Here is a 503,738-nt window from a genome sequence, read left to right as displayed (position 1 = left end):
TTTCTGTAGGGAGTGTCATAGTGATCCAGTATCATTCCTTCAGCATCAGACCAAGAGAAACATTTGTTCTTCAATTTCTCTTCAAACCAGGATTTCTCCTCCTTGTTGAGACACATTGGCAAGAGACGTTCCCAGTGATCATCCATGTTGAGAGAATGTGCTTCAAGAATGGTCTTGAATTGAGTGCAAAAATCATACACCGAGTCAAAGACCTCCATATGCTTTTTTGGAATGTCAGTATCCGTTTTTAGTTGAAGATAAGGAAGTCCAGAAGGAACCAAAGTGCTCTTGTTTTCCATCTTGACCGGGTTTTCCATAGCATAAAAGACTTTGTAGGCTTCTTCAGCTTCTTTGAAAAGAGTTTCAGCTTCCTTGTATGAGAGATAAGCAATACGAGTGTTCTCAGCACCAGGATGAATTTTTTGACACGACAAATAGTGGCCATAGGCAACCTTAAAACCAGAACGCAAACGATCCAGATTTTCCTTAGCAGTATCCAAGAGATGAACAGAGGTAGATTCTTCATTTAAATTAAGAGCAACATCAGAGATAGTGTTTTCTGGAACTTCTTCCATGGCATTATCAAGGGAAAGATCCATAGAGGAGAGAGAGGAAGAAGCAGGAGTGTTAGAGTCAAAGTTGGACATAGTAGCAACAGAATTCACTGTAAAAAATGTGATGTTTGGGTTGTGAATGAAGATAGAATAGAAGATAGAAAGAAAACAAAGAAATACAGTGAGACTGTTCAGTACTTCTTTATTACAAAAATAAATTGATTGTTCTCTAAAATATATCTTTTCCAGGTTGTCTTTTATACTACCTGATTTATTGACTAATTATGATTACTGATTATTGATTACTTAACACCTTGACAGCGTGTGCCTGGGAATTGATTATATAAATTCTCCTTTAATTCTCCTTGTTACCCAAAAGGTACAATTATGGTTTCCTTATTTGTAAATATCCATATTATCCCAGTTACCGTTATTTACTGTCATTATACAATGCTTACTTTATATTTATAATGTATAGTGCTATAAGTGATTATTCATTTATATGATGAAAGATTATTTATTATATTTTGTATTGAAAGTGCTCAGATCACCACAACAAGAGAGGGAGCTACTTGGTGTATTACATGCTCTTCGGGTTTGGCGTTGTTTTATCGATGGTGCTGACTATGTGGTATACACGGATCATAACCCTCTTCAGTATCTGAGATCACAAGCAAAACCTACCGCTCGTTTGGTGCGTTGGCTCTCAGAAATTGAAACTTATGATCCTAAGATACTCTACAAGCCTGGTAGAATGAACGAAGTCCCGGATGCGTTGTCACGTCGCGATGGAGCTGACTGTATACCTGCAGAATCAAGTATGGAACCTCGCTACTTGTATTCTGTAGACTCTAATATCTTGGTTCACCCTACCGACTGGCCCACATTCTATCTGACAAAACCAGAACTGGTCCCTGACACGGTCAAATCTGTCTTAGAGTCGAATCGTGATAAGTTTGTGATAAAGCAAGACAAGGTGTATCGTCTAGTGAAGGTCAATAATCAACAGCTTGAAGCAAGATTCTGTTCTTTCTCAAATCGCGCTACCCTGGTGAATAAGTTCCATGAAGGCTTTGGTCATGCCGGTCAGCTTACGGTATTTGAACTTATGCGCAAACGTTGGTGGTGGCCTAACATGCGAACTGATATTCAAACCTGGTTATTAAACTGTAAAGAATGTCAGTTAGCATCTAGTCCTGGCAAAAACAAACATCATGCTCCTATGGTTCCCTTGGATATTCCTCCTGCTTTTGGTCGCTGGCATCTAGATTTTGTTGGTGAATTACCTCTAACAAATCAGGGTAATAAATGGCTCCTAACGGCGGTAGACTATACCACTAATTGGCCTATTGCTCGTGCTGTCCCAGAGGCTACTGCGGAAGTTGTTGCAGATTTTATCTATGAGGAGATCGTCATGAAGTTCGGCTGCCCTCAAGAAATCCTGACTGATCGTGGTGCAAATTTCATGTCTACGGTGGTAAAGTTGTATATGAATCGTATAAAAACAAACCACAAGTTCACGTCAGCTTTCCATCCGCGCACAAACGGAAAATGCGAACGACTTAATGGTATTCTCAAGGCTATGCTTAGGAAATACGTCAATGGTGCTATTCATATTTGGGACAAGTTTGTAGATACTGCTCTTTTTGCTGCTCGGGTCCGTCACCATCGTTCTACTGGTTATTCTCCCTTCTACTTGGTATATGGCCGTGAGCCTTTGCTTCCTGGTGATTATACTCGTCCTTATTTCGATAAGTTGACTTCTAATGACCCAAGGACAATTGCTGAACACACTGCTCGAGAACTTGAGGATATTGGTCAAATCCGCGCCGCCGCTGCCCATCGAATGAAAATAGTATCTGAGTCTGACAAGAGACGTTGGGATGCTGCTATCGAAAAGCTGGAATTCGAGATTGGTGATCATGTCTTACTCAGAAATGAGCAAAAGTATGGTCTGGAATACAACTGGATAGGCCCTTTTGTCATTGTAGATCGAAACGAGGCCAACCATGTTTACAAACTAGAAACTATTGGTGGTGAACCTTACACTTCTTGGGTACATATCGATCGATTAAAAGGTGTCAAGGCTGATTCGATCGATACTCCTTGGTACAATCCCACGGTTTCTCGTGCTGCTTGGCGCTCTGAAATGGGTCTTGACTCAAGGAATAAGGCTACTTCTGACTCGGTTGAACAAGTTGATCAGAGGCGATCAACATTCTCGGGGGGGAATGATGTCGTACCCAAACTTAGGTTTAAGCCCAATGTGAAGAAAGCGGCCAGAAGACACCAGCAGGTGCTCGAAGGTTCTGGAAATTATTAGTCAGATGTTTATCTGATTATCATTACCATATCTGGCATTCCCCTTATATGGCTACGACTTCAAATACTAGAAGCTTCCACTTGAGTCACAACTCAGACATTATAGATAGTATAAATATAAGTTGCACTCAATGAAATAAACATCATCTTTCAACACAAATATTAAGTATTAGTTACACTCTATAGTAAGTTAAGCCCTACGACTTATTATACGTATCTCTGGTTATACTTTACAAGTTTTATTGGCTTTGCTACTTATTGGATCTATCTACAAAGACGACATCTTTGTCAAAGTTATATCCTTCTAGTATGTTTACCTTTGATATAAAATAGAACAATTAAAATTAAAACAAAGGAAGATAGCAGACTGTAAAAACTATCAATGACACACTAGAAAAATATAATTTAAAAATATAATGTATAGGCACTAGTAAGCTTCAAAGACAGAATTTGAAGGAAGTAATGAGCAACAAGATTTTTGTAATTAATCAGAAAGAAAAACTCTTCTCTTTTTTTATTTTGAGTAATCAAGTACCCTTTTTAACTTTCAACAAACACCAATGATATAAATAACAATAGTGATTTCAACAAGAATTTAGATCTACATCTAACTATACGGACTATGAGAGTGACACAATGTGAACAATCAACTAATTCAGCCTTGATAACTTATCAATTCGTAAGAATATCAAAGTACGGCCTTTCTTGAGTTAATCGCCTTTCCAAATAAACTTTTCTTGAGGGAACACAGGTTTGACAACAGAACAATAGACTATAAAGCCATTAACAACAGAGCAATCGTGACACCAAAGATAAACAATTTGAAATAGTAATCACCAAGAACACCAAGATAGAATACATAAATAAATAAACGAATAAGATAAAATAAAGTAAAAGAAGAAAAGAAAATAAATAAAACAAGCAAAAATAAAGAAAGAATCAAATGAAGGGATAATAAAAATAATTAAAGTAATCAAAGAATACTTGTCAAGAGCGAAAGTACAATCTGTCAATCAAATTTCATACCCAGAGCATCTTTTTCTTGAATTTCCCCAAAACGTCTCGCGAAACTTACAATACTTGTGATTGGTCGAATCACTAAAGCACTTCGATTGGCTCAAACTTGTAACCGCCATAACTCTACCAGTTCTGACCCGATTCTTACCAAAGTTATACCAAACGACAGCTACTTCATTCCTTAATAGACCAACACCTTCAAAAAGACAAGTTACATATACAGATCAAGAGCTATTCAACAAAATAAAGTACCCAAAAGCAACAACAAACAAATCAGACACACGTCATCTTAACCTCGCGCGGTTGGTTAAGGTGAAATTATGTTTATTTATGCATGGGCAAAAATAAGAATATTGTATACGATCCCATAAGTCGGGCAAAAAGAAAAATACAGATATTCGGGATTGGTAGTACAGAAATAAAAACCCAAGAGGGGGAAAAAAAAGTGCAGAAATTGGTTGCAGAAAAAAGAAAGAGAGAAAAAGAGAGCTAGAGCAAGGACGAACGCAGAACGAACTATCCTCGGTTTTGAGATGATTAGAGGTTACAAGATAGCAGAGGTCAGAATGCTAATGCTTCGGCTAGATGAGAAGTGGTGAGTTGAGCAACAGAAGAGTGGTGGAATGGGTGGCGCGGTTGGTTAAGTGGTATAATCTTCGCCTGCCACGCGAAGGGCCGGGGTTCGATTCCCCGATCGCGCAATTTTATTGTTTATTTCCTTGAGTTTCATGTGAAGAAATAAAAAATTCTTCTCCCTTGTTTTTTGTGACTTGAAAAGAACCAAGCTAAAGGAAATGGCTAGCACGAAACTACAACAAAAAATAACTCCGAAAGCGCATGACCTTTGAGTCCGATCTTGTTCGACATGAATCTCAGGAAGGTCAAAAGAATTGAACAATGTTAGAACTTTAGTTCAAAAAGGGGCAATGGATGCTGAAAAAGTTTTCATTGTTCACAGCAAGCCAACTCATATTGAGTTTTGACTCTGAAGAACATGTTAATTACGAGCAGAGGTAGATTGTCTATTAATTCCTTGCCTTCTTTCTTGATAAACCACTGTATATGATTTAATATTATTAATCTCAATAATGGCAGCATTAAATTCATCAGTTACACTTAGACCTAATTTATGATTAGAGTTTGATAGGAAGAGATTTCCAACATACTCGCAAGTACCAAGGTAAGCATCTAATATTTTATTAAAGAGTAAAAAAAAAAAAAAAAAAAAAAAAATAGTAGATCAAACTTATTTCTCCCAAAATGAAAAGAATGTATTCAGAGAAAAGCCTACTTATCTTATATTCTGTGTTTACATAAAAGATGTTTATACAAAATACATATTTATTACACCTAATAGCAAAATGATAGAGCAGCAGCAGTATTAGCCAAGCAATATAATGATATCGGATTTGCTCATTGACAGTTGTCAAACTGAAGAAAACTGTACAAGTCTTATTGAATTTCTAGCATTAATCTCCTCAATCGACGCAATACTGTTTAGACAACATACTGTAGCAATGTCACAATTGATAAACAAAGCAAACTTGGTATTTTTGATACAAATACAAACAATTACCGTTCATATTAAACGAAACTGTTTGTTTGATTTTTTTTTTGTCTATTCCTAATAAACAGTGTGTATCGAAGTCAAAGCATCGTCAGCATACATATCACCCAAATAACATTCCTTCGTGTATGAATTGTAAGCAAACATAACTTTGTCTTCTCTTTTTGTCGTTACTAGTCATTTGTCTTTTTTTTTGTTTTTCAAGCTTCTTCGCTATGATTTCTTATGTTATTTATTTGCATCATGCAATGAACAACGTTATTGCTTGTTCTACTATAATAAAGGAATGTATAGCGTCGATCACAGTGAACAAACCTTCCCTTTGGTTCTGTGTGTTTTTCTTGCTATCGCTGACATTGTATATGATACTATAAATGCAGGTTGATGTTTTTTTTTTCTCGGTACTCTTGCACTATTTGTTTTATTTAATGCCTCGAAAACATTGCTTGTACCAAAGAACAAAAAAAAAATTATAACGCAAGATGTTTTTTTTTTCGATTTCATTAGTGATATCCGGTGCATCAAAAAGAAACATTCTACGCAATCCATTAAAAGAATGATCGTCAAAAAGATGCTGTATCAAAACAAACAAAAAAATGTGCATTGCTGTTTAATGTACTGAATTTAGTTTCGACAAATCACATAATAAGGAAGAGAAAAAAAATGTTTTCTTGTATCATTTGAGAGTGAAAAAGGGGATCACTTTTAGTAAATGGCACACAAAATCCGCATTTTGATCTTATGGGAAGCAAAAAAAAAAAAGAGTTTTCGGGATAATGAAAAGAAATTCATTTGGCAGTTTATAGACATACATTATTATCGAGAATAGTGCTACAAACCTTAAAACATCTCGAAAACACCATATAGGAGTCATCTTCTCAGTGGCAAAAAAAAAACACTCTCTCCTTTTCCCCTGTTAACTACAATAACAGCGACTATAAAAAAAGATGCAGCCGATTTTTTCAATGTTGAAATACCAAAACTAGACATTTTTTTTTCGATACAGATTCCACGACGATCTTGTCCGCTTTCAAAACAATAGCCGAGAATAAAGACCAATGCTAAACAAATTCAGGAGAAAATAAGCTTGCCACGAAAAAAAAAAAAAAAAAAAAAAACCCACTAATTTATCAGCTGCTCCTCTCTCGATAAAGTTTAATTTATACATGTAAAAAACTATTTGTTTATTTTGAAAGTTAAAAAAAGAGGGGGGCATAGGATGGTATTACAAAGAAAAAAAAATTGATGCTAAAGAGAATAATTTAAAAAAGAAATAACGTTGCGCGCGCGAAACACGTATGGTATGGATTTTGTGAAATAAATAAATAAAGTCTAATCCCAACAAATGGTAAATTCCTGATGACCTACAATCACTTTGGATGGGATCACAGAGGATTCAAAAGGTCGAAAAGGTCTTGCTCCATCATCTTGTGAGAGCCTTTGTAATAAAATAGTAGCACTAATGGTATCAATGATATCCTGAGCAACATGAGCAGATGGTTTTTGAATCGAAGGAAGTGTGTATTCATGAGAAGGAGGTGCTTGCTGAATTGGTGGTAATAAGGGACCTTCGTTTGACCAGCTGTTGTTGTCTGGTGGATATGTCTGGATCACTCGGAATGTCGGAGAAGGCGTGGGTGAATCAAGAGAAGATAATGAGGAAGCATCCGAAAGTGTCATCATATCATCAAACTCATCCGAGCTTTCATCCTTGTTGAGCAAACGATTGACCGACATACTGGTGGAAATCTTGCTGCGTTTTCTTTTTTTGATGGGTACAGAGCTGGATCGCATGGTTTTGCGGCCTTTGGCATAAGGCTTTTGACGCATGGTTGTGTTACTCTTTTTCTGAACTTTGGATTTGGGGTGCAATAAGAGACAACCATAGTCTTGATGATCGGGTGAAAGTGCTTCTAATGGGAACTTGGGGCCAAACATAGGCACCAATTCTTTTCGGATATGCCAGGCAGTGCGTTTACAGAGTAAGTGGGCATAGTCATAAGGAATCCTTTATTGAGTGGTCAGTATATACTTCTTATATGAAATAAAAGCCTACCATGTGCCTTGGATTCGAAGGAATCCTCCTCTGATCTTTTTTGTACCCAATTCAGGATTTGAATCGACCATTTTGACAATGTCAGATTTTGAATTACCAAGTGCCTTCCAGATACCAGTGAAATGCACGTATCCTTTTAAACGAGTGTTATTTTATTGCACATACACAGATCAATATGCATACCAGTTTCTCTATCCCACATAATGGGCGTATTGTTGATAACATATTCATAGACTAAGAGATATAAGTCTTTGGTTCAATCATCCTATTTATTTCTCTTTACCTGGAATGTAGCCTCGAGGATCAAGTGAGGTCGAGTAATGATCTTTAGAGATAGTAAAGTTGTCCGTATGAAAGGGACGATACATAAGGCTATCATTGTCGGATAGATTTTTCTTGTTTTCGATCATAATAGAGAAGAAAAAGAAAGAAAATAATGTTATATGCCAAAGCGAAGTTTATATAGAGTTCTTCCGAAAAGAAAAATAAGGGGGTGGGGAAAATTGAGGGGCTTATTTTCTCTCTTTCTTTTGATTGTATTCAAGTGTAATTTTCTACTTTTTTTTTGAAGAAATATATATATATTTTTTATGTCTCTACTATGCTCTTATAGTTGAATACAATGAAAAGAAAAAGTGTCTCGAAACAAAAAGACTAGTAAAAAAAAGGAGAAGTATATGTTTGTTTTTATATCATCTCGAAAAAAAAAGGGGGGGGGCAAGTCATTTATTATTCTTTTTGTTAGTAAAAATGAATATAACCTTTTTGAAATTGGTCTTGTTTTTATGCATTATCTTGTTTGTTTTTACTCAAGAATTTTGAGCATATCACATCATTTTATTTTAATAAATGCACAAGTTAATTTGTCCAAAAAAATATCTTATTTCTTTTTCTTTCGTTTGTTCATAAAGTACCACCGTTTTTTAGAAGAAGACGCAGTAGTGGTCTTATTTTTCGTAGTTTTTCGTTTTCGTTTTGTAGGTTCTTTTTGTTTGAATTGTTCAAAGAATGGATTAAAGAGTGCATTATCTCGGTTTTCTTTAATGTTTGTAAAGCCTTCTAATGGTGATAAATAACCGTCGTCCTCTTCTTCAGGTAATGGATCATGTGTGTTGTCAGGATTGACAAGGTCAATCACACTGCAGTCCGAGTCTGATATGAGTGTCAATTCTTGATTTGAATTGTCTGGTTCGAGTCTTTGATCATCAAATAACTATATATAATAAGTAACACAATAACTATCGTTGCATGAAATCGCACGTACTCCTTCTACTTGTTCATCCTCATCGTCGTCGATCAAAATGGCACTGTTTCGATCTTTTTTTCTTCAGACATAGAGTTCTCTTCTTCACTGTCTGGTTCATTTAAAAAGGCAGACAAGTCTGGTATCTCTAATAAAGGGCCTTGATTCACTGGTTCTTGCTTTATCTTCTTTGTTTTTTTTACAGGTTGTGGTCTACTAGAGACAGTTTGAAATAAATCATTTTCATCCTCTTCAATATGCTGTACTAGTCTCTTTTTCTTGTTACTGATCCGAGAAAACTGCTCTAGTAGTCTCTTTTGTTCTTTCACTTGTTCTTTTTTGCTTAATTCTATAGCTCGCTGAAGTTCCCTTTCTTCTTGATCGTCTTTAGTTGACTTATTTCTAATATTCTGGAATATTTCTTTTAATGTCTGAGGTTTCTTTTTCACCATACCAAAAGGAAAAAAGAAGAAACAAAAAAAAAGTTGCATACACACACTAGTAGTTTGAAAACTAGTCATATTCAATAGCCGCAGCTCATTTGCTTCTTTTCTTTATGAATTGGATAATTCTCTTATTAAATAGAATATACCATACACCTTTATTACTATCCATTTATAGAGTAGTTAAGTGTATTGTGCGCTTATCCACAGGCACAACAGAACTCTATCGTCTATGTAACGCTACTATCATAACACAACAACAGCTTGAAAACGAAGGCACAGACGAAAAACTCGACGTACAAGATATACGCGTGCCAAGCAATATTATCTGCCGCATTGATCAGTCTATTTATTATTCCAAGCAACTTCAACAGGAGAAATATCAGCTTGGAATTACTGATTGTTCTGTGGAGAGCATTTTAGAGAGAATAGTGTACAAGAAAGCGTTTCCTTCAACAAGAGTACCAGCTGCTTATGTACTCAAATACAGTTTAATTCAGATCTACCAATCGAATCAAGTCTTGAGTACTGTAGAACAGCATGTCCGAACAAGATATGATCCAGACAACAAAGCCCATGAGGCACAACTACTTTTGGCAAGTATGTATAGCTGTGCTGTCTTTACTCATACTCCATTAGTTGTGGTCAAAGATGAAACCTGATACTCCAGTCGAAAGAAAATCTAAACAATGGGTAGAGATTGGTTTTCAGGGCAGTGATCCAGCCACGGATTTTAGAGGCATGGGCATCCAAGGTTTGAATGACCTTGTTTATTTTGTAGAACACTATCCGACACATGCACACTCTGTACTACAACATGCTTCACACCCTACTTACTGGTACCCTTATGCTATTGTGGGTATCAATATCACTAAATTCGCTTATCAATTACTGGAGTCTAAACAGCTACAATCGTACCTTTATCAATACGGTACCACGTTGGATATATTTCAAGAGTTTTATTGTTACTTGTTTTACCACTTCAATCAATTCTGGATATCACATGAACCAAAACCGACAGTCATGGATTTTGAAGCCAAATTCATTGAATTCAAGGCACATATTACGAAGGATTTGATGCAGAAAAAAGTCATGCCTTTTGCTAGTTTTATTCATAATTAAAATGTTGATGTATAATACAAGTGTATTTTTTTTAGGAGAGAGAGAGAGAAAGAAAAAAAAAGAGGTCTTAAGAATATGTCGAGTAAATAAATGGGTTCATAAATTGTGAATATATATATATATATATATATAATAGTAAAGGTAAATGCAGAATGATCATAATGCAAGCTTAAATGTTAGTAATAATTGTTGGACATCACATCACTTGAGTTTGCAAATGATGTTGGCTGGTATCCTGTAAATGTCCCATCATCCGTATCAAAATTGTCTGTAAATCCTATATTAATACTGCTGTCATTAGTCGAAAACATAGGTGGAAATGAATCAGAAACTAGCGTGTCATTGGATGATGGTAATGATAATGGTAGTGATACTACTGGAGGTGGTGGAGGTGTTGGATCAGTTTTTGATTTCTTGCTATTCTTTCTTCCTGTATTGGTTGCATTGACACTGCTCTCATATCGCTGTCTCTTTTTAATGATGTCTGTTTTCATTGATAAAGGTCGACGTTCATGATGCAGTTTTAGACTATCCTTATTTAGCTATCTCTTCGCACTTGACAAATAAATACTCACTATAGACCACACGCGTTACACAATGGAGCCCCTTCATCATCTCTTCTCCATAAGGGTGTTGTTGTTGTTGAGCAATTGCTACACACAAGTTGAGATGTCTCATCATCCCGGGCTTCTTTTCTTGCATTATGGGGCTTCAGTGTCTTGGGTCTTGGTGCATTATGTAATTTTTGGCTATAATAGATAAGGAAAATTGAATGGTTGAACCCTGATTTTTTGTTACTTACTATAATCCACATGCATTACATAATAGTTCGTCTTCGGCTGATCTTCGCCAAAGAGGCGTACTTGTGGCCCCACAATTTGTACATATAGGTTTAGTTTGACTGTCTATATTGGATACACATGATGCTATTGACCGTTTAGGTTTCTCAAGTAAAGTTGATGGCGCTGGTGGTGAATTTGGTGCTGAAGCCGAGATCCGTTTTTGTTCAAAACCATGTCTATAAAGGCAAAATATAAATCAATATATGCCTACAAAGCACAAAAACTTACATGTGTGACCCTAATGCACGGTTTGCTTCGTCTACTACCATGTTATTGACCTGCACAGAAGCATTACTGCCTGCAGTAGAAGCACTCGAAGAAGCAGACATGGGTGGTGTTTGATGAAACGACTGAGCTGAATTTAGTCCTATATTGCCCAATATTTTGTTGCGCAGTGTAGCTGTCGGTGGTGGTGGCATGCTTGAACCTGAAACATACATGGCATCACCCGCTTCATTTTGTGACGTTTGTTGCTCAAAACCAGATAATAGAATCGGACTGGTATTTATACTCTTATCATGAATCGTAGTTTGTTGCTGTTGTTGCTGTTGTTGCTGTAATGGAGGTGTTTCCGTATTAGATTGTGAAGGTGAATAGTATGGATTTGTAGGTGAGGGAATACCAAAATCCCAACCATCAGCCATATCCATGTTTGCTGTAGACATATCGAAACCAGTGTTAAAAGCATTGAAGAGATCGTCTAATTCGATATTCTGTTGTTGCTGTTGTTGTGGGAATTGGGGCAAAAAGTTGTTTTGTGGTGCGTTATTATAGAACGAGTTTTGGAAAGATTGAATAGGAATATTGTCCAAGGGGTAAACCTGTTGTTCGTCAATAGGTTCGTCCTTAATAGTAATTGGTACGAGAGAGCACTGGCTACTGAGCTTTCTCGCTGTATTGATCGAAAGTTTTTTGAAACCTTCTTGCTGCCGAAACCATAGACGCCAGGACAAATTCTCAAGACGAGAACCATGTTCAAGCGAGTCTCTGACTTTGGTACAAACTTTCCATGCTCTTGAAAGATCTTCCTCTGAATCAAGTGACGAAAATGGAGAAAAAGTCTTATTTCCCTTGATTTTCAACACAATAGGTGCCATATTAATTTGTGTGGAAGAAAAAAGAAAAGAAATAAAAAAATACAGAATCATCAAAATTTTATTCGGCAGTTCTAGTACCGATAGCCAATCAAAAAGGGCTCGTGCGTTTAATTATTCTGAAGAATAGGTGATAAAAATGAGTTGCCATTCAACATTTGAGTGGTAGCGACAAGATAATCTCGACCTATGTGTAAAATATTAGTTTGAGTTTGTATGTTTTTTTGTATTACCTTCGTCATGTTGTGCCAAAAAACGAACAGCTGATACCTCAGTATGTGTGCAGCCACCCAAGAAAAAAATGATAGTTGTCTTACCATGCTGAAGTCCATGGCGTTTGGCTTTTGCCATAGCCACGTTAGTTTCAGCTCCATATTCCACTGTCTGTTTAATATCAAACGATTGTCCTGGTAATAATTTTAAAATATCTTCTGAACCCCGCCATCCACCTTGCGTTTTTTCTTCGCGAATAAAATTAGCTGTGCTATTGCCTACATAGGAAAACAAACTAGCAGCGCTGGTACCTGCCGACTGAATTGTGGCCTGACCTAGCTTTTGCATAGCAGCTTGGACGAGTCGAATGCTGAGGGGTGCATATCCCGAATAAACATAAGATATGTCATTTGGATGGAGCTCATCGACATCATCCACAATCAACTTAAGTAGTCGCCTGCATTGTGCAAACGTGCTGCGGGAAGCGGCTGAATTTGTTCTTTTGGTCCAAAGCCTGAGTTTTTCCAGTTTGTGTAACGTCTCAATATGCTCATAACCATAAGCCTAATGTTATGTAAATAAAATGACCTCATTCGAGTTGACCCTTCCGTTGCTTACCTGAACAATTTCCCTTTGGAAATGATCAAACACTTTTTGCTTAAGTCCACCTTGAGCTAATGACATCAAACAAAGCAATCTAAGAACTTGGACTAATGGCTTCTGCTTATTGATCATTTCCTCAATATAGTCTGGTTCTCGGTTGCCATCAATGCCCGCAACAACGTCTATCCGTAAAGGAAAAAAAAGTCAGGCAATTTATCAGAGTGTAACCTTACTTTGTTGGACTTCAAGGACTTTGTTAAATTCGTCTGTGACTGTATAGCCGATGATTTCCTCAGCAATACCCGTGTCTAGTTTATATTAGTCTTGTTTTATCATATATAAACCACATACGAATCTTGAGAGACTGATGTTCTTGTTGAAGTTCATTTAATCGGCCTACAAAATCACGAATTTGAGCCACTGTTTTGGCATTATGGCGTTCCTAAATTGATGAATATCTGTTCTATCTTTTGATACAACACTTACTTCATAATTCTCGTTGATTCGTTTAGCAATCTTGTTCAACATTCCGCCTACAACAGCAAAGTTTTGATCTCTTAATTGACTGAATAACTTGTCAGATGAGTTCAAGACATATTTCTTCTTCTTGATGGGTTGTGTAGGTGTAGGTGGTGCAGTAGATGGCTGTGGTGACTTGGGTGTCTGAGCAGGATTTACAAGAGCAGCATCTAGTTCAACAAAACAGTGCTTGATGCCCATAGTCTCATCAATCAGACCTTCATATGTCAACTCAGTACATAGAGGTGTGACAAGATCTACATTTCTGTCAATAATAATGAATTGATCAATGTGGTTCGAGATTGTGTTTAATAAGGAAGGTGTCTTTGTTACTGTGTTATCTATCACTGCTTGCTCTTTCCTCATACGTAACAACATATCTGCTAATTGCTGTCATAAAAGATGAATATAATGACGTGTATTTTATGTCTTACTTTGGCTGCATCTCCTTTACCCATGATACGAGGGAATAGACCATAGATGGATTGAAGACGCATAAGTGCTTTTGCTGCATAATAGATAGATGTTTGATCTCCGTCCTATTGTATAGATCAATAAAGAAAACAAATGTTTATGTCCATACCAGATAGATCTCTTTCCATGTAGACGTATCTAATTCCATTGAGATCAAATCGTCTTCATAAGGTATCCAATCCATTGCATAATCGCCAATAGTAATATCGCCCTTTACGCCTTCCTCTTCTAATACACGCTCACATACCATTGTACGTTGAGGCACAAAAAATAACCAACATTCTACTTTAGATGTTTTGGAGAAATGCTTAATGTGGTCTATTTATTGTTAGAAAAAGACGCTGTTTGTTTCACATACTTACTAGCGATATAACGCATGTATTTCAATTTGGGTCGACAAATATAGATTAAACCAGGACATTCTGTTTCAAGTACGTTGGATTCAAGATGATAAATCTTTTCTACACCATGATCCTAAAGAATAGTTAACAAAACAGCCTCGTTTTATAAATTGCATACCTTCAATAATGTGAATTCAGCAATCAGACTTAGAGGACCAGTGATAGTAGGGTCGAGAACAAGTCCTTTTTTACCTCGAACCTAATACTATGCATCAACAATTTTAATTTTTTTATTGATAAATCTACTTTGTCAAGGATCTCTGGTAGTTCTTTTCTTGAAAGTTCTCGAAGCTTAGCCAGATTGAGAGGCGTGTTTCCAAGATGAGTGCCAGTACTGCTCATGTTCTCTTAAAAAAAAGGGAGGGGGTTTGTCAGAGAAAAGAAACTGAGCAAGTGAGGTTTTTGTGCGCGTCCTGAGATTTTTTTTTGTTTTCAGTAGCCAATCAGGCTCTTTTTTGAAATATGCAGCTTAATTCTCAAGAAGAATCCTTTATTATGCCTCAGAGCAAAATCAAGTTAAACTTGAGCTTTGATGAAAGGTTCTACACAATCATACCCGATAACATTAAGCCTGTTGATACAGATACACCAATGTTTCTAGGTCTTTCAAGATGCATGGTTCTAGGAGGAACATCCGTATCTGTGTAAATATTTTATATGTACTGGTTAATATCTTTTACTATTTCTCTTCTACCGCCTGCCCTTCGTCATTATCTAATGTAAGTAATAATACAATTATCTTATGCGCTATTTACTTGTTATTTATTTATGTATCTCTTACTCTGCTTAATTTTTAGAACTTGACAGAAGTAGAAATATATGTCTATAAGCATCTGTTATTGGCTATTCAATTCTTTCAGAAGCAAAAAAAGTTTTAAGCGCTAATTCTGCTCGTTTCACTAAGAAAAGGCTCATCGGCGGGCTTTGAATGTAACATATTTTCAAGGTTCGTTCTCAGTTCGTTCTCAGTTCGTTCATGAACTTTCCTGAAATTTTTGAGAAAACATGGTCCAAAAGTGCACAGAAATGAAGAGCTATCAGAACTCTGTAGTGACAAAGTTGGTAGATATTGACAGGGAATATCTTCCGATGCAAAGAAAACAGTATATTTGCTATCAAGTTATTAAGAGAACTCTCAGAAACCTACTTTAATGTTTCTGAGCTATGGCGTACACTTTTTATATTGCTTTTGGAATCCTGACACTTTAAGTGTATTTTCCAAGCTTAGAGAAGCATTCTCTATTAACACATGCCTTAGTAGAATGTTGACGGATCGTCATCAAACTGAGATATGGTGAAAACTAACGAAATCATCGAGGTATGGTAAGCATTTTTTTTGCGAAAATACAACCTTTTCAGAACTTGCAGTATTTCAGCATAAAAATGCTCTTTTATATATGCTTTTGCACAAGACACCCAAAAAAAGAGCATTGGAGCTGGTTTTGAGGTAGTTATGGTCCAAAACCGATTCAGTTTATACGCTCTTCTAGTGATACGCTTTGGAAACATGATTTACTAGGTTAACCAGAGACTTAGATTCCACAAAAAATAGTGCCTCAAGACGTTTATTCGTTTACAAGAAGATCCGTCACCGCTTTCAGTGTCAATGCGAGTATTGTGCAGGCGATCTCAAATACCTGTTCTTAATTCAAATTTTATTGGATTGTTTTGTCCAATCAACTTTTTTTAAAGGTGGAATTTCCATTCAGACATGTCCGTCAAATTTCTTTCTCCTGTTTTCCATAGAAAAAAAAATGTCTGAACCTATTGATAACTTATCACCTGCTGAACGCGCTGCTAAAGAAGAGCAAGAAAGACTTGAAAAGAAGAAGGAAGAAGAAGAACAAGCCCAGTTACCATACACGTAAGTAGGTTGTTATGATAATAATAAAAAAAGATGCTTATTTAGCTATTAGTTGGAAGCAAACTCTTCAAGATGTCGATATCTCGATCCCTGTCCCAAAAGGTACTCGTGCTCGCGATCTTGATATTGTTATCAAAAAAACACAATTCAAAGTTGGACTCAAGGGCAAAGAACCAATTGTCGAAGTATATACATAATGTATATTTTGCTCTATCTAACATGATTGGTAGGGCGAATTATGTCAAGCCATTAAAGTGGACGACAGTACTTGGACCGTAGAAGATCAAAAAGAAGTCTTGGTTCATTTGGAAAAATCAAATCAAATGCAATGGTGGGAGAACGTTGTCAAGGGTGCTCCTAAGATCAATACACAAAAGATTCAACCCGAAAATTCTCAATTGAGTGATTTGGATGGCGAAACAAGAGCCATGGTTGAAAAAATGATGGTAGGAAAACGCGTAAATAGAAATACATACTAATGTTTTATTAGTTTGATCAACGTCAAAAGGCAATGGGAAAGCCTGATAGTGATACATTAAAAAAGGAAGAAATGTTTGCTAAATTTAAGCAGCAACATCCAGAAATGGATTTTAGCAATGCAAAATTCTCTACTGAATAAAGTTTAAGATAAAAAATAAGGGTTTTCCTAAATAACATGTTAGTTTCTGGAAAAAAAAAGAAGACATCATCCTTACTAATAATTGAGAAGCAGATGTGCGTTTGTTGGGATCTCTACTGAGTAATATCTTGATTAATTGTCGGGTATGTGGATTAGGAACAAGCTTGTCAAACTGAGGAATCTCAAGCTCCTTGCTTTCATTCCATCGAAGTCCGTTATTTAATATGGGTGTAGAAGGCGAGGGATGCGATACGAAATGAAGAATTGTTTCATCTTTGATTTTGCTAGGAAATAAGGCCTTTTTGGTCTCAAGTTCATAGATAACACATCCAAGGGACCAAAGATCAACGCTAGCAGTTGCCACGACACCATTTGCACCTTCTAATCCATAAGTAGTAGCTCGAGCCACTTCAGGGGGACAATACCTAGGTGTAATAACACCTACACATTCTTCTCCAATTGTACGGCTCGCCTCAAAATCAATCAGTTTCCATGGTTCTCCTTGGCGATGCATGATGTTACTGGGCTTCAAATCACAGAAAGCAATGCCATTATTGTGGCACCAAAATAAACATTTGAGAATGTCTCGAGCAATTCGGCCGTTGTTTTTGCTATGTTGTTTGTGTCGAATCCAAGTGTTGAGAGTCTCATCTAATCTTTCCATGACTGTAACATACTGTATATCTTTTCTTTCATCGTCGTGAACATGGTGTTGCTCATTGCCTTGTATAGTCAATACTTCCAAAATTTCAACAACACAAGGTGATTTTAGTTTAATGAGCGTACGGCATTCTCGCTCCCAAGCTTCTCTTCGTCCAAATGATTTAATAGCAACAGGCGCTAACTCGTTCTCACCTGCAATAGCAAACAGAATATTGTTGGTAGGACCAGTAATTGGTGGCTTTGCTTTGTCTATCTGATATCTATGAGGCAGTGCTGAAATAAAAGGCGCGAGTTGTATAAAGCCATCTGTTGAATGATTGCTGTTTTCTCGAGTCATACTTTTAACGATAACAGATGAATTATGGCGACTGCTACCTGGGGTATTCTCTAAACTGTTTGTTGGTTGTTGTCCAAGTGAAGCAAGTGCATCCAGTGGACTGACTGTATTATAAATATTGACTTGTGGGTTGCTCTTGTGCATATCGTTAGTGCTTGAGCTGTTGTTTTGACTACTATTCGTTGAAGTGCTTGGTGGAGTGACTGTTTGGGCCATTGGCATATTGAGTGTTGAAGAAGGATATTGTCCTTGCAATGGCTGATTATTGTGATGATGCACAAGTGATATTTGGAAATTAGGAGCATCTTTTGTATCCCATGTTTGCGCTGATGTAGCAGTGCTCAATTGATGTGAGTTGGGTGAGATATACTGGATAGGTGGTGCTGAATAAGGTTGACCAACAGAAAGTGAATCAGTAAAAGTCCAGTTCTCTTCTTGTTCTTCAAAATCAGGCGTTGGAACAGTAGTGTGGGTAAAAATGACACCACTTGTGTTCTTTCTTTTATCATCGGTTGAAGTTGTATTATCAAACTGACTAGCTCCTGTATGATTCATCATACTGCTTGCATTTGTTCCGATACTTCGCAAAACTTCCATAGAAGCACTCATAGGTACTATGTTTTCATCTGGCGTAATGGGTGTTGGAAGGCCAAGATGGTGGTGGACAGGAACCTGCCTTGTGTTTTGTTGTCTTATAGCAGGTATAGAAAATTCGTTGGGTTTCTGTGAAATAATCTCATTCGGCACTTGTCCTTGTTTAATGTACTCAGTTGGTGTTACCAGCAGAACTTTGGAATTGCGGAGAGATTCACGAGGACTACGAGACCCATGAGTAGCAGCCACAGTACCATCATCTATAGGGGTGATGGCTTCTAATACGCCTGTTACGACTCTATCACTATCACCAATTTCAGAAGGTCGAGTATACGAGTTGCGTGGACTGCTTGTGCCTGTCCATGCTTTTGACATGCGATGTGTGCTACGACTGTTGTTATTATTATTATTGATAAAGTAGCCACCATGGTGGGCAGGCCGTCTATGCTCGTTATCGTTATCATCATCATCGTCATTTGTGTTGTAAAAACCATCAGGATTATAGTAAAAAGGATTATCTTTTTTCGCTCTTGTTGCTTTGTATTCGTCAGAAAATTCTTCGCCAATGACAACCATGGCATCCTTGTCTTGTTGTTGCTGGCGTCTCTTCTTTCTGATGAACAAGAAGGCAATAATAGCTGCAATCAATATTAATCCTAACGCACTACCAACAGCTGCACCTGCAATGGCACCTGCGCTGAGCTTATTTGTTGCTTGTTGCTCATTGCCAGTTGGATCGTTGGACGTAGTGCTGTTAATATTGGGCAGAGCGTCATGAGGGTACCCGGTTGTAGCAATTCGTGTCCAACCCCAATTCACGTAATCAAGTACATACATATTAGAGTCATTAGAAGCGCTTAGGCCCCAACCACCAAATATATATATCTTTTTGTTTGGTTTATCTAATACAGCAGAATGCCCTAAACAAAAAAGATCAGCAATCGACAGCATATAACATAAAACACGATACTTACCCATTCTTGAATTAGGTCCTTGAGTTTGGTTTGCCATTGTAATTCTTTGCCATGTCATGGTAGGATAAGAAGTAGCATTCAGAACCCAGACATCTGTATCTGCCGGTTGATTAGTGCCACCGCCGTAAACAATCATCAAATCATCCAAGCAATTAGCTGTATGAAGTCTTCTTGCGCCTGGAGCAGAGGCACCAGCAGGAGTCTGAATTCCTTGAACATTCCATACTCTTTTACTAAGGTCATAAAGATTGACAGCCTATTTATACATTGAGCAACATATAAGGCAGTCTTGATTAAATATAAATACTTACATCTGTTACATCAGTCGGATTACCGGTGGGTGTTCCACCAAATGTAACCAAACAGTTGCAAGCTTTCAAATAACAAGTAGAATGATCAGCCAATCCAAGCCCATTAGAGCCAGACGACCATTGATAGCTATTTGCGTCCATCATGGATAAAGCGTTTTGGACAGCATTAGCATTGGCATAGCCATTTTGATCTACAGACAATCCACCATAAGTGTAAATGGTGTTATTGATCGTTAGCATTGAATATCCCACCGTTCGAGCAGACGCTTGGAAATCTGAAACCTCCCCATTGAAGGAAGAAAGAGTTTAGAAAAATTTATCAGTAGGTAACACACACTCACTTGTAGTTGGAAAACTCCATGACCAGCTATTTATATCTAATTTTTGTATTACGCCTGTTGCCGAGCCGCCAGTTGTATTACTAACAAGTGCAATGATCTGACCTTGGCTTGGTAGAGTAGTTGCTTTAAAGTAGATTTGTGGTAGCATAGTATTGCCTGATTGTGTCTGAATAGTAGGATGATACCAGGAGCCATTGCGTATATCCCAGACCCAGACATCGTTGGTGCCCATTACAGAAGTTGTGGGTGATGAGATTGAAATGTCTTGTGAGCCTCCGTAAAGAATGACATATGGATATTGGAAAGCTGTATACATGTATTAGTAAACCTTGACTCTTTCTATAAATAAGGGAAGTACCTGAAGCGTGTCCTGCTCTCCAAGGAACATTAGTTTGTATTATGCCTAGATCCCCAACCAACTGCGATTCTACTATGACTATTGTACAGAAAAAGAACAATAAAAAATATAATATTGAACTTCTTTTCATTGGGTATTTATTATATAATTATTATGCAAATGGCGCAATACTCTTTGACTGAAGAATATGCTTGTATAATACAGTGTTAGTAGATATATATATATATGTACAGAAGAAGAAAAAAGAAAAAGGAAAAGAAAGCAGGAAAAATGAGTATTTCTGTATACATATAGACCAAAGTATTCAAATTCAGACAATGAGAGGGTAATTAAATAAGCTCCTGATTTGCAGTTTATTAAGATTTTTGGAGACAGTTGCAGAATGTTTTTTTTGGAGAAAAACAGGTATGCCTTTTAGACTACTCGCCTTCAACAGCCTAGGCTTTTGAAAAGAGATTCATTCTTAGTATGGAGAGGTATCGAGACGTCAGCTGTTACCTATCAAAGATCCTTTTCTGTCCAAATTAAATGGCAAATATATCGGATTGTCATAATATAGGCCTGTGTTACAAGCAAAGAAGTCATGTCATTTGAAACATTTAGTGCTTTCCAGCTTCTCTTCGTTTGAGTATCCTCCAAAAAAAAAAGTATCTACCACATGAGTTCGAATTCCTTTGCATTTAACTGCAGCCTTTTCAAACATTCCAGCATTGAATACAGGGTTTTAGGTTGTATTCTATACAAAAGTAAATGAAAGAAAAGTAAGCGATGGCTAAGAAAAGGCACTAATGTCTATCATGTTACCTAACTTATTGAAGGTATACTGACAGCTTATACAAGTATGATGCGAAAGGCTATTGCATCGTTTTGCAACTTTTCTTCCTTTCCCCTTGCTCTCCTTTTCTGCATCCCATCGAGCAGTGTTAGTCCAAATTTGAGTCAGATATCAAAAGAAATGATAAGCGAAAGCAACCAAAGGCTTAACTCTTAAGAACCACTAAGGATGAATAGATTGTCATTCTAGCTTGAGCGCGCATAAATCTATAAACACTCTATCCATACTGCTTTTAAAATAGCTGCTATGTTTTGGATTTATACAACATAGATATGTGGTTTAATATGCTCTCCTATTTTCAAGGCCATGGAATGCGAAATACTATTTTATAGAAAGTGTTTTTCTTTATTGTTTTGGTGTATATGTAATAGGATGAAGTGTATTTGTGCGTGTGTATATATGTGTGCATGAAATTGAAATAAAAGCAGTATGTAATGATTGTAAAAGAGGGAAAGAGGAAGTATGTTAGGAAAGCAAGAAGCTATTCTGACCTTCATTCATGGATGTAATTAATCTCTGACGCAGAATTTCTTTGGTTGTATATGCAGGCATCTTGAAATAATTAGCACAGGTCATAACAGAGGGCAAGTAGTCGTCTGCAGTCAAAGGTGCTTCAGGTATCTTTCGAACAACGGTAAATATAGGACGGAGTGCTTTCCACCCGCCAATAGGAAGTCTAGGAGAACCAGTAGTGAATTGAAGAAATTGACGTCGTTCAATATCATTGAAATCAGATAGGATTTCTAAGAGATGTCGAACAGGATCACTGTCCATAGTAAACCCATGATCGGCTCGGATAGTGTCTGCTAAAATGGCATGACTCCAATCTTCTTCTGCTTTACCGAACAAGGAAACTAATTCATTCTCTGTCAATAATTTCAAGTCATCAATAGCAAATAAGCCGTTGAATCCCTCTCTAAATGCTGCGATTTGTTGAGAAATGCCTGAACCAAGAATTGCATCTTGAATCAGATCGATATATTCCTCTACGTTATTGATCGTAACATTAATGTCTGAGCCACCAGTCTAAGAAAAGAATGCAATGAGTCATTGATTCTTGTTCAATCTAATTGTATACCTTTAATTCATAACTGTCATCACCAGGAAGAGTAAAATCCAGACACAAGTCTTCCAATCTAGTATTGTCCACTACAATGTTTCTGACGGCCTTCGCCTTTTCTTCAGGTGACTAAAAAAAATAAGTACCATAGTGTTATATCCATTTCAACAAACCTTAAACAAATCATCATAAATCTCACGTTTTTGTTTGATATAAGATTCCAACATCTTGATAGACTTGGCTAGTTGAGGATCAATTTCCTATAAACAAGATTAAGGATCATCTATCATTAGTCATCTAACACACCTTTAATAGTTCAATACTAGGCTCAGCATTGCCCAATGCTACTTTAAAGAAGGCAGGGCTGAAAGGAATGTCTACAATTCTAAAGTCCAATAAGCCCTTTGCAATAAATTGACCCAAAGCTTTGAATAACTGGATAATCTTCTTTGTTGATCGAGAGCTTGACCTGGGCAATGTCTTGGGGAACAATCCAGCAGAAGCATCGACATAGCCTTCTTCTAACCGATTAGATCCACGCCACATATTCAACGAATGCTTGCTAAATTCCTTTGAAGTGGATGCATAGAATTCCAAAGTAGGACCCATACCGGTTCCTTTTTCTCCCATATACTCAACCTCAAGAACAGTAGGAGAGCTTCCGAAGAGATCCAAGATCTTAATGGCAGATTCAAGCATTTGGTTACGCATAATACGAACCTTTTGTCTTTCCATACGGCCTAAAGTAGGCTGCTCAGAAGTATCTGTACGCGTACCATTCTGGGAATTGTTACGCATTTGAAGACTTTGCCAGCGAGCAATCAGACGAGCATAGCCAAACGATGTGCTTTGAATAAAGAGATATCGAGTTTCAAAGGGAAAAAGGAAAGGGGCTTCACTCATTAACCAATAGATCCAAGAGGGCAAGCATGAGCTTGCGACAATCAAGGGCTCTTCTAATTGTCGATTGGCCTTGGCAGTCAACTTGCGGTTGATGAAGTCCTGTGCGGAGATGCCTTGTGGGTTTTTTGCAATAGCAGGGGACAAAGCCTTGAGAAGTTGAAGAGCATAGTTACAGGTAGAATCATCTTTAAGCTCTTTGGGTTGAATAACATCAGCCAATTGACGAACAACATTTGACTTTTTAGTTTCGTCTTCAGTTGTACTAGAAGCAGGTACCCAGACGCGCTCGTATGTAACAGGATAAGAAGATGCCCAAATATTGCGGCCCAAGTAAGTCGAAGGGCGATTAGCAGAATTCATTTCATACTGATGAACAGCAGCATAAACAGTGGAGTCGTTTGAAACAACAGTACCATTCAATGAGAAGCGGATCTTCCATTCGCCGTCCTTCTTTTCCTTCTTTGAAGAGCTGCTGGTAGCCTTGCCCTTTCTCTCGTTCTCTTCCTCTTCTCCTTCATCCTCTTCTTCTGTTTCGTGCTTCATAACAACAGTTTCGTCCATTTCTGTATCTACTAGATTTTCGTCATTCTCATCCACATCCATACTGTCATTTTCGCCTTCAATAAGTAGATGGTTATGCTCGTCCAATTCAACCTCATTTTCTTCATCATCTGAATGAGAAAGAGCAAAGGAAGCACTGATACGAGCTAACAAATAGTCTTCGAGCACACGGAAAGTAGCAACAGCATGTGTAGACACCATCAATTGTTTGTAACTTGTAGGGATATTATCACTTGTTCCAGTCAGTCTTAAGCGCAATTGTTTAGCAAGCATGCTTGTAGGATTACGAAGACTATCCGTAGAAGAAGATTCTAAAGGTGTTACAACCTCAAATGTTTCAAATCGACTCAGAATATCTTGTAAGCGAACTACTAGCTTCTTGAGTGAATTGTTGCCATCTTGGTCAATATCAGGTTCTTGAATAAATACACGATCAAAACCCTGAGTGCGTGTTTCCAAAGAAGACTTGAACTCTTTTGTTGATGTCAAAAAAGACAACAAGGCTTTCACTAGACCTGAGTTAATCAATTCGAAACTACTGATTCCCATAGCAGAATCATATAAATAAACTGAAAGTTCTTTCAAGGCTTGTTCGCAGGTAGAGTTAGTCGAAGATAAAAGCATGTTGGTAAGCTTGATGATTTCCTTCAAACTGTTGTTGGCTATTCCATCTTCGGCATTAGGTTTGGGGAAATAATGTTCAACAAAGTGCTGTGCTAATTGGATGATATATTTACGAGTAGATCCTCTTCCTATACCCTTTTCGTTTTCAAGATTGTGGTGGTGACGGAGTCTTTGTTGTTGTTGTAAAAAGTGATGGCTGCGCATGATAGCATGAAGATCATGGCCATCAAACAATCGACGACTTGATGAGGAAATACCAGAATGAGATGAGCCAGTGGCTAAACCATTCTTCTTCTTATTACTTGAATCTGTATCGTCCTCACTTTCGTCCTCTTCGTCCTCTTCATCGTCATCGTCCTCTTCTTTCTTTGATTCTAATGTATGTTCGTCACTTTCATCTACTGTAATTGTGGTATCTTCACTGCGTTGTGATGACAATTCTTTTTGCTTTTGTGGAGCTTCTTCTTCGACCAAAGGGAGTTTTGACAAAGATTCAATTTCATGCAGCACACCTTCTCGTTCAAACAAAAAGTGATAAACATCAGGCAGTCTTTGAATCATTAATTCTACCTGATAAAGAGCATCAATGATGAGTACAGGGTGTTCCTGGCGAGTAAGAATGCCAGACAAGAAGCTTGATAAAGGTACATTCTTTAGAACTTTGGAAAGAGTATCTTCTTGTGAATAGAATAGCAATTTGACGAGCGTATGTGTTACTAATTGACGTACGCGCAGATTAACAGTAGAGGCATACATGTCAAGCACAAGAGGAATCAAAATAGTGTCTAAATTGGTCAACACATCAGAATTCTCTCTAAACCATGTCACACGAGGATCAGCAGCATGATCAAGCGAGCGAGTACGGTCCGTAGAGGAGGACTTGAAACGTCTTGAACTAAACATATCATCCTTGGGTAAAGAAGGTAACAAGTCTACAATAATCTTCATGATAGTGGGTACAGAATCACGCCATTTAGAATCAAATACAATATGTTGATTAGTAGTGATTGAGGTAGGAGCAGAATTAGAACCAGTCAAGATTTGATAGAATGCTTCGATAATACCAAGCTTCAGCAGCTCGAAACTAAGCAAAGGTGATGCCTTTGAGATAGAACGAAAGATACGCAATAAATCATTAAACGTGGCTGGGTGTACTGCATTTGGATTGCCAGTGATTGGAATAAGACTAAAGAGAATCTTTAATAAATCCACAGTGAGTGCACGTTCCAAACACTCTCGGTTGTTGCGATAACTTTCTGAAATTCTGACCCAACAGAGACAAGTGAGTTCAACAATAGATCTGTCTGAATAAGTGATAGTGTTCATAAGAATTGGCGTGACTTCCATGACTTGAGAAAAGGATTCTAAATCAATACCACGCATACAATTAGAAGCAGTACGCAATGCTGTACGTTGGGCGTGAATACTGAAAAAGTCAAAGTACATGAGTACTGCGCTAAGGCCATCTTCATGTACAACTGCACGAGGAAGTTGAGCAGAAATTTTTTCAAGTGCCTATGTGTGTTATATTAGTAATTGTTTCGAAAAAAAAAGAAGCCATGGCTTACATAAAGGGCTTGCTCAGCCAAGTCAATATATTGAATAGATTTCAGTTTTTGACATAGAACACGAATGGCACCATGAGAAACAACACTTGTGATAGCAGTTGGCATAGCCTCTAAAAGGTTGGAGATACAGCGACAGGCAAGTAACATGACCTCAGGGTTACCACCGGATAGGCCTTCACTCATGGCTAAGGCAAGCATCATGTCTTCATCCATGTCCCCACCATCTTGTGGGATAAGATCATCTGTACCTTTCATGATACGAACAAGCTCTCTCGCAAAACTATCACTTGAGAAATAACCAGCTAGATTGTCTTCGCTACTAACAGACAATATCTCTGCCAATTCTTGAAGAGCAATCAATTGCATCGTTGGGTCGTCATTAGATTTGAGACTTGATAAAATAGACTTAAATCTTCCAAAATCTGAAGACATGCTACCACCAAACAAACCTTGCATTTGAAGGCCTAATGTTCTTCTTACGCGAGCGATTTCATCCATTTCATCGTCATCATCCTCATCTTCATCATCCTCTTCTGCTTCATCATGTTCTTCTTCATGATCATAGTGCATATCATCCTCATCCTCATCCTCATAATAGCCTTGGTGCTTTTCATGGTTGTAGTCATCCAGAGATTCGTCAATAATATCTTCGTTATTTGTCTTTTTGCTGATTAATTTCCTATAACGAGCTTAGTCATTAGACCATTTAGCTTAACTACTCACTTTTCTTCAGCCTTTTGTTTTCCTTTATTGTTTTCCATCTTTGTTTTCTTACTATTGGATGCTTCTTTTTGCTGTTGCAATTGTTCTTGTTCAAATTTTCGTTTCTGTGATCTAAAAAAAGTATAAGCAAACAAACAAAGTAAAAACTCAGTCAATCCCGCTCTCAATTACCTCGTTGTAGGTTTTGTAGGAGACTCTTTTCTGTTTCTTAAACTGTAGCGGTCTGTAGTTTCGAGATGAGTTTTGGAAGAGTCTTTTCTTGTCTTTCGTTTTAGTTGTCTGGAGTTCTGCTCCATAAGGTGTTGTACGCTTTAATTATTTTTTTTTTCAAATATAACTGATATTGCTTTCTCTCTTTACTTTTTTTTGAGATATATCTATATATCTTTCAAGCTGATTTTTTTTAAGAGACAAAGAAAGAGAAAGAAAAAAAAAAGAAAGGTGTGTAATTAAGAAATCCTGCAAAAGATAAATAGAAAAGAAGAAGAGAAAAAAAAAAGATGCTTTGTTGTTGTTCAGCTGCGAAAATGTGCTATTTCGTGCCCCCCAAAAAGAGTCACGATAGGAGTTTCTGAAGTTATAGGATAAAGCTTGTTTGTCATTACGATGACGAGAACAAAGGCTCGTATTACGCATTCTGGAATCTCAATCTGTATTATAAATCAAACATATCAAGCTGAAGGCAAGTATAGTCATCTTATAAATGAATGGGTTACTTTTTGACATGATCCGACAAGAGAAAGTAAAGCAATGATTGGAGAGCTTAGACTGCTTTTTCCCTAAAATCTGGATTTTTCGGTAAATTCTTACTTGACATGGCATGCAATTTACTTGATTTGGCAGGAACATACACAGGTTGGATGTTCTTTTAACAAGTCACTGTCCCCTCCTTTGAGAAATTTTTACTTTGGAAGAAACACAAACAAACCCTACAAATACCAAATATTTTCTTTTTTTTTTTCTCAAACTACATTATGACTAAGAGATTCTTTGAAGAGATTATACCAGGTTAATGTATACATTTGATGGGATAGAAGTTGTTGCAGACCAATGGCTGGAGAAACATGGATTGCATTAATTTTAGTGTAACACTTTGTGTCTTCCAATTTATCATAGAAAATAGCTGCTTACTTCTTTTCTTTTGGCTCATGAACATACAAAATGATTTTTTTCAAGTTGCCATTGATTATGGTGTGAATTTATGTAGCACTACCAATTTTTTATCTTTTAGTGAATTGAATCAAATAATGTACCTTGCTCAGAATAAGAAAGACAGCTACTGAAATTTCTGACCCTAACTGCTATACAATATTGAATGCTTTTCTAAAACTGCTTCTATCGAATAAATTATTTAAATATATACAAAACTATGCAAAGAGCCTAATAAAAACTCTGTCTTGAATACAATAAAGATTTGGACTACCTTTTTTTTAACTTCGGCGGGCTTTGAATGTAACATATTTTCAAGGTTCGTTCTCAGTTCGTTCTCAGTTCGTTCATGAACTTTCCTGAAATTTTTGAGAAAACATGGTCCAAAAGTGCACAGAAATGAAGAGCTATCAGAACTCTGTAGTGACAAAGTTGGTAGATATTGACAGGGAATATCTTCCGATGCAAAGAAAACAGTATGTTTGCTATCAAGTTATTAAGAGAACTCTCAGAAACCTACTTTAATGTTTCTGAGCTATGGCGTACACTTTTTATATTGCTTTTGGAATCCTGACACTTTAAGTGTATTTTCCAAGCTTAGAGAAGCATTCTCTACTAACACATGCCTTAGTAGAATGTTGACGGATCGTCATCAAACTGAGATATGGTGAAAACTAACGAAATCATCGAGGTATGGTAAGCATTTTTTTTGCGAAAATACAACCTTTTCAGAACTTGCAGTATTTCAGCATAAAAATGCTCTTTTATATATGCTTTTGCACAAGACACCCAAAAAAAGAGCATTGGAGCTGGTTTTGAGGTACAGTATTTTCGGAAAGTATTCGTGCACTAATAATTTTTCGTTTCGTGCAATAAAAATAAATAAATTGTGCGGACTTGGAAAACAATTTCGAGCAAAAAAATTAAAGTCATGGTGCAAAAGTAGAAAAAAGTTGGGTCAGAAATAGTTTTTATTTAGTGCAATTTTATATTCTACGTAGTTGAAAATGAGTAACTTTGTTTATGAAGATGGAAACGGAAACCTAACAAATGAGAATGAAGAAGAGCATCTTGAGTTTGCAATGGAAGTGGATGACGAAGCTTACCCCTTAGGAGATGTTACAGATTTCGCAATGTACACTGATCTCAAGCCTCCTGAAAAAGCAGCCAAAGATGTTGTTATGAAGACTGAAAGCAACACCACAAACCCTATTGCGGGAGATGTTGGTGGGATTTCTAAGAAGACCTATCGGAAGTACAAACCTGAGGACAAGAGTAACTTCTTTCACTTAGTGTATGAAAAGAATATGAGTGTCCGAGGTGCTGCTAAACAGCTTGGTATACCACCAACGACAGCACAAACATGGTTCAAGCAAGGAGAGGCGAGCTTGGAAAAGGACAGTGAGGTCGCTATGGAAAGGACTGTAGATGGTAAGCGGAAGCTTGGAAGACCTGCAATCCTCAATGATGCTCATAAGGAGTGTCTGATTGAAGCTATTGATGAAAGGCCTGAAATGGTCTTGGAAGAGATGATGGAGTGTCTTACGAGTAGCTTTGAGGATCTGAAGATTTCAAAGACTGCTTTGTATGAGTTTGTCACTACAAAGTGCAATCTCAGCTTCAAGCGAGCAAAGCTTTATTCAGTTGAGCGAAATTCTCCTGAGAAAATTGAAGCTAGATATCAATGGGTGAAACACTGGGAAGAGACTGACATGGATTATATGAGCAACTGCGTTTTTATTGATGAATCTGCATTCCATATCAACTTGAAGCGCTCTTATGGTTGGTCTAAAAAAGGTGATCCGGCCATTGTCACAGTCCCCAAGACAAGGGCAAAGACCACGACTATTCTTGGTGCTATATCTGCTCACGGTGTTGTCAATATCAAGATCAAACAGCCCAAGGTAGCGGAGCCCGCAAAGAAAAGAAAGTTGACAGGAAAAAACTCAGCTGTCGCAAACAAGGGCAAAGGAGGAACAGTGACTGGCCATTACTTCAACTTTATTGCTAGTACCTTGGATATTTTGGATCGTCACGAGATCTTCAAGGATAGCTATATAGTCATGGATAATGCGCCTATCCATACGCACCAAGACATAAGAAAGTATATAGAAAGCAGAGGATATGGCTGCGTCTACCTTCCTCCATATTCACCAACCCTTAATCCTATTGAAGAATTTTGGGCTGTTTGCAAGAGCAAGGTCAAAAGAGAGAAACTTTTGAAAGAGGAAACACTCACCTCCAGAATAACAGACGCCTGTAACAAAGTCCTTTTGAGCGACTTGAAGGGGTTCTGTAGACATTCTATGTCTATGTTTGATGATTGTTTGAACAGAAAGCCAATCTAATAAACATTAATTTCGTGCACCATGCATGAATTTTTTGATCCAACTTTTTTCTACTTTTGCACCATGACTTTAATTTTTTTGCTCGAAATTGTTTTCCAAGTCCGCACAATTTATTTATTTTTATTGCACGAAACGAAAAATTATTAGTGCACGAATACTTTCCGAAAATACTGTATTTAGGGGCTAAATCAGCTGTCATACATGCAAAAAACCACATTAATTTAAATTTAGTTAAAAAAAAGGAGGATTCAAAAAACAATTTGAGGGGCTTAGCAGCCACTATTGTTGGAGGCAATTCTAAAGATCAAAGTAGAAAAAATAAGATAAGATTTGTACCTTCTTTTGTTCATTCGTCCTCTGCGCAAAAGAATAATCCAGTAATCATTGGGTTTCAAAGTGACCGTTTTCCCCCAAAAGGGAATGCCAAAAAATCTCTTCGCTCTGTATTCAACGTCAATGCCGCCTATTTTAGTTTGTCGTACGCAATAGATCAGTTTTTTTTCTTTTTCTTTCTAAATCCTTTTAACAGCGGAAAATAAAACATCACCATGTCAGACTCAGAACTCGACAAGAGTTCGATATCAGTCAAGCGAGCTAGAGAAGCTAGCTTTGGTGAAGAAGAAACAGTCAAAGTAGAACCAAAGGATCAGCTCAAGATGGTTGCTCAGTTGCAGGAACAATATTTCCAGGATGGAGAGCTCTGGTGCCTTGTCTCTAAAGCATGGTATACGCGCTGGAAATTATACTGCTCTCGATTAAATAGTCCTCAGCAAGAATCCAGAAACTTAGGAGAAAGAACACATCCAGGTCCTGTCAACAACAAGACACTCTTGCAAGACGGTAAACTTATTAAGGACTTAGAACTTGAAACAGATGTCTATGCTGTACCCGAGCAAGCTTGGGAGTTACTCGTAGAATGGTAATTTGAGAGAGGGAGGCAAATGTCTGTATTGACACATGTTTAGGTATGATATTACAGCGGAAGATAATGAGCCCATTCGACGTATGGTCATCACGGTCGACAATCAAAAAACAATCGAAATCTATCCTCCTGAGTTTAAGCTTTATGCCGTACAATTTAGTGAAAACAGCAACTGGACTGATTTAACGCGTTGTCCTACTTTTGTTTTATCCCAAACAAGTTGTGTCAGTGATTTTGTGAACGCTGTCAAAAATACTTTTGATTTGACACCAGACACTGAGATTCAAGCCTGGAATTTAAAGGAAGCACCTCTTTTAACAACATTGCCCAACATTCCTGTTTCTGTACTCAGTCAAGCTGGGCTTTTAGAACTTCAAGAACCAGACTTAGTATTAGGTCGTTCTGGTGAATTCCATATTGCTGTTGAAATCAAAGACAGAACAACACTCAAATTCCCATCTGAACAGCAACAACAACAACAGTCTGATTCATCTTCTGTATCATCTACCTCGAGTATATTTGCCAATGGATTTAATAATTTGACTACCTCTTCTTCTAGAACTACACCACCACCACCACCACCTCTTTCCACACCCAAGAAATTCACTCGTGGTGTCTGTGGTCTTCAAAACTTGGGTAATACCTGTTTTATGAATTCAGCACTTCAATGTCTCAGTAACACAGCTCAGTTGACAAAATGGTTTTTGGCTGACAACTATAAGCGAGATCTAAACAGAGATAATCCGTTAGGTATGAAGGGTCAAGTGGCAGAAGCATTTGGTGAACTAGTACAAAAGTTATGGAGTGGTCAAGCTAGTAGCATTGCACCTAGAGATTTCAAGTATACTATCGGTCGATTTAATTCTTCATTTAGTGGATATCAACAACACGATACACAAGAATTGCTAGCATTTTTATTAGACGGTCTTCATGAAGATTTGAACAGAATCCTTAAGAAGCCTTACATTGAATTGCCTGACTTTGACGGTATGAAAGATGCCGAAATTGCTAAACGTAGTTGGGACTATCATAAGGCAAGAAATGATTCCATCATTGTTGATTTATTCCAAGGTCAATTCAAGAGTAAGCTAGTGTGCGAAGAATGTCGAAATGTAAGTAGTTATGGTCTATCATTGTTGTTCATTTGTTTCTAGGTGTCTGTTACATTTGACCCTTTCATGTACTTGTCTTTGCCTCTTCCTATCAAGAAAAAGAGCAAGACAACTATTGTTTATGTTCCTTATGATCCTTCACAACAATTAAAGCGTGTGGTTGTCACTTTAAGTAAGGAAGCAAGCATTGCCCATCTTCAAAAAGAAGTAGCAAGAATGATGTCTGTTGAAGACCCTAATTCAGTAAGGCAAAGACAAAGCGACATGCTTGTGGTATTTATATTCTTTCTATAGCTTCTCGTTGTGGAGCTTTTTAGTCACAAAATCTACAAAGTCTTTCCTCAATACGAGCCTGTGGCCACCATTGGTGCTTCTGATATCATTTATGTCTATCAACTTCCTGGTCCTATACCTCCTCTTCCTAAAAAGAAGGCAAGATACTCTTACAGTCGATACAGTTTACCTGATGAAGATGACGAAGAAAAACAACCTGTAGACGAAAATCAGCTTATTGTTTTTCCTGTTTATTGTGCCACTGTCACAAAGAATGAAGATTCCTATAGTAATGGACCCAAGCAATTTGGTGATCCTATTATTCTTGCTGTACCTCGTAAAGATGCCAACAAGCCTGAATTATTATATCATTTGGTATCTCAACATGTAGAGCGTTATACACAATTCAAGTTGTTTGAGGAAGTTAAGGATTCTGTTGAAGAAACCAAGGACTCAGTTGAAGAATCAGCAACAGAAGATGATGAGCCGCCTGCTTATGAAGCTGTAGTATCTGAAGAACAGACTAATGAAACCATGGACATTGATACTCAACAAAACAATCTTATTCATACTGCTGCCGCTGTTACTGCTGCTGGAGGCAAAAGAATAGAACCTATGAGCAACTTATTTACAATGAAAGTCTTTTCTGCTCCTCGCTATGGCAGAGGCCTTGAAGAGTTACTACCTACAAACCAAAATTGGTCTGGTTTAATTGATCTTGTTGAAAGAGCACAAGCTGAACAAAAGCAACTGGAAGAATATCTTTTGAAAAACGAATCCAAATCAGAAACTGAGTCACCTCAACAGGATACAGAAATGGGAGATTCTCTTGCTTTACCTGCCAAGATGGAGGATGAAGATCAAGAAGAAGAAGAGGCGGAAGTAGAAGATGCTGCTGCCTTATTTGCACAAGATAGTAAATCTGAGCATGATGAATTAGAGGAAAATACTTCTCTTCATTCAGATAACAACAGTGATGAATTGATGTCTAATGTCAAGTCCGTCTTACCCATCCCTCAACCTGTTGATACTCCTACTTTACCTAAGCGTAAAGTCAGTTGCCCTCCTAGTACTATTATTCGTCAAGGTGAAGGTATTCTTCTCGAATGGACACCCAAAAAAGCACAACAATTGTTTGGTGCAGATCGTCACAGTAGTGACAGCGGTGTATGCACTGATGCTTGGGAAGAAATGAATGACTTGGGTGATCCCAACGATGATGACATGAATCAATCTCAACAAAAGAAACAAGTGACACTTGCAGATTGTCTTGATGAATTCACAAAAGAAGAAGAATTAAGCGAAGAAGATCTTTGGTATTGTCCCAGATGTAAAAAGCATCAGCGTGCTACCAAGAAGTTTGATCTCTGGCGCATGCCTGAAATTATGGTAGTTCACTTGAAGCGTTTTAGCCATTCACGTACTTGGAGAGACAAGATTGATGCTCTGATTGATTTCCCTACATCTGAGCTTGACTTGACAGACCGAGTCTTGAGCATTGAAGACCCTACAGCTGTAAAGGAAGAAGATAGATTGATTTATGATCTTTATGGTGTCGATAATCATTTTGGTGGTTTAGGTGGTGGTCATTGTAAGTAAAACATCCATCAATTCCAACAAGACTAACTCTAGAACTAGACACTTCTTATGCTCAAAACTTTGAAAATGGAAATTGGTATAATTTTGATGACTCGCATGTAAGCAAAGTAGATGTTTCTGAAGTCAAGGTAAGGAATACAGATAGTTGTATAAACATTTACTCAAAGGAAAAAAAAAGACCACCGCTGCATACCTTTTGTTCTACAAGCGTAGAAGAGCTGCAGATAGCGAATCCTCTAAATCAGTAGAGGAGATCATTAGAGAAACTAAAGAAAAGCAGCAGGCTGCTGAAGATCAAATGGTTGTTTTAAAAGAACAAGACGAACGACCTAATTATCTTTTAGCTTCAGACAGGGAAAGTACAACTATAGATGAACCACCTGCCATCTTGGCCACAAATAGCAATGACAACAGTAGTCAAAGTAGTAATCATAACAGTGATATCGAGCAAGACAACAACACTGAAGATAACTTAAACTTAAAACAGTTACTCTAATAAACTCGATTATCTTCCCTCCTTTTTTATAATACATATAAAAAAAAAGTCGGTGAACAATGTTTATTGAAATTTACATAATTGAGACGTTTAAGCAGCTTGCTTCTTGGCAGCAGCAACAGCAGAACCGAGAGTGAAACGACGCTAAAGACGAAATTAGTAAACACGATTACAATACTATAAAACTTACTTGGTTCTTGAGCTTGGCCAACTTGAAACGGTCAAAGTCAGACAAACCAGCACGAGCCTTACGTTGTTCGAGCTTCTTGGCCCAGGCAGTCTTGTTCCAGGCAGCAACAGTTTCGTTCTTTTCCAAAGCCTTGGCAAGGGCAGTCTTACCAACGTTACGGGGAAGGTTCTTGAGGACAAGAGGAGTCAAGACCAAGCGCTTGTAAGGGAAAGCTTGACGAACAACACCGGTGGTAGGACCGTCGATAAGAGCACGGTTGTGATCAATAATGTCAACAATAACAGCCAACTTGCCGGCGTCAACACCGTGGTTAATGAGGACAACACGACCAACTTCGACTTGACGCTTGAAAGTACCTTGCTAAAAGAGAAAAATTAGTCATTGTACAAAATATAGATGAGAAAGAGAAAACAAACAACTGAGGATCAAGAAAGGACTGGAGTAGTATTATATATATGCTGTTCAATTTGATCTTTTGTATATGTGTGTATATACAATTGTTGTGATTTATACATGAATTATATGGCGTATATAAGTTCGAGAAATTTGATCTGTTCTGTTTTATCAATTCATCCATCCATTCCAGCTTTCTTTTGGGGGTGATCCATCAATTGCTTGCTTCTTCTCTTCCTCTTTCAGTCATTTGTAATGTATGTATACATACCACCATGGTTGATATTCTGGATGGTCTAGAGAAAGAGAAAGTATGCGTATGGTTGCACCTGCTTACTTCGTTTTACAGCAGAGAACAAACACCGCTTCACTTGACATGGAGGAACCTCTTGAGCCGGATATTGTCCGGGCCGAGAAGCTGTCTCCGATTTTGCATGATTTTTTTTTTTTTTTTTTTTTAAGTTGATGACAATAAATAAATTTATTAGATTTAACCATTCAGTTTTTTCCATTGAGTGTTCATAGCTAATGCCGAGGTGATCATACTATTTATAGAGTGAGTATTTAAAAAAGGAGAAATCAATGGGTTGATAAGAAACTTACCCAGCTAAACCAACAATTCCTTCATCAACTTTCAAATAACCTAAACCAGCAGAAGGAATAACGATATCAACAGCATCTTGAATAAAAGCATATCTAGTGTTGTATTTATCTCTAAATAATCAAATGAATATAAGTCTTTACTTATTCTATACCCCTCCCTTATTACACTTACTGTGCCAATGCTTTTTCTTGTGCCTTTAATTCAGCAATTTGAGCCTCTGATTTCTCTTCAGTATTGACAATGGCCTTACGTGACTTTTCAAGCATATGTTCACGAACTTTCAGTTGCTTTGATTTATATAAGCCAGAAAGAAGGGATGCAGCGATAGCAAAGAACCAACACTTTTGACCAAACTCAGTAATTTGCTTAATATTAGAAATCTTATAAAAGTTGATTGAATTGGACTATATCGATAGAATTAGACCGATTCACGCACGCTTGATATACTTTACCAAAACAAACACTTCACTCATATAGTAAAAAAACATACCAACTTGTTTAGCAACAGTAGTATAACGCAAAACTTCATCCTTAATAGTCAAGCTTTTGACACCAGTTTGAGCAAATTCAACAGGCTTCAAGAGACGGAAGAACTTACGACCGTTACCAAGGTGAGTCTTAAGGTCAACCCAACGTTGAACGGTTTCCTTGGGAGCACCGTTACGGAAAAGGTAAAAGGCATAAAAACGAGCAAAGTATTGCACAAGACGACAAAGTTTTTCACGGCCTACAGTAGTATTTAAGTAACGGTTGAAAGCGTCAACGTGTTGGTGAGTAAGGACCATGTTATTAAATAAAAAAGAAATGAAGAAATAGGAGAGAAGGGAAACGTTGTGTGAGTAAATAAGGGAGAAAAGTTCGTGACAGTTTTTTCCCATACAGGGTTTTGTTTATGACTAAAAGAGTAACACAATTATACCTTTATCATATGCGAATCTCTTGGTATTTTTCAAAGCTGAGACAATAACATCAGTGAATTTGAGAAAGCGCTAAGAATAGGCTGAAGATAGCTTAAAAGCATAAAATGAGAAGAGCTCAGAAATAATTGAGGTTTGAAGAATCTTTATCAGAGATACTGATTAGTTGAAACAAAAATATAAAACGAAAAGAAAGAATTATTTCTCGTTGTCTTTTTGTTCTTTTCTAAAGAAAAATGGCGAAAGTGGATGAAAATAATACAAAAAGATAAAAGAAAAGACAAGTCGAAAATGAAAAGATGTGACTCAGAAGATACACGGTTGGGTTTAAACTGCAATATCAAGTCCAGACTGTGACCAGATCAAGGGACGATTGTATAGCAATAACAATGATTTGGTTTCATACGCACACTCTAGTGCCCGCATAAACAATTGGCCACCTTTGCATAGATGCGTTCAAAGCGAAGAAGATGATAGCTCAAATAACATTTGATAAGCACAAATAAGAGAATTTATTTACCTAACATGCCTTTTTCACCTGGTCATATCTATAAATCTATAATATTACTTTATAGGTATGCTTTTTCTTTATGACTTTTATAGACTAATTGTATAGACCAAGTGATAATAACCATGCTTTTGAAGTATGTACAAATTTAGTAAAGTGCACAAACTCGAAAAATGGGGTTTTGTAATACTCTTTATCAATAAAAAAAAATCGCGTGATTACTTATTTAATCATCCACCAAAGTTCTCCAAGTTTCCAAATGGCCTCTTAACTTGTTGACATGCTGATCAATTTGATCAGGCTTTTGAATCTTGAGTTCATTCAAATAACGTTTGATAGCAATAGCTGCTTCGTCAGACTTTCCACGCACCATTGCCTTTTGATTAGCAAATGTCTTGTAGAGATAGTTATGAATCCAGTCAATATGAGCCTCAGTATAGCCTAATTTTCGATAAGCATCATGCTCTTTTTTACGCCAGAAATGGGCAAACGAGTCTTTAATATCCAGATTCTTAAAATCAATATCTTGGATTTTGTTTGTTGCCTGTGCAGCAGCATTGGAGACTTTAGACATCGCTGAATGAATACTACGAGAGTGAGCCATTGACTTGGAAGACGAATGCCAGTCTTCAGAAAGAGAACTAGCAGCTGATTTGATTGATTCAGTAGCATGTTTAGTGATATATTTGGGCTTTTTGATTTGATCAATGTGCAACATATGATACAGGCGAGCTTGGAGGTTTCTTAGAGAAGTTCGAATACGTTCCCAAAAGCCTTGACAACAACACTTGGCATATTCGTACCAATTTTTAGCATGTTCTTTGGCCTGGCCAGTATATTCCAGACCGAATATTTTGAAACCATAGACATCTTTCTTGATGGAGTCAAGCACATTACTGACTTGTTCTTTTTTCATTTGTGTCTTTTCAGAAATAGACTGTGCCAAACTGTCAACCCATGCGCTATCACCCAGCTTTTGAAGGTCTGTGTTTTCTATGCTTGTACGGACTTGTTCGGCAACATTTTGGGCTTCTTCTTTCGTCATGCCACCAACGTGTGAGATACGATCAGCAATAGACTGAAACCATTTATTAAAAGAAGAAGAGCCGTCTTCTACATCAGATTTGGCGCGAAGGACGCGTTGATACCAGGTAGGTTGTTGATAATGTGATTCAAACTTGGAATAAGCCTTCTTCCATTCGGCTTCAGTAAGGAGTTTTTGACGAATAGCTTCCGTATGCGCCTTATCAAGTACTTGTTTGACATGTTCTTTGGAGAGCTGCCCCTTCAGTTCTAATTGACGGAGTTGGTGTTTTAAGTTTGTAATGAAACTGTCAACATCATTCTGTGCAAGGTGGGAGTTTTTTTTGAGATCAATATTGAATCCCGAGACAATTTGGTCAACACTGTTACCAAAATATCTTACATTTGCTTCAGCAGCATCTTTATAAGCTTGTGCAATCTCAACAAGGGATTCCTGGCCTTGGTTTTTATCATAGGTAATCTTGTACTTGTCAAAATACGAGCCAAGGGTCTCCTTTGTCCACTCAAACACTTCCTCGGTTCGCACTACGCATAAGTGAGTCGGATATCATTCTCAGAGAAAAAAAACTTACCAATTGCCCAAGAAGAGCCTACAAAAAGCGCAACACATAGATAAATAAACAGTAATATTTTCATAATAATAAAGAAAAAAAGAAAGAAAGAGGCAAATACCAGCTAAAATGAAGTATGTAGTGTTTCGGTCAAATTCAGTTCATACATCATTGTGATCTAATCTTTATTTTTCTGTCTCAGATCATTGTTCCTAATTTGCATTTTTGAAAGAATATACTGTCTTCACATGATTTTGGTGATTTGGGGGTGAAAAGAAGAGAACGCTTACTGCATGTTTTTGGGTGGCCTTTGGTCACACAGACATTGCTTAGCCTAACTTTCGAATGAAATGTTTACACAACGTATTGTACTAATGTGGCATAATTCTCAAGATATGATAGGAACAATAAAATCCATTGTTCTTATCAAAAAAGAAGAAAGCGTAGTTAACCTTTTATGTTTCTGCGGACAAGTTTTGATTTGTTTATATTTATCTATTTGAGCGAATGAAATTCAATTATGTATCTTTTGCTGAAAAAGAAAAAGGGATTAACATAATATATCGTACGCAATTTCCTATTGGATGGTTACACCCCAACGGTGCCCCCATCACCCAACAATTCAGGTTTGAATTTTAAATTTTTTTTTCATATATAAAAGCCATGATAATTCAACATCTATGTCCCGAAAGTTTAGTTCTCTATTGTCCTTATCTTTTTATATATATACTTACTTGTAGAAAACAAAAAAAAAAGAAAGAAAGAACATACATAGAGCAACATAACCAACAACAATGTCTACCACACAAACAATTGCTTCAATTGATCGCACAAAGACGGAGTCTATGAAGCCTCCTCTTCCAAAGACAAAAATGCCTCCTCTCTTTGACCAACCTGTTACCTCAAAGAATTGGACCAAATTCGTCAACTGGCCTCAATCTATCTTGCTTGTTGCTACTCCCTTAATTGCTCTCTATGGTATTTACACAACTACATTGACAAAGAACACTTTGATTTGGGCTATTGTCTACTACTTTATTACTGGTCTCGGTATTACTGCTGGTTATCATCGCATGTGGGCCCATCGTGCCTATCGTGGTACCGATCTTTTACGTTGGCTCTTTTCTTTCGCTGGTGCTGGTGCTGTCGAAGGTTCTGCTTATTGGTGGTCAAGAGGTCACCGTGCTCATCACAGGTATGTAATTATATTTCTTTTATGGAGTGTTTAACAAAAAAAAATTTTCCCTTCTAGATGGACTGATACCGATAAAGACCCTTACAGTGCTCACCGTGGTTTCTTCTTCTCTCACTTTGGCTGGATGTTGGTTCAACGTCCCAAGAACCGTATTGGTTATGCTGATGTTGCTGATCTTAAGGCTGATCCTATCGTTGCTTTCCAACATAAGTACTATCCTTACTTTGCTCTCGGTATGGGTTTCATTTTCCCTACTTTAGTTGCTGGTCTTGGCTGGGGCGATTTCAGAGTAAGTTTAAAATACCGAATGAAGAAGAACATGTTGTGTTAATATGTATCTATAGGGTGGCTTCTACTATTCTGCTGTCCTCCGTCTCGTCTTTGTTCACCATGCCACTTTCTGTGTCAACAGTTTGGCTCACTACTTGGGTGAAACCACTTTTGATGATCACAACACTCCTCGTGATAGTTGGGTTACTGCTATTGTTACTTTGGGTGAAGGTTATCACAATTTCCACCATCAATTCCCTCAAGATTACCGTAACGCTATCAAGTACAACCAATATGATCCTACCAAGTGGTTGATTATTGTTCTTTCCTGGTTCGGTCTTGCCTATGAATTGAAGCAATTCCCCTCTAATGAAGTGACAAAGGGTATCATTTTCATGCAAGAAAAGAAGATTCAAGCTGAAAAGGCTAAATTGAGCTACGGTACTCCTTTGAAAGATTTGCCTATCTATACTTGGGACGAATTCCAATCTCTTGTTTTGAACCAAAACAAAAAGTGGGTTTTGATAGAAGGTGTCCTTTACGATGTTGGAGAATTCATGAAAGAACACCCTGGTGGTATGAAGTATCTTTCTACAGCTGTCGGTAAAGACATGACTACTTCTTTCAATGGTGGTGTCTACAACCATTCTAATGGTGCTCGTAACTTACTCACATCACTTCGTGTTGGTGTTCTCTTAAACGGTATGCAAGTAATGACCGAAGCAGATGCTGCTGCTCCTACTCAAGCCTCTGCTTATGATGATTCACTTGAATATGATACCAAATCCGCTCAATTCTACAAGAACAAGTAGAAAACCCAAAAAAAAACAAATCATTCACTTTAGCATTTCTATATCCATAACATTTTCTTTTTTCTCGTACATATATTATACATTTAAATAAACAATTACATTATGTAAGCTATGAAATTCCCTGTCAAAGTTTTTTTTTTTTTAACTTTCGGAGTGTACTACAGTATTTCTACTTCAAATTCAGACGATGTTAAATTTTTTTTGGACGAATACAATTTTATTTTATTTTTTAAAATGAAGGAAATGAGATTACAAGCAGAGTCCGAGCAAGACATTCCCTTTCAGTATATTAGACACAAAACGATAAATTGTGGAGACAACTTGAGGGACACCAGAGAATAGTACCGATTGAAGTGTGCAGCCTAAAATAATCAATGCATCAACTGAACAAACTCAACCAACCAAAGGAACTTTTACTACTGTCACATTCGTACCTGTATCCCATTTTCCTATGTCTATCCCACAAATATGATGAAAATATCGAAGGCCGCTTGGATGGGAGAAGGAAGACCAGAACCATTTAAGCGAGAGAAAACCAATGCTTAAAAAATATTATAAATTTGGTAAGAGCCTTTTATGAGAGCATTAAAGTTATTCTTATTCAAATTTCTGCTGAAGTATCGCCGTAGCAAACACGGCTTTCTTTTCTTCGGAAAGGATGAAGATCATTACAGGTAAAAAGTCTAAACATAAATTTCTATTCGTCCAAAAAAAATTTAACATCGTCTGAATTTGAAGTAGAAATACTGTATTAAAATGAAAATCCAGTACCACCCCTGTGAGTTAATTTTTTTTGTAATAAAAAAGCTTTCTCTATTTACCCGTTTTTTTCCTTTTATCTTTTTTTTTTTTTTTTTTTTTTTTTCATCTCGAGAATTTAATATTCAGCCTTCCTTCTGATGCAATCAGCTAGCCGAATTTTGAGAGGTAAAAAAAAAACAATAATAAGGAAGAAAAGAATCTGACCAAGATATGATCATTAGCTGCTTCTCGTCAAGCTCCTATTGTACGACGTACCTTTCAACAAACAAGATTAAACTCTACTGTTGCCACTGAAGCACCCAAGAAAGGTTATTCAAAGTGGAAAATTGTAAAGAACACAGCCAAATGGGGTACTGCAGGTTTTGTTGGTTACACTTTTTATTGTAAGTGTGAATTGTATGTTCCAGAACATGATATACTAAACGTGTATAGCCATGTATGAACACCTTCATCCTACCACAAACCCTACTCCTTTTGATCCTAGCAAGAAGACCATTGTTGTTCTCGGTAGTGGCTGGGCTAGTACTTCATTCTTAAAGGCTATCGATACCGAGCTTTATAATGTTGTCGTTGTTTCACCTCGTAACTACTTTTTATTCACACCTCTTTTGCCTTCCTGTACTGTCGGTACTCTTGACTTCCGTTCTCTCGTTGAGCCCATTCGTTTCATTACTCGTCACAAGCTCAGTGAAGTCAAGGTCTATGAAGCTGAATGTACTGATATCGATGCTGAAAAGAAACAAATTACTATTGTCGGTAAGTGATAATGAAAGGAGCGAGAGAATATTTGATTATGTCATGATGATTGGGAATGATATTGACGTTTTACACAAGATAACTCCGAGATCAAAGGTGAGAACGAGACCAGCACCATTCCTTATGACTACTTAGTCATCGGTATTGGTGCTCAAAGTCAGACTTTTGGTATTAAGGGTGTTGAGGAATATGGCTGTTTCCTTAAGGAAGTTTGGGATGCTCAAAAGATTCGTACCAAGTTAATGGATTGTATTGAAACTGCTGCTTTCCCTGGTCAATCTCCCGAGGAAATTGACCGTTTGTTGCATATGGTCGTTGTTGGTGGTGGTCCCACTGGTGTTGAATATGCTGCTGAACTTCACGATTTCTTAGTGGATGACTTGACAGCTTGGTATCCTGGTAATGTATATAAGGAGAAAAAAAAACTGGTCTAATATGATTTGTAGAACTCGCTGGTAAGGTCAAGATTACTCTTGTCGAAGCTTTACCCAACGTTCTTCCTGCTTTCTCTAAACAATTGATTGATTACACCGAATCCACCTTTAAGCAACAAAACATTCAAATCCACACAAAGACCATGGTCAAGGAAGTAAAGGAAAAAGAAATCATTGTCCAAGGTCCCAATGGTGAAAAGGAAGCTATGCCTTACGGTCTCTTGGTCTGGGCCACTGGTAACACATCTCGTCCTTTGGTCAGAAACTTGATGGCGAAGTATCCTGAAGCTCAAAATATCCGTCGTGGTTTGGCTGTTGATGACTGGCTCAGAATGGCCGGTACTCAAGATATTTATGCTCTTGGTGATGCTACTGCTACCAAGTATGCACCCACAGCTCAAGTTGCTGCTCAACAAGGTAAATACCTTGCTCGTGTCTTTGCTCAACTTGCTGCTGTTGAAAAGCACGAAGCCGAATTGGAAAGCGCTACTGATGAAGAAAAGGCAAAGAAGCTTCGTAAGTTGCAAAAGGCTCAAGATATCAAACCTTTCCATTACTCTCACCAAGGTTCCCTTTGTTACATTGGTTCTGATAAGGCTATTGCTGATTTACCTCTTGGTCCCGGTAACTTGGCCTCTGGTGGTGTTGCTACTTATGCTTTCTGGCGATCTGCTTATATCTCCAACTTGTTCTCTGTCCGTAACAAGTGGTTGGTCATTACTGACTGGACAAAGAAGACCCTTTGGGGCCGTGATATTTCTAGAGAGTAGATTGCTTTCATTATTACATTCCTTTTTGCATTATAAGATAAATTCCAGGATTTTTTTAATTTATTTCAGCTATTTTTGTGAAGTCCATTACTCGATCAACACTTGACTTCACCTCTCGAAACCTTGAGGAGATAATAGTTGTGATGTTTGTTTGATGAAAAAAACAAAAAACAACAATGAGCATGGCTGCCTTTGGCATCAATCACAGCTTAATATTGGTCGGTCATATTGTCGATTAAGCATGTAGTAGTATGAATGTGATGATTTGAAGCAGTTATACAATTAACAAGATAGTAGTATTCAACTACTTCCTCGTATCTGTGTAAGTATTTTACATAGTCTGGTTAATATATGTTACTCTTCTATTCCCTGCTCTTTATTATAGCTAATGTAAGTGGCAATATAAACATTACTTATTTTTTTTGATAAAGTGTAAGGTACTCTATACAATATTAAATCTATGTATTCATATAAAATAGGAAAAACTTACTCAGTTGTACAATAAAGACATTGGTTTGTTTTCATGTCAAAGTATGCATTCAAGTGAGCTTAATGAAATACCCTTAAAAGGAATTTTCAAAAAACAAATGACCCAAAACATTCGCGTACTATAGATGCATGATTACATGAATGCGTAAGGGCTATTTATTATGGTTTGTTGTTGTTGTTGTTGTTGTTATTCTTTTCTTTTCTCTTTCTAATACAAAATGCAGCATAAACGCCCTTTACCTCCTACACCCAATACCAGCACGAAATATAAAAATGTAAATGATGCAATCCAGTCATTATTATCAGACACTAGTTATGATGACTTGACGGACAGAGAAAGAAAATGGTACAGCGATCTCGCGAACTGCCACAAAACATTAGAGCAGAAAGATGTAAGTAGTCTATAAAATATGCTTATGATTCTCATTCTTGTTAGTCTGTCATCAACAACTTAAAGACAATAGTTGTCGAATGGAAAAGAAAAGCCATTGAATTTGAAAACGCATATAAAGAAACAAAACAATTATTTGAAGGTAAACATTGCATTACACGTATTTTGTAGCTTACGCGATTTGTAAAGAGCGTGAAAAGTTTCTCATTAAACAACATGAAGCAGAAATAGAAGCCATTACAAAAATTCAAACAGAACAGTTCAATGATAACCTTGAAGTAGTACTTCAGCTAGAAAAAGAAAACCAACTTCTGCGGTCTCGCTTAAATGAAGATAATGACATATTAGACGATAGAATACAAATCCATCACTACCAACAACAATTGCCTAATTCTGAAAATACAGGAAATGACATGTCTAGTGGTAGTACGAGTCAGCTGTGTAACACTGCAGAGGTAAATAAACTTTACAAAGTGTATTCATCGCTAACCTTTCTTGCTAGATTGCTAATAGAACTGCGAAGGAACAACCAAAAGAAAACTCAGATGATTTGATTCAAAGAATTAATGTAAGTTATTATGTATACAAAACAGATAAATATTGACAACATCACTTAGGATATGGTTATTGCGATAGAGGGCACATTACACCAACTAAACCATAGCCAAAATGATTCAGCAACACCGCCTTTAGTTTCCTCTGATAGTTCTTCTGATGAATCGTCTACTGATGATCCAGAACAACTAATAAGAGCCCATAAGAAAAAGCGCTCAATAAGAAATAGTCCTAATGCTTTGCTGAAAATAGAACAAGTTGACGGAAACCAAGACTACCTTTTAGGCGAGCATTATTGGGCAGATAATAAAATGACGCAACCGATACTTTCTTCACATTAAATAAAACATCTTTGTTCATTTTGAGAGACCACTTGATGCATGTAGCCCAGAGTACCTCCAATGCACACAGATCTAGGCTCCGCTTACACACAATAACAAAAAAAAAAAACCTGGCCCTGTTGCAAAAAAAAAAAAAAAGAAAAAACTTCTTTTACATATCCAATGCTTATCAACGGTGAGAAATGGGCCTGTGGTAAATAATGAAATAGTAAAACAAGATTGAATTCTGACTGAATTGTTCTTATTTTAGAGACGTGTATTAAAGTATATTCTATTTTAATGCTACGAAAGCGTATCTAATACTTTTTTGTTTAGGGTCATAGAGCTACTCACTGCAAACACACAGATCGCAAACTGATCTTTATAAAAAGAAAAGGAAGGCCTTCAACTCAGTGTAGTCGTTGTAGAGAACTCAGAGTAGTTCGACAACTACACGTCAAGTGCGACTGTGAAAAGCAAGGTAAGAAAAAAAATATAGACTATACCCAAATAACAATCAGTTAGACTCCAAAGTGAAAAAAAATTTAAATGTGAATGCTACTTCTATTAGTAAGACCCAATCATATTCCATATTGCTAATAGCATTAATTCCAATCCATTAGCCATCAAGAAGAGACGAAAATTAGAAGTATTGCGACCTATTGCACCTAAACAAGAAACTGAATCCATCAGTTGTTGTTCCAAGAATTCAATATCATCATCTGTTCAACATACACCCTCACCACCAGCAGTAGATATTTTACAACCATCCATAGCATCACCGTTACCACTACAACTGTCTTCTTCACTCCCGTTACCATCGCAACCATCTTCGCCGTCTTGTTCTTCAGTACCATCCCTACCGCAACAAACACCATCCTGTTGTTCTCAAAAGACACCAGCGCCAGCACCATCCTGTTGTTCTAAAAAACCAAGCAACCAAACAGCAGAAGAGGAAGTGGAAAAGATTCATGAATTGGCTTTAAAGCCAGTGCCATTACCAAATATACCACCACCTACTTCCTGCTGTGGACCCGCATTGAAAAATCAACAAGGGGAAACCATTCGAGTCGTAACATGTCGCTGTGGTGATTCATGTGCCTGTATTGGTTGCGACGCACATCCTTCGCGTGCCATGAAGGAAGGTACAAATGATGTCTATATTGGGTTTGATAGTAGAAAAAGACTATCGATATCTTCTTTTTTATCCCCAAGGCAAGATCAAGTTCAACAAGAACCTTCTTCTATCTTGTTAGAAAATGGTATTTCGCTCTGTGGATGTGGGTGTTCAAAGACACTTGAAGAATGCCCAGGTTGCTTTGAAGGCTTTTTGTGTTCTTCAAATAAATAAAATCATGCAGGACATTGAGATTTATTATTATCATAGCCAAATACAAGATTAGGATTTTATTTGTAACGTCTATTGCTACTGTTTGATTTGCTATGATTAGGAGAAGGAGATCTAGGTGGGCAATAAGGTTGCTGTTGTGGTATTTGTAACTGTTGTTGGTTATAATAAAACTGCTGCTGCTGTTGTTGTTGGTATGGATCATAATACATAGCATTGGCAGATAATGGTCTTGGTTGTTGATGTTGTTGCATCATCATCTTTTTCTGCTGTTGTTCTAATTGTTGGAAACTGATATTGTGTGATCCTGGTTCAGGTAGCCTACTAAGTAAACCCTCAATCTTTACATTCGAGGTATCTATCTTGGGCTTTCCTCTTTTTAAGTCTGCTTTTTCTTGTTCTAATTGTTTTAGTAAGTCCATGCCAGACATACTCTTGTTCTGTTGATGGTAATGAGGTTGAAAAGAAGCACGGTGATGTCTATACTGTTGCTGTTGTTGCATATATTGGAATTGTGCTAATTGTGCTTGATGTTGCTGCTGTTGATAATGAAGCTGTTGAAGATGACTACCCTCAACAAGTGTCAATACAGGACCAGCATTTGGATCAGAAACAAGTGCTCTATCATCGTCATCATCATATACTTCCTGGCTATGATAAGTAGTATTCTGGTTGTAATATAAAGGTACATCGTCATCTTGATCGTCCTGGTAATATATATTCGTCATGCCTTTATGAACTCCTTCTTTCCCCTCATTCCCCTTTCCTTCCTCTTTCTCTTCTTCCTCTTCTGTTTAAAATTCGTACATAAATAGGTGTGTCTAGAACAAGGCGATTTATCACTTACCATCATCACTTGGTAAAGGTTGACTCTTCTTTACTGGCTTGGGATGATTAGATCTCAGAGCCACTTTAGCACGAGGTTTTGATTCAGTATCAGAATCATCGTCAGAGTCTTCTTCTTCATCTTCGTCTTCATCATCACTAGGCACAATTTGTTTATTGCGGGTCTTTTTGTTCGAGGCAGGACGATCTATAAAATTATTCATTAATTTGGCTATTAAATAATTATAGCTTACCATTCTTGGGAAGTATGTTACTCTTGACAGTAGAAGAAGGTACATCCAAATTCAATGAAAGATGAGTGTTGAAATCAATAGTAAGATTGTCAATTGACATGATAAAGAATAAAGAGAGAAGAGAGAAAAGAAAAAAAAAGGAACAAACAGGATTTATATTGGCTTATTTGACGTGCATCTATTTTATTTTTATATCCATGTAAGGAGGAGATTGAAGGAGTTTTTATATTTGCTTGCTTTAAGATTACACAACAACGTTTTAATTATTATTTATAGAAATAGAATTTGTTTGTTTTGACTATAATGTTGTGAGAAACATGCAGTGTGTCAAGACAAGGGCTTATTTTTATAATTGCCTTTTTTTCTTTGGAGTCCTTGTTTTTGATTGTTTCCAGTATGCAAGCCTATGAAATAGCTATGATTCGTGACGTAGCTTGAATAATCGCGAAGAAATTTTTCATTGATTTTTTTTTTTCTTTTTTCTCTAGTTCAATGTCTGCTGTAAGTCAGAGTAGATCTTCCTGTCAGGAACCTCTTGATCAAGTCACTCATACTCTTCTTATAGTTTGTTCCCGTTAACCCTAAACCTTTCCTTAACGACCTTACTGGTAAACCTGTTGCTGTCAAGTTGAAGTGGGGTGGTGAATATCAAGGCTATCTTGTCTCTGTTGATAACTATATGAACCTTCAGGTAAAAAAAAAAGAAGCAATAACGTGTTTGCTTGTTTGTAGCGCGTTTAACCTTGGATTTCTTAGTTGGCCAATACAGAAGAGTTTCAAAATGGTGTTTCTGTTGGTACACTTGGCGAAGTCTTGATTAGGTATTTATAGATATACATGTATAGATTTAGTAAACTATTTATTTAGATGCAACAATGTCCTTTATATTCGTGGAGTAGAAACAGATAGTGATGTAAAGATGGAATAGAGAAAAAATAAATGAAATATATATTGTGTATTGAGATGGTATTCAGCAATCAGAAGATTTTTTATTACGCAAGACCATGGCATTCGTAGGTTGTTGAGCCATGACAATTTTTTTTGCAGACATAAAAGTCGAATTTTTAAACCAAGAAGATATAAACGAAAGTTTGACACGGAGAGAGACAGGCAAAGTAGACGAAAGTTTGAATTCATTGGTTTGAATGGTCTGAATAGGCCATGACTTTAGCTCTGTCATTTGATGTCGAACACCTACAACTTGACTTTCTACCATGACTTCATAAAGTGTAAGTCGCCAAGATCCACCTGTCTTTACCCAATCATAGAAATCAATTGTAGCTTCTGCTTTGTCTTTCATTCGTTTTAATGTAGGCTTTGATACTGACTTGAGTACGTTATAAGCAAGGTGAAGTCGATCCATTGGGCTGGCTTCTAATACGCTGCATTTGTTCTTCATTTGGTTGATAATTTCTCGTGTCAGATAGCCATAGTCTTTATTTAATCTGACATTCATCACAAGTGACTTTGTTGGCTTGTCAAAGATCTCGAAGCCTGTGAATTCAGGTGGTCTAAGGTGGTGTTTTTTAATTTCTCGGTCTATGGTTTCTATCAACTCTTCCACTGTACTCCATTTCGTACTAAAATCAGAGCCACGTTCAATTAGAATGCGTCCAAGGATAGAAATATGAGGTTGTGTATTATGTGCTTGGTTAGGACCAAATTCGACAAATGTTTTATCTTGGTATGCTTGAAGAGAAGTCTGTATGGGTGTACCAGGGTTAGGTTCTAAATACAGCACAAGAGAACGACGAGCTTCTCGAAGTCTATGAGGTGCTGGTGTGATCTCGGACGACGAGTTCATTTTAAAGCCTTCAAGTTTAAACTCTGTAAAATCGGGAACATCCTCATTATCGTGTTTATCGTGTTTGCCTGCTGGCGCACTGATAGTTGACCGAGTATCTATGACTTCGGGAAAAGGCATCTAGGAGAGAAGAAAAAGGAAATAGAGCAAAAGTTTTTTTTTATTAGTGTTTTTTTTTCTTATGCTACACAAGAACGAGGAGCATTTTTTTTTTCAATCAACTTTTTGAACAGGATTAGTAGTTGACTTTCTTTTCAATGACATGAGTTGTTCTTGAACAAGTCTGTAGAAATGATCAAACCAAGCATTGAAAATAGCTTGCATTTGTTGAAGACGAGCATCAACCAAATGCTTGTTGCTTAAATACAAGCAAGGAACAATGAAGGCGGAGATGATAAAAAAGGGAATTAGAATACGACTTGCTACATAAGCTGATATTTGATAAATCGTAAAGAATACAACCAACCACTAGACGCATATCAGAGTGATATCACATTGGATACAAACATACCTTAACACTCTTCTTTGTGTCTCTTACCAGGATAATGCGGACCAAAGCATGAAACAAAGCATCTCCTACTTCTGCAACTACAGTAGCATAATGGACTACATTTTCCTTGCTGAATGCATTCAAACTTTGTCTTTCCAATAGAGGACTAATTCAAATATAAGCCAAATAAAAATAGACATGCATATTACCTGAAAGGATTAGTGACTGTACTACGATCAGCAATAATTGTCTGGTAAAACTTGACAAGTTGAACCCAAGCAAGACAAATGGCACTCATAAAAGTCAAGATACCAAACACAATTTGTAACAAAGAATGACGGTGAGTCAATAAGATAAAACCAACCAAAGTAATCATAATGATGCCTGATCGAACCGGGTTTTCCCATGTAAGAATGCGTAATATTTCTTTTTCCATGTTTTTCACTGTTTCATTTCTTTGTACTATCAGTATAAAGTTAACTTGCATATATGCATGTATATATGTGCTTACTGTTTGTGTTCTTTGCAAATGTTCTTGTCGTGCCAGTACTGCTTGCTTCACTGTTATTTATGCTAGAAATTTGATTGTCTTGCATCATATCAATAGCCATTTGTTGGTTCAACAAAAAGAAAAAAGAAAGAAAGAAAAAAACTGGGCGGAAACCACAAAATTTTATGCAGCAAACATGAAAAATCCAACGCGCCAGAATTGATCAATCAGCAGTCCTTCTTTGAATCCAAAGCATCTATGTGCCTAAGGTAATCTACGTCATTCTTCATCTATTATATGCGAAACACAAGTAATCTATGAAGGCCATTTACATTCAAGGCATTCCATGTCAGGGCTTAGACAGCCTCGAATATCTCTACTTGCTGCATAAAAGAAGCGCGAATAAACTGATAATGTTTGGCCCAATAATAATCCTTGAGTAAAATTGATAAAAAGTAAGCACTTGAATGGAGGCTCTGATGCGACAAAATGACGATTTACATCTCCTGTGCAAGACAAGTTATAAAGCTTTGATGCTTCTTCGCGTTGAGATTAGTTTGACTTCTAAAGAAGCAAGTGAGGTCTAAAGCTGTGATTGTGAGACAAGAATCATCTATGGCATTTCATGTTCTCATATACTTTCAAGACTGAACAGATCATTGAATTTAAAGGACTTTTCGAGAAGACGGTAATTGTCAGAAGAAGAACAAAAAGCTACTGAAAGCAAGAATGAAGATCCCAGTGATTTTGGAAGAAGACGCTGAGCAAGAATTGCGCATAGATCTCACAAAGACAGCCTCTTACAATGAAAGCCGAAGAAAAAAAAGCATCTTTTGATGAAGGTACTTCTTGTGACTACGGTGCTGCTTATACAAAGAGACGAACAAAAGAACAACTCATTCTTTCTTTCACAGTACATCCCTCAATCATAAAAGGCAATATCATCGATGTTTATGATCCTCGCCCCCATGGTCATTGCGGCTTTAGAGCTGCGGCATATTTCCTGCATGGTAAAAATCATACTTCCCTGCAGTGAAAGCTGCTACGCTCAAAAGATTTGAAAAAAATAAAGACATGTATGTCAATTTTCTTGGGATGGATATAGATGTCCTCACACTTGCGATTACTAGATCTATTGATCTAAAAGTGAACGAAGCAAAGCAAAGCGACAAGCGCTATTTTGAACTAGGCGATGGTGACTATTTGGCAGACAGTAGTAGTCATCGCTTAGCCAAGAAAGCGAGCGTAAGGTTCTGGTTTTCCTCTCCAGACTACGCTCAAGCATTAGCTGATGCTTACTGTTAACCAGTTTATATCTATCCTTCTGCTGATGATCTTTCCTCTGGTAGTATTCCTCTTACCTCCCTTCCCTTGGATCTACCAAAAAACCAAAACCAAAAGCCTACACCAATTCATTTTCAGCTTGTTAATGATATTTATTGGTGTGCTCTCAAGTTTGTTTATTCGCATAACCAACTGCCCAAAATCAATCTGTTGTATTTCCATAGCCAAGCCAACGAAGATGCTTTTAAGAAATACGGGAACAAATGGGGCCTATCCCCAAAAAGAAAACTCAAAAACACCATTCCTTCTGAAGTCATAAGAATCGATGACTAAAAACCGAACTACTTTTTTTTTATTACTATCATCACTTATAAAATACTATATACAATAAAAGTATGAGTATCACTTAAGATAAAATACATGAATAAGGCTTTGTTTTTGAGTTTTCTTGGGAACTACTGTTTTTTGTTTGGGGGTTATAAGTGCTTAAAACGGTTGTCCCCTCAAAAACTTTTACAATCATACTCTTGAATAATTTTTAGTTCCATTTGGCACATCTAATATGCTTTTGATCCCCAATTTATGCCTTTGTTGAGCACCAAGACTATAATAAGATCTTGGTTTATACACTGACTTTCCTCACAACTCATTTTTGAATAAAATTGATAAGCATAATAGCACCAAAAGTATATTGGCAGCCCGCTGCAGGTGCGAATGTTTTTCAAAATAAACCATCATTTCTGCCTTCTAATCCCCCTTTTTTTTGATTTCTTATGCTTAAGCATACATAAAAGAGCATATTTATGCAGAAATATAGCAAGTTCTGGAAAAGCCAAAAATCATCATTCTGCCCTTATGATCTCCTTTACGAAATCTTCAATTTTCACTATTTTGCGATTTGTGAGCGACAGAGACACTGTAGACATGAGATGCCTTGGTACGAATTGCTTATCTAGGTCTATAAAGTACCCTCAAAGTGTTGGATTTGCAAAAGTACTATAAAAAGTATGCGTTGCGGCTCAAAAACGGAAAACACGTTTTTGGAGGATAGCTCAAAATTTTATGAACAAACATACTGTGTTTTTTACACCATTAGATGCGTCTTTGTTGTATGTATCAGCTTTGTTAATACATCTCTCTAACATCTCTTCGTTTTCAGACAATTTTAATCCATCATTTCTTTTGAATTTCTAAATTCCTTCATTTTTTGGATTTTAACTTTTGACATAAGAATGCTAATTTAAACTCAGATTTTCTTTAGAGGGGACATTTCACTTACATCAAGCTTTAAAGCATTATGAATAAAATCCTATATGACAACACTATCCAGTACTATCTAAATAAAGACATTCTAACTAAATATATACTTAAATTTTGATCCTTATTATCATTTTCTGACTTATTTTCAGTTTTTCTATCCATCTTTCAATTGTTTCTTTGTACATCTTCGATTTCCATTTCATTAGTTTCAATAAAGACATTTTGTTCTTGTCTTTTTCAATGCTAGTTGTTCAATGATAAAGTTTCTTTCAATACCAAAAAAGAAGAATTCCTCATCAAATACCTCAACAATTGATGTTCTATTTTCTTTTTTTTTTTTTTTTTAAAAAAGCTCACTACCAAAAAAAAAAAGACACTATCCTCTCTTTCATTGATACGCTGACCAGCTAAATAGTTTATCTTACAAGAAATGAATCACCTCGCTCATTCCTTTGTTCTTCAGCTATTTCTTAAACCTGGTTCATGCTTGATCAAATGGTTATCTCTCTTTCGTGAAATCCCCTTTTTTATATCTTTTATGCCTCTATTTTATTGTCTTTCCGTGAAACTAGCTTTTTTAAAAACGATGGATTCATTGGCCGTCATTCTATTTAAAAGCAACTGCTTACAAAAAAAAAAAAAGAAAAATAGCTGTCTTTTTTTAGGCGACAAATGTAACATACACTACTCGTGCTTCTTGCCATATAAACTCAGTTACTTTTTCCCTGGACACAATGACCTTTTTATTTCTCCTACATGTGATTTTCTCTTTTTCTTTTGTTTGTTTTATGTGCATTTCTTTTTCTTTCTTTATAAAAAAGAAAAATGCCCTTTTCAAATAGACAGTCTTATTTGAACAACAATAATGCTTTTGATCTTACTTGGCGAAACTATCTTCCCTCTTTGTCTGAATTCAACTGTTGTTGTCTAAGACAAAAGGGAATCCAACTTGAAGACGATCCTATTATTGAACCCGTCTATTATAACGATCATAGTCTCTATAGAGGAGAATCCCTGGAGAGCTACCTAAATAACCCTAGAGACTGGGAATTTGAGTCAGTCTTGGGTCAAAGTGATTTTTTGACTCGAAATCCTTTTATAAGAAAGAAATCACATCGAAAGAAGCATCGAGAAAGATCTGCTGTCATGGAAACAGATATGGAAGACGGTGATATTGCTGGTTATGAGCTGTATGATGATGCTGAATTCTTGGGTGACGATCAAATTGCTCATTTGGCTTATCACAGGTCAAATTCACAGGTAACATAAATGAATTTATTCTTATTATTCATCAAATCAGGTGATGAACCCATATGGTCAAGATGAACCAGCCTTTTATGCAGCCAGAATAATGCCTGATATAAACTTGACAACAGCAGAAGGCTCAAAATCTTTGGTTATTGATGAATCAACACAATCCCTATTGAATCAAAAACTAGACTATATCAAAAAGAATATGGCACAAATGAACCAAGAAGAAGACGATTTATTTGAAAGAAATACATTGAATACATTATGTCCTCCTGAAGAAAGGTAATTATATACTTGCATAACAAAGCTAATTCAAGAATAGACATCCAACTGGAATATCAGATATTGACTCAGTTGCAAGTGAAGCATTAGAAGTCTATGAAAATACACATCAGCATCAATTAGAGCAAGACACAAGGCGATATTCTGATGAATTACACCTTCCATCTCATGTCGATAATACCCCTTTTGTATCTGACCAACACCCTTTTAGCTATTTCAATGAACAAAATGTAAATAGCGATAGTCTAAATGTACAAACAGTTTTCAATCTCGGTAGAAAATGGCTAGGTGTCTAAATTATTGCCTTCAACATTTTTTTGGCCTCTTTTGGAATTTGTGTAATGAGAAATAAAATGACACATTTCGCTCATCATTTTTCTTTGCGTTGTTATTGTTCATTGCCTGTAAAATAATTCGAGTTTGACGTGAATGTAACAGTTTGTAGCCATGACGTAATTGTCAAAAACCTATATATATATATATATAAAGAGCATTGATCTACATGACATAATTTTTTTCTTTTTTCTTTTAACCATTATGGAATACGTCAAAAACCTCTTTCTTCAAAACCAAACAAACCCTACTGTTCAAGTAGACAAAGAAAACCACATTTATCGTAGTCACCATGCTGAGCATGGTTTTGTAAGTACTCCTCTTTATCCCAAGTTAAAAAAAGAAGAATGTACTATTGCCAAAGTCTGGAAAGAGACAGTCAAGAACAACAGCTATAAGCCTGTCTTTGGCTATCGTCCTCTCATCAACGTAAGTTACGCTACACATAGCTTGTTTCTGACATACATTGAATAGATCCATTTCAAGGAATCCAAGCCAAAGAATCCAGAAGATAAGCCTAAGAAATGGTCTTATTTCGAACTTGGTGATTATGAATGGATGAATTACCGAGAAGCCAATGAAAAAGTCGAGAAAATTGCTTATACACTTCAACAACATGGTCTCAAGAATGGTGATATTGTCATTTTGTTTTGTAAGACAAGAGCTGAATGGATGATGACTGCTCTAGGTAAAATAAACAAACATACCATATTCTGAACTAAATGATATCATTCATTTTAGCGTGTTTTACGCTTGGTTTGGTGATCACTACTGCTTATGATTCAATGCCCGCTGATGCTGTTAACCACATCATCAACGAAACAAAAGCAAAGGCTGTGTTTACCGAGGTAAAAAAAAAAAAGACAAAAGAACTTGAACCATAATTCTTGCTTGACCTATTGTAGACTTCTCTTTTTGGTACATTAAATAAGGCTTATAAAGAACTTGAGAAAAAGGATCAACCCAAGTTTGTGTTCTATACTGGCAAAGAGTTTGAAGCTCCTGAAGAAATCAAAAAGTTTAAGGACAACAAAGCAGATGATGTTGAGATTGTCCATTTTGATAGTATACTCGAACAAAAGGTCGACAAGCTTAATATCAAGACACAGCCTCAACCTGATGATTTAGCCTTAATCATGTATACTTCTGGCTCTACAGGTGCTCCTAAAGGTGTTGAATTGACACACGCCAACATAATTGCCGCTATGGGTGCAGCTGAATATCTTGTTATTGAGTTATTGGCTCATGGTAACCATTCTTACATTGGTTTCTTACCCTTGGCTCATGTGCTTGAATTTTTGATTGAATTCATCATGATTTCACTTGGTATTCCGATCGGTTATGCTAGTATTCGTACCTTAATGAACGACTCTGTATGTGGACACAATGGAGAAGGTAAAGGAGAAGGTGATCTAAAAGCATTGAAGCCTACTATCATGGCTGGTGTACCTGCTGTTTGGGAAAAGATCAAAAAGGGGGTTGAAGCCAAACTAGAAAAGCAACATTGGGCTGTCAAAAAGACATTTGATGGTAAGTTCATGATTCCCTTCCAGTTGATCTAATGTATTCTCTTTAGCTGCTGTGGAGATGAAATGGCGTTTGTTGCAGTTCTTTGGTAAGCCCAATAGCTTAACAGATGCTTATGATGCTATTCTTTTTGGACCTATCCGTGATGTTACTGGGGGTCGTTTGCAATACGGTGTCTCTGGAGGTGCTCCTGTTTCATTCGAGACTCAAAAGTTTATTACCTCTACTTTATGTTACATGCTTCAAGGTTATGGTTTGACTGAATGTTGTGGTTTAGCTGCTGTCACACTTCCTAGTTTTGGTCTAGTGACTGGTAGCATTGGTCCCCCTTCTCCTTCGATCGAATTCCGTTTTGTGGATGTTCCTGATACAGACTATAAGGCAGAAAACAATGTAGGTGAGCTCTGGCTTCGTGGTCCTTCTCTTATGAGAGGCTATCATAAGCGATCTGATCTTACAAAAGAAGCCATTACTCCAGATGGTTGGTTCAAGACAGGGGATATTGCACGCTTAAATTCAGATGGCACATTTGCTATCACAGATCGAGCCAAGAATTTGGTCAAATTAGCCCATGGTGAATACATTGCATTAGAAGCACTTGAATCAAAATACCGTAATTCAAGCAGCATCAAGAATATATGTCTAGTGGCTGATAGCAACAAGTCTTACATTATTGCTGTGGTTGAACCCTCTGATAATAATGTAGAAAAAGACATTCTTCTGAAAGAACTACAAAAAACAGCTAGTTCCGGTGGATGTAACCGTGTTGAAATTGTCAAGGATATTGTAGTAACTCGCGATAAAGATTGGCAAAAGGAATACATGACTACAAGTGGAAAGATTAAGCGTAAAGACATTGTTGAAAGCAACAAAGAAGACATAGAAAAGATTTATAAATAAAGCATATTATGCAAATGGTGACACACATCCATTGTTATGACTAATAGCTTGAATTGGGTTAGAAATGTTTTTTTTTTTTCTCTTATCGTTCTTCTTTCATGGTTTATTGGTCGAGTTTAACTTTGAGTGCTTTGGCTCTATCTTGTGCTCAAGCAGTCTTTGGGCAACAAGTCCCCCTTCAAGTCCAAAAGGTGCAATTGCATAAAGACGCACTCGATCGAGCACACCGACTTCTTCGCCATAACCCCCTTATTGATACACACAACGATCTTCCCATGTATATTATACACAAACAACAACTAGTTTTGCTTACAAGTTTTATAGGAATTTAGCTTTTGAATACAAGGGCAAGATAAACAACCTTAATTTAACGCATCTTGATTGGGGACACACTGATATTGAGCGTATTCGTCAAGGCCACTTATCAGGTCAATTCTGGAGTGTCTATTATGACTGTGAACTCACTGAAACCAATCAAGTCTTGAAAGCTATGGAATCAATCGATGCTATCAAGCGTATGGTGAATCTATACCCCAACACGTTTGAACTTGCAACCAGTACAAAAGAGTTTTACAAGGCTTTGCGTCATGGGCGTGTTGCTTCTGCTATGGGCATGGAAGGAGGTCAAATGATTGACAGTTCTATGGTAGCACTTCGTCAATTCTATGAACTTGGGATTCGCTACATGACTGTAAGTAACAAACAGCGTCAAGCAGCCATTTTAACCGTATACCTAGTTGACTCATAACTGCCATACTCCTTGGGCTGAATCCTGTTGTGATCCCAATCCTCCAACTTTTGATAAAGGCCTTGGTTTGACAGAATTTGGCAAGAAGATCATTTTGGAAATGAACCGTCTTGGAATGATGGTTGATATCTCTCATGTTGCTCATGCAACAATGCACGCTGCGCTCAACACAACCCGTGCTCCTGTCTTGTTTTCTCACTCCTCAAGCCATGCTCTTTGTGGCATTGAAAGAAATGTGCCTGATGCTGTCCTTGAACGCCTGGATGAAACAGACGGTGTTGTAATGGTCAACTTTTACAACAGTTTTGTCCAATGTGATCTTTCCAAAGAAGCGACTTTAAAAGATGTTGCAGACCATGTTGAACATATCGCTTCTGTTGCTGGTCGTCACCGTGTAGGCATTGGTGCTGACTATAATGGCATTGAGAGAACACCTACTGGACTTGAGGATGTTGCTAAATATCCAGACTTGTTTGCTGAATTGATTCGTCGTGGTTGGTCTGATCATGACTTGATTGGTTTAGCTGGAAAAAACTTTTTACGTGTCTGGAGAAAAGTTGAAATTGTGAGTGAAGAGATTCAAAAGACGCATGAATTACCTTGCGAAGACAGATTGGAAGATGGATTGTAATAAAGAAACTGGATTTAAATTTTTATCTTTTTATCTTTTTATCTTTTTTTTTTCTTTGCACACTATGGCACAGAACAGGTACGCTACGATACCTGAAAGCGAACAACAGAGTTCAAGTCGTTTCAAGACTTTTGTGAATAAAAATAAGCTTCCTGCTGTTATTCTGTCTTGTATAGTATTGTTTATCATTTTATTGGGAGGATTAGCCACTTGGCTTCCTGATATTAAACACATTACAAAGCAAACAATCATAGAAGCACCTATTGCCCCTGGTATTTCGAGTAAATCTTTGAAAGATGGACTACTTCAATGCCAAAAGATATCAAAACAAAACAGTCAGTCAACATGGGCCTATCGATCCAGCAATCCACGCGCACCTCAAGATATTCAGCCTGTGCTTTTGAAAAATACAGTTGTATGGGACGGGGAAGGAAATGTATTGGAACATGTTGATGTCTTGTTATCGAATGGCGTAATCAGCGAAATAAAGCACGGTATTAAAGTAGATCAAAATCTGACTAAGATCATTGATGTCGGAGGTCATATCGTGTCTCCTGGTATAGTGGATATGCACACGTAAGTTAGAAACTAGCTGGCTCATACCACTTACAATATCATATATATGTTAGACATTTGGGTGTCATGTCTTGGCCTAGTTTAGCAGGAACATCAGATACGAATGAAATGACACAACCCAATGTTCCCTTTGTCAGAGTGATAGATGCCTTTAACCCATCTGATAAGGCAATTCGCATTGTTGCATCTGGTGGTATCACAACAGCCCTGGTTTTACCTGGTTCGAGTAATTTGATAGGCGGTGAAGCCTATGCTTTCAAACTAAGACCTGTGAATACCCAAAGTAACCAAGATATGCTTGTGCAAACAGGTATTGATGAAAACGCCGAGAAAAAGTGGCGATATATGAAGATGGCTTGTGGAGAAAACCCCAAGGCAAGAAGCACCCATTTTTCTTTAAATCTATTGCTAAGCTTTTTTGTAGAATAACTATGGTCGTAGGCAAAACCGTATGCCTTCCACAAGTAAGTCAATTACAAAATAGTCAGACAAGTACTCATATTTATAGGAATGGGAGAAGCTTATTTGTTTCGTCAAGCATTTGCTGATGCACAGAAGTTAATCAGAGCACAGGATGACTGGTGTTCAGCTGCAGAAAATCTATCTGTTGACACAAATGAGCCTCGTCTCCAGACTCCTTTTCCTGAAGATATCAAATTAGAATCATTAAGTGCATTATTAAGAGGTCAAGTCAAGCTGAATATTCATTGTTACGAAACGCATGATATTGAAGCCATGTTGAGACATGCTAAAGAATTCGGATTTGAAATTAGCGCTGTTCATCATGCTTTGGAAGCTTATCGAATTCCTGATGTCCTCAAAAGAGCCAACTATAATATCACGGTTGCCACGTTTGCAGATCATTGGGGATTCAAGAAAGAAGCTTACGGTGCTTCTACTAAAGCTCCTAGATTACTGTTCGAGGCTGGTATTCCTGTTGCATTAAAAAGTGACCATCCAGTGCTTAATTCGCAACATATGGCTTTTGAAGCTGCTAAAGCAGCACATTATGGCCTACCCGAACAGGAAGCATTCAAGGCCATAACTTCTATTCCTGCTAAAGCACTTGGTTTGGATCATCGTGTTGGCTCGCTCAAAGTAGGTCATGATGCTGATGTTGTTATTTGGGACCGCAATCCTTTAGCATTAGGTGCTCTCCCACTTCAAGTCTTTATTGATGGATTGCCTCAGTTTGATCAAAGACCAATTGAGCCTATTCTCAGTACTAAGAAATTCAATAAGCCATCGCTTAATTTACAACACCTTCAACACATCAAGTTGAGAAAGAAAGGAAACTATCTCTTGAAGAACATTGGAAGAAACTTGTTGAATCCCAACGCAACAGAATCTTTTGTGGTTATCAAAGAAGGACTTGTTTGTCCCAGTTTGAATACGGATGACTATAATCTTAGTCTCAAAAATAATATGTATGATTCTTTTGAAATAATTGATATTCAAGGAGGATACATCTTGCCTGTAGGTTTCTGTATATATAAAATTCTATTTACTAATTATTTTAGGGCATCATTGCTGTTGGTTCAAAGCTGGGCCTTGTAGAAATTCCTTCTGAAGGTTCTACAGGTGACGGTATTGTTCCTTCATCTTATTCCAAAAGTCCGAGAGATATAGTAGAAGCTGCTGATGGCTTAAAATTAGGAACAAAAAAGCTTAAAGAAGCCTATAAGGGTGGCGTCTTGACAACCATTAGTGCACCCATTTCCAATCATATTGTAATAGGCATAAGTACTGCATTCAAGACAAATGCTGAATTAAGTAAGTCTGGCTGATTTCATTATTTATGCTTATCTGTATTCCCATAGTACTCACACAAGGCACATTGATTTCTCGCAACGCAGCACTTCATTTACAAATTGGTGATTCTGTCAAATCAAGTCAATTTCCTACTGTTTCCTCTCAGATTGCTTTTCTGCGCAACATCTTTAGAGAACATATGCATACTGATAACTGGTATGGTAAAGCAGCTCGTGGCGATATTCCTACCATTATCATGGTCAACAACAAGGACGAAATTGCATCTGTCATCCATTTAAAAGAGACAGTGATTCCTAAAGCACGTCTGGCTATTATGGGTGGTGCAGAAGCACATTTGCTTGCTCCTCATTTGGCCAAGGCAAATATTGCTGTTGTTTTGCGACCTCATTTATGTACACCCGAAAAGTTCGATTCACTTTATTGTTTAACAGGTGCGCCCTTGACTAATGGTACAGCAGCTCATGTCTTGTACCAACACGGCGTCAAAATTGGCTTGGGTGTTTCAAACGATGGCTGGGCTCGTAATTTGGTTTGGGATGCAGGATGGTTGGCTGCCACTAGTACAAAAAAACAATCTATTTCTGAGTTGGATGCTGTTCAGTTTATCACGACAAATTTGCAAGAGATCTTTGGTTTACAGAAACAGCCTAGTTTGAGTCAAGAGAGTTTTGTTGTATGGTCTGGAAGTCCTTTGGATATGCAAAGCAAGCCTGTATTAGCTTACGACAAAGAAAGCGGTTTACAATTGATCTAGTCTTCCAGATAGAAGAGAATTTATGGTCGAGAACTAAAAAGTAAACTTTAATAAATGAGCCAAGAGATTCCCCCTTTTTTTCTTCTTCGATAGATACTTGCCGAGTTACACAATATCAAAAGTTGCTATGATTCATTTTAGATTTTATACCATAATAAATGTGTTAGTCTTGAGTTCAAAGTACTCGCAAGAAGGGATGGTTGACTATATATCATGTAAATGAATAGTCTTTTTTTCAGAAGAAAATCTTTCTATGCTTGTGACAACAAATGTCAAATTGCAGAATATGATAATGGAACACAGCAATGCCGAGAACTATTAAATTAAATATTTGCTAAAATTAACACAGTGTTATAAACCTGGAGAAAAAAAAAACGCTCTGTTGCTCTTGTTTCTACACTAAAATGTGTATAAAATAGAATATCCACATTTTAGTGGCCTTATATTTTCATGTTATATTAAAAGTAGATAGAATGGGCTTTCAACATACACAAATGCTAAGAACAACAATAGACTCTTTGTGACACCCAACATCAATAAGAAAAACATATAAAAAGGACAGTTTGAAATTAACTCATTGTCTTACAAACAAAACTAGAAAAAAAAATGAAGTTTGCTGCTATCTTGTCTATGATTCCCTTATTGACCACTTTGGTTTCTGCTGATGGCACTACTGCTGGTGTTTCTATCACTAACCCTGTTCTTAATGCAAGTATACTCTCTTTATAAAATGTTAGATTAACCTTGGGTATAGACTACTGCCACTATGGGCTCTCAATTCACTATCACATGGACTCAAACTGATACCAATGTCTCTACTATTGAATCTATTGCCTTGATGGCAGGTGATGCTGCTGCATTGACTACTATTTTGACCAATATCTTGGCAGGCACTGTTGCTACCAGTGCTCTTTCTTACACATGGACTGTTCCCAGTAATCTTACTTCTCGTGAAGACTATGCTCTTGCTGTTCATGGTGATAACTCTATGGTTTCTTATTCTGCTTACTTTACTATTGCTGATGCTGGTTCAGACACTACTACCACTACCACCGACCAAACCACTGCTGCTACCACTGCTGCTTCTGATGAGACCACTACCATTTCCTTGTCTTAAATTTATTTATAATACTGTCTAAATAAATGTTCATGGTTGCATATCTGGATTCAAATCAAGAATCCAGAAAGGATCTCCACCTGTATCTTCTGTTTGTCTATTTGTAGTCACATCCACCATTTCTTCATCAGCAGATACTTCACTATCAGAGCTCTCAACTGTATAAAAAGAGTTAAGACAGTTGTTTAGATACAATTTATGCTTACATCGATCTTCTTTGTTTTGTTGAGTTGTATTTTGCCAATACAATAATCCACGGCGCATTCTTTCTTCATCAGGGTATGGCTTTTCAAAATCAACACGTACGTCTTTGCTTGCACTGTCAAAGTTGGGTGGTGCTGAGGTATATTTGGACAGTTTTGATGCATAGGATAATACGTCTGTAAACTGAACATTTGCTATGCATGGTACTTTAGTTCATGCTTGGGCATTTTCTCGGCTTAGACTTACAATTACTAGCATATTCTATCGCTTTCAGTTCAATCTTGGCTTGCGTTAAACAGAGATCCAGCTCTTCGCGTGCAGCTCCTAACTTTTGTATGATCTCTAATAATGCCATATTATGTTGCTGTATTTCGTCTTGTACTTTAATAATTTGCTGTTGTCGTGTTTGATGACTTTCAACTAATAATCTTTAGATAGAGTTACATGGAACCTAGTGCTTACTGTGTTCAACTGCCTGTTGTAGTTTTGTATCCACAAGGGCCATTTGTTTTATTATTTCTTCTGGACTATCTGCTTTGTCAGAATTCTCTGCCACTGCTGATAAAGAAGCAAAGTATCGTTTAACAAGTTGTGAGTATTCTGTAATATGCTCACAAACTTGTTCACGTAATGGCGATTCCATATTGTAAACAAACGAATAAAAAAAACGTAACTTGCTACAGGCGCGAGCCACTATTTATGTGCACTGAGATTAAACATGCTTGAACATTCTTTTTCGTTCATCATGGGATTGCAGAAAGACAAAAGAGAAGATGCTGTAAGTCTAAGAACAAGCAGGTTGAGTTGTGCTCTGATCGTGTGTTTGTTAGTATAGTCGTCATAAGCAGCTTATGCAAGAGTATTTGAAGCGAAAGACAGAACCAAAAGCAGCCTATGTACCGCCAACATACAAAACCCAAAAAGATATCCTTCGAGAAAACCACAAGTAGAAGTCGTTTAAATAATACACAGCATATATCTTACGCTTTTTAGGTTTGTAAGATCCGAACTAGACGATAACACCACTTGGGAAGAGCGTGTGGCTAAAAAGTATTATGACAGACTGTTTAAAGAATACGCTATTTGTGAATTAAAATATTATAAAGAAGGCAAGATAGCTTTGCGTTGGAGAACAGAAAAGGAAGTAGTAGTAGGTAAAGGACAGTTTATTTGTGCCTCTACTCGTTGTGATTGTACAACATCTTTGACAAGCTGGGAAGTCAATTTCGGTTATGTTGAGAATGGTGAGAAAAAGAATGAGCTGGTCAAGGTCAGGCTGTGCCCTGAATGCTCAGATAAACTTAATTACAGGACAAAAAAAACCCTTAAGCGAAAACAAAGACGTGAAGATCACAAACAGACGAAAAAGAATAAGCCATCTGATCGTTCTGCAGGTAAAACAAGAATGTAAAGATTAAATCTAAATTTCAATTAGAGCAACCTTCGTCATCAGAAGCAGAAGAAGCAGAAGAAGCAGAAAGCAAAGAAGCATCAGTATGGAGTAAACCAATTGAGACTAAAGAAGAAAAGACAAAGGAGGAGGAGTATGAAGACTATTTCGAAGATTTACTGCAGTAGTATTTAAGTGAATAAAGAACCCATTTTTTCTCCTTTTGTCTTTACTTATGATAAGAAAAGTTTTGGGTAAATTGTAAATAATATAATAAGTTATTGAATAACAATAGAACTTGTCTTATTGACAACAATTGTTGCTGTACAAGCACACAACATTACTTATAATGTCATTGCATCTTCAGCAAATAATTTTATGATAGCAGTCAATGTCGATGACACATTATATCCATTACACCCTTCTTATGGTATACTATTCCAGGGCGAGGCACCTGCAGCAAAAAAAGGATATCGATACTCCATAATAAATGCTGATGATAATATTGTTAACATCACGGAACCTTTTTTGCGTCCTCCTTTAGAGCATAATGTTGTTTCTACGCCAAATCATTTTTTTAATCGGTCCATTGATATTCACGAACTTAACTACCTTCCACAGGCATTGGAACCTATTTCTGCCCTTAATCGAGTTCAATCTGACTTGCATATTCCAAGCCAAATACCAACTATCCATATCTACGGCAACACATCCGCTACACAATATTTGCATGAAAACCAATTGGAAGATATTGAAGTGAATCTTGATATGACTTATATTAGGCATGCTATACTCAACTATTTTTTTTATGTATATTAACACTTTGTATAGTTTAGATAAAGTGTATTTATTTGAACAAGTTGGATTTTCGTTAGCTGGAAGAAGTTCACGCTGGGTTCCTAAATTATCGTATGGTATAAAACTAAACGAGAAGAATGACACTACTTTATTTGGTTACAAAAACCTTAAGCTACGTGCTCTTTCGAAAGACCCGACTTATATCCGTGAGAATCTTGCTCATAATGTATTAAAGTCCTCAGGTATTCCATCCAGTGGTTACTCATATGTCCGACTTTTTATTGATAATCAACCAATTGGTTTGTTTGGTTTGATTGAAACTTTTCAAGATCCTTGGGTAGCTACTGTATTTGCTAACAATGATAAAGACTATGCATCTGGCTATTTATACCAAGGGGAAGGATTCGGTTTCGATGAACAAGAAGAACAAGTGTATATTTCTGATTTACGTTACGAGGGCACTAATATCTCCAAATATGACTTTGATCAATATGATATTAAAGCAGGCCCTTCAAAAAATCCATTGGAAGATTTGATAGATTTGCAAACTTTTACGAAATTTATCAATGATTCTTCGGTAAGCACAACACCTGAGAGCGAATGGGAAAAGCGTCTAGACGTAGATTGCTTTAGTAGAGCGTAAGCACAATGATTTTTAGGCCGAGCTATCCTAACATAATTCCTTAGTATGGCCATTGAAAACTTGATTGGGCTTTCAGATGCATACATGACATTGGGAAACAATTATTATCTATATCAAGACCCAAGACAATCCGGTCGCTTCATCTACATTTCTACTGATTTTGATGATAGTTTGGGAAGGAGTTTATTTGATCTTGAGCCCATGCTCAGTGGGAACTATGCTGAACATCCTGGTTTTCTCTCCAGACCTCTTACAAGAAAATTGTTTAGTTACCCTGTGTTTCTTAAAGCATACGAAGAGCTGCTTTTGACATTGTCCAATACATTAGTAAACCCATCCATCATCAATCCTTACCTGGATAGTGTAGCGAAAATGATTATTCCTGATGTAGAATGGGACTTTAAATTACCAAGACTAGGTACATATAAACAAGGTGATTTCCCAGAGTTTGTGTTTCGAAGAGGAGGTAGGGAATACCTTCAAACATTTCTTCCAGCTGGTGTTCAACAACAAACTACGTTTAATTTATCTATTGGTAATTTCGATGAATCGTTGAATGGACCCTCTCCTCCACGTTCTGAAAGTATCAAGACATTCATTGCTAAAAAACATGCTGCAATTATGGATTTTTACAATGAAAGAACTGAAGAAAAATAAATGATGAAAGCTTTTTTCTTTAAAGATAACAAAATGAGTGATGACTAACCTAACCCAAGTATAATTATTAGTGACAAATGTATGCAACAAACCCATGTAGGCAAAAGAATTATAGCTCATTACGAGTCATTTTAATAGCTGAAGAGTAGATGGAAAAAGGAAAGACCGATTGGTGCCTTGCATTTCATTATAAGAAAGAATCAAGCATATCTACACCATCTAGAAGAAAAGAATTTGGACAACAGCTAGCTAAATTTTTAGAGTAGCTACAACCACAACTTTCTGAATAACAGTCCATTTACACTCCTCAAGAAAACTGGGATTGGATAAAGCAGAAAGTCAAGGCATTCTTGAAACAACGGAAACAGCAGAAATCAACTGGAGATTTCACAGACCCTGTAACAGCCGAAATTTACAGTGACCAAGAATCTAAGCAGCGAATAGTGAAAGAGTTTTACTCGTAATTATATACGCCTACTAGCGTGGACGCTTGAACACTGAATAGAATAGCATATCATATTCCATATCATATTCGTCTCACCGAGCAACACTGTTCGCATATGACAGCCAACATTAGTATGGTCGAAATTATAGAAGAACTCAAGCGGTCGCCCAGAAAGAGTAGTCCAGGTTCAGACGAACTTCCGTATGAAATTCTTCGCTTAGTACTCCAATGCCCAATGATTCAGCCCATTCTATTACAGATATACAATTCAGCGCTCGAAGGTGTCTTTCCCAATTCATGGAATGAGTCCATCATGGTGCTATTGCCAAAAAAGGTGAATTTGTCAGATTTAAAGAACTATCGGCCTATATCTTTAGCAAACTCTGACTATAAGATATTTACACGTATTCTTAATCGTCGCATTATGCAGGTTGCACCGATGCTCATTAGTCGTTGTCAAATGGGATTTCTGCCTGGACGCTACATTGCTGAAAATGGACTCGCAGTTCAAGTAATTATGAAAGATGCCCAGCAGCGTTGGATTGAGGCCCGGAATAATAGTCAAGAAGGAGACTATGATTTAGCACTGATGCTAGACCAGGAGAAAGTGTATGATCGTATGAATCTGAAGTATATCAAACAAGTTTTGGTAAAATTTGGATTCCCAGAGTCCATAGTAAACACCATAGGCAACTTTCTTTCAGGTAATCAGACCAACGTAAATGTCAATGGTTTCTTTACACCATCATTTGTTAAGAAGCGTCGACTAAAGCAAGGCGACCCAATTTCTCCTGTTTTGTATAATCTTGCATTTGATCCTTTATTACGAGCTATTCTTCAAGACAAAGCGATTGAGGGGTATCGACTAAGACTACGTCTCGAGCTTCGAAATCAAATCACTGTTTGGCCAACCTCAATTGCTACCAAAGTTTTGTGCTATACTGATGATGCGATAGTTTTTATACACGATCCTGATGACTTGACGCGAGTGATGCAGCATATTGAGCGCTATTGTAGAGCATCAAATGCGAAGATTAACTACTCAAAAGTTGAAGCAGTGTCTTTGTCCGGACGCAATTCCTCTTCCTTTTGGAGCCGTCATCTTCAACCGCTGCAAATTGAAAAAACTATATTCCGCAGACGATCTACAGCCGGCAATATACTTACGGGAGCAAAAAATAAAAACCTTTAAAAAAATGAAAGATATATTTATACATGACATTAATGCTTGGTCTTTTAGGACATAACTAGTGTAAGAAGGGATAAATAGTGTTGTGTATACAACAAAGACGCATCTAATGGTGTAAAAAACACAGTATGTTTGTTCATAAAATTTTGAGCTATCCTCCAAAAACGTGTTTTCCGTTTTTGAGCCGCAACGCATACTTTTTATAGTACTTTTGCAAATCCAACACTTTGAGGGTACTTTATAGACCTAGATAAGCAATTCGTACCAAGGCATCTCATGTCTACAGTGTCTCTGTCGCTCACAAATCGCAAAATAGTGAAAATTGAAGATTTCGTAAAGGAGATCATAAGGGCAGAATGATGATTTTTGGCTTTTCCAGAACTTGCTATATTTCTGCATAAATATGCTCTTTTATGTATGCTTAAGCATAAGAAATCAAAAAAAAGGGGGGATTAGAAGGCAGAAATGATGGTTTATTTTGAAAAACATTCGCACCTGCAGCGGGCTGCCAATATACTTTTGGTGCTATTATGCTTATCAATTTTATTCAAAAATGAGTTGTGAGGAAAGTCAGTGTATAAACCAAGATCTTATTATAGTCTTGGTGCTCAACAAAGGCATAAATTGGGGATCAAAAGCATATTAGATGTGCCAAATGGAATCAAAAATTATTTAGTGGTCATGAAGTATGTATGCTTTTAAGATAATATGTACTCAAAGATCTCATTGAAAAGTCATATAATGTCCACAGGACAAACTGTTTTTTTTATTGGATATGAAGGTATGATAGTCTATAGCTTATTGCTTACAGTAAGAGATGCTGCTGGAACCGTTAAGGTTGATACATTCGTTCTTCTTGGTCTTGGAAGATTTAGAGATGTTGATATCAGACAAGGAGAAACCAGAACAGGGAGTGTTCTTGGAACAGTTGACACTGAGGATAGGTCTACCCTTGGAGGAGACAGAACCAGTGACCTTGTTGATGGCAACGTCCTTGATAGTCAAAGAAGCATTGTCGTTACCGTTACAGTAAGACTTTTGGTTGTTGTCACAGTAGTGAGTGGTGATGAGAATAGGGTTATCAACGTTGTTGAGTTGGACATTGGTGAAGTGAACATCGCTGACAGAACCCTTTCCACCGGGCCAGGTCTTGATACGGAGACCGTTTTGACAGTTGGTACACTTGCTGTTTTGGACGTAGATACCAGAGACAACATCAGTTTCGCCACCCTTACCAAGAGAACCGACAGAGAAACCATGAGAGCCATTACAGGTGACACCGTCAACCTTGACATTGGATGTGTTACCGTTGATAGCCATACAGTCATCACCGTTGGTGACTTGAGAGTTGGTCCAATTGATGTTCTTGGAGTTGGAGATGTCGACAGCATCAGTGTTGTGAGCATCGTTGCTGCTGGAAGAGACGGTGTGCATGACAACGTTCTTAAGGTTGACACCATTAGAGCTGGTGATACCAATGTGAGCACGAGGAGCTTGGTAAATCTTGAAGTTGGCGAAGGTAGAACCACCAGTAGCAGTAATTCTGAGAACAGTAGGAGCCTTCTTGTCCTTGGCATCCCACCACTTTTGGCCACCACCATTGATGACACCAGTGTTGCCACCGTCGAAGTTGATCTTGTTACCCTTGATGATGAAGTAAGCGCTCTTACCATCGTACTTCTTGTTGTAAGAGGGCAAGTTGAGAGTACCGTAGAATTGAACGTTGACATTGTTCAAACCTTGGACAGTAACAAGGTCATTGAGGTTGTAAGTAGCACCTTTTCTGAAGACAACAGTACCACCGTTCTTACAGTTGTTGAAGGCAGTGACAATGTTGTTGGCAACGTTACCGCTGTTGGAAACTGTACAAGTAGCAGCTTGAGCAGCAGAGGCAAGGACAGTGATAAGGGCAAGAGAAGAGGAAAGAGAGGGAATGTAGACCATTATTAGACTAAAGGATTGGAAGTGGAATTGATTGAATTGTAGAAAAAACGAATCCTGCAATTTGGTCAACGTTTTTATACTTTATCATTGTTCTCGTGCTACACATTTACATTCATCTTTAAAAGCTGTTACTCCATACACACCGCGGAAGAATGGTAATAACTTCAATATAATTTCTAATTCATTATGCAGAGTTACACAAATGCTTTAAGCTATATACACCTGCTTGTAAAAACACTCAATACCTTAACTTGAGTATAAGGGTCCGCATCTATGAACTCCTATGTCGGGAATGTAGCAGTATTATTTTAATATTACGATTAATTGATAGGTATGTTCAATCTTTATTTTTTGTAATTTGCTTTTTTCTAAAACTTGGTTTTAAATAGTAGAATTTGTTCTAATATGGTAATGGTTGCAGAATATGTTTTAGATTGATATTTCAAATGTACTTGTACGAGGTACCCGCTTTCTGTATAATACAGGGCGCATACAGAAAATCTGTACTAATAAGGAAGTCAGGGTGATGTTTTCTTTACCACTGATTCGAGCTCAGTTTCGATATCTTTGAACCCAGAGTTTCCAGAAAAAAAGAGAAGAGTTTCTGTTGTGTTGATAAATATTATGGGCCCACCTCAATCAAAAGAAAGAAATTGCTGTGTATTAGATACCCCGACCGAAGATCATTTAAATGTATGTATTGCATACCACTAGTCTTTTTAAAGGAAATTTTACTCTGTTTTGTTATTTTTGTTTTCTAAGATTTGTTTAAAAGAGAAAAATTGGTAGTATATGGAATCGTGTTGAGATCAGTATGTCAAGTGATTTTTCTTTAGCATTGTGGCTATTTTCTGCTTGAAGTTGGTGCAAAACTTTGGGTTTGCCCTATATACACAGTTTGATATTTTGTCCACATGCTGGCTTACTTTTTTTTCTGTGAAACAGATCATACTAAGTTTCTGTTACATGGCGTAATGCCTGTCGAATTTGTTCAATCTTTAGATATCATTGGCAGGCTAAAAAAAATAAAAGAGTCAAAGTATGTTGCTCAAACCATATATCATTACAATGTTTTTGCATTCAATAAGGTCGAGATTGGAAAAATATTGACTGCACCTTTGACTGAGTTAAAAAATTATGTATACACTTTGTAGGCTTTTAGATTGGTAGATTACTTGATAAAAAAAGATTGGTAGATTACTACCTTTGCTTATATGTTGACACTTAAATAAACTTGCTTGTTTTGTGAGAAGATCATTGAGTAAGAAATTCTCATGATCTTGTTTGTAGTATTCGCTTAAGAGAAAAAATACAACAAGATGCCATAACACAGTGCACTAGACCATGCTGAATCAAATGTTTTTCATACTTTTTATTTAAGCTGTTATGCTTGATTCATGATAATCAGCAAAGCTTTACTCACTTGAAACATTAATATCGAAAAAAGAAACTTTAGCCTACATGTTTACTTTATCGAACAGATAGTTTCTTGAAGACAACTTTATCAAAAAATAAGTCTTAACTCTCTGACAATTGTTTTCCTATATAGTATGAATAGACATAGGAAAAAGTGAGAGTCTTGCTTGAATTAAACAACTGTCTTTTTAATATCTTTTAAGATGATGTAGTACTGCTACAGCTATCTACAGCATTGCTACTTTCAGACATGCAACCTTTTATTTTTTTGTCCAATTCAATTTGTATTTATATAAAATTTATTAAGAGATTGACAAAGATTGTTTAAGCAACCAAAGCCAGAATTCGTAGACAGATTATTCCTTTACATAGACTAAAAACTAATAAATCTTAACTATGCTATCAGAAGCAGAAATAAGTTTGAAGAGTACCGTTGAAACCAATTTGGTTCAGACTCTTGTTTGAGTCATTTGAAAAATGAAACTGGGAAGCAAGTGATACAATGTTCTTTTTCTAAAAAAAAAGAGAGAGTTAAAAACATCAAAATCGATTTCAAAGATCTTGAGGTTGTATATGCATCATTCGACTTATTCCTTGATTTCTTGGATTTGTACCGTTTTATCAAATAAATATATAAAGACTGAAAGGACTAGATTCATGATGACTTTAAAATTAATCGCTGTTATTAAGCTTGAAATTAAGTCCTTTTTTTCAGGCTAAAAAAGCACACATTTCTATAAAAGTTAAACAAACACATTGTGTTCTCACGTCTGGTCATTTTCCTCCTCTTTGGACCCTACTCTTGTGAACAAACTCTTGTATGACATATCATGCACGTTTGATTCGAATGGTTATTAAATAGTAATAGAGTGCTGAATTTTTTTATAGCAACAACCGTATTGAAGCAACTCATCCGATAAAAACCAATATCAAAGTGTAGACATTAAGCTCTACACGTACCTAAGTCTTCTAGAAGACAAAAAAGCTGTATTAATTACACGCTGTCGTAACACGCAATCCCACTTTACAGCTAGTCTCAGTGCATCTTCAAGTTCAAATTCTGTGGAACCTAGTTTTTTAGTGCATCTCAGTCACTACAACACTTGAGGGGGAGATAATTCAAATATTAAAAAGCGAATATAAAGCAAACTTCAACCATTTGAGAGATTGTTGAATCGCAACAACAAGCTTTTATGCTAGAATATCTTATTTTATGGTATTCATATTCAAAAAAGAATTGTGCTTTTTATGGAGTCCCAAAAAATATTTATATTTAATTGCTACAAAATATCACTGGTTCATCTTTCTTTAAATGAGATATGATCATAGTGTTACTTCTTTTTCAACTTATACTGCATACGTGCTTATCTAATTCTTTTTTAGAAACTAATCCAACAGAAAAAATTGCTCTAGGAGAATAAGGAGAATAAGGAGAATCATAGAAACAATACAAATGATTAGTTGCATCAAAACGACGCACGGTTTTGAGAAAATATACGTGCTTACTATCTATAAAGTGGAATATCTATATTGCTCTCATTTAAAGCCATGCACCATGATGTTATTACCGACTTTCGGCAAAAAGGAAACGAGAAACTCAAATTCTTTACTGGCTTGTGCTCTTTTTTTTTTCCATTGATTTAAGTAGATTCACTCAAAAAAAGTCTACAAAACTATTCTTTTAAAAATCATTTTTAATACGAATTGGTCTCTGCTTTCTTTAAATTAGAAAAAGAAAAGTTGAACAATCGTTAATTTTTAATAATTAAATTAAAATCATCATCTAGTTTCCAGGTGAGCATATTTTCGTAAAGACAATGACAAAAAGAAACTAGCATAGTAATGATAGAGGCCTTTTTTAGCATTGCTAACTAACATTGATTCCATTATAATTTTTTGAAAATAAATTTAATATTGTCTAACCTCAAGATCAAAATATTGTACGTTATAACCAAAACTGAAAATAGGCATGCTTTAGCAAGTCCTTTGACAACATAATAGAGACTTCTGATTGAAGCCGCAGCATGTCGTTCTTTGCTGTCATCTTGAATTATACAAAAAAATGTAGGCATTTAGTCGTCGATCAATTTTATTTGCTGCTCTCAGATCATTATATGATTGGCGTCCGTCTAGTAAGCGCTATTTTAAAAAGAAAATTAACCCTTGTGTTTTCGCGGCTAACGAAAAAAAATAATGTGCTTGTTGTGTTCATGTAGTATTATCTATATCACTCTTTTAATCTGGCACAAGATATATTCATGTCCTAGTCCTGGTTTCAGGAAGTCGGGAATGTCCCATTATGAATGTGCTTGCAGAATTTCTCACCCTCTTTCTGCAACTTATTGGTTCAGGTACATTCACTCAAGCTTATATTCAATTACATAAGCAAGTAAAACCTAGAATTTAGAAAAAAAGTAGTATGTGAAGCATTTCTTGAATAAAAAAAAAAAGATGGGCGCTTGGCTTTAAACTAAAGTCTTTTCGAGTATTTTTTTCCCTTGGACAATATACAAAGTATTATGACCGTCTCAGATGTAGTTCTTCTTAATATACTTGGTGTATAAAAAACGATGCCATAGAATATAATTAATGCAGTGTAAGTTTGAAGGCCAGCCACCCATCAATTATTGCTTGCATTCTATCTGACCTCCGACAATAAAAAAAGGGTCTTACCGTCAGCATGCGATTCCTCAAGCTGCTTTTTCAATTCTATCATTTTAAAACCAATCTGATAGAATAGAAAGAATTCTATCATGTAACGTCATACATATGTTTCTTCACCCAAATAATTGTATACTTTTGCGTTTTTTATAACCTCTTTAGACCAAAGAAAAAGCTTGTGTAACTGTACATCATCAAATGAAAATTAAATTCAATTCAATTCATGTTGCCGCGGATTGTCAAGTTGCATTATTCATTTTAGGTAAGCGTATGTGATATGTGTAACGCCGGTGCCACCAGACTGTTGCTCGAGATCAAGTATAAAAACGTTGACCAAATTGCAGGATTCGTTTTTTCTACAATTCAATCAATTCCACTTCCAATCCTTTAGTCTAATAATGGTCTACATTCCCTCTCTTTCCTCTTCTCTTGCCCTTATCACTGTCCTTGCCTCTGCTGCTCAAGCTGCTACTTGTACAGTTTCCAACAGCGGTAACGTTGCCAACAACATTGTCACTGCCTTCAACAACTGTAAGAACGGTGGTACTGTTGTCTTCAGAAAAGGTGCTACTTACAACCTCAATGACCTTGTTACTGTCCAAGGTTTGAACAATGTCAACGTTCAATTCTACGGTACTCTCAACTTGCCCTCTTACAACAAGAAGTACGATGGTAAGAGCGCTTACTTCATCATCAAGGGTAACAAGATCAACTTCGACGGTGGCAACACTGGTGTCATCAATGGTGGTGGCCAAAAGTGGTGGGATGCCAAGGACAAGAAGGCTCCTACTGTTCTCAGAATTACTGCTACTGGTGGTTCTACCTTCGCCAACTTCAAGATTTACCAAGCTCCTCGTGCTCACATTGGTATCACCAGCTCTAATGGTGTCAACCTTAAGAACGTTGTCATGCACACCGTCTCTTCCAGCAGCAACGATGCTCACAACACTGATGCTGTCGACATCTCCAACTCCAAGAACATCAATTGGACCAACTCTCAAGTCACCAACGGTGATGACTGTATGGCTATCAACGGTAACACATCCAATGTCAAGGTTGACGGTGTCACCTGTAATGGCTCTCATGGTTTCTCTGTCGGTTCTCTTGGTAAGGGTGGCGAAACTGATGTTGTCTCTGGTATCTACGTCCAAAACAGCAAGTGTACCAACTGTCAAAACGGTCTCCGTATCAAGACCTGGCCCGGTGGAAAGGGTTCTGTCAGCGATGTTCACTTCACCAATGTCCAACTCAACAACGTTGATAACCCTATTCTCATCACCACTCACTACTGTGACAACAACCAAAAGTCTTACTGTAACGGTAACGACAATGCTTCTTTGACTATCAAGGACGTTGCCATCAACAAGGTCACTGGTTCTGTCTCCTCCAAGGGTAGACCTATCCTCAGTGTCAACTGTTCCAAGAACACTCCCTGTTCTGGTTTCTCCTTGTCTGATATCAACATCTCTAAATCTTCCAAGACCAAGAAGAACGAATGTATCAACCTTAACGGTTCCAGCAGCATCTCTTACTGTAAGCAATAAGCTATTTACTGATACATTTCTGGTAAAACGTTGCAACAATAAACAGATATACCAATTTACATATTTAAAAAAAAGATTCTTCATTTTACTTGTAATGAAGTAGTTGTATTTTTGGCTAATAGTTAGCTATAGTTTGAGGAAGCAAATCGTCCTTTTCTATTTAAAGCTTGTCATAAACTGTATATTATTGTCTTGTTTACACAAAAGATATAGAATGCTTCTTTTATTTTTTAGATCAGAGGTAATAAGCAAATACATCAAAGCTAAAATAACTAGTAGTGCATTTTCAATAAAAATAGGGCTAGAGGTATGACTGAAATACACTAAATGCTTAAAAAATATGACTGACACACTAAGGTTTCCTTGAAAAAGGATGAGCAAGATAGCGAAATACCTTTTAGGAGGTCCTTGGACTAGGCTTAAAAGATGCGCCTTCTTCACCGCTAAATGGAAATCGTCTTCTTGCCCTGATAATGTAGCAAAGGTCTGTTACAAATTATCATCGTGAATAAAAAGTCGTTCCTGATCTTGACTAATTCCTTTTTTAGGTCATTATATAAATCTTTCTGTTAGCCACAAGGTTTTGAATCGATTATAGATAGAGTTCATTGTTACGTCATTCGATTCTCAAAGTAGATGTGACAACCAAATATCGCTCAGAAGACTTCAAGAATGCCATTGTATCTTTTCTTCTACGTTTTTCGTAGTATCATATCTAAATCTCTTGATTTGAGCCGAAACCAATGACCCTTTCACTGATTTTCAGCTGAGCATGGATCATATGGATAACTGCAGGTTTCTTTGTATAGTAGACAAACATAAATATAGCTCTTGTTTTTGTTTCGCTTGCCTATAACAAATAGCCATCTAGAAGTAATTTTTTTTTAAAAAAAGAGCATGTAATTTTCACTGAACTCGATCATTCACACACTACATCATTCATAATTTCAAGGTCGTGAGAATTAAATCCACTATGCTTAATTTTCATTCGTTAATATTAAAATGTGGGGTAAACACGTATACAAATTAAACATAAAACAGTTTATTACTCTGCATTGAAACATGTAACAAACGCAACAAGCAATATCTAGCCGTTTTATGGCTAAATGTATCTTTACAAAAGGACAACCGGAGATTATCTATTAGAAAACGATAGGTTCATTCTTTGTACTACTATACAAATTGACAAGTTTGTTCCTATCTGGAAAGGATCACACGTATAAATTCTCACAAAGTTTTTCTATTTTTTTTCTTTTTCCTTTAACAATGACTACAGCCGGTTTAATTTCCCCCGAAATTTCGCCCACATGCAAGAACTCTATTTTACCCATGAATGATGTGCTTGGAGGAGAAACGTTTAAATTCCAAGATAAATTACCTAAATTACCTATTCCTGAACTAAAAGACACTGCTCAAAAATACCTTACTGCATTAAAGCCTTTACAGGTAAATACAATGACTTCATGATACATCTCTAACATTTTACATAGTCAGCAGAAGAGCACGAACAAACAAAAATAGCAGTTCAAGAATTCCTTCAACAAGAAGGTTCTGCACTTCAAGCCAAGCTCCAGACTTATGCAACTGACAAATCATCGTATATTGAAGAATTCTGGCAAGTTAATTTTACAAAACAACTTTATGTTCTGACCTAGTCTATAGGTATGATTCTTACCTTCAACACACAGACCCCGTCGTGCTCAACTTGAACCCTTTTTTCTTGCTCGAAGATGATCCTACACCTTTGCGTAACGACCCTATTGTCCGTGCTTCTTCTCTAATCTATTCCACTGTTAATTTTATCGAAGCCCTGCGCAACAAAACTTTGGAGCCTGATGTTTTTCGTGGCACACCTTTATGTATGTCTCAGTTCAATCGATTGTTCAGTACAGCCCGTGTGCCTACACAGAACGGTTGTTATATGGCTCCTGCTGGCGATGCACGACACGTTGTCGTCTTGGCCCGGTCTCAATTCTATCACTTTGATGTGTTTGATGAACAAAACAACAATATCCTAACTGAAAAAGACATTGCTGCCAACTTAAAAGCCATTATGAAAGATGCAGTGGCTACACCTGTGGAATCTGTGGCTCAACATGCAATTGGTGTCCTGACGACTGAGAATCGATTGAATTGGGCCAGATTAAGACAAGAGTTGAATTCGGATCAGACAAATGCAGATAATCTAAGGGTAGTTGATACTGCTCTGTTTATTGTATGCCTTGATCATGAAGAACCTGCAGATACGAATGAGTTGAGTACAAATATGTTGTGCGGTACTTATCGACTTGTCAATGGTATGCAAGTAGGAACATGTACTAATCGCTGGTATGATAAACTTCAGGTAAGGAAACCCTAAAAGTGCGTTTATAGACTAACACTACACAGATTATTGTATGTAAAAATGGCAGTGCTGGTATAAATTTTGAGCATACCGGCGTCGATGGTCATACTGTACTTCGGTTCGTATCTGATATTTACACAGAAACTATTCTTCGTTTTGCAAAGACAATCAATAGCCAGACCAAATCTATCTTCCACTCTTATAAGCGAGAATCAGTGGCTTGTAATCAACAATCGATTGATATCAATCCTCGCAAGATTGAATGGCATCTGACTGAACCTCTTCACTTGGGGATTCAGTTTGCAGAGACTCGATTGAGTGATTTGATCTTACAGAATGAAGTCAAAGTATTAGAATACAACAAGTATGGCAAATATTTTATTACCGACATGAAAATGAGCCCCGATGCTTTTGTGCAGGTAAATCATGTTCATTTCATTCATTGAATCTTAATACCTTTTAGATGGCATTTCAAGCTGCTTATTATGGCCTATATGGTAAATGTGAATGTACCTATGAGCCTGCCATGACCAAAGCCTTTTTACATGGTCGCACAGAAGCCATTCGCAGTGTGTCTGATGCCTCTGTTCAGTTTGTCAAGACTTATTATTCAAAAACTGCTTCTAGTCATGAGAAATTAGAATCCCTAAGAGCTGCTCTCAAGTACCATACAAAACTAACAAAAGAATGCTCATTGGGTCTGGGCCAAGATAGACACTTGTATGCTCTTGACTGTTTATGGGATCGTCTATATTCAGATCAAAAGAAGCCTCGTATCTTTACAGACAGTGGATGGAAGACATTAAGTCATACAGTCATTAGTACATCCAACTGTGGTAATTCCGCACTTCGACTATTTGGTTTTGGCCCTGTTGTTTCAAATGGTTTCGGTATTGGTTATATTATTAAAGAAGATGGTATTGCTGTAAGTGTATCATTTATTAGTGTCCATATCAACTTATATCTTGATCAGTTTGTAGCCTCCTCAAAGCATAGACAAACACAACGTTATTTAGACACACTCAAGACATACTTGAATGATATTCAATCCTTATTGATCAAAGAAAAGTACCCAACAGGCATTTCTCATCGTCAACGTGTGTTGGAACTACAAGAACAACAACTTCAGAACAATGTAAATGGCTATAGTTACTTTGATAATGGTGACAGTAGTGAGTCAGATGTATCTAGTCTAAGCAGTGCTTCTACACTGCGTAAGAAAGTGGGTAAGCGACTTGTTTTGCATGAAACAGATGAATAAACAAAAAAAAATGTTATTTATTGTGACCCATTGATGCATGTCGCTTTGTTTCTTTGGTTACTTTTATGTCTTTTTAAAGCATCCAATCTAACAGACTGTTAGTCAAAGAATCTATATGTATATTTTGTATATTACCTTGAGAAACTCTTGTTACAACCGGTGCATTGATAAGGTTTATCTCCACCATGAATCTTGCCATGTCTTTTCAAGTCATGGTTTCGACTAAAAGCAACTTGACATACATGACAAACGAATGGTCTATCGTCTGTATGTGTTCTTGAATGACTTTTGAGATTGTAGAGCCTTGCAAATGTCTTGCCGCAATCAGGGAATAAACAAGGATAATACGTCTGTGTTTGATTATCAACCGTGGTTGTAATGGGGGTAGAAGAAGCATAAATGGACATGGCATCACTCTGGGTATTGGCTAAAGCAGGGTCTGATCTTTTTCGCTTTTTAGAAGGGGAAGATTGTCTTTCCAGTGTAGGCGATGGTATAAAAAAAGGTGTTTGTACAGAGGGTTCAGATGATTTAGCTTGTTGTTGTTGTTGTTGTTGTTGTTGTTGTTTCTGAAGTGCATTTGGAAACAATAAAAGTGCATCTGCATAGTTTAATATAGGTGGTGTATCATTAGAAGAAGAGGAGGAGGAGGGGGAAGTAGTAGTTGCTGCCGCAGCAGTGACAGATTGAATTGAATTCAATAAGGCTTGTGAAATTAATGCTTCAATAGCTACTTGATCTCCTTCTTTTAGTTTCTCGCTTATTTTTTGTGCGAATTGCGTCCAATCAGCCGGCACTTCCATGACATTGGTTGTATTACTGCTTTTTGGTTTACTGACTTGCATAGTTTCATCTCGAATTTTACTTTTAAGCCATTCTTGATCGACATATTTAGCAGCAAGTGTATTATCCCATCGTTGCTTAAGTTGTTTGCCTTTTCTTCCGGGAATAATGGTTGCAATCTCTTTCCATCTGCCATAACCAAATCTCTTTATACCAGCCAATAATAGATCATCTTCTTCACGTGTCCAAGCCCCTCTCTTTTGCTGTTGTTGTTGTTGTTGTTGTTGTTGTTGTTGTTGTTGTTGCTGTGGTGGTGGTGGTGGTGGTGGCGGTTCTTTTGTCAAATAGTGTTGATTATCAATTTGTTCTGGTTTTGATGTTGCTATTTTTTTGTTCGATTGTTGAGCTAAACCCAACAATTGAAGTGCTGTAGCAGCAGCGGCTTGATCCATGAATTCTGTATTTTTATTATCTGCATTGAATTTAGAGGCTTCAAAAATTGGCCCTTCTTTATTCTCTTGTTTTCTCAGTGAAGCCAATAATTGCTGCTGCGATGTTTCATTCAACAGGTCTAACAAATGAGTATAAGCAAGTCATATCATTTCCTTACCTGGCTTAACACTAAGGGCTGCTGCCACTGCGCCTACCATATCCATACTGTTCGATGCCTTTTGTAGCAAAGCCGCTGCAAGTACCGCACTATCATTGCTATCATTGTTCATTTCGGTTACTGTTGGTATATCAAGACAAGATGGTGGTGATGGTGGTGTCTCTTGTTCATGAACTGTGTTGTTTGGAAGAGATGGTGAAGCAGGTAAATCTTGTTCTTCAAGGACTACAGTGTCCTTATTTTGTTTATCAAAAGACGGTTTAAACATGTGTACACGAGCCATTTTATTTGAAGTTTATTTATGCAAACAAAAAGCAAAAAAAAAAAAAAAAAAAAAAAGAAAGGCTAACCAAGCCATAGACACTGCTCCACATGAGGAGAAGGGGGGAGGCGAAGGAAAATAATTTCAGCCAATCAGATCGCAAGCATCTTTATTTCGGCTGAACGTAGTTTGAAGGAAAGATACCCTTTTGTCCATTCAAGATACCTTCCCACCATCCACTATCATCTTTCTTTGTCACATAGATGATATCGCCTTCATGCATATTTAGTTCTTCTACATTAACAGCTTCAAAATCATAAAGAACAACCACTGCTTCTTGAGCTTGTTTTTGATGATTGTTTTCTGTTAATTGTTCCACATAAGTGGCAGGAATAAGGCCGACAGTGTTTCCTAGTTGTGCCTTGATCCATCCTGAGCCATCATCGGGGTCAATGGTTGATAATAAATCACCTTCTTTTATGCTTAATTCGTCTTCATTTTGTGCATCATAATCATAAAGAGATCGTATATCTGGCATAGCAGACGTAGGCGGGATAGAAGTAGGTGGAGCAGACATAGATGGGATAGAAGTAGGTGGAGCAGAAATAGGCGGAGGTGGAGATGTAGAAGAGAATGATTCAGTACTAAAGGAAGAGTCATTGTTGATACTCCTTGTTCTTATGGATGAAGAAACAAAAGAAGAAGGTGTAGGCTGAGGATTCAATTGACCCTTCACTTTGCTACAATTAGGTGCTACTTTCATTTCACATTTTGTATGACAATTAAAGCCACAAGCTATAGAAAGTTCAATACACCATCTGTTTATTGCTTACGTTACCTTTACAAGTCAGTCCCTTGTTGGATAGTCCCCATATAGTGCTGTTACAGAAATCACACGTCGTTGGAATAGTGAAAGAAGATGACTTGAAGTCATGATTTTGTGCTCTTAATCCATCATCACCAATATTCTGTATAATCAAGTCCAGTTCACTCTTAACTCGCACTTTTTGTGTAGACAAGAGTGTAATTTCTCTTTCCAACTCCATCATTTTCTAACATAAAATTAGCCAGGAATAAAGTCAGACAATAGCTTACTTCTTTTGATTTGTCATAATCAGGTGATGCTTTGTTGTCTGCTAGGTTTAGTTGACTCAATTCAGACGATTTCTTTGATAAATCATCACCCAGTGTATTCAACTGCTTACGATTCTTGACGAGTTTGTTATTCAAGAAAATAATGGCTGAATCACTGGCTACTAAACTATCATCCTATTATGTATCAATATATCTATACAATAGACTAATGATCATTTTACTCTGTCAATGATTGTGTCTGCTGCATTTGCACCACCGTTCCAAGGCATAAAACTGAATGCCACATTAGCTGCTTTTTCATTTACATCTTCTGTATTCAATGCATTTCGAGTAAATACACTTGCATCAATGAGGGGGTCTATTTTTTCAACAGTCGTCAAAACATCGTCATGGCATTTTTGAACAGTAGTCAAGAGTTGAGATTCAAGACTAATATAATGCCTTAAAATTGCCTTCAAAGTCAAGGTACGGGAAGCATCCAACTCTTCTAAGTGCTAGAATGGCACACATTAGATATAATCCATATCGACTTCTTTACTCACATCTGCTAAAACAGGCATATCTTCTTCGAAATATTTTGCTCTTTCTGCATTGGCTACACTAATGGCTAATAAATACAGATTCTATAGATGATTATCAGTCATTACATACAACACAAATGCGTTACTTTTTTATTATCACAATCAATCAATGCTGCATCTAATTGTCTTTGATGCTATAGAGAAATAAGTAAGCATGGTAAATCGTACTAGTCTTTTTTTCTTACCTTTTCTCGGTCCCCGCTGGATTTATTTGTCTTGGCTTTCAAGTTTTCAATTTCTGCACAAGCATCATCATACAATTGCTTGGCCTTGTCTTTCTCTGCATATGTCTTGTCTCTTTCTGCTTTTAATTTTTGATAGAATGCAGTATGCTACTTATTGTCAATGTCCCTTCTATGCGTTTATGTATGTATTCTTACTTTTTTCTTAGCTTCTTCTTTTCGTACTGCTGCTAGTCGAAGCGATTCTGCTACTTGAACATTTAAATCATCTACCAATCGAAGTCTTGTCTTGGCAACCATCGAAGTCTGGTTTAGTAATTGGCACCAAGCAGAGGCAGTCGTACTACCATAAATTACGATAGATATTCAACCAGACATACTTACCTAGAAGTATCTTCCCAATCCCAGTCGTCTTGAGCATCCATATTCGTGTTGGCCGATTTTTTACCAGGCTTATATTTCTTTGTTAAACTCTCGAGTTTCTGAGCATATTCTCGTTCAATACTACTCTTGTCTTTAATAAAGCTACGAAACTGTTGAAGAGAGGATATGCCTTCTCCAACATAGTCAAGAATAGAAGGTATTTGGTCCTATGGATATTAGCAAGGCAGTTGGTATAGACAAGTGTACCTTGAGATCAGTACCAAACGTCATTATGAAGCGAAAGGAAAAAAGAAAAGAAAAGAAAGACAGACGTGTTTACGGACTCAGCAAAATGAAAGAACGAAGCGCATAATTTGCTATGTGTAACTCGCGTTGAGTCTTGGTTGTACAAAAAGTGGCATCATTTTAGTATATATACAACGCTTGTTTTATTATTAATATCTAAATACTGAACTATACAAAAAAGAAGAGAAAAATAAGTGATATTATTCATCATAATAATCAGCTAATTGATCAATAATATCAGTTTGAATACGAGCATAAAAATCTATGAATTGAATATGAAGTTTCATCAATAAATTTGTCTTCAATTCAGAAAGATGTTGTCTCAAAAAATCCAATTCCATATCCGAGTTTTTGAGTTGCTTTGTAATCAACATACGGTCACATTCAGAGAACAATGGAACCCAATCAAAGAACCATGAAAACCGTGTCTTTGTTATTTGCTTACATGGAACTGGGCTATAGCTTGCTACCATATCAACCACGTCCTGTTTGACTCGATCAATAAACATGTAGTTGTCCATCCGGTCTATTAATCTTGAGGCCATCATACCATTCAAAGAAGACAAGAGACTGATTATTTGGTCTTGTTTGTCTTCCAATAGCTCATTGTTTGGAATAGTCCACAAGGTTTTCCAATAACGTTGAATGGTGGGTTCAACAGACTCGCATACTTTGGTATTCATTGCCTGAACATGCTTCCCAATCATAGCAGGTATCTTGAGCAGTTGTTTCTCTATCATAACCTTTTAATATTCTTCATGTATCCACTAAAATAGCTTTACCTGAAAGCGATTGTTCAATACCCAACAACTTTGCTTGTGTATCCAAGAGTTGATATTTGGCATCTGTTGGCATGTGAATCAAATTCAATAAGAGCTCTTCACTTTGAGAATTGAGTGCTGTGTCGACCAGATTTTGATAGTATTCAATCACACTGGAGTAAACACCATACTCTTGAGAATCGTACCAATAATCCTTCTTGTCAAACCATTGTGTCTTTTGAGTATAAAACACAATTTGAGGCTGTGATGGTGAATTGATACCTGAGACAGGTAAAGCATAACTGATAGAGCAAAAAAGGCTGATAAAAAACAATAATGTACAAGAAACCATGGTAAAGAATAAAGAAGAAAACAAAAATGGAGACGCTTTATATACTCCTCAACGATCAATTCAACCGCGTATTTTTCTGCAAGTATTCAGAGATCATCCCGTTCCGTCTCTCCCCCTTTGGATTGTAGCTAAAAAGGGGTCAATGATGATGATTGGCTAACTATTGTTTCGGCCAAACCAAAATTGAATAGGAGATATGTGTGACACTTGGTCTTGAACAAGAACGCCAAAGAACAAAGTTAGAATTTTGTCTAAATAGCATGCATAGAGGTAAGTTTATTTTATGTTTGTTTATTTGTTTGTTAGGGTACTCAACTCAGGAAATAAACAACAACCATGACTTTATACCCATGATCTCACATGTTTTTAGCCGAGGTTGACATAACGATATGGATGAAATACGGTCTTTAAAACACAATTGTAAAAGCAACATGAATAATTGTGATGACGCTATTTGCATCGTATGTGCTTCTCCTTGATTCTAACTTTTGCGTTTATTAAGGGACAATTGCATAAAGACATATACATATATAAAGATCAACTGTTGCATATACATAGAATGCTTCTAAACAAAAAAAAATAAAAAATCATAAAATATAATATACAATGGTGCGTTTCAATCAGAGACTTATTTACCAATAGCATACCTAAACAGAATAAGAAATACATACCCATTATATGCTTCAGCTTACCATCTTTCTCTACAATCTACTGCATTTTTACGAACAATGCGTTTCTTGTCATCTAATGCGACAGATAACTCTTTGACAACGGAGGGTTTGAATGGAGACAAAACTTCCGGCCTTCCGTTCTTTGCAATTAAACTCAGACAGTCCAGAGCAAGGATACGAATACTAACACAAGGAAACTGCGTATTTCTTAAGAGCGCATGAATAAAGGAGCCCAAGTGTTGCACAACAAGATCTTGAGCATTAGGCACAATGTCATGCGCGACATCCAATGTGGACTTTACTAGACTGACATCTTGAATAGAAAGAGCAACAGTGATCGGCAGCATCAACTAAACAAGAATGCAATGTCTCCCGTTAATCATTGTAAACACAAACACTATTTTACCTTGGGTAATTCATTGATAGCTGCTTGACTAGGAATGTTCTTGAGAACATTCATCAATGCAGATAGATAATGGATTTGAAGTTCTATTTAAATGAGATTATACGCTTTTAAGTATATGTATATTTACCTGGATTTCGAATGTCCATTTGCTCTGCACCTTGCATTAGCTTTCGATAACAATGATTGAATACTCGTTGTTTATATAAGACCTAAAGACAGTGTGAATACATACAACTACTTCTTTTTGCTGCTTACAGAAACAACAGCGTGTGAAGCCTTGTTTAAAATCAACTCATCTTGTTGTAACAAGATAATAAAGCTATCAGCAGCCTCTTTCCCTAATTCAAGAGATCCGCATGCTTTGATCACATCATCCAGTAACTCAAATCCATACTTATGGCCTCGAACAATCAACGCTTTCATGATCTATAAAAAAGTTTAGCAACGATTTGCCAAAAAGAAACCCTATTGTTTACCCATACTAAAATATCCAGTAAAAAGCCTTTTTCTAGTGTTATCTTTTGGATACAGGCAACAAGTGCATCTAGACAATAATATGAGTATAAACGTCATTTTTTTTAAAGTTATGATACCATCAATCCATTTATTAATAATCGAAGCTGCGATCTTAACCAGGGCTTGTTTTCTTGTTTTAGAAGGTGTCTGTGTCGCTGTTTCTATTAATTGTTGTAAAAATGTAGGCACGCTAGGGACAGGCAATTGCACCTATCTTATGTATGAGAAGAAGTCGTTTTGCATAGTTCTACTTACATCTTTGCGACAATTACCAATCATGGCTGCAAAAAGCAACGTAATATCAACTGCATCTTTTTCAATGCTACTAAAAATAGACAAGGGCGTATCTTTAGACATGCTGTCTTGGTCAAACAAGGAAAGATCACCATAGACAAACACTTGAAATACATTTTGAATGCTTTGTTGCTGCTCGCTAGATAAAAGGCTTTAGCGTTTTGTTTACGTATACATTTAGGTCATACCTGGAACTAGATAAGCGTGTTGTGATAGCTGCAATCATGGCAAAGATATCGATTAAGACGTCATCGAGGTACCATTGTCCTTGACCCGAGGCAGACTGAACACAATGGAAAAGGAGTGTCGGCAAAATTGTTTTCTGGCCAATCAACATCACTTCCGTATCTTTGATGGCCGTATGATAAATGTGTAGTAATGTAGCTGCGATTTCATGAACATAACTAACATGGCGTTGACCTAAAGAAATAAGTCAAAAAAAGAGGAGAATTGGTTCTTTTGTACCTATGGATGTGCAAGCAAAATCTAATTTCTGCAAGAGTGCAGAAATGACGATTTTAAATACAGCAGGAGAGGTTCCCAAAACTTCAATTGCATCTAATGCGTCTCTATATTTCTCTGATATCATGGGTTGTTCTGAATAGGCAAGTTCGTTTAAGAGAACAGGAAGAGTGTGTTGGCCAATAACAAGGGGGTATAACTTGGACACAACGCCAAGTGTTGATAATGCAAGATTCCTAAGTTGGTTTTAGTACCATTAAGGCTTTAAAACGGTATCCATACCTGATTTCTTTATTGGACAATATCAATTGTTGAGTAAGATGACCAGCAGCAACGTTTATCTATCGATACTAGCATTAGATTAACTTCTCTTTTGTGTGAATTTGCTTATACCTCTTCTTGTTTCAAAAAGTGCTTCATCAATACCATTTCATGAAATCCCTTGAGACTTGCTTGTTTTAAGGTTGTATCGGATGCATCTGGTTCTGCTAACGAAAGTATAAATACTTGCAGAATTTGTTGTTTGTACATCAATAAAGGTGTTTGAAAATCACGATCTAAAAAAAGGGGGGATGAGTTGATTATTTTGATTGTTATGCATAAGTTACCATAGCCAACATCTTCAACTGATCCATAGAGTGTTTTGCTAGCAATGAGCAATTCTGTTAAAATGTCTATAATGGCTTTTTGTCTAATAGATGGATCTGTAGGCTTATATTGTTGGCATATGATAGGCACAGCAGTATGTGCTACAGAAGTACAGGCTGGATCAGACGCTGAAGCAGCAGCTCTCAGGATATAAGCAGCTGATCTTGCATTCTTTAATTCAGGCTCTTTGAGTTCTTGCACACATTTTTGCAAAAGAAAATCAATTGCTTTTTCTACGGGGTCGCGAATGTTGGCTATACTGATACCTGTACCCAACGTAGCCACAACATTATGAATCGTTTGTAATGCAATGTCTACCATCGCAGCATCGACACCTTGATAGACTTCTTTAACAAGCGCATCAAATAAATCTTGAGAATGAGGTAGAATAGCATGAGCACCATAAGCAGGAGCACAAAGACTGATGGTTTCCATTACATCTTTTTTAGCACTGCCTTTTGTTGTCAACAACTTCTCAATTAGCAAAGGAGTAGCGTAATAAGCGAAATAAGGTGTGGCTGCAAAACATCGTCGTAAACTGTCCTTCAAATCTTTTGTTGTGATACCCAGTAGATCATTAGCAGGTGCTGCAAAACTAATGGGGAAATAACAAAAAACCACTTCAAATAAATCCTCAATGTGACGAGAAATGTCAAAACGATCAATAATGGCACGCACAAGTTCAAATGCAATCATGAGATTGCGAGGATCTTTTTCTCCATCTATGCAATTGATAAACCCATCAATAAAACTCATTTTGGACCGTTGGATTTCTACAGGCGTAAATAATTGTGCATTCTAAATTTTAGTTTACCTGATGGATACTTGTCAATTGATTTTCCTAGGATGACAAGCACTTTGTATCTACTTTGTTGCGATAATTTCTTTACTTTGATTTTGTCAAAAATACTATAAAAAATGAGTCATTCTGTATATTTTTTTTTGTAAATCAACCTACGCATTACAAAGCTGAATGGTGTCTGTACTTGAAATAATGCTTGTGTTCATGAGTACCGAGAAAATATCAATACACCGGGGAATCAACACATTATCCCCTAAACGGTCTCCAACAAATTGAATGATTGCATTGACTATATAGGTGAATGAGTATTAAAGATATGCTGTTCATACAAAAATATTTTACTTGTATTAGAATCAAGAGAAGACTGACTTGGTGTCACTATTTGTGCTAAGAGTTCAATACCTATTGAGCAAGCAGGTTAGTATTGCATTTTTGAAACCCTCTCACTTACATTTTTGCTTGCTATCCACTTGCTCTTGACTCCAAAAGCTAGCCAAATGTTCTAGGATATGTTTAAGACCTTTGTCCTGTTGAGTGGAATCTAGAAAGTGCTTAGCGATGAGGAACTTTATATTTTCTCTTACATAGTAATACATAGGCTAATAAAGAAGGTTCAATTTCTGTCTTTCCAGAAGCAATCCAGTCTTTAAGTCGTTCCAACGCGTCCATAAGATCGCTTTCTTTTCAAGAAGTTTTTTTCGTCTAGGGCAAAAAAGAAAAATCTGATAAAAATTATTATCAGATTTTTATTTTATGTGACTTGAAATGACATGATTTTGAAGAGGAGCTTGGCCAATGAAATTAATCTCAGGGGGTGTCATCAAGGTAACTAACAAAGAACTGCGAAAAACCCCTTTTTTTCAATAGTCTTTTGAGCTATTACTACCACCTTTTGTTTTGTATTAGCTTCTATTGAAAGCTATTCAGTGTCTAAACGTATTCAAGTAGCACCAAAAATGCTTGCATATTCAGTCTTGACAAATACCGGTGATTGAAATCATAAATTCAGTTATCAGATCATTTGTATTTGATATTCAAAAGTGACGTTTTTTCTATAGATCAATCTAATGAAGCTGTAGAAATACGGAAACGATTTGAAGAATCCTACTTATGAGTAGGTGTGTTATACCCTGTCTCTTGATTTTCTATGTTTAAGGCAAGTAATAGGCATCTAAAGATAAAACAATAGTATAAACGTTGCTCTCTTGTTTCAAGGTAACACTATGCACGTCGTAAAAAAAGAGATTGTCGGGGAGATCATTTCCGAAACTTATTAAAGAGCCTCTGAGCTTAGAGCCACAAAAGATGTACCATCTTTTCAAAAATTTTCTCAAGAATCCTTTAATGAAGTATTGTGTTTATAGCCTTTTTTAACGGAGTTTATGTTAGTGAAATCTCCTTATATAAAGATGTTGTGATGAAACTTTTTAAGATTGATCGATACTCCAAAAATATAAGTAGATGGCCTATTCGAGAGATCTGGGTATTGAGAACAAACCGAGATGCTACACTCTAAAAAACCTTTTTTTTTTTTTTTACTAATGATCGTTCCTCATAAGCAAACGCAGATATAATCACAGATAAATAATGATACAATACTCAACAGAAGTTGTCCCTTCCTGATAGCATCGTATTGAATGTATTATAGGGAGCCTTTTTTAAGGATTTAATCTCAAGGACACATTATGCTAACATGATTCGATAAACTGACCGACTTGATAACATTTAAAAGAAAAGAAATGAAGAAAAATATATTGTTTCTTTTCTATCTATATTGTTATTTCATTATGAAATTCTAAGAATGCAAAGCTTTAGCCAGGTCTGTTCGAGAGGAATGTGAGGTTCAAACAGAATTATTGTAATTGAAGTATACTGATTAACATGTCTAGACAAAAGACTTAATTCTTGAAAACAATTTAGACGATGAATTCTAGACGTCAGCTCTTTTATTTGTCAAGAAGCCATGAAAAAGATTCTTTTCCTCTAATACTTATTCTATCGAATGCATCTTTAAGATGGCCTAGAGTCAAATATAACACGAAAAACTTATTTGCAAAGATCTGAGGCAAGTTGCAATTATTCGAACTTTTGATTATTTTTCTTACGAACAAAGCTAAAGAATACGAAAGACATTCTACTACTGCTTTAGACCACTTTATAGAGATAATTAAAGCTCGTGATAAAGACAAAGACGAAGAAAAAAGACTTAAAGGTCTATCGACTTTTGCGCTTTGGTTAGACATTATTTTGATCACTTTGGCTATGATTGTTTTGAAGGTTGAATTTGGACGAAATTGAGCTAATACATGGTAATGACATATGCACTTCATTACTTAAAGGCTAAAAGAAAACATGTGTAACTTAGAAGTCTTAGAAAGCATTTAAAAGATATATTTCTAGGAGCCATGATCTTTTTTCAAGCTGCCTCTTTAACTTTAGGGAGATCTAATTTAAGGTAGTACTGCTGAATTATTTTCATAAATGGAGGCGGTTTGGGGAAGGCAAAAGCCCTATTGAAATTTAGAAAGATCATAAAAGAAAGTACCAAGCTTATTCTTCCAGTGTTTAGTATACTAAAAGTTGATTTCAGATCAAAAAAGCTAGCTATTCAATATCACATTAGGGGTATGGCTAGTACGTCTTTAAACACATTTCTGCTAAATAATTGTTTTATATAGGATGAATTTTTTTACGTTGACAAAGCTAAAAATCTAAAAGTGAATTTCGAGCTATAAAAGGATATAACAACCTAGTCTAGTTACGATGCCATAAAAAAGGAATACATGATATACTTTATGAAAGGATGTCATAAAAAAATAGCTGCTCAACCCAGTGATCGAATTACAATAGAAGAAAGGAGAAAACAACGAAGTTTGTGAGATTCAGAATATGATTTTCCTTTATTCAGCTAATTAATGAGTTGTGTTTATAGAAAAATAACCTGTAGTCCAGTTAGTAAAAATGGGAGTGATGAGAATGATGTGATTCGAAAACACGAAATTGAAGAAGTGTCTGTATGTAATCATCGTTACTTTGAGTGATAAGTAATTATTATACGATTACATATTTCTACTTGGCAGTCGGAAGTACTTGCATGTCTAGCCTATTTATTGCTTTATAACATCTGTGTTTAAGATGTGTTAGAACGGAGGTTGTAATTTGTCTAATGCGGAAGAGAAAGTGTATATTTTGTAGAGTTGATTACAAGTGTAGTGCGTATCTAAGTATTGTATATCTATGTTTGTATAATACAATAGCTATTGAAAATAGTACTATTAAAACGTTTGCTGTTGAAATATCAGAAATCAACCAAACTTTTGTTTGTACAAATATAATTATTGAAAAGAAAAAAAAAATATTGTCAAGATAAAAAAAACCAAAAATCAAAAATGTTATCAAAAAATTAACAGAAAGTTAACAGAAAGTCAAGATTTTTGTTTTTGCTCCGCGTAAAGATGACCCAACGGCACTCAAGAGGTGAGTGCAATTCATTAAGAATCATATCAAACTAATATGTGTCATGTAAACTAATAAAATAAAATCAAAAACAGGCCACTGCTATGAGTAGGTGAAAGTGATAGAAGGATTACAGCTTTGCACGCACTTGCTTTTCATCTGCAAGCAGCTGTAAAGCAGTGAGTGTTTGTTGTAGGGTAGAGTAGGAATTAAAAGAGATGCTACCAAAGAAAAATCTCTAGTGTGCTTTCTAATGTAGTGAACTACATACATCAATTCAATAACAACAGAAATAATACTCCCTCAAACCTAATGAGCTTACACGGTGTGTTACGCACAGACCATTAATAGAATTTTGACAAACCTTATTGAGAACAAACAATAATAATAAAGGATTACCAAACAAAGACATAGACCTAATATGTTAATTCTACTCGGAGAAACTATTAATCCCAGTTAAATAATATAACTTTCTACTGGATGCCACTAATGAAAGGGATATTGATATCCTCACTAGATTTAAGGCAACTCAAATATAAACAATCATAGTCTCTAGAGCAACGAAGACACAAATTTCCTTGAATTAAAAAATTAAAGCCCCCTTCTAATCGAACCACCTACTACCTCTATAACAAGTGTTTTTTTTTTGTGAACCAAATTACTATATCCAGACTTGCGAAAGGGCGGTAATGACAATGTTAATGATTTTAAGTTCTTCTTCTGTGATTAATTTATTTTGGAGAAGTCTGGTATAAGAAGTGCTTAGATAACATCCTCTACAGTGGCTGTAGGCCATAGAAACTTGAAAATAAGATTATTCCAGAAAAACGTCTCAGGGTGGAGTTTGCAAATGGAATAAAGAGGTGAGGGGAACTTATTAGGAATTATGTAATAGAGAAGTTTTCTGGAGGATGGTTTCGAAACCAACGGCAGATACATCATATTACGAGCCACTGGCTGCAGAGACTAACTCCAAACCTCAGCCCAAAAGGCTCTAGAAATGGCTTGCAAGCGCTCGGGGGTAGGTATAGTACTCTGACAGTTTAACCAAAACTCCTTTGTTGACACTCTAGTGACTAATACAGTCAGAGCAGCGAGTTGTAAAGAGTCGACAAATGAAACAGTAATATCAAAAAAAAAAAATATCATCAGAATATTTAATTAACTTGAAGTCAGCTAACATTTATGCCGACATGGCAAGTATGCCAATTGTGTACTCAAAAAAATATTTTTGAGAAAAAAATAGAAACCACTACTTTAAAATAAATCAAAATTATTTTCTGCAATGACAAAAAAAAAAGTAAAAAATTATTAATTTTCTGTTTTAAATTAATAAAAAAAAGTAAAAAATTATTAATTTTTTGTTTTAAATTAATAAAAAAAAAGCTTGTTTTTCAATTTTTCTGTTCTAAATTAATGAACAAATCTACCAGATGTTGATTTTGCTTTTTTAATTTAAACAGATATTACTACTTGGTATACTCGTTCATTAATTTAGAACAGAAAAATTGAAAAACAAGCTTTTTTTTTATTAATTTAAAACAAAAAATTAATAATTTTTTACTTTTTTTTATTAATTTAAAACAGAAAATTAATAATTTTTTACTTTTTTTTTTGTCATTGCAGAAAATAATTTTGATTTATTTTAAAGTAGTGGTTTCTATTTTTTTCTCAAAAATATTTTTTTGAGTACACAATTGGCATACTTGCCATGTCGGCATAAATGTTAGCGGATGTTAAAATGCACATATATTTTTCTGTAAATCCATTGCATTCATGAGAAGTTCCTGACATCTACGGCTACTACCGTGGCCTTTTTATAGGTCTAGCTTTAATTTGTATATAGATATCACATATTCTAGTAATCCCCTAATTTTTCATATTTTTGATTTGTGTTAGTGTTGGCCATACACGCCTCACTGTTGACAAGTCGTACAAGTAGTCCCGATTCATGAGAGAGGCAATCCAGCTGATCTAGTCAATTATTACCTAATTGCTCTGACTACTACTTCCAGAAAAGCGCTCTAAACATGCATCAAGGAGCTTCTCCAAGGCCAAGATTTGCCCTTAGACACCGCTTAAGATAGCTTGAGAGAATGTAAAAGTGCCTTTGACCAAGCTCTTTGTCTTTTAGAGATTTGTGGATTGTTTCCTCACAAAGATACTCAAGACTAACTGCTCTTTACTTAATTAAAGTACCAAATGGGCCTATATACATTCGCTTTTATCCGACATCTAATCAAATGCTTTCATATCTTCTCTGGCTACAAACCCATGCCGGCACACTATTAGATCAACACTCTCCTCTCTCTTCCTTTTCTGCTGTTGTTTTCTTGAGGTATTTTTAGCTTAGTACAGTCATTTTTATGAATTGGTTGAGTCCGAGTAGTCAAAGGCCACATTAGGCCATGTGTTCAAAAGGATCTTTTCTGTACAATTAATAAATTAACAAACTTCGATTATAAAGTTGACAAAATCAATATCAATGCGCAAGTATGCTATCTGTGTCAACAGAGGAACATTTCTAGAAAATATAATTGTTTTTAGGGTAGAAAATACACTCTTGCCACAGCGTAAGCGATTGCATTTTTTTTCTATATTTGAGTGAAAATTTGACCAAGATTTTTCTTCAATGAGTGAGGAATTCTTATACTTTTGATGGAAATTTTCTTCTATCGCTTACGCTGTGATGTCTTTAATTTTGAAAGAATAAAATTAAAATTAGAAAAATGAAAAAAAAAAAAAAAAAAAAAATGGAGTTAAAATGATAAAAAAGAAAAAACGACTACATACAAACACTTGTTTCACTGAAGAGCAAGAAATCGGATATGCTTCTATGCCAAGTAACCAATATACCATCTCTCACCTTTGAAGAAAGCATAAAGACATGAAATTCAAGTCCAACTATCACCAAGCGATCTGAACACAACATTGCTCAATAATCAACTTTAACAATGCCTTAAACCTAAAGGATGCCAAGGTATTCAAAAATAGAAGAATGAGAGAATTGTTATAAATAGTTTAGAAGCCATGCTAAGCCAATTCAATAAGGTCGTGTCTAAAGATGAGAATGACAGTTTGATTGAAGAAAATTACTACGAAGACATTATACTAGGTACACAAAGAAGTCCACGTAAAAGTAGTCCAGATTTTGATGACATCCCATATGAGATACTCAATATTGTTATCAACCAACTGAGTTGCTGAGATACCATAACATACGTTTACAATAATGCTATCAAACTAAGAAAGTCATTAAGATCATGGTAGTAAGCGTGTGTTGTATTGCTACCAAAAAAAGAAGACTCACCAAACTTAGGAAATTGAAGGCCAATCAAACTGATAAGTACAGACTGTAAAGTTTTCACCAGGCTAATAAACGCAAGGATACTAGAAATTGCCAATCGGCTTATTACCAAATTCCAAATTGAATTTGTGTTAGGGTACTGCATTGGAGATCAAGATTCAACACTTAGAATGATAATCGACAATACCAAAATGACCAAAGCAGGAAACAACAAAGTATTTGAAGAATATGTTGGAGTGATGCTTGATAATAAAAAGGCTTATGACAGAGATTATCCACGCTGTCTTGCACAAATACTATTGAAGATTGGCTTTCATAATCAATTCGTTAGATTCATACATAATTTTCTCTTTGACAATGAAATATTTATCATCATGAATGGGCCTCTATCCGATCTAGTGAAACAACAAAGAGAACTAAGACAAGGAGATTCTATGTCACTAGCACTTTTCAATCTTGCCATAGAGCCATTCTTTCTATCAATTATCGATAATAAAAACATCTCTGGATATTCAGTCTAAGCTACCAAACCATTAGATCAAACAACTGTTCAGCTTACTTCACTACCACCTGCCAAGATCATAGCGTATGCAGATGAAATCATCATATCTGTTAAACCTAAATCAGAATATATAAAGATGGAAGAATACTTCAAGACATACAGTCAAGTCTCAAACACGAAGACAAACTATGAAAAATCCATAGACTTCACACTATATGGAGGTAAAGAGGATATATTTTTTGGGGTGAGATTAAAGCCATACATTCAACAATGTATGAAGTGATACGACTATAGCAATGCTGACTATATCAAATACCTGAGTCATCTAATATACGTAACAAAATAACCGAGAGATGATTTTATAGCTGAAATGACCGGAAAAGTCAGAGCTCAAGTGTTTTAAAATGAGAAAAATTTCCATGTACTGTAGAACAAATGTAGCCACCACAATCATACTCGAAAAGTGTAGCATGCATTCAAACTGACACCACTACCAAAAGCTGTATTGTCAACCTTGAACTCAATTATCTACCAGTGTATTATCGGTAAGAAGAAATTACAAGTTAACAAATATGTCTTCTATCTGCCTAGGACTAAAAAGGGGCTAGGACCACCAAACGTGTTTGCTTAATAAGGATCTCTACTTAACTATGAGCAGTAGAAATGAATTTGAAAGTACTTATATGGTATAATGGTGTACGCCCTTCAAATGGAAACCAACAATCCAAGTCTCAAGCCCGTTATGTTCTTTCTTGATTCTATATATAAAAAATCCCTGAGCAAGGATGGTGTCTTTAGATTGATCTTTGAAGCAATGGATGTATTAGCAAAGCCTTATAGACCAAAAAAAAACAAAGCCTTAACACCTTTATCAGCAATCAATTGTATGACTCTGTCTCTTTCAGCTGTATGCAACCATTGGGAAGACGGTATTGAATTGACGTTCTTCGATAACGCATACGCGAAAAAGTTTAGCCCAACACTTTCTCAATCTTGACTTGGTGACCAACCATATTTCTTTGAAAAGCAGATGGAAATGTAATAAGCCCGCAATAATATCCAAATTAGAGACATATATTCAACAACGCACTGCGATTCAAGCAGTTTTTCCTACGACACATTAAAGAAAATACTGAAGAAGAGATTCAACAACTCCTAGATTTCAAGACATATTTGAAGGAGATAAAATAGAAAACAAAGCGATTTTGTCCCTAAACAATCAAGGCATTCGTAAAATAATGTTAGGTGATTTCAACAATAGTATCAAGCCCCGCCAATGGACACAATTCTACAAGGCAGCAATGTATCAGTCTGTTAGGAGCATCTGGCTCAAAATTATACTCAACAAAACCCCTAGTAGGCAACTCCTGTACCAAAGAAGAATAAAAGACGTTGAAGATAATCGATGCTTCAGTTATAGTGAAACAGAAGATGACAAACACCCACTGATCTCTTGTGATAATAAGGCAATGATTTGGCAAGATAGAGTCAACAAGTTCCTTGGCTACCTAATTAACATCGATGCAGATAAAATATTTAAAGATCTTAAGAACCTCACACTGTCGAGATATCTCATTTATAACCTGCGTTACAATACAGCCGGAGAGATGCTTCTCCAATCGAAATATTGCCCCTGCAGTTTGTACTAAATTTTTTATAGCTCCTTACGGGAAAGCAGAGCAGTTATTCCCTTTGAGGTATGATGAAGTTCTGTCTCTGAGTTTGAAGCGATGAAAAAATACAGTTTTTAGGTTTTTCATCAAATATGTAATACATGAAATACATAAGTAAGATTTATATTATTACTTAAGAAAGAGCAGAGAATAAATTAGTAACATGTGTTAATCAGTATATGTAAAATACTTACACAGATACGGGGAGGTAGTTGAAACCCCTCCCCCTCCCTAGAGCCATGCATCATGGTAGACTAGGAAACATTGATGTGTCTATAGGCTTAATACTACTTGCATAGTTTTGCGAAGCAATTCATCAAAACTCAAACTCAACCAACTCTTGTTCTGAGCAATTACAAAGAATATAATCATTAAGGAATATGTTGTTTGTTTTTCTTTGCGTTATACTATCTTCTTACTACATTCATACTACTACACATGAAAAACCAATACCAAGATGTGATTTATGCCAAAGGCTCTATCACCAAGTACTGATCTCTTTCTATTTATATTGTCTTAAAATCAACACCTCAACAAATCATTAGCAAAAGATTAAGCGCGTTTGAAAGGCCCTTGGATCATGATACCTTTGTTGCTGAGTTCGAATGACAAAAAAACGGAGCTGGTTTTCATCTCATTACTCACAATCAGTTTTTTTTTATACTTTATCTTTTTAATTTGCAGTTGAAATGACATTAAATCTGTATCCATGGACTACTAAAGAGCAATTAGACTTATTAAAGGAATACTTGATTCAGTCTACACCAACTACTATGCAATTAGTTGGTTTGTTTATTTGTGATGGTTTTCACAAGATGGACCCTATAAATAATACGAAGATCTTTTGCTCCCATTCAGATCCTTTCAATACCAATGATATTGTCGTATGGATTTTTTATACAGAAAGAAATACTCGTGTATTAGTCAGCACTGAAATCCAATTAGACAAAATATCTTTAAACCCTGAAGCTCAAATAGTAGCATATAGCGAGGATAAATATACAGAGACCCTGCCTCGCTATTTCTCTGATAACAAACATGAAGAATTGTATCAAGACAGTTGTAAAAAGCTAAAGCAAACATTGCAGTACTACGATACTTATAGACATGCGCAAAACGGTAAACAAAAATTGATCACACGCATAAATAGTTCTCATTATTTTGTTTGTTTGTTTGCAGATTTCGAAGATGTATATTACCATGGTATTAATCCGCTATGGGCCCCGGTGTTCCACGAGATTTATAAGGTTGGGTTTCAATCTCCTTGCTTCAAATACATCAAACCAGCTTCCGCACACTCACCAAGTCCAATTCAATTAAAATCGGGCTTGAAATTAACAAGCGCTTCAAAGGAAGATGTTGATGTCATCAAGGCTTCTACCAGTATTGGGTATACGCTCGAATATTTACAACAATGCGCTTTTATCTCTGCAGCTCTCAAAACCAATGATGCAGACGAACAATTAATAGGCTGGGTTCTGACTCACAGAGACAGTAATTATCATCGAAACAGAGACTGACTAATCACATGTCTGTATAGTGTTGGTAGGTGCTCTTCAAATACTGCCAGCCTGGCGTCGTCAAGGTTTGGCAGATATTCTTATGCAAGATATTTGCACAAAATATGTTGAATTCTTTAAACAAAATTTGCCTGAAACTCCTCTTGATCGACTTTATTTTGTTTCAACAGTTCAAACATTCAATGATGCTAGTGCGAGACTATTTGAGAAATTGGGATGGAAGCGCTACGGATCTGGTGTTACATGGCTTTTGTGTTCAAAGAAATAGACACGCCATTTTTTAAAATAAAGAGTTTTTTATACATAGCTTCTTTATTAACATTTATAACAGCATTTTATTTAAACTGATAGATGGGTTGAATTATTTGCAACTAATATTAGTGTTTGCTTTATCATGATATCTCTCCTTCAAAATCACTCTTGTAAAACACATGAGCATTAGTGTAATTAGTAGAGTTAGCTCTGCTCAAGCTCTAAATCCTAATGAAATTTAGATAACCATGTATTTCCATCCATAATTTATCATTATGTACCAACATGCAGTCAAAAAGAACACAGACTTCATGCCTCAAACTTTAGTTTGTGTGACTGTATTTCACTTTTTAAAAAAAAAACAATTTTTTTTTGTTCTTTTCTTTTATATTTTTATAATGATTAGCAATAAAAAGACACTTCATTTAGAGTCACAAGGAAGAAAGTAACTAAACATGGTTTATCTGATTCTATGTGTAATTACTAACCATTTTTTAGGCCTTGGTATCAGTAAGTAAAGAAGTATTCGTATTTCTTCAAGAGTTGACCTTCTTTTTTACTCAAGCGCTGATGGTTCTATTGCTGATCCTTATATGATTGGTATCGCAGGTAATTCAAATTCTTACTTTTTGATGTTGTTGTAGCCATATGTTAATAAATCATAATAATAAAAAAAAGGTGGTAGTGCTAGTGGAAAAACAAGTGTAGCCGAGTAAGTACATTCAATACTTATAATGACTTGCTCTAATGCAGTCATAGACGTATCTTGAAAAACTTGAATGTACCTTGGGTTGTGATCATTTCAATGGATTCATTTTACAATATTCTGTCCCCTGAGGACAGTAAATTAGCACACCAGAATCGATTTGATTTTGATCATCCTTCTGCACTCGATTATGACTTGTTGTACGAGACTTTGGTCAAATTGAAAGAAGGGTAAGCCAGTTACAAACACCATGAAAAGATATCGATAACTATTCTTAACAGCAAGTCAGTCACTGTACCTATTTATAACTTCAGTACACATTCAAGAGAAGAAAAGACAACGACTATTTATGGCGCCAATGTTATCATCTTTGAAGGTATTCTCGCCTTGTATGATAAGCGAATTAGAGATTTAATGGATGTCAAGGTAAAGCAGCCTGCATAAAAAATGATTTGTGAGTTCAAATAAGTGTAGATTTTTGTTGATACCGATGCTGATATCCAATTGGCCAGAAGAAGTAAGCGAAGTATGATAATGAGACGCCTATTTATCTTTCTATAGTTCAAAGAGATACACTGTTACGTGGTCGTGATGTGGGTGGTATTCTCGATGTAAGTATGCGAAAAAAAAGTTTTGTTCATATGCTCAAATGGTCATTAGCAATATACCAGATATGTCAAGCCATCATTTGATAACTATGTGAGACCCAGTATGAAGCACGCTGATGTGGTAATGTACAACAAACAAAAAATACGAAAAATTTGCTCATTCTCTTCTTTGCTATCTAGATCATCCCAAGAGGTCTAGAGAATGCCATTGCTATTGATCTCATCACAAAACATATTCAAAGCCAACTTCAAGAAAACATTATCAATTTGCGTTGGGGACTTGTAGATACCCCTGTGAGTGATAAAATACCTGACACAGTCAACATCTTGCCTCCTACCAACCAAATGAAGGTAGATAAAAAAAAAGATATGGCTGCGAATGTATTGCTGATAAAGAGAGATATTTAGGGCATTCATACCATTTTAAGAAATCATAGAACACCTAGAGATGAATTTGTGTTTTATGCCGATCGTCTGGCTGTTATGCTGATGGAATTGTGAGTAGAATCTTGTTGGTAGCCTGAAAATACTTATTTTTTTTTATCTGTAGTGCTATCAGTTACCTTCCTTCTACCCCGCATACAGTTACAACACCTGTAGGTGCTGATTATCATGGTCTTAAATTTGTTCAAAAGGTAAAAGACAAAAGAAACACATGATCATGTATTTATGCATAAAGAATAGATTTGTGGTGTTTCTATTTTACGTGCTGGTGGCACTATGGAAGCTGGTCTGAAGCGTGTATTCAGTGATGCTGTTATTGGCAAATTATTGATTCAAACAGACCCTCTTACAGGTGAACCCGAAGTAAGTCTCTCTAATTACTTTCATACAAAAATACTGATCATAATTTTAGCTTCATTATTGTAAATTACCCAAAGATCTTGTCGACTATGATATTATTTTGATGGACGCTATGGTTGGGACAGGTGCTGCTGCATTAATGGCGATACGTGTTTTACTAGACCACGAAGTCCCTGAAGATCGCATCATTTTTGTCTCCTACCTTGCTACTCAAGTTGGCTTGACGGTGATTACAAATGCATTCCCCCGTGTCAAGATTGTCACTTCAATGGTTGATCCTAACCTTAACAAGGAAAAGCTTTGGATTGAACCTGGTATTGGTAACTTTGGAGGTAAGTAGCAGATATAAAGAAGAATTAAAGTCCTTATTTGTTTAACAGATCGCTATTTCGGTACTGAAGAAGACGAAGAATAGATAGAATAAAAATATAAATATAAAAAAATATAAAAAATAATCATCTAGTTAGTTTATTAAAAATATTATCATTGGTTAGTATAGTTATTATTAGTTGGTTGGTACTGGTGGTTGTAAACACCACTGCTATTAGACCAACCAAGTGAATTGTCTTGCATAATAGGTTGAGAAATACTCTGAGCAAAAATATGATGGTCTATAATAGCTTTTTGTTGTTTGATAGCACGGCGTTTTCGATAAACACGAATAGTTGCAACAGTAGCAGCTGCATAAACTACGACGCCGACAGAAACACAAATACCAATCAAAGCACCTTTAGACAGGCCACTGGCACCACTACTAGAGTTGAGTGTAGTACTTATGCTGTCATCGGAACCATTAGAGCTATTAGGATCGCTAACTTTACCACTGGAAGCGGCTGAACTTGTGTTGATAACTATCAAGTAATGAGTTTTTCTTTCTATCTACATCTAACTGCAACTTACTATTGGTACGAATAGAATAAGAAGAATCAATTAATGAAGCCAATTGCCCGTTTGAGTTGGAATAAAGAGCAGAACTAGGTTGACTAATTAAGCCTTGCAATTTATCTACTTGATCAGAAGGAATAGCAATAGAAACAATGACACCTGAGACATTTTCTTCTCGCTTGAAAAAGAAAGATCTCTTTCTCTTGACAGGAGCAGCTGCTGAAGTGATAGTTGCTGCTGTCACGGAGTCACTCTTATTGTCATCAGCACTACTAATGGTTACTACAATGATATCATCTGCTGTCATCTCCAAAGATTTACTAAGCATTATAGGTAAACTTTGGACAAATTGAGCTGTCATGAGTGCATTATGAACCATGTCAGCATATGAAATGTATTTGAATTTCATGTAAACAACAGAACTTGTGGAAGGGATGATAGCATCAACATTGGGAGCAATGAATTCCGGCAAACTAGCAGAGGTAGAAACAGTTGTGGTTATGGTTGTGGTTGTGGCACCATTAGAAACAATGGCTGCGTTATTACTAGCTGTAGCAGTAGGGATGAGGATACTGAAAGTCTCTGTCAACCAAGATAGAGTTTGGTAATGATATGTAGAAGTAGGAGTAGGAGGGACAGTAGGGTTCTCTATTGTCCATGTAGAAGTAGCTGTCATAGTGTTTCCATTGGAGTCAGTCATAATGTTACTATTGCTTGTAGTATCAGCAGTAGTGGTGATTGGTGTATTTTGATCAAAAGAAGTAGTGGTAGCTGCAATTGTCTCTGCTGTAGTTGTTATTTGTGTTTCTTGAGAAGCTGTTTTGATAACTGTATTTGAAGAAGTTGCAATAGCTATGTGAGAGGTGGAAGTTATATCATTAGAATATGTAGTAGGTTGACCTATAGTTGTTTGATCTGTTTTAGTTGCAACGAATGTACTAGTGGTGGCAATGTCGGTGGCTGTAACTTCATTGGAAGCGGTTGTAAGCTTATCAGTAGTTGTTATGAACTCATTGGAAGTGGTTGTGTCTTTTACAGTAGTGGTGTCATCCCTTTCTATAGTTGTCGTAGGCTCATTCATAGTGGTAGTGATGGTTGGTTGATCTGTAGTCGTAATGGCTTTATTTGTAATGGTAGTAGAGTCATCTGAGGTAGTTGTAGACCTGTTCAACATTGTTGTAGTAATGGAGTCACCGCTTGTAGTAGTAGCCTTTTCTGTAGTAATAGGCTCATCCGTTGTAGTAGTTGGCTTCGTAGTAATAACAGGCTCTTCGGATGTTACAGTGATCTTCTCAATGGTAGTGGTAGGTTTTTCCGTTGCAGTCAACTTTTCTGTAGTTGTGGGCTGATTTGTAGTTGCGGTAGGCATGTCAAATGTTGTAGTAGCCTTCTCAGTGGTAGTGATTGGTTCGTCAGAAGTAGTGATAGCCTTTTCAGTAGTCGTGGTAGGTTCTTCCGTCGTAGTAGCTTTCCCTGTAGTCGTGGTAGGCTCGTCAGAAGTAGTGATAGCCTTTTCAGTAGTCGTGGTAGGTTCTTCCGTCGTAGTAGCTTTCCCTGTAGTCGTGGTAGGCTCGTCAGAAGTAGTGATAGCCTTTTCAGTAGTCGTGGTAGGTTCTTCCGTCGTAGTAGCTTTCCCTGTAGTCGTGGTAGGCTCGTCAGAAGTAATGGTAGCCTTCTCGGTAGTAGTGGTAGATTCTTCTGTTGTGGTTGACTTTTCCGTAGTAGTAGGCTCATCTGTTGTTGTTGTAGTGGTCTTCTCTATGGTAGTAGGCTCGTCTGTTGTTGTAGTAGGCCTGTAAGAAGTAGTGGTAGCCTTTTCTGTTGTAGCGGTAGACTCTTCAGTTGTTGTGGTACTTTTTTTGGTAGTAGTAGGTTCATCCGTAGTGGTCGTGGTAGCCTTTTCAGTAGTAGTGGACATTTCCTTCTTGGTAGTCGTGGTAGTGGCATCTTCGCTGGTAGTGGTAGGCTGTTCCTTCGTAGTAGTAGGCTGTTTCTTCGTAGTAGTAGGCTGTTCCTTCGTAGTAGTAGGCTGTTCCTTCGTAGTAGTAGGCTGTTCCTTCGTAGTAGTAGGCTGTTCCTTCGTAGTGGTAGGCTGTTCCTTCGTAGTGGTAGGCTGTTCCTTCGTAGTGGTAGGCTGTTCCTTAGTGGTTGTCTTTTCTGTAGTAGTGGTAGGCTCTTCTGTCTTTTCAGATTTAGTTGCCTTAGTCTCATTTTCGGATGAGGCAGTAGTCTTCTTTTCAACAGCAAGTCGAATATTTTTGAGCGAATGTGTGGTCTCGGTTGCAACAGAAAGAGCCAACTGCGTGGTAGTACGATGATCTGAGGTTGTCTTGGTTACACTCAAACTTATGCTTGTAATCTTTTCCCTTTTCGTCGTGGTCGTGGTTTTTTCTTCTTTTGTAGTTGTAGTGGCGTGGTCATGGTTTGAAGATGTAGTCACAGGACGAGCTGTTGTATGCTTTGTAGTGCTGCTAGCATTGGATTCGTCTTTTGCAGTAGACGACTCTTTTTTGGTAGTTTTGGATTTCTCAGCTGTGGTTGATTTGTGTTTAGTAACAATTGATCGTGCCTGAAATGTTAATAAAACAAGTTAGTTTGCTTTAATGCGATTGTTACTATCATTGACGTTTACTTTTAATGCATTAGACAATGAAGTCGTAATTGATTTATAATGCAATTCTGTTGTTGCCTCCGGTTTTGCTTCGATAGTTTGAAATTGAATACAAATAAGAGCAATAAGTATAAAGATTAGGTAATGATTGAGCTTCTTTTTTATCATCTAGCGAATTACAATTTTTAAAAATCTAAAAGTACATGTAAAAACTACAGAAAACGAAAGGAATGTAATAGGAACAAGAGCTTAATGAAAGAACAAGAGAAAGAGAAAAAGAAAGAAAGAAAACCCGGGAGAAAATAGGCGAACGAATTGCAAATGTTTGTTCTAGCATCACTAGAGATCACAAGAAATATCAAACAAGAGTACAATGGAAATCTGTCCCACCTAAAATATTAAAACGGTACATGGTAGGGTGCCATAAATCCGCTAAAATAGTTGAAGAGCACGTTTTTCTTTTGTTAATTATATTTGAACGAAGTCTATTTTATGAGAAAAGAACACCATTTACTTTATTTTTTTTTAGAAAAAGACGATATTTGTTTATGTGATATGTCAAACTTTAAATTTTTTTTCTTTTGATTTGCTTACTCTTTATCACCTGCTGAACTACGACTTCTAGAACGAGAGCGCATAGAGGAATCTTCCTGGTCCTTGATATAGTCACCATCATTCAAAGGAACATCAATTGTAACATCTTCACGCTTGATGTCGTCACGGCGTTCAGCAGATCTTCCTCTTGAGCTTGAGCGGGAGCGAGAACGAGAACGAGGTGTACGGGAGCGAGAGCGGCTACGAGAAGGATCACGTTCACGACGAGGTGGTGAACGAGAACGGCTACGAGAAGCGGAACGACTATCGCGACTACGAGAACGTTCACGACGACGTGAAGAGCGACGAGGTGATCTGCTACGGTCACGGGAAGATCTTCTTCTGCTACGACCCTTCATATATAAAAATAGAATATTTTGTCTAATTAGTCATGCAGTTTAAAAAGCAGGGTATAGAAGCAACTTACAGCTTCTTCAAGAGTGACACGAGTGCCATTCAACTTTTCATTATCGAGTTCTCTTAAGGCATATTTCATGTCATCACGACGAGCAAATTCAACAACACTAATTTAGAGTTATTTACTTATCCGAATGGGCCATTTTACTTACCCTTCACCATCACGGTCCTTGAGGATATCAGCAAATGTGACACGGCCAGCTTTGCGCATAAAGTCTTTGAGGTCCTTTAGAGTAACAAGAGATCAGAGAGATGGATTTAGTTTCACGAGCATTAGACACATGTTTCAAAAGAGATAAAAAAAGTAGAGAGAAAGAACCTTAAATCACTTGTATCTTTTTTTATCAATGTAAGATAAAAAAAAACAAAGCGATTGGTAGTACACAGTCGGAATCAACAAAGGATAAAATGGACAAACCCAAGTTGTACCAGACCCAAAACCGGGGGGGTTATATCTCTCACATTTTTTTTTCAAAGCAAGTAGTAGCAGCTTCAAAGGAAAAAGAGAAAAAAAAGCATACACATATACGTGGACAACCTTTTTTCTTCGTCTCTTCCCAAAATAGAAGAGTTACATTTCTTACTTTTTGAAAAAAGTAATGTAAAAAGGCATGGAGAGGGGGAGGGAAGAGAGAAAAAGGAAAATACATAGCCTAAGAGCAGCATAGTAAAAGAGAAGGATGCTTTACCTGCCAAGTGGTCTTTGAGGGAATGTTCTTGACGATGATACGGTTAGTGTCTCGACTAAAAAATTTAGTGCATATTAGTACATATTTTTCACAACTAAGTCTATTCTTTTACTTTTCAGAACGTTCAGGACGACGGCGACTCATAGCAAGTTCAACAATGATTCTAACATGTTTGCTTAATTTTAATGTGATCATTTTTATCGTTTATATTCACCTTTGGCCCATAAATTTCGTGTCGTGCACATCATGAACAGCGTCTTCAGCGTCAATTTTGTCTTGGAACTCAACAAAACCAAATCCAGTTTTAACTGTGACGTCAAGAATTCTGCCATAGTCTTTAAAGAGATCTTCAAGATCTCTTCTATTGGCGTCGCGAGGAAGACGACCGATATAAACTCTGTGTCCACCCATTTGTATTTTTTTTCTAAGAAAAAAAAGAGACGAAAGAAGGAAAAAGAAAGAAAAAAATACGACGACTACGTTAAGACAAAAAAAGTCACAGTTAGGCTATACATAAAAGGCGGAGATACTTCAGATCTCTTGTTTATTGATTCGTTTGGCTGCATTTGCGCATTCAGTATCAAAGTTGATGTAAAAGACGATAAAGAATCCTTCACATAAGCATTTTAGTAGACCAGATAGTGCAACTCCAGACCAAATACCAATGAGACCTAATTCGTGCTTCGATGTCATATAGACACCAAATGGAAGTCCAATGATATAGTAAGTGATAATATTAAAGGCAGCGACAATGTGTTGCTTGCCAAAAGCATTAAGTGTGCCTGATAATACAGTACTAATGCCCTGGTTTTGTTGCTCACGTAAGACAAGTATATTTGGATATCAAACTTACCATCATCAAATGGCAAAGACTTCCAATGCCCATCAACTCTTCTATGGCTGCAATGACTTGTGTATCTGTACTAAAAGTATGTGCAATAGCTGATCGATATACATACAACAGAGTTGCATTCATAGTGACAAGTATAGATCCTATAGCACAGGCCAAGATAACACAAAGCTTTGTTCTCACTGGCTTATTTGCACCTAAATGATGTCCTAATCTTACACTCAAAGCTGTTGTAAGTGCACTAAAGATGAGTTAGATATAAGAAAAGAAGCACACACATTTCTCTTAAGCTTACGTTGGTATCATCAACAGCAAAGTATTGCAAGAGATTAGCACAGATTGAGCAGCTAAACTGGTTTGGCCAAGCAGACCAGTAATGATAGCACACACTTCAAATGCCCAATCAGTAGAGACACTCAGCATCCCCGGAATACCTAATTTGTCGAGTAAACATACAGAAAAGTGGCAATATATCACCCTTACCTAGTTTCAAAAATTCTCCCCAATACTGAAACGCTTGCATGCTTAATCCAGGCCAAAACTTTTTGATATCAGAAGTAATGCTGGAAATAAACAGGATATAGACAAAGAGCAAAAATACACTAAAGAATATATGGTGATAAGCAGCACCAATATACCCTAAATTTAAATAGATAAGAAAGAAATAATTGGAAGCAATATTGACTGGAAACAAGACAAAAACAAGGTACATTGTCACTTTCATTTCTCCTATAAATGCACGCATGGTTAGTTGGACAGAACACTTATTTTGCTCTGCTTACCGAGTCCTTGCAGAAATTTTCTGATGGCCACAGTAGTAAAACTTAAAAAGATGTTGGGTATAACTATTACAATGTATTTGTGTGCCATCTCGGCCAATTCGGGAGATTGACCCATTGCCAGAAGTATTTTATCTGAAAAAGCCCTAAATACAAGATATGATTAGATTTGGGATAAATTGATTCATGCTTGTTTACCACAAGATGGATATGCCTAGACCGAACAAATACATGATGACTAATCCTCGTTGGAGGATAGCACCGACAGTATGTGGGTTGCTGGCCCCTGTGAATGCTTGAGCCACAAGTGTGTCAATAGCTTCTCTAATGTGGTTAATATACACACATCATTCTCTTTGATGCAAACCTGTCAAAACGCCATATCCTATGGACAATCCAGTCACCATAGTAAAAAGGTTGCCAAGACTAGCAACAGCCATTGCTTCGGCCCCTATTTTACCTAAAAACCAGACATCAACTACTCTGTTTCCTACACCCAAGAGAAATGTGATAATTAATGGAATACAGAATCGAATGATGCCAGTTAACTCTTGACGTACAACACGAGTATGGCTCCAAAAGTACTTGATATCTTTTTTCAGATCCAACTGATATGTATTCGGGTAATAAAAGGAAATGTCATTTGTCACTGGAGAAGGAAGAGAAGAAGATGATACAGAATCACGGCTTTGAGACCTTGTGTAGTAAGAGTCAAATTTTTCTGATTTTGAAGGCAACAAAGAAGTGGTCTCATCAATGTCACTATCACGTTGCTCCATGGTTTGGCCATTCTCTTTCCAGATAGATTTTGGAAGATTGATTAGTGTTGGCACACGAAACATTTGAAATGTAAAGGAGATAAGAAAGAACAGAATCGGTGATTTATACCAACAAAAGTGCCTTGAAACGACAGAGGAATGACGCTATTATGGTTTACTCTTGCTATCTGGATCATGCTGTATACAGTCAACCCGAAAATGATTGACGGGGACTTTTTAAATAGACTGACAGCCTTGATTGGATGAAATATCGACTTAAGCTAACTCAAATTGACGCTTTGATGCCCCAACTTGTCGGTCTTTAGTTTATACAGCCCATACGGTCCCAAATGACGAAACGCTTTGTTTATTGTTTCATCCAAGAAAATACACAAAGAAGCGCGATTTAAGGCTTAATTGAAGATAAGATGCTCTACAGAGTTTGTTTTTATGTTCCAAAATGACCATATTAGCCAATGTTCCCAGAGATAGAAAACCTTCTTATTTTCTCAGGAATTATCTTTGTAGCATCAAAATTGATTGATTGCTGCCCTTTCAAAACAAGTATGTGCTGAGATTCTTTAGGAAATCGATCGGCATAATTGTTTGGGTGAACGCAAGGTTAATTATTTTTAGCATTTAGAATGTTATGACTTTGAGGGTTGAAATCAATAATTATGTTTATAAAAATAAGAAGATTTTCTGTTTGTGTACATAATACCTTGAATTGAAATAAAGAAAATCAGAGACGCGTTCCACAACTACAAAAACGCGAAAATTGTGACTTTCTTGAAAAGGGGAAGGGGCAGAAAAGAAAGAGAAAAAAAGGGAATACTGTTTTTTTTTCTTATTTCATACCTGAGATCTATTCACGCTAGTTATGTCAATAACTAAAAGTAACCGTCAACGTCGACAACTGAACGTAAGGAATTTGAGTTTGTTTTTCTATGTTTTATTAATACACTTTCTTCAGTATACTTTGGGCTTATGTTTTATCTGTAACGGTTACCAAGACTTTGACCATGAAGGACAATCCGAAGACCTTTTAAAATGTGTCGATTGCCATCGTAACGGTCGGTATGACTAGGATAGAATGATTGTAGGCAAAATTTAGACTGACAATGATATATAGTTCATGCTATTTGTTACCAATTAGACAGAGCTTCAGCTAAAATTATACAAACATATGATTGGCAATGTAATGACTGCAAAAGTTGCCTAGTTTGTCATTCAAAAAAAGATGAGGTATGACAGTCTTCTCTTCTTCCCGTCTATTCTGATTCCTCTTTCCTCTCTATTTTATTATTCTTGTTTTTATTTCTCTTTAGAGTAAAATAGTCATTTGTAGTCAGTGTGATCGAGGCTGTCATACATTTTGCTGTGATCCGTCCCTAAAAGCTGTACCCGCAGGTAAGCAATCAGTATGACTGAAACAATCGGGGTTTCTCACAAAAAAAAATTAGACGACTGGTATTGTAAAGAGTGCTCAAGCATGCCTTCGCCTCCCACTTCTTTACCTTCTTCACCTATACAGCCATTGACACCTTTATCTGATAATCAACCACAAAAAGCAGCTATCTATCAACTCAGAAGGTCTCCTGCGCACTCAGCCAAATTTATTGAAAGTACTATTATGGCTAGAGAAAAAAGAGCTCCACAAAAAAAGAAACAAGCCCTTAGTGCTGATGAGAACAAGACAACAAAACCAACACGTATAGAACCTCTGAAACTCAAGTTAACCGTAGCGCCACCAACTATTCCAACTACTCCAAGTCGCAAACGAGGCAGGCCCAAGTATGCAGAACAAAAAGAAGAGGAAGAAAAGTTTTTTAAAACGTTTGGCCATAAGCTTACAAAGACAGAGGCTAATATAAAACGTGGTACACCAGCAGAAGCAGACTTTGACAAATTCGAAAAGGCAAAATCTAAAACAGAGGTAATGCCCAAAAAAAAAAAGAGAGATATATTAAACAATGCCTTATTTTTTCCATTTCTTAGAGCCTGTTGAATAAACAACTGAAAGCAATAAATGACAACAATAGTGATAGTGGAGATAGTAATGATAGTAATCCAGAGCAACAAAGCAACAGTGAAGATAGCATGATAGATGTGCCTAAAATCAAACAAATTTCATTCAACAATTATCTAATTGATACATGGTATGTGGCACCATACCCGGAAGAATACAGCCAGAGTTCTACATTGTATATTTGCGAATTCTGTATGAAGTATATGAAAAGCAGCTTTATTGCTGATCGACACAAAGCCAAATGTAAAGTCAAATATCCGCCTGGTGATGAAATCTATAGAGATGGTAAAGTGTCAGTATTTGAAGTAGACGGGAGAAAGAACAAGATATACTGTCAAAACCTTTGTCTGATGGCAAAGATGTTTTTGGATCACAAAACACTTTATTATGATGTGGAGCCCTTCTTGTTCTATATCATGACAGAATCAGACGAACTTGGGTGTCATTTTGTAGGCTATTTCTCTAAAGAAAAACGATCTGCTATGAACTACAATGTTTCTTGTATCTTGACTATGCCGATTTTTCAACGTAAAGGCTATGGACAATTCTTGATTGACTTTAGCTATCTACTCTCGAAAAAGGAAAGCAAGACTGGCTCGCCTGAAAGACCATTATCAGATTTGGGCTTGATTAGCTATCGTAGTTATTGGAAGAATGTCTTGTTTCGTGAGTTAGAAAATCAAGATGGATCTATTAGTATTGACGGTATGTGTCTACGTGTACATCGATATATTTAACCAAAATATTTCAGAATTAAGCAATATTACAAGCCTGACACCAGACGACATTATCTCAACACTACAGAACAACAACATGATACACTATGACAAAATTACAAAGCATTATTCATTGGTTATTAACCCTCAAGTCATCCGAAACCATCTGCAAAACCTGAAAAATAAGAATCATCTTCAACTTCACCCTAACAAACTCAAATGGACACCATTCGTACTCTCAAGAGATCGTTTAGCAGCTCTACTAGGACAAGCAAAGATGACCATCAAAGACGTAGATGAATCAAATGATGTTGATATTGACTAAGACATTGTATATCATATACTAGCATTTCAAAGTAATAATTAATTTATTTAAAGAAAAAAAACTCTCCTCTCACACCCCTGCAATAATACGCACACACATTTTCATTTTCATTTCTTAATAATAATAAAAAAAAAAGGCATACAATAACTTGAGAGAGTAAGCTCCATTCTGTTAACTATTTTCTAAAGAAAATAGTATCCGCAATAACTATAACTATGACCAGAAAAAGGCATACCTTCATAGCTTCTGAAACTCAAACTTTGTTCGACCAGAAGATAAGGGTAGCACGTTACCAAAGGCAACGCATCTTTTGTACCCATTACAGGTACAGCACTTTCACAAAGAAAAATGCCGCTATAGTCTGGAGACCTTCCCTAACGTATACAAATGTATAATGGTATTGAATGATAAACATTCTCGTATGTGGAACTAATAGACGTCAAGTGCGGATCTTCTCTGTTATTGTATGCTAAAGAAGAAAAAAAAATAGATGGAGCTCACTACAGCGTATTTTATATTCGCAATCGGCCATTAAACTAGATCGAAAAAAATTTTCTTTATATTGTGACTGTCCAAGACAAGTTTTGTTGACAACAGAGAGACATCATTACTCAAAAGACACGCTGGCCACTCTGATTCTTAATGACTATAAGAAGTATCGTCATATCTTAAACGAATATGAGAAGGAATGTATTTCATATTCATGTGTAAGTAGGAGAATTATATTTACCAAGAGTGTGTGCGTTTATAAACGAAAGCAGAGTGTATGATAAAAAGCTTACTGACAATGAAATTTGATTTACATTACATCTTGAGCTATTGGCATTTGTTCAGAATCATTAATTATGTTGATCCATATCTTGGCCCAAATTTAAGCCAAGGCATTGGGCCAAGTGGTAACACAAGCCAAGAACTGTCAAGAAAGAGTAACCTGATACAATCCAGGATCACACCGAACCTTATATAAACGAGTCTTTTTTCTTTTCTCATGCTTCATGCACACAATGGCAAAAATAACAGAGGCAACACCACTTTTAGATTCAGAATCAGCCATTGACAAAAAGCCATCGCCATGGTATATCATAATTCCAGCATTTGGAATTGCCTTTTATAATAGGTAGACATTAAACTTGTATTTACATAACTTTATTAAAGTTTTATCTAGTGCATTGATTGCACCATCTGTTGAGCTTTTCACAATGGTATTTTGCTACAGGTATAATGATAAGAAACACACAAAAAAGGTTATTTATAAAGAAATATCTATAGATATTACCAACCTCAAACAGAAGGTCTAGAAGATATACCCATTGAAAATTGCGCTATTCCAGAAGTTCAGTCTATCGTATCTCGAGCTCAAGCCATTATTATGCTTGCAACTTATCTAGCAAGTAAAGTAACTTATTTAGATGCAGACAGATCAGTTTATTGATGTTGTGTTCTTGTATAGACCTCTTGATGGCTAGTTATTATGGATCATTGTTGGACAAAAAAGGTCGACGTCTAGTACTCCAGATCAGCTCAACAGGAAATACTATTGCTTATATTTTCTTCATCTTGACAATCAGATACATCAACTTCTTTGGCATCTCATTGTTTGTTGTTGGACCTATTCTTTGCGGTCTTTTAGGTGGCGATACTATGTTGCTTGCTACTTCTCAGGCTTACATTGCTGACTGTACAACAACCACTCAAAGGTAAGAAAAAAAAACAATTTCAAATTAAAGAAGACAAATCATTTATGCTCTATTTCACATAGAACAATTGTGTTTGGTCATTTTATTGCAAGTCTTTATTTGGGTGGCACTTTAGGTTCTTCCTTTGCTTCATATCTGATCAAATCAACAGGGTCTACTGAAGTCGTTTTTTGGATGGCACTTACTATCAATGTATGCCTTCAGTTTTATGTTCACTTTGTTTTACCAGAATCACACAAACAAAAGCAATTGGAACCAAATGATCATAAAACAACGTTATTAAAGCGCGCTAAGTTCTTGTCTGCGCTTGATGTATTTTTTTCGGCTTCTTCTAAATACACACATCAATACACTCTGCCCTTAGCTGCATGCATTTATTTTTTAGCATTGCTTGTTGTGCCTCCTATACTGATGTATGCCATGCTCAAGTTTGGCTGGACTGCTTACGAAGGTGGAATTTTTACCAGTATCGCTTTCTTTACACGCCTTTTGATCATGATCGTTTTGCTTCCTTATTTATCTAAACTATTTCACAAGAACCGTGCTTCTACGACAAAGGCTTCTAGTTCTTCAACTACGTTATGTGATGCAAACAATGAAGCACAGTACAAAGATGAACCACAAACTGATCAAGATATCATACACGCTATCCGCTTTGACATTTGGATGATTCGTACAGGTATTTTTATAGAAGCAATTGGGCTTGTAGTCCTTGGTCTTGTCACGACACCTGGTGGTTTTATGTTTGCCGGTGTTCTTCAAAGTTTTGGAACATTAAGTAGTCCGTCTATTCGCTCTTTGCAAATCAATTTGGTCGATGCTTCTCAAGTAGGCAAGCTCATGAGCGCTTTAGCTGTTTTAGAATCCATGTCAAGTAAGTACATCTAAACAATTTGCCATAAACTTATTTTGCTCTCTTTCCTAAAGTGATTACATCACAATTAGTATTGAGTACTATTTACAGTGCATCTGTCAAAACGATGCCTGAATTGACTTTTTATATTTGCTCTGGCTTTGCTGGACTTAGCTTAATTTTATCATTATTTATATACCCACATTCCAATGACAAGCTTGAAGAAGAAATTTGATCTTATGAAAAAAAAAAAAAGTATTCTCAGATCTAATAAATCTTGAATATACTTCTTGGGCCTATCGATAATGTATAAGCCAAGCTATTGTATACTCACACTATTTTTTTCTATCGCTTGATTTTCTTTGCAAGATCTTTGACAATACACCAAACCGAAACTATTTCTTACTGTCGGCATAAAAAAAAGAAAGCTATAGACATTTCGCTTGTACCCGTTTTGAACATGCTGAGCCATAATAATCCATTTGCGTTTTTTTATTCACGAACAAAAGTAATCATAAAAAATGACAGCTTTTGTTAATTGCTTTGAATACAGAATAAAGATACTTTTGCCTAAAGCAGTTTTGTCTGTAAGTTTAAAAGAAACTCGCTCCTTTTCCCTTTAATTTATTGTGCATGAGCAATGCAAGCTTTGAGCATCCGAAAATGCTAAACACAGCTTGTCTTACTATTGTGTCTCTTTTAATATCAACTTATTCGACTTCTTTGAGTTATTTAAAAATGTATTACACCGCTGTTCTTTTTTTTTAGCAAAGGTATTTAAGCAATGAGCGCAAGCCGCGTTCTTCAAGCAAGCCTTGGTAGCTTTTCATTTTCCTCATATAGTCAGTTTTAAAAAAGCGTCATTGTAATCGCATTGGTTTGGGAACAGAGTGTAACAAATGTGTACACATACGGAAAAAAGTATAATTTCTCGAATTGCACAGACATTGTTCCACACGTGCAGCAATTCATATGTGGTTAACTTGGTTAAAATGCCTTTTGTTCAAAAAAGCTTGATCTAACGGAACACGAATGCCTTCTATTACTATTCTATGGCTAGACCATGTTTGTTGATTTTTTTCTATTTTAAATCACAATTACTTTTAACAAAAATTGTAAGCAACCTAAAATTGCTTTTGACCGAATAACTTCCTTTTTTGCATTATATGATCCACATCCAATATAATATGGTTCACTTTCAAATCAATTGCTGAAAGCTCATCATAATAATGACAAATGTCGCTAAAACATATAATCTGAACTCGATAAACTTTTGGGTTTACATTGATCATAATTTAATTTATTGCATCACAGTCTTTTCAAAGTACGTGCAGTAACCTCTTGGATGCACAATTACTATTGGTTCAGTGTGCGGTTTAAATTATACTAGTATGACAAAGTATCTCAGGAACGTGACAGTAGGATTTCCTTAAATCTTTGTTATTTTAATTGTCAATGATCTGCATAAAGACATCTTTTCCTTCTTTTCACGTCTGTTCATAACTTGTAAATAATGAATGGTTTAGAACAAAACAGCTTCAAGGGCTCTCAAACAACTTTATGTCCTAAGCAAATGTATCATGGTAGCCCAAACCCTTACGGTTTTAGTAAGCTCAATCTTATAACTTAGACAATTTCAAACTGTTACTGTAGAAGAAAATAGTCAGCCAGCATACCATGAATCAGATCAAGAAACATTAAATAACAATGATGACCAGGAAGGCGAACTAAATCCTTGGTTGATCGTTGTAGGCACTTTTCTTGTCTTGGTTGTTGGTTTAGGCTCTCTTCAATCATGGGGTGAATTTCTCTCTTTTCTTTTTTCTGGATAGTATAGCCTAATAATTTTATAGGTGTCATGCAAAATTACTTTGAGCAATATGACGGCTTTCAAGGCATAAACAACTTGTCTCTTCAGCTCAGTTTTGTTGCAACTATCTGTAACATCATCATTAATTTATTGGGCTTATTGGGACAAATACTTTTATCTTTATTTCAAACAAGAACTGTCTTATTCATGTCAATTGTGACATGTAGCCTCGGACTCTTATTGGCTAGTTTCAGTACACAGGTAAGCAGTAGCATAATATATGTATTTTGGTTGCTGATGCTTATCTAGATCTGGCATTTGTATCTTACACAGGGTGTTGTTTACGGCATTGGTTCCTCCATTATGTTTTATGTATGTTGACTCTGATTTCTTTATTATCTCACAAACTACTGAATTCATCATGATGATTCTAGATTGCGCTTTCTGTAGTTCCTCAATGGTTTACAAAGCATAAGGGTGTCGCTTTAGGCATTATATCCAGCGGCATAAGTATCGGCGGACTGGTCATGCCGTTAATTATAGAGCCCCTAAATACAAATTTAGGTGTAGCCTGGTAAACATATAGAATGTACTAAATGTTAATACTAAGATCGCAAAAAAAAAAAAAAAATTAGGTGTTATAGAATCATGAGTCTCATATGTCTTGTTGTTGGTGTAATTTCATGTCTATTTTTCAAAACCAAGAAGCAATCAAAAGGGGAGACTGAAAAAAATACCGAGAAAACCAAGATTGACTTTAAAGAAATGTTTGATTTCAGTGTGGCAAAAGATTGGCGGTTTTTACTTTGGGTGTTTATTGATATCCTACTAGAATGTGGCTATAATGTACCATATTATTTCCTTCCATGTAAGCCCATTACTTATTTGACAAAGGTGTATCCTTACATAAACCGAATAGCATATGCCACTTATTTAGGTTTGACGTCTTCACAAGGAGCCCTCATCTTATCAGTTGGATCTGGAATGAATGCTGTTGGAAGAATTGCTTCAGGGTAAATATGCTAATAAAGGAATAGCCACTAAGATATGCATGTAGATTAATAGCAGACGTGTTTGGTCATGTCAATGTTATCATTATCTATTCTATCATATCTGGTCTTACCTGCTTACTTCTCTGGACATACGCTTCTACTTTTGGTACATTAATGGCATTCTCAATAGTATTTGGATTCTTTGGAGGGGCATTTATTACACTGAGTAAGTGTTGCAATATGACGAATAGACTAGTTAATTATCTGAATTATGTAGCACCAACAATCACGCTTTTGGTAACAGGATACGAGAAATTCGAGACTGGACTTTCTGTGTTTCTGATCTTGACTGTAATTTCCATGTTTGGTCCCAATCTCGCAGGAGTCATAGAAGTAGCGGTTCATGCACCAAAAGAATTTGATAGTTACAAGTATTTTACCGGCACATGTTATTTAGCTGGTGCAGTATTGTTGATTGCATTTAAGCTTTCTTTAAACCGAAACTTTTTCACTAAAATTTAAGACTTTTGTCATTCATTTAAAGTCACACAATAAGGATATTCTTTTCCTTGTGGGAGAAAGGCCTTCACATGTGAAAAAATCGAGTTACACATATTTATCTTAGATGGCGCGGACTCTGATTGGTCTACGCGCGCTCTGTCTCTTTTTTTTTTATCTTTATCTTATTTACACGAGAAAAATATGCTAACAGAGGAAACAATTGCACGATTCAAAGCTTTTGAAAAGTACGACTTTGACAACGACGAGAGGTTCAAGGTAATAGAAAGCACTCGTTTTCTATAGTAGCGTTTTAACATATATATACATATATATATGTTTCTTTAACAAGGCGGGTATCAACTCCCTCTTGAATAACAAGTCAGAAGACCAAGACAAATTGCTCAAAAAAGCCAAGTTGTTTTATTATACAAAGTAACATTTGTGTAAATACTTTTGATATACACATTTATTAATGCTTTCTGTTTTAGGTTGATTGATCATTTCGAAATGCAAGAATATGAGGATTGGAAAAAAGACCCCGTTGCCATGGAGACCGTACCTGAATCTGGTAATGAAATCAATCAGAAACATTGAATTACTGATATTTTTTTAGACTCTGAAAAACCAACAAGGTTCACGTTTCAGGAGCTTGTTGATATGATTGAAAAAGGAATTGAGATTCCAGGTAAGCCATAAAACAAGTTGAACATCAATATATGTTGATTTGTTAGGCATCAAACAAATACCCAATGTATTGAATGAAGGTACTCCAAGTGAGGCAAAGATGACAGCACGCCCAAAACCGTGGGAAATCAAGAAGGAGCAACAACAAGAACAAGGAGAAGACAGAGCCTAAAATAAATGCATACACACATGCATATAGTGTACATATATTTATATAGTCTTTCTGGTTTATTATGAATGTACATCAAGCGGTATAATATATATATATATATATATATATATAGTGTATAAATAATGTGTATAAGTTTACATTGCCATTTGATGGTGAAATGACTCTGGGTCAGGTGTGCCGGGAACAGAGACGGAATACTTTGATTTAACCTTGGCTTTGTAAGGCAATCGGCTAAGTGAAAGTGAAGATGTTGACAATTTCTTTCTTCTCATGATGATGCTGTCAGTAGATGACATTTGCGTTGGTTGCTTTTTATGATGTGATTTGTAGTTGTTTAAATACCCTTTTATTCTCAGCATGCAGTTGTTTAATAGCCAGTTGGTAGACTCCAAGGTAAGCCCAGATATCACTTCAATTGTAAGCAAAGCTAGTCGGAGGAAAAGGAAAGAAGAGGTGAAGGTAGTAGTAATGACAGCTAGACAGGCAAGAAATATAATAGTCAACAAAACAAAAGGTGTTAAAAGTATACATCCAATTGTCGATAAGATTGAGATTCGCATTGAAAGTTTGAAAAAAAATATGAGAGAGAAAAGAAAGAAAGAAAAGACAGATAAATTAGATTGATTTGATTTTTCGAAACTGCTTTTGCCCCCTATTTATAATCTTGAGTACATAGACAAGTAATTTATTTTTGCCATTATTATATCACATGTCATTTTACCGGAAAATACAGAGAATAAGCTACCTTTGAGATAAATATGAAGCAAAATCGAAAATTATGTTCATACAACAACATATTCTTTTTTTTAAAATTTCAAATCCTTGGGAAACCATCTTAATACCTGACAGTTAAGAACAAATAAAATGTGGGGATGAAATCAATAATCGCACCAATGAAATGAAATAGCCTTATATAGTATATGTGACGTAGGTAATTGCACAAAAAACATGCTAGTCGATCTAGATGAGGAATGATTTTCATAATATTTACAGAATAAGACAGGCAAGAATTATGAGTAAATGGTATCATCGCCTTCATAAGTTTTTTTTTTCTTTTTTGCAGTTCACAAGCTATTTTCTCCCAATAAACAAGGCCTTATATTATGACGTATTTTATTTGATTACAAGGTATCATTATGAGTAGACTGTAATCATTTTAAGAGTATAGATTTCTTCAAGACAATCATCATTTTCAGAAAAGAAAATTACTAGTGAAAAAGAAAAAAAGGAAAGAAAAACAGTAAAATGGTTTTTACCCCATTTTATTTGCAACCAGTATGATGCATATGTAACATGGTCAATCAATGAACAAACCAAATGGTTTAGGATTTTAGCTCTGGAGATCATTGAACCTTGACGTAAAACTACAAGAGGACTGTTTCCTTTTAGGATATGACTTGTGCATTTATTTTTTTGACGATATCATAAAATTGGTTACTTTTGTTAGTACCAATCAACAATGAAACGTTTTACTGCGAACTCTCTAAACAATAGTGACACTTGCGTGTATATACATAAATGTTTCAAAGATCATTAAGCATTAAAAAGTATATATTTTTACAAGATGAAATGACCAATTTTGGATAAAATGTCAGGGAGATTATTTTATTTTTATGCAAGATGCAATGAATGTAAATAATACATTATGATTTTGGTTAACCTGGTCATGTATTATATACTATGTACACATACGAATATGCCTTCTAATGTGAAATACACACATATACAGACATAAATATAGATATATGAGTATCTGAGCTTGTTATTTATAGCATTCATAGCAATAGATAGAATGTTATCGTCACATTGCTTTCAATACGTAATGTGCACACATACACAGAGGAAGAAAAAGAGAGATACACTCACTCGCCGAGAATGCAAAGCTTAAATTGAAAATCAATCTACGGTGCTTGCATATTTATCCTGTAAACTGAAAGTGCTTGATAGCTACAATAAAATGAGAATATACAACACCTTGAAAAAAAAAAAAAAAAAAAAAAGATAAATTGCATAACGCCCAACATTTTATTACTTTTACGAAATATACATAGTCGTATACATATATGTAATACATATTCGTGCTGTTGTGATACTTACATGTATCCAAGTTGATCATATCTCCTTAACTTGAGCATATGTAGATACAGTATTATGCATTACTGTACATACATACACTCATACATACATATGGTATAGGATTTTTAGATTGGGGTAATGTAATAAGTATGCGCGTGTTCCACTCGATAAAGTATCAAAATACCATATACATACTTATTTTATTATATACTAAACCCTATAGTGTTTTTCTTATTTTTTTATTTTACATGCCCAACTATATTGTAACTTAAACATACCAAATGATCCATTTTTATCATCGTCATATTTATTCTATTATCTATAAGAATTAACAGCAAGTATGTATGTAGTAGATTGAGGAGGAAGAGGACAGGCTAAAAAGAAGAAGAAAAAAGATATATATAAAAAGGTGAAAATGTTATGCACATATCCCTACTTGCATTTTAAAAAAGAACAAAAACGAAATAAAATCACCAAATATGGGTTGTCAAAATGATACATATCAAGTAATCATAAAGGGGTACACTTTTTTTTTTTACTTTCTTCAAATTTTGGCGGCATACATAGACTAAAGTGCAGTTGAATGTATTCATATGGCTATAATCTTTTTAAAATACTAAAAAAGGATTTATATTTTTTTTTTTTTTTTTTGCTCTATAGTTTGCCTGCATTTTCTCCTGTAGGAACTTTTTTTATATGGGCGAAAACTTGGCCCCTTTTCCCTCTTTCTTTACATACAGCATTATAATGTACATATAAAGCGAAAATAAAAAGCAATCCGTACATATAAAGTAATAAAAAAAGACTTTACCCCTTGAATAAAAGACATATAAATAAACGCCTAATTTTCAAAGAGACCCTCTTTCTTTTTTATTCAAAAACATTGATGACAACTATTTTTTAAATTTCTTTATTCCCTTCTCTGCCTGTGTATTATCAACTTCTTTTTATATTATTGTAACATTTTATTTTATTGGTAAATACAACCTATATTAATTCGAAAAAGAAAAACTAAATTGTCTTCTAGAAAATGGATCTCAAGTACCTTTTATGTGAACCTGTATCAAGGCTTTCAGTCAAAGCAAATGATGCCTTCAAAAAATCTCAACAAAAACAATATCAACCAATTGGTTTGGAATGGCCCTCTGAATCAGTTTATCCTTCTGTATCTTCAAGTCAACAGGAATGGCATCATAATCAACCCACCATGATTATTAGTAGCCCTAAGAGTGTCTGTAGCAGTATCAGCACATGCAGTAGCGCAAGTTCAAACAGCGTCAGTAGCCATGAAGAAATAAATGCCATTTCTCGTGGACCTGGCAGAAGTCAAAGTCTTGGCTCATTAAGCAGCTATGCTCAAGAGCACTCTCCACAGAAGTATCAAGCCAGACGTCGAACTGCAAGTGACGTAAGCCTGACAAGACATCATATGTTTATCTACAGTCATCCCAACCGTAGACCAAGATCAGAATCTGCAGGAAACAACAGTTCTAGTCACAATAATAGTAACGTGCAGACCAGAACACCTTGGACGCCAATTGAAGATCATTTACTTCAACAAGGGTATGATCAGGGCTTATCTTGGGCTATGATTTCTTCTACATATCTCCCTCATCGTTCAAGAGGCTGTTGTTGGGGCCGCTTTAAGACCTTACAAAACAAAAACATGATCGATCCAAATCATTCACATATGCGCCATTTTAGAAGACCCTGGAAAGCCATCGACTTTACCAACACTAACAAAAAACTGGGATTGTAATGTTTTTTCTCTCTTTTTTTATGCATATGCTCAACACTCTTTCACGACATACTCCTTTATTTTATGTATTCATCTTATGGATATAGTATTATGGCTTATTATTTTTATGCTTTTATGATGAACTTATGCCCTTATGTCTCCTTCTTCTTTCTTCCTTGTTTATTTTTTCAAAATTACTATTATTATTCAAAAAAGAGCTTCGGACTACTGTGTTGATCTTCCCCTCCCCCTATTTCAAAAAAAAAAAAAAACTCTTATGGTCGATGCGGTCTCTCATTCTCTATATATACTTTAACCCTTAATTTATACCTCCTCTCTCTTTCTATTTTTATGTTATTTATACATACTTAATTTTCTTTTCAGCCAGGTAGCTGTCATTTTACAATTGAAGAAGTAACCTTTTCTCTTGTTCATACCCAATTTTGAATTAATAAACATTTTAGCATCTTTCTCTTTCTCTTTCTCTTTCTCTTTCTCTTTCTCTTATTTTCAATGGATTCACGATTTGAAGATAAAGTTAAAAAAAAAACAATGAAAATGACCATCGTGAAAATATTGCTTTAATACAACTGCGGCATGGTCGAGATCGTGACATAATCAGCAAGAATTAGCACCCCTTTTTGTTTGATCTTCAAGAAACTTTTCAATTGAATTTCTTGTACAGGATGAAGAAAGTGATTTAGAGGAAGAACTGGCATTTCTTTCTATTATTTCAGAAATGTGTCATAGATTTATCTAATGTTGCTCTGGGGCAATATGTCACCAAAAAAAAGATATGTTTTATGGCATATATTTTGGCTACATTTTTACCCATCATTGCGTTAGTCATTTTTTTTTCTTTTGCTGTTTATTTTTCGCCTGTTTCACTGCCTTCGATACCTGGAACCTCTCAACTTTTATTTTTTACAACATACATTCGTTTATTGATATTAAATATTTTTATAAAACTACCAGGCACTAAATGTGAAAAGAGCGATTACAACATCCTCTGGAATATTTTATCAACGGAAAGCCATTTGACACTTCATTTGACACTCCATTTAACCTATGCATTTATCAATTAAAATTATTGCTACAGCGAACACTCCGTCCACTTCATTGTTCACTCTAAAAAGAAGCATCAATGTATAGATTTTGAGAATAAATTTGTTGTTAGTTTTAAAGTATACAATGTTTTTTCTTTCAAATACACTTGTAAATGACTGGTTTCTTTGTGTGATAAACAATAAAGACTTGTTTATTGTTATAAAATAGTCAATTGGATTCCTATTTTTTTCTCTTTTCTTTTTTATAAATAGTTGCGATCACTTATTCTTTAAAAATGGATATTCGCGAAAATGTGGTCGTTTTTTTGGAATGGACGGAGTGTTCGCCATTCCTTCTCGATGACAGGCCATTCATTTGAAATTATTAATGACAATTACGACTCAAATCTTACCAATCAAAATTTCATTGGCTAAAAGATATATTTGTCCAAAAAAGTAAATTTCTTCTTACGTGGACGTTGTACTTGTGCATGGCTAAGATTTCGAAAAAAAATTATAAATAATGCAAAACACCAAATCAGCCTTTTTTTTTCTTCTTTATTACATATCAACATAAAATGACTTCTTTATACGATTTTACTGTCAAGAACATCGATAACCAAGATTGGAACCTTGCTGACCTTAAGGGAAAGGTAAGAAGTGACAGATAAAAAAGAAAAAGGCAAGGTATTTATTAGATCAAACACAGGTTGTTCTCTTTGTCAACGTTGCTTCAAAGTGTGGTTTCACTAAGCAATATGCTGGTTTGGAAGAACTCTACAAGAAGTATGCCGACAAGGGTTTTGTTATTGTCGGTGCTCCCTGTAACCAATTTGGTGGTCAAGGTAAGGTTTTCCTATCGAGTATAAAAGTATGCTTATCCTCTTTATTATGTAGAACCCGGCTCTGAAAAAGAAATTCAAGATTTTTGTAGCCTGACTTGGAGTGTTACATTCCCTTTGACTGCCAAGCTGTAAGTAGTTTGCTTATCAAAGCTTTTATAAACTAATTCGATTTTGCTTGTTAGTGATGTCAATGGTGATAATGAAGCTCCTGTCTACAGATGGTTGAAGGAATCCAAGCCTGGCATCCTTGGTTTGAAGCGTGTCAAGTGGAACTTTGAGGTAAAGAGACATAGTTTTATTGCGTCATTGTCTAATCTATCTCACATCAGAAATTCTTGATTGATCGTGAAGGCAAGGTTCAAAACCGTTATGCTTCCACCACTGAACCCAAGTCTATCGCTGCTGACATTGAAAAGCTTTTATAAACCTATCTTTAATTTATTGTAATAATAGTTCATCATTGTATTAAAAAAAAAACAAATCTTTCATAAATTATGTCTATCTATATTAACGAGAACTGTTTTCTCCAACAGCTTTCCCTTCACCTCCTGTTCTATCTGTTGTCCCTTTCAAACCTAACTTGGCCACTGCGTCCCATATGTGGTTAGGGATTTCCTCCTTCTTGTCTAACGAAACAGGATCCAAAACGCCACTAAGGGACTCTCCTTTTTTATGAGCACAACCTTCCATCATGAGTGTTTCACGTGCTCTTTTGAATGCAACGTCAAAGTTGGTCGGTAAATGATCCAGTATGATAGACTTCCTCACAACAACTTCATCGCATACTTTACTTGCTGTTGTTTTCTCCACTACAATACGAGTATCATTACTCGGTGTTGGATCCTACAAACTAAGTCATGTGATATGCACTGCAAGTGAACTTACCAGCCAAAATTGGTATATTTGTCCTGCAACATAAAGCTACACCGAGAAGAGTTAGCTTAAATTTGAATAAATGTGTATGCCAGACATACTCTGGGATTCTCCATTGCATCAAAACAACGTTTTCGTACTTGTTCAATCTGTTCAAATGCAGCTTTCCATTTCTCTCCTTCAAGTTTACTTGACCATAGAATCTCACTTACTCCCATATTCCTCACAGCTTCAGTACTTGCGATAATAAGTTCCTTTACATCCATCACAGATCCATAGCTTAATTTACTGACAATATCGTCTGCAAATACAAAGGACTGTATAATATCCTATCATGCATACATCAATAAACAACCAACAATAGATATTTTTACCTTGTATTTTTCAGCGAGATCAAGACTAAGACCACACGCAGGAGCATAGCAATAACACTTTAGACTGAATTCTTCTTTTCCTTTACGGAATTCATCTAGACAATCCATCAAGATAATGGTAAGAATAGCAGCTGTTGCAGCTCCTAAACTGTGTCCCACAATCACAAGTCCAGTAGTCGAATGTTCATTCGAGTAAGCCACAAGTTGAGGCACAACATGGCGAAAGAACTACATTGCTGAGTTCTGGTTTATAAGATGAATGAATTGAAAACAAGAAAAATAAAGCTTACTTTCATCCCACTATGGATAAATCCTCCTTTCCAGGGTTCGTATTCGCACACCAAATCAGTCAATGTATCCATCACACTCTAATAAAGAAAATAGTTTGTATGATGTCTATAATGGCTTTCTTCTTACCATAGTTCCACGAATAGATAACACAATGGAATTCGTAAAACGATCTCTTGCAATAAAATAGCTTGGACGAAAAGCCTCAGTAGATCTAAATTCATATGCTAAAAGGTCTTCTTTTGGAATAATCAGGTATTCAAGAATAGATTTTGCATCTGAATGTTCTCGCATAGCATCTGAAAAAATCCCATTTCCCTGCCCAATAAAATTCAACCCTTTCCAGCCATAAGATGCAATTGAGAACTTCCAAAAACGAGCTCCCATATCGATTTCTGACAAGTTCTCAACAAGATCCCAAGTCCGGTTTCGTGGCATGTCTGTATAAAACTTGTCCAGCACAGTAAATCCTGTCAAGACTTGCATATTTGTCAATTCAAATCCTTGCCCAAAGATAGCAAGTAGTTTTCCAATTGCTTTTATCACTTGGCTTGTGTCTGTCCAATCTTTTTTATCCTCTTGTTTCTTGGAAGAGCTGAACCAGGAAGAGGTGCGTTTGACAGTGTTTGGTTGAGGTGCAGCCACCATTTCACCAAACTCTTCATCGTCATCAATATTACGTAAAATTGATCTGCTTTTGTTCATTTTAAGTGGCCGGACAACTGAATCAAAATCATCGTCTGAATCGTCTTCAAAGGCATCACTTTGATCAGAATTTGATTCTTCATATTGCTTGAATGAGATATCAGCACCTGTCTTTCTTCTTTCACGTTGGAATTGTAAGTGTCGTTTGAATTCTGCTTCTGATAGCTCTTCTATCAACAAATTGGTCAAGCTTGATTTGGGCGTAGGCATGATCTCTTCCAAGTCTTTCCCTTGATCTATTATGTCAGAAGGTCGCAAATAACTGTAAGAGATTTCTACATGCAAAGCACCACGATTGTTGACAGCTGCTCTCTCCCTGCCGATACTTGAACTAGCACCTGTTGATAATTTCTTATCCCATATCTCATAATAACTACTAAAAGTCTCAGGCATGTTCACCAGGGTATTAAGGCGAATCTCAGCACGACCGATATGCTTGTCTGGATAGATAGCAAAGCTCTCATAAAGATCCATTTGTATCGTTCCAAATAATTGGGCATGAAAACTCACTATAAAGTCAAAGCTTTCTTGCCACTGACCATGGCGAGCTTCAGATATAGATGTCTGGTGTCGTTGGTCTATATAAATTAAATTCTCTTTTTCTCTTTATCTTTCATCAACATATACCTCCCAAGGTGATCACAACATAGGCTTTCTTGACCTTGACATTGAGAAAGGAACTAAATATGCGAACCTAGTAACTTATTGAGCCTTCCTTACAAGTGTATATATATATATATATATATAGTATACTTTTAGTTTTCCTAGTATAGGAGAAGAAGTTTTTACAGATTCTGGTTGTATTATGTCAACTGCGTTCTCATCAGACATGGAGAAAAACGGACAAAATGCATCCCTTTTTTATGGGAATATAGTATCATTTTGATTGGCTAATCAAAAAGGATAGATTTTAAACATGGTTAACACTCCGTTCATTCAAAATAGCTGATACTCTTACGCAAATAAATTGATTTTGAAAGGGCAGTAGCTATAAACACTTCATAAAGAAAAGAGAAAGCTTGTTTGCTGACATAATTTAAGGCTTTTCGAAATGCTTGTAGAAACTGATATTTCAAAATCAATGAATTGACTGCCAAATTAAAGACGGAAGCACTTACTATTACACTAGCCAGAGTCAAGCATATAAAAGGACCTTCAAAATACTCAATTGAAATTATGAATGCTTATCATATAACAGAGACACCAGCCAAGTAAATGCTTCAATAATTAGAGGCAACAATTCATGCAAACCTTCTTCTTTTTAGACTATATGAAGCTAGTTTAAAACTTGCTTATACATGCATGAATGATCCAAATACCTATAAACCATGTTTTCTAACATGCATGGTACCTTTGGAGTTAATCTGAACTAAGAAAAGCGACTTGTAAGAAATGGTCAAAATGACCATTCGGCCAAAGGGTATTATTGCCCATGAAAATTGCTCATTTGAAAACCTCTGAACTTATTTCTGACACTACAGGACGAAAAATGAAGCCATCGACAAGAATATATACTTAAAACGAGCTTCAGAGGCTCTAGTTTTTAGTGAATGCGTTTGTCAGACTGTTGTATATAAAAGCGGTATGGTAAGTGTGAAAAACCCATAAACATTTTTGCCTATTTACTCAATATTCTAGCAGCAAATTTGTTGTGTCCATTATATCAATAGACTTAAAAAGCAAAGATCTACAGCTTTTGTCACTACACCAAAGCAAGATAACTGCGTCTTCATGTTGTTCTCAGCAAAAGCTCCAATTTTGATGTGGCGAGAAGAATCGGAATTGCCTTCCATTTCAATCTTCGCAGCATAGCCATCTGGTATGTTCCATGTTCATTTGCTCCATATTTGTGTTAGAAAAAAACCTGTGTTTCTATTTTTCTATGCTCTTTAGCACTCAAAATAACATAAGTCCCTTTAGAGAGATCCATTATTGACAAGTTCTATATGACATCTATAGCAAAAACACTCAAAACACAGCCTAAACAAGCCATTCTTTGATGCGCCATTACTCGACAAACAGACTACTAAAATGGTTCATTTCCTCATTTAGAACATGTTCTTTCGAGTCAAGGAGTCGAATGATACCATTGATTTGACAGTTTTGTGAAATCTATTTTTTGACCTATGAGGGATCCACGGAGGTCCGTGAAGATGGAAAAAAAGCTCATCCAAAATTTTTGGAATGACCAATTGTAGGTCTGATCCAACCGAAATGAGCTGGGATCACGTTTAGATACTTCTGACAAAAAGAAAACGAGTTTGCTAAGACGAAAAAGTCGAGTTCATTTGAGCGTTGGCTTCAAACCTGCATCCAGAGTTCATTGTACACTGTAATTGGTAGAAAAGAGGCTTATTTCAGCAGATGTTGCTCACTAAACGGGTTCTTATTTATGCACTATCTGGCTCAAGAAGTTTCTAAGAGCCATTTTTGCTATAATACATGACACTCTTATAGCCAAAAGGACCAGCTTTGGACATGATAAGCAATGAATGTCATGCAAAAGGAGAGCTCAATGTTTCAAACACCAATTTTCTTTTTAGGCGTACTCTCTGCTTTGATGAGCTTTCTTTTTCTCTTTGCTAACAGTCAAGTATACAAAAGCAAAACGTGATATCATAACGCAGTAAAGGCAGCATCACTATAGTTTGGCAAGTGAAATGAGCCCTGTCCTGCTCATACTGAAGAAAAAAGACAGTAATAAAGTAGACAGACTTGAGTCGACAAAAAAGAGAGATTTATTCTTTTATACATCCCCATTTAAGATTTTGGTGGCATCGTCATTGTTTGTTGGAAAAAGAATAGCTTCATGATCATGTCTGCATTCCCATAGACTCAGTTGGTAAAGAGTAATGACAACCAAGAAATGAAGCAGCAAAGAATAGATGATAAAGAAATAACGAGACCATTTATGACTGAACAAGAGGCGTGTCAATTGTAATGTCAGTTTCTCCGCTGGATTTAACGCATTGTATCGACGGTTTTCTTCCTAAAGTCATGATACATATTATGTTTATACAACTTGACTATATTTACCTTTCGATGGAACTGTGTAAATGGATTCATGCTTTCTTCATATAGTTTGCTGTATTTATCTGAAGGATCTTCCTTGATAGAAGCACGTCTAAAGCTTGTCTTGGGATAATGGCTTGATTCCCCAGTATCCATATTCACTGCTATAGAAGACCGGTGGTTGGTCAGCTCGCCTTCTTTCCAGACATGCACAAACTTAAGTCGTTCATACAGCTTTAAATTATCTGCTTTCAAGTTTTGAACTTCTATACGTGCATCTTGTAAGCTAGCTTCAAGTGCCCGTGTGCGTTCTTCCAGCTCAGCATTGCGTTGTCTGAATCGATCACGCTGACTCATGACAATAGGCAAAATACTTTTGTCTTCTTTGACATGAGGTGATCCATCGGGTGTCTTGGGTGCATGTAAAGGAGACATGGAACCCAACATGTTGCCTCCAGGCTGATAACCTAATCGAAGCAAATCTTCTTCAAGTCGTTGTACAAGTACTGTCTTTTCTTGCAGTGTTTTTGCAACAGATTGAATCTCTTGTGTCTTTTGCTCACATTCATGTTGAAGATCAGCAAATGCCATTTTGATTTGGGTATAATCACTTTCGAGTTTCTTGTTTTTTTCCATCAATCGCACTTCAAGACTGTCTTGAACATCTTCTTTCTTAAGGACATCTGTTGCATTAAAAGCTTCATCTTCTTCACCTGTTGAGAATTCAACATACTATAACTCGTTGTAAGACAATGTCAAAAGGAGCCACTGCTTACCTTCATGATTTGTAGTTCACGCTTAATTTCATCATAATCTTCATATCCCTTTATCTTTTTCTTGAGCGAATCTCTTTCCTCTACCTAGACATGCTTTAGTTGATAATGTATGCAGCTTCTTTTTCTTACCAGTGTTTGTGTTTCCGCAGTCAAGTCTTTAATCTTTTTAGATAACCTTGATTCTGTCTTTTGATATAAATCTTTGTATGTTTCTACATCTTTCATTAACTTGTTTATTTCAGCTTCATGTTGTGTTTCTCTACTCTATAGTTAATCATGTAAAATGGTTCTATTCACTTACCCTTCAGTTGTCGGGTGTTGAGATTCAGAAATACGGGCTAATTCTTCTTTCAAGTCGTCCTATAGAATGTTAGTCTACTTTCCTCTTGTGTTGACAACTACTTGCATTCTTTTTTTCAAGCTGAACAATGCGACCATTAGCACGCTCAAGATCCATGGTCACCATGTCCAATTCAGCCAATTTACCAACCACTTCTTCATCTATACCATAGAATAATCAGCACACTTCTTAAAGCCTCTTTAGCATACCATAGGTCTGTCCATGGCTAATCAACTGAGCTTGTGTATCATCATGCGAATGCTGTAATTCTGTCAACTGATCCAAAGCTTGGTTTAATTGTCTCTGGAGATCATATTCGCTAAGGTTTTGATCAGTGTGTGGCATTCCTGTATAGACATGTACCGTTCTTTATATTGTTTGATCTTGTCACTGTATTGATCCTTCATTTCCTGTTCTACGTGGTTTGTTTCTTTTTGTTTTTTATGTTGCAAAGCTTCCTCTAGACTCGTCATTTTCTGAACAAGCTCTGCATTTGTCTTTTCCAATATAGGTAAACGTTCTATGGACGCATTGGCTTTTGCCAGTTGTTCTTTCAAAAGGCTATTTTCATTCTGAAGTGTTGTCATGTCTACTTGTTGCATACTTGAGTCGACCGCTGCTTCAAACAAAGGGGCTGGATCAGGCGCATCTGCTAGTAATTTATAGACCGTCAAAAATGCGTTTTCTGCGTATTTAGTACGTTTGGTGATATTGTCGATTTCTGCTTGATAACCTAGAGACCATGATGAGAGCCATACACTCTGCTTTCCGCCTCTTACCTTTCAATAGAGGCTTAAACTTGGACACTTTTTCTTCATCTGGGATCTTTTTGAACTCTATTGTTTATCAGCTTCCGCGCGTTTATTCAACTTGTTTACCTCTGGTTTGTTCTGCTAGTTTCTTTCTTGAAACAAGGCCATCTTTCTGATTCTCAACAATAGCAAGACCTTGCTGGTCGAGTTCTTTTTGAAGGTTGACAAGTTGAATACTTTTCCAATACTGGATAGCAGTAGAAAAACTATCTTGACTCATATTATGCTATAAAGGAAAAAGAAAGAAGGAGAATAGCGGCGATTCATTTAATGTATATATCAACCTTGGATCCATCTATCTATCTGTGCAAACCATAAAAAGGGAGGGATACTTGTTTGTGGTTCGTTTTTTCTCTTTTAATCATGTCTCGAGAAGTTTGGAGAATCGCTTGCTTTATTAAAGATATAGAATTTACTTGCATTATCGCTGTGTTTCAAGAGGAAACCGATGTGCTTAAATGGTTTAAGGACCATGGATTTAACCCAAGACATATGGATACCCATGGCGAAGAAGAAGAAGGAGAGGATGAAGAAGCTTCTCTCTGTTATACTGTGGTTTCTACAGAACATGAAGCGCATGAAAAAGGCTTGTTTACAAAACCACCCAGAGAAGACAAATCCGAGCCTGTTTATGATCATTCGCCTGCTAGTTTCATGATTATGGCAGAATATAAAAAATTGGAAACTCTCTATCTGTACAGATACGCCTAGCATCTAAAGTGACAACATTTGCCTTGTTTAACAATAAACACACTATTTTCGGAAATAGATTGCGCACTGAGAAAAACAAACTGCACAAAGGAAATGTTTGGATTGCATTAACAGAAAATAAAGATTGCGCTTTCGAGAAACAGAGATTGCATGCTATTAGGAAATCAATTGCACAACTGTGCAATCTAAGAGAGAAGTTCTCTGTTCAACATACTTGAAGTAGCTTTGAAGTTGCTAAGATTTTAGCAGTCTCATAACTGAGTTACAAAGCACATGCAACCAAAAAGATAACATTTTATGCAAAGTGATATTCTTAAAGACTTGTGGCGACTTTTACTATTCAACTATTCTCCAACTCCGGATATACGGGTTTAGTATACGGGTTTTATGTGGCACCCTTTTTTTCAGAAATCACTTCCAGAACAATTAAAAGATTTCAAGATCCACGAAGAAGCTGGATCTAGAAAGTTTTTTCACGATTATTCAATCAAGGAATGGAATTTCCACAATTATTACAGACTTACACATAACAATTTGAACAAACCAAAGAAGTTTGCCTTGATAAAAGCTAACTACAATAATGATATTGACTGGATTTCGAAGAAACGGAATATTCCAAGTGAAGTAGTTGATCATGCAAAGCTCCTTTTAGAAGAAACTTCTTGTAGGCAGTTGTATTCAGTTTCAACACAGAATGTATTTATAGGTTGATATTACCAGCTTTAAAAATTTTTCCAGAAGACAATGAAGATTATGTAAGAAAATCATAGGTCAAGAGCTTACTCGGCAACATAGAATGTTTATGACAGAGAAGCTATTTTCAACTCGCTATTGATATATCCATTTTTAGAAGCAGTTACAATTGGCACAACATTAAACCAATATGGTGCTTAATTCAACGTGGGTGAATGCACCCTTAAATCAATGAGTAAGCAATTGAAGAAGATGACAAGAGCCAACACAAGGCAGACGGTATTATAAAACTCTTCAAAATGAAAGAGATCAAAGTGCTGTTGCTGGAAACATCTGGATCTTTTGGCAATAAAGATAAAGTCAAGATCAATGTTGATCATCACACGGGAGTGTTTGGCTCACTAGCAACCTTGAAGGCGATTGCAGATGAGTTTAATTACGCTTCAGTAAAAAAAAAAAAAAAAAAAAAAAAAAAAAAAAAAAAAAAAAAAAAAATCAAGGCCTTGAAAATTTTCTTTTTGCATGCTGCAAGTACTTGTACAAGACTATATTAAATATATATATATATATATATATATATATATAGTACCTATTGTATTGATTTTATTTATAATCTGCATTTGTGGAGCGTATCTTACTGCGAAGAAGGGCATTTCAAGTTGTGGAGAGAGGAGCTCCTCGAAATCAGTTCGCTCTTTGATGACAGAATGGAGTTTCTCCCTCGATGTATCCAATTCTTTTGGAACATGCGGGTAACTATAGTCTTCCAAATGCTAAATGTGATGAACAGATGATATTACATCATTACAATATAGGCTTTGCTCAAAGAGGCTCTCAACACAGTTGCAGCCCTCAAAGAAGAGCACTTTAAGGAAATGCCAAAATGGCGCTACAGTCCCTGCCCTGCCCCCACGCTAAACATGCTTATAAATCCAGTAATTTTAAAGCTAGTGCAAGAAGAAGACAGCACTGGCATGGTTGATATGGGGCCATTTTATACCCTTTAATAAAACATTATATTTATCCTTGCTCTTAATTCTACAGTTAAGTCTTTCTAAGTATGTTTCCTCGTTTGAATTGCTCGCTTAGCTCTCTCGAAAGGAGTACTTTTTACTGGCTATTTTAAGGGAAGAGCACTTACAGACTATTCTTGTGTTTTATTTTAAACGAACTTAACTAGGTTCAAATCTGCAATGAGCTATTTATTCTGGCACAACATATTGATGTTTCTGCAGATAAAGAAAAAAGAACTATGGAAGGCGCACAATTGGAGGCGGTTCTTAGTATTATTACCAACATGGCAAGCATAGCATACAAAGCAACTCTTCGAAAAATAGAGAGCTATCCGTCGAATACTTTTTTCCCAATGCCAATGATTGTTATATTGTATCGAGAACTTAAAGAGCTGATTACAATGACAACAAATCGCTTAGTTATTTTATCGATACATATTGAAGTACTGAGAGGGTATTATGGGCCTGATCAAAACATACTGTTGTATTGAACAACAAAACAATAGACATGTAACCTCTGTCTAGACTCAGATCATAAACTACCAAATAAAGAGAGACGAAAGGGACGTATAATCTTAGCAACTTAAAGCTACTCCTACCATCAGCCCATTCAGCTTGGACTACGACATAGCTATTTTCAGGAATATTTGCGTCTATAGACAATCTATGTGTGTTGAATATATACAGCATTTTTGTACAAGTAATAAAATATTCTACTGACTAGAGAGTGAACAACCAGATTTATGATTTTTGGATCACTTGGTAGCAACTTGCTCACAAGATCTTTACCAGGCCTCCGTGTCTATTTGTAGATCTTGCCAATACTCTGACTCAAAGTTACAAGTATGTTGAACAGAGAACTTCTCTCTTAGATTGCACAGTTGTGCAATTGATTTCCTAATAGTTTGCAATCTCTGCTTCTCAAAAGTGCAATCTTTATTTTCTGTTCTCAGTGTGCAATCTATTTCCGAAAATAGTGTATATAAATTGTGTTATTCTTGCAAAAAGAGGGAACTTTGCGCGTGCCAATCCTTGTGTAAACAGGGACTGATTGGCCTAGATTATATTCCCGCCTTACCAACTAGTCATAATTTCTCTCTCTCTTCTCCCTCTCTTTTTCTTTCTCTCTATCTCTTTCTTTCTTTCTTTCTTTATATTACATACCTACTCTTTCTTTCTTTTTATTACACTATTAGACTTAGAAAATGGCTCACGTAAGCTTAGTGGTTTCATAAGCAAGTTGTCAATAACATACAAATAAACAATAGAGACTTGGAGGACGCAGAAAAAACGTAAAGAAAGGTTTTCAATTTACGTTAATGGTAGTTGGTATGTACAGAAAAGTGCAGATGACCAAGATGATGAACTCATTCCTTCTAGGTGCCTCTGGCACGGGTCGTACAACGTTTGTAAATACTCTCTGTGACGATCATGTCCTTGCTAGAAAAGAATCAGAAAACCCTGAAGACGCACATAATGAAGAAGGCATCAATATTAAGCCAGTCTCAGTTGGTAAGTGAAGCATACGTATGATATGTATGACATATGCTTAATGTTTAAATAGAATTAGATGAAGATGGTGTAAGGTAAAATATGATAAGGGGAACACAAAATAATATAAAGAGGAGCTATTTCATTTATCAGGAGTGTGGTGTTTATAAAAAAGGGGAAAATTAACACTTGCTATTTAATTTAGGATCTCTTTAACTATTGTTGATACACCAGGCTTTGGTGATAATATTGATAATGAAGCATGGTAAGTTGATCTTTATACAAGTAGTATGTATTGAACACTTGACTAGTTTCCATGAAATTGTTGCTTATTTGGAAAAGCAATATGATGACATTCTTGCTGAAGAGTCAAGAATTAAACGTAACCCAAGATTCCGTGATAACCGTGTTCATGCTCTTTTATATTTCATTGCCCCTACTGGCCATGCGTAAGTCATAAATGAATGCCACTCTTGCTGACTTGTATGATAGCTTGCGTGAAATCGATATCGAACTCATGCGTAGACTTTCTCCCCGTGTTAATGTGATTCCTGTCATTGGCCGTGCTGATTCTCTTACACCTCAAGAATTAAAGGACTTTAAGAGAAGAGTAAGTCTATACACTGTATTTTATATGTTTACTGATCTAGAAGAATAGATTATGGAAGATATTGAACACTATAATATTCCCATTTACAACTTTCCTTATGATGTTGAAGAAGATGAAGAAGACACGATTGAAGAGAACAGTGAATTAAGAGTAAGTCTATCTAAGTACTTCATGTTAACCAACCCTCCTGTTAGGCTCTTTTGCCCTTCTCTATCATCGGTAGTGAAGAAGAGATTGTTGTCAATGGTCGCACTGTTCGTGGTCGTCAATACCCTTGGGGTGCTGTTGAAGTTGATAACCCTAAGCATTCTGATTTTGGTCGCTTAAGATCCGCTTTATTGAGGTAAGCATAGAGTGTATTCTCAACAAAGTATGTTCATACAAAATAGCTCTCATTTGCAAGATCTCAAGGAAATCACGCACGACTTTTTGTATGAAAACTATCGTACTGAAAAATTGAGTCGTACTGTCAATGGTGGTGACCAAGAAGATGCTTCTTTGAATGCTGAAGATATGGCATCTCAAAGTGTTCGATTGAAGGAAGAACAATTAAGAAAGGAAGAAGAAAAAGTAAGTCCCAGATAAGGTTGAAACTTTGATCTGATTTTCTCTCTAGTTGCGTGAAATTGAATTAAAGGTTCAACGTGAAATTCAAGAAAAGAGAGCTGAGCTTTTGAGTAAAGAAGAAGCTTTACGTAACCTTGAAGCCAGATTAGCACAAGCTCAACTAGCTGATCAATAATTTTTATTTAATTATACTTCCATACCTTTACTTAATCATTATTAAAAAGACACTTTTTTTTTGTTGTTGTAATCAATGAAAGATCTATTGTATGCTAAAGAGGGAGGAGAGCCAATCAATGGATCTGGAGTTGGTTTCTCCATTTGTCTTTCTGAAATCAAATTTATAATTTATGCTTAAACAAATCAGATAAAATGGAATAAATTTCACCGTTTGGATTATTCATCATGGTTTACAGTATAAATAAGCAAAGATTTTGAACTCGAAAGATATTGTATCTACAGAAAACAATAACAATGAAGGAAGCTCTTGTTCTCGTTGACATCCAAAACGACTATTTCCCTGGTGGCAAGCTCCGTACTTGGCAGCCCGAAGAGACAGCAGAACAATGTAGAATCGTACTCGACAAGTTCAGAGAAGATGGCAAAGAAGTTGTCCATGTGGTTCATCATATGTTGCCTGAACATCTTGCTATATCCAATTTTTTTATACCTGGCACACCTGGTACTGAAATCCATGAAAGTGTCAAGCCTTTGCCCGAAGAAAAGGTCATTATCAAACACTACTCAAATGGTTTCTGGCAATCAGATCTCAAGGATTACCTCAAGAGCAAGGGCATTGAAAAGATTGTTGTGGTTGGTATGATGATTCACAACTGTGTTCCCGCTACTGTCTTTGCTGGTAAGGATGAAGGCTTTGAAGTAGTCGTTGTTGATGAAGCTGTCAACACCTTGGACCAACCCCTTCATGGTGAAATGATTAAGGCTGAAGATATCAAGAAGGCTTATTTGGCAGGTATTCAATTCTATTATGCCAAGGTCAAGAAGGTGCAAGACATTTTAGACAACAATTACTAGTTTAAAGAAAAGAAAATAAAATAGAATAAAATAGCTTTATTCTAATTGTTTAAGAGAAAGTCAAAGATAATAAACATTATTTCTTGGGACACAAGAAGGACATAAACTTGAAAATAAGCATAGACTTGCAGTCATCAGCAGGAGCATTTCCTTCACAGTATCTATCTTCATCTCTTGAGACTTCGACAGTAGCACCCTTTTCACAACCAACAAAAGTAATGCCTTTATCGGTGTATTCTTCACCATTGCCGCGGTTTTTACCAATCACTTGAGCCTTGCTAGTCCAGAAACTAGCGAAAGGACAACCTGTTTGCTCAATATCACCAAACATGATACATCTTCCTTCATCAGTACCGTATTCCATTCTCCACCAGCCACTGCCAGAGCATGTAGAAGAGAACCAGACTTCAGAATGAACGTGCTTGTGAGGACTAAGGCCTTGAACGACACAGGTCTTAACAGCTTCATTCGGTTTAGCAGTACTTTGACCATGTATGATAGCACTGCTGTCTTGACCGGTAGGGAAACTCAAGGCCCATGATCTCAAGTCAGCTCTACAGACATTGATACAAAGAAGCAAAAGAGTCAAAAGAGTAAAGTTCTTCATTGTTGATTGTTGCGAATAATAAAGCTTTGAGTAGAAAGACAGGCTCTTTTATATACACTCTTGTTGAATCAGAAATCACATCTTTATAGCCTAAAGTGGACCTGCATGCTGAGTTTTCATTATCAATTTAGCTGAAACCCAAGATGAAACATGGCTAAAAAAATGTATACATTGATTGCATCTCAAAGCTACCAGGCAACATCTTACCACCTTTGAAAAAAAAAAAAAAAAAAAAAAAAAGAGAGAAGAGAGAAGAAGAGTCACCCAAAATTACTCTGATGAGGTTGTATTATAATACATAATGTATGGAGATGACTTGAATAAAACAAATGTGGCATTGTGTCGAAAAAAAAGGATTTGAAAGATTGAATGTGTACCTGTTTGTATAACATTGAATTCTGCAAATATTAGAACCCGTTCAATTTGTCATACCAAATGCCATCATTCAAAACCATGATGAACAGGCTATAATTTGATGAGCAATATCTAGTAAACATAAGAAAAACATACACTTTAAGTTAGCTGTCAAAAAAAAATGGAAAGCTTCATTTTTCAGGAACCAGTGGTTGTTGCAATTGCCTTATCGTCGTCTTATTATACGTTCATCTTTAAGGCTTGTTTGATCTAGTGATTGCGATACATATGCATGATAAAATTTTGTGTGTGTGTGTGTGTTCTTGTTCTGAAAAGATAAGCCCTGATAGTCCACATATTACCGTTTAAAGTGGCAAATCTGTTTTAAACGTCTCCTTGTAAGTCACTTATATGCTGCCTGGGTTGAAAATATCATTTTTAGGAACATCAGCAATATCGTTTGAACCAATGAACAGTTGATCATCAAAAAGGAATGAATTTGTCTTACTTGATCTAGTTTAAACACACGAATCATAGTTGCACTTCGTATCAACCACATCATGAAATGTAAAGACTTGTCATTCTTCATCTCGAACTTTATTGAGAACATTTATACCAAGATGCAAGGCCAGAAAGTACCTTTTTTTTTATTTTAAAGATAAAATATTTGAATGTGATGACATTATTTTTATGCTCTCAAACAAAATGCCTATTGCATGTATTTCACTTTGACGAATGTACGTTTTTATCAAAACTTGACAGCAGCTATTGTATCATTTACAACAAAAAGGAAAAAGAATAGGAGTTATGCACAAGCAATGTCTGTTTACGTTTTCAACCCCTTGCTTTTTTTTTTTTTTTTTTTTTGCTTTGCCAATCAAATACCAAGTTGTAATCTTTGCATATGCTTAAAATGACAATATTTATTACAGCCATTTGAACCAAAAAAAAAAAGGGTTCTTGTCTAAACACAAGAAAAGAAAAGAAAATGCCTTGAATGAGCCATCTCGAAAAGAATAGATATACATATGTAGAATGCAGGGTGATGGCTTTTTATAAATATTGAATCATTTCTTGCCTGTCTATAAGGTTTAATCATAAAATCCAATTTCAGGGGGACCAAAAGACGTTTACATTTTTGTACATAGAATGATGAGCCAAGCTCAAGTAAACAGCAGGAGGCATGAATAACTAAAATAAGACTTTGCTTGGCTAGTTTAGAATAAAAAGAATTAAAGAGAGAAGAGAGAGAGAGAGAGAGAGAGAGAGAGAGAGAGAGAGAGAGAGAGAAGGAAGAGGAGTGATGCTTGAATACATAGAGAAGTGTACTGAGCTAAGTATTGTTTTCATGTCAATAACTATTCTCTTTTGATTAGAAGGAAGAAAGAAACGATTTATGGTGATAAAACAACTATGTCTGTATAGACATGCGCGATCATCATCACGACAACAAGACTAGAAGAAGTACATCACAACATGCAATCCCTAATTTTATATCTCCTTAACGATGCATAAAATAACTTGCATCAAAAGAATCATAAAGAAAGCTGTCTTTTTGTTTCTTTTCTTCTCTCTATTGTATTTTACATTAAACTATAGAATCCTGTAAACTAATCATGAAATATGGACAAGAACTACAACAAAATATCTTTGCACCATGGCGTCTGTCTTACATCGCATACGATGTCCTTAAACAAGAACTCAAAAGCCGCCAACTCGACCATTCCTGGACAGAGACAGATGAAACAGACTTTATCACCTTACTCGACAATGAACTCACTAAAGTATATGATTTCATCAATGCCAAGCTATCAGAAATTGATGCCCGTATTCTCTACTGTGAACGTACCATCCAAACACTTCAAAGAAACCCTACTATGGCCTCAGACACCAATTATGGTATTATGGATGAAGCACTAACAGAAATTTTGTTTGATGTGAATGACTTGTCTCGATTCACCCGTGTCAATTTTGTAGCTATTCAAAAGATCCTAAAAAAGCATGATAAATGGACTGGATTGAACCTCAAACAAGCCTTTGTGGCCAAATTGCGAGAGAAGCCATTGGACAAACAACGATTTGATATTGCCATTGTCTATATCTCAGCACTGAATGACATCTGTCGTAACCGAGGCAAGCAATCACCAGGTAACAGTGCATCAGGAGGCGATCAAAATGCGTTTGAAAGAGCCACTGCCAAATATTGGATTCACCCAGACAATATCACTGAAGTCAAGGCCATTATCATGCTTCATTTGCCTGTCTTGATCTTCAATAAAGAAAAGAAATGGGAGCCTTCAGATTCTACTATTTCGAGCACTTATTTCGATAATGGAAACTTTGATTTATACACAGGAAGGCTGCAAAGAGATGAAGAAGCAGAAGCCATACGGTTTAGATGGTAAGCAAAGATGGGTAGAGTCATATTCACTCATTTGTGCTTGAATAGGTATGGTCCTAAAGATTCTGATACTATATTTATTGAGCGCAAAACACACCATGCATCTTGGTTGGACGGTGCATCTGTCAAAGATAGATTTCGACTGAAAGAAAACCAAGTGAATCAGTTTGTGTCGGGTGCTTATACTGCCGAACAAATTGCCAATGACCAACGACTTGCGGGTGTAGAGAACACCACAGTAGAAAGCATTCGATTTACGGCCAAAGGTGTACAAAATTCCTTTCGAAAAAAGCGCCTGGAACCCATGTTGCGTGTATTCTATAGTAGAACAGCTTTTCAGTTACCAGACAATCAACGTGTGCGTATCTCACTCGATACTGATCTTACCTTTATTCGTGAAGATCATTTAGATAACAACTTTCGTAGACACCCTGCCCACCATTGGCGAAGAAACGATATTGGTATTGATTATCCTTTCCCTTATATGAAAGAAGCAGACATACTTCGGTTTCCTTATGCAGTGCTTGAGACAAAGATACAGACTCATTTGGGACAAGAACCTCCCACTTGGCTGACTTCTTTAGTCGAGAGTCATCTTGTGCATGAAGTCCCTAGATTTTCAAAGTATCTGCATGGTGCATGCCACTTTTACCGTGAAAAACTTCCTTTACTTCCCTGGTGGCTTTCTGAGCTCAATGTGGATATTCGAAAACCCCGTGCAGAGAACATTGGACTCACTCGATCCCGTAGTTTCAAGCCCTTGATTGACGGTAAATACAGAAGAGCCATGATTGAAGAAAGAGAACGACAGGCCATTGTGAATGAACCCACCAAACCTCAGGTTGAACCTTCCAGCCTAAAGACAATGCCTCCACTACCGCCCATCAAAGACCTCAAGGAACCTGCTTTACTACAACGCCTCTTTCGCCCACAGCATAAACCGCATGATATTGAACAAGCAAAACAGAGGATCAAGTTCAAGTCAGATCCTAAAGTCTATTTTGCTAATGAACGTACTTTTATCTCATGGCTACAATTTTGTGCATTGCTCCTGACAGTGGCTCTTAACTTGCTTAACTTTGGTGACATCATCTCACGTACAGTAGGAGGTATCTTTATAGGCCTCGCTGCTGGTATTGCCATCTATGCACTCTATCGATTTGAAAAGCGTGCATGGATGATTAATAGGCGTGTGGATGGTCGATATGATGATGTTTGGGGTCCTGCTGTTCTCTGTGTTTTATTGGTCGTTGCACTGATTGTGAACTTTTACCTTCGTTTTCGTTAAAGAATATATATATATATATATATTTATTACTAAAAACTAACACTATCAATCATGGTGCCTAATGCCATGACAATGTTGTTGCCCATAACAGACTCAACCTTGTCCTCCAAATGGCGCTTAGGATCTTGTTTACCAACGTGCCTTGTCTTGAGTTGTTCAGGTGTAAGCGTCAATTCTTCTTGCACAGATTTATTGTATGCTTCTGCTAATGACAACATGTTGCCAACACTCTTTTCGTTGACCTCAGTATGTTCAGTGAAATTCTCCAATGTGAGTCCATCTGTCCAGTCTTTTTTATGCAAGTTGAGCAACATCTTTTCTTCTAATTCGTTTTTACGGTAGTTGATTGCAATGGAATAATAGTGTCTGTTAAGACCGTGAATAAGAGCCTGAATAGATGGTTTGTTTAAATGGCCAATGTTGGATGTTGTCTGACGTGGTTCTTGGCCCAACATGACTGTTTGAGGATTGATCAATCGAAAAGCATCAATCACGACTTTGCCCTTGACAGATTGAATAGGATCAACCACAACAGCTACTGCACGAGGATTTAATTGTTCAAAACTCTGTTGGGTATTGATATCTACACTAGACAACCAACAGCCAAAACCTGGGTGAGAGTGGTACCAACCTACAACCATTTCAGGTCTAGAGAGCATATAAGTTGATCCAGTTCAGTTTTGTTTCTTGCACTTTACCTGCCAGTTTGCTTCAACATGTCCAACATCTTGGTTTGAAATACAGGATCAACAGCTTCAACAGACACACCAGTACCACTTTGAGGCATAGCAAAGACATCAATAACGCGAACAGTATAATCATCAACAAATTCACCCAACATCAAGCCCATGACTTCCATTGGAACACCAGCACGACCTATGCAATCTGATAAGCACATTCAAAAATACTATTGTTCATGGCTTACCATGTTTAAGCATCTATATCATCAATAAAAGTCAGTTATATAGGTATATATCACTACTTTTGCTTACCTTTAAAAGAGCAAGAGAAGAAATGTAAACCATTTCAGCATTATCAACAGTAGGTGTATCCATGCCAGGTTGCATGCCCTATATAAAAGAGTTAGCAAAGAATGTTGTGTTGCATTTGTTATGTCTACTTGCCTGACCCAAACCAGCAGCAGCAGAGCCAAATAAACGTTGGAATCTTTCCATTATAGAGTATTAAAGAAGAAGGAAAAAAAAAAGTTACGTTTGCAGTTACAGTGACGCGTAAAGCCAAGTTGACTGTAATTCGCATTCCGGTTGATACGTCATCTTTCATGCTTTATGCAGTTCTTTTTTGTTTGCAACACTAAAATCAGGGCCAACAAACATTTTTTGTTTTGTCAATTGCAGAAGGAGACATCACCAAAGGTTCTTTTTTGTCTTTCTCAGAAACGACTGATTCTAAACCTACAATACTCTATTTGAGTAGTATTGACTGGTTACAAGAGTAATTTGAGTCCACTAGAGGCATGGCTTGGAGAAAGATATTGATTGCTCTCTGATTTTATCTCACCAACATATTGTTTGCTGGATATGATAAATCAAGAAAGCCCCATGTATTCACACACTAGAATTGAAGTCTGTCTAAACTTGTTTTCAAATTAAACAGTAAGGGAAAAACAAGTTTAATAAATAAATCTAAATTGACATGTTAAATTATTTGATTACCTTTTTAAGCAAACATGTATTCTATTTGCGTGAATGCTTACGTGTACAATTTGAAGAAGAACACAGCTAAATGAGGTATTGGCTTCAATAAGCTATTTGTCGAGTTTCTTGTTAATTTAAAAACTTGTTTGTCCGAAATTTATCCAATAATCGTATTCCATTGAGCGAGGACAGTTTCTTTTTTATTAAGAGCAATAGATAAAAACAAAAACAGAATATACTCAGCACCTTGACATAAAAATGACATTCGTGGTTATCATTGGTAAATTAATCTTTACTCTATCCATCAAATACTGTTGTTGTCTATATCCTATTTCTATCTTTTTACAAGTAGCAAATGTACTCTTTATATCCATCTTAAGAAGAATGGATTACGTTAATTGTATGCCATTGTAAAATCAAATTCATCTAAAAAAAACTTTAGACTTTCTAGACTCTGATTCGTTTATGTTGATGAAATGTTACCCTGATTTAATCTCAGTAAACTCCCTCTTAACACCCCCTCCCCCCTTTTCCCCCCTTCTTTTATTTCATAAAAAAAAAGAGAGAGGATTCCTTTTTATCTCTATTTCACTCTAAATAAAAAAAAAAGGACTTTTTCTTTTTTACTTCTTTTTTTTTGTAAACAGAAAAAAAAAATCTCTTTAATTTTGTCTCTAAAGAGAAGCCAAAAGAAAAAGAACAATAAAAAAAAACGACAACACTTTTTATTTACAAACACTTTTTATCCCTTTGGGGGACCAAAATAACACTATGGATTTACATCAGCAACAGAGTGAAATACCTCCTCGTCTTGTGCATATGGACACAAGTAAGCCACCAACAAATACTGGAAGTGAGTTTTACGCAACCAACTTTGAAGAATTATCATCACCACATCAGCAAGTCTTTGATTCGCAGCAACATGTGTCTTTGACTATACCATCTGCTTCTGGTCAACCTAATGCAGACACGAATCAGATGCAACACTTGTTTAGTCCTGTTCCTAGCGACATATTACCAGTCACTGCCATAGCAACCCACCAGTCTGATCTGAACACTATGGCAGCACTCGCCAGCCCCACAACGAACCGTGTCTCTCCTGCTACACCTCAAGCAACTACAAACCTTTCTGTCACAAGCTCACCTACTCAAATGATACAAGTCTCTGTAAGTTTTTTTTTTGTTTTTATCGTCTTTTATTCATTCTTGTTTTTCCGCTTTTCCTGTACATAGAATAATTCAAGCCAGCTTACGGATAATAATTCAATGGGGGCTGACAATACCATGATGCTTCATAATTCTATGTTTGATGTTAGTCATAATGCACTCTTTGCTAGTCATGAACATCAATTACAGCAACAGCAACAGCAACAACAACAGCAGCAACAACAACAGCAACAACAACAACAACAACAACAACAACAACAACAACAGCAACAGCAACAGCAGCAGCAACAGCAGCAGCAACAACAACAGCAACAACAACAACAACAAATGCAAGCACAGGTCCGTGCTCAACAACAGCAACAACAGCAACAACAACAACAACAACAACAAGCTCAAATGCAAGCACAGCAACAACAACAACAACAACAACAAGCCCACATGCAAGCACAACAACAAGCTCAAATGCAAGCACAAGCTCATGCTCAGCAACAACAACATCATCAACAACATCATCAACAACAGCAACAGCATATGTTGAATGAAATGATGAACAACCAAGCTAGCATAGAACACCATCCAATTGTTCCTTCTCAACGTGTCATGGAACAACCTACTCATCGTTCTATAGATGAAGAACATGAACGGGTTGCTGCTGCAGCTCAACAAGTCATGGCACAACAAATTGCTCAACAATATGCTATGCTTCAACATCATCAACAACAAGCTATGACACCTACTGAATTGATTCAGACACCCTCTCAAGAAACCCCTCATGTAGTATTATCTCAAATGGCTAATTTAAACAATAGTACACCTACTACACCCATTGCAACTACACCCACTACACCAATACATCAAGTGAAGAGTGACAACATTTCATTACATAACGCAATTGTTCACCACCAACATCAACAACAAAACATGGTCTTTATTAATGAAACTGTTCGAGGTGCTAAGCGTAATATGTCTGATGCTAATAATGCTGAACTTGGTAAAAAGAAATCAAGAAGACATACTGTCTCTAGCTCTTATCGACCTGCACTCAATATTGACACCAAGAATCTGTCAAATACCATGGCTCCTCGTTCTGCTGCTGTCTGTACTCAACAACAACAAGCTTATCCTATACAACAACCCTATGTTGTGAACAGTGATATCAATATGCAAACACAGGAACGCAAGACATTGATTGAATGCCAAAAACAAGCATTGGGTACTATCACACTACCTCCTCCTCCTACTCCTCAGGAATTAGGCCTTAAACAACCTCAAGTTGGAACAACAGCTAAAGATTATGAAAACATGACAAGAGACCAATTGATTGCTCGGTTGATTGTGCTCGAGGCTGAAAAGCTAAATAATGAGACCAATGTTGAAAAGTCAAGTGTGAAATCAGTGGAAGAAGAAGAGGAGGAGGAAGAAAACAACAGTCCTGATACACTTATGGACATACAAAACCAAAAGCCATCTAACCATCAGCCAATTACAGATGAAGATAAGTCAACTATTGACGATGATGAAGAGGAGGACGAAGCAGCCTCTGTCGCAGAAACGGCTACAGCTACAGTTACAGCTGTCGAACCTGAAACTCAGAAGCCAAAGCAGTGTAAATGGAAGGATTGTAGCGAGATATTTATGGATCTGCAGAAATTGATCAGTCATATTAATGATACACATGTTGGTAGTGGCAAGGTAAATAAGTTAGTTTATAAGCAAAATGGTGCTTACCCTCTTTATAGCCTACGTATTGTTGTGAATGGGAAGGCTGTGCTAGAAACCAAAAGCCTTTTACAAAACGCCACAAGATGTACAATCATTTAAGAACACATACAGGTGAAAGACCTTTTGTGTGTAATAAGCCTGATTGTGGTAAACGGTTTTCTCGTCCAGACTCATTGACGACACACATCAAGACACATTCAAATATTCGACCTTTTATCTGTCTTGCCAAAGGATGTGGTAAAGCCTATTATCATTCAAGATCACTTAAGAAGCATGAAAAGACCCATGAAATGGCTACCACACCTGTATTGTCAACACCCAATAGTGTGATACAATTTCCTAATTCTTCAGGATCGACACCATTTAGTACGACTAGTGCACCAGCCACAGCTGGTATGCATCCTGTTGCGCCTGTTGATTATATTAATAGTCAAATGCCTATAACAATTCATAGTCAATCCCTTCCCAATTCACCTCATCCTACCCTACAACTACAACAGCAGCAGCAGCAGCAGCCTCACAATTTTGCTTTGTTGCAACAACAATCACAACCACAACAAAAACAATATACCCCAAATAATAATAACATGTTGTCATTCACTCCAGCTGGTATGGTTGAACAACAGCAACAACAACCACAAAGCAATGAGCAAATGTTGGCTCAACAGCACACTATGTTTGATTCTGTGAATCAACAACAACAACAACAACAGCAGCAGCAACAGCAACAGCAGCAACAGAGTTTTGAATTTAGGCAGGTGTAATTGATATATTCATCTCGTTTTTTATCACATATTGGTCTTTTGAAATATATACATAAATATAAAATAAGCCTATTCTTTATTGAAACATTTGACTCTTTACTATTAAAAAGTGCAATATGCCAGAAGCACCCGCTTGTTTCTCATTGTGCTTGATAAAGCTATTCATGAACAACACTATCTAACTTATTGACTGATGCTTCTTCTTTAACTACAATTTCAATTGAAGCGAAGTAGTTCTTATACAAGAAAAAGCATTGTAGAACAAAATAAGAAAAAAAAAGGGATATGTCTTAAAGCTTGGCATAAGTGAAGTTTTCCCTGATTCAAAGTAACAAATCCTTTTCCTGCAAACCAATAACCATCTGTGGTATGGCTGAGACCGATTTCCAAAATCTCACCGTAGCTTTGGAAGATTTCAATTAACTTAGGCTTCAAAAAAAAAACCTGATCCTCGAAAGGGATGTTGGAAATGCCCATTCTGACAATAGTAGAGTCTTTCTCGAAAGTGTGGTTCACTTGAATACGTCGGTCATATAGGACGAACTCTTTGTTCAGGGCCTCTTCACGTTCTTTAGTGGTTCGAAAGTTAATTTCGACAAAGTGCTGCTTTTGACCAATGTTTCTGGTACGAAGACCGAGTCTATTAGGATACTGATATCGAAGGAACTTGTTCAAACTTTTCTCCCTAAATTTCATTCCGTTAAATTCACTAGTAGCGATGACAATGGAGTTTTTGGCTGTAGCCTCGAGAAATCGTTTACGAGACTGAAGCGATTGGCGATTAGCTGTTTGATCGTCGAGATCGAAGGCATATCGACTTTGAGATCTTACAGTTTGTGCGCAGGATCGAAATGCAAACAGTTGGTTGTTGGGTTTATGGTGTGAATTGTTGGTATTTCCACCAATCAGATTCCCACTTTCAGAAAATGTGTTGCTTAGCGGAGAAACCATGAAGATTTCGTAAAGGGTATCGTAAGGTCTTTACCGAAAATCCGATTTTGCAACTCTAGAACATGCACAAGATACTTGCCTGCGACTCTGTAACAATAGCCATTCAAATGAAACAACCGGATCATTTAAACTGATGACCAACCTTCCTTCCATGGTCAAACGCAAAGAGCACCTCGTCTTCAAGATAATGATCCGTCTCGAAACGCTCCCAGAAGACACACTGATAATGCAACTAATGGCAGACATTGGCACGTGTCCTTTTGCTCGGAAACAGCAGATCTTTCTTTGGCCACAAGTATCAAACAAGCGTCACATCTGGTTGCACCTTAGCGATAGCTATAATACGCTTTCCGGCTGAGTTGAAGCCGATGGAAACGCAAAGAAGCAGCTCTTAGGACTTCGTCAGCGTAACTTGGATGCTCTTCGTGCACAAACAAATGCCCCTGTCCTCATCTCTACCTACAGGCCTTTTGTTGGTTGGATTGACCCTATTTTGCTGCTTATGTTCATCTATGGCCGTCAAAGAATCCTTCGTTGGCGCCCTGGGTGGATTTCAAAGTACACCTCTACTTGCTCATGTCGTTCATGATCTATCAGTAGAAGATATGTACTTTGTTGCCTGCGCACTGCTGAACGCTTGCGGTTACCAGCTGATATACAGCCTAATCCAATTGATTATGTCTTGAATCAGTTGCCTAGAATATCACACCCTCTAAGCTTACAAGCTCAAAGACTTGACCGCTACACACGATGGTCAAATTGGTGGCCAATCATTTGCCAACTACTTCTTGAAATTGAGAGTATGGATCTTCCCGACAAGACTTTCTCAAACGAAGAAAAAGATACCTCTGGTTTGACTTTTCTCCTTTGGCTGATAGCCTCGCTATATCCAGTACAAATTGACAGCTAATTCTCTCCTCCATCCTGTGGTGTGTATATTTCCATTATGCACCTGCTCTTTCTTTTATTTCTTTCTTATCTCTTCTTACCTGTATACACTGTAGTACATCATCGTCTATATTTCCTGCCCTTTTTTCCCTATATTTATCACTCTATAATTTTTTCTTCTTTTGAACTGATGGTTAGACATTTACCCCGTAGGGCTCAGTCTTCAAAACCTTTCAAATAAATATAAACTTTTATCGGGATCATGAGGGCAAAACGATGATTTTTTGACTTTTTCACAACTTACTATATTTTTGCATAAATATGTTCTTTTGTGGATGTTTTAACATAAGAAACTCAAGAGAAGGGGATTAGAAGGCAGAAATGATTATTTATTCTGAAAAACACTCGTACCTGCAGCGGGCCGCCAATCCGCCGCTAGTATTATGCCAATAATTGTTTGTCAACTATATTCAAAAGCAAAAGGTAATTTGTATTGGAGGCTTATTTAAGAAAATCCAGACTATGATTTACGATTGTATAATAAGTCTGATGCTCAAAAAAGGCATAAATTAAGGATCAAAAGCATATCAAGTGTGTAATGTGTCAAATGGAATCAAAAGCTATTTAGTACTCACAAAGTATGTTGGTTCCATCGCCTATCTACGATTTTACACTCTATATAATTGTGCTTTTTGCTTTATAAATGCAAAAAAAAAAAAAAAAAAAAAAAAAAAAAAAAAAAGCAATGAGCACACTGAGTAGCTCTGCACAGCTTATTATATCAATCGAGACGTAAACCTAACTTTTTTGACTCCATTCGATCTACAACAAGTAATTTTATGCCACTCTGATAGAGAAGTAACGCAAAGACCACTTGTCTGTGCACATTTCAACAAGACAGAGTAATAATCACTATGAAAGTGATTGGCTAAGCCGCTCAGCCCCGAATTTAAACATCCTAGAAAAAACCATCTCTTGTCTTTTTTTCTCCCTCGTCTTTCTTAAGGTAAGTACATGTTGCTCAAAAGGCTTGTGTTCTCATTTTTTTCTGCTCTATAGACATGAAAGAATGGTGTCTTTCAACAGTGTAGTTGTGTCTGTTTGATGCTTTGCTTTTTTGGCGCTGTTCAGATATGAGGTTGCACTGAGACTTGTGTAATCAAAGGCTATGCATAACAACTGATTGATTGCAAGGTGTACTCTACTCAGTCTGGTTTTCCAGGTGTTTGCAAAGCGTTCGATCAAGTGATCTAGGGTTTTCAAGATCTCTTCTTCAAGCTTTGGCTCTCTTATGCGCTTTAAAGGTGTTTATTTAAGGCTTGGTAAGTTTTCTTAGTGTATGTGGACTTTTTTGAGCCTTCTTGTTGCTGCTTGAGAGACTGATCACCTTTTGCTCAGACAGGAAGAGGACCTGAAGAGACTTGATTATTCTGATCAAACCCACAATATATGCGTATTGTAATAAAAGCTATGCGTGTAATCCAGTTGTATTAACGGCTTTTTCCACTCAAGTCTGTCTACTTTATTGCTGTCTTTTTTCTTCAGTATGAGCTGGACAGGGCTCATTTCACTTGCCAAACTATAATGATGCTGCCTTTACTGCCCTATGATATCACGTTTTGCTTTTGTATACTTGACTGTTAGCAAATAGAAAAAGAAAGCTCATCAAAGCAGAGAGTATGCCTAAAAAGAAAATTGGTGTTTGAAACATTGAGCTCTCCTTTTGCATGACATTCATTGCTTATCATGTCCAAAGCTGGTCCTTTTGGCTATAAGAGTGTCATGTATTATAACAAAACTAACTCCTAAGAACTTTTTGAACCAGATAATGTATAAATAAGAACCCGTTTAGTGAGCAACATCTGCTGAAATAAGCCTCTGTTCTACCAATTACAGTGTACAATGAACTCTGGATGCAGGTTTGAAGCCAACACTCAAATGAACTCGACTTTTTCGTCTTAGCAAACTCGTTTTCTTTTTGTCAGAAGTAGCTAAACGTGATCCTAGCTCATTTCGGTTGGATCAGACCTACAATTGGTCATTCCAAAAATTTTGGATGAGCTTTTTTTCCGTGAATCCCTCATAGGTCAAAAAATAGATTTCACAAAACTGTCAAATCAATGGTATCATTCGACTCCTTGACTCGAAAGAACATGTTCTAAATGAGGAAATGAACCATTTTAGTAGTCTGTTTGTCGAGTAATGGCGCATCAAAGAATGGCTTGTTTAGGCTGTGTTTTGAGTGTTTTTGCTATAGATGTCATATAGAACTTGTCAATAATGGATCTCTCTAAAGGGACTTATGTTATTTTGAGTGCTAAAGAGCATAGAAAAATAGAAACACAGGCTTTTTTTCTAACACAAATATGGAGCAAATGAACATGGAACATACCAGATGGCTATGCTGCGAAGATTGAAATGGAAGGCAATTCCGATTCTTCTCGCCACATCAAAATTGGAGCTTTTGCTGAGAACAACATGAAGACGCAGTTATCTTGCTTTGGTGTAGTGACAAAAGCTGTAGATCTTTGCTTTTTAAGTCTATTGATATAATGGACACAACAAATTTGCTGCTAGAATATTGAGTAAATAGGCAAAAATGTTTATGGGTTTTTCACACTTACCATACCGCTTTTATATACAACAGTCTGACAAACGCATTCACTAAAAACTAGAGCCTCTGAAGCTCGTTTTAAGTATATATTCTTGTCGATGGCTTCATTTTTCGTCCTGTAGTGTCAGAAATAAGTTCAGAGGTTTTCAAATGAGCAATTTTCATGGGTAATAATACCCTTTGGCCGAATGGTCATTTTGACCATTTCTTACAAGTCGCTTTTCTTAGTTCAGATTAACTCCAAAGGTACCATGCATGTTAGAAAACATATTTCTTAAGTATTTAGAGCGTCTATTTGTGCATAAACAGGCTTTAGCTACCTTCATTTGCCAGGAAAAAGACAAAGATTTGCATGAAATATTGAATCGTTTGTTTGTCTGGTGTCTCTACTATATGAACAAGTCATACACTCCGAAACTATTAATTCTAATCAAAACACATTTGACCCATTAAGCTGGTGGATTTGATGAACCGAGTTTAAGTCGAGTCAACTCAAGCATTAGATTAAAATTTTGTAGCGAATTGAAATGAAATGAAACGTTCTGTGTGACAGTCAACGCGTGACGTTATGACCAAAGAAAAAAAAAGTTTGTTCCATTTTGCTTGCTTTTCCTCTTTTTAAAAAAGAAAAAAAAGACGTTAAGCGAGCCAGGACAACAGGGGCACTGAGCGTTTCGTTCCGCCATATAGGGGAAAGAGCTCATTCAACACTACCTCATAGGAAAGGTAGATATCAGGTGTTGTTTTCGATACATACAGTTACGGAAATATACGAATGGAAGTAGTTAGACCGGCCCTGAAGCAACAAACAATAAACAGTTGGGATCAAGAAAAAACATATGATAGGGCGTGTCTTTGCTGTCTTCCATGTTTGGGTAATAGGTCTATAGAATGGCTAATGGTCTGGTCTGTTCTAACGCGTCTCGTTGTTTTTTGACACCAGACTCTTCTGCTCACTGTGAACTCTATTTAAAGAGATAATCCTGCTTTCTTTCTATAGTAGGTTTTTTTTCTTGAACGATCTCATCTACATTTACAATAAAAGCCTCTTCTATAAATGAACATTCGCTTTCATAAATTTATCTATTGTCTTGTTAACTAATTAATATATAAAACTATGATGAAGAACATAAGCCAATAGACCTTTCTTGACCTGTAATAAACGGTTTTTCTTCTTTTTTGTTTCTGGCCTAGACTGAAGATTTGTCCTTGTGCATCAGACCCTTGTGAACCAACGTCTAAAATAAGCAATCAAGAAGATCACTGTTTACGTGTAACTAAATATAAACGATCTGTTTACACACATACTCTCTCCTGTTGTCTAGAAATAGGTTTTTAGATGAGAATGTTTTGGTATTCAATCTGTATTATGGAGACTTCCAGTTCATGCCTGCTCATCTGTCACTGGTATTTTTATGCATACGAGCTAAAAATCAAAACACAATCACACCGCATGAAAAGAAATTCGTAGTCTTCTATACAGAAGACAGATTAAGTTTAGTAGTAGAAGTAGTAGTTGTGACAAAAAAAAGGGCATTATTGACCATTTTAACGAGTTGCAGGTTTCTTTGTGTGATCAACTTAAACTCGTCTCCATCTAAAATTAAGATGCTTTCCATTGATTCCTTGTAATACATTCAAACAGCCTATATCCTGCTAGACAAACCGTCCTATTCCAAGATACACAACATAAACAGGAGGCATATTTTGATTTAATTCCCATTCCAAACTGTCAAATGCAAAAAAATTTCTGCAAAAATTTTCAACCATGATTGGCTCCGTTTTATTTTATGCAGCCAATGAAACTGTCGAATAGACACACGTGAGTTCATTTTTTTTCTCTCTCTCTATTTCCTTTTGTTTTATGGAATTCTCCATTCATGGCATATAACCAAGCAACGTGCTTAGAATGCCTTTCTCTTATTTTGCACTGGTCGCTTTACCCAGAAAAAGAAAGGTGTCACTTGAATAAGTATGATTCATGGACTTCGGAGCCTCAACATTTAAATCTTCCATTATCCCCGTTGTCATAAATGCATTTCTTCTATCTTTTTCTCTCACTTTTTTTTCTTTTCTTTTAACTTTCGATGAAGATACTCAGTCTTTATTGGGCTTCCTTGTTGCTGTCTTGTACAGTATCAGCAGCAGCAACAAATAACCAACAGGCATTTTTTGGTGTTGCTCCCGTGAATACTGTTCATGGTCGCTTCCTTCATATCACAGATATCCATGTAATAAGACTACAGTCGCAACACAATTGAGCTAATCATAATTCTAGATGGATAAACACTATATTACAGGCGCAACCATCAAATCAGACTGTCACCGTGAACCTAAAAAACATAAACATCGAAAAAAGAAGGAAGGATTGCTTGCAGGCTATTGGGGTGCACCTGGCACAAACTGTGATTCGCCAGCTCGATTAGTGTATTATTCCATCGACTATATTGCTAAAGAATGGAAAGACAAGATTGATTTTGTGATTTGGACAGGCGATAATGCTAGGTAAAAAAAAAAAAGGATGTTTTTGTTACACTACTTCTCATCACAACAAAGACATGATGGAGATGCGTATATTACTAGAACAAAAAAGGAAATTGTTGGGTACAATCAAAAAGTAACAGACGCATTAAAAAAGGCTTTTACAACAAAGCATAATCGTACATTGCCTATTGTGCCTTGCATTGGTAAGTTAAGTTTCTGGGTCGATCTCATACTCATTTTTTTTTTTTTTTTTTTTTTTTTTTTTGGTAGGCAATAACGATATTCATCCTCATAATGAATTAAGAGGCATGAAGAACAATCCTCAATTGTTAGAATTCAGTGCGATGTGGAGTGATTTTATTCCTAGTGATCAACAAAAACACTTTAAGAAAGGTGGTTATTTTGCTGTGGATGTGGCTCCTGGTATGCGTGTCTTGTCTTTAAATTCACTTTATTTCTTTGGTTCAAATGATGTGGTCAATAGCTGCAGTGATAAATCTAGTCCTGGTGCCCGCCATGTTCACTGGCTTAGAAAACAGTTAAAACATGCTCGTCGAGATGGTGTTAAAGTGATCATGATGGGTCATGTCCCACCTACTGTCAAGAGTTTCAAGGATAGTTGTCTGGATGACTATATCAAACTATCTACCAAGTTTGCAGATATCATTACTGGACATATGTATGGTCATGCCAATTTCGATCATTTCCAGATCATTAGCAAAGCATTGGATAATAGTGCCAGTGCTTTCTTGAGCAATGGCGATATCCATGCGTTACAAGACACAGGCCGCTTTGTGTCTAGTTTACATAAACAATACAAGCAAGTCAAGAAAGTGCGTGATCACAAGAGTTTGGTGGTTGTGAATGTGGCTCCTCCTATGCTTCCTTTGTTCTACCCTACTTTCCGTATCAATGAATACAATGCCAACTTGAGTTCTCCTCAATTTGGTGACTGGCTCAAGTACACACAATGGTATACAAACTTGACTTACTGGAACGAACAAAGAAACAAGTTTGGGAAACATGCTCTGCCTACATTTGAGATTGAATATGCAACAGACAAGGATTATCATATGTCTGATCTGACAAGGGAAAGTTGGCTTAAATTCGCTCAGCGTATCAGCTCTAAAAAGGGAAGAAAACTATGGAAAGAATACATGGCTAATATGTTTGTAAGAACAAACAATGACTGGTATGGCCAAAGTGTGCCTGATGATGAGCCTGGATCATCAAGCTGGGATCATGTCTGGGATACACTTAGAGATATCATAGACAGCTATTTTTATTAAACTTCTACTGCTTCTTCTGATGTAGCACTTGAAGGTGCACCCGACATTCGTGTCCAGACATAGTCTTGAGCAATAGTGGTCACAGCCATACGAAGCATGTCGACCATTTTATCTTCTACCCATTCATTTTCTTCATATGGAATGTCTAACCAACTTAAAGGCATGGTTTGAGACCATGTCTTGAATTTGAGATTGTGTGTAGGATCAACCATCAAAATCACAAACGACAATTGAGATTGCTCCATGTCTTGTTCGTCCATGGCAGGCATGGTCAATTTGACAGGCTGCAAGGCCATAAAGACAGGGCAATGAATGACAGGCACAGCACCTATGGTTGGGTGATAGGTTTCGCTTTGTTTTTTGATGGGATCATGATACTGTTTAATTAAATGATCTATATTTGCCTTGGCAAGCTTTGTTCCATCAAGGGGACTATCACACATACAAAGATCTCTTTCTTTTTGTTGTTCTTGTTCTTGTTCTTGTTGTTGTTGTTGTTGTTGTTGTTGTTGTTGTTGTTGTTGTTGTTGTTGTTGTTGTTGTTGAGCAGGATTACGAACAACCACTTGGCCTGATTCCGTGTGTTCCATTACACGGGAAAATGCACGATACACAAGTGCTTCTAATCCTGTATAGCCTACCATATCATAAGCCAAATAGACTTCCACCAATTCATGTTCAGAAATAGGAGGTGCTACTGTCTCCAAAAAAGTGGTGGTCAAGTTCTTTAAGCCAGTACCTTTATATCGATATCAGCCCCATGGTATATATCTATCTCTACCTTTTACCTAGCTTCTCAATATTCTCTTTATTGACCAAGTCTTGCAAAGCTTTGACGCGACTTTCAAGCAGTTTACTGGCAGCATCTGAATTAGCAACAGAACGATTGATTTGATCTGTTGTTGTTTTGACAGCAGCACTTGCTTGATTCCAGAAATTGTTTCCCCATGACTTCCAACCAGTTGATGTTTCTTCTTTTGCTAGTAATGGTGTTGTCGTTTTAGGTTCATCATTAGTAGGATATTTCGAAATCTCATCTAAAAAAGACATGATATCATTAGGATCTGTATTTGTATCAGGCGTCTCTGTTGCTTGTGCATCAGGCAAGTTTAAAGACTCAAGAAACTTTTCAGCTTCTGATAAACTGCTCTTGCTTTCTTCTGCCATAATAATAATAAAAAGAAAAAAAAAGAAGGATTTTTATTTTTTAAAAAGTTGGGTATATGGCTTTAGAAAACCATTGGTTATAGTCTAGTTGCATTAACAAGACATCCATTCGACCACTGGATTTGACTTCAGGTTGTTGATTTGATGCTAAGGCAAAGAAATGCTGTGTTAAATAATGAAATTTCTATAGAGAAACATAAAGAATAAGTGAGTAGATAGCATAGACAGAATATCAGATTTACTTCTTGAGTGGCATAGACATCTTGTAGCCATGATTGTTCATGCGTTGCATTTGTCCATTGATTCACAATCTCACTTGCTGTCTTGGGTGCAGTCTTTCTTTTCTTACTTCTTCTCCAATGACCTTCTTGTGATATTTTTTCCATTGTGTCACAGAACCCTAAACAGGTCTTTAGGATATCATACATTGTCTTGACACATTCATGAGACAACAGTAAACAACCTCTTGTTGTATTCTTCAAGAAGGTTTCATGGGCGAATTGGATCTCTTCAAAATCAAGCTTTGTGTTCTGCCTTGATTTACGCTTGTTTGTCATGGAAGGAGATATGGTATGAATCATGGTTTGATAATGAGCATCAATAACATGGATCTAACATGCTATCAGTCATGAATATAGTTAGATTGCTTACTTGAATATGATTCCAAACTGTATCAATCCAGAATAACATCAAAGACCTTAATTGCCATACACGTCTTTCATCATGACTCTCAATCTGTTCCCCTGTCCTCAAGATCTTCCACAAGTTATTCAATGCCATTTGAGTAGCCTTCAGGCTGATCAGAAAAGACCATAAATGACTATATCGCTTCAGGTCTGATGGGCTGATAAATAGATCAATAGGCCATTCAAGGTCAAAAGTCATCACGAGAGGTATATCAATCAACAGTAGATCAGCAAACGGATATTCCTGTGTCTTTTCTTGTTCCAACAATAAACTGAATCCAGCCAACTGATCTTCTGCTTCTGTGCCAAGGGAAGCCTTAACAAGCAATGCATTCATTTCTTGACGCTGAAAAATCATGGCTGTTCGACCGGGATGTTCTTCAGTCGACATGGACTGACGACGCCATAAAGCACACGCCTCAATAAAATGAGTGGCTAGATCACCATAGTTAAGCAAGAACATGTGTCGAAACGAACTGAGGTATCGATAGAGTCCATAGTCGCCTACAAGTACTTGAGAGAATAACCAATCTGCTGTTGATTTTCTGACTTGATGAACTACGTTGGTCAGTTGTTGAGGATAATAGATCCAAGGTGAATGAGGATGAGTTTTGTCTGAATAGAGTGAGAGTAAGAGTTCTAAATGCTTTTTTTGCATCTCACTGGGTATCCTGAGTTTATTTCTGGAAGCGTGTTTCGTGGGTGATGTGAAGGGCAACATGGTACTATGTTCATATTGACTGATCGAGATAGGCAGTTTGTCCATAGCATTGACAGTAGCTATGGCTTTGCCTACAAATAAGATGGATTCCACAAGTGAATGAGACAAGTGAAATGGAATCCGATCATAATCAACCACATAAAGTTGATGCCATCCAGATATTTGTTGTTGTTGTTGTTGTTCATAAGGCTTGATAAAAAACTCGCCATCAGGATCTACCCATTGACCATACACCATCCATGCTGTCAGTTGTCGATAGAGCACATTATGCAATTGAGTCATCATCTTTTCAATCTGAGCACGGAATACGGCTACTCCTGTACGAGATTGATCCATCAACAAGTTAAATAACTTGCATCCATGATACTGAGTAGGATCTTGTTGTAATACAGTAATGAACTTGTACAATGCAGGCAAGAGAAGTTCCCATGTATTCAAATGAGCTGTCAAAAGAGAGAGAGGGACAATACCCTGACCAAACTCATCTTCTTTGTTTAAGATACGTTTCTCAATATCCAAGATATCTTGATGATATTCGTTTAAAGTAGACTCAATACATGTGGCAAGTGCTTGAATATAGGCCCCATGAAGGTCAGTATGGTCTGTACTGGGTTTTAGATCTTTGATGCGATGAACAAACTGGTGAATCTGCAAGTAAGTCCAACCTAATTGACCTAATCGATTAAGACATGCTTTTTCGGCTGGATGTAAAAGAGGAAAAGAAGAAGGGATAGCAAATGTAGTGGGATGAGTAGGTGGTTGAGCTACAAATACATCGCCTGGATATCCTAATAAGACAAACAACAATTCATGTAGCATAACTAGAAAGTAATAAAAAAAGGGGGGGTACAAAACACGGTAACCCTAGACGCGTTATCAAGAAAAAAAAACGGAGTTTAATTAAAAGAATGCATTGCCTGTCTGTTTAGGTTGTAAAAAGGGATTTCCTGTAGGTTGTAAGGGTTGACTGGGTGTAGCAGGTGGTGTCATTACAGTAGAAGAGAATGGGTTATTGTTGTAAGGCTTTGCAACAGGAATTTGTTGAGAGTAAGAAGGCTGTGTCATGGATCGGAAGGGGTTATTGCCACTTGAGATAGTGTTTGCATGGTATAATGGTTGGTTTGTAAAGAGTGGCTGTGAGGGTTGAGTAGGCAATGTAGCAAAAGGATTCTGTGGTGAATAGGGAGCTATTGAAAGGCGCGAAGGCAAAGTAGATCTTCTATTGATTGTAGAAAATGCTGCATCCATCATTTGTTCTTGATTATTATTATTGAATGGTTGTATTTGCTGTTGGTTGTTGCTGAATGGCTGTATTTGTTGCTGACCAACATTACTAAATGGCTGTGTTTGCTGCTGACTAGCAATACTAAATGGTTGCATTTGTTGTTGACTAGCAGTACTAAATGGCTGTGTTTGTTGCTGACTAACAGTATTAAATGGTTGTTGTTGTTGTTGTGTTTGAAAGGATGATTCTACCAATAAGTTAAATACACTCTTCTGTTTCCTTTATGTTACCTTTCTTTTGATTATTGTCAATTTCTGCTAAATATTCTTCCAATGCAGCAGCAAGTGACAAAGGTGCCTAAATAAACCTCATAAGATAATCAACAACATAAATAGATGACTTACATGCTTAACAGAAGGAATATTCATTTGTAATTCTTGTTGCATTCGCTTTGCTTCATTAAGATAATCAATCGTCAATTCTGTCTGTTGAGCAAATTTCTTGTATATCTTGAGTGAACCAGTCGCATCTTTTTTGTTCATCTCAAAATAGTGTTCTATTAAATAAGCATCTCTACATCCTTTGTATGATCTCTTACCTAATATGTTGACGACACTTTCATTAATGGCTTGAAAGAGAGACAATAAGTCATCAATTGTCATTTTATAAGCAGCAAATGAGATAGAAGGATCCCCATCACTGAAATTAAACTAACCAAACTATCTGAATTCAATGTTACCAGTCAGTCGTGGGCTTACTTTGCACTTGAGAACTGATTCCATTTGACGCTGAAGAGCAGCTGTTTCATCAAGCAAGCCATCTGCTACAGACAGATATCTAAGTCTCTTTTGTCCATTTCGAATCTCCTTGACATAATCCCTATGTAGCTGTCGATAAGCAATCACTCGTTCATCCAAATACGCTCGATAAAGATAGATATTTTGAATATTCGAGGGTGCTATCTAAGTTAAACAAAAGGCTATACGTCATCCATGACTTACAAGATGATTTATTCTTAATTCGACTAGCATCCAATAGACTTGGTCTATGGAGAATAACTTCTGTTACACGCTCACTATTGCCTTCTCGCATAAGATAATGTAGAATGACAAACACTTTATACGTGATCTAGTGCACAAAAGTGTTGAGTTTAGCTTATAACATGCCTGTGTTACTTACAATCCATGATCTTTCTTTTAAGCGTCTTTCAAGAGAACCCAGCATACTGTCAATCAAGTGTGGGCTTTGAAATGTTAAGCTCACCAATGCTAATTTTATGCAACAAAAGTGTAAATGGGATATACATATAGACATATCATTATTTTACTATGAAGATGCTTTTCTTTAGGTGGACGATATTCAAGTCGAGTCGCTTTACGTACTGCTGTTTCCATGCTATAAAGTAAGAAAAGAAGAAAGAAGAAAAAAATATATAAACGAGGCGATAATCCCATTATGGCGAAGGATAAGTTTTACCCGCAAACCAATCAGAACTTGTTTACCGGACGACACCGGGCATTTTATTTTTGCAAATATGCAGAATGATATAGTGTGATATCATTGTTGTATTCTAAACGATTCAATAAAGTGTAAAAATACTCTTGTTTAACAGCCATTGACTCAAATTGCATACAGTATAATATCTACATGGTATCTATCGAGATAAACTAGTTGATGTAGATTCTTTTCTTATATATAAAGAGTACATATCAAGCATAAGAATAGATGCTTTTCTTGACAATAAGAAAGCAGCTATTGTTCAGAGTTAAGTCAATAGGAGGTTGAATAAATTCGAGTCACGGCTTTATGTAAATACGCTACAAAAAAAAAAAAAGATGGCATTGGCTCAAGGGGCTGTTATTCTTGAAAAATAATTCACTTACCATTAAACCTAGGACAAAGCATCCGAAGGTGCTTCTCTATCTTGACCTCTTGAGAACTGTTGTGACCTGCTGTTGATGTCATGGCCCGAACATATATATATATTTTAACGCGCTCTCGACAAATGCGCTTCTATTAACTATTTTAGAAATTCACTCAATCAAAGCCACAAACTTGGTCGACGTCACTTAAAGTGGGGGGGGGAGATAGAAGGACATGCCGAGTCACCAGCTACGTCATACTGTTGTTTGGGAGGTTGTGAGAGAGGGAATCCCGGGCAAGATAAGCTTCGCCCTTTTTTTTTTTCTCTCTTTTTATACCAATAAAAAAAAAACTCCCCACTCTTTTTTATAATGGCATCTAGATTGATCAGCACCAGTTTGATGCGCCTTCCTCGCACTATGGTTGCAGGTAAAAGCGCTTTCCTTACTAATGACTCGATTTGACATTTTATAGCAACCACAGTTCGTTCTTTTGCCACAACTTCCACTACTTTGCAAGGTAAGCGAATATGCTTGTCAAACAAAACAAAACAAAACTAACATAAGCAATGTAGCTGCTCAAAAGAACTACAACAAAGTATCTGCCGATCCCAACTTCAAGTCTGGCAATGACGACTTTCACAACTATGGCAAATATTTGATGTCTGTTTTACCAAAATTCATTCAACAATACAGTGTTTATAAAGATGAGCTCACTCTTTATGTTGCTCCCACCGCTGTCTACCAAGTCATGCGCTTTTTGCGTGACCACACCAATGCTCAATTCAAATCTGTTATGGATATCACAGCTGCCGATTTCCCCACTCGCGCCAATCGTTTCGAAGTTGTCTACAACATGTTGAGCATGAAGTACAATGGCCGTATTCGTGTCAAGACGTATGCTAGTGAAATTTCACCTGTTCCTTCTGTTGTCCCCTTGTTTAATGGTGCTAACTGGCAAGAACGTGAAACATATGATATGTTTGGTGTCTTCTTTACAGGTCATCCTGATTTGAGACGTATCTTGACTGATTATGGTTTTGAAGGTCATCCTTTGAGAAAGGATTTCCCCTTGACAGGTTATGTTGAAGTGCGTTATGATGAAGAAAAGAAGCGTGTTGTTCAGGAACCTGTTGAATTGGCTCAAGCCTTTAGAAACTTTGAAGGTGCTCTTTCACCCTGGGAACAAACTGGTAAGTAAACAACAGAATCCTGCAGCATTTACTGATTCTTTAAGGTCCTGGACGTGATGATACTCCCAAGCAAATTGAAAGTGATGAAAAGAAGCAATAGATATAATAAATTGATTATTTATTCAAGATGTTCTTTTTTAACTAACCATAGTTTATGATCAAACAAAACAGGCTTTTTAGCAGGATAAGGTAATAATTTCATAGGGTCACTCTGCATACTATTGCTGCTGCTGCTGCTGCTACTACTACTACCGCTGCTATTGCTTGTTCTTCTTTGTTCAGATAAAGGAGGTAATTGAGCCACACGCCATTGAAGTGTATTTAGTTTTTCAGTCAGATATGTGTTGCGTTTTTCCAAATGTTGAATAAATTCAGCTGCTTTTGTCAGCACAGTACTCTTTGAATTACTGATCTTTTGAAGTGAAGGAACAAGCTCAATGAGTCCTTTAAAACCATGACGAATATTGCTTCTTCTCTTTTGTTCAGAAGCAAGATGATTTTGTCTTTTTTCTTCTTTTGTTAATAACAATTTCTTTTTACGTGTGTTCGTGTCCTCTTGAGCAGGTCTCTTTTTCAAGAGTGTATAAGATGGTTCAACAGAGTGACGTAAATAGATAGGTGTTCTTTTGTGTTGATAGGATCTTTTTTGTTCATCTAATGCCTGTAGAATAGAATGTCTTCGTTGCTCTTCCTGTTGTTGATCTATTGAAGGTAATGTTATATTTTTGTCCATAGAAAAAGCATCTAAAAAGCTAGTAAATGTCTTTTGATCTTGTTCATTCAAGACTGCGTTTGTATTGGAAATAGAAGAAGAAAACAATAATGGTGGTGGTGGTGGTGGTGGTGGTAATAGTAATAGGCTATTATCTTATACAAAATTATCACACTGTGTATTTTGATTTTTTTTTTCTTTACCCTCAAATGGCACTGGTTCTGGTACGATTTTATGCTGATAATGAGTTAAATCTCGATGTTTATAAAACCAAGTGTTTAAAGAAGTCATGTTAAAGAGAAAGAAAGAAAGAGATTCACACAAGCCTTGAAACCACGTTTCTTAAGGTAACACGAATACTGGTTATTATTATCACATGTGAGAAAAAAAAAAAAAAAGCAAAGGTATTACCCCATGACTTTTTATTTTAAAGCCGAGACTGAGGAAGTATTTGGCGAGCAACATGCAGAGCTATTGCTTCAATCGTCACCATAGGATTGACTCCTACTGCTGTGGGTAACAAGGATCCATCAGCAACATACAAATGCTTTACTTCCCATGTTTCACCAGTAGGTTGAATAGCAGAGACCTTGGGGCTAATACCCATTCGACTAGAGAGAGAGAGAGAGAGATGATAGATATACAGTTAGATGACATCATATTAAACAAATAGATTACCATGAACCCAATTGATGGACAGAGACAAGAGGCGTAGAGATAGAACTGATGCCTGCCTTTCGAACGGATTCAAGCCAATGTTCAAAGCGAGGATGATCAACTCGAATGTTTTCTTCTGGAGAGAACACAAAGGGTTCCACATTAGGTTGTAACGTATAAAGTTCACGGGCACCAGCAGCAACCATCAACTTCATGTTACGCTCTAAACTTGTGATCATGACTTGTTGGTCGAGCTTGGATAACACATAATCAAACACTGGATTCGGATTTTCGGGATCATGGATTACTGTGCCTATAGAGTCTGTATCTCGGACGACATTGATCAGGGAAAGAATATGGTCATGTCTCAGCATGAGTTCCTTATGTCTGGCTGCACCCAGCCATGGCAATTTAGTAGCCAATCCACCGGGTAAAACTAACCCTTCTTCTATCTTGACATCGCCTCCATCTGAGACTCTTGAAATAAGTGGGCCGTCTTTTTGTCGGATGGGTTCATCAAACAAGCCAAATCCAAACAAGATAGGCTGAAGAACAAGATGTCGACCAATATGAGGGTTCTTGAGTCCACTTGCCCAGAGCAAAGAAGGCGTTCGAAGTGCTCCACAAGCAACAATAACTCGTGTGGCCTGAATGGTGGTCTTTTGTGTACGGTGTACAACGCATTCTACACCAACCACCTTTTGGTTTTTTGTAAGCACACGAGTGACTTGCGTTCTGTCCAAGAACCGAGCTCCGTATTGATGTGCATCTTTAAGCCAACTATTGGCTGTACTATGTTTGATACCTGATCGACAGCCATACATACAGCGACTGCAGTGATGAGGTTTACCACCTGTATTCACATAGACTTTTTCAATAGGATAACCCAGGTCCCTAAAAAATAAAGGTGCTCAGTATACAGTGCATCTCTGTGTATGTGTCTGAGTGTACCTGCATCCTTTCTCAAACTTTTGATTGGTGAGTGTTTCCAATATGTTTTCTTGACTGGCACCAATTCTATCAAATACATAATCAAGATCCTTACTAAACTATACACATTGTTAGACATGGTTTTAATCTACCTATTTTACCTGAGGAGAATTAAAATGAGAAAGCCCTTGAAGTATCCATTCTTCTCGAACAAAATGTTGTGGCTATTTTATGAATCAGAACAAGAAAGATTCCCCCCCCTTTTTTTTTTTTTACCTTGAGTGAGACCAAGTAATTCACAGCAGTACCTCCACCTAAACAAAAAGGGGGGTGAGACAAATTTGCATAAAAAAAATCAATGGTTACCTAGAGTAGCACCTGACAAACACTCAATCGAATTATTTCTGGAAGTCATGGCAGTACCCGTATCATACATGTTTTTATAAGCTTCCTCTTCATTAGGAACCATTTCACTCTGATGATAGTATTTGCCTTTCTCAATGACCAACACAGAGTACCCTGCTTTAGAAAGTTCAGCAGCCACTACGCCTCCTCCAGCACCACTGCCAACTACCACCACATCAAACGAGAGATGGCCTTGCAACGCTTCTTCTGTCGTCATCATGGGCAACCTTTCGTGTTCAATAGTACTATAATCTTGATGTTGTTCAAAAAAGATATCCCGAGAAGCATGATAGTTTAAGCACTCATTCAAGACCGAATTCTTTCTGTTGTAAGCATGAAATAGACAAAGTGAAGCAAATGCTTTGTAAAGTGTGCGGAAAGTAAGGAACGAGGATTTTTGCCAGCCAAGTAAGACTTGTTCTCGTTTCTCACGATCCAGTTCAGTCAAAGGTTGCCAATGGCCCGTTAAGAGTAAAGCACCCGGACGAGTGGCCAACATGTCCAGGATACGCACAAGTTCTTTTTGTTTGGTAGGAGGAACAACGTCTTGGATGAATTGGATTACCACAGGTGTAAGACGAAGTGAAGTTGCAGAGACGTGAGACATAGTCGATATGTGTTTGGGAGATATGCCAGATGCTTGGAGTTTTTGTTCAATTGCATGTTGTTCAGTAGGTGAGAGTGGGGCAATGAAGGTATCAAAGATAGCACTCAACATCTCAATCTGCGATTTATTAAGTACGAAGGGCATGTTGCTTGGCATCATAGAGAAAAAAACAAGAAGAAAAAATAAGAAAGTGTGTGAACAGGACAATCTATAATTCAGTATAATGGCATGATGTTACATGCATTTTAAATCAATCTTCTGTGTGATATTTCTTGTACATTGTGTATGCGAAAAAAAAACCCCCCTCAGTGTTTGTTGTGATCCAGAAAAGGGACAATCCCATTATCCTTTTGCAACACATCTCCTGACTCGAAATAAAAAAAAATTTTTGGCACAACAAATGCCTCTGGGATTTTAAGATGATAATCATAAAGATTTATTATTGCCTCTTTGTGCTTGAACATTTTTTATTGTAATATAGACTCCACACATCAGAGCTTTTGGTTGCTTTATAGAAAAAAAACGGATTAATATGATATCAACGTACTTTACAGCAGAATTCAAGTGAAACAACGTAAAAAAGTGCTTTTAGAATTTACTCAGATAAAGAATCATTTTCATTGCAATGGACAGATTTTTATACCAGTCGGAAAACTCTTTTACATATATATTCTCTTTGTTCTTCCATGTGAAAAAGCAATGAGCACACTGAGTAGCTCTGCACAGCTTATTATATCAATCGAGGCGTAAGCCTAACTTTTTTGACTCCATTCGATCTACAACAAGTAATTCTATGCCACTCTGATAGAGAAGTAACGCAAAGACCACTTGTCTGTGCACATTTCAACAAGACAGAGTAATAATCACTATGAAAGTGATTGGCTAAGCCGCTCAGCCCCGAATTTAAACATCCTAGAAAAAACCATCTCTTGTCTTTTTTTCTCCCTCGTCTTTCTTAAGGTAAGTACATTTTGCTCAAAAGGCTTGTGTTCTCATTTTTTTCTGCTCTATAGACATGAAAGAATGGTGTCTTTCAACAGTGTAGTTGTGTCTGTTTGATGCTTTGCTTTTTTGGCGCTGTTCAGATATGAGGTTGCACTGAGACTTGTGTAATCAAAGGCTATGCATAACAACTGATTGATTGCAAGGTGTACTCTACTCAGTCTGGTTTCCCAGGTGTTTGCAAAGCGTTCGATCAAGTGATCTAGGGTTTTCAAGATCTCTTCTTCAAGCTTTGGCTCTCTTATGCGCTTTAAAGGTGTTTATTTAAGGCTTGGTAAGTTTTCTTAGTGTATGTGGACTTTTTTGAGCCTTCTTGTTGCTGCTTGAGAGACTGATCACCTTTTGCTCAGACAGGAAGAGGACCTGAAGAGACTTGATTATTCTGATCAAGCCCACAATATATGCGTATTGTAATAAAAGCTATGCGTGTAATCCAGTTGTATTAACGGCTTTTTCCACTCAAGTCTGTCTACTTTATTACTGTCTTTTTTCTTCAGTATGAGCTGGACAGGGCTCATTTCACTTGCCAAACTATAATGATGCTGCCTTTACTGCGCTATGATATCACGTTTTGCTTTTGTATACTTGACTGTTAGCAAAGAGAAAAAGAAAGCTCATCAAAGCAGAGAGTACGCCTAAAAAGAAAATTGGTGTTTGAAACATTGAGCTCTCCTTTTGCATGACATTCATTGCTTATCATGTCCAAAGCTGGTCCTTTTGGCTATAAGAGTGTCATGTATTATAGCAAAAATGGCTCTTAGAAACTTCTTGAGCCAGATAGTGCATAAATAAGAACCCGTTTAGTGAGCAACATCTACTGAAATAAGCCTCTGTTCTACCAATTACAGTGTACAATGAACTCTGGATGCAGGTTTGAAGCCAACGCTCAAATGAACTCGACTTTTTCGTCTTAGCAAACTCGTTTTCTTTTTGTCAGAAGTATCTAAACGTGATCCTAGCTCATTTCGGTTGGATCAGACCTACAATTGGTCATTCCAAAAATTTTGGATGAGCTTTTTTTCCATCTTCACGGACCTCCGTGGATCCCTCATAGGTCAAAAAATAGATTTCACAAAACTGTCAAATCAATGGTATCATTCGACTCCTTGACTCGAAAGAACATGTTCTAAATGAGGAAATGAACCATTTTAGTAGTCTGTTTGTCGAGTAATGGCGCATCAAAGAATGGCTTGTTTAGGCTGTGTTTTGAGTGTTTTTGCTATAGATGTCATATAGAACTTGTCAATAATGGATCTCTCTAAAGGGACTTATGTTATTTTGAGTGCTAAAGAGCATAGAGAAATAGAAACACAGGCTTTTTTCTAACACAAATATGGAGCAAATGAACATGGAACATACCAGATGGCTATGCTGCGAAGATTGAAATGGAAGGCAATTCCGATTCTTCTCGCCACATCAAAATTGGAGCTTTTGCTGAGAACAACATGAAGACGCAGTCATCTGGCTTTGGTGCAATGATAAAAGTTGCAGATTCTTGTTCTTTTAACTTTATTAATGTAGAAAATATTGTGTAAATGAGCAAAAATGTTCTAAGGATTTTCGTTCATATCTCAATATTTCCATGATACAATTAACAATAAAACACATTCACCAAAAACTATAGCCCTTGACGCACATCTTGAGTAACTAGACTTGTATATAGCTCTATTTTTTGTCTTGTAGCGTCAAAGAACAAGATTGAAGATTGTCAAACCAACGATTTTCATGAGTAATACCCTTTGGTCGAAACGCATATTTTGGTCATTGTGGATATGTCGGATTTTTTGGTCTGAATCAACTCCAAGGATACCATGTATGTCAATGAACATGATTTCTAAGCACGTAGAGTGTTTATGCGTGTATAAGTAGGTATTATGCTACTTTTGTGCAGCGGTGCTACCGTGTGTATTTGTCTATTCTTTTAATGAGTTGAATCTCATCATTGGCTTGATCAGTACATTAAAAGGGCTTTCAAAGAAAAGACACATCCGTTCAAAAGGCACAATGTTCTTTGCGCCATTTCATGGAACTAACCACATCTTCTGGCTGAAAAGAATTAATTCATTGTATGTATATTATACTCAGAACATTTCTTTTTATCACTGCATTAAGTCTGCGAGAGTCTTGGTAGTAAAACAAACAATATTAGAAGCAAAACGACTAATTTGAACGCTTGAGCAGTCGGTTGTTTTTATACACGCTACTTCAATAAAAACCACTAATCTTGGCATTAAAGACCAATTCTGCAAAAAAATTGTTCTTTTATGCTTCGTATTAAACATTATTGGTAGCATCATTATGTATTATTGGATCATATAAACGCTTCTTTTGTTACACTTATATACATACATCACATGACATCTTCTATCCACCACCATGGCTGGTTGCATGGATCCAATCATACACTAGTACATCCATATCTTGAAGCATCCTCGAAAGACAAACACAAAAGAGAGAAGCCGAAAAGAAAAGAAAAATATATTCGGTGCATATCAGCAACTCAGCCTTGAAGACAGCATTCAATAAGAAAACGACCATGAAATAAGAGCAGAAGCACAAGTCTGCCTATAGAATAACATGGGTTGTTTGCGCATGATCCATGTAACGTTACCTGTTATAATAAAAATCCTCACAATTGTATAGGTTGTTAAAGAAAGAAGGTCATGGCTGAAACCTCTAAGACACGCGAGAGATACAGTAAGCACTAAATTGTCAACATGGTATGCCACAGACTTTTTCAATTGCCATCCTATAGCCAACGTTACCTGTAAAAGAAATTTTAATCAATGTTTTATCTAAAAGTTGCGTTTAACGACAGTACCTCGCCAACCCATTCCAATCACAAACAGGTTGTTTCCCTGCTCATCATTAATGGGTATAATATGGCAGTATTGACTCTGATATTTTTTATTTACTGGTAATCTCCAAGCCTTTTATCAATGTTGGCTTTCTTCCACTCTGAGGAGTTCAACTCCATATTCATAACTTTCGTCAAAAGGTCAATCCTTCTTTCAATTGTACTGCTAGTAGATTCTTGATCATCGCAAATTTCTTTATTTAATTCTCTAGATGTCTTTGTAGCATTGCTATAAGCGTCTTCACTATTAAATACATTAAAATGACTAGTTATTAGCAAAAAGATCCTATTTCTAAAGACTTACTCTTTCATCACACATTGCTTTTTACGGAAAAACATCACAATGATCATTGTGATTGGTCTGTAGGACCCAAGCTCGCCTACTCCTTCATTTACCTTTATCCTCTCCTTTCTTTTTCTTTCTTAGGAACCATCTCCTATTGGGCATCAGCTGCATAAAAAACAGTAAATTGAGTGAAAAGACCAAGCCACGTATTTAACAGCATGGACTGTTTTTCTTCTTGAGGTATTCAAGAGGAGAAAAATCATCCTTCTCTTTTCTCTAAACATACTATGGTTAAAGTCAAAGTTCTATCTCGTTCTTCCAATGACTATGTGAGAGAACGTGCTCAAGATATTCACAAAGTACAACGCAATTTTGACCCAACTGCGCATCCTTTCGAACAAGGCAGAGAATATGTCCGTGCACTCAATTCAGTCAAGTTGGATCGTATGTTTGCAAAGCCTTTTATTGCATCACTCAATGGTCACATTGACGGTGTCTATTGTTTAACAAAACATCCTTCTAAGCTCAACTCAATGATTTCTGGTAGTGGTGATGGTGAGATTCGCATTTGGGAGTTGTCAGAACAAAGCACTACTTGGAGAGTACAAGGTCACCGTGGCCTTGTGGCAGGCGTCTGTCCTGGTAAAGAAGAAGGCCGCTTTTTGTCTTGTTCTACAGACAAGACTGTCAAAGTATGGGGAGAAGATACAGAGCCTATCGAAACTTATATGGGCAAGCATTCCTTTACGGGCTTATCACATCATCGCTCAGAACCTCTTTTCGCTACATCTGGTGGCACAGTGGAAGTTTGGGACGAGAACAGATCTGAACCTATTCATGATTTTGCTTGGGGAGCAGACTCTTATCAAACTGTCAAATTTAACCAAGTTCAACAAAACATTTTTGCTTCTTGTGGTACAGATCGTACTATTGTCTTGTATGATTTAAGAACTAGTTCACCTATCACAAAGCTGGTCATGTCACTCAAGACAAATGCGATTGCTTGGAATCCTATTGAAGCTTATACGTTTACGAGTGGTAGTGAAGATCATAATGCATATACCTTTGACATGAGAAACATGAAGTCTGCTAAGAATGTATTGAAGGACCATGTCTCTGCCATGTAAGCAAGCTTTTTTTTTTTTCGTATAAGACGAACTAACGTGTACGTATATAGTATGGACGTCGACTATTCACCTACAGGTCAAGAAATTGCTACAGGTTCATATGATCGTACCATTCGTTTGTATGATGTTGGTCAAGGCCATAGTAGAGATTGTTACCATACAAAGCGTATGCAGAGAGTGTTCTCTGTTCAGTTCTCTATGGATAGCAAATATGTCTTGACTGGTTCTGATGATGGCAATGTTCGTATTTGGAAGACACATGCTAATGAAAAGATTGGTATCAAGGACTGGCGTGAAAAGAACAAGCTTGAATATGCTAGCAAGTTGAAGGAAAGATTCGGTCATATGCAAGAAATCCGTAGAATTGACAAGCATAGAAGAACACCTAAGGACATTAAGATTGCAGACAACAGAAAGAAGGAAATGACAAATGCTGAAAAGAGAAAGGATGAATTAAGACGCAAACATTCCAAGAAGTTGGACTCTGTTAGACGTGTACCTGAAAGAGAAAAGTCTATCATTGGTATCGCTAAATAATTCAATTCCATTTCATATTCTTATTGTACATTTCTTCAATTGCATCATTTAATAAACCTCTTTTTCTTACTTTGTATCATATAACTAAACAAGTTGAACAACTAGACTAAATCTTTCTGTAAAAGCAATGGTGCTATTGTTAATATCAAAGCTAACAAATGTTGTATGTTTTGTCAAGATTGTGTTGACTATCTTATGTTGATTTAGTATGAGTGTTGCATTGGTATATTGATCAAGAAAAGCTTTGTCATGACTTATGATAGTAATGCGATCAAGGTATTCTGTCTCTGAAAACCCAAACTGACCATTCACGCTTAATGTATTGTTGGTGAACACAAAATTGACATTGTTGCTCTTGTTAGATGAGTAACCGTCGTCCATGTAAAGTCGACCCAACGCTTGATAGTTTTTGTCGAGAGCAATGATCAAGCGATAGGGTGTATCAAACGTGTCTTTTACTGAGAATGTGGAGGTCTTTGTGGCAATGATTGCTCCGCCTCGTATACATACGGGAATATGTAGCAAAGGTGCATCTAAATCCAGTGTTTGAACATGATCGTCTGCAATAGAAACAACCGAATGATTGCCATACCAGTCATACCAAATGCCAGGAGGAAATTGAGCAGACTTGACTTGAGTTGCGCCTTGTGTCAGTACAGGCAAGATCATAAGGTCTGATCCAATAAGGAATTGCTGAGCATTGTCCGATAATTCATTGACAAACATTGGATACTCAAACACTAATGGTCTCCATACACCCGTACCCAATCGATGCGCTTCTTCAAAAAGTGTATAGAAATAAGGCAAAAGAGTATATCGAATCTCAAGTACAGTACGACTTGCATTAGTCCATAATGATTCTGTATGGTCCGTATTCCATGTATCTGATGTGCGTGCAAAAGGATAAAAAGCGCCTACTTGTATCCATCGAATACAGAGCTCTTCATCTTGAAATCGGCATATACTAATACCAGAAAACACGATGCCCAGCATTTGAAAGTTCAATACTTTGGGTATAGACAGTGCCAAACTCTCCCAAGTATACATTTCGTGGCTGACATGACCCATATACTGCCCACTGCCTACAAATGTAGATTGGCTGAACAAGAACGGCCTTAGAGTAGAATTATAATTTAAGATAGCCTATGATTGATGTGAGTATACCTATATAATAAAACTGACCTACATTTCTTGTAAAATAGCCAGAAGCATGTCCATACAAGCTATGAACATCATAATGTCTGATATTCCCACTGTGTTTTGCGTTCATGGCTACTGTTTTGTCGGATAAGTCATTAAGACCATGATGAATAGTATAGTTTGGATACAAAAGATGGTATGTCTCTCCTGCCATTGCATCTAATGCTGCTTTTTGAGTTGCATGTATTCTTTCTTGTTCTTCAGGACTGTAAAGCCATGGAAATGGAGGCTTTTGAGATTGAGATCCACATGAACCCAGGCAAAAGGAAGTTGGCTGATTCATGCTGATTTCTAGACCATCCAATGGAGATGTATTCATCAAAGAAGCAATGTAATTATCCCAGAAATGTGTGATATTGGCATGCCACCAATCTGGATACACAGCATAGTCTGTCCATCCTAGTCCTTGATATTCAAAAGCATCGACATTTTTGATAAAGACATCCAATGCTTGACCTTGTTTGTAGAAAGTATCGTTTACAGAAATAGCTGAATTCACGATGCCTATCTTTTTTCTGTCTTGTTGATACATTACAGTATTCATATCAACACAATGAGATTCAATAGGGATCTCATCAAATGTAAGTTTTGTCTGAACACAATCATGGAAACCCAAGGCCCAATGTGCTGGTAGCATAGATCGACCGATAAATGTAGTATAAGATTGAACAACTGCATCAGGTGTACCATCCTCAGGAACAAAAAAGTAAAATTCAAAAATGCCGCCAATGGCTTTAAAAGTAATTCTGTCTGCAAAAGTAATGATATCCATCCCATTCGCATTCAACAGAAGAGTACCAAACGCAAGTCCATTGTTGCGAATGTCCATATAGAACGGATGTGAATTATTTGCATGTCTAGCAAAGATAGTGGTGACACTATTCTCTGGTGCTTTAAATCCTTGTCCAAGGCCATAGATATGTGCTTCATGAACAGGCAAATGCGTACTGATTTCCAAGTACTGACTTTCGAAAACAAATGCAAGATCTGTTGTGTCAAATAAGATGGAATGATCCAATGTTCGAATAATCTGAAATCCAAACGGATCCATGGTGTAATTGAAGCTATAATTCGTTCTTTTTCCTGGTGAGCGTCTCTGGCCTGTTTGTATCTGTGTATCTGGTCTTACAACACCTAATGGTGAATTTGGTACCACTGCTTGTGTGCCGTTCTTGTCATAAATCTGTTCATTTGAGTTAGATAATGTTTATACAACACACTGACCTTGATTTGGACTCGTTCAGTCGTTTCATAGGTCACTTGAACGACAAGTTCTTTGATAATAGAACTAAAGTATTCCGAGTCACTGTTAGAGACAAGAGAAAACTGTATATTTGTTTCTGTCTGTTGAATACTGCCTTCAACTACTTTATAGGATTTTGCGTCTACAGAATATGAACTCTTGAAAGCAACTCGCAACAAAGCTTACCAAGACTCGTAGTGTCATAAGACTGCTGACAATTGACAACAAAACAAGACAAGACACAAACTAATAAAATGACATTGTATCTCATGTATGAAAGGATTAAAATTTCAATTTCAAAAAAAAAAAGAAAAAAGGGAAAATTAGTCTATAAACACATAAAAGGGAGTTTTTTTCAAGATATTTTTATTATATAAGAATTAAGAAAAAGAAATAAACCAAAGAGGCCTAAGAGAAAGAGAAAGTAAGTATAAACAACTAAAAAAAAAACAAAAGGAAATATACATAGTCGAAATCACTCAGGGTGTCATTTGAATCATGTAGTTCATGTGAAGAAATTCAACAAAATAAATTTTGCTAAAACATCATCGTGATTTCGACCAAGTATACCTGTTAAATAACTTACCAAAAAAGAGTTTAAAAGAAAGAACAAGAGAAAAACAAGGTCCAACTGTCATTTTTATAATAGAACGGAAAAAATTTTGCAGCGTATGGATATCACAGTCCAGAGCAGTCATGCTCCATAAATAGAAATCGAATCATTTGAATAAAAAGAACCCATTTTTATCTGATCTAACATGGTGATGGATTTCTTTAGATCCTTTGATTATCAGATCTCTTTCTCTACTTTTTGTCTGTTTTGGCAGATAACCCATTGGGTTTGCATGCGTAAAATATACGGCAACTTGTGTAGTCGTTCATTCTTTAGTATAATTAGGATGATATTGCATGATACATTTGCATATACCAGAACATGAATAAGGATCAATTATTTTTAAGTAAATATCGTCAAGTGCATAAGGCTTACAATGGTACCTTCATGAAAAGGAGATATTAACATGGCACATTGTCTATTTCATTGTCTTCGTCCTATCTCTTTCATAATAGAAGCTTTACGTAAATACACTACAAAAAAAGGTGACATAGAAAAAGATTCACTTACCATTAAATCTAGGACAAAGCATCCGAAGGTGTTCCTCTAGGCATCTTGGTTATCTTAACCTCTTGAGAGCTGTTGCGGCCCAAATGTATATTTTAAGTTTTAGCGCGCTCTCGACAAATGCACTTCTGTTAACTATTTTAGAAATTCATTCAATGAAAGCCACAAATTTGGTTGACGTCACGAAAATCATATTCAAGCGCGTGAAAAAGTCGCGTATAGAAAATTGTTTCTTTTCTATCTCTACCTATACAATGACTGGTTCATATGACTCTAAAAAGATAATACACGGCTGTATTCAATATGCAATACGAAACACCTTGACTAAAAAAAAACCTTGCATGACTTATGCTTATTCAAGAGTCGTGTCATTTAAAGCAATTGAGGGCATGATGGGTTCAGCCTTTGCAGTAGAAAGCTTTGAGATACTATCCGAGTTCCCCAGTCTCCATGACTTCTTTCTGATAGCCAAGCAAAAAATAGAACCAGAGCAATACATCGAGGACTTTGATGGCTGGTATTTTGATATCATGAATTTATTGGAATACAATGCGAATGTCAGAGCCTTTCAGCCTATCTGGGACTCTGTTTTACAAAAAGCGGGAATCAAAGACCCAGAAAACGATTATTTGTTTGTTGTCTATCGTGCGGATGATGCAGTAAAGCTAAGGGATTTTGATCTGGAAGAAAACTACGCGTCTATTCCACTTGTTTCGTTGGATGAAGCATACAGTGACGAAGAAGACGCCAAGGAACTTGATCACAAAACTAGTCAGACACCATGCAACAATCAATCCATGACCATCAAAAAGATTAAAGAAGAAAAACTTGTTCATCACCCAGATTCTGATTTCGACTATGATGAAGAAGTAGTGAAAGATAAAGTAACTATTGAACTTGTCCATACCAAACAAGTAGAAAAAAGACAAGAAGAATCTAATGAAGAACCAAAAGAAGAGGTAGATCAGACAACACTAGAAGCCCACAAAGAAAGCCCGCAAGAACCCATTCTGGTGAATAAAAAATATATGCTGGATCAAGAATTGATTAACTTAAACAAAGTAAGATATACAACACTCACTCTGCTTGTTTAATCCATCTTCTTTAGCAACATGCCATGTCAAGAGAATCATTCTTGGCTAGGGCTTCTATAGTTGATAGATTGAACCATTTGATTAACGTTGTTTGGGGACAAAAAGGTCTCTATGTCTCTACTTTTGGGTAAGCGACATACTATAAAAAGCACAAAGCGGCTTATAAGATTAGATCTTCACTCAGTGGGTTAGGCACAGATAAAGCAGATGTCGATCTATGCATTGTAGTTCCATACTGTTCTAATCATACTGAATACGAAATGCAACTCTTGAGATTACTGCCAAATTCAGTATTTAACATGAACTCTGTAGCAACTTACTTGGCTGGAACAGGCATGGTGAATATTGAACCTATCAACAATGCCTTTGTGCCTATCTGTAAATTTACTGATCCTGTTACTGGACTACACTGCGACATAAACACAAACAGCACACTAGGCATACACAACACGAAACTGATCATGCAATACATGAAATTAGATGTTCGAATCCGACCTTTTCTGTTTGCACTGAAATATTTTGTTGAATCTCAAGACATCAATTATACAAGAGGTGGAACAATGTCTAGTTATGCCTATCACTTATTGGCATTGCACTATCTGATGAATGTACAACATCCACCTGTGATTCCCAACTTACAACACCTCACTGGTGCCACTTGTGAGAGCAAACGCTGTCTATACAAAAAGAACATAAGCTTAGTAGAAGGATGTGATGTACGCTATCATGACTGTGTGGTGATCAACAATACAGAAGCAGAAGACCTTGCCATTACATACGAATTAGATGAATACTCAACGTTATGGCCATCAAATAACACAAAAGGGGTTGGTACTTTGTTGGTTGAATTCTTTGAACATTACTCGAATCGTGACAACTTGTTCAAGACAATGTCTATATCACCACCTATTGAACACCTTCAAATGCAACAGAAATGGGAAAATAATCTGATTGTCTTGCCTGACCCATTTATCAGGTCTCGAAATGTGTGGTAAGTAATGAAAGAACTGTGTATCTATAACATCTTTCTCTAGTAAAACTGTGACTCTTGTTGGAGGCAATACTATTTGCAAAGAATTCAAACGTGCTTATGATATGTTAAAGGAAGGCAAGAGCTTCAGTCAAGTTGCCCAGTCTAAAGATACCACTTCCAGACCAGTGGATAAGCAATGCCTAGACTATAAGTTTGGCAGAAAAGACCTTCGTCATATACAACGCTATAGACCAAGTGTAATTTATTAATATTCCTTAAAAGATGGATATTTAAGGAGCATTTGAACATAGTCATTAGGATCGTCTGGTAAATCGTTGTATGTAGCCTAATAAACATGAGTTTGTCTATCGTCATAAAAATATACTGTACTGCTTCGTTTTGCGTTCTTTTATGTTCTTCTTGTACTTGTTTTAATCGTTTCTCTAAATCCTCCAGCCTTTTTGCTGCTTTTGTTCTTTCAAACTCTAAGCGAGCAGCACTTTCTGTAATGACATTATACTCTGCAAAGGTTTCTTCCTGTCATAAATAAAACATCAGCCATTCAAGATGAAACATGTTAAGCTTTGACATACTGCAGTCGTACGTTTATCAGGCCTCAATAGATACTCGCTAATAGACCCAGGAAATAGCTTCTTGCGTGTTCGCTGGTGAATTTCTTTACCTAAGGGTTGTAGATACCGTTTACCAAGTTGATTCAAATCTACATCATCACTTGTGGAACCAGCAACATGTAATAATGTTTTGCTATACACATCGCTCAGTACTTGCTTCAATTGTGTATCCACAGTCTGTGACATTGCCTGCCATTCTAATTTCTTTGGAATGTCTTTAACTGACTCTATTGATCGTGTTAGTCCATCACTGATAAGAGAGCGATGTACCTCTTCCATAACGAATAAGTGAATAGCCTTCTTCTCGCTTATCAGGTGTAAGGATGTCTTTCTTATAGCCAAGCTGATTCGGATTGTATCGTAAGCCTGTTAATGCATGAGATGGTCTTGTTGGTTTATAGGGTCTTTTGTCTTCAGAATCTTGATATTCTTCGCCAGGTTCAGGACTTAGAGAGACCCGATTGCTCTCCATGGCTAATTTTTGTCGTTTGGTATACATGCTGAGAAAGATAATGCAATACGCGTTGAATTTTCTTTTTTTTTTCTGAAAAAAAAAAAGGACGTGTAGATCAGTTGGCTTATGTAATCATGCCAATACACAAAAACGAGTCTTGGCATTGGCTTGGTATTTTTTTGACGTTTTCTGTCAGATCTGATCAGTGAATTCTGCATTGTTTTTCATATTCTTTTCTTACTAAATTAATGCATGTATTTGTATCCTTCAGAACAAAGACTTCGCTTGTCTCTTTTTCCAGAATAATGCAGCTTAAACATAATGCCAATGTTCATCTTGGCGATAAAAGCTTTCTTGGGTCGGAGGAAGAGCGCCGAAAAAAAATATTATGTTTTAGGCATTGATTTCCTATTTCATACTGTGTACAGATCGACCGAGCATTTACTTTAACATCATTGCATATCATTTTTACTAAACACGGTATCCATTGCGTTATTTCTCAGCATGTAGATAAGCTGATTTCGATCCCAAGAAAGAAAAAAGAGAAAGAGAGATAGGCTAACCGCAGCAAAAAAAGGCTCTAATCGAGTTCAAAACAAACGACGTACAACACACATCGTCAAACAAACAAGACCATTCCCTCTCTCTTGTGTTGCACAAATCAATTCTTGGTATCTTGGAAGTTTGGCATTCACAACGATTAGAAATAGGCACTACTAAAGCTGCATAAAAGAAGGATCTCATTTGATATGATTCTTTTAAGCGTCATAATCAAGGAATATAGGGCTGTATGTCAGCTTGGATTTATAATTCACATTGTTTGCATGATTGGTGTTAAACATAGTTTCCTGGTCTGTACTACAACCGAATGATATAAATACGTTGTTGTTTTTTTTTTTCTCTATCTCTATCTCTCATTTTTATTTTATATACACACATATATACTGGGAATGAAAGACTCGATACACTCTTCCCAATCTTCGTCATCGACTACTACATCAATTGACAAAGATGTAAAGAAGAATGACATAATAAACAAAAACAACCTGTTAAGCAAAGAATTAGAAGACATTCCGACTCAACAAATTGAGTCTATAGAAACAACAAAAAAGAAAAAGAAAGAAAAAGGAGAATCAGTACCTATTTACAAACTTTTTCGATTTGCTACTCCTTTGGAATTACTCGGTGTCATTATTGCCGCTGTTCTCTCTGCAGCAAGTGGTTCTCTTCAACCTGCAAGTATTATTATTCTTGGTAAATTCATGGGCACTATTTCGTACGCAATGGCATCTGGAAACATCAGCACGCTTGCGAATGATGCTCATCCGTTAGTGCTTGCCTTTGTCTATATGGGCACAGGTGTTCTTGTGGGTTCTTATTTCTCTCAATGTCTGTGGATCTTGACAGGCGAATACCAGGTGCGTCGTATTCGCAATCTCTATGTGCACTCAATTCTTCGTCAAGAAATGGGTTGGTTTGACAAGGCAGAGGAAGGCTCATTAACTACCCGGTTAGTGACTGACACACAATTGATTCAAGATGGTATCTCAGAAAAACTCGGTAATTTTGTATTGTGTGTTGGCCAATTTGTTGCAGGTGTTGTGATTGCCTTTGCGACTGGATGGAGACTTGCTGGTAAAATAAACCCCCATCTTCATGCAATTTATTTATTCATTTATTCTAGTTGTTATGCTGGCTGCTATGCCTGTCTTGGGTGCTGCTAGTGTGGCCATGGGTCATTTCATTACAAAATACACACTGAAAGCACAAAACTCATATGCCGATGCCGGTTCAGTAGCTGAACAAGTTTTTTCTGGTATCCGCACTGTCTATTCTTTTTCTCTTCAGAACCGATTTGCTATCTTGTATGAAACCCAGTTAATAAAGGCCATGCATACAGGTGTCAAAAAGGGTCTCGTCACTGGATTGTGCTTTGGCGTGTTTATGTTTACGCTATTGTCCACCTATGGTCTTTCGTTTTGGTATGGTGCCAAATTAACACGTGATAAATCGATGGCAGGTCAGGATGTGGTGGTTGCTTTCTTCTCTATGATCATGGGCGCCATGGCTTTTTTGGAACTACCTCATAATCTTGCTGCTGTCTCTGCTGCCTGTGGTGCTGCCTTTAAAATCTATGCTGTGATTGACCGTGTACCTACGATCGACGTCGATAGAAAAGATGGCCTTATGTCTGACAAAATCCTGGGAGAAATCGAGTTTAAGGACGTCAAGTTTAACTATCCCACTCGACCAGATATCACCATCTTAAAGAACCTCAATTTAAAAATCAAGCCTGGCATGACCATCGCTTTTGTGGGTCCATCTGGCTCTGGAAAATCAACCAGTGTCCAACTGTTGCAACGCTTTTATGATCCTTTAGAAGGTTCCGTCCTTCTTGACGGTAAAGACCTCAAGGAATACAATGTCGCTTGGTTAAGAAGCAAGATCGGTGTTGTTTCTCAAGAGCCTGTCTTATTCAATATGACAATCAAACAAAACTTGTTGATGGGTGTCACTGAACAAGTCTCGAATGAAGATATTGTGGCTGCCTGTAAAAAAGCCAATTGTCATTCTTTTATCTCTCAATTACCCAATGGTTATGAAAGTCTTGTCGGCGAACATGGTGGGATGCTCTCGGGTGGCCAAAAACAACGTATTGCTATTGCCCGTGCTATTCTGAAGAACCCTACAATTCTTTTATTGGATGAAGTAAGTCATAACATAAAAAGAAAAGAACAAGATTTAATATGTAACTTTAGGCCACTTCTGCTTTAGATACTCAGTCAGAACGTTTAGTACAAGCTGCTTTGGATGCTGCTGCTGCTGATCGTACTACCATTGTCATTGCTCACCGCCTTTCTACCATTCGAAATGCAGATCTTATTGTTGTCATGCAAGCTGGTGATCTTGTGGAACAAGGTACCCATACGGATCTTCTCAAGCTTGATGGTATCTATGCTGACTTAGTCAGAAAGCAAGAAATTGCCACCAAACAAGCCGACCATGAAGTAGAACAACTTGATTCTGAAGAACTTTTAAAGTGTGAACAACAAGCATTGATGACTGAAAAACAGCATAAGGAAGATGAATCTGTAAATGAGAAAGAAATGACGATCAACTTGTTTAAATCGACCAGTCGTGCTTCAATCGATGCGCATGCATTGAAACTTCACAAAGAAAAGCAAGACCGCAAGAACATAAAAGACAAGCGCGTGCCCCTTGGCAAAGTTTTGAAGCATATGCGTCCTGAATGGCCCTATATTTTTCTTGGTGTGGTAGGTGCCGCTGTAGCAGGTACTGCTTTCCCTTTGTTTGGTTTTATCTTTGGTCGTGTGGTTAACTTACTTGTGATTCCTAGTCCTGATGCACCTGGACCTATGGACGGTACCAATCTCTATTCATTCTTGTTCTTTGTGATTGGTATTGCTACATTTTTTGGATTCGCTACTCAAGTAGCCGCCTTTGAAATTGCTGGTGAGCGATATACAAGACGCCTTCGTGCAAGTATCTTTCGTGCTATGATGAAACAAGAAATTGGCTTTTTTGATGAAAAAGACAATTCTCTCGGTGCACTGACGGCCAAACTCGCCATTGACTCTAAAAACGTAAATGAATTAGTGACCAAGACATGGGGAGACATCACTCAGATCATTGTTACTGCTGTCACAGGTCTGACCATTGCCTTTTATCATACTTGGCTGCTGACCTTGATCATTCTTTCTGTGACACCCTTTGTTGCTGGCGCTGGTTATTATCAGTCCAAGATTGATGAAGGTTTTGTAGACAAGAGCAAAAAAGCCAATGAACAAAGTGGAGAAGTCGCTGCTGAAGCCATCAAAGAAATTCGTACTGTTGCTGGTCTCAACAAACAAGACTATTTCGAAAACAAATACTACCATGCTACTGAACATCCTCATCGCCTTGCTCAACGAAAGGCTTATTTGTCATCCATTGGTTTTGCGCTTAACAAGGGCATTGTTCGTTTTGCTAATGCCATTGGTTTTTATGCTGGTGTTCAATTGATTTTGTATCATGGTCTTTCATTTGAACGCATGTATGTATGTATGATGGCCATCTTGATCACGGCAGAAGGAGTGGGTCGATCAAGTACGTTTGTGTCTACGTTTGCAAAAGCCAAGTATTCCGCCATTGCTGCTTTTGAGATGCTTGAACGTCAACCCTCGATTGATCCTGAACTTGAAGGCATTGAGCCCAATCGTTCTCAAATTCGAGGTGATATTGATTTCAATGACATTACATTTCGTTACCCTGCTCGTCCTGATATGGCCGTCTTTGATGGTGCATTTAATTTGCATGGTAAAGCAGGCCAAAATATTGCTCTTGTGGGTCCTTCAGGTTGTGGCAAGTCAACAACGATTGGTATGTTACAACGCTGGTATGATTGCGCTTCTGGCAGCGTCTGCTTTGATGATACCAATGTCAAGAACTATACCTTGGGCAATTTACGATCGCACCAAGCCCTTGTTTCTCAAGAACCTGTGTTGTTTGATCTCACGATTGCTGAAAACATTCGGTTTGGTGTAGATGAAGACAAGGACATCAGTCAACAAGATATCGAAGATGCTTGTAAGGCTGCAAATATCCATTTGTTTATCTCTGGTCTTCCCGATGGATACAATACGCGTGTAGGTGATAAAGGCTCTCAATTATCAGGTGGTCAAAAGCAACGTATTGCCATTGCTCGTGCCTTGATCCGTAAACCTAAGCTCTTGTTGTTGGATGAAGCTACTTCTGCTCTTGATAGTGAAAGTGAAAAATTAGTGCAAGCTGCGATTGACAATGTGCTTGAGGAAGGTGGTCGTACAACCATTACTATTGCTCATCGTCTGTCTACTATTCAAAATGCTGACTTGATTTGTGTTGTAAAAGATGGCCGTGTGATAGAACAAGGCACACATTGGGAACTTTTGAGACTGAATAACGTATACAGTGAATTGGTTCATCAACAATCACTTAATGTACACTAAGTATAAATACCTCTTAACAATAGTAATTATAATAAAAAAAAAGGGATTTCTCTTTATTCAAATTTAATAATGATATTATTTAAACAGAAGCTTGAGGAGTGGGTTCGACGAAATCCTTGGAAGCCTTGGCACCAGTGTCATCACCAGCAGCAGCAGCACCACCGTGAAGAGCCAAGAGAGCAGAGACATCGAACTTGGGAGCCTTGAGGATCTTGACCTTACGAGTGTAAGTGTTTTGGAGAGGGTAGATACCTTGGCAGGCCTTTTCAATGCGGACAGCAATGGCATCTTGAGCGGATTGAGAAGCAGAGGAGGTAACCTTAGCAACCAATTCCTTCAAGTCACAAGCAGAGGCTTCTTCAGTCATGATCTCGAACATCTTCTTACGGATTTGACGGATTTGAGCAGAAGTAGCATAGGTGGTCTTCTTGATTTGGTTACGGCGACGAGCAGTGAAGGAGATGGCAAAGAGACGGACGAGGTAACCGTCAGTGGTCTTGACATCAACGAAAGCTTCAACCAAAGATTGCCATTTCTTGACCATAGAACGGAGCTTGTCGGTGGTCATGTCCATACGGTAGAAGTTGGTAAGACAGTTCTTACCTTGGATTTCGTCAACCTTCAATTGGATCTTACGGAAGGAGCGAGATTCGTCCTTGGAGAGATCACCAAGAGACATTTCGACGACACGACCTTGGAGGGAGTCGTTGGCGTTACGGAGACCTTGAGTACGGTTGACAAGTGTCTTACCGACTTGACGAACATCGAACATGGAAGGAGCCTTGATATCATACCAGTCCTTACGGGTGAAGGGGTCAACGCTAAATACAGAAAAAAAAAGTTTAGTCTCAACGTAATCTGGACATGTTTTTCAAGCAGCAATAGCATTCTACATGCATACAAATGGTGTTTTTCTTTTCCTATTCTTTATGAATCGAAAGTCATGTCGAGTTGATCTTTTATTCTTGGTGTTTCTCTTTTAACAAGAACTCTGTTCATGCTTCCCTTTTTCCATTATCGCTATGAATGCTTTTGCTGCCTGAATGAATGTATCACTTACACCTTCTTCTTCAAACCCTTCTTTCCTTTACTAAGGCGCTTGTTCTTGCCAACAGCTAATGAGGCATCAAGTTAGTATGGTCATATTGATCTCTATACACAGATAGAAGATGGATGGATGGTTGATACATACCCATATTGTCGATTAAAAAGAAGGATTGATAGGTTCTGTGGTCTGTCAGTCTATTTGCCATCGTCCCCCCCCCTCCTCTAGGCCCAGTGCGAACGCTGTTTGAAAAAATAAGCCAAATAAGCGTTTGTTTTAAATCCCGTCAAAAAGTACTTACAGTTGAAGAAGCTCTTTCTCATTTAATACAGCATTCGCACGTCTAATATTCAAATGTCTGTTAATTTAACATATCAAATTAAAAGAAAAAGAAAAATACTAAAAATGCTTATGAATGTTCTGTACCGCGAGTATGAGTATCGATCACTGCTTGGCATATGCTAGACACCAAATATTCAATAAGGTCAACTTTGACCTTCTTCCACAAGCACTGCATTCAATTCAACAGTTTATCTGATTCCAGTCTTTGTGGTTTTTATTCTCTGCTGTTTTTCATTACCTAATGCAGATAACAATATTTTATTTCTTCAAATATCATGATACTTTAGATGAATAAAAGTCGTCTGTACTAGAATAGACATTTCTAATACTTGTAGAGATACACCATGAGTAAACAAGCATTCACATAGCATGGTTTATATACAATACATGCTTATGCAAAAGAATGGATCAAGGTTTATTTTCTTGTTTCTGATTAATTGCATGATATTCATTTGAACATGTGTGAGTGCGCAATTAACATCATAAAGAAAATGGTCCGGCTCGCACTTAGCCAACATGCATGGTGGTACAGCATTACAGTCAATAAGAAATGCATGCAAAGCTTCTCAATCAAGAAAGCGAAACAACATGAGTTTTCGTTGTGAAGACAGCATGATTTTGCAATATTCCTGAATATTCTGTTACTTCTTGGCGATAAGCTTAATACGATTCAAGGTTCGGAATAGACAAAAAAAAAAAAAAAAGATCGGGATTTTCTTTTTGTAGCGATTGTAGCTGAATTTTTTTTTTTTTAAGCTGGGATTATTACCGAGAAAATAAGCCGCAGTCAGAACAGATCCCCTTCTCTTTGTATTATCATCCACTATGGTAAACCATCCATCCATCCATCAACAAACAGCTCATCAACATCGATATTCTTTAGGGTAAAGTTCACGGTTCTTTGGCTCGTGCCGGTAAGGTCAAGTCTCAAACTCCTAAGGTCGCCAAGCAAGAAAAGAAGAAGGCCAAGACTGGTCGTGCAAAGAAGAGACAAGTCTACAAGTAAGTCCTATAGCATTTTTTGTATATCGAACTCAACATTATATCTCTTTGTAGCCGTCGTTTTGTCAATGTCACCGCTCAAATTGGTGGTAAGCGTAGAATGAACCCTGCTCCTACTGCTGGTCCTTAAATTGTATCATAATAAACACACACACACATATCTCTTACAAAATCTCGATTTATTTTTCTTGTTTATAAGCATAAATGCAGTCCGAATTATTCCTATAGACAGTTTATATGCCAACTGAAACCAACGTAAAGGTATACACGTGATGTAAAAGACGATATATAAATATAGAAGTTCATGCTTGCAATGTCTTACCGGCTATGATGACCGTGTGCGGAAATAGCTTTTTGTTGAGCCACAGAAAGAAATAGAGTGTGTGGTTACTTTTAAGGCAGTCAACATCAATTTATTAAAGGTGATACTATTTCTTTTTTTGAACCAATACCTTACTTTTATTAGACAATCTAGATAATTACCATTTTGTTTCGCCAATTCTTTCATCCGTCAATTAAGAAATTTATATCTTGATCTTTGTTGAATTAGACAGGCAGAGCATATCAACAATAGATCCATATCAACATCATTATCATTATTATCATCTTGAGAGACACAAAAGAAGAAATAGAACAGAACAACATCAATGACAGTCATGTTCATTGACCCTTTTGTTAAGTTAAAATTAACCCGTGAAACATTGCTATTTCGCTTCAAAGCGAAAAATAAATAAATAAAAAATGGATGATCAACCCACTGCACTAAAATAAAATAAAAATAAAAATAAGAAAGCATTGTTTTATATCTAAAACAAACAGAAACATGCTATTTACTCTCTTCTAATTCACCTTTATTCTCTTTTATTGAAAATAGATCCAAAACTTGACTTGTACTAAACCTGATTGTTTCTCAGCCTTGTACCTGAAACATGCGCCTATTTTTGATAGGATAATAGAAAGACTAAATTCGATTGCATTGGTTACCAACTATAATTGCAGCAAGACATTAGTAAAAAAAAAAAAAAAAAAAAAAAAAAAATTACTATTGTATAGAGTATAAATTCTTTTCTTTTCTTTTTTTGTTCCTTTTTATTTTCTCTTTTTTCTCTATACAAGAGTATGCTTCTCAATCCTATTCTTCAACAAATCTTTTTTCATCTTTCTTTACCTGATCGACTAAGAGCTTCAAGGTAAATAAAGTTAAAACAATCAATTCAACTCATAATTCATGTTTAATAGAGTATGCCGTAAATGGTATATGAGTTGCAATGATCCTTACTTATACCAACACATTGTATTGGAAGATCTTGAATTCAATGTTCTTTTACAGGCCATGGAATATATCACCATGATCCGCCCTCGCATTAAGTCAATTACTATCAAGGGCTGTTATTCAGAATTCATTCAGAACACGATTGTGCCTGTCCAATTCATTCAGCAACATGCTAAACAACCCCTTTTGTTTTCCCCTATTCGAGTCTTGCAGCCCGCTCGTCGCCGTCAAGAATACCAAAGCCGTGGGTTTGAATTACATAATCATTTCTCAGACCTCTTTTCCCAATTTCTTGAACTTGGCCAGTCCACTTTGCACTCAATTAAAATTGTGGATTGTGACCTTGATTTTGAAATGACTGAACTCTTTTGTTCTATTGCTTGTCATGCTCAAACACTCGAAACATTTTGCTACATGAACAACAACGACAAAGGTCTGGCCTCTTCTGGACTTTTACAAGCCATTGTCTCAGGTAGTCCTTGTATGCGCCATTTCCAAGGAACTCATGCAGGAATGAATGACACTGTTCTCATGACGATGGCTAGGCATTGGCCCTTACTTGAATCTATCACGCTCTCTAGTCCCAAGTCCAAAGATTGGGTAAGCGACAATGAACTTGATTTAGTCCATGACACTTCTCCGACACTCGCTATTTCAAATCGCGCTTTTTGGGAACTACTCTGTAAATGCAGCCATTTAAGAATATTGGAGTTGCACGATTTAGCCTGTATGACCAATCACGATCTAGCCCTGTATCTTTCTTATCGAGATGCTTTACGTGATCAAAAAAGGACAAGGTATAGTTCTTACGATACCCCACTCATGAAACGGCACTATTATAAGCCATCCCACACTCCAGCCAATACAAGTTTGCCTGGTGCATCCTTAAAAGAACTACGCATCTATAAATACATCACTACGCCACTCTCTATGCCTGGTTTCTATGATACTCTGCGCCTATTCCCAAATTTAGAATACTTTGAATATGCCACTAATTTTCATACATTCAACAATCAATTTCAAGGGGTAACACCCGATATGTTTGAAGCTGAACAAGAGGCTGTTGCTAGATTTATGGCGACACAAAATTCGCTAAACTATGTTGATCAATGGAACCAACCAATCACTAGAGAACAACGCTTAATTGCCGGCATGACAGTGCGCTCTGACCAACATTAAGCAAAATTTTATAGATAGATAGATAGATAGATAGATTATGTATGATACCTTTTTTACTTTTATTATTATTATTGTTGTTGTTGTTGTTGGAAACTATGTAGAATAAACTTTTTTCATGCTTTAGAAAGTAGACGAGTCATTTGAGTACTCATATGATCTCCCTCCTTTTTTTTTACCGCCTTCTTTTCTTTTTTTCTACATGAGAAAAACCACCATGAAACACGTCCCTGCATGACTGGAAACAACATGGAATTGTAGATCGTTTATCACAATAAACAACATTCATGGTTACTTTGTCGTCCAAAAAAGACTTTGAAACTCAAAAGGAGAAGGGAATTTGTACAACTTACGCTGTGTTGTCATCATCGCTGGCAAAAATAGAATGAAATCATCCTATATAACTTTCTGTCAACAAGGTCAATTCACATGTTGTACAGTCATAATTTAATAATCAAGAACGAATCAACGTACCAGAATTTTATTTTCCCTCCCTTTTTTGCTTGTATAAATAAACTGAAATATTTTTCCTTTTTCTTTTTTTTCTTTTTTCTTCTTTTTCTTTGTTTTTGACCCTTTCTTCACTTTTATCAACATAGAAAGAAAAAGCGCATTATATATCAACTTTACGACCTATTACAACCAAGAACTTTAGTTCTCTAAAAAAGAAAAACACTTTTTTTTCACCCAAAAAAAAAAAACTTTACCCATTCCATTCACTAAACCCTCCCCCCCCCTTTATAAGATGACCGACTGTTACAATCCAGACCCTATTATGCTTCGCAATCCTTCCTTATTAGAAGATAATAAGGTAATGATCATTCTTGGAACAATGAAAAAACGTGGTTGGGTTGGGACACAGATTTCGTGTACTGTAGTACAATATATCTGTTATTGAATGGGGTTAATTGACTCGTGCAGTTAGAATATAAAACTAATATAAAGCTATTAATTATAGGAGCAATCAGAAATCATTGAAATCACTCAACATCTCGCACCCGAACTATACCAATATGAATTCCCACCTAAATCTCGCTTATTGGCCCTTGAAGCTGATGAAAGCCATGAGAATGAAGACTATTCTTACTTTGACGAATGTTCTTTTACTACCACCTCAACTTCGACCGCAGCTTATTCTAATATTCTTTATGAAGAAGATGAGGAAGAAGACGATTATTACCAACATAAAATACCTGATATTGATTCCTTATTACTCAATGATTCAGAACAATTCTTAAACCGCTATTTTGATTCTTTTGATCAACCTAATGATAATGAAAATAATGACAATATGATGGAGGAAATGTCATTTGTTGCTGACAATCAATTATCGCCTCTTCAATTACCTATCCAAGCTAATTATGACCATCGCAGCAACCGTGAAGAATCTTATGATTCAACTGGTACTGTTGTGATTCGCAAACCATCTTACCAACCTGCTCGTCCTTCTTCTTTCTTGACCCCTTCAGCCAGACACAGTTTACAATACTTGGAACGTGTGGCTGAACAAGACAGAATCAATTGGGACAATACTTCATTTGTCTTTCCAGATTATTCATATCCTCAAAAAGGTATAAAATCTATAAAAAAAAAAAAAAAAAAAAAAAGCAATGATACTAAAAATAACCAATCATAGGCTACCGAAGTGTCCACCCATATCAATGCAGCCGAGTAAGTTCAGAAGCCGACATCTTTCAACGTATTGAAGAAGAAGATGATGACCAAAGCCACTTTTCAACCAGCTCTAAAGTGGTGGTCATCAAGATTAGCAAGAACATGCCACCTCAATTCATTCATCCTTCTTCCAATGGCAGCTGTATCAGCACGGATGAAGGTTACGATGATGAAGACGACGATAACAACAGTTATTCCAAGGAATTGCCTATTGAGTCCGCTTCTGTCTTTTTGCCCTTGTCCGACCAAGAACAGGAACACATGATGGATTTAGACCACCGCCGTTATTTGGCTGCCGTCAAAATCCAATCTGTCTGGAGAGGCTACATGGGCCGTAAACAAATGAAATCAAGCTCTTTGAAACTGTCACATCGTGTGCTGGCTGGTCTTGCACAAATCAACGATAGTATTCATCGCCGCAACTGTAACCAACTTCAAGAACGCATTCAAGTCCTTGAAAGACGTCTGAACGAAGAAACAGCCATGCGTATGGCTTTTGAAAAAGCAATGGAAGACATGACTATTCTGATGGATCATCAACAACACGTCTTGCATGAGCGTGTTGAGCAAGAAGTCAGTATGAGACAAACCTACGAACGCAAAATGGAACAGGTTTTAGCTCAAGTTCAACCCCTCGAGTCTCGACTTCGACATGAAGCTAAAGCCAGAGCTGATCTAGAATCCATGATGTCCCGCGTACTTGATCAATTGCATGATATGAAATCCCAAGCAAGAGAAGAAGTTGAACACCGTAAAGCATTGGAACACAAGTTAGATTCTGCTGTTGAAGAGATTCAAACTTTAAAGACAAAGAAGCCAACATCTGCTGTCAATACAACCCAGCCTTCTCGTGCTGTCTCTAGACTCTCAACTGCTAGTAAGAGTACTAAGACACAACCCAATACCTCCTCTAGACCTTCCACAACTCCATTATCTCGCCCTGTTTCTCGTCCTGTTTCTCGCCTTTCTCATGTCAACAAATCATCTGCTACCACGACCACTGCTGCTACTCGAAAGACACTTACGCCTTCTCGGTTATCCACCCGTCCAACTGAATCAGCTAAACCAGCAATGAGAAAGACTATCGTGAATAGAAAATTATAATTGCCATTTATTACTTATTAAACATTCTGATGGTCGTTTATTATGGATAAAATACCATTTTATACATCACAACAATCATCATCCTCATCTTGCTTAGACGTGTAGAATACAACACACACACACACACACACACACACACACACACACAACACATTCATATATATACTCATCTCTTTTTTATTACCTGCATCCCCCTCTTCTCCTCTTTTCTTTTTCTTAATTTTAATACCTACTCTTAATAATTCAACTACCCCCCTTTCCCCACCCCCCCCTGTCCCCCTCCTCTTTCTCATAACACATTTTAGAAAGTACATATAAAAATAAATACTTTTTTTTCTGACTTGATAATATTACACAAAGTGCTGATTGGTTCTACGATCTTTCTTTTGTTAATTCACTGACAACTACAGTTGCTTTAAAACTAATTAGCATCTTCATCGTGTTACTCTAATAAAAAAAACGTACCAACCACAATCAATAAAACCATGATAAACACAATTACAGTTCGAAATCTCCATAAATGAGGATTATAATGATGTTCTTCTGGTTCTTCTAGATAGTCTTGTTCTTTATAGGTTGTTTTCAATATATCGTCCATCATTTGAAAAATCAAACGGTCTGTTTCAACCACCGATTGCTTCGGTTCGCGACTACCATAATAGGGTACAAAAGAAGACGAATTTGATTTACTGTCACTTTTTTGTTGAGACATCTAATAATAGATGTTAGTTACAAATTGTGTCATCAAAAGTTCTTGTTTAGAATATTCTGTTACCCTCCTTTATTTTTATTTTTAAAAAAAAAAAGACAGAAGAAAAGAAAAGAAAAGAAAAAAGATACTAGAATACATTTTGTAGATTGCTTTACAAGTTCATTTCAAAATCAAACCATCATTCCTTTCTCTCCTCTCTGGAGATGCTTCAGTACTACAATACATCTCATTGGTGTAGCATTATAAAAGGCACTTTTTTTTTTTCTGCCACGTTGTCATTTTACTCCGAAATTTTATTAATTACTCAAGATTTTTTCTCCCGCCATTTTGACATTGTCATTTGACAAGTGCATAATTGTTTATCATAAAAGAAAGAATGACACAAGAAGAGTAGAACTTTAACTCTAAGAAAAAAAAGAATAACAACAAACATGAATAGAGGAGAAAGGGGTTGCATCTGATAAAGAAAACGGTGTAGTGCAAGGCAAGTCGGAATGTGTTGTCTCAGTCATTTATCTTTATTTATTTACAATAAAAAGAAAATTGTGTGTGTGTGTGTGTATATACTATGAAAAGAAAGTGATCGATTGTACGTTAAACACATATCATCATTATTTGTGATACAATATTATGTTTGCTCGGAACTAAGGATGTTACATGCAAAAGAGAAACAAGGTTACCCTGTATACAATTTGATACTACAATATGTCATCACTGGTACAAAAGAGAGTATTTGAAATGTTACCTTCTTATTCAATCATGTTTGTTTGGACAAATTATGTCCGAGAAAATAAAAATAAAATAAAAATAAAATAAAAAACCAAATGGAGCTTATCATTCAAGCTATCTTATAGTTTTTTTTTCTTTTCTTTTTTTTTTTTTTTTTTTTTTTTGAAAGAAAGCAATGAAATCATTCTTCTTGTGCAATAAAAGGGTATTTCTTTGTAACAATGTCAATGCGCATTCAGACAATAAAGATTAAAAGTCAACCAATGTATAAGATGCCAAGACGCTTTAATACGTTGATCGACAGTCTCATGATAAAATATATAATTTAAATAAATTGTTTGATAATGAATGTATGCGTATAAAATATGTGGTTATAAATGAATATGCATGCAAATAATTCTTATCATGCAGCAGTGATCCTTGATTGATTGTTCGTATTTAATTTAAGAAAACGATGCATTGAGCGTATGCACATATCTTTTTTTTCTTTCTTTCTTTTGATTAACATGACTGTATTAAAGTGGGGCTGGGTATTGCATCAAAAGACAGGCTTCAGATTTAGTCCTTCTGTTTGGAAAAAGAGATATTTAGTATTAACAACAACTTCCATTCATGTGCATAAATCAGAGGTATATGCAAACGCAAAAGAAGGGATATGATTTACATCGTCATTTGTAGAAGGGTGTGATATCCTCTTTGTTTGATGAAAATGCAAGCAAAATTTATGTCTGGTCGAATTATCAAGCAGCCAAAAGTCAAAGCACACATGTGTTTATGATTGAACCAAGGAATTCGAAACTACGTACGCTCAAGTTTAAAAGCAGCGATCAACAAGAGAGAGAGAAATGGCTGGATGTCATGAACGAGCAATTGAATTTAACAATGAAAATATGGTCCTCACCACAAATAGCTCTTGAAGCGCATTTGTCAGAGCCAGAACCAACCTCTTCTCTTCCTACAGGATCTGTACTCGATAAATGGTTGGTTGGTTTAGGATTTGAAAAGACAAGCCATTCATTGACCAAAGAGCATCATGATTTTCGGGATAAGGGAAGTATGCTTCATATCCTATCTCGCATATAAAAAAACAGACAATAAATTGCTGCTCATTGTGTAAATTGTATGATTAGAACAAGTTTGATATATTAGTATGTAAATCTGCCTTTAAAATTCGCATTTTATAGTCTTTTGTCAGTACCTCGAAATTCGTCGATTTTTTAAGGTACATCACTTGCTTAAATAATTGCAGCCCCGACTTTTTGGCTTTGTTTGGACTTTGTGGATCAAGAAATAGAGTAACATGCATGATAAAGTGTTGATGAGAGCAGCTGAGCTTTGAAGTCTCTAAAAATGGTTTAAGATTACAAGACAAACGCCGGAAACGTATTATTTTGGTCAAAAAAAGTAAAAACAACATATTGCACCTTTGATCTTTTATTTTCTTATAAAGCCTCAATAAATTCTACATCATTAGATCCGTAAATCAAAAATATACAATGCTTGCTAATATAGCAAAGTAGGAAAAAGCTCTTTCTCTGCCACTTTTGATGGAAATTAGATGTCTTTGATTCATTTTACATTAATTTTCGTTTGAGAAATAGCGGTGTTTAAATAATGACTTTCTTTTTCTGAAAAAGCCTCCCCCTACAAGGCTCCTAGCCATTTTTTTTCCCTCTTCAGACAGCATGTTTTCAACCTTTAAAAAGAGTGCTTTAAGCACCATCCACAACACCTCCAACGTTATCTCCAATGTCTTCCTCCAACACAATAAACCTGCTGTCATCACACAATCCGTTCGTTTTGCTTCCAACTTTTCACCCAAGCGAACAAAATACAGAAAAGCACACAAGGGCAAGATTCCTATTCCCATCGGTGGATCTACCAAAGGCACAACTGTCGAATTTGGCGACTATGGATTGCGAGTCAAAGAGGGTGTTCGTTTAACAGCTCGTCAATTGACAGCTGTTCACAATGCACTTAGACGTAAGATCAAGCCTGTCAAGGGCTCTCAATTATGGATGCGTGTATTCCCTGATATCCCTGTTTCCAGCAAAGGTAATGAGGTTCGTATGGGTAAAGGTAAAGGTACTTTTGAATACTGGGCATGTCGTGTGCCCTTAAACCGTATCATCTTTGAAATTGCTGGTATGAGAAAAGAAATCGCTAAAGAAGCTTTCCGATTGGCATCTCATAAATTGCCTGTCAAGGTGGAAATGGTTGAACGTGGTGCTAAACCCATTGTTGGTGCTGGCTATGTGTCTCCTGTCAAAGAAGTCAAGACTGCTCAAGAAACATCATCTTCTGCTTAAACATCCTCTCTTTCTTTCTTTTGTGTAATATATATTTTTAAAACAGATTATTTTGTTTTTTTTATTATTTTCTTTTTTTATATTTACAGAAAAAAAAAGTATCATCTATTGTTCAGTAGGAGTACCTGGGTTGCTTGAGTTCCAGACTTGAGGTTTTAAATTAAGAGGTGAATCAGTAGGAGAAGATCCAGGTGTACCATAAGCAGCTGTATTAGGTGTACTGGCACCACTGTTAGTAGTGTTGGTAGGACGATGGGTTAAATGACCGTTGATGTAAGTATGAGGTGAATCAGTACCAAAATTGGGTCCGGGCATAGTGACTGCAGGAGTGCCATTGTCATGAGAAGTTTCTCGAGAATGAGGACGACTGGGAGGAGGTGTGTTTTGGTGTGATTCTTCCAACTTTTCAGTGTGATTCGTGTTGGCCGTGTTGGATCCTTGCTTGTTTTCGTTACCATCCAAAACAGCACTGCAGAGTTGAGAAAGAATGTTCAATTTAGATCCTTCATCATCATCGTCTTCTTCTGTTTTGCCTTCAGTAGTAGTGGTGACGGCACCAGGAGCAGGATTAGTAGAAGGTGTAGTGGCATGAGAAGAATCTGCAGTCGTGTTGGTTTCGGTACCTTGTTGTTGAATAGATTCTTGAGGTCTATAAGTATCATTGATACCTTGTTGTTGTTGTTGTTGTTGTTGTTGTTGTTGTTGTTGTTGTTGTTGTTGTTGTTGTTGTTGTTGTTGTTGTTGTTGTTGTTGTTGTTGATGTTGTTGTTGTTGCTGTTGTTGTTGTTGAGGAGAAATGATGTTCATAGCAGCTTGATAAGTCAAAACTGGAGGATTAGAAGGATAAACATGTGAGAGTGAAGTAGGCACCATATAAGCCTGAGGCATCATTTGATTGCTGTTCACATAGCCATAAGCACCGTAATGTTCTTGAGCGAAAGGTTGATAATGCATAGGCATTGCGTTGTTGGAACGAACAGCAGTACTGTTTTGAACATACATGTTAGGATTAGGCATAGGAGAAGCCATGTTTGGAGTAGAAGCACCAGAAGAAGGAGCACTTTCAACACCTATAAAGACCACTATTAGTATATATATATACACACACACACACACACACACACACACACACACACACACACACAATTGAATATCACTTACCATTCTTGTTTCTCTTCTTGTAAGGACCACGCTTAATACCCTTCTTACGCTCCTTGCGAACTGAATTAACACATGTTTCTGTTAAGCCATACTTGATACATCTTTGACAAGGCCTTCCAACGTCACACTTTTTACAAGCCTTTTGACAGTTGACTTCAAAGAAGAAGAAAAAAGATGAAAATAAGTCATCGTGTACAAAGACTTTGTTCCACTTACCACAAGCATTCTTGACTTGCTTTCTCTTGGGCTTACCATGAGCACCAAGGTCACCAGCTTGAGAAGGACTATCAGCAGTCTTTGGACTCAAGACGGGTAAGGCAGGCATAGGACTGTAGATGGCAATACTTTGACCGTTCATGGCTAATGGCGTTTGTTCTTGAGGTGGACCATTAGGTGCTTGTGCTTGTTGTGCTTGCTGAGTAGCGTCATAACCAGGAAAATAGGGTGTAAATTGTTGCATAGCTTCTACTCTGATAAGTATAAAGTACAGACATACTTGTATACACTTACATAATACCTTAGGAAGAATAACTTATGTCAAAAAGAAGGAAAGAATATAGGATTACTGTAATAAGGTTTTCTTTTGTGTACAAGTAAAGAATAGCAAGTCTTTTTTGTGTTTACGCTTTTGCGAGTAAAGTAACGGAGTATCTCTTTAATAAAAAGAGTTATCGGAGCACCAAAGGAAACTTTGTTTAATAGCAGCAGAAAAACAACTCGTATTTGTCTTTTATACAGAAAAAAAAATTTTCTCTCAAAGCCATCAGATGAGCAAGTGTTGTGACTGTTTGTCCTGTGATGTGATTGGTGTAAAATGAGAGACAAACTTGGCCAATGCCTTGCAACTCGCAGCAGTGGAAGGAAGATAATGCCTAAGGGATATGTTCATGATACTGTCTTTTTTTTTGTACTATCAACATTACCCTCCTGAATGACGGAAAACAGTAGGTTTGACAAAGGCTTCTGATAGTGAATTCATGGCTTCTGGCAAGACAAGTGTATCCAATTCACCAATGTAATGCAAACTGGGCGTTTTAACCTTATTCTGTTTGGTTAACATGATGTTAGTTGCCTCTTGCATAGTTGGCTTGAATCCTGCAACGATAATTGAGAATTGAAAAGGTGCATGATTAAAAGAAGGGGGAATCAAGTCTGGGAAATAGTTTCTGTCTTGTAACATATGAGTTAAAAGAGCAGCAAAGCAACCACCTATTATTATTATTATTATACCCCTAGATCATCTTGTTTACCTTGTGAGAAGCCTAGAATACCATCAAAGGGACCCTTAAATTGAATAAGAACAAGTATGACCATGATGTATCTTACCTCTTTTATCAATACTTGTTTGATGTACTCAACAGACTCTTTGAATCCAATAAAGAAATTGTCTTTTGTTGGCTTGTATTTAGGTGAATACCACCATCCATATGGCTTGTGTTCTTTTATATATATATATATATATCAAAGATATAGTCTACCATTGTCATTTACCTTCAGATATTTCTTCTTCTTCCTCTTGTTGTTGTCTTTCCGAGATGCCAAAAGTAGGTGGACTAATATGATGAGGTGCAGTAATGTAAACTAAGATCTGTCAATATCATCATGATACCATCATAACTTTACTCAAGTCAGCAATGCCTTCTAGACTTTTACGTGCAGCAGCTGTCTTTTTACGAAACATAATTCCATTTTGTGTGTATCCATGAAGGCACAATATCCTCAACTTGTTAGAAGCCATAACCAAAAGGGAAGGTGGTTCTAACATCATTAGATTTGATTCGAATCGGAAGTTGAATTCATGATATCAAAACAGATACACCGCATGATCGTTTTTGTTTCTTTTCTCTTTTATTCGTCATGAATAACTCTTTTTTACTGCTGTTATTACTGCTATTTTCAACTGTACATGCCTATAAAACGATTATTGATGTCTTATCAGAAGATGCTCGCTTTTCAACCCTTATCAGGCATTTACAATACACACGCTTAATACCAATGATCAATAATCTGGAAGAAGGCACATTCTTTGCTCCTGATAATGCTGCATTTGAGAAATACAAAGGACCTTCTATTACAAAAGATATCTTACTGTATCATTTACTTCCTTATCAATACACAACAAAGGATTTTAATGATGGCCAAGTACTCGAAACAAGTTATCTAAGACCAGGTTTATTAGGAGATAAACCAACAGGACAGAAACTTAAGATTACTGCCACTTTTGATATGTTTTACCATGTAAATGAAGCAAGAATTAAGGATAAAGATGTCTTTGTGAATAGAAACACGACTCTAAATGTGGTTGATCGTGTATTAGAACCACCCAAGATGATATGTAGGTAACAACAAACAAGTGAATGGTATTCATTCTATTCCAGCTGAATTAGTCCCAATCTATGACAGCAAACTGTACGGCCTTTGGAAAAAGACAGGTCTAGATCGACTTGTTCAAGAAAAGCGTCCTTTTACTGTATTTGTGTCTGCCAAGTATCTATTGGACAGGTTCAGTCATGTTGAACAAGACTATTTAATATCCAAGCATGGTCTTGATGATCTTCAACACGCATTAAAATACCTTGTTATTCCTCAAGCGGTATTTTTCGATAACCATCCTCAAGATGAAACAAACTGTAAGTACAGGCTGTGCTTCATATTTGTTTGTTATTTACCTAATTTTGTTAGACACATCTGAATCAGGTGAAGATGTCAAGATCTCTGTGAATAAATATAACCAAGTGAGTATAAATGGCATCAAAGTGATTGAAAAAGACATTCTAGCTGCCAATGGTATACAATAGAGAGCATTAAAATAAGCGTCTATAACTTCCTCTTTTTTTTTTTATAGGTGCCATTCACATCTTGAATGATTTGCCTTATGCAGATTCAATTGTGTTTGATACAAGAAAGTATCTGTTTGGGCTAAATGCTACCAAGTTTGTCTCTTTAATTGATGCTTATGGACTAGGAAGGTTCTTAAACAAAGGAACAAACAATGTCACTATTTTAGCACCCACAAATGAAGTGATTGATGAAGACAGTATTCCTAACAATCAAAAAGTGCAATGGCTAAGTTATCATCTTGTACAAGGTGCTTATAATCCCTCTGATCTTTCAGATGGACAGCTTCTCAAGACAGAATATAATGCCACACAACTCTATAATGACTCACAAAGACTGTCTGTCAGTATTGGAAAATCAAAAGATGATCCTGTCTTGGAATCACTCATTAAATCTATTCGTTTTGGTGACTATTCCAAAGTGATTGGGGTTGACAGTAAGTCTGCATATGCTTATGTATCTTTAATTTATACTGTATCAGTGTCTATCGAGGGAAATGTCATTTACCGTATTTCTGATCCACTTGTGTTGCCCATGGACATCTTTTCTCGCCTGGTTGTTGACCTTGAATTATCTACGTTTATTGCTACTCTTTATGTGTCTGGTGTTGTTGATCAGATCAAGAAAGCCAAAGCGATTACTTTATTTGTGCCTACTAATCAAGCCTTTAAGAATCTGGGACTTGTGTCTCGTTATCTTGTTCATCCTACAGGCAGAACAGATCTTCAAAATGTACTTTTGTTTCATGCTGCTACTCTTCCTCTTTACTATCATGACCTTCAAGGTGACGTGCTTCAAGTGACTACATTAGCCAATGAATCCCTTATTATTAATGGCAATAATCCAGACAGATCTGTTTGGATTGGCACAGACACAGAATCTCAAGACAATGCATTAGATGAACATGGCATGATTCAGCAGTCGAATATGATTGTGTCTAATGGTGTTGTTCATAAAATTGATCATTTGCAGATCCCCAACTGTGTCAACGTTACCCATCGCAACTTACTCAAGGGCATCAATGCCAATATCATGTTCAACATTCTCAAGCGAACCAACTTGTTGGATCAATTGGACATGACTGACAATTTCCTGCTTGCACCTACAGACAAGGCATTCGAGCACATTGATCTTGAGTCGTTATGGAACGATACGACTAAACTTGAACGCATAGCTCGATTGCATATTGTGCCTAAATCCAGTGGTCGCAAACCATGGTTTCTTCATCCTCTGTTAGGGGATCAAGAATATAGTACATTGCTTTCTGACCGAGATAAGATTGTTGTGCGTGAAATGGGGTATGGACTGACCATCATTCGAGTCAAGGGAGAGCCTTATGGTGTTCATGCTCGTGTGCTCGATATGGGTCATGTCAGCACAGGAGATCGAAGTGGCGGTGTGATGGAAATTGATGCTGTCCTTTTCCCGCTTGAAAGAGGTGCCTTTGGATTGCCTTGGATTTGGTCTCTTGTGACTGTTAGTTTGATATCATTTGTATTTGGCCTTGTTATATTAGTAGGTAGTATTGTTCTATTTAAACGATGGAAGAGAGCTGGATACCAAACCATTCAAGAAGAGAGTCTTCATGAAGAATAAAAATTCCTCTTATTTCTTTTTTGGAGATCAACGTCACACATTGAGTCCGTATAAAAAAGCGGTGTTTTTTTTTACTTTTTTTTTTTTTCTTCTTCTTCATCCATTATGTCTGCTATGGAAGTCGATCAACGTATGCCTAATGGCCATTCAAGTGATGGTCCTGCAGTAGCTGGTATTATTTATCCTCCTCCAGACATTCGAAGTAGGCTTGAAATAGACACGTTGACACGTTGACTTATCCTTGTTAGAAATGATTGACAAGGCTGCAGCCAACTTGGCTACAAAGGGGCCAGAACTTGAAAACCATATTCGTGAAACGAACAAAGACGGTCGATTCAATTTCTTAAACCCTAATGATCCTTACTATGCATACTATCGATTTAAATATCAAGAAGTAAAAGAAGGAAGAGGTAAAATAGAATATGTGTGTTTATATATACTTACTTGGCTATAGCACCACAACCTGGTACTCAATTGCAAGAGAGACCTATGGAAGTACAACCACAACAACCTGTTCATTTAGCACCTAAAGAACCTGAACCATTTGAATTCTCAGCACTTATGCCAGCCATGTCTGCACAAGATTTGTAATGCAAACGATACACCAAACACGCTCACTCACCCTCCTCTCTCTTTTTTTTTCTTCTTCTTCTAGAGATATAATGAAACTAACAGCTCAATTTGCTGCGCGTAATGGTCGTGCCTTTATCAACCAACTCGCTCAACGTGAATCGAGAAACTATCAATTTGATTTTTTGCGTCCTTCTCACAGCTTATTTCCTTACTTTACTGAACTTGTTAAACAGTACACCAAAGTCTTTTTACCGCCCAAGGACTTGCCAGAAAAACTAAATGCCAACAAGGACGATAAACAACACATTTTAGAACGTGTCAAAGAGCGTGTTGAATGGATTGCATATCAAGAAGCTGAAAAGAAAAAGAAGAGTGATGAAGATGAAAGAGAAAGAAGTAAGCAAAAAAAAAAATTTTTTTTAAAAAAATGAGAACATAGAGCTGATGGAGATGTAGTTGCTTATGCCAGTATTGATTGGCATGATTTTGTTATTGTCGAGACGGTCGAATTCACAGATTTAGATGAACAAGCTGAATTACCACCACCTATGAGTTTAGCTGAATTAGAAAGCATGTCTTTGGCTCAAAAGCGGTTGGCTGCGATGCCAGCTGAAATCATTCCTTCTAAAGCGGAAGAAGTCGAAGATGTGGACATGGATCAATCCGACGATGAAAGTGCTCAGCCTGTTGCTCCTTCAGTACCTAAGCCCAAGATTCCCGATACTTCAGCACCTATCAAGATCCGTACAGATTATAAGCCTAAATTGTTGGGTACAGCACCTATCAAGGCAGCTGTTCCTACTGAAGTCTGTCCTCGTTGTGGTCATGCTATCCCTGTAGCCGAAATGGCAGAACACATGCGTATTGAACTACTCGATCCTAAATGGAAAGAACAAAAGATGGCCATGGAAGCTAAACAGAGAGAAAGTAACTTGTTACAAGAAGGTAATGATGTGGCCAAGATCCTTAAGAATATCTCTGGTTTGCGTCCCGATATCTTTGGCTCTGATGAAGCAGATGCCAATAAGCGTATTCGTGAACAAGCAGAAGAAGCCAAAAAGAAGGATCGTATCATCTGGGATGGTCATACTGCTACTATGGGTTTAGCTAACCAAAGAGCACAAAAGACAAGCATTGAAGAACAAATTGCTAATATGCATAAGAAAGTGGTTGGGTAGGCTTACCTATGTTAGATAGACTGTTATTCATGCTTTTTTTTTAGAGACGACATTGGTCCTCAAATCCCAGGACAGCAACCTTTTGTACAATACCCACCTCCTACAGCCTATTCAGCACCTCAATATTATACACCTAGTCAACAGCAAACATTTGCAAACCAAGTGCCTGGTATGTACAATACACCTCCACCTGCTTCTGCTGTTGCACCACCACCTCCTCCTCCATCATCCACATCCGCTGTACGAAAAGCAGAAGAAGCAGAGACAGGGCCTGAAAAGAAACCTCGTCTAGAAGAGCCTGAATGGCCAATTCCTCATGATGTAAGTTTTGGCGAAAATAAGAAGCAAGGATCTTATTGTTGTTATATAGCCTACATTCCCTATTCTGATCCAAACACCCAATATCCCTGATAAACCTGAATGGAATTTGACAGGTGCTAATGTGACCATCAGTGGTTTATTACCAAATACTTTGATTTCGACTGTAAAAGATCGTATTGCTTCACAATTAGGTATGCCAGCTGGTAAACAAAAACTCATGATAGGACCTTCAAACACAGTATTGAATAACAGCAAGACCTTAAGTTTTTATGGTATTGGTCCAGGCATGGCATTATTACTTGAAGTTAGAAAGAGATAAAATTTTCTAAATATATATATGTCTTTTTTTTTTTTCCTGCTGACAAGATTGATTTTACTTAATCCTATTCCCACGAAATGTAATGCGTTTACTATAAAAGAGAGCTCTGTCTCTTTTTTTTTTTTTTTTTTTTTTTTTTTTTTTGCATTTTTTCAATGACATTGAACAATCATTTACCAATTAAGTTTCCTAACCTCAAACCCAGAGGACCGGGTGGAAAAGCACTTTTGGCTGCAGAAAGAGAAAAAACGAGTTTTAATGTTGAACATCTCTCCAAGTTTATGTATACTGAAGAATGGCTTAATAAAATGAACCGTATCTTACAGGTCATTGAAAAAGAACCTGCTTTTGACAAATCAACTCGCTATTTCCAAAGTCGTAAAGAGAAAGTCTCGACTGGTCTACAGAAAGATAAACGATTAGCTGAACTTGTCAGGTATGATAAAGAAAAGTGTATATCATTCATTGACAATGTATCTTGTTAGAGAGCACCATTGGACTGAAGAAGAGGCTCAGATTGCAAACTTTTTGTATGATCAATCTACACCTGTAAGTTGTGTTCGTCTTGCTTCAACAAAATTAATGTTATATTTAGTTTTCTCTTCATTACAATATGTTTATTCCTACCTTAAAAGACCAAACGACACCAGAACAAAAGGAATTATTTCTTGAACCTGCATTAAGGAACGAAATCATTGGTTGCTATGCTCAGACAGAGGTAAATTAATTAGGAAAAAAAATTTTTTTTTAACACTTTAGTTGGGTCATGGTTCCAATGTACAAGGCTTGGAGACAACTGCTACTTATCTTCCTGAAACAAACGAATTCGAAATCCATTCTCCCACATTGACTGCTTCTAAATGGTGGATTGGTGGCCTAGGAAAAGCAGCTAATCATGCTATTGTTATGGCACGCCTTATAACAGACGGAAAAGATCTTGGACCACATCCTTTCTGTGTTCAAATCCGTAGTTTGAAGGACCATCGACCTTTGCCTGGTATTACTGTAGGTGATGTTGGACCCAAATTTGGTTTCAATGCTACTGATAATGGCTTCATCATGTTTGATCGTTATCGTGTACCTCATATTGCTTTCTTGGCCAAGTACTCTCAAGTTCAACCTGGTACCGGTGCTTATAGTAAACCCCCTAATGCTAAACTTTCTTACGGTACGATGGTGTTTGTACGTGCCAATATTGTGATGGGTAATGTATTCTGGATATAAAAACAAAAGAAAAATTCATGTCTAAATTTACTTAGGTGTTCGATACGCTCTTGCAAGAGCTACTACAATTGCTGTGCGTTATTCTACTATACGCCAACAGTTTTTTGATGCTGCTAATCCCAAGAAGTGGGACAGCAAGGTGATTGAGACGCCAGTTCTCGATTATTCCATGCAACAATACCGTCTACTGCCTATTGTGGCTACTGCCTATGCTTGTTTCTTTACAGGTCGAGAAATGTTGCACCTTTATGATTTAAATCAAAAGGCCATGCAGCAAGGAAATTTTGGGCTTTTGGCTGATCTTCATGCTAGTTCTTCAGGTCTCAAGAGTTTAACAACAACCATGGCCGTTGAAGCCATCGAGGATTGCAGGCGCGCATGTGGTGGGCACGGCTACAGTATGTTTTCTGGTCTAGGCATGTTTTACCAAGACTATTTACCCAATGTCACATGGGAAGGCGATAACTACATCTTGACGCAACAAACAGCCCGTTACTTGCTCAAGACATTCCGAAATGTCGTTGCAGGCAAAGCAGAACCTTCTGAATACAACCCTACCATCACTTATTTAACACACTATCTTCAAAACCCCCATGCTAAGTGCCCCGCTTTATCTGCTCGAGATTTCCTTCATCCCGAATTGATCTTGTCTGCTTTCGGTTTCCGCGCTGCTTATGGTATTGCTCAGGTAGCTGAACAGATGGATCGTCATGGCCGTTCCTGGAACTCCATGTTGGTTGAGATCAGCCGTATCTCTAAGGCACATTGCCAGTTTATTTTGGTGCGTAACTTTTTAGTGACACTTCAGAACGATCATGCGCTCACACTGTCTGAGCACAAACCCATGCTTCAAGTACTCAAGGCACTGGCTTCTCTGTTTAGCTTACATACCATGGAGAAGGAACTCTCAAACTTTTTATTATCAGGCTATGTATCAGCTCAACAGAGTGTAATGTTGAAAGAACAAGTGATTGATTTATTGGATCAAGTGCGTCCTAATGCGGTAGGTCTTGTGGATGCTTTTGCATTACCTGACTATTACTTGCATTCTGCTTTGGGCCGCTATGATGGTCGAGTTTATGAGGCAATGACCAAGATGGCAGAAGACGAGCCATTAAATCATACACTTGTGGTAGATGGCTACGAAGAAAACATCAAGCCTTTTGTTCACAAGCAGTTCAAGAACAAAATACAACATGTTGAAATTGCTTCTAAATTTTGAATGTCTATTTCAAATAAACAATGAACGTCTTTTTTTTTTCTTTAGAGTACGTAGGCCTATTAGTTATTTTTACTGATCTATGTTTTAATTTGAGAGAGAAAAAAAACTGAAAAGCATTGATGAGACTTGAAAAAATACCTTGCAAAAGCTATCGTCTTTTTTTTTCTCAGAAATCAACGGCAACATAATATCCGAGAGAAGATGCATATTTATGATTCGAGAACTACGTCAATAAAGAAGAAGTCTGTACAAATTCTTCCTTCTTTCATCCACGCCTTGTGTGTGTATGTGTGTATGTGTGTAGTATCACAATCGAGATTAATATGTAAATAAAACACATGAATTAAGTCAAGTTCGCTTGTCCATCGCTAATCAACAATGTCTCTAACGCTTTTTTTTTTTAAAGTGCTCAGTGCATAAAGCATGACTTCGATAAAAAGCAGGCTGCTTTGAGTAGTTAATATTGAGTTTATGCAAGAAGTTTAAGTCATTTGTTGTTTTGCATGTCAACTCTAAAATACCTTGTATAAAATGCCATTGGGGCACATTCAAACGGTAGCAAATAACCATATCCCTGAGATATGCAATATATTTTTTGGTCAAAAAATTGCTTTTTCGGCACATGAAGTTGCTCCAGCTGAGTGTATTTGGACAAGCTACTAAAGTATTGGATTTCTATTTGGCTAGGTTTAGGTATTTTCAAGCTTATTTTTAATTCATCCTGAAGCATTCAGTATGGTCTGTGTCTGTGATATTTCTCTTTTTTTTTTTTTTTTTTTTTTTTTTTTCTGGGAATGCACTATAAACCATTCTAAGCTTCAAATGCCTATCGGCCAGTTTGACAAGAATAGACATTGTTATTATAACAGGCTACACGAATGAAATAATCGTGTCACCCACATGAAGAAAGTGACATTTTCCTTGTGTCTTTATGAAAATAGAGTTTTCAGAAAAAAGTCTGGGCTGTATATTTTAGCTGAAAGGTCTGTGTCCTCCAATTGTATAATAAAGCCTTGCATTATTAGTATCGCAATCTATCTATATTTAACCTAATGGCTCGTTATTAAACTAAACATACTAAACTAACAGTATCGTACTTATTTATATTTTTTTTAGCCATTGTCAGGGCTAACCGTACAATCGGTTTTACTCATTTTGTGTTATTTAGATGAGGGTAACCAAATTCTGATAAGGAGGGGAAAAGTAACAAACCTACACTTCTCAAAATCGCGTTTCGGCTTCTACTCTCCTTTGGATGCCCTTTTATGTATTAATTGATAAAAAAAACAAGACATCGCAAGATACACACGCTTTACACACTTTATACTTTTTTCTACCCCCTTTTTTTTGTTGGGTTGCATCTGTGCGCACATCTATTAGCTCACATGAGACAAGAAGGAACACTATGGTTATTATAACAAAATAAAATTATCTTCATCCTATACTGCAAAGGGGTTTCTCTCTCTCTCTTTCTTTTTTCCTGGGTTATCAAAAGAGAACCCTCATTGAATTCATACATTGTGCATTGCATAAGAAGAATAGGAGGGTTTGTAATACGCATTCAATCCTGAGTTATTAAACAATGCAGCTAGATGATGAAACGCCATTCAGCATAATGCTACTCCATGAAATCTGATTAGGTGAATGTGATAAGCACTGAGTTATGCCCTCCTCTTTTCTCCTTTGACATTTAAGCTTTCCTTCTCTCTCTCTCTCTCTCTTTTTTTTTTGGGCTGTTTGCTTACAATCTCCCTCTTTGTATATTATAAAATTAAGCTTATTATCTTCATGTCAGTGTATAAATATACATATTCAAGGAGACAGCTAAACTTTAGAAAAAAAAGAAGATAGAAAGAAAGAAGTCATTTATTTAAACTATATAAAGTTCATTAAGCCAGTATTTAACCACTAGAGTAGAGTAAGAAAAGGAGAAGGAGAAAGCAAAGAGAGAGAGAGAGAGAGAGAGAGAGGAAGAATAAGCTGTCACTTATTTTATGCTGCTTTTTTAATGACAATAACAATTAATGTAAATCGATTTGTGCACCGATATTAAGCATTTTTTTTTTTACTCTTTTCAAAGTATGGTTATTATTATTTTGATCCTATTCTTCACCACAAAGATTAGGGAGTAACTTCTCCTTAATCTGGAGCAATGGGGTATCTCCAAGCTCCTCATGTTCTCGATAAATCTTGTTTTCCTATATATACACATTATAGTCTATATTGAAGCGTAGCACTGTTATCAACAGTAGTTGCACACAATACAAGTTGTCAAGTGCTGCATTACAAGTCTAGTGCAAATGGTTCAAATAAGCATTTTGTGCACGGTGACATGACTATAATCGTTGTCATTGCGTGCGGTGATATAAAAATAAATATATCGTCGGGATTGATCCGTAATTAGAATGGCTCGTCGTTATCCATCACTTGATCTGGAATGAACAGTTGGTTGTGATCGGCATGAGTAAATTACAAGTGAACAGACACACATTATCGGAGTTAATTTCGAAGCAGAAAGAGACAAAGAGATGGTAAACACGCATTCAACATGTGAAACAAGCACTGCGATCGATGACAGTCTGCTCTTAAAAGGGGGGAAGAGCAACAAAAAAAAAAGGCAATTTGATATAAGGAAAGAAGCACACCATATATATAAATAGAGCGAATTGAGGGGATTCAAATTCAATTGATAAAAAAGTGACATTATATGTCGTTCTATACACATAAGGTCGATCTTCCATCAACTTTAATTTATACTATACAACTCCTTTTTTTAAAAAAAAAATTCCCCTATTAAGCTTAGGCTGACCTTTATGACAAATAGTAATTTATTCTTGATTGACAAATAAAATCATACAGTGAACGCGTTTAAACAGGAGAAAAACACAAACTTTCTGTTGTACTATCTAGGAGTTTTCTCATAAAGGAGAAGTCAAAGAAAAGTTATACCTCATCTTAGTATAAATATTCGCTCATTCTCTTTTCATTTCCCTCTCTCTTTTTTTTTTCTTTTTTTTTTTCTTCTTAATTCAAATTGCTCGTTGTCTTGACAATCGGCTTTTTTTATATAAAAATAAATTGAGAGAGAAAGAAAGTTATACCCAATTACATAAGATACGACATTATGGAAATTCTTGAACTTGTACACCAAGAAACTGCACCTAGTTTGGAAAGACCTTTTGAATGCACTTTTAATGACTGCAACAAGACATTTGGTAAAAATAATGAGATGAATTTCAATCAAAATACTGATGCATTTTTTTAGGTCGACGATCTGATCTTGTTCGTCACTCTCGCATTCATACGAACGATAGGTGAGACTCATATTATTTTATTCGATGAACAGAATTGACTCATATCTTCGCTAGACCCTTCAAGTGCCGAGAACCTAGCTGTGGTAAAAGTTTCATACAGGTAAAAAAAAAAAAAAAAAAAAAAAAAAATAGAATCACGCCGTTTATTCATCCGAGATGACTTATATTTTATTTAAATAGCGTTCCGCTTTGACCGTGCATATGCGTACTCATTCTGGTGAAAGACCTCACATTTGTGAATTTCCTCATTGCAACAGAAGTTTCAGCGATAGTAGTTCACTTGCTCGACACAGGTAGACAAACAAGAAAAAATAATCAACTCAACTAAATTTGATTTAGACGTACGCATACAGGAAAGCGACCTTACAAATGTCCCTTTGATGGCTGTTCAAAGAGTTTTGTTCGCAAAACTATTTTGACAAAGCACATGAAGAGCGATCATACCATCAATGGTAGAAGACCTTCTGTTCAGTGGCAACCATTCATTGAGGAAAGACGTCGAGTGATGCTTCAAGAACAACAACAATTGCAACAACAATCTACAGCTACCTGTGCTTGCACAGACTGTTATTTTGGTAACACCGCACACAAGCCTTATTTGTCTCCACCATCTTATTGGTCACCTCCTACACCCGATTTATCATTGTACGAAAGTCAAGATGATGGCTCCAGCAGCAGCAGCCCTTCTTCTCCTTCAACTGTGTCATGGCCATATACACATGCACCATTTTCTTACTATTATCAACCTCCTTCTCAACCAGTAAGCAATTGGACAGCTGCTATGGTTTATGACCGTCAAGACCAAATTGTCTTACCAAGCTTATCTAAATTGATGATGCCCAAAACTTTAGATCTCTCATTACCATCCAGAAGAGACAGCAGTGTTTCATTGTTTTACACATGAGTCACTAACAAACAAACAAAAGTGTAAATACTCATACAATATACCTCATTCATCTATGCTCAATTCATGACACATACAAAAAAGAAGAAAACAAAAACATCTCCTTTCTTTAAAAAAAAATTTACACTTCTTTTTTTATGAAAGCTATTCCCTTCATTTCCTTGACCCTCTCCTCCTTTTTTTCTTATATCTTTTTTCAAACATATGTTCATTTATGCCTCTTTTTTTTTATATGCTCTTTCTCTTTCTATGCCTCTTTCTATCTCTCTCTCTCTCTCTCTCTCTCTCTCTCTATACTTTTGCTCTTCATCTTTTTCTGCAATAAAGCCATACTTCATTTAATATTCTTTTGTGTCACGACGCAAATAATGGTTATGATGCGTTCAATTCGTCTTGAATAGAATCAAGCTCGCATTGAATGACTTGATTTAATTCAGCATTGTCATTTGTCTTTAGAATTTCGGTCAATGTGTATTTGATTCCTTCTAAATTAACTTGCAATTCTTCTTCTACAAATTCAGGTCATTAAAAATGGATGATTTACATGCCAACCTACTTGATGTAGTCTCCAGAGTGATAAGATCATCTTGAAGAGATATCAACGCTTTTTTCTCTTGATCCAATCGTTGTTTATCTGCCTCTAGATCATCTCGAGTGTCTTTCTTCTCTTTCAAACTTGTCAAGGTTGATTTTGTATTCTTGATTTGATTTGACATGTCTGCTGCCATTTCAAATTCTCCATTCTGAATAGCTAATTGCTTTCTTTTTTCCAAGCTTCCAAGGTGACTCGTTAATCTGTTGATAGACTCTTCAATTTGAATGCATGCTTGTTCATGCATATATATTCTGGACTGAATTTCTTTTATTGAATTCTTCTTTTGAAAAATAGTTTTTGATACTCTAGAGTCTTGTTAGTTTTGCTTCTTTTTTTTTTTTTCTATCGAGTCACCTTTTTATTTGTTGCTGATGTTGTGTGTTTGCTTTTATTCTTTTTTCAAGCACGTCTGACAAGATAATATTCAGCTGTGTGTTTGCCTTTTGTGCATCTTGCTGAGCTATTTTTGCTGCCTCAATATTATCTTGCAGTGATTGCAAATCGTGCTGATGACGATCTTGTTCTTCTTTATGATGCGCCATATCATTCCTTAAGCTTTCTTCTTCCGTATCCAACATTTCCTAGGGATACAGATTAAATCATCTTTTATGTGTGTGTCTTTCTGACTTACTGCTTTTTCATTTGTTTCTTCTTGTCTTTTATGAATCGATTCCAACTCTTGTTCATGTTCTTTGACTTCTTGTTCAAATGGCTTTAATTTTGTCGTTATTTCACTCTCCAATCCCTGGACTTGATGTTGAATGGATTGGTTTTGACTTTCTAATTCTCTTAGTCTTTGTCTTAGTTGATCTATTTCGTCCTAAAAGCAGTCTGTAAGAAAGAACATGTTTCTCTTATGGTAAACTTACTGCTAATCCTTTTGATTTTTGCTCCAGTTTTGTCTTTTTCTCTTTTTCTAAATGCACCACATCTTCCATTCTTTCATTCAAATCCGCATCGCTTTGATTCCACATGTCTAAATCAAACACAATGGCACTGCTTATAGTTAGCTTACCATGTATAAACACATTCAAGGGTACCTTTTGGCTTGTTCCAGACTTGAGCGACGTTCTTCCATACGACTTATGCTCTCATGGTGTTTCCGTTTCATATCTTCAACAAACGTATTATAGTGTCGAAATCGTTCTTCCTTGGCTTGTTGATGATATGTCACAAACTGTTCAATACATTCAGCTTCTTGATACCATACATTGGACTGAAGCTTCCATGTTTTTTGAATTGATTCATAAATTGCGTTTAACTTGTTCTCTTGAAGATCAGTCATTGTGTTCACCATCTCTTTCTTTTGCAAAGATAGTTTCTGGGCAGCCAAATAATCTTCTGCCTCTAATGCTTTTTCCTTGTCCAATTCAGTGGTTTTGATCTTCTCTTCCAACTAGATACATAGGCACTGAATAACACATACATAAAATAAAAAAACAATTACTTTTTTCATTGTGTCTTTGATTTGCTTGTGTTTGTCATAAAGGTGCTTGAGATTGTCTATTGATTGCGATTTTGCTTTTTTGATTTGTTGCCAGTTTGCATTGGCTTTGATGAGCTTGACTTCGTTATCGGGCTTGATCACTGATTTTGATAAGGAAGGGGATTCAAATGCTTTTTTCTAAAATTAGTGGAGAAAAAAAATCACAGCATATCTTACTAAATACATCTGCATTGGAAGCTCCACCAAAGACAGTTTCAGTTGAAAGTGTAGGACTCGTCTTTTCATGCATGAATGAAAAAGCAGACGGTTTTGGCTGAATATCACTATGAGGTGCCTTGAATGATAACCTTCAATATATACATACATACATATATATATATATATCTTCAATTGCTTTCTTACCTCTTGTACCATATCTTCCACAATAAACGAACTCGAAAAGCGAATAGGTTTCTTATGCTTCGGCTTTGGTCGAGCAAAAAGGAAATCAGATTGACTTAATGGTTCAAAAGAAGGCAATTTTCTGTCCATTTTATCAAATGCAGAAGACGAATTCTTTTTATCGAGTGAACCAAATTCTTTGAAATTTGATAACACTGGGACACCATTAACAGCATCACCAGGAGGTGTAATACCCAGTTCTTGGTTTGTGAAGTCTATATGGTGCCCAGGGTGATTTGAAAAAGGGAATCTCTGTCCAGTCTTTAGATCACCAAAAGAAGGTTTTTTATTTTTAGAAGACGCGTTGGCTTGGTTAATAAAAGCAAAGTTAGACATAAAAGAAAAGAAAAGCAGGATTGTTTGGACGAGAAAAAAAAAAGGGATTTTGTGTAATGGTTTTCATGCGAATGCTAAGTTACAATTAATAATCGGAAATGATAAATGTATTATTTAAGCAAAATAACATTCAAGCCAAGGAATTTTATCAATCAAAGACCAATTATTATTAGCCACCAATGTTCTCTATGAAACAAAAGAGATAGTGTATAAATAAGATAGAATACGAGCTTTTTACGATACAAGGCAACTGTAACGATGAAACAAAATCATAAAATTTCAACGTTGCTCTAACAATTCTATTTTTATAGTGCTACATTCGTAGGAGTCCCTCTTTCTTTTTATTCTAGCCACAAGTAATTTATGATAACACTAGGAAAGTATAATTAATAAAAAAAAAGGATTTCTCGGTGATTTCGCCAGAAGAACGATTAGGACACTCCTTTTGTTTTTATGTAACAACAGACTCTTCCTTCAATGCATTTAACTTGAACATAACTCTCGAATTCAGTCCTGTACGCCATTGACTCAAGGCTTCTCGGTGTAATCCCCAACTGCTATAGTAGACTGCAGCCTGCCTATAAAATCTAGAATACCCACTTTTCATCGCCAAGATGTAAGATATGCAGAATCTATGTAAAAGCTGATGATCATATGCTCTTTTTGTACCCTCCCAAAGCTTTTGTTCTAGAAGACAAACTCATTTTCTATAGTCAAAGCCAGATATAATTTGGTCTAACCTGCCCTCAACCATCATTTTAATCAACTGAACAAAATATGTTTTATTTATCTTCAAGCCATTCCAAGTGTCTGATAAAGATCACCAAATGTCTTCAAGTTTAATCCAGCTAGTAATTTTAGTTTTGTTCCAAGTGATAATAGTTCAGTCTCTAATCCTTCAAGTGCATGTACTTGACAACACACTCCATGCTGAGCAATATACATGAGTTGATCACAAACACGCTTATACATGATATTGAATATAACTGAGCCTGGCTTCATATTTTGATAGAGAACACGGTCTTTTTGTGTACCATCACACGCTTTCCATACCATAAATTGAAACTGGTGTTGAGTGATGACTCCTCGATAATGCTGTTGATGTAAGTGACCAATGGTCTTTTTCAGCTGCTCAAAGTGTTGGTGATGACGATAGGGTATAGTGATGATAGCAAGTAACAGGATCAACTGAAACTCGTATCGAAACTGATGTGTCATGCGTTTTTCATCAAATTGGAGTGTGATTGGCCATTGTTCAAGTTGTTGTATGCTTAATGCCTGTGTGATATCTTTTGTATCTGATATCAAATAAACTAAGCCTAAACGTGCATTTGAATAAGAATTACGTTTTTTCTTTTCTCTCTCTTTCTAAATTACCAGCGTAGTATATCTCCTTAAAAGAAGCTTGATCTCCTAGTCGAGAAGCAGTCAGCCGCCACCATTGCACCACACTGTCCAAAGAGTATGCATTTTTAGTAAACCATCGTAATTCAAATTCAGCACATGTGGTTATAAGGAAATGCCGATAGTAACCAAGAATAAAATTGGCGCCATTCTGTTAAATGAGCTTAAATCATGCATATCGTGCCCACTTACTAGTCTGATGGCTTCTATGAGACCAAAGCAACACCTTAGAGCCATGGCATAGTTTCCTTTTAGAAACAAGCTACACATGGATTCAATGTTGTCTTGCTCTTTACCCATCAAGAGTTCTGTAAACAAAGCCTGAAGAAACTCAACCATGCGCTGTCCTTCAAAACAGCCTGATTTTAGTTGCTGAACAATAAGGTCCTGATCTAACATTTGGAGTATACAGTCTTTGGTAACAAAAGATGGCCAATTTCCTGGTATTTCCATTAAAGATATCAATAGACGTGATAATTCTTGAATGACAACCTTGAGGAAATCAAATGATTTAAGCGTAATTGCATGCTCCACTTGCTTCCAGTAAACATCCGCTGCTATTCGTTTTTCTTTGCCTCGGGTGCCTTCCATGTTGGGTCGAAATTGAAGATGGGCATCAAATACCAAATCATGGCGTAAAGACAAGTTGGTAATGATATGATGAAATGATAATTCTTGAAGTGAGTCAATATTAATAGGTGGTATCCAATCTGATGCAGTGTGTTTCTTTGTTATATGTTTCTTATCTAATTTACGGTACGATCGAATAGACGAAAATGGGTATCTTTTTTTTGTTTGTCTACACCATATGGAATAATATCGCTTGTTGATCCTAGATGTTGATTTTGAAATTGATATTCCAACATGGTTCTTTTGTTGTTCTTGTTCTTGCTGTTGTTGTTGTTCTTCGTCTTCTTTCTGTTCTTGTTCTTTTTCTTTCAACATAGTAAACGTAAAGAAAGAAAAAAAGAAGAAAAAGAAAGCAAGAAAAAATCACGCCTTTTTTAAAGAGAAACAATCAATAATTACATGTAAGATGTGAATCAACATGGACATAAGCCATGTTTTTTTCTTTTTATGAAACTTTCCTTATACGGTCCTGCTTCCGTCTTCAGGGCGATCGGCTCATAATGATTTGTGAAATGATTTATGCATGAAATCAAGTTCCGCCCTTCGCCTGCTATATGCCCCCTTAAACTCTCTGTTGTGTATTTAATTGTATACAACACTGTTTTCTCTCTCTTTTCCCTTCTTCTTCTTATTCTATAAGCATGTATTTTTTAATTATCTTATTTCACTTTTTGATCATTATAGAGGCATTACAGAAACGCGAAGGTAGATAAATATATAAATGGAAACTTTTTTTTTCTCTAAACAAAATTCAGTGTGCGACAATCGTCTTGCTTTTTGTTCACCAAGCCAGAATGAAACATGGTATCAATACAATTTCTACCAATTCATATGGAACCAAAAGTAAGTCCCAATCTGCTGATTTGTTCATGACTTATGATCCCGTTTAGTCAATCTTTATTTATAAATCATGTATATTTCCTCATAGAATGAACAAGATTGTTACTAACCAAAATAGACTGAATAGGATTTACCTAACAGTTTTGATATACATCTTTTGACAATCTCACGAAAAAGTCATGAACAACGACGACGTACGATCAAGTCTTGGTTTAACCTGACCAACACCAACCAGTCTCTTTCTGTACAAGTGACAGATGATTGGTTCCCCACTCCACTCCCAGCTGGATCAACGAATTTGACATGGGTGATGTATGTCTTTTTATTAGGTCATGATGCTCCAATGGACCCCACTTCTACTCATATGGACTTGGAAGCCAATTCATTTGTTCAACTTCAAGTGATACGTAAGTAAAACAAAAGAGTGATGTGATCATTGATACACAAATAGAATCTCCACCTATACCCATCATTAAAGAAAAATTTGCTCATAAATGGATTATTGCTATTGTGATTGTTGCTTCTTTCTTGGTGATTGCAGCCACTTGTATTATTGTTTGGCTGTATAAGAACATGCAGAAACACAAAAAACAACAACAGCAGGATTGTTCTATTTTAAGCACGCCTGATGCACAAATGATCGCCGAGAAGTTTCGTCAGGTCTTGTCTAGCTCTGAATTGTCGGACCAACATCGTTTAGAAGTAGGCAACGATATCTTGAAGCGTCAGCTAGCTTTAGATCAAGACATGTCGGTGTCTGAAGTAGAACGACGTACTTCTTCTTTCAGAAACAAAAAAAAAATAATTTTTTAAATAATAAAGTAATGTCACTTCAATATGCTTTAAATGGTGTATTTGCAGTCTATAAACCAAAAGGGTGGTCTTCAAGAAAAGCAACGGACTTCGTAAAAGATTGTTTATCAAAGGACCTGTTGACTCAAAAGTATGGTACTGATCTTGTCAAGTTGAAAAGACGAGATCAGCTCAAGATCGGGCATGGTGGTACTTTGGTAAATATATATATATATGTATAAGGCATGTTTATTCACTCGTTCAAAAGGACCCTATGGCAAAAGGAGTTTTAGGTATAGTCTTGAAAAAGAAGGGGGGGAGGGAGAAACGATTATTTTAAAAAACTATAAGTTTTAGGAGTCGGAAAGGGTTGTAAACAGCTAGCTGGTTTTCTTGAAGGCAATAAAGTAACGGATAACCACAAAAAAAAAAAAGAGAACTGATTATGGCCTGATAGGAATATATCGTCACCAGTCAATTTGGACAGGCTACCGATACATACGACACTGAAGGGAAAATAACAAATATAGGCAAAACCGACCATTTGACTTGTGGTCTATTGGAGCAAACCTTACCATTGTTTCGTGGCCATGTTACTCAAGTACCGCCCATGTAATACACTATGATTATTTTTGTTTTTTGACTCATGTTTTCTATATCTAGATATTCTGCATTGAAAATACAAGGCAAGAAACTGTACGACTATGCAAGACAAAATATAGAATTACCAGAGCCTATCAAACCAAGACAGGTGTATATAGATCAATTGGAATTACTTGATTATAACAATGTCAGCAAGACATGTGTGTTGCGTGTTGTATGTGGAGGAGGGACTTATATGCGCAGTCTTGTTCATGATTTGGCCATCGCTATGGGAACACAGGCACATATGACTGAGCTTGAGAGAACACATCAGGGACAATTTAGTCTTCAGGATGCTATAGCACTCGATAGTTCTTTTCAACTCAAGTCATGTATAGATAGACTACGCCAACAATAAGATAGACAAAATCTAGGAGTCTCACTAATACAGATAGATTTATGCATCAATTTGATTCATTGTGCCATAAAATTCATTGTCTGTCCATATTGATTGTTATTCTTTGATAAGTTGTCTTTCTTCTTTTCTTTTCTCTTTTCCTCTTTCTCTCTCTATTACCAATATGGCCTTTCATGAAACTTCTTCTACAGCTACTGCTTCCCTTTCTTCCGCTGCAACAAATGAAAACGTATCTCCAACAAACAGGTAAAGCATATGAATATCAAACTTCTCTAAAAATAAAAATAAAAAAGTGTAATTTTGAAAATGGGAATCATTGGCGATGCACAGATTGGTAAAACGAGTTTGATGATTAAATACGCTGAAGGTGCCTATGACACAGAATATACACAAACACTTGGTAAGTATTCAACTTATGAATTTGTTGTTTGATTGTGTGTGATTAGGTGTTAATTTTATGGAAAAGACGATTCTTATTCGTCAAACAGAAATCACATTTAGTATATGGGATTTAGGAGGTATAAGTCAGTCTAATCATCCGCGATTGATCTGTTGTGTATATAGGACAAAAGGAATTTGCTAGCATGTTGCCCTTGGTGTGTAGTGATGCAGTAGCCATATTATTCACATTTGATTTATCAAGGAAAGCAACACTAAATAACTTAAGGGAATGGTATAGACAAGCAAGAGGATTAAACAAGGTTTGATGTGTTCAACCAACACGGTTTTCTTATTCTGTCTTGATAGAGTGCTGTTCCTTTATTAGTAGGCACAAAATATGATGAATTTGTAAATTTGGCTTATGAAGATCAAGAGGAAATTACGCGACAAGCAAGAAAGTATGCTCGTGTCATGAAAGCACCTCTTGTGTTTTGTTCTACAGCAGAATCAATTAATATACAGAAGATATACAAAATAGTGCTGGCCAAAGTGTTTGATTTGAATTGTACTTTGCCAGAGATCTCTGACATTGGTGGCCCTATTATTGAATATAAACACTGTTAGTCACGTGATTGTACGACACTTGAACAATAAATCTCCATGTAAAGTTTCACATGTCAATTCTCTCTTTCTTTTTCTTTCTTTACTTTTTTTTATATATAGATATATATAGATATATATATATAAATATATAAATAAATTATTGATGGCTCACTCTACAAGCGAGTTCTATGATAAAAAAAGTTGGAAAGATTCATTTGATTCTTGTTCAACAGACGAAGGATATCATACAGACGAAAAACCAATAGAAAACAATAATGAAATTCCTATCCTAAAAAGCAACCGTACCATGTAGGTGAAGCATGAGTTCTCTCTCTCTCTCTCTCTCTTTCTCTCTTGTCTTCTAAAGTCTTCTTGTTAGTCAAATTGGTTATTCTCCAAGCACATATACCCTTACATTCTTTGCTATTTTTCTATCAGCTTATATTGTTTACTCACAACCATTTCCATGGGGACACACATTTCCACCTGTGTTTGTCTTGTTTCATTTATTATTTCATGTAGCACACTTATCAGCACACATCTTTGGCTGGTTACAAATGGAACGCCATTGTGTAGTCTATGGAACATGGCTCTATTGTACAGGCTGGTTATTATCGAGTCTCTTGTTCTCTGAGAGACTGGTAGTGACTCATTTGACTTTTATGCCTACTATCTTGTTTTGGTTATTAATGTTGGAGAGAAGACATGCATGGGGTATTCTTGTCTGGGAATTTGTGAGTCGATTGGATAGTACAGATCAAGTTAAACTATGGGAATTTGGCAGTATTCGTCTCTTTGTATTTCGCGTATGGTGTCTATTAGGCACAGGTAGTTTCTGGGGACTGGTCTATATAGGTCTGGCTAAATGGGATGGCTATGCATTCAAATATTTACTTCAAATCCATCATATTTTAAAACTGTTGCTGGTCAGCACAATGGGTGGGTGTTTAATGATCATTTTTTGGAGTTTCTGGACATTTCAATACAAAGGTGTCTTGTGGCAAAAAGAACTTCGAAAAGGTATTATTGTTTGGTATAGTGAAGGCATTGCTCATGCTGCACAAATGATTTAAAATAATAATAATAATAATAAAAATGACTCATTTTTTTTTATTTTCTTCTTTTATTTTATTCATCATGAGTTTTCTTAATTTCAGGTAAAATACATAACTAAAAGTATAAAGCAACTTATGCCTTCTTAAGTTTGGGTGGAAAAAAGAATAAGATTTCAAAGATCAAGAACAATGTTACTCCCATGTACTTAGATTCAAAACCACTCTTTTTAACGCCACCTTATGTGACGCACATGTTAGTCAAGGGCAACTTCAAGACACTTACACAACTACCCAAGTATGTAGATATCAATGAATGGCTTGCATTCAACAGTAAGTGAATAAAGCAAAGAAAAAACTTATCAAAAGTAGCTTTCGAGTTCTTTAATCACCTCAACATGTTTTATGGGTCCATCACAGACTTTTGTACACCTACTTCATGTCCAACCATGTCAGCAGGGTTTGGGTATAACATAGTCTATTGGCAAAATAATATACTAACCCATAGTCTATAGAGTAGAGTATCCATGGATTGATGGTGCTTCTAAAAAGATCAAGTTATGCGCACCACAATACATTGACTATATGGCATCCAGTATACAAAATATGATGAATGATGAATCCTTATTTCCAACAAAATCAGGCAGTGAATTTTCCCCGGAGTTTTGTTGTCTGATCAAACGAATATTTGGACAACTGTTTCGACTGTTTGGTCATATATACCATCATCACTATGATAAAATACTATCTTTGCACGAAGAGCCTCATTTGAATTCACTGTTTGCTCATTTTATATCATTTGCTCAAGAGTTTGATTTGCTGGAAAAGAAAGAAATTCAACCCTTACAAGAATTAATGGATATCATGATGAGAGAAGGAATTATTTCATAGCCATAATCCTCCTATTTATATATATATATATATATATTTTCCAAACAAATAAACCCCCCTCCTCCTCGCTCTCTCCCTTTCCCTTCTCCCTTCTCCCTTCTCCCTTTTTTTTTCTTTCTTTCTTTCTTTTTTTCTTTTCTTTTTCTTTTTTTTGTTCTCCTTATTTATACATATAGATTTGAATGGGCTTATGAGTACAACTGAAGAGACCAGTTGGGACCAAACACAAGTAACTCAATGGCTTGAAGAAAAAGGATGGGGTCAATTTGCACCTACATTTCAAAGTAAGCTATTGATAATGATACAAGATAGTATGTTTATAAATGAGAATTAGAATACAACCTATGTCATGAACGATTTTTTCATATTACATTAGCAGAATTAGTTCAATTCTTACCAAGGTCAGAACTCAATAAAACCATGTTGCCCAGTATTCATATATTCAATTAGAACAATGACAACGTACAATGAAAGACGGAGACTTTTAAACGACATTCGGTCACTTGTGGCTGCACCTAAACAAGCACCCATATTGCCTCATGTAAACCATAGATGCCATGATCCATTTTTAAATTAAAATTATTGATGATAGACAATAGATTTCAATTAACACAAATTTAGGAGTTCGTCATTATAAGAGTCCTTGTTCTTCTTTACATTCGGATATTATGGAGCAACATTCACCTTCACCTACTTTTTCACCTAAAGCTGCTTTTCACAAGTTTAAGAACAGTCTTCAGAAAAACTCAGCTAGTCCGCGTATGCGGCATGAATCGGGCGATGAACGACCTGTTATTCCTGCCCGTGTCTCTTCTACACCAGAAAAGATCTCAAAGATATGGGCTCATTGGCATTCCCCTAATACTAAAAAACAAGAGGGTCATAGAAAAGTAAAAGTCTTGTTTATTTGTAGACAATCACTCATTATAGCTAGGCAGACCAACGTATTCAAATTACGGCAGATAAAGAAACTTGGTATAGTTTAAACGTGACTGATATGCGAGACCCAGTATCTATTAAACAACACATTTTAAATCGAATGAGCTTTCATGGTGACATTCATCAATACCAGTTCTTTCATGAAAATGGAGCAGATCCAAGTAAGCAGCTGTGTATTTATAGCATTCACTCATTCCTTAACTATAGATACGCCTATGGACCCACAGGGACTCATGTATCTTTGTTCAATGGCAGACCATTCTGCTAATGAGCGTATATTAATTAAACCTGTTTATTTATATAGTAATTACCAGTTTGCTATTTCTACACCTGAATTAGGAAGATCACCTACAGACAAGAAAAAGTAAAAAAAAAAAAAAAAAAAAAAAGTTGATTAGAGTTGATTGATTTATCGTAGCCCCTTTTATCAATACCAAAAATCATCACCTCCTATTAGACCATGGCATCGTGAAACACCTAAACAGCCTATTGGCATTCAATTATCAGATCCACCCTCGTTTCAAACACAATTATGGGCTGTGACACCACTTACGCCCGTCGATACACTGGACATTGTATTCAAAACAGACTATTGGGGAGAAAGACCTCCTGCAGAAGTCGTATTTGAATACATGGAAGATTACTTTGACAGTCAAGACTTGGACAAGGAGGTTATTGTGTCCACCACAACCAAGAAACGATCCCATACAAAATCAATTCGAGTCGTCGCTCGTGAAGCAAGTCGAAAATATACGCATCTCACACGCCAAAAGGGCATCAGTCGTCGCAAGAAGAGTACTAAGCTATGGGGCCAACGTGTTGTTCAACTTAAAAAGGCTTCTGGGCATGTGATGGTCAGACTGCCTTCTGTCAGTGAACACATTGCCTTGTCCCATCATGCTGTGCCGACAGATAAAACGATTCAATGGATTCGAGGCAAATTGATTGGCAAAGGCTCCTTTGGCCGAGTCTATTTGGCGTTCAATGTCGATACAGGCGAAGTCATTGCTGTCAAACAAGTAGAGTTGCCCAAGACAGTGTCTGATCAAATGAATGAACAGCAACATGAGATGGTGGAAGCATTGTATCAAGAGATCATGATGTTGCGCGATTTGGATCATGAAAATATTGTACAGTATTTAGGTTATGGACATGATCCTTCGGAAAGTGTGATCAATATCTTTCTTGACTATGTCTCGGGAGGCAGTGTGGCAAGTCGCTTGGCTCTGCATGGTGCTCTGGATGAACGTCTTACACGGCATTTTACACGACAAATCTGTGCAGGGCTCGAATACCTTCATTCAAGGCACATTTTACACCGAGATATTAAAGCAGCCAATATTCTGCTGGAGGCGGATGGTGTCTGTAAAATATCTGATTTTGGACTGTCCAAGAAAAACGATTATGCGGAAGTCTATGACCAAAACTCACGCATGTCATTGCGTGGATCGATTTATTGGATGGCTCCCGAAGTGGTCAAGAATGAACCTTACAGTGCTAAAGTGGATATTTGGAGTTTGGGATGTACTGTGCTTGAAATGTTGACTGGACAGAGACCATGGATCTCTCTTAATCAAATTGCTGCACTCTATAACTTGGGTAAACTGAATTCGCCTACGATACCCGACACAATTTCAGATGGTGCAAAAGACTTTTTAAAGCAATGTTTTATCATGTAAGTCATTCGTATTGATGAAGCATACATTCATCATCATTTCATGACAGTGATCCACTTCAAAGACCAACAGCAACAAAACTATTATCGCATGCATTTCTTCAAGAAGATCCACATTTTGAATTTAAAGAGTACGTAGAGAAAGGAAAGATTTAAGTGAATAAAATCTCTGTGTGCAGTTGAATCAAATTAATGGAAGATACACGTGGAATTCACTTATTTTGTGTTACCCTTGTCTCCTTTTAATCCCTTTTCTCTCTCTCTTTTTTTTTTTTTTTGTTCTTTATCTTATTATTATGTCTGTCTCTGCAGTATCAACCCCTTCAACTGAACAAAGCACAAACCCTATGTCTCAGGTATTCTTTTTTCTTCTTCTTATGACGCGTACCGAGAATAAACTGACAAGCAAAGATATAGACCCCCTTAAATGGATATGTTGGTTTTGACACAATTACACAACAAATCGAACGAAAGTTACTGAAAAAAGGATTTCAATTTAATGTGATGGTTGTTGGTAAAATTAAATTATCTATACATCCTTCCTTGACTGACAAATGAATTGGTTTCTATAGGTCAATCAGGCCTTGGTAAATCCACACTTGTCAACACTATTTTTGCTTCTCATTTGATCGACAGTAAAGGTAGACTTGAAGCTTCAGAATTAACTCGTCAAACAACAGAAATTGAAGCTGTTGCACATAGTAAGTGAAATCCTGCTTATGTTGTGTGATATTGATTGACTACAGCCATTGTTGAAAATGGTGTTCGTTTAAGATTGAATATTGTGGATACACCTGGTTATGGTGATCAAGTCAATAATGACAATTGGTAAGTCTTGACAAGTATCAGCGTGTGCCTTATGCTCTCTAGTTGGGAACCCATCATCAAATACATTAAAGATCAACATTCAGCTTATCTTCGCAAGGAATTAACAGCCAAACGTGAAAGATATATTGTCGATACTCGTATTCATTGTTGTCTCTTCTTTATCACACCCTCTGGTCATTCGTAAGTAGCATGATACAAGCTATTGTTGCTCATCTATCGTTAGCCTTAAGCCTATTGATATTGTTGTACTCAAGAAACTTTCAGAAGTAGTGAATGTGGTACCTGTGATTGCTAAATCTGATTCACTCACTACTGAAGAACGCGATCTTTTTAAACAAAGAGTAAGGCACTCACCATCATATAAAACAAAGCTAATGCATGGCATAGATCAAGGCGGAATTAGCTTTCCATAACATCAGATTATATCCTTATGAAAGTGAAGAAGACGAAGAGCAAGAAAGAACTTTGAATGAAAGTATTTGGGAACTGATTCCATTTGCTGTTGTTGGTTCTGAACGCAATGTAGTCATTGATGGTAAAGCTGTGCGTGGTAGAAAGACACGTTGGGGAGCTATCAATGTAGAAGATCCTGCTCATTGTGAGTTTATTCATCTTAGAAATTTCTTAACCAGAACACATTTACAAGACTTGATTGAAACTACAGCCATGATTCATTATGAAACTTTCCGTGCTAAACAATTAATGGCGATCAAGGAATCTACACAACTTCAACAAAAGCCTGAAACAGTATCCGAATAATTTACCCATACTATTTAATAAAGAACAAAAATACATTTATTATGAGCGAGGGTTATACTCTGTGTTTTTTATAGGCTTGTATTTATCAGCCTTCTTATTGTGCTGCTTGGGTGTTGGTGTATGATATGTCTTTTGCATATAAAGATTATTGATAGAAGTATTGGCAGAAGTATTTTTTTGTCTTGAGTATTGTGTGTTTGAGACAGAAAGATACCAATACATCAAATTGGAAATCACGACTTGTTGCTGTAATGGACGTTGCGAGCTACATAACTTTAAATGAGAAAGGCGATAAATAGCATGCTCAGTCTGAATTGGGTATCTAGTATGTACAATAGGGGAATCTAAGGTCTCAAGAGGTATTGCCTTTTTTCGCTTCAAAAGAGACTCTAATGATCTCTGCTTTTTAGCTGTTGTATCTGGTGTGATAGATGCTTTTCTTGTGAACAATTTCTGTGTCTTTTTAAGATCATGAATCAAGTTGATAAACCATGATTTTTTAGTTTTGGTAGTCATGGCAAGTGAATTGCCTATATCAGGGATATTTCCAACATGTTTACTCGTGACGACATTTTCTAATACATAAACATATGAGATAGGTTGCAGGAGGGAGTGAAGTTTGGGCTTACCTGTCGCTGGCGGTGATTCTTTATCCTCGTCGCTACCACTACTGCTACTACTACTACTACTACTGCTACTACTGCTACTACTACTCGTGCCATCTTCTTCTTCCTCCGACGGCACTGTTGTCTGAGCCAATGACGAGTTGTAAGACAGAATTGATTTTTTCCTCGTGATACCAATACTGTTTTGTACTTGAATATCTTGTTCATTTGCATGTCGCTTTATCCATGTATCGAACTCTTTTGGTGAAATAGGATGATCAACGCCTGTCGTTTTAGAAGAAACCCTATCAAGATAGGTTAAGAAAACAAATACAAATCCCGAAATTAAGCTACCAAACATCTGTCTTTTGAACACCATCATTGACTGTTTGCTGGTAAGGATCCAGGTTGTTCATGACAGATGCTTCTTGTTGCTCGGAAGAGGATTTGCTAAAATAAGGCGTTTCATGATGATATGTTGTCAAATCATAGTCTGTAGTCGGATTCTCATCAAGTGTTGAATTCATTCCAAGATAAAAAAAAAAAAAAAAAAGAGAAAAGAACTCGAAAGAAAGAAAGAAAGAGAGAGAGAGAAAACAACTCCTCTCTAAATAAGCAATAAAAAAAATAAATATTAAAAAGTTTAAACAAGCTCCTTTTATCAAATGGAGCATTCTACATCCGATTACCTCTCTAACGCATATATACACACACACACACACACAGGAAGAACATATTGATTTATCTGTGTTACTGTACTTTCGCCATTTCCAGTTAAACAAAATAATGATTGCATAAAGTTTTGTTTCTCTGTTTTTGTTTACAGGTCTCGGGTAAGTAGAGTTAGCCGAATAACTTTTAATGTATATTTAAAATAAAGTGATTGTTTACTTAAAAATTAATTAACAATACCCAATGTTTGTTTGAAGGCTGAAATAGTACTAGCATCAGCACTGTACTTTAATGGATCGTCACTCAACTTGATGACACGCTTGCCAGCACATTCTCTAAGCTTGATGACGATATTCAGAGCCTTACTCTTGGTATTGACATCACTGATCTTGTGGAAATCATTGGTGAATGAGGTGCCAATACCAAAACTAGATTGAATGCCTGCTTGTGTAGCACGTTCATGAAGTTTGATGGCTCTTTCCACATTAAGTGAATCAGAGAACACAATCGTCTTTGTGCTAGGATCCACACCAACAGACTTGTAATGTGCAACCATTTTGTCAATGAATTCAAAGGCATCACCCGAGTCTTGACGCACACCTGCAAACTGAGTGGCTAAATCATGGTCAAAGTCACGAAGAAAGATTTCGGTAGTAAAAGTATCTGTCAAAGCAATACCAAGTGCTCCCTTGTATACCTCGTACCAAATATGCAAGGTTTCACGGTTTGCATGTTGAACATCTTCCAATGCAGACACAGCCATGAAAAATTCATGAGCTAAAAAAAAAGATAAGAGATCCAATTCACTTCAAAAAAAAAAAGACTTACCACAGGTACCTACAGCAGGTACATTGTATTTCATGGCCAAATAAACATTACTTGTACCAGATACATTGCCTTTGGTAGGTACACCAGCCTCTTCGCATTTCTTTTTGTATTCTTGGTGTGTTCTATGAATAGCATTCATGACCAAATCGTGTGTTTTGTAGTCACGTCTTCGGCGAGTACCAAATTCTGAAAATATACAGCCATGTTCCAAAAGTATTCTTGTCTTTTCAGCAGCTTGTTCCACTTGACCTTCATAGTTCCAATCACGGTCTGTAAATCGGAAATAGGCTTCAGAAATCAAAGCGAGTAAAGGAACCTCGTATAAGATAGTTTCATGCCACTTTCCTGTTACTTCTAATTGTAAGTCACCCGTACTTTCGTCATATTCAATATTGACTTGCTCAGATGGTTTGTATTGGAATGTAAAGAGGTAGTCAACATATTCTTTTGTCATGTAGGGCAAGCGCGAAAGATAATCGCGTTCAGATTCTGTCAATTTAAGAAGTTCCAAATCTATATTGAAAGTATAAATTTCTTTGTATCACAATGTCAATCATACCTTTGACTTGTTTTTTAAGCCATTTTACAGATTCAGTATTCAGAGAAAGGTGTTTTTCGCGATTTGTAAACTGATATACAACAGGAACATCTTTTTTGTAATGTTGAATTACAGCTTGTTGCATAGTAAACTTGTACAAATCATTGTCCAAGATAGACTTGAACACTTCATGGTGGTTTGATTGTTCCATATAACTTAATTAAAGAGAAAAAAAAAGAAAAAAAAATATAAGGCTGTCGGAAGTTCCTTATGTATTTTTTTTTTCTTTTGATGATAAAGTTCGCTCATTTAAATGAATAGAGTTCCGCATATCAAGGACTTTTTTTTTTTGAGCAACAAACAGTATTGACAGATTCATGCATTGCCAAAAATAAAACAGAAAAGGCTAGTCATGTTAAAATACGTTTTGATGATCAACAAGGATATAAAAGCCCCTTGTTTTCTTTTTACCCTATGAAATTGACGCACATGTAAAGCATTGCAGAAAGTATTGAAATATGCTTGTAAAAACTGTCAGATTATGCAAGTCTCTTTGAGCTATGTAAAAGCAAGTTTCTCTTGTCTAGTATTGGACTCACTAATGACTTTATTAAAAGAGCTGGTGTTATTCAGTCATATCAGAAGGAAAAGATGCTTTATCTACTTTATTGCCCTCACTAGAAAAAAAAGAAAAAGAGAGATCGTTATTTGTTACACAACGAAAGCTTCCATCATCAAATATACAATCAAGAAAGCTATATAATAAGTTCTATTTGATGCTAAATTAGAGTAAACAGAATGTTCTTTTGTCTAAAGGAATCTTTTGCATAACTATCTAATTAAACATATATATCTTTTTAGAATCAAATATATATGTATATATATATCCTTTTCTTTTTTTGCTTAGTGTCTTTAGAGAATGAGTCAAGGGTCATTATTGGAAGCAATAATAATTATTGCATAATAAAGGAATAGTATGCTTAAAAAAAGGCATTATTTTTTTAAACCCAAGCATTTTTAAAGCAAGACATCATTACGTATATTTTTTTCTTTTCTTTTTTTTTTACTTAATTATTTCATAATGCGTATTTATGCTATTCCTATTGTCAAAAACCGTTGGGCATATTATTGCCACTCAACTGTTCCTGCAGTTTCACGTTTAGCAAAAGCAGTTGAGTGGTCAAGCAAAAAATGGGACCAGCTGGAAAAAGCAGAGCCTACTAGTTGGAAGAAGAAACTTTATGTACGCGGTACCAATATCATGAATCAACTGGACTATCAAGAATGGTTCTTTAAGAGTGTCCCAGCCAAAGAAGACATCGAGAAACCTCTTAACAAAGTAAGTATAAAAATCATTCAAAAGAAGAAAAAAAAAGAAGGAGAAAGGCTAATCACATTTGATGCTATACAAGGTATTGATCCATCACCCTTCCCTATTAAATGATGCTGCACTTGACAATGAATTGAAACTGTTGCTAAAAGAGAGAATTCCTTATCATAAGAAATACATGTGGTATTCTGCTTATTGGGTTCCTTTAGCATGTACATTTGCTATTGTACCCCTTGTGCCCAATATACCTCTGGCTTACAACTTGTTTCGATTATACAGTCACTACAAGGCTTACAAAGGTGCTGAACATTTGCAATCTTTATCCGACTATGGCAACTTGCGTTGTGAGAACGATGAGCGATTGAATGCTATTTTTGATCAACTCAGTTTGATGGACGATGATAAACTAGTGTTTCCATCTGAAATCCAGCATGCTTTCAAAGAATCACGCAAGAAGCCTAATTTGATCAGTCTGGAACAGGATTTGGAAGGCGTTTTAAATGCCAAAGAGATCAAAAGACTAGTAGAGACATTACAAGTGCCAGGTTTAGAAATGGAATTAAATCGAGCTCGTCTGCAGATACTGAAATTAATAGCAAAAGAAAGATTTCAACAACAATTATAGAATGTAAATATGATATAGAAACGATGGCTAATAATAAAGGAACATGGATATACGCCTTTTGCCAAGAAGATGTCTAAAAAAAGATTTGTTTTCTTATTCAGGGTCTCTGATAATACGTCTTTTGAATACAGTGAATTGTTAGTATCATAGGTAGATTTTCACAGTATTAGAAAGTCCCCGCATATTTCTCAAGTCAACTTTCAGTTTTATTAATTCGCTTGTTCCTTATTTAGAGATTTCTCAGCCAAGACGAAGTCCTTTCATTGGCTAATTTAAGCCACACTTAAATGAATGATCAAGTACTACTGTGTTTTTCTCGTTTTCTTTTGTTCCTTTTCCTTTATTTATATATAACTTTTTTATACCCAATATGAAGAACAGCTGTAGTGATAAAATATGTTGCTGTATACCGAGTCGTATCGGTGTACTCATAGTGTCCCTTATCATATTCGTGAGTAACAATACACGCCTTTTTAATCCTCCTATTAAAGAACACCAATTAGTCCGTTTATTTAGCTCTGACAGTATTGATGTTTGTGAGCAAAGAAGGTAAGACAAAACCAAAAGAGATCTACATATAGAACGGATATGATAGATATGGCATCATGGTCTACATCGCAAGAGGGTGTAAGAAATCCATTAACAATAGAAGCATATAATGGAATGTTTGAAGCATTTGCTACGATATTTATTGCTTATGTTGTAGTATCACTCTTAGGTACTGGTGCAGTATGGATGGTAAGCTATATTACCTGGTTCATATGAATTAACGCCAGTAGCGAAATAGAAAAGCAGTTCGTATTTATCATATTGTCAATTGGTTCTTTGTGTTGTTGCTCTTCACTATCACAATAGCCGTTTGGGCTTATTTTAATGTAGAGCAAAATACATATGTGAATGATTGTCAGGCACAACAAAACATAGCAAACAATGCTACTTTTAATCCTTATTACACGCCACTTGTCATTCCAGGCAAGCAATTGATAGCAGGTGGATCAGATAAATCTGAATGTATCAAGACGATAAAGAGATATGTTATTGCAGCTGGTTTTTGTGTCTTTTTCTGCAATTTTGTTCAGGTAAGGATATGCTATTCGACAAGTGTCCTTACCCTCCATATTGTAGATTTATTGGGCTAGAAGTATTGGGAAATACGCTACTTCACTCAAAAGAAGTTATCAACACAAACGGCTAGAAATGAAAGACGATGATATGATTTCTGTCAGTAGTGACTGATCTATTTATGATACAATTAAATACAAAGAAGCAATGCTGCTATCGTTAATTGCCACGAGCAGCATTAAGCACTTCATCAGCAAAATCATTCTCCTTCTTCTCAATACCTTCTCCAACTTCCCAACGAATAAAGTCAACAACTTCAGCACCATTGGCTGTTTGTTCCACATATTCGGCTATTGTGAGATCAGGCTTCAACAAATATCTTTGCTTGTTGAGTACGTGTGTTTCTTCAAATTCTTGCATGTTAGATTGGGATTGTCGTTCAGCTTCAGGTACATCTTCAGAATTGAGATAGGTAGGGTTGAAACCAACTACTTGGCGAGCAATTTGTCTAGCTGTCTTGGAGAGTGTATTAGCAGCCTCTTCATCTAATTCAGATAAAGCAACCTTTTTGGGTTGAAGGACAGCAATACCACCCATCTTACCGCTAGCAGCATCACCACCGTGAATATAACAAGCAGAGACACCTTCAGCAACAATAGCAGCACGACGCAAAGAAATGTTTTCACCCAATTTACCAATCGTCTCTACGATTGTTTCTTGAACTGTCTTTCCAGCATCGAGTGCGTTTAATTCTGTTTCACTGGGATGAGGCATGAGTGGTGCATTAAGGAGATTGTCAATAGCGATGGTTTCGATAAAACGACCTTTGACAGAACTTTCATGCATCAATAACGAAGTGGCAGCAATTCTAGATGCAAGGTTCTTAAACACATCATTTCTAGATACAAAGTCTGTTTCACAGTTAAGCTAATAAGCTATTAATACTACTGCATAGATCATGTAAGGAACTTACTTCGATAATAGTACTCTTGCTCTTGAAACCATTGGATACAGGAACTTGAACAGAAGCAGTAGTAATTAAACCTTCACCAGCAGTTCTTCCAGCAACCTTTTGAGCCTTCTTGGCACCAGAGACAGCAGCATCTTCCGATAACCAAGCTAGAGCCTTTGCATAGTCGTTATTGGTTTTGACAAGAGCTTCTTTAGCTTTTGACATGGAAACTTCGGTTTCTTTACGAAGTTCCTTGAGTAGCTTCATGCTGGGCTTCACCTCAGTAGAGTAGCATCGAGAAAACCCTTGTGAAAGGTTGCGAATCACACCGACCTTGTTCATTAGGATAAAATGAGGAAGAGAGAGAGAACAGGGGCAACGTCAAAAGGCTGCCTTCTCTTTTGAAAGCCAGCAAAGAGATGGACTTTGTTTCGCACCTCGAAAAAGTGGCTTAGAAGATGAAATTTTTTTTTTGAGTATTTGTTGAGCGCCATCGTTCTATTTGCTTTTACTCTTTCTCTTTCGTCTATACTTTGATCTCTGTAAGTACCCTTTTTTATGGTAAAGCAGTATGACTGATATCTATTTAGAAAATGGCCCCTACTGTCAAGTCTAAGAAGAACGCCGAATCCATCAACTCTCGTCTCCAACTTGTTACCAAGTCTGGTAAGTACACTCTCGGCTACAAGACTACTTTGAAGACCATTCGTCAAGGAAAGGGTAAGTTATCTAGACTACATCTGTTTTCTATCGGGGGGCAGGAGCCCACAATGTAGTCTTCTTGTCCCCTCTTTTTGGGCAGAGAATGTTCCCCCGAACCGTTTTGCTAATCTTTTCTTTATAGCCAAGTTGGTCATCATTGCTGGTAACTGCCCTCCTCTCCGCAAGTCCGAGATTGAATACTACGCCATGTTGTCCAAGACTGGTGTTCACCACTACAACGGTAACAACATCGACCTTGGTACCGCTTGTGGTAAGCTCTTCCGTACCAGTGTCCTCTCCATCACTGATGCTGGTGACTCTGATATCTTGACTGCCCAATAAGTCTAATTTTTTTAACAATGTATCTCTTTCTTTTTTAAATAATAAAGAAGACTAGATTTACTTGATCACATACAAAGTTTTTTTTTATTTTATTTTATTTTAATGTCCATTAGACATTGCTTTTTTGAGTTGTTCAGGGTCGTGAATGGGTAGACCGCAAGCAAAGTTCTCACAAATATAAGCTGCTGGTTCACTGGTTGTATTTTTGGAGGCTATTTCTTGAATAATGGCATTTCTGCTGGTAAGAAAACCATTGGGTTGAGCAAAAGCAACCAATTTGTTGGGCATAAATACACGAGAAACAATCTTTTGAAATAGCTTGAGATGATCGTTTGACGTGCCACCAGCCAAGACAATCTATACAGTAAGTTATATGATGGTATCTTTTTTTTATTTACCTCTTTAAGACCATTGGTGGCCAACATAAAAGAGGCTACTAACGCAGGTATGGCGAAAGGGAATTTAGTCAAAGACAATTTAAATGCATTAGCAGTCTCTTTTGCCTTTGTGTTGTATTCCGATACTTGTAAAAGTGAAGCGAGACGGACCAAATTTCTTAAAGAGACTGCATTGGCTGAAGGTTCAGCACCGTCTTGTTCTTCTTTCATTCTAAGCAAGAGATGTTTGTCTGAAATAGCTACATTGAAATAACCGCCTTCTTCTGAATCATAAAATAATTCATTTTGCTTTTGTTGAAGAGTGAATGCCCATTCAAGCCATTTCTCATCAAATGTAACTTCATATAAATCCAATAAAGCCTGAACAAGATAGCTATAGTCGTCAATAAATCCTTCAATGTCAGAAGTGCTTCCACAATAGCTTCTAAATAAGATATGATTGGAGGGCTGGTAGAGATGATTGTAGATGAAATTAGCGGCAGACACAGCCAATTGGAGAATATGTTCTCCTTCCAAGGCTTCATACGCATGAACAAGACCAGTAATCATTAAACCGTTCCAAGAGGTGATGATTTTCTCATCACGGTGTGGTTTAGGGCGTACTTTGGATCGATATTCCCAAAGTTTAGTTTGGCCTTCTTTCAAGATATGAGCGACTTCACTGGGTGTCATACCAGTAATCTTTGCAGTATCTTCTACTGATCCTCTTTCAGTCAATACATTCTATATCGATAGATCAACATATTGTTCTCTTCTTTTTTTTCTTTGTTACCTTATGCACCAATTCTTGATGAGGATCTTGAGCAGGATCTACATTGCCTTCTTCTTTACAGCTATAATGAACACCAAAGATACGTGATTTCTCTAATCCTAACACCTCTTGTAATTCAGACATTTCCCAAACACAAAATGCGCCTTCCAATTTTTTGGAAGCATTTTGTGTAGGCAATGAATCAGCATCTTCAGCAGAATAAAATCCACCTTGATTATGCTGCAAATCACGAGAAACATACTGAATAATGTCCTTGGTCACATTGGCAAATAAAGGTTCACCTGTGATTTGATATGCAGAAGAATACAGCGATAACAGTTGGGCTTGATCATATAGCATTTTTTCAAAGTGAGGTACATGCCATATTTTGTCTGTACTGTAACGATGAAATCCACTACCTACATGGTCTGCCTTATGTTAGTTTGGTAACAAACATAAGTTTACTTACCATGAATACCACCACTAGCAATCTTCTTTAGTGTAAATAAAGCCATATCCAATGCCTTTTGTGCATCATTGGCTCTTGCAACATGTTGACGGTTGTACATGTAATAGTCAATCAAGAATTGAAGTTGAACAGGTGTAGGGAATTTAGGGGCTGAACCAAATCCACCATGAACAGCATCAAATGAGTTCTCAAAGTGGTGATATGTTTCTGCAGCAATTTCATTTGGATCCAATTCATCACTTGATTCTGCAGGTTTTGCCTACGACATAACATAAATAAACATCTAGGATCTGCTATGTATGCTTACTTGAATATAAGATCTCAATTGTTCAGTCACATTCTTTCCACTTGCAATGACTTTATCAGGGTTTGCATTCCAAAGTTGTGCAATACGCTTTAAGAGTGTCTTGAATCCAGGCTTACCAAATTGATCTTGAGGAGGGAAATAGGTTCCACCGAAAAATGGATTAAGTTCAGGTGTCAAAAAGACAGACATAGGCCATCCACCTCCTCCAGAAGTCAATTGAATATAAGTCATGTATAGCTTATCTACTCCTGGATTCTCTTCTCTAATGTCTTATTTTAGAACGATTGTTTCATTCCATGTTTTTTTTACCTGTCCACTAGGGGGGAGGGGAAGGTGTTAGACGAATGGCTTACGTAATTCTCTGACTTACCTTTGATGCTGACAAAATATGTATTCATAATCTCGGCTATTTCTCGATTCTCAAACGATTCATGCTCCATAACATGGCACCAACTACAAGGAATACATAAGAAATAAACATAACGTTCATAAGACTTACTGGCATGTACTATAACCTACACTCAAAAAGATAGGTTTATTCTCGGCTTTTGATTTGTCGAAGGCTTCTTGTCCCCATGGATACCAGTCAATCTACTCGGCTGTCAATAAATGGAATGCATAATTTTATACTTACGGGATTATGAGCTAATAAACAGTCCAAAAAAAACAAGTTAACATCGCTTACTAGAAAAAAGAAAAACTATTACCGTGTTGCTAATGACAAGTGAAGAAGACAAAAAAAAAGTGAGTCGAATAGCTAAAAGCTTTTTTTGTGTATATTACCAATAAGTAAGGACTTTTCTCGTTAATAAGTCTATTAGTCATAAAGAAGAAGAAAAAAAAAAAAAAAAAACTTTATTCACAAGAAATAAAAGGCCTAGCCAATCAATACCTTGCATTGATGAAAAGAAGAGCATAAATACGAGTTTATTATTAACGAGAAGAACTAGAACTAGAAGAAGAAGGCTTTTTGCTGTTAAATAACTTTGACAAGGAGACCTTCTTTCTGACACGAACAATAAAGTGATTACGTTGTGGTTGATCCTTATGAGGAGGGAGTGGTGGTGGTGAGGAACGAGTAGGGATTTTAGAAGTAAAAGTAGGTTTACTAGGAAAGGACTTACTTTTCGTGATCTTTATCTTATCGTTTTGAATGGCGCTGGTACTATAGGATGCCTCAGGTACACTGTTGTTGCTGGAAGAATAATAGTTTGAGAAAGGTTGACAACGAGGAGCCAGGTTATTACTGATAGGTCGAAAAGCTGTAATGCTTGATTCACTTCGTGCCATCAAAAAAGGTTGCTTGGATACCTTTTTTGATTCGCGAGAGTACATGTTAGCAAAAGAATCATCTGTCTGCACTTTTTCATTCGCAAAAACAGTAGGCTGCTCTTCTTCTTCTTGCTTGTCTCTTGAAACAACAACAATAGGCGGAGATGATAAAGAGGGTGCCAAAGGGGGTGGTGGACGTGTATCATTACCTAAGAACCAACTCTTCCATTGAGCACCACTGGGCAAAATAGGAGAACTTGTTTCACTATGAACAGAAGTAAAAACACTACTTGCATCAGAGAATTCTTGTTGTTGATTGTCTCCTTTCCAAAGATGGGGTGTTGAATGATATAATTGTTGATAATAGCTTTCATATTTTCTATTCAACCTGTGAACCATCTCTTTCTGACTAGTGGGCATATCAGGAGTTGAGCTAGAGGAGCCAATACGGGATCTTCTGGTAGCAGACAAATGCAAAGGCTGTTCAAGTAACAAGGTCATACGACGAGCTCTCAATGTTTCGTTCTCTACTGTGGATTCAGGAACAATGGGGGTAGTCACAATGGCTTCATCTTGGTCTTGTTCAGCGGTAGAATGCATTTGATGTTTCATTAACAAGGGAGCATGTACTTCTTCATCTTCATCTTCATCTTCTTCTGTACCAGACAGAGAGAACCGTTCATTCGAAGGCATACCAAAACTCACCATGAAGCCAGGATCGCCTAAAGCCTGTAACATTTCCTGACGTGCATTCAAAGATCGCTGCATCAATTTAAGGCTCAAGATGTTCATTGTGTGTACTGCTTCTGTCAGGCTAAGCGAATCACGAGCACTCCATGCTTGTGCACACTGAAGCATTTGCTTAGAGTCTAGCCATTGTTGATCGAGATAATGATCCATGAGTCGCAACCAGGCAAATCGAATGTAATCGTTGTTATGAGAAGAAGGCGTATGTTCAATAAGTTGATTTTTCCATGCTCGAATGAGTGCTTCATATTCTTGTTCTACGTAAGGATCGTGAGGATGAATGAATGACTTTTTCTTTTGAGGTGCGTCCTGCGCATCTTGTGTGTTACAAAGCATAATAATAAAAAGGAATGGAAAGGAGAGAGAGAGAAAAAGAGAGTGAAATAGAATTCAATTAAACAGAAGCACAGTTTATTTATACATGGATGTTTATCCTAATTTTGACATTTATTGCATTCCATCTGTGTATGTGCTTTTATATGAAAAAGTCCCCTTTATTTAATCCCTTCTTTTTAATTTTACAAATGAGGAAGCCACTTGTTTGAAGTGTGTTACAAACAAATAAAAAAAAAAGAGAAAGAGAAATACAAAACTTTGTTTTCTCTTTTTTCTTTTCTTTTATGGTTGTATCCACTATTGGTAGCAGTACCAAAATGCCTGAATCTGAATCGGACACAAAATCAGTGCTTCTCAAATCCAGTTTCTTTAAAGAAGTAGCAAGTAATGTATCTTGTAAACGCGCTTAAATAGCATAAAACAGAGTTTATAAACCCTATCACTCCTTAATAGACCTTGATAAAAAACAAGGAGGTTTACCAGTGACAGTTTGGCGTCATGTTCCCATACCAGATATCGTTCAAGTAGCTTCTGCTACATTGGTATGTTACTGCTCTTTATATGTTATCATTCACACCTTATCTATAGGAAAGTTTATACAATACACCAGCCCCTCAAACAGTCAAGTTGGAAGAAGAAGAAGGGTTTGAGTTGCTGAAAAAAAGTTTACTTGAAAGGTATTTGCTTTTTTTATGATCATTCATCTAACGCGTATGACAAGTAAAAACATTGAAGTCGTCAGAAAAAAGAACTTTTTTAATGAGGAAGTAACTGAAGAAGAGCGTGAAATTATCGCTCAGCGTGTTGCACTTCAACAGCGTCAATTTGCTGCTTATGAATATCGAGAAAAAGTCCGTAAATCAAACAAGATACGAACTGTGTTTGATTATGTGACAGATGAAGAAATCACTGAACTGCTTGAGGATTGTCATCAAGATGAAGTATGTTAGTCTTGTTGATATACATTATAACTCTTTTTTGGTAGGATGAAGTGATTTATAACTTGACAAAGCAGGGTTATTTGCATGGTATTCGCAAGAAGATTGCATTAAAATATGCAGATGAAGAATCCAGCTATGCGCCTGTTATGAGCACAGAGCAGCGTGTAGCTTATCAACAATTACTCAAAAAGAGAAAAGAAACACTAAAAAAGACAATCAATGAAGATGCTAAAAAGTAAGCTTAATGTCCATAGCCCTAATCTCATCTTTCTTGTTAGACGATACCGCACTTATGAACGACTCGGGTTGGATGAAGCATTGGAAAAACTAAACAATAATGAAGTAGATCCTGAAAAAGCCTTTGAAGGATGGTCTGAAGCTCGAATTAGAGCTTATCAGATGATTGAGCAAAACCCAAACAGTTATTATTATCGTTTCAATGCACCAGGAGAAATTCAACGCCGAGGTCAATGGAGTGAGGTAAAGAAAAAGACTTGTATTTGTCTTTGCTCAACTTTATTCTTTAGGAAGAAAAGAAACTGTTCCATAAAAGACTGGCTGAAGTAGGAGCTAATGGTCAATGGGGCATCTTCTCTATAAAAATACCTGGTCGTGTTGGATATCAGGTAAATTGTATGTGTGTGCATAATCCATCATATTCATATTGTTCTATAGTGTTCCAATTACTATAGACTCTTGATTGAAACCCATCAAATTTCTGACCCTAATTATGTACTTGATGAAAAGGGAAAAGCACACTTTTTATTTGAAAAGAAAAGCTCTGATGGACAAGTCAAAAAAACATTCCGTACCCATTGCAAACTCGCTAGTTCGAAAAAGAAGAAGGAGAGTATGGAGGTAGAAATAGAGGCAGAAAGTTCTTCTAGTACAATAATCGCTGAAAGCTCTACATCAAAACAAAAATCAGCAACCACAAAACCATCACCACCCGTATCATCAGAACAAGTCAAAGGGCGCAGACAAACATCGCTTGCTAATGGCTCTACTTCTGCTGCTGCTGCTACTACTGCTACTACTCTTTCTACTGCTGCTAAACCAACTACTGGTGTTAGAAGGCGTCGACGTGTGGTCAAGACAGACGACGATACCAGTGATGATTATGATGATGATTATTCTGGCATGTTTACGACTCGTGCCAAGACGGATCATGATGAAAAACGACGTAGCAAACGACAAAGACGCCCTACAGCCAATGCGATTGAATCAGGCTATGCAGAACAATTGCTTGGAACCACCGTCTCTTGGAAAGAAGAAGACGACTACGAGGATCAAGAAGAAGGAGAAGAAGATGAAGTAGATCCTTTGTGTCCATTGCCTGGATTTATAGATCCTATTACGCTGGAACAAGTAGAAAAACCTGCTATATCAAAATATGGACATGTTATGGGGTAAATGAACATCTTGACGAAATTACTTGTTAAATTGTATCTTTTTAGCTACGATAGCTGGCTTCGATGCTTGAATAACTGGGAAGGCAAAAAAAATATTTGTCCCTTGACCAAGAAGCCTCTTACTAAACGAGATTTAGGTAAAATAATTTGGCTTGTTTGTATATACTCATTCTCTATAGTTATCTTGACATTTGATAATGTTGCTGAATACAGGTAAGTTGATACACTCTAAAGAAACATGATTAACTTTTTTTTTTTCGATAGAGATAAAATTGTCAATTTATAAACTCAATAAAAGAAGGGGTTTATTTAAGATGAATAGATGATTATATAGTGTATGGTTTCCAAAATGGAATCTAAATGATGACAGGGTTGTATGATACAAGCGAATTATACATAGAAAAAAAGCGGAAGGATCTAATAGGCCTTTTCCAAAGCTTGCTTGAGATCAGCAATCAAATCTTGCTTGTTTTCAATACCAATAGAGACACGAACCAAAGTATCAGTGATACCTAAAGCAGCACGGTCTTCAGGGCTAACAGAACCATGTGTCATGATAGCAGGTACTTCAACAAGACTTTCAACACCACCCAAAGATTCAGCCAAAGTGATGTGTTCAAGGTTGCCCAACAACTTGTTCACATTATCTAAATTACCTTTCATACGGAAAGAAATCATACCACCAAAACCTCTCTGTTGCTTCTTGGCCAATTCGTGGTTAGGGTGAGAAGGCAAACCGGGGTAAATGACTTCTTCAACATGTTCATTGGTTTCCAAATATTCAGCAACAGCTTGAGCATTTTCAGCGTGTCTTTGCATACGGATTTCGAGTGTCATGAGACCACGACGAGCCATGAAACAGTCAAAGGCAGAAGGAACAGCACCCAAAGAGTTTTGCATGAATGCCAACTTGCTGTACCATTCTTCATTGTTGGTGACAGCAACACCCATCACAACATCAGAGTGGCCGTTGATGTATTTAGTAACAGAGTGAACAACAATGTCAGCACCCAAACTGATGGGGTTTTGGAAGTATGGAGACATGAAGGTGTTATCGACAACTAAGAGAGCACCATGAGCATGGGCACGTTCAGCGATGGCTTGGATATCAATGATACGAAGGGTAGGGTTAGTGGGGGTTTCGAGCCAGACCAACTTGGTGTTGGGCTTGAAATGGGACTCAATGTTGGCAGGATCACTCAAGTTGACAAAGGTAGTTTCAATGCCCAAGTTAACAGCGACCTTGGTGAAGTAACGGTAGGTACCACCGTAAACATCGTTGACAGAGATCAAGTGAGAACCTTGAGCCAAAGAGTTGACAATGGTAGCAGTAGTAGCAGAACCAGAGGCAAATGCAAGACCGTACTTGGCACCTTCAAGATTGGCAATGGCCTCTTCAAAGTTATTACGGTTAGGATTACCAGAACGAGAATATTCAAAACCCTGTAGATGGATAAATATATTTTTCTAGTGTTTAAATAAAACTTACAGTATGAACACCAGCAGCAGATTGCTTGTAGGTAGTTGAGAGTGAAAGAGCGGGGATCACAGCGCCAGTAGTGGGGTCAGGGCGTTGAGCAGCATGAACAGCACGAGTACCAAATCCGAAAGACATCTTGACTGTAAACAAGAGAACAAAAGAGCAAAAAAAAAAAAGAAGAGGAATGTACAGGTTTATAAAGAAAACATTTTTTGTGACGGGTAGAGCACAACAATTTGCTTTCCGAAGCACGACATTCTATTTGTTTTTGGATTGGTAAGCAAAAGAAAGAACAAGTTTGAAACAAGCCACTCTACCTAGAAGAGTTTGTTTTTATTCATAATTTCCAAAAGAATACAACTTGTCTCTTTTTGATAGAATCCAGGTTCCTAAATTATATTTTTTGAACTTTAAAATGACCCTGGGAAAGTTTCGTTTATTTGTGTTACTCATTGACCCAGGACAATACTTCTAACATTCTGTACAGTCCGGCTAGTTGACATTGTCGGTTACGAAAAAAAATACGTATCGGTCATAAGAATGATACTGGCGGTTAATGCAGTTCCTTTTGTCGTACGGTACCTTTTCATTGTTTTCTCTTGTTTGTTTGATAAACAGAAAGTCAATGAGAATATTTTCATTTCTGAGAGAAATACAAAAAATGTTTACTGTTATCAAAAGACAATGTTAACAATAACAGAATGAAAAATCACCCATTATTGTCAAGTAAATGATTTGTTGATAAATAAATGCTTTTGAGAAATTTCTTTAGAAATTGGTGAACTTGACACGTTTATTATATTGGGTTCTAATGCGTTTAATTTTTAAAAAACTACTTTTCTTTTCTTAATGATCTTGTTTAAAAATCTTCTTCATGGTAAAGACGCTGCCATGAACAAGTGCGTAATTTTTCCACATTTGATAGAAGATTTCCTGTATTCAGCGGAAGAATTCTTCCGTCGGTAACGCTGCAGTGGTAGCATTACAAATAAGGACTAGTATAGCTTAGGCTCACTTAAAATGGAATTGATATTCAGATAGGATTGGATGGTATTGTCAAATAACAATCCTCTGAAGCTTGGTGTAAGTAGGGTGTCCTCTAGAAAAAATCTGAGTTTGAGTTGGTATATTCATATCGAAAAATAAAAATCCAAAAACAAGGGAATTTAGAAATTCAAGAGAAATGATGGGCTAAAAGTGTCTAAAAACGAAGAGCTATGAGAAAAGTGTATTAGCAAAGTTGGTAGATATAGATGAGAAGCATTTAATGGTCTAGGAAACATAGCATGCTGAATATCAAGATAGTGAGCTATCCTTCAAAAACGTATTCTTCTGTTTTTTAGCCGTAACGTACACTTTTTATGCTACTTTTGCAGATCTAACACTTTGAGTGTATTTCATAAACCTAGAGAAATAATTCGTACCAAGGCATGTTATGTCTATAATGTCTCTGTCGCTCACAAATCGCAAAATAGTGAAACTGAAGATTTCGTAAGAGTATCATAAGGGCAAATTGACGATTTTTTGACTTTTTCAAAACTTGCTATATTTATGCATCGATATGTTCTTTTATGGATACTCAAACATAAGAAACTCGAAAGAAGGGAACTAGAAGACAGAAATGATGGTTTATTATTATGCTTATCCATCTTATTCAAAAATGAGTTATAAGGAAAGTTAGTTTATGTATATTCTTATCTCAGGCTCCACTGATCAGTAGAGTTCTAAATAAGAGACATACTAGCTGAGGCAGATGAGCTACAATAAAATAAGAAGCAAGTATTAGCAGTAGCAGAAACATCATCGTCTTCCTTTTTCCTCTTGTTCAGGGAACTTTATTGGAGGCAACAGAAAATGCTTAATAATCCTTTGTTCCGCAGTTCAGTTTTAAGAAACCTTCAATTTAACGTTATATATTTGTGAAATACTAGAAAGTTCCATAATTAGTAACCGTACATTACAATGGCCATTGTTTGTATATCGATATAGTCTAATGAGCCAATTTATTTTCGATCTGATTGGCTATGATGCTCAAACAGGAGTAAAGCATTTCTAACTTCCGCAACAAGTGTGCATGAAGAATGCTTTTTTTTTTTGTAAATCTCTTTATTTTTCATTTTTTATAAAGGGGGAGGGGGGGGGAATAAATGAAAAAAGAAAGAGAAGAAGTGGGCTTTTTTTTTAATAAAGTACATCTACATTCAAAAGATTAGGATTGGCCAGCCTAAAATAAAGAAAAAAAGGGGGGAATTAAATAGAATGGTTTGCTGTTTAAATTGTATATATAGAAAAAGATTAGTTAATGCCGTCAGACAAGTTGAGTAATAATTGACCAAGACAACGTTTTGTAGCAATATCATCTTTTAAGGCTTGGTGGAAAGTAGAATCACGAAGTGGTTCAGGGAGACATTGACGCAACGCTTCACGTGCCCTATTATAGATATAAACTTAATTAAACAATCTCAACTTTGTTTCTTTTTACCTTGGGTTTTCAGATAGGCGTAAATAACAACGAATAACATGCTTAAGCAAGCGCATGGCTTGATTCTCAACTAATTGGTTGACCATATTATGCAATACTGTAGCAACTGCATAAAAGCGTTCATATGTTTGACAGATATAATACTAATATAATGTTAGCCCATGTGTATAGTGCTGTATAACTTTACCAAGCCTGTCTCGTCTAAAAGGATTTTTTGAACTACAAAGATGGCTACTGTCTTTGAGAGTTCGCTGCCTGTTTCCATAATACGAAGACAGAGAGGAATAATTTCAGTAGATAATAAAAAGCTAATGACTTCAGGATTATCATTCTAAGACGCATACATGGATGAGTTTCATACTAGTCATGATTCACTCTTACCTTAACCAAAGCACCAATGACACCCAAACTTGTTAATCTTAGATATTCAAAAGGACGGGTCTTGCTAGTTGTATTCAAGAATGGGTACAAATAAAGAGGAATATGAGCTAAGATGGATATTAACAACATAGTTTTTTTTTTTTTTTTTTTTTTGCATTTTGAATTACCTTGAAGAAATAAGCTTCTGGTTTCATTATGATTGGCAACACATTGAAGAAGAGCAAGTGCATTACAGACTCGATTAGAGGCTCCTCCGCTTAAAGTAGGGGGTGTCAATAAAGGATAGACCGTAATGATTTCCTGAAGCAAGACTGGAATGACGCCTAGAATACATAATAAGCAAACCATCATGAGTCTAATTTACACATACCATAAGAATACCATAAAACAAGTGCTAAATCTTCATATTGTTCTCTCTTTTTACTTAGGTCTAACAAAGCTTGTTCTCTCGAAGAAGGATTGAGCAAGTCCAATACAAGTCCATAAATCTTTTCTTCATCTAATTGTTGTAGTTTTTGTTCTGGTTGAGGAAGTTGTGGTTGTTGTGCCTGCATAGCAAAAGCATTAGACATTGGCATAGCTTGTGAGACAGCAGCAGCATTGTTCATCATTTGAGCATAGACAAAAGGATCCCCATTAGTACCAGCATTCCGATTCATGGCTGGAAAGTGCTGAGACAACGCGTTCATATTATTGTTGGGGCCACCTGGCTGAAGTGTAGCAGCAGTAAGAGGATTGGCTCCTCCTGCTAAAGAGGATTGTTGTAAATATTGATGAAGATGGGAGTTTGGGTGCATACGAAATACAGATATATATATATATATATAAGAAAAAGATGATTTAAAAAAATTGTTTTCTGCCACGGGATTTAGTGTTTATTTTTCAAAAACAGTGATAAAAATATTTACAAAAAGAAGCGTTTACGACTGGTTTCCATCTCTGGCTTGAAGATCCATTCATATTCACCATCACGCTTATAAATGCCCTTCTGCAACCAACGAAGTTTTAAGGTAAATTTAGGCCCCAATTCCTGCAAGCCAACTTTTTCTGTATCTTTGAATACATAACGATGGCGACGTACAAAGATAAAATCGCGTTGGTTATGAAAAGTAATGACTTGTCTACCTTGGAATTCAGGTACTTGAGGCAAAAGTGCTTGGAACATACGGCCAACTGTATGGCCCAATCTAGTGTTGAAGTTATTTAAAATCAATTCGGGATTATGAGCAGTAACTCGGCCATGATTCTATACGAGATTAGTTGTCTATCAAATCATAGAAATAGCTTACAGAAATGGCTTTAGCTGGTGTAAAACTCGTAAGTTTGAAATAAGCAGAAGGGCCTTCAGGTAAATGTATTAAAGTAATGGCATCTAATGGCAGTTAAGTATCCCTGATCTTTCATACACTAGATACTTACTAGGCACTTTGCGGTCTTCATTCACAATAAGCAAATCAGTAAACTCTTTCTCGGTTGCAGTTTTTATTACATGTCTTAATTCATGCTTGGGTCCACGTTTGCCAAATTGTGCATTAGGAAACATAGACACTAATTCGGCACAGAAATCATAACAGTTGGAGGAAGCATTTTTACTTGAAGTGATGAGCACTTTAGGTGTCTTTCCTGAAAAATAGCTGGCTAATTCATCCATGGCCTCATCCTGAGCCACTTCGTCGTCTTGCTCCACCATGGTTTCGTCTACTTCTCTTGTATTATCCAATGTCTTGGGCACATTTTCCTCTAAACGTTTCTATTTGAGAGTGAGTCGATCCGTCTGGAAGAGACCTCATTTACCTTTTTTAACTCTGGATCTTTTTCTTCAGCTTTCGCTCTTTCTTTTCTTTTAGCAGCTTTTGCTTTTTGTTTTTCGAGTTTTTGTTTTTGATACAAGTTTTCTCTTTTGTGTTTGTTTTTGAGTTCAGAAGGACGACTGACAGGTTCTTTCATTTTGGCTAGAGTTTAAGAGATAGTTTTTTTTTTTTCTCAACAAGTGACAAGAAGTAAGCCAAAAAAATCAGTCACAATAGCAGTCATCTTCTCTCAAAAAGGGTTGATAGGTGATACTCAGGGACATTTTGTGGATTGCTTCCACTATGGGCAAACGTCAAAAGCCCTAATTTGTCGTCAAGATAGTGTGAATACAGCTATTTTGTGATCCGCACATGTCTAGTGTTTTGATTTGAGATAATGCGAATAGTGAGATATTACCTAGTATTCTCTTTTCACATAGCTGCATGATAAAGCATTTCGATTGCTGCCGAGACTTCTCATAGATCGTTCGATAAAGAGAGCTATAGGTATCAACATGCGCCATAGTTAAAAAGGGAAAAAATGGTTCAAAAAAGACACACAACAACAAGAAAAGACGACTTTAATTAGGTGAAAAATATAATACAGTGCTTCCACTGCTATTTGGACACTTTTTAAAGTCATTGGTCGGAAGTTAAAAACCAATTGGTCATTTTGATTTGTGATGACCTGAATATTGAACTTTTGCAATCTGCACCTTTATTTTGAGATTCATTATTTTGTCATTATATAAATTTACGTGTAACCAAGAGTGTAATTCTTAATTACAACTCTTTCATTCACTTTCATTTCTCCCCATTTTTCTCTAAAACTTCTAAAAAACACACATACAACCTCAAGACTACTTTTATAATTATCACTTTTATTACCAGCATCACTTGGTTAGTTTTAATTATAATTTTCAATCATTAGTTACAAACTTATTAACAAACAAATAAAGTTGGTATTATTCTTTTAGTTAAAACAACAGTCCACAAATTAATTTTCTAAAAGTTATAAGGGCATTTTATTTTGACACCTTTCAAATTGATTTACTAAATGCTGAATAATGTTTTCAAGGTGAACAATTGGTACAGCTTCACTAGCCTCAGTTATTCTAGAAGCAAGAGTTTCTATATTACTAAGCTTGGTTCGTCTTACTTTAGCTTTTATGATGGACCAGAATTGTTCGATTGGATTTAATTCCGGCGAGTAGGGTGGAAGGTATACTGGGATGTAGCCTCGCTGCATGATTATTGGATTGATTATTTCAGGGACATGAATTGAAGCATTATCCATAATGATAAAGCAATCTTTCACTTCTGAAAACTCATCCATGATATCCATGGTATCACTAATGAACTGAAGATAATGTTCACTTGTAGTACCCTTGGGTACAGGCAATTGATCTTCAGGTCCCTTTCTTTTTGTAGCTCCCATTACTTTCCTTCTCTTCAAATTTCCAGACTCTCTTAGCTTCATATTCACAACACCGATTGCCGAAATTGCACCAAGAACACTATGCGAAGTAGCTTTTGTCGACGGAGTCTCAGTGACTGACTTTGAACCGTGTGGTGACCAGCCTCGACTACGACACATGTTGATATCAAATCCGGACTCATCAACAAATATACAGTTCTTGAGATAGTCCATACCATTTTGAACCCACCTTTCAACCCAATCTACTCGTTTCTGAAGGTTTTCCTCTTTGTTTCTGGCAACAGGATGTCGACTTACAATCTTAATACTAAGGTTCCACTCCCCCTTTATAAAATCGACTACCCTTGACTTTTTTATATCCAAGTCCGCAAACTTCGTAATCAAGTCCTCTACAGCGTCCTGAATTGTTGCCGTAGAATCTTCGTCAAAAAATTGATTAAATGAGACTTATGGGCTTCATTTAGCTGGCTGACTATTCTATAAATGGTTTTATTGGTTTTTTTAACTGGGATATTTCTCTCAGGATAATCCTCATATGTTTGTTTCCACTTGCGAGCAGTGTCGTAATTGACATTGGCTGCTATGGCTGCTTGCTTTGGTTTCATGAGTCTTTCCTTTAAGAAATAAAAATAACGCTTGCGATCTTCGAACATATAAACGTTATATTGCAGATCTCTTTCCTTCTTAGGCTCAGCCTCTTTCATCTCAGTGTCGGCTAGAGATCTTGTTTCAACCTGAACTTCTTGGTTTTCGAAGATCTGTCAATTTTTTCAAGCGAAATGATTTATCCTCGACGTAACTCGGTGCTTCCTGACCTTGCTCGTCAAAAACGCTACCAGTAACGTCTTCATAGAAAAAGAGATTGTTCATGTTCTGGCTCACTGTAAAAGTAAAATAATAATAAAACGTCTCAATAACGACCAAATAAAAGCTCACAAAAATGACCAATTGGTCTTTAACTTCCGACCAATGATTTCAAAAAAGTGTCCAAATAGCAGTGGAAGCACTGTATAAAAGATTAGTTCTTTTCATAGTAAGAAGTCATACTTTTATTAATCCATACAAACAGAACTGTACCATTTTTTGTTAAGATATGTGTACATCCTCTTGGTGCATTATTTTAACCAATAATCCATTAAAAGAACAGAAAAATAAACAGGATTATAATGGGTAATTATACACGCATGGATACTCCAAACACCTCAAATTATGTTTTCTAACATATGAGATACCTTTGGAGATGATTTGAACTTAAAAAAAGCGACTTGTAAAAATTGACCAAAATATGCCTTTCGACCATAGGGTACTATTCATGAAAATCGTCATTCTGAAAACTTCTGAACTTCTTTTTGACACTACATGGCGAAAAATAGAGCTATTGACAAGCTTGAATACTCAGATTGCGCTTCAGAGGCTATAGTTTTTGGCGAATGTGTTTGCTTGCCAATTGTACTATAAAAATGATAAGATACGAGTGAAAAACCTCGTAAACATGTCTGCACAGTTGCTTCATATTTTGAAAGCAAAAACGCTATTTTTTTTTTATATCAATAGACTCAAAAATCAAAGATCTACAACTTTTGCCACTATATCAAAATCAAAAGAAAAAAACTGCGTCTTTATGCAGTTCTCAGCAAAAGCTTGATCTTAATGCATCGGGAAAAAGATTTGGAATTGCTTTCATTGTGGGGTTCAATATCGGATATCAGACCTTAAGAGGACAACACTAAATTTGTATAATTGTAACAAAATCACAAACACGAAGCTATAAACAAATCTCAAAATGTATGTACGAGGGAGGAGGGCACTCGAGATTATTTCACCTCTTATGCACTGACTCAAAATAAAAACTAGCTCAGTTTTTTATCATTCGAATTTAGCAATAAAGGTGTCCTAATCCAAGAGCCCTTTAATATGTCAAGATGATACTTAAATGCATTCAGTTGTTTATGAATGATTTGTTAAGATGTTTATTTTAAGACAATATAAGTAGAAAAAAACCAATGCTCGGTGGTACAGCCTTTGGCATCAATCACAGCTTGGTATTGGTTGGTAGTAGTATGAATGTAATAAAAAGATAATATGAGAGGTATTCAATTACTACCTTATATTAAAAATCCTGCTTATCAAAAGCTTGATTCACAAGATAGTACATACAATTAAAGAAAAGCAAAACTCTTTGAGCCCTCCCCCCTTATTATCATCGCGCTTCATTTTCTTTACTATACAGATCCAATTCTGCTTTTTAATAAACTTTCTTCTACCTACTGATGCAAAAGTAAGAGTTAGTTTTTCTTTCTTCTTCTCGTTAAACAATCGTTTTCAAAACAGTCGCTTATAAAGTCACGTTTAAAGAATCTTGCAAACAGCCTTTACAATTTGATTGTCAATAAACAGTTTACTTGAGAAAAAGGTAGATATTTTAAGGTAGATTTATTTTCTACTTTAGTACTATAGAAGGATATATTGCTATTCAAGTGCATGATATTTTGAAGTTTTGCTTGAGCATACGAAATCAAAGAAAGGCAATGTTTGCTTATAGAAAATGTCAAAATATTGGAAAACTTGTTCTAGCTTTATGATGCACGATATATAACAGCTGGCCTTTGATATATATTCGATATGGTACAAATTGCCTTATGCTCACAATTCCAGTTGGGTTACTGAATTTTCCGTAACTAAGAATATATCCAGCTCAAAAGGTACATTGTCATTTGCATGATTTAATGAAATCAATCGTATGTAGTCTCGAGAAAAACACCAATCATCAATGCATATGTATACACCGAGCTCTGATGACTTTCTCTTGCTACTACATTATTTTATTGACTATCAAATTTATGGAGGTATAAATGTATATGTACAAAGATGCAAGTCTAACATGTAATTATATTTGTAGCTATAATATGTTTGAAATCAGAACAATTCTACCTCAAAGGCAAAATTTTAGGACTGGAAGCCACTCAAGGTCTATTGCTCATTATTAAATAACATTTAATGACAACGAACAAGATAGATGAGCAAGCAATAGCAAGGTTTTTTAATCTGAAATCAATTCCTAGCACACTGAGCACCGCAATGATAAGCTTGGTACTTCTTTTTATACCCTCCTCAAAATTCAAGAAAGCCTTTTCGTCTTCCTAAAACCCCCTCCATTAATGAAACTGATTTAGTGTCACCATTGCCTTAGACAGCATCTCCTCGAACTTGGGGAGGCAGCTTGAAAAGGCCTAAAATTGAAAAAAAACAGAATGTGTCATTGTGAACGATCCTTCGGCTAAACTCGATTGAGCGAAATTGAATAAGAAGGCTCAGCCATTTTGTGTGTGCAGGATGCTTTGAAAGGCAAGTCGTTCCTTGTTCGTTACATAAGATATCCTTTTTCTAAAATACACTACACTAGTTTAATTCTTTTTTTTTTTTTTTTTTTTTTTTTTTTTTGGGCGAAAAGCGTATACTAAATCTTCGAAAAGACTAAACCAGTAAAGATACTGCCTACTATCACAAATCCAACAACAACAGAAGTACATTGAATGATTGATTGATGGATTTTACGCACAAAGTGATATGTCTCATTTGAACGTGTTGTCACCTGACTTGAATCTTTGGGTTGTAACCACAATATCAGGAACTGCTCCAGAGCAAATTCACCATCTAATTTGAAAGCAGGCAAAATGTTCAACATGGCCAGAGCAAGTGTAAAAGAAGAAATATATCTAGCATAATCATAAATCAACTAGTTGTTTTCTTTCCTCGTACCTCAATAACAGCTCCAATACATGCGGTAAAGAAGAAGGCAAGATCCAATAACGAGGAATTAATAAGCTCACTTTGACTGCAAATATAAATTAAAAAAAATCTCCCTTCCTTTTATATTGTATACATACCACTTTCCCAAATATCAACCAATTCACCTTCAAAGATAAAGATCTTTTCATTATTTTCTTCACCAATATCTATCCAGCTTGGAAAGCGTGCATATATTCGTACTACTTGGCCTGTAGCAGATGGCGTGTAAGGTACCACACAATTCATATCACCAGAACAGTCTAAATTCATGTTACAACGCTCAGTATTTGTTGATGACAATACAGAGAGTGTTGGTAAACAACTCTGGACTGTCTGTTGCAATAAAATTGGATAAGCATCATAAATGAGAGAGAAAAAGAACACGCATTACCTTTTGTCCTGTCTTAGGAAATGATTCAAAGCAAGAAATGGAAGCGTTTGTTGATTGACCAAAAGGATATGTATCACTTATTTGGCAACAATCAATCGACTGTTCTTCTGAAAACAATTCTTTTGCAACACAAAATCCTTTGTTGATTTGATGTCTACCATCTTCAACAAACAAGTGCGCATTCCAATCCTCTATATTGTTTGTTAACGGAAAATCGTCTAATTGGTATATCACAGTAGAAGGAAGCAAATGAGGCGCCAAAGGTGAATTACCACGTACTTGTACTACACTCACGCCTCCCAGTCCTTCTAGAGACTGCCATCCTAATATCAGTAAGCATAGTTTAAGTCCACCAGAGAGAGCCAAGAAAGTAAAACCATATAGTACCAAGTTATGCCAAACACCTGCACACATGATTTTCAATTGCTTAAAAGGACTCAACGTCTGTAAGGATTGATCTGAGATATTGACAAATGCACCTGGATAAAGGTACATAACAAACATGCCTGAACTTTGAATGGGAATCCCTTGACTATAAGAGGCAATTGCATGGCCTGCTTCATGAAGTAAACCACATACAGTCAAAGCTAATAGGTAATAACCAATATGTGACATTGGTAAAGTAACACCGGGTATCTATCCATGCTTATTTAGCACAAACAGCTAAAATAGGAGCTATACATTACCATAGGTAAAAAGACCTGTTCGTCTTGACTACCGTCTGCATCTAAACTTCTTTTAGAAAGATTGGATGTAGGTTGAGAGGAAAAGATGTGACTTAGACTTGCAAGAATTTTCCCTGCTGCAAATACGATGACCATTATACCGATAGCCATGGATAAAGCAGCAGCAGCAACACCCAAAGTAAACCAAATTTTCCAAAATGTAGGTGCAATTTGTGTCAAATGGTTAAAGAACTTGTTGAGTCGTTGCGTGGTATATTTTATTTGAAATAGTTTTATTGACCACTGATCTCGTTCGATAGTGTCGTTACTGTCGACGATCGCAAAAGTAGGTAAAAGCGAACTATTGTTTCGTCGTCTCGGTGGTTCTCTTTTTCTTGTCGTTAATATTTGTAATGCAAACACAATTACATATAAAAACCCCCATAGTAAGAGGAATTGCCATATAATGGAAAACAAATCCATACTTCCTCCAACTTGAAAAAAAAAAGAAAGGAAAAGCTAGTGGCAAAATTACTTTTATGCATAGAAAAAAGTCACAAACATAAACTCTATCGTATATACTTAAGATGTCTGATGTTTTTTCCCTTCTTTCTGTGGAATAGATGTTGTCGTAGACGCATTGGAAGAATAAGAGGTTGTGTTTTTAATTCTGAGCATCATGACTTCTTCACTACCTTCTTGTTCTAGTCGAAATGAGTGCGAATTATAACTTCTAGACTCAAGTCTTTTCCTTGCTTCTTCTATTTCTCTACTTCGCATAACAAGCAGACTTGCAGTTTCTGTTGCAGTATAGACTGCTTCTCCCGTTGTACATAACAGCCTACCAACCATTGTTCGTACCACATGATCATACCAGAATGACACAAATGGTATCGTCTTTAATATACCTTCATTTATACATAAATACTTTGAATGACCTCTATATTTGGTTACCTTCTATTGTCCAATGTTCTTGATGGGTTTCTATCTTTAATAGACCACTATCTATATCTGTCTCTTTGAAATCTAGTATGACTGTTACTGGCAATAAAACTTGAATCCAAGGAAACATTCTAGGACACAATGTTTGTGTTAAAAAGACGACACAAGTCTTGCCATTAAAGCATATGTTTGTAATCTTTGGTGGAACCTTGTTTAATGCCTTCCAGACCAAAAATACGCTGTCTATGACTTAACATGATATTTTATCCCACTGACTTACTGCTTAATATTATGAATGCCTGTTGTCTTTAATATAGGGGAAGTAAAAAGAGCATTCGGTAAATAATAATGATCAAGTATACGCCGTCTTTTCAAGTCGTCATATGAAAACAAATCTGTTATCAGGCCTATCTTCTGTGAATCAATACATCAACACATGCTTCAGCTTACGATTAATTTTATCATCACAATGAATATCATCAATCGATTGAGAATAGTTTTCGCTTAAATCCATATTATAAAGAGAGAGAGAGAGAGAAAAAAAAAGAGGATGCATAAAAAAAAAGAAATGATGCCCTGATTTTATCATCGAGTCAGACGCGTAGTTTGAAACTTAATCACACTTCGTATTGAATACACTCTACAATAAGCAATCAACGGTTATACTTTTCAGCATATATTATATGTTTGTGTGCACACACGTCTAAATTTACGCCTCCAAACTCATTACTCAAGATGGAAATTGGCTCTCCTTTTTTTGGGGGTACCACAAACAAGATTTATTTTAAGTAATGGAAATTTATATGTATCATTAAAGAATGGACGAATCCTTTCTTTTTCTTTTTTTTTTGTTCATTAGATGAAAGAGCCTTCTATACCTAAAGCAATTAATATTATACGTCCTCATCCAAAGTCACTTGTAAGAAATGAGTGCCTAAATATCAAGACAAATGTCAGTCTGCATGAATCAAAGCCAACATTTCATCTGTATAATCCTAAAAAAATATTGCAGCATTCGAAACCTCCTCCTCCTTTACTAAAAAAACCAAGTATTGAACTCTACAAACCAAAGAAACAACTGTATATGTTACAGTCAAAGGACCAAATGACGATGTCTGAAACAAATCAAGTCAACAACAAGGAGAATTTATATACACCAACTCAAAAAGAGCATATACCCAATGACAGTCATACTGGTGATGAGTTAGGACTGCCTGAGCCACGTATCAATAGAAAGGTTAATGAAAACTTGTTCTGTGTCGGGAAAAACTCATTCAACTGATATCATAGATCGCTGATTTAGAGATTTCAAACAAATCCTTGCTGATTATTAACGAAATGTTGGAGTCCACAGTTAAAAGTCAGGCTAAACAAGTTGCTTCTTTCAGAACCCAATTACAAATGACTCAAACAATGTAAGAAAGCTATCAACTATGCAGAATCTTATTCCCTCATAGTGAAGAAGCAAATCAGCAAAGTCCAATTCAACTGACAGAGAATGTAAGCAACCATGATCTAATAATATACTTATTAAACTAGGAAGAGCAAGAAGAAGTATGGGAGCATGATGAGCAGTTTAATCGCCTTAGAAGAATAACTGAATCATTGATCGAACAAGGTCAAAGAGCTTTGGTATATCAAGTTGGAATGAGTGGACGTGTTCTTGTCACAAGTAATGTGTAAACAAATGAATCTTACATAACAGATCTATAGGTCATCATTATCATCCTGTAAGATCAAGCAGTACAACAAGACAATCTGAACAACACCAACAATAATAAACTATATGTACAAATTTTATTTATTTAAAAAATTATTAGCCTGAGGATTGCTGAGCCTCTGTAAAGATACGAGCAGCTTGAGAAGCATTTTCCTTAGCCATAGATTGATCTTGCATTTTCTCATTTCTTGCTTTTTCTTCCAAGGCATCAACTTCCTCCTAGAAGCAAGTCAATATACTTACTGAAATTTGTGTTTTTCTTACCCATGCTTGAGCATCTTCTATATACATATCATGGTTGCTATTAACATGAGAAATATCGATATCATCTTTGACAGAAAACTGCTGGCTCATGCGTTGTTGACGAATATCATCTTCGTCTTGACATTCTTCGATAGTTACGTGATGTTTGCTACTCATAATGATAAGAACAATAAAAAGAAGAAAAAAATCATACGCGATTTCTATTTATTTTTATACTTGATATATTGTGAGAAGATTTTAGCATGATCATTGTGATTCGTCTTGTGCTGAATAGTGAAAATTCATGCATGAATTTCAGAGTGAGAAACTCTCATGGTATCGCTTTATTTATTAAAAAAACAAAGTATCTAAAATCGTTCTTTTTTACCATTTGTCTCGAATGGAAGAAACAAACTCAGGAGCCCCTTCAAAACCATTACGACCATGTTGATAATCCGCAAAAGCTTGATAGATTTCTTGTGTTGTGTTCATCACAAATGGTCCATGTTGCACAATAGGTTCATTGATTGGTTGACCGGCAATAATAACAAAATGTGTATCGTCAGCTAAAGATTCAACAGGAATATATGTGCCTTCATTATTACTCAATACCAATGTATGATGTGCTTCAGCAACCTGTTCACTTCCTCCGAATTTGGCAGATCCAGCAAGGGTATAGATAAACCCAGCATAATTGGCAGGAATTTCTTGTTCCATCTTTTTACCTTTTTGCATCTTGACATCAATAAACATTGTAGGTGTGCGTGTAATGACAGGACTTGTTGTACCATTGGAAGTACCAGCAATTACTTTGATATCAACACCAGGTTCAGGCGAAGTATGGGCTACCTTTTCCTTGGGTAATTCTTGGTAATTGGGCTCGGCCATCTTGTCCTTTCTAGCTAAATTGACCCAGAGTTGTAAACCATGTGCTCGACTATTGTTGGCTGGGATTTCGGCATGAACAATACCCTTGGCAGCGGACATCCATTGTAAGTCACCAGGACCAATGCGACCTTTGTGTCCCTTAAAATCTTCATGTAAGAATTCACCTTCCAACATATAAGTGACAGTTTCAAAACCACGATGAGGCTATTGCTTTGTGAGTTTAAATCACTTTTCTAGTTAAATGCACTTACATGATCAGGGAATCCGCCTGGTGCCTTGACATCGAATTCGTCCAGCATCAAGAAAGGATCCAAATTACGAAGAGCGTGGGTTCCAATGCTTCGGTAAACTAAGAAAAAATGAATACACACTTTACAAGCCAAATTACTCTATTACCTCTAGCGCCATCACCATCCATTTGTTCTCTTGAGAGAACCTTTTTTACAATGTTTCTTGCAATACGAGTAGCCATTTTGATTTGTTTGATTTTTTAATTTGATTTTGATTTCAAAGGAATTTGAATCCGAAGTATTTATACTACTTTTTCAACCTAAAACAGTCACGCACTTTACTAATGTTTGTTAATGAGGAGTTTAAATTAGTCATAAATTGGTAAAATGGTTTTAATTAGTTTTTGAGATGACATAAGGCCTAGCGCTTCGCGCCTTTTTTGGAACATCATCATACACTTTATTCGGAAATGTTTAGAGCTTAAACTGTTATTTACACTTGAGTTCTTAGTTGAGATAATGTATCCACAGTTGAATTAGTTTCAGAAATGAATTCTTTTCTCAATAATACTGGTAATAGTTTTTTTTTTTTGCATATTTTCTCTTGAAGACACATCTAAAGATATGATTGCTGTCCTAATAGCATTTACCCAACCATTCATTTCTTTTTCAGCGCTAGCACAAAAAGCATTACGAATGTATTGATATGTGATTCCTTTCTTTTGAAAGACGTCGATAATAACTGCATGTCTGTAATCGGTCGTTGGGTTGGAATCATTGTAATCAAATAATTGGCTGCTAACCTTGGCTTTATGTAGAGGCAAAGACCCTATTAGTTTTCCTTTTTTCTAATCAATCCTCGTCAAGATCACAAACTCATGTAAATTGAATTGCCTTTTCATAATACTCTAATTTACTGTCTTTCAGCACAAAATAACAAGATTTCTAGCGACTGAAAAAGAACAGACCCTTTTTAGCCAAATAACCCTCCTTAATACTAAGCCTTTCTCTCTAAGATGAATTGGATACTAAATATTATTACCTTATCTTTATCATAAAATATGCCTATAGTCATAAATTCACAAAGATATGGAAAGTTGTTTGTAAAAGTAAACGCAATGGCTGATATGAGGTATAGCTCAATACCCAAATCACTTTTGTCAGTCTGTACAGGGGTAACGCTTGTGATTACACTCTTTGAGGGTAAGGCCATGCTAAATCCTTTTAATTGTAATTTTCTTTCTAAAAGAAAGTGGATGTTAAATTTTGCATAACTGTAAGGTAGTTTATTTGTATATCCAAAGCTTGAAAGTCCTCTAGCAATTTTTCGATTTTCCACTCCTCTTTGAATTTGTTGTTCGTCAAGTTATTATTCATTCTTCTAATAAGGCGTCTTACAGAAATCACAGTGGTTGCTATCTTTTTGTTCTTTGTATTTTTTTTTGTGTTATATCCAATCACTTTGGGCCGAATCATGAAGAGATCCTGTTGACTTAAACATTGCTTAGTATGTGTGCAAAAGTTATTGTCTTGTTGTTCATAAATAGTGAGTTGATCCTCTTCGTTATTTGCGCAAAAAGTGCTCATATCTGATAAAAACGAGTACATAGGTTTATGATCTTCTGTGACATGGTTGATAAAAACCTCAGTCTTATTTTGATTCTGAACACTCATTTCTTGAGTTCAATTAAACAATAAGAGAAGAAAAAGGACCGTGAATAGTTTCACAAAATTACTTAGTAATTCACATATGATACAAGCTGGCTCTTATTTTATCTACTAAAAAACACTTGACATGATCATATAAAATATAAGTTGTCATTAAGAATAGATTTCAACTTTGATAATAACACATCGGTGCTTTTCTCCTGACCTGCCTATATGATCTTTTGCTAGCTGAACAACATCACCGTTTCTTAAAGCATATGGGGCAGATTTTGACCTGCTAGTGCTAATCTTTTTATCGTTCAAATAAGTGCCTCCAGAAGATGTATTATCTCTCAAAACGACCTATTTCTTTTCATCAATTATATATGAAAGAATTACATACGTTACCTGACCGTTCAGCATATATATTTTAGCATGTTTTCTACTGATTGCTCTGCTCTTCAATTCAATTCGGTTTTCGTCTTCTTCAATACTTCTAGATCTACCAATTTTAAGCACGGTATCACCGTACATCGCACGTTCAATTACGCCAATCATCACTGAACCTTTTGATTTAGTTAATGTAAGACGAAGAAGAACGGGCTGTGATAAGATACATTCACTCATTTCACAATCCATTATTTTTTTTTTGAATTTTAGGATGAAGAAAAGAAAAAGAAAACTAATCACCTATTGCTTATTTATGCGGTTATCTCCTTGGCTTTATCATAATGAACAAATGGCGCCTTTGATTACTGATAAGTCTTTTTGTCTAAAAATTCGATATGGTTAATACGGATATGTCTCATTGTTCCAACTATAGAATCGAATCGTTGTTAAGTACTGTGTATTTGCGAGGCTATTTCTGTGCTACACCATACTTTTGAAGGTCATCCTGCATATCAATTGAACAAATTTTTGACCATAACAGCCCAATCCTTTCTTTTATGAATAGTCATTCCTTCTCGCTATTTGTTCGCAGATAATTATGAGAGGTAGAAAGAATTAAGGACATGTTCATTCTATTTGCAGTAATAAATGTATCACCTTTTTTTTTTTTTTTTTTTGAATAGAGCCTTACTGGTTAAAAATAAATGTCTTGTTTGAGACTAAGCAATTGAGATACTCACCCTATTTCTCAGAAAGGATTTAGGCCAGATTATCTATTTCGTATTTAATTCAGATCACAAACTATATGTTGGGCATGACAAACAGTCCCTGTTATATGGATCAGGTACACAAACGACCCTTTTCGAGCTATATATCACTTTTCTTTTATTTTGTGTATCAGATCGATGCCAATGGTTGGTTTCCCGGCTTCAAGGTTTACAAGCCTCAGTTTTTCCCAAGGACAAGAATATGGCATTCAAGAATAATCCATCGTTTTAGGAAAAGTACGTATACCTTGTATATTTTACTTTTAGTTTTATTAAATAGCATTTTATCATTGTCAATTCTATTTTGGAAATTTGCTTAACTGATACAGGCAAAAGAGTGTGGGGAAGAAGTAAACAAGGAAAGTAGCCGAATTGCATTCTTTAATTGCATTTCAATAGACAAAGCTTAATTCTTACATTATCACGAAGACAATTGCCTTAAAAAGCCTATTTTCTCTAACTTATAATAATTTCTATCAAGATTTTTTTACATAGCTATATTTTTGAATATTATATGTTTTCGTGATCTTGTCTTTTTCTTTAATGCTCTTGCATGTAAGTAGTAAGTGGTTGTTTTTTTCATTTTGGTTATTACATTCTTTGTCGCCGAAACAATTATTAAAAGCAATGTTGTCAACTCCATTCTGATGAATTACAAGGTTAGTATTTACTTTATATTATGTGTATGAAACTTGTGATTTGTAATATGAGAAAAACTTGTTGACACAAAAGCCAAGCTTGTGCAATGATAAAGTGGCAATGATCAAAATCATTTTGTAGTTTCGGAGTTATGACCTACATATAAGATCAAAGTAAATTGAGATATTTTCAATTGATTCTTCTCAAGTAGACACAATGGATTTGTTTTAATGGACCATTGTGCGCTATTGCTTGTGTCTCTTTTTTATTCAAGGGTAACATAGATACAAAACGTCAATCAATGTCAAAAAAAGGGCACAATAGTATACAAATAAAACCAGTGCTTAGTATGACAAACATATGAATTCTTTGATCACAAAACTTAATCCGTTGTGTAACTTGCAATTTGTTTTTTTTAAGGTACCATTTTTACTGAAAAAAAAAAACGATTGCACTGCAAGATAGTTATTAAATGATTAAGTAAATAGCCCTCAAAAATAATATGTAAAAAATTGGCACACTCGTAAACCATTTGCACGAGCAACTGTGAATGCCAGATTATTGAGAGAATCCTATGGGTAATCCACAGGAGAAAGAAAAAGACATAAAATTCTATTTATTGGTAAAGTGTATTTCCTCATTTGGAGCTTGAACAACCAAGCAGAAATAGTGGAGGTGTCCCACATTTAGTCTTATCGTGTTACTGCAAAAAGAATTACATGTATAAAAAGATTTGGATACTTGCTTCTTCTTTCGAGTACGTTAATTATAGCCAGCAACTCATTGATATATATACACTAGGCTTCATTATCATTTTGATACTGTCAATCCTTTTCTTTATAGAAAAACGCCTTTCTTCTCCACTCTTTCATTGATTAATAATGCCTGAAAGCATTAACGAAGGACAGCAACCGTTTGCTGTTCAAGGTGTTGATGAACATCATCTTCACCATGAATTTGTTACGACTACAGCTGAACATCATCAACAATATGACAAAATAGACGATAGTTTTGAACAGTATTCTGAAAAGCCCGCAGCTCCAGTAAAGAAGCCTTTCTACAAGAATAAGAAGTACTGGATTATATGTTCTATCATTACTGTTATTGTTATCATAGTAGTTGTGCTTTTGATCTTGTTTGTTGCATTTCCCAAGACTGCTCAATCAACCTTGAACCATTCCGAAATCAAGGTCAATACAGCTCAAATAACATTTGAGCCGCCCACCGATTCTGGAGTTCAAGTTGTTGCTGGTGCTGATGCTAACACTACTTTTTATATGCATATGGTCACTGATCTCAAAAACACTGGTCCTTTCAGTGCAGATATCGAGTTTAGTGACAATATTCAAGTCATTTACAACGATACTGTGCTTGGTGCTATCACATTACCTAATACACATATTAGTGGTGGTCGCGGCTCAATTGATACGGTTACACCTTTTCTTATCACCAATGTTGCTGCTTTCTCTGATTTCTCTCGCTACATGTTGGCTAACGAAAAGTTTACATGGACATTGAACGGCAAAGCCAAGATCTCTGCACTTACCAGGTAAATACATAGCCCTTTCAAGAAATGATCGTTACTTATTGGTTTTATAAAACAATATAGAACAGCTACTGTTGACCTCAAGAAGGACATTACACTCGAAGGAATGAACGGCTTCCCTCAAGTCAGAATCAACTCTTTCCAGCTTCCCGGTGATGCTATGAATGGTGGTATTCTCATCCAACTTGGTACAATCCTGACCAGTCCTTCGCCTATTGGTGTTCAACTTGGCCACATTGAGATGACCATTGGTTACGATGGTGTTGACCTTGGGCTTGTTCATGCTGATAATGTAACTCTTCAAAAAGGAGATAATAATATTTTGCTTTCTGGTATCATGAAGTCGCAAGCAAACGATACTACCGCTCAAGCAAAAATCAGTACTCTTTTCTCTAGTTATATTGCCGGAAAGATCTCAAACACAACAGCCAAAGGTGTTTCTGCTGCTCCAGACGGAAAAAATCCTATTGATTGGCTTTCAGAAGGCCTCAAGTCTGTCACACTTAATGTCGCCCTTGTTGCTGATCAACCCTTGAAGATTATCAATTCTGTCTCTATGGGCTACTTGGACCTTGCTTTTAACAAGGATTCTCCTTATTCACCTTCAGTCAAGGCTCCTGCTGTTACTGCTGAATTCAGTATGCGATTTGGTTTTGCTCTCAATATAACTAAAGTCACTCAAAACATTACGCTTGGTCTTAATAAATCGAGTGGATTTGAAAGCTTTGCCATTATGCATGTTCCTTATGCTCCTGCTACCAGTGATCAAAAAGAAGGCAAGCTACAATTCGCGATTGATAACTCACAAATGGCTGGCATTACTCGAAAAGAGGCTGTCTACAATGAATACACTTATGCTTTGACCGCTTCCAACAATTACACTTTTTTGGTTGCTGGTAACGCTACCACCAAAGTAAATACAACCATTGGCCCTCTTGTTTTATCTGGCATCAATTTCGAAGTTCCTACTCTACTTCATGGTCTTGAATTCTTAAATTCATCTGCCACTCTCATTAATTCACTCGATGTAGTTGGCCGTCAAAGTGATCATCTTGAATTGTCTATTAATGTTACTATGGAGAATCCTTCTGATTTCAGCATTGCTGCTGGTGATGTTACTTTTGCCATGTTGGCTGACTCCACTAACTTGGGCGATGTTACTTTAATCAATCTAGTCTTGAAGCGCGGTATGAATACAATCTCTGCTTCTGGTAGATTTGATCCCAAGTCTTCTCAAACAGGCCAAAATCTATTAAGCACTTATGTCATGGGTCATGACAATGACGTTTAAATTGAAGGTACCAAAGAATCAACTGATATTGCATCACTTTCAGGTGCACTCTCTCAAGTCTCCCTTTCCTCCAATTTACCTGGTTTAAAAGTTGCTTTAATTCAAGGCTCTTCCCTTGCTGTTCGTCCTACAACCCTTCAAGACGGTATTGTTGATGTCAAGGTCTCTATTGCCAATCCTTTTTCTGCCGGCCTGACTATCACAAAGGTTGTTTCTGCAGTCACTTATAATGGTATGCCTATTGGTAACATTGATCAAGATATCAGTAGTAACCCTATTGTCATTCCTGGAAAAACAACAGTTCAATCAAGTGAACTCAGCATGCTAATGAACACTGAGCCAGCTGCTGTTGCCCTCTTGCTTCGTTCTCTTGCAGTTACTTCTCAACTGGACACACGCCCTCTTGATGCCTTGCTTACTTTGGGTGGTTTTCATATTGAAGGTCAAGATAACATTGCAGCCGACTCTAGTCTGTTTAATGGCTTTAACATTTCCAATTTTGTCATGGAGGCTATGAAAAGCTTAAAGGTCGATTTGTCACTTGCTTCTGGCTTGAATATTGGTCAATATGTCAACACACTCAACTTTGCTCAAGCCAATGTTCAAATCACAACCGATAGCTCTGTCACCGCGCTGATTCCTATTGTTGGTCAACCTATTGTGCAACAAATTGTGGATGGCTCAGTCCTTGCTTTCGAAAGCATTGTGATGAGCGCACCTACAGAAAGTGGGTTCAAATTCAAATGAAAGGCTCTATTACCAAGACTGGTCCTATGGCTGCTTCTATTAGCTTCCCTACTCCCTTGACTGTTGCATGGCAAGGCAAGGTTCTTGGTCAAGTCGCCATGCAAGCCATTGAAGCCAAACCTGATACTGGTGCTATGTTTGATATCAGCGGCGATTTTTCGATTACGGATGGAAACGCCATGTCTGAATTTGCAGCCTACATGATCAACAATGTTGATTTTATCTGGGACATCTATAGCAAGGATGTGAGCGTTACTGCTCTTGGATTTACGTTTACCAAAATCTCCATGGAGAAATTTGTCACGCTGGGAGGTGCGAATGGTTTCAAGGATGCTGTCAAGATATCTTTTTTTGATTTGCCTAGCAATGATGCTGCTGGAGGCATAACTTTGACTGCTCAAACGACTATCAATAATCCTTCTCAAGTTGGATTTAATTTCCAAGGTGTTGGTTTTGAGTCTTTCTATAAAGGTGTAGATCTTGGCCCACTTGGATCTAATGGTGCTGCTGTTTTCCCTCCTCGTGGTGTTGCCAACTTGGCTATGAAGGGTCGTCTTATTCCTCGAGGTACTTTTTCTGGTATAGCTGCTATCACTGAAGTTTTTGAAAACTTCTTGAGTGCCAATAGCTCTCTTTTAACTGTAAAGGGTGTTTCTGCATCTGGTCCTAATGGTGATGTTCAATGGTTATCGGATGCTTTCAAGACCATCAAGGTTAATAATGTTGTATTGCCCGGTCCTCCTACTAAACCTCAATTGATATCTGCTGTTAGCATGAAAGATTTGCAGATCGACTTTACCAAAAATCCTTTTGCTCCTCCTTCTGGCTCTCAAAATGTAGAAGCACAACTCAAGAATCCTTTTGGCTTCCCTCTAGGCGTGAAATCGCTTAATATGAAGGTGGATGCCAACTCAAACGGTCATCATGTTGCCAGTCTAGATATTCCCGAATCACCTGCAACCACTTCAGCTGACAGCATTGTCCATACGGCTTTTAGTAATATTCCATTCGAAGTCTACTCTGGATCAGAAGCTCTTTTTAGTCAATTTGTTGGTGGACTTACTCTGATGCCTGCCATTCCTTTTGGCCTTCAAGGCGTTGTGAGTTCTATTGCTCAAACTGCTGTAGGTGATTTCAAGCTCAACAATATCAATTTTGATGTTCAAACTTCTTTGAATGGTTAGCAAAGCACAAAGTATAGATGTGTATTGATTTATTTGAATATAGGCTTTGCTAACTTTGGCGGTACCACTGAGATTATCTCTCTTAAGGTTGTTGGTGGCTATGCTACATACATTGCTGCTGATATCGTTATTGCTCTGAACAATCCTTCGCAAATCACAATCACTGCTGGAGACCTTAATTTCAACGTGATCATGGATGCTACCGAATCTTCAGTAGGTATTGTTACTTTGAGTCAAGCAGTGATCAAGCCTGGTAGAAACAAAATGACTGCAAGCTTGAAAATGACATCGACTGACCTCTTATCATTGTCAAGATTGTTGACCAACTATCTTACGGGACAAACAACTCCTCTGACTGTCAAAGGCTCGGCGAATTCAACCAAGATCATTCCTCTTCAAGGTGGTCTTTCTCAAGTGGCTCTCAAGACAAACATGGTCGGTATTCCTCCTCAACTTGTTGTCGAGAATCAAATGAAGATGGTTGGCTTAACTCCTCAAATCTGGGTCAAGTTCTATAATCCTCTCGATACTTCTTATACAGTTGCTGGTGTCAGTGCAAACGTCTTCTTTATAAGCTCATCTGGATCCTATTTAAACTTGGGTACTTTGGCTGGTGCTTTTAATCCGCCTGTTGCTGTGCCTCCCAAGGGAACAGCTGTCAATGAAAACGCATTGATCTTGAAAGTCCAACTTTCCAATGCCATTCAATTCCTAATGATGCCCAGTGATGCACGAAAAGTCGATCTCTTTCAAAATGTTACTGTGGTTGTTGGAAGTGATTTCCATGGTGGGATGTATTATACGCAAAAAAATGTTCCTGTTGTGGATAGAGATACATCTGCTACTGCTCAAGCCCTTAGTTTAATTCTTAAGAGCGCCAATAGTACTATGCCTTCTGTTAGTAATATGACTACGCCTACAACTAAACTTGCTTCCATCATTAGTACAACAGAAGTTACTACTGCTACTGCTACTACCACTATTACCACAGAAACCAATCCTACTACAACAGAAGCTACCACAATTACCACTTCTATTGATGTTCCTACAACCATTTCTGACACTCCTACTGCTACTACCACTATTACTGATAATCATCAAGATAACACTCAAACCACTACCACTACCACTACCATCACTACTACTACTACTACTCAATTGAATAATAATCCTACAACCGAGAATACGGCTGTTACACCTGCAGTCGTTATAAATGACTTATTCTTGCCTTTCTAATAAATATTTATATATATAATAAGATGAAATTCGTTAGCTTAAACATTCAAAATCGGGTAATTTTTTGTTGTTGTTTTTGTTGTTTAATTTCTGTAGATCATGGCTTGAATGACGCCACGGTGAGAGACTTTAATTGTATTCTTTTTTTCTAGAGGATCAACAGAAGATGGAATCAGTATAAAATGATCTTGCAAAATACGGCCTAAATGGATCAATTTGATTTGCTGGTCATCATCAATGTCAATTTTTCCTTTCAAATCGGAGACTGTCATGAATGGCTCAGAAACAGGAATTTGGATCAAAGTGTCTTTCAGTGATGAATTAGAGCGTCGAATTAAAATAGGCCATTCATTTGTCGCCTCTTCCACTGGAGCGTGATGATTCTCGGATGCTTTAACGTCTTGCTCCGTGGCTTTTTTGTGTGACAATAAATCATTAAAAACAGGAGGTGGTGTGGCCTTCTCTTCTCTATCATCAACTGGAGGTTTCTCTGAACTCTGTTCTTGTTCTAATGATATTTTTCTCTTGTCGGTTTCTTGTGTTGTAACAGGGTTTGTTGATGAAGAAGGAGGAGGTAATGGCAGTTCCGTTGAGTGTGTTTTCGTGATCACGATAGAGGGTACTGTGCATTTTTTTTAAAATTTTGTTTTTTCGGTAGTTATCATACCTGACTGTGTATTTGTTGTAACTTGAGGTGTGTTTGATACTTGTACATGATGATTATCTATTGGTCGAGACTGACAGCATCCCATTTTATAAAAAAGAAAATAGAAAGAAAGAAAAGAAGAAAAAAAAAGAAAAAAAATAATTAATTAATATCAAGAAGGGAGAAAGCGACTGTTCGCTGTTGTATATTAAAAATCCACCTGCTAATAGGTCATCATTTTGACAATGGTTTTTATGCAATAGAAATAGTAAAGCCAATTGGCAATGCTGTTTCTATCTTGAATACTTTCTTGGTATGCATTACTCTTCTATTTTCTTCTTTTATGTATCAAGAATTATGAAGTAATATAATCAGTTGAAAGCCGACTAGCTTCGATCAAGATTGTTTATTGAGAATACCATTTGTCATTGAAAATAGGGAAATGTGGTCAATGCTTTCAATCCCCCCCCTTGGAGTTGTCAATTCATAACTTAGAAGGCTCAATTTGAATATATTTCTCTTGAATTCTTAAGCATTACAAGCATGTCTTTATGTTTGACTACAAAAAAAAAAAACTTTGGTGCCTTTATAAAAATTTATTCAACCTTGTTACACAATGGATCCTTCTTTCATTAAGCATTCATTGGTTATAGAGAGTCTTGCTAAAATAAAGAAAGAAAGAAAATGTCAAGTATTGCAGACACAGCTTTGAGTGTCATTATGGTCTTTGCTCCTACTATTGGGTACTTTGATCAGGTAATCAGATTCAGTTGATGACAAACTTAGAAAGCTCATGATGGTAACCAATGTAGATTCGCATCATCTCAAAGAACAAGACAAGCTTAGGTTTTAACTCTGTCACATGTGCTATTTTATGTTTTGCAAAGTAACTCTTTCATGCTTAAATTAAAGTCATGCTTACCCCCTTTTTTTTTTAGTATTTTACGTTTATTTTTCTGGTAAGTCAAGGGGGGAAAGGAGTACAATAGTAACAAGATCACTTAATCTTTCTCTTAAAAAGGTTTGGGAAGAGATTTGATAATACCTTATTGTTCCAATCAATTGTGATGCTTATTGCAATGATGGCTTTGTTATTTACTGTTGTAAAATACAAGCCTACAAATGTCCCTTTTACTCCTTTGATTAGACACGATTCCATCTCCTCAGACTCTTCTGATAGCCGCCATGCTGCTGAAATTGAGCGACATATTGAACTCAAGTGGTATCAACGTACATTCTGGGATTGGGATCATTTTCTCGATTATCTCAACTGTTTGTTGATATTTACAACCTTTGTTGGTGTTCTCTACCTCTCATTGCATCAATATAGTGTATTTATTGAAGTTTTGGGTTTTTTGAGTTTGGGTTGTGAAGCTACATTGCCTCTGCCTCAATTGCTGACTAATTTCAAGCATAAGAGCACAGAAGGTTTTAGTTTATTGATCCTAGGAAGTTGGGTAAGACAGTTAATAGCTTTTTTGTTTACTCTAACATGCTATTAGTTTATTGGTGATGGCTTCAAGGCCTTTTATTTTATTCACCAAAGATCGCCTGTTCAATTTGTTGCTTGTGCTATCATTCAGTTGACATTTGATACAGCTATTGTGCTCCAATTCATTTTCTTTTCAACCTATGTCAAAAAACTCTTGGGTATTCGTAACGATATTATGCTTCAAGATGACGAAAGTGATCGACATAGCCATGTTGAAACAATTGCATAGAAAATAAAATATTCCTTAAAATAATATTAAGATCAGCATTGAAGGCAAGTCAGTATTTACTTGTCAAAGTAAAGATATGCTTTCGGACGGAGTAAACAAAATATCCGATACACAAGGTGCATGTTACCGATTCGGTAAGTTGGAACCGTAATCAAAATGGAGTTTAACTTTGATTAGAGTTAATGCAGTGTTTGTTTTGAGTCACTAGAATGAGAGACAGGTCGCTCTTCCTTCTTTCTCTCTGTGTGTGTGTGTGTGTCTCGATTTTTCAGTTCTCGACCTATCGTCTAGACTGAGGCAAAATGAGCTGAAAATCTTAACTGGCTGACCTTTGCGTATAGCTGGTGACCGTTTCTGACCTATTTAAAAGGCATATCTGTTTTTTAAACAACACTGTTGTCATTGGATCTGCTTAAATAGAGTATTTGCTTGGTATGCTTCTGTCATTTGATAGTAGATCATTTACATGATTTATGCGATAACATTGTATTAAACTTAAGGTTCGTAAGATAGACTTCGAACTTGCCAACGTTTTTCATGAATCTTTCGAATTTAATGCAGCCAAAATATCTTTAGGAAAAATGTATCTATCTGTTCATTCTAAATTAATAGTGTTCATCATAGTTTTTTTTTATTTTTTTTTTTTTATTTTTTTTTTTTTTATTTTTTTTTTACAGGCAAACAAATCAGAATGTTGATGAGTCAAATAGACTGTTTTGTTTCTTTCTATGGAAACTGATAGTAACCAAGCTACCTTATTGGTCTTGCAGTAACACGACCTTGTTATTTGATAAACACACTTGTTCTGTACTTGTATTGATTTAATGCAACTTGATATTAAATGTTTGAAACCCTCCATTTTTTTGTGCTTCCTAGACTCTTCTTGCAAACATAATTTTGATTGACTTTGTCACTTCTATTGCTGTTAGAACAGACAGCCTAGAACTTTTTCTATCTCTATGTGGCTTTTTGGAATTAGATGGAATCTGTTACGTTGGACAAGTTGTGTTGTTCCTGAGTTTGAACTTTTTTCTACCTTTGACTTTGACACAAGAAATTAAAGATTTTTGTGTATACATCACATGTGTGCGCAAACACTTTATTTTGCATGAATATACTTGTACAGCGTATTATATCATATATATGAACGACATATATATCTTCAATAAGAAAAAAGACAAGTAAAATAAAGTTTACATTCAGCATGTTAGTAAAAAAAGGTCCCCAACACAAACTAAAAAGAAGTTTCTTAAAAAAAAAAGCAAGAGTGTGTAGAAAAGAAGACCCTCTTTTTTTTCCTGTGATTTAAAAAAAGATCCTTGTACGTCGTTATTCTTTGATCATACGACAAAAATAGTAACATTCATCATAAATAATAAAAAAAGGTTACTTTTTTTTTCAAAACGCGTACATACAATTGATGCATTACCAAACCCACACTAAAGACGCGTTCAAACTAAACTAAATCGACAAGAACAAAACAAGAAACGCCTTTTTTTTTCTTTTTTTTTTTGTACGTGGGTGATGAAGTATCAAGTGATTCTAGTGTTTGATTTGGAAATGTTTGGAGAACTTGGGTAACCCAAAAAAACAACACAGATCATTTCCCTCCTTCCTCATTTATCCTAAAAAAAACAGAACAAACTTCTCAGCTTGCATTAGACTAAAGCTGATTGGCTTTAGATAGATGATAACAAGCAACAAATAGCTATTTCTCGGGAACAAAAAATAATGTTGCGCAAACCTGAAAGGGATAGAAGGCATTTAACAAGATCATTTGTTCTCTATATTTGGTCACTCAAGCTGGAGCAAAAACATTGAGTTATCGTCATTGAATTACTTCTAATTAAGTATAGAACGATGTCATTGACTTGAATATTACTCATGTGGATAAACGAAAGAAAGAAAGAAAAAGCTTATTCCCTTTTAACTTCCGCCTATGTTTTGATTTACCCCACATTGATTCTTTCTTTTTCTTTTTTTTTCTTTTCTCTTTTATAAACAAAAACAAAAAAAAAAAGAGAGAAAAAGAAAAGTCATGCCCATCATGGACTCAAATCCAAACAATCACTCTTTTCCTCCACATTTTTCTCTTGAGCCTTCTACTTCTCGTAAAAGAAAACAAGAAAACTACCCTCACTTTCATCCAAACAATGATGAAACAACCACAGCATCAACATCATCTGACATGGAAAATTGGGTACCCACAGCTTCCAGTTCTTTTGTTCCCTACAATAATCCCTTCCTTCGTTATGATGACGACGGCAATAACACTGGCGTGGGAGAAAATCTAAACGACATACAACGCATGCTTAGCTTAGAGGATCATGATTTTGAACAAGAACCACACAAACAACAGCCACTACTACAGCTTCATGACTTGCAAACCAATTATCGGATTCAATCATGGAACCAGGCATCCAATCACAGTGGTAACACAACACCTGGATTCTTTACGCCTGGTTTTTTAGAGTCCTTGCAAGAAGAAAGCCATCCTCAATGGCCACAACAACAGAATCCTGTTCATAATCATATGGTAAAGTAAGTAAACAAACGAAATGCATGATTTTGAATCTTTTGTGTCTCATTCTATACTCAGCAGCCATTTGGTATCTTTGCACAAGAATCAACACCGTCCTCACCTATTCCAAATACGAGTGCCATGATGTCTACCACAGGTCCTGTCATGGCCTCTAGTTCGTCTTCTTCAACAACGTCTTCTCCTTCTGTCATGGCTACTGAAGACCATTTTCGATTTGTGGTTGATCAACGCCGATTGACCAATGCAAAGCTATTGCAGCACACATTAAATGAAACCAAATTGAAATCATTGATTCATCAATATGTGAGCAATCAACTTCATGACAAGGAAAGAAAAGTCATTATTCTCACCAGTAAAGTAGCTCAAAAGAGCTATGGTACTGAAAAAAGGTAACATTCAATGTTTGTTTCCATGACTGATGTTGTATAGATTCCTGTGTCCTCCACCTACGGCTATTCTTGTAGGTACAAATTGGTGGACATCGTCCACTTCTTTCAACACAAATGAAAATGAAGTTTTAAAACTGCCTGATGGCTCTCTTCTTTTCCCACCCAAACTCACAGTTTCCATTTCAGGTGAAGCAGTTCAATCAGGACACATTGAATGGTCTACTGTATCTGGTACAACCGTTGGACAAACAGGACAACATCTTATCAAGGCCTCTACTTCTGGTGCTTGCTCAAACACTCCATCCGAGCACCCAAGCCGGTTCCGTAGCTCAGCAGACGTCCGTAACCAACCTATTGAACTCTACAACAACCAAGCACAAGAGCTCTTGGGTTCGGGTAAATCTGTCTCCAAACACCTGTACATTAACGATGCAGACGAAAAGCGTAAACGCGTAGAAGCCATTGTACGCATTCAATTAGCCAATGGTCTCCAGTTAGGCGCATTTACATCCAAAGGCATCAAAGTGATCAGTAAGCCATCCAAAAAGCGACAGAGTGCCAAAAACATGGAACTCTGTATCCACCATGGTACCACTGTGTCTTTGTTCAATCGTATTCGGTCACAAACCGTATCCACCAAATACCTCGGCGTGTCTGCCTCGCCTATTCCTGGTCAACCTGCACGGATGGAAAACACTTGTTTTGTGGCCCGCACGACCAGTTGGGATCCCTTTGTCATCTGGCTGGTCAACAATGAAGAAAACAGCCACTCGAGTCTGTTGATGGGCGACAGTCTTGTTGACCTGTCTGACCATTTACCCCCTCCACCTGCTATTGCCATGAAGCGACAACAGATGATTCCTATCCATTATAATCAGCATGTTGTATTACAGTGTCTGACGACTGGTCTTGTGAGTCCGGTGATGATCCTCCGCAAGGTGGATAAAGCTTCAACAGTGGTGGGTGGCACCTTGGTCAACGATGAGGAAGTGTTGGGTGACCCTGTATCTCAGTTGCACAAGGTAGCACTTCAAATTGTCGCACCAACAAATGAACCACCCACCTACCTTGCTTGTCTGAATGATATGGTAGGCATGCACAAGATCACAGAGCCCCGAAAACCAGTTGTCATAGAAGAAAGTACCATGGCAGAGAAAATTGTGCGTAAGCGTCGTGTCTCGATTGATCCTGTGGAAGATATGTTTTCGCGCAAGTCGAGTATCAGTAGCAATAGTTCTACAAACACACGCAGGTCTTCGATTCAAGCAGGACTTGGTGCTTGTTGGCAAGAAGATGTGTCTGATGCTGCTGTATGGACCATTGTTGGCACAGGTAATAAGAGACATACTTTATCAAGTATTCATCCATGTTTGTTAGATTGTACTACCTACTCCTTCATGTTACCTACTCAATCTTTATTTGAAGAACAAGACGAGCCAACTGATAACACTGTTTTAAATACAACATTCCCTTTTCTTCTAAATTTGTCTATCAAATCACCCACTGTACTCCACTTGCATGGCGAGAATTTTTCGCGTGACCTTCAAGTCTGGTTTGGTGATTTGAAGTTAACTACTGAATATCGTAGTCGAGAACTTTTGGTGTGTCAAATGCCCTCACAACAAGAGCTATTGCATGTCAAAGAAGCGTATCATCAAATACCTGTTTTGTTTGTCAGAGGAGATGGTACACTTTGCAAAACAAATAAGTTTTATCCATTATAACTCTATGTTTTTTTTATGTTGTATATATAGTTCTATGCTTTTTTTTTTTTTTTTTTTTTTTTTTTTTTACATATGCACACACACACACACACAAATATATGCTGTATAATAAATAATAAATAATGACACCTTTATACATGTTTTCTATAAAAATTACAAATAAAATATGAAAAAGGAACGATATATATATATATATATATATATATATATATATGTGGGTGTATATGTACAGAGGTTATTGTATAGAGCATTGACAATAGACTGGACTTCTTCGAGTTTCATCTGGTGACACATTATTGTTTTCGTCTAGTTGGATTGGATGATACAGTGACGATGACGACGACGACGATGTAAATCTGTAGTTTTTCTCAGTAGAGATTCTTTTCTTTACATCGGTTGAGGATAGATCAATACTACTTGATCGTTTGCTGCCTAGATATTGCTTAAGTTTCAGAATAATAATAATAATAAAGGTTTACCTGCTTCAATCATCATTTTGCATTCTTCTTTATGGTTTGTATCAAATAAGTCATCATCGTTTTCGTCTTCATTTCTGTTTAGCATCATGATGATAGGTTCTTGTTCATGGTCCATCAGGTTAGACACGCCTGAATCATGTGCAGTCAAGGTATGTTTGCGTGTCTCCCATTGTTTCAAATTGGCCTGTATCTGGTCTACAGCAAACGAGAGGTCCACAAAAATCTCACGTACATTTTGAAACAAATCAAGCGCAACAAACCGAATAAAGCCAATCTGCGAGTCTTCCAGAATGACCTTGTCTCGGTCATTCATGGGTAACACAGGCATGCCGAGTTCTTTTTCTAAATCGCCTTGGCATACAAGTTCTTCCACCAAGAGTTCAGCCCATTTAGCACCCCATCGGAACGGACGGGCCTAGTTTATTCTGTACATGAGTGGGTTCAAGGCCAAGAGGGATATATGTATATATGTATGATAGATTCCTTACCACATTACTGATATCTGCACATTTGATCAAGGCACTGCATAACAAGTTGCGTTCAAGATCTGTGTCTTTGACTTGGTCTAAACGGAACCGAGTGGCTTGTTCTTGTATCTTGGCAACGTATTCTAAATGAAGTGACATGTCTGTTGCCAAGATACTGGCAACAACTGTTTTTCTGAATTCTATCCACACGTTTTAGTCACGACCTTGTTTTAGACAAATTACCTTTATAGTCTTCAGATTGTGTGCCACCTAAAAGTTGGATGATGCCATGTTTATTTAACAGTTGAAATAAAGTCATGGAATGCAAGCTTTCAAGGACAGAACGGTCATTGTACAATGTAGCCAAAGGGTTAGACGAGTTAATCAAGAACATATTGTTTACACCAGGATGAGCTGCATCATGTCCAATGGCAGCAATCAAGAGGGCAAACACATCCTTGGGTCTCAAGAGATCAATACGTCGAGTCTTGTTGGAAAAAGGTAAAATACCTGATTCGCACAACATAAAGAACAGACATTGAAGTACATCGACCGCATGGGCGAAATTGTGATACGGGTTTTCGTCATGATAAACACTTGCCAGGTCAATAATAAAGTCGTACCATTGGCCTAGCTATGTGTGTAAATGCAGATGCGTGTAGTCTTTATCGTACCTTTTGTGAGTGTCATCATCTGTTCTAGTCCTGGTAAGATCAGGATTTGTTTGAATATCAGATACACAACATGGACCAGTTCTTGTTGTGTTAGACCAAAAGGACTAAAATCCCAGCTATGAATCCTTGATGTAAGCTCCGTTAATTGTTGTCTATCATAAGAAGATCAGTAACATATATATATATATATATATATATATGCTTACTTGGTCAAGTTCATGTGTGTCTTGATAGTTGTCTTTGGTACAAAAGTCTCCATCATGATTTTTGACAAACTAAACACATGGTAAATCAACAAATAAACAAACAAATAAATAAACAAACAAAGACTTACTGTGTATCTTTGATTCTGTCATACAATGTCGTGGGGGAAGGTATGGAATGATGTTGTTCTGGTAACAATAAAGGTGGTTTAGGCCATACTTTTTTCTGTTGATATAATTTCTACAGGATTTTATATAAGTACAATAAAATCTTAGATGGGTTATAATACCAGAAACAATGTCTTGATCACATTTGAATAAAGTGGTTTTAATAAATAGTCTGTTGCACCAGCATGAATACAGTTCAACATGAGACTGGTGGAATCATCCCTTGAACAAACTAAATAAGACATGTTAGACAGAGTATAGACACACCTCATCTTACGCACCAATCAGTGGTATCAAGTGGTTTAAATCGCGTTTAATTTTTTCCAGAAAATGAACAATGTAATCATGATCATGATAATCTAGCGCGTCAAGGTCAATAAGCAGTAATGTGTTCTCTAAATCATGGCATTTCTCTATTGCTTTTAAAGGATCTTGTTCTCTATAGACTATGCTATAGTTTATTATGGGGTTTATTCTATTCTTTTATTTTATTTTTTATTTTTTATTTTTTTTTACCTTGACCAAAGGTTGAAACAAGTAATGGTTGATAATTATCTTCTTCAATAAGATACCCTTGTTGTTGTTGTAATAACACCACTGTACAAAATGAAGCATCCATCATGACAGGTGTATTTATACATACATATATATATATATATGTATATATATATATATAAAAAGAGAGAGAGAAAAAAAGAGAGAGAGAAAAAAAGAGAGAGAGAAAAAAAAAAAAAAAAAAAAAAGTGCGCCACTTGGCAGAAGAGAAATATAAACTTTTTGTGGTACTATCTATCTATCTATATATATATATATATGTATATATATAAAAAAATTTTTTTTCTCACTTGTCTGTATACCACGTGGCATGGTCCGGCCATTCCAAGTCTGTACTACTTTTTTTTTTTTTTTTTTTATTATTATTATCAAATAGAGAATGGCTATTATGCTACCAACCAGGATGACCACCTACAGCAGATGAACCTGTATAACTTTCACCCATGACACCATCATTAGCAGGATTATAAGTAAATCCAGCAAATTGTTCTTGCATTGTACTTGAGATTTGTGACTCATCCACAAGGGATTCTTGAGGTGCTTCAGAAGTGAATTCATCATCAAAATTGGTTGTATCAACAGCAGAATCCACAGAGGGTTTATAAGGTGGTTGAACTTTCTTTTGGTTTAGTTTCTTCCAATCAATACTAGAAAAGAAGGGGTGATTCTTGATTTCTTCTGAACCATTATTACCTAATCTCTCATTAGGATCCCTTGTCAGAAGCTATATATGATCATTGTTATCAGTTCAACAGATCCCATTCAGAATAGTTACTTACACCTCGCAAAAGTGATCTTGCATCAGCACTCATATCATCAGGAAATCGTAATTCATCTTGTAAAATCTTTCTATACATTTCATTTGTGTTCTCATCATAAAAGGGTGGTAATCCAGTCATCATTTCATACAACAATACACCCAATGTCCACCAATCTACTGTCTTTGTATAGCCTTGTCCGAGCAATAGTTCAGGTGCAAGGTATTCGGGTGTACCACAGAATGTGTTTGTACGCTCATTTTCCTTCATGTTCAGTTTACAGAGACCAAAATCACATAGAGCAATATGGCCATTATAATCAATCAAGATATTCTCTGGCTTCAGGTCACTATAGGCACATTGTTAGCAACATGTCGCTGATACCAGTCATATATATATATATATATATACGCACCGATAGACAACATTAAAATCATGAAGACATTCTAATGCACTCAATAATTCAGCTGTATAGAATCTAGAACGATTCTCATCAAATCTTCCTTCCAGCTGTAAATGATGAAATAGTTCACCGCCATTGATAAAAGCCAGTACCAAATAAAGTTTATCAGGGCTTTGGAATGCAAACTTGAGTGGCACAATAAATGGGTTTCTAATCTTGGCTAACACTGTCTTTTCAGCCATCGTATGTGTCACTTCTGAACGAGAAATAATACGGGATTTACGCAATACTTTCATGGCATAAATACGATTGGTATCCTTCTTACGGACCACATAGACTTTGCCAAAACTACCACGGCCAATCACACGCAAAAGATCAAACGAATCAAACGTGATGGGAGCACTGGTCTATGGATAACAGACAAGTCAGTGATTTATATGTATGTATGTGCTTACTTGTTGAGGTCGATAACATAGTTGAATATGAATAGAACCTGTACCACCCACAATATCAAGTACTTGATCTTCAATCCTACTAGAATCAAAGTTGGGCTGAACCTTAACACCACCCAAGAAAGCATCATTCGTAGTGCGTGGTGTCTCACCATGGGCTGTAGGAGGGTGACGCATATACATCGATATAGATACTTCTGAACTACGTGAGACATCACTACACACTCTGTTAGTAAAAGTGATCAGGATTGAAAATGACTTACAAATTAGCTCTGTATTGATAGATAGGGTTGCGCGTATCTCCTCCCAAAGAGTCAATCAAGACTTCATTCTTGTCGAATTCTAGCACGACATAAGGTAACCACCAATGCTGTTTACGGCTGAGAGAGTCACGGTTGGATTGACGACTCACAGCTACTTGTGAGTTGCTAGGTAAAGTCACATTGGAAGGAGGTGTAATACCTCTTGCTTCACATATACGAATAAGCAATACACCAGACTTGGGTTCATGAGTTGAAGAAGAAGGAGAAGGTGTAGTTGATGTGTTAGAAGATGCTGGAGGAGGAGGAGTAGGTTGTTCCTTGTTTTCTATAATAAAAAAGAAAAGAGATGTAAGAAGATAAAGAGAGATGGTCTAAGTATAGTTTACTACTTCTAACACCCGGGAGTTTCCAAGAATTCATCTACCATGAACAAGTTATTGATTGTCATCATCTACTTTATTGTGTGCTTACGTTTTATTTTCTCGTGATGAATAATAAAAAAGAGATGAGAAAAAAAAAGGGGAGGGGGGAGGGGTTTATTAACTGTAATGAGAAAAAAAAACTGGTTACACATCTATGATTGGATAGCATTAAGCAATGGCTTTAGCGGATTGAATCATTGGCACGACTAAAGAGTAACGTGTCATAAATGGTATTTTTGAACCCATATATCTAGACCAAACTAATATGAGTTAGTATACAGTCAAAAGCATAGGTTGTATACTTGCTCCAGAATGAGAACTTCTTGCCTAACCATCGACCCACAAAGGGGAAAATGACAAGTGAAAACAAAGCATTGAGCTGTTCTTTACTTTCTTCCCATTCAGCTTCTGCATCATAAGAATAAACACTATCTTCCTCGTCTTCAGTATAGTGAGGAGGCTGATGGTCTTCATCAAGACTGGAATAAGGGTTGGCATCAAACGTAGACATGGTAAAGAAAAGTAAAAAAAAAAAAAAAAAAAGATAAAAAATGGCTTTGGCAGTCCCTTCCACCAATGACCGTGTTTATTTTATGCATTGAAGATTGAATCGTAGTTTTCTTTTAGGATAGGGTTCAAATTGACATGCATGATATCGAATATGTTGAAGAAAAGGCAAGGTCTTCAAATAGTGCTTAAATGGGTGTGTGATGTGAATATGCTCTAATGAAGCAAAGGCAATGCTTGCTTGTTGGTGATGATCTTTATGCTTTTCAAAGTAGTCCTTATTGGAAGATGGATTGGAGTGATAGACCACAGGTCCCAATAGAATAGACGAATTATGGGTATGTTCAATCCATACCATGTTTAATGTTGGGCAATGTTCAAGTACATGAGTCAAGAGAGCCATACTATCGCACAATCCTAGACAAAGTATATGCAATGTATGTAATGCAATCGAATGCCTATTGAAATAAGAAGAGAGACTGTTCGAGTAAGGTAAATATAACCAGTTTAGACTGAGAGTACGGTGGTCTCGAATACATATAGTAGGTTCAAAGAACCGACTGGTGCGTAAAGAATCTTGAAACGAAGCAGAGACATGCGTGACGAACTGTCGATTGGCTCTGAGTTTATCTATAAACTGCCATACTTTAGTCATGGCTTGATTATTGCTAGGTAGTTGGATGGACTCTTCTCGGTTTGGCAAACCAGTGTTCTTCATCAATAGATCAAAGTGTTTGCATTGACTGAATCTGTCTGTAAATCTATCGATAAAGGCATCTGTATGCTGGTAAATCCATCTTAAGAACTTTGTATCGGTCAGTGTGATGGCACACTTCTTTAGCTTTTTGAATGGAATAGTATGCACCATATAATCCACATAGCTATCTGGCAAATCGGGTAGGATAAGCGTTAGTTCTTTAAGACACGGCAAAGGTGTCCATTCCATCTCGTCTGTCTCTATCAAATGATACTGAGATGATAAATAGAAATGTTCAAGCTTTGGGCAGGCACATAACACACGGATCATGTCCAAACGACTAGTTCCAGACAGAAAGTCATTCACTATCTTGAGATGAGATAATTGATGAAACTCCGAAAGAAAACAAGCTATTCGGTAGGTACTCGAGCCAAAATAATCTTCCAACTGTAAATGATCCAATGTCAAATGTGTAATTGTATCCGATAACCATTGATTGACAGACACGTACAAGCCCATGATAATAGGATCATGGTGATGGTCTCGACTGATATCAACCCTTGATAGATACTTTAACTGTTGCTTGTCCATCTTGAGCAAGTTGAGTAAATACCATACTTGTCGGTCATTGGTGGAGAAAATCAGTGTCCTTAGACAAGGCAGCCTAAGCATGATGTCCTTAAGCTCTTGTTCTGTCCATTCATACTTGCGTGGTTCGTTTCTTCCATGATACAGCGTGAGTTTTTCAATACATGGTCCGAGCTTGGTTTCTTTTAGAAAGGACAAAAAGTCTTTTTGACTAGGTCCAGTCAGAGTGATTTCTCGATACAGTGCTTTCGTAGCATGCAAATGCCATAATTTGCACACATAGAGACAGGAGAGAAGCGTTGTACGAGGCACAAAATAGAAAATCCGTAAATAGACTTCAGTTGGAAAGTTATTCATGAGTTCAAGAAGAAAAACGTAAGGAGAAAAAGGTTTGTTTAATAAGCATACGTGGCGCAAATAAAGTCAAAGTTGTGCTACATACTATTTTATGTACAAATCTGCTTCAAGAAGTCTACGTGACTTCAATGTTGTGGGGTTTCTGCTTTTAAGAAAGTCTAAAAAGGTCTAGCAATTTAAATCAAGTTATTACAATTGTTAATGGATTTCTCGGCTAATTATGTTTCTAGAATCGGCAGACTGAATGCATTAGAACTATCTGAAGAAGAAGAAAGCATTCGTTTTAAGCTCCTTCCAATTCTGCAAGTAGTGTATCAAGGACGATTGGTGATGGAAAACTCCCGTTTAACAATCAATGTTAACATTTCTTGTCTAGCTTCAATACCTACTAAAAAGCGCAGAAACATAAGAGAGATGACAACTCAATCGAATAAGAAGTTATAGCTATATCTTCTTCATGCAATATTCTGAAATGCACTTTCAATGAATTATATGTCACACAGCTGTAAAGATAAAGTAAAGAATTTATAAACCAGGTAAATGACGCTGAAATTTTTGATTAAAAGACATCTTTATTGTAGCAAAACACACGTCAATATTAAAGTTGTGAATATGATACTCAAAGATAGTCTGTGCTTTGTTTGATGTATGTTACAAAGGTCATCTTTTATGCAGCATGCAACACAAAACCTCCAAACACTTTAGAAGTATTATCAAAAAGTCCCTTTCTTTAATTTAGAGGGTTTAGTTATCTTGAAAACAGGACGCCTTGTTTAAACAGGTAGTTTAGTAATAAGATAATTACTTATGTAATAGAAAATTTAGGTAAAAAAAAAATGCTACAACAGTGAAAAAGGTAATTTTTCATGTAAGTCTCTGTCTATTTCTTGTGCATGTAAAAGTACTATAAAGTATGTTTATAGATGCATCAATGCTTTAAACACCTACAAACGATGTTTAGTAACATCTATGGTGCTTTTAGAGTTGATTTGAACAAAAAAAAAAAAAAAAAAAAAGAAAAAAAAAGCGACTTGTAAAAATTGGCCAGAATGACCATTTGAACAAAGGGGTACTTGTCCATGAAGATATCCAACCTGATAACTCTTTGAGCTTCTTTCTGATGTCAAATAACGAGAAACAGAGCTATCATTGAGATCAAGTACTCAGAATAAGAACAAGAAGCTCTACTTTTCAGTGAATATCTCTGCTTGCTAGTTGTACTATAAAAATAATATGAACGAAAAACTTTGCAAACGTTTTTGCTTATTTACTCGATATTCTAGCAGCAACATTATTGTGATCTTTACATCAATAGAGTCAGAAGATAAAGGCCTACAGCTTTTGTCTCTGCACCGAACCAAACAGCCGCATCTTCATGCAGTTCTCAGCAAAAGCTCGATTTTGATGCAGCGGGAAGAAGAATTGAAGTTGTCTTCCGTTTTCAATCTTCGCAACATAGCTACATGGTAAGTCCTATATCCATTTAGTCCACATTCGTATTATAGGAATGCCTATTTTTCTATATCTCCATGTTTCTTGGCACTCAAAGCAATACAAGATGCTTTAGAGAGAGAGCTATTGCGAATGCACTTTATATGACATCTAGAGCAAAAATGCTCAAAACACAGCTTAAACGCACTATTCCTTGATGGACCATTACTCGACAACCAGACTATCAAAACAGCCCATTTTTCTTTTATTTAAAGCATGCTCTTTTGATCCCAGGAATCGAATGGTACCATTGGTTTGGCTGTTCTCTGAAATTTATGTTTTTGACCCATGAAGGATCACGGAGGCCCGTGAAGATAAAAAGAAAAAAAAACAAAACTCAAGAATTTTTAGAATGACCCCGATGTAGGTCTGATCCAACCGAAATCAGACAAGACCATGCCCAAGTATTTCTAATGAAGAGAAAGCGAGCTTACTAAGATGAAAAAGGCGATTTAATTCGAGCATTGGCTTCAAACCTGTATCCAGATTTCATTGTACACTGTAATTGATAGAAAAGAGGCTCATTTCAGCAGACATTGTCCGCTAAACGGGTTCTTATTTATACATTATCTGGCTCAAGAAGTTTCTAAGAGCCATTTTTGCTATAATACATGTCATTCTTATCGGCAAAAGGATCAGCCAATCTGTAGGCGCATAAACACTCGTTAGGTATCATGGCTTTTGTTAATACAAGTTTTAGCGTACAGGATTCTTCATTTAGACTATTAAAGCTGTCCAGCGCCGCCAAATAAAGGGCGGTTTTATAAAAATCAATGGGCGGGTATTGAAATTCCAAATGACGGAATTGAAAAATCTCAAAGGGCAGTTTTTAGGTTTCCAAATGACGGAAATTATTCATTCCAATTGACTTATTAAAAGCCTTTTTATTCAAAGAGGTTCACTACGTAAGCATTTTTGAAAGTTATTAACAGAATGTTGCACTGTATTTTTAAGAACGATTGGCTCAATGTATCCACATGACTCAACTATTCTTGATTTCAAGTCCTCAGTGTCGTTAAACTGAGTACGCTGAACCTTTCCCTTTAACACAGACCAGAAATTTTCAATAGGGTTGAGCTCTGGAGAATATGGGGGGGGGGAGGTATATACACCGGTAGCCGTACTAATGATCATCTTCTCAATCTCAGCAGAAGTGTGAATAGGTGCATTATCCATGATAATATAATAGCCTTTCATGGCAGGAAATTTGTCCATTTCAAGCATGGTCTTATAAATAAAACGCATGTAATGGCCCGTTACAGTTCCCTTGGACATTTTCTTGGTCCCCTCTTTCTTTCTTTTTCTAGCGCCATCAACTTTAACTCTCTTGGGAGCTATTGGGACCCTAACCTCCAAGTTTACAACACCTGAAGCTGATACTGCACTTAATATGGTATGCGAAATTGCCCTTGTTGTTGGCGTTACTACTACTGCTGGAGTACCTTTGGCGGAGCGTGCAGTAGGACCCCGCATATTTATATTGAAACCTGTTTCATCGACAAACACACAATTTGCGAGGTAATCCATATCAGTCTGGATCCATTTCTCAACTCATAAACGTCGTTCTTCAATGCGTCCTGGGGTATTTCTTCCTTCCGGGTGACGAGTTACGCGCTTTACAGTCAAATTGCATTCATTAAGAATGAAAGATCCAACTGAAGACTTTTTAAGGTTGAAGCCTTCAAAAGCTTTAGTTAAACTTTCGACGGCGTCTTCTTTCCTTGCCTGAGGGTGTTCGTCGAAGAAGTTGATCAAATGATATTTGTGCTCAGCTTGTAGTTGCGAAGGCTTCCTGTTAAATTTGTTGGTTTCCTTCTCATATATATCCCAGTCAGGGTCCTCTCTTAATCTTTTGGCCCATTTTTGAGCTGTGCGTTCAACGATTCGAGCATGCCTTCCTGCTGCTACGACACTCATGAGTTTTAATCGAAGACAATAAAGAAACAAACTCTTCTAGTCGTTGGAATAAATATTGTACTTCGAGCTAGGTTCCTTTTTTATACACTTCTCAACTTCTTCCATCACTGTATCGAGTCGAGGCTCGGCAGGGTCGAGATTTGACATTACTCGCGTCCTCTGGTACTGAGTTAAGGTCATGAGTGTTTCAATGTTAAAAGGATCGCCTTCCTCTTCCCAGTCCATTGCTTCAGCTCCGTTTTCATCTAAAATCTCGCTTTGGCCATCTTCGTAAAACATTTTGAAGCTCATTTTGTATGTAAAAGAAAAACGTAGATTGGAAAGAGCAATTTCCGCCTTTATTTAAAAAATCCGTCAATTGGCGTTGGCGGCGCTGTACAATTACTTTACACCACAGAAAGAAGTTGGGAATAAAGGTCTCTTCCAATCATATGCCATAAAAAGCTTTTGTTATTGGTAGTTGTCTATCATTTAAGCAATTTGGGTAGTAATAAGTTCTTTAGAAACTACACCGTTCTAGCTTGATCTAGATTGATAATATTGTTTTAGGAGAAGGTGTATTTATATATTTTTAGTAGAAAAACAACACATGGTCATATGATAAAATGGTTATAGTGTACAAATGAGGAGGAGACTCTAGGCTCCCATCATGATTTTGAATTCTTCAAAACTAATCTGACCATCACCATTAGTGTCAGCTTCCTTGATCATTGCTTCAAGTTCTTCTTCTGATAAAGATTCATTTAAAGAGGCCATCACTTTACGAAGCTCTTCGCGGTCAATCAACCCATTACCATCAACATCGAAAACCCTTTTTGTTACAAGATGAATAAACACTTGATCATAAAAGAAAGTAACTTACTTGAAGGCTTCTCGAAGATCATCACCTTCGTTGCCATTCTTCATATGTTTAACAAGACCCAAGAATTCAGAAAAGTCAATATTGCCATTGCCATCGGCATCCACATCGTTAACCTGATCGTGTTATTTAACATTTGAGTTATTTTAATTGGTTATGCTTACCATATCTTGGAGCTCTGCTTCACTAGGATTCATGCCAAATTTACGTAAAACAGTGCCTAATTCTTTAGCAGTGATACTACCATCACCGTCTGTATCGAATAATTGAAAAGCTTCTTTATATTCAGCAATTTCTTCAGGAGAGAGTTGATCAGACTATAAACGAATAAATAATTTTTGTTTAATAAATAAGCGTACCATATTTCTTAAGTGAAAGAAAAAAACGAAAACGAAAATATTAAAAAAAATTAATTAAAAAATTTTCAAACGTCAACTGAATCTCAATAATTGCTAAACATGGCAATCTTACTTTTGGTCCATTGACTCGGCAAGGAACCAGTCATTTCAATTCACTTCTAAAATTATATATACAACAACTCTTTTTTTTTTAAAGTTTTAAGTTCCAATCATAAGGGACATTTTAACTCAATTAGGCAAATCAACAAAATCTCTACAAATGACGTTGGTACATCATGCTGTACAGCAAACATTTTAGAATCGTGGGAAATTGGAATTTGAAGGCCCTTCAAAATGTTGTTCATGTGACCTGGATTTATCTTTTATAAATACAACTACAATTTACAATTCTCTTCTGCTTCTTTTTTATTATTATTACAAAAATGACCCGTCACTCTAGCAAAGAAGTTGTTGAATTAGAATCTACTTATGGTGCTCACAAGTAAAACATAATCAAAAAAAGAGAGGCATGTTTATATTAACCTTGCCATTAGCTACCATCCCCTCCCTGTTGTTTTTTCTGAAGCTAAAGGTATTTGGGTCTGGGATCCTGAAGGTAACAAGTACATGGACTTCTTGTCTGCCTATTCTGCTGTCAATCAAGGCCATTGCCACCCTAAAATTGTCAAGGCTCTTTGTGATCAAGCTTCTAAATTGACCTTGTCATCCAGAGCTTTTTACAATGACGTCTATGGTACCTATACAAAATACATGCATGATTATTTTGGTTATGACATGGTCTTGCCCATGAACACGGGTGCTGAAGCTGTTGAGACTGCTATCAAGATGGCTCGTAAGTGGGGTTATGTAAAGAAGGGTATTCCTGAAAATGAAGCCATCGTGTTGTCTTGTGAAAACAACTTCCATGGTCGTACAACAGGTGTCATTTCAATGAGCACTGATCCTGAATCTTATGGCGGTTTTGGTCCTTATTTGCCCTTGGTGGGTCCCAATGTTCCTCAAGCTAATACTTTGATTCGTTACAATAACCTTGAGGATCTTGAAAAGGTGTTGGATACAGTTGGTAAGCATGTTGCTGGCTTTTTGGTTGAACCTATTCAAGGTGAAGCTGGGTAAGTTGAATAGAGAAAACATACGTCTTGGCCTTTAACACAAAGGATTAGTATTATGGTTCCTGATGAAGGTTACTTGAAAAAGGCCTATGATCTCTGTAAGAAGCACAACGTCCTCTTCATTGCAGATGAAATCCAGACAGGTCTCGGTCGTACCGGTAAAATGCTCTGTGTCGATCATGATCAAGTCCGCCCTGATATTGTTCTCCTTGGTAAGGCTCTTTCAGGAGGTGTATATCCGGTTTCTGCCGCTTTAGCTGATCGTGACATCATGTTATGTATCAAGCCAGGAGAGCACGGCTCTACTTACGGTGGTAATCCTCTTGGTTGTGCCGCTGCCATTGCTGCTTTAGAAGTCATCAAAGAAGAAAACTTGGTTGAGAATTCTGAGAGATTAGGCCAAAAGTTCAGAGAGGCCCTTGTCAATTTGAACTCTCCTATTGTAAAGACAGGTAAATGAATATCATTGGATCACAATTGATATATATTGACTTTCTGTTCTAGTGCGTGGTCGAGGTTTATTGAACGCTATTGTGATTGATGAATCCAAGTCAGAAAGAAGTGCATGGGAACTTTGCTTGTTACTCAAGTCTCGTGGCTTATTGGCTAAACCTACACACGTCAATATTATTCGTTTAGCCCCTCCTCTCTGTATTACTGAAGAAGAATTAATGCAAGGTGTTGACATCATTGCTGGTGCTTTAAGAGATATTGTTAATATGAAGAAGGAAGACATTCCAGGCGAATTTGAGCATTAACTACTATATAATTAATATAAAAACATGTAAACAAGATAAAGTTTATTAGCATCTTTCAAAAATCTTGTACAAATCAGTCAAATTAGCTAATTGTGTCACATACTCTTTTAGACTCGTGGGAGCAGAAAAATAAGTCTTGAAGCATGGAAAGATCAAGTGCTGTACTTTCCATAAATAACCTTCCTTGTCTTCTGTGGGTGGTTCAGCACTGTAAAAAATAGCCAATTCTTGAGAGAAAGTATGAAAACATTCTTTTTCGTTTTCCCAGTCCACTTCTGTTCCTAGTCGAAGCAGAAATAAGGGCAGCTTCTCCATAGAAGGCACATAATCTCGTATGACCATAGGTAATCCAATCAGATAACCATCCTTAGATATGTCAACTGAAAAGTATTCCTTTAACATCTCAGCTCGAGAAATAAGAGTGGCTGTAATTAACTTTGACAAACATGAGTCACTGATCTTGTATGATAAGCATTTATGTCTTTACCTCTATCATTTCTTGAGGTGGTTTGACATTGGTAGGAAGCGTGTTGTTTTCTATTTCGTGTTCTATAGCGATTTTGAGGCAATCCCGAATTGATATTGGCTCTGAAAACTTTAATTGTCCCATATTACAAAATTCATTTAAAATAATTTGGTACATCAGTTCTTCACTAAAATAACAAGTCAATATCAAATCCTTGCTTATCTTACCTACCTTGCTACGTTGTAATTAATGATATATATATTCTGTTCATATTGTATTAAAGCCAGTACATCGTCCACACATCCTATAAACGTATGATTTGAAAAGACATTGGTCAAATCTATACAGCGATGAGTTTTATGTCTTTCTAGCGTATTGTTCTTCTACCTTGATTCTCTGCTTTCTTTATCTGTTTTCGTAATTGTAATACACTTGTGAGCCGTACTTTTACCCTAGGTTTATCTATAGTGTTGATGATTGGTTCAGCATCGATTTCCATAGTGTCTTTTTGCATTGGAGTAGGTTTATGTATAAAGGCATCCAAGGTGGTAACTCTGCTATCTGTTCTAACATATTTATATTCTGGGATACTCGTATTACTACTGGGCACTGTCTCTGATGGGAAAGAGTGAATAAAAGTATACATTTGTATCTATCATTACCCTCTTCTGTTGTTGTCTTTTTTGTGGCTGGATCAGATGCACCAGGCAATAATGCTTGTGTATAAAATGTTCTTGAATTGTTTGCATTCTCAAGCACTTCTTGAAACAAATCACTGATAGCTTGAACAATACGGTCTTCATGCAAGAAATGAACTTCCTTTTTGGTTGGATGAATATTGACATCGACATTCTTTGGATCAATCTCGAGACTTAGGTAAACAAATGGATGGCTTCCTTTAGGCAACAATAAGCCATAGACACTTTCAATGGCCCTTTTGATAGAGGAACTTTCGACTGCTCTATCTACAATAACACATATAAGTCCTCAACATGCTTAATTTAAAATAACACTTGCGATTAATAAACAATAAGAGTGTCATACGCTTCATACTATAGTTTGCATTCGAGATTTGTCCATTCAGCTTGAATTCAAGTGTATCAAACGTCTTTTCCACAGGCAGTAGTTCAGAAGCGACAGATCCATGTATCTGCCGAATATTATCTACCACACTGGCACCTGTCGAAGTTTGAATGTCAGCCATGGTAGCGCCTTGCTTTCGACAGGTAAAACTAACCCCCGCATTATGCACAGCATATCGACCCACGATATCCAAGATGCGGTTGTACTCATCGCTCGGTGATTTCAAGGCTTTTCTTCTGGTAGGTACATTAAAGAACAAATCTTCAGCTGTGATCTGTGTACCATTGTTGCCAGCACATGCTTTTGGCTCCGCACTTGAGCCTGGTCGGGCTGGAATTAATGCACCGTCTGAGTACAATGCTCGATAAGCACAAGGTGAATTGGCTGTCTTGGTGGTGATGGTAACGTGAGCCACATGCGATATACTGGCAAGTGCCTCTCCTCGAAATCCATGAGTGGAAATGCCAGACAAATCTTCAAATTTGCTTAATTTGCTTGTAGTAAAGCGTTCACAAACAATAGCCATATCTTCTTTCTATCAAAAAGGATTAAAGATACATGATGCTACTCTTTTTTTTTCTTCTTGCTTACGCGAATACCATGACCATTATCTTGAATTTGTAGTAGCTTTAAACCGCCGTCTTTGATCAAGATCTGGATCTGTGTTGCTCCAGCATCGAGGGAATTCTCAATCAGTTCTTTTAAAGCGTTGGCAGGTCGTTGAATGACCTTGAGATGAGTTAGTCATTGCTCGATCAAGTTTCTTTCTTTACTTCTCCTGCTGCTATTCTATTGACAACAGCTTGATCTAGTTTTTTAATATTTGGTATGCCTGTCATAATAAAAAGCAAAAAAAAAGAGAGAGAATTTTAAGTATTTCTGCTAAAATTGCAAGAGAGTCATTTTATAGACTTTTTAATTATGCTTCATGTAGAATAGTGCTATTAATTATTAGTTTGGTCAAAGACATATATTGAAACATACATACTTTGTGAGTACTAAATGACTTTTGATTCCATTTGGCACATTACACACTTGATATGCTTTTCGATTCTCAACGTATGCCTTTTTTTGAGCATCAAGCTAATTGCGCAATCTTATTTTATACAGTAACTTTCCTTATAACTTATTTTTGAATAAAATTGATAAGCATAATAATAACACTAGCGCTGGATTGGCAGTCTGCTACAGGTACGACTGCTTTCCAGAATAAACCATCATTTCTGCCTTCTAGTTCCCTTCTTTCGAGTTTCTTATGTTTGAGTATCCATAAAAGAACATATCGATGCATAAATATAGCAAGTTTTGAAAAAGTCAAAAAATCGTCAATTTGCCCTTATGATACTCTTACGAAATCTTCAGTTTCACTATTTTGCGATTTGTGAGCGACAGAGACATTATAGACATAACATGCCTTGGTACGAATTATTTCTCTAGGTTTATGAAATACACTCAAAGTGTTAGATCTGCAAAAGTAGCATAAAAAGTGTACGTTACGGCTAAAAAACAGAAGAATACGTTTTTGAAGGATAGCTCACTATCTTGATATTCAGCATACTATGTTTCCTAGACCATTAAATGATTCTTATCTATATCTACCAACTTTGCTAATACACTTTTCTCATAGCTCTTCGTTTTTAGACACTTTTAGCCCATCATTTCTCTTGAGTTTCAATTTTTTTTCTATTATGTATTGGATGAAAGTTTTATTTGGAAAAAAATAAAATCATCGTATAGATGGAAACTAGTGTATGTGAAGCAAAGTGACTAGCCATATGAAATATCTTCAAGGCAATGCTTTTGTGGAAGTATTCAATACGATTATATGGGTCTTATATAATCCCAATAGAAATAGCCGTCATCTAGGCTACCCTTCAATATGTCCTAAAAGAATATATCAAGTATTTCGTTCGTCGCTCCTGAGAGTCAGTACTCTTTATATCTTGTCTTGTTCAATGCTGCAGATGGCAATACCAATACCACAAGTAAAGGACACCATTCCACAATGTCTTCAATTACTTGGCACCTGACACAATTGTTGATACCTAAGAGATACAATCTTCCATAAGGGATTATGGCAAAATCTAGAGCACCACCAAGAGTGACCAAACCAATGTACTAAAAAATTTAGACGAAAGAAAAGCGAATTTCATTTTAGTTTTTGACAAGATCATACTAATTTAAACTCAGTTTTTCTTTAGCGGACACTCCATTTATGCCAAGCTTCAAAGTGTCATGAATAAAATCCTATTTGGCAATACCATCCAGTCCTATCTAAACATCAATGTGTCTTTTAGGAATAATTCATGGCAAAATAAATTCATTCAATAATAGCCTTGATAAAAGCATTACAATCTCAGGAACAAATCTTCTAAATCTGAATGAAGCCGTTTTTCATGAATTAGAGAGCATACAATACTAGAAGACATTTTTTTTTCTTGCTATATCATTCATGGGAATAGATACTTTATCTGACTAAGTGTACCAATTGAGCCTATGATTAGATATTCCCATGTGCAAATCATTTTATTAGACGCTTCAATTTTAATTGTTATGGTGTCATCACTTCTTTATTAGTTTTGTGTACTTTTGAATGCTTAAATGATCATGTGACAAAAAGAAACATAAAGGGTCTAAAAATAGTTTATTAAATTCTTTAGTAAATAAGATTTACTTTTTCATTTCTATATTCTTTCTTGGTACGCGAGGATTCATAAAAGTAGGATGAACAACATACACTTTTTTCTTTTTCTTCTTCTTTTCTGTTTCTCTTGGCTTACAATTGGGGGTTTCCTTGTAACCTACATAATTGGGTTGCATTGGTGCATAAACAATGTGTTGATAAAATATAGGATAGTAACAATAGCAAGCATGATACATCAATGTTTCTTTTGTCATGAAGAAGAAGAAAAAAGAATGAATACACCCTATTTATATATGTCCATAAAAAAAATGGCTCAAGCGTAAACCTCATATGATTGTTGTCAAATGAGTTCATCAGTTGATTTGAAGTTACATAAAAGCAAAATGACCTTGGAATTTCAATGTTTATTTAAAGGATGATGCAACTCTTCTTTTTCCAGAAAGAGGGCTTATTGCTGCGACGTTGTTCTGGTGATTTAGCTTTCTTTGAGACATCGGATGTCTTTGTAAAAGAAGGCATGGCTGATTCATTCGATGAGCCAATAGCAGGTTCTGGGCGCTGAATGTCTTTTGATGCATGCATGATACGATCAACATTGACTGAGGGCGCTTTAATAGCTGAATCAACACAATGCTTGACATTATCACTCATAACGTATTTTCTGGTTGTAATGGTGTCTTTGGAAACAGGGGGTGGCGGTGTAGATGATTCATTAGGCGTAGGAAGAGGTTTAGAGTGGGATGTGTCTTCTTGTTTTTTAGAAGATTTTGATTTGGCTGCAACCACTGCTGCTGCTCCAACACTAGCCATAGTGGCTCCTATAGTAGCTTTCTTGGTTGTGTCTTTAGAAGGTAGTTCAGGTTTAGGAGAGTCGGGTCGAGCATTCTTGTGTGAGGTTTCATGAGGCATAGTAGACGCCTCATGAGATGCTTCTATAGCTTCTGTTTCTGCAAACGATTTATTTTGAACAGGTAATGCCTCTTCTTCTTGATGCCGTATAGTATCTGCAGGCTCTATGTGAGACAGAGCTTCTGTTTCAGCAAATGATTTGTTTTGAACAGGCAATTCTTGCTGTTGTATGATGTCTACAGGCTTTGTCTCTGTGTGAGAAGAAGCTTCTATAGCTTCTGTTTCAGCAAGCGATTTATTTTGAATAGGCAATTCCTTTTCTTGCTGCTGAATGGCTGTTCCAGCAAGTAAATCATTCTGCACAGGCATTTCCTTTTCTTTGTATTCACCTGATTGCACATCGCTTGATATCTTTTTGACAATACGATATACATCAATTGATTGAGAGGCAACAGCAGAATGAATGCCATGTTGAACATAGTCTGGTAAAGGCGTCCTATCTTCCTTGTTTGTCTGACCAAGTGTGGCTGTTAGATTGTCTGTAGCACCAACTATAGTATCATCACCACCACCACTTGCAACTTGTACAGCATTGGCAATAGCCATATTGGCAGCTGTCGTGACTACAGGCTCAGGTGTTTCCTGAGTGATAGCAGCTGTCTGCTTCTTTTTGTTTTTGTTTTTGTTCTTCTTTTTCCTGTTTTTTGAATTAATTGCCGAACTCATAAAAATTCTTTAGATAAAGAAAGAAAGAGAGAACATTCCCCATAAAAGATTTATATATATATATATATATTTTATTATTTCTTTTTACGCTTAATAAATCCATTCGATAACATATGAATAGCTGGTCTTTTATCGGTGGTTATTGGTTGCACTGTAGGCAATGTGGATGGCTTTGTTTGAATGACAAAAGACGCTGTGTCTTTGATTGCTTCCCTTGCTGTTTCTGTTGAAGCCTTGTTCGACACAGCATCATGAAAATCTAATGACATCAATTTGTTCCAGAACAGAGTAAAATCACTTGATGTGCATGCCACTGCTTCAGTTTCTGTCTGTGTCTGACTTTTTAAGCGCAATTCAAAAAACCCTGTCACTTTGCCTGATCCACATTCTTCTCCAATTGAAAGTAAGTTCCAAAAATCGACTACTGTCATTTTATCGGTGTTTCTAAGCAAGCGTGATTTCGCATCATCTTCAAATCGAGGTATGACTTGATCTGCCTCTGCTTCTGGAGGATACGATGTACCATAATGCCATTGAACCTTGTCTGAACTTCGCCAACCTCGTCTTTTAGCCCCTATTTCAATCAGAGCCGATGTCTGATCGTCTATACCGGGAACAGACCACCATCCTTCGCTTTCCACAGGCACTTTGTTCAACACAGAAAGCCACCAATAGACTAAATCTCGATCATTCAATGCCTTCTTTTGTTTATTTTCTGCTGATCTGGCAAACAAGTATTGAGGTTGAGCTCTAGCAAACACAAATACTGAGGATAAAGGGGGTAAACTCGCTATATAGCTTTGGACAATACGTGCTGTCAGTCCTTTGAATTTCTCAAATGTTTGTGTTGTGTCTACTTTGGAAATATACACAATGTGTCTATTTTTGAGTTTATATTCATAAGTCTCTAAACCGCATAAAAATCCTTCTTGTTCTGTTGAGACTAAGACAAGACGATGGCGAACGTGTGTGTCTCCATCGTGTTGTTTGATCAAAGGATCAGTACAACGCGTATAAACTGACTTTATATCATCAATTTGAAAAGTAGAAACAGGAGCAAAATGTTCAAGGCAGTGGGTTAAACACGTCTTGAAAGACATAAAGAAGAAGAAAAAGAAAAAAAATTTATTCAATAAACTTCCATTTGATAGGAATTGAACCATGACTAAAATCACCCAATTCTTCAAAAGCTATGTTGCTCATAAGTATATGATATATATATATATATATATATATATGCATCTTCTTACCTGCTGGACTAAGGTCAAGTCCTCCCGTTTGACATGTTTTGCAATTATCGACTACAGTGACATGAATGGATTTCCCACTGGGACCAACCACTTCAATTTGTTGACCACAATGAGGATTTTGACTTCCTTCTTCTTGACCCATTTCTTGTGCATTGACAGCAGCTACAAGTTCCATATTCTGACTTTGTTTACCACAACTACCTACATGTGTCTCAAGGTCATAATACGTTCCTTCACCACGGTGATAACCATCATCAGGCAATGCTCCAGCCAGACGAAGACCACCCACAAAACCAGGTTCCTCATGAAACGAATCGCCTTGTCCACCTGAAGATTGACGAGAGTCGTAGGGATAATCATCCTGTTGTGCTTGGTTACGATTGACTGCAGCCTTACTTCTTTCCCAGTTAATACTACCATCTTCATTGTAAGCAATCTTTTGGCTATTGCCATTAGCACGACCATTGTTATTATAGTTGGCACGACCATTGTTATCATAGTTGGCACGACCATAATCATAAGCGGCATTTCTAGCATAGGAGTAGTCATTTCTTGCATAACCATAGTCATTTCTACCATAAGGATCACTGTTATAAGCATTTCTTTGAGGAGGAGGAGGGGAGGAGGAAGACGACCATAATAATTGTAGTTATCTTGATAGCCTAAATAAAGCCATTTCAGTATTTACATGACTATGGATTTAGTTTATTCACCTTGATTTGAGTCAGGCTGAGCAAGTCTGTTATTAGGCTGACTGAAATGTTGATTGATATCAGCATCAATCAAGTCGGGATGATGATGATAAAACATATCATTTGGGAAATCAGCATAAACAAACTGAAGACACAATAGAACAAGAATTGCAATGGATACCATGTTCAACTAAAGAAAGAAAGAAACAAAAAAAAAAAAGCAAAATAAACAACGGTTTGTATTTAGAGAGAGAGAGAGATGGGGGTTTTTCTTTTGTTACATGGCTTCAGTCTTATCCCAAAAGAACTAGGGTGTCATAAAGTATAGAGTGTTGATTTAAACCGGATAAATAGAGTATCCGATAGTATCTGATAAAAAACCCTTTTCTTTATTCTATCCTTTTTCCTTTTTTTAGTAAACATGACAAGCCAGGTACACTATGAGAACAACAAACACATGTTTGTTTAACTATCTCTACAGTGGTATATGCAAAAAGAAGAAAGTAGATACTTTCCTTCGATCCTCAAAGGAATGAAGTATGAAGAAGAACTCATGTCTCGTTTACGTGCAGTGTGTCTTATACAGTGTGTAGGATATCGACTTGAATTGTAACTATCTCCTTAAGCATCTACTTTGTATTCACTTGTGATAGGCCAATACATACTGTAGCTACTGCATCTGCTTTGTTTCATCGGTTCTATACAAGAAGATCTTTTTATGAATACAAATCCAACGTATGTATATAAATCTTGTTTGTGATTTACTAAATAATACAGGGTAGAAAATAGCGCAAGCTTGTCTGTTTATTGCCTGTAAAAGCGATGAATCATCACGCCGAGCAAACGATATTGCTAAATCATGGCTTTATAAGCCCAATACAGTCCTCAGTGAAAAGAAGATGGTAATGTAGTTGTGAATACAGCCTAGAACTCACTTATTTCAACAGAGTAAATTCATTGCGGATCTACTGTATTATGAACTGATTGTGTTGGAAATCACTTGTTTCGATATGCAAATTGACCACCCTTATGTTGATCTATTTGAATTTGCTAAAGAGATCCATAGTAAAGTACTATTCTATTTTCTTTCTTTTTTTCTCTCTCTCTTTAACTTATATGAATAGCACCCAACGATGTGATTCATGCTGCATTAGCATTTATCAATGACAGTCTAAGATTACCACTCTGTTTATGGTATGATCCTAAATCAATAGCAGCCACAGCATTATTAATGGGTTATCATGGTCATGATATTCCATTCCCTTCAGATACCAATACACATTGGGGACAATACATTGAAAAAAACACAAGTTTATTGACTGGTAAAAACAGGTATAAGATAGACTTGGTAATATACTCACACTCTCTTAGATATCACTGCTTCTATTATGGAAGTGTATAAATTACCCAAAAAGTATCATGCAAAATAATAATAATAATAAAATCCCTTTTTCTTTCTTTCATGACCAGTCCATCTTCATTTCCTGAACAGAGAGTAGCTCAAGCTTTGGCTTCTATTATGCCACCACCACCAACAACAACAACAACAACAACAACAGGTTCTACTCAACCTGCCTTTGATCTAACTCATTTCTGGACTGAACAAATGCAAGAAATAGGTTCAAATGAACCTGATTTTAAGAATCATGCTCTTCCCCTTGCACGTATTAAAAAAGTCATGAAGACAGATCAAGATGTCAAGGCAAGTAACAATAAGAAAAAGATATCTTTATATTAACGCGTATTGAATAGATGATCAGTGCAGAGGTAAATCTGAATTCACTTCCAATCTAATTGACATAGGCACCTATACTCTTTGCTAAAGGATGTGAAATGTTCATCACTGAACTAACAAGACGAGCATGGTAAGACATACATAGCCTGGCTTTATTTTTATTTTTTATTAATGTTTGAAAGGGTGCATGCAGAAGAGAACAAGAGACGTACATTACAAAGATCAGATGTGGCTACAGCTATTTCCAAGACAGATATGTGTGATTTTTTGATTGACATTGTCCCTAGAGAAGAAGCCAATCGACATCAAGTTGTATATGAAGATAACAACAACAACAATTATTATACTGCTTATGGCCAAGTAAGTAGATCCTATTTAGTATCGCACTCATGTCTACTTAGGTTTATTATCCTTCATTAACACCAGAACAAATGCAACAATATCAATTTCAATTACAACAATTGACTAAAGAAGAATCAAATAATAATGAATAAAAAGAGGTCTACCTTTTTTCTTTTTTATTGTTTTTTTTGGGTTGTTAGAAATATAAAATATATATATACACACAAGATGAAGCCTTTGTTTTTCTTAGATAAGATCAGCAACATTCATGGGCATTTCTTCAATTTGAGTATTGTAGAATTGTTCAATGTCTCTCATAGCACGAACATCATCACCAGAGATGAAGTTGATAGAGACACCCTTACGACCGAAACGACCACCACGACCAATTCTGTGAATGTAGTTTTCACGGTTTGTGGGCAAATCATAGTTGATAACCAAAGACACTTGTTGGACATCAATACCACGGGCCAACAAATCAGTGGTGATCAAGACACGAGAAGAACCAGAACGGAATTCCTTCATGATGACATCACGTTGAGCTTGGTCCATATCACCGTGCAAGGCAGAGACAGTGAAATCACGGGCTTGGAGCTTGTCAGTCAACCAGTCGACCTTTCTACGGGTGTTACAGAAAATAACAGCTTGAGTGATAGTCACAGTTTCGTATAAATCACACAAAGTATCCAACTTCCATTCTTCCTTATCGACAGCAATGTAGAATTGCTTGATACCTTCCAAAGTCAATTCATCACGCTTGACCAAAATTCTGATAGGATCTCTCATGAACTTCTTGGTGACTTCCAATACATCAGCAGGCATGGTAGCAGAGAGAAGGACAACTTGAGTAGATTCAGGCATCAATTGGAAGACATCGTAGATTTGGTCCTTGAAACCACGGGACAACATTTCATCAGCTTCATCAAGAACAAACAACTTCATGTACTTGGTGTTAAAAGCACGTCTGTTTTGGATCATATCCAAGACACGACCAGGAGTACCAACAACGACTTGGACACCAGATTGAAGAGAAGCAATGTCTTCACGGATATTGGTACCACCAATACAGGCGTGACTCTTGATACCCATAAAGTCACCGAGGGCCATAACAACCTTTTGGATTTGGAGAGCCAATTCTCTAGTAGGTGCCAAGATCAATGCTTGAGGTTCCTGGAGGGAAACATCAATAGATTGAAGCACAGAGATAGAGAAAGTGGCAGTCTTACCAGTACCAGATTGAGCTTGGGCAATCACATCATGACCTTTGATAACGGGCATAATAGCACGTTGTTGAATAGCAGAAGGTCTTTCAAAACTATAAAAGAATGTTTAGTTTTGTATCATTCTATTGACTCACTTACCCATATGCATAAACACCACGAAGAAGTTCGGGCTTAAGGTTCATGTTGTCAAAGTTATCAATAACTTCTTCCCAGTTGGACTATTTTTTTTTAAAAAAAAAAATATTGGTTATTCTCTATAAGAAAAAAAAATTTTTTTTATGTTTTTTCTTACCTCGATTTCGTTATCTTGGAGTTCTTGCAAAGGTTCGTTACTTTTTGTTTTTTATTAGCTTTATATGTATCGACATGGATTTGTTTATATATTTACCTCATATTGAATAATAGGTTAAAGTGAAGAAAAAAAAGAAAAAAAAAAAAGAAAAAAAAATTTTGTAGCAAAAAAATAGGCTAGGGGCCAAATAGTGCGTCACATTTGTTAAGCCATCTGATTCCTTATTTGAGTTAAAACACCGCTGATTTTATTTAGGTTTAGCAATAATATAACATGTTGTGCCCAAATGCCATCTTGAATGCTCTACTATCTCTAGTTTTTGCTTTACACGTTCATCTTCAAATAAGCCCATAATATCTCGATTCCACCAACAGCCCCATTGTTTGACATGCTTATCAACATTTGTATCCAACAGACGATTTAACCAATCATAATGAGAACGACCATGTTCAAGCAACAAGACTCGAGAATCCTTTGATCGACATGAATCAGCTATTTGAACAAGTGCCTCTACAGGATCTCCACAAGAACAAAGACCAAATGTATCCACGACTGTATCATATTTTCGGTTTTGTTTCTCTTCTATACTGGTTGTCTCGAAAAACGCTTGATGGAATCGATCCTTGTATGACTTGAGGTATTTCTCTTTGGCTTCATTCAACATGGGCTCATGTCTATCTGTAAATGTAGCTGAATGTACCTTATTGGGCTTATAATAATCAAAGTTCCTTCCTGTGCCTGTTGATACTTCCAATACATCGCCCTATCATTTGCTATCAATGGCCTACTTATTGAAGTTTTTTTTTTTTTTTTTTTTTTTTTTTTTTTTTTTTTTTTTTTTTTTTTTTTTTTTTTTTTTACCTGAGCTTTTCCAATCAACCAACGTCTTAATAATCCTACACCCATTACAATTTCATCCCAACTAATTTCTTGATCGTATTTCTTGGCCACAGTTTGCCATACATTGGATGTATCAAAACTGGAAGGTGTGAGACTAGGATCTTGAGGCCCTTTGCCAGCCACCCTATCATTGGTATCATTCTTACTCTTAAACACAAGCATACTGACATAGGCTGCAGACACGTAAAGTAAAGTGCCACCCATTAAAATAGGTACTAATTTTGGACTTTGTTTCGGTGGTGGTGGTGGAGGAGGAGGTGGAGGTGGTGCATGAATAGGTTTATATTTAAGTCCTCCTGCTCGAGAAAAAACTTTCTTTGTTGACATGGAATAGAATAATGATAATAATAAAAAAAAGAGAGAGAGAGAGAGAGGAAGAGAGAAAAAGATTTTTTTTTGACATGGCTTCTTCTCCGCAAGAGAGAATTTTCTCAGTTTAAGCCAATGAAATGAATTGATATGCTGTATTTTCTTCTTTCATATATGCAACAAACCTGCCTTGAAACAAATGATGTTCTTTGTCTTGTGTCACAAACATACGTATGTAAATTCGCCTTTGTTATCTATTTCTATGAAAATAAAGGACATTATTTTATTTTATAGGGAGTTGAACTCATTCAAACAAGTACTTGCACTGTATTCTTTCCTTGTTTCTCTACTCGATGTCAATGACACATATAGACACATAGAGGAAAGCTCCGATAAACCTATATATGGGAATTTTTCTTGGATTTAGCATCCTGTTTACCTTGCCTCGGTCTTTTTGTTTTTTTTTGTTTTGTTCTTGTTTTTCTCTCTCTCTTTTGAATAACAACAAAAAAAGATGCGATATGTTCTATTGTTTTTAGTGTTGTTGAGTCTATGTCAACTCATAACAGCATTTTATGGCCCTGGTGAACGCTTTAGAAGAAGGTAATTTTTTTAAAAAAATGTGTGTAGATTGATATATCTTTTTAGTCATTTGATGAAACTCGAAACAAAGCATGAGAAAAAACTACCAGAGCAATATGGTCCCTTTTACTATGATCAACCTGTGGATCATTTTGACTCGAATTCTTCTACTTTTAAGCACAGATATTGGGCCAATACAGACCATTATGAACAAGGTGGACCTGTTGTTTGTAAGTGATTTCAAATTGCATTTGGCTTTGACCATGTTATAGTATACAATGCTGGTGAAACACCTGCAGATGAACGTTCGTTTTATGTAATTAATTCAACCATGGCTGATTTAGCTAGACGATTGAATGGTATTGTGATTGTGATGGAACATCGTTTCTATGGTAAATCCATGCCTGCCCCTGTAAGCCATTTCATCCTAGACACACCTACAAGAGATTCACACTCACCTTAGGATTTCTCTGCTAAATCGTTGGCTACCTTAAATACCAAACAAGCACTTGAAGATATGGCTCATTTCATCAAGTTTGTCAAGGTAAAAAAAGCGTTTTTTTTTTTTTTTTTTTTTTTTTTTTTTTTTTTTTTTTTTTTTTTTTTTTTGCTGATGCTAAGCGGCTTCTATTTAGTTTCCCAACTTGGATCTCCCACCTGCACCTGAAACAAAATACATTGTGTATGGTGGTAGTTACAGTGGTAATTTAGCTGCCTGGATGCGCCAAAAATACCCTGATCTTGTCTTTGCTGCCGTACCTTCTTCCGCCCCTGTTCAAATGAGCTATAACTATTATCAATACTTTGATCCTATTCTTCAATATGGACCTAAGCATTGTATTGATGCCATTCGTTCTGTTGTTCTCTATGTAGATCATATCTTGTTTAGTCCATTCAAAGACCATAAAGTAGCTTTAAAAAGACAATTTGGTGTTGAAGAATTGCAACATGATGATGATTTTGCTGAACGTAAGTACCTATCTTCTAGAGAAACCAAGCTTATTGTCCTCCTAGTACTTTCTTCCCCATTGGGTATGTGGCAAGCCATGACACCTACTGAAAACCCATTCCAAGACAAATTCTGCTCTATTTTTGACGGACTAAACCAAGTGCATGAGTATGTCGATGCTTATGCCAACTACACTTTACATTCAGTCCAACGTCAATGTAAAAACCAGACCATCACGGAATGCCTTGACACGCATGACCCTCATTCTACCAAATATTCAGACGAATCTGATGAAAACCGTGCTTGGTTCTGGCAAGTGTGTACTGAATACGCTTATTGGCAAACGGCCTCACCTCTTTGGCGACCTACCATTGTATCCCGCAAACTCAATACGGCATGGTACCAACGCCAATGCCCTTACATGTTTGGTGAACATGCTGTTCCTCATCGACCTGTATGGCGTAAGATCAACCGCGATTATGAAGGATGGTATACCAGTCTAGACCGTGTCTATTGGATTGATGGTGAATGGGATCCTTGGAGAACACTCAGTATTCAAAGTGAGGATGCGCCTGATCGTTCGGGTTGGAATGAAAATGCATGTTATGCTGTTCTGCCCAAGTCTGTCCATCATTGGGTAAAGTAACTCTTCTCTTTTTTTTTTTTACGCATAACTCATTTTTTTTTCTTGATAGGACTTTTTCACAACAGACGCTGTTTCTGGCTTTATCAAGGATACACAAGATAATGTGTTTGAAACGATCCGTGCATGGATTGATGAAGCCAATGACTTAAACACGCCTGCCCTTGTCTATCAATCCCATTCTATCTAAATAAATATATATAAATATATATACATATACACACAACAAACACAATTTATTTAAGAGGAACAAACTTGGAAGAGTGAGTGGCACCAATACCGGGACGACCGTGCTTAACAGGCTTGTAGGTGATGGAGAATTCACCAAGGTAGTGACCAGTCATTTCAGGCTTGATTTCAACTTGGTTGAAAACCTTACCGTTGTAGATACCAACAACAGAACCAATCATTTCAGGAACAATGATCATGTTACGAAGGTGAGTCTTGACAACTTCGGGCTTTTCACCAGCAGGGGCGTTCTTCTTGGCAGCACGAAGCTTCTTAATGAGACCCATGGGCTTACGCTTAAGACCACGTTGGAATCTTCTACGAGCACGGCAGTGGACGAGTTCCATGAATTGTTCAGAGGACAAGTCCAAGAGTTGTTCGAGGTCAATACCACGGTAGGTGAACTTACGGAAAGTTCTCTTTCTGGGAGTTTGCTCGTCAGCCTAGAATAAGGTGGTCAGTAGGATGGCACATGAAAAAAAAAAGAGAGTGTTGAAAATAGAAGAAAAGTTGTTGGATTATGCAAGTGTATTCAATTCTATCCATCCATCCATCCATCTTTTTTTTTCTTCTGAATACTGATCTTTATCCATGGATAACAACTCTGATGATTTTCGACACTCTCTATCTTTTATTTCTATGGACGTACCATCTTTAAGCACAAAAAAAGAAGGGTTTCTAGGTTGGGAGCTGCTAGCCTTCAGGAATCAATCCACGTCTGGGTCTGCCGGTATCATGAGGTGCACATTTGAAATCCATTTACTCCGATTCGAGTTGAATTTTCAAATTACCCGGACATTGTCATTTACCGGACTACCTGCATAGTGCATGACATAAAAAAAAAGAATGTTTATTCTTTAAAAAATCTTGAGAAAAGAACAAGAGCGTTAAATAAGAAATGAGCCTGCTCATGTATAGAATAAAGACAGTTCCTTTAAACAGGGGTATGTTGTTAACGAGATATTTAGGCATTGAACATACAACCATATTCTTCGCGCAAATTGTAAAAATGGAAGGAACCAATGTAATGAAACTATAGAAAGTTAGTTTTATATAGATCGAATGTTTACTTACAAAGATACCCAAACAAACAAAGACATGCCAAATTGCATGGCTTGTCATACCAGCAGCATCGAATTTACCGGGAAAGAATTTTTCTGGGAATCGCTTACCATACACTGTGACACCACAGATGTACATGACAGCACCAAGTAAAGCAGGTTTTAAAAAGACGGCGGTGTTTGTAGTCCCCTTGACGGTGGTCATATGAAGCAAAGGAACCACACTCGAAAAAGCCATGGCGACAAACAGTCCAATACGAAGAGGACGGTAACGTCTTGTATCAAAGAAACGGAAAAAAGGCAAGATCACACCAATACTGCCAATCAAGCAACTAAAGATCATATATCGATTGCGGGGGATGGGGTCACAATAGAAACCAAAATGAACCACGATGGAGATGGAAGCTGTTATTAAAAAGGTAATACCAATATAGTCGAGGGTGGCTGTAAAACTTTTAACGTGATATGCTGAATGACAAATAAAGGTATGGTAAATAGAAGAACATAACAAACAAGTGAGAGATGCCAAACAAAAGGCCATGAATACAAGTAAATCTTGATTTGAAGCATCAGGGAATTTTCTCTAACAAAAAGACTGTAAGCCGACTTTTTTTTTTATTCTTGTTTGAATTACCTGGAAGACATGAACAGAGAGATACATAAAAAAAAAGAAACCAAGTAAATGACTCCAAATGTTCATTGTCTCATTGTGCAATTTAAACAGAGACTTGAGACATTCCTTTGTGCTTCGATAGAAACGATAACCAGACAAAACGTATTGGTTTTCTTGTCTATCCTTGGGCAATTCTTCGATCAATAAAAGGCGCTTCGATCCAAGCATCAAAGCCTTGGCAGTCTCCCAAGTCTCATGGATTTGACCATCCATATATTCAACAAAAGTTGCTTCATCCTGCTCTTCTTTCAATTTATTGTTGACAGTTGCCAGAATTTGTGCTGCCAGAGATGATCCTTGGACAACCGAAGTAGAAAATGATCTGCCTCGCGTATGAGGGATAGTGAGTGCGTCCTTGGTAGACGAAGCAGAAGTAACATGGGATTGAGAGTATCGACGTAAATGAAGGTTGGTAGAAAGATATCCATCATCTAAAAGAAGAGGTTGTTCTGCCATTTGAGGAGGTGCCATGATTGATTGAAAAGAATGTTTCCCTTTTATTTAAACTCTCTTGTGTTGAAGCCAACAACAATAGCGACAATAAATAAGATCTGTCACTATAAAATGTTATATATAAACAAAAAGAAAAAAAGGAAGGCAGCAAATAACTGGTAAGGTACAAAAATATTTTACCCCAAACTATACCACTGATTGGCCAATCGGATTTTGACGCAGAACAAATGAGGATAAGTTTTTTGTACCAGTCACTTCTTGAGTTTCTTTAAATTGATTCGCCCATCTCCTCTCTTTTTTTTTCTATTTCTTACTAGCCATTTTTGAAAGGGGTCAAAGGCATTTTATTTGTCTATTTTATTGGTTAAAGTATTATTAAGAAATAGACATGTATTTGAATAAATGTGCAGTGATTTAGAATGAACGCGCAGATCTCGATTTGTTCCTTTTTTAGATTGCTCTTTCTCTTTTGAAGAAAATCAAAACGAAGCGTGTTTGTTAGTGTATTTTTGTGTTGTACAAAAAGTAAAATGGATTCAAAAGAATAGAGATTGCTATTTCTCTGGCTGTACACCTCATAATATTGTATGATGTTGCACTCTTTATTGCGAAATACAGATATATTTGAAGGTTATACACAAGCTGATCCGAGAATTCTGGTTTTGTAAATTCGTTTATATTCAAAACAAAAGCAAGTTTTTGTTTTACCCGAAACAAAACAATATTGAAGAAAAAGTGGTCAAAATAGGCAAAACCGACCATTTGATTTTTGGTCTTTTAAAGCTGGCATTCTACATGTTTCGTGACCATGTTACTCAGGTGTTACTCATGAAAGGAATGCATTTCTATGGACAAATTACTCTTATTCTAGAGAAACTGCAAGACCATACAGGATGGGATGTATATTGGTGTAAATAGCTGGAAGAAAGATACCTCCTATGAGGGAACACAGGTACGTATGACCCCAAAGCATAGTTGGCATATTAATTGTGAAAGTGTTTCATCAAGTTTTAAAGTATACAAACTCATTCTCACTTATTGTACAATGTCCTCTCTTTATGTATTTTATAAATGACTGGTTTCTTTATGCGGGCAACAGCAATAGAAAGTGGTCAATTGATAAAATACAAACAGCCTTTCACCTTTTTTTTTCCAAAATCCACGCAAAAATAATTGTTTTTAAACAAAATGTCTCCCAATCTTATTTTCTTTTTTTCGCTAGCGTGTTGGGCAACACAAACCATCGCATGGACTATTTCGACTTCTCTGATAGATAATCATATACATCATAATGATTTAGTTTTGATAGCTGCTTTGTTGTATACAAAATCGGTTCATCCGCAATTCCAAAAAAAAAAAAAAAAAAAAAAAAAAAAAAAAAAAACTTTGTACAGCTGCATCAATTTCATTTTTTTAGATCCGTGAAAGTAAACAACGATATTGTCAAATATTACTTGTCCCTACCTAAGAATACTGTAAATAATATGAAAGTGGTATTCTCTCCTTCTAAAGACTCGAACAGAACAAGATCTATATTACAGAATGAATATATCTTTGAAAGCATAGTAGAATAAACTTAACTTGAACTCTTTTGTTTACAAAGCAAATGTCTGATTTAACCAAGCTGGGATATTTGAAACTGTTAAGTAATCATTTGGCACCGCTGTACATGTTTAGAAGCTACGTCAACATACTCCAGTGGCACAATGGATACATACCAAATTTGGATTGTTTTCATATTAATCGCCATAGTTAGGTATGCTAATTAAAAGGCGAAACTCTTTAAGGAAATCACAAGACGCTTTCTTATTAATAAATAATATAGAGAATGAAGGGGATGATGGCGATAAAGAAAAAAAAAAGAAGGAGTCTATATATATAGCTTGAATGTTGTTGCACAACAGGTCTATTTTTTTTCTTCTTTTCTTGCTCCTTTTATTTGCTCCTTTTTTCTTTCTTTCTTTCTCTCTTTTCCTTTTTCTTTTATATATATATATACCACAAGAAAATAATAATAATAATAAAAATGGCCCACCATAGAACTTGTATTAGCGACTTGCCTTCTGAACTCTTGCAGCAAATATTACAATATATACTAGAAGCACCTGATGGCACTTGCCAAGATTTACTCAACTGTGCTTTGCAATGTCGATCTTGGAGTTATCATGCTCTTCAACTACTCTGGCACAAACCATTGATTCTTAAACCACAAACATGGCTTAAATTTTCCAAAACGTTAGCCCTTTTAGACACTTATATTGACTATGCTCCATTAGTTCGGCGCATCAACTTATCGGCTGTGCCTGAATATATTGGGGATGAATCTCTTTTGACTCTATCAATGTGCAAACAACTTGATCGAATCACACTCACAGGCTGTATGCATATCTCAGAAAATGGACTACAACAATTTCTGAGTAAAGATACAGGTCGATACCTACTTTCTATGGATTTGTCAGAAATCAAACATATCACAGATGAAACAGTTCTGTTGATTGCAGAGACTTGTCGAAGTCTACAAGGGCTTAACCTGACAGTGAATCCTGTCAAGGAAGAAGAATGTCTTGGTGTGACAGACAAGAGTATTGTAAAATTAGCAGAAAATTGCCGAGATTTAAGAAGAGTAAGTTGTAGAGAAGCAAACTTGTAAATTAAGCTTTTTTTTTTGTTATGCCTAGATTCGTTTATCCAATTGGAAACTATTAACAGATGAGTCCATTATGGCTTTAACAATGTATTGCCCTAATCTATTGGAAATTGATGTTATCAACTGCAATATCTCTAACCAAGCTCTGACAAGTATTTTTGAAAAAAGTCGAGAATTGCGTGAACTCAAGGTCAACAACTGCCAATTCTTGAATGACCATGGTTTCATTTGCTCTTCACTTACCACAAGACCTAGCTATTATGACCAACTCCGTATCCTTGACTTGACCAACATTGTCAGTATCACAGACCGCACAGTTGACTGTATCACACAATCTGCACCTAAAATCCGCAACCTGATCCTCAACAAATGTGTTCATATTACAGACAAATCTGTAGACTACTTGACACGCTTAGGACGCTACTTACATTATATTCATTTGGGAAGCTGCAAAAATATCACAGATCAAGCCATTATTCACTTGACATCCAAATGCACTCGTATTCGTTATATTGATCTTGCTAGTTGTCATCGCTTAGGGGATGATACAGTAGTTGCCTTAGCTGCTTTGCCTAAACTGAAGCGTATTGGTTTGGTTAAATGCCATCGAATTACAAATCGAGCTATTATTGCACTCACACGCCATGCTCGCACAAGTGTTTCATTAGAACGTATCCACCTTTCCTATTGTGAACAACTTACAGTACAGGCCATTGCCGTCTTGGTAATTCATTGTCGCCGTCTTACTCATTTAAGTTTATCGTTTATTCCTGCTTTTCAACATGAAGAATTCCAACGTTTTTGTCGCCCACCACCTAAAGAATACAATGCAGAATTGCAGAGAACCTTTTGTGTCTTTAGTGGTCAGAATGTGCATGATTTAAGAAGCTATTTAAAATCCTCTGCGTATGTCACACAACAACAACAACATTTAAATATGCGAAGATTGTATCTTCAGCAAGATCGATTAGATGAACTAAGTGAAGGCTTGCAGAGAACACACGTAGTGTAAATAATCTTAATAAACAGTTCGGTCCGAACTTTTTCTTTGATTTTATCTGAGTTTCAAATTTGCTGTTTTCCTTATTCCAGTCAAAGACATACTCAAATTCCTTTCTTTCTAATCCGTATAGACGACGATCATACACTATGGGTGGTAAATAGAAAAGAACAATCCATCTGATGATACTAACCAGCCATCCATTTTCTGAAAAGCCTACAAATATCTTGAAGAGCTTGCCAGAAAGAAACAATCCGATGTTTCTCGTTTCTTGCTTCGTGTGAGATGTTGGGAATACAGGTACATTTAAATACACAAAAAGAAGAACAATTTATTGTTCTTGTTTAGGCTTGAATACGTCCTTTTTTTTTCGAAAAAGGAGTTGATCAAATTCATCCGATGAGCAATACTTTGTGTTATTATGTACTTGTCTTAACACACTATATTTCTGGATTTTTTTATATAGACAATTGAACGTTATTCACCGCGCTTCTCGTTCTTCTCGTCCTGACAAGGCTCGTCGTTTGGGTTACAAGGCCAAGCAAGGTTTCGTTATCTATCGTATCCGCGTTCGTCGTGGTGGTCGTAAGAGACCTGTTCCCAAGGGTGCCACTTACGGTAAGCCCGTCAATGAAGGTGTTTCTCAACTCAAGTACCAACGTTCCCTCCGTTCTACTGCCGAGGAACGTGTTGGCCGCAAGTGTGCTAACTTGCGTGTCTTGAACTCATACTGGATCAACCAAGATGCTACCTACAAGTACTACGAAGTTATCCTCGTTGACCCCTCTCACAAGGCTATCCGTCGTGATGCTCGCATCAACTGGATCGCCAACCCTGTTCACAAGCGTCGTGAAGCTCGTGGTTTGACTGCTGTTGGCAAGAAATCCCGTGGTCACAACAAGGGTCACCGCTTCAACAACACCAAGGGTTCTGGTCGTCGTGCCACCTGGAAGCGTCGCAACACTCTTTCTCTCCGTCGCTACCGTTAAACTGCTTAATAAAGTTTCTACACTTGATATTCATAATTTGTACATAGTCAAAAAAAAACTCGCTTTATTTGTCTTTTTCTTCTAGTGTTCTTAATAACATTTTGATACGATATTCTGCTTTTTCATTGGCGATTTTAAGTTGTTTGATTTCATTCTTTAATTCTTCATTACTGCTTTCTTCAGGAAGGTTGTCTACACAGAATGAGCTTCTTTTGTATGATAATAGCCATCAAGTACCTGTTTTATGGATCACTTTTTTAAGTTGGTTGACTTGGCGTTGAAGGGATTGAATAGCGACATCCACTGGTGTATCGCTTAAAAAGTGTTGCTCTTCAGTAGACATAATTAAGAAAAGGAAAAGAAAACTTTGTCTGACAGCCCCCATCACATAAAGTGACTGACACTGCTAAATTCAACATGATTGGATAAAATAGTGTCATTCAGGAACCCCTCCTCCTTTTTTTTGGATTTCTGACAATTGGAAGAATTGAAAATATCGATCTCGAATGTTTGGATGATTCATTCGAGTCTACAGCTATCTCGTATCATTCCTTTAGTTTTGGAAAAATAAATCATTTTATGTATAATACCAAGTAAGTTTACTTAAAAAGGAAGAATAGCTTTCTTGTGTCATCATGCAATTGGATGTACAATGCTTGTCAAGAAATGACTCTTATGCATGCCATTTAAGGATAAGAAAATATGTTTAATGATGCATATCGTTAAGAGAGAGAGAAAAAAAAAAGATTGTGTAAAATAGTTTTGGTAGTATTGTTGAATAGAAGCATAATAAATTCCAATTAAAATTTAATGATTTAATTTCTCTGTCAGAAAACTCAACACAGCATTTGATATTCAGACAATTCTATCAAGCATTGGTAATTCAGTTAAAAAATCTTGATTAGAGTAACAATAAGTTTCAACAAGAAGAAAAAAAAAAGGTACAATTGAATAAGAACAAAATCCCTAGCAAATCACTCGTTTTGATAAACTCGAAATCCCTTGTACGTCAAGAAGAAACACATAGTTTATTGATGAAAATATGAGAATTGCATAAAAAAGAGAAAGAGAAAGATTGACAATTAATTTTTGTTAAATACAATTTATTTTCACTTTCCGAGCTTTGAAAAGAACAATAAGTCAAAATATAGACTATATAGAATCTATTTTCTTCTCCATTCTTTAGTTATTTTAGGTAATGACGTCTTTTTTTTTCCAATCGCATGTATTGTAAGCTAGTTGATTAAATTGCTTGGAAGAGAGATTTATAGAAATTGACTGAACTTGAATCGTGTATCTGTATTTAAAGTTGAAGAAAAGCAGGGATTTCCATTTCTTGGAATAAACAAGTCAAAAACAAACAAAAAGAAGAGAAAGGGGGACAAAATAACATGGTGATGAATCAAAGATAATCACTCACCCTTTCTCGACTTGATGCAATATTACAATAAGCACGGGTTAATATGACACGGGCCTAGAAAAAATAGAAATTAAGAAATTTTGGTGTTACAATTAGCTGTGTTTCCTATTTAAAATGCTGTATCACTTTCATATATATATAAGAGGGGCAACATAAGGGAAAAATATATATATATATTTACTTTTTTCTTTTCTCTTTCTTTTTTCACTTTTTACCTTCATAATAATATATAATTTGTAATTATTAAATAATGGATACTAGCCCAACATGTACAGGTTGTGATAAAGTGATTGATGAAGGCTCAGTAATAGCCTTTGGTGACTCATTGTTTCATTTAAAATGGTAAAAGAAAAAGGGCAATTTGAATCAAACTATAATTGTCTGTCTTTAGTTTCATATGTGCAAAATGTTCAGAACCGGTGGATTGTGAATCGAATTTATTACTGTTGACAAACGGGAAACCTGTATGTGAGAATTGTTCTTATTGTTGCAATGCTTGTAAATTAGTGATTCACGACGAGGCAATTATGACAGGTTAGCTTGATTTTATCTATCAGCTCAAATTGATCTTATTTTTCTAGGTGATCAAGCATATCATGCTGACTGCTTCAAATGTGTATCATGTAAAAACAAAATTGAAGATCTAGTATTTACTCAAACAAGCAAGGTAGAATCTATATTTATCCATATTGTATATGATATCTCATGCTACACATGCTATGTGCCATGTTATACAAATCATTTATATAGGGTATTCACTGTACACCTTGTCATGAGAAACGGAGAGCTGAAAAACAAAAAAGAAGAGAAGAAAGAGAAAAGAGACTACAACAAAAGCAACGACAAAAGGACTTACCGAGTACCCCTCAGGTATAGTGAAGATAGAAATACACCGTGTCTTATTCTTTTATAGCGTCACAATCAACTTCAACCACCAAACAATCAGTATAGCCGATCATCGAGTCGTTTATTTGATTCGCAGCTTGTTACTGATTACATAAATAGACCAACGCATTCTCGATCGCCTTCACGAGCATCAAATCAGAAATCACTGACGGATCCACCTACGCCTTCGCGTTCTCGAAGTAACTCAATTGAAATTCCTCGTCTTTCACCTGAAATCCCTCAACCAACGCCTTCTCGATCTGAAGCTATTCTTTCTTCATCCAACAAATCATCCTCGCTTCATTCTCCGCCCCTCTCTGTCGACGATAACAAACTAAACAAACTATCCCTCGATTTACCTGCACTTAACCTGTCTTTCTTTGACAATGATTCGACTGATTTGATTAACCTGACAAAGAAACTGGGCGCAAACATATCACTGGATATATACGGTATTGACAAGGAAAAAGCAGCAGAAGTACCAGTAATTGTCAAGACGACAGAAAATATCACACGGGCTTCTCAGTTATTAGAATCGTCATTGACAGCCGAAATTGATGACCTGGAGGAGTTTCCTCGACCGCCTTCTTCTAACTTGATAGCTGATCGACTCTCTGTTTATACAACATCTTTATCAAGTGCATCATCTTTTTCCTTACAACAGAAACAAATGGAACAACAACAAGTAGAAGAACAGCTTCGCACAGAAATCGAAATAGCAAATTCTAAGCTAATGGCCATGCAAGCAAGTTACAACAAAATCAAAGACGCTAGTCGTAATGCATTGGAGGAGTTCGCTGTTGCCAAAGAAGAGTTTGCGAAAGAAGTGGCACTGCGCCAAAAACAAGAATATAACATTTTACATTTGAAGCATCAATTACATATTGCCTATCAATCGAGACATATGTCAAGAACAGAACTCACAGTAATTACAAGAGAAGAGATTGAACGAGTAGCAAAAGCCCGTGTGGAATTGGATCGTACATGCAATGAGCTCAAGGGATACAGAAACGTCTTGGTACAAGACATTGAATCATTATCAAGACAGAAACAGGCTGATATTGATATGTAAGTAGAACCATATTCTCATGTTAGCGATTGACATTCTTGGTATATAGAAATCCAACTATTCATTTACAAGAGCAAATCAAAGCATTAAATTGTGAGATAAAATCACTTCATAGTGATAAAGATGCTATACGTGAAGAGACAAGAGTGCTCGAGTCATTAAGAGATGAAGTTTTGCATGAAATGATTATGCTCAACACAAAAAATGCTGAATTGACAGAAATGAACAATGATCTCTCAAGACGTATGACGGAAAGAGAAGCTGGTTTTATGGCAAACAATTCCTTCCTGAATACACCCTCTCCAAGCCTTTCTTCCGAGCTCACATCACCTATTGTTGGTCGAAAATCTTCGGAAGCAAGTATCATTCGAGGACAAATAGGACAACCTTATGTAACAGCTACCTCTATGTTATATCAACAACAACAGCATAATATTCAACAACAACAGCAACAACCCAAGATGTTCAAATTAAAAAAGAAAGGCAACATGTTTTCTAAACTTAAAGGAAAAGACCCTGCTGCTACTATTTACGGCAACAACAATAGTAATTTGATGAGCGGCAGTTCTTTGAGTCTGACAACACCTACACCACCCGCTAATAATAATAATGATTACTTTAGCACAAAACCTGCAACCTCCAAATCTTCAGCTGACTTGACAACACAACATGGGTCACATACGTTCTTGGCGACATCCTTCTTACGACCTGTGAAATGTGAAGCTTGTGGAGAAAAGATGTGGGGATTATCTGAACTTCGGTGCCAAGGCTGCCATTATATTGCACACGGCCGTTGTTTACCTCATGTACCTCAACTATGTTATGGATCTCAAACATCGACTAGTTTAGAATTAGAAGAAAAAGACACTGTAGAAGATATCAAGCTGTTCGGTTTTGATCTGAGTCAAAGAGCACAGCATGAAGATAGAGCAGTGCCTTTGATTATCAAACATTGTATTCAAGTTGTTGAGAAATCTGGTATGGATTATGAAGGCATTTATCGAAAATCTGGAGGTGCTGCACAAATGCGATTGATACATCAACTTTATGAAAATTATCCTATTGGTGAAGAGCCTTCAGCACTAGAATTTGATATAGAAGATGAGGAAGGCATTCATGATATCTGTGCAGTGACAAGTGTGTTGAAGCAGTACTTTAGAGAATTACCAAATCCTTTGATACCATATAATTTATACTCTCAATTCATTGAAGCAGTGTGTAAGTGATGTATGTTACAAGAGTGTATCTGACTCGTTTTTATTAGCTGTTTATATAGGACAAGACAGACAAGACAAGTTTTTCGAGTTACTATCGCAATTACCTAAAGTTAATTATGACACGCTCCGATTATTAATTCAGCATTTGAGTCGGTAAGCAATAAAGACAAAAAAAATGTCATACTGATATTTGTTATAGCGTTCAAGAACAAAGTCATTTAAACCTAATGACAACTAAAAACTTGGCTATGGTATTTGGACCTACCTTATTACGGGATGAAGAAGCAAGCCGAGACTTAATTGACATGAGTTATAAGAATGCAATTGTTGAATTTTTAATTCTTCATGTACATGATCTCTTATCATAAATTTTATTTATTTATCCATATATTGAAAACATACATACTTTGTGAGTACTAAATGACTTTTGATTCCATTTGGCACATTACACACTTGATATGCTTTTCGATTCTCAACGTATGCCTTTTTTTGAGCATCAAGCTAATTGCGCAATCTTATTTTATACAGTAACTTTCCTTATAACTTATTTTTGAATAAAATTGATAAGCATAATAATAACACTAGCGCTGGATTGGCAGTCTGCTACAGGTACGACTGCTTTCCAGAATAAACCATCATTTCTATCTTCTAGTTCCCTTCTTTCGAGTTTCTTATGTTTGAGTATCCATAAAAGAACATATCGATGCATAAATATAGCAAGTTTTGAAAAAGTCAAAAAATCGTCAATTTGCCCTTATGATACTCTTACGAAATCTTCAGTTTCACTATTTTGCGATTTGTGAGCGACAGAGACATTATAGACATAACATGCCTTGGTACGAATTATTTCTCTAGGTTTATGAAATACACTCAAAGTGTTAGATCTGCAAAAGTAGCATAAAAAGTGTACGTTACGGCTAAAAAACAGAAGAATACGTTTTTGAAGGATAGCTCACTATCTTGATATTCAGCATGCTATGTTTCCTAGACCATTAAATGATTCTCATCTATATCTACCAACTTTGCTAATACACTTTTCTCATAGCTCTTCGTTTTTAGACACTTTTAGCCCATCATTTCTCTTGAATTTCTAAATTCCCTCTTTTTTTTGATTTTTAGTTTTCGATATGAATATACTAATTCAAACTCAGGTTTTTTTAGGGCTTCAGAGTATGTCAACTTTTTTTATTTCGTTCTACATACGTGGTAAAAATATGACGCATTACATGACTTGTAGCCTGTTTCGGACATGCGCTCGAAAGCAATAGACCAAGGGTTGTGGTACTACAAATAAGTCTTGGCATTGACTGAATTAAGTTTGGTCTATTTCAACTACACTCTTTCCAGAAAGCGTAAGGGGTATCTTAACTATTTTGAAATAGCAGACGCAGATGATTGTTTTGCATTAATCTGAGGATAATTCCCAGCTTCCAATCTTCTTCGTTTAAGAAGATAGCTTTCAAACAAAATAGCATTTTTCGTGTTGCACTTGTACATGATATCCAGAATATCACCCAATACAGGCACTAATCCAATCACAAAATCAAGCGTAATATTAAACATCATTTTCGATACTAATTCGTTAGGTAAATTTGCTTGCATGCACAAATGAACCAGATTCAGGGCCATTAAAAGTCCAAGAAAATCACCAATCACTGGCACAAGACCTATGTAAAAAGGGCATAAACATCCACATATACGCTCTTCTTATTCTTACCTATTAAACCATCAAACCCAATTTGAAAACAACAGCAAGACACAGCTCGGTCCAAAAAATGGGCTCTCGACTTTACTTTCTTAAGCAACTTTCTCTCTTCCTTTGTTAAAATTGAGTCTGGTGCTGGTGCTTTATTCCACCAGTACTTTTTTGCTTGTTGTTGGTTTAAATGTGCTTGATATTTGCTATTCTCTGACTGTTGTGCATTACTAGCAAAAGATTTGAAAGCATGTTTTGCAATAGCTTCCTTATTCATTTTCACAAGGAAGGAAAGAAAGAGAGAAGAAGGGTTTCCCATTTAGATTATTCGGACAATCCTTTTTTTTTATTGTTTTCGGTTTAAGGTGATTCTATTGGATGCTATTGTCAGTAACAAGTGAACCAATAAGATGCTCTATGTATTGCTATAGTTCTACAAACAATAGACTTTAGCTGGTATAAGGAATCCATCATGACCCTGTGCCACAAAAGGTGGCGAAATTACAAATGATACAGTGCGTTTTTGTTCGTCTTGACTTGCCAATTCCAAGCCAGGAACAGATACCATCTCCATTGTCTCTTGATCAAAAGCTGTGTTTGGTCTGATTCCTCTCACAATGTCTATTGTTGGATTTTCTTGACATTTCATAACTATATTAAGACTAGCTGATAATTTGACTATGGCAGTCAATTCTTCCTTGCTATCCTGATTATCTTGTAAATTGACCATGGCGTCCAATTGGGTCCATAATTCGTTTACTATTCCTTGTTCAGCAGCTTCAATTTCCTGTGCTTCTTCTTTTGATTGCTTCACAATAAAAGATGTGATTTGTTGTTTCATACGAGAAGCCCAAGACGTGTTTCTCTTATCAACCCATTGATGGATATTACCAAATGCTTGATTTAGAGAAACACCAGGATGTATTGAAGTGTAAAAGATCTGCTCTAATATAATCTCCATGATCAGTTTTTGTATAAACAATGGGATTAACTTGTCCTCTTCATATTCAGTTAATGATGGCCAACGATTCTTTACATAATCAAAGTCGCATTGACTGCTCGATATCATAGATGCTATAGATTCAATTCTAGATAATAGTGATTGAATTTGAGATTGAGTGGTAGAAAGAGGTTGATCAGTCTGGTCCTTTTTGACATGAGAATTAAACCTATTTTCCATACGGCGGTATTCGAGTTTGTTGGCTTCCAGCTCACTCATCAGAGAATGATAAATATTTTGTAGTCTGCCTAACTTTTCCTTTGATTTCTCCTGTTGCTCCTCAATCTGCTTTTGTTCGTCTAAAAGGGCTTTTTCTCGTTCACGCATAGTTTCTTCGTAATAATACTCCAAATCGTCTTTTTCTTGCTGTATACGTTCCACAATTTCTTTGTGTATATGCAATGACTCGTTCAGTGAATAAATAATGAGGTCTTTATCTGACTCTGATTCTTCTTTTAAATTCATGCGTCTATAGCCTTCTTTCTTCACGCCTAATATCATCGTCTCGCTATCATTGTCACTCTCATAATGAATGATTTCTTGTTCGTCTTCTTGTACGGTGAAAGAGTTGCTTGACATAGATTCCGTTTCAATACTACTTGGCAAGTTTGTGTCTTCATCTTTCAGCATCTCGTATAAACTTATTCTTTTATCAGTCTGAATAGGTTCGTGCGTATTTAGTTCAACGTTATTATTTATCATAATGAAAAAAAAAAAAGAAGAAACATGTAAGAATGAAAATCCCCTCTAAAGGAGTTCTCGGCAGTCACAGAGCATATAAGCTTCAAAGGAGCAAAACAAACTTATCCAAAGGAGGCAACACTCTTCTTTGAAGGTGTTATACACTCCTTATTTTTATTTTTTTATTTTTTTTAGTTCCTGTCGAATTATCATGCAAGCTCAATGTTTCAATTTTTAATATTTTAAATTTGACAGTAATTTGCTCCTCTTTGTTTCTATTTTTGAATCGTGTACAGATAACACTGGTAATGATTGCCTCATTAGAAGACATTGAATGAATAGCAGTTCTCTTGACCCGAGTAATTTTTCCATGAAATAAAAAGCTCTTTAGATAGCCTATCATAAATAAGAATACTTCAAGCGGTGATATACAGAGAAAAAAAGTATTTTATTGTACATGCAGAGAAAAGAAATAGAAAAACATTAAATGTAATATGAGAAAAAGGGGGGGGGTGACTCTATAAAAATGAAAATAAACCTAATCGAATACAATCTTGGTAGCCTTCTTGGTTTCTCCTCCAGTATCCTTGAAGAAAGCACCATAAGCACTATGAGTCTTCTTCTTGACAGTAGTACCAAAGGCCATCAAATCTTCAGGCACATTTTGTTTAGCTTGCTTTAACACGTTGATTAATTCACCAGAGTGAGATTTATCTTCAGGAGTAAAGAAAGTGTAAGCAGTACCTTTCTTACCACCACGGCCAGTACGACCAATACGGTGAACATAGGCTTCAATAGTAAGGGGAAAAGTAAGGTTAATGACATATTCAACATCAGGAATATCAAGACCACGAGCAGCAACATCAGTAGCAATCATCAAAGGATAAGTACCATCTTTGAAAGAGTTCAATGCGTCTGTACGCTGTTGCTGGTTCTTATCACCGTGAATGCCAACAACTTTATAGCCATGATATTCCAAAGATCTTTCGACACGAATAGCTTCTTTCTTGTAGAGTGCGAAAATCAAGACACGGTTCGTGCGGGACTTATGTACCTTTTTCAACAAGTCTAAAAGATGGCGCTCCTTGTCTCTAGGGTTTTGAATAACCTGAACAATTTGAGAGACATTTTGAGAAGCAGCAAGATCAGGAGAACCAATGGTGACACGCATAGGGTTCTTCAAAAAATCACTAGCAAGCTTACGGATACTTTCGGGCCATGTTGCAGAGAACATGAGAGTTTGACGATCCTTGGGAGTTTGACCCATAATAGAACGAATATCGTTTTCAAACCCATCATCCAACATACGATCGGCTTCATCCAAAACCATAAAAGAAATTTCACTCAAATCGCAAGAGCCTTCATTCACAAGATCAATTAAACGACCAGGAGTGGCAACAACAATGTCAACACCCCTTTGGAAAGCCTTACGTTGAGGTTGCTTATCAACACCACCATAGACACAAATAGAAGAGACACCGACAGCTTTACCAGCAGCTTCAGCTTGTTCAGCACTTTGCATGGCCAATTCACGAGTAGGGGAAACAACCAACATAACAGGCTTACCGCTCTTTCTACCCTTCTTTAACTTGGTGGCAATGTGGACCAAACCAGGAATAGTGAAGGCAAGCGTCTTACCGGAACCAGTCTCAGCAATACCAACAATATCGCGGCCTGAGAGAGTAATGGGCCAAGTGGATGCTTGAATAGGAGTGGGGTTTTTGAAGTTCTTTACAACTTCTAAAATGTTACTGGGGAGACCTGAATAGCTAAATTCAAGGATAGGACGAAGCTTAAGATCGCCTGTAATTTCGATAGTATGTTTCTTGTAATATTCGTCAATGGTGCTTTGAGGAAGAGCTGAGAGTTCTGCATCTTCTTGATAAGTATAAGAAGCAAGAATTTCGACGTTCTTGTTGACAGCTTTCTTTGGTGATTCGCTGACAGATTCTTTGGCTTCTTGAGGCTTCTCCTCTTCTTTCTTACTCTTCTTTTCTTTCTTGTCCTTCTTCTTTTCTTTCTTATCCTTTTTCTCCTTCTTTTCAGTCTTAGGCCTCTTGTCCTTCTTCAAGGCAGCTTCTTCGTCTCTCTTTCTCTTCTCGGCCTATAGTAAATCAATGAATAAAACGTTTCCGGGATGCTTTTTGACTGTACCTTTTCGATCTTGGTAGGAGACATAGTGTTGGATATAAAGAAAAGAGAAAAAAAAAGAGAGAATGTCAAAAAAGGATGAAAAACGAAAAAAAAAAAAGTGACTGGCCATCCGCCACCCAAAAACGGAGACTGAACTCAATATGCTCATTTTTTGCCTACTTTTCTTTATTCAACGCATTCCAAGATGCCCACTGACGAAAAGAAACGACACCAACTGGAAGATATTCTGTCAGACAACGTGTCTATTATGGACACGGAAGACTTGGCTCTTGACGGAACACCTGTTGCAGTTGAAGAGGAAGCAAAAGAAGGCTTCTGTGTCGAGTGTAAGGACCAGGAGGTAACTTTTGTCTGTTTGTAAGGCTGCTTATTAATAAAAATAGGCTGATATGTTTTGTGTCAACTGTAAAGAACCATTCTGTGAAGTTTGTTATGGTAAACAGACAGAAAAAAAGGGCAATTGAATTTTAATTTTCTATATAAGGCATGATTCATCGAACTGGTAAACGTGCAGCTCATAAATCAAAAGCCTATTCAGCAGAAGCAGTCAATGAAAGTGAGGAAGAAAAGAACGAAGTATCACATGATCATGAACTAGTAAGTAAACCTTAAAGAAGCCATGATTTAATGGCCGTGAAGGCAGAAGAAAAATTAGCCATACCTGTCAAAAAGCCTGAAATCAATGTGGGTGAAATTATGGAAGCAAGGGCCAAGTTTATTCCTTTACGTTTAAAATTAGAAGAAAGAAAATACCTTAGAATGTAAAGTGAACATAAAGAAGAAAGGAAGGAAGGGACTCATGATGTGTTTAGGTTAGAAGCTGCTTTAAATGTGACTGAATACACCGAGAAAATTGACGATCCTGCAAGCACAGGTAAAGCTAAGCGTGTTGTAAATCAAATCAAGGAATTGTGTGCCATTTTGACTGGTATTGTGCTTGGATGTGATTATAAACGTGGTCAAGAATTGTTTGCAGACAGAAGTTATGAAGACAATGAAGAGTTTTTTCAAACTATTTTTGAGATTGGCCGTAGACACAAGATTATGAACCCTGAAAAGATGAGAAGTGCCTATGGTAAACTCATGTATCTACTCTCTGTAAGTAATAAGGTGATTATTATGCATCTAAGCCATGATCTATAGGACTCTATGATTCCAGAAGTAAAAGAAATGCTTGGCTTTAACTGTGTTGTGCCTATCAAAACAGTTTATAGCTTTTTAAAAGAAAGACGCGGGTTAGACATATTGCATGAAGACATTGTTTTGCTTGCTACCATGGAAATCATACCTGATGGAAAATCCAGAGCTCAAATTCAATTAGAAATCAAGCGCAAAGAAAGAAGCATAGAACAATTGAGCAGAAAGTACCAATCAAAACATCTTTCTGCAGACGAAATCCGTCATTGTTTGTATAGTATTGGCGATAACAATGCCTACCTTAGAGCCAATCGGTGAGATCCCTTCCCAGTGTGTAACTTGTGATTTATTGACTTCTTGTTTTAGTGATCCATGCGAAAAGATGATTCGTTACTTGGAAAAGTTTTTTGATCCCAAACATGAAAGCGATGATGAATATTCTTTGTCAATTGCTTCAGGTTCCCAAGGTCATCGTTTGAGTCATGACCATGAGACTCAATATATCTATGTGAACCAGACATTGCAGCTTTGGCGTGCTATTTTGAGTGACATGTTTAAGCTCTGGACTCTTGCTGATCAAGACATGCTTTCGACTTCAAATCCCTATCAACTTGCTCAGACAGGACAAGGTTTGCATCGTATTCAGCCTTGTCCAGCAGTATCGAGAGAAATGCACCGTACATTATTTAAAGCACAAAAAAAAGCAGGCAGTTGGATTGGCAGTAGTGTGATTCATTTAGGAGACAGAAATGTGCCTAATGCGCTCATGTTTATTGACAAGGCAAGTTAACATATAGAAAATATATTAATTAAGATTTAGTATAACCAAGTGGCTCGTATCTTGAGTCCTATTTGTATCACAATTGATAGAATAGAAGAATTAGCTAAAGATAATGGTATTCGCAAATACATTGAAAAGAAGTTTGGCAGTTTGGATCTTTGTAAAAAGACTATTTTGAGTAAGCAATCGGTTATATATCAACACACATTCACCCATTTGATAGCTGATTTCTTTCGATTCGCATTTGATGGCTCTGGAGCAGATAACTTTTATGATGCTGGTAGTTGCATTGACGGCAGACTTACTTCTGCTTGGAATTGTAAGATGATTGCTGCTGTAATACGAACTTATGTTTCCATATAGGGTGTTCACAAATTGAAAAGAAACCTTATTTCCCTGTATTTTTATTATCGGTAAGTGTACAGCATTATCTATACGTATTGCTTAATTTATCTTATATAGGGATTTGCTGGTTTTGATGGCGATGGATGGTAAATGCTTTTCTAGACCCTTTTTCATCTTAGACAATAAAACTGTATATAATCCTCATTGTCATTCTGCGCAAAGGAAGAGATATTCCTTATCACCGGCTGTGTTATCAGCTGACGTGCTATTTATTTTTGAAACAGAAAATAACTTCATAAGACACAGACATGCTTATAGAAAATAGAAGGCCCTGATTCTTCTTCTTTTATGAAGACCAAAAAGATGCTTAACTTTAAAATTATTTGACAAGCTGAAAGTAATTATTGTAAGTAAGGTTTTTACTTTTTTTCTTTTTTGCTGCGTCGTATTTCCCACTACAGTTGAGTGATAAAGAATTAGAGTTTGAACAACATGAAAATGGCAAACAAAAGACATATTCCTCTTTATTTTTAGGTAAAATAGAGATAATATTTCTGAATAAGGGAAACATGACACTTTATTGTGCGATAGTTTTACCAATGCTGCGGTAGAAGAAGTGATCTATTTTTTGGGAAAGAATTGCCTAATCTAGTGAAATCATGTATTTGTACAACGACTACTTTTTTATATAAAAACTTTTATCAATCCTTTTGAGTCTAACACTTGTTTGTTTCAATAAAAAAAGCCTTTTTTTTTAGTCTTATTTACGACAAATGGTATCATTATAAATTCATTCAAATCGTTGTTTCTAAACGTTAATTTTTTTCAGGAACAGCACAACCCTTCTCAACATGATGTGTTGAGGTATAGTTTAATAAAAATTGTCTTTTTTCTTTTTATTAATAAGTCTATAGAATAACTGAAGCAATACTGCCTTTAGTCATTACGGGGCTTAGTATTGTGTATTTGTCTTTAAAGAGATATCACACAAAATACCCTACTACACCAGAGATTGAATCCATTACTGTGTCTCTCGAGAAGAGAAGATCTGCTCTTATCTTCTTGACTGGATTTGAAGCTATTGGATGGCTTTACCTTTTTGCCCAATATTCACTTAAGCCTGCTAATCACGATTTCTATGACTCTATGACCTTGGTAGCTTTCCTCATTAATTGGGTATGTAAACCAGAAAAGCAATTACAAAACTAACCATTCAATAGTTGAGCTTGCTCGTTTTATCCTTTACTTCCCCTAATATGAACCATTACAAGGATCGTGCATACAACTATGTTTTCACTTTTATGTATTGTATTCTTTTTTTGCAATCTGCTTGCCGATTATTGATGTTACAAGACAACGTTCAATACTGGGACATTTCTTATTGCTTTGTAACTTTTGTACTCTTTGTGATTACTGGTACTACACCACAGCCTTATCACCCTAGAGACCTTCAACCTGCAAGTTATGAAAAACTTGAGATCAAGGATGGTACCATCTATCTTAACGTAAGTTTTGGGTTACCTTGGCATGTATGCTTAGAATGTATTTAGGATCTCATCTTGAGTCCTGAAGCCACCGCTAGTGTCTTCTCTTGGGCTGCTTTTCAATGGGTAGGACAGAATATTCTTAACAAATTCAACTAAAGTTTGATTAGATGAACCCTCTGGTTGTGTTTGGGTTCCACAATCCTGTTACACGAAAAAACATCTACGCTATGACTTTTCAGCACTTGTCCCGCTCTGCCTATGCTGATTTTGTGAATACCAAAAATTTCATCAACCATACCAAAGTACTTCGCCGTATCTATAGTTCCAACAAACAAGAGATTTGGCTTCAATTTGTTTTTGCTACGACTGCTTGTGTAATTGGTTATCTTGCACCTTTCTTCCAACAAAAATTGCTTGAGTATTTTGAACACACCGAGAATCGCACCTCTGGATCTCATCAAATGGCTTACTTGTACGTACTTGGTATGTTTACTGTTGGCGTAGTCAAGTTGTTGTGTAATTCAGTTCAATTGTGGGTTGGTCGTCGTTGGAACGTAAGAACTTTTATCATGTTGGACTCTGAAATCTTCTCAAAGACATTAAGAAGAAAGGACATGCTTGGTAAAGTATCAAAGGTTGCTGAAAAGGAAACAGATGAAACAAAGAATGACGAAGATAAGGAAAAAGATGAACACGGCTCTTTCAGCAATGTCGGGAAAATTACCAACTTGATGAGTATTGATGCGGATCACTTGTCCAATATTCCTGCATTCATTCATATGATCTACGCTGCACCTGTTGAAGCTACTGTGGCTATGTTCTATCTGTACAAGCTCTTGGGTAACGCTGCTCTTGTCGGACTTAGTGTCATGATTTTATGTTTCCCAATTACTGGTTACATCTCGAAGAAAATGAACTTGAGTTATCAAGCCTACACCACTGCCAAGGATCAACGAAATGAACTCGTCAATGAATTGTTGCAAGGTATCAGAATGATCAAGTACTTTGCTTGGGAGGCTAAATGGACCGAAAAAATTTCTGAATCTCGTAAAAAGGAGGTCAGCAAAATGATCCGTGTCATTATTATTGATGTGTTGGTCCATGTTGTTTATCTGACTGTACCTGTTTTAGTCACTGCTAGTACCTTTATTTGGTATACTAAGGTCTCAGAAAAAGAACTCACCGCTAGTATTGCTTTTGTCAGTATCACCTTGTTTGAAATGTTACGTGCTCCTCTCATTTTTATTCCTGAAACCGTGAATACTTTTACTGAAGCCTATGTCAACTTGAAACGTATCAGTGACTATTTGAATGAGCCTGAAGTGGATGAAAACAGAAACAAAGAGCCCATTGAAGTTCCTGAAGGCGTACAACCTCATGTTGTCTTGACTCGTACTGGTTTTGAACAATCTCTGTTCCAATGGCATTTGGAAAAAGAAAAAGAAACTGCTGATAAGTCTGGTAACGAAGAACAGGTTGTTTCCTCGAGTCCTTCAGCCTCTACCTTACAAGCTCAGCCTGTCCATCGTGCCTTCCAACTTACCGTACCTCAATTTAACTTTCCTACAGGTAAATTAAGTGTTGTGTGTGGTCCTACAGGTAGTGGTAAATCAAGCTTCCTTCATGCCCTTTTGGGTGAAATGGATATTGTCACAGGCCGAGTTTATTTGCCTTCCAAGACCATATTAAATGTCAACAATGTTTCCAAGATTGATCCTGAATACCCTAGTTTGTACTTGGATAAGGTTGCCTATGTTGCTCAACAACCATTCCTTCAACATGCTTCTATTCGTGATAATATCTTATTTGGTTTACCTTTTGATGCTGAAAGATACAAGAAGACATTGGTTCAATGCGCCTTAGTTAAAGATTTGGCTATTTTGCCTGATGGTGATCGCACTGAAATTGGTGAAAAGGGTATTTCTCTTTCTGGTGGTCAAAAGCAAAGAGTTTCGTTAGCTCGTGCTGTGTACTCTCATGCTAAAACTGTTCTTTTGGATGACTGCCTTAGTGCTGTTGATTCTCATACTTCAAAACATATTTACAAGCAATGTCTTATGGGTGATCTATTGAAGGGTCGTACTGTTATTCTTGTAACACACTATGTGCGTCTCGTTCTTAAAGGTGCAAGCTTTTTGGTCAAGATTGATAATGGAAATGTGCTTGGTTGTGATTCTGTTGAGCGTTTAAGAGCCAGTGGTGAATTAAATAAGCTATTGGGCGATGAAGACAAAGAAAATGACGAAGAGGAAGACGACATTGAAGAAATTATAGATGATGATAGTACAGATATCGATTTTGACCTGGATGGTAAAAAGGAGACTGCCAAGTTGATTCAAGAAGAAACCTCTGAAAAAGGCCAAGTCAAATTCAAAGTTTATAGCACTTATCTTTCTGCTTGTGGTGGGTGGTTCTTTTGGATATGTCTTGTTATCGGTTATGTCAGTGCTCGACTCTTTACTTTTGCAGAAAACTGGTGGTTAAGAATCTGGTCTGCTTCTTATGGTACTGCATCGCATGATATCTCTTTAACAGCCATGATGAATGAAACCCCTCAATATTTGGTCATGTTTACCAACTCGCCTCCTGCTCAAAGTGTGTTCAATGCATTAGGCTCTGCTGTTCAAAAACAAAATGTTTTCAAGTCTTGGGTATTTGAAGAGAAAGCGCCCGTCAATGTTGATTACTACATTGGTATCTACCTTATTCTCTGCTTTGGCTTCATTTGTGCTGATATCATAAGAAATGTTCTCGTGTATTACGGTACTATTCGTGGTGCTTGTTCACTCTTTGACTCTATGCTTAGTCGTATTATCCATGCTCCTATGCGTTTCTTTGATACAACACCTCTTGGTAGAATTTTGAATCGTTTTGGTAAGGATGTATCCACAATCGACATGCAAATTGCTCGTTCTGCTGGTTTCTTGATTGATTGTGTCACTGGTATTGTTGCCTCTACCCTTGTTATCAGTGCTATTACCCCACAGTTCCTTGTAGTTGCTGTGGCAGTCAGTAAGTATTCATTTGTTAACTAAATAATCAGCTAACGCTTTACGATAGGCTGTTTGTATTTCCTTATTGGTATCTTTTATCTTCGTATTTCTCGAGAACTGAAGCGTTTGAATTCAGTTAGTCGTTCTCCTATTTATTCTCATTTTACCGAGTCCTTGGTTGGTGTGGTTACTATCAGAGCTTATGGTGTAGAAGACCAATTCATGCGTACAGTTTATGAAAAAATCGATGGCTATGTTGCTCCTTTCTACCTTCTTTGGATGAGCAACCGTTGGCTTTATGCTCGTATTGAATTTACAGGTGCATTTGTAACTTTCTTTACCGGTCTGTTCTTGATCTTTAATATTGATAGCATTGATGCTGGAATGGCTGGTATTTCCTTATTCTACGCTGGCTCTTTCTTGGAACATATTTATTGGTTTATTCGCCAATATACTGCTGTTGAAATGGATCTGAATTCTGTTGAACGTGTCCAGGAGTATCTTGAAATTGATCAAGAGCCCCCAGCTCAAATTAAAGACCATCGTCCTCCTGCCGCTTGGCCAACAACTGCTGCTATTGAAGTGAAAGACCTTGTGATTCGATATGCTCCTGAACTTGACCCTGTATTACACGGTGTTTCTTTCGCTACCAGACCTCATGAAAAAATTGGTATTGTAGGTCGTACAGGTTCAGGAAAAAGTACAATGGCTTTGAGTTTCTTCCGTTTCCTTGAAGCAAGTAGTGGTTCTATCTCTATTGATGGCATTGATATCTCCAAAATTGGCATTCAAGATCTCCGTTCTCAAATTACAATTATTCCTCAAGATGCAGTCTTGTTCTCTGGCACTATTCGATCCAACATTGATCCTTTTGATGAACATTCAGATGAAGCTGTTTGGGAGTCTTTAGAGCGTGCTCATATTGCAAAAGCCTCTGATCGTTCAAAGCAAGTCAAGAGTGGCACCAACTCGCCAGCCAGTACTTCTAGAGCACCCACCATTAACGAAACTGAACAACAATCAGCTATTACTAGCTTATACCAACAAGTCAGCGATGGCGGTAACAACTTCTCTCAAGGTCAACGTCAATTATTGTGTCTTGCTCGTGCGCTTTTAAGAAGAAGTAAGCTTATCATCATGGATGAAGCCACAGCTAGTGTTGATTTTGATACGGATGCCAAGATCCAACGTACTATTCGTGAAGAATTTAACAACTCCACTTTACTCTGTATTGCACACAGACTTCGTACTGTGATTGACTATGATCGTATCTTGGTACTGGATCAAGGCGAGGTGGTGGAATATGATACACCACATAATTTAATTACAGGCAATGCAGGTGTTGGTGTATTCAAGTCCATGTGCGAGAAATCTGGCGAACTTGATGTATTACTTAGAATGGCTAGTGAAGCTTATAATAACAAACAAGACGCAGAACAAGCTCCTGATAACCATGCTCAAATTTACTAACAATAAAGTTTCATCATAAATTGAGCAAAAGAAATATGTGAATCTTCTGTGCAATCCAGAAACTCTAAATCGTATTTTTCAATTGTTGTACTTTGGTGACTTTCTTAAGGTAAATGAGGTGAATAAATACCTTCTCCTTTTCCTATTCATCTCAGGATGACTCTTGGTTCTGAAGTTTCTGATTGTTTCCAAGTAAAGCAAAACATAAGAATGCTATTCACTCTGCATGACGCACAAACTCCGCATTGAGGCCAATTATGACAGAATTCTTGCAATTACGCCCCTCCCAAATTTAATGCAGGTGGTACAGATAATGGTATATTCAAGTTCATGTACAAGAGAAGGAGACAATCCAATATTGTTGAGAATGGAAAACTTGACTTGAGCATGAATGAATCTTTTGTTCTATTTATTACTTTTTGTCTCAGCCACGTAAATTAACAAATTCGACTTTTTTTTTTCGAAGCCAAGAGAGCTTGTCCTGAGCCTCATCTGAAAAAGTCACAAAAAGTAACCCAAAAAGGGTTGCTATTTTTGTCTAATTAACCTCTTCTCCCTTCTTTCTTTTTTCTTATTTATTAACAATATGAGTTATCGGAAACTGACTGAACAAGACGACATAACCAACCAATATACCAACGGCGTAGACGAAGCAGTGCCTTTGACAAACTCTATCAACTCCACCATGAACGAGAAACAGCAGCAAAATATTATGGATAACGTGCCAGCTCACCTTGAGCCTTTCCTACAGACAAAACCAACGTACGGTTTAACAGATACAGAAGTTCAAGAAAGAATGCAGCGTTTTGGAAGGAACGAACTGGCTGAAAAAAAGAGAAATAAGATACTACATTTTCTTTCTTTTTGTGAGTGAATTATTTCTATAATTCGAGAACAGTCTTTTTTTTTTAGTAACATTGTACTTTAGTTACGGGCGCTATCTCATATTTAATGATTTTGTCTCTGGTGTTAACAGCTATCACTTCCGACTGGCTTGATTTTGGCATTATTTTAGGCATGTTGATTATTAATGCATTGATTGGATACATTGAAGAAGCTCGAGCAGAATCGTCTATTGCTTCGCTTAAAAGCAGTCTTGCCTTGCACAGCAAATGTTGGAGAAATGGTCGATTGGTAGAAGTGAATTCTGCCGATCTTGTTGTAGGTGACATTATTGTACTCAGACTTGGTGACATTGTTCCTGCCGATGCCCGCCTATTGGGCATCGGTGCTTCTGGAGAAGCCATTGAAACTGATATTCAAATTGATCAAAGCGCTTTGACAGGTGAATCATTGCCATCAAGAAAGAAGCCCGGCAATCTTGTGTTTTCTTCTTGTGTCGTGAAACAAGGTCAACAACAAGCAATTGTCACTCGTACAGGTCCAGATACGTTTATTGGTAAAACGGCAAGTCTCATTTCCGTCACTACTGGTTCAGGAAGGTTTCAGAAAGTTATCAATTATATCGGTAACTTTTTGATCATTCTATCTGTTGTTTTGGTGCTTGTTATATTTGCTCACGAACTGATTGAAGAAAGAATTCAAACTGGTACTGTTACTCGAGCTCAAGTTCTGTCTGCATTGAACGAAATGGTTGTCTTGACTATTGCTGCGTTAGTATTCAATCATTCAAGTTAACCGTGTTGCTAACTTTGTTGATTTAGTATTCCAGTAGGTTTGCCAACTGTCATGTCAGTCACAATGGCTATTGGTGCAAAGCAACTTGCTAAACGTCAAGTCATTGTGAAGCGATTAACGGCTGTTGAAGAATTTGCTTCTGTTTCTATCTTATGTAGCGATAAAACGGGTACATTGACCAAAAACGAACTCACTTTTGACGAGCCTTATCTTTCTGGAACGTACACTAAAGACGATATATTGTTATATTCTTATCTTGCTGCTGAAGTAGCTACAGATGATCCCATCGAATTTGCAGTCCGTACAGCCGCTGAAAAATACCATCCTCAAGTCAACAACGATGGGAGTCATACTGTTCAAGGATATAAAGTGCTTTCTTTCAAACCATTTAATCCCTCCGATAAGACTGCTGAAGCTACTGTTCAAGAAAATGCTACTGAGGATAAATTTCGTGTCGCCAAAGGTGCTCCTCAAGTTATTCTGAAGCTTGTAGGTGGAGATGCTAAGGCCGAAGAAATGGTCGAGTCATTTGCTGCTCGTGGTCTTAGAGCCTTGGGTGTTGCTCGTACAGTCAATGGCTTAAACCAATGGGAATTAGTTGGTTTATTGAGTTTAATTGATCCTCCCCGAGATGACTCTGCTGCTACTTTGGCTGAATGTCAGCAATATGGTATCTCAGTCAAGATGATCACTGGTGATCAAGGCATTATTGCTAAAGAAGTAGCTGGTAGACTCGGCATGGGCAAAAACATTCTTGATGTTGATGAATTGATTGATCCTAGCAAATCGGATAAGGAGATTTCGGATGCCTGTTTATATTCTGATGGCTTTGCTCGTGTTGTACCTGGTAAGACACTCTACATAAAAACAATAGCTCTAACGAAACGCAGAACATAAATACCGTGTTGTTGAACTACTTCAAGAAAGAGGTTATTTCATTGCCATGACTGGTGATGGTGTTAACGATGCACCCGCATTAAAGAAAGCCAACGTTGGTATTGCAGTGGCTGGGGCTACTGATGCTGCTCGCTCAGCATCTGACATTGTTTTGCTTGAACCTGGTTTATCAGCTATCATTGACGGTATCAAGATTTCCCGAATCATTTTCCAACGCTTGCAATCTTATGCTTTATACCGAATCACTTCTACCATTCATTTCTTGATTTTTTTCTTTGTAATAACACTAGCTGAAGACTGGAAGATGCCACCTGTTTTCCTTATTTTGATTTCCTTGCTCAACGATGCAGCCACTTTGATCATGGCTGTAGATAATGTAAGTATTTCTCATTCACCTAACATGTGGCGTCTTCGTCTCTTGATTGTCTTATCTTGTGTCTTGGCCATTGCTTTATCTGGGTTTTCTTTTGCTCATTTTTACATCTTCCGCGATGTATTGCATGTTACTCCCGCCGAGCTCTCTACGATTATGTATCTCCATATTTCTTCAGGTAAGCTATTTAATGACTCTATACATTTTATTGACATGCAAAAGCACCTCACTTTGTTATTTTTTCTACACGTACAAATTCTTTCTGGTGGACAAGTGTTCCTTCTTTTACATTTTCTGCTATTGTGCTTGGCACTCAAGTCATTGCTCTTATCTTGTCTGTGTATGGTGCCTTTGGCGCTGATGCTAATATTGCTGGTATTGGCTGGCCTAGAGGTTTAATCATCATTGCTATTTCTCTAGCTACTTTCCTTATCATTGATGTTATCAAGGTCGCCACTATATTCATTTGGGACAAATGTACCAGCAAGTCAATCAATGAATTTGCTTATACCAACAAATGCAAAGAAACCTCGAAGGCAGCCAAGTTTATTCAAAATCAAAATCAACAAAAGTTCCATTTTGGCTATGATAGAGCACAAAGACGCGAATCTGACAGCTCTGTTAAATCTTATTAGCCAATGCGTATGGATGTATATATATTTATGAGAATACCATACATATCTTTTTCTATATAATTAAAAACAAGGGTTATTAATTTATTTTTTTTACATGCCTTCTAATTTTTTCTCTAAGGTACACAACCAGAGAAAAACTTTTGTATTTATACTTCAATTTGATTTTTATACAAAGAAAGCCCAAAAGGCAAATATTTCTACATCAGGACGAAAAAAGAAAGAGCTTCTGGATTTGATCAAAGTTCAAGAAATTGAACCAGTTTATATCACCTGTAATATTGCGAACAAGTATGGTCATACTAGAATGGCCAACTCGCCTTATCATTGTAAGCTCCAGCTCATCGAGAAGGTAGGGACAATGCTCAAGAAATCAATTGCGTTCAATCCAGACAGAAATGAGACTCTTGTAAATCCAAAAGATAAGCGTAATGATGTTCTGGAAGAAACTCCAGAAAAACACTTGCTTTCTGCCCGAAAGAAGTCTCTCAAAAATTGCAGAACGTACCATAGCAATTATTTGGAGCATTGTGCAAGTTCTTGCTGAGTTCCAACTTATGTAAATACAAGAATTTATACAATACCCATGATGGTCAACGATAGATAGTAAAGACTTCAGGAAAAAACGGTATGAGTATAAATCAGAATAATAGCCTTAACTAATGGTGCTAGTTCTATTAGAATTTTTCGAGCAAAGCGCGAGAAAACCATGAACGGAGCGGTATGACAATTTATGAACATATATACCAAACAAAAGCCCAAATCAAGTTAATGTCGGACAAGATTGGTTTGCATTTTTTTTGAATCTGATTGGTGGGTTTCAGACGGTCAAGTATGCTAGTCGTAACAGAACTTTTCATTTTCTTTCTTTTTCATATTTTTTCCAACTGAAAATGACTGATATACAAACAACAGAACAAACATCTATTTGGTCAAGCGCTTCTTCAAAGTCTTCTTCTATCTCTTCTGTGGAGATAAGTGACGACCGCAATATTCCACCCGAATTATTAGCCTCCCTTAGACAACACTCTCTTTTTCAACGCACAAATAACGAGCATTTTCTAGAAAAGATCACTTGTTGTATGCATTTAAGAGCTTACGGTCCACGCGATGTTATCATCGTCGAGGGCGAGCCTGCCAAGGCCATGTTTTTCCTCTTGAGAGGCTCTGTTGATGTTTGCAGTGCTGACTTTGAACGTATTTATGCCACATTACCCAAGGGCTCGTGCTTTGGTGAAATTGGTATCTTATATTCCATGCCACGTACAGCCACAGTTGTTGCTGGTAGTAAATGCGTTGTAGCTGCCTTAACTGCTGATGATGTCAATGCTATTTTACCTCAATATCCTGAAGTCGAAAAAATGCTGCGATTTGAAGCGGAGGAACGCTTAGCCTTGTTAAGAAAGAGCAAGAGCATGAACGAAACTGAACGTGTTAGCTTCAAGCCTTTGACAGAACGTAATGTAGAAGAATTTACAGGTGCTCGTAATTTATTGCAAAAGGTAAAGAGCGATGACGATAATGAGCTTTGTAAGCTAAGCTTTTTTTGTATAGAGTCCGTATTTCAAAGATTGCCCAGAAGAATTCTTACATTATATATCACTTAAAGTGGAACCTCGCCATTATGCGCCCAATGACTTAATATGTAAAAGAGGTGAACAAGGGTCTGATTTGTTTTTTATCATGAATGGTAAGCAAAGCATAAACAGAATGGACTTCGTGCTCATTTTCTTCTGATTAGGAACTGTAGAAGTGGCTAATTTAAATACAGACACATCAGATGCGCGGACTCCTGTGGAGCGTTTGTCCGCCGGTGATTACTTTGGTGACATTTCTGTGCTTTTAGATGAGCCACGTGCTGCTGATGTTCGTGCTGTTACTGCAATTGAGCTTTATGTTTTAAGCAAGTCTGATTTTATTGGAGCCACTAATCGTTTTCCTGAATTGAAACAACGGTTTAAAGAAATGGCTAAAAATTCATTAAACAATTTAAAGACAAAGGTAATATGATTCTTTGTGTTTTGCTGAACATTACTAACGACAAAAAAGGCACCTCTACTATTCAACCATGATATCAGTAAAGGCAAGTATACAATTGTGGAAAACATCGTAGCATTTGAAGCTAATTTTTGTCTTAGAGTCGCCTACTATTTCTCCTACACTGGAACAAGCAACTACTTTTACAACATCCACTATCACTCCTAGTTCAGTATGCAGCACAACAAGCGATCAGGATCCTACTTTGTTTCTTAATACAACTGCCAATGTCTTAAAAGGTAACGAAACGAGAAAAAGAAGAGCAAGCGTTGCTATCTGGTCTGATCCAACGTTGGTTCAGCTCGCAAATCGCCATCTCAAGCCTTCTATTGCCGAAGATTCAAAACTGAAAGAGAGTTTAAGCCCAGTGCCCGACGTATCCAAGTCTGCTGATTTTGTTGGTGATAGTCGACTTGTATCTCTGAATGAAGAAATTCTTGGTCTGATTGCGAATCATTTGGACTTTCTATCAATTCTCCAACTATCTGCTGTTTCAAGAAAATGTTACGATTTTGTTAAAAATAACGATAAAGTTTTTTCCAAGGTTGATCTCAGTTCTCTGAACAAACGAGTGACGGATGATACTGTTGATTTTATTGCATCAATTGTAAATGGACGTGCAAGAGAACTCAACTTGTCACAATGCTTTTATGTGACAGATATTGGTTTTAAAAGATTGCTAGAAGACTTGCCCTATGTGGAGATAGTTGACCTCAATTCATGCTGGCTATTGACCGACAAAAGTTTGACTGTCTTGGCATCCTCTTGTCCTCGTTTGACAAAATTAGACTTGTCTAATTGTAGAAAGATTAGTGATAATGGTATTTTTCGATTACTAGACGAAAAGGCTTCACGGAACTACCCTCAGCTGACTGAACTCTCTCTGTCATACTGTAAAAAATTATCAGACATGACAATGAGTCATCTGGCCGAGTTTTGTTCCAAGACACTTTACTCTTTAAATATCCAACGATGTACTCGTATCACTGATCAAGGATTTGGCAAATGGGCAGGAACTTATTTTCCTAACTTAAAAATACTTAATCTGACAGATTGCAGCTTCTTGACGGATCAAGCTATTGCTCATTTGGTTGTTGCGGCTCCTCATCTCAGGAATCTTTCTTTAAGCTTCTGTTGCGCGCTTTCTGATAGTGCGATTGAAGGCCTCATTTCTCTTACAGAATTGCAAGAGTTGGATGCTAGTTTCTGTGGTGCGGCAGTTTCTGATGTCTCGGTACGATCGCTTCTCAATTCGAATGCATTTGAGCGCATAAACTCCTTGAACCTTAGAGGATGCGTTCGAATTACAGATACATGTGTAGAATCGATATTGGAACTGGCTAGATTAAACACACTCAATATCAGTCAGTGCCCTGGTATCAGTTTGGCCGCAAAACAGATGATCAAAGAATCAGGAAACGTACATAATCTGGTTGCGTAAACTACGACACACGTGCATTGTACAACCATTGTATATATATAGATAAACATTGAACATATATATTTTCTAAACAAACAAACACTTTTTCTTGCAAACACAGATATTTGCTAAGATACATGCTTTTTAAGTAGTTATTTAAATAGCTAACTCCTTTCAACAGGAATGAATTTCATTTGATTCAGGTTCAACTATCTACTTTTCTTAAGGAAAAACGAGATCTTTCTTTGTATATCTACACTCGTTTTGCTTTCAAAGTGATTTATTTACTCTAAACAGCACTGCTTTTAAGCACTCTCCCAATTGGAGGCATAGCAGTGTCAGTAATGCAAAACTTTATTTTGAAATTTTGCGTCAATATAAACAAGTTTGATTAGGATCAATATTGATAAAAGAGAACAACCAAGTCATGCAGATCTCCTTCTTTTTCTTCGGCACATAAAGGCAGCATAAGGTTTGTTTATGTATTTATTAATATACATGGTATCTTTGGAGTTAAGTTGGACCAAAAAAGCGACTTGCAAAAAATGACTTGCAAAAAATGATCATCTTTTTTTAAGGAAAACTTGCTCTGATTCCATTTAGAGTCCTTTCAACGTCAAATGAGAGGAAAAAAAGACTGTGGTATTATAAAAACTGGAATAAAAGAAAGGAGGCAAACATGAGATATATGAAATAGAGAAAAGACTGAGAGTCTGAGAGAGCTTGATCGATACTTGAAATGGAGTTGACATTACGGACAGAGGATAGAACTGGAAAGAAAAGCGGAAAGGAGGATTTGCGGCTCACAATCAAGGTGGGATTCATCATGCAGCTTACTTGCTAAACGAAAAGTTGTACTGCTTATGACTTGGGAGAGGAATGGGTTTCAGAAAAAAAAACAGAGCGCCAGTGAACTTACAAAATGGCAAGGGTGGTGCATGTAGACATCTAAAAGGTACTTGGGGAAGGGAAATGGAGGAGGGCAACACAAGAAATAACGATTCAAAGGAGGAGGACTTGACGTAGAAAATGGACCAAAAGAGCATGGATATTGGGATTAACGTAATCGAAAAAAAAAAAACGTAAAACCAAACGGCATACTTGGTAGGGCAAATGAAGTACAAATAATAAAATTCAGGGGACAATGGCGAGAAAAATCATTAAGAACTGTATGTGACATAAGACGACGTAGGTGAAAATAATTGTTGACTTTGTTGTGGAGCAGTTAGTAAAGGGCATTGCCAGCAGGAAGAGGAATTTCGAGAGATTAAGAGCGCTTTCGATTGGGCGACAGGTAAGGATCAGGCGGTATAGGAGGGGAGGAGCTGGGGCATGATTTGCGATAAGAATTGGTAGAAAATGCGATAGGGGTTTGGGAGTATATAAGGGCAGAAGTAAATGCTTGTAGTTTAATGGGGCTGTTGTGAACATATATGAACTCATATGCATAGATCAATAAATGATGATCATGGCAAAAGACCAGATCACATCTATGGCAATTGCAATGGATCTATAGTCACTGACATTCACTCATTCTACTAGAAGTACTACATCATCCTCATAGTCAGAGATTATGAACCTAGTGACTCTGTTATTATTAATGGCCCTCATAAAGTGACAGTTAGAGCTGACAAATACATTAGCATTGGCATTTGACAAATATGTAATAGTTTATTCAAGTTCAGGTCAGATCATGTACGATTGGCTGAGCTAACAACTTCCTCTAAAGGCATTTCTCTTAATTACTCCTGATCTAACAAATCAATCCGTAGTCAAGAAGCTAACCCAAAACAATATTTTGACCGAGAAGAAAAAGTATAAATACCTTGACATTTTATAGCAATTGAAGGACAACATTTTTCTTGGAGAAATAAAAACCTATACAAGTTCGAACGGACTTTCTCTGTGTTCTTACCTTTTCTCTTATTGAATATCTACTCTCTCTTCATCTCACAACAGGGGCTAATATGGGAGTTTGAAAGGAAGATGGAAAAGAAAGACGTACGAGAGGAAGGAGAAAAAAATGAAAGAATAAAGGGATTTAGAAAGAGCCTTTTTTTTTACGAAAGACTTGTAAAGCGCGGTAGGTGGCAGATTCAAAGCGTGGAATTTCTTGTCGAGAACGAAACTGTAGGCATTCATGGGAGAGATTTAAAACAAAATATGGTTACCTGTTAAGGCGAGCATACTTGGGTTGTATTTACAGTATTCATATTTTGCAATGAGAGAGTTGAATAGAGGCGGAGAAAGATAGATAGAATGCAAAAGTCTAAGAAGCGGAAGGCAAAGACAAACGTGAACGGGGACATGGCAATTAGAGAAAATGTAGGATAGGTGATCTATAGCTAAGAAGATGCGATTGAAGTAAGGAATGTTAATAGAAAGTTTTTTTGCGCACAAAAGGGAACAACAAAGGCCAGTGATAGGTGGAGTATTGTGAGAACAAAGGAAAAAAGAGAGAGTAGATTGGAGATAAGGGAGCGAAGGTAATTATATGAAAATAAGAGAATTGGGTGCTAACAAAGAGTAGACCCATCGTCATTGAAGAGCTTTCGGTCGTAGATGAGGATCAATGACGCTAATCCCACTTTGAGAACGAGGTAAAATGAGTGTAGAGAAAAGAATGGTACCAGAGGAGTGACTGTTGATGAAGGAAGTGATGAGTCGTTGTAATATACTTTGTTAAAGCGAGGCAGGCAAAGGGCATGCCATAGCCTTGATAAAATGAATCAATTGAGTACATTAACTCTATCTCGGAATAACCAAAATGACCTTTCGACCAAAGAGTATTACTCATGAAAATGCCCAACTTGACAACTCTTTGTGACTTTTTTTGATGCTACAAGGCAAAAAGTAAGGCTATTGACAAGCTCAAATACTCAAAATGTGTGCAAGACGTTCTGATTTCTGGTGAATGTGTTTGCTTGCGAATTGTGCTATATAAATAGTGAGATACGAATGAGAAACCTCACAAATATTTCTGCGTATTTACTCGATATTCTATCAGCAAAATTGCTGTGTTATCTACATCAAAAGACTCAGAAAGCAAAGATCAGTAGTTTTTGTTATTTTGCCAAAGCTTAATATTTGCGTCTTTATGTAGTTCTCAGCAAACGCTCGATTTTGGATGCAGCGGCAAAAAGAATTAGAGTTGCCTTCTATTTGAATCTCTGTAAACTAGCCATCTAGTATGTCCTTTGTTCACTTACCCCATGTTTACATTGTACAATGTCTATATCTCTATAGCTGCATTGCTAACACATTCCACATGAGGTCCAGAGCAAAAAAAAAAAAAGCAAAACAGGGCTTAAACATGCCATTCTTTGATGCGTCATTGCCCGATAACTAGATTAACAAAACAGCCGATTTTTTTGTTTAAAACATGTTCTCTCAAGTCTAGAAGCTGAATGGTGCTATTGAGTTGACGACTGTGAGAAATTAATTTTTTGATCCATGAAGGGTTCACAAGAGCTTTTGAAAATGAAAAAAAAAGTTCATCAAAATTTTTTGGAATGTGGGTCTGATCCAGTCCAAATGAGATGAGAACATGTCTAGGTACTTCTTATAGAAATAATCAGGTTTACTAAGACGAAAAAGTTGGCTCAATCTGAGCATCGCCTTCAAATCTATATTCAAAGTTTTTGATACATTGTAATTGATAGAAAAGAAGTCCTTTTCAGTATATATGGATTAGTAAGTGAATAATTGTTTATATACCATTCGCTATGGAAAATATTTACGAGTAATTTTTACTATAATATATGGCGCTTTTAATGGTTAAGGGGGTAGATTTGGATATAGTAAATAATGAATGCTAAACAAAAGAAGGACCCGGTGTTTCAAACACCAATTTTCTTTGAAGGGTGCACAAATAGGTAGCTTTGCATTACTTTCTTTCTTTCTTTTTTTTTTTTTTTTTTTTTTTTTTTTGGCTATAAAACACGTTGTTCTCCAACTTATATATACAAAGTTTGACATGTTTCTCATTAACATGTATTTTCAAAAACAATTTTTAAAAGGCGCTACTTCAAGATTTCGTAAAATGTTATTTGCTCTCACTATATACCAACAAAAAAAGGTAACTAAAGCAATCAAAAATCTATGGCAAATCAAAAATTTATCAAAAATAGTATCAATAACAGCATCAAAATGTTACGCCACAGCGTAAGCAAATGCATTTCTCTTCCATCGGTAGAAGAAATCTTCCATATTTGAGTGAAAATTTGACCAAAATTTTTCTTTTTGAGCGCACAGATCTTTCATTCTTGATAAGAATCTCTTCCATTGCTTACACTGTAGTGTTAACAGAAAATCAATAGAAAGTTAGCAAAAAGATAGCGCTGAAAAAAATAGATATCATCTTCTGAATATTTACTTATTTTGAGGTCCACTAATATTTATGCCGACATAACAAGTATGCCATTTGTGTACTCAAAAAATATTTTTTAAAAAATAAAAACCAAGGCTTTTTTAAAAAAATAAAAACCAAGGCTTTTTTTTAAAAAAAACAAAAGCATTTCTGTAATGATAAAAATAAAAGAAGAAACTTTAATTTTTTGTTTTAAATTAATAAAAAGGCTTATTTTTCAATTCTTCTGTTCTAAATTAATAAACGAGTCTACCGGATGATAATTTCACTGTTTTAGTTTAAAGAAGAGGTTACTGCTTGGTAGATTTGTTTTCTATTTTAAAGCAGAAAAATTAAAAAACAAACTTCTTTTTTAATTCAAAACAAGAATTTTCTACTTTTTTGTTTTTTGTCATTGCAGAAAATCTTTTCAATTTGTTTTGTAATAGTGGTTTTTATTATTCTTCAAAAAAAATTTTTTTGAGTACATAAACGGCATACTTGCAATTTCGGTATAACTGCTAATATTTTTATTATTTTTGAAAATGCCTTTTTTTGGGCAAGCCCATCACACTGATCACAAAGGCATGAGGTCTACAAGTCTTTCCATGTTTTTTTTTCTCTCTAGCTGCTTTTTTTGTAGAGCTATTACAATCTTTAGAAAGAGGTTTTGAACACTAAAATTTATGCTTGGGTCAGAAAAAAGAAAAAGAAAAGCATTTTCAGAATTGCAGAAATATTAGCAGTTATGCCGAAATTACAAGTATGCCATTTGTGTACTAAAAAAAATATCTTTTAGAAATAAATAAAAACTAGATTTCTAAATTAAATCAAAAAATTTTTGCAATGAAAAGAATAAAAAAAAGTAGAATTTTCTAATTTTTTGCTCAAAATAAAAAAAAAAGTAGAATTTTCTAATTTTTCTGCTCAAAATTAAAAAAAAAAGCTTGTTTCCCAATTTTTCTGTTTTAAAATAAAAACAAATCTACCAGGCAGTAATCTCTTTCTTAAATCAAAACAGTGAAATTATCATCCGGTAGACTCGTTTATTAATTTAAACAGAAAAATTGAAAATCATGCTTTTTTATTAATTTAGAACAGGAAAATCAGAAATTCTCCTATTTTTTACTTCTTGCCATTACAGAAAACATTTCTCATTTATTTTAAAGCAGTGGTTTTTATTTTTTCTAATTTTTTTTTTTTGAGTACACAAATGACATACTTGTCATGTCGGCATAATTGTTATCGAAGTTCAAATTGATTACATATTCTGATATTATTTTTTCTTTGTAATTCGCTACAAGCACTAGAGGCCTAGGTGCATGGAAGGCAAATCCAAACTTAGCGAAAAAGAAAGAGTTTAGACAACAATTAGCTGCTTTCTTGGATACACTAGTTCTGCAACTCCAGAACAGAGAAACATTACACTGCTCAGAGAAATTGGACTGGATTAAAGCTGAAGTCAAACTGTTTACCAAATCATTTCAATTGGAGACAGTCAATTGGAGAAACAAACAGATTAAACGGTTACAACGTAAACGTAACAAAACCTTCGGCATCAGAAACATCGTGGTATAGTGGATTGGACACTACCCATAGTAAAGAAACAATTGGGAGCTTTGCAAGAGGAAGCTGCTGAAATAGACGCTCTGAGAGCGGGAAAGCGTTGGCGAGAACAATGCCTTTTTTTCTTTTTTTCTTTTTTTTTTTTTTTTTTTTTTTTTTTAGTACCAGAAGAGTTAATACAATACAGGTTACCACGCGGTTACATACCAGATACAGATCAAATTAGCAGAATCGTAGCCCAGGATCAGTTTATTATTGATCTGATCACCACTTCGCTTCTGAGAGTTCCTTCAGGCACTTATAAGGCTGGCGACAATATGTTTATCGATGGCACAGAGTATGAAGCTCTTTATATACCTCATTCATCAGATCTTGTAGACTTACCTCCTGTAGTAGCAGAAATACAACACACAGTGACACGCGAGTTTATGTGTCGAGCCATCCAGTACTGCCTGAATGTGTATAAGCGTTTCCACATTTTATCAATTTTATTCCTCGTCTGTACCTCGAAAACAAAGCCCAAAACTCTGAGAGACCTCTTCAAACCTGTCCAAAACAAGTCTAACCTCTTAGAAACACCTTGCTGCCACTTCGCAACTAGTTGCTTCATGCTGACCAAACAGAGTATCGATCCTTTTATTGACAATCACGATGCCAAGAATTGGATCTTTGGTTGTCTTTGTCCATTTCTTGAGTTCTGGCCAGCAAAACATAATCATTATTGACCGATGGGACGACCCAATAATACAAAACTGTACTTTGTCACAATGGAAATGGTCAAAAATGACAGAAAAACAGAGAATGATAAAGTCGAAGCGTTACAAACGATTTGTCAAGCAACACAAAATCAATTTGAGAAAATAATGACGACCGTTTTCGACAACCCCAGCCGAGCGCATCAATACGCAGAAGCAGGACGGCACTATAGCGCAAGTCTTGAAGTACGACGCAATGAAGCAAGAATTAAACAATACACCTCCAGAAGCAACAACACCAATGGAGCTTCCTAAAGACTTTGACGGCGCTTCTAGTTCTATAAATTCCAAATACAAAGATTTGATTGCATTCATCGATGCTTGGGAGCAGAATAACAAAGGTCGAATGAATTGGTCTGCCTGTTGGGAAGATGGAAAGAAAAAAGGTCTGTTCAATGAGTACTCAAACACCCATAGCTTGAAGAATATATACCACAGAGCAAAAAATGATACCTAATCACCATTAGCACCGTTTATATGACAAATTAGTAATTAATGAAGAAATTATCAGTCAGGATTATCCCAATGTTTTATCGTAAAAAAAAAAAATACAGTTTTCTCATATCCAAACTTTTTTTTGTGTGTTAATTATTATGTTGACGATGTTGCAATCTGTATTTACTTTATTCTCTAAAGCTATGAGCTAAAGATATTTCTCTTCATCTACATACTAGTTTGAGTGAATTCATCAACCGTTGACAAACGTAATGCAACAGGAATCTTGGAGTAAGAAATCATTTACAATTAAAAATAACTTTGTCTAATGAAAAAGGAAATTCTCTGAAATCAAAAGAAATACACCAGCTCTAGTTAGCTAATTCCAACAATTACTTTTACCAAAGTAGTCAAAAATAATGACATTTGTTTTCGAGAAAACGCCAAATTCCATAGATTTGACTATATCGTACACACAAAAATGTTTGGGTCAGAAATTGAATACAAAATTGGCTTCCAGTTGAAAAAGTGGTCGAGGGGTAGTAAAGCCGTCGTTTGTCAGAGATACGTAAGACTTTTACTATAACAATACATAGTGAGAAATACCTCCATAGTGCTATAAAGTACTGTAAAAGTATTAATTTTGCAATACGTATATAAAAAGTGTATGCTATCGTCCAAAAGCGAGAATACATTTTCCATCTTTTTCTCATCTTTTTCTCATCTTTTTCATGGCAGCTTTATTGCACTTTTTACACCATTAAATGCGCCATACTAAGCTATATAGCTTTACTCAATGCGTCTCTTGATTATTTCTTATAAACTCTGACACTTTTAACCAAATTAATGACTTTTACTACCCAGGACAAGCAGAAAAGAGAAGAAAATGTTGGTGTTTGAAATATCCAGCCCTTCTCCTACAAACATTTGATGCTTATCATGTCCAAAGATGCTCTCTTTGGACTCAAGAGCTTCCAAGGTTATGATAACTTCTACTTGTAAATACCTAAGCCATTGCTTAGAGGACATCTGTTACAAATGCCTGTCATTCTAGAGCCGAGATTTGACAGTTTCTCTCTTTTGACTTGCTTTTACATACAACCCTTCAATAGAACTGTTAGCACACAATTAAAAGAGTTATACACAGACAGCCTCTAAGCCAAAAAAAAAAAAAAAAAAAAGAGGATCCTTATTTCTTTTTGTGGCAAATACTTGCTTATGATCAATAAGTAACATTGCAGCAATGATTAGCTACAGAATTTAGGGCTGCTGATTTAATGATAGTCAATAAGCCTGTTTTTTTTTGTAACATGCAACAAGTGAAGGACAGAGAAAAAAGAAAAAGAAAAGACGCGTTATCAATTATTTTAAATACTAGTGTATATACTTTATTGAATAAAAAGATAAAAAAGAGACTGGTACTTTAGCCAAATACTGTGAGTATTTGTTTCCAGGAACTAGGACGAGGCCTAAACCAGTTCAATTGAGTTCCCAAAAAATGGTGCGCGTACGCACAAAGCCCCTCAGACCCCCACTATATAGTATTCACACTATCAAAAAAAATGGAATACCTATCATTTTCAATAGATGATCCACTCAAGCGAATGAATGGACGAACACTATATATAAAAAGCCATTACTCTGTCCGATAGTCGACCCTAAATGAATAGAGCTTGCCACGAATAGACAGATACCCCTTCAAAAGTGAAGCTAACTTTAGAAAGACTACTCTAGCCATCAGACTAAAATAAGCCCCTCTAAAGGGCATTCACAAAAGAAAAGGCGAATGACTATCAATCCCAGTAACCTTCACTACCGCTTTCTAGCACTATCACAGTAGCAAACGACCAAGACTGCTGCAATACCCTAATAGCCACACACACAAAGAAATGAGACTACCAAGATACCACGAATAGGGTTAAACTTATTACTATCCGATAGGTTCCCCTCCTCCTCACAAGTGAGAAGAAGGTGCCAAGAAAAGATAGTAGCCTTCCAGCGTTGGGAATATTTGGACTTGGACTGCCAGTGCGCATAACTAAGATGGAATACCCCCTCGGATAGGACCATAAGCTAACCCTCTACACGCGTCTGTTTTACTCTCTATCAAATTCGGCAAAGACCCGTTTAGTGAAAAAAAGGCAGACTATCTTGACAGAGAATGCACTTGTACCCAGGTGGTAGATCCCCCTCCTCAAGTACGTTTGGTACATTATCCTGAAAGGACAGAAAACAAACACGCTGCAAAAAGAAAGCAAAGAAAAAAAGGGTGGGAACCTGTTTTTATATTCTGATAAGTTCCCTGACCATTATTCAGACTCAGTTATACTCAGCTAACTTTCTAAACCCCAGTTTTAAGGGCTTATTGAGGGCTTTAGAGGTATAGAGACTACATGATCGAATACAGAAACATATAATCTATGTTCTCCTAGTGTATTGAGTTGCACAGTAATAATAGCACTATTTTATATAGCAATCTTTTTTTCATGTAGCTGCATAATCATGGATTTTGTTTGCCGCCAAGGCTTACAAAGTAGCAGTATCAGACACATACAGCTGTACCTGGATCCAGCAATACAGTTTGAGCTATTGGCAAACAGAAAAAGAATGCTGATCAAATTAGAGTGTGAGTCTGGTGCCCCAGATAAAAAGGAAATGGCATTTAAAATAGACAATCCTCCTTTTGTATGGTATTCATCATTTGTAATATCCAAAGCTACTCGCTCTGGCCTCAAAAATAGCATGTATTATAATATAGTTTGTTCGTGTGTATTTTATACGTCAAAAAATACTACAAAGAGTACCCCTCTAATAGTCAGTATCCACTGAAATAGGCCTCCTTTGTACTGATGACAGTGTGCAATCAACTTTGAATGCAGATCTGAGAGGAATGCTCAAATCAAGTCGTCTTTATCATCTTAGTAGACTCGTTTTTTTTTAACAGAAGCACCTAGACCTAACTCACCTCATTTCGGTTGGATCAGACCTACATTGGGTCATTCCAAAAATTCTTGTTTTTTTCTATCTTCACGAACCTCCGTGGATCCTCCTGTGATGATCTGAGCACTTTTTAATACAAAATATAGTAAATAGTCTTTCATCATATAAATGAATAATCACTTATAGCACTATACATCATAAATATAAGGTAAGCATTGTATAATGACAGTAAATAACGATAACAGGGATAATATGGATATTTACAAAAAGGAAACCATAATTGTACCTTTTAGATAACCAGGAGGACTAAAGGAGAATCTACATAGTCAACTCCCAGGCACAAGCTGTCAAAGTGTTAAGCAATCAATAATCAATAATCACAATTAGTCAATAAATCAGGTAGTATAAAAGACAACCTGGAAAAGATATATCTTAGAGGATTATCATTTATTTTTGTAATAAAGAAGTACTGAACAGTCTCACTGTATTTCTTTGTTTTCTTTTCTGTTTTCTATATTTCTTTTCACAACCTAAACACCACAACTGATATAGGCTAACTTAGAATCACATAGGCTGACACAGGCTGACACAGGCTGACACAGGCTGACACAGGCTGACACAGGCTGGCATAGGCTGACACAGACTGATATAGGCTGATGTTGTGAACATATATGAATTCGTATGCGTAGATCAATAAATGATGATCATGGCAAAAGACCAGATCACATATATGGCAATTGCAATGGATCTATAGTCACTGACATTCACTCATTCTACTAGAAGTACTACATCGTCCTCATAGTCAGAGATTATGAACCTAGTGACTCTGTTATTATTAATGGCCCTCATAAAGTGACAGTTAGAGCTGACAACTTCCTCTAAAGGCATTTCTCTTAATTGCTCCTGATCTAACAAATCAATCTGCGGGCAAGAAGCTAATCCCAAAACAATATTTCTACCGAGAAGAAAAAGCATAAATACTTCGATATTTTATAGCAATTGAAAAAGATAACATTTCTTTGGGAAATAAAAGCTTATACAAGTTCTAACGGACTTTCTCTGTGTTCTTACCTTTTCTCTTACACTATATCTATTCTCTCTTCATCTCATAACAGTTGCTTTGTTCTATTTTAAACCAGGCTCACAGGTAAACTACACCCTTCTTTTGCATAAATTTTAGCAAACTCGAATTAAGCAAGTGGCAGCTGAAAATCATTTTTGAAAAGCAACTACTAGCCGTTGACAACGTCTTCTCTTCCCAAATGACAACTGCTGCAATTCGATATCCTTATTGAATGCTCTTGATTATCAGTTTTATAGCTAGGCTCACTCTTGCAGCAGAGTAGTTACGACAGCTATAGCAACCATAGTAGCCATGGTAACCATGGTAACCATACACCACAGCGTGAGCAGCTACATTTTTCTTCCATCGCTTACGCTGTAGTGACAAATTTACAAAAAAGAGTAATTAGAGCGATGGAAAAAAATTATAGAAAGACTTGTATACCTCAGGCCTTCGTGGTCAGTGCGATAGACTTACCCAAAAAAAGGCATTTTCAAAAATAATAAAAATATTAGCAGTTATACCGAAATTGCAAGTATGCCGTTTATGTACTCAAAAAAATTTTTTTTGAAGAATAATAAAAACCACTATTACAAAACAAATTGAAAAGATTTTCTGCAATGACAAAAAACAAAAAAGTAGAAAATTCTTGTTTTGAATTAAAAAAGAAGTTTGTTTTTTAATTTTTCTGCTTTAAAATAGAAAACAAATCTACCAAGCAGTAACCTCTTCTTTAAACTAAAACAGTGAAATTATCATCCGGTAGACTCGTTTATTAATTTAGAACAGAAGAATTGAAAAATAAGCCTTTTTATTAATTTAAAACAAAAAATTAAAGTTTCTTCTTTTATTTTTATCATTACAGAAATGCTTTTGTTTTTTTTTAAAAAAAGCCTTGGTTTTTATTTTTTTAAAAAAGCCTTGGTTTTTATTTTTTAAAAAATATTTTTTGAGTACACAAATGGCATACTTGTTATGTCGGCATAAATATTAGTGGACCTCAAAATAAGTAAATATTCAGAAGATGATATCTATTTTTTTCAGCGCTATCTTTTTGCTAACTTTCTATTGATTTTCTGTTAACACTACAGTGTAAGCAATGGAAGAGATTCTTATCAAGAATGAAAGATCTGTGCGCTCAAAAAGAAAAATTTTGGTCAAATTTTCACTCAAATATGGAAGATTTCTTCTACCGATGGAAGAGAAATGCATTTGCTTACGCTGTGGCGTAACATTTTGATGCTGTTATTGATACTATTTTTGATAAATTTTTGATTTGCCATAGATTTTTGATTGCTTTAGTTACCTTTTTTTGTTGGTATATAGTGAGAGCAAATAACATTTTACGAAATCTTGAAGTAGCGCCTTTTAAAAATTGTTTTTGAAAATACATGTTAATGAGAAACATGTCAAACTTTGTATATATAAGTTGGAGAACAACGTGTTTTATAGCCAAAAAAAAAAAAAAAAAAAAAAAAAAAAAGAAAGAAAGAAAGTAATGCAAAGCTACCTATTTGTGCACCCTTCAAAGAAAATTGGTGTTTGAAACACCGGGTCCTTCTTTTGTTTAGCATTCATTATTTACTATATCCAAATCTACCCCCTTAACCATTAAAAGCGCCATATATTATAGTAAAAATTACTCGTAAATATTTTCCATAGCGAATGGTATATAAACAATTATTCACTTACTAATCCATATATACTGAAAAGGACTTCTTTTCTATCAATTACAATGTATCAAAAACTTTGAATATAGATTTGAAGGCGATGCTCAGATTGAGCCAACTTTTTCGTCTTAGTAAACCTGATTATTTCTATAAGAAGTACCTAGACATGTTCTCATCTCATTTGGACTGGATCAGACCCACATTCCAAAAAATTTTGATGAACTTTTTTTTTCATTTTCAAAAGCTCTTGTGAACCCTTCATGGATCAAAAAATTAATTTCTCACAGTCGTCAACTCAATAGCACCATTCAGCTTCTAGACTTGAGAGAACATGTTTTAAACAAAAAAATCGGCTGTTTTGTTAATCTAGTTATCGGGCAATGACGCATCAAAGAATGGCATGTTTAAGCCCTGTTTTGCTTTTTTTTTTTTTGCTCTGGACCTCATGTGGAATGTGTTAGCAATGCAGCTATAGAGATATAGACATTGTACAATGTAAACATGGGGTAAGTGAACAAAGGACATACTAGATGGCTAGTTTACAGAGATTCAAATAGAAGGCAACTCTAATTCTTTTTGCCGCTGCATCCAAAATCGAGCGTTTGCTGAGAACTACATAAAGACGCAAATATTAAGCTTTGGCAAAATAACAAAAACTACTGATCTTTGCTTTCTGAGTCTTTTGATGTAGATAACACAGCAATTTTGCTGATAGAATATCGAGTAAATACGCAGAAATATTTGTGAGGTTTCTCATTCGTATCTCACTATTTATATAGCACAATTCGCAAGCAAACACATTCACCAGAAATCAGAACGTCTTGCACACATTTTGAGTATTTGAGCTTGTCAATAGCCTTACTTTTTGCCTTGTAGCATCAAAAAAAGTCACAAAGAGTTGTCAAGTTGGGCATTTTCATGAGTAATACTCTTTGGTCGAAAGGTCATTTTGGTTATTCCGAGATAGAGTTAATGTACTCAATTGATTCATTTTATCAAGGCTATGGCATGCCCTTTGCCTGCCTCGCTTTAACAAAGTATATTACAACGACTCATCACTTCCTTCATCAACAGTCACTCCTCTGGTACCATTCTTTTCTCTACACTCATTTTACCTCGTTCTCAAAGTGGGATTAGCGTCATTGATCCTCATCTACGACCGAAAGCTCTTCAATGACGATGGGTCTACTCTTTGTTAGCACCCAATTCTCTTATTTTCATATAATTACCTTCGCTCCCTTATCTCCAATCTACTCTCTCTTTTTTCCTTTGTTCTCACAATACTCCACCTATCACTGGCCTTTGTTGTTCCCTTTTGTGCGCAAAAAAACTTTCTATTAACATTCCTTACTTCAATCGCATCTTCTTAGCTATAGATCACCTATCCTACATTTTCTCTAATTGCCATGTCCCCGTTCACGTTTGTCTTTGCCTTCCGCTTCTTAGACTTTTGCATTCTATCTATCTTTCTCCGCCTCTATTCAACTCTCTCATTGCAAAATATGAATACTGTAAATACAACCCAAGTATGCTCGCCTTAACAGGTAACCATATTTTGTTTTAAATCTCTCCCATGAATGCCTACAGTTTCGTTCTCGACAAGAAATTCCACGCTTTGAATCTGCCACCTACCGCGCTTTACAAGTCTTTCGTAAAAAAAAAGGCTCTTTCTAAATCCCTTTATTCTTTCATTTTTTTCTCCTTCCTCTCGTACGTCTTTCTTTTCCATCTTCCCTTCAAACTCCCATATTAGCCCCATTAAACTACAAGCATTTACTTCTGCCCTTATATACTCCCAAACCCCTATCGCATTTTCTACCAATTCTTATCGCAAATCATGCCCCAGCTCCTCCCCTCCTATACCGCCTGATCCTTACCTGTCGCCCAATCGAAAGCGCTCTTAATCTCTCGAAATTCCTCTTCCTGCTGGCAATGCCCTTTACTAACTGCTCCACAACAAAGTCAACAATTGTTTTCACCTACGTCGTCTTATGTCACATACAGTTCTTAATGATTTTTCTCGCCATTGTCCCCTGAATTTTATTATTTGTACTTCATTTGCCCTACCAAGTATGCCGTTTGGTTTTACGTTTTTTTTTTTTCGATTACGTTAATCCCAATATCCATGCTCTTTTGGTCCATTTTCTACGTCAAGTCCTCCTCCTTTGAATCGTTATTTCTTGTGTTGCCCTCCTCCATTTCCCTTCCCCAAGTACCTTTTAGATGTCTACATGCACCACCCTTGCCATTTTGTAAGTTCACTGGCGCTCTGTTTTTTTTTCTGAAACCCATTCCTCTCCCAAGTCATAAGCAGTACAACTTTTCGTTTAGCAAGTAAGCTGCATGATGAATCCCACCTTGATTGTGAGCCGCAAATCCTCCTTTCCGCTTTTCTTTCCAGTTCTATCCTCTGTCCGTAATGTCAACTCCATTTCAAGTATCGATCAAGCTCTCTCAGACTCTCAGTCTTTTCTCTATTTCATATATCTCATGTTTGCCTCCTTTCTTTTATTCCAGTTTTTATAATACCACAGTCTTTTTTTCCTCTCATTTGACGTTGAAAGGACTCTAAATGGAATCAGAGCAAGTTTTCCTTAAAAAAAGATGATCATTTTTTGCAAGTCATTTTTTGCAAGTCGCTTTTTTGGTCCAACTTAACTCCAAAGATACCATGTATATTAATAAATACATAAACAAACCTTATGCTGCCTTTATGTGCCGAAGAAAAAGAAGGAGATCTGCATGACTTGGTTGTTCTCTTTTATTTGCCTGGAGTCTGTGAGACATAAACTAGCCATGTATCACCACAATATCTATTTAAATAAAATGTCCTATCAAAAGATTCTTGATCCCCTAAATCAAAGAAAGGGAATGCTTGCATATGAAGATTGCCGAAGTCTTGAGAAATTCTTGTGATGTATGAAAGATGGCCTTTAGCACATTGTGAAAAATATTGCAAATCATCATATATTCAGAACTCCCATTTAATTACTCGTTTTTTCTATAATAAAGAAATATCTAGAGTAAAAGGCATAGTGTTATTTGTATGATTCAATGAAATCAATATCTTAATTAATTTACGTTTATACACCTAATTCAGAGCATTTCTTGCCTATCGTTATATACCGTAAATGAAGCTACTTATAATAAAGTTGACCTAGATTGTATTTTTATTGTACTTTTTTCCAACTTTTATTATGGCCAAAGCTTAACTATGAACACGATCGTATCGTCATCTTTATTAGTCATCTAAAAACCAAGTTGCACTTTGTAGTATTTCAGGTTGGGGTTTAGAACCGAACACAAAACTATTGCTAAAAATACTTCTTCGACCTTTCATAAATCTGTACCTGTGCACACGCAAGCGTTTTTTCTTTGTCTTTTGATAGGGCTGATACTCTGTGTAGTAACCGAGCCAACACGATTTTAAATCCCCTTTTAAAAGAGGCACTTCGTTTCAGTCTACGATGCCAGCAAGAAAAGAATTTCAGACAAAGCCAATAAAGACTATATGCATTCGCTGATCAGACAAAAAAGGGAAAACGGATTCCACACATTTTTTTTTTGAGTCGGAACTGTTCTTAATGTCTCCTTAACAGGGAATAAGTCCAGGTTTTTTTTATTCTTCTTTTTCTTTTTTGACAAACAAATAAAGTGTAAATACACGTAAAGAAATACGCTTTTTTCAAGCGAAGAATTATTAGAAAAACACTCCTTTAATATGTCAAAGTTTTCGTACGACGATCTTCCTTGGCAAGTAGCAGACGAACTACAACATCTCGAGTTTGAACTACAAGACGGGGATATTACACAAAAGGGTTATGAAAAAAAGAAGGCCGCCATACTTGCTCCTTATCAAGATTTGATTGAAGAAAAGACACGCCTCTCAAAACAACTTGAGTCTTCTGAAGAACAACACGAGGTTGAACCAGACTTGGCTCAGATAGAAGCCGAGTTAGGTCCTGAACCAAGTGCTGCTGACGTGACAGATTTTCTAGATTTTTTGCCTTCACCTACACATTCTCCTGCGGATAGCCGAGGTGCTACTCTTATGGAAGCGCATCAACAGCAGCAGCAACAACAACAACAAGCACCAAGACCACCCGTAAATACAATGACAGGTAGTCCTCAACTATCACAACTACCTCGACAACCACCATTGACAGGCCATCCTCAACCCCCAATGCCAGGATATCCGATCCGACCCAACAATGTCTATCCCCAACAACCTCGACCTTATATGATGGATAATAATTATAGACCTGCACCAATGTATAACAATAGACCTCCTCCTTCTCATGCATTTGATCCTCGTATGACTGCTCGACCCATCTACAATAACAACTATCCTGTTCGTCCCAACATGAATGGATATAGACCGTCTATGTTACCACCAAATTCACAACCAGGCTCAATCTATCGTCCTCAACAACAGCAACAGCAACAGCAACAGCCACCTCCTCCACCTCCTTCAAACCCTCCCCCTTCTCAAAACATGTATTATCGTCCTCAACAACTACCTACTACACCTTCTCCAATCATGAGTAGTCAAGCATCCATGACTCATAGTCGATCTACTTCTCTTGATTCCAAACCTGAATTTACGTTCAATAAACCATATCCACCGAGCATACGACAAAACTTGGACATGGTCATGGAACCAGAATCTTTAGATTGGGGTAATTATTTGATAAATAATGAAGGGTTACACACTAAAATTTATTAAATAATAGATACGGCTTCACAAGCCTCTTGGAGACCCGGTAGAGAAGGATCTATCATGACCATGCCTAAATCAATCTCGAGCAACAGTGGATTCTTGGATCCTACAATTCAACGTACTCGCTCAAATGCTAGTCTAGGGCGTAGCCGTTATCGAGACAGTTATATGGCAACCACATTTAAGGCGATTGAACCACCTCCACAGCCTAAATTAATGTTCCAGGATCCGGCCGATCAAATGTTCTTGGCAGATCTAGCAGGCCGCCAAATGACACCTTTGAAAGGCCGCCCGATTCCGTTTGATTTGTATGATTCAGACAATAAAGTACGACTGACCGACTTCAGTCATATTGTGAATGCTTTGCGGTATAAGGCAACAGAGAGCACAGATCGGTTAAAGGAAGCATTTGCAATTGTCGACGGTCGCGGCAAAGAATCTGCTACACTTACCTGGGATAAGTTGAATGCACGCGCAGAAAAAATAGCACAGACATTGCAGCAAAAACACAAAGTGAAACAAGGCGATCGTATTGCATTAATCTATCGAAAGTCAGAGGTTTTGGAATTTATCCCAGCCCTGTTCGGTTGCTTTTTAGCAGGTGTGACAGCAGTACCTATCAATGCAGCAGAAGATCTGTCTGAACTCTCCTTCATCATCTCACTCGCCAATATCCATTTGATTTTGACTACAGATTACAATCATCGAGCATTTGTCAAAGAGAAAAATGTCGAACTTGCTGGCCATGTTACTTGGCTCAAGACAAATGATTTAGGTACTTGGTACCCTTCTAAGAAGTCGTCCGAGTATCCACCAATCAAAGTACCTGAGATTGCTTACATAGAATACGCCAAAGCAAATAATGGTGAATTGAAAGGTGTCACAGTCACACATGCTTCGATTATGGAACAATGTGCAGCATTTCAGGCTGCTACGACCGAGACAATTGTCAACACAAATGGAAATGGTGTGGAAGTCAAGCCAAAACATAGAACCCGTCAGTCTGATGTTGTCGTGAGCTACTTTGAACCAAGACAACAAATTGGCTTAATCCTTTCTGTGCTGCAATCCGTGTATGCTGGCAACTTGACTATCTTTGCCAATGGTTCGATTGTGGATACACCTGCTGTATGGATCTATGTCTTGTCAAAATACAATGGTAATGCTTTGTCAGACCTGCCTTTTTTATTGTTATTGACTTACTCTTTGTATAGCTACTATGGCTTTGGCAGATTATAACTCCTTGAAGTTTATCACACATTATTTTGAATCCAATCAAAAAGAAGTCAAAACACATAGTAAAAAAGTAGTTCCTGATCTCTCATCCTTGCGTTATTTGATTGTAGATACTAACATTGTTCGACCTGAACTCAACCAATTGATTGCCGATAAATTATTGGGGCCTTTGGGCAACACTGACTGTCCCTTAGAAGTCATTTGTCCTGTTCTCTCGTTACCTGAACACGGTGGCAAGATTGTGAGTATGCGAGATAACTTGGGTCCTGCTTTTACGGAAGAATCAGTTGAGCATGAAGAACTCGTGTCTGAAGAAGGTCAGCAAATAACACATTCAATCAAGACAACGCAGTCTGTATTAGCACCAGGAGGATCGCGCGATGCATTTGCTTGTTTGCTGGATGCACAAGCACTAAGGAGAAACAAAGTGTTGGTGTTGGCAGCAGGTGCAGAAGCCAAAAAAGCAGAAAATCTCAATGAGCCCGGTCGAGTCTGTGTAGAATCCTTTGGGTTCTGTATGCCCAAGACAAATGTGGCCATCGTGGATCCAGATACAGCCACCGTCTGTCCTCCTGATACATTGGGTGAAGTATGGGTGGATTCACCCTCTATGCATGGTGGATTTTGGGCATTGCCGAAGCATACTGAATCCATTTTTCATGCCCGTCCTATTGTTGTTCATCCCGAATCATTTTATCCTGAAGTATCTACTGAAGTCTATTTAAGAACCGGCTTATGTGGAACCATGATTGGAGGTCGATTGTTTATTTTGGGTCCCTATGAAGATCGTATCCGTCAACAGCATTTAGGCAGTGAACTTGGTTTGGAAGATACGTATTATGCAAGCGAATTACTGGATACCATTCGTAAGCGTGCCCGTATTCAGAAATGGTAATGTATACTCTTTTAGACATCAGAAACTAATGACTCGTATAGTACTCTCTTTGAAGTGTTTGTCAAACGCCAACATCTTCCTATTGTTGTTTGTGAATCAAACGCAAACCGAGCTGACCTTATTAAAATAGCAGATGAAATTGATGAAGCATTGATTGATTTCCATGGCCTCAGAGCCTATGCGATTATTTTCGTAAAAGAAAATGGGTTACCTCGACAAAAAGTACATGGACGTCGAGTGATTCATTCGTTGATGACCAAGAAATACTTTATTCATGGCCAACTTAACATCAGACATATCAAAATCGACGTCGATCGCACCATATTCAACTTGGCTACCAATGTCGATCCTACTAATAATCTATGGCTTTCCGGTATGGCTTATGACAAGGCAATTCGCACTGGTGCTATTATTCCCCATCCTCAGCGACAACACACCGGTCTTGAGCAAGTACGTAACGTGATTGATGAAAGAACAAATTATGATGTTTCTCGGTTTACAAACATGGTTGATATTCTGCAATGGCGTACAACTCTATATCCTGAAGAAGTGGCATTTACCCTCTCGACTCTTTCTGGTCAGAACATCAATACAAAGACATACTCTTGGCGAAAATTAAGTTATAAGTCTGCTGCAGTGGCAGCTTTGTTAGTCAAGAAAGGACTCAAAAGAGGCTCACGTGTGTTGGCCATGATTCCATTTGGCGTTGACTATGTTTTTTGTATCTATGCTTGTTTAGCCATAGGTGTTATTCCTATACCTATTGAACCTGTAGACCCTCAACTTCAGTCTGGACGAATCAATGAATTTGTAGAACAACTGATTGAAGCTTCAAGAGATCTAGGCGCTTCCGCTATCTTGGCAAGCTCAGAAGGAGAAGATGTGTTCAAGAACAATGCAGTGAAATCAGCTTTGAAACAATTATTACCCTCCAGCTACAAGTTACCAGAAACCATCAATATCTCAAAAGCACCTAAAAATCACAAAATGCTGGGTAAAGAAAGTGGTTTTACGGTACGTCCTGAATGGATTACATCCAATAGAAATGTGCCTGCCATGATTACCATCCAAACTTCTTCTGATGGCCGTCGTCTTTATGCTCACCTGGGTCATGATACCATTTTAAATCAATGTAGAACACAAAAAATGACCTGCCAAATGCGCTTCCAACGCGGTATTGTCACTACAGGTCTTGGTACGTATGATGGTCTAGGTCTTTTACATGCTTTGTTTTGTGGTGTCTATGTGGGTTGTAGTACTGTGTTGATTCCCTCTGCTGACTTCTATATGAACCCTGTTTCCTTCTTTGAATCTCTTCAACGACATAAAGTCAAGGATGCATTCTTGACGAATGCACTCGTCCAGTTTGCCATGAATCGCATGAACGCAAATGACAGTCGACATATCACACTGAAGGGCGTACAGAACCTGATGCTAGCAAACGACAACCGACCCAAGCCTTTACTCTATCAGCATATGGCTAGATATTTTGTTCGACATCGACTCGATAAAGAATCTATCAATACCGTTTACAGTCATGCAGCAAATCCAATGATTACTACACGATCCTACATGCTACTGGAACCCATTGCTCTCTCAGTAGATCCTTACTGGCTTCGACAAGGCATTGTGCGTGCCATGAACCCAGAAGAAGAAGCTTATGGTATCTTATTGAATGATTCTGGTATTGTACCTAGTAATACGATGATTGCCATTGTCAATCCCGAGACACGTACACTATGTCCTAGTCATGTAGTAGGTGAAATTTGGGTGTCTTCTGATAGTAATGCAAAGACATTTTATGGTTTGGATGATGCTTCTCATGCACAACGTTTCGAGGCCTCCATTGCTGGCAATGATCCCAATATCAAGTACTTCCGCACAGGCGATCTTGGATTCTTGTGGAATGTAAGACGCCGTGTAGACAATCGTATGATGCAACCTGTGCTAGAAGAAGGCCAATGCCTGTATGTGTTAGGTCCTATTAACGAAACTATCTATCGAAACGGGTTGATTCATTTCCCTATTGATATCGAATTGTCCATTGAACGTTGTCATCCCATGATTCCAGCTGGTGGAAGGTAAGCCTATATAGAATGCATTTGACATGTCACTAAGTTCATATAGTATTGTATTCCAATATAAGGAAGAAGTGGTTGCTGTTGTCTCGGTTAAGTCCAATGAGTATGCTCTTTCGGCAGTTCCTTTGGTAGTCAATGCCATTCTTGAGCATCATTCGTTCTTGGTGGATATTGTGGTCATTGTCCATCCAAACCACTTTCCTCGGTCTCGTTTTGGTGATAAAATGAGACGAAAAGCACTTGTAGTCTTTGCTGAAAAGAAACTGTAAGTCTATCTTGTTTGAATTTTCTCTTACTTGTATTGTATAGAACGGCTATTTATGTTAAGCGCATCACCAATCAACATGAAAACCTCATGCTCCCTCAATGGACACAATCTCAGCTCTCACTTGCTGATGTCAATGACTCTGGATCAGTTCATTCTGCTCATTTCGCACAATCTATATCCGATTTTCACTCTGAATTCGATAGACCATCTGCCCCTCAATCTCTCATGCGTCAAGACACATCCTTGAGTCGAACGTCTCATGCGACTGAAATCCACTCACCCATCTAATATTTAATAAACCTGGGATTCAAACATGGTTTCCCTCTTCTCTCTCTCTTTCTCTCTTACTTTTTTTTTTTTCTTTTGTTCATGTTTCGAAACAAGATCTTTATTACCAGTAAACCCACTGGCTGTACATTAGCATTTGTTAAAGGTACCATTATAATAAACACAACATGAGCTAAAGATACAAGATATCTTCAAGACTTCAAACACGACTTTTCCACAAGCACTCGTGGATACTCGTTTAAAAGAGACCAAGGGTGATCTTGTAGGTATCTGTATTCCTTACCAGATTGACACCAAATATTATACTGCCAAAGTGGATTTTTGGATTGATGAAATTGATACAGCATCAGAACAAGAAACTATCAAAGCTTATTGTGAAAAGGAAACAGAGATAAGCAAAGTGATTGATGCTTTCGTGTTCATGTTTGATAAAAATGAGGTATACAAAGGATAGAATGGACTTTTGCTTATCTAAAAAAAAAAAAAAATAGCCTTCTAGTTTTGATACATTAAAGGCATGGGCACCTTTTTTAGAGCAAGCCAATCCTTCCATTCGTATGTGTATCGGTACTACATCCACAACACCCCTCAGTAACGAAAAAGATGCTGAAATTAATGATTGGTGTATTTCCAATCAATTTGATTATGTGGATATGGATGAAACAGCAGAAACACCTTTAGATAAAGTAGGCAATGATCTTGCTCTAGACATCATTCAGACCAACTTGTGGGATGGCATGAAAAAGAAACACATGGAAGGTGCTGAAGAAGAAGAAGAGTTGTTAAAGGAGATTCAAGAATTAAGTTTACAACGCAATAAGGATATCCTTGATGAAGACGATGATTTTTCAGGTACAGAACAACGGTTCAAAGTGTGTTCCTGAATTTCCTTTCTTAGATATGCCTTCACAAAATGAAATTGACAAAATGAGAGATGAATTGTTTGGTGATATTGATGGTGAAGATGGCCTAGACAAAGCATTTGAAGCTATTCAAGCCATGCGAGGTAAAAATCAAGACACATGTTAGCATGACTAAATTTGCATGTGTCTAGAACAAGGCAAGCATTTATCAGATGAAGAAAGACGTAAAATGGCAGCCAAGGTTGCACTCTCGTTTGCAGCACAACTTGGCCTCTAAAATTAAATGAATTTAAACCCAACATTTCATTTAAAAAAAAAATGTAACAATTTCCCCTTGTTTTTTTAAATTTTCTTTCTTCTTTCTACATTCATATGCAACAACAATTAGTGACTCGGTCAGAATGGAAATACAACATGTTGTATATTATAACATGGTATTCTTTATCCACTATGCTATCTATCTATAATAAGACAATTATGGCAAAAGACCATCTCAACTTACCTCTATTCATGAGTGCAACCCATGCAGGCATTCATACTTTAATTACAAGAATCTTGATAGACAAACATCAATTAGAACAATATTCTTTAAGGGACTATATGACCAAAATAGTATGTAACTGATATGAAAGCAAGTACCTAATGTATTGCGTAGGTACCTTGTGGCATGGCTGCAGCCTTAGAGATATGTTGCGGCAATGCCTCGCTTGTGCTCATTACGCTTTCTTTTTATACCATGATCAAATCAAGCACACCTGTTTGGGTATTAGCATTTTCTTTTGTGTTTGGTTTTGAAAAGCTTAAATTGAATCTTATCGGTATTATTTCTGTGATTGTGTTTGGTGTCTGCCTGACGATTGATGGTGAACCTGATTTTGATCTTCAAGGATGCGTACTTGTGCTTTTTGCTGCTATTGCCTCTGGACTTCGATGGAATATGACTCAATACATGATGAGAACAACAAAAAAGACAGGGCCTATGGATACAATGTACCGAACAAGTCCTGTCATGTTTGTTACTATGTTGTTGCTCAGTTTATATATTGAGCAGCCATTTTATGTCTATACATCGTTTAAACAAGGTGTTGTCTCCTTGTGTATCATGTCTATAGGGGGCATTTTAGGTAAGGACAATGTTTTGTTTCATGATCATTAAGCCACAATCAAATAGCATTTGTGATGACATTAGCCGAACTTTATTTGATCAAAGGCACAAGTACGGTGACACTAAGTGTGGCAGGAATAAGCAAAGAAATTGTTGTGATTGGCTTGTCTGTCTTGATCTATGGCGATGTCTTAACTCTTAAAACGTATATGGGGTAAAAATGTAGGCTATTGTGTTCTTCATGTTCTAACGAAAACAATAGATTGTTTATTTCAATTCTCGGTATTATAGGCTATAACTATTATAAATATTCACAAATCATGATGGAGAAAAACAAGTAGTTTGAGTGGTGTCTATATTAAGATACAATAATAAGTTTTTTTTTTTTTTTTTTTTTTTACATAAGTCTGCATGAATCTTTCAAATGGTGTCTGTGATGGTGATGGTGATGCTTCTTTTTATCTGTAGAGTGTGTAGAAAGTGAACTTTCTTGTTTTAATTCAACATTGTGCTCTGATGCTGAAGAAAGTGAAGACGCTTCATGATGGCATGTCTTGTCCAACTCATAAAAGATAATGTAAGCATTTTCAGCCAAGTCAGCATGAACACTAGCATCATCCGTCATTTGTGTGACGCGACTTGCTTGGTTCATATCGTCCAGCTTGATCCAATGATACGATTCATCTGCACTCATCACTCGAGCATAACTAACATAATGACCACTAAAAGGTGAATCTCCCTTGTGACAAACAGCGCTTTTAAAATGAAGTGTCCAGTCTACTAAATGACCACAGGTAGGACATAGAGGATCATCTACGTTTTGATTGACAAACTTGTTAAAGTCGATTGTGACAGGTATTTCCACTCGTTTCTTGTTCTTGGTAGATCCACCTGAATGGTCATATCGATATCGTTTAAGGACGATAGGCAGAATCATATGGGTATCGGGGAATGAAGCATCTACTTGTGCGTTGATTGAAATACCTTGCTCGTTGGTAGGGCTGTAGAATGGAAGCAGTTCCAAGACTTGCCAAGCAGTGACGGCTACATGACCATCATTCTTCTTGACAAGGGCTCGTTTCGAACTGGGTTTTTCATCTGTGTTGTTGATCATGCTCTGGATGGTGGGTGACGCAGCCACATTCTCTGTCACTTCCTCATGACTATGGCTTGAGTCAACTTGACGTCGTACACCTGTGATGATACTGTTATAAAAATAATCGACTAAAATGTCTTGTAATTTGATTTCTTTGACTGAATTGTTTGTTTCTGGTATAGACAATGTGAGTGTCCTGTCTGTCATAACACGGTCATCATCTGAATCTTTGTTTGCACCATGAAATAATCGTATTTGAAACTATGCATAGTGTAAATTATACCAGTAGACAGAAAGGGAAGTACTTACGGGCAAATAAGGTAAATCAAATGTCTCGGTAATAAATAAAAATAATTCACTTGCATCTTCTTGAGTCCAATGACCTGCTTCATCCTGACCATTCCACTTGGCTTCTTTGAGTATTTTTCTAAACCAATGAACATAGTCTGCACTAATAAAATGTCCTTTTCGAAGCTTGTTGACAAACAACCGCATCAGTGTCTGTAATTTGATTTTGTTGTCTTGATCTTCTTCCAAGGGGATATCGTACGTTAATAGTGGATCAAATGCCGTATTAGAGATGTACATGGCAAACAATAAGGAATCAATATAACAAGAAGTACCACCATCATTCTCAGATCCTAATAGCAGCGTATTGGGTAAAGGTGGTTCAACAAGAATACCATGCGAGGCTTCTTCATAGTCAAGCAGGTCTGCCAACGACTTTTTGGAGTCCCAGTCATTACTTTCAAGGATACTTTCAAATATGTTGGAGTCAAGTTGAATAGAAAAGTGTTGCTGAGCATAACTAGAAAGTGAGTTTATCTTATTGGTTTGTTCTGTAGTGCGTTTAAGGGTATCTTCTTTATGTGCATGTTTATGCTTGTGGGATTTGTGAGGAAAGATAATTTTCCAAATTTTGTCTCTTCTTCTATATTTCTTTTCTTCCATCATTTGTATATATTTATATTTTTGAAAAGAAAAAGAAAAAAAAAGGGGGGGGAAAAGACAAGAAATGCTTATTATTGGTAAACAAAAAAAAAAAAAAGAAAAGAAAAAGTGTCACTGAACAATTGCTATTTTTGGTCAAGGCTACCATAAAAAGTATACAAGTTTCTTAAGGTGATCTTGTACTATGGATACACATGTTTATTTGTGTTATTATTTATGTATGTATATATATAAAAAAGAAAGTCTTTTTTTTTTCTATTGTCTTGATGCATTTAATTCATTCAATAATTCAGTCTTTTCTCTTTCCATTGCGTATTCTCGTTGATGTAAAAAGCGAATATAATCCAGTGCTATTATAACACATAAATAAAACCATCAACAACAACAAAAAAACAGGACTTACTTTTACTTAAAATCTCCCATTTGCTTGTCTTTAATCCTTTGTCTAATGGCAATAAATCCCGCAAATCATCAAACAAATCTTTCATTTCCTTTCTTCGTTTTCTCTCTGCTAATTTGTGGCTGATGCGTAACTCAGGCGATCGACTGTAAGGTGTGGATGATTGTTCACTGCCTCTCCTCGACATCCGTCTCTTTTCCTCCTCAATTTCTTCCTCTGTAGCTTGTGAGATCGACATGGAATGATGTCTTGATTTTTTTGAAGGCATCACGGACAAGACACCTGTTGCTGCAATGGAGTGACGTCGATACTGTGTATCATCCAGCATCATCATCTGCTGAACCTGTTTGCATTGAATATCAGGTCTGGTTCTTTTGTTAGGAGGCACACCTGTGAGATGTGTGATGGAAGGTAAGGACTCTCTGCGCCACGGTGAAGTGGATGTAGAAGTAGGTGGTGTAGGTAACGGATAGAGTTCTGGTGTAGTCACCATAGAGGATCGTCTAGACGAAGGTGAGGAAGGTGGTGAATTAAGAGATAATAGGCTAGGGCGTAGTAGATTATTAGAGGCATGAAGAACTGGATCAGTAAGTGAACCTCGGCGTGAATTTGAGGGACTTGAGTGTGTGCTATGATTGTCCTGAAGACGAAAATTATTGAGGGGGTATAGAGTACGAGAAGTTGGGTCGATTAAAGAAGGTCTTCTTTCGTTATATGGGTATGAATTAAAATGTTCGTTAAGGTTCATTGTATAAAGAAAAAAGAGAGAGAGAGAAAAAAGGAGGGGAAATTCATTGTTTTAAGATAAAAAAAAATAAAGGAGGGGGGTTAAACTCCGTAAGAAAAGCGCATGCTTATGATTTGCCACACCCTTTTCAATAACCGATTGCCACATGTCTTGAAGACTATATAACAGAGTCGGTTTATCTCTCTCTCTCTTTTTCACAGTTTTATATGCTCTTCTTCTGCATAAATCCTTATAGACACTTTATGTGCTCACAGAAAGAAGTAGTCAAAAGAGAATAAAATACAAAACATATAAAAATAGAGTGTCACTAACAAATTTAGAAATAACGTGGTCCATAAAAAATCTCGTGAATAGCACACAAATTATCGTTATTTCATGCAACTTTTTTTTTTTTTTTTACTTGGTAGAGTCAATCTGCATAGTTCATTTCGGTATGCTTTGGACTATTAAAGTTCGCAATGCTGTGGCACAAGGCAAATTAGATATACCTGAAGCAAAACGTGCTTCTCTTTGTGTAAATCTACCTGAGCGTAAAGAGATTCAATATGAGTAACACATTGTCCTTGACATGTTGCCCCTCCCCCCCCTTTTTTTTTTTACTTATTGTCTAAAAATGATTTGTCAGAACAATAAAATACGGCCTTTAAATCGTTCCTGTATTTAACAATAATAAAGGACAATAAAAAATGACTCCGATTTTGACATTTTGTGATATTAGACAAGACAGGGAAGTAGTGTTGTACATGTCCTCAGGGTTCTAAATCGAAACAGTTTTTTTTGATACAATATTATCTCCTTCCAAATCATATGCAATTTTATTAACCATGTACCACTCTCAAATAAAGGACTTGTCATTTTAAACACAACTTGGAACGTCTTGGAAAGAATCCACTCAATAAGGCAATGAACGCCTAAATTTGTCAGCAGCCATGAAATGATATCAGCACGCTTTTATGTTGTATGTAGAATCGGAATGACATCAAGCCCTAATTCCGCAGCTCCGTAAGTGTGTCAGGTACATTATAGCTGTATCTACTGCGGTTTTTATTTTATTTGACAAGTTATGAGGGGTATGTGCTTTGTGAGACAAACAGAGATGCTCAAAGTGTCAAGCCCAAAAAAAAAGAAAGAAAACCAAGAGGCTTTGCACGGAATAAATCCGACTTGAAAGTTAAATTATATTATAGCATGCAAAATCATACATCGTCATGACGAATAATGACTTAATTTCTTGAACCATGCGATGTTCTTTTTTGTTTGAACAGCGTCAGATGCTAAATGACTTGGCTGTTTTCAACACCAGCTTTCAGGGCCAAAAGGAGCGGAACTCCAATGTCAAGTGATCGAGAAAGCAGGCGTGTTTCTTGTTACGCGTAATCTTTTATTTATTCCCCGGATTGATTACAAAAGTGAAATAGGGAAACATGCCGAAAGCCCCCAAGACAAAAAAAGAGGACACTAACAAGACGACTTTGTTTCCTGTCTTGAAGCAAAAGAACTTTCTCGAGTTGACCGAAGTTGAACCTGACCAGATCTATGTGATCAACAAGTTCTTTACTGAAAAAGAATGTCAGTCTGTCATTGCGTTTTTTGAGACAAACTTGCCGCCTAAAGAAAGTCTAGGTGGTAAACCTAAAAAGGGTTATGCTTTTCGCAACAATGACCGACAAGCCCTCGAAGACCCAAAAATAGCACAACTTTTGTGGCAGGGAATGGAGCAGATAGTACTCGATTCACCCATGGCTCAATGGAACAGAACACCCAAGGGATTAAATTCAAACATTCGAGTTTATCGCTATCGAAAGGGACATTCTTTTGCTTCTCATTATGATGAAAGTGTTCAAGACAAGACTACAGGACTCTGGACTGATTGGACTTTATTGATCTATTTGAATGAGGACATGGAAGGGGGCGAGACTGTGTTTTATAGAGAGAGTAGCCCCAACAATCGAAAGCCGGATCCAATCGTCATCAAACCAAAGAAGGGAATGGCCTTATTTCATCGCCATGGTACACATTGCTTGCTACACGAAGCTATGGAAGTTGTGAATGGAAACAAATGGGTGCTAAGAAGTGATGTGCTTATAGGCTAACAATCATTGTTACATCCATTGACCCTATATATCCTAATTAAAAATCGAGTCAGAAGATCATACATTGAATTTGACCAAAAAGAAAAAAAAAACAAAACCCTACTTTCCCTCTATCAATATGTATTTTCTATTGTTCTCACTCACAATAAACGATGCACCGGAATTCCATGACCTTGATACATTGCATGTAGAATAGGAGATAGTACAAAAAACATAAGAAAAAGATGAGGCTATGCGCGATACTAGAGATTAAAAAAGAAGCCAGTTCCATTATCGCGTAACCATAACAACGAAGAATAGGTATCACTACTTTAAATTGACTACGGCAACCTTGGTTACTAAGTTGCTAAGGAGAAAACCTTATTTATATTTATAAAGTGCACGTACTCTATAAACAAAAGCCAAAAAAAAAAGTAATATACACATTGAGGAACAATGGCAAATAAGATGTTTGAAGGTCATGGCGTTTTTTTTTTTATAAAATTACTCGGAGGAGAGAGAGAGTGTGTGTATGTGAGCGCGTATGGTAAGACAAGCATGAACATTTTTGGTAGTTTGTTATTCTTTACAATCATAATTAAATCACATTTAAAGCATGGTTGAGTAACTTCTTTGAACAATCGCATATATTTTAGCTTTTACATGAAACAAACAGATGATTGTAGAACTGTGGCTGTTGTTTTTTATTGTAGTCTTATTTCCCAGGATCATACATCACTCTTTCCTACTCTTTATCTTAATATATTTGAGAATAAATTTAGAATGTCTCATTTTAATCATGAGAGAGAGATAATTTTTTTTTATTACCGTGTGTGCGGAAGAAGTAAGTAAATTCGCTTCCCAAAAAAAAGAAGAAAAAAAAATGATGCTATTCAATGTAACGTGACACAGCTTAAGAGGGGTTTATCTGTCATCATCATAGAATAGCGTGTATACACGAACAAAATCCACGTAAAAAAAAGTATTTATAGTCTCTTTATTTTTCTCTCTTTTTTTTTTCGTTCCTCTTCTCTCTCTCTCTCTCTCTTACCTCTTTTCTCTTTTCTCTTTTCCGAGCTAATTTCATTATTTCTCTTTGATTCTTTTCTATTTATTATTTGAAAATTTTATATATCACTATATATAAGCCTTTTTCTTGACAAAAAAAACATTACTTTCTTCTTTCAATGTCTGATAAAAAGCAATTAACTCAAATGTCTCAGTTCTCGATTGTACGCGAAATGCCAGGAGAAAAATCAGCGTTACACAGTACACCCACACCTAGCACAAGTAACAATGCAAAGAAGCAAAAACCTTCAGAATTAAAGTTCAAGATTGAACCTATCGGTATCCAGCCTGAAGATGACGATGATCTTGAGACGTGCCCATCTCGCACTAGATCCTCTTGGCCACATCAAATTGTTCCTTGGTGGAAACCCGCGGATCGTTATGAAAAACCACCTTACTCTTATGCAACACTGATTGCTCATGCTATCTTGACAAGCAAAGATGGTCGCTTGACATTAAGTGACATTTACAAGTGGATTTCAGAAGCCTATCCTTATTATAAAAGAGGTCAAAAGGGTTGGCAGGTAAAAAAAAAAAAAAAAAAGCTTGTCTGTATCAACATGATTTACTAATAGTTCTATAGAATTCTATTCGTCACAACTTGTCATTAAACAAGAAATGGTTTATTAAGGTAGACCGCCGTCCTACTCAAGCTCATCCTGGCAAAGGTGGTTACTGGACACTTCAAATGAATATGGAAAAGGTGTTTGTGGATAATCTTTGTCAAGCTGGTGGTCATAGTAGAAGACACCACGATATGGGCATGTACTCTTCTCTCTCTACACAATACTACCGCTCTTCCGGATCTGAGAATGACCAAGATAGTTTGAGCCAAGAAGAGCTATCGATGCAAACCCTCTGTCCTAATATCCATATCACGCGCCCTGAAGACTATGAGGTCAAGAAAAACAAGTCAACTGTCTCTGCTCCCAGAATCCGCAACATGTTTAGCCAAGAAAAGAAAAACCCAAGCCCTGCCAATGCTCCTAAAACAGATCCCAAGAACTTTATTATACGCTTTAATCCTCATGACTCGACTACTAATATTAACAAGAGAAAGAGAGACGCTCCAAGACCTCCACCCAAGGCTGGTAAGCGCCGCAATCCTGTTGAACCTGGTTCTTCTACTGCAGAGGATGATGATGATAGTGCAGTAGACGTTGGCTCCTGTTCTGATTCGCATACTTCCAAAAAAAGAAAGTCAACAACAAAGGCTCAAGATTCAATTGTTGACACCATCACTGCGTCACAGTACAATCTGAGTTATCCTTCTATGTCGTACAACCAAGCACATAATTTGACTAAACCATCGGACGTGATCGGCAATCTTCCAGCTTCAGGCGAAGATATGATTGGCTTTAACCACAATGACTTTTGGATGTACGATGAACCTGAACAAAAGCCTTCCAACATGCTTCTTACTTCAGAATATCCTCCCTTGCTATATGATGTCGAAGCTCAAAACATTCTTCAGGGCCTTCAAAGTACAACTGCTCCTCAACAAACTCAGCCTCAGCAACCTGCTAATATCATTAGCCATCACCCTGACATGAAGACTATCGACCTTCAAACATTTGCTTTGGAGAAGAATATTCACTACCCCAATGCTTTTGCTGTTGAAGAATTCTCTGATCCTAACAGCAACTTGTTCATCTCAGATTTAAGTTCATACAATTTGGATCAGTATGTCGATTTTAGTGCTAATATGATGGCGGATGATACAACTCACTTGAATCAACCATCTGATGTTTTACTTGAGGATGATGCTACTATGAACACTTATTGGCCAGAAACTTCTCCAGCTTGTTACATGAACTTTGATGCTAACAATGCAAACACTATGCCTTTCGTGAAATATGATTAACTTCTTTCTTATTCTTCTTATCCTATATTTATTTTCTATATATATTTATGCTGTATTTATGTCCTTTTTTCTTTATTCTTTCGTGTCCATACCTAATTCCCCCATTATACCTTTTTTTTCTTAACTTATTGTAAATTGAATAATAAAGCTTCTGTATAATTATAATAATCATAATAATAGCTCTTTTAGATATCATCATTTGTTCTAGTTTCTTCATTTATCCTTTTAAAGCTTAAAAGTACCACAAAGAATCATATGATTGATCACGAATAGGTAAAGAATTGTCTAGGTCAATAAAGAACTTCTCTATATTTTTGTATTGAAATATCAACAATTCATTATTAAAATAAACAAATAAACAACTATTACTAGTCGCATGGCTATATAACAATGTAAACAAACAAAACAGAATTGTTCTAAAGAAGAGAAGAAATGACGCCTCTATTAGATAATATTTGTAACTTTAACTTACTTTGCAAGTCATTCATTCCTACAAGTATGATAGATGGCGATTATACAAGTCATGCATTCGAATCACATTGGCTTGATTGAAAGGAGTTATAAGCGCGCTGATGAGTTTCGCCTCTTTGCCAATTTAAACTGATTTACCGAATACTTGTTCTGATCTTACATGAAATACTTGCATGTTTAAAAATAGGAATTTCTTTCTGGTATGCTCGCAAGTTGGGCTTTTTTTTTCGTTATCTTATTGTTATTTCAATTGAAGAGCAGCCACATTATTCATCAAATCGTCAAGTACATAAAGCATGGTTGTACAAAGGACAATTACGTACCTGAATTTTCTTTTTCTTTCCTCTATTTGCCTTAGGCTATCGCTCATACAGCTCATTTAATTTAATATAGACTCAAGTACATGTGTATACTTAAATAAACTAGATGACAGCATAAAATATATGTACATGTATGTCTCTAGGCTTTTGATAGTCAACCGTGATAGGTTGAACAATAGGTAAATTTGTTCTATGCTATTTTTCCATTTTGAGGCACTACATTTTGATAAAAATAAAAATCGGATTGGAATCAACATCGCCGATTTAAAAAACTCCCATGTGTCATTCAGGGCTCAAACATTCAATCATCGTTTTATCTCACCTCCGCTTATTGAGCTGGACAGGAATTCCAAAAAAGAAAGACTTTGCTTGTTTGAGACGGAAGGAGTTGAAATACATTCAGGAACCAATGATAACCAAATTTCCGGATATTCAATTGTAGTAGCGGAAACGATAAATCTATATGAAGAATAAGTGTACATGTATGATTAATCAAATCAGATAAGGGCTTTATTAGTGCTCTCTTGCTTCTCTGTCATTGGTAACCTGTACTTTAGATGTTCCGACATTAAAATCAATTAATTCTTCGGACTTGGCCGTGACTCATTTTGGTTTAACTTGGTTGGAGACATTGCTCAGATCTATTGTCTTTGTCAAAGACAGAAGGGAGGAGGCAGGTTATACTTGTTCAATAGAATTATTGGAAACATAATGACTATTATTGATTATTTTAATAGATAGGTCTAAAGAAAAAGCCATCATTACTGTCAATCTCATCCAACTTGTTATTCGTAGACACTTGTCTGAAGCTTACCTTAATGAGATATATTCATAATTAGTCTCAACTCTTAATGAATCTAAGCTAACAACCAAATAAATAAAACTGTATTACAGAGCATATTATCAATTATTTTTTGCCTAATTCAAGAGAATCCGTGACATGATTACTCATGAATGCTTCAAAGTCAAGTCATTCAAAAAAGTTATTTGATACATCAAATGGAGTTTACAATTACAAATATATATAAAGATAACTTTATTCTTTGGTGCTGTAATAAATAGTACTAGTAAAGAGCAAGAATAAGTACAAAAAAAAGAAGGGGGAATAAAACAAATATATAAAGAAGAAAAGAACAGGAATAATTATGACACGGGTGCTTCACTATCAATCTTACTTTGAAGATCTCTTACTGCTTGCTTCACTGACTCTTCCCAATTGTTATGTGATTTATCAATAACAACTTGAGAAGCGGCACCTTGCTTATCTTCAATCACAACATGGTTAGGTTCTTCCCATACTTCAATGCGTGGATTGAGTTTGGCGCCAAGACTAATGACTTCTTCTGTAGATCGATGGTGTTCGCCTTGAGATAATGGAGGTAAATGGGCGAACATTCTTCTTAAGGCTTCATGAGTACGGTGGTTGATTTCTTCTAATGGTTTTTCTCCAGTTGGTTTTTCTTCAGTTAGTTTTTCTTCAGTTGGTTTTTCTTCAGTTGGTTTTTCTGGAGATTCATCCTTGTGTCGGCGGAAAAGGTTTCTAAGGGCATTACCACCATTACCACCTGTTGTTGTCTCTTCGTGGGATGTATCTTGTGGTTCATTGCTCTTATTACGATGCATCCAACTTCTAAGACTAGAAACACTGGCTTCATTCTTTTCTATGTTTTGTTGATTGCTTCCAGTTCTAGGCTTCAAGGGTTCCAAGAAACGTATACTTTGAGATTCAGTGGTAGGAGCATTATGCACTTGAAGATGTTGGTTCTGTTTTTGAGCTAGCTTCGTATCGTCATAGCCAACTTCTGTCTCGTCTGACTCGTCAGGCAAAAAGTCTTCTTCTTTAAGTCCATCATCGTCGTCATCGTGCATATCAATCGTATAGGTAGGTGTAGAATTATTCGCAGTTGCGTTACGCATGCTTGTATCGTCTTGTTGAAAGGGATCGTTATGGATCGTATTAGCGAGTGTGTTACGTTTCAATTGAGCCATGGCTTCAGAATATTCAGGTTGATTAGCACGCTCATCTTCCGACTTGCGCAAGTTGAGTTGTTGACCAAATTGAAGTTTAGGCAATCGGCGTACTTGACCACTTCCTGTACTAGCAATGGATAAAGTACGGGTACGAATACGCTTACCGATCTTAAACAATGGAATCGTTGTACCGTGAACCAGGGTCGATGACAAAACGATAAACAGAACAACTGGACTCACGAGTTGAATCGTCAGAGGTTTTTCTGTTTCTTCAGCATAGATTTCAATCAACTCTTCTTTGGCAATCATGGACAAAAAGACGGCACCTACACCCATAGGACCAAACCAACCACTAAAGATGGCTTCACGATATGTTTTCATGGCTGGCATGACTGGTTTCAAAATAATCAAGATGGGTAGGCGTCTAAAGAGCAAGATCAAGATAGCAATCACAACTAGACGCCATGGTGTGAGACCAAGTTCAGCATTTCCAAAATCAGACCAAGGCTATCATGGAAGGCATAAGTAAGATATCAATACATATGAATATATACTTTACAATAATAGCACCAATATAGACAAACACAGCCAAGTTCAACATCATATCAATTACTTCTTGAAAGTGAGCTTCTTCTGTTTCTTGTCTAAACCAGTCATCCCATGAGAAAGCATTACCAGCAACAAAACAAGCCAACAAGTCGTCACTGCCTGAGAAACCAGTCATGCTCATCAAAAACAACTAATTAAAATTAAGATTTTGTTTTGTTTGTGTGTGTGAGATAACTTACAGCTAATGCAATGGCGAAACATAAGAAGGATGGTTTATCAATCAAATGGCTTAAAAAAGAAAAATTAAGTCAACCGATAATTTTTTTGTTGTTGTTGTTGTTTACTTACTTCTTTTCGGACCATTGCAAAATCTTTCGAGCAATATAACCAACAATTAGTCCAATCACACAAGAGAGAACAATCTGAAACAAAAGTGTAAGGTAAATCCATTTACCAATGGCTGTGCCGACATTGTTTTCACTGAGCAAAAATAAAGCTAAAAAGAGGAAAGGGAAGCCCATACCGTCATTGGCACCACTAAATATATTCAATGAGCATACGTGTTTTCTTCTTTTTCGTTTTACCTTTCTGCAGACAATGCATTTCGGATGTGAGCTGGTACATGCTTCTCGGCGAATCGGCCTTTCACAACAGAATTGGCCAAAATCTATGAAAAAAAAAGAATTAATATGTTCTGACTTGAAGAAAAAAACACATCTATATATTTACTGGATCAGTAGGACAAACACAAGCAGCAATGACAAGAGCATCAAGCTGTAACAATAAATCAATATAAAACTTCTCTTATTTGGTATCTGACTTACATAGTTAATTGGTGGAACTAACCACCAAATAAACAAACCACTGACCAACCACATGAAAACCATAATAGGAATCAACAACATAAACATAGTAAGCCATTCTTTTTTCATATAGTGTCTATCATTTGATTAGCTGTCATTTCATTTAAAAAAAAAGGGGGAATTATTACTTTGGAAGTTCAATGCCTACAGCCATCACCTATAAATCATGAGTATAAATAGATGTAGGATCAAACTTACTTGGATGGCAAGAATACACCTTGTCAATTCTTTAGTGATCTCATCACTATCTTCCCAACTATTAGGGTTGAAACCATTTGACACAAGTGGACCTGCAATAATGCCTACGATCAGTGCAACAACTAAGATAAGAAAGTTAGATCAACTCAAATGACGAAATCACATACAAGCTTCAGATAAAAAACATCGCTCCTTGAGAAACATGGACACATAACCGAAAAACAGGATAAAGCCACTTAAGATAGCAATAGCAATGGTGAACGTCGAGAATTCTCCCGGAAATATATGTAGAGCGCTCATGTCTCAACTTTCTCTTGTTTAGAGTTTCAATATATACGTAAAGAAAAGAAAAAAGAAAAAAAAGAAAGAAAAGAAATGCTAGAAGAAAAAAAAGTCCCAAGCTGATTATTTTATTTATTATAAAGTCAGACTTAAAAAAAAAACTATAGCTCTTTTTTGACTGTATCACTTTAGATGTCTAGACAAATATGTACATTTACTTCTCATTCTAAATGACAAAAAGATATTCAGTCTGACTTTCTCTTAAACAGCAATAGAACCAAGTCACGTGAGAATGTCTTTTGATTAGTTCCTATAAAAGTAGTAAATATTTCTTACTGTTCATGATAAACAAGAGGAAACCTGTTTTATTTTTATACTAACCCAAATAAAGTAAAAAAGCCCTCATGGTACCATATACATCCGTTCCTTTTTCTGATTATTTATTTGTTTGTTTTTGTATGAACAGTTGTATATGTTGGTCATGAATGAATAAAGCAATAAAGAAGACGTAGTGTAATGATTTTATGATATTACTCGCAAATACGTCATTTTTTAAATTAACGGAATGAAGTCGGTTTCAGGTAGAAAAAGAAAAAGAGAAAGAGAGGGGAAAGCAGAAAATGAAATAATGCCGTATACAGGATCACAAAAAAAAATTTTTTTTTTAATTTCCCGGCCTATTCTTGCTCAGCAGACGGTAAGCAGCTTCTATGTCGTACAGTTACCAAATAAAAGGCAAACGGCAAGCGTCATACAGGCTAGCTCTTTTCGCTTTTTCTTTTTTTTTTTTTTTTGATAGCTAAGAAATAAAAAAAAAAGAAGTATGCTTCACATAAAAAGGAAGTCTTATTCATTTTTTCACTATATAAAAATGACAGGCTATTAGAAATCTGTTTATTTTTTTTTCTGTTGCATGACAATGCTTGATTAAATGTTGGTACAACACTGTTAGACACATGTTCTTTCAAGATCAGCAACAGCGCTTGTCCGAAAATCCTTGTGTTGCTCTTGAAAATCAATCGTCAATAAAGCACCCTAGAGCTTAAAATTGTATAGCCTCTATGATTACACGGAGAATAGAATAAAAAAAAGCAGATACGTTTTGCCTAAAACTATCTCCGATGTACTTTTTTTTCCAATGTCTTCAAGAAACATTGGAGAATGGCGATTCTGTCCTTGAGATAGCCTTACAGAATCGTTATGCATCATCAAGTAGTATCAAGAGCCAATTCCATTAGAAAATAAACACAGAGGATAGCTGATACACACCGCAGCTTAGGATAGTCCATGGAATCTCCTAAATTCAAGGCCAATGGACTAAAAGAGATTTAGTTTGAGGCAAAGAGAATGCCATCATAAAAGAAAATGATGAAGATAACGAGAACAGCCCCATTTTACTAGATGAAAAAGCCATTTATGCTTATTTTTAAACGAATCAAGCTAGTATTGACCCGTAAAATATGTTCTCTAGCATGAGTAGTTATCGAGAAACATGTTGAAATTACTTAAATTTGAACATAATTTTGAATCTGTTTTGCCTTATGATTCCCCTTACGATGTGACATCAAAAATAAAAAATCACTTATAGCTCATCCCACAAGCAACTTTTTCTATGCCAACCTATAGTAGAAATAAATTCTCTAGCATATACAAACATACTCCAAGTGTTACACCTGAAAGAGTCTTATAAAAAATGTATACTACACGTATAAAATGATATAAGCTATTCTACGCGTTGGTTCATAAATTAGTATAGTCAATAGCGTGTTTTTACTGCATTTTTGAGCTTTGCGCACAAAAATTGACTACTTTACTTAAGACGCCAAATCGATTCAACTTCATCTTGATGTGTTTCTGGACCATTTCTTGTTTTTTGTCCAAATGCGGCCTTAAAGAGACTCGAAACCCCTTTGGAATCAAAAAGTACTACAAAAGTGTTTTTTGAATAGCCAATATACGCTAGAGACATGATCTAATACTCAGATGACATTAAACTCACAAAAGACTTATGATAATTACCTTCAAAGATGGAAACTGTAGCTTTTTAGCTGTAGAAGTGATGTTTTTGCTCCAAACAATAGTACTTTGAGGCCTATTACTAGTCATCTCAACATCAATCCTATTGAACTTAACATTTCTTACGTTAGAGGTCTCTATTGATATCATCAGATTTGGATTTAAATTAGTATTGATCGAGAAAACAATCTTTAAAGGCTATTTGCCAGCATAAAAAATGGTAGACAATTCAAATAAAGGGTTATTGGTACAAATATAGTATCATTCAGCAATACTTTAAAAGGCACATTCTGAAAGTTGTTATACGAGTTGGTAACAGTACCGAAAATGATACAAGCGAATAGATGGGTCTTTCCCGAGACAAGGTAACATTCATTTCATGCAGAATAGAACGTACCTTTCTGAACTGAATATATTTTTAGTATATGGAATAGTGTACACATTCTCATGTTCTGAAGGAACCAATAATGTGATTATACTCTCCTCAAAAGAATAGATGCATACACATGACTCTAATGATATGCAGCTTTTTCTTTTATTATATTCATGTACAGTAACTAACCCTTTTTTTTTTTTTATGAAAATCCCATCCTATCTGACATTCTAAAATGACCAACTATTGTAATTATAGCATAAAACAAAATTAGGGAAATGCCATGTTTAAAGGACTTGAGCTTCATGATCTCTGCTCCTTTTTCCTTTCTTTTTTTTTTTTGTGACAAAAATCAACAGAGAATCATATACTATTCTTTCTTTGGAAAAAAAGGAGGGGAAATCGCCACTTTTATTATACGATGTTAACATCACATTTGTTTCTTATATAATGACATTTTAACCCGAAAAAAAAAAAGAATATTGCATTCAAGCAAAACAATAAAATAAAACAAAGAAGGATCCATGTACACTTATCATTGTTTATATGCATTTAAAAAGAGTATGGATGTGTCGTCATGTTAACTCTTGTATTTGGATCATCCAGGGTGGTGTTGGGGTAAAAAGAATCCATAGTAAGTGACCATGAGATCATGTCTTGTTGATTCCATGAAGAAATGTTGTCCATATTAAAATCTAAAAGAGAAGGATCTAATTTTGTATCCAAAGGAGGACCAAAATAGTTGTCCATGGTCGAATTAGGCGTAGACAACTGAAGGTCATCCGAGAATAAAGCCATGACATGAGGGTCAAGTGAAGGGTAATGGTTGGAAGATGTGGTACTGGTTGAACTGGTAGACACAGGCGAAGGAATATACATTGGCTTTGCAATTGTCTTGATCACTCGTCTTGTCACATAATATCGAGTTCCCGGCATTCGAAGATGATTCTGAACCACTCCGAAATAGACTTTGGCCTTACTTGGCTTGGGGAGATTAGCGTCCACAATATGAATGTAATGACTCGCTTGCTTTCGTTTACGTTGTCGATAAGCAGATTCAATGATAGCATGATTATGTTCTTCAAATTCAGTAAACAGTGTATTTTCAAGCATAAAGCCCCATATAATCTTTGTTGTAAAATCGTCTGTAGTTTGCATTGTACAGAATAAAAAAAAAAAAAAAAAAGAGAAGAACCACATATTTTATATACAAGAGGGTCCTCTCATGTATGCAACCTAATAGGTCAGTCGATCCTCAGGGTTCTACTCTCCTCAATCAACCCCAAAACATGTCATTCTATATGATTCTTTCTTTTTTATGAATTAGATTTCCTGTATATCAGGGTTCTCTCGGAAGCAAGTCTATCATTTACCTGCATAGAATTACTTTCCATTCAGAATAAGAAAAAAAAAGCGGGAACTTCTTTTGTTTCTACCTTTCTCTGTGGTTGCTTGACAGTCACATCCATGATGCGCGTCTATCCTAAAAAGGTCGCTCTTTTTTTTCCCTTTTTCTTTTATCAATGTCTTCTGAACAACAAGCAAAACAACTTATTTCGAAAGCACAAGATAAGCTCAAGTCTTGGTCTTTCTTTAGTGCTTCTAATAAACATGAAGAAGCAGCTGAACTTTATGAAAAAGCAGGCAATATGTTCAAACTTGCACAACAATGTAAGTATCCAGAACTTCATCTTGTGCATAAAACTAATATACGGGACAAAGGGAGTGCTTCTGGTGATGCCTTTATAGAAGCTGCCAAACTATTTGAGCAAGGTAAATGTGCTAAATTTGAAGGTTCAAGAGCTTTTGAAAGTGCAGCCAAGAGTTATAAACGAGTGGATCCTGCTGGTAAGTGATATGCCCTTATGCTTGTATCTCATATCTGCCTTTAGCTGCTGTGTCTGCCTTGAGAGAAGCAGTTAAGTTGGATCAAGAAGGTGGTAATTTCAGACAAGCAGCAAAGCATTATCAAGAAATAGCAGAGATATGTGAATCCAGTGAACTCGAACGTCCTTTGGAAGCCAAAGAAGCATATGAAAAAGCAGCTGAACTCTTTCATGCAGATGATTCTCCTGCGTAAGTGTATCTGTAAAATTTAGCTTTTTTTTTTTTTTTTTTTTTTTTTTTGTTGACATGATGGCCTATAGACTTGCCAACAAATGCTTGCTTAAAGTAGCTCAGATGTCTGCTGAATTAGGAGACTACCCTACTGCAATTGAGAAATTTGAAACAGTGGCATCAGCAGCTATTGATGATCCTTTGCTAAAATGGTCATTAAAAGAGTACTGTTTCAAGGCAGGTCTGTGTCATCTATGTACTGGTGTAAGTTCCTCTTTTGATTCTGTATTATTTCTCACCATGATGATGATGATTAGGATATGGTCAAGACAACACAAGCACTTTCAAATTACTGTAATATGGACATGTCTTTTGAATCTACGCGTGAATATAACTTACTTAAGGGAATCATTGAATGCATTGATCAGGGTGATATTGATCATTTCAGTCAACTTGTATATGATTATGACAAATTGACAAGATTAGACCCTTGGAAGACTGCTGTCTTATTAAAGATCAAGAAGGGTATGGAATCAGATGAATTACGCTAAATTGTTTCCATATTTGGATTTGATAAACACAATCATCATTTGATTTATTTTTTTTTTTACCTCTTTTCTTTTTATAAATGCATACACTTCTTTCTAATACCAAAAAAGGCTTTTTGGACTATAAACAATCCCATCCAACGAGACCCAGTAAACCAAACTATGTGTTTATGAGAGCCACTTTAGAATATGTGGATGTGATCAAGAAATGCAATCCTCATTTTAGGCCAGAATGTATGTTTATACCCAAAAGAACACTCACGTATCCCCGTCAACCTGCCAAGAACCATGGACATGATAATATCCAAGATGACTATATCTTGCGAGTTCATGAACCATTGGGCAACAAGTAATCAAGACAAGCAACACAAGAGATTGTATTCTCACTTTTTTAGCTAGGTATATCATTCTGGATCTTATGGGACAAGGCACATTTGGCCAAGTAGTAAAATGTAAAGCAACAAAGACAGGTGAGTATGTGGCCATCAAGGTCATCAAGAGGCAACATGCTTTCTTTATGCAAGGCTTAAAAGAAATTGAGATACTCAAGAAACTAAAGCAGAAACAAGATGAACATCATCGATTTCTTCAACTGATCCATTCGTTTGAATTCAGGGGTCATTTGTGTGTCGTTTTTGAATTACTCTCCATTAGCCTACAGGCCTTGTTTCGACAACAGCCTGTTCGTCCTCGACTGTCGATCCATGATATACAACAGATAGCCATTCCTCTGCTCGAGACATTAGCACGCTTAAAAGAAATGCGGATCATTCACACTGATTTGAAGCCAGACAATATTCTGCTGAAAGATCCTGATCGTCTTCATGATGTCAAACTGATTGATTATGGCTCTGCCTTATTCGAGACAGATTCACCTCATTATCATATTCAAACAGCCTTTTATCGATCCCCTGAAGTGATTTTACAAGACGCATTTGGTTGTGCCATTGATATGTGGTCATTTGGATGCTTTGTTGCTGAACTGTGGATTGGCAAACCTCTGTTTCCAAGTGGTCATGAAGCTACACTGATCCATATGATGGTGGCTACTTTAAAGTAAGTGACAAGCCACTAGTAAGTCAATTGATGACAATCTAGACAATTGCCTCCAGCACACATGTTACACAGAGCAAAACGATCCAGCGAATTCTTTGATCAATCTCAACTACGGCATCAATCTCAACAGGTCCATCCAGCCTCACTTAAAGAACGCATCATGGGCACAGATCCTACGGTTGATCAAAGACACTTGTTTGATTTCCTCAGTCATATCTTGGTCTTTGATCCTGCTGTACGCTATACACCTCAACAGGCATTAAATCACCCTTTCTTGTCTAAACCCAAGGTACTTAAATCGATCTTAAAGACCAGTAAACCCAAAGACAACCGTGTCTCTTTTTCATCTTTTATTTAATAAAAAGAAGGGGTCAATTGTTGCATCAGGAGCTGTTCAAGTCGCCCATCTTTTTTCTCGACAATCAATGCTTTAAGCCACTTGACTTCTTGTTCGAGTTCATGAACTCGCGTCTCAAAGGCTTTTGCCTTTTGGGTCATTTCATCTGCTGTCTGCTGAAGTGCCTGTTCACGTAGTTTTTTCTTAACTCTGAAACGAGCACTGGCAGCTGTGTTTCGACGACGTTTGTCTTCTTTAGACAATGGTGCGCTTTGGCTGGGTTTCTTGTCTTCTTTGGACAATGGTGTGTTCTTGTCTTCTTTCGATACTGGTTCTTCGTTGGATGTCAAGAGATGCATTGTCTTTATGAATTGATCGTCATCATAAGTAGGTGCATCTTCACCATAAAACACAATTGGTGGATTAAGAATATCTTGAAATGCATGGGTCGATGGACTGACAGAGAGATGAATACCATTAGGAGGTGTTGGATTAGGTGAATAAAATCCATTAGGTGGAGAAGGATTAGGTGAATAATAACCATTAGGAGGTGTACAGTCGGGTGATTCATCATAAAACTTAGCAATAGCATCTACTGTTCTTTTAGTACAAACATTTATGGTTTATGTCTTACCAGGCGACATGGCTGTGTGATCATTGTTCTCTGCAAGAGAAGCCAACTTGACATTTAAAAGAGAATGCATATTGGGTTGATATTGTGATTTTTTCTTTTCTTTCTTTATGTCAAAATTGAATTGAGCATTAGCAAAGATATCTAATTCTGCCTGAAGCTCTACTTCAGAAAGAACAGAGACAGGATCCATCACTTGATTCAGTGAATCAACAATATCATGCCATGAAGAAGCTAACAAAATGAATAAACAATATCTAACAACGAAGAAACTTACAAGTGTTTGAATTCATGCTAAAAGAAAAAAAAAGGAGAAGAAAAAAAGGGGAAAGACGAGTATACGCAAGAGCACGTAAACTACAAATAAGATAGATAAGCAGATGTTGTACATGGACTTCATTTCCATTGGTCAATTGTAAAGAAAGGCGCCAATTTAGGCAAAAAGAGATGTCGCAATACATATCAAAAAGTCGATAGAAATCACGCAATCTATCTCGGACGGGAATGAATCCTCCCGGACTTTGTTTTATTTTATTTTACACCATAATCCCATATGCGAATATCTCCATCGTCCGAGGTCGATACGATTTTTGTATCACTTAGCGCAACTGCCGTGACAGGCCCACTGTGACCTTCTAATGCATGCATACATCGACCACTACCCAGGTCCCACACACGCACTGTTTTATCGTGAGACCCTGAAACAATACGTAACGTGTCATACGCTAAACTCCAGACACCCTCCACATGGCCAAACAGGGTCCGAATACAACTGCCTGTGTTCATGTCCCATAACTTGAGTGTGTTGTCCAATGATCCAGAGATCACAATCGGGTCTTCAGAAAGACGTCTGGCTTGATCTATCTTGGCTTCAGTCTTCTTGCTGGGTCGGGTAGTAGTGGCACAGCCTGGTTCAAACAGACGATGAGTATCATACACACTTTCTGTTCTTTCTTCTTGGCCTGTCAATCGATGCTGGAACCCTTTAGGACTCGGTATGGCCAGCTGCACTTGGCCCACATGGCCATTCAGGGTACGCAAACAGACACGCTTCTGAACATCCCAGATACGAATGGTCGCATCATCACTGGAAGAGATCAGCACGGTTCCCTCTTGACAGAACTGAACAGAATTGACCCATTCAGTATGACCTGTCAGCGTACAACATTCACCTGCAGAAAAGTTCCAGACGCGAATCGTGTGGTCTGTAGATCCACTAGCCATCAATCTTGAATTGAAATGCAAGCTTAATACACCTCCTGTGTGACCTTCTAATGTACGAATGCATTGGCCTGTTTGCCAATTCCATATCTTGAGTGTATGGTCCATGGCACCTGTCACTAACTTGGCCTCATCAAACTGCAATGCCCGTACACAGCGTGTGTGTCCTTGAAGGGTACGGATCAATTCACCTGTCTCCAAGTGCCAGATACGCACAGTAGTATCATACGAACCCGTCATTAGGATATTACTGCTATCGCACACTTGGACACACATGACACCATCTGTGTGACCACTCAGGACTTTAGCATGGTAATTGTTGTTTCGCCAATTACGTTCTACCATCAACCGTTCTGAATAGACATCTTTCCATGGTCTACGTATAGGTTGAGGTGCACAGACAGTGTCTTCAAACATGGTGGCTGTCTCATGGTCAATTTGGCTCTTCTTTTTCTTGGTAGGCATGACATGTTCTGTTCGAGGTAGATCACTCGGCCCACAGGCAATCCGTAAAGGTGTTTCCATCGTGGCTGCTTTTCGTTTCTTGTTTAAGAGAGGCAGTCCCCATCCACACTTGTTGCATTTCTTGTCAATGTGCTGTTCACACATACGATGCCATAAAGCATCATCGTCTGCTAATGATTTCCAAGCATGAGATACTTGAGCAGCATGACAGAGCGATTTAGCATCTAGATAGAAAAAGATTTGCAGTGCTATTTCATGCGGTAAGATAGACAAAAAATCAATCCGCAACAAGGGTTGAATGGCATCATACAGAAAAGAGAGTTGAGGTGTACAACAAGTCGCTAAAACACCTCGTAAGATGAGTAATCGTTGATCAGCAGGTGCTGCAGAAAACAAAGACCAGATATGTGTAATAGCTGCTTTGTCTTCTGTTGGTAGTTCTTCCATTTGCTATAAGTGGGTTAATATTGCTTGACTAAATAGTTATAAATGACGTTACTCTCTGCACTGATTCCATATGGAGATCATCAGGCTGTCTTTTCTTAACAAGATCAGGTCGATGTCTATAACAAAGCCTTCTTGAATTTGCTACTTGGTTTGGAATATGTCTGGAAAGAAACTTTTTAACGGGTAATTGTTTATCTTGGTTCATCATAGAGGGTATGTTAGTAAAGAAGAACAAAAAAAATAAGCTCAAGAATTACACTCTGTTTTCTCGACCCGGCCCGAACTCGAGATCAAGTGTCACAAGATCATAACATACTTGTGTGACATAGCTATTTTTTTTTCTTTTTATTACAATCAATGATTTAATCCTATAGAGCATAAATGTGAGTCTTATATCAGAAAAGTGCTGTTATTTTTTTTTTTTTTTTTACCTGACGCGACTTGAGTGAACGCGTAATGATTTCAGTGGGTGTACTATAGAGCATATAAATAACCTCTTAGAATCAAAAATGGACTTACATGATATGAACAACAGCACCCCAACCTGACAAAGCATCTCTGTCTTGTGCATTCAATAATGCTTGAGAGATCGTCTCAAAAAGGTCCTCAGGCTCAAGATCAGGTTCCCAAAGAGACTCACACATACCATATAAATTGGAGGATGCAGTACCACTGACAACGAAATCTTTTGCAAAGTTGATACATCCAATCAAGTCCATGGCGCAAATAAATGGCCTGTTGTCTTTACCTAAACCAGCAATGACGGGCTCTACAAAATAAGGTCCGAATCTGTCATCAAGGTCAATAAACACGAAAGGCACATCAATCATGTTACCTTCTTTCATATAATGTAGAAGATACCATATGAGCAAGTGTCTTGGGTTCCATCTCTCTTTCTTCACGCATCTTGTACATGTTGGTCTTGAAACGAAAACGATCTGACCTGATTGATGTCAATACATGGTGTGTTCTGATCCACAACTTACAATGTCAAGACATCTGTAGCTAAACCAGGTAAACCAATAAAAGACTTTTCTGTGGCTCTAAACATCTTTTGGAATTCAGTAGATACTGTCATGAATTGAGCACCTAGACGTTTATCTGCTGCAATAGCGACACAATCCTTTCCGACCATGGCTACAACAGAGCCACCATTGTATTGCATAATAGACTATTCAACACAAAAAGAAAAGGTTATCATCAAGTATCATTTAAACAACAATAAAATCTGTTCTATTCAAACAGACAAAAAAAGAATGAGCTTACCATGATGAAGTATGTATATTGAGTGATATAAAGTAAAAAAAAAACAATAAAGAAAAAGGTATGTTTTGCTTGACGCGTACCATTTTACAAGCTCGATGACGTGTGTTGAGCTCGGGATTTGAAATATCTAATTTTACCAGCATTCTTTAAAAAAAAAATATTTGCATTGTTTCTTTAGGGATGGATCTGGAAAGAGCAGCAAGCATGATAAAGGCATTGCCTTTCATGTCAAAGACTATTGTAGATGATACCATCTATGAGAAAGTGTTATCTTTTTTAACCCTTGTCTTGTCAAATCATTCGCAACAAGATATAGCCGCCCTTGATCAGACATGTCACTTTTATGATCATATCCACAAAGCATGTCTTGATAGACCTGATCAAGATTATCGTGTCATCACACTCTGCATTCGATTGACAGGCCAACTTGTCTATTATGGTGGCAATAGATGGTTTGATGCCTTAGAACAGCAGTATCCTGCCTTATTAGATAGGATCAGCATCAGCATCACTTCCTCTGAAGCCACCCTTCGATGTGCATGCATTGAAGCATGTCGCTTGTTTCTATCATCGACAAAAGGACAACATTGGCTAAAGAACAACAAGGAGATAACGTCTTTGATCATGTATGCTTTATTAGATCAAAGCAGCTATGTTGTCTCTGAAGCATGTCAATTATTCTCGACCTTGTTGACATTGGAGCTCGATCCATTGCTTCAAATGATGGACCCAACCATGATTGTTCAGTCTATTCTTCAATCCAAAGGGGACCAACACCAAATTATGTCTGCTTTGGACTTTTGTTGGACACTTGTCAGTATTGATAAAAAAGAATCCGCCATACAATTCATTCGCTCAAGACAATTGGTAAACACATCATCTCTGGCTTCTTTCACTAAACCTGGCTTAGATGCATTCTATCATTCCCTTATTGAATTCAAATCATCGCATGATACGCTCACGACTATTAGAGATATTGTCTGCTTTGTTTTCCTGGGATGATGATCCTCTAGAGACATTGGGTCTACAACACACAACACCAGGCATTGAGCAAGGTAATCTTTAGATAACTCGAGTGATCTCCTGATTGATTAGCCTATACAATACTGAGTGAAGCTTCTATGAAGACAATCAGAGAAGCAGCCACGATGGATCAACTGACCACAGCCATTTCTCTTCTAGAAACAGTGTTTGTGCTGTTAAAGAGAACAAGCATGGATCTATCCAAAGATGCTTATCTGATTTTATGTGACTTAGTATCCATTTGCTTAGATAAAGATCATCCGTCACTACAGGCCATTCAACACCTATTTAAATCAGATCGTACAAGAAACAACCTTCTTCAACTTGTCATTCGACTGATAGACACATTGACCAAGATCAACCCCAATCATCCGTGTATTACTCAAGCACAGCATGATACGATACTCTTGAATGTCTTGGCGTGCGAAACAGCTTATACAGATACCCGCGTCCTTAAAGAAACATTGGCCTTGCTTATTGATACACTCAAGAGTATAAAGGACAACAAGGCATTACAGACACTATGGGCAAAGGCGATGCATGCACTTGTGTTGATCATGACCGACTTGTTAGACTGCAAATCATTCTCTATCTTACTCTCATCCATGGATATTCTCTTGAGCCATGATTCAATTGGTAGTCTTGTGAGTTTGTTGACTGTCGATGTCTCTCTACACACACATATATATATATATAATACACGCATATCTGATGCTTAGGATAGGATAATGCATTATTAGCAGATGCACTCAGTCTTAAGTTCATTGATACAGCATGGGATATACGTGATGCAGCCATTCATTTTGTAGGTCAATTGTTTGATGCACCTTATTGCAAGTTTAAGATTCAGTTTAGTTTAACCCATCATTTACCATTACAAGTCTTTGAGCGTATTCATGATACTGAACCGTATGTCCGTGCATCTGCTATTGAAGTATTGAGGCGTATGATGGTCTCTAAAGAAGGTTGGGAATACATTCAACAGAACCAAGTCAGTCGAGATTTAGCAAGTCAACTACCTCGGTTTTTGCATGATACAGAAGCCTTTGTTCGAAGAGCCACTTTAGATGCTATCATTTGTTTAGTTCAGCATAGATCATGTCAAGGCATGGCTATGGAGATTGAATCTAGTGATCACTCACTCAAGTATAAAGTAGAGAGAACATATAACAAATGTATTGACTTATTTTAGCCCATTTGTTTTACAAAACTTGATTCAAGATGATGATACAGAAGTGCGTATTCGTACATGTCGATTATTAGAAAGCCTTCGCTATCTTTACTATCATGAACAACAACAGAACAAGAAGAGAAACACATTAGACACATTTGTCTTTTTTCATCATATCAAAGCAGCTGAATTATTGACTGAAGCTGTAAGTGTGTGTATATGTACACAGATATTGACAAGTTTAAAGGCTGTAGATACAAACCGAGTTGTCCGTATGGAAGCTATTCGGGTGATAGAGTCTATTTTATCAGAATATCAATCACCAATTACTACAAATACAAAGCGGGTCCGTGAACAAGACTTGGATAGCTTTGATACACAGTTTATAGCCACACTATCTCAAGTCAATCTAGATCAACAGAAACAAACATTGGATCCAGAGCATTTGTATGAAGAAGCATTTGATATCAATGCAGATATGATGACACAATCCATTGTACCCAACAATCCAGACGATGATATGAATATGCTTGATTGTTACTGAAATGACGTAATAAATGCATTTAAAAATGACTTTTTTTTTTTTTCTTTTTCTTTTTCTTCTTTAAATACATTTTTATCATGGCTTTAGCTCCTCAGTTTGCTGGTCACCGTTTAGGTTCTGCTGATGCTACTCATACAATTGAGATTTATTTGGACTATGTTGTAAGTGAAGGCATATTCAAATCGATACAGGTTTATATCTATCGCGCTTTTCTGTAGTGTCCTTTTTCTGCAAAGATGTATAAGAAAATCCGAGAGGTAAAAAAAAAAAAAAAAAAAAAAAAAAATGACAGATGAAAAAAAAAATGACACTTGTTTCTTAGGAAGTCTGGCCTTACATTGAAGAAACCTATTCTGATAGAGTTCAGCTTATCTTTCGTCAACAAGTCCAACCTTGGCATGCTTCTTCCACTATTGTTCATGAAGCAGCTCTTGCTGTTGAAAAAGTAAATCGAAACAAGTTTTTTGAATTCTCGGATGCCTTGTTTGCCAAACAAAGAGAGTAAGTATGCGTGTTCTATCTGACTGAATCTAAATGGCTTAAGGTATTTTGATGAAGCCCTAGAAAACAAGACACGCAGAGAAATTGCTCAAGACTTGGCCAAGTTGGCAGAGTCTGTAGGTGTCTCTTCTGACAAAGTACTTGAGCTTTTAGTCAATGGTACAGGTGAACCCAAGAATGCTGGTAACAAGGTCACGAATGACTTGAAATTGGCTATTCGTCTCAGTCGTCAAAATGGAATCCATGTTAGTCCTACTGTATTGGTAGATGGTATTCGTGATGACAGTGTCTCTTCTAGTTGGGAATTGGATCAATGGAAAGAATACTTGAAGAGCAAATTAAAAGTTTATTGAATAAATTGAATTAAGCAAACATCTTTGCAAAAGCATCCTTCTCCTTCTTCTTTTTTGCCGCTAATTTGGCTTTAGCCTGTGCGAGTTCCTTCTTGATACCAGCATCAAGAGGATCTTGTTCACTGGCCAATTGTAGATCTTCAACAGCACCTTCGAAATCTCTGCTGTTGAGCTTAGCAACACCACGACGGTAATAAGCTTTAGCAAGATCTGTCTTTTTCAAGTACTTGGGTTCATATTGAACGACAGTGGTGGTAGCCTTGATACAGGCTGCATTGTCACCCAACTTGAGAGCACACATGGCTCGGTTAAGGAAACAAGGAATTTTGATAGCACTGTATTTCACACGAAGGTCTTCAGGGTCTTCAGCATCAAAGGCAGGCTTAAAGTTTAAGTAGCGGACAGCCTTGGTATACTTTCTGGAAGCGTTTTCAAGCTCTCCCTTTTTGAAATATTGGTTACCGATATCCTTGAGCTTACCAGCAATCTCAACAATATCAGCAAGTTCTTTAGGTCCTTCATGATCATCTGTATATTGAAATGTAAGTAACTTGTTATTCCTATCATTATTCTACACATTACCAGGAAATTCTTCATAATCATCACCATCAGCAGGGACAGGAATGCCGTCGTCTTCACCTTCAGCTAATTCACCACAATTGGCAATCACAGCATCTTCAAGAGGTCTGTCTTGTGAAGTTTCCAAGCTTTCAAGGGCTCGAGCAACACCCTTTCCCTTCAACACTTTACCAAACACAACATGCTTACCATCCAAGTGTGGTGTAGGAACAGTGGTGATAAAGAATTGAGATCCATTGGTAGCAGGACCAGCGTTAGCCATGGATAACAAGAAAGGTTTATCATGCTTCAGTTGAAAGTTTTCATCTAAAGAATGTAGGCGTTTATAGCTTGTTTTGATTTTCTCTCTCTCTCTATATATTTACCTTCAAACTTTTCACCGTAAATAGATTCACCACCAGTACCATTGCCAGCAGTAAAATCACCACCTTGAATCATAAAGTTCTAAACAAAATATGAGCCCTCATTTCTCTCCCGTTTTCTGTCTTTCTTTTACAACTATCTTACCTTGATGATACGATGGAAAAGACTGCCTTTGTAGCATAATGGCTTACCACTTTGTCCAACACCTTTTTCACCTATGTCATTTTTTTTATTGTTATTAAAGAACAGTATGAGATAAATGTATCATACACACCTGTACAGAGAGCACGAAAGTTTTCGGCAGTCTTTGGAACCACGTCCTTAAACTAAAGAAAAACAAGTCAGTTGTGAGGGGGGGGTTTAACTAGGTTGCCTAAAACTTACAAGCTCAAATACAATACGTCCTTCAGGCTTACCACCAATAGTAACGTCAAAATAACTATACTTATAAGTCTATTGCGTGTTAGTGAAAGAAACCTACTTACACACGAGGATTGGCCATCACAAAAGCTAGAATGAGAAAGAATAATCGAAGTCTATAGAAAATTAGAGACGACGCATTTTTAAATAGACAAGTGCGAGTCACATTGATCTTTCGAGAAAGATCGACTGCATGAAATGTCAAACATATTAAATAAAAAAAAAAAAAAAAAAAAGGGGGAATTCATTTGAACGATTAGCCATTGTTGCCAAACAACGGTTTGTCTCATCATTCTACTCCCTTGACAAGTAATACGATATCTCATCAATGCAAGTTTATTATTATTATTATTATTATTGTTATTATTTACATGCATTATTTAAGTAACAAGAGAAACATTCTCCCTTTGAGTCTAATTGACTAAGGCGCAAATAATGAACCTCATTAAAACAAACATCAAGGAAATACAGTACTTAATGTGTTACTCTACAAAACATTTGATTTCATGTTCTGTTAATCATTTTATTTTCAGTCAGCAAAAGCTTGGCATATTGTGTCACTTTTTTTTTTTAAAAAAAAAAAGTGATTTCTGGCGGACTCGAACCGCCGACCGTCTGCGTGTTAAGCAGACGTGATAACCAACTACACCAAGAAACCAAAAAAAGGTTTTTCAATCTTTATGATTGTTTTTTTTGTATTCTTTGTTCTAGTGATAGTAATTTATTACTATTGCTGCTCTTATGACTAGACATTTGCCCCATAGGGATCAGTCTTACAAGTCATCTAATAAAATAAAATCTTTTGCCTACACCAAGAAACCTTTTTCTCCGGTTTTTATTATTTTTTTCAATTCACTTGCTGTTTTTGAAAAAATCTCTGCACCTGTCCTATTAAACCGCGTTTTTCTTTTTTTATTCCAACTTTGCAAATTCTACGCACATTTTGGTACCAAAAACGTCCCAGTCCGACAACTCTAGCACATTCACTACCGCGATTCCCCTCATTTCGACATCGCAACAACATCATCTCGACATTAGATCGTCATCTACCAAGAACCAGTTACCAGACAAAGCTCAAACTTTGTCAGAACTCTTTCTTCAAGCACTAAACTCCTGGTAAAATTTTAACCCGATCCGGTAAGCGGTTGATTTTCCTCTTTCTCCATCTCTGATCCCTGCTGACATGACGCGTACCCTGTCGCGATCTCGAGTTGGTGACGTCAGCACCCCTTCGAGATCAGCTCATCTCGATCTCGACAAAGACGTTGTCTTTGACTTTGGTGTTTCTGTTCCCCCTCTTGCTCTGGTGTTGACTCTTTACCAGAAGTAGGTAATGTTGCTTTGCTCTCTTCTGTCCCTTCGGTTTCTTCTCTCTCTCCTTCTCCTCCTGCTTGGTTTGCTGCTTTCCAGGCCAAGTTTGAGCGCCATGAGGAGCGTTTGGCCCAACTGGAGTCCCTGGTCGCCGAGAACTCTGCTCTCAAGAAGGAGCTGGCTGCCGCCCGTTCCAGAATCTTGGAGCTTGAGTCCCAAGCAGGCTCATCTGCTGCCTCTCCCTTGGCTGTGCCATGGAGGATGATCTGGTTGCTGCTCCCTCTTCTTCTGTCTCGCCTTCTGCTGCTGGCTCCAAGTGGGCTCAAGTTGCCAAGAGAACCCTACGCCTGCGGAGGCCTTTGGTAAGTCCAAAAGTCCGACTCTCCTCGGTTGCCAAGGCCAAACCCAAGGCTAGGATCACGCCTAAGCAACGCAAGGCCGCTGCCCGTATCTTTTCGTCTCTTCTTCCTGCTGCTGCTGGTACTTGTGTAGACGGACCTCTTTATGAGTACGTCTACTTGCCCAACAAGTACCGTGACCGTCTCTCTGCCTTCCGCCGCAAGCTGCGACTGATCGGGCTGGATAACAGCCGTGTACTTGATGTGCACTATCCGGCTCGTAACGTCGTAGCCTTGTTGATCCATTCGGCCTATAAGGAGGATCTCCTGAAGGTCATGGCCAAGTACTCGCTTCCGGTCTTGACTGACTTTGATCCTTTCTCTGCGGCCAACGTCAAGGATCCTGCGTTTGCGTCTTTGGATGCTGATGCTCTCTCTGCCAAAGCACGCGAGTTGCAGCAAGCTCGTCTTGTCCGTGCTCTGGGATTCATCAGGAACAAGTACGTAGACAGGTGGCCTACGACTTTGTCGTCAAGGCTGGTTGTCGAAAGAACAAGCTGGCTCCGTGGTTGGTCCTCTCTCCGCTGTGGCTGGGTGCTGTGCTGGTGCTGACGCTCCCTCTGTCTCTCTTCCAGTATGGATTTTACCTTGGCCGGTGATGGTGAACCGGTCTCCTCCTCTTAATGAGCGAGGTACCTATGGCTCCTTTGCTTCTATGCCCCCTTCCTCTCCTTCTCCTATGACTTCACCATGACATATGGAATGCTAATGGTATTGCTCGTCAAGCCATTAGCACTGTACCGACTACCTCTATGACTCTCCTCATTTTCATCACCGAAACCTGGCTTCTTCCTCCTCTCCGCTTCCCTACCTCTTGGCAACAGTACCACACCTATGGTCAACCTGTTGCTGACTCTTTCCGTGGCAAGATGGGTATCTCTCTTTTGGTCAATCCCTCTTGTCCTATCCTGTTACTCCTCTTCCGTCCTCCTCTCCTTATGTCTTTTCCTGCCAGGTTTCTACCTTTCTCATTCATTGTGTCTATGCCCCTCCTTCCTTGACCGATGATGAGTTTATGTCTCTCCTTATGTCTCTCCCTGCTCGCACCCATGCCTCTCAGACCAATGCGTTCATTTGTGGCGATCTGAATGCACGTAGTGTTCCTCTTCTTGGTGACTCTCGAAGCAACACTCGTGGTACTCGATTGGCTGAATGGGTTGAAGAAGCTGGTCTCTTCTGCTGGAACTCTCTGCTGGCAAAGGTGTTCCTACCTTGTTCTCTGCTGCTCGCATGGCCAATGCTCAACCTGGGCACACTAGCTGGAGTAGTGTGATTGACCTTTTCATCAGCTTTGATGATCTGGTTCATCCCTCTTTGGTTGTGCGTGATGTTGGCCTTGGCTCTGACCATGTTCCTGTCTCTCTCTCTTGCTCTCTGCCTTGCTCTCTGCCGCCTGCTCCTGTCGCTCATCCGCGTCTTTTATGGAAACTGTCTTGTCTGGATGATCACAAGAGTGTAGAGCTGTATCAGTCTCTTTTCCGGTTGCATAGCGCGCCGATCAAAAATACACTCTTGGCAGAAGTTAAGTATTCGATTGAAACGGCCTACGGGCAACATAGCAGTCGTACCTCTACTCACGCATCTTCTCCAACCGAAGGGGCTATCCCTGACGTTCATTCTATTGCTAGTAGACTCACTGATACCATCCACCGTTGCCTCGATGAGTCGGTTGGTCGCAAACTACCACGGCCTCCTGGTAACAGCTGGTTCTGGACTGCCACTCTGCAACATTTGGTGGATGCTCGTGAGGACGCCCGAAGAACTTGGAAACGAGCTTCTGACGGTGTTGGTAAGGCTGTACTATGGAAACGATATCTCTTCTGCTGTGACCGGTTCAATGCTGAGCTCAAGCGTCGTCGTCGTGAGACATGGAAGCAGTTCTGTGACAAGCTTTCTTCTGGTTCTTTCTCTGACACCACGGCCACCATCAAGCGGTTGCGTCGTAGTCGGACTACTTCTCCTGGGTTCTCTCACCCAGAAGGTCCTGCTGTGGCTGCTACGGTGATGTCAGTCATCTTCGCTCGGTGTTTGCAGGTGATCACTTGCCCTCTGTCGTCCGTCTGCTCCTCCTTTTCCCTCTGGTCCTGTGTCTCTTCTGATACGCTCGTATCTGCAGTCGCAGTTTGGTCTTGCTCTGTCTTTTCTTCCTCTGGTGGCGCTGATGCTGTGCTGATGTGATGTGATGATGGTGTCCTTTACGTCGAGCTAGTGTCGACACTATCAAGAAGAAGCTCTCTCGCGTAAGGCCCTGGTGTGACCATCTTCGAACTGAGATGCTGTTGCCCATTGTGGATGACTTGTCTCCTCTCTTGGTCTTGCTCTTTTCTCTTTGCTGGTTCTGGTCTCGGTCCTCTGATTGGTGTACTGCCAGGTGGTGCCCATCTACAAGAAAGGTGACCCTCTTGATGCAGCCAACTATCGGCCAATTAGCTTGACTTCGGTCATGCGCAAGCTGATGGAGCTGTGTCTATACCCTGACCTGTTGGACTCTGGTCCCCATTGGACATAGTGCAAGGTGGCTTCCGTGCCAATCGTGGTACATTGGATCAAGCCTTGTCTCTGCACGAGTTGTGTCGTCAGCACGCTGATGATCACTTTGGTGAACCTCCTGTCTTATGCTTCTTGGACATCAAGCAAGCATACGATAGTGTTGATCGCAACATTGTCTGGCGTGCTCTTGAGACCTACGTCTCTGATCCTCTGCTTGGTCTGCTTCGTTGTCTTTTTGACAATGTGCAGGTGGAGGTCTTGGTGTCTGGTGCTCGCTCTCCTTCCTTCTGGCCTGGTACGGGGGTCTTGCAAGGCTCTATCCTGTCTCCGTACTTGTACTCTGTGTACATCAACTCGTTCCCTGCTGCTCTGCGCTCTGTCTCTCTGCCTCGCTCGCGTGTGTTTGGATCCATGCCTCAACGCAAGTATGATGGCCTCTGGATCAACTCACTGCTCTATGCGGACGATGTGGTGTTGATTGGCACTGCCGAGACGATGCCTCGCCTGCTGAAGAAGGCCGAAGAATACTCTCTGTCTCTTGGGTTCAGGTGGAACCCTTCCAAATGCGTTGTGGTCAATCCACCGCCCTCTGGTCGCGTTTCTTCCCTCCGGTTGTATGGCGCTGCTCTTCCTGTTGCTGAGTCTTTTGACTATTTGGGCTTGCCCTTCAATAGCAAGGCACAGTTAGATGCTACTCTGTTGGTCCAGCGTAATGCTCGTTCTGCCATGGTGGCTATGCGTTCTGGTCTACAACCGTTGGGTGTCCACTCAACTGGCTTTTCCCGTTTGACCTCTGCTCGGCTTTATGCCACCTTCATTCGGCCAAAATTGGAGTATGGCCTTGCTATCTCTTCTCTCTTGGTCCGTGACCTCAAGGTGATTGAGCGTGCTCAAGACCAGTGTCTCCGACTTGCTTTTGGCGGTCATTCGAAGGCGTCTACAGTGGTGTTCAAGCATTTGACCCACTTGCCTTCTATGAAGGAGCGTGTTGCCATCCTTGGCTTCAAGATGTTGGTGCGCATGCAACAGCTGCCACCTGATACTCTCATTTCGGCTATGCTACAGCATATCGCCTCTGTTCCTGCTACTCCTCGCTTCCGGTGGCCCAAGTTGTTGAAGAACAACCTCATCTGGAAGCTGGTATGCCACTCTTCTGTCTCTCCTTCTGTACCTCGCTTTGCCTCTTTGCAGCAGTGGATTGCTACCTCTGGTGGTGATCCCAAGTCTGCCATCAGGCATTATCGTCGTGCCTACTTGGCTGGTCTTCTGGCTAGACCTGATGGCCTTGTTCTCTTGCGTGCTTGTCGTCCCTCTCTGGGTATTGACCCCATTCTCTTACTACCTATGACTATATGGGAACGTAGCCGTCTTCTTCGGTGGAAGATGGGTTGGCTCCCTGCTCGTCCTGTGCCTTGTCGTTGTGGTCATCCACACGCCTCGCGTACTCACTTGCTCTCTTGCCTCTCTGTTGCCTCTCGTCTTGGTGTTGCTGCTGATGCTCAACCAAATCCTCTAGATTTTGTGCTGAATCAGCTACCTCGGCTTGGCTTTCCGCCATCTCCAAATGACCAACGTCATTCTACCTCTCTCGTGCGCTGGTCCTCCTGGTGGCCAACTCTCTGTGAGATCATGCTGGAGATGGATATGATCTGTCTTCCTGACGCTGAGTTCAGTCCCTGCTCTCAGGTCACCTCTGGTCTTACACTTCTGGAATGGTTGCTCCCTGTCTTTTTTAAGCCGGTTGCTCCTCCTGTAACCTCCTCTCTCTACACCTATCTGGGTGTAGTTTGAGTCACCTTTTATTTTTTCTTTTCCTTTTATATTTCTTCCTATTGGAGTTTCTTTCACTTTTTTCAATCTTTATGATTGTTTTTTTTTGTATTCTTTGTTCTAGTGTTAGTTTTCCTTACTCTCACTGCTCTTATGACTAGACACTTGCCCCATAGGGATCAGTCTTACCAGTCATCTAATAAAAATAAAAGCTTTTGCCTACACTACATCCCCTGGCCTCTGGATCAACTCACTGCTCTATGCAGACGATGTGGTGTTGATTGGCACTGCCGAGACGATGCCTCGCCTGCTCAAGAAGGCCGAAGAATACTCTCTGTCTCTTGGGTTCAGGTGGAACCCTTCCAAGTGCGTTGTGGTTAATCCACTCCCCTCTGGTCGCGTTTCTTCCCTCCGGTTGTATGGCGCTGCTCTTCCTGTTGCTGAGTCTTTTGACTATTTGGGCTTGCCCTTCAATAGCAAGGCACAGTTAGATGCTACTCTGTTGGTCCAGCGTAATGCTCGTTCTGCCATGGTGGCTATGCGTTCTGGTCTACAACCGTTGGGTGTCCACTCAACTGGCTTCTCCCGCTTGACCTCTGCTCGGCTTTATGCCACCTTTATTCGGCCAAAGTTGGAGTATGGCCTTGCTATCTCTTCTCTCTTGGTCCGTGACCTCAAGGTGATTGAGCGTGCTCAAGACCAGTGTCTCCGACTTGCTTTTGGCGGTCATTCGAAGGCGTCTACCATGGTGTTTAAGCATCTGGCGAACTTGCCTTCTATGAAGGAGCGTGTTGCCATCCTTGGGTTCAAGATGATGGTGCGTGTGGTGATCTGAGCACTTTCAATACAAACTATAATAAATAATCTTTCATCATATAAATGAATAATCACTTATAGCACTATACATTATAAATATAAAGTAAGCACTGTATAATGACAGTAAATAACGGTAACTGGGATAATATGGATATTTACAAATAAGGAAACCATAATTGTACCTTTTAGGTAACAAGGAGAATTAAAGGAGAATTTATATAATCAATTCCCAGGCACACGCTGTCAAGGTGTTAAGTAATCAATAATCAGTAATCATAATTAGTCAATAAATCAGGTAGTATAAAAGACAACCTGGAAAAGATATATTTTAGAAGAATCAATTTATTTTGTAATAAAGAAGTACTGAACAGTCTCACTGTATTTCTTTGGTTTTTTTCTTATCTTCTATTATATCTTCATTCACAACCCAAACATCACAGTTAGTCTTCCTTACTCTCACTGCTCTTATGACTAGACATTTGCCCCATAGGGATCAGTCTTATAAGTCATTTAATAAAAATAAAATCTTTTGCCTACACTACATCCCCCTTTTTTTCTTGTCATGTGTGCTTGTTTATTTTGCTTCGCTTTTTTGTTCTCTTTCGCGGTTTTTCTGGTAATTCTATTATGTTAACAAATTTTCAAATTGAAATGGTACATGTCTCTGATGTTCCTTAAAGTACATACAAAGTTTGGTGTGATTTGGTCTAGGTCTGATGGTACAATGGTGTTCCAAAGGTTTCGGTCAATGGTTCTGTCTTCTGTCAGACCCAATCAGATTCGAGTCAAAACCACTGATCGGTGTGTCAATTGTTGGTCTGGGTCTCAATTGTTGTACTTTTTTTGGTTCCTTATTTGTCCTACTTCTTCCGTATTTTGTTTCATGATATTTTGCTGTGATTTAATTGTGTATTTTATTTTATTTTTTTTGTTTATTATATTTGACAGTTCATCTCAGTTTGAATCTGTTGAATTTTATAATTTAATTGTATTAATTGTTCTCCTGTTTAACATTTCAAACGTGATTGCTTTTGGGCAAGTGTTGTGATGTAAGAGAGAAGATAAAAACAAAGAAGTCGATTAGAACTTGTATAGGTTTATTATCCAAAAATATATATGTATCTCTTTCTAGCTCTTCATTCTCTAGGTATTTATATATGAAGAGATGTCGGAGTAAGTAGTAGTAGAGTTCATGCAAATGACTGAGTCTCTATTATCATAGACTACTTTAAATTAATTAAATAATGTAAATTATTGATCTCGGTTATACGTCTTGATCTATTAAAAGATACATTGTCTTATTTAGTACAAGAGGTTCTTTTATGTCTATTTCTGATGTAAATTGATTATGATATATTTTTAGTATGTAAATGAAGACTTATTTAGTGTCAGATCATCATATGCATATAGATTCTATATGTTCACAACAGCAAGTTTGATCTGTTCTAGATTAATGACAAGCAATTGTCTTGGTAGAAATTTATTCTAAAGAAAGTATAAAAGAAATTTAGAAGGAATAAAATCCAAAAAAAACTTTAACCTTTATCTTAATTTTTATCTTTATCATAAATACTATTTTACATATATCTTCATTGTCTTTTGAAGGAACTGTGCCTAAGGTTATAATCTCTCTATATGTGTCTATCTTTCTATAATTACAATTGTCTTTACAGTCTTCTATTGTTAATCACTGGTTTATCTCTAATGTCTGTTATTCTTGTCGTTCAAGGTAAACACAAAGGGAAAGAGAGAGGGTTGTCATAGGTCTTAAAAATTAAATCAAAATGATACTTAAAATTTAAGAATCACGTGACTTCTGCCGAATATGTCGCCTTTTGTGCGGTGCATTTTCTCTAGTTCCGAAGCCTTCCGAGAGTCTGTTCATTTTGGTTTAATCTTCCACCAACTGTTGAATGCTCAACTCTAGCTTGTCAATCGACAATAGCTTAAATAATCGTTTTGCTCCATTGGAGGCTAAATCAGAAGCCATGTATGTCAGCAAAATATAGTCGAGATCAAGGTGCTAAAGACCAATTAGCTTATTAAACCTATTTGTTCTTGACATATTTGTATCTATAATTGTCATGTCTTCCTTATCATCTGTAGAGCTCAAATAATCTTTCATGATTTTAGACAGAAAATATCAAAAGAAATATAACAAAAAGTGTAAATAATGGTTGCCAAAAAAAATTATGACTTTCATCGTTGAGTAAATTTGATTAGGCCTAGGTTGTCCTCTATATTTGTTGCATAAGTAGCAGCAAAAAACAAGAGGGGTCGAGACTTCAGGGTTTTACAGGTAACATCTCTTTACTACAAGGATACTGAATCTCTCTTCGTGTATTTTCTGTTTCTGCTTCCTCTCTTTCTTAATAAGCCTAATACATATCATATCCTTAGTATCAAAATATTGTCACTTTTATAAAGTCTGTTTATCTCAGTTTTTTTCACTTGATTCTTATGATTATCTCTTGTTTATAAAGAAAAGTATAACTATCCCAACTTGAAGTTGACAAACTATACTGCAGTAGGATAGGAATAATTGCACAAATTCTGATACAAGACTTTCTTTTTCTTTTTTCTCTCATGTACTTTGTGAAAGCGTTCATGCTTCAAAACCGTTTTCAACTCAAGAAAACTTGCATTCGCTATTTCTCTTTATGGAGTGTGACTGGCTCTCTTTCTCTCTTTTGTCAAAGCCACACAATTACTTAATTCGAGCATCCTAGAAAAAATCTCTCTCTTTATTCATTGTACACAATGGGAAAAAGAAAAACACCTGTTTTCCGTGATGCCAAGAAGGCCAACACCAACACTGATGATAGCAAAATTAATGCTATCCATACTTGGGATGATATTGAACATGATTCCGAAGACGAATGTAAATAAGCCTTTTTTTGTGTTCATGATATTTATACTCTATTTTTCTTTTTAGTTCATGAAGATCGAGAAAAGATCCTTTTAAACAACAATCAAGAAAGTGAACAAGGTAAGAAATGCAATAATATACATATATATATATATATATATATATATATATATATATTTGATTACTTACATCATGATAGATGAGAGCGATCGTGAGATCTATGGCTTAGAAGGCCTTGATTCAGAAGAAGAACTTTCCGAAGATGAGATTATTGGAAAACAAGAAGAAGAAGAAACAGAGGGTAAATATGTCAAACGTAACTCAATGAGCTAACTTGAGCATAGACAAGACATGGGGTACTTCCAAGAATGTTTACTATGATGCTGATGAAGGTGATGACTTGGACGAAATGCGTGAAGAAGAAGAAGAAGCTCTCAGAATTCAAAAAGAACAACTATCTAATATGGATGAAGCTGATTTCGTAGACGACGCATTAGCTGGTTGGGGTGTAGGCGCCAATGAAGATGCTGAAGCAGACAAGAAATTAGTGGAAGATGTCAGTAAAGAATTAGAAGACATTTCCTTTGAGTAAGTTCATGTTCATACTTACTTTTGGCTAATAATTCACTTAGTACAATCAAGGTCGAGAAACGTCGTAAAAACTTACCTATTGCCGAGAAACTCAAGCTGATTCAAAACGAGTCTCCTGAATTGATTGATTTGTTGGACGAATTTAAAGAGAAATCCAGCACTGTCAAAGCACTTCGATCTATTGTTGAACAGGTTCAGTCCAGTCCTAAGCGAGAACAAGATTTGGCACAATTTATCTTGTTTAAATACCAAACCTACATGAACTATTTGACAAACATCTCATTCTACTTTGCTTTGAAGGCTTCTGAATCCAACGATGTTCGTGATCATCCAGTCATCCAAGCTTTGGTCAATTTGCGTCAAACATTAGAGAAATTAGAGACTTTGGACGAAAAACTCAAATTAGATACAGAAGCATTTATCAATAGCTTAGATCAACCAGAACAAGGAATTGCGTCCAAAGAGAAGATCAAAAAGACACCTAAAAAGACTGTGGTCACTAATGACTCTGATGTGTCTGATGAAGAACTAGAAGAAGAACAAGAAGAAGAAGAATCAGCACAAGACATATTAAATGAAATTGAAGACATAGAACAAGAATTCAAGAGTCTAAAGAAACTAGCCAAGAAGCGTAAGAGAGTTTCTGATGACTTTGGTGAATTAGACGCATTAGATGAACTTGATATGGAAGACAAAATAGCAAAGAAGAAATCACTTCGTGACTATGTTGTTAAAATTGATGCTGTAAGTGGTTTATGACAATGATATTTCTTATACTTACATCTGTTAGACACAAGCCAAGAACAAGAACAAATATCAAGGTGATGTTGATTTACCGTACAGAGAAAGAAACAAGAGAGAGCGTAAGGGTGTTGCACAACCACAAGATAACTCAGCTGATTTGGACAATGATGATTGGGATCAAGACGATACAGCGGCAGCTAATGCAGTTAATCACGGTGAAGAAGATGATTATTATGCAAATATTGCAGCAGACAAAAAGGCTACTAAACAAGCCAAACAAGAAGAATATGAAGCTTCTAGACCAGCCATTGAAAGCCGCGATATCGAAGTGGAAGAAGGTCAAAAGCGTTTGGCTTCTTACAAGATTCTAAAGAACAAGGGTTTGACACCTCACCGTAAGAAGGAGAACAGAAATGCCCGTGTCAAGCACAGAAACAAGTATGCCAAGCAAATGAAGAAATTGTCTTCTACAAGAGCTGTCTTCAAGGGACAAACTTCTGGTTATGGTGGTGAAATGAGTGGTGTAAAGACAAATATTGTCAAATCAGTTAAATTGGCTCAATAAATACATACCCCATTCATAACTACATTTAATGTGCCTGAAGGTCAGATGATCTTCAGGTACGGAGTTTCTGAGTGATATATAAACAAATCCGCAAAGAACATACACGGCAAAAAGGGAGAGTGATTAAGATACTTTCCTTTTTGAACTTTTAGCTTCTTTGTGTTACCAGAAAACTAAAAAAGAGTTTACCGTTTTCTTTTTTGTCCCTTTTTTCCTCTCTCTCTCTCTCTTTCTCTTTCCCGAGAAAAACTTTATATATATATAACATATGGATACACTATCTTCAGGTGTTGCACAGGCAGTTCAAGTGTATACCAAAGGAACCAAAGCTTGGTTTGTGGATGACGATGAGGCTTGGGTATCTGCTTCCGTGATCTCAAGAGAAGAAACTCCCACTGGCGTCAAGATTATCTTTCAGGATGATAAAGACGAAGGAAGGGTAAAATGTGAACAATCCTCCCAAAAAAAAGCTTATCTAATAAAAATCCAGGAACATGTATTTGAAAGCACATATACGATATTAGAGAAGCAAAAAGGTGCCAACCTACCACCTTTAAGAAACCCTCCTCGATTGGAGAATACCGAAGATTTGACTAACTTGAGTTACCTTAATGAACCTTCAGGTAATCGATCCAAGGTGGAATCCAAAGACTGACACGCTATAGTATTGCATACCATTCGTACGCGTTATTTTCAAAGAAATATCTATACCTACTCTGGTATTGTATTGATTGCAGCAAACCCATTCGCAAGTGTACCTTTATATGAACCTGATATCATTCAACAATATTCTGGCAAAAGACGCGGTGAATTAGAACCTCACTTGTTTGCTATTGCCGAAGATGCTTATAGATGCATGGTCAGAGAAAAATCAAATCAGACAGTGGTTGTCTCTGGTGAAAGGTAAAACTGATGGTTTCATGTTTAGATCTAATCGAGTCTTAGTGGTGCTGGTAAAACTGTTTCAGCCACTCATATCATGAGATATTTTGCTACAGCAGATGACCAAGAATCAGGCAAAATCAAAGACACAGCGCAAGGCATGACAGAGGTTGAAGAACAAATTATGGGTAAGACAGCAATTTTGATTGTCAGAGTAACTAAGCCAACGTGTGACATTTCATTTAGCCACAAATCCTATTATGGAAGCATTTGGTAATGCTAAAACCACTAGAAACAACAACAGTTCAAGATTCGGTAAATACATTGAGGTGAGTTTGCTACCAAATTTCACAAATAGACTAATATCTATGTTCAGATTCAATTTGATAACCGAAACAACATTGTGGGTGCAAAAATCAGAACTTACCTTTTAGAGAGATCAAGATTAGTTTTCCAGCCTGAATCAGAAAGAAATTATCACATCTTTTACCAGCTTTGTTTGGGCGCACCTTCTAATGAAAAGAAAGAAATGGAACTAGGCGATTGGAACAAATTCCACTACTTAAATCAAAGCGGTGTTGGCACTATTCCAGGAGTAGATGATGTAGCTGAATTCGAATTAACTCAGAAATCACTTTCACTGGTGGGTATTTCTGTTGAAGCCCAGTGGCAACTCTTTAGACTTTTGGCTGCTTTGCTTCATATCGGTAATATTGAAATCGGTGGTCGAAATGACGCTACTTTAGCAGACGATCAACCTGCACTCATCACAGCAACTAAACTACTCGGTATCAAGACATCCGAGTTCCGAAAATGGCTGTTGCGCAAACAAATCATTACCAGAGGTGAAAAAATTGTGTCCAACTTGAATCCTACACAAGCACTTGTTGTTAGAGATTCAGTCGCTAAATACATTTATGCCAGTTTGTTTGATTGGTTAGTCAAGGTTGTTAATGACAGTCTGTCTTGTCAGGAAGAAGGCCTTGTACGCACATTCATCGGTGTATTGGATATTTACGGTTTTGAACATTTTAAAAAGAATTCATTTGAACAATTTTGTATCAACTATGCTAACGAAAAGCTTCAACAACAATTCAATCAGCATGTATTTAAGCTTGAACAAGAAGAATATGTCAAGGAAAAGATCGAATGGAAGTTTATTGAATTCAGTGATAATCAGCGTTGTATTGAAGTCATTGAATCCAAGTTGGGTATTTTATCACTTTTGGATGAAGAATCAAGAATGCCTTCCGGTACAGACCAAGGCTTCTGTAACAAGCTATTTGCTAGTTTCTCAGATCCCAAATACAAAGACTATTTCAAGAAACCTCGTTTCTCCAACAGTGCATTTATTGTCTGCCATTATGCTCATGATGTCGAATATGATTCTGAAGGCTTCCTTGATAAGAATAAGGATACTGTGCCTGATGAACTCTTGAATTTGTTGCAGAATGCAGAATCCAAGTTTTTGGTAGACATGTTGGCCACTGCGACTGCTGCTGCCACCGCTGCTGCACAAGAAGTTAAGCCTGCACCCGTTAAAAAAGTCGGTATGGGTGTGGCTAAGAAGCCTACGTTGGGTTCTATCTTCAAGGTAAGTTGGATTGGGTCAAATCAAAGCTTTAAACAGTACGGAATTAGCTTTCTTTAATCAGTTTGATGGACACGATCAATGCCACTAATGTGCATTACATTCGTTGTATTAAACCTAATGAAGCCAAGGTTGCATGGGGCTTTGAGCCTAACATGGTCTTATCTCAATTACGTGCTTGTGGTGTACTGGAAACTATTCGTATCAGTTGTGCTGGTTATCCTTCTCGTTGGACATTTGCTGACTTTGCTGATCGTTTCTATGCCTTGGTTAATTCGAAATATTGGGACCCTAATCTTTCACCCGACATCAATCAGCTATGTAAGGTTATTTTGGACAAGTACATTCAAGATCAAGATAAGTACCAAATTGGTTCGACCAAGCTCTTTTTCCGAGCTGGCCAGGTACGTATCTATGCAAAAAAAAAAAAAAAAAAAAAAAAAAAAAGCAAGGAATACTGATGTTATTGTTAGCTTGCTTATTTAGAAAAATGTAGACGTGAACGTTGGGACGAATGCACCATTTTACTTCAAAAGAACATGCGTCGTTTTATTGTTCGTATCAATTACCTTCGTAAGCTCGAACTTATTTCTCGCCTTCAACGTGTTGCAAGACAAAAGATGGGCGTGCGCAAGATTGAGCTTGCCAAACAAGCTATTGCTGCCACCAAGATCCAAACTGAATGGCGCCGATACATTCAACGCAAGCGCTACTTGAAGCAACGTATGTTTGTGATCCAATTACAAGCTGCTGCCAAGGCTCATTTGACCCGTAAAACATTTGCTCATATTCGGGAACATTTTGCAGCCATCAAGATTCAAAGTCTTATGCGTGGTTGGCAAGTACGCAAAGAATACCAAGCCAAGCGCAACCATGTCATCAAACTTCAGACGTGCATTCGTGTACGTTTGGCTCAACAGCAATTGATCACACTTCGACAAGATGCTCGTTCAGCCAACCATTTCAAAGAAGTCTCTCTTGGTCTTGAAAGTAAGGTGGTTGAATTGACCCATAACATTACACAACATAAGGAAGAGAAAGATCAATTGAGAAACAAGGCTACCAATTTAGAGAAACAGGTAAAGGGCTGGGAAGAGAAATATGAAAAGTTGGACAAGAAGGCCAAAGATCTTGAAAAATCGTTGGAGACACCTTCCGGTCTTGAACTTGAGCTCCAAAATCTCCAAACTGAACGTAACAGTCTACAGGCTGACTATAGAAACTCTTTGGACCGTATCAAAAAGCAAGATATCGAGATTGCTCGTCTGAATGAAGATCTGGCTAAACAAAAGGAAGAAATCACTAAACTTAAGCAAGTCAGTCATCAGCAACAGCTTCGATCTCCCGTCAGTCCAGGCGGTGCTTTCTCTTCTTCTGCTGGTGATGATGAAGTGGCCGAACTCAAGAGTCAGATTGTTGCCTTGAAGGCTCAGCTTTCTCAGTCCCTCAAGAATCATCCTAAGCGACAAGCTTCGATGAATGCTTATCGTACCTTGTCTCCTCAGCGTGAACGTCGCGGTATGTCGCCTGATTATAACCGTGGTCGTTCGCCCAGTGCTGATCCTCGTGCTCGCTCACCTAGTGCATTGGCAAACAACATACGTCGTAGTAGTATTGGTGAGAGAAGAACAGACATTATCCCCAACAGCAAAGAAGTTGTCTATGCTGAACCCGAACAAATGTTACCCAAGCAAATTGGTCAACGTGGCAGTCTAGACGCTGAAAAGATTGGTAATCCTGAAGAAGCCATTAACAACCTTTTGCAAGATAGCGAGACATTAGAGGAAGAGATCATTGAAGGCTTGATTCATGCACTCAAGATTGTGCCTCCTGAAATGCAAAAATTACCTGCTCGTGAAGAAGTTTTGTTCCCTGTTCATATTATTGGTAAATGTGTAACTCAAATGTGGCGTCTTGGCTATTTGGTTGAATCCGAAAGATTGTTGTTTAGAGCCATGGACACAATTCAAAAAGATTGTTTGGTAAGTGACTGAAAAAAAAAAAAGATTTGAAGCTTATCGTGTTGTAGTCCTTTATTGGTGAAGAAACCATTGTGCCTTGTTCTTATTGGTTAAGTAATACGCATGAATTATTGTCGCTTGTCTACTCTGTTGAACAAGAACTTGAGAGAGAAATGCATTATAACTCTATCCATGGTCGTCGTGCTGTAGGCTGGCATGACTTCGAGAAACTTGTGTCTACTATGAAATTCGAACTCCAATGTCTTCAAGACAACATCTATCACCACTGGTTATCTGAACTCAAGAAGAAACTCAACAAGATGGCTATTCCTGCTGTGATTGAAAATCAATCTTTGCCTGGTTTCATTGCCAGTGATTCTAACCGTTTCTTTGGCAAGATCCTGTCAAGCAATAGTCAACCTGCTTTCTCTATGGATGATTTACTCAACTTTTTGAACCGCATTTACCGTACTATGAAGAGTTATTATGTTGAACCTTATGTGATTGAACAAGTCTTGACCGAGTTACTCAAGTTGATTGGTGTCACTACATTCAATGATCTTGTAATGAGACGTAACTTTAATTCTTGGAAAAGAGGTAAACTAGATACTAGACTAAACAAATTCACTTATTCCTTGATAGCTATGCAAATCCAATACAACATTACACGCCTAGAAGAATGGTGTAAGGCACACGATGTGTCTGAAGCAACCAATCAATTAGAACATTTGATGCAAGCTACTAAATTACTGCAACTTAAGAAGGCCACTTTAGATGATATCAAGATTATTTATGATGTGTGCTGGTTCCTTGCTCCTACTCAAGTACAAAAACTAATTCAAAACTACTCTGTAGCTGATTATGAAGTATGGCATATACACACACACAAAACGCAATAGACTCATACATACATACATAGGAACCTATTAGTAATGAAATCTTGAGAGCTGTTGCTTCTCGTGTCAGCAGTAGTGATACAGGCGATATTTTATTGTTAGATAATGTGTCTATTGAAGATAGTGACTATGATCAACCTGAACCACATAATGTTGTTGCTAGCTCTTATATCCCCACCTATGTAAGTACAAAAAAAAAAAAAGCTCTATTGTATAGTTGTTCTAACATGGATTCTCTAGTTGAATTTGCCACATGTCCAAAAACTAGTTGCTCTTGTTAACTTATCTGATCTGCATAGACCTCAGCGTATGGACTCTATTTAGTAATAAAGTGTGTGTGTGTTTGTGTTTATTGAGGATATAATCTATTGTTCTGTATTGAGCATATTGTCTGCATTATCGTAAAGATCTGGAAAGGATTTAGTGAATTCTTCTGACAACAAGTCTTTAAATTCCTATAGTTTGGGTTAGAGAACAATGCTCCCTTTTTTAAATGATAGACGCACTTTAACTGCTGCAACCTTGCCATTAGTAAACTGGTTCTCTGTCGCTGTTCGTTCAACAAAACCCTGCGTAAATATCTCTGGATTCTTGCCATGTTCTACAAAGCTAAACATAGACAACATAAGTAAAAAAAAAAAAAAGGTCTTTATGTTGGTGCTTACTTTATCACTTCTTCAGGAACAAACACGTCTATCCCGTCTTTAAGTTGTTCAATTTCTTTGTAATGTTCAATGATACTATTACTGAAAGGAAACATCAGTTAAATGGTTTTTTTTTAACAAGACAATATACATCTTTTTCCAAACAAGTTTATTGCCATCAGGTTGGAAATCATATACAATCACACTCAGTTCAAATAATTTTTGTAGTAAGTCATTCAATTGCTCTTCTACTTGTTGACGTGAATCACTGTTTTCTTGTGCCATCATCAATAAAAGAAGATCAGTTTTTTAGTGTGTGTGTATGTGTGTGTGTGTGTGTGTGTATTAGCGGCTTATGAAATCTCAAAAAACAGCAGTCAGCCAGATGTGTAACAGTTAGACATGCATAATACCGTTCACATTGATAGCAATGAAATAAGTGTTACAAGAAAAAGAAAACTAAGCTTTATCAACGTAGAATAGGAATACCATGTATGGATAATCTAGAGCTACTAGAATGAATAAATTACGTAGGATGAATAAATATGTTGTTACAGTGATGACATAGAGTAACCCAAGTAATGACTCTATTGCTTTATGCTTCTTTTGTGATTGGTTCTACAAAGAGATACTTTATTCTAAACAACCCTTTCTTTTCTAAACGCATGTTTGAAAAAAGCAATCTCTCTTTACTTCATTTGTCAATTTAGACTCAACATACTTCTTTATTATTTTTTTGATCTACAGTGTAATATGTGAGGGAATTCCTGATTCTATATATAAAGTCTCAGTCATTAACATCAGTTCTAAACTTTAATAAAATGCTAATCCCGAGAAGTTAGAAAGTGGGGTCAATATATTCCTATTGTATAGATAGCAGTGTAACTGATGAAAGAGCTCTTTCATTGAATGAAGCGTAGGCAGTCGCTAAATTAGTATAGGTTCAATATTTACATACAATTGGATGGTATTGTCAAAGGCTATGTACATAAATGGCACATGAATAGCAGTGCCCTTTATATTGCATAGACTAAAACAAATAGTGAATACTCCATTCACTCCAAAAAGAAGAATACATGTATGGATTCTGAAAATACAATGGCTATCAGCTCTAAAGTACTTCTCTTTCCACTTTAATCTGCAATGTTTTTCTTTCTTTCATTTGTACTTATTTGACAAATCATTGGCTTCTTTGTGTGATAAACAATGGAGACCTGTTTATTGTCAATTGATAAGCAGTTTATTTTTTTCATAAAATGACTATAATTACTTCTTCTATTTTTATGAAGGACACCCAAACAAAAGTGGTCGCTTTTTGGAGTGAAAACTGGAGTGAATGGAGTATTGGCCAAGCAAGTTCGTTTACAGATAAAAGATTTCTTCCATTAAAAGAAGAAAAAAATGCTGCAATGGAAGAGAAACTCAATCAGCTACCCTGCAGTGTCGGGGTCTCGTAGTTTGATTTGCAGGTATCTATCGATGCAACAGATACAACCAAAGCATTAAAAAAGTTTGAAAAGCGAAATATTGATGAAGCAAAGAAGAAGGTGCTTTTGGATGAAGTCTTTAGAATGTCAAGAGAGGTAGACTTTGATTATTAGGATTTTTATGCTGATACAAACTAAGTACAATGAATGCATCAAATAAAAGGACTCATATGATAAACCAAGGGTAGCTAATGAGCTAAAAGACCTTCAATAAAGGAGTCTAGTTGAATAAAGGTCAAAAGGATATAAAATCTTTAATTAAAACATGTATTATTATTCACAATTGAATAAATATGAGTCAAAGTGAATTTACTTCACTCAATTCAAATCTGAACTATAGTTGATAATTCTCATTAACAATTTATTATGTAGTACTCTCAAATCTATTTCTAGGAAATAAAGACAAACAAGGCTGTAATTTCATGGAAAAAGCTAATTTAACATGGTCTTTTTCACTGTACATAGAAGATCGTCCAAATTTAGTAAGAAGCTTTCTGAAATTAAAAATTGAAAATCTCCAAAAAGATACACTGTGGTCAGACAACCAATAGAAACTCATTTCAGACGGCATTCTATTCTCCCGAGATCTTACCAAGTACTTTCAGATTCTCGGAATTCATATCCGCACTCCTTGAATTGGCTAGATATCACTTTTTTTTTTAAACATAAATACGAAAGCCAAACAATGTTGTTTCATTAAACCTTTTTTTCTTCTCTTTAACAATGGTTTCCATTAGACATTGTGCAGCCTGTAAGTATATGCTTGTAAATTTTTTTCTCTAATTCTATAGTGCTCGGCATGCTTAGCTTGACTGTTGCACAAGAACAAAAAATAATCAATTATAGTGTGATCGGTGTGGTCAACGAAACTTATACAATGGCTGTTTCTGTAGACAATGTTACTTATCCATTATCTGCAAATGATGCACCTGTGTTATTTACTGGACAGGCTCCCATTGCTCAATCAGGCTATCGTTACATTAAACTAAACAAACAAGACAACAATACTGCATCCATGGAGTCTTTTCTGCGTCAACCTGTTGATATGAATACAGTGAACGAGTTCTTTAATATCTCTTGGAACAGTCGTAAAATTGCTAAATTGCCTACACTCTATGAGCCCTTAAGCCCCATTAATCGCATTGACACCCAATTGCATAGAGATGGTGAAATCCCTACAATTTATCTCACTGGAAATCAAACTGAATTTGACATTTTACACAGCAATATCACCAACAACGATGCCCAAGTCATGACAAACATGACTTATATCAGTCTTAACCAAACCTATCATTTTGAAGATGTCCGAGTTACTTTAGCAGGCCGCAGTAGTACATGGATGAGCAAGTTGTCCTATAACCTCAAACTTAAAAAGAAGGATCGCTTATTTGACTATAAACGAGTCAAGATCCGAGCTCTTGCTACAGACCCCGCCTATATCCGAGAACAACTTGCATACGATGTTCTCAAGTCCGTTGGTTTAGTCTCTTCTGAGTTTTCTTATTGTCGTGTGTTGTTAAACAACCAAGAAATAGGCTTATTTGGTATTATCGATACATTCCAGAACCCTTGGTTGGCCAATGTGTTTGCTGATGGTGATAAAGACCACAAGAACGGATATCTTTATCAAGGTGTATTCCAGACTGCTCAATCTGCTGCTCAAAACCATACTTCTGATCTGAGTTATTATGACAATATTACTGCTTATGCTGATGGTCAATACAAGATCAAGGTGGAGGCTCATAAGGGAAAAAAGGACAATTTCAAGCCCCTGATGGAATTTACCAAGTTTGTTGCTGAGGGTTCTCAGGATGTAAATGCCTGGAAAAAGAAGTTGGATATGGATGCTTTCCTTCGTAGTATGGCCTTAGAAAAGATTGTGGGTTATTCAGATGGTTACAATACCATGGCAGACAACTATTACCTAGCTCAGCTTGAAGATGGTCGATTCTTTTGGATCTCTTCTGATATGGACATGACTTGGGGAAGCACAATTGCCAGTTTAGATGCTATGTGGAGCGGTAATTACAGTCAATTCCCTGGTTTGACAGTGCGCCCCTTAATGACTCAAGTCTTGAATGTCCCTGAATTCAAACAACAATATGAAGACTTGCTTGTAAATATCACCAAGAACTTGGTGAATCCTACTGTGATGAACGACCGCGTGAATGACTTGGCCAACATGTTGAGAGAAGACGTTGCTTGGGATCAAAACTTGCCTCGTGTAGGCACTAATCTTTTGAGTCAAGCAAGTAAGGATCCTGCAGCAGCAGCTGGTAACAGTGCTATTGCAGGCGCTGTAGGTAGCCAACTTCCCCCTAATTTTAATATGACCGTTGCTGCTGACTTTGGTGCTCGTCTCACAAAGCCTATTTCATTCGAAACTGCCTTGAATGGTCCTACTGGACATCCTTCATTAGCTGGTTTCAAAGAATGGGTTCAACAATCCAGTAGTCATATCTTGAGTTTTTATAATGTCACTTTAGAATAAAATACACTTTATTTGACTAGACGCTTTACTAAAGCTTCAATACCTTCGTTACGCAGAATAGCTTCTTCTAAACTCTTAAGTGCATATTTAGCCAACATGTCTACTTCTACATTCACACGATCACCCACTTGCTTCGAGGGCATGATCACATTAGCTTGTGTATGGGCAATCATCATAATAGAGAAAGTGCGCTGGTGATCATCCACGTCACACACAGTCAAAGAAGTGCCGTCTAGACAAACATAGCCCTTGGGAATAATGTATCGCATCTTGTCTTTATCTGCTTCGTCCATTTGAAATGTATACCAAATGGAATTACCTTCAGGCTTAATATCAATAATCTTGACAGTATTGTCAACATGGCCTTGAACCATATGGCCACCAAAACGCTTTTTGGAATCCATGGCGCGCTCCAAGTTGACACGATCACCTTCTTTCAGGTCACCTATACATTTATGGTGTCAGTTAAGAGATAAACAAATGCATAGTAACCTACCCAAGTTGGTACATCTTAAAGTTTCGGGTGCAACACCTACTTTGAAAGCATCGGCATCAAACTCGGTCACAGTTAAACAGGTACCTATCGATACTTAATTATGACTGTGAGAGTGTCCTATATTTACCATTGACAGCAATACTGTCGCCAATATGACAGTCAGTCAAGATGTCAGTAGCGTCAGAAACAGTAATAGTCCAGCCATTACCACCTGACTCAGTGTTGTCTTGCTCCTTAATAGAGGAGACTCTGCCCATGATTTCAACGAGACCAGTAAACATATTGTCTTTTTATTTAGAGAAAAAAGTAAAAGAGATGGATTTATAAGTCGGGTTGGTATCGAACAAAGAAGAAAGGGACTGGCAAAACTGACCAATAAGAGTTACCGATATGCAAGATTTCATTCATCCAATCATTGTTGATTTTTTGTCTTGAGGTCGAACAATAAACTTGCCAGGTTCTCCCGTAAACAAAAAGACGTATGGCAGACACAATATTAAGAAACAACCCATTACAATACACATATAAAAAAATCCGATCTTATCATACAAAAATCCACCTAGCAATGGTCCCACAAGTCCTCCTAATGCAAAGGCAACATTAAAAAGCGCGTAACTCATGCCTTGTCCCGAATCATCACCTTTGTCTGGATTGAGTGATTGTACCACAAAGGCCACTTCAGGCAACACAGGTGTAATAAAAGCAAAAGCTGTAAATCCTTGAATGGCAAAGATAACAATCAGAGGAGCAATACCTCCCGCTGTGGATCGATTAGGAATGCCTATCAAGAACATGGTGATAGTACAGACCACAAGCGAACTAATACAGACGACTTTAGCGCCATATTTGTCAGATAGTGCACCAGATACAGGTGTTGCCACAAAAGTAGGGATCACTTGTGCTAGAAATACAAGGCCAATTTGACTTGAATTGTATCTCCATTCAGTCGAGAGACGTACAGTTAATGTAGGCTCAAATACATTACAAACACAGCCATTCGCAAAGGCAATTAAAAGAGCAGCCAACAGCCTGTGTTGGCGTAATAATTGGAACACAGTGACATGATAATACTTCTTCTTCTTCTCAACAGTCGTTTCAGTTGTCGTCAGAGTATCATCAGAGAACCATTCGGCAGGACGGTGTCTTCTTTCTACCAAAAATAACCGTAATAGCATATCAACACCTGCTAGACAAATACACAAAATAAAAGGCGCTTTATAACCCATAGAGTGATAGAGTGCTGTATACAACATGTTACTATGCTATATATTTATACATCAATGGATATTTTACCGCCTATATTGCATATTTAGATTCTGTTTTTTTAACCCCCCTCACCTACCACCTATAGGACTCCCACATACAAAACCCAAAGAATGGAAAAGCAATACTCTTCCCATCTAGATGATACATAAGCTTGAAATCTGACATTGATACTTACCTGTGTTCCTAATTCTTCTAGAGCAAATGTGTCTGCCACTAAACACATACCCAAAGTCCAAACACACGCATCAGAGAAGCCTTGCAAAAATCGAGCAAGCAATAGTTCCCAATAAGTCGTTGCAAACAGAAATAGAAAAGTAGCACCTAAGAGACCTGCAATGCCTGCTACCATAGGCCATTGCCGATATTTCATCCGATCCGCTATGGTCCATGTCAGAATGCTTTTGATTGTTTGTGATCAAACCTAAATAGCCAAGCACAGGTGATCCTACTAATAACCCTAAGGAGAACAGGGCGAGTAAAATGCCGGTGTCTTTACTGACATTGCCTCCATTGGAAATAGTGGTATGGTAAGGATCAGATCTTGTATCAGGCGATCTTCCGTTTTGCATAGCATCCATGACAAATGGAACTATTTTCTGTAAGCATTCTTTCTTATACAGATTGCCTTACTAATGGGCACAATAATACTGTAGACCATCATCTATTCTAATGTGAGTCGATTTGAACGGAGCAAGAGTACAATTACATCTGTGAATAATGACATGGACACTGTCACCAATACGTAAATATTGGAAGATCTAAACTTTAAGAATAGGGGTTTCTTTTGTACCATAGCATAGAGAAGAAAAAGATCAAAAAATGCAAAAGCAAGCCCTTCTTTTTTTTATGCTCTTCAGTGAAATTAAAGCTCAGAAAGGAAGAGGAGAGAAAATACATGGTAGATGTCTTTTCTTTTGATACGTATTGATTTGAATTTATTATTTCAGGTGCATATATCTTTGCTTCAAGTGTCTTGTTGTTCTTGTTACACATGCAGGTAGAAGATTATTTTGTGCCACAGTGAGGTTTAAGCTATGACATTATTTGCCAAGATTTTTCATTTGTATCTTATACAGCGTATCGCATCATCTCTAGAGTGTGCCAAACTTTATTCAACATCATAAAAAGAGCATTGAAAAACTTCTTAAATATACATGCACAGGTTTATTTACAGAAAAGAAGAGATAGACTAATCATTCTTGCTTAACAGTTCTTGTTCTTTCTTTAAGCTGTTGAGGTTGGTGATTTCTCTTTCAAGTTGTGCCTTATCGACATTTTTATCTTGCTTCATTTCATTTACCGCACGTTCTTGAATATCTGTGTATTGGCCTAATTGTTGCTTTACGCCTTCTTGTTCAAATTGCTTGACTTGTTCTTGGTTCTTGGGATGCAATGCAGACATGATACGAAAGTAAAAAGAAAAGGTCGAAAGTAACTTGATTTTTTATAACTTTGGATGAAAAATGAAATCAGAATGAAATCAATTGTTTATTTTCTGATTGGTTAGTCATGATGTAAAGCAGAATTCGTTTACAGAAATGCAATGATTTCAAAGTTACTTTATTTTTCTATAGCGTTCTGCTTTGGTTGATGTCATTTAAAAAAGAAACCTGTTTCGTTCATTCTGAACATAATCATTTGAAAGGGAATGTAAATATCTTGTATGAAAAAGAGAAAAGAAACAAGCTTGTTATAGCTCCTTTTTTTTTAACTGCAAGATATAGTTGAACTGTGCTATAGGACATTGCTATCAAAAGCGTCTTTTAACCATGGTCTATCCAAAGAACAGACACATTTGACCACATAAAGGAAGCGTGAAGTCTACTTAAGCATCCTCAAGCTAGTCAAGTGTCCACAAACCGTGTTTACTATCATCTATGATACTTCTTTTTGACACTACAAGACGAAAAATGGAGCTATCAACAAGCTTAAATATTCAACATGTGCGTCCAAAGCTCTAGTTCTTGATGAGTGTGTTTGCTTGCCAGTTATACTATGAAAATAGTACGCTAGAAGCGAAAAGCCTTAAAACGTTTTTCAGTATTTGCTCAGTATCTTACTAGCAAGTTTGCTGTGTTTTCTACATCAATAGACTCAGAAAACAAAGATCTATAACTTTTGTTATTGTGACAAAGTCTAATAACTGCGTCTCTATGTAGTTCTTAGCAAAAGTCCCATAGCGACGGAAAGAAGAATTGAATAGCTTCCCTTTTTTCTACCTTTTCAATCCTCGCTATACACTATTTTGTGTATGTACATGATATCTTGATGCCATTCAAGACGCATAAAGTCCAAGAAACGACGATCAAATCCACGAATGAAAACCTATGTATAGAATGTAACTGAATGAGGAACTACAAAAACACGCATGTGCTTCATAAGGAGCAAAGACCTTCAAAGAAAAAAAAGAAGAAGCGTCTCTATCGTCTCCAGAATAAATAAAAATGAAGAGAAATACACTTTTTATAGATGCAATACAAACAAGGCAGTATAGCCCATTCACCATAAAAAAAAACCAAAGTATCCAATTGCCCCTATTGACATTGTGACCGTATCGCAAGGATCTTTTTTTTTTATTTCTTTTGACTATGCAGCAACTTCAACAAGACGAAATCATTCGAAAAAAGTATTTAGCAAGAGGACCAGGGGATGCAGCTACAAAAGCTTATATTGCTTCTAAATATCTAGACGATACAGACGACTCTAAAAAAAGAGAAAGAAAAAGAAGACCGATGATCGATCGACCAAGAAACGTGGTCATATTGTTGTGGATGAAGATGATATGGGCTGGACACCAGTTACTGTAGAAGAGCCCAAAGCACCTGTCTTGATGGAAGATGATGGAATGGTCGTGACGACCAGTAATCCATTCCGTGGCAGTACAAGTAACTGGGAAACGATTCGTCCTGGCGAACAAGAAGAAGAAGAAGAGGAAGACGAACGACCTTTAGTCGTTGAAGATAATACACCTCGCATGTCCAATGGTCAACGAGCAGGGGTATTGACAAAAGAACAAATCAAAGCAGAAGCAGAACGAGCACGTAATGCAGAAAAGAAAGCCATGGAGAAAATGCAACAAGAAAGCCAAGAAGAGACAGTATATCGTGATGCTTCTGGTCGTAAAATAGATCCCAAGAAAAAGAGAGCCGAGGAAATGAGGCTTCGACAAGAAAAGATTGATAAAGAAGCCAGAAAGATGGAATGGGGCAAAGGTTTAGTACAAAGAAGAGAAGCTGAAGAAGAAAGAAGACGACTTGAAGAAGCAAAAGATAAGCCTATGGCCAGGTAAAAACAAACAATATCATTGGGTTATACTTATGCTTATCTAGATATGCTGATGATCAAGAGTTAAACCAGGAACTTAAAGAACAAGAGAGATGGAATGATCCTGCAGCTGGATTCTTGACTGTAAGCTATAGGATAAAATAAGCTATATTCTTATTTATTATGTAGAAAAAATCAGGTAGCACATCTTCAGGACCAAGGTTTATTAAGCCTACTTATAAGGGTGCATGGAAGCCTAATCGTTTTATGATTCCACCTGGTTATCGTTGGGATGGCGTGGATCGATCCACTGGATTTGAAGATCAACTGCTAATACATCAAAACCAAGCAAAGTCTTTAGCTGCCCGCGCTCATGAATGGTCAACAGAAGATATGTAATTCTCTCTCCTTGACAATAAATATGTAAACCTTATTAAAACGGAATTCTATCAGAAGCATAAATCAATTTTATAGTTTTATAAAATGTAGTTGTTTATAGGAGCTGAAAAGGAGAGACTATTTTAGGAGGGAATAAATGCTTGTATTCAACTTGAAAGTTAAGAAATGTGAACATCTTCATAGAACCCTATTCTATAGAGATTTTAATTTTCTTAAATGAATTGTTTATTATCTCTCTTTTCTATCTTTTTTTTTTTTTTCTGGGTCCGGATTCCGGTTAATGCAGGAGTAATTGAACTATAGTCAGTGTTGTTTTCATTATCTTTTTGAATAAGGGGGAAAGAGAGAGAGAGAGAGAGAGATTGACTTGCTTGACAAGTCAACAAAACATGTGATAGAAACCAAGAATTTTATTTTTCGTATGAGGAGTAACGTTGTCATATGTGGATATAGTTTAATGAATTAATGGCATAAAAGTCATAATCAATAATTTAAGCATATTCAATCATTTTAGGCATATAATTACAAGAAAAAAAAAAAAGGAATGAATCAATAAACTAGAAGGACTTAGAAATGATGTTCAACTGAACTTGGGCTAGGAAATGAACCAGAGCCGTAGTATTTCAAGGGTGGCAAAGATACATTGAATTCTTGTTGGAAATAAGAAGATTGAGGTGATCTGGGTGGAGAAATAGGGGGGAGATAATATGGGGATGGTTCAGGTACATGCCGACCGCGTGAGCGAAGTGCTTGACGCTTATTTTGAAACCAGATTTGAACAGTGCGGGGGCTCATGCCTAATTGTTTACCTAGTTCAATACGGATTTCTGTGGAAGGAAAATAAGTTTGGCTGAATATACGGTTTAGAACCAGCAGTTGAGTGGGTGAGGCTCTTTTTCTTTTGGCCTTAACATTGCGCTGTTGTTTTTCAATTCTGGTAGGAGGATCATTCGATAAAAGGTTGTTAATGTCCAATACTGGAGAACGGGTGGTTGGTTTTGATTCAATAGAATGAGCCAAAATGTCTGAAAGTGGAGGTAAAGTGCAAGAATTAGAATACATTTCAAAAAGAATGAAAACAAACAAACAAACAAAAAAAAAAAAAAAAAGAAAAAGATGGGAATTGACATTCGCTTTATATAGGTGTCAAATAAAAGGGATAAAATATGAATGTTGTCTTTATTGTTACATTCAATTTGACAATTCCATATATCATAAGGAGCAAGATAGATACGGAGAACAGAGAAGGGAGTGATAGCTTAAAGAAAATAGACAAGTAGGAGTGAAGAGGAGACAAAGCCTTCGTAGTCAATCTAAGGGAGTCAATCTATACAAAAACAAACCTTGATCTCATTGGTTGTGCCTTTTCTATTTTCCTGGAATTCACGCGCGTCGCGTCAAATCATCCTTTTATATATATATATTTATCTACGCGGTTTCTATTTTTAAAAAATCTTCTTCTTTTTGGTATTTCAATATGGGTAGACTTGTTCGTATTGAAGTAGAAAACTTCAAGTCATATAAAGGTCAACAAACAATTGGTCCTTTTCACCAGTTTACCAGTGTGATTGGGCCTAATGGTTCTGGTATGTCATGACGTGTCTATTGCATCTCATTTTTTTTTCTTTTGATCAGGCAAATCCAATCTAATGGATGCCATTTCATTTGTATTGGGTGTACACTCTAGTCACTTGCGTTCACAAAACCTAAAAGACATGATTTACCGTTCAGAAGCATTGCGTAAAGAAAGCGAAGGCAGTTCAGGTATGTCGACGCGTACACCTCGTAAAGCTTCTGTCACTGCTGTCTATGAAAACAAGCAAGGACGCGAAACTCGGTTTATGCGTAGCATCAACCAAAACGGACAATCTGAATACCGTATCAATGACAGAGTCGTTCCATACATGCAATACAATGCTGCTCTTGAGAAAGAAAACATTCTGGTCAAGGCCAAGAACTTTCTTGTCTTCCAGGGCGATGTCGAATCCGTCGCTAGTCAAGACCCCAAGGACTTGACGCGCTTGATTGAACAGATTAGTGGGTATGTATATCAATTCAAACGAATAGGTGCTGATGTTCTTTATCAGTTCTTGGGAACACAAAGATGAATATGAAGCATTAAAGCAAAAGATGGAAGAAGCGATTGAAAACAGTGCGCATGCGTTTAACAAGCGACGTGGTATTGCTGCTGAAATCAAACAATATGAAGAACAGAAAGCAGAAGCAGAGAATTTTGAAAAGCTGGTGGCTGAACGTCGTAGTTTGGTTGTCCAGTACTTGCTTTGGAAGCTTTTCCATATTGAAGAAAAACAAAAAGCCTTAGGCCAAGAAAGCAACACGAAGCACTCGGATAAAGATGAAGCACAATACGAAGCACTTGCCTTGGAAAACCAGTTTAAGAAAGCAAGAGAAGACAAGGCACTGATTCATCGTGAAAAGATCAAGTGTGAATTACACATTCGAAAGGCCAACCGTGAATTAGATGATCAATTGCCTACGTCTATTAGTTACAAAGAAAAGATCAACCAGTTAGAAAAGAAGACAAGACAAACAGAACAAAATATTGAGCGTATCAAGCGAGATGGTCAGCAACAAGAACAAGTGGTTGTCAGCCTTGAAAAAGACATGCAATTATTAGCATTTGCTGAACAATCGTATGAGGCATCTATTCCTGCCTCTGCATTGACTCATGGTCCTTCATTGACACCTGCACAATTGTTGGACTATGAAAAGAGAAAGCAAGAAGTGAGTGTCAGAGCAGTGGAAGAACAACATCAGTTGCAACAATACCAGCGTCAATACAAGACTGAAAAACAACGTCTGGAGGATAAAAAGTCAAAGATGGATCAATTACGTGAATCTGAGTCTCAAGCAGTGGATGATCTTCGCCAAGCCAATGAAGAAAAGGCAGCTTTGAGTATGGATGCTGAAAACTTGCAAGAAAGATTGACTGTGCGTCAAACTGAACTGAAGCAATTGGAGAATGAGCGTACCACTGTTCATCAACGCGAAGTCTTTTTAAATGAAAAACTACAGGAAACACTCAACAAGCTTATGGAAGCCAGTGTCACTCAACAAGAATCAGACAAAGACACTAAATTCAATGAGAGTGTTAGTGTGTTGAAGCAAATTTATCCAAGTAAGCCTTATCAGCATATATATATATATGAAGCAATACTGATAACTATAGATGTGTATGGTAAATTATCTGATTTATGTAGACCCACACAACGTAAATACGATACAGCCGTAGCAACTGTACTAGGAAGAAATATGGATGCCATTGTGGTTGAAAATGAACAAACAGCCACTGATTGTATTCAATACATGAGAGAACAACACATTGGCACAGCTACTTTTCTGCCTCTTCATTCCTTGTCGTTGCCTCCTATTGATGATCGTTACCGTAATTTTGTCAAAGGGGCTCGTTTGGCAGTGGATGTATTAAAGTATGACAAGCAGTTTGAAAGTGTGATTCGATATGCTTGTGGCAATACACTGGTATGTGATAACCTCAGTATTGCCAGACATATCTGCTTTGAACTCAATGAGAACATCAGAGGTAAGCCACAGTCAAGAGAATAGAGTCCTCATATGTCTATAGCTGTTGCTTTGGATGGTGCTGTGATTCATCAAAGTGGTTTAATGACAGGTGGTGCCAGTAGTACACAGACAACTAAGAAATGGCATGAATATGAAATAGAAGAATTGATGCGCAACAGAGATAAATATTTGGCAGAACTCAACAGTATCAGTAAGAATAAGCGTATGGGCAGTGCTGAAGATGCTGCTCGAAGTGATTGCTCAAGTCTATCCAGCCAATTGAACACATTGAATGATGAATTGGTAAAGGCTACTTTAACACAGTACATGACTGATACTTGATAGATGACATTGACACGTAGAATTGAAGGTCTTGAAGCAACCCTTCGTGATATTCGTGACAAGATCCATCAAAGCACTCAGCCTTACCAAGAAACCAAGGCTACTGTGGACCAATTGGAGTCCAACATCAAGCGCGTGGAAGAACAGATTGCCAGTGTAGAAGATCAAGTGTTTGAAGACTTTTGTGCTCAAATCAATGTGGCCAATATTCGTGACTATGAAGCCATGCAGTACGGTGTGTCTGATGAAGTAGCTGATCGCCGTGCTCAGTTCACCGCCCAACGTACTCGTCTTGAAACACAACTTGCTTTTGAACGAGAACAACTGAATGAACTTGTGGAGCGTCTCAAGAAACTTGAAGCCTCTTTGGCACATGACACAGCAGCCAAAACCAAGATTCAAGCTGATTTGGATGGTATGGGAGGTAAAACAGAACAACTGAAGCAAAAGCTGGTATCCTACCGTGTCGATCTTGAAAAGCAAACCAAGTTGGAAGAAGCCAAGCAGGTGGATATCACAGATCTAGGTCACGCCTTAGAAGCCAAGGGCCGTGATGTAGAAGCCATGTTGAGAGAATACAGAGCAGTCGAGAGTGAATTGAACAAGGTTCATGCTGAGCGTGTGGCTATCTTCAGAAAGTGTAAGCTGGAAGGTATCCAGTTGCCCTTATCGCGTGGTTCCATGGACGATATTATGATTGAAGATACGCGTGTCAATAATGAAGAAGGAGACACAGGCTCTGTCTCGGATGCTTCTTCTATCCTTGAACACTCAATGGACTATACGCAAAGCACAGATATGGATGTGGATGCACCCGTGTCACAATTGTCCATTCAATCTACAGACTGGGAAGTAGAAGTAGACTATTCACAATTAGGTGCTCGACAACGTACAGACGATAGTCCTGACATGGACAAAAAATTCCAAGACGAGATTAAGCAAATGGGTCTTGATATTGATCAGATGGCTCCTAATATGAAGGCTATTGATCGTTTAGAAGGTGTTTCTGAAAGACTCAAGATAGCAGAAGAAGAGTTTACACATACCCGTGCTGCTGCTAAACTTGCTAAAGAACAATTCAATCAAGTCAAGAACAAGAGGTAACATTGTGTTTTCTCTACATTTTACTGATACTATGTAGATACTCCAAGTTTTATGATGCATTTAGCCATATTTCTGAAAAGATCGATACTGTCTATAAAGACCTTACCAAGAGTCATACATTCCCGCTTGGTGGTACTGCTTATCTGTCTACAGAAGATGCAGATGAGCCCTATTTGGAAGGCCTCAAATATCATGCCATGCCTCCTATGAAGCGATTCAGAGATATGGAGCAATTATCTGGGGGCGAAAAGAGTGTGGCCGCACTGGCTCTGTTGTTTGCTATCCATAGTTACAAACCTTCTCCCTTTTTTGTTTTGGATGAAGTAGATGCTGCTCTAGACAACACCAATGTGTCTACTGTAGCCAATTATCTTCGTGAACATGCTACACCTGAGTTTCAATTTATTGTGATTTCTCTTAAACATACTTTATATGAAAGAGCTCAAAGTTTGGTTGGTATTTATCGTGATCAAGATATCAATTCAAGCAAAACAATGACATTACTGGTAAGTACAGCATGTTGCGCTTCATTTTATTTACTGTCTCTGTAGTTGGATCAATACCAAAACTAGTTTATCTATTTCAATAAAACTTTTTTTTCTTTTTGATTGTAGTACAAAACCCAATCATTTGGATTCCAAAGAGTTATACAGTCAGATTTGAAAAATTCAATAGATTCTTCAGCGGTTGCACAGAGAATTTTTCGTCCCACTATCCCAAAAAATATTCTGTGCCATTGCCGAGAATTTCTCATTTGCGTCTCTTTTCTTTACTTATCATTTTAAATGTCTACCAGTTTTTTTTTTTTTTTTTTTTTTTTTTTTTTTTGAATGAAGATGGCCATGGATATTGAAATGGAGGATGACGCTGATGAACTAGAGAGCCTGGTAACTTTGTCATGCTACGAACAGCGCAATCCAGGTACATTTGATCCAGCCAGACGTTGAAGAAGAATCAAGAGCAAAGCTGCAGTGACCAAAGACGTTGAAGAATCGGCCAATGCAACAAAGCGCCCAAGCAATTCATACACGGACAAGCAAAGGCATCTTTTTATTTGGTTACTTGAAGAAAAGTTGTTGACCGCCGTAGCAGCAGCTCGTGAAGTCGGTGTTAACACACGTACTGGGCAATCATGGGCCAAGACATGCAGAGACGATCCTGAGAAGAAGGTTCCTATGCCAAAAACAGATAAAAAACGCGGTCCTAAACCTACCTTACTAGCAACAGATCACAAAAGCCACATCATTAATTACATCGACGAAAATGCAACAGCAATCGTCAGCGACGTCATGGACAGTTTAACAAATGCATTCATGGACCTGAAGCTCACAAAATCGTCAGTACAACAATTTATGACAAACGAATGCAACTTCTCTTTTAAGAAAGTACAGCTACACGCAGTCAAGCGAAATAGGCCAGAAACCATTCAACAGAGATACGACTGGGCAATAAGATACCAAGGCACGGCCATGAACTTCCTTACGAATTGCGTTTTTATTGATGAGACTGCCTTCCACATCCACTTGAAAAGAAGCTACGGATGGGTTCCCAAGGGTAAAGCGCCAGTAGCTGTCGTTCCTGCTACTCGAGCCAAGTCAACAACAATTCTGGGTGCGATAGCTATTCATGGAGTTGTCGAAATAACCGTGCGAAAACCTAACCCGCCATCAAGCAAGAAACGACGACTTGCAGAAGATGGAGAGAAGAAAATGGGCACCGGAACAAACACCAATCATTACCTAGTATCTTTGCTGAGCTTGATGAATGAATTGGACAAATTCAAATCAATGAAAGGGGTTTACTTAGTGATGGACAATGCTCCTATAATTGAAGCGCTCATCAAGGAAAAAGGCTATAACTGCGTCTATTTACCTCCTTGCTCCCCTGAACTAAATCCAATTGAACAGTTTTGGGCATTTGTGAAAAACCTGGTCAAGAAAGACAAGCTCTTGGACAATGAAACTTTAACGCAAAGAATCACCGAAGCATGCCTCCAGATTACAAAGAAGGACCTTACTGATTTCATCGGCCATTCTGCAGGTCGCATCGACGATTGCCTCAACAAACTCCTTTTGTAGTTTTATCAATAAAAAAAAAGATATTGTGCTTACAGTTCTTGCAGGTTAGCGAAAAATGAAATACAGGACTTCCTATCACACCATCCCAAAATATGTTCAAAGTATTGTTTATTGAATTCGGGAAATAATGTACAAAGACTAAATCTACGCACGTGATTGAAGTCGGTCAGTGAAGGAGTTCACAGTCGTTTCTTCATCATCATCTAATTCCAAAAGCTTGCGTTTCTGTACACGGTTGCTCCTTGGTGTAAAAAATATAAATGGTGACTTGGAGTGGGATGAACCAGTCGATGGCGTTGGGCAAATGTCCTCCAAAACAGAAGCATGTTCAAGTTTATGGAGTTCTGATCTGACTTTCCAAGCAATGCTGACAAGATGATCCTATGGGGAAAATTCGCGCAATCCATGTCAGTCTTTAGCATTTTTTTCCTTTTGTTAAATAAAATCTTACCTTCAGAATAAGCAGACCACGCAGAGTATCTTTCATTGTGCCTAACGATTCAATGGTTGTAGGGATGACTAGGTCAGTGACCAAATGAGCAACAGTGATATAATCATCAACACTAAGACCATCATCAACAAGTCGCAGAAGGTACAGGTATCCAGAATTTCCCACAAAGTCCATGGCAACGGTGAATTTGATTCCAAACTTAGTGTTGAGGCTGAATAGGTTAGAAGTGTTCAAGCGTAGATTTTTCGATTGCTGGTGAAGTTTGATTGATTTGCTGACCATGGCCCTTTTCCATTCGTTGCTAGAAATATCCACTTTGACATTAGATGAGCTTTTCAAGATCATATCAATCTTTCGACCATAAACTTGGGACATATCACTGGTGTGGAATATTGCCTTGTTCATTGCGATAGCCACCTCTGATGACTGCAAACTTGTTTCACCGTCAGCAAGGATCACGCCAGTATCCGCCAGCAAGGTATCTAGAATCGAAGCGAATCGCCGGTAGAATGTTGCTTCACTTTCATCACGTTTCTCCGACCAAAGACATAAGTTGTTCACCATTTGTTCGATAATGGCCAAGTTGGTATATTGCTGAGTATTTCGGTTGTGACCACGGATCAGTGTCGCCTTGGTTACCATAATGTATTCGAGAATGCCATCAACATCTGAGTGAAAGTCAAGAATTCGTTCGATATACCCCAAGGTATCAGGGTCCAGTTGAGAGATCTTGGGGATGTAATCAAGTTTGGTTTTCAAATGGTCGGGCAAGGACGATAGGATGACCTTCGACATATCGGAATGAATGAGGTTGACGATCCCTGAAAGGTGTAATCTATTAAACAAAAGACGTGAGATAAGAAATATGACACATATAGACTACTTACTTGATGGCTTCTTCTTCAATAGATGACAAATGATCCGATAAAAGCTTGCTGGCGACAAATTGTTGTAAAGCCCCTTTGATCGATGTACCATCATAGTCCAAGTTTTGTAAAAAAAAGATTTCTTTCTCTGTTAATGATTGACCGTCAATCATCTGGTACATGTAAATAATAATAATAAGAAGAATGAGCATATCATGACCACCTCTTTACTTTTTTTCTCTAACCTTTTTGTACGTCAGTCTGTGCAGTTGGAAGTCTCGTTGATCAACACTAAAGATGTCATCAGCACCAGGGAAAAGAGAGCCGTCGTTGTCATCGATGGTATCGTCAGCATATTGACCAGTATCATCAACAAGCGGATTGGTCGTATCATCCATAAGTGAGCTACTGGTGGCATCGTTAATAGATGCGTTGGAAGACTTGTCAGCAAGTGCATTGGTCAAGGTCAAGATGCGGCGTGATGATGTGGCAAAATCTGCCAAAGCTTTCAAGCCTTCTGTTTGGTATCGTAAGCGTGTTTGTGCCTAATAAACAGTAGCGGAAGACATTAGTAATCTGAAGGAAGCATTCTTTTTTTACCAAGGCGGTGATAGCAGTCTTGACTTCTACCCATTTTTGTTCATTGTACACAATCTTCCTACAATAAAAAAAACGTTAGTATCTTTGTGATATAACAATCGTCCATTGTACTTGCTTTTGGAGAAGGTGAGAGTCCTTGTTTTGCCTGTTCAATTCTAGTGCAAATTGTTGTCGCCACCACGCAAACAGTAGATCCGGAGGCTTGCCTTGAAATTCATTGGAGACAGCGATAATGTTTTCCAGACTGCTGTTCACGAATCCATTGAAATCTGGATTCTTTTTGTTTCTGATGTAATCAACGAGAAATGAGAGATTCATTTGGTGGCAAAGGAAAACGTGAGAAAGCACAACGATCCTAATTGTGATGTTTTGATAATAAAGAGTTGTATGATAAGATAATATAGAGACAAAGGTAGATATTTTGAGACTGCTTTATAGCATATTTATACATGAAGAGATGTCGGAGTAAGTAGTAGTAGAGTTCATGCAAATGACTGAGTCTCTATTATCATAGACTACTTTAAATTAATTAAATAATGTAAATTATGGATTCCGGTTATAAGTCTTGATCTATTAAAAGATCCATTGTCTTATTCAGTACAAGAGGTTCTTTTATGCCTATTTCTGATGTAAATTGATTATGATGTATTTTAGTATGTAAATGAAGACTTATTAATGTCAGATCATCACACTAATGAACAAATGCACTGAGCTTGAATTTGTAGCAGTCACAGAAATCAGATGATGCTGAAAAAAACAAAAGTTGGCCATAATTCTTTTTCTTGGAATTATGATGCTTTTCCTCATGACAAAGGAATCCACTGATCTCCGGCCCAGATGGTAGTGGACCCAGTCTGCGTCCTAAGTGAAGTGTACTTGGAACCATTTCTCCGGCGATGGAACCTGACACTGTTAGCGCATGTCAAGATGGGAAAGGCGTTCATTGTTGTTTATCATGCTGATCATAAAGGTAAGAAAATGGAAATAGACGAACAATTTGATATTATAGAATGATGATTAACCTTTCTCTGCTTGCTGCATGAGTCTTTATTTTTCTATGCTTTGTTAGTTTGAACGACATGGGTGATTTCCATCATGACAAAGGAATCCACTGGTCTCCGGCCCAGATGGTAGTGGACCCAGTCTGCGTCCTAAGTGAAGTGTGCTTGGAACCATTTCTCCGGCGATGGAACCTGACACTGTTAGCGCATGTCAAGATGGGAAACTTTCATCTCCAATACAGTAGATTCTCTAAAGATTCTCCTTCACTGACCATCCTCATTCAGGTGTGCAGATTTTGACAATGTCACTGCTTCACCAATGATGTTATCTCTTAGTTGAATATCATTCTCTCCCTTCTTTTCATTCCTTCTTGTCGGTCAACTCACTCAAATTTTTCGGCCAATCAAATATGATGAAAACGGCCAAATCATCTAATCCAATCAGAAAACAATAAACTAAGCAAACATTATAAAAATCCTGTATTTCATTTTTCGCTAACCTGCAAGAACTGTAAGCACAATATCTTTTTTTTTTATTGATAAAACTACAAAAGGAGTTTGTTGAGGCAATCGTCGATGCGACCTGCAGAACGGCCGATGAAATCAGTAAGGTCCTTCTTTGTAATCTGGAGGCATGCTTCGGTGATTCTTTGCGTTAAAGTTTCATTGTCCAAGAGCTTGTCTTTCTTGACCAGGTTTTTCACAAATGCCCAAAACTGTTCAATTGGATTTAGTTCAGGGGAGCAAGGAGGTAAATAGACGCAGTTTTGGAGATGAAAGTTTCCCATCTTGACATGCGCTAACAGTGTCAGGTTCCATCGCCGGAGAAATGGTTCCAAGTACACTTCACTTAGGACGCAGACTGGGTCCACTACCATCTGGGCCGGAGACCAGTGGATTCCTTTGTCATGAGGAAAAGCATCATAGTTCGGAAAAAAAAAAAGAAAAGAGTAAATATTGGTGTTTTAGCTGATCTATTTTTGTGGGATAGTGGGACGAAAAATTCTCTGTGCAACCGCTGAAAAATCTATTGAGTGGAGCGCTGAATTTCTCCAATCTGACTGTACAAAACCAGAAGAACGACTGCGTAACATAAAGTATAAATTTAGAAAAAAGAATTAAAAGAGCGACAGCTATTTTAAACAATAGACGTTGTTGCCAAGGCTCTCTCTCTTTTTTTTTAATGAATGGATCAAAAAGAAATAGTCTTGATTCAAATTTCATACAAATGATTTGAGCCTTATTTTTATTTTGTTACTATGGCAAATCCGAGTAACAAAAATAGATATAAATAAAAAAAGTTATTATCAGCCCTTTTTTTTTCTTTTCTTTTCTTTCTTTCTTTTTTTTTTATATTATCATTATGTCTGAATCAAAGTTAAAGAAAATATGGAAAAATAGATTAAGTCAGCAAATAATAGGCAATTGTCTATCACCTACAATGGAACAAGACACTTCAATAGACCCAAAGAAGCCATTATGGACAAAGCACAGCTCTTATCTAGAAGAAAAGACACAGATACCCACTCGTTGTGAAAGTAAACATTACGAAAATAGGCCCAATTTAAACGCTCAGTTAGAACGTGCATGTAGCAATGAAAAAGTCTTGCTATTGACCAAAATGCTAGAAAAGCATAGATCTTCTTGAATAAATATTCTATCTATTTTATATGAATGTGTGTGTGTGTGTGTGTGTACATAATGCATGAAAATGGTAATTAAAGTGTGATTATTATTACATAAATTATTTCTTGTAACCCTTCTTCTTTCTTTGAATCATCTTGGTTTCTATAGATTTGTGTATAAGCCAATGTACACATATCATACTGTATTTCTTACCTTCAATGTATTGAGCATCTTCTTCTTCATTGAAACCTACTGTTTCCTTGTCTTCCTCCTTGTTTTCTTGTTCTTCCTTCTTCAAATCTTCGTCCTTATGGTTATCGTACTTATTATCCAACTTCTTGAACTTAGCAACATAGAAACCATCCATGTTATGCACATGAGGATAGAAACGACGTGTCAACTTGAGACTGGGATGGAAAGACTTGCCACGATAAGACACAAAACCTTCGCGACCAAAATCAAGTGTGGTAGAGACCAGCTTGACATTAGGACGCTTGGATAAAGCATAGTTCACGACAGCTTCATTTTCTTCCACAGTCACAGAACAAGTAGAATAAACAATATAGCCACCTGTCTTTGATTTGGCATCAACAGAGTCAATAGCAGACAAGATCAATTGCTTTTGAAGGAAAGGGATATCAATAAAATCTTTTTCAGTCTTGTTCAATTTGACACTGGGATCTTTGGAGATAACACCCGTACCTGAACAAGGGGCATCCAACAAGACACGGTCAAAGCCACCAATGACCTTGGGGAATTCTCTACCATCGTAGTTACAGACAACAGCATTCTTGACACCCATACGGTGAATGTTGGCAATCAGACTCTTAAGACGCTCCTTGGTGAAATCATTGGCAAATACCATACCCGTGTTCTTTTGCAAAGAAGCAATGTGTGTTGTCTTACCACCTGGAGCAGAGGCCATATCAAGCACACGCTCATTGGGTTGAGGGGCAAGTGCCATGACAGGCAAGAAAGAAGAGGCAGCTTGAAGCATGTAGTGACCAGCAAGATATTCAGGAGTGGCACCAATAGGTACTTGGGAATCAAACACTTGGAGACCCACCTTGCTCCATTTACCAATAGGTTCCAAGTTAACACCACGGTTAATCAAGGCTTGTGCAAGATCTCGACGACGGGTCTTGAGGGTGTTGGCACGAATAGTGACAGGACGAGGCACTTCGTTAGCTTCAAAGAATTCAATAGCTTCAGAAACAGGGAAGAGATTGAATAGTTTTTCGGCCAAGAACTCAGAGTAACCATAGTAACTGGCAATATCTTTAATAAGACGGTCAACATAGTCTTGACGGCTATGGTTGGGATGGCGTAACTTTTTAAAGTCGTTGAGAACATTCACAATGTCCTTAAGACGTTGGCTGACAACAGTAACATCAGCTACAAGTTCATCTTCTTCACCTTCAGGAAGTTCATAGCGTTCATCTTCTTCGAGTTCACTGTCTTGGTTGGCTTGTTCCTTCAATTCTGCTTCAGCTGCAGCTGCTTCAAGAGCAGCACGAGCTTCGATTTTACGAGAAGTACGTTCATCAAGACCTTGACCCTATAGAATCAAAATGTTAGTTTATATACTATTCATGTATGTCCTACCTCTGCAATAGTGTCACTGTCATATTCATCCTCCTCCTCCTCTTCTTCTTCTTGTTCTTCTTGTTCTTCTTCAGAATCAGAACCGAGGAAACTATTATCAGCCTTAGGGAAAATGTCTTTTTCTTCTTCTTCTTCTTCTTCTTGGTCCATTTCTTCCATATCGCTGTTAGCAGCATTCTCGAAATCACTCATATCAAATTCGTCATCTAAATCTTCACTGTTATCGTCAGAAGCTACTTCGAGATTGTCCCAAAGATCTTCAGCAGGTTCAGCTAATTTGGCCTTTTTAACAGTTTTCTTTTCAACTTGTTCCCCTTGTTGACGCTTCTTGTTGTCCTTCTTTTCAACAGGCTTAGCCTTAGCTTTGTTAAGCTTAGCCTTTTGTCTTCTAGAAAGACCTTCACGCTTAGGCTTTTCAAGAGGCTCAGGTGCTGGTTGCTTGTTCTTTGCTTTATATCCCATGAGTATATAAAGAAAAAAAAAGTGGACCTTATTATTTTTTTTTTCTATCAGACAGGTAGCTATTATTTTTTGTGCGTCTAAATTCAAACAAGTCACAAAGCAAGTCCTACATATGTGGCTTATTATATGGTGTATGCATGATTTTCTTTTATTGTGGTATGTCAAGACAAGGTACTTTACCATTGGGCAGCGTACCCATAGGACAAGGCTTCCAATCTGGATAGAGTGCCCAATGGCTTGTGTCGATATCCATCTTATCTTCTTGTTGTCTTGATACTTTTCTCTTTTTAGGTACCTTTTTATCGGTTTTTAGAGTGACAAGTTGTGATGCCAACTGTTCTAATTCTTGCTCAAGTCCTTGTTGGTCTTGTTTGCTTAGGGGCAATGTGTCTTGATTGGACTATAAGAGGGGTTAATATCTTTGTTGAGATGGTTTCGTTTACCTTGTCTTTGATGGACTTGACAATCATTTGATCCATGTATTTTGTAAAGGGCTTTATGGACTGACCTAACTCCGGATCCACTGTAGCAATACTTTGCAGTATAAATCGAGTACTAAAGAACATGAGATGAATATTTTATGATTCAATCAACGTACTAGTAATTAGGGCGTCGAAGTGAAGATTCCAAGATATCGTCTATAGTCAAATGGCTTAATGTACGATGTTTGCGAGGTTGTTTGAATTCTTGTACAAAATGCCTTAACCAACAGGCTAATAATAATAATAATAATAAAGAGGAAAGGAAAGATGTGAGTTATACGGTGATCTATGTTGATCTTACTCAATGTCAATAGATAAGAAGGTGCTTTGGTGACATCTTCAGCTCCATCTTTTGTAGCCTACATGAGAGTCAATAGATACCCAAGGACTCTATCTACTTACAAAAGCAGCGTATGGGTTCAATAAGACTTGGTTTATTTCGAAATCTAAAAGAACAGAATAAGTTGCTTGGTATAGAAATAGGCACTTACCATCCTTTGCGTCCAACTTATCTATCATACAAGACACTAATTGTTGCCCAAAATCAGGAAATCCATCATCCAGGCCTTGAATCAAAGGTGTCCAGAGTTCAATCAATCCCTTTGAGATCTGCATATGCTCTGCTGATGCACGCTTCTTTTTGCTGGTAGGCACTAGTCCGCCTACGCCTAACAGTAACGGAATAATCTCTTGATGTATCACATCATCATTCATCAATTCCACTAAACTCTGAATACAGGTCACATAAGGTGTAGGATCATTGTATTTCTCCTTGATAAACGTCTTTCTGCAATCTTTGTACTGGTTCAGCTTGACCTTGATCTCTGGATTATGCTGTAGCATCTGTTTCTGCTCTGTGCTTTTGAGGTTGCGGACCCAATAATGATCATGAAGCCAGGCAACAGCTTGCATAGCCCCATCACGCAAGACAATCAAACTTGGTAAACGCTCATGGGTACTTGCATGACGTAAATCAACAAACCAAGTAGGCAAACCCATACTGCGTGCAAGTACTTGAATAGACTTGGCAAATTTACCTTTTTGTTCGCGATCCACAAGGCCATTGACAAACCGAACAATGGCCATGGCGTACATGAGTCTTAGTTCTTTATGCGAATGGTGATGACCAAACTGTTCATCGCGAATGATGAGTTCAATAAATGCTGCTGTCATCTCTACAGAAGGAGGGATTTCACCTCTATTTATCCATGTTTGAACCTAATGCAAAGTCAATGAATGTTTTTTTTTTTGGAAGCCTATGAACATACGCGATCAATACCACGTTTGACCTGTTCTACTTGTGCCGTTCTGTCTGAGAATAACCAGTGGTAGACAGTTTCGAATTCTTCATAGTTTATCCAAGGAACAATACGTGTTTGGAACATAAGAATAGACAATCTTTTTTTTTTTTTCTTCTCTGAATCTCATGCATCTTTTATACCAAGCCACAAGAAACCGCGTCGTGTTTTAGAGATGAATTTCATTTATGCATTCATTTTTTTTGTATATATATGTCAAAACGTACTCATCAAGATCAAGACACTGTTGTCGAAAACAAGCGTATCCGTACTGACAAAGAAGAAGGTCATGCTGAAGACTGTGTTGACGATCTCTGTCAAGGCTGCGACGTAGGCGAGGTCGAAATATCTTTTATTCGTAAAGACGCTCAAGGACAAACGATCGATACCGAACCTTCAGCTCAAGAACTTCTTGTGATGGCTATTGAAGAATCCAATCAGGACATCAAGCTTCGTTTGTTTGACTTGGCTCTTGAGAAATATCAAAAAGAAGAACCCGAGAACCGTGTTGGGTATGCTACTTGTCTTGTAGAGCTTGGAAAGGGTATTGATGTCCAAGAGAGTATTCGTGAAGGACTTGATGTCTTGCGTGGTGAAAAGACCAAGACAGCTGACATTAAGTTGGCTATTTCAGGTGCTGCCATTGCTCTTGCTTTATCCATTCGCCACAAGCAATTGAACTTCTTTACTGAAGAACAAGAAAAGCTTGATCCTGAAGATACAGATGCTTTAGATGAATTAGTCGAAAAGCAAATACCTTCAAAAGAGCAATTGGACTTGTACAAAGAATCCATAGATCGTTTCAAAGAAGCAACCAAAGAGGAAGAACAAGTAGATGAAGCCATGTTAAAAGAAGCCCATACTGTCTTGAATGAGATCAGAACATTTGGTCAATTATTATCTCAACCTGTCCCTAATGACCAGACAACAAAAGTACTAAACACGGTGATTGAATTGATTCAACAGCTACCTAAGCATAAGGAAAATGATGAATTTTTAACCTTATGGGCTGCTTGTCTTTTAAACCAAACAAAGGAAGGTCAAAGTGAGAAAGAAAGTTTGGATACTATGAAAAAGATTGAAGAGCTATTATTGAAGGCCAACACATTGCATGCTGCTAAACATGAAAAGGAGAACCCTTGGGTTTGGGAAATGGTATGTCTTTTTGTTGTGTGTTGTTATTGATGGTGTTGTAGCTTGCTATGAACCGTATCAATCAGTCTAATTTGGCTGATGATGAAGATCAAGCCATTGACTTGTATGAAGAAGCCATTGAAGCATTCAAGAAGGCACAAGCTTTGAAGCCTGGTAAGTTCCATTCTATACATTTCTTAGGCATTGTATTCATATTTTTAGATGATCCTCAACTTGCTAATATGCTTCAAATGCTTATGGCTTGTGAAGAAGAACAAGAAGAAGAAGAGTAATAGACTAGTTAGATACTTGTATAGTCATAAGAGAGAAACAATTAGCCAAGATCCTAAACAAGTGTTGTACCAGGAAACGCCTAAAATAAAAATAAAAATAAAGCTTGTTTAAAAATAACCATTAGACAATAAATAAACGTGGTTTATAGAGTAACACAATACAACCATTTGAAAGCTCAACCGTAGTTATTTATAAAGTCGTATACCACAATTACAAATTTATCTGAACTTGTTTACTGATTAATTTGTGTAACTTGCGGTGTTGTAAAGGGAAGAGAGATTTCCATAAACATACTAAAGGCGGATTAGCAGCCCATGGTAGGCTCTAGCTGGAAGTCCTTAGATGAACCTGTACAAGCTCGGTAAAAAAAAAGAAGAAGAAAAAAAAAGAAAAAGTTTCGCCGGAATGAGGAGTCATATTTTCAGCTAGTAGAGTTCTTTCGATTCCAGATCAAGGCAAGAAATAGCTGCTTGAAAGTCTTAGGATAGGCCTATGGCCAAGATGTGCTTCTGTATGAGGCTAGAAACAAACAAAAGGTTTCTCCCTCTCATTTGTTACCAAAAAAGAAAAAAAAAAGACTTTGGACATTTTTGAGGAGCCAAGTAGACAACATTGTGCTTCTTTCCCCTTCATAGTGATGAACAGTATATAGCCATTGCTTTATTTTGGACAATTTTTCCATGACCGACAATTACTTCATTTGTGTTTTGTCTCGATCTTAAAACGAGCCACAACAAAATTTCCCTTTTGTTCTTCTTTCTTTTACTCCTTTATTCAAATATGCAACACAAGCAATTGATTTCAGCAACAGTGAATAATGATTTTTCGATTGTTACAATGACACTGGTCGCATTACTCTTGGTTCGGTTATTGCTTGTTTCCTAGGTTATACTTTCCTCATTTATACATACATTTCTGCATTTATTTCTATACCATCAAAAATCATCTTTCGAGGTTTCCGTACATATCTTTCATCTTTAAATAAACACGCTTATTTAGCGTATATAAAACGCCTTCTTGTTTATGCTTTGTTTGTTTAACAGTCCTCTGTTCAAAAACTCCTGGTATTGTTTCAATAGGAAACACAAGTCTGCCCTGATTAACATTACAGCCAATCAATCAAAAAACGATGATTTCATGTGTTACTTGTGCCCCTCACTCCCTCTTTCCTTTTTTTGTTGAATGGTCTACACGTCCATTGTTCCTCACCAAGTGTTACAGCGCAACCCAACCACAAACAGCGCCTATGTTGAAATAGACCATGATATTCATGAATTTCCTGTAGGCGGGCCTTACACACTTCAAAAGATGGGCCCATTTTATGTAGGCGATCTATGGGTCATGGCTGGCCAGAGCAACATGCGGGGCCATGGTTACTATCGAGACCCTTTTACAGGACATGAGCTGTGCAAGGAACCTCAACCCCATGTATTCTTGTATGATTCTTCAGAACGTTGGAGACCGTTTGACCGAGATCCTTCGCATCAACTTCATCAATCACCTCGATCTGTCCATCACACACTTCCTGATCCAACCGTACGCGATCCTCACTTACTTGAAACGCGAGGTGCTTCTTTGGCTGTTGGATTTGCAAATATGTATCGTGCCATCATGCCTGATGTGCCATTGGGCTTGATCGCCAGTGCTCATGGCGGTACATCCCTTTCTGACTGGCAACGTCCTGCTGAACTGAATACACAGACAGCAGATACGACACTCTATGGCGCCATGTGGGACAGAATTCAACAGGTTCATTCTGTGGCTGGCATCCTATGGTATCAAGGCGAATCAGACACATCCAACAAACAAGATGCAGACACCTATCTCGACAGGTTTCAACATTGGCTCTCTACCCTGCGCGCTGATCTAGAGCAACCCAACTTGCCTTTGGTGTTTGTACAGATTGGACCGCATCGTGTGAATGTGCCAGCCATGATGGAACACTGGAAGACTGTACAAGATGCTCAGTTTCAACTGATGGGCTCATGTCCATTTACTGCAGGTGTTGCTAGTCTTGATGTAGACCTGGATGATCGCTTGCATCTCTCAGCTTGTGGATTGTCCAGTGTAGGAAAGCGATTAGCCATCGCAGCCCATAAGGCCAAACAAGGGCAGGGCCATCAAGCCACGCCCTTACCTGATAAAGCTTATCTTGAGACAACGCCATCAGGACATACGAGTATCGTGGTTGAGTTCAAGTATCTACATAAACCCTGGCACCTGAAAGCGTATGAACAAGTCTTTGGTTTCTCTATTGAGTCTAGCAAGATAGCACTCTTGAAAACAATCGTGTGTGATGACTCCAAGGGCTCTGTGCGATTATATCTTTCAGATAAACCAGACACACCCTTCACCATTTATTATGGTATGCATCAATCCATGGTCAATTTAGTTACATTGGATGGCATGGCACTGCCTGCTTTTAAACTTAAAGTTTATTAAATAAATGGTATGTTTTTCTCTTTCTTTATCGACGAGGATATCCAGCAGAATTGCGATGATTGCTCAACACTAAATGGAACAAAGCTTGTGTATCAGGCTTTTGACTGTGTGACATACAGACATGAATCACAGGTCGTTCTCCACCGCCATTGTAGTAAGCAAGGCGAATGTTTTCACCCGAGATAATCTGTACAAGCTCACCCTATTACATATGTATATATATATATATATAAATTAGTTCATGCTTCATAGATACATGTATACTTACGTTATCTACATGACGAATTTCGATAAAGTAGGGATCAATGGCAATGATATAAGGATGCTCATACACAATATGACTTGGTGTACCTTCCCAATCACAGATAGTAGCAGGTCTAGATGGATAAGTAACATGCGAATAGTCTCAAACAACTTACTTTCTCTTGTCAGGTCGAGGCACAAGTGAGCCATTACGATTATTGACATAGAACGCAAAACGATCATAACACAACAAGAACTTGTCATTGATACGATACATGGCCAAAGGCTTCAATGGTTCTGTATGGCGTGTTACGAAATAGAATTCAGGATCTTCAGAATCAGGAATATCACGTCCTACTGTCAAATTCTCAGGATCAATCACTTCGAATCCACGCTCACAGACAATGTTCAATTTGGCCTTGAGGAAATGGATGTTGCTTGCTTCTGCACCCACATAGAAATCCTTGTATTTCTTGAACCATCTCAAATAGTCTGGACGATTACTAAAGATAGAAGGACGATGGGTTAAATGCTTTTCGTTTTTAGGGTCACGTAAATCACAAAAGGGTTCAAGAGCAGTAAACACACTGGTGGTATTCTTCTTCTTTTTGAACACAAGCATGTCTCGACCATTACAGAACCCGACTTGGAAGAAATTGACATGTTGAGCAATCTCGACTTCTTGACGGTCAATCGCACGGGGATTGGTTCTAGAGTCCAGAGTATCAATAGGATAAGCCTTCAATGCTTTTTCAGTCAAGACAACCAAGATATGGAACTTTTCAATCACGGCCATTTGTAATACACTTTCGCATTGAATGATACGACGTACAGAATGATCTTGTCCCTCCGTCTTGAAGAACACACCGTTTTCAGTACCGATGGCAATCTTCTTTTCGCCTGTTTGGGAAATAAAGGGTACAGAACAATTAATGCGTGTGGTTGTGCCTGTGGATGGACCAGATCCAGTGTTCCTAAAGTTGATATCGTCTAAAGGACGAAGTTCAAACACTTCAGAATCACCATGACGTTTCTTGAGTGTGACCTTGGCATCATCAATGGCCTTGACCCATGTCTGTTTCTCTTCCACAGAAGAACAAAAAAAGGAATAAACTGCACCCCCTCGAGACCCCAAATGATGAAGCGTCAACGTAGTGCCTGAAGAAGTCTGAGGTAGCGTGTAAGAAGAAGAAGTGCCTGAAGCTTGGTATTTCACAGAAGAAGAAGGATTGTTTTGAACAACCAACATTTGTAATGGAATAGGCTTTTTCCAAAGACGATATTCTTCCCCTGTGTTTGTCTTACGAAGTTTGGTCATCAGTAACATATGGTCAAACACAAACGCATAAATGTCGTTCTTGTCAGCTACATCCAAAGACCCACTACGACGCTTCAGTGTACCCTTATGGTAAAGACGACGGTTAGGATCGTTTAGTTGCAAGTCATACGTTTCGCCTTGTTTGAAACTGATGCTGTCACGAATATGCAAGATAGCTAAGCGTTTCTTGATATTTGTGGCTGTGTTATCAGCCTTCGTGGCTACAGACCGAATAATATCATAACTGCGTGTCAAGAAGACATGGTCTGGATGATCTTCAGGTGTCTTTTTCAAAAGAGCTTCAATCAACAATGGGTAACGCTGCATACGTGTAACTGGACTCAACAGATAATGCCAGATAGGCAAACGATTGGTACGGTCATGCTTAGCAAGTTCTTTGCAAAACTTGTCAAATTCAGGATTGTTCTTGATTTCTGCTTCAGCCAAATACTTGGCCAAGAGTGCATGTGGACTGTACTTGACATAGGCTTCTTCAAAAAACTGCATATGCTGAACAAGAATATCACCAATCGTAGGCACACATTGGCCTTCGTATTGACGATAACGAGCCAACATATCTTTAAACATGGAGTCACTCATCTGTAACAGTTCTTGGTAGTTATTGAACACAGTTTGGATAAAAGCACCCACACGATCAGCCTCAATGACGCCTGATTGTTCAATACCCTTAACAACGACTTCATGGAGAATGGTCAAGTCTGCCAAGTACTTTTCTTCTGAATAAATGGTTTCGTTCAACACTTCTTGTCGACCAATCTCTTTCTTGTCTAGCGCCTTGAGGAATTCTCGGTCCATTCTAGCAGACCAAGCTTCATGCGATACAAGCTATGTATTGTTAGTGCTCATCAGTGAGACCAAAATAATGTCTTACCCAACCACCTGCAGGAGAGCTAATGGATGTTTTTGTAGTATCTTGTTGTACTGTGGTTTCATCCGTCTAATAATAGATAATATCAGTCTCACATAGATATAGTCATTGCTCACCTTCTCAATGATAAAGTCTTTGCCTACATTAGGACAAGACTCTGAATAACAACCACCCATGCCAGGTTGACAAGCATAACTATAACAAGGTGTCAAACTAGGCAATACACCTGTAGGTACATTATCCACAGACACATCTTCTTCTAGATAATACGTATCATCTGCATTGACCGAATTAGAGATCAAGGATTTTTGCGAATACTGTGTAGGTGAGAACAAAGGAGGTTGAGATCGCATCAGCGTATTACAGACCAAGATACAGTATTCATCAGGCACTTGTTCCTTGAGTAGATTCTTGATGATTGTTACTGCTTCGGACCCTGTAAATGATTCATTGTATTCGCTGGCACACCATAATTCTCTAACATTTTCGAGCCCCTTGACTGCACGCATAAAAGCAACAGACAAGACAGAAATCAAACCATAATTAGGTTCCTCTGGTTTCTCTTCTTGTGCCTGTTTTTGTGCCTGTTCTTGTTGAGGTACAGGCTGTAACACAGGTTTCATGACTTGTACTTCTGTAGGTGCAGGAACAACAACAGGAGGAGGAGGAGAAGAATGTGTTTGTGTTGTAGGTGAATATTCATTCACGCGATGACCACTAAAGTACTCTTCTTCATCGCTATCTGTGTCGGGTGATACAGGAATAAAAGGTACTTCACCATCTTCTGTTGCATTCTCTGGTAGATAATCATACCGAGGACGCTCAATTGTCATGATCATATTCGATCGAAGTGAAGATTGCCCGCGCTTAGGTGGTTGCATAGGTGCAGGTGGTCTTACAAATCCCACAGGTGTACTGCTACTGGCTGTTGAAGGAGTAGATACATCAGATGTTTGGTGTTGAATGGTAGGTCGATAAGAGCTGTTGATCAACTCCTGTGTAGCATCAGGGTAGCCTGCAGGAGGATACATCTGAGGTTGAGGAAACATATGCTGATGGTTGGGTGAGCCAGGTGGTGTACCTTGACTAGGGTTACGTTGATGATGGTAACGAAAGATGTCACTATTACCAGAAGGCTGACGTCTGTGTTGAGGCAGTTGAGGGACTGGCATAGGCATATTTTGAGCTGCATACGTATCGTTCATAGAAGAGACTCGCTGAGGTAAGGGCGTATTGTTACTAGGTGGATAATAGTGTGGGTTTACTGGTGGCGGTGGATAACCATAATGGTTATTTTCTTGAGGAGGGTAATAATACTTGTTGGAATCATCTGCTGTCGTGTTTTTGATATAGCCATTCGCTTCTGTTCTTGCAGGAAGTGCTGGTGTTGGTGTTGGTGTATTTTGAGGATAATAGTAATAGTTGGGCTAACATGTATATAAACATACTTGCTTTGTTTTGTTTTGTTTTGTTTTGTTTTTTAGACTTACTTGTTGATACCCATTATTCTGATAATATCCTTGCTGAGGTTGACCTACAAGTGAGTTCAACATAGCGTCCACTTCATTTTGCGCATTTGTTCTGTTATCTTCCTCGTAATACTGAGGATGATATTGCTGATGAGACATGGAGCAAGATGAAGAGAAAAAAAGGAAACAAGAGTTAAATTTAGATTTTATAGCCCAGCATTTTTTTTGCTATAGATTGAAAAGGAGTTTAAACTCATTCGCGACAATTCGAACGACCTGCCTTTTTGGGTGAAATAGCTTCACCTGTAAAGATGTATGAAAGAGTTATATTAATCATAAAGTGAATATTGCCATTCTCTTTTAACTCTGTAAGTTTCTGTCTCTAGACGCGTATACTAAAATATCAGGCCATAATGTCTTGATTCCAAACAACATGACAAATGTGGAGGGGGGTTTTTTTTTTGACACTGCATAAAACTGACTTGAATTAACTTCAACTTCAAAGATCAACTACAAACATTTTTGTTTGTTAAAAGAATCAAGTGATACTCTTTTTTTTTTTGTATTTTTGGTTGACATTAAAGTGGAGAAAGTGTTTTTGTTTCTTTATCATACTAACTTCTTTTGCTTTGACATCTTTTATATCTAGAGACCAACTTCATGTTCAAGAGTGTAGTCCCGAAGTTATTAACATAATTCCAAAAGCTTTAGTTGACATTTAAGCCTACACATTCGGGGATAGTGAATGGAATACATTTTGACCGAGTTAAATGATTTTATCAACATTAAAGTTGAAGTTCATGTTAAATTTATTTGTGCTTTTAAGATTATGATAGGAGTAGGGATTATTTATGATTTCTTTGCTAATGTTTTCGCATAACGAAGACCACAGGCGTTACAGAGTTCCTTCGGCCCGTTAGGACCTTTACGCCACTCGGGTGAGTCTGTACTTTGACACTGAGCACACATTTTAGGAATATCAGGAGAAGTAACAGACTTTTTCTTTTGCTAACACAAGAGTAAGTTACACACATTAAACACACATATATATACACGTTTGATTTACCTTTCTGCGCTTTGGATTTGTGTAATTCTCGAGTTGTTCTTTTAATTTACGATTGGCCATTTGGAGTTGATGAAGTTCAAATTGCCATGAAGTACCTCTGACAGTCTCTAGTTCAGCAAACATGTTTTCTTCTAAATCAGAACCTTGTGTAGCTGTGGGTTCCACACCAGCTATTTCTGTACTGTCCTTGGCTCTGATTTGAATCAAAGCAAAACTAGGTCGACCCACACCAAACGAGATATCGCCAGGATAAAAAGTAGAAAACACAGGTACATAATCGCCCTTGTTGTTCTGTATTGTATGATGCAGGTTGACAATACGACCCTCACGTACTAAATCCAAAGCACGCGTAATATCACGTATATGATTATCACCTACATATTGGTAGAGTGTAGCACCTTGTAAAGCATCTGCACTGAAGCCCACTACATCTTCGCACAACGAAGTAACATGCAAGAACAGCCCCGTTAAACTTGTCTTGGTCCAAAACTCGGAGCCATTCGCAATATCTGTGGCTTGCACAATTTCCTTGCGAATCAGTTCGTACATGGGACGCTCGCGTCCTGCCAAAATAAGACATTTACGGCCTTTGCTTTGATCGATATGAATCTTGCCTTGACATTCCATCCACATATAACCCGAGTATTTACGACGCACACGGAAAATCAGATTGACGACTTTATCTGGGCTGCTTGCTGATTCTTTGATTTCTCGCATCACAGGCACAATATCTGAGGGGTGACAAATAGACGACAGAGGATGACCCACCAGTTCTTCAGGGTCGTGTTCCAACAAGTGAGAAGCAGAGCGAGAGCAATACAGGAAAAAGCCCTTCAAGGACAAGACATGAATAAAGTCTTCTGATTGGTCCAACAATAACTTGTTCCATTCTTGTTGCAGTTGTTGTTCATTTTCGCCTGAACAGTTGACAAGTTCGAGAACTTCAGGAGAAGCCAATGTCGATGTAGGAGTAGAAGCAGTAGTAGCAGCAGCAGTAGAGGGTAGTTCACGGAAATAATCATCGACAGGCTCCGAGCTGAAACCTGAATAATAAAAAAAAGATAAATAAATGCATGAAAAATAATTGAGTGTTACTTACTACTACCAGGAATATAGGGAGGAAGGTTCATTTGTTGATAATTGACCATATAAGTACCATCTAAAGGGGGGAAGTCAGCATGAGTGAGCCAGCCCAGTTCATACGTTACTTTTCATCTTTTCAAGAATAGCATTAGGCTGTTCAACAAGATCTACTTGTAAACCAACAAAAAAAGCGACTTGACCATCATCATTTGTAATGGGAATAACAGTGATTAAATTGACGAAAGGCTGATGATGGATAAGTACGTGAGCTACATGCATATATCTGGACTTACTTGGCCACCTTTTCTATAGTTGATGATACTTGCTTGATGTTCTTTGTTTTGTAACATTTGTGCCTTCAAGTGATAAACAGCTTGATTGTCTGTATAAGTACGACGTGAACCCACTGTAACTTGACCATCGGGTGCTTGAAGGAACCGACAATTTCGACCTACGATTTCGTTGGCTACATAACCTGTTAAATGCTCAAATGTAGGTGAACAATATACAATAGGGCAATCGTATTGGCGTGCATCTGTCACTAAGAAAGAACAAGACATGTCAATCGGACCTAAATTGATTTGAGGGTTGGGTCTAATTATGGATGTATCAGCGTAAATTCTAGAATAAATTTAGCTAACCTGTTCACAAGCCTCGAAAGTACACCAATCATATCAAAGCCTGAACTAGAGTAAACACCTGTTAAAGGCGCAGTGGAAGGCTGTTCAACTTGTACAGGCTTAAGATCAATGGTTGGGATTTCGACAAGTTGCTGGTCATTGATGATAGGATGTGTTAAGCCTGGAATACCCAATGGAGTAGATTTAAATTGTGTTTCTTGTTGCGGCTGCTGAGCCATTTTTCATAGAGAAAAAAATTTCTTATCTTTACAAAAGCGAAAAAAAGTGGAAAAAAAAGTGCTGAACTATATACAAAAAAAAGTTATTTTATAATCTCTGTTCGAGTTGCACTAAAAAACCGAAAAAAGATTGATAGTTTCCATAAAGAGGTTAGAGAAGTGAATGATTGGCTCTGATCAGCATCTGATTGACAATCCAAGAGCGTGACGAGTGAGAATGGAGCTTATGAGTTTTGTTTAGGGACACATGAAAAGGGCAAAAAGGTTTGGTGTAGGTTTGACAAGCTTTAGTGTTGTCCAAAAATTGATTTCAAAACGTAATGCAGGGGGGGATGTAACAAAGGAGCTATTTTCTCTTGGTTGATATAGGAGAAGCTTGTTTTCTCCTATCATGGCCTGAGCATATCTTATTTACCTTTTTTGCCAAAAAAGGAGATACAAAATATATAGGCTATCTTTAAGTAAAGAGAGAGGGAATCCATCCAAAGAAAACATATGTGTATACAGTAAGAACGGTAAATTTTGTCACTTCGAATGTCCATAACTAAAAAGTAAATGTTACTTTCCAAAAAAAAAAACTAATTGCACTAAGTCAAAAAAACAACTGTCCCTTTATGTCCTTTTGAAAGAGAAATATCATAATAGGCTAAGGTAAATTGACCTAAAAATGATATGTATTTTTGACTTCAAGACGCTTAGAATCGAGTTTTATTATAACATTGAATGATTTGTCGTTTAGAGTGACTGACAAAGCTGTCATCATACACTGTAGCTGGTTCTTCTACAATAAACCCATCTATAGTGGTTTTTTTTTTGTCCTTTGCTACTTTTCTTTTCTTGATTGTAGGTGCCTTGTTACTTTGAAGCTTCTCTTTCTTTGGTAGTGACTTTTCCATCACTAATGAATGCATATAGTCCGGTAACCAAAAAAAAAAAAAAAAAATCATTGATTTATTAGCTAATGCTAAAATGTTTGTCGGCGAAGTAGACTTTTCTCTCAAGGAACATAAATACATTTTTATAACTACATTGTTTTTTCATTAAAGTTCTAGACCATATCATTCAGTGATTTGGTATGTTTAGAAAAGAAATTAGACGACATTAATTTTGTGTTAAATTACCTACAGTCGATCTTCAGCCTTTAGTTTGGTATCTAATTTCTTTGGCTTTAAGTTTGTTTGGCTTTGAGTTTCTCTTTTTAAAGGCGTTTTCCTTCAATTTTAGGCTCGCTTTACTGTAAATGCGAAGTTAAGAGAATATAGTAATATAAATATTTTGACTGATTTTTACCTTTGATGTCTTGTAATAATACATTTTCACTTTCTGCTTGTACCCTGGTTTGGTCGTGAATTCGTTTAACTTGTGAATTGCGAGTCTCTACTTTACTCCAGAAAACTTCTGTAGCCGAGTTTTTTAAAATCAAAATATTGCCGAAGCGAAGGCTGAAAATGAGATAAATGCCCATCCTAAGTCTTGGTTTTACAATATTCGACACCTATTTTAGATAGAAAATCGACCCCCAAAAAAAAGAATGGATTGAACTGAACATTATTCTTATTAGCTACTTTGAGAGATATAAGGAAAAAAGAGGTCTTAAAGTTTATTACTATATTTATATGAAAAACAAAGCGCCAAGACAACTGAGATTGTTATTGTAACGACCAACAGCAGGGTGGAAATACTACCGAGCTTGTCTCCCTTTAACAAAGAAAAAAGAGAAAAGAACAAAATTTAAAGTAGCCTCTATTTGCGTCAATCACAGTTTGGTATTGGTTGGTCATATTGTGTAATGGTATGAATGTAATGAGTTGGAGATTATCTCATTTTTAGCAATTATGCAATTGAGAAGATTATTCAACTACTTCCACATATCCTTGTCAATATTTTACATATACTGGTTAACATATGTCACCCTTCTATCCTCTGCTGTTTCTCATAACCTAATGTAAGTAATAATATGAATATCACATGCTCTGCTTAATTTCTGGAATTTAATTTTTGCTTATTTAATATCTTATTTTTTTCATAACAATTTTTTTTCCAATAAAGTGTATAAAGGTATAATAAGAAAGAACTTAATGAGTAATTTCCTCGTATAGCATTTCTATGGAAAAAAAGTTAGTTTGTTTGTTTTTATACAAAAATAGACTTACGCTTTAGTTGTTCCTTGGTGAGCTGATCTTTATATCTATCAAAGTCAAAGAAACTTTCAGGAATAGGTGGAGCATCAGGTTCATCATCAGGGTCATGGTACTAAGTCAAAGTAAGTACAAGATAGATACAAAGATGGATGGACTTACTGGTTCAAGATATGGGTGCTTTAATGCTTCTTCTACATTAATACGCTTTGCAGGATTGAATGTCAACAGTTTTTCAAGCAAGTCGATAGCTATCATCGAATGTCAGTCATTAGATATAGACGAACAACTTTACCCATGGGATTAGCATTAGGAAACAAACGAGAAAAGGGAATTCTCTTTTTGAAAGGCAAACTACGAATATAATCTCGAGCTCTTCTTGACTTGATACCATAAAAGTCATCCATGGTAGGTGTACCAAGTACATCAAGAATCAAAGTCAATTGGTGGTGATAGTCTCTACCAGGGAAAAGAGGCTTTCCGCTCAACATTTCAGCCAAAATACAGCCCACAGACCAAACATCAATGGCTTTTGTGTATTCTTTAAATGTCAACATGATTTCAGGTGCACGATACCAGCGTGTAGCAACGTATTCTGTCATAAATCCGCTGTTTTCATCTGCAGAATTGGCAGATCTGGCTAACCCTAAATCACAAATCTATCCCCTATCATTCAATATGCCTGCGCCTTTATTTCTGTACGTACCTTAAGGTCGCAATTGGCGTTCAGCAATAAATTTGAAGGCTTCAAGTCACGGTGAAGTACATTAGCAGAATGCATGGCTTTTAAGGCACGTAATGTTTGATAGGTAAAATACTGGCAATGGTCATCTGAAAGGTCTTGAGTACGAATAACACGGTGCATGTCTGTTTCCATCAGTTCTTGAATAAGGTATCTATCTATGATCAGCAACAGAGGTCATCTCTTTTTTTACTTACACTTCAGTGAAATCGTCTAGTGATTTGGGCTTCATGATGTCGAGAATAGAGATAATCTATGCCATGTTAACACTTCATCTTGTAATGACAACTCACGTTTTCATGATTAAAGTACTTGAGTAACTTGATTTCACGTAATGTCCGAAGACAAAACATAGCATGATCAAAGGGTAAAATACGCTTAATAGCTACCATTTGACCTGTAGGCTTATGGACTGCAGAACTGACATAGAAGTTAGATATTTGCCATGATAATGTTAATCACTTACCATACAACACCATAGGCACCTTCACCAACAATGTCAATTACATCATATTGGTCACCACCATTAAAGTGTTTTAATCGTGACGCTATTTCATCCCTGCGCGACATTTTGTTTGTTCAGATGAGAAAGAAGAATAAAAAGAACAATCAAAAGTACTGGAGCATAGACAAAAGCTGCGTATGAAATAAACAGCTTTGATTGGGTAAAAACAAATTGGCTATACAGTTAATTAAAAATTGCAAGGAACATTATATTGTGTGAATAAGATCCAGACAATATTCCTGGTTGTCGTGACAACAAATTTCCGGGAAAATCAGTAACGGATCAAGATCTGAAACATTGCTTATGCTTGGTTAGAATGGCCCATTTGAGAGCATCTACTTTGCTTTATTTCACATTCAAGGAGATGATATATATAGATAAAGGGAGGCGAAACAAACACTAAAAGAAGAAGTGATAAGCCTATTTCTTTTTTATATCATTTCAAAAATAATCAAATATAACACACAAGACGTCAAATTAGACATAGCATCTGAGCCTTAATAAAAATGATGACACGGCTCTCATGCAACAAATAAAAACGCATCGGACGGATTTGCAAAGTTTATCCATAAAAATTCTTTTTCATTGGCTTGAATCCAGCTTACTAAACATGCAATGTATGACGCGAAAATATAGTGTCTCTCCCATGCGCATGCGTCTCTATATAAGTTTGTCTCGGTTTTTTTTCTACATTTTTCTTTTTTCTTCTTTAGTATTTATAAAATGGTTAACGCAATTGCTGTTCTCAAGGGTAACGACGTTTCTGGTGTCGTCAAGTTCTCTCAAGCTTCTGAAGATGCTCCTGTTGTTGTTGATGCTTCTTTCACTGGTTTGAAGCCTGGAAAGCATGGTTTCCACATTCACGAATTCGGTGACAACACCAATGGTAAGTCTCTTTATGCAAAACAAAAAATCGGTTAACACGTATCTATAGGTTGTATCTCTGCTGGTCCTCACTATAACCCTCACGGTAAGACTCACGGTGCTCCTGAAGCCGAAGTTCGTCATGCTGGTGACTTGGGTAACATTACTGCTAACGCCTCTGGCGAAGCTACCTTGAAGGTTGAAGATTCTCAATTAAAGTTGATTGGTCCCTTGTCTATTATTGGGTATGTCTATACATATCATGATTGTCATCACTAACATCTTTATAGTCGTACTGTTATCGTTCACGCTGATGAAGATGATCTTGGTCTCGGTGGTCATGAACTTTCTGCCACTACCGGTAACGCTGGTGATCGTTTGGCTTGTGGTGTTATTGGTGGTAAGTTTTCAAAGATAAAAAAAATTAGATCAATTGACTGATGACGTTCCCTCTCTTCTTTCCCATGTAGTTACCAAATAAGTCAACCTGTTCAACCTTCATACCAAAACCATGCATTTTAATATAAAAAAAAATATACGCGTTTTTTATGATTGTTCAAGTTCTTTTATCATGTCTAATAAGACTTGATCTGTTGTTGCTTTTCTTGAGAGCTGTGCTACATCTCGTATAAGCATTTCTTGATCTACTGTCAAGAACCGATAGTTCTTGAGGATATATAAATAAAGATTGTTGCTGATATATACATTCTGAAGTAATCCATAAAAAAACTGGTGTAATGCATCCAGCAGTTGTGGTAGAGGTGGGACTGCTAGGTTAGATGTGTCTACTGCGCGTTGTCGAACGTGTTTTTGTCTGTCTTTGTCTAATACACTTAATTCTGTTTCAATATAAATACACCAATCTGTACATTGTGCAATAAATTCAGGTGTCCAGCTGACTACACAGTCTGTTTTTGATTGACTTAAAAGGCGAGTATAATCCAAAATGGCATCTACCAGTAAATCCATCATCAGAAAAAATAAAAAATAAAAAATAAAAAAAAGTATATATATATATATATATGAGAGAGAGAGAGAGAGAGGGGGGGGGTTTATATTGCAGTATAATTTTTTCTTTTCTTTTTTTTCTCTAATATCTTCCGTCTAAAACACGAAGCTGTACAAACGTTTTAAGTGCCTTTTCATACACGCCTAAAAAGATACTGCCACCAACTGAGATCCACATCATACGAGGTCCAATACCTGAAAACAAAGCGCGTGGACCTTCTTCAGCTGCAATGCGTCTCATGGTCGATATAATACCATCGTATTGCTTAGTGGTTTGGTTCTTTGTGGACAGCATGATACGGGTCTTACAGACATCTAAAGGTGTTGTTGTACCAGCAGCAATAGCACCAGCTAAGGATCCCATCAATGCAGCCTCATAAGGTTCTGTATTGCGTCCCTTGAGAGTAGCATAGGATCGTTTAAAGTATTCATATAAAGGGAACTGAATACATGTAAAAGGAATTTCTCGCGCTACTGTAGACAATAATCCTCGGTACATACCCAAAATACCTTCAGTACGTAACACGTTTGAGACAGCTGCTGATGTCTTGGTGAATTGTTTGGTTTGCATACGTTGTTTAATGACTTCAGTAGGTACTCGGACTGTACAGGCCACCGTTTCACCACATGAAGCAGCAGCCATATGAATCAAGGGTGCATATTGTGCATTGTCGACTGTGGCACCTAATAAACGTTTGGTGGCTTCATATGTCACAAAAAACAAAGAGGCTATGATGGAATAAATATAAAACATGGATGCATTGATATGACTTGCCTCCTGGCGCGCTTCCAATCACAGCAGTCAATAGACCAGAGTAAATACCACGAAATCCTCCAGAAGCAATGAATCCATGTTGAGACTGTAAACGAGTTTTAATGGTATCTAACATTTATTAGACCTTTTTTTTTTTACATATATTTTTGTTACCTAATGGGAATAAAGCAGTATCTACAGCAGTACCAGCACAAGCACCTGCAACCAAAGCTTGTTTCAAGTTGCTTTGTTGTTGAGTTGAGCTGCTCATAATAAATTAAAAGAGAAAGAAAGAGAGAAAAAAAAAGTTTTTAAACCCCTTGTTGTCTTTTGTAAAGAAAGTATTCCGACACCATTCTTTACCAGGTAAATGTACAATACAATCCTTTTCTTTCTTTCTTTTTGGAAATCGTCTAATCTTAGGGTAAAATACTGTAATTGTTCTCCTGTTTGACACTTCAAACACGATTGCTTTTGGGCAAGTTTGATCTGTTCTAGATTAATGACAAGCAATTGTCTTTGTAAAAAATTATTCTAAAGTGTGATGTTTGGGTTGTGAATGAAGATATAATAGAAGATAGAAAGAAACAAAGAAATACAGTGAGACTGTTCAGTACTTCTTTATTACAAAAATAATTCTTTTCTCTAAAATACATCTTTTCCAGTGTGTCTTTTATACTACCTGATTTATTGACTAATTATGATTACTGATTATTAATTACTTAACACTTTGACAGCTTGTGCCCGGAAATTGGCTATGTAGATTCTTCTTTAATCCTCCTGGTTATCTAAAAGGCACAATTATGGTTTCCTTATTTGTAAATATCCATATTATCCCAGTTATCGTTATTTACTGTCATTATACAATGCTTACTTTATATTTATAATGTATAGTGCTATAAGTGATTATTCGTTTATATTATGAAAGACCATTTATTATATTTTGTATTGAAAGTGCTCAGATCACCACATGAAGTATAAAAGACTTAAAGAACTTTAAATATATCTTAATGCATGAACAAAGAGATAAAAAAAACCCCCCCCCACATAAACCCAGTCACAACCGCATTGCATAAGGGCCAATGATCAAAAATAAACCCTGTTCTTTTCTATTATTTCTCAACATGTCTTCCAGTATTGGAGCTAATTGTACTGAACTTAAACAAAAGTACGATAATTGCTTTAACAAGTGGTATTCTGAAAAGTTTCTGAAGGGAGATACTACACCTGAATGTGAAGATCTTTTTAAAGACTATAGAGCATGCGTTATGGTAAGTTAATGTCAACATAGACCTGGACTAACACTCTATGCAATAAAGTCCACATTAAAAGAAAAGGGAATTGATAAATTACTGGATGATTCTCGTAAAGAAGCACCTTTTCCTTCAACAGAACAAAAACAAGAACCATCTTCTGAAAAGAGTTCATAGACATACAATAAAGACTTTTTTTTTTTTTTTTATAAAGACTGAGGATAAAATACTCCTTTTTTTCTTTTTCTTTTGTTTCTTTTTCAGTATGGCATCAATTATCAATTCTCTTGCAGTTCCTTCAAGTTATCGCGATCAATTATATCAAGTAAAGAAAAGAAACGCGTTCATGTATTCATTATTCATGCTCTATATAGGGTTCTTCTAATCAACTCTCTGACGATCTCTCCACTACAGCTACACTCTATGTTGGCAATCTCTCTTTCTTTACAACAGAAGAACAAATCTATGAGTTGTTTGCTAAATGTGGCGAAATCAAGCGTATCATCATGGGTTTAGATCGTAACCAAAAGACACCTTGTGGATTCTGTTTTGTAGAGTAAGGAGAAAGACACAACCTGTGAACAAACTAACATGCCTTATAGGTATTATCATCGTTCTGATGCGCTTGATTGCATGAAATACACCAATGGTACCAAGCTTGATGAACGTGTGATTCGTTGTGATCTTGATCCAGGTTTTAAAGAAGGTAGACAGTTTGGTCGTGGTAAGAGTGGTGGACAAGTCAGAGACGAATATCGTACAGAATATGATGTTGGTCGAGGTGGTTGGGGTCACCGTATGCGTATGCAACTCGAAAACGAACGTGAACGTAACATCAAGGAGAACTATGAGGCCATCAAGGACATCCCTCAAGGTGCTGATGAATACAAGAGTCGATCTGGTACTGCAAACAATAAGCGCAAATATGAAGACAACAGTCAAGATGAAACACATAAGCGTCAAAAAGAACAGGTAAGATCAATGCATAGACAAGCATGTTTTATTTATCATGATGTAGAACCCTCGATTCAGAGAGAACGAAGACGAAGATGATGAATAATAAAGCATTAACGACTAGATGAAAAAGGAGGGGGCGACAGTGGTTGATGATGATATGTGGGTTTAGAGCGTAAGGGTTTTACGAGTTGTGCCAAAGGCTGAAGAGAGACTTTCTTGACAAATTGAGACAACAACTTGCTTGTGCCTTTATTAGACACTAAGTTTTCGAAATACTGTGCTTTATCAGAATCATGCTGACTTAATGAATTCAATGATTTTGTTCTTCGAAGTGAAGCCATGCTTTGTATCGTTTCTTTGCTTTCAAAAGATGCTGTTCTTATAAGCAATAAGGTCATCTAAAAGCAAGCAACTTACCTTGACGAGAGAATAAGGGACCATGATTAGGTGGCCATGGGCAATAGTTCAATGCATGTCGTTTCATATCAGCCTTGTCTGCCAATTCAATTGTCCAGTAGGTATTTTCAGTCCATCGTTCTGCTGTGATGTCTTCATCTACACACAACACACTTCTTTTATTGCTTGACTTTACATTAGGTTTCATGACAGGAAGAAAGGCGGTTAACAACCCAATTTGCTGTAGCTGTATTGTGTCTCCATACATCAATGGCTTTCTACGCCGTATATGTTCATGAAAGTTCAGCTTAAGATTGACTTGTATCTCTGTCATGTATTTGAGTTGGTTGTTGGGGTATTCAATCGTCCAGTCTAATCGTTGCTCACTCTCTGGACTGGATACTAACTGGAGTCCTCTCAATTTAGAGAAATCCCGGTGAGGCTCGAGTTGTTTTGAGTAAGGACGGCATGAGAGTGGCATGGTATGTGTGTCTACCCATGTATGCGTTCGGTCCTGTATTTGCCATGGTTCAGTCGATGAAGTCTCCTGCCTATCCGGTCTATTGGAACGACAAGCAGGATAAATATATATTTGATCAAACCCAGAGAGATGCTGACAATCTGTCTCATGGGACAAGTTCATGTTGGGTGTCCATAAACATCGCCAAAGATACTGTGTTTCAGGCGATTGGTCAATTTCAGCAGAAGCAATGGCTCGTACAAGAAAGTCTTGGTGTTTGCGTACATCCCAGCAGAGATAACTCTGAGTGGCTATATTATAAAACTTAATAGGCTGATAGATACTGACGCGTATATGGCGTTGTGTCATGATGCCCTGAATCAATTCAGTCCATTCAGGCATCAAGAATGCATGCATAGGCACTAAATCCATTCTGGACACAATCTCTGCTGTGTCCATAAAGTGCTGTAAATCAAACTCAGTCTGTGGATTCAATGCATGCCATTCTTCTTTAAGTAAATTCAAGTTGAAATAGAATCCATTCATGCTGTCCGTTTGATTTGTAAACTTATAGGTTTGTTTCAAGTGTGTCTTGTAGCCTAATATCAGTTTACGCGGCCATAAATAACCAAATGTGTGCCAGAGTGTCATTAGATTATGCCATTGGTCTTGTGGATCTTGTGTTTTTTTGAGTTGATCTAGGTGTGTCTGAAGTGCGCGTGTAGGTCTTGATATCTGATCTACTTTAAAAGACGCATGTTTACGTAACTGCAATAGATGAAGTGTGTTTACATTATTGTGTGTGTCTTTGGCTGCATGGAACATCAAGTAAAAGTCAGAGAATGTATTCATCATACTATCATCGCTTAGATGGGTAAGAGCACCACAATTCACTAAATTGTCTGCCCAATCCCATTCCGTAATCAATTCTGTCGTAATCGGTGAATTTGGTTCAGGATGGATAGTTATACAAGGTTTCTGGTTTAATACAAAGCAATTCTGGTCAGATAGTTTGCCGTTAGGACAAATACCATGTCGCCATGAATTCAATCGGTGTAATAGTTGATATATTTGATCGTCATTTAATACAGGATAAAGCATATGAGAAAAAAAAAAAGGAAAACGTCGGACAATCAAATGTTAGATCCAAGCATAGAGAAAGGATAACCAGTTTAAGAATCCATTTTGATGTGTTTCTATTGACTGTTGTTGCTTTATGTCTTCACTAAATATGAACTCTCTTGGAGGTCCATTGATTCTAAGTGCTTCTTGATAGAGTGCAATGGCTTCTTGCATATGTTCACGCATGTACTCTATTCTTTCTAGATTGGGTGGATGACTGGATCCAAACCATGAATTAACAACTGAACTTAGAAATTCACGTACACCTTGGTCTAAATCATGCACATCTTGTTCTGATGAAGAAGAAATAGACCTTTTGGCTAGAATAGCTTGTGGATCAAACACATGCTTTTTCTTTTCATCTTCACCAAGCACATTTTCTAAATCTGCTAGTCTTTCCCAAACATCCACAGCCACTTGAGGATCATAGCCTGCTTTAGCAAGAATCTTAAGCCCTACTAGATCAGCCTATAGCTTATTTTTAGTTGCTTTTTTTTTTTCTTGTATCTTCTTTACCTCTTTCTCTAATCGTCTGTTATAGGTTGTCTGTGTTTCCATAGTAATAAAAGTTGATATAGAGTCATTGATTTTCTGATTAATATAAGGACCTAATGATTCTGTCACCATCCAGAATACACCGCGTGTAATGTCTCCCAACATAAACATCAAAGAAGCAAATCCATGTTGTTCTACTAAATGGCGTTGTATAGAATGAGCAATTTCATGAGACAGAATCACAGCCATGCGTTGTGTATCATAGTCCAGATAATCAAGTAACAAATTATACACAACCAAGCGAGAACCAGCACACATGGCATTGACCGTGGTTGAATCCCAAATGACATCTACTTCAAAATGACGTTTTGGCATAGCAGACTGAGTATCCATAGGTTCACTCGGTGGTGAATGAATAGGCTGAATATGCCTTGATTTTAAATAAGGATTATCAGCATATTTTCGAACTGGATCTCGAATATCGTCTGATGCAGGTATAGAGAGATTATCGACAATGGTCTGAAGCCACATGACAACTTCACTATCTCGAGGAGCAACAAGCCCACTTTGTGCTTTTAATAAAGTGTCAATTTCAGCTTCCATAATCTCAGCTTCTTCTTCCTCTGTTAAATAGACCAACCTTAATCGAGACGTATTTGGTGCCTAAGCACATTGTTCATCATTGCCCCCCTTTTTTCTAAAAAAAAAACTTACTTGGTCCAGACCAACCACAACGAGTAAAGTAAATCCAAATAAAGGTATACCTGCTAATATTTTGGCCACCAAGTCTATCTTACCTCCTCGACGAAACGTATGTGGCAATAAAGTAAGCGAGGTTTTTGAAGATAAAGAGACCAAACTGACCAATTTGCCTGTCTTTAGGGCACCTAATATAAATGCTGGCATCGGCACAATCGGCACTCGATTCACTCGACTGGTATGAAACTGTTGAAAAGGTTGTCTTTTATAACAAGCAGTGCATATAGGTCGTCTTAAATAACTTGATTTTCTTAAAAATGATGTCCACATCAATTCTTGGTTTAGCTATCTTGTCGTCACACCTTACAAAAAAGAAAAAAAAAAAAAAGAAAAAAAAATATTTTATGGTAATTCAGGCACTTTTTTATCCGGATAAATTCGTTTGCCGAATTAAAGAGTCATCTTATCACACCATCTGCTTGCTTCTACACAGGCTTGAATAGCACCTGCACATTGTTTGATGGATTTGAATAGTTGGCTTAATTCAATGGGATCATGGCTGGTCTTGACTCTTTCTGTCAATTCATTCAATTTGTCAGACAGAGTGGCAACCACAGAATCAGAGGGGAATGTGTCTACTTTTTGACGTTTAGTGGCTTGAGAAGGGATGGGATTGGCAGGTTCTTGTTTGATAGGTTGATGTTGAATAGGTTCTTGTTTGGTAGGTTCTTGTTTGGTAGGTTCTTGTTTGATAGGTTCTTGTTTGATAGGTTCTTGTTGAATGGATTGTGCTTTTTCAATAGATTGTACTCCTTTAATAGATACTGGCTTTGGGGTTTCTTTTAGTTTCTTTTCTAATGCTTCTTGTTCAGTTAGGATGATATTCTCGCAAATGACACAATACATTTGTTGAGTATCTGGGTTACGGACTAAGGGAACCTATATATGAAGTGTTAGCCATGTTTATATCTACATAAAAAGATAGGTACCGCATAACATGATGTATTAGGGCAATGTTCATTTAATAAAGCCCAACGTTGAAGCATTTTTTGACCAATCAATTGAGATGCTTTTGAAGACTGTTCTCTTCTTTGACGACGTAGTTTTAGTTCTTCTTCTCCATCATCAAGAACAGATTCTTTTTCTTTTGTCTCTACTGGAATAGACACGTTCTTATTGTCTTTATAGTTGTGACTAGCACCTTGATTAGGAAGTGGATCGTGATGTGTACAGAACGAGAGTGAACCATCTTTAGATTTCATTAAAGGAAAATGACAACCTTCTTGATGACAGATAGAATCTGTCATGATCTAGTCATCGAATAAGTCATCACAAAAATATCAAATACTAGTTACCCATCCTTGTAACAAGAATGAACTCAATAGACTGTTGGCTTCTTTTTCACTTCTCAAAGGGCAGATGACATTGTCTTGAAAGAAAAAAAGAAAGAAAAAAAGACTAAAAAAGAAAAAATTTATTTCGACTTGTTTTGATGGATAGCAATCCAACCTTCTCGGCGTGGTCCCTTTTTCTTAGCCCATAGTTCTAGCAATCTGCCTCTTCCTATGGATTCATCATAGCCTGCTTTTGGTAGTAGTGTCTCTATCATTTCATAGATGCTTGGAGGTTTGGGCCCTGTAAATTCATCTTGAATCCATTCAGTCGATGGTCTTTCGAAATCAATAATCACATCAGAGGAACGTTGATGTCTCATCTCAAACCCATCTCCCTAGAGAAACATAAGTAACAATAGATAGCCGTCTGATTCTTACCTTCTTAAACATGAGTAAGATTTCTTTTGTAGCACTAAAATAAGGGCTTGGTTCATCGAGATGTCCATTATTAACAGACTTTTTAAACCAAACCAGGTTCTCAACATATCGACAATCTACAACAAAATATTAAAAATGCAGTGATACATCTATTTCCTTACCTAGTTGATACATAGTACGAACGACATCAGCTTGAATGAGCTTATGTGTCCAGACAAATACCATACCAGCAGACATGTGTCGTATGACTTTCTCCATCAGTTGTTTGAATTGACCTAGATTCAAATGACAACTGTCATCATGCTTGCCATCAGGCACATAAAAGTCCCATGGTGGATCTGCCAAAATACATTCAAGAGCAGATTGACTTGTGTCTTGTTGACTACACATAGAGTCTAGCACAGATAGCATGTGTTCCATATCATCAAAGGCATAGTAATGGGTTTTGGATGGATCAGGCAATGATTTGCTTAAGGGTTGAATGATTTTGACGCCACTAAACAAGTCATTTGGTATGCGAACATAAGAAATCAGGTCTTCAGGTGTATCAATCTTTTGTTTCTTGACACCCGTAAAGAAGCGAGAGAGGGAAGATTGTTGTATTTTAGGTGGTGTCTCTATATTGGCGATAGACACAGAGGGTTTCTTTGCCATGTCTCTTCGCAACAACATTTCTGATGTTGTTAATCCTCGACGCCATTGCTGTTTTTCTTTCCAATGTGCCATACGGTAATGCTTGTCTAAATAAGGTCTAAAAGGCTATCAGTTGGTAGTGAATGGACAGTACTTACTCTATAAATTGTCTGTAGTGTTCTAAACGGTCTTTCCAATCCTTTTCCCAATCTTTTGAGGACAAATGAGCTATTTGAGGTTCGATATCCATAAAATCATCATGAAGTGGCTTTGAGGGCATCTTCTTGACTAAATCACTGATGTTGGTACGAGGCATGGATTTAATGACAGTCTTTGGTTTTGATACCGGTCTTGCTGATAGTTTACTGCCATGGAATTCTTTGATCCATTGATCCACTTGCTTTTCTTGTTGCTTGACATCTTCGTCTTGCCATGCTGGACCCAAATCAGAGATAAGCACATGGCTTCCAAATGCTTTGTCTTTGACAACCTGCTTTAGTTTTCCATTGATAATGGTGTAGCTTTCGTCTTTCAATTTGCCATCAGATACAAGTTTTCGATAGTAATTCATACACTGATACCCCACCTAACTAAAAAAGTGAATCCACAGCCGATCGACATGAACTTACTCTGTGTGGAATGCCCATACTAAACACGCCCCATGCATTCCCTATTTTATACCCCTTGGTCATCCATTCATGATATCGTTGCATAAACAACTTGTGCTCCTCTGCAGACCAAGCACCATTTTGTTGTCCTTCACCTGGAACTACGAATCGATAATAATACGAATCTGGAGCCTGGATTCATGTAAGAAAACACAGATAAGCCTATATGTAGTCACTCTTACCGAATGTCGAGCTTCCCATGCTTTAATACGAGGCGATTGCCATTCTTTAACACATTCTTGAGTAAACATGTCTTGGCCTACTCTTTTTCTTTTGAGGCCTTTGTTGTCTGATACAGAGAGTGATTCCAATCGAGGCGTTTCTTCTTCTAATTGTTGTACAAAATCATGATCGAGTTCCATATCAAGCGGTTCTTGTTCGATCACTTCTTCTTCTTTCTATCATCTATTAGAATGCTATCATTAGCAAAAAAAAAAGTATGCTTACTATAAAAACATGATCGATACAGTCATGATCAGCCTGTTTGATTACTTTTGATTCTCGGTGATTTTGTTGCATGTTTTTTGATTTGGACAGACTGATGGGTTTCTTGCTTGAGCCTATCTTTGGCGTCATTGCATCATTCCAAAAAGACATGCTAAAGAATTAAAAAAAAAAAGAAAGTGTCTTGAAAATTACTCTTTTACCGCGTTTCTTATTTTTTTATTTTTTTTAAATAATGTCAACACGACTCGACATCAAGTGGCAAGGAAAGAAGTTTCCTATTGAATTCTCTGATACAAAAGAACTAGAAAACACACTTGTAAAAGAATTAAAGCAATATTGTCAGCGTATTACAGGTATTAGCCCTAACCAAATGAAATTAAATGCTTTTGGAGGTAAGACAAGAATTGGCTTCTATAGACTCATCTCTTGAGAAGCCTTGATGAACAATGATGAATTGCCAATCAGTGTCTATGGTCTTCGTCCTGGTTGTTTCGTGACACTCAAATCGCTACCTAAACCAAAAGCTAAAGTAAGTTTACTATGCACATCCATCGCACTCAACCCTATGGTTAGCCAACATCTCAACCTATTGAGAAAAACGAACAAGTCTTGCTAGACCAAATAAAAGCAACACAAACCAAGATTGACACTGATCTGGCTACTGAAGTCAAGACGTATGAAAAAGAAGTCAAGGCATTCATGGCACAAACAGACAAAGAAGCAAAGAAGAAACATGTCTATAAAGGTGCTTATCTCAACGAACAATTAATGCATGTCTTGTTTGATTTAGATGGACTGATCTGTGGCCCTGACTATACCACGGCAAGACAAGCAAGAAAAGAAGCTGTCAAACACGCACAGGCCTTGTTAGATAAAGTAGATGATATCAAATCCATGTTGTATCGATAAAAACAATGGTTTATTTAAGGAAAAAGAACAAAATCATCCTCTAGTTCAATACAGGTTAAGATGGGATTCTGTGTGATCCAATCAAGTTCTTTAAGCACTTGCTCATCATTGAGTATCAAATCAACAGATGGTATAGGGCCAAACAAAGCCATACTATCTGTTTTTCGTTTCTTTTGAGGTGATACTTGAGTAACAAACAAGAGAGAGTTGTCCGGGTAATTAGATTCAGGTGATGTATGAGGTGAGCAATAAACAGGTGTGAGTTTTTTTCGTTTCCTTACGGTGGCTGGAGGTGGTTTGCCAGGTGAAAACCCAACTGAGGAGTGGTTCTTGGCTGGACTTGATAGTTGGGCGAGGTGCTCAAGTTTGTTTGTGGTGTGCAAACATAAGGTTTTTGGTTCATGGTAGTAGCGTTGTTGGTCAATGAGGTCATATTTAGTAACTGGAATCAAAACGACAACAAAAAGGTACAAGGGGATAAAAGAAGAGAGTGGATATGACCCACCTTAAAGAAGTATAAAGAAGAAGAAAAAAAGAAAAAAAAGGTGGAAGAGAAGGAACTTGAAAAGATCCCTTTTGATTGGCTAAAATGTAAAATGAGAAACGTCACATCTCTCTTACAAGTCAATGAATAGATCACACAAGTCTTGTGTGAAATATACAATTCTTTGAATTTACTTTATTTTCAGGTATAAAATAAAAATTTTAGACGTTTTTTATTTTTTTCTGGATGAATAGAAAAATTAAAATTAGACGTTTAGCCTTTTTGATTTAGACTCTTTACTGTTTTAATTATTTGAGGTATAACTCCTTGTTTTTACATCTGCCCCAGTAAGTTTCGGCATGTCTAATCCATCCCAAGCAGTCATTAACACTTACTGATTGACAAGCTTCCACAATGCGTGGCGTGAGTTTCGAGTTGGTATCTAAAGGATTTCTTTTGATATTCTTAATTTTTGCCCAGCATTCTTCAATAGGATTTAAAAATGGAGAATAAGGAGGCATAAAAAGAGGTTTGTAGCCTCGTTTGTTAATAGCATCTACCACAAACACTGAGTGATGAATCCTACAGTTGTTCATAACAATAAACATATCTTTTTTGTTATGTTTGTCAAGAACTTCCATAACGGCCTCTATAAATTTAACAATATGATACGCAGTGGTATCCTTTTTAAGAGCCTTTGGTTTAGAGGATTCCAAAGTTCCTCCCTTTCTCTTTTTACCCTTAGGTTTTTGAAATTCTTCCTCAAGTTTTTCCATGTCTGCCCTTTGTAACGGCTCAACTTTAGAAAAATTGATGGTCCCAAACGGAGAAATGCAGCCGACAATAGTAACATTGACCCCACGTCTGGCATGAACCTCAGCATTAGCTGGGTCGCCTTTTTTCGACCATGCGCGACTTCTCATCATTTGAGTATGGAACCCAGCTTCGTCAATAAACACACAGTTCTTTTGAAAATCAACGCAAACTTCTTTCCATTTGCTTACTATTTCCGCACGTAGAAGAAGTGTTCTTTCGCAATTTCTGTCAGCGTTGTATTTTAAAGCTTGCTTCAACGAGAAATTACACTTCTCCGTTAAATGTCTCCAAAGATTACGTGGGGAAATTGTAAATCCTTCGAAGTTTTTAGACAACGCCTCTTTGGCCATGTCAATAGTTGATGAAGGGTGTGCATCAAAATAGTTTACAAGAGATTCCGTATGCTGCGGCAGGAACTTTATTGGTGTTCCTCTATTGACTTTTTTCTTTGATGAACTTCCAGGAAGAACATCTCCATTACCCGTATTTAAACTCTTTCAATAAAACGTAGCCACTGCTTCTTGGGATCATACACTTTTTGGTAGCTTTGGGCACACTCAGCCCCTCTTCCTGTATAAGCTCTATGAAAACTCGAATCTGCTCTGGCCCGTATGTTGTGAACATATATGAATTCATATACATAGATCAATAAATGATGATCATGGTAAAAGACCAGATCACATCTATGGCAATTGCAATGGATATATAGTCACTGGCATTCACTCATTCTACTAAAAGTACTACATCGTCCTCATAGTCAGAGATTATCAACCTAGTGACTCTGTTATTATTAATGTAACTCATAAAGTGACAGTTAGAGCTGACAAATATGTAATAGTCTATTCAAGTTCAGGTCAGATCATGCACTATTGGCTGAGCTGACAACTTCCTATAAAGGCATTTCTCTTCATTGCTCCTGATCTAACAAATCAATCCGTAGTCAAGAAGCTAACCCCAAAACAATATTTTGACCGAGAAGAAAAAGTATAAATACCTCGACATTTTATAGCAATTGAAAGATAAGATTTCTTGGAGAAATAAAAACCTATACAAGTTCTAACGGACTTTCTCTGTGTTCTTACCTTTTCTCTTATTGAATATCTACTCTCTCTTCATCTCACAACACACTGTATAATGACAGTAAATAACGGTAACTGGGATAATATGGATATTTACAAATAAGGAAACCATAATTGTACCTTTTAGATAACCAGGAGAATTAAAGAAGAATCTACATAGCCAATTTCCGGGCACAAGCTGTCAAAGTGTTAAGTAATTAATAATCAGTAATCATAATTAGTCAATAAATCAGATAGTATAAAAGACAACCTGGAAAAGATATATTTTAGACGACAATCAATTTATTTTTGTAATAAAGAAGTACTGAACAGTCTCACTGTATTTCTTTGTTTCTTTCTATCTTCTATTATATCTTCATTCACAACCCAAACATCACAACGGTATCTTTTTCCTGGATAACTTGTCTGCTTCCACATTCTTGATTCCCTGTATGTGTTGATAAATTACCTTCAATTGAAATTGATTGCATATGTCTTGTATCTTGACTGCAGTATCTTGAAGAATTGGTGAGGCAGTACCTCCTGACTTGATGGTGTATTTGATTGAAGTCTTGTTGTCGGTATAGACCTTGATTGTTTTGTTTCGGAAATTTGGTGCATGGAGCTTCAGGGCAAAATAGATGGCCATCAGTTCTCTTACGTTGATCGACCATATTCTTCCTCCGTCCAAAATCCGTACGTATTGATCCTCGTTGAGGCAATCCCCCATCCCGTGTCCGAACTGTCTGTATGGATGGTTATTGCTGGCGTTTACAATTGTAGCTGTCTTATTGGTAAGCCGTTCTTGGTCATCAAATTGTCCTGCCACCACTTGATCTCTGCTTTTGCCTGTGGTGACCAACGGAACTGTTTCTCCCAATTTCGATGATGTCCTCTCAATGAACTTGCTAAGTCCCTCTGTAGGTACCGTATGTGAAGTAGTGCTTCTGCTACCGCTGGTATCATCGCTGTCATTTTCCCCATTAGAGCAGCCATCCACCTGCATGATCTGGATTGTGGTAGTGTTGCTTGCTTCAACCTCTGCCGTAAGTTTTGAATCTTCTTCTCTGGTACTTGTATTGTCATCTTCTTGGTATTGAAAGTGAATCCCAAATAGTCTTGAGTCTGTAGTGGTTGAAGCTCGCTCTTGATCCTGTTGATAATGAACCCTAAAGATTCTAGATGATAAATTATGCGTTCCGCGGAACGTGTTACCCTTTCTTTGTCCTGGTCGAGAATACATATATCGTCGAGAAAATATACCAGATGAATTCCTTCTTTTCGTATTGGCCCTAGGGCGTACCGTAGAAGTTTGGAAAATATTCTTGGAGCTGTGTTGAGGCCAAAGTTTAGAGCTCTGTACGTGTAAGTGACACCTAGGTTTTGGAAGGCCAAAAACGGTCTTGAGTTTACATGAATTGATACGACGGTGTACGCATCCTTTAAATCTAAGTTGACGATATAGTCTCCTTTTTCTATGAGTTCCCGCAAGGCAGGTACGCCTTCCATCTTGAAGTGTTGAACCTGTATAAACTGGTTTAATTTCTTGCAATCCAAGATAGGTCGTCGTTTCGTTGGTTCTTGAATTGTGAAGAAGTTGGAGAGAAATTGGTTGGAGAAAGATGGATTCTTGCTCTCCTCTATGTTTCCTGCTGTCAAGAACTTCTGTACTGCTAAGGTCTTCTCCTGTTGATCTACTTTGTTGATTGGGTGCTGTGCTGTTTTTCAAGGAACTGGTTTGGAGATAAATTGTAATTGGTAACCTTCCTTGACTATCTGTAACGGCCAAGGATGTGAAGTAATCTTTTTTCAATTGTGAAAGAAATGTGTTATACGACCCCCTGGTAAGATGCCATCTTCCGCGATCGAATAATTTACCTGTATCTCCTTTATTAATTTGAGCTTCTTGTTCAACGGCACCTCTGAGATCTTCTGAAGCGATAGACTTCTTGTTGATTGAGTTGTCGACTGAATTGCTGATTGTGTTGTTGGTGATGTTGTAGATTGTGTTGTTGATTGTGTTGTAGACTGTATTGTAGACAGTATTGTATATTGTCGTATTATTGATGATTGGCTGCATTGTCGGTGGAATTGTTTGTTGATTGGTGATTTGTCGTAGAGGAGCCGAAGGTTCCACGGCTTCGTCCTCTGTGTTGAAAATTTCCAAACTGGGGTTTGTTAAAAGGTCTTGATCCACGTCCATTTCCTCTGTGGGAAAAACCTCGTCCTCTATTGTTAAAATTTGCTGCGCCTGATAAGAGTCTTTGGTTGAAACGTGCTTCATGTAAATCTTTGACGAAGTCGTTGTCGAAGAGGTTGGGTTTTTTGTCATTTTCTTCTTGTTCCAAATATCTGAGACTTGCTGGAAGTCGAAGTGCTTTTGAACTGTATTCTTTTGCTTCATGATCCAATTCTTTGGCGAAGGCAAAACCACATACAGCTGCTCTTAATGCTTGGGCCATGGCATTAAGAAATACTTGTCTAGATTCTTCTCTGGCAAAGGTGCATTCCCCTTCGATCGACTCCGAAAGTTCAAAGATCTCCATATTTGTTCTTGCTTGGATACGGGTTTCTTCGGCATACTTGATGATTGATGTAACAACTTGGTAGGTATCAACCTTCCACTTCTTGAGTTCATTGATGAATTCTTTGTTGACTTGAGGTGTTTTGGTCCACTCGTCATGATTGTACCTGGGGATATTTTTTCTAAAATGCTTGATATCGTCTTTGAGGTCAGAGGCTGGTGTCTCGTCCAAAATCTCTCTGATCGCTTCTGGTAACTGTCTTTCTTTATAATTAATTTCCCTTTGTTCTTCTCTTTGAGAATGTTGGCAACATCTTCCCTTGTATAAAGTGGTGTCTGTTGTTATTGTTGTTGTTGTTGTTGTTGGTTGATTTCTTCATTGTTGATATCACTCATAATTTTTACCCACGATGCGCGGCTTTGAAAGATATAGGGAAGAAAAGGGAAAATTTATTGGTTATTATATATACATTAAAAATAAAGCGTGGCTCTGAGAGCATTTATCACATTAGGAGCTGATGCGGAGGAAACTGAGATTGTTATAGGTACGACCAACAATTTTAATTTTTGTACTTGTCCAATAGAATTTCTGAAATTATTTAATTTTAGGGTAAAATACTGTATCAGAATATGGAATTAATTTGAACTCCGCTAAGAATTATGCCGACATGACAAGTATGCCATTTGTGTACTCAAAAAAAAAAATTAGAAAAAATAGAAACCACTGCTTTAAAATAAATGCTAAATATTTTCTGTAATGGCAAGAAGTAAGAAATAAGAGAATTTCTGATTTTCCCTGTTCTAAATTAATAAAAAAGCGTGATTTTCAATTTTTCTGTTTTAAATTAATAAACTAGTCTACCGGATGATAATTTTACTGTTTTGATTTAAGAAAGAGATTACTGCCTGGTAGATTTGCTTTTTATTTCAAAACAGAAGAACTAAAAAACAAGCTTTTTTTTTAATCTTGAGCAGAAGAATTAGAAAACTTCTATTTTTTTATTTTTTGCAGTGCAAGAGATATTTCTGATTTACATAATAAAATCTAGTTTTTATTTATTTCTAAAAGATATTTTTTTTAGTACAAAAATGGCATACTTGTAATTTCGGCATACTTGTAATTTCGGCCTAACTGCTAATATTTCTGCTATTCTGAAAATGCTTTTTCTTTTTCTTTTTTGCAAGCCCATCACACTAATCACAAAGGCATGAGGTCTACAAGTCTTTTCATGCTTCTTTTCTCTCTCTAGCTGCTTTTTTTGTAGAGCTATCACAATCTTTAAAAAGAGGTTTTGAGCACTAAAATTTATGTTTGGATCAGAAAAAAGAATAAGAAAGATATGTTTCAGCATCTAAATTTATTCAGTCAGCGGGTGATATTGCTCTCCGAGCTGTTAGTCCTTCCTTTTTCTCTGAAATCGGGTTTACAAATCAGCTACATCCTTCTCTTGGATACATTTTAGCAAACTCTAATCAAGCAAGTGACAGCTAAAAACCTTAATTGTAAAGTATCTGCCAGCCATCAAAAACGTCTTTACTTTCCTAATGACAGCTTCAGTACTTTGAGCTTTTTTTGGATGCTCTTGATCATCAATTTTTCGACCAGGTTCCCTGTTGAAGCAGAGTGATTACGACTGTCATAGCAACCATCGTAGTAGTCATCATAGTAACAATACACCCACAGCGTAAGCAATAGAACAAATCTCCCATTGAATGCAAGAAAAAATTCATAAGAAGATTAAAAATTCTTTACTCGTTGAAGGAAATTTTGGTCAAATCTTCACTCAAATATGACAGAAAAATGCAATCGCTCACGCTGTGGGTGTATTGTTACTATGATGACTACTACGATGGTTGCTATGACAGTCGTAATCACTCTGCTTCAACAGGGAACCTGGTCGAAAAATTGATGATCAAGAGCATCCAAAAAAAGCTCAAAGTACTGAAGCTGTCATTAGGAAAGTAAAGACGTTTTTGATGGCTGGCAGATACTTTACAATTAAGGTTTTTAGCTGTCACTTGCTTGATTAGAGTTTGCTAAAATGTATCCAAGAGAAGGATGTAGCTGATTTGTAAACCCGATTTCAGAGAAAAAGGAAGGACTAACAGCTCGGAGAGCAATATCACCCGCTGACTGAATAAATTTAGATGCTGAAACATATCTTTCTTATTCTTTTTTCTGATCCAAACATAAATTTTAGTGCTCAAAACCTCTTTTTAAAGATTGTGATAGCTCTACAAAAAAAGCAGCTAGAGAGAGAAAAGAAGCATGAAAAGACTTGTAGACCTCATGCCTTTGTGATTAGTGTGATGGGCTTGCAAAAAAGAAAAAGAAAAAGCATTTTCAGAATAGCAGAAATATTAGCAGTTAGGCCGAAATTACAAGTATGCCGAAATTACAAGTATGCCATTTTTGTACTAAAAAAAATATCTTTTAGAAATAAATAAAAACTAGATTTTATTATGTAAATCAGAAATATCTCTTGCACTGCAAAAAATAAAAAAATAGAAGTTTTCTAATTCTTCTGCTCAAGATTAAAAAAAAAAGCTTGTTTTTTAGTTCTTCTGTTTTGAAATAAAAAGCAAATCTACCAGGCAGTAATCTCTTTCTTAAATCAAAACAGTAAAATTATCATCCGGTAGACTAGTTTATTAATTTAAAACAGAAAAATTGAAAATCACGCTTTTTTATTAATTTAGAACAGGGAAAATCAGAAATTCTCTTATTTCTTACTTCTTGCCATTACAGAAAATATTTAGCATTTATTTTAAAGCAGTGGTTTCTATTTTTTCTAATTTTTTTTTTTTGAGTACACAAATGGCATACTTGTCATGTCGGCATAATTCTTAGCGGAGTTCAAATTAATTCCATATTCTGATACAGTATTTTACCCTAAAATTAAATAATTTCAGAAATTCTATTGGACAAGTACAAAAATTAAAATTGTTGGTCGTACCTATAACAATCTCAGTTTCCTCCGCATCAGCTCCTAATGTGATAAATGCTCTCAGAGCCACGCTTTATTTTTAATGTATATATAATAACCAATAAATTTTCCCTTTTCTTCCCTATATCTTTCAAAGCCGCGCATCGTGGGTAAAAATTATGAGTGATATCAACAATGAAGAAATCAACCAACAACAACAACAACAACAATAACAACAGACACCACTTTATACAAGGGAAGATGTTGCCAACATTCTCAAAGAGAAGAACAAAGGGAAATTAATTATAAAGAAAGACAGTTACCAGAAGCGATCAGAGAGATTTTGGACGAGACACCAGCCTCTGACCTCAAAGACGATATCAAGCATTTTAGAAAAAATATCCCCAGGTACAATCATGACGAGTGGACCAAAACACCTCAAGTCAACAAAGAATTCATCAATGAACTCAAGAAGTGGAAGGTTGATACCTACCAAGTTGTTACATCAATCATCAAGTATGCCGAAGAAACCCGTATCCAAGCAAGAACAAATATGGAGATCTTTGAACTTTCGGAGTCGATCGAAGGGGAATGCACCTTTGCCAGAGAAGAATCTAGACAAGTATTTCTTAATGCCATGGCCCAAGCATTGTGATGTTTTGATAATAGAGTTATATAATAAGATGATATAGAGACAAAGGTAGATACTTTGAGACTGTTCTATACAATTTTATTGTTGTTCTTTTTCATTATAAATTATTCTAGCATATTTATACATGAAGAGATGTCGGAGTAAGTAGTAGTAGAGTTCATGCAAATGACTGAGTCTCTATTATCATAGACTACTTTAAATTAATTAAATAATGTAAATTATGGATTTCGGTTATAAGTCTTGATCTATTAAAAGATCCATTGTCTTATTCAGTACAAGAGGTTCTTTTATGTCTATTTCTGATGTAAATTGATTATGATATATTTTTAGTATGTAAATGAAGACTTATTTAATGTCAGATCATCACATTATCCCCACCCAGGTATTGACTAATACCGACAAGCTTATTTAAGATCTTCTATTCTTTTTGTTTTGATCTGTATTGTTTCTTGTCGATCTTTTTCTCTTTCCTGAATGTTGATCTAATTGTGTTTCTTGATCTTTTATGTTCTTCAATAACTTTTTATTGGCTTTATTGATAGCCTTGACACTTTCAGGAATTACACCTATTCTTCTCCAATATTCTGTTATGAATTTAGGATCAGTGAATGAAGATTCAGGTTCCCATGTGTCTTGAGATTCATCATAATTTAACCATCTACATCTATAGAGATACTTATTGTTTACATCCTTTTTATGTCCTATTATTGCTTCCACTTCATAATATTGTTTATCTTCAGGTACATCTTATCTGATACAACTTTTAGTAAAGAAGGTGGGTAATTTCTAGGCTCAATGAATCCTTGTTCATTCTTTAATACATAAGAGCCACCAGAGGTTTTATTGACTATTTTATAGAATCCTTTATAGTGAGGATCAAGCTTATTTTGCTTGTCTGTAACTAAAATCATTACAGTTGCATTTATGGAATATCAAGTATTTTATGCTTGTTGTCAAACCTTAGTTTCTGTTTATCTGCTACGCTCTTTGCTTGTTCATAGACAGCAGGAAAGACTATTTCAGTCATGTATTTTATTTTTTGTTGCAAATCCTTATTTATTTTCTCCGTTGTTTTTATATCCTTTTCTTGACTGAAGTCTTCAAAGTCATTAGGATTTCTACCAAACATTAAAGAGAATGGAGTGCTTTTCGTTCTGAGATTATATTTACTGTTTAGATATAATTGGGTTGGTCCTACCATGTAGTCCCACTCAGCCACATTTCCATTTATTTGTTTTTTATGGTTTTTACAGCTGATTGAACCGCTCTTTCACTTGCACCATTTGCTCTTGGATGATATTGTGAAATTAACGCGTGTTCGAAACCGATATGTTTCTTTATGGTGTTCATTAAAAACCCAATAAATTCTTTTCCATGGTCGCTTTGGATTTTCCTCATAGGTCCAAAGGTGCAGATAACGTTCAGTATCTCTTTAGCAACAGTTGCAGCTGATTTATCAGGTATAGCTCTCAATACATAAAATTTACTAGCTATATCTATCATGACTAACAAGTATTCGTTGCCCTGAGCTGAGGTAGTAAATGGACCAGCTAAGTCAATACCCCAACTGTCACCAGGCAGAGTAGCTAACACAGGTCTTAATGGATTATACCCTTTTCTGCTGATATTATGACGCTGACATTGTATACACGCCTTAACTAATTCATCTGCATCATTCTTTAGATTCGACCAATAGATGCCTTTACGCTTTAATGCATTAATTAGAGCCTCGGTAGAAAAGTGCCCTTTACTATGCTCAAAAGCAAGCACTTTATCACGCTCCTCATATGGAGGTGTAAAATATTCACCACTTTCAAGTGTGGGTAATGGTTCGTTAGTGGCAGCACTACTTCTCATGATTGATTTTTCCCCTCCCAGTTCATTTGACATTGTTGAATCGTCCTCATAGAGTCTGGATAAAGTGTCAGGTAAGACATTTGAAATACCAGGCAAATGAACGATCTTGAAGTCATACTGGAGAATTGTATCCATCCATGAGATCATCATCAAGTTTGCAATACGTTGAGTATGTAAGTAAGTAAGTGCCTTATGATCCGTATATAGCGTAAATGTAGAACCATAGATATACTTGTGAAAACGCTTCAGTGAGAATACAAGTGCAAGTAGCTCACGTTTTGTGGCAGAGTATTTGCGTTCACTTTTAGATAGACTTTTAGCAATAAAAGAGATGTACTTTTTTTCTCCATCAGTCTCTTGATACAATACTGCGCCAATACCAGTGTTCGATGCATCACAGCTTATGGAGAATGGAACATTCATGTCTGGATAGGCTAACACAATATCGCTTAACAGAGCTTTCATGAGTTATCAAAAGCCTTTTGATGTTTATCATTCCAGATCTTATGCAATGATTTTTCATTTCTCAATTCATCAAGTGGAGACATGATTGAAGAAACGTTAGGTATCAATGATCGGAAGAAATTCAATAGACCACAGTAGTGCATGATGTCTTCGCCACACGTTGGTTTAGGAAATTCAAGTACATTGGCAAGTTTGCGACGATCCATTCTGATACCTTGTAGAGAAATATGGAAACCAAGCAAGTGAATTGATGATTGGAAGAAATGACACTTGGCAGGGTTCAATTTCAGGTTTACATCAGTTAAGCGTTGGATCACCTGTTGTAAGTGGATTTTATGCTCTTCGACTAATTGGCTAGCACATACAATATCATCAACGAAGAATCGCACAAAAGGTAAACCTTCAAGAGCAATACTCATGATTCTCTGAAATTGTGAACTCACATGTTTGATGCCGAATACAGTGCCAATAGGCTGATATTGTATTCCACGCCATGTGAATGAAAGCTTTACAGTGTCCTTAGGATTCAATTTTAAAGAATTGAATGCAGACTTCAAGTCGAGAGTAGAATATACTTTAGCACCCTGTAATTCCTCAAAGAGTTCACTAATTACAGGTAATGGCATACGATCAACTGTTTTGAGCAAAACATTAATATGACGAGGATCATGACACACACGATAGCCTGTCAATTCACCTTTACCATCAGTCTTCTTTACAACAGTAAGAGGCGTATTCCATTCAGTATTGGCTGGTGCTCTTTTGATAATACCGTTGCTCAACCATTCATCAATCTGTTTATCCACTACGCCCATCATTTTCAAAGGTACAGGATAGGGTTTCTTATACGCTGTTACATTAGGTGGAGTATCTAGACATACCACACTTTCAGGTATAGTACAGAAAGATCCTTTTGGAATAGCTTGGTTATTATCAATATAAGGCTGAATATAATCCATTGCAGCTTTATATTCATCAGCATTACAAGCAGGATTATGATCACTCATCTTATTTTCTTTTTCTAAAGATTCTAGAAGATCACTAGTATTGTTATAGCGTCTATCTGCTTCAAGCACTTCTTCAGTAGTATCTTTATCATCGTATGACAAAGGTATTCCAGAGATTCCAATGCCTAATGTGTACATGTAATCGGTTCCAATGCTGAGCGAGAACTCATTATTATTGGTAAGATTCATAACCTCAAAAGTACGTTTTATAGTTTTACTATTGCAACTAACGCTTAAGGTACAAGTTCCTATTCTTTTGACGTATGTATTTGTATCAGCAAGTCTTATGAAATACTTGTGTAAGTTATTTTTACTAATAAGATCTTTATTGATATGATTTATATAATTGATGTTTATCTTATTTTCTAAACAGAATGACTTGTCAACTGAGGAGAAGACAGCACCACAATCTAACAATGACATTGTTCTAACAGAATTATTGATAAGGATAGGAAAGGTAATGTTAGCACTTATGTTTTTAAAATCTCTTGTTATATTGTTTTTAGACTTACAATCAAGAGCCAAACGAGCCAAACGAGCATTTTCATCAGTGTCATCATCACTGTTATCATTGTTCTTCATATCAGCGTCATCATCCAAAGAAGAACAACCACCACGCACAGCCATTCTTGAAACCTTCTGTTTCTTGGCGGCCTTAGCCTCCTTGAACTCATCACATCTGTGACCATGGGACCATGGCTTATCACAATACGTGCAAGGTTTCTTACTTGAGCTTGGTGCATAAATGGACTTGCTAGACTCCGAAGAACCTTTACCAGCAAATATGGGTGAGTAACTGCGTTTACGACTACGCTCATTGTTACTCTTATATGAACCAGAACCCGAAGAGGAGCTAGGTAGACCAGCAGCGTCCCACGAAGAAGAGAACAAATCAGTGTCATTAGTGGCAGCAATTACCAAACCGATCATGTCTTCGATTTTACTTGGCAATTTTGTTCCATACTGGGAGGACACAGCAACAGAGGCAACACGACGGACGGACTCACGCAGAGCACACCAAAAACTCAACACCAGTTGTAAACCATCGGCTAAACCTGCCTGTCTTCTAAGCTTCTGAAAGCGAGCAGCAAAGGAACGAGTTGATTCACCATGGGATTGCTTGAGGGACCACACCTTTACCATCAACAAAAACTTGCGATAGGGGGTATCAAAATGATCCAAGATCATCGATTCAGCTTCCCTCCAGGACAGACATTTGTTTCTTAATTTTTCATCAAACCAAGATTTCTCTTCCTTGTTAAGAGACATAGGCAAAAGACGTTCCCAGTTGTCATCCATATTCAACGAGTGGGCTTCCAAGACAGTCTTAAATTGCATACAGAAATCGTAGACAGAATCGAAGACTTCTTGATTTTTCTTGCTAATCACTGTATCAGTCTTGAGCTGCAAGAAGGGAAGACCAGCTGGAACCAAAGTACTTCTCTTGTCTACTTGCATGTTGGGAGTTTCCATAGTCAAGAAGACCTTATAAGTTTCGTCTGCTTCTTTGTACAAGACCTCGGCTTGTTTATAGACTTCATAGGCATGCTTGGTATTTTCAGCTTGTGGATGAACCTTTTGGTAGGCAAGATAGTGACCATAAGCAACCTTGAGTTCAGTTTTGAGACGGTCCAGATTCTCTTTGGCAGTGGCAGCAAGATTGGCAGATGTTACTTCTTCAATGTCAATAGGCACATTTTCTTGAGATTCAAAAGAATCAGGTCTAAGATCCATGGCTTCATCTACAGCAGGAATACTAGGAGCAGGAGAGTGTTCTTGAGCAACAGGAACAGGAGAAGAAGAACGAAAGCCAGAGTTGATGTTTTGGTTGGACATTGTAAAAATAGAATTCAAAGTAAAAAATGTGATGTTTTGATAATAGAGTTATATAATAAGATGATATAGAGACAAAGGTAGATACTTTGAGACTGTTCTATACAATTTTATTGTTGTTCTTTTTGATTATAAATTATTCTAGCATATTTATACATGAAGAGATGTCGGAGTAAGTAGTAGTAGAGTTCATGCAAATGACTGAGTCTCTATTATCATAGACTACTTTAAATTAATTAAATAATGTAAATTATGGATTTCGGTTATAAGTCTTGATCTATTAAAAGATCCATTGTCTTATTCAGTACAAGAGGTTCTTTTATGTCTATTTCTGATGTAAATTGATTATGATATATTTTTAGTATGTAAATGAAGACTTATTTAATGTCAGATCATCACATTACCAAACTGTTACCTACGAACCCAAGAAAAGATGAGCCCAAGATTGGTTAGATGGATGAACGAGCTCGAGCTTTATTCACCTACCATTGAATACAAGCCTGGTAAGGAAAACAACGTGGCAGATGTGTTATCTCGACTTGGTGGGCCAGAATCGGAAAGCGCCGATACATCCTTGGAACCTGAATTCTTGTATGCCACTTGGACCATGAAAGAAGCACCGGAATCGATTCAAAATGATTGGCCTATGTTGTATCTTGACCTGAATAGAATCAAATCTGCTGTGTTACGCAGATATCTCGAAGAACGACAAGACAAATTTGTCGTGAAGGATAAAAGAGTGTACCACTTGACCCCTATTGATGACAAGCAAACACTGAAAGCCGTTCCTTTTGTTCCTTTTGTGGCAAGAGCCGATTTGGTTGCACAATACCATGAATCCAATGGCCATGCTGGTTTTGAAACAATGGTTAAACTGTTTACACCTCGCTTCTGGTGGCCAAGCATGAAAAAGGACCTGAAAGGATGGTTGAGGACTTGCCCAGCTTGCCAAGTAAATAGCCGTCCGGGGCACATTCACCACGATGTCATGCATCCACTTAAGGTACCCTCTGCATTTGATCGCTGGCATTTAGACTTCATTGGCGAATTACCATTAACGATGAAAGGAAACCGGTGGCTACTCGTGGCGGTAGACTATGCCACAAACTGGCCCATTGCTCGTGCTGTCCCTGTTGCCACAAAAGAAACGGTTGCTAACTTTATATATGAAGAAATCATGATGCGTTTTGGTTGCCCTTCAGAGATATTAACTGATAGAGGCTCCAACTTCAATAGCGACCTGGTAAACGCCTATCTAAAACGTGTGGGTACCCATCATAAACTGACTTCGGCATATCATCCTCGAACAAACTCCAAGGTGGAACGTTTCAATGCTGTAATAAAAGGAATGCTTCGCAAATATGTAAATGGCGCCTTACACCGCTGGGATGACTTTGTCAACGCTGCACTCTGGGCCTCAAGAATACGCATACACTCAACCACTGGGTATAGTCCGTTCTTCCTGACCTATGGACGTGAACCTAGACTACCCGGTGATGCACTTGTGCCGTACATTGATAAGAAAACATTTGAAGATGAGCGAACAGTAGCTGATATCACTTCAAGAGAATTGGTTGATCTCGGACAACACCGTGCAGCTGCTGAATTCCGCATGAAAGCCATGGCCGAAAAAGACAAAGACAAATGGGATTCACAAATCAAGAAGGTGACTTTTGAAGTCGGTGATAAAGTCATGCTCACTCACGAAGGACGATATGGTCTCGAACCACAATACAAAGGTCCCTACATTGTTGTTCAGACTTTTCCGGACTTTGGTACATACAAACTACAGACTTTAGCAGGAGAGCCTTTGAAATCGTTGGTACATGTGGATCGATTGCGCATAGCAAATGGCCATACAACATCTACACCTTGGTATGATCCTTTAATAGCTAGACAAGAATGGCGACAGGTCATGACAAACATCGGACGAGCTGCCGTTGTGCCCTCAATTCCTCCTACAATTGTTGATAACGAGTTAGTCACGGAAGATGCATCAAATAATTCACTCATGCCTACCTCAAATAATACTGATCAAGATGACTCGCCCGTACTAGCTCCAACTCTGGCTTCTGAAGATACAAACAGTGCTCCGATCATGCCCACTGATCGTCCAACTGAACCTACTGACGATTCGCGTGTTGCTCTCTCTTCTGGTAATGATGTGATTATCAGTCATCATGTTGATAATATCGATCCTGTGGAAACAGAACAGCCCAATACCACTATCATAGAATCTGATGAAATACAACCTGTTGCAAATCCCACAACCGTAACCGTACCTTCTCACTCGTCTTCTCCTATATTGCCCTCGTTAGCCCTTCCAGATCAAACCACTGATACCTCTATACTTACGAGCTTTGTACCTAACTACGACAACTCGATTGACTCTAGTACGTTGCCTTCTGCTGACAGTGAAGTATTCGTTGATGCTCAAGAAGATTTGCCTGTTCACCCTTGGGATCTCCCTGAATCAGAATTCAATTTTGATATCGATGTCGATGATTTAGACGATTCTGATGACCATACTGTTCAAGAATTCCCACCTGTTTTCAATGAATCGCGAAACGCGTCTACTTGTCGTCCTGTCGTTGCGCCTTCTTCTGGTTTATCGCCCGTAGTTCAGAGACGAACTTCAAGCCAGGAGGGGGGTAATGTCGCAGATATTAGTACTTCCGACCGCCAACAGCCAATCGAGGTTGAATATAACCTTCCCTATATGTATAGATCAAACAAAAAAAGGTTTAAACCTCAAATATCAAACAAGAAAAGAAAGAAGGTTAGACTGAATCTATTACGCTTAAGGAAGTTGCCTTTAGGAGACGCCAAGCTCGCGTGGCATTCGTCGAAAAAGAAGTAATCAATCAAGTTGAAGGATATAATTACTTCCTGCTTTATTAGTGATAGAATAGATATTTTAGTATAGAATAGAAAAATATAAATACCGTGTTGTTGATGATTATAAGTTACTTATCAAAGACTTATAATATCAAAACACAGGTAACATATAACAAAGAAATAAAAAAAAAAGATCAAAGACTTATAATATCAAAACACAGACGTCACTGCCTTCTAGAATATTTTCCCAGTAATACCATTGGCTAGAAAATATTCTATCGTCACCTGACCTGTATTATTGGATACAAACCTTAAAAAAATATTAACTTGACAAAATCTGTCGTCTTGACGTTGGAACAACCAATAGTATTCTTATAATAAAAGATTAATAGTAAAGCGATGATTGATTCCTTTATTTCATTGTATGTTATGTTTATATTTATACATTTTATGAGGTACAATAGAAATGTCTAATTAGAAAATAAGAAAGTCGTAGAAGGTTCAGGAACTATGATTACTAATCCGAGATTAGTAATCATGTGACTTGCTATGAGGAACCTTCTAGAGTCTTACATTCTAGAATCTTCTTGGACCTTCGAGATGTCATGTGACCTTCTTGGCTTTGGGTTCGGCTTGAATCTTTTTTTTGATTACGACAAATCAAGTTGAGGGGCTATGGCCCAATGGATAAGGCGTCTGACTACGAATCAGGAGATTCCAGGTTCGACCCCTGGTAGCCTCAACATCTTATTTTGTATTTTTGTAAAATTTCGTGAGACGTTCTAAGTCAGGCTGGTTTGACATGCCCTCGGTAGTGTTCATTTTGGCCTCTTTTTTTGTTTTCACTCCTGAGTGCTATTATTACAGAACTTAAACTATATGGTATCAGTATAAGGTTTAAATGAGAAACAGCCGTTGCGTTCTTATTGAATGGCTTGTTTATTGAGATCATAATTTATCATTCTCATGCAAAAAAGAGTTTGTGTCATAATAAATCCGGAGAAACGAGTTGGATTTTATAGTAGAGGTAAAATGAAAGATCAAAAGAGCGATGGTCAAACTAAGAGATGCTAAATACAGTTTTATTAAATGAAGAGAATAAGCATTTTCTGATTACTCTGTCTTGATGTATTTTTTAGTGACCAAGTAATCAGATACAGCTCCTGTAACAAAGGCATAAACCATCTTGTGTAGAATATCAATGACTTGTTCATTATATGGCCATGTCCATGGAGGAGCACCCACACCCGTCAAGTTTTCAAGGGACTGATCAATCATCAATCTGATAAACACAAACATAAAAGACGAAAATGGTCCATCCATACCATACGCAGACATCATTGATCGAATCGAACCCGCCAAAATACCTTGTCCAAAATGCATAACATGGTTCATCATAAAGCGTTCAGAGTCTGGCTTTGTCTTTAACCCGAGCAGCTTCTCTAATGTATGTCCAGGCACATAAGAGCTGGGACGACCCGTAATACCTTGTTCTACTTTTTCACCCAGTGTCATGGCGGTGATACCAATAGCACCAGCAATAAAACCATTGGTAATTGTATCAAATAAACTGATTCTATAAACTTTTCTCATTGTTAAGCGATAATAATAATAATAAAAAAAAGAAGCGCAATTAACAATTTGCTTTTTTTTTTATAGATAAACCAACAGAGTCATGGAGACGTAATGATTCACTTGCAACATAAAGATGCAACAATCGACAAAACATGACATAATCATGTTGATAATGCATTGACATAAAGCCTTTCAACACGTTTTACTGTTTTCAGTAAAGAAATAGTATATATGCTTGATTAAATTTAATTTTTATTTCAATTAATTATCAGTGCACTTACCTTTCGTGTTACTTTGTCCAGAACACGAAGAGAGACAAAATACATGAAGAGCAACTACCATGTTGCACAAAACACTCTTGCCCGCGTTTTTTAAAAAAAGCGATCATTCTTTATACAAAAAAAGGACTAGAAAACGGTGAAAGACAAGGACCCTCATTATTTCCTTTCACTGAAATGTGTGTATTCAACGTTGGCTTGCACCTTTTTAAAATTTAAAGTTTAAACTGAACTTAACTCAAAAAAGAGTCCGCCTTTTTTTTCTTTTCCTCTCTCTCTTTTCCTCTCTCTTTTTTATTCTTTACTCTTATACCCTTCTCATAAAAATAAAGTAAAGACTGTATCGTAGTTTGTTTAAACAAGTTTGTTTAATCAACACGTATATAAGGAATGAATTCAGATAGTGGTTCCAAGAATATTCATGTCTTTCGTGTTAACCGTCTTGTCAGAAATAAGGAACAGAGTCCTCAACAACAAAAGGCTACTTCTGTGAATACTCGGACAAGTCTATCAGCCGAGACAAAACGATGGATATGCGAGGATCATATAAATAATCCAAAATATACCCAAGAAGCACTCGCTTCAAAGTATGGTTGTAAAAGAACCACTGTGGCAAAGGTAAATCTTACAATACTTTATTGCCCTAATTAAATATATTAGATTATCAAATCAAAAGAACGCTGGCTTTCTATAGATAGTAATGCTGCAGTTGCAAAGCGATATCGACAACGTAGTTCTAGATACCCGCTTGTTGAAAATGCACTTGTTTTGTGGCTTCAAAATGAACAGCAGCACGATTTAGCCAATGTGACAGACCAGATGCTAAGGTGCCAAGCCCGCCAATATGCACAGACATTCTCTGTTGAAGGCCTTGAAGACTTCAAAGCATCCAGTTCCTGGATATCTAATTTTAAACAGCGTTATCTTATTCCCAAATTACGAATGCAAAAAGGCAATGATAGTGTCACCAGCAGCAGCAACAGTAGTGTTTCTTCTATTGAAGACGAAGAAGAAACTCCCTCCTTTCGAAAGAACGTACAGAAATACACGACTGTCTTTTCTATCGCTCAATCTACCGAGAGTACTCAAATGGAAGATACTGCTACTGGTAGCAGTAACAAAGACAAGAATGGCTTGATTATTCAAGAATGGAGCGTGCCTCAACTAAAAGACAAACCCACAAGACAGGCTTCTTTGGGATCTGACAATGCCACGAAAGATCAAGAATCAATGAGCGATCATGATACAATGGATTATAATGATGATTTTAATCCAGATCATTGTTTTGATAACAATGACCACTTTTCTTCGACAGAAAGCCCCCTAGACTCATCCAACAAAGAAGACTCTAAATTGATAGCAAAAAGACATTTAGAAGCAGCACTGGATTTTTATGCTGGCCAGAATGGAGGCAATGCTTCCATGTCTGCCAACATGATCAAATTGATCCTTCAAAACGATTTTTAAAATAAAAAAGTTGGTTTAATACTTTTTTGTAATACGGTCCAAAATGCGTTGTTTTGTTGATTTTTGTGATGTAGTGGATGTTGATCTTTTACGATTGGAGAACAGACCAGAGAGTGGGTCTACAGCATTGGATTTCTTGCCAGTGCCCATACTGTCTTCTTCATCACTGCTGCTGGATTCTTTATGTACCTTTTTTGTCCTGGATCTTTTCTTTTTTTCATGGTTGTGTATAACGGGTATCGCGTCTTGTTCAATTTTGAATTCATTGTCTTCATAATACTCTTCATCGTCATCTTCTTCAATTTTGAAATCATCATCTTCTTCCTCTTCTATTTCAACAAAGTCATCTTCTTCTTTCTTTGTTGGCTTTGTTGTAAGTTTGATGGATAGTTTTGGTCGTTTGTTCTTTTTGGGCTTTATGGAGGAAGGAAGTTGAATCTTGTCACTTGTGGCTATGATATGCTTGGACAAACGAAGCACACGATCTGTTAAACCAAAAGGATCACTCACTGTGTCAGGAATATGAAGTGATTTCTTTAGACTGTTGCTGATTGTGTCATGTTTAGATAAAGATGTGTCCCCTTTCATGAGATCTTTGCGAAGAAAATCAGCCAAAATGGCCATATTGGCAAGCTCATAAAACGAGAATTCGTCCTGTTTGTCTTTATCTGCAAGCCAGGTATCAAACTTGACAAGAGCATACCAATTTAAGCGTTTGTAGAAAGGAAATTGAAATTTAAGTGGTACATCCGTCACCTTTTCAATCTCGTATACTTGCAGTTGTGTTGATACACCAAATGAGTGCAAGAAATTACCGCCAATGACAATAGCATCTTTTGGTGTATACACTGCATGAATCCATCCAGAAGGAATGATCCTATTACCATGTTAGTCTCTCTTTTTCTCTCTCTCTCTCTCTGTATTAATGTATACTATATAGATTTACATCGTGTTTCCAGCTTTAAGGTGAACAGAATAACATTCTTTGACTAAATCGCCCAAAAAAGTAGTGGATTGTTCAGAAGAAGAGGACCATTTTTGATATTTCTTGAGGTTTTTAGGTGTTGGCTCAATGAAATAAAATGTTTTTTCACCACTCAAGATATGATAAAAGACTGAACTACCTCCAAAATCAATATGACTACATGAAAAAAAAAAGTCAACATTGGCTATTATCATTCTCTCTCTCTTACAAATCTGTATAAGAATCCTTTGTGCCCATCAAACAATACAGCTGAACTCTTGGAAATTCATCAGGATGTAACTCAGTAGGCCACATCAAATCAATCCAGTCCAATTCACGTACAATCTTGGGGCGTGTAATCTGTTTTGCTAAATCAGATCCACTAATCTCCAAACTAATCACATTCCTGATTCGGTCTCTCTTTTGACTATGAAAATAAGCTGCCCAACGACCCATCGTCCAGCCAGGAAGTTCTGACTGTGAAGCGACATCAATCACTTCCACAGGATAATCATCGCCACCAACAAGTTCAGCAATTTGATGCACAGTAATGTCTGAAGGGGGCATTTTCATTTCCAATTCAGGTTCGTTCTGTTCTATCACAAAGGGTTCCTTGAGCCCTGTTGATCTCAAGAGTTGCATAGAAACGTCTTTGGCTCTGTAGCGTTTGAATTTGTCTCGAGCAAACGATTTAACACTGATTAATTTGCCCCAGATTCTTTCATCGCCCGCTGATTTGCCCTCGTTGAGGTCGGCGTAGTTGAGTCGTGCTTGACTTCGACTTGATTTTCGCTTTTGTTTAACTATCATCATTTAGTTTCAGTACAAAAGAGAAAAAAGAAATACAACGTACAAGTGCTAGGTCCATGTGTTTCGGTGCACTTTGGACAATAGAAGCAGTCGATTAAGGAAACATCGTCAAGATTCAAACAGTTTGAGTGATACCAGACTTGACAAGCATTACACTGAATCCAGTCCGGCGAATCTGCACTTTCAGCAGAAGTACAATAAGAACATTTCATAGCTGCATCAACCATAATCAATACCAAAAAAAAAAAAAAAAAAAATAAGAAAAAAAACTTTTTCTTTGAAGTTGCTTTGCTTTCTGGGTTTCAAAGATCAGCTGTTGTTTTTTTCTTTCAAGAAATAAAGCGAGGACCAAATTGGACTCTTTTTTCATGCAACGAAGAGAAGAAAAAAATACACGCGCTATAAATCTGTTCATTATAAACAAGCTACTTACTCTTTTAACAAAGAAAGTATTGCTCATAAGCTTATTTTCATATTAAAATTCTCTTTCTTTAAATACTTTGATCGAGTACTTATCGATTCGACAAATTCAATAAATTAAGGACATGTCGATAGGAACAAATAATTTGATGGCATATTACTTGTTCATGCTACAGAAAAACCAGACAAATAAATGCTTCGACAACAAGAAAGACAACAATCCATGCGAATCTTTGTCTTTTTTGAGGCCTATAAACATAGCATAAAACCTGTTCCTGCCTGCAAGAATTGCTCCAAATACCTACAAACTTTGTTTACTATAATATATGATGCCTTTCGAGTTGATTTGGACAAAAAAAAAACGACTTGTACTAACTCATGAAAATATTCAATCTGAAAACTCTTTAAGCTCCTTTCTGACGTAATAAGACAAAAATAGAGATACAAGCAAGCTCAAATATTCAAAATGTGCGTTTCAAGCTCTAGTTTTTGATGCATGTGTTTGTTTGCTAATCATAGTATAGAAATGGTATGTTATGAACGAAAAACCTCATGAACATTTCTGCCTATTTTCTCAATATTTTAGCAACAAAGTTACTTTTTCTTTTACATCAACAGACTCAGAAAGCAAAGATCTACAGCTTTTGTCACTACACCAAAGTCCAATAACCGTGTCTTTATACAGTGCTCAGCAAAAGCTTGATTTCGATGAAGCAGCAAAGAGTTGGAGTTGACTCTGTTTTCAATCTCCAATACAAGTAATGCCAAAATGATAGTTAAACGTAATCAGTTTTTTGTAGATGATTTGTTAAGATGTTTATTCTAAGATAATATAAACAGAAAGAAATCAGTGCTTGGTAGCATCAATCACAACTTAGTATTGGTTGGTCATGTTGTGTAGTGGTATGAATGCAATGAGAAGATAGTAGGGGAGGTATTCAATTACTCTCTACTCTTTCTTATAACCTAATGTAAACATTACTTATGATCTGCTTAATTTCTAGAGTTTAACCAATTCTGATTTTATGTTTATTGTAGATTTAGATAATACTAAGTAGTCAGTATGCATTTCATTTCCATGTTCATGGACTCTTCTTTTCTAGACTTTGTTATTGGTTTGTCTCTGGTCAAGTAGTTGGATGCTCGAAATGAAAAAAAAAGTCATTCATTCAGCGCTTGCTTAGTCATCACGGTAACTTTGATATGTATGCTCCTTTTCTCTTCGTTTTCAGAGGCTGATGTGCTTATAAAAAAACGTCAAAAACCAACTATGCTATTAATGCCAGAGTCTAAAGGCGACTAGAGATGGGTTTATTATAAACTACTTGAGAGAGACAGCTTCAATCTTATCCTTGTAAAAAGAATACAACCAAAACGTTACAGAGAAAGGCATTCCTGTATGGGTAAAAGAAAAAAAAGTTAGTTATATCACAATGAGTATAAACATATTGTCTGCGCGTGGTTGTGAGCGGGGAAATTTTTCTTCAAGAAGAAATATTAGCACCTAGACAGACATATTCATAAGCAACAAAAACTTGTTGGAAGCAATGTTGTTATAAATAAGTGGGGTTGTCGCTTCTCAGGGGATGAGTAGCCAAGTCTAGCTTATGCTGTGCTAAGCAGGCGGGCATCTTTTATCTTAAGTTTCCAAAAGGAATCCCCAAACGATAAGAAGAAGCTGGGTTGTCGAAACTTGCCTCAGAGTTGAAGATGAGGCAAAGAGTCCTAGCCTGTCTCCTTGCTTTTGCAATCAAATTATTGATAGTATTAGCACCTAGACAGACATATTCATAAGCAACAAAAACTTGTTGGAAGCAATGTTGTTATAAATAAGTGGGGTTGTCGCTTCTCAGGGGATGAGTAGCCAAGTCTAGCTTATGCTGTGCTAAGCAGGCGGGCATCTTTTATCTTAAGTTTCCAAAAGGAATCCCCAAACGATAAGAAGAAGCTGGGTTGTCGAAACTTGCCTCAGAGTTGAAGATGAGGCAAAGAGTCCTAGCCTGATCAATATCTTGCTGATTCTTACAGAAGGGATGAAAGCCGTTTCTCTTTTTTTTTGAATACTTGGTACAGGGATTAATAACTCCGACGAACAAAGATATGACGTTGCATTTTGAAAATTGCTAGAGTGTCAGTGTCTTGTCTCTATAGTTGAAAAGCTCCATCGATAGTCTGCCTATGCACGACTATAAACACCTAGAATCAAACGATAGCTTCTTCTCGGAAAACCCTCTTTCTGAATGGGATTTTCCTAACTACATTAAATATTACGAAAAAAATCATTCACAAAAGAGCAGAAAAGCCCTTAAAAGCACATTCTTATACAATCTAAAGAGCTTTGCAAGAGATCCATCAATTAGTGAAGACTTGAAAGATTCTATAAGCAATGTTGTCAAAAGAGTTGAAAAGAAAGTTGAAGAACAGATTAAGGATGAGTCAAGTAACTGTATAAAAATAAACGGCAATGTGATCTCTAGCAATATTAGCCTTGTCGCTTCGTCAAGCAATACCACTGTTGGAAGACAAACTACTGAAAAAGCTATTGAAGAAAGACAAGAATTGAGGTATTTACGCAAACAACAACTTTTCTTTTTCTGAAATGATTTAGAGATGATGTCGACAGCCTTTTTGTAAATATAAATATATAAAACAGCTATGTTTTTATGCAAAAAATAACTGTGATCCTTTTTTACAGAATCCAATTCCAACAGGAAACTCTGGAAGCAAAAGTATGTATATACTATCTAAAAGTCTAGTGTCTTTTTCTGACAAGATTTGTAGGAAAAATAAATGAAACAGACATACTCTATGACTCTGTCAATAGACCGATCATCTCAGCATCACAAGTTCGCTACGAGGTATACCTTCTTGGAGCAAAAAGGGTAAATCGTTTATCTGGCAAAAATAACAATGTTATTAATTCGTTAATTTTTTATATTTATAATTACTATAGCTACATGGTTCTTTAAGCCAAATTGAAATTTCGACTCTTCAAAAAATCGCAAAAAACTTAAAACCTACCACAATGAGCGAAGAACTAGATCTTATGTCATCCAAATTAATGCTTGACCTTAACGATGGAAATATTAACGAAGTAAATGCCTTAAAGTAAGCATGTAAAATTATTACTCTTTTAATACTTTCTTACATCCCCCTTTTTTTAGACTTGCTCTCTCAAAAACCGTGAGTTTCGTCAACCTCAACATCTTAAAGGTTTTTCAAAAATATATTAAAAACAACCCATTTTGGGAAAAAATCAACAGTGTAAAAATAGAGCTCGAGCCTGCAATGCCTGTTGCATCGGAGGAGACCTTTAATTATGTAATTCAGGTAAGTTATAATTCTTCACTATGAAAGCCATCGCTGATTTTCTTCCTTTATTAGCTTAGTAAAGACACAAAAGGCAAGCTTGCTCTCAAGCAGTTAAGACTGGCGATTGCAAAAGAAAAAGTGAAGGCAATTGAGAAAAATGAGGACGACATTGTTGCGGTTTTAGACATAATGGAAATCATAGCCAGAAATGTTATAGCCGACGACACATTAAAGAAAAACGAAAATGACTCAGAGCTGATATGCTATAGAAAAGTGGCATCCATTCTAGATATCCTACTAAAAGACTTGAACTTGGACTTACTAGAGTAAGCGAACAACATGATTTTTTTAATAATGCTGCCTTGAATTGTACTTATCTGTATTTTCCATGTAGTGGCGAAACAACATGTAAGGCTAGCAAGTCTATTGCGAAAGATCATGAAAACATCTATGGTAATAATATACCCTTAAATCGGGGCTTCGGTCGTCGGATTGATCTTTTATTGTCAACAAGAAATATCGAATTATCAACGAACGAATGGAAGCGAAAGAAAGTTTCTCAAGAGCAGTGTCTGATTCAACAAGCAAAAAACATTAGAATGAACAAAGCAATTCTCAGCAAGCTTCTTGAACTACCCCTTTCCGAAGATGATTCTAAAAATGTTCATACACTTGGTATGGATTGGGTTGGTAAGTTGATTTTCTACTGCTTCTAGGACGTACATATATCCATATAATAGGGTTACTGACTATCTAAAAAACTTATAGGCCCACGCGGTTACATGTTTGCTGTAAAGAAGATTGATGACATCTACATAGCCAAACACATCAATAACCTCTCCGTACCAGAATATCTGCACCAACTACCTTCGTTCATAGCCACACTCAAAAACTTGTATACTTGGAAAAACCATCACAGCAATTTACAAAATACAATCTTAACAGGAATGACTGCAAAAGAAGACGACGAATTTTTTTCGAGTATTGTCAACGGTATTGACGATGCTAGCAGAGCTTCAAAAGAACTGTCACCAAATGTATATTTGACTCCTACAAAAGTAAAAAAAACCCAATTAAGCCTATCAAAATGATACATGAAGAAGACAGTATGTGCTTTGAATTGCTTTTTTCCTGTATATGAAAACATAAGTATCATATCCTTAAGAATAAAATAGTTTTCTATAATTTTCTTTTCTAGCCATCAATTCATCTTTTTGTTACACGTTGCCACCTGATTTCCTTTTTTAGGCTTCATATCGCCATCCATTTTCTGATTTTGAGCCAAAGCCTTCACCAGTCGTAAGGCAAAAAGAAAAGGCAACGAGTTTTTTTTTATTGTTCCGAAACTGGTCGGCGACTCGAATTTCAAAGCGCAACACTCCAATTGTTTTCAAGACATCATTTTGGCAAATTCTTAATAAGATACTCTTTAGAAAATGACAGTGATACATAGCTTATTTTGTAGTACAATGTATTAAGAAATTAAAAAAGATAAACTAAAGTACTAAAAGAAATAGCAATAGCACCCATCATATGCTTTTGATTTAAACCAGACAAAGCATTGGAAGTGAGTGTAAATGTATTGCCATTGAATTGAGAAGCCAAGTTAGGACGAGGTGCTTCTTCACTCCAAGAACAATTGGCTTCTGTCACATACTTGATAGGTTCACCCAAAGCAATATTACGAAGCCAGTTACGTTGATAACCCTTAGTGGGAGCATCGGGATTAACAGCATTGATCATATCTTCCAACAAAGCATCCGCCATAGCTACAGGAGCTTCAAACCAATCATAACCGCCTGATAATGTCAAGATACCATCTTCACGGTAGACTTGATTCTTTTGCAAAAACTTGTACTTTGAACTATCCGAGATATTGTAGTTTTGAAGAAAAGCAGTCAAGTTGGAGCCAATGTAAGTTTCGTCAATGAGAATGTCAACATTACTAATAGCGTCCAAAAGCTCAGCAGCAGAGCTAAATGTGCTCTTGGTCGAATTAAATAAAGTGGCACCTAAATGAATGAATGGATGAATATGGAATGGCTGATGTGTATTGAACTTACCTGCATCTTGTGTCAATTCAACCTTGTAGGAAGCACTGCTAAGAATGTAGCTAGCTGTATTATTATTATAGGTACTAGGAGCATCATAAGTAGTCCAGGCAACGACAGGCTTAGTATCGTAATGAGCAGCAGCTTCCTTCAATCGGTTGTAATTATCCGTCATGGTCTGAGTAATATTGTTAGCTACGCCCTCAAGGTTATAGAAAGCAGCATAATAAGAGATCCAAGAAGCACGCTAGATCAATCAATAAGTGATATAATTCAAACTACAACTTACTCCCAAGACATCAGGTTCATAAGCAGAAGCAGTAGAGACAGTTGTGTTTGTATCAACCACAGCATAAGGATTAGCACCAAATTGAACTTGAGCAGCTTTGATTTGTTCAATTTGCAATGTTTGATTAGTAGAAGACAATTCAGTTATGTTTCCGGTACTCAAATACTTTTGGAAACAAGAGGAACAGATCAAACTACCATCTGCAATCAAGGTGATTGTTTCTGCTACACCAATCATCTGTCACATTTAGTATGTATCCAGATCATATCATCTTACCTCGAGATAAGGGACTACACTGGTTTCCATTGCAGCTACTTTGGTCACAGGAATTTCATAGACTTCAGTGCCATTGCTGAGATTGGAAGGTGTAGGTGTACCACATTGAACAAGCACATAAGAATTACCCGTACGATAATTATGAACTACCTTGTAGTTATTATGATATTCAATTGAGAAATATTGTCCCTTGTCATTGCCTAAATTAAAGATTTAAATATACTAACTATCTTGAAATTCAGTTACCTGTATTCAATTTCTCTGGGAAATAATCTACAGTAGCGTCATAATTCTGAACACATTGGCCATTGATCAAATTGGATTGAGCTACAATGCCTGAAATAGCAAGTGTAGAAGCAAAAAGACTTGTCAAATAACGAACCATGAGAGAAACAAGAGGGAAAGAGGCAAAGAAAAATATTTTTTTTTATCTCGCTGACATTAAATAAAATAAAAAGATGATCTGTCCTACACACAACGTTTTTTGGTGACACTCTACACTGTTTCTTTGGGATGCATGGTAGTGAAGAAAGCTTGAATCTAACTGCTAAAGCTGTAAGTGCACTTCCAATCTTTTCGATTCTTTTTTTCTTAAGAAATTTGTATGTATATAAACGACCCATTACATTTGAATCGACCACTTTGCTACCAATATTATCGGTTCTACTAACCAATGGTTTCACGGATGTGACCCAAAAAGTCAACTTGCAAAAAAAGCTAACCTGGAGAAAGCTAATTTAGAGAGAGTCAACCATTTTTTCTTTCCCATCTATCAATTCAAATGTATACAAAGTACTTTCCTTCATTGTTGATAAATAATCAAAACGTATTAAGATAAAAATGAGTTATAAAGTTCAAATATGACTTAGGATGCTTAATTCAACTTTTACATTCTCTAGGAGTAACGTATGTGATTTTTTCTATTAGAATACCATTCTCTTAAAGGACCTCTTTTCTGTTGCTTAACACTTTTGAATCGGATGCCTATACATACTGAAAGAGAGATCTATTAGTCAGGAAAGTTTTCAATGTGTTCAACCAATTATTGACGATGAATTCTGAGCAAAACGGCGGATCAAGAAGATGCAGCGAAAGACATGACGCTTTTCGGCAGAAGAGATCATTTTTCCTTCTGATTTATTGAACTCTTTCAAACGCTTGAACTGAACTCATTCCCTTTTCTTGAATGAGATGTAAGGTATTTTCCACAGCTTCTTTCATGGAATGCTTCTTTTTAATTGGAAACTAAGGTAACATTCTCACTATCAGGCTTATTGAATTGAAGTTTCAATCTGGCAGTCTCAATATGCTTTGTTGTCTGTTTTTTAAATTATCAAATGTTAAAAGTTTGCTAGAAACAATGAATGAAGGCAACAGAGGTCCACTTGTATAGGCATACTCAACACTTATTCCAGATAGTTGCCGTTAGTAAGGCCAATGAACATGATAAACTACAGCCCTCCCATCTCTTCAATATGTATATACATTGAGTTCGTCATTTTAAATAGAAAAACAGAAGCGCGGCTCAGACAGTTCTTTGTTTCCACTACAACAATGTCCATATTACCACTACAACAATGGAAACTCAGCCGTAAAATCAGAAAAGAAAAAAAAAAAAGGACTAAAAAGTTGCTGCTTGCCATTAATGTTTTAAAAGCCTAATATGAACGAATCAACTCAATCTTTGGACAAGTTGTTTCCTCAACTCGCCAATATGACCGAAACAGACAGAATACTTAAACTGGCACGCCATATGCCTTGCGATCAATGTGAAGACTGTCAAGGTTGGAGACCCAGCTTTTCATTGGATTATTCACAAGCATGTCTGTGTGGACACGATGCCGATCAGCATGTAGGACAACAGCAGGACTTTACACGTAGGCTCAAAGTAGCCCTACGTATTGATGAAATATTAGAAGTAAGCATCTTGAGCAAAGTATACCCATAAGTTGATGTCTGTTAGGAAAAGGGCAAGATTGACGATTACGACTATACAGACCAAGATGTTGAATCCTTAAAAAAGTATGCATTTACTGATACACCTATAAGAAGGGCTTACCATGTTTTTTTTAGGCAAATTATTTATAATGCAAATCGAGCGCAATTGAATGATTTTATGTCTGAAGCATCTTCTCCTTTTTCTATGCATGGTGAAGGTAAGGTTATTTCAAAAGAAGCATAATTTGTAGCTGATGGTAGAGTAGAATGCACACCCAATAAACGTACAAGGAAAAATGAGGAAGAAGATGATGATGAAGAGCAAGATAGTATAAAACGACTAAAGATTGGTGAAGAGAGTGAGGATGAAAAAACAAGTCATGTAGATGAAGAAGAGGAGGAAGAGGAAGAAGAGGAGGAGGAGGAAGAGGAAGAAGAAGAGGAGGAAGAAGAAGAAGAAGAAAAGGAGGAAGAAGAGGAAGAGGAAGAGCCGGAAGAACAGCTCTTTGAAGAAGAGGACGAAGAAGAGCCTTCAGACATAGAAGAAGAGGAAGAAGAAGATGGCTTATCTAAACACACTCAGCCAAATGGCAACAATGGAAAGCATACCAGTACTCCGAAAGAAAAACATGAAGAAGACGAAGAAGAGGATGATGAAGAAGAAGCGATCAGTAAAGCAGAGCGCGAATTATTACAAAAAGAAATCCCTAAAATAGTGAGTGTAACGGAAGAAGGAGATCGTCTGCTGAATGAAGAAGCACTCAAAGTGAATGGTGCTATTGATGCAAAAGAAGGCATTCTAGACGAGGAAGGTAAAGTCAAGATCCTGGCAGATCTTGCGCCTTCTGAAAAAAAGGAAAGTCCAGCTATGCGTGAAGAAAGGCTAGGATTGATTGAAGTGCGTGTGGTTGAGAACGACGGTCAGCGAGACAGTATGATTCTCTTGACTGGACTTAAGAATATCTTTCAGAAACAACTGCCCAAAATGCCTAAAGAATACATTGCTCGACTGGTTTATGACCGCAACCACAAAAGTATGGCATTGATTCGAAAGCCTATGAAAGTGATTGGCGGCATTTGTTATCGTCCTTTTGATCCCCAAGAGTTTGCTGAAATTGTTTTTTGTGCCATTGCTTCAACAGAGCAAGTAAAAGGTTATGGTTCTTTTCTAATGAACCACTTGAAAGATTACGTCTCTGATCATACCAACATTAAGCATTACTTGACTTATGCAGATAACTACGCTACTGGCTATTTTAAGAAACAAGGCTTTACAACCGAAATTACCTTGGATAAGCGAAAATGGGTAGGCTACATTAAGGATTATGAGGGAGGAACCATTATGCAGGTAAAGATAAAAAAAAAGTGGGATATAGAAAAACACCAGTTGCTCATTGTGATGAGTTAGTGCACAACAGTGCCCAAAGTCAAATATCTTTATGTGCATGATATTCTACAGATCCAAAGAAAAGCAGTGTACGAGAAAATGAAAGAATACTCTACATCCCATATTGTATACCCAGGCATTCAAATGCCACTTAATGCTGAAGGAAAACGCTGCATTGACCCCTTCCTAGTTCCTGGCGTCAAGGAATCAGGATGGACACCTGAAATGGATGCTTTATCAAATAGACCTCGTCATGCACCACATTATAATCAAATGCGACATTTGGTGAGTGAATTAAGGTCGAATCCTCATTCTTGGCCTTTCCTTGAGCCTGTTAATGCTGAAGAAGTAACTGATTATTATGATGTGATTATGGATCCTATGGGTAAGTTTGTTATGTGTGTATTCTTTAGTTACTTAAATTCTACAGACTTGACTACATTAGAACAAAATGTAGAGACAGATCTATATCAAACAATGGATCAGTTTATTAGAGATGTACAAAAGATGTTTGATAATTGTCGAGTGTATAATGGAGAAGCGACCAACTATGCTCGCTGTGCTAATCGACTTGAAAGATACTTTAAAGAAAGACTTCGTGTATGGACAAATGGTGAAGATACTAGTTAGTTTATTAAAGAAAACGTCTTGCGACAAGCTTAATTCTGTTATCAAATGATGGGTTGGTAATAGTCGAGTTTTTCTCGTAAAATGGGTTCATTAAGATCTAGTCAATGTTATTGTTTGACCATACATATAGTGTATCTTACCTTGATGTATAATTCATAGACTTCAGTGAAGAATTGCTTTATGCTATCTTCTGATTTTTGGTCATGAAGTAACATGAGCTTGACATCTATTTCAGTAAGTCAAAAACTGCTTACTCTATATGACCTTACTTCCTGCTGTAACAAAGCATGAGACATAAAACTCATTGAATCGATCAATCGATTTCAGGTACCTAGTCAAGAGTAAGTTTCATCTGTCTTTTTTTTTACAGTTATGCTTTACATGGCTGTTGTGTTCCATTGGTATTCCTCAACAACATCAAGTGCTGCATGTATAATGAACTGGTTCAAGTGTTTATGTTCATCTCTTTGCTAGAAAATAATAATAATAATGGTATTAATATATACGCGTATCTATCATTGTATTCTTTTACTCTATTCGAGTCAATAAGAGCAGAAGAGCGTGATGAAGGTGTGATTTCTGTTTCGTAGATGGGATTGTCTGTTGCTCCCACAATAGCAAAGTAGTAATTTGACATGTATATTTATATATATATATAAAATAAACCAAACAAAGTGATAGATTTGTAGCCAAACATCCTCTTTCTGAATTTAAGATCAGCTTATGTCGCATTAGCGTGTATGTCCATAGGCAACAGCAAAAAGAGAGACGTGTCAAAATACGAACATGTATGCTATGTTCAAACAGTCTTTATATTTTCATAGTTAAATACAGCCTATTCGAACGAATGAAAAGTCCTTTTTTGAGTGAATAACATGCTGCATAAAAGCTAAATAGTTTATCGTGTCAACCGCAGCAGATAGATGCTTGGTGTTACAAGCACAAACTTTGATTTAGTTAAACTATGATATTTCTTGTCTTTCTGTCCTTTTGTTCTGCTTCAACATGAATTACCTTTGGTTAGTAGTGCCTCAAGGAACCATTTTGATCTCCAGTACTATTGTTCTTTCTATTCAAAAAGCTTATTTTCATCGCTTGAACAAATGTCAGGAAGCAAATCAAGCTCAAACATCTCCTTACAAGGAAGATTTAGTGAGAAAAGGATCATTTTCTAACCGAAAGCCATTGATTTGTATTCATATTGAAGCGCTCTTAATGACTATACTCTCTGCTTATGTTCTTGTACATAAGGTTCAACATAGAGATACAATGATTTCCATTATAAGCTCCTTGGTTGAACTCGGTGTTTGGCTTTATTGTGTTGTTCTTTCATTGGTATTTTGGCAGTACTTGTTGTCACATAAATTTGGATGGACGCTGAATGTTCATATGCGTCTTCTTTTTATTGTACAATGTATTGCTTTGGTCATAAGAGCATTGAATTCAGAAATGGCATTTGCTTTATGGATACTGGTCTTGATTGGGTTTAATTTGGTCTATTTAACATCAAACATGAAGCAAGGTTCTCCTTTTCTTGATCAAGATGGTCGAGTGGTCTCGCTACAGACAGTAAAATCTTTGGTTGGAAACCTGTTCTTTTCATGGCTTACACCCCTAGTGAACACAGTCAATTCGAAAGGAAAGGATACAACAGACACTGATTTGCCTGTTTTACCTGCATTTAGCAGGGCCCATAACCTATTTTACGTATTTCGTCATACCAATGCCAAAAAGAGTCTGTTGGATCGTATATTCTTAGTCAACAAGAGAGCAATTACTCTTCAGTTTTCGCTTGCTGTCTTGACTGGTGTCGTACAATTTGGACAACCTGTGTTTCTCAAGATGATACTGTTACATATTCAACATATGGAAGAATGGGATAAACAGTGGTTCATGCTGGATGTTTTTTATGTGTTTATGATGGCAGTATGTGGTGCAGTGGATAATCTGTTAACTGCTCAGTTATGGTTTGTTGGTAATATGAATTGATGTAATGAACATGGTTATTCAAAAAGACACGATAGGACAATCGACTATTGAAGTTTGTATTCGTGCCATGCTAAATGTTGAGATCTATCACAAGGTTCTTCGACAAAGAGACGTGTCTGTCTTGTCAAACAAAGCAGATGAAGAAGGAGTAGGGAATACAGTGAACCTGATGAGCACAGATACTTATTTGATGCCCACCGTCTTTTCTGAATGGTTCTCAGCATGGCTCCTGTTCAAATTACTGTTGGTGTCTATCTGTTATATTCTTTGTTAGGATGGTCTAGTCTGCTAGGTTTGTCAGTAATGTTGGTGATGCTGCCATTAAACCAACTGGTGACAAAATATTATTCAACCAAGCAAGAGAAACTCATGAAAGCACGCGATAAAAGAGTTTACTTAATGAATGAACTTCTACAGGGCATTCGTCAAATCAAGCTCTTTGCTTGGGAATCCAATTGGACAAAACGTATTATTAAATCTAGAGAGATTGAGTTATCTTACTTGGGGAAGACATGTATTGCAGATATCATTTTCTTGTGTATATGGCATGGGTAAGATCAATACTTGTAATACAACTATCCTAACTCTATTACAGAACTCCTCTTTTGATTATTAGCATTGCCTTCTTTTCTTTTACAAAACTGCAAAAGCAAGAACTCACTGCTCCTATTGCTTTCGCAGCCATTGAAGTCTATCATGAACTCGAGTCTGCTTTGACTATCATTCCGGGAACAATTATCGATGTATTAGAAATGTATGTGAGTTTGGATCGTGTTCAAAAGTATTTGGCAAAAGCAGAAGTCAATAACATGGATTCTTCTTTTGTTCATGCTTTAGACACTATCAAAATGGAAGATGCTACTATAACATGGCCAATCGATTCCCAAGATCAAGTATTCCAGCTAAAGGATCTCAACATTGTTTTCCCCAAAAATCAAATATCTCTTATCTGTGGCGCGACTGGTTCATGAAAAACATTGCTGATGCTCAGTTTATTAGGTGAAGCCAAAATCACCCATGGCTATGTTTATTCAGCAAGTTCCAATCCGTTTTACTCTACTTTGGATCAATCAATTGACATTGCATCGATTCAAGCGTCTCAAGACACAACTATTTCTGCTTCTTGGATTTTACCAGAAGCTGTTGCTTATGTGCCTCAAACGGCTTGGCTACAAAACGATACCATCAAAAACAATATTCTGTTTGGCCTTCCATTTGTGTCTAGTCGATATCAAGGTACCATCTACGCTTGTGCCTTGGACAAAGATTTCTCGTATCTCAATGATGGCAACGAGACAGAGATTGGTGAAAAGGGCATCACTTTCAGTGGTGGCCAGAAAGCACGAGTTACACTGGCTCGTGCTGTTTATTCTCGAGCCCAGAATATATTTCTTGATGATGTCTTAAGTGCCGTGGACGCATATACAGCTAGACAATTGTATCACAAGTGTCTTCTGGGGCCTCTGGTTAAGAGTCGAACAATCATTTTGATTACTCACCATGTCAGTTTATGTATACAAAACTGTACTTATGTAGTGCTTGTCAAAGATGGACGCACACAGATTACTGGTTCTCCTCTAGAGATTAAAAAGGTAGAGAAACTAAGTCTACTGTGTCAAGACGATGTTATTCAAGAAGAGCAAGAAATCAATAGACAAAGTCAGTTTGACGAGCAATACTGAAAGTAATCCGTCTATTGTTGATATACATTCTTCGACCAAAAAAAGCCCAAAAGTACTTGTAGAGGAAGAGAAACGCTTTGATGGCACTGCCAAGCTCAAGTTCTATAAGAAGTATCTAGGACTATATGGCCACTGGTTCTTTTGGACCGCGTTTCTATCCGTCATTATAGGCTACAGAATATTCGACATTACTTTTACCTGGTGGATTAAACAATGGGCACAGTCTTATGAATCTGATAAGGCTCAAAAGGCATACAGTCTGGATGCCTACCTTTGTATCTTTGCCATGATTAATATGATAAATATCTTCTTGGTTGGATTCAAGTACACCCTTACTTTCTGGAAAGGTATTGACACTGGTAGAAAACTATACATTCTTTTACTCGAACGTATCTTTGGCGCACCTCTTTGTTTCTTTGATACAGTCCCTGTAGGTCGCTTACTGAACCGTTTTAGCAAAGATGCTGAGAAAATCGACCGAAAGATATCTTTCTATTTTATCTGTTTCCTGTATGAACGGGTCAAAATAGTAGGTATTGCTTTAGTGACCATGGCGACAGTGTTTCTTTCCATCTTGCCTATGATGGTAGTTACCCTTGTCAGTATCTATTTCGGTAGTTAGTTTGTTGCTTGTAATAGAGATCTTCAGCGTATGGAATCTGTGAGTCGTTCTCCCATTTTTAGTCAGTTTGGTGAGACTATTTCAGGCATCACTACCATTCGCGCGTTTGGTATGAGTCACCGGTTTATGATGAATATACTGAAGCGTGTGGATGCTAAATCTCGAACTTTATATTATAATTGGTCCATGGGAAGATGGGGGTGAGCACACGTATCTCTATGATGGGCTCCATCATTACGTTCATTACAGGTGTCTTAATTTTGCTAAATCTGAATAACATGGATGCTCCGTTGGCTGATTTTTGCTTGACTTTTGTAAGCACATTTACAGATTCAGTAAGTACAATTTCATTATATATATGTGTCTTAATCTTAGTTAGTTTTATTGGGGTGTTAGAAGATATATTGATGTTGAGAATGTCTTTAATTCAGTAGAACGCGTAGTAGAGTATTTAGAGATTGAACAAGAATCTAATAGAATCACAGACACAAGACCACCTTCTGATGTAAGTTGTGCCTTTTACCATTTGTTTTTTTTTAATTCATTTTTTAAGTGGCCACATGAAGGAGTTATCCAAGTAGATAATTTACATGTTCAATATGCGCCTGATCTTCCTATTATTTTAAAAGGCGTTAGTTTCTCGGTCAAACCAAGAGAGAAGATTGGTATTGTGGGTAGAACAGGAAGCGGGAAGCCAACATTGGCGTTCTCCTTCTTTCGCTTTATTGAGCACTTGAAGGGTCAAATTGTGATTGATGATGTGGATATCTCCACTCTCGGTACAAGTGATTTACGTAGCAATCTGACTATTATCCCTCAAGATCCTACTTTGTTCTCTGGCACACTTCGGTCGAATATGGACCTATTTGATCAATTTGAAGATCAAGATATCTTTGGTGCCCTTCGTCGCGTGCATTTAATCACTGACAATAATCAAGATGATATCAACGCGAACGTGTTCAAGAATCTCGATCAAGTAAGCTTCATAAAGAAACATTCAGTAATTTAGACTGTTTCTGAAGGTGGACACAACTTTTCCCAAAGTCAAAAGCAATTATTGTGTCTTGCCCAAGCTGTTTTAAAGAAAAACATAGTATTGTTAATAGATGAAGCAACTGCCAGTGTTGATTTCGAGACAGATAGAGCCATTCAAAAGACAATTAATCAAGAATTTTCTGACTGTACTGTCTTGTGTATTGCTCATCGCTTGAATACTGTGATTGAATATGATCGTGTCTTGGTACTTGATCATGGTCAAATTTTGGAGTTTGCAAGGTAAGAGCATCTATCGGCCCAATTCATACACACAGACTAACACTTTCTTTTTTATATGTAGCCCATTGGATTTATTACAAGATGTCAATTCCATGTTTTATAGAATGTGCAGCAATTCAGGTCAATTTGATAATCTGTTGAAACTTGCAAAAGCAAAGCACGAACTAGTAGATATCTCTTAGATCGTCTTGTTCTGAAATAAAGGTTGTTTATTGACTATTTTACATCATTCGTCTAAGGTTTGGTAACCCAAAGAAAGAAACCACACTTTCTTTCTTTTTCATTCTTTTTTTAAACCCCATTCTTTTTACCTTGTTTTAAATTGTTTGGAGGAAACCATGACAACCAATATTCAGGCACAAACAAGCAATGCTTCTCAAGTTCCTTACTGGATAAGAGCTTGGTTTTTTGTCAGTTCGCTTTTAGTTGCTTGGGTACTTGTCAGATGGAGTTGACATTCATCTTGTTCATACTTTTATTTTTGTTTGTAGGATTTTGGCTTTTGTTTGCTTAGGTAAACATGAATAATAAAAAAGAAGAGAAAGGAGATAAAGAAAGAAAAAATTAGGCCTCATAGTATGGAAGGCGGCAGTCTTAATTTCCTTTGGAAACCATACAATCTTTACGGAAAGGTAAATGATTAGGAGAATTTTTGTTTATTAATTCTCCTTTGGCTGGAAAAAAAAAGATTGATCATTTCTATGGATTACCAGCTTTTCAAGCTCAAGATGGTTTCACAGGTGCTCAAGGTAATTAAAAGAAATTGTCCTTATTCCTTAAACTAAATTCTCCATATTAGCTACGATGAATGTTATTGAAACATGTTTAAACTTTTATTATTTGTGGTTACTCAATCACAATAGTAATGTAGGTCAGGCGAATCTTGTAGGGTTTTCATCAGCCATTATGACATTTTCAAAAACCCTTTTATATTGGCTTGTTGAGCCATTTTCAGGTTACCAACATATTGGTCATAACAGTTTAAGAGATTTAGTCATTTTATGGATTGTAAGTAAAGCAAACATATACATGTGTATACTGAATTCTTTATCTTGAAGATTCCAAATGGTTGTTGAATTATTGTACCTGGTGCTATTATCTATACGCTAGGAAAGGACCTCATGTTGCGTTTATGTAAAGAGAAAACCCAATAAGGTTTTAAAACAGAGGGAAAATAAAATATTGTCCTTTTCGCCGTACCTATAAAATTCAAATGTGACTTTTAGACTCGAGTTGCATGATTCAGAAAAAAAAAGGTATAAATATCAAGAAGCAAAAGTCTTTTTCTTTTCTACTTTACCTTTATTGTCTTATAAACATACCAACATGGTTCAACACGCTCTTATTGATTCTACCATCACGAAGTACGAAATCAGAGATATTCGTTTCCCTACATCTAAGCACTTGGATGGCTCTGATGCCATGAACAAAGACCCTGACTACTCTGCTGCTTATATTATCTTCTATACTGATTCTCCTGACTTTGAAGGTCATGGTATGACTTTCACTTGTGGTCGTGGTAACGACGTTGTCTGTGCTTGTATTGAACAACTCGCTCTCAAGTTCGTTGGCAAGAAACTCAGTGATTTGACTGCCGATATGCGTGCCACTCACAGAATCTGTACTGGTGACTCTCAATTGCGTTGGATTGGTCCTGAAAAGGGTGTTGTTCACCTTGCTACTGGTGCTGTTATTAACGCTATCTGGGATCTTTGGGCCAAGGCCGAAAACAAGCCTGTCTGGAAGTTGGTTGCTGACTTGACCCTGAACAATTTGTTCAATGTATCGATTTCCGTTACATTACTGATGCTCTTACTGAACAAGAAGCTCTTGAAATCTTGCGTGCCAATGTTCCCAACAAGGCCAAGTGTGAAGCTGATGTCCGTGCTAATGGTTACCCTAGTTACACTACCTCTGCTGGTTGGTTAGGTAAGCACAAGAAACAATCTTGTAACTGTTCTGAACAATGCATATAGGTTACAGTGATGACAAGGTTCGTCGTTTGATTCGTGAAGCCAAGGAACAAGGTTTCAAAATTTTCAAGCAAAAGGTTGGTAGTGACAAGGCTTCTGACATTCGTCGTGCTGCTCTCATTCGTGAAGAAATTGGTGAAGATGGTGTCTTGATGATGGATGCTAACCAAGTTTGGGATGTCCAAGAAGCTATTGATTGGATGCAAGATCTTTTGCCCTACAAGCCTTTCTTCATTGAAGAACCCACTTCTCCTGATGATGTTCTCGGTCATGCTGCTGTTCGTAAGGCTCTTTACCCTAAGACAAAGGTTGCTACTGGTGAACACATTCAAAACCGTATCATCTTCAAGCAATTGTTCCAAGCTGAAGCCATTGATGTTTGTCAAATTGATTCTTGTCGTGTTGCTGGTGTCAACGAAGTCCTTGCTATTCTCTTGATGGCTAAGAAGTTCAATATTCCTGTTTGGCCACACGCAGGTAAGCTTTTACATAAGTGTTATGACTCGTTTACTAATAGTTTCTGAAAAAGGCGGTGTTGGTTTATGTGAATATGTTCAACATTTATCTTTGATTGATTATATCTGTATTACTGGTACAACTGAAGGTCGTGCTTTAGAATATGTTGACCACTTGCACGAACACTTCTTGGATCCTGTTGTCATGAAGGATGGTAAATACACTGCTCCCCTCGCTGCTGGTTACTCTATCACAATGAAGCGCGAGTCCATTGAAGACTACACATTCCCTACTGGCAAGGTTCACCAAGAATAAGACATAGATCCCCCTTATATATTTAAATAAACAAAAAACATGTATTTGTATCAAAGAACAATCTGGGAAAAAGCAGATGTAGCAAATTCAACCAAAAAAAGGAAAATCTTCTTAAATCAAGAAATCATCCTCCAGAGAATGAACAGGTTAATTATTATATTGTTGCAGAGGAAATTGGCGAAAGTCGTTTTCTTAGATTTTGTTCTTGTCAACTACATAAGAGCGGATTTTTTTTTTTTTGTATTGTTCTTTCTAGCCTTTTTGCTATGCATCTACTCAGCAAGATTTGTCAAATGAATTCACTTCCAGATTATTTCAAATATATTCTAAAAAGGCAGATTAAAGAACAGTAAACTTTTTAGATGCATTTATTATAATTTTCTGCGAGCAAGGAGATAAATTTAGGAATCCGTGTTCTTCCTGAAGCTCCTTTCTATTGCTTGGTAAGTCAAAGGCTTTGACTTGGAGGGCCACGAATGCATCTTCACATGAAAGCATGGTATTTAAATAGCCATGCAAGCCAGTCAAATCCATTCCCATCTATGTTGCCACTGTAGCCCTTCTTCTTCGCTTGGTTGATTATACATTTGTTGTTTCATATACTCTTGCTTTCTTGTTCAAGAGACAGAGAACTACGCTTGCTGCTGCGGCCATAGCTTGTTTTGTGTCTCTTGGTACCTTCATTTGTGGTACTCTTGAATTCAATAGCTCATTGCCGGCCTTGACCAGGATATCAATTTTTCGGTCCCTGATATCTTTGTTGCTACTGCTCTGGCTACAAGATAGCTCGTCCTTCAAGAAATTTGATTTGTTTACGAAGCACTCCGTTCTGTCACTACATAATGCTAGTTTTCAGAAGGGGAACAGTCCGTCATTTCCAATATTTATTTTTTTTCTTGAGAGAATGCAAGCAATTATAAGAAACATGAAACAAAAAGAAAGAGAAAAAAACAATATCTATTCATCAAATATGTCTTATTAGCTGATCACATCTGTAACAACAAAAAAGCTTGCATTATTTATCATTATACCAAACCTGTTGTTGTCAAAGGCATGTGGATAAAATGGAAGAATTAAACATAATTTAAAGCTCATAGCAATTGTACTTTCAAAATCTATACATTCATGCAAAAATAACCAGTTTTTTGGAACAGGCGAACTGCTCCTCTTTCAGAAACCGTACTCCAATGTATGCTTGCGGGTAAGTTTCCATACTGGTATCTTTTAAGACCTTCAAGAGAATATTATCATCCAGAAGAACGTAATTACACTATTTCCCGAAACTATTGGCACACCTAGAAATAAAAACTGGCGCACTTTTTTCTTGTGTATGTTTAGTTTTTTTTTTAGATAGGCTGAACTGTAAGCCGAACTTGATTTGGTAATGTAGTTGCTTTTTTCCAAAGAAATTTGTTTTTAAAGGTCTGTTTATTGTTACTAATCAAATGGCACACTCAAACTTTCTATTAGTTATGAATATGCGTCCGTAACTAACGATAGATACATTGTAGGAGGATGGTTCTGTTTTTCTTCTTTACTGAAATTCATCAACCATAATCACTCTTCGATGCAGTTGGTGGAAAGGCTAGATATCATATGTTCAAAAGAAGAAAACAACATCATAATGTATTGAATGCAACATTGCTACAGTTTAGTAAGCGAATTCTATTTGATCAACTCGTACTGAAAATAAAAAATAACAATACAGCAACAAACTTGGGTGGATTCAGCACATTGCTTTTATTCAAGACTATTTGTATCAATGAATGAAGATAGATAAGCAATAAGCAAGCATAAGCACAAGATCTAGTCAACGGCAATTACTGACTGTAAATCAGGAAAATAAATCATTAATTACATTAACAACGCCAACATAGTGGAAGCTAAAAGGAAAGGGAGATACACAACATAAACAAATAGTACATTTCAATATTTGATACATATAAAGACATGCTTATCGTTTATAATTTGATGCTATGAAACCCATTCATAGTTTTCATTATTTTCACGGCTGTAACTAGATCAAGCAATAAGCTTCTATTGACTATGTCATTTAGTAGAATTGTGGATTGTTGCTCTGCTCTATGCACAAGCGAGTGGGATGTCTTTATACAGCTTAAAATTTAAGTAACACACATAATCCCAGGTCATTTTTAAGCATCATTATTGGTTCAATCATCTCTCTTTTTTTTCAGTATATACTATACATGTCAACTATACAAACAATAGATTGGAATAATGACTGATTAGAGTGATGCGGCATACAAGCGTATAAAAGAGCACTGTTGTATCATTCCCATCTTTTTAACTTTAAAATAGAGCATTTCATGCTTTGACACCAAGAAAAATCAAGAAAATTCATATGGAGCGCTGGTTTAAACTCTTTTTTTCTTCTTCTTTTTTTTCTCACTCACGCATATGTCTTCAGAACCAAACATACAAGAACAACTTAGTCCTTCTTTAAGTACAACATTAGAAGAAGAAACAGCTATTCCCCTTGAACGCACTCGACATAACTTTTCATATACAGCGAATGAACTTAGACAGAGAAATGTGATGACAGCCAATAAACAAACAGCAACAAAGACCGAAACTACTACTACTACTACAATACTTGAAGACTCAAATGGAGGAGGTTTCTATGAGTGCAATATTTGGTAAAGAAAGAAAGAAAAGAAACCAATTTGCTAGCTATGGCTGTTAATATTGAATATACTAGTTTTGACACTGCTATTCATCCTGTATTAACCTTGTGTGGCCATTTGTTTTGGTAATTTCATTATGCGCGTGTAAATAGACCGACTAATGGATAATAGCTGGTCTTGTTTGGCTCAATGGCTTAATGCACAGTCAAGAAATCCTACTTGTCCTGTATGTAAAGCAGGTTGTGGTAAGGATAAAGTGATCCCTATTTATGGTCGTGGCAAAGAAGAAAAAGATCCAAGGTAAAATAATTGAGCAATTGAGACAAATAGCCTTATTTCTTTTTGCTAGAACTGATCCCTCAATACCCACACGCCCAGCAGGTCAAAGACCTCCACCATTGCGTGATCCTAATCGGCCAGTCACATCTTTCTTTGGACAACCCTTTGGAAACAATACATTCAATAGAGGAGGAGTGTCTATTTCAGCTGGATTTGGGTTTTTCCCTTTAGGAGTAACATTTGTAAGTTAATGACCAATAACCAACATAGACTCATGTATAATAGAACATGTCTTCCTCGAACAATAGTCAACAAACACCTCAAGGTGCATTTATGTCGAGATTAGTGATCATGTTGCTAAGTTTATTAATGATTGCCATTATCTTTGCATAAGTAATAAATGACTAGGTTGTTCCATCATAACTATTAAGGCTTAAAGGGGCTCCTTCTGCTTCATCTACTTTCAAATGTCCGTTCATAACACTCTGACTTAGTTTTTGTGCCGCTGTCTTTTTATGTCTCTTTGTCTTTTCTTTCTTTTGAGGACGAACAACAGAGACAGGAACAGGTGAATTATGTACCAAAAAAGTGGATACACTGCCCATAATCATACTAAGATACAACAATGAGTACATCTCATCAACACAGTCCATGTTTACCCTTTAAGTGCACTCTTTTCTCTTGAGCCACATACAATCATGGTTAAACCAGGTGTTTCGTAAATCTAATACCATAAGCCATTGTATGATACCAATCTAACCTACCAAATTCAACAAGGATTCTCTTGTCTTACCAGCTAATGAATGAATAACAATCTTGATATCAAAAAGCATCATTTCAATCAGGGTTGTTTTGACACGTGAGATCACTGTCTTTGAATTGCGATCCAATTCAGACCATAGAGTGTATTTCTCACTATCGTCCATATCTTCCACTTCTTCGTCCATACTAACCACACTGGCTACATGAACCTCATCACCATCACGCAACAGAGTCCCGATAGCCCATTTGAGTGCATACATACTCTCTTCACCAAAATCACACATAAGCATATATTTCTTTGATTTCTTATTCTTTTTTTCAGAGACACCATAGGCAAAAGTAACTTGAATATAATCATCTCTAGAAACAAGCAATGGAGGGTCAGAAAACACTAATTCAGGTGGTCGGCGAACCAATTTATTCTTGGTGGTTGTGTCTATATCTACATTAATCTGTCGATTGCTCTCTGTTATCTTGAACAATTCAGGATCACGAATAGACAAATCATCTTCATATTCATCCGAGTCTGAGCTACTGCTGTCTTCTGCGTTGTTAATGCGATTAGGGTCTGGTTTAGAGACAATAACGGCTTCTTTTACACGTCTATCTTCTGCCGAGTCTTTATTCAAGTCTTGAATCTCTTGAGCCAACATGGCATCCAGATCCCAACTATTGTTATTATTGACAGTCTTTTTCTATTCAGACATACTTAGGCTATCTGTATTGTGTGAAAATAAAGACCTACCCTTGAACTCATATTCTTGTGTAATAGAAAGAAAAGAAAGAAACAAATCAACTTCGGTCATTAAATACCCCTTTTTTTTTTTCTTTATACACCAAATCAGTCTACCCCACATACAATGAGTACTTTATTTGCACTGCATATGGTACTAAAATCCTTGCGTAGGTCCCAAAAAAAAAAAAAAAAAAAAAAAAAAACTCGTCCAAATGAGGGCGTTTCTATTAGTAAATCATAGTGATGACTATAAGCCATTCTTGGCGTATCTTTAAGGGAACTTATCGCTCTGTTCTTTCTCCTCCTATTTGCCAAGCTTTGTAGTTCTGCAATTACCGCTTTCATTTTCGTATTACCACAATAGGTATGCTTTCCGTTGTTTATCAATGCAAACATGTAACCTAAAATGACCAGTAATACTTTTTGCTGTAACTATCACTAGACTTAATCCGTTTTCTGCATAGAAGTCTGTGAACCCTTTATGCTTTAGAAGAACTCTTTTTTTCTTGTGTGACTTCCAGAAGCCCGTATATCGATATTGATGGCTACTATAGTTGATGTTGCTTATATGTTTTATAGCCTTTGTAGTTATTTCGTCTTGACTGTTTTCAATTGTAAGCATATGTATCCTAATAATTGAAATTGACTTAAAATAATGAAAGAAACGTCTTTTGGGAAAGCCAAGTCTGCTGTTTGAATCTTTATGCTTATTGGTTTTTATTTTACAGAAAAAAAAAACAATTATGGTGTCGTTTTTTGTTTTCCACGGCCTCTTCCTCTTCCTCTTCCTCTACCTCTACCTCTACCTCTTCCTCTGCCTCTGCCTCTGCCTCTGCCTCTGCCACGTCCTCGAGTGGTACTCTTTCCTTTGGTTTTGAACAGCTTAGCTTCTTTTGTCTCTTTGTCTCGTTCCAATCGCTCTCCCCAATAAGCTTCATAATTTTCATCTTTAAAACTGGTATCTTCCTGTTCTTTTTGTTTTCTTGATTCTGCTTTTGCAAGAGCTTGTTTGTCAAATTGACCTAATGCTAAACATTCTTGCCAACGTCTGACTGATTCCCAAAAGAAATTGTTGGATGTGGAACTAAAAAAAGGATTAATTTGAGGTGCTTTGCCTTCAACTGTCTTGTCAGAGCTAGGTAACAATGACGCTAGTTCTTGTTGATCTTTGATCGGGAGTTTTTGAATAAAATCAGGGATCATAGCCTATCAAAGACATGACTACATTATGTCTTTGTTACGAAACTTACACGCAAATCTGCTTCTGCTAGATAGCTTGATTTATCTGTCAAGAGGAACTCTAATGCTGTATGATTATAATCTTGCTTTATCTGAGCTTCTGGTATCTGAGCTAGTTGGGTTTCATTGACCTCTTGTTCGGTATCCTTAGATACCTTCTTTCTTCCTCTTCCGCAAGCTGAAAGAGGCTTTGGATTTGGATCTTGATTTTTAATGTTTTTTCTTACGCCTCGTTTGGATACTTTGGGTGATATTGACGTCGACTCAGTGTCATTTTGTTGATGTTCAGGAAGTGGTATAGTTTCTGTTTTTTCTACATCAGCAAATGGCTCTGTAGTAATCAATGCTTTTGTCATGGTAAATGTTTCTTCACCAGCAGGCAATTTGGTGTTTGGTGACTCTATTGCAACAGGCTGTGTGTCGATAGACGATATATTAGTTGATACACCAGTTTCAGATAAATCAACAGAAGATTGTGTATTTGGTGCAGCTGATATAGGTGTAGTGGTATCGTTTTTCACTAAAGGCAATGAAGAAGAATCTGTTGTATCCATAGATTCTTCAATATACTTGGGCATGTTTCTTTTTCTGGTGGTTCGTCTTTTAGCGGACTCAGGTTGCTCTATGGGTACTACGCCTTCTTCTTCTTTCTCTTCTTCCTCTTCTTCCTCTTCCTCTTCCTCTTCCTCTTCCTCTTCTTCTTCCTCTTCTTCTTCCTCTTCTTCTTCCTCTTCTTCTTCCTCTTCTTCTTCCTCTTCTTCTTCCTCTTCTTCTTCCTCTTCTTCTTCTTTCTTGCCTTTAGGTTGTGCTTTTAGTTTTGATACGCGTGCTTTTTTGTATGTTCTGGTTTTTGATATCGTTGTGTCTTCAAGAAGTGGCTCTATGGCTTGAATACCTTGGGAAGTAGGTTTGTCAGCAAGAGGATCCAATTCAGTAGTAGACTGGTCTGCAGCAGTTGGTTTAGCTTGTTTCTTTTTAACAGTTTTCTTTACTGGTTTTTTTCTTTTGCGAGACTCTTGTTTCACTTTTGTCACTTCTTCTACTTGCTCTACTTGCTCTGTTTTTTTTTCTTCTTCTTCTTTTTGCTGCTTCTTCATATGGGCTTCTGTAGCAATAGCAGAATTTTTTTTTGGGCTTATCGTCATAGGGTTTTCTTTAACCTCGTCGCGTAAAATATCTTGAGCCATAAATAAGAGAGAAAAAAAGGTAAAAAGGCGTAGATTAAATCAACTATTTTGAAAGACCTTTTTTTTTTTTCAAAACAACCACTCTTTTTGAGTTTATTTTCATTATTAAGATGATATAAATACAATAATATACTTTCTTTTTTGTGTCTATTAAAAAAAAGTTGAAGGGGGGTAATAGTACATGGAAATTAAGGATGAACTTGAGAAACAATAGAAGAAACGACAGTAGGGTCAGCCAAAGTAGAAGTATCACCAAGTTGGTGGTGTTCACCATTCACAATCTTACGCAAAATACGACGAACAATCTTACCGGAACGAGTCTTGGGATGTTCACGAACAATATGGATACGCTTAGGAGCGGCAAATGGACCAATGATCTTACGAACAGTCAAGACCAATTCACGGTCAAGACCATCATTGACTTGAGCATGGGGCTTAAGTGACACAAAAGCATGAATGGCTTGACCTGTCAAATCATCATGAGCACCGACAACGGCAGCTTCAGCAACATAAGTATGTGTGGCAAGAGCAGATTCAATTTCTGAAGTAGAGAGACGGTGACCAGAGACATTGATCACATCATCAACACGACCTATTGAACATCAGTATATATAACACACAAATAAAACAACACTTACCCTTGATCCAAATATAACCATCTTCATCAACAGCAGCACCATCGCCAGTGTAATAGTAACCAGGATATGGCTTTGTGTAAACATCCAAGAAACGGGCATGGTTATTAAAGACAGAACGAGCCATAGAAGGCCAGGCATTCTTGAGAGCTAAGACACCAGTCTTGTTAGGACCATCAACCTTGGCACCGGTGGCAGGATCCAAAAGAACAGGTTCAATACCAAAGAAAGGCAAAGTAGCACTACCAGCCTTGGTGGGAGTACAACCGGGCAAAGGACTGATAATAATAGAACCAGTCTCGGTTTGCCAGTAGGTATCGACAACAGCACACTTACCCTTACCGACTTTTTCGTTGTACCAGTTCCAAGCTTCAGGGTTAATGGGTTCGCCAACAGAAGCAATGACACGAAGACTAGACAAGTCGTTCTTTTCAACCCATTCATCTCCAAGACGTTGAAGAGCACGAATAGCAGTAGGAGCAGTGTAGAACTGAGTGACCTTGTGCTTTTCAATTAATTCCCAGAAACGAGCAGGAGTGGGGTAAGTAGGAGTGGATTCAAACAAGACAGTAGTGGCACCAAGAGTAAGAGGACCATACAAAATATAACTGTGACCACTATACATACATGTTAAGAAGGACATTGCAAATTTTTGACTATGACTTACGTGACCCAACCAATATCAGCCATACAGGCATAGACATCATCATCATGAACATCGAAAATATACTTGACAGTAGCAGCAGCACCTAAAAGGTAACCACCGGTAGTGTGAAGAATACCCTTAGGAGCACCGGTGGAACCAGAAGTATAAAGCAAGAACAAAGGATCTTCAGCATTCATTTTTTCATAAGGGCAGATAGGACGAGCCTTATCCATTTCCTCATGCCACCATAAGTCACGGTCCTTTTGCATAGGCACCTCAGTACCTGTACGTTGGAACACAATGACATGTTCAACTTGATGAGCTTCTTGCTTGCTCAAGGCATTATCGACAATGGACTTAGTGGCAATGTTACGACCACCACGACGACCTTCGTCAGAAGTAATGACAACATGAGCACCACAATCAGCCACACGGTCCAAAAGGGATTCAGCAGAGAAACCAGCAAACACAACAGAGTGAACAGCACCAATACGAGCACAGGCCAAGATGGCAATCATGGTTTCGGGAATCATGGGCATGTAGATAGCAACATTATCACCCTTACGGACACCTAAGTTTTTGAGGACGTTGGCCATACGGCAAACATCACGGAAAAGCTCTCCATAAGTGATATGGCGAACATTGGAGGGTTCATCACCTTCGTGAATAATGGCAATCTTGTCAGGGTTCTTGAGAGCGTGACGATCGACAGTGTTGTAACAAGCATTTAATTCACCTTCTAAAAACCAGGCAACATCGCCAGTTTCAAATGAGCCATGCTTGACAGTTTCAAAAGGCTTGTCCCAGGACAAAAGACCACGAGCAAGCTATGGAATAAATAAGTGATCTAATCTTGAAGTCGATGTCTTTTTTTTTTTTTTTTTTTTTTTTTTTTTTTACATACATTTCCAAAGAATTTGGTGGGCTCTTCAACACTTTCTTTCCACATGGCACGGTATTGTTCCATGGAGTTGACATGAGGAGTAGGACATTGGCTGGGGTCTAAAAGACGAGCAGGAACTGGATGAGTGATGATCTCAATGTTTTGAGCAGTTTCCTCGGTTTGAGACATGTTGAAAGAAGAGCTTAAGAAAAGAAAGAAAAAGAAAAATAGAAAAATAGAAAGTGAACCTTGATAGTTATAAAGGGAGATCCAAAATTTAGTTCCTTCTCTTTTAATATAAGATTTTCAAGATATGCTTGCTTGTTCTTTTTGATCAAGACATGTTATCAAGTCAGTAATATGATAGTAAGGGACTATTCTAAATTACCAACGTTTATTCTGCTTTATTTAATACTGTTCCTGGTTTGTTTTTCAATGTCTATGTATTTTGTTTCTGACAGGTTCAAAAACCTTTTTCCAAGGTTTAAAGAAAACTTACCCCAAAATAGCATTTTGGGGAAATTTTGAAATATGTATGCGTATGTGTAACTCTAGATTCTTTAATAGATAAATGAATAGCGCTTCAAGCAAAGAAAAAAGCGGGGTTTTTTGATTTTTATCCAAACAAAAAAGTGGTTGATCGGCTCGCTATCTCATTTTGGGTAAGGAGCCAGTACTCTATTAGGAAATCCCCCGCGGAGAGCTATAAACTGAGATTAAAGCAAATGCTAAACACAAGAAAAAAAAA

General features: G+C 37.0%; 216 protein-coding genes and 3 non-coding genes across 219 annotated transcripts; 111 read left to right on the top strand and 108 right to left on the bottom strand.

Moving 5' to 3' along the window:
- Nucleotides 1-4,523: 4,523 nt before the first annotated feature.
- B0P05DRAFT_t4 lies at nucleotides 4,524-4,594 on the top strand. Its single transcript has one exon. It is a non-coding gene; the product is annotated as a tRNA-Gly (tRNA).
- A 2,025-nt stretch (nucleotides 4,595-6,619) lies between these two features.
- Nucleotides 6,620-7,822, bottom strand: B0P05DRAFT_521362 (uncharacterized protein). Its single transcript, XM_051575866.1, has 3 exons — nucleotides 7,517-7,822; nucleotides 7,240-7,468; nucleotides 6,620-7,213 (listed from the first exon to the last, which is right to left on the bottom strand). Exons 2-3 carry the CDS (start codon nucleotides 7,344-7,346, stop codon nucleotides 6,793-6,795), a joined length of 528 nt encoding a protein of 175 aa, XP_051439754.1. The 5' UTR covers nucleotides 7,347-7,468; nucleotides 7,517-7,822; the 3' UTR covers nucleotides 6,620-6,792.
- Nucleotides 7,390-7,884, bottom strand: B0P05DRAFT_460707 (transcription regulator HTH, apses-type DNA-binding domain-containing protein; the record flags this gene model as incomplete). The annotated part of the gene is made up of 4 exons (XM_051574025.1): nucleotides 7,390-7,468; nucleotides 7,517-7,649; nucleotides 7,700-7,750; nucleotides 7,800-7,884. Coding segments are annotated over 4 exons (348 nt in total), but the record flags the coding sequence as incomplete, so codon positions are not given.
- A 452-nt stretch (nucleotides 7,885-8,336) lies between these two features.
- On the bottom strand, nucleotides 8,337-9,226 carry B0P05DRAFT_521358 (uncharacterized protein). Its single transcript, XM_051575865.1, has 3 exons — nucleotides 8,869-9,226; nucleotides 8,781-8,833; nucleotides 8,337-8,729 (listed from the first exon to the last, which is right to left on the bottom strand). Exons 1-3 carry the CDS (start codon nucleotides 9,209-9,211, stop codon nucleotides 8,397-8,399), a joined length of 729 nt encoding a protein of 242 aa, XP_051439752.1. The 5' UTR covers nucleotides 9,212-9,226; the 3' UTR covers nucleotides 8,337-8,396.
- Nucleotides 9,227-9,314: 88 nt separating this feature from the next.
- B0P05DRAFT_593115 (ELMO/CED-12 family-domain-containing protein) lies at nucleotides 9,315-10,540 on the top strand (the record flags this gene model as incomplete). Its single annotated transcript, XM_051583038.1, has 2 exons — nucleotides 9,315-9,798; nucleotides 9,842-10,540. Coding segments are annotated over 2 exons (967 nt in total), but the record flags the coding sequence as incomplete, so codon positions are not given.
- On the bottom strand, nucleotides 10,369-12,279 carry B0P05DRAFT_521354 (uncharacterized protein). Its single transcript, XM_051575864.1, has 4 exons — nucleotides 11,395-12,279; nucleotides 11,127-11,342; nucleotides 10,900-11,073; nucleotides 10,369-10,852 (listed from the first exon to the last, which is right to left on the bottom strand). Exons 1-4 carry the CDS (start codon nucleotides 12,261-12,263, stop codon nucleotides 10,501-10,503), a joined length of 1,611 nt encoding a protein of 536 aa, XP_051439750.1. The 5' UTR covers nucleotides 12,264-12,279; the 3' UTR covers nucleotides 10,369-10,500.
- On the bottom strand, nucleotides 12,280-14,857 carry B0P05DRAFT_521347 (Sec1-like protein). Its single transcript, XM_051575863.1, has 11 exons — nucleotides 14,717-14,857; nucleotides 14,589-14,669; nucleotides 14,432-14,543; nucleotides 14,179-14,387; nucleotides 14,030-14,134; nucleotides 13,563-13,985; nucleotides 13,428-13,518; nucleotides 13,310-13,384; nucleotides 13,092-13,258; nucleotides 12,494-13,037; nucleotides 12,280-12,447 (listed from the first exon to the last, which is right to left on the bottom strand). The coding sequence occupies exons 1-11, from the start codon at nucleotides 14,810-14,812 to the stop codon at nucleotides 12,371-12,373; spliced, it is 1,980 nt and encodes a 659-aa protein (XP_051439749.1). The 5' UTR covers nucleotides 14,813-14,857; the 3' UTR covers nucleotides 12,280-12,370.
- A 1,367-nt stretch (nucleotides 14,858-16,224) lies between these two features.
- On the top strand, nucleotides 16,225-16,953 carry B0P05DRAFT_460581 (HSP20-like chaperone; the record flags this gene model as incomplete). Its single annotated transcript, XM_051574018.1, has 4 exons — nucleotides 16,225-16,334; nucleotides 16,387-16,519; nucleotides 16,565-16,780; nucleotides 16,825-16,953. 4 exons carry the CDS (start codon nucleotides 16,225-16,227, stop codon nucleotides 16,951-16,953), a joined length of 588 nt encoding a protein of 195 aa, XP_051439748.1.
- A 3-nt stretch (nucleotides 16,954-16,956) lies between these two features.
- Nucleotides 16,957-20,489, bottom strand: B0P05DRAFT_567672 (uncharacterized protein; the record flags this gene model as incomplete). Its single annotated transcript, XM_051581149.1, has 5 exons — nucleotides 16,957-16,980; nucleotides 17,030-19,467; nucleotides 19,522-19,777; nucleotides 19,833-20,107; nucleotides 20,174-20,489. The coding sequence occupies 5 exons, from the start codon at nucleotides 20,487-20,489 to the stop codon at nucleotides 16,957-16,959; spliced, it is 3,309 nt and encodes a 1,102-aa protein (XP_051439747.1).
- A 1,187-nt stretch (nucleotides 20,490-21,676) lies between these two features.
- B0P05DRAFT_501835 (uncharacterized protein) lies at nucleotides 21,677-27,304 on the bottom strand. The gene is made up of 7 exons (XM_051575460.1): nucleotides 26,977-27,304; nucleotides 26,806-26,916; nucleotides 26,083-26,761; nucleotides 22,733-26,029; nucleotides 22,600-22,686; nucleotides 22,445-22,555; nucleotides 21,677-22,392 (listed from the first exon to the last, which is right to left on the bottom strand). The coding sequence occupies exons 1-7, from the start codon at nucleotides 27,099-27,101 to the stop codon at nucleotides 21,832-21,834; spliced, it is 4,971 nt and encodes a 1,656-aa protein (XP_051439746.1). The 5' UTR covers nucleotides 27,102-27,304; the 3' UTR covers nucleotides 21,677-21,831.
- A 3,414-nt stretch (nucleotides 27,305-30,718) lies between these two features.
- B0P05DRAFT_601403 (uncharacterized protein) lies at nucleotides 30,719-34,734 on the top strand. The gene is made up of 6 exons (XM_051583251.1): nucleotides 30,719-31,221; nucleotides 31,268-32,336; nucleotides 32,379-32,579; nucleotides 32,631-34,200; nucleotides 34,248-34,336; nucleotides 34,387-34,734. The coding sequence occupies exons 1-6, from the start codon at nucleotides 30,851-30,853 to the stop codon at nucleotides 34,702-34,704; spliced, it is 3,618 nt and encodes a 1,205-aa protein (XP_051439745.1). The 5' UTR covers nucleotides 30,719-30,850; the 3' UTR covers nucleotides 34,705-34,734.
- B0P05DRAFT_607369 (ribosomal protein L14-domain-containing protein) lies at nucleotides 34,515-35,665 on the bottom strand (the record flags this gene model as incomplete). Its single annotated transcript, XM_051583367.1, has 4 exons — nucleotides 34,515-34,848; nucleotides 34,895-35,254; nucleotides 35,559-35,583; nucleotides 35,625-35,665. The coding sequence occupies 4 exons, from the start codon at nucleotides 35,663-35,665 to the stop codon at nucleotides 34,795-34,797; spliced, it is 480 nt and encodes a 159-aa protein (XP_051439744.1). The 3' UTR covers nucleotides 34,515-34,794.
- A 112-nt stretch (nucleotides 35,666-35,777) lies between these two features.
- Nucleotides 35,778-36,676, bottom strand: B0P05DRAFT_460498 (peroxisomal biogenesis factor 11; the record flags this gene model as incomplete). Its single annotated transcript, XM_051574012.1, has 4 exons — nucleotides 35,778-35,832; nucleotides 35,891-36,001; nucleotides 36,063-36,295; nucleotides 36,344-36,676. The coding sequence occupies 4 exons, from the start codon at nucleotides 36,674-36,676 to the stop codon at nucleotides 35,778-35,780; spliced, it is 732 nt and encodes a 243-aa protein (XP_051439743.1).
- A 655-nt stretch (nucleotides 36,677-37,331) lies between these two features.
- Nucleotides 37,332-38,996, bottom strand: B0P05DRAFT_593106 (uncharacterized protein; the record flags this gene model as incomplete). The annotated part of the gene is made up of 2 exons (XM_051583037.1): nucleotides 37,332-38,885; nucleotides 38,933-38,996. 2 exons carry the CDS (start codon nucleotides 38,994-38,996, stop codon nucleotides 37,543-37,545), a joined length of 1,407 nt encoding a protein of 468 aa, XP_051439742.1. The 3' UTR covers nucleotides 37,332-37,542.
- A 709-nt stretch (nucleotides 38,997-39,705) lies between these two features.
- Nucleotides 39,706-41,188, top strand: B0P05DRAFT_582648 (stearoyl-CoA desaturase; the record flags this gene model as incomplete). Its single annotated transcript, XM_051582192.1, has 3 exons — nucleotides 39,706-40,106; nucleotides 40,164-40,395; nucleotides 40,451-41,188. The coding sequence occupies 3 exons, from the start codon at nucleotides 39,706-39,708 to the stop codon at nucleotides 41,186-41,188; spliced, it is 1,371 nt and encodes a 456-aa protein (XP_051439741.1).
- An 853-nt stretch (nucleotides 41,189-42,041) lies between these two features.
- Nucleotides 42,042-43,976, top strand: B0P05DRAFT_521313 (uncharacterized protein). The gene is made up of 5 exons (XM_051575862.1): nucleotides 42,042-42,115; nucleotides 42,172-42,333; nucleotides 42,383-42,706; nucleotides 42,785-43,105; nucleotides 43,153-43,976. Exons 1-5 carry the CDS (start codon nucleotides 42,088-42,090, stop codon nucleotides 43,908-43,910), a joined length of 1,593 nt encoding a protein of 530 aa, XP_051439740.1. The 5' UTR covers nucleotides 42,042-42,087; the 3' UTR covers nucleotides 43,911-43,976.
- A 588-nt stretch (nucleotides 43,977-44,564) lies between these two features.
- On the top strand, nucleotides 44,565-45,714 carry B0P05DRAFT_521310 (uncharacterized protein). The gene is made up of 4 exons (XM_051575861.1): nucleotides 44,565-44,791; nucleotides 44,836-44,932; nucleotides 44,980-45,245; nucleotides 45,293-45,714. The coding sequence occupies exons 1-4, from the start codon at nucleotides 44,618-44,620 to the stop codon at nucleotides 45,392-45,394; spliced, it is 639 nt and encodes a 212-aa protein (XP_051439739.1). The 5' UTR covers nucleotides 44,565-44,617; the 3' UTR covers nucleotides 45,395-45,714.
- Nucleotides 45,715-45,848: 134 nt separating this feature from the next.
- On the top strand, nucleotides 45,849-47,016 carry B0P05DRAFT_582645 (copper fist DNA binding domain-containing protein; the record flags this gene model as incomplete). Its single annotated transcript, XM_051582191.1, has 5 exons — nucleotides 45,849-45,879; nucleotides 45,937-45,950; nucleotides 46,002-46,146; nucleotides 46,191-46,235; nucleotides 46,289-47,016. The coding sequence occupies 5 exons, from the start codon at nucleotides 45,849-45,851 to the stop codon at nucleotides 47,014-47,016; spliced, it is 963 nt and encodes a 320-aa protein (XP_051439738.1).
- A 56-nt stretch (nucleotides 47,017-47,072) lies between these two features.
- Nucleotides 47,073-48,192, bottom strand: B0P05DRAFT_567663 (uncharacterized protein; the record flags this gene model as incomplete). The annotated part of the gene is made up of 3 exons (XM_051581148.1): nucleotides 47,073-47,803; nucleotides 47,861-48,046; nucleotides 48,093-48,192. The coding sequence occupies 3 exons, from the start codon at nucleotides 48,190-48,192 to the stop codon at nucleotides 47,073-47,075; spliced, it is 1,017 nt and encodes a 338-aa protein (XP_051439737.1).
- Nucleotides 48,193-48,584: 392 nt separating this feature from the next.
- On the top strand, nucleotides 48,585-49,020 carry B0P05DRAFT_582643 (small nuclear ribonucleoprotein F; the record flags this gene model as incomplete). Its single annotated transcript, XM_051582190.1, has 4 exons — nucleotides 48,585-48,593; nucleotides 48,658-48,783; nucleotides 48,849-48,913; nucleotides 48,960-49,020. 4 exons carry the CDS (start codon nucleotides 48,585-48,587, stop codon nucleotides 49,018-49,020), a joined length of 261 nt encoding a protein of 86 aa, XP_051439736.1.
- Nucleotides 49,021-49,062: 42 nt separating this feature from the next.
- Nucleotides 49,063-50,016, bottom strand: B0P05DRAFT_567662 (uncharacterized protein; the record flags this gene model as incomplete). The annotated part of the gene is made up of 1 exon (XM_051581147.1): nucleotides 49,063-50,016. One exon carries the CDS (start codon nucleotides 50,014-50,016, stop codon nucleotides 49,063-49,065), a length of 954 nt encoding a protein of 317 aa, XP_051439735.1.
- Nucleotides 50,017-50,038: 22 nt separating this feature from the next.
- On the bottom strand, nucleotides 50,039-51,009 carry B0P05DRAFT_521289 (uncharacterized protein). The gene is made up of 4 exons (XM_051575860.1): nucleotides 50,898-51,009; nucleotides 50,596-50,848; nucleotides 50,408-50,552; nucleotides 50,039-50,364 (listed from the first exon to the last, which is right to left on the bottom strand). The coding sequence occupies exons 1-4, from the start codon at nucleotides 50,995-50,997 to the stop codon at nucleotides 50,110-50,112; spliced, it is 753 nt and encodes a 250-aa protein (XP_051439734.1). The 5' UTR covers nucleotides 50,998-51,009; the 3' UTR covers nucleotides 50,039-50,109.
- Nucleotides 51,010-51,241: 232 nt separating this feature from the next.
- B0P05DRAFT_521288 (uncharacterized protein) lies at nucleotides 51,242-52,121 on the top strand. The gene has a single exon (XM_051575859.1). The coding sequence runs from the start codon at nucleotides 51,682-51,684 to the stop codon at nucleotides 51,910-51,912; it is 231 nt and encodes a 76-aa protein (XP_051439733.1). The 5' UTR covers nucleotides 51,242-51,681; the 3' UTR covers nucleotides 51,913-52,121.
- An 8-nt stretch (nucleotides 52,122-52,129) lies between these two features.
- On the top strand, nucleotides 52,130-52,514 carry B0P05DRAFT_521287 (uncharacterized protein). The gene has a single exon (XM_051575858.1). It carries the CDS (start codon nucleotides 52,168-52,170, stop codon nucleotides 52,477-52,479), a length of 312 nt encoding a protein of 103 aa, XP_051439732.1. The 5' UTR covers nucleotides 52,130-52,167; the 3' UTR covers nucleotides 52,480-52,514.
- A 1,661-nt stretch (nucleotides 52,515-54,175) lies between these two features.
- B0P05DRAFT_521286 (uncharacterized protein) lies at nucleotides 54,176-55,422 on the top strand. Its single transcript, XM_051575857.1, has 3 exons — nucleotides 54,176-54,680; nucleotides 54,721-54,953; nucleotides 54,994-55,422. Exons 1-3 carry the CDS (start codon nucleotides 54,246-54,248, stop codon nucleotides 55,247-55,249), a joined length of 924 nt encoding a protein of 307 aa, XP_051439731.1. The 5' UTR covers nucleotides 54,176-54,245; the 3' UTR covers nucleotides 55,250-55,422.
- A 10-nt stretch (nucleotides 55,423-55,432) lies between these two features.
- On the top strand, nucleotides 55,433-57,758 carry B0P05DRAFT_482680 (uncharacterized protein). The gene is made up of 5 exons (XM_051575224.1): nucleotides 55,433-55,715; nucleotides 55,761-55,974; nucleotides 56,028-56,134; nucleotides 56,192-56,816; nucleotides 56,863-57,758. Exons 1-5 carry the CDS (start codon nucleotides 55,491-55,493, stop codon nucleotides 57,711-57,713), a joined length of 2,022 nt encoding a protein of 673 aa, XP_051439730.1. The 5' UTR covers nucleotides 55,433-55,490; the 3' UTR covers nucleotides 57,714-57,758.
- A 53-nt stretch (nucleotides 57,759-57,811) lies between these two features.
- Nucleotides 57,812-59,092, top strand: B0P05DRAFT_460588 (dipeptidase 1-like protein; the record flags this gene model as incomplete). Its single annotated transcript, XM_051574019.1, has 3 exons — nucleotides 57,812-57,990; nucleotides 58,038-58,404; nucleotides 58,451-59,092. The coding sequence occupies 3 exons, from the start codon at nucleotides 57,812-57,814 to the stop codon at nucleotides 59,090-59,092; spliced, it is 1,188 nt and encodes a 395-aa protein (XP_051439729.1).
- A 53-nt stretch (nucleotides 59,093-59,145) lies between these two features.
- Nucleotides 59,146-62,306, top strand: B0P05DRAFT_633363 (uncharacterized protein). Its single transcript, XM_051583518.1, has 6 exons — nucleotides 59,146-59,668; nucleotides 59,722-60,043; nucleotides 60,093-60,132; nucleotides 60,177-61,144; nucleotides 61,189-61,441; nucleotides 61,489-62,306. The coding sequence occupies exons 1-6, from the start codon at nucleotides 59,157-59,159 to the stop codon at nucleotides 62,193-62,195; spliced, it is 2,802 nt and encodes a 933-aa protein (XP_051439728.1). The 5' UTR covers nucleotides 59,146-59,156; the 3' UTR covers nucleotides 62,196-62,306.
- Nucleotides 62,307-62,793: 487 nt separating this feature from the next.
- Nucleotides 62,794-63,326, top strand: B0P05DRAFT_521273 (uncharacterized protein). Its single transcript, XM_051575856.1, has 2 exons — nucleotides 62,794-62,903; nucleotides 62,950-63,326. Exons 1-2 carry the CDS (start codon nucleotides 62,802-62,804, stop codon nucleotides 63,310-63,312), a joined length of 465 nt encoding a protein of 154 aa, XP_051439727.1. The 5' UTR covers nucleotides 62,794-62,801; the 3' UTR covers nucleotides 63,313-63,326.
- A 16-nt stretch (nucleotides 63,327-63,342) lies between these two features.
- B0P05DRAFT_460786 (uncharacterized protein) lies at nucleotides 63,343-63,871 on the bottom strand (the record flags this gene model as incomplete). The annotated part of the gene is made up of 3 exons (XM_051574029.1): nucleotides 63,343-63,470; nucleotides 63,519-63,650; nucleotides 63,763-63,871. 3 exons carry the CDS (start codon nucleotides 63,869-63,871, stop codon nucleotides 63,343-63,345), a joined length of 369 nt encoding a protein of 122 aa, XP_051439726.1.
- Nucleotides 63,872-64,255: 384 nt separating this feature from the next.
- B0P05DRAFT_521268 (folate-sensitive fragile site protein Fra10Ac1-domain-containing protein) lies at nucleotides 64,256-65,126 on the top strand. Its single transcript, XM_051575855.1, has 4 exons — nucleotides 64,256-64,294; nucleotides 64,347-64,462; nucleotides 64,510-64,910; nucleotides 64,952-65,126. Exons 1-4 carry the CDS (start codon nucleotides 64,262-64,264, stop codon nucleotides 65,092-65,094), a joined length of 693 nt encoding a protein of 230 aa, XP_051439725.1. The 5' UTR covers nucleotides 64,256-64,261; the 3' UTR covers nucleotides 65,095-65,126.
- Nucleotides 65,127-67,029, top strand: B0P05DRAFT_482669 (coth protein-domain-containing protein). Its single transcript, XM_051575223.1, has 4 exons — nucleotides 65,127-65,160; nucleotides 65,202-65,688; nucleotides 65,738-66,343; nucleotides 66,392-67,029. Exons 1-4 carry the CDS (start codon nucleotides 65,142-65,144, stop codon nucleotides 67,002-67,004), a joined length of 1,725 nt encoding a protein of 574 aa, XP_051439724.1. The 5' UTR covers nucleotides 65,127-65,141; the 3' UTR covers nucleotides 67,005-67,029.
- Nucleotides 67,030-77,413: 10,384 nt separating this feature from the next.
- B0P05DRAFT_5812 (acyltransferase ChoActase/COT/CPT) lies at nucleotides 77,414-79,895 on the top strand. The gene is made up of 6 exons (XM_051582083.1): nucleotides 77,414-77,649; nucleotides 77,694-77,818; nucleotides 77,866-78,547; nucleotides 78,592-78,966; nucleotides 79,011-79,472; nucleotides 79,521-79,895. Exons 1-6 carry the CDS (start codon nucleotides 77,470-77,472, stop codon nucleotides 79,806-79,808), a joined length of 2,112 nt encoding a protein of 703 aa, XP_051439723.1. The 5' UTR covers nucleotides 77,414-77,469; the 3' UTR covers nucleotides 79,809-79,895.
- Nucleotides 79,896-79,939: 44 nt separating this feature from the next.
- B0P05DRAFT_435369 (uncharacterized protein) lies at nucleotides 79,940-80,152 on the bottom strand (the record flags this gene model as incomplete). The annotated part of the gene is made up of 1 exon (XM_051573707.1): nucleotides 79,940-80,152. A coding segment is annotated over one exon (213 nt), but the record flags the coding sequence as incomplete, so codon positions are not given.
- Nucleotides 80,153-80,855: 703 nt separating this feature from the next.
- B0P05DRAFT_521257 (uncharacterized protein) lies at nucleotides 80,856-81,524 on the bottom strand. Its single transcript, XM_051575854.1, has one exon. It carries the CDS (start codon nucleotides 81,482-81,484, stop codon nucleotides 81,185-81,187), a length of 300 nt encoding a protein of 99 aa, XP_051439721.1. The 5' UTR covers nucleotides 81,485-81,524; the 3' UTR covers nucleotides 80,856-81,184.
- Nucleotides 81,525-81,632: 108 nt separating this feature from the next.
- Nucleotides 81,633-83,975, bottom strand: B0P05DRAFT_576645 (uncharacterized protein; the record flags this gene model as incomplete). The annotated part of the gene is made up of 10 exons (XM_051581717.1): nucleotides 81,633-82,258; nucleotides 82,302-82,515; nucleotides 82,559-82,732; nucleotides 82,780-82,916; nucleotides 83,097-83,181; nucleotides 83,226-83,273; nucleotides 83,325-83,417; nucleotides 83,520-83,664; nucleotides 83,706-83,911; nucleotides 83,952-83,975. The coding sequence occupies 10 exons, from the start codon at nucleotides 83,973-83,975 to the stop codon at nucleotides 81,633-81,635; spliced, it is 1,752 nt and encodes a 583-aa protein (XP_051439720.1).
- A 133-nt stretch (nucleotides 83,976-84,108) lies between these two features.
- On the bottom strand, nucleotides 84,109-85,322 carry B0P05DRAFT_521252 (uncharacterized protein). The gene is made up of 2 exons (XM_051575853.1): nucleotides 84,773-85,322; nucleotides 84,109-84,723 (listed from the first exon to the last, which is right to left on the bottom strand). The coding sequence occupies exons 1-2, from the start codon at nucleotides 84,843-84,845 to the stop codon at nucleotides 84,191-84,193; spliced, it is 606 nt and encodes a 201-aa protein (XP_051439719.1). The 5' UTR covers nucleotides 84,846-85,322; the 3' UTR covers nucleotides 84,109-84,190.
- Nucleotides 85,323-85,593: 271 nt separating this feature from the next.
- On the bottom strand, nucleotides 85,594-89,602 carry B0P05DRAFT_521249 (Dos2-interacting transcription regulator of RNA-Pol-II-domain-containing protein). The gene is made up of 18 exons (XM_051575852.1): nucleotides 89,487-89,602; nucleotides 89,354-89,443; nucleotides 89,245-89,304; nucleotides 89,059-89,191; nucleotides 88,915-89,009; nucleotides 88,061-88,873; nucleotides 87,846-88,009; nucleotides 87,735-87,793; nucleotides 87,456-87,688; nucleotides 87,179-87,410; nucleotides 86,952-87,129; nucleotides 86,774-86,906; nucleotides 86,657-86,724; nucleotides 86,436-86,606; nucleotides 86,308-86,389; nucleotides 86,181-86,263; nucleotides 85,796-86,124; nucleotides 85,594-85,750 (listed from the first exon to the last, which is right to left on the bottom strand). Exons 1-18 carry the CDS (start codon nucleotides 89,569-89,571, stop codon nucleotides 85,732-85,734), a joined length of 3,027 nt encoding a protein of 1,008 aa, XP_051439718.1. The 5' UTR covers nucleotides 89,572-89,602; the 3' UTR covers nucleotides 85,594-85,731.
- Nucleotides 89,603-98,499: 8,897 nt separating this feature from the next.
- B0P05DRAFT_521240 (uncharacterized protein) lies at nucleotides 98,500-99,666 on the top strand. Its single transcript, XM_051575851.1, has 3 exons — nucleotides 98,500-98,959; nucleotides 99,020-99,334; nucleotides 99,381-99,666. Exons 1-3 carry the CDS (start codon nucleotides 98,530-98,532, stop codon nucleotides 99,626-99,628), a joined length of 993 nt encoding a protein of 330 aa, XP_051439717.1. The 5' UTR covers nucleotides 98,500-98,529; the 3' UTR covers nucleotides 99,629-99,666.
- A 320-nt stretch (nucleotides 99,667-99,986) lies between these two features.
- On the top strand, nucleotides 99,987-102,227 carry B0P05DRAFT_521223 (uridine-cytidine kinase 1-like 1). The gene is made up of 15 exons (XM_051575850.1): nucleotides 99,987-100,057; nucleotides 100,111-100,122; nucleotides 100,178-100,221; nucleotides 100,291-100,324; nucleotides 100,372-100,548; nucleotides 100,600-100,744; nucleotides 100,793-100,835; nucleotides 100,880-100,929; nucleotides 100,979-101,047; nucleotides 101,107-101,277; nucleotides 101,335-101,423; nucleotides 101,477-101,561; nucleotides 101,611-101,733; nucleotides 101,783-102,062; nucleotides 102,111-102,227. Exons 1-15 carry the CDS (start codon nucleotides 100,011-100,013, stop codon nucleotides 102,143-102,145), a joined length of 1,404 nt encoding a protein of 467 aa, XP_051439716.1. The 5' UTR covers nucleotides 99,987-100,010; the 3' UTR covers nucleotides 102,146-102,227.
- A 2,448-nt stretch (nucleotides 102,228-104,675) lies between these two features.
- Nucleotides 104,676-105,472, top strand: B0P05DRAFT_521208 (uncharacterized protein). Its single transcript, XM_051575849.1, has 2 exons — nucleotides 104,676-105,184; nucleotides 105,248-105,472. The coding sequence occupies exons 1-2, from the start codon at nucleotides 104,964-104,966 to the stop codon at nucleotides 105,285-105,287; spliced, it is 261 nt and encodes an 86-aa protein (XP_051439715.1). The 5' UTR covers nucleotides 104,676-104,963; the 3' UTR covers nucleotides 105,288-105,472.
- A 382-nt stretch (nucleotides 105,473-105,854) lies between these two features.
- B0P05DRAFT_5211 (uncharacterized protein) lies at nucleotides 105,855-107,507 on the bottom strand. The gene is made up of 7 exons (XM_051575838.1): nucleotides 107,141-107,507; nucleotides 107,039-107,089; nucleotides 106,927-106,981; nucleotides 106,390-106,463; nucleotides 106,248-106,344; nucleotides 106,143-106,173; nucleotides 105,855-105,942 (listed from the first exon to the last, which is right to left on the bottom strand). Exons 1-7 carry the CDS (start codon nucleotides 107,335-107,337, stop codon nucleotides 105,929-105,931), a joined length of 519 nt encoding a protein of 172 aa, XP_051439714.1. The 5' UTR covers nucleotides 107,338-107,507; the 3' UTR covers nucleotides 105,855-105,928.
- B0P05DRAFT_582622 (mate-domain-containing protein) lies at nucleotides 107,458-109,397 on the bottom strand (the record flags this gene model as incomplete). Its single annotated transcript, XM_051582189.1, has 7 exons — nucleotides 107,458-107,730; nucleotides 107,780-108,017; nucleotides 108,072-108,210; nucleotides 108,260-108,505; nucleotides 108,559-108,701; nucleotides 108,754-108,877; nucleotides 108,923-109,397. 7 exons carry the CDS (start codon nucleotides 109,395-109,397, stop codon nucleotides 107,458-107,460), a joined length of 1,638 nt encoding a protein of 545 aa, XP_051439713.1.
- Nucleotides 109,398-110,170: 773 nt separating this feature from the next.
- On the top strand, nucleotides 110,171-112,845 carry B0P05DRAFT_482655 (acyl-CoA N-acyltransferase). The gene is made up of 7 exons (XM_051575222.1): nucleotides 110,171-110,235; nucleotides 110,287-110,386; nucleotides 110,446-110,558; nucleotides 110,642-110,723; nucleotides 110,777-111,249; nucleotides 111,312-112,047; nucleotides 112,094-112,845. The coding sequence occupies exons 1-7, from the start codon at nucleotides 110,194-110,196 to the stop codon at nucleotides 112,381-112,383; spliced, it is 1,836 nt and encodes a 611-aa protein (XP_051439712.1). The 5' UTR covers nucleotides 110,171-110,193; the 3' UTR covers nucleotides 112,384-112,845.
- Nucleotides 112,846-113,387: 542 nt separating this feature from the next.
- B0P05DRAFT_460351 (major facilitator superfamily domain-containing protein) lies at nucleotides 113,388-114,968 on the top strand (the record flags this gene model as incomplete). Its single annotated transcript, XM_051574004.1, has 5 exons — nucleotides 113,388-113,500; nucleotides 113,549-113,599; nucleotides 113,653-113,774; nucleotides 113,834-114,080; nucleotides 114,143-114,968. 5 exons carry the CDS (start codon nucleotides 113,388-113,390, stop codon nucleotides 114,966-114,968), a joined length of 1,359 nt encoding a protein of 452 aa, XP_051439711.1.
- A 1,439-nt stretch (nucleotides 114,969-116,407) lies between these two features.
- Nucleotides 116,408-118,347, top strand: B0P05DRAFT_5076 (major facilitator superfamily domain-containing protein). Its single transcript, XM_051575553.1, has 7 exons — nucleotides 116,408-117,004; nucleotides 117,053-117,115; nucleotides 117,178-117,317; nucleotides 117,379-117,611; nucleotides 117,663-117,756; nucleotides 117,801-117,961; nucleotides 118,013-118,347. The coding sequence occupies exons 1-7, from the start codon at nucleotides 116,792-116,794 to the stop codon at nucleotides 118,255-118,257; spliced, it is 1,149 nt and encodes a 382-aa protein (XP_051439710.1). The 5' UTR covers nucleotides 116,408-116,791; the 3' UTR covers nucleotides 118,258-118,347.
- A 52-nt stretch (nucleotides 118,348-118,399) lies between these two features.
- On the top strand, nucleotides 118,400-119,294 carry B0P05DRAFT_521170 (uncharacterized protein). The gene is made up of 5 exons (XM_051575848.1): nucleotides 118,400-118,512; nucleotides 118,586-118,668; nucleotides 118,725-118,804; nucleotides 118,850-118,921; nucleotides 118,968-119,294. The coding sequence occupies exons 1-5, from the start codon at nucleotides 118,438-118,440 to the stop codon at nucleotides 119,090-119,092; spliced, it is 435 nt and encodes a 144-aa protein (XP_051439709.1). The 5' UTR covers nucleotides 118,400-118,437; the 3' UTR covers nucleotides 119,093-119,294.
- B0P05DRAFT_521165 (uncharacterized protein) lies at nucleotides 119,182-119,949 on the bottom strand. The gene has a single exon (XM_051575847.1). The coding sequence runs from the start codon at nucleotides 119,650-119,652 to the stop codon at nucleotides 119,227-119,229; it is 426 nt and encodes a 141-aa protein (XP_051439708.1). The 5' UTR covers nucleotides 119,653-119,949; the 3' UTR covers nucleotides 119,182-119,226.
- A 2,103-nt stretch (nucleotides 119,950-122,052) lies between these two features.
- B0P05DRAFT_521161 (uncharacterized protein) lies at nucleotides 122,053-123,419 on the top strand. Its single transcript, XM_051575846.1, has 2 exons — nucleotides 122,053-122,144; nucleotides 122,196-123,419. Exon 2 carries the CDS (start codon nucleotides 122,199-122,201, stop codon nucleotides 122,925-122,927), a length of 729 nt encoding a protein of 242 aa, XP_051439707.1. The 5' UTR covers nucleotides 122,053-122,144; nucleotides 122,196-122,198; the 3' UTR covers nucleotides 122,928-123,419.
- A 993-nt stretch (nucleotides 123,420-124,412) lies between these two features.
- Nucleotides 124,413-125,278, top strand: B0P05DRAFT_521160 (thioredoxin-like protein). Its single transcript, XM_051575845.1, has 5 exons — nucleotides 124,413-124,605; nucleotides 124,662-124,797; nucleotides 124,850-124,925; nucleotides 124,980-125,076; nucleotides 125,127-125,278. Exons 1-5 carry the CDS (start codon nucleotides 124,531-124,533, stop codon nucleotides 125,220-125,222), a joined length of 480 nt encoding a protein of 159 aa, XP_051439706.1. The 5' UTR covers nucleotides 124,413-124,530; the 3' UTR covers nucleotides 125,223-125,278.
- Nucleotides 125,279-127,879, bottom strand: B0P05DRAFT_521149 (uncharacterized protein). Its single transcript, XM_051575844.1, has 8 exons — nucleotides 127,791-127,879; nucleotides 127,665-127,731; nucleotides 126,462-127,615; nucleotides 126,335-126,412; nucleotides 126,045-126,272; nucleotides 125,772-125,999; nucleotides 125,683-125,718; nucleotides 125,279-125,640 (listed from the first exon to the last, which is right to left on the bottom strand). The coding sequence occupies exons 1-8, from the start codon at nucleotides 127,866-127,868 to the stop codon at nucleotides 125,305-125,307; spliced, it is 2,205 nt and encodes a 734-aa protein (XP_051439705.1). The 5' UTR covers nucleotides 127,869-127,879; the 3' UTR covers nucleotides 125,279-125,304.
- A 1,904-nt stretch (nucleotides 127,880-129,783) lies between these two features.
- On the bottom strand, nucleotides 129,784-132,197 carry B0P05DRAFT_582615 (CASP C terminal-domain-containing protein; the record flags this gene model as incomplete). The annotated part of the gene is made up of 10 exons (XM_051582188.1): nucleotides 129,784-130,026; nucleotides 130,074-130,781; nucleotides 130,826-130,909; nucleotides 130,955-131,084; nucleotides 131,127-131,185; nucleotides 131,253-131,326; nucleotides 131,375-131,484; nucleotides 131,529-131,898; nucleotides 131,945-132,001; nucleotides 132,044-132,197. 10 exons carry the CDS (start codon nucleotides 132,195-132,197, stop codon nucleotides 129,784-129,786), a joined length of 1,989 nt encoding a protein of 662 aa, XP_051439704.1.
- Nucleotides 132,037-132,863, bottom strand: B0P05DRAFT_4920 (uncharacterized protein). The gene has a single exon (XM_051575337.1). The coding sequence runs from the start codon at nucleotides 132,689-132,691 to the stop codon at nucleotides 132,335-132,337; it is 357 nt and encodes a 118-aa protein (XP_051439703.1). The 5' UTR covers nucleotides 132,692-132,863; the 3' UTR covers nucleotides 132,037-132,334.
- A 54-nt stretch (nucleotides 132,864-132,917) lies between these two features.
- Nucleotides 132,918-133,506, top strand: B0P05DRAFT_4857 (uncharacterized protein). The gene has a single exon (XM_051575257.1). It carries the CDS (start codon nucleotides 133,076-133,078, stop codon nucleotides 133,397-133,399), a length of 324 nt encoding a protein of 107 aa, XP_051439702.1. The 5' UTR covers nucleotides 132,918-133,075; the 3' UTR covers nucleotides 133,400-133,506.
- A 264-nt stretch (nucleotides 133,507-133,770) lies between these two features.
- On the top strand, nucleotides 133,771-134,136 carry B0P05DRAFT_453618 (uncharacterized protein; the record flags this gene model as incomplete). The annotated part of the gene is made up of 2 exons (XM_051573913.1): nucleotides 133,771-133,912; nucleotides 134,027-134,136. Coding segments are annotated over 2 exons (252 nt in total), but the record flags the coding sequence as incomplete, so codon positions are not given.
- A 60-nt stretch (nucleotides 134,137-134,196) lies between these two features.
- On the top strand, nucleotides 134,197-134,388 carry B0P05DRAFT_460173 (uncharacterized protein; the record flags this gene model as incomplete). Its single annotated transcript, XM_051573999.1, has 1 exon — nucleotides 134,197-134,388. A coding segment is annotated over one exon (192 nt), but the record flags the coding sequence as incomplete, so codon positions are not given.
- A 1,197-nt stretch (nucleotides 134,389-135,585) lies between these two features.
- B0P05DRAFT_521132 (Septin-type guanine nucleotide-binding (G) domain-containing protein) lies at nucleotides 135,586-137,299 on the top strand (the record flags this gene model as incomplete). Its single annotated transcript, XM_051575843.1, has 9 exons — nucleotides 135,586-135,608; nucleotides 135,663-135,723; nucleotides 135,775-135,906; nucleotides 135,959-135,980; nucleotides 136,091-136,150; nucleotides 136,197-136,334; nucleotides 136,378-136,495; nucleotides 136,544-136,645; nucleotides 136,690-137,299. Coding segments are annotated over exons 1-9 (790 nt in total), but the record flags the coding sequence as incomplete, so codon positions are not given.
- A 234-nt stretch (nucleotides 137,300-137,533) lies between these two features.
- B0P05DRAFT_576636 (Isochorismatase-like protein) lies at nucleotides 137,534-138,094 on the top strand (the record flags this gene model as incomplete). The annotated part of the gene is made up of 1 exon (XM_051581716.1): nucleotides 137,534-138,094. One exon carries the CDS (start codon nucleotides 137,534-137,536, stop codon nucleotides 138,092-138,094), a length of 561 nt encoding a protein of 186 aa, XP_051439698.1.
- B0P05DRAFT_521124 (uncharacterized protein) lies at nucleotides 138,093-138,748 on the bottom strand. The gene has a single exon (XM_051575842.1). It carries the CDS (start codon nucleotides 138,699-138,701, stop codon nucleotides 138,171-138,173), a length of 531 nt encoding a protein of 176 aa, XP_051439697.1. The 5' UTR covers nucleotides 138,702-138,748; the 3' UTR covers nucleotides 138,093-138,170.
- Nucleotides 138,749-140,671: 1,923 nt separating this feature from the next.
- Nucleotides 140,672-142,744, top strand: B0P05DRAFT_582610 (VTC domain-containing protein; the record flags this gene model as incomplete). The annotated part of the gene is made up of 2 exons (XM_051582187.1): nucleotides 140,672-141,456; nucleotides 141,505-142,744. The coding sequence occupies 2 exons, from the start codon at nucleotides 140,672-140,674 to the stop codon at nucleotides 142,742-142,744; spliced, it is 2,025 nt and encodes a 674-aa protein (XP_051439696.1).
- B0P05DRAFT_521120 (26S proteasome non-ATPase regulatory subunit 14) lies at nucleotides 142,685-143,953 on the bottom strand. Its single transcript, XM_051575841.1, has 5 exons — nucleotides 143,869-143,953; nucleotides 143,737-143,814; nucleotides 143,670-143,682; nucleotides 143,443-143,620; nucleotides 142,685-143,392 (listed from the first exon to the last, which is right to left on the bottom strand). Exons 1-5 carry the CDS (start codon nucleotides 143,917-143,919, stop codon nucleotides 142,774-142,776), a joined length of 939 nt encoding a protein of 312 aa, XP_051439695.1. The 5' UTR covers nucleotides 143,920-143,953; the 3' UTR covers nucleotides 142,685-142,773.
- A 2,000-nt stretch (nucleotides 143,954-145,953) lies between these two features.
- On the top strand, nucleotides 145,954-148,098 carry B0P05DRAFT_521115 (uncharacterized protein). The gene is made up of 2 exons (XM_051575840.1): nucleotides 145,954-147,261; nucleotides 147,309-148,098. Exons 1-2 carry the CDS (start codon nucleotides 145,966-145,968, stop codon nucleotides 148,053-148,055), a joined length of 2,043 nt encoding a protein of 680 aa, XP_051439694.1. The 5' UTR covers nucleotides 145,954-145,965; the 3' UTR covers nucleotides 148,056-148,098.
- Nucleotides 148,099-148,379: 281 nt separating this feature from the next.
- On the bottom strand, nucleotides 148,380-148,875 carry B0P05DRAFT_521113 (uncharacterized protein; the record flags this gene model as incomplete). The annotated part of the gene is made up of 2 exons (XM_051575839.1): nucleotides 148,480-148,875; nucleotides 148,380-148,445 (listed from the first exon to the last, which is right to left on the bottom strand). Coding segments are annotated over exons 1-2 (308 nt in total), but the record flags the coding sequence as incomplete, so codon positions are not given.
- A 5,379-nt stretch (nucleotides 148,876-154,254) lies between these two features.
- B0P05DRAFT_607245 (Metallo-dependent phosphatase-like protein) lies at nucleotides 154,255-156,205 on the top strand (the record flags this gene model as incomplete). Its single annotated transcript, XM_051583366.1, has 5 exons — nucleotides 154,255-154,739; nucleotides 154,787-155,013; nucleotides 155,065-155,195; nucleotides 155,263-156,164; nucleotides 156,197-156,205. Exons 1-5 carry the CDS (start codon nucleotides 154,596-154,598, stop codon nucleotides 156,203-156,205), a joined length of 1,413 nt encoding a protein of 470 aa, XP_051439692.1. The 5' UTR covers nucleotides 154,255-154,595.
- A 390-nt stretch (nucleotides 156,206-156,595) lies between these two features.
- On the bottom strand, nucleotides 156,596-157,439 carry B0P05DRAFT_457011 (uncharacterized protein; the record flags this gene model as incomplete). Its single annotated transcript, XM_051573953.1, has 2 exons — nucleotides 156,596-157,020; nucleotides 157,070-157,439. Coding segments are annotated over 2 exons (795 nt in total), but the record flags the coding sequence as incomplete, so codon positions are not given.
- Nucleotides 157,440-157,488: 49 nt separating this feature from the next.
- B0P05DRAFT_460830 (Spc98 family-domain-containing protein) lies at nucleotides 157,489-158,855 on the bottom strand (the record flags this gene model as incomplete). The annotated part of the gene is made up of 3 exons (XM_051574035.1): nucleotides 157,489-157,632; nucleotides 157,691-158,059; nucleotides 158,100-158,855. 3 exons carry the CDS (start codon nucleotides 158,853-158,855, stop codon nucleotides 157,489-157,491), a joined length of 1,269 nt encoding a protein of 422 aa, XP_051439690.1.
- A 1,543-nt stretch (nucleotides 158,856-160,398) lies between these two features.
- B0P05DRAFT_456376 (AP180 N-terminal homology domain-containing protein) lies at nucleotides 160,399-161,474 on the bottom strand (the record flags this gene model as incomplete). Its single annotated transcript, XM_051573948.1, has 7 exons — nucleotides 160,399-160,437; nucleotides 160,485-160,636; nucleotides 160,679-160,790; nucleotides 160,839-161,038; nucleotides 161,082-161,208; nucleotides 161,260-161,348; nucleotides 161,408-161,474. Coding segments are annotated over 7 exons (786 nt in total), but the record flags the coding sequence as incomplete, so codon positions are not given.
- Nucleotides 161,475-162,000: 526 nt separating this feature from the next.
- On the top strand, nucleotides 162,001-163,580 carry B0P05DRAFT_4569 (uncharacterized protein). The gene is made up of 5 exons (XM_051573952.1): nucleotides 162,001-162,372; nucleotides 162,427-162,462; nucleotides 162,518-163,135; nucleotides 163,180-163,426; nucleotides 163,469-163,580. The coding sequence occupies exons 1-4, from the start codon at nucleotides 162,315-162,317 to the stop codon at nucleotides 163,233-163,235; spliced, it is 768 nt and encodes a 255-aa protein (XP_051439688.1). The 5' UTR covers nucleotides 162,001-162,314; the 3' UTR covers nucleotides 163,236-163,426; nucleotides 163,469-163,580.
- On the bottom strand, nucleotides 163,437-163,928 carry B0P05DRAFT_458643 (uncharacterized protein; the record flags this gene model as incomplete). Its single annotated transcript, XM_051573974.1, has 2 exons — nucleotides 163,437-163,690; nucleotides 163,742-163,928. Coding segments are annotated over 2 exons (441 nt in total), but the record flags the coding sequence as incomplete, so codon positions are not given.
- A 302-nt stretch (nucleotides 163,929-164,230) lies between these two features.
- On the bottom strand, nucleotides 164,231-166,777 carry B0P05DRAFT_521073 (GMC oxidoreductase-domain-containing protein). The gene is made up of 6 exons (XM_051575837.1): nucleotides 165,801-166,777; nucleotides 165,711-165,748; nucleotides 165,596-165,658; nucleotides 165,456-165,553; nucleotides 164,463-165,398; nucleotides 164,231-164,416 (listed from the first exon to the last, which is right to left on the bottom strand). The coding sequence occupies exons 1-5, from the start codon at nucleotides 166,603-166,605 to the stop codon at nucleotides 164,522-164,524; spliced, it is 1,881 nt and encodes a 626-aa protein (XP_051439686.1). The 5' UTR covers nucleotides 166,606-166,777; the 3' UTR covers nucleotides 164,231-164,416; nucleotides 164,463-164,521.
- Nucleotides 166,778-170,878: 4,101 nt separating this feature from the next.
- On the top strand, nucleotides 170,879-172,255 carry B0P05DRAFT_460792 (WD40-repeat-containing domain protein; the record flags this gene model as incomplete). The annotated part of the gene is made up of 2 exons (XM_051574030.1): nucleotides 170,879-171,714; nucleotides 171,769-172,255. The coding sequence occupies 2 exons, from the start codon at nucleotides 170,879-170,881 to the stop codon at nucleotides 172,253-172,255; spliced, it is 1,323 nt and encodes a 440-aa protein (XP_051439685.1).
- Nucleotides 172,256-172,339: 84 nt separating this feature from the next.
- B0P05DRAFT_567624 (glycosyl hydrolases family 31-domain-containing protein) lies at nucleotides 172,340-174,969 on the bottom strand (the record flags this gene model as incomplete). The annotated part of the gene is made up of 4 exons (XM_051581146.1): nucleotides 172,340-173,398; nucleotides 173,442-174,638; nucleotides 174,680-174,840; nucleotides 174,885-174,969. 4 exons carry the CDS (start codon nucleotides 174,967-174,969, stop codon nucleotides 172,340-172,342), a joined length of 2,502 nt encoding a protein of 833 aa, XP_051439684.1.
- A 937-nt stretch (nucleotides 174,970-175,906) lies between these two features.
- Nucleotides 175,907-178,206, top strand: B0P05DRAFT_521061 (uncharacterized protein). The gene is made up of 4 exons (XM_051575836.1): nucleotides 175,907-176,879; nucleotides 176,927-177,039; nucleotides 177,085-177,903; nucleotides 177,947-178,206. Exons 1-4 carry the CDS (start codon nucleotides 175,974-175,976, stop codon nucleotides 178,152-178,154), a joined length of 2,046 nt encoding a protein of 681 aa, XP_051439683.1. The 5' UTR covers nucleotides 175,907-175,973; the 3' UTR covers nucleotides 178,155-178,206.
- Nucleotides 178,207-179,114, bottom strand: B0P05DRAFT_521060 (uncharacterized protein). The gene is made up of 3 exons (XM_051575835.1): nucleotides 178,788-179,114; nucleotides 178,276-178,744; nucleotides 178,207-178,231 (listed from the first exon to the last, which is right to left on the bottom strand). Exons 1-2 carry the CDS (start codon nucleotides 179,014-179,016, stop codon nucleotides 178,440-178,442), a joined length of 534 nt encoding a protein of 177 aa, XP_051439682.1. The 5' UTR covers nucleotides 179,017-179,114; the 3' UTR covers nucleotides 178,207-178,231; nucleotides 178,276-178,439.
- Nucleotides 179,115-179,921: 807 nt separating this feature from the next.
- B0P05DRAFT_460468 (P-loop containing nucleoside triphosphate hydrolase protein) lies at nucleotides 179,922-183,959 on the top strand (the record flags this gene model as incomplete). Its single annotated transcript, XM_051574009.1, has 3 exons — nucleotides 179,922-180,606; nucleotides 180,656-181,680; nucleotides 181,731-183,959. The coding sequence occupies 3 exons, from the start codon at nucleotides 179,922-179,924 to the stop codon at nucleotides 183,957-183,959; spliced, it is 3,939 nt and encodes a 1,312-aa protein (XP_051439681.1).
- Nucleotides 183,960-184,036: 77 nt separating this feature from the next.
- B0P05DRAFT_521053 (40S ribosomal protein S1) lies at nucleotides 184,037-185,178 on the bottom strand (the record flags this gene model as incomplete). Its single annotated transcript, XM_051575834.1, has 3 exons — nucleotides 185,152-185,178; nucleotides 185,020-185,074; nucleotides 184,037-184,780 (listed from the first exon to the last, which is right to left on the bottom strand). Exons 1-3 carry the CDS (start codon nucleotides 185,153-185,155, stop codon nucleotides 184,039-184,041), a joined length of 801 nt encoding a protein of 266 aa, XP_051439680.1. The 5' UTR covers nucleotides 185,156-185,178.
- Nucleotides 185,179-186,171: 993 nt separating this feature from the next.
- Nucleotides 186,172-186,520, top strand: B0P05DRAFT_521046 (40S ribosomal protein S30; the record flags this gene model as incomplete). Its single annotated transcript, XM_051575833.1, has 3 exons — nucleotides 186,172-186,174; nucleotides 186,230-186,348; nucleotides 186,403-186,520. The coding sequence occupies 3 exons, from the start codon at nucleotides 186,172-186,174 to the stop codon at nucleotides 186,476-186,478; spliced, it is 198 nt and encodes a 65-aa protein (XP_051439679.1). The 3' UTR covers nucleotides 186,479-186,520.
- A 142-nt stretch (nucleotides 186,521-186,662) lies between these two features.
- Nucleotides 186,663-187,175, bottom strand: B0P05DRAFT_521045 (uncharacterized protein). The gene is made up of 2 exons (XM_051575832.1): nucleotides 186,815-187,175; nucleotides 186,663-186,770 (listed from the first exon to the last, which is right to left on the bottom strand). The coding sequence occupies exon 1, from the start codon at nucleotides 187,142-187,144 to the stop codon at nucleotides 186,860-186,862; it is 285 nt and encodes a 94-aa protein (XP_051439678.1). The 5' UTR covers nucleotides 187,145-187,175; the 3' UTR covers nucleotides 186,663-186,770; nucleotides 186,815-186,859.
- A 1,367-nt stretch (nucleotides 187,176-188,542) lies between these two features.
- B0P05DRAFT_454984 (uncharacterized protein) lies at nucleotides 188,543-188,794 on the top strand (the record flags this gene model as incomplete). Its single annotated transcript, XM_051573932.1, has 1 exon — nucleotides 188,543-188,794. A coding segment is annotated over one exon (252 nt), but the record flags the coding sequence as incomplete, so codon positions are not given.
- A 517-nt stretch (nucleotides 188,795-189,311) lies between these two features.
- On the top strand, nucleotides 189,312-191,728 carry B0P05DRAFT_601374 (uncharacterized protein). The gene is made up of 3 exons (XM_051583250.1): nucleotides 189,312-189,608; nucleotides 189,756-190,368; nucleotides 190,434-191,728. Exons 1-3 carry the CDS (start codon nucleotides 189,543-189,545, stop codon nucleotides 191,573-191,575), a joined length of 1,821 nt encoding a protein of 606 aa, XP_051439676.1. The 5' UTR covers nucleotides 189,312-189,542; the 3' UTR covers nucleotides 191,576-191,728.
- Nucleotides 191,729-191,947: 219 nt separating this feature from the next.
- Nucleotides 191,948-192,287, bottom strand: B0P05DRAFT_582590 (uncharacterized protein; the record flags this gene model as incomplete). The annotated part of the gene is made up of 2 exons (XM_051582186.1): nucleotides 191,948-191,988; nucleotides 192,041-192,287. 2 exons carry the CDS (start codon nucleotides 192,285-192,287, stop codon nucleotides 191,948-191,950), a joined length of 288 nt encoding a protein of 95 aa, XP_051439675.1.
- A 1,104-nt stretch (nucleotides 192,288-193,391) lies between these two features.
- B0P05DRAFT_521042 (uncharacterized protein) lies at nucleotides 193,392-194,153 on the top strand. The gene is made up of 2 exons (XM_051575831.1): nucleotides 193,392-193,645; nucleotides 193,695-194,153. Exons 1-2 carry the CDS (start codon nucleotides 193,523-193,525, stop codon nucleotides 194,097-194,099), a joined length of 528 nt encoding a protein of 175 aa, XP_051439674.1. The 5' UTR covers nucleotides 193,392-193,522; the 3' UTR covers nucleotides 194,100-194,153.
- Nucleotides 194,154-194,690: 537 nt separating this feature from the next.
- On the top strand, nucleotides 194,691-195,351 carry B0P05DRAFT_521041 (ribosomal protein L16p/L10e-domain-containing protein). Its single transcript, XM_051575830.1, has one exon. It carries the CDS (start codon nucleotides 194,702-194,704, stop codon nucleotides 195,323-195,325), a length of 624 nt encoding a protein of 207 aa, XP_051439673.1. The 5' UTR covers nucleotides 194,691-194,701; the 3' UTR covers nucleotides 195,326-195,351.
- A 26-nt stretch (nucleotides 195,352-195,377) lies between these two features.
- Nucleotides 195,378-197,328, bottom strand: B0P05DRAFT_4091 (uncharacterized protein). Its single transcript, XM_051573683.1, has 3 exons — nucleotides 197,004-197,328; nucleotides 196,487-196,951; nucleotides 195,378-196,395 (listed from the first exon to the last, which is right to left on the bottom strand). Exons 2-3 carry the CDS (start codon nucleotides 196,944-196,946, stop codon nucleotides 195,431-195,433), a joined length of 1,425 nt encoding a protein of 474 aa, XP_051439672.1. The 5' UTR covers nucleotides 196,947-196,951; nucleotides 197,004-197,328; the 3' UTR covers nucleotides 195,378-195,430.
- B0P05DRAFT_521031 (serine hydrolase FSH) lies at nucleotides 197,189-198,271 on the bottom strand. Its single transcript, XM_051575829.1, has 6 exons — nucleotides 198,110-198,271; nucleotides 197,978-198,067; nucleotides 197,813-197,925; nucleotides 197,737-197,770; nucleotides 197,410-197,695; nucleotides 197,189-197,358 (listed from the first exon to the last, which is right to left on the bottom strand). The coding sequence occupies exons 1-6, from the start codon at nucleotides 198,252-198,254 to the stop codon at nucleotides 197,250-197,252; spliced, it is 777 nt and encodes a 258-aa protein (XP_051439671.1). The 5' UTR covers nucleotides 198,255-198,271; the 3' UTR covers nucleotides 197,189-197,249.
- Nucleotides 198,272-198,283: 12 nt separating this feature from the next.
- On the top strand, nucleotides 198,284-200,956 carry B0P05DRAFT_521027 (FAS1 domain-containing protein). Its single transcript, XM_051575828.1, has 5 exons — nucleotides 198,284-198,821; nucleotides 198,865-199,116; nucleotides 199,169-199,273; nucleotides 199,332-199,760; nucleotides 199,806-200,956. The coding sequence occupies exons 1-5, from the start codon at nucleotides 198,344-198,346 to the stop codon at nucleotides 200,918-200,920; spliced, it is 2,379 nt and encodes a 792-aa protein (XP_051439670.1). The 5' UTR covers nucleotides 198,284-198,343; the 3' UTR covers nucleotides 200,921-200,956.
- A 214-nt stretch (nucleotides 200,957-201,170) lies between these two features.
- On the top strand, nucleotides 201,171-203,311 carry B0P05DRAFT_576618 (Pre-mRNA splicing factor PRP21 like protein-domain-containing protein; the record flags this gene model as incomplete). The annotated part of the gene is made up of 6 exons (XM_051581715.1): nucleotides 201,171-201,330; nucleotides 201,375-201,507; nucleotides 201,576-201,889; nucleotides 201,950-202,667; nucleotides 202,716-202,992; nucleotides 203,042-203,311. 6 exons carry the CDS (start codon nucleotides 201,171-201,173, stop codon nucleotides 203,309-203,311), a joined length of 1,872 nt encoding a protein of 623 aa, XP_051439669.1.
- Nucleotides 203,312-203,467: 156 nt separating this feature from the next.
- Nucleotides 203,468-205,978, top strand: B0P05DRAFT_521024 (acyl-CoA dehydrogenase/oxidase C-terminal). The gene is made up of 5 exons (XM_051575827.1): nucleotides 203,468-203,747; nucleotides 203,797-203,860; nucleotides 203,907-204,029; nucleotides 204,071-204,515; nucleotides 204,571-205,978. Exons 1-5 carry the CDS (start codon nucleotides 203,593-203,595, stop codon nucleotides 205,755-205,757), a joined length of 1,974 nt encoding a protein of 657 aa, XP_051439668.1. The 5' UTR covers nucleotides 203,468-203,592; the 3' UTR covers nucleotides 205,758-205,978.
- Nucleotides 205,979-208,717: 2,739 nt separating this feature from the next.
- Nucleotides 208,718-210,268, top strand: B0P05DRAFT_521020 (uncharacterized protein). The gene is made up of 5 exons (XM_051575826.1): nucleotides 208,718-208,972; nucleotides 209,023-209,071; nucleotides 209,126-209,171; nucleotides 209,252-209,364; nucleotides 209,411-210,268. The coding sequence occupies exons 1-5, from the start codon at nucleotides 208,882-208,884 to the stop codon at nucleotides 209,973-209,975; spliced, it is 864 nt and encodes a 287-aa protein (XP_051439667.1). The 5' UTR covers nucleotides 208,718-208,881; the 3' UTR covers nucleotides 209,976-210,268.
- A 193-nt stretch (nucleotides 210,269-210,461) lies between these two features.
- On the bottom strand, nucleotides 210,462-212,865 carry B0P05DRAFT_521010 (uncharacterized protein). The gene is made up of 8 exons (XM_051575825.1): nucleotides 212,420-212,865; nucleotides 212,234-212,351; nucleotides 212,018-212,187; nucleotides 211,611-211,966; nucleotides 211,440-211,566; nucleotides 211,202-211,390; nucleotides 210,925-211,151; nucleotides 210,462-210,875 (listed from the first exon to the last, which is right to left on the bottom strand). The coding sequence occupies exons 1-8, from the start codon at nucleotides 212,792-212,794 to the stop codon at nucleotides 210,485-210,487; spliced, it is 1,953 nt and encodes a 650-aa protein (XP_051439666.1). The 5' UTR covers nucleotides 212,795-212,865; the 3' UTR covers nucleotides 210,462-210,484.
- A 240-nt stretch (nucleotides 212,866-213,105) lies between these two features.
- B0P05DRAFT_521003 (T-complex protein 11-domain-containing protein) lies at nucleotides 213,106-215,222 on the bottom strand. The gene is made up of 5 exons (XM_051575824.1): nucleotides 214,391-215,222; nucleotides 214,173-214,349; nucleotides 213,474-214,114; nucleotides 213,196-213,410; nucleotides 213,106-213,150 (listed from the first exon to the last, which is right to left on the bottom strand). Exons 1-3 carry the CDS (start codon nucleotides 215,141-215,143, stop codon nucleotides 213,587-213,589), a joined length of 1,458 nt encoding a protein of 485 aa, XP_051439665.1. The 5' UTR covers nucleotides 215,144-215,222; the 3' UTR covers nucleotides 213,106-213,150; nucleotides 213,196-213,410; nucleotides 213,474-213,586.
- Nucleotides 215,223-215,346: 124 nt separating this feature from the next.
- B0P05DRAFT_3679 (uncharacterized protein) lies at nucleotides 215,347-216,687 on the top strand. Its single transcript, XM_051573647.1, has 4 exons — nucleotides 215,347-215,671; nucleotides 215,719-215,740; nucleotides 215,796-216,075; nucleotides 216,120-216,687. Exons 1-4 carry the CDS (start codon nucleotides 215,550-215,552, stop codon nucleotides 216,479-216,481), a joined length of 786 nt encoding a protein of 261 aa, XP_051439664.1. The 5' UTR covers nucleotides 215,347-215,549; the 3' UTR covers nucleotides 216,482-216,687.
- Nucleotides 216,688-216,710: 23 nt separating this feature from the next.
- Nucleotides 216,711-217,460, top strand: B0P05DRAFT_460506 (tRNA pseudouridine synthase B; the record flags this gene model as incomplete). Its single annotated transcript, XM_051574013.1, has 4 exons — nucleotides 216,711-216,753; nucleotides 216,812-216,867; nucleotides 216,918-217,072; nucleotides 217,124-217,460. Coding segments are annotated over 4 exons (591 nt in total), but the record flags the coding sequence as incomplete, so codon positions are not given.
- Nucleotides 217,158-218,520, top strand: B0P05DRAFT_3696 (GTPase Spg1). The gene is made up of 5 exons (XM_051573659.1): nucleotides 217,158-217,706; nucleotides 217,754-217,860; nucleotides 217,907-217,978; nucleotides 218,025-218,161; nucleotides 218,208-218,520. The coding sequence occupies exons 1-5, from the start codon at nucleotides 217,624-217,626 to the stop codon at nucleotides 218,463-218,465; spliced, it is 657 nt and encodes a 218-aa protein (XP_051439662.1). The 5' UTR covers nucleotides 217,158-217,623; the 3' UTR covers nucleotides 218,466-218,520.
- Nucleotides 218,521-218,534: 14 nt separating this feature from the next.
- B0P05DRAFT_3560 (uncharacterized protein) lies at nucleotides 218,535-219,865 on the top strand. The gene is made up of 2 exons (XM_051573611.1): nucleotides 218,535-219,601; nucleotides 219,648-219,865. The coding sequence occupies exon 1, from the start codon at nucleotides 219,002-219,004 to the stop codon at nucleotides 219,515-219,517; it is 516 nt and encodes a 171-aa protein (XP_051439661.1). The 5' UTR covers nucleotides 218,535-219,001; the 3' UTR covers nucleotides 219,518-219,601; nucleotides 219,648-219,865.
- B0P05DRAFT_520966 (Mob1/phocein) lies at nucleotides 219,548-220,525 on the top strand. The gene is made up of 4 exons (XM_051575823.1): nucleotides 219,548-219,601; nucleotides 219,648-219,829; nucleotides 219,869-219,962; nucleotides 220,012-220,525. Exons 1-4 carry the CDS (start codon nucleotides 219,582-219,584, stop codon nucleotides 220,385-220,387), a joined length of 672 nt encoding a protein of 223 aa, XP_051439660.1. The 5' UTR covers nucleotides 219,548-219,581; the 3' UTR covers nucleotides 220,388-220,525.
- A 52-nt stretch (nucleotides 220,526-220,577) lies between these two features.
- Nucleotides 220,578-223,157, top strand: B0P05DRAFT_582579 (kinase-like domain-containing protein; the record flags this gene model as incomplete). The annotated part of the gene is made up of 8 exons (XM_051582185.1): nucleotides 220,578-220,671; nucleotides 220,722-220,788; nucleotides 220,838-220,928; nucleotides 220,987-221,277; nucleotides 221,322-221,487; nucleotides 221,534-221,690; nucleotides 221,745-223,001; nucleotides 223,052-223,157. The coding sequence occupies 8 exons, from the start codon at nucleotides 220,578-220,580 to the stop codon at nucleotides 223,155-223,157; spliced, it is 2,229 nt and encodes a 742-aa protein (XP_051439659.1).
- A 107-nt stretch (nucleotides 223,158-223,264) lies between these two features.
- Nucleotides 223,265-224,620, top strand: B0P05DRAFT_520951 (Septin-type guanine nucleotide-binding (G) domain-containing protein). Its single transcript, XM_051575822.1, has 7 exons — nucleotides 223,265-223,357; nucleotides 223,419-223,515; nucleotides 223,574-223,702; nucleotides 223,748-223,829; nucleotides 223,872-224,009; nucleotides 224,053-224,170; nucleotides 224,217-224,620. The coding sequence occupies exons 1-7, from the start codon at nucleotides 223,298-223,300 to the stop codon at nucleotides 224,586-224,588; spliced, it is 996 nt and encodes a 331-aa protein (XP_051439658.1). The 5' UTR covers nucleotides 223,265-223,297; the 3' UTR covers nucleotides 224,589-224,620.
- B0P05DRAFT_520949 (activator of mitotic machinery Cdc14 phosphatase activation C-term-domain-containing protein) lies at nucleotides 224,621-225,278 on the bottom strand. Its single transcript, XM_051575821.1, has 2 exons — nucleotides 225,218-225,278; nucleotides 224,621-225,163 (listed from the first exon to the last, which is right to left on the bottom strand). The coding sequence occupies exon 2, from the start codon at nucleotides 225,102-225,104 to the stop codon at nucleotides 224,628-224,630; it is 477 nt and encodes a 158-aa protein (XP_051439657.1). The 5' UTR covers nucleotides 225,105-225,163; nucleotides 225,218-225,278; the 3' UTR covers nucleotides 224,621-224,627.
- On the top strand, nucleotides 225,259-225,738 carry B0P05DRAFT_520947 (uncharacterized protein). Its single transcript, XM_051575820.1, has 2 exons — nucleotides 225,259-225,498; nucleotides 225,548-225,738. The coding sequence occupies exons 1-2, from the start codon at nucleotides 225,468-225,470 to the stop codon at nucleotides 225,712-225,714; spliced, it is 198 nt and encodes a 65-aa protein (XP_051439656.1). The 5' UTR covers nucleotides 225,259-225,467; the 3' UTR covers nucleotides 225,715-225,738.
- Nucleotides 225,739-226,091: 353 nt separating this feature from the next.
- B0P05DRAFT_582576 (nicotinate phosphoribosyltransferase) lies at nucleotides 226,092-227,442 on the bottom strand (the record flags this gene model as incomplete). Its single annotated transcript, XM_051582184.1, has 3 exons — nucleotides 226,092-226,642; nucleotides 226,694-227,206; nucleotides 227,253-227,442. The coding sequence occupies 3 exons, from the start codon at nucleotides 227,440-227,442 to the stop codon at nucleotides 226,092-226,094; spliced, it is 1,254 nt and encodes a 417-aa protein (XP_051439655.1).
- Nucleotides 227,443-228,274: 832 nt separating this feature from the next.
- On the top strand, nucleotides 228,275-229,263 carry B0P05DRAFT_501688 (mitochondrial K+-H+ exchange-related-domain-containing protein). The gene is made up of 2 exons (XM_051575459.1): nucleotides 228,275-228,570; nucleotides 228,644-229,263. Exons 1-2 carry the CDS (start codon nucleotides 228,313-228,315, stop codon nucleotides 229,184-229,186), a joined length of 801 nt encoding a protein of 266 aa, XP_051439654.1. The 5' UTR covers nucleotides 228,275-228,312; the 3' UTR covers nucleotides 229,187-229,263.
- A 293-nt stretch (nucleotides 229,264-229,556) lies between these two features.
- B0P05DRAFT_576610 (uncharacterized protein) lies at nucleotides 229,557-230,422 on the top strand (the record flags this gene model as incomplete). Its single annotated transcript, XM_051581714.1, has 5 exons — nucleotides 229,557-229,637; nucleotides 229,690-229,735; nucleotides 229,782-229,924; nucleotides 229,966-230,265; nucleotides 230,312-230,422. The coding sequence occupies 5 exons, from the start codon at nucleotides 229,557-229,559 to the stop codon at nucleotides 230,420-230,422; spliced, it is 681 nt and encodes a 226-aa protein (XP_051439653.1).
- Nucleotides 230,423-230,424: 2 nt separating this feature from the next.
- Nucleotides 230,425-231,641, bottom strand: B0P05DRAFT_3348 (elongation factor TS-domain-containing protein). The gene is made up of 2 exons (XM_051573564.1): nucleotides 231,222-231,641; nucleotides 230,425-231,175 (listed from the first exon to the last, which is right to left on the bottom strand). The coding sequence occupies exons 1-2, from the start codon at nucleotides 231,540-231,542 to the stop codon at nucleotides 230,468-230,470; spliced, it is 1,029 nt and encodes a 342-aa protein (XP_051439652.1). The 5' UTR covers nucleotides 231,543-231,641; the 3' UTR covers nucleotides 230,425-230,467.
- Nucleotides 231,642-231,664: 23 nt separating this feature from the next.
- Nucleotides 231,665-232,320, top strand: B0P05DRAFT_520933 (60S ribosomal protein). Its single transcript, XM_051575819.1, has 3 exons — nucleotides 231,665-231,742; nucleotides 231,791-231,920; nucleotides 232,045-232,320. The coding sequence occupies exons 2-3, from the start codon at nucleotides 231,794-231,796 to the stop codon at nucleotides 232,242-232,244; spliced, it is 327 nt and encodes a 108-aa protein (XP_051439651.1). The 5' UTR covers nucleotides 231,665-231,742; nucleotides 231,791-231,793; the 3' UTR covers nucleotides 232,245-232,320.
- Nucleotides 232,321-232,343: 23 nt separating this feature from the next.
- Nucleotides 232,344-234,994, bottom strand: B0P05DRAFT_582571 (uncharacterized protein; the record flags this gene model as incomplete). The annotated part of the gene is made up of 11 exons (XM_051582183.1): nucleotides 232,344-232,601; nucleotides 232,643-233,365; nucleotides 233,415-233,821; nucleotides 233,863-234,121; nucleotides 234,170-234,431; nucleotides 234,479-234,485; nucleotides 234,540-234,622; nucleotides 234,669-234,760; nucleotides 234,804-234,814; nucleotides 234,877-234,883; nucleotides 234,953-234,994. The coding sequence occupies 11 exons, from the start codon at nucleotides 234,992-234,994 to the stop codon at nucleotides 232,344-232,346; spliced, it is 2,151 nt and encodes a 716-aa protein (XP_051439650.1).
- Nucleotides 234,995-235,032: 38 nt separating this feature from the next.
- B0P05DRAFT_520926 (uncharacterized protein) lies at nucleotides 235,033-236,555 on the bottom strand. Its single transcript, XM_051575818.1, has one exon. It carries the CDS (start codon nucleotides 236,522-236,524, stop codon nucleotides 235,103-235,105), a length of 1,422 nt encoding a protein of 473 aa, XP_051439649.1. The 5' UTR covers nucleotides 236,525-236,555; the 3' UTR covers nucleotides 235,033-235,102.
- A 682-nt stretch (nucleotides 236,556-237,237) lies between these two features.
- B0P05DRAFT_460434 (uncharacterized protein) lies at nucleotides 237,238-239,094 on the top strand (the record flags this gene model as incomplete). The annotated part of the gene is made up of 9 exons (XM_051574007.1): nucleotides 237,238-237,465; nucleotides 237,510-237,700; nucleotides 237,744-237,945; nucleotides 237,993-238,091; nucleotides 238,141-238,294; nucleotides 238,439-238,648; nucleotides 238,736-238,874; nucleotides 238,923-239,014; nucleotides 239,057-239,094. 9 exons carry the CDS (start codon nucleotides 237,238-237,240, stop codon nucleotides 239,092-239,094), a joined length of 1,353 nt encoding a protein of 450 aa, XP_051439648.1.
- An 84-nt stretch (nucleotides 239,095-239,178) lies between these two features.
- Nucleotides 239,179-240,530, bottom strand: B0P05DRAFT_501676 (Cys/Met metabolism PLP-dependent enzyme-domain-containing protein). Its single transcript, XM_051575458.1, has 2 exons — nucleotides 240,367-240,530; nucleotides 239,179-240,320 (listed from the first exon to the last, which is right to left on the bottom strand). Exons 1-2 carry the CDS (start codon nucleotides 240,490-240,492, stop codon nucleotides 239,295-239,297), a joined length of 1,152 nt encoding a protein of 383 aa, XP_051439647.1. The 5' UTR covers nucleotides 240,493-240,530; the 3' UTR covers nucleotides 239,179-239,294.
- A 2,122-nt stretch (nucleotides 240,531-242,652) lies between these two features.
- Nucleotides 242,653-243,909, bottom strand: B0P05DRAFT_567594 (cell differentiation protein rcd1; the record flags this gene model as incomplete). Its single annotated transcript, XM_051581145.1, has 6 exons — nucleotides 242,653-242,788; nucleotides 242,840-242,982; nucleotides 243,027-243,170; nucleotides 243,221-243,327; nucleotides 243,388-243,543; nucleotides 243,591-243,909. The coding sequence occupies 6 exons, from the start codon at nucleotides 243,907-243,909 to the stop codon at nucleotides 242,653-242,655; spliced, it is 1,005 nt and encodes a 334-aa protein (XP_051439646.1).
- Nucleotides 243,910-244,069: 160 nt separating this feature from the next.
- On the bottom strand, nucleotides 244,070-245,180 carry B0P05DRAFT_520916 (anticodon-binding protein). Its single transcript, XM_051575817.1, has 4 exons — nucleotides 245,015-245,180; nucleotides 244,640-244,970; nucleotides 244,510-244,592; nucleotides 244,070-244,466 (listed from the first exon to the last, which is right to left on the bottom strand). The coding sequence occupies exons 1-4, from the start codon at nucleotides 245,165-245,167 to the stop codon at nucleotides 244,125-244,127; spliced, it is 909 nt and encodes a 302-aa protein (XP_051439645.1). The 5' UTR covers nucleotides 245,168-245,180; the 3' UTR covers nucleotides 244,070-244,124.
- An 842-nt stretch (nucleotides 245,181-246,022) lies between these two features.
- B0P05DRAFT_454462 (uncharacterized protein) lies at nucleotides 246,023-246,214 on the bottom strand (the record flags this gene model as incomplete). Its single annotated transcript, XM_051573923.1, has 1 exon — nucleotides 246,023-246,214. A coding segment is annotated over one exon (192 nt), but the record flags the coding sequence as incomplete, so codon positions are not given.
- Nucleotides 246,215-246,945: 731 nt separating this feature from the next.
- B0P05DRAFT_455437 (uncharacterized protein) lies at nucleotides 246,946-247,161 on the bottom strand (the record flags this gene model as incomplete). Its single annotated transcript, XM_051573936.1, has 1 exon — nucleotides 246,946-247,161. A coding segment is annotated over one exon (216 nt), but the record flags the coding sequence as incomplete, so codon positions are not given.
- Nucleotides 247,162-250,173: 3,012 nt separating this feature from the next.
- Nucleotides 250,174-251,243, bottom strand: B0P05DRAFT_460800 (uncharacterized protein; the record flags this gene model as incomplete). Its single annotated transcript, XM_051574032.1, has 3 exons — nucleotides 250,174-250,283; nucleotides 250,336-250,561; nucleotides 250,629-251,243. 3 exons carry the CDS (start codon nucleotides 251,241-251,243, stop codon nucleotides 250,174-250,176), a joined length of 951 nt encoding a protein of 316 aa, XP_051439642.1.
- A 566-nt stretch (nucleotides 251,244-251,809) lies between these two features.
- Nucleotides 251,810-252,777, bottom strand: B0P05DRAFT_520905 (uncharacterized protein). The gene is made up of 4 exons (XM_051575816.1): nucleotides 252,686-252,777; nucleotides 252,516-252,642; nucleotides 252,248-252,474; nucleotides 251,810-252,201 (listed from the first exon to the last, which is right to left on the bottom strand). Exons 1-4 carry the CDS (start codon nucleotides 252,747-252,749, stop codon nucleotides 251,876-251,878), a joined length of 744 nt encoding a protein of 247 aa, XP_051439641.1. The 5' UTR covers nucleotides 252,750-252,777; the 3' UTR covers nucleotides 251,810-251,875.
- A 225-nt stretch (nucleotides 252,778-253,002) lies between these two features.
- Nucleotides 253,003-254,048, top strand: B0P05DRAFT_520901 (uncharacterized protein). Its single transcript, XM_051575815.1, has 4 exons — nucleotides 253,003-253,472; nucleotides 253,526-253,650; nucleotides 253,693-253,735; nucleotides 253,775-254,048. Exons 1-4 carry the CDS (start codon nucleotides 253,095-253,097, stop codon nucleotides 253,916-253,918), a joined length of 690 nt encoding a protein of 229 aa, XP_051439640.1. The 5' UTR covers nucleotides 253,003-253,094; the 3' UTR covers nucleotides 253,919-254,048.
- Nucleotides 254,049-254,484: 436 nt separating this feature from the next.
- B0P05DRAFT_520894 (RmlC-like cupin domain-containing protein) lies at nucleotides 254,485-255,617 on the bottom strand. Its single transcript, XM_051575814.1, has 3 exons — nucleotides 255,483-255,617; nucleotides 255,338-255,435; nucleotides 254,485-255,290 (listed from the first exon to the last, which is right to left on the bottom strand). The coding sequence occupies exons 1-3, from the start codon at nucleotides 255,556-255,558 to the stop codon at nucleotides 254,583-254,585; spliced, it is 882 nt and encodes a 293-aa protein (XP_051439639.1). The 5' UTR covers nucleotides 255,559-255,617; the 3' UTR covers nucleotides 254,485-254,582.
- A 1,519-nt stretch (nucleotides 255,618-257,136) lies between these two features.
- B0P05DRAFT_520892 (uncharacterized protein) lies at nucleotides 257,137-257,423 on the bottom strand (the record flags this gene model as incomplete). Its single annotated transcript, XM_051575813.1, has 2 exons — nucleotides 257,372-257,423; nucleotides 257,137-257,326 (listed from the first exon to the last, which is right to left on the bottom strand). The coding sequence occupies exons 1-2, from the start codon at nucleotides 257,384-257,386 to the stop codon at nucleotides 257,138-257,140; spliced, it is 204 nt and encodes a 67-aa protein (XP_051439638.1). The 5' UTR covers nucleotides 257,387-257,423.
- Nucleotides 257,424-259,355: 1,932 nt separating this feature from the next.
- On the top strand, nucleotides 259,356-264,792 carry B0P05DRAFT_601352 (uncharacterized protein). Its single transcript, XM_051583249.1, has 14 exons — nucleotides 259,356-260,308; nucleotides 260,369-261,461; nucleotides 261,489-261,516; nucleotides 261,547-261,576; nucleotides 261,604-261,828; nucleotides 261,856-261,906; nucleotides 261,940-262,158; nucleotides 262,192-262,245; nucleotides 262,282-262,323; nucleotides 262,347-263,110; nucleotides 263,132-263,221; nucleotides 263,243-263,261; nucleotides 263,283-263,522; nucleotides 263,571-264,792. Exons 1-14 carry the CDS (start codon nucleotides 259,641-259,643, stop codon nucleotides 264,761-264,763), a joined length of 4,716 nt encoding a protein of 1,571 aa, XP_051439637.1. The 5' UTR covers nucleotides 259,356-259,640; the 3' UTR covers nucleotides 264,764-264,792.
- B0P05DRAFT_520885 (uncharacterized protein) lies at nucleotides 264,793-265,557 on the bottom strand. Its single transcript, XM_051575812.1, has 2 exons — nucleotides 265,431-265,557; nucleotides 264,793-265,385 (listed from the first exon to the last, which is right to left on the bottom strand). Exons 1-2 carry the CDS (start codon nucleotides 265,513-265,515, stop codon nucleotides 264,847-264,849), a joined length of 624 nt encoding a protein of 207 aa, XP_051439636.1. The 5' UTR covers nucleotides 265,516-265,557; the 3' UTR covers nucleotides 264,793-264,846.
- An 877-nt stretch (nucleotides 265,558-266,434) lies between these two features.
- Nucleotides 266,435-267,130, top strand: B0P05DRAFT_460474 (PQ loop repeat-domain-containing protein; the record flags this gene model as incomplete). Its single annotated transcript, XM_051574010.1, has 2 exons — nucleotides 266,435-266,866; nucleotides 266,912-267,130. Coding segments are annotated over 2 exons (651 nt in total), but the record flags the coding sequence as incomplete, so codon positions are not given.
- Nucleotides 267,131-269,732: 2,602 nt separating this feature from the next.
- Nucleotides 269,733-271,824, top strand: B0P05DRAFT_520880 (beta-trefoil DNA-binding domain-containing protein). Its single transcript, XM_051575811.1, has 2 exons — nucleotides 269,733-271,393; nucleotides 271,439-271,824. Exons 1-2 carry the CDS (start codon nucleotides 270,091-270,093, stop codon nucleotides 271,783-271,785), a joined length of 1,650 nt encoding a protein of 549 aa, XP_051439634.1. The 5' UTR covers nucleotides 269,733-270,090; the 3' UTR covers nucleotides 271,786-271,824.
- A 174-nt stretch (nucleotides 271,825-271,998) lies between these two features.
- B0P05DRAFT_520878 (uncharacterized protein) lies at nucleotides 271,999-274,438 on the bottom strand. The gene is made up of 9 exons (XM_051575810.1): nucleotides 274,058-274,438; nucleotides 273,899-274,008; nucleotides 273,740-273,849; nucleotides 273,612-273,680; nucleotides 273,406-273,557; nucleotides 272,975-273,361; nucleotides 272,753-272,931; nucleotides 272,265-272,679; nucleotides 271,999-272,217 (listed from the first exon to the last, which is right to left on the bottom strand). The coding sequence occupies exons 2-9, from the start codon at nucleotides 273,977-273,979 to the stop codon at nucleotides 272,021-272,023; spliced, it is 1,590 nt and encodes a 529-aa protein (XP_051439633.1). The 5' UTR covers nucleotides 273,980-274,008; nucleotides 274,058-274,438; the 3' UTR covers nucleotides 271,999-272,020.
- Nucleotides 274,439-274,679: 241 nt separating this feature from the next.
- B0P05DRAFT_2821 (kinase-like domain-containing protein) lies at nucleotides 274,680-276,712 on the bottom strand. The gene is made up of 6 exons (XM_051573434.1): nucleotides 276,597-276,712; nucleotides 276,208-276,532; nucleotides 275,948-276,161; nucleotides 275,505-275,899; nucleotides 275,111-275,438; nucleotides 274,680-275,055 (listed from the first exon to the last, which is right to left on the bottom strand). The coding sequence occupies exons 1-6, from the start codon at nucleotides 276,625-276,627 to the stop codon at nucleotides 274,723-274,725; spliced, it is 1,626 nt and encodes a 541-aa protein (XP_051439632.1). The 5' UTR covers nucleotides 276,628-276,712; the 3' UTR covers nucleotides 274,680-274,722.
- B0P05DRAFT_520857 (uncharacterized protein) lies at nucleotides 276,605-277,162 on the bottom strand. Its single transcript, XM_051575809.1, has 2 exons — nucleotides 276,936-277,162; nucleotides 276,605-276,889 (listed from the first exon to the last, which is right to left on the bottom strand). Exons 1-2 carry the CDS (start codon nucleotides 277,138-277,140, stop codon nucleotides 276,798-276,800), a joined length of 297 nt encoding a protein of 98 aa, XP_051439631.1. The 5' UTR covers nucleotides 277,141-277,162; the 3' UTR covers nucleotides 276,605-276,797.
- Nucleotides 277,163-277,167: 5 nt separating this feature from the next.
- B0P05DRAFT_520855 (uncharacterized protein) lies at nucleotides 277,168-278,889 on the bottom strand. Its single transcript, XM_051575808.1, has one exon. It carries the CDS (start codon nucleotides 278,776-278,778, stop codon nucleotides 277,216-277,218), a length of 1,563 nt encoding a protein of 520 aa, XP_051439630.1. The 5' UTR covers nucleotides 278,779-278,889; the 3' UTR covers nucleotides 277,168-277,215.
- A 2,268-nt stretch (nucleotides 278,890-281,157) lies between these two features.
- B0P05DRAFT_454458 (uncharacterized protein) lies at nucleotides 281,158-281,349 on the bottom strand (the record flags this gene model as incomplete). The annotated part of the gene is made up of 1 exon (XM_051573922.1): nucleotides 281,158-281,349. A coding segment is annotated over one exon (192 nt), but the record flags the coding sequence as incomplete, so codon positions are not given.
- Nucleotides 281,350-281,820: 471 nt separating this feature from the next.
- B0P05DRAFT_576595 (uncharacterized protein) lies at nucleotides 281,821-282,465 on the bottom strand (the record flags this gene model as incomplete). The annotated part of the gene is made up of 2 exons (XM_051581713.1): nucleotides 281,821-282,217; nucleotides 282,248-282,465. The coding sequence occupies 2 exons, from the start codon at nucleotides 282,463-282,465 to the stop codon at nucleotides 281,821-281,823; spliced, it is 615 nt and encodes a 204-aa protein (XP_051439628.1).
- A 44-nt stretch (nucleotides 282,466-282,509) lies between these two features.
- On the bottom strand, nucleotides 282,510-283,697 carry B0P05DRAFT_633283 (uncharacterized protein; the record flags this gene model as incomplete). Its single annotated transcript, XM_051583517.1, has 4 exons — nucleotides 282,510-282,997; nucleotides 283,049-283,161; nucleotides 283,210-283,362; nucleotides 283,662-283,697. 4 exons carry the CDS (start codon nucleotides 283,695-283,697, stop codon nucleotides 282,823-282,825), a joined length of 477 nt encoding a protein of 158 aa, XP_051439627.1. The 3' UTR covers nucleotides 282,510-282,822.
- Nucleotides 283,698-283,785: 88 nt separating this feature from the next.
- Nucleotides 283,786-285,319, top strand: B0P05DRAFT_520851 (ornithine-oxo-acid transaminase). The gene is made up of 4 exons (XM_051575807.1): nucleotides 283,786-283,885; nucleotides 283,938-284,516; nucleotides 284,568-284,968; nucleotides 285,021-285,319. The coding sequence occupies exons 1-4, from the start codon at nucleotides 283,827-283,829 to the stop codon at nucleotides 285,272-285,274; spliced, it is 1,293 nt and encodes a 430-aa protein (XP_051439626.1). The 5' UTR covers nucleotides 283,786-283,826; the 3' UTR covers nucleotides 285,275-285,319.
- Nucleotides 285,320-287,763, bottom strand: B0P05DRAFT_633281 (DNA mismatch repair protein Mlh1; the record flags this gene model as incomplete). Its single annotated transcript, XM_051583516.1, has 8 exons — nucleotides 287,597-287,763; nucleotides 287,415-287,552; nucleotides 286,752-287,358; nucleotides 286,403-286,705; nucleotides 286,128-286,355; nucleotides 285,972-286,080; nucleotides 285,762-285,927; nucleotides 285,320-285,709 (listed from the first exon to the last, which is right to left on the bottom strand). The coding sequence occupies exons 1-8, from the start codon at nucleotides 287,660-287,662 to the stop codon at nucleotides 285,320-285,322; spliced, it is 2,007 nt and encodes a 668-aa protein (XP_051439625.1). The 5' UTR covers nucleotides 287,663-287,763.
- Nucleotides 287,764-288,498: 735 nt separating this feature from the next.
- Nucleotides 288,499-288,952, top strand: B0P05DRAFT_2712 (uncharacterized protein). Its single transcript, XM_051573399.1, has one exon. The coding sequence runs from the start codon at nucleotides 288,599-288,601 to the stop codon at nucleotides 288,851-288,853; it is 255 nt and encodes an 84-aa protein (XP_051439624.1). The 5' UTR covers nucleotides 288,499-288,598; the 3' UTR covers nucleotides 288,854-288,952.
- A 454-nt stretch (nucleotides 288,953-289,406) lies between these two features.
- Nucleotides 289,407-291,128, bottom strand: B0P05DRAFT_520836 (uncharacterized protein). Its single transcript, XM_051575806.1, has one exon. It carries the CDS (start codon nucleotides 291,040-291,042, stop codon nucleotides 289,876-289,878), a length of 1,167 nt encoding a protein of 388 aa, XP_051439623.1. The 5' UTR covers nucleotides 291,043-291,128; the 3' UTR covers nucleotides 289,407-289,875.
- On the bottom strand, nucleotides 291,129-292,149 carry B0P05DRAFT_520834 (histone H3-K56 acetyltransferase; the record flags this gene model as incomplete). Its single annotated transcript, XM_051575805.1, has 1 exon — nucleotides 291,129-292,149. A coding segment is annotated over exon 1 (746 nt), but the record flags the coding sequence as incomplete, so codon positions are not given.
- On the bottom strand, nucleotides 292,146-293,210 carry B0P05DRAFT_520833 (RlpA-like double-psi beta-barrel-protein domain-containing protein-containing protein). The gene is made up of 4 exons (XM_051575804.1): nucleotides 293,006-293,210; nucleotides 292,981-292,984; nucleotides 292,293-292,894; nucleotides 292,146-292,232 (listed from the first exon to the last, which is right to left on the bottom strand). Exons 1-4 carry the CDS (start codon nucleotides 293,166-293,168, stop codon nucleotides 292,168-292,170), a joined length of 834 nt encoding a protein of 277 aa, XP_051439621.1. The 5' UTR covers nucleotides 293,169-293,210; the 3' UTR covers nucleotides 292,146-292,167.
- Nucleotides 293,211-293,382: 172 nt separating this feature from the next.
- Nucleotides 293,383-294,447, top strand: B0P05DRAFT_520829 (cyclin-like protein). The gene is made up of 7 exons (XM_051575803.1): nucleotides 293,383-293,417; nucleotides 293,466-293,593; nucleotides 293,638-293,719; nucleotides 293,767-293,886; nucleotides 293,932-294,049; nucleotides 294,109-294,306; nucleotides 294,356-294,447. Exons 1-7 carry the CDS (start codon nucleotides 293,406-293,408, stop codon nucleotides 294,412-294,414), a joined length of 717 nt encoding a protein of 238 aa, XP_051439620.1. The 5' UTR covers nucleotides 293,383-293,405; the 3' UTR covers nucleotides 294,415-294,447.
- On the top strand, nucleotides 294,444-295,224 carry B0P05DRAFT_520822 (histone-fold-containing protein; the record flags this gene model as incomplete). The annotated part of the gene is made up of 4 exons (XM_051575802.1): nucleotides 294,444-294,686; nucleotides 294,737-294,751; nucleotides 294,788-294,849; nucleotides 294,902-295,224. The coding sequence occupies 4 exons, from the start codon at nucleotides 294,447-294,449 to the stop codon at nucleotides 295,137-295,139; spliced, it is 555 nt and encodes a 184-aa protein (XP_051439619.1). The 3' UTR covers nucleotides 295,140-295,224.
- B0P05DRAFT_2478 (P-loop containing nucleoside triphosphate hydrolase protein) lies at nucleotides 295,224-296,689 on the bottom strand. Its single transcript, XM_051573329.1, has 2 exons — nucleotides 296,577-296,689; nucleotides 295,224-296,502 (listed from the first exon to the last, which is right to left on the bottom strand). Exon 2 carries the CDS (start codon nucleotides 296,337-296,339, stop codon nucleotides 295,308-295,310), a length of 1,032 nt encoding a protein of 343 aa, XP_051439618.1. The 5' UTR covers nucleotides 296,340-296,502; nucleotides 296,577-296,689; the 3' UTR covers nucleotides 295,224-295,307.
- Nucleotides 296,690-296,823: 134 nt separating this feature from the next.
- Nucleotides 296,824-297,638, bottom strand: B0P05DRAFT_460849 (S-adenosyl-L-methionine-dependent methyltransferase; the record flags this gene model as incomplete). Its single annotated transcript, XM_051574038.1, has 2 exons — nucleotides 296,824-297,339; nucleotides 297,438-297,638. 2 exons carry the CDS (start codon nucleotides 297,636-297,638, stop codon nucleotides 296,824-296,826), a joined length of 717 nt encoding a protein of 238 aa, XP_051439617.1.
- A 623-nt stretch (nucleotides 297,639-298,261) lies between these two features.
- On the top strand, nucleotides 298,262-300,269 carry B0P05DRAFT_520812 (serine carboxypeptidase S28-domain-containing protein). Its single transcript, XM_051575801.1, has 7 exons — nucleotides 298,262-298,388; nucleotides 298,434-298,597; nucleotides 298,640-298,779; nucleotides 298,831-298,911; nucleotides 299,003-299,336; nucleotides 299,382-299,953; nucleotides 300,012-300,269. The coding sequence occupies exons 1-7, from the start codon at nucleotides 298,300-298,302 to the stop codon at nucleotides 300,147-300,149; spliced, it is 1,518 nt and encodes a 505-aa protein (XP_051439616.1). The 5' UTR covers nucleotides 298,262-298,299; the 3' UTR covers nucleotides 300,150-300,269.
- B0P05DRAFT_2564 (putative ribosomal protein S15) lies at nucleotides 300,079-300,995 on the bottom strand. The gene is made up of 2 exons (XM_051573348.1): nucleotides 300,837-300,995; nucleotides 300,079-300,630 (listed from the first exon to the last, which is right to left on the bottom strand). Exons 1-2 carry the CDS (start codon nucleotides 300,837-300,839, stop codon nucleotides 300,196-300,198), a joined length of 438 nt encoding a protein of 145 aa, XP_051439615.1. The 5' UTR covers nucleotides 300,840-300,995; the 3' UTR covers nucleotides 300,079-300,195.
- Nucleotides 300,996-301,028: 33 nt separating this feature from the next.
- B0P05DRAFT_520807 (hemolysin-III related-domain-containing protein) lies at nucleotides 301,029-302,558 on the bottom strand. The gene is made up of 3 exons (XM_051575800.1): nucleotides 301,883-302,558; nucleotides 301,262-301,831; nucleotides 301,029-301,220 (listed from the first exon to the last, which is right to left on the bottom strand). The coding sequence occupies exons 1-3, from the start codon at nucleotides 302,390-302,392 to the stop codon at nucleotides 301,152-301,154; spliced, it is 1,149 nt and encodes a 382-aa protein (XP_051439614.1). The 5' UTR covers nucleotides 302,393-302,558; the 3' UTR covers nucleotides 301,029-301,151.
- A 1,790-nt stretch (nucleotides 302,559-304,348) lies between these two features.
- On the top strand, nucleotides 304,349-306,079 carry B0P05DRAFT_501614 (uncharacterized protein). Its single transcript, XM_051575457.1, has 2 exons — nucleotides 304,349-304,956; nucleotides 305,084-306,079. The coding sequence occupies exons 1-2, from the start codon at nucleotides 304,401-304,403 to the stop codon at nucleotides 306,031-306,033; spliced, it is 1,506 nt and encodes a 501-aa protein (XP_051439613.1). The 5' UTR covers nucleotides 304,349-304,400; the 3' UTR covers nucleotides 306,034-306,079.
- Nucleotides 306,080-306,134: 55 nt separating this feature from the next.
- B0P05DRAFT_2433 (60S ribosomal protein L15) lies at nucleotides 306,135-307,395 on the top strand. Its single transcript, XM_051573317.1, has 3 exons — nucleotides 306,135-306,177; nucleotides 306,237-306,321; nucleotides 306,488-307,395. Exons 1-3 carry the CDS (start codon nucleotides 306,171-306,173, stop codon nucleotides 307,008-307,010), a joined length of 615 nt encoding a protein of 204 aa, XP_051439612.1. The 5' UTR covers nucleotides 306,135-306,170; the 3' UTR covers nucleotides 307,011-307,395.
- Nucleotides 307,396-308,617: 1,222 nt separating this feature from the next.
- B0P05DRAFT_520801 (uncharacterized protein) lies at nucleotides 308,618-312,387 on the top strand. Its single transcript, XM_051575799.1, has 8 exons — nucleotides 308,618-308,772; nucleotides 308,822-308,964; nucleotides 309,012-309,097; nucleotides 309,181-309,300; nucleotides 309,344-310,383; nucleotides 310,434-311,602; nucleotides 311,649-311,754; nucleotides 311,801-312,387. Exons 1-8 carry the CDS (start codon nucleotides 308,681-308,683, stop codon nucleotides 311,967-311,969), a joined length of 2,925 nt encoding a protein of 974 aa, XP_051439611.1. The 5' UTR covers nucleotides 308,618-308,680; the 3' UTR covers nucleotides 311,970-312,387.
- Nucleotides 312,388-312,671: 284 nt separating this feature from the next.
- Nucleotides 312,672-313,616, bottom strand: B0P05DRAFT_520798 (uncharacterized protein; the record flags this gene model as incomplete). The annotated part of the gene is made up of 2 exons (XM_051575798.1): nucleotides 312,672-313,268; nucleotides 313,319-313,616. 2 exons carry the CDS (start codon nucleotides 313,614-313,616, stop codon nucleotides 312,970-312,972), a joined length of 597 nt encoding a protein of 198 aa, XP_051439610.1. The 3' UTR covers nucleotides 312,672-312,969.
- B0P05DRAFT_520796 (uncharacterized protein) lies at nucleotides 313,617-315,015 on the bottom strand. The gene has a single exon (XM_051575797.1). It carries the CDS (start codon nucleotides 314,997-314,999, stop codon nucleotides 313,731-313,733), a length of 1,269 nt encoding a protein of 422 aa, XP_051439609.1. The 5' UTR covers nucleotides 315,000-315,015; the 3' UTR covers nucleotides 313,617-313,730.
- A 1,888-nt stretch (nucleotides 315,016-316,903) lies between these two features.
- Nucleotides 316,904-319,545, top strand: B0P05DRAFT_607097 (uncharacterized protein; the record flags this gene model as incomplete). The annotated part of the gene is made up of 11 exons (XM_051583365.1): nucleotides 316,904-317,472; nucleotides 317,516-317,567; nucleotides 317,617-317,729; nucleotides 317,772-317,893; nucleotides 317,945-318,230; nucleotides 318,276-318,583; nucleotides 318,636-319,050; nucleotides 319,090-319,228; nucleotides 319,274-319,345; nucleotides 319,414-319,463; nucleotides 319,513-319,545. Exons 1-11 carry the CDS (start codon nucleotides 317,317-317,319, stop codon nucleotides 319,543-319,545), a joined length of 1,746 nt encoding a protein of 581 aa, XP_051439608.1. The 5' UTR covers nucleotides 316,904-317,316.
- Nucleotides 319,546-320,117: 572 nt separating this feature from the next.
- On the top strand, nucleotides 320,118-325,525 carry B0P05DRAFT_520779 (uncharacterized protein). Its single transcript, XM_051575796.1, has 7 exons — nucleotides 320,118-320,171; nucleotides 320,225-320,259; nucleotides 320,310-320,571; nucleotides 320,616-320,900; nucleotides 320,946-321,005; nucleotides 321,050-323,894; nucleotides 323,943-325,525. The coding sequence occupies exons 1-7, from the start codon at nucleotides 320,169-320,171 to the stop codon at nucleotides 325,343-325,345; spliced, it is 4,893 nt and encodes a 1,630-aa protein (XP_051439607.1). The 5' UTR covers nucleotides 320,118-320,168; the 3' UTR covers nucleotides 325,346-325,525.
- B0P05DRAFT_520777 (plasma-membrane proton-efflux P-type ATPase) lies at nucleotides 325,513-328,976 on the top strand. The gene is made up of 5 exons (XM_051575795.1): nucleotides 325,513-326,211; nucleotides 326,274-326,958; nucleotides 327,010-327,830; nucleotides 327,874-328,431; nucleotides 328,476-328,976. The coding sequence occupies exons 1-5, from the start codon at nucleotides 325,932-325,934 to the stop codon at nucleotides 328,886-328,888; spliced, it is 2,757 nt and encodes a 918-aa protein (XP_051439606.1). The 5' UTR covers nucleotides 325,513-325,931; the 3' UTR covers nucleotides 328,889-328,976.
- Nucleotides 328,977-328,982: 6 nt separating this feature from the next.
- Nucleotides 328,983-329,502, top strand: B0P05DRAFT_520773 (uncharacterized protein; the record flags this gene model as incomplete). The annotated part of the gene is made up of 1 exon (XM_051575794.1): nucleotides 328,983-329,502. The coding sequence occupies one exon, from the start codon at nucleotides 328,983-328,985 to the stop codon at nucleotides 329,430-329,432; it is 450 nt and encodes a 149-aa protein (XP_051439605.1). The 3' UTR covers nucleotides 329,433-329,502.
- Nucleotides 329,503-329,778: 276 nt separating this feature from the next.
- Nucleotides 329,779-331,601, top strand: B0P05DRAFT_452969 (cyclic nucleotide-binding-like protein; the record flags this gene model as incomplete). The annotated part of the gene is made up of 4 exons (XM_051573907.1): nucleotides 329,779-330,387; nucleotides 330,440-330,575; nucleotides 330,627-330,886; nucleotides 330,999-331,601. Coding segments are annotated over 4 exons (1,608 nt in total), but the record flags the coding sequence as incomplete, so codon positions are not given.
- Nucleotides 331,602-337,948: 6,347 nt separating this feature from the next.
- B0P05DRAFT_607071 (uncharacterized protein) lies at nucleotides 337,949-338,367 on the bottom strand (the record flags this gene model as incomplete). Its single annotated transcript, XM_051583364.1, has 1 exon — nucleotides 337,949-338,367. A coding segment is annotated over one exon (150 nt), but the record flags the coding sequence as incomplete, so codon positions are not given.
- Nucleotides 338,368-338,420: 53 nt separating this feature from the next.
- B0P05DRAFT_520766 (uncharacterized protein) lies at nucleotides 338,421-339,493 on the top strand (the record flags this gene model as incomplete). The annotated part of the gene is made up of 2 exons (XM_051575793.1): nucleotides 338,421-338,928; nucleotides 339,055-339,493. Coding segments are annotated over 2 exons (720 nt in total), but the record flags the coding sequence as incomplete, so codon positions are not given.
- A 2,371-nt stretch (nucleotides 339,494-341,864) lies between these two features.
- On the top strand, nucleotides 341,865-342,448 carry B0P05DRAFT_520762 (uncharacterized protein; the record flags this gene model as incomplete). Its single annotated transcript, XM_051575792.1, has 1 exon — nucleotides 341,865-342,448. A coding segment is annotated over one exon (378 nt), but the record flags the coding sequence as incomplete, so codon positions are not given.
- A 7,661-nt stretch (nucleotides 342,449-350,109) lies between these two features.
- B0P05DRAFT_460540 (uncharacterized protein) lies at nucleotides 350,110-354,320 on the top strand (the record flags this gene model as incomplete). The annotated part of the gene is made up of 4 exons (XM_051574014.1): nucleotides 350,110-350,998; nucleotides 351,054-351,966; nucleotides 352,012-354,051; nucleotides 354,098-354,320. The coding sequence occupies 4 exons, from the start codon at nucleotides 350,110-350,112 to the stop codon at nucleotides 354,318-354,320; spliced, it is 4,065 nt and encodes a 1,354-aa protein (XP_051439600.1).
- A 349-nt stretch (nucleotides 354,321-354,669) lies between these two features.
- B0P05DRAFT_520752 (uncharacterized protein) lies at nucleotides 354,670-355,805 on the top strand. Its single transcript, XM_051575791.1, has 5 exons — nucleotides 354,670-354,752; nucleotides 354,793-355,046; nucleotides 355,099-355,459; nucleotides 355,506-355,613; nucleotides 355,662-355,805. The coding sequence occupies exons 1-5, from the start codon at nucleotides 354,689-354,691 to the stop codon at nucleotides 355,745-355,747; spliced, it is 873 nt and encodes a 290-aa protein (XP_051439599.1). The 5' UTR covers nucleotides 354,670-354,688; the 3' UTR covers nucleotides 355,748-355,805.
- On the top strand, nucleotides 355,806-356,969 carry B0P05DRAFT_520750 (triose-phosphate transporter family-domain-containing protein). The gene is made up of 4 exons (XM_051575790.1): nucleotides 355,806-356,082; nucleotides 356,126-356,594; nucleotides 356,642-356,789; nucleotides 356,838-356,969. The coding sequence occupies exons 1-4, from the start codon at nucleotides 355,843-355,845 to the stop codon at nucleotides 356,914-356,916; spliced, it is 936 nt and encodes a 311-aa protein (XP_051439598.1). The 5' UTR covers nucleotides 355,806-355,842; the 3' UTR covers nucleotides 356,917-356,969.
- B0P05DRAFT_520749 (ubiquitin carboxyl-terminal hydrolase-domain-containing protein) lies at nucleotides 356,952-358,639 on the bottom strand. Its single transcript, XM_051575789.1, has 2 exons — nucleotides 357,981-358,639; nucleotides 356,952-357,932 (listed from the first exon to the last, which is right to left on the bottom strand). The coding sequence occupies exons 1-2, from the start codon at nucleotides 358,623-358,625 to the stop codon at nucleotides 356,973-356,975; spliced, it is 1,605 nt and encodes a 534-aa protein (XP_051439597.1). The 5' UTR covers nucleotides 358,626-358,639; the 3' UTR covers nucleotides 356,952-356,972.
- Nucleotides 358,640-358,756: 117 nt separating this feature from the next.
- Nucleotides 358,757-359,826, bottom strand: B0P05DRAFT_520747 (uncharacterized protein). The gene is made up of 2 exons (XM_051575788.1): nucleotides 359,026-359,826; nucleotides 358,757-358,972 (listed from the first exon to the last, which is right to left on the bottom strand). Exons 1-2 carry the CDS (start codon nucleotides 359,768-359,770, stop codon nucleotides 358,878-358,880), a joined length of 840 nt encoding a protein of 279 aa, XP_051439596.1. The 5' UTR covers nucleotides 359,771-359,826; the 3' UTR covers nucleotides 358,757-358,877.
- A 1,334-nt stretch (nucleotides 359,827-361,160) lies between these two features.
- B0P05DRAFT_501584 (uncharacterized protein) lies at nucleotides 361,161-362,260 on the top strand. Its single transcript, XM_051575456.1, has one exon. It carries the CDS (start codon nucleotides 361,195-361,197, stop codon nucleotides 361,861-361,863), a length of 669 nt encoding a protein of 222 aa, XP_051439595.1. The 5' UTR covers nucleotides 361,161-361,194; the 3' UTR covers nucleotides 361,864-362,260.
- Nucleotides 362,261-362,863: 603 nt separating this feature from the next.
- B0P05DRAFT_633257 (fork head domain-containing protein) lies at nucleotides 362,864-364,946 on the top strand. Its single transcript, XM_051583515.1, has 2 exons — nucleotides 362,864-363,434; nucleotides 363,494-364,946. The coding sequence occupies exons 1-2, from the start codon at nucleotides 363,030-363,032 to the stop codon at nucleotides 364,772-364,774; spliced, it is 1,686 nt and encodes a 561-aa protein (XP_051439594.1). The 5' UTR covers nucleotides 362,864-363,029; the 3' UTR covers nucleotides 364,775-364,946.
- Nucleotides 364,947-366,577: 1,631 nt separating this feature from the next.
- Nucleotides 366,578-369,540, bottom strand: B0P05DRAFT_633256 (Sodium/hydrogen exchanger family-domain-containing protein). Its single transcript, XM_051583514.1, has 10 exons — nucleotides 369,314-369,540; nucleotides 369,147-369,268; nucleotides 369,077-369,105; nucleotides 368,910-369,024; nucleotides 368,815-368,859; nucleotides 368,670-368,752; nucleotides 368,434-368,622; nucleotides 368,325-368,373; nucleotides 368,096-368,275; nucleotides 366,578-368,043 (listed from the first exon to the last, which is right to left on the bottom strand). Exons 1-10 carry the CDS (start codon nucleotides 369,444-369,446, stop codon nucleotides 366,709-366,711), a joined length of 2,280 nt encoding a protein of 759 aa, XP_051439593.1. The 5' UTR covers nucleotides 369,447-369,540; the 3' UTR covers nucleotides 366,578-366,708.
- A 2,666-nt stretch (nucleotides 369,541-372,206) lies between these two features.
- Nucleotides 372,207-372,977, bottom strand: B0P05DRAFT_520733 (uncharacterized protein; the record flags this gene model as incomplete). The annotated part of the gene is made up of 1 exon (XM_051575787.1): nucleotides 372,207-372,977. A coding segment is annotated over one exon (608 nt), but the record flags the coding sequence as incomplete, so codon positions are not given.
- Nucleotides 372,978-373,340: 363 nt separating this feature from the next.
- On the top strand, nucleotides 373,341-374,426 carry B0P05DRAFT_460687 (soluble NSF attachment protein; the record flags this gene model as incomplete). Its single annotated transcript, XM_051574023.1, has 5 exons — nucleotides 373,341-373,488; nucleotides 373,540-373,665; nucleotides 373,710-373,893; nucleotides 373,965-374,139; nucleotides 374,193-374,426. The coding sequence occupies 5 exons, from the start codon at nucleotides 373,341-373,343 to the stop codon at nucleotides 374,424-374,426; spliced, it is 867 nt and encodes a 288-aa protein (XP_051439591.1).
- Nucleotides 374,427-374,602: 176 nt separating this feature from the next.
- B0P05DRAFT_435779 (kinase-like domain-containing protein) lies at nucleotides 374,603-375,579 on the top strand (the record flags this gene model as incomplete). Its single annotated transcript, XM_051573713.1, has 3 exons — nucleotides 374,603-374,772; nucleotides 374,823-375,479; nucleotides 375,522-375,579. Coding segments are annotated over 3 exons (885 nt in total), but the record flags the coding sequence as incomplete, so codon positions are not given.
- Nucleotides 375,580-375,833: 254 nt separating this feature from the next.
- Nucleotides 375,834-376,640, bottom strand: B0P05DRAFT_460821 (uncharacterized protein; the record flags this gene model as incomplete). Its single annotated transcript, XM_051574034.1, has 3 exons — nucleotides 375,834-376,132; nucleotides 376,220-376,411; nucleotides 376,451-376,640. The coding sequence occupies 3 exons, from the start codon at nucleotides 376,638-376,640 to the stop codon at nucleotides 375,834-375,836; spliced, it is 681 nt and encodes a 226-aa protein (XP_051439589.1).
- Nucleotides 376,641-376,978: 338 nt separating this feature from the next.
- On the bottom strand, nucleotides 376,979-378,785 carry B0P05DRAFT_460610 (quinon protein alcohol dehydrogenase-like superfamily; the record flags this gene model as incomplete). Its single annotated transcript, XM_051574020.1, has 2 exons — nucleotides 376,979-378,583; nucleotides 378,633-378,785. 2 exons carry the CDS (start codon nucleotides 378,783-378,785, stop codon nucleotides 376,979-376,981), a joined length of 1,758 nt encoding a protein of 585 aa, XP_051439588.1.
- A 157-nt stretch (nucleotides 378,786-378,942) lies between these two features.
- B0P05DRAFT_567548 (nucleophile aminohydrolase) lies at nucleotides 378,943-379,745 on the bottom strand (the record flags this gene model as incomplete). The annotated part of the gene is made up of 5 exons (XM_051581144.1): nucleotides 378,943-378,948; nucleotides 379,012-379,054; nucleotides 379,100-379,369; nucleotides 379,416-379,523; nucleotides 379,567-379,745. The coding sequence occupies 5 exons, from the start codon at nucleotides 379,743-379,745 to the stop codon at nucleotides 378,943-378,945; spliced, it is 606 nt and encodes a 201-aa protein (XP_051439587.1).
- A 265-nt stretch (nucleotides 379,746-380,010) lies between these two features.
- B0P05DRAFT_520690 (uncharacterized protein) lies at nucleotides 380,011-382,613 on the top strand. Its single transcript, XM_051575786.1, has 6 exons — nucleotides 380,011-380,713; nucleotides 380,757-380,901; nucleotides 380,942-381,513; nucleotides 381,594-382,015; nucleotides 382,062-382,245; nucleotides 382,288-382,613. Exons 1-6 carry the CDS (start codon nucleotides 380,027-380,029, stop codon nucleotides 382,582-382,584), a joined length of 2,307 nt encoding a protein of 768 aa, XP_051439586.1. The 5' UTR covers nucleotides 380,011-380,026; the 3' UTR covers nucleotides 382,585-382,613.
- A 46-nt stretch (nucleotides 382,614-382,659) lies between these two features.
- On the top strand, nucleotides 382,660-383,459 carry B0P05DRAFT_520683 (thioredoxin-like protein; the record flags this gene model as incomplete). Its single annotated transcript, XM_051575785.1, has 4 exons — nucleotides 382,660-382,745; nucleotides 382,803-382,841; nucleotides 382,907-383,085; nucleotides 383,129-383,459. Coding segments are annotated over 4 exons (614 nt in total), but the record flags the coding sequence as incomplete, so codon positions are not given.
- Nucleotides 383,449-384,959, bottom strand: B0P05DRAFT_633249 (peptidyl-prolyl cis-trans isomerase D; the record flags this gene model as incomplete). The annotated part of the gene is made up of 7 exons (XM_051583513.1): nucleotides 384,866-384,959; nucleotides 384,765-384,819; nucleotides 384,655-384,706; nucleotides 384,525-384,595; nucleotides 384,383-384,461; nucleotides 384,021-384,323; nucleotides 383,449-383,966 (listed from the first exon to the last, which is right to left on the bottom strand). Exons 1-7 carry the CDS (start codon nucleotides 384,880-384,882, stop codon nucleotides 383,449-383,451), a joined length of 1,095 nt encoding a protein of 364 aa, XP_051439584.1. The 5' UTR covers nucleotides 384,883-384,959.
- Nucleotides 384,960-385,384: 425 nt separating this feature from the next.
- On the bottom strand, nucleotides 385,385-385,458 carry B0P05DRAFT_t1. Its single transcript has one exon. It is a non-coding gene; the product is annotated as a tRNA-Val (tRNA).
- Nucleotides 385,459-385,980: 522 nt separating this feature from the next.
- Nucleotides 385,981-387,372, top strand: B0P05DRAFT_520669 (uncharacterized protein; the record flags this gene model as incomplete). The annotated part of the gene is made up of 6 exons (XM_051575784.1): nucleotides 385,981-386,080; nucleotides 386,125-386,301; nucleotides 386,325-386,920; nucleotides 386,944-386,953; nucleotides 386,986-387,043; nucleotides 387,085-387,372. 6 exons carry the CDS (start codon nucleotides 385,984-385,986, stop codon nucleotides 387,131-387,133), a joined length of 987 nt encoding a protein of 328 aa, XP_051439583.1. The 3' UTR covers nucleotides 387,134-387,372.
- Nucleotides 387,373-394,342: 6,970 nt separating this feature from the next.
- On the top strand, nucleotides 394,343-396,376 carry B0P05DRAFT_520625 (Sas10 C-terminal domain-containing protein; the record flags this gene model as incomplete). Its single annotated transcript, XM_051575783.1, has 6 exons — nucleotides 394,343-394,466; nucleotides 394,521-394,574; nucleotides 394,654-394,755; nucleotides 394,799-395,042; nucleotides 395,087-395,789; nucleotides 395,836-396,376. 6 exons carry the CDS (start codon nucleotides 394,346-394,348, stop codon nucleotides 396,352-396,354), a joined length of 1,743 nt encoding a protein of 580 aa, XP_051439582.1. The 3' UTR covers nucleotides 396,355-396,376.
- A 246-nt stretch (nucleotides 396,377-396,622) lies between these two features.
- B0P05DRAFT_460835 (P-loop containing nucleoside triphosphate hydrolase protein) lies at nucleotides 396,623-401,965 on the top strand (the record flags this gene model as incomplete). The annotated part of the gene is made up of 11 exons (XM_051574037.1): nucleotides 396,623-396,793; nucleotides 396,845-396,977; nucleotides 397,020-397,257; nucleotides 397,300-397,424; nucleotides 397,483-397,565; nucleotides 397,613-398,830; nucleotides 398,878-399,231; nucleotides 399,301-400,809; nucleotides 400,857-401,385; nucleotides 401,431-401,654; nucleotides 401,708-401,965. The coding sequence occupies 11 exons, from the start codon at nucleotides 396,623-396,625 to the stop codon at nucleotides 401,963-401,965; spliced, it is 4,842 nt and encodes a 1,613-aa protein (XP_051439581.1).
- An 84-nt stretch (nucleotides 401,966-402,049) lies between these two features.
- B0P05DRAFT_582508 (mediator complex, subunit Med10) lies at nucleotides 402,050-402,613 on the bottom strand (the record flags this gene model as incomplete). Its single annotated transcript, XM_051582182.1, has 4 exons — nucleotides 402,050-402,139; nucleotides 402,191-402,293; nucleotides 402,350-402,424; nucleotides 402,480-402,613. The coding sequence occupies 4 exons, from the start codon at nucleotides 402,611-402,613 to the stop codon at nucleotides 402,050-402,052; spliced, it is 402 nt and encodes a 133-aa protein (XP_051439580.1).
- A 1,844-nt stretch (nucleotides 402,614-404,457) lies between these two features.
- Nucleotides 404,458-406,312, top strand: B0P05DRAFT_520617 (coth protein-domain-containing protein; the record flags this gene model as incomplete). The annotated part of the gene is made up of 2 exons (XM_051575782.1): nucleotides 404,458-404,566; nucleotides 404,607-406,312. A coding segment is annotated over exon 2 (1,609 nt), but the record flags the coding sequence as incomplete, so codon positions are not given.
- Nucleotides 406,313-407,115, bottom strand: B0P05DRAFT_520613 (alpha subunit of riboflavin synthase; the record flags this gene model as incomplete). The annotated part of the gene is made up of 3 exons (XM_051575781.1): nucleotides 406,930-407,115; nucleotides 406,803-406,886; nucleotides 406,313-406,751 (listed from the first exon to the last, which is right to left on the bottom strand). Exons 1-3 carry the CDS (start codon nucleotides 407,081-407,083, stop codon nucleotides 406,315-406,317), a joined length of 675 nt encoding a protein of 224 aa, XP_051439578.1. The 5' UTR covers nucleotides 407,084-407,115.
- Nucleotide 407,116: 1 nt separating this feature from the next.
- On the bottom strand, nucleotides 407,117-408,871 carry B0P05DRAFT_520600 (major facilitator superfamily domain-containing protein). Its single transcript, XM_051575780.1, has 5 exons — nucleotides 408,775-408,871; nucleotides 408,699-408,729; nucleotides 408,490-408,657; nucleotides 408,194-408,446; nucleotides 407,117-408,059 (listed from the first exon to the last, which is right to left on the bottom strand). The coding sequence occupies exons 1-5, from the start codon at nucleotides 408,859-408,861 to the stop codon at nucleotides 407,207-407,209; spliced, it is 1,392 nt and encodes a 463-aa protein (XP_051439577.1). The 5' UTR covers nucleotides 408,862-408,871; the 3' UTR covers nucleotides 407,117-407,206.
- Nucleotides 408,872-411,042: 2,171 nt separating this feature from the next.
- On the top strand, nucleotides 411,043-411,731 carry B0P05DRAFT_576564 (Pre-mRNA-splicing factor of RES complex-domain-containing protein; the record flags this gene model as incomplete). Its single annotated transcript, XM_051581712.1, has 3 exons — nucleotides 411,043-411,353; nucleotides 411,398-411,476; nucleotides 411,522-411,731. 3 exons carry the CDS (start codon nucleotides 411,043-411,045, stop codon nucleotides 411,729-411,731), a joined length of 600 nt encoding a protein of 199 aa, XP_051439576.1.
- Nucleotides 411,732-412,014: 283 nt separating this feature from the next.
- On the bottom strand, nucleotides 412,015-412,809 carry B0P05DRAFT_520586 (uncharacterized protein). The gene has a single exon (XM_051575779.1). The coding sequence runs from the start codon at nucleotides 412,791-412,793 to the stop codon at nucleotides 412,299-412,301; it is 495 nt and encodes a 164-aa protein (XP_051439575.1). The 5' UTR covers nucleotides 412,794-412,809; the 3' UTR covers nucleotides 412,015-412,298.
- Nucleotides 412,810-413,566: 757 nt separating this feature from the next.
- On the top strand, nucleotides 413,567-416,113 carry B0P05DRAFT_1176 (SMCs flexible hinge). The gene is made up of 3 exons (XM_051572980.1): nucleotides 413,567-414,870; nucleotides 414,922-415,293; nucleotides 415,336-416,113. The coding sequence occupies exons 1-3, from the start codon at nucleotides 413,805-413,807 to the stop codon at nucleotides 415,614-415,616; spliced, it is 1,719 nt and encodes a 572-aa protein (XP_051439574.1). The 5' UTR covers nucleotides 413,567-413,804; the 3' UTR covers nucleotides 415,617-416,113.
- A 1,611-nt stretch (nucleotides 416,114-417,724) lies between these two features.
- B0P05DRAFT_444451 (uncharacterized protein) lies at nucleotides 417,725-418,258 on the top strand (the record flags this gene model as incomplete). Its single annotated transcript, XM_051573785.1, has 1 exon — nucleotides 417,725-418,258. A coding segment is annotated over one exon (534 nt), but the record flags the coding sequence as incomplete, so codon positions are not given.
- Nucleotides 418,259-418,766: 508 nt separating this feature from the next.
- Nucleotides 418,767-421,098, bottom strand: B0P05DRAFT_520580 (uncharacterized protein). Its single transcript, XM_051575778.1, has 6 exons — nucleotides 420,831-421,098; nucleotides 420,716-420,773; nucleotides 420,361-420,660; nucleotides 420,137-420,288; nucleotides 419,250-420,084; nucleotides 418,767-419,179 (listed from the first exon to the last, which is right to left on the bottom strand). The coding sequence occupies exons 1-6, from the start codon at nucleotides 421,031-421,033 to the stop codon at nucleotides 418,943-418,945; spliced, it is 1,785 nt and encodes a 594-aa protein (XP_051439572.1). The 5' UTR covers nucleotides 421,034-421,098; the 3' UTR covers nucleotides 418,767-418,942.
- Nucleotides 421,099-423,377: 2,279 nt separating this feature from the next.
- Nucleotides 423,378-425,432, bottom strand: B0P05DRAFT_501531 (NOL1/NOP2/sun family-domain-containing protein). Its single transcript, XM_051575455.1, has 3 exons — nucleotides 424,948-425,432; nucleotides 423,556-424,900; nucleotides 423,378-423,504 (listed from the first exon to the last, which is right to left on the bottom strand). The coding sequence occupies exons 1-3, from the start codon at nucleotides 425,407-425,409 to the stop codon at nucleotides 423,461-423,463; spliced, it is 1,851 nt and encodes a 616-aa protein (XP_051439571.1). The 5' UTR covers nucleotides 425,410-425,432; the 3' UTR covers nucleotides 423,378-423,460.
- B0P05DRAFT_520549 (Las1-like-domain-containing protein) lies at nucleotides 425,433-427,284 on the bottom strand. The gene is made up of 6 exons (XM_051575777.1): nucleotides 427,160-427,284; nucleotides 426,383-427,109; nucleotides 426,294-426,337; nucleotides 426,193-426,250; nucleotides 426,008-426,122; nucleotides 425,433-425,964 (listed from the first exon to the last, which is right to left on the bottom strand). Exons 1-6 carry the CDS (start codon nucleotides 427,274-427,276, stop codon nucleotides 425,760-425,762), a joined length of 1,266 nt encoding a protein of 421 aa, XP_051439570.1. The 5' UTR covers nucleotides 427,277-427,284; the 3' UTR covers nucleotides 425,433-425,759.
- Nucleotides 427,285-427,290: 6 nt separating this feature from the next.
- On the top strand, nucleotides 427,291-429,005 carry B0P05DRAFT_520543 (uncharacterized protein). Its single transcript, XM_051575776.1, has 3 exons — nucleotides 427,291-428,344; nucleotides 428,386-428,497; nucleotides 428,546-429,005. The coding sequence occupies exons 1-3, from the start codon at nucleotides 427,403-427,405 to the stop codon at nucleotides 428,614-428,616; spliced, it is 1,125 nt and encodes a 374-aa protein (XP_051439569.1). The 5' UTR covers nucleotides 427,291-427,402; the 3' UTR covers nucleotides 428,617-429,005.
- A 794-nt stretch (nucleotides 429,006-429,799) lies between these two features.
- Nucleotides 429,800-431,059, top strand: B0P05DRAFT_460486 (SGNH hydrolase-type esterase domain-containing protein; the record flags this gene model as incomplete). Its single annotated transcript, XM_051574011.1, has 1 exon — nucleotides 429,800-431,059. The coding sequence occupies one exon, from the start codon at nucleotides 429,800-429,802 to the stop codon at nucleotides 431,057-431,059; it is 1,260 nt and encodes a 419-aa protein (XP_051439568.1).
- On the bottom strand, nucleotides 431,031-435,160 carry B0P05DRAFT_520540 (CNH domain-containing protein). The gene is made up of 6 exons (XM_051575775.1): nucleotides 435,000-435,160; nucleotides 433,626-434,936; nucleotides 433,513-433,578; nucleotides 431,479-433,466; nucleotides 431,328-431,436; nucleotides 431,031-431,261 (listed from the first exon to the last, which is right to left on the bottom strand). Exons 1-6 carry the CDS (start codon nucleotides 435,135-435,137, stop codon nucleotides 431,085-431,087), a joined length of 3,789 nt encoding a protein of 1,262 aa, XP_051439567.1. The 5' UTR covers nucleotides 435,138-435,160; the 3' UTR covers nucleotides 431,031-431,084.
- Nucleotides 435,161-435,733: 573 nt separating this feature from the next.
- Nucleotides 435,734-438,044, bottom strand: B0P05DRAFT_520536 (PAS domain-containing protein). The gene is made up of 6 exons (XM_051575774.1): nucleotides 437,769-438,044; nucleotides 437,421-437,721; nucleotides 437,253-437,373; nucleotides 437,144-437,203; nucleotides 436,045-437,087; nucleotides 435,734-435,986 (listed from the first exon to the last, which is right to left on the bottom strand). Exons 1-6 carry the CDS (start codon nucleotides 437,984-437,986, stop codon nucleotides 435,828-435,830), a joined length of 1,902 nt encoding a protein of 633 aa, XP_051439566.1. The 5' UTR covers nucleotides 437,987-438,044; the 3' UTR covers nucleotides 435,734-435,827.
- Nucleotides 438,045-440,061: 2,017 nt separating this feature from the next.
- On the bottom strand, nucleotides 440,062-441,436 carry B0P05DRAFT_567529 (mitogen-activated protein kinase; the record flags this gene model as incomplete). Its single annotated transcript, XM_051581143.1, has 8 exons — nucleotides 440,062-440,090; nucleotides 440,140-440,239; nucleotides 440,287-440,375; nucleotides 440,420-440,783; nucleotides 440,831-441,020; nucleotides 441,064-441,119; nucleotides 441,160-441,286; nucleotides 441,333-441,436. 8 exons carry the CDS (start codon nucleotides 441,434-441,436, stop codon nucleotides 440,062-440,064), a joined length of 1,059 nt encoding a protein of 352 aa, XP_051439565.1.
- A 609-nt stretch (nucleotides 441,437-442,045) lies between these two features.
- B0P05DRAFT_792 (copper/zinc superoxide dismutase) lies at nucleotides 442,046-442,749 on the top strand. The gene is made up of 4 exons (XM_051583863.1): nucleotides 442,046-442,257; nucleotides 442,306-442,480; nucleotides 442,526-442,635; nucleotides 442,706-442,749. The coding sequence occupies exons 1-4, from the start codon at nucleotides 442,095-442,097 to the stop codon at nucleotides 442,714-442,716; spliced, it is 459 nt and encodes a 152-aa protein (XP_051439564.1). The 5' UTR covers nucleotides 442,046-442,094; the 3' UTR covers nucleotides 442,717-442,749.
- Nucleotides 442,750-443,210: 461 nt separating this feature from the next.
- B0P05DRAFT_520519 (mitochondrial carrier domain-containing protein) lies at nucleotides 443,211-444,292 on the bottom strand. Its single transcript, XM_051575773.1, has 3 exons — nucleotides 444,172-444,292; nucleotides 444,019-444,126; nucleotides 443,211-443,972 (listed from the first exon to the last, which is right to left on the bottom strand). Exons 1-3 carry the CDS (start codon nucleotides 444,266-444,268, stop codon nucleotides 443,326-443,328), a joined length of 852 nt encoding a protein of 283 aa, XP_051439563.1. The 5' UTR covers nucleotides 444,269-444,292; the 3' UTR covers nucleotides 443,211-443,325.
- Nucleotides 444,293-445,110: 818 nt separating this feature from the next.
- On the top strand, nucleotides 445,111-445,470 carry B0P05DRAFT_520517 (uncharacterized protein). Its single transcript, XM_051575772.1, has 2 exons — nucleotides 445,111-445,268; nucleotides 445,317-445,470. Exons 1-2 carry the CDS (start codon nucleotides 445,122-445,124, stop codon nucleotides 445,425-445,427), a joined length of 258 nt encoding a protein of 85 aa, XP_051439562.1. The 5' UTR covers nucleotides 445,111-445,121; the 3' UTR covers nucleotides 445,428-445,470.
- A 45-nt stretch (nucleotides 445,471-445,515) lies between these two features.
- Nucleotides 445,516-446,310, top strand: B0P05DRAFT_567526 (cap-binding protein CBP20; the record flags this gene model as incomplete). Its single annotated transcript, XM_051581142.1, has 4 exons — nucleotides 445,516-445,575; nucleotides 445,625-445,806; nucleotides 445,853-446,222; nucleotides 446,269-446,310. The coding sequence occupies 4 exons, from the start codon at nucleotides 445,516-445,518 to the stop codon at nucleotides 446,308-446,310; spliced, it is 654 nt and encodes a 217-aa protein (XP_051439561.1).
- A 13-nt stretch (nucleotides 446,311-446,323) lies between these two features.
- B0P05DRAFT_520512 (uncharacterized protein) lies at nucleotides 446,324-448,185 on the bottom strand. Its single transcript, XM_051575771.1, has one exon. It carries the CDS (start codon nucleotides 448,162-448,164, stop codon nucleotides 446,602-446,604), a length of 1,563 nt encoding a protein of 520 aa, XP_051439560.1. The 5' UTR covers nucleotides 448,165-448,185; the 3' UTR covers nucleotides 446,324-446,601.
- On the bottom strand, nucleotides 448,186-449,804 carry B0P05DRAFT_520510 (peptidase family M48-domain-containing protein). The gene is made up of 3 exons (XM_051575770.1): nucleotides 449,395-449,804; nucleotides 448,702-449,343; nucleotides 448,186-448,653 (listed from the first exon to the last, which is right to left on the bottom strand). The coding sequence occupies exons 1-3, from the start codon at nucleotides 449,707-449,709 to the stop codon at nucleotides 448,204-448,206; spliced, it is 1,407 nt and encodes a 468-aa protein (XP_051439559.1). The 5' UTR covers nucleotides 449,710-449,804; the 3' UTR covers nucleotides 448,186-448,203.
- On the bottom strand, nucleotides 449,764-450,835 carry B0P05DRAFT_501509 (uncharacterized protein). The gene is made up of 2 exons (XM_051575454.1): nucleotides 450,369-450,835; nucleotides 449,764-450,318 (listed from the first exon to the last, which is right to left on the bottom strand). Exons 1-2 carry the CDS (start codon nucleotides 450,684-450,686, stop codon nucleotides 449,830-449,832), a joined length of 807 nt encoding a protein of 268 aa, XP_051439558.1. The 5' UTR covers nucleotides 450,687-450,835; the 3' UTR covers nucleotides 449,764-449,829.
- Nucleotides 450,836-450,853: 18 nt separating this feature from the next.
- On the bottom strand, nucleotides 450,854-451,388 carry B0P05DRAFT_576549 (uncharacterized protein; the record flags this gene model as incomplete). Its single annotated transcript, XM_051581711.1, has 3 exons — nucleotides 450,854-451,108; nucleotides 451,152-451,267; nucleotides 451,313-451,388. 3 exons carry the CDS (start codon nucleotides 451,386-451,388, stop codon nucleotides 450,854-450,856), a joined length of 447 nt encoding a protein of 148 aa, XP_051439557.1.
- A 727-nt stretch (nucleotides 451,389-452,115) lies between these two features.
- Nucleotides 452,116-452,790, bottom strand: B0P05DRAFT_447743 (uncharacterized protein; the record flags this gene model as incomplete). Its single annotated transcript, XM_051573831.1, has 3 exons — nucleotides 452,116-452,370; nucleotides 452,414-452,584; nucleotides 452,635-452,790. Coding segments are annotated over 3 exons (582 nt in total), but the record flags the coding sequence as incomplete, so codon positions are not given.
- Nucleotides 452,791-453,089: 299 nt separating this feature from the next.
- Nucleotides 453,090-453,815, top strand: B0P05DRAFT_520502 (uncharacterized protein). The gene is made up of 3 exons (XM_051575769.1): nucleotides 453,090-453,291; nucleotides 453,334-453,428; nucleotides 453,473-453,815. Exons 1-3 carry the CDS (start codon nucleotides 453,132-453,134, stop codon nucleotides 453,806-453,808), a joined length of 591 nt encoding a protein of 196 aa, XP_051439555.1. The 5' UTR covers nucleotides 453,090-453,131; the 3' UTR covers nucleotides 453,809-453,815.
- B0P05DRAFT_520498 (uncharacterized protein) lies at nucleotides 453,816-454,516 on the bottom strand. The gene has a single exon (XM_051575768.1). The coding sequence runs from the start codon at nucleotides 454,239-454,241 to the stop codon at nucleotides 454,086-454,088; it is 156 nt and encodes a 51-aa protein (XP_051439554.1). The 5' UTR covers nucleotides 454,242-454,516; the 3' UTR covers nucleotides 453,816-454,085.
- A 936-nt stretch (nucleotides 454,517-455,452) lies between these two features.
- B0P05DRAFT_460767 (uncharacterized protein) lies at nucleotides 455,453-455,732 on the bottom strand (the record flags this gene model as incomplete). The annotated part of the gene is made up of 2 exons (XM_051574028.1): nucleotides 455,453-455,564; nucleotides 455,590-455,732. Coding segments are annotated over 2 exons (255 nt in total), but the record flags the coding sequence as incomplete, so codon positions are not given.
- A 15,206-nt stretch (nucleotides 455,733-470,938) lies between these two features.
- B0P05DRAFT_t5 lies at nucleotides 470,939-471,011 on the top strand. Its single transcript has one exon. It is a non-coding gene; the product is annotated as a tRNA-Arg (tRNA).
- A 266-nt stretch (nucleotides 471,012-471,277) lies between these two features.
- B0P05DRAFT_520460 (uncharacterized protein) lies at nucleotides 471,278-471,893 on the bottom strand. Its single transcript, XM_051575767.1, has one exon. The coding sequence runs from the start codon at nucleotides 471,860-471,862 to the stop codon at nucleotides 471,383-471,385; it is 480 nt and encodes a 159-aa protein (XP_051439552.1). The 5' UTR covers nucleotides 471,863-471,893; the 3' UTR covers nucleotides 471,278-471,382.
- Nucleotides 471,894-472,390: 497 nt separating this feature from the next.
- Nucleotides 472,391-472,857, top strand: B0P05DRAFT_256 (uncharacterized protein). The gene has a single exon (XM_051573347.1). The coding sequence runs from the start codon at nucleotides 472,513-472,515 to the stop codon at nucleotides 472,771-472,773; it is 261 nt and encodes an 86-aa protein (XP_051439551.1). The 5' UTR covers nucleotides 472,391-472,512; the 3' UTR covers nucleotides 472,774-472,857.
- Nucleotides 472,858-473,584: 727 nt separating this feature from the next.
- On the bottom strand, nucleotides 473,585-475,632 carry B0P05DRAFT_520458 (uncharacterized protein). The gene is made up of 4 exons (XM_051575766.1): nucleotides 475,407-475,632; nucleotides 474,783-475,356; nucleotides 474,536-474,730; nucleotides 473,585-474,466 (listed from the first exon to the last, which is right to left on the bottom strand). The coding sequence occupies exons 1-4, from the start codon at nucleotides 475,588-475,590 to the stop codon at nucleotides 473,605-473,607; spliced, it is 1,815 nt and encodes a 604-aa protein (XP_051439550.1). The 5' UTR covers nucleotides 475,591-475,632; the 3' UTR covers nucleotides 473,585-473,604.
- Nucleotides 475,633-477,548: 1,916 nt separating this feature from the next.
- On the top strand, nucleotides 477,549-480,512 carry B0P05DRAFT_520451 (uncharacterized protein). The gene is made up of 9 exons (XM_051575765.1): nucleotides 477,549-478,347; nucleotides 478,392-478,413; nucleotides 478,479-478,512; nucleotides 478,565-478,665; nucleotides 478,737-478,891; nucleotides 478,948-479,113; nucleotides 479,168-479,421; nucleotides 479,490-479,785; nucleotides 479,864-480,512. Exons 1-9 carry the CDS (start codon nucleotides 477,962-477,964, stop codon nucleotides 480,184-480,186), a joined length of 1,737 nt encoding a protein of 578 aa, XP_051439549.1. The 5' UTR covers nucleotides 477,549-477,961; the 3' UTR covers nucleotides 480,187-480,512.
- Nucleotides 480,513-483,339: 2,827 nt separating this feature from the next.
- Nucleotides 483,340-485,696, top strand: B0P05DRAFT_501496 (uncharacterized protein). The gene is made up of 6 exons (XM_051575453.1): nucleotides 483,340-483,629; nucleotides 483,675-483,733; nucleotides 483,785-483,867; nucleotides 483,916-484,997; nucleotides 485,058-485,421; nucleotides 485,467-485,696. The coding sequence occupies exons 1-6, from the start codon at nucleotides 483,375-483,377 to the stop codon at nucleotides 485,664-485,666; spliced, it is 2,043 nt and encodes a 680-aa protein (XP_051439548.1). The 5' UTR covers nucleotides 483,340-483,374; the 3' UTR covers nucleotides 485,667-485,696.
- B0P05DRAFT_501493 (Sedlin) lies at nucleotides 485,671-486,516 on the bottom strand (the record flags this gene model as incomplete). Its single annotated transcript, XM_051575452.1, has 5 exons — nucleotides 486,199-486,516; nucleotides 486,048-486,136; nucleotides 485,936-485,997; nucleotides 485,807-485,892; nucleotides 485,671-485,763 (listed from the first exon to the last, which is right to left on the bottom strand). Exons 1-5 carry the CDS (start codon nucleotides 486,301-486,303, stop codon nucleotides 485,671-485,673), a joined length of 435 nt encoding a protein of 144 aa, XP_051439547.1. The 5' UTR covers nucleotides 486,304-486,516.
- A 155-nt stretch (nucleotides 486,517-486,671) lies between these two features.
- On the top strand, nucleotides 486,672-487,655 carry B0P05DRAFT_606910 (uncharacterized protein; the record flags this gene model as incomplete). Its single annotated transcript, XM_051583363.1, has 1 exon — nucleotides 486,672-487,655. One exon carries the CDS (start codon nucleotides 486,672-486,674, stop codon nucleotides 487,653-487,655), a length of 984 nt encoding a protein of 327 aa, XP_051439546.1.
- Nucleotides 487,656-487,877: 222 nt separating this feature from the next.
- B0P05DRAFT_567512 (P-loop containing nucleoside triphosphate hydrolase protein) lies at nucleotides 487,878-491,416 on the top strand (the record flags this gene model as incomplete). Its single annotated transcript, XM_051581141.1, has 11 exons — nucleotides 487,878-488,206; nucleotides 488,251-488,618; nucleotides 488,655-489,167; nucleotides 489,192-489,247; nucleotides 489,276-489,935; nucleotides 489,960-490,068; nucleotides 490,209-490,294; nucleotides 490,339-490,464; nucleotides 490,513-490,935; nucleotides 490,969-491,234; nucleotides 491,296-491,416. The coding sequence occupies 11 exons, from the start codon at nucleotides 487,878-487,880 to the stop codon at nucleotides 491,414-491,416; spliced, it is 3,057 nt and encodes a 1,018-aa protein (XP_051439545.1).
- On the top strand, nucleotides 491,191-492,442 carry B0P05DRAFT_520438 (uncharacterized protein). The gene is made up of 7 exons (XM_051575764.1): nucleotides 491,191-491,234; nucleotides 491,296-491,668; nucleotides 491,726-491,748; nucleotides 491,803-491,866; nucleotides 491,923-491,983; nucleotides 492,034-492,242; nucleotides 492,293-492,442. Exons 2-7 carry the CDS (start codon nucleotides 491,573-491,575, stop codon nucleotides 492,308-492,310), a joined length of 471 nt encoding a protein of 156 aa, XP_051439544.1. The 5' UTR covers nucleotides 491,191-491,234; nucleotides 491,296-491,572; the 3' UTR covers nucleotides 492,311-492,442.
- A 101-nt stretch (nucleotides 492,443-492,543) lies between these two features.
- On the top strand, nucleotides 492,544-494,036 carry B0P05DRAFT_520431 (enolase C-terminal domain-like protein). The gene is made up of 4 exons (XM_051575763.1): nucleotides 492,544-493,016; nucleotides 493,097-493,163; nucleotides 493,211-493,684; nucleotides 493,737-494,036. Exons 1-4 carry the CDS (start codon nucleotides 492,561-492,563, stop codon nucleotides 493,976-493,978), a joined length of 1,239 nt encoding a protein of 412 aa, XP_051439543.1. The 5' UTR covers nucleotides 492,544-492,560; the 3' UTR covers nucleotides 493,979-494,036.
- A 2,360-nt stretch (nucleotides 494,037-496,396) lies between these two features.
- B0P05DRAFT_582470 (uncharacterized protein) lies at nucleotides 496,397-497,153 on the top strand (the record flags this gene model as incomplete). Its single annotated transcript, XM_051582181.1, has 4 exons — nucleotides 496,397-496,635; nucleotides 496,698-496,748; nucleotides 496,795-496,923; nucleotides 496,973-497,153. 4 exons carry the CDS (start codon nucleotides 496,397-496,399, stop codon nucleotides 497,151-497,153), a joined length of 600 nt encoding a protein of 199 aa, XP_051439542.1.
- Nucleotides 497,154-497,246: 93 nt separating this feature from the next.
- Nucleotides 497,247-498,446, bottom strand: B0P05DRAFT_520422 (uncharacterized protein). The gene is made up of 4 exons (XM_051575762.1): nucleotides 498,410-498,446; nucleotides 497,667-498,359; nucleotides 497,562-497,626; nucleotides 497,247-497,514 (listed from the first exon to the last, which is right to left on the bottom strand). The coding sequence occupies exons 1-4, from the start codon at nucleotides 498,419-498,421 to the stop codon at nucleotides 497,307-497,309; spliced, it is 978 nt and encodes a 325-aa protein (XP_051439541.1). The 5' UTR covers nucleotides 498,422-498,446; the 3' UTR covers nucleotides 497,247-497,306.
- Nucleotides 498,447-499,247: 801 nt separating this feature from the next.
- On the bottom strand, nucleotides 499,248-500,337 carry B0P05DRAFT_520421 (uncharacterized protein). The gene has a single exon (XM_051575761.1). It carries the CDS (start codon nucleotides 500,215-500,217, stop codon nucleotides 499,627-499,629), a length of 591 nt encoding a protein of 196 aa, XP_051439540.1. The 5' UTR covers nucleotides 500,218-500,337; the 3' UTR covers nucleotides 499,248-499,626.
- A 551-nt stretch (nucleotides 500,338-500,888) lies between these two features.
- Nucleotides 500,889-503,239, bottom strand: B0P05DRAFT_482353 (acetyl-coenzyme A synthetase). Its single transcript, XM_051575221.1, has 4 exons — nucleotides 503,012-503,239; nucleotides 502,129-502,934; nucleotides 501,465-502,078; nucleotides 500,889-501,418 (listed from the first exon to the last, which is right to left on the bottom strand). The coding sequence occupies exons 1-4, from the start codon at nucleotides 503,177-503,179 to the stop codon at nucleotides 501,015-501,017; spliced, it is 1,992 nt and encodes a 663-aa protein (XP_051439539.1). The 5' UTR covers nucleotides 503,180-503,239; the 3' UTR covers nucleotides 500,889-501,014.
- Between the last annotated feature and the right edge of the window lie 499 nt (nucleotides 503,240-503,738).

Source organism: Gilbertella persicaria (assembly GCF_025201335.1).
Source record: "Gilbertella persicaria strain CBS 190.32 chromosome Unknown B0P05scaffold_1, whole genome shotgun sequence".
NCBI lineage: Eukaryota > Fungi > Mucoromycota > Mucoromycetes > Mucorales > Choanephoraceae > Gilbertella > Gilbertella persicaria.
The sequence above is the reverse complement of the archived record's forward strand: the minus strand, read 5'-3'. Positions and strand labels throughout refer to the sequence as shown.

Excerpts from the sequence above, each read along its gene's own strand:
- B0P05DRAFT_521362 (XM_051575866.1), bottom strand. The coding sequence starts at position 7,346 with ATGGTTGTCTCTTATTGCACCCCAAATCCAAAGTTCAGAAAAAGAGTA. Across the intron at positions 7,214-7,239 it reads AAACCATGCGATCCAGCTCT|CAAGATTTCCACCAGTATGT; the intron begins GTACCCATCAAA and ends AAGAAAACGCAG.
- B0P05DRAFT_521358 (XM_051575865.1), bottom strand. The coding sequence starts at position 9,211 with ATGGTGAAAAAGAAACCTCAGACATTAAAAGAAATATTCCAGAATATT. Across the intron at positions 8,834-8,868 it reads CTTTTTAAATGAACCAGACA|ATCGAAACAGTGCCATTTTG; the intron begins GTGAAGAAGAGA and ends GAAGAAAAAAAG. Across the intron at positions 8,730-8,780 it reads AGGATGAACAAGTAGAAGGA|TTATTTGATGATCAAAGACT; the intron begins GTACGTGCGATT and ends TATTATATATAG.
- B0P05DRAFT_521354 (XM_051575864.1), bottom strand. The coding sequence starts at position 12,263 with ATGGCACCTATTGTGTTGAAAATCAAGGGAAATAAGACTTTTTCTCCA. Across the intron at positions 11,343-11,394 it reads CGTGCATTAGGGTCACACAT|ACATGGTTTTGAACAAAAAC; the intron begins GTAAGTTTTTGT and ends TTGCCTTTATAG. Across the intron at positions 10,853-10,899 it reads TGTAACGCGTGTGGTCTATA|TCTAAAACTGCATCATGAAC; the intron begins GTGAGTATTTAT and ends AAATAAGGATAG.
- B0P05DRAFT_521347 (XM_051575863.1), bottom strand. The coding sequence starts at position 14,812 with ATGAGCAGTACTGGCACTCATCTTGGAAACACGCCTCTCAATCTGGCT. Across the intron at positions 14,670-14,716 it reads TACCAGAGATCCTTGACAAA|GTTCGAGGTAAAAAAGGACT; the intron begins GTAGATTTATCA and ends GCATAGTATTAG. Across the intron at positions 14,388-14,431 it reads ATACATGCGTTATATCGCTA|ACCACATTAAGCATTTCTCC; the intron begins GTAAGTATGTGA and ends AACAATAAATAG.
- B0P05DRAFT_501835 (XM_051575460.1), bottom strand. The coding sequence starts at position 27,101 with ATGGAGCAGAACTCCAGACAACTAAAACGAAAGACAAGAAAAGACTCT. Across the intron at positions 26,917-26,976 it reads CCTACAAAACCTACAACGAG|ATCACAGAAACGAAAATTTG; the intron begins GTAATTGAGAGC and ends TACTTTTTTTAG. Across the intron at positions 22,687-22,732 it reads CTAGTATTGAACTATTAAAG|GAAATTGATCCTCAACTAGC; the intron begins GTGTGTTAGATG and ends TCTTGTTTATAG.
- B0P05DRAFT_601403 (XM_051583251.1), top strand. The coding sequence starts at position 30,851 with ATGTCAGACTCAGAACTCGACAAGAGTTCGATATCAGTCAAGCGAGCT. Across the intron at positions 32,580-32,630 it reads CTGTTGAAGACCCTAATTCA|CTTCTCGTTGTGGAGCTTTT; the intron begins GTAAGGCAAAGA and ends TTCTTTCTATAG. Across the intron at positions 34,201-34,247 it reads TGGTTTAGGTGGTGGTCATT|ACACTTCTTATGCTCAAAAC; the intron begins GTAAGTAAAACA and ends CTCTAGAACTAG.
- B0P05DRAFT_521313 (XM_051575862.1), top strand. The coding sequence starts at position 42,088 with ATGCAATCAGCTAGCCGAATTTTGAGAG. Across the intron at positions 42,334-42,382 it reads TGTTGGTTACACTTTTTATT|CCATGTATGAACACCTTCAT; the intron begins GTAAGTGTGAAT and ends AAACGTGTATAG. Across the intron at positions 43,106-43,152 it reads CTTGACAGCTTGGTATCCTG|AACTCGCTGGTAAGGTCAAG; the intron begins GTAATGTATATA and ends TATGATTTGTAG.
- B0P05DRAFT_521310 (XM_051575861.1), top strand. The coding sequence starts at position 44,618 with ATGCAGCATAAACGCCCTTTACCTCCTACACCCAATACCAGCACGAAA. Across the intron at positions 44,933-44,979 it reads AACAAAACAATTATTTGAAG|AGCGTGAAAAGTTTCTCATT; the intron begins GTAAACATTGCA and ends CGATTTGTAAAG. Across the intron at positions 45,246-45,292 it reads AGCTGTGTAACACTGCAGAG|ATTGCTAATAGAACTGCGAA; the intron begins GTAAATAAACTT and ends CTTTCTTGCTAG.
- B0P05DRAFT_521289 (XM_051575860.1), bottom strand. The coding sequence starts at position 50,997 with ATGGCTATTGATATGATGCAAGACAATCAAATTTCTAGCATAAATAAC. Across the intron at positions 50,553-50,595 it reads ACAGTCACTAATCCTTTCAG|TCCTCTATTGGAAAGACAAA; the intron begins GTAATATGCATG and ends TATTTGAATTAG. Across the intron at positions 50,365-50,407 it reads ACACAAAGAAGAGTGTTAAG|TGGTTGGTTGTATTCTTTAC; the intron begins GTATGTTTGTAT and ends ATATGCGTCTAG.
- B0P05DRAFT_521288 (XM_051575859.1), top strand. The coding sequence starts at position 51,682 with ATGAAAGCCGAAGAAAAAAAAGCATCTTTTGATGAAGGTACTTCTTGT.
- B0P05DRAFT_521287 (XM_051575858.1), top strand. The coding sequence starts at position 52,168 with ATGCTTACTGTTAACCAGTTTATATCTATCCTTCTGCTGATGATCTTT.
- B0P05DRAFT_521286 (XM_051575857.1), top strand. The coding sequence starts at position 54,246 with ATGCCCTTTTCAAATAGACAGTCTTATTTGAACAACAATAATGCTTTT. Across the intron at positions 54,681-54,720 it reads ATCACAGGTCAAATTCACAG|GTGATGAACCCATATGGTCA; the intron begins GTAACATAAATG and ends TCATCAAATCAG. Across the intron at positions 54,954-54,993 it reads TTATGTCCTCCTGAAGAAAG|ACATCCAACTGGAATATCAG; the intron begins GTAATTATATAC and ends ATTCAAGAATAG.
- B0P05DRAFT_482680 (XM_051575224.1), top strand. The coding sequence starts at position 55,491 with ATGGAATACGTCAAAAACCTCTTTCTTCAAAACCAAACAAACCCTACT. Across the intron at positions 55,716-55,760 it reads GCTATCGTCCTCTCATCAAC|ATCCATTTCAAGGAATCCAA; the intron begins GTAAGTTACGCT and ends TACATTGAATAG. Across the intron at positions 56,817-56,862 it reads TGTCAAAAAGACATTTGATG|CTGCTGTGGAGATGAAATGG; the intron begins GTAAGTTCATGA and ends TATTCTCTTTAG.
- B0P05DRAFT_633363 (XM_051583518.1), top strand. The coding sequence starts at position 59,157 with ATGGCACAGAACAGGTACGCTACGATACCTGAAAGCGAACAACAGAGT. Across the intron at positions 59,669-59,721 it reads GGTATAGTGGATATGCACAC|ACATTTGGGTGTCATGTCTT; the intron begins GTAAGTTAGAAA and ends TATATATGTTAG. Across the intron at positions 61,442-61,488 it reads CAAGACAAATGCTGAATTAA|TACTCACACAAGGCACATTG; the intron begins GTAAGTCTGGCT and ends GTATTCCCATAG.
- B0P05DRAFT_521273 (XM_051575856.1), top strand. The coding sequence starts at position 62,802 with ATGAAGTTTGCTGCTATCTTGTCTATGATTCCCTTATTGACCACTTTG. Across the intron at positions 62,904-62,949 it reads TCACTAACCCTGTTCTTAAT|ACTACTGCCACTATGGGCTC; the intron begins GCAAGTATACTC and ends CCTTGGGTATAG.
- B0P05DRAFT_521268 (XM_051575855.1), top strand. The coding sequence starts at position 64,262 with ATGGGATTGCAGAAAGACAAAAGAGAAGATGCT. Across the intron at positions 64,463-64,509 it reads ATCCTTCGAGAAAACCACAA|GTTTGTAAGATCCGAACTAG; the intron begins GTAGAAGTCGTT and ends TACGCTTTTTAG. Across the intron at positions 64,911-64,951 it reads GCCATCTGATCGTTCTGCAG|AGCAACCTTCGTCATCAGAA; the intron begins GTAAAACAAGAA and ends AATTTCAATTAG.
- B0P05DRAFT_482669 (XM_051575223.1), top strand. Across the intron at positions 65,689-65,737 it reads CTTGATATGACTTATATTAG|TTTAGATAAAGTGTATTTAT; the intron begins GCATGCTATACT and ends CACTTTGTATAG. Across the intron at positions 66,344-66,391 it reads GTAGATTGCTTTAGTAGAGC|TATGGCCATTGAAAACTTGA; the intron begins GTAAGCACAATG and ends ATAATTCCTTAG.
- B0P05DRAFT_5812 (XM_051582083.1), top strand. The coding sequence starts at position 77,470 with ATGACTACAGCCGGTTTAATTTCCCCCGAAATTTCGCCCACATGCAAG. Across the intron at positions 77,819-77,865 it reads TCGTATATTGAAGAATTCTG|GTATGATTCTTACCTTCAAC; the intron begins GCAAGTTAATTT and ends CCTAGTCTATAG. Across the intron at positions 78,967-79,010 it reads GCCCCGATGCTTTTGTGCAG|ATGGCATTTCAAGCTGCTTA; the intron begins GTAAATCATGTT and ends AATACCTTTTAG.
- B0P05DRAFT_521257 (XM_051575854.1), bottom strand. The coding sequence starts at position 81,484 with ATGGCTCGTGTACACATGTTTAAACCGTCTTTTGATAAACAAAATAAG.
- B0P05DRAFT_521252 (XM_051575853.1), bottom strand. The coding sequence starts at position 84,845 with ATGCCAACAGATGCCAAATATCAACTCTTGGATACACAAGCAAAGTTG. Across the intron at positions 84,724-84,772 it reads TATTGAACAATCGCTTTCAG|AGAAACAACTGCTCAAGATA; the intron begins GTAAAGCTATTT and ends AGGTTATGATAG.
- B0P05DRAFT_521249 (XM_051575852.1), bottom strand. The coding sequence starts at position 89,571 with ATGGACGCGTTGGAACGACTTAAAGACTGGATTGCTTCTGGAAAGACA. Across the intron at positions 89,444-89,486 it reads ATTAGCCTATGTATTACTAT|ATTCCACTCAACAGGACAAA; the intron begins GTAAGAGAAAAT and ends AGCACTTTCTAG. Across the intron at positions 87,130-87,178 it reads ACACGCTTATCTAGTTCCAG|CGAGCAGCAACAAAGCATTC; the intron begins GTATGACCTAAA and ends CCTTTTATCTAG.
- B0P05DRAFT_521240 (XM_051575851.1), top strand. The coding sequence starts at position 98,530 with ATGACATTAAATCTGTATCCATGGACTACTAAAGAGCAATTAGACTTA. Across the intron at positions 98,960-99,019 it reads TTATAGACATGCGCAAAACG|ATTTCGAAGATGTATATTAC; the intron begins GTAAACAAAAAT and ends GTTTGTTTGCAG. Across the intron at positions 99,335-99,380 it reads GGTTCTGACTCACAGAGACA|TGTTGGTAGGTGCTCTTCAA; the intron begins GTAATTATCATC and ends ATGTCTGTATAG.
- B0P05DRAFT_521223 (XM_051575850.1), top strand. The coding sequence starts at position 100,011 with ATGATTAGCAATAAAAAGACACTTCATTTAGAGTCACAAGGAAGAAA. Across the intron at positions 101,562-101,610 it reads GTCTTAAATTTGTTCAAAAG|ATTTGTGGTGTTTCTATTTT; the intron begins GTAAAAGACAAA and ends CATAAAGAATAG. Across the intron at positions 102,063-102,110 it reads TGGTATTGGTAACTTTGGAG|ATCGCTATTTCGGTACTGAA; the intron begins GTAAGTAGCAGA and ends TTTGTTTAACAG.
- B0P05DRAFT_521208 (XM_051575849.1), top strand. The coding sequence starts at position 104,964 with ATGCTTGTAATCTTTTCCCTTTTCGTCGTGGTCGTGGTTTTTTCTTCT. Across the intron at positions 105,185-105,247 it reads TTAGTAACAATTGATCGTGC|TTTTAATGCATTAGACAATG; the intron begins CTGAAATGTTAA and ends ATTGACGTTTAC.
- B0P05DRAFT_5211 (XM_051575838.1), bottom strand. The coding sequence starts at position 107,337 with ATGGGTGGACACAGAGTTTATATCGGTCGTCTTCCTCGCGACGCCAAT. Across the intron at positions 107,090-107,140 it reads ACGAAATTTATGGGCCAAAG|AATCATTGTTGAACTTGCTA; the intron begins GTGAATATAAAC and ends CAAACATGTTAG. Across the intron at positions 106,174-106,247 it reads GTGTCACTCTTGAAGAAGCT|GGTCGTAGCAGAAGAAGATC; the intron begins GTAAGTTGCTTC and ends TTATATATGAAG.
- B0P05DRAFT_482655 (XM_051575222.1), top strand. The coding sequence starts at position 110,194 with ATGTCAATAACTAAAAGTAACCGTCAACGTCGACAACTGAAC. Across the intron at positions 110,387-110,445 it reads TGTCGATTGCCATCGTAACG|TTCATGCTATTTGTTACCAA; the intron begins GTCGGTATGACT and ends AATGATATATAG. Across the intron at positions 111,250-111,311 it reads AGGCAAAATCTAAAACAGAG|AGCCTGTTGAATAAACAACT; the intron begins GTAATGCCCAAA and ends TCCATTTCTTAG.
- B0P05DRAFT_5076 (XM_051575553.1), top strand. The coding sequence starts at position 116,792 with ATGCAAAATTACTTTGAGCAATATGACGGCTTTCAAGGCATAAACAAC. Across the intron at positions 117,318-117,378 it reads ACAAATTTAGGTGTAGCCTG|GTGTTATAGAATCATGAGTC; the intron begins GTAAACATATAG and ends AAAAAAAATTAG. Across the intron at positions 117,612-117,662 it reads ACCATATTATTTCCTTCCAT|CATATGCCACTTATTTAGGT; the intron begins GTAAGCCCATTA and ends TAAACCGAATAG.
- B0P05DRAFT_521170 (XM_051575848.1), top strand. The coding sequence starts at position 118,438 with ATGCTAACAGAGGAAACAATTGCACGATTCAAAGCTTTTGAAAAGTAC. Across the intron at positions 118,669-118,724 it reads AAGTTGTTTTATTATACAAA|GTTGATTGATCATTTCGAAA; the intron begins GTAACATTTGTG and ends TTTCTGTTTTAG. Across the intron at positions 118,922-118,967 it reads AAAAGGAATTGAGATTCCAG|GCATCAAACAAATACCCAAT; the intron begins GTAAGCCATAAA and ends TTGATTTGTTAG.
- B0P05DRAFT_521165 (XM_051575847.1), bottom strand. The coding sequence starts at position 119,652 with ATGCGAATCTCAATCTTATCGACAATTGGATGTATACTTTTAACACCT.
- B0P05DRAFT_521161 (XM_051575846.1), top strand. The coding sequence starts at position 122,199 with ATGGATCTCAAGTACCTTTTATGTGAACCTGTATCAAGGCTTTCAGTC.
- B0P05DRAFT_521160 (XM_051575845.1), top strand. The coding sequence starts at position 124,531 with ATGACTTCTTTATACGATTTTACTGTCAAGAACATCGATAACCAAGAT. Across the intron at positions 124,798-124,849 it reads TAACCAATTTGGTGGTCAAG|AACCCGGCTCTGAAAAAGAA; the intron begins GTAAGGTTTTCC and ends TTTATTATGTAG. Across the intron at positions 124,926-124,979 it reads TTCCCTTTGACTGCCAAGCT|TGATGTCAATGGTGATAATG; the intron begins GTAAGTAGTTTG and ends TTTGCTTGTTAG.
- B0P05DRAFT_521149 (XM_051575844.1), bottom strand. The coding sequence starts at position 127,868 with ATGTCTGATGAGAACGCAGTTGACATAATACAACCAGAATCTGTAAAA. Across the intron at positions 126,413-126,461 it reads TATCTATTCGTGGAACTATG|AGTGTGATGGATACATTGAC; the intron begins GTAAGAAGAAAG and ends TTTCTTTATTAG. Across the intron at positions 126,273-126,334 it reads TTATCCATAGTGGGATGAAA|TTCTTTCGCCATGTTGTGCC; the intron begins GTAAGCTTTATT and ends TCAGCAATGTAG.
- B0P05DRAFT_4920 (XM_051575337.1), bottom strand. The coding sequence starts at position 132,691 with ATGCTAGGCGTATCTGTACAGATAGAGAGTTTCCAATTTTTTATATTC.
- B0P05DRAFT_4857 (XM_051575257.1), top strand. The coding sequence starts at position 133,076 with ATGTGGCACCCTTTTTTTCAGAAATCACTTCCAGAACAATTAAAAGAT.
- B0P05DRAFT_521124 (XM_051575842.1), bottom strand. The coding sequence starts at position 138,701 with ATGAAGAACTTTACTCTTTTGACTCTTTTGCTTCTTTGTATCAATGTC.
- B0P05DRAFT_521120 (XM_051575841.1), bottom strand. The coding sequence starts at position 143,919 with ATGGAAAGATTCCAACGTTTATTTGGCTCTGCTGCTGCTGGTTTGGGT. Across the intron at positions 143,815-143,868 it reads CTGCTGCTGGTTTGGGTCAG|GGCATGCAACCTGGCATGGA; the intron begins GCAAGTAGACAT and ends TCTTTTATATAG. Across the intron at positions 143,393-143,442 it reads ATGTTGAAGCAAACTGGCAG|ACCTGAAATGGTTGTAGGTT; the intron begins GTAAAGTGCAAG and ends TATGCTCTCTAG.
- B0P05DRAFT_521115 (XM_051575840.1), top strand. The coding sequence starts at position 145,966 with ATGCAAGCACAGCAACAACAACAACAACAACAACAAGCCCACATGCAA. Across the intron at positions 147,262-147,308 it reads CACATGTTGGTAGTGGCAAG|CCTACGTATTGTTGTGAATG; the intron begins GTAAATAAGTTA and ends CCCTCTTTATAG.
- B0P05DRAFT_4569 (XM_051573952.1), top strand. The coding sequence starts at position 162,315 with ATGGCATCTAGATTGATCAGCACCAGTTTGATGCGCCTTCCTCGCACT. Across the intron at positions 162,373-162,426 it reads TCCTCGCACTATGGTTGCAG|TTCGTTCTTTTGCCACAACT; the intron begins GTAAAAGCGCTT and ends TAGCAACCACAG. Across the intron at positions 163,136-163,179 it reads TTCACCCTGGGAACAAACTG|GTCCTGGACGTGATGATACT; the intron begins GTAAGTAAACAA and ends TGATTCTTTAAG.
- B0P05DRAFT_521073 (XM_051575837.1), bottom strand. The coding sequence starts at position 166,605 with ATGATGCCAAGCAACATGCCCTTCGTACTTAATAAATCGCAGATTGAG. Across the intron at positions 165,749-165,800 it reads TTTGTCAGGTGCTACTCTAG|GTGGAGGTACTGCTGTGAAT; the intron begins GTAACCATTGAT and ends CTTTTTGTTTAG. Across the intron at positions 165,659-165,710 it reads ATTACTTGGTCTCACTCAAG|CCACAACATTTTGTTCGAGA; the intron begins GTAAAAAAAAAA and ends TTCATAAAATAG.
- B0P05DRAFT_521061 (XM_051575836.1), top strand. The coding sequence starts at position 175,974 with ATGAAAGCCACAAATTTGGTTGACGTCACGAAAATCATATTCAAGCGC. Across the intron at positions 177,040-177,084 it reads CTCTATGTCTCTACTTTTGG|ATCTTCACTCAGTGGGTTAG; the intron begins GTAAGCGACATA and ends TTATAAGATTAG. Across the intron at positions 177,904-177,946 it reads ATCAGGTCTCGAAATGTGTG|TAAAACTGTGACTCTTGTTG; the intron begins GTAAGTAATGAA and ends ATCTTTCTCTAG.
- B0P05DRAFT_521060 (XM_051575835.1), bottom strand. The coding sequence starts at position 179,016 with ATGTATACCAAACGACAAAAATTAGCCATGGAGAGCAATCGGGTCTCT. Across the intron at positions 178,745-178,787 it reads ACTTATTCGTTATGGAAGAG|AGTCAGTTAAAGACATTCCA; the intron begins GTACATCGCTCT and ends CACGATCAATAG.
- B0P05DRAFT_521045 (XM_051575832.1), bottom strand. The coding sequence starts at position 187,144 with ATGCTTTCTTATTTTTATTTTTATTTTATTTTAGTGCAGTGGGTTGAT.
- B0P05DRAFT_601374 (XM_051583250.1), top strand. The coding sequence starts at position 189,543 with ATGACCGACTGTTACAATCCAGACCCTATTATGCTTCGCAATCCTTCC. Across the intron at positions 189,609-189,755 it reads CCTTATTAGAAGATAATAAG|GAGCAATCAGAAATCATTGA; the intron begins GTAATGATCATT and ends TATTAATTATAG. Across the intron at positions 190,369-190,433 it reads TTATTCATATCCTCAAAAAG|GCTACCGAAGTGTCCACCCA; the intron begins GTATAAAATCTA and ends AACCAATCATAG.
- B0P05DRAFT_521042 (XM_051575831.1), top strand. The coding sequence starts at position 193,523 with ATGACTGTATTAAAGTGGGGCTGGGTATTGCATCAAAAGACAGGCTTC. Across the intron at positions 193,646-193,694 it reads TTCATGTGCATAAATCAGAG|AAGGGTGTGATATCCTCTTT; the intron begins GTATATGCAAAC and ends CGTCATTTGTAG.
- B0P05DRAFT_521041 (XM_051575830.1), top strand. The coding sequence starts at position 194,702 with ATGTTTTCAACCTTTAAAAAGAGTGCTTTAAGCACCATCCACAACACC.
- B0P05DRAFT_4091 (XM_051573683.1), bottom strand. The coding sequence starts at position 196,946 with ATGCAACAATTTACACCCTATTTTCCTGGTTATGACGCTACTCAGCAA. Across the intron at positions 196,396-196,486 it reads CAAGAAGAGAAACAAGAATG|GTGTTGAAAGTGCTCCTTCT; the intron begins GTAAGTGATATT and ends TGGTCTTTATAG.
- B0P05DRAFT_521031 (XM_051575829.1), bottom strand. The coding sequence starts at position 198,254 with ATGATGTTAGAACCACCTTCCCTTTTGGTTATGGCTTCTAACAAGTTG. Across the intron at positions 197,771-197,812 it reads AACAAGTATTGATAAAAGAG|GGTCCCTTTGATGGTATTCT; the intron begins GTAAGATACATC and ends ATTCAATTTAAG. Across the intron at positions 197,696-197,736 it reads TATTCTAGGCTTCTCACAAG|GTGGTTGCTTTGCTGCTCTT; the intron begins GTAAACAAGATG and ends TAATAATAATAG.
- B0P05DRAFT_521027 (XM_051575828.1), top strand. The coding sequence starts at position 198,344 with ATGAATAACTCTTTTTTACTGCTGTTATTACTGCTATTTTCAACTGTA. Across the intron at positions 199,274-199,331 it reads AGACATTCTAGCTGCCAATG|GTGCCATTCACATCTTGAAT; the intron begins GTATACAATAGA and ends TTTTTTTTATAG. Across the intron at positions 199,761-199,805 it reads CAAAGTGATTGGGGTTGACA|TGTCTATCGAGGGAAATGTC; the intron begins GTAAGTCTGCAT and ends ATACTGTATCAG.
- B0P05DRAFT_521024 (XM_051575827.1), top strand. The coding sequence starts at position 203,593 with ATGTATACTGAAGAATGGCTTAATAAAATGAACCGTATCTTACAGGTC. Across the intron at positions 203,861-203,906 it reads TGTATGATCAATCTACACCT|TTTTCTCTTCATTACAATAT; the intron begins GTAAGTTGTGTT and ends TGTTATATTTAG. Across the intron at positions 204,030-204,070 it reads GTTGCTATGCTCAGACAGAG|TTGGGTCATGGTTCCAATGT; the intron begins GTAAATTAATTA and ends TTAACACTTTAG.
- B0P05DRAFT_521020 (XM_051575826.1), top strand. The coding sequence starts at position 208,882 with ATGGAAATTCTTGAACTTGTACACCAAGAAACTGCACCTAGTTTGGAA. Across the intron at positions 208,973-209,022 it reads TGACTGCAACAAGACATTTG|GTCGACGATCTGATCTTGTT; the intron begins GTAAAAATAATG and ends GCATTTTTTTAG. Across the intron at positions 209,365-209,410 it reads AGTTCACTTGCTCGACACAG|ACGTACGCATACAGGAAAGC; the intron begins GTAGACAAACAA and ends AATTTGATTTAG.
- B0P05DRAFT_521010 (XM_051575825.1), bottom strand. The coding sequence starts at position 212,794 with ATGTCTAACTTTGCTTTTATTAACCAAGCCAACGCGTCTTCTAAAAAT. Across the intron at positions 212,188-212,233 it reads TTCCAATGCAGATGTATTTA|CATTTGAATCCCCTTCCTTA; the intron begins GTAAGATATGCT and ends TTTAGAAAAAAG. Across the intron at positions 211,152-211,201 it reads AAGAAACAAATGAAAAAGCA|GAAATGTTGGATACGGAAGA; the intron begins GTAAGTCAGAAA and ends CTGTATCCCTAG.
- B0P05DRAFT_521003 (XM_051575824.1), bottom strand. The coding sequence starts at position 215,143 with ATGTTGAAAGAAAAAGAACAAGAACAGAAAGAAGACGAAGAACAACAA. Across the intron at positions 214,350-214,390 it reads TCATAGAAGCCATCAGACTA|AATGGCGCCAATTTTATTCT; the intron begins GTAAGTGGGCAC and ends CTCATTTAACAG. Across the intron at positions 214,115-214,172 it reads TTAAGGAGATATACTACGCT|GGCTTAGTTTATTTGATATC; the intron begins GGTAATTTAGAA and ends AATGCACGTTTA.
- B0P05DRAFT_3679 (XM_051573647.1), top strand. The coding sequence starts at position 215,550 with ATGGAAACTTTTTTTTTCTCTAAACAAAATTCAGTGTGCGACAATCGT. Across the intron at positions 215,672-215,718 it reads CAATTCATATGGAACCAAAA|TCAATCTTTATTTATAAATC; the intron begins GTAAGTCCCAAT and ends GATCCCGTTTAG. Across the intron at positions 215,741-215,795 it reads AATCTTTATTTATAAATCAT|GATTTACCTAACAGTTTTGA; the intron begins GTATATTTCCTC and ends TAGACTGAATAG.
- B0P05DRAFT_3696 (XM_051573659.1), top strand. The coding sequence starts at position 217,624 with ATGGCCTTTCATGAAACTTCTTCTACAGCTACTGCTTCCCTTTCTTCC. Across the intron at positions 217,861-217,906 it reads AGAATATACACAAACACTTG|GTGTTAATTTTATGGAAAAG; the intron begins GTAAGTATTCAA and ends GTGTGTGATTAG. Across the intron at positions 217,979-218,024 it reads TAGTATATGGGATTTAGGAG|GACAAAAGGAATTTGCTAGC; the intron begins GTATAAGTCAGT and ends TTGTGTATATAG.
- B0P05DRAFT_3560 (XM_051573611.1), top strand. The coding sequence starts at position 219,002 with ATGGAACGCCATTGTGTAGTCTATGGAACATGGCTCTATTGTACAGGC.
- B0P05DRAFT_520966 (XM_051575823.1), top strand. The coding sequence starts at position 219,582 with ATGAGTTTTCTTAATTTCAG. Across the intron at positions 219,602-219,647 it reads ATGAGTTTTCTTAATTTCAG|TTTGGGTGGAAAAAAGAATA; the intron begins GTAAAATACATA and ends TGCCTTCTTAAG. Across the intron at positions 219,830-219,868 it reads TGAATGGCTTGCATTCAACA|CTTTCGAGTTCTTTAATCAC; the intron begins GTAAGTGAATAA and ends TATCAAAAGTAG.
- B0P05DRAFT_520951 (XM_051575822.1), top strand. The coding sequence starts at position 223,298 with ATGTCTGTCTCTGCAGTATCAACCCCTTCAACTGAACAAAGCACAAAC. Across the intron at positions 223,358-223,418 it reads GCACAAACCCTATGTCTCAG|ACCCCCTTAAATGGATATGT; the intron begins GTATTCTTTTTT and ends GCAAAGATATAG. Across the intron at positions 224,010-224,052 it reads ATCACACCCTCTGGTCATTC|CCTTAAGCCTATTGATATTG; the intron begins GTAAGTAGCATG and ends ATCTATCGTTAG.
- B0P05DRAFT_520949 (XM_051575821.1), bottom strand. The coding sequence starts at position 225,104 with ATGACTACCAAAACTAAAAAATCATGGTTTATCAACTTGATTCATGAT.
- B0P05DRAFT_520947 (XM_051575820.1), top strand. The coding sequence starts at position 225,468 with ATGATCAACGCCTGTCGTTTTAGAAGAAACC. Across the intron at positions 225,499-225,547 it reads CTGTCGTTTTAGAAGAAACC|CAAACATCTGTCTTTTGAAC; the intron begins CTATCAAGATAG and ends AAATTAAGCTAC.
- B0P05DRAFT_501688 (XM_051575459.1), top strand. The coding sequence starts at position 228,313 with ATGCGTATTTATGCTATTCCTATTGTCAAAAACCGTTGGGCATATTAT. Across the intron at positions 228,571-228,643 it reads TCGAGAAACCTCTTAACAAA|GTATTGATCCATCACCCTTC; the intron begins GTAAGTATAAAA and ends ATGCTATACAAG.
- B0P05DRAFT_3348 (XM_051573564.1), bottom strand. The coding sequence starts at position 231,542 with ATGAACAAGGTCGGTGTGATTCGCAACCTTTCACAAGGGTTTTCTCGA. Across the intron at positions 231,176-231,221 it reads GCAAGAGTACTATTATCGAA|CTTAACTGTGAAACAGACTT; the intron begins GTAAGTTCCTTA and ends ATAGCTTATTAG.
- B0P05DRAFT_520933 (XM_051575819.1), top strand. The coding sequence starts at position 231,794 with ATGGCCCCTACTGTCAAGTCTAAGAAGAACGCCGAATCCATCAACTCT. Across the intron at positions 231,921-232,044 it reads GACCATTCGTCAAGGAAAGG|CCAAGTTGGTCATCATTGCT; the intron begins GTAAGTTATCTA and ends TTTTCTTTATAG.
- B0P05DRAFT_520926 (XM_051575818.1), bottom strand. The coding sequence starts at position 236,524 with ATGCTTTGTAACACACAAGATGCGCAGGACGCACCTCAAAAGAAAAAG.
- B0P05DRAFT_501676 (XM_051575458.1), bottom strand. The coding sequence starts at position 240,492 with ATGTCTTTCGGATTTGGTACTCGTGCTGTTCATGCTGCTCAACGCCCT. Across the intron at positions 240,321-240,366 it reads CTGCTGCTGGTGTTCATACT|GGTTTTGAATATTCTCGTTC; the intron begins GTAAGTTTTATT and ends ATCCATCTACAG.
- B0P05DRAFT_520916 (XM_051575817.1), bottom strand. The coding sequence starts at position 245,167 with ATGAAAGAACCTGTCAGTCGTCCTTCTGAACTCAAAAACAAACACAAA. Across the intron at positions 244,593-244,639 it reads TGAAGACCGCAAAGTGCCTA|ATGCCATTACTTTAATACAT; the intron begins GTAAGTATCTAG and ends AACTGCCATTAG. Across the intron at positions 244,467-244,509 it reads CACCAGCTAAAGCCATTTCT|AATCATGGCCGAGTTACTGC; the intron begins GTAAGCTATTTC and ends AATCTCGTATAG.
- B0P05DRAFT_520905 (XM_051575816.1), bottom strand. The coding sequence starts at position 252,749 with ATGGATTTAAGCGAAAACTATTCTCAATCGATTGATGATATTCATTGT. Across the intron at positions 252,643-252,685 it reads TTGTGATGATAAAATTAATC|GCCTGATAACAGATTTGTTT; the intron begins GTAAGCTGAAGC and ends CACAGAAGATAG. Across the intron at positions 252,475-252,515 it reads GGCATTCATAATATTAAGCA|CGTATTTTTGGTCTGGAAGG; the intron begins GTAAGTCAGTGG and ends AGTCATAGACAG.
- B0P05DRAFT_520901 (XM_051575815.1), top strand. The coding sequence starts at position 253,095 with ATGAAAGAGCCTTCTATACCTAAAGCAATTAATATTATACGTCCTCAT. Across the intron at positions 253,473-253,525 it reads AGCCACGTATCAATAGAAAG|ATCGCTGATTTAGAGATTTC; the intron begins GTTAATGAAAAC and ends CTGATATCATAG. Across the intron at positions 253,651-253,692 it reads TTACAAATGACTCAAACAAT|TGAAGAAGCAAATCAGCAAA; the intron begins GTAAGAAAGCTA and ends ATTCCCTCATAG.
- B0P05DRAFT_520894 (XM_051575814.1), bottom strand. The coding sequence starts at position 255,558 with ATGGCTACTCGTATTGCAAGAAACATTGTAAAAAAGGTTCTCTCAAGA. Across the intron at positions 255,436-255,482 it reads GGATGGTGATGGCGCTAGAG|TTTACCGAAGCATTGGAACC; the intron begins GTAATAGAGTAA and ends ATTTTTTCTTAG. Across the intron at positions 255,291-255,337 it reads CAGGCGGATTCCCTGATCAT|CCTCATCGTGGTTTTGAAAC; the intron begins GTAAGTGCATTT and ends ACAAAGCAATAG.
- B0P05DRAFT_601352 (XM_051583249.1), top strand. The coding sequence starts at position 259,641 with ATGCCTGAAAGCATTAACGAAGGACAGCAACCGTTTGCTGTTCAAGGT. Across the intron at positions 260,309-260,368 it reads AAGATCTCTGCACTTACCAG|AACAGCTACTGTTGACCTCA; the intron begins GTAAATACATAG and ends AAAACAATATAG. Across the intron at positions 262,159-262,191 it reads TGCTTCTGGCTTGAATATTG|CCAATGTTCAAATCACAACC; the intron begins GTCAATATGTCA and ends ACTTTGCTCAAG.
- B0P05DRAFT_520885 (XM_051575812.1), bottom strand. The coding sequence starts at position 265,515 with ATGGGATGCTGTCAGTCTCGACCAATAGATAATCATCATGTACAAGTA. Across the intron at positions 265,386-265,430 it reads TACAACAAATACACAGTCAG|TACCCTCTATCGTGATCACG; the intron begins GTATGATAACTA and ends AAAAATGCACAG.
- B0P05DRAFT_520880 (XM_051575811.1), top strand. The coding sequence starts at position 270,091 with ATGTTGTATAGATTCCTGTGTCCTCCACCTACGGCTATTCTTGTAGGT. Across the intron at positions 271,394-271,438 it reads ATGGACCATTGTTGGCACAG|ATTGTACTACCTACTCCTTC; the intron begins GTAATAAGAGAC and ends CATGTTTGTTAG.
- B0P05DRAFT_520878 (XM_051575810.1), bottom strand. The coding sequence starts at position 273,979 with ATGTTGAACTGTATTCATGCTGGTGCAACAGACTATTTATTAAAACCA. Across the intron at positions 273,681-273,739 it reads GACAGAATCAAAGATACACA|TTTGTCAAAAATCATGATGG; the intron begins GTAAGTCTTTGT and ends CCATGTGTTTAG. Across the intron at positions 272,218-272,264 it reads CAAAATGATGATTGAAGCAG|GCAGCAAACGATCAAGTAGT; the intron begins GTAAACCTTTAT and ends AGCAATATCTAG.
- B0P05DRAFT_2821 (XM_051573434.1), bottom strand. The coding sequence starts at position 276,627 with ATGAATTCTTGGAAACTCCCGGGTGTTAGAA. Across the intron at positions 275,900-275,947 it reads TATGTTATCGACCTCAACAA|ACCAGTGCTCCCATCACGTT; the intron begins GTAAGCACATAC and ends TGTTATCCATAG. Across the intron at positions 275,439-275,504 it reads GATTTTAATGTTGTCTATCG|TGACCTGAAGCCAGAGAATA; the intron begins GTGCGTATATAT and ends ATGTGCCTATAG.
- B0P05DRAFT_520857 (XM_051575809.1), bottom strand. The coding sequence starts at position 277,140 with ATGTCTACGTTTGATGCCAACCCTTATTCCAGTCTTGATGAAGACCAT. Across the intron at positions 276,890-276,935 it reads CAAGAAGTTCTCATTCTGGA|TTTGGTCTAGATATATGGGT; the intron begins GCAAGTATACAA and ends AACTCATATTAG.
- B0P05DRAFT_520855 (XM_051575808.1), bottom strand. The coding sequence starts at position 278,778 with ATGAATAACTTTCCAACTGAAGTCTATTTACGGATTTTCTATTTTGTG.
- B0P05DRAFT_520851 (XM_051575807.1), top strand. The coding sequence starts at position 283,827 with ATGACCCGTCACTCTAGCAAAGAAGTTGTTGAATTAGAATCTACTTAT. Across the intron at positions 284,517-284,567 it reads CCTATTCAAGGTGAAGCTGG|TATTATGGTTCCTGATGAAG; the intron begins GTAAGTTGAATA and ends ACAAAGGATTAG. Across the intron at positions 284,969-285,020 it reads CTCTCCTATTGTAAAGACAG|TGCGTGGTCGAGGTTTATTG; the intron begins GTAAATGAATAT and ends TTTCTGTTCTAG.
- B0P05DRAFT_2712 (XM_051573399.1), top strand. The coding sequence starts at position 288,599 with ATGAAATATCTTCAAGGCAATGCTTTTGTGGAAGTATTCAATACGATT.
- B0P05DRAFT_520836 (XM_051575806.1), bottom strand. The coding sequence starts at position 291,042 with ATGAGTTCGGCAATTAATTCAAAAAACAGGAAAAAGAAGAACAAAAAC.
- B0P05DRAFT_520833 (XM_051575804.1), bottom strand. The coding sequence starts at position 293,168 with ATGGTATCCATTGCAATTCTTGTTCTATTGTGTCTTCAGTTTGTTTAT. Across the intron at positions 292,233-292,292 it reads ACTTGACCTTAGTCCAGCAG|CTTTTGAAGAATTGGGTGAT; the intron begins GTAAGAAGATGC and ends TGAGCAACATAG.
- B0P05DRAFT_520829 (XM_051575803.1), top strand. Across the intron at positions 293,720-293,766 it reads TTTATGAATACAAATCCAAC|AAAATAGCGCAAGCTTGTCT; the intron begins GTATGTATATAA and ends AATACAGGGTAG. Across the intron at positions 294,050-294,108 it reads ATTTGCTAAAGAGATCCATA|CACCCAACGATGTGATTCAT; the intron begins GTAAAGTACTAT and ends TTATATGAATAG.
- B0P05DRAFT_2478 (XM_051573329.1), bottom strand. The coding sequence starts at position 296,339 with ATGCCCGTTATCAAAGGTCATGATGTGATTGCCCAAGCTCAATCTGGT.
- B0P05DRAFT_520812 (XM_051575801.1), top strand. The coding sequence starts at position 298,300 with ATGCGATATGTTCTATTGTTTTTAGTGTTGTTGAGTCTATGTCAACTC. Across the intron at positions 298,598-298,639 it reads ACAAGGTGGACCTGTTGTTT|TATACAATGCTGGTGAAACA; the intron begins GTAAGTGATTTC and ends ACCATGTTATAG. Across the intron at positions 299,337-299,381 it reads TGATGATGATTTTGCTGAAC|TACTTTCTTCCCCATTGGGT; the intron begins GTAAGTACCTAT and ends TTGTCCTCCTAG.
- B0P05DRAFT_520807 (XM_051575800.1), bottom strand. The coding sequence starts at position 302,392 with ATGGCACCTCCTCAAATGGCAGAACAACCTCTTCTTTTAGATGATGGA. Across the intron at positions 301,832-301,882 it reads TCTCTGTTCATGTCTTCCAG|AGAAAATTCCCTGATGCTTC; the intron begins GTAATTCAAACA and ends TCTTTTTGTTAG. Across the intron at positions 301,221-301,261 it reads TTGTTTGTTTGGGTATCTTT|TTTCATTACATTGGTTCCTT; the intron begins GTAAGTAAACAT and ends AACTTTCTATAG.
- B0P05DRAFT_501614 (XM_051575457.1), top strand. The coding sequence starts at position 304,401 with ATGGCCCACCATAGAACTTGTATTAGCGACTTGCCTTCTGAACTCTTG. Across the intron at positions 304,957-305,083 it reads TCTTGGTGTGACAGACAAGA|ATGAGTCCATTATGGCTTTA; the intron begins GTATTGTAAAAT and ends AACTATTAACAG.
- B0P05DRAFT_2433 (XM_051573317.1), top strand. Across the intron at positions 306,322-306,487 it reads GTGAGATGTTGGGAATACAG|ACAATTGAACGTTATTCACC; the intron begins GTACATTTAAAT and ends TTTTTTATATAG.
- B0P05DRAFT_520801 (XM_051575799.1), top strand. The coding sequence starts at position 308,681 with ATGGATACTAGCCCAACATGTACAGGTTGTGATAAAGTGATTGATGAA. Across the intron at positions 310,384-310,433 it reads AAACAGGCTGATATTGATAT|AAATCCAACTATTCATTTAC; the intron begins GTAAGTAGAACC and ends CTTGGTATATAG. Across the intron at positions 311,755-311,800 it reads TTAATTCAGCATTTGAGTCG|CGTTCAAGAACAAAGTCATT; the intron begins GTAAGCAATAAA and ends TATTTGTTATAG.
- B0P05DRAFT_520796 (XM_051575797.1), bottom strand. The coding sequence starts at position 314,999 with ATGATAAATAATAACGTTGAACTAAATACGCACGAACCTATTCAGACT.
- B0P05DRAFT_520779 (XM_051575796.1), top strand. Across the intron at positions 320,572-320,615 it reads TAGCTTTCCTCATTAATTGG|TTGAGCTTGCTCGTTTTATC; the intron begins GTATGTAAACCA and ends ACCATTCAATAG. Across the intron at positions 320,901-320,945 it reads ATGGTACCATCTATCTTAAC|GATCTCATCTTGAGTCCTGA; the intron begins GTAAGTTTTGGG and ends GAATGTATTTAG.
- B0P05DRAFT_520777 (XM_051575795.1), top strand. The coding sequence starts at position 325,932 with ATGAGTTATCGGAAACTGACTGAACAAGACGACATAACCAACCAATAT. Across the intron at positions 326,212-326,273 it reads ACTACATTTTCTTTCTTTTT|TTACGGGCGCTATCTCATAT; the intron begins GTGAGTGAATTA and ends ATTGTACTTTAG. Across the intron at positions 327,831-327,873 it reads CTTTGCTCGTGTTGTACCTG|AACATAAATACCGTGTTGTT; the intron begins GTAAGACACTCT and ends AACGAAACGCAG.
- B0P05DRAFT_520752 (XM_051575791.1), top strand. The coding sequence starts at position 354,689 with ATGTTTCGAAACAAGATCTTTATTACCAGTAAACCCACTGGCTGTACA. Across the intron at positions 354,753-354,792 it reads TACATTAGCATTTGTTAAAG|ATATCTTCAAGACTTCAAAC; the intron begins GTACCATTATAA and ends TAAAGATACAAG. Across the intron at positions 355,614-355,661 it reads AGCTATTCAAGCCATGCGAG|AACAAGGCAAGCATTTATCA; the intron begins GTAAAAATCAAG and ends GCATGTGTCTAG.
- B0P05DRAFT_520750 (XM_051575790.1), top strand. The coding sequence starts at position 355,843 with ATGCAACAACAATTAGTGACTCGGTCAGAATGGAAATACAACATGTTG. Across the intron at positions 356,083-356,125 it reads GGGACTATATGACCAAAATA|GTACCTTGTGGCATGGCTGC; the intron begins GTATGTAACTGA and ends TGTATTGCGTAG. Across the intron at positions 356,790-356,837 it reads ACTCTTAAAACGTATATGGG|ATTGTTTATTTCAATTCTCG; the intron begins GTAAAAATGTAG and ends CGAAAACAATAG.
- B0P05DRAFT_520749 (XM_051575789.1), bottom strand. The coding sequence starts at position 358,625 with ATGATGGAAGAAAAGAAATATAGAAGAAGAGACAAAATTTGGAAAATT. Across the intron at positions 357,933-357,980 it reads TTGATTTACCTTATTTGCCC|TTTCAAATACGATTATTTCA; the intron begins GTAAGTACTTCC and ends CACTATGCATAG.
- B0P05DRAFT_520747 (XM_051575788.1), bottom strand. The coding sequence starts at position 359,770 with ATGAACCTTAACGAACATTTTAATTCATACCCATATAACGAAAGAAGA. Across the intron at positions 358,973-359,025 it reads ATGGGAGATTTTAAGTAAAA|CACTGGATTATATTCGCTTT; the intron begins GTAAGTCCTGTT and ends GTGTTATAATAG.
- B0P05DRAFT_501584 (XM_051575456.1), top strand. The coding sequence starts at position 361,195 with ATGCCGAAAGCCCCCAAGACAAAAAAAGAGGACACTAACAAGACGACT.
- B0P05DRAFT_633257 (XM_051583515.1), top strand. The coding sequence starts at position 363,030 with ATGTCTGATAAAAAGCAATTAACTCAAATGTCTCAGTTCTCGATTGTA. Across the intron at positions 363,435-363,493 it reads GAGGTCAAAAGGGTTGGCAG|AATTCTATTCGTCACAACTT; the intron begins GTAAAAAAAAAA and ends ATAGTTCTATAG.
- B0P05DRAFT_633256 (XM_051583514.1), bottom strand. The coding sequence starts at position 369,446 with ATGAGCGCTCTACATATATTTCCGGGAGAATTCTCGACGTTCACCATT. Across the intron at positions 368,753-368,814 it reads GTGTTTGTCCTACTGATCCA|ATTTTGGCCAATTCTGTTGT; the intron begins GTAAATATATAG and ends TTTTTTTCATAG. Across the intron at positions 368,276-368,324 it reads GTTTCGCCATTGCATTAGCT|TTGTTTTTGATGAGCATGAC; the intron begins GTAAGTTATCTC and ends AATTTTAATTAG.
- B0P05DRAFT_520690 (XM_051575786.1), top strand. The coding sequence starts at position 380,027 with ATGGATCTGGAAAGAGCAGCAAGCATGATAAAGGCATTGCCTTTCATG. Across the intron at positions 381,514-381,593 it reads ATGATTCAATTGGTAGTCTT|GATAATGCATTATTAGCAGA; the intron begins GTGAGTTTGTTG and ends TGCTTAGGATAG. Across the intron at positions 382,246-382,287 it reads CTGAATTATTGACTGAAGCT|GCTGTAGATACAAACCGAGT; the intron begins GTAAGTGTGTGT and ends ACAAGTTTAAAG.
- B0P05DRAFT_520600 (XM_051575780.1), bottom strand. The coding sequence starts at position 408,861 with ATGGTACAAAAGAAACCCCTATTCTTAAAGTTTAGATCTTCCAATATT. Across the intron at positions 408,730-408,774 it reads CCATGTCATTATTCACAGAT|ATGATGGTCTACAGTATTAT; the intron begins GTAATTGTACTC and ends ACATTAGAATAG. Across the intron at positions 408,658-408,698 it reads CAGTATTATTGTGCCCATTA|TTCCATTTGTCATGGATGCT; the intron begins GTAAGGCAATCT and ends TACAGAAAATAG.
- B0P05DRAFT_520586 (XM_051575779.1), bottom strand. The coding sequence starts at position 412,793 with ATGTATTCTAATTCTTGCACTTTACCTCCACTTTCAGACATTTTGGCT.
- B0P05DRAFT_1176 (XM_051572980.1), top strand. The coding sequence starts at position 413,805 with ATGTTCTTTATCAGTTCTTGGGAACACAAAGATGAATATGAAGCATTA. Across the intron at positions 414,871-414,921 it reads GTTGAAGCAAATTTATCCAA|ATGTGTATGGTAAATTATCT; the intron begins GTAAGCCTTATC and ends TGATAACTATAG. Across the intron at positions 415,294-415,335 it reads ACTCAATGAGAACATCAGAG|CTGTTGCTTTGGATGGTGCT; the intron begins GTAAGCCACAGT and ends ATATGTCTATAG.
- B0P05DRAFT_520580 (XM_051575778.1), bottom strand. The coding sequence starts at position 421,033 with ATGAATCTCTCATTTCTCGTTGATTACATCAGAAACAAAAAGAATCCA. Across the intron at positions 420,289-420,360 it reads ACAGACTGACGTACAAAAAG|ATGATTGACGGTCAATCATT; the intron begins GTTAGAGAAAAA and ends TACATGTACCAG. Across the intron at positions 419,180-419,249 it reads GTGGTCTGCTTATTCTGAAG|GATCATCTTGTCAGCATTGC; the intron begins GTAAGATTTTAT and ends TTTTCCCCATAG.
- B0P05DRAFT_501531 (XM_051575455.1), bottom strand. The coding sequence starts at position 425,409 with ATGGGATATAAAGCAAAGAACAAGCAACCAGCACCTGAGCCTCTTGAA. Across the intron at positions 424,901-424,947 it reads ACAGTGACACTATTGCAGAG|GGTCAAGGTCTTGATGAACG; the intron begins GTAGGACATACA and ends TTGATTCTATAG. Across the intron at positions 423,505-423,555 it reads AGATGCTCAATACATTGAAG|AAACCAAGATGATTCAAAGA; the intron begins GTAAGAAATACA and ends ACAAATCTATAG.
- B0P05DRAFT_520549 (XM_051575777.1), bottom strand. The coding sequence starts at position 427,276 with ATGTTCCAAACACGTATTGTTCCTTGGATAAACTATGAAGAATTCGAA. Across the intron at positions 427,110-427,159 it reads TCAAACGTGGTATTGATCGC|GTTCAAACATGGATAAATAG; the intron begins GTATGTTCATAG and ends ACTTTGCATTAG. Across the intron at positions 426,123-426,192 it reads TTCTTATCTATTGACATTGA|CCTGTTGGTTAAGGCATTTT; the intron begins GTAAGATCAACA and ends TATTATTATTAG.
- B0P05DRAFT_520543 (XM_051575776.1), top strand. The coding sequence starts at position 427,403 with ATGTCAAAACGTACTCATCAAGATCAAGACACTGTTGTCGAAAACAAG. Across the intron at positions 428,345-428,385 it reads ACCCTTGGGTTTGGGAAATG|CTTGCTATGAACCGTATCAA; the intron begins GTATGTCTTTTT and ends ATGGTGTTGTAG. Across the intron at positions 428,498-428,545 it reads GGCACAAGCTTTGAAGCCTG|ATGATCCTCAACTTGCTAAT; the intron begins GTAAGTTCCATT and ends TCATATTTTTAG.
- B0P05DRAFT_520540 (XM_051575775.1), bottom strand. The coding sequence starts at position 435,137 with ATGTCTCATCAGCAATATCATCCTCAGTATTACGAGGAAGATAACAGA. Across the intron at positions 433,579-433,625 it reads AAGACTTTATCATTGAGAAG|ACGGATGAAACCACAGTACA; the intron begins GTGAGCAATGAC and ends ATCTATTATTAG. Across the intron at positions 431,262-431,327 it reads AAATTCGTCATGTAGATAAC|GGTGAGCTTGTACAGATTAT; the intron begins GTAAGTATACAT and ends CATATGTAATAG.
- B0P05DRAFT_520536 (XM_051575774.1), bottom strand. The coding sequence starts at position 437,986 with ATGGCTCAGCAGCCGCAACAAGAAACACAATTTAAATCTACTCCATTG. Across the intron at positions 437,374-437,420 it reads ACTATAGAAAAGGTGGCCAA|CCTTTCGTCAATTTAATCAC; the intron begins GTAAGTCCAGAT and ends ATCCATCATCAG. Across the intron at positions 437,088-437,143 it reads TCCCTATATTCCTGGTAGTA|GTTTCAGCTCGGAGCCTGTC; the intron begins GTAAGTAACACT and ends TTTATTATTCAG.
- B0P05DRAFT_792 (XM_051583863.1), top strand. The coding sequence starts at position 442,095 with ATGGTTAACGCAATTGCTGTTCTCAAGGGTAACGACGTTTCTGGTGTC. Across the intron at positions 442,258-442,305 it reads ATTCGGTGACAACACCAATG|GTTGTATCTCTGCTGGTCCT; the intron begins GTAAGTCTCTTT and ends ACGTATCTATAG. Across the intron at positions 442,481-442,525 it reads GGTCCCTTGTCTATTATTGG|TCGTACTGTTATCGTTCACG; the intron begins GTATGTCTATAC and ends ACATCTTTATAG.
- B0P05DRAFT_520519 (XM_051575773.1), bottom strand. The coding sequence starts at position 444,268 with ATGAGCAGCTCAACTCAACAACAAAGCAACTTGAAACAAGCTTTGGTT. Across the intron at positions 444,127-444,171 it reads TACTGCTTTATTCCCATTAG|ATACCATTAAAACTCGTTTA; the intron begins GTAACAAAAATA and ends AATAAATGTTAG. Across the intron at positions 443,973-444,018 it reads GATTGGAAGCGCGCCAGGAG|CCTCTTTGTTTTTTGTGACA; the intron begins GCAAGTCATATC and ends ATTCCATCATAG.
- B0P05DRAFT_520517 (XM_051575772.1), top strand. The coding sequence starts at position 445,122 with ATGTCTTCCAGTATTGGAGCTAATTGTACTGAACTTAAACAAAAGTAC. Across the intron at positions 445,269-445,316 it reads ACTATAGAGCATGCGTTATG|TCCACATTAAAAGAAAAGGG; the intron begins GTAAGTTAATGT and ends TATGCAATAAAG.
- B0P05DRAFT_520512 (XM_051575771.1), bottom strand. The coding sequence starts at position 448,164 with ATGCTTTATCCTGTATTAAATGACGATCAAATATATCAACTATTACAC.
- B0P05DRAFT_520510 (XM_051575770.1), bottom strand. The coding sequence starts at position 449,709 with ATGTGGACATCATTTTTAAGAAAATCAAGTTATTTAAGACGACCTATA. Across the intron at positions 449,344-449,394 it reads TTGTGGTTGGTCTGGACCAA|GCACCAAATACGTCTCGATT; the intron begins GTAAGTTTTTTT and ends CAATGTGCTTAG. Across the intron at positions 448,654-448,701 it reads ACAGACGATTAGAGAAAGAG|GCTGATCTAGTAGGGCTTAA; the intron begins GTAAAGAAGATA and ends AATAAGCTATAG.
- B0P05DRAFT_501509 (XM_051575454.1), bottom strand. The coding sequence starts at position 450,686 with ATGACAGATTCTATCTGTCATCAAGAAGGTTGTCATTTTCCTTTAATG. Across the intron at positions 450,319-450,368 it reads CTAATACATCATGTTATGCG|GTTCCCTTAGTCCGTAACCC; the intron begins GTACCTATCTTT and ends CTTCATATATAG.
- B0P05DRAFT_520502 (XM_051575769.1), top strand. The coding sequence starts at position 453,132 with ATGTCAACACGACTCGACATCAAGTGGCAAGGAAAGAAGTTTCCTATT. Across the intron at positions 453,292-453,333 it reads GAAATTAAATGCTTTTGGAG|CCTTGATGAACAATGATGAA; the intron begins GTAAGACAAGAA and ends TCTCTTGAGAAG. Across the intron at positions 453,429-453,472 it reads TACCTAAACCAAAAGCTAAA|CCAACATCTCAACCTATTGA; the intron begins GTAAGTTTACTA and ends CCCTATGGTTAG.
- B0P05DRAFT_520498 (XM_051575768.1), bottom strand. The coding sequence starts at position 454,241 with ATGACCTCATTGACCAACAACGCTACTACCATGAACCAAAAACCTTAT.
- B0P05DRAFT_520460 (XM_051575767.1), bottom strand. The coding sequence starts at position 471,862 with ATGAGAAAAGTTTATAGAATCAGTTTATTTGATACAATTACCAATGGT.
- B0P05DRAFT_256 (XM_051573347.1), top strand. The coding sequence starts at position 472,513 with ATGAATTCAGATAGTGGTTCCAAGAATATTCATGTCTTTCGTGTTAAC.
- B0P05DRAFT_520458 (XM_051575766.1), bottom strand. The coding sequence starts at position 475,590 with ATGGTTGATGCAGCTATGAAATGTTCTTATTGTACTTCTGCTGAAAGT. Across the intron at positions 474,731-474,782 it reads AAGGATTCTTATACAGATTT|TCATATTGATTTTGGAGGTA; the intron begins GTAAGAGAGAGA and ends TTTTTCATGTAG. Across the intron at positions 474,467-474,535 it reads CTTAAAGCTGGAAACACGAT|GATCATTCCTTCTGGATGGA; the intron begins GTAAATCTATAT and ends ACATGGTAATAG.
- B0P05DRAFT_520451 (XM_051575765.1), top strand. The coding sequence starts at position 477,962 with ATGCACGACTATAAACACCTAGAATCAAACGATAGCTTCTTCTCGGAA. Across the intron at positions 478,513-478,564 it reads AGGAAACTCTGGAAGCAAAA|GAAAAATAAATGAAACAGAC; the intron begins GTATGTATATAC and ends CAAGATTTGTAG. Across the intron at positions 478,892-478,947 it reads AACGAAGTAAATGCCTTAAA|ACTTGCTCTCTCAAAAACCG; the intron begins GTAAGCATGTAA and ends CCCTTTTTTTAG.
- B0P05DRAFT_501496 (XM_051575453.1), top strand. The coding sequence starts at position 483,375 with ATGAACGAATCAACTCAATCTTTGGACAAGTTGTTTCCTCAACTCGCC. Across the intron at positions 483,630-483,674 it reads GTATTGATGAAATATTAGAA|GAAAAGGGCAAGATTGACGA; the intron begins GTAAGCATCTTG and ends GATGTCTGTTAG. Across the intron at positions 485,422-485,466 it reads TGTGATTATGGATCCTATGG|ACTTGACTACATTAGAACAA; the intron begins GTAAGTTTGTTA and ends TAAATTCTACAG.
- B0P05DRAFT_520438 (XM_051575764.1), top strand. The coding sequence starts at position 491,573 with ATGACAACCAATATTCAGGCACAAACAAGCAATGCTTCTCAAGTTCCT. Across the intron at positions 491,749-491,802 it reads TTTGGCTTTTGTTTGCTTAG|GCCTCATAGTATGGAAGGCG; the intron begins GTAAACATGAAT and ends AGAAAAAATTAG. Across the intron at positions 491,867-491,922 it reads CATACAATCTTTACGGAAAG|ATTGATCATTTCTATGGATT; the intron begins GTAAATGATTAG and ends GGAAAAAAAAAG.
- B0P05DRAFT_520431 (XM_051575763.1), top strand. The coding sequence starts at position 492,561 with ATGGTTCAACACGCTCTTATTGATTCTACCATCACGAAGTACGAAATC. Across the intron at positions 493,164-493,210 it reads TACCTCTGCTGGTTGGTTAG|GTTACAGTGATGACAAGGTT; the intron begins GTAAGCACAAGA and ends CAATGCATATAG. Across the intron at positions 493,685-493,736 it reads TCCTGTTTGGCCACACGCAG|GCGGTGTTGGTTTATGTGAA; the intron begins GTAAGCTTTTAC and ends TTTCTGAAAAAG.
- B0P05DRAFT_520422 (XM_051575762.1), bottom strand. Across the intron at positions 497,627-497,666 it reads GAGAATCCTTGTTGAATTTG|ATTTACGAAACACCTGGTTT; the intron begins GTAGGTTAGATT and ends TTATGGTATTAG. Across the intron at positions 497,515-497,561 it reads GAAAAGAGTGCACTTAAAGG|TATGATTATGGGCAGTGTAT; the intron begins GTAAACATGGAC and ends GTTGTATCTTAG.
- B0P05DRAFT_520421 (XM_051575761.1), bottom strand. The coding sequence starts at position 500,217 with ATGCCCAAGTATATTGAAGAATCTATGGATACAACAGATTCTTCTTCA.
- B0P05DRAFT_482353 (XM_051575221.1), bottom strand. The coding sequence starts at position 503,179 with ATGTCTCAAACCGAGGAAACTGCTCAAAACATTGAGATCATCACTCAT. Across the intron at positions 502,935-503,011 it reads CCACCAAATTCTTTGGAAAT|CTTGCTCGTGGTCTTTTGTC; the intron begins GTATGTAAAAAA and ends TTTATTCCATAG. Across the intron at positions 501,419-501,464 it reads TGGTTATATTTGGATCAAGG|GTCGTGTTGATGATGTGATC; the intron begins GTAAGTGTTGTT and ends GATGTTCAATAG.